Source organism: Delphinus delphis, chromosome 3, assembly GCF_949987515.2.
Source record: "Delphinus delphis chromosome 3, mDelDel1.2, whole genome shotgun sequence".
NCBI lineage: Eukaryota > Metazoa > Chordata > Mammalia > Artiodactyla > Delphinidae > Delphinus > Delphinus delphis.
Genome location: NC_082685.1, coordinates 82782343 through 83359058, shown reverse-complemented (window position 1 = coordinate 83359058; position 576716 = coordinate 82782343). Strand labels below are relative to the sequence as shown.

General features: G+C 37.1%; 2 protein-coding genes and 3 pseudogenes across 3 annotated transcripts; 3 read left to right on the top strand and 2 right to left on the bottom strand.

Annotated features, from left to right (window-relative positions):
- Nucleotides 1-161654: 161654 nt before the first annotated feature.
- Nucleotides 161655-540586, bottom strand: TMEM232 (transmembrane protein 232). The gene is given in 17 exon segments (XM_060007168.1): nucleotides 161655-161861; nucleotides 165731-165824; nucleotides 300311-300399; nucleotides 300401-300559; nucleotides 325722-325900; nucleotides 357632-357884; nucleotides 358865-358988; nucleotides 370712-370845; nucleotides 377713-377867; nucleotides 380136-380235; nucleotides 385373-385386; nucleotides 385389-385460; nucleotides 385463-385525; nucleotides 387326-387431; nucleotides 391961-392072; nucleotides 409288-409372; nucleotides 540572-540586. Coding segments are annotated over 16 exon segments (1929 nt in total). The 5' UTR covers nucleotides 409356-409372; nucleotides 540572-540586.
- Nucleotides 326199-327353, top strand: LOC132422147 (heterogeneous nuclear ribonucleoprotein A1-like; annotated as a pseudogene).
- On the top strand, nucleotides 429906-454593 carry SLC25A46 (solute carrier family 25 member 46). 2 transcript variants are annotated; one of them, XM_060009037.1, is made up of 9 exons: nucleotides 429906-430301; nucleotides 432855-432897; nucleotides 433708-433765; nucleotides 436357-436434; nucleotides 436887-436987; nucleotides 444790-444846; nucleotides 446079-446136; nucleotides 449149-449205; nucleotides 450480-454593. In XM_060009037.1, exons 1-9 carry the CDS (start codon nucleotides 430016-430018, stop codon nucleotides 451056-451058), a joined length of 1317 nt encoding a protein of 438 aa, XP_059865020.1. In that variant the 5' UTR covers nucleotides 429906-430015; the 3' UTR covers nucleotides 451059-454593. The 2 variants fall into 2 exon arrangements, with proteins under 2 accessions (XP_059865020.1, XP_059865021.1); XM_060009038.1 differs by lacking the exon at nucleotides 449149-449205.
- Nucleotides 482162-483156, bottom strand: LOC132422146 (small ribosomal subunit protein eS21 pseudogene; annotated as a pseudogene).
- A 10507-nt stretch (nucleotides 540587-551093) lies between the features above and the next one.
- On the top strand, nucleotides 551094-552365 carry LOC132422423 (probable ATP-dependent RNA helicase DDX4 pseudogene; annotated as a pseudogene).
- The last annotated feature ends 24351 nt before the right edge of the window (nucleotides 552366-576716 follow it).

Here is a 576716-nt window from a genome sequence, read left to right as displayed (position 1 = left end):
CCTTCCTTAAATCCCCAGAAACTCTGACTCGTGTTGCTAAGTGCTATGGACTGAATGTTTTTCTCATCCCCAAAACTGATATGTTGAAATCCTAACTTTCAGTGTGGTGGTATTAGGAAGTAGGGCCTTTGAAAGGTAATGAAGTCAGGAGGGTAGGTCCTCACGAATGGGATTAGCGCTTTTATAAGAAGAGATGCAAGAAAGCTTGCTTCCTTTCTGCTCTCTCTGCCAAGTGAGGATACAGTGAGAAGATGGCTTTCTTCAGTCAGGGCACCAGATATACTGGCATCTTGACGTTCGACTTCCCAGCCTCCAGAACTGTCAGAAATAAATTGCTGTTTAAGCCACCCAGTCTGTGATAACTTGTTATAACAGCCTGAAATGATTAAGACACCAAGATTAACTAGTCATCTGTAGTTGTCTCTAGGCCCGCAATAAAATCTCTTCACATAGTAACAAGCTACAGGGCCTTGGACTGGCAAGCAGGCTGAGAACAATACCCTTCTCTACTAATCAAAAGGCTGGAAATCCCTGGGCTAGAGCTCCCCCATTATGAATGCTGTATATCAGAGATGGGACCAAATATGGTAGAGAAACAGAATATTCTTACGGAACCATACACTTTTTATGTACACATTAGTAACCTGTATAGGAGCCCCTGTATATACTGGCTCCAGGGTTAATGCTTCAGGTTCTCAACATATTTTCCCTTATTATTGGAAAACAAAAAGATCTTTGTTTTTCCAACTAGCATCCAAACTTTCTTCTTTATACTACTTAGCTGTGACCCAGTGCTTTGCTTCTTATCCATCTACCACTTACTTTAACCTCTGGAGTCTGATTTTCACCCTCATAACTATATTGAGACTTCTCTCTTGAAAGTCACCAGTATAGTCCTCTGTCTTATAAAATACAATTCTCCTTAACTGCACTATTTGACTCTTTGAAATCTGTTTCTTCTATAAACTTCTTGTTTCCTTGGTTTCTATGACATGGTACTTTCTGAACTCTTCTATTTCTCTTATCCTTTTTCTGTTCCTTATTCCCCCGTATTGTTTTGGCCTTCTTGCCTCTCCTTCCCTGATCCTCAAAGATGGCGGCTCTTTAAGATTCCTGATCTTGCTCTTTGCTTTTCTCTCTTTGAAAGTTCCTCTTTGATTAAGGTCATTTATTTTGTATCTGCAGCATCACTGTGAAGATGAGCACTTCGAAATTGGAAATTAGCAGCATAAATTTTATGCTATAGTATAGGTCTAATATTTCCAAAGTAATAAACGTCAGTTTACCTTAAAGACAACATGTTATAATTCTTTTTTTTTTTTTTTTTTTTTTTGCGGTACGCGGACCCCTCACTGTTGTGGCCTCTCCCGTTGTGGAGCACAGGCTCCGGACGCGCAGGCTCAGCGGCCATGGCTCACGGCCCCAGCCGCTCCGCGGCATGTGGGATCTTCCCGGACCGGGGCACGAACCCGCGTCCTCTGCATCGGCAGGTAGACTCTCAACCACTGCACCACCAGGGAAGCCCTCATCTATTCTTACTTTGGGCCTGTAGCTGGGTCCAACCGTTCAGTAAATGATTTTCCTCACAATAGCACTGCTGCTCTCTGCCTCAGGGTTATTTTCCCTGAGGACAGAGATTTCTAGGACAGCCTCAGTCTGGTGCCATCTTCCGCAGCTGTTGGTTGTCTTAGACTCCCCTCCTCTCCTTGCCAGAAATTAGGAGGATCTATGTGATACTTGTCTCCCAGTTATAGCTGCCAGTGGAATGAATATTCACTGGGGAAAGAGAAGCCTTGTTACCAGACTTTGGAGTCTTCTTTCAAAATATTTGACAGATTAATTCCCAGGAACCTGCTTGCTCTGAGATAAGAAGTGTGTGAGAGTATGGGGGCAGGTGGTGGTGTATTTACAGTGATGGCCATTTCTCAGTCATTCAACAGCAAGCATCGGCTGAAAATTATTGTAAAAATGACAGTGTCACAATATTCAGGGCTACAGAAGGTCTGGGAAGGGACTGATCCAGAATGAGGGGCCCAAGACAATCCACGACAGACCCCAAATATAGGCAGGGAAAGAGGCAGCCCTGGGCTCTGCCTGCCCCCTTTGGCGTTGCACCAGGGTTAGGGTCCTTCGCCTTTTCACCCTCTCGGTCATACTCAAGTTCAAAGAGATTCAGAACACAGGCTAACAACGGAATCTTCACTTGGACCTGAGCTTTCTGCTTGAATCTCTTTCTGTTTCTCTGTGACAAACTGTACTAGAAAACGCCAACAGTGACCATTTAAAGATTGTCTATTTACTTTTAATATATTCTACCTCACTATGTCCATAAGTGCATCTGTTTTCGTCAGAACAGGCCCCAGATGAGCTGGGTGCTTCTCTTGCTACTTTAAGCTGTAGGTTTCCAAGAGCCAGCTCCCTCTTCTGCCCTCCTTCCTCCCTTCTCAAAACACGGGCACATGTGAAATCCTCTGGAAGCTTCTAAGCATTTTTATATTTAGAGTTATTATCGTTATGATCCTGTTGCCAAACATACTGGTCCCTACTGTGATGAAGCCAGTAAATGGGCAATGGGCAATGGTCTTCTTTGCGTTTAGCTGACTCAGGTGATTAAGTTCTTGCTAATGAAAGGTAAGCAAATGTGTTGCATAGAAATCCTGGGAAGTCTCTTTCTTCCTTTCTACTTTTCTTATACTGATGCAAAAATGTGGCTGTGATAGCTGGAACTCCAGCAGCCTTTTTGGACTATGATGATGAGGGCTGGATCCTAATAATAGCAATAAGAGCCTGAGTCTCTGGTGACCATGGAGCTATCATTCCAGCCCAGGCCTGCTGACTTCCATGCTTCTTTTCTTATGTGTATGAGAAATAAACTCTTATTAGCCCTTTCATCTCCAGTTGGAATATTATTTTTAATCTTATATTAACTACAGTATGCCAGCATGTGCTAACATACTGGGTTTACTTTTCTCCTATTGTTATTAAATTTCTCCTATTGTTATTAGATTTCTATGGTAGCTCTTAACATCATTACATATCTTCTTCTATTTTCAATTTTCCCTTAAACAAACTTCAGTGGAAACCAGTGTTCCAGAAACTATGCCAGACTACTGGAAAACAAAGATTAGCAATGTAATATTTCATGGGTGTGAGACATTCACCAGATCCCCCATTCTAAAGAAGTACAGGTGAGTGATATCAGATGAATATCACTACCATACAAATCAGACTTGCTGTTGGCATCATAAAAAGAGTAGGCCTGGTCTCTGGCTTTGGAAAAAAATTTAGCCTAATAGAAAGGGAGAACAGAAGGACATAAAATAATGAATGTTTACAAGCAGCCAGGGAGAGCTAGATTAGTGCTTCTTTTCCTTTCAGGCTTATTGTTGAAAAATTAATAATCTCCTGGAGGTCTGCTATTGCAATAGAATCAACAATGACCTAACAGGGAGCCCATCTTTCAGACTGGGCTCCATCTTCCCTTCACTGGCTGGGTGCAATCCAAAAGCAGGATGATGATGAATGGCCAGACATCTGCAAAACAGCTTTTCTTTTCTCTAATTCTTGCAATTGTTTTAATATTTATTTGAAACAAATGTACTTTCAGTCCTTGAGCCCTATTAGAGTATTCTAAAAATATGGCTGAAAGTATAAAAAGGGAAAATTACACTTTTTTCTCACTTTCTCTAATTTAGGGTTTTTGAGGTTGGTTTTAGGGGACAACATGTCCAGTACACACACACATTCTTTTTTTATAATTGAAGTATAGTTTATTTACAATATTGTGTTAGTTTCAGGTGTACAGCGAAGTCATTCAGTTATACATATATATTTTTTCAGATTATTTTCCATTATAGGTTATTACAAGATATTGAATATAGTTCCCCATGCTATAGAGTAAATCCTTGTTGTTTATCTATTTTTTACATAGTGGTGTGTATTTGTTAATCCCATACTCTTAATTTATCCCTCTCCCTGTCCATTTCCCCTTTGGTAACCATAAGTTTGTTTTCTATGTCTGTGAGTTTGTTTCTGTTTTGCATATAGAGTCATTTGTATTATATTTTAGATTTCACGTAAGCGATAGCACATAATATTTGTCTTTGTCTGACTCACTTCACTCATTATGATAAACTTTAGGTCCATCCATGTTGCTGCAAATGGCATTATTTCATTCATTTTATGGCTGACTAATATCCCATTGTATGTATATACCACACCTTCTTTATCTATTCATCTGTCAATGGATGCTTAAGTTGCTTCCATGTCTGAAGCCAAGTGTTCTGGATGCTTATGAATGGGTACTGGGTACCGAGCCTGTGTGTATTACTATGATACTGACTTGTCCGTCTTTCTCTTCTCCTTACTGCTATGGCTGCTGGCTTTGATCAAGTGCATATTGTGTGCTAGGTAGTACATGTGTTCTGACTTTACATGAATGATCTCTTTTAATCCTCTCAGCCACTCTATGAGGTTATATTTTACAGATGAGGAAAGCCAAGCTTGGAGAGAGGATGTAACCTATTCTAGGTCACTCAGCCAGAAGTGTAGCCAGGGTTTGGATCCAGGCGGCATGACTCCAGAACTCTTTGTTTTTAACCATGACATTGAAGTTTATACGAGCTCACAAGTATATGGAAGGATCAGAAACTTGTCAGGTCAGAGAGTTAGAGCCCCAGGGGCAAGCTGCCTCTCTGTCTTCTCCCTTCTGTCACACCTATATGGGAGGTTACAATGAGGGAGAAAACTGGAAGAAAAGTTAATTTCAACTTGGAACATGAGAGGCCATCTCTTTGTGTTGAACTTGGCCCAGGCCATGCTGTGATTCCCGTGGTGGGCTGTGTTCTATGACCAATAAAAGCATCTAATACTCTGTCACTGATTGGCCTTTGCCTCCTGGATGCTTGAAGGTAATTTTCATTACCTCAGGACTGCAGGGACCATTACTACAAGGACGAGTAAGAGATATGCCCTGGCCTGTTGTGATTCTTCCTCTTCTGATGTTTTCTCTTTTCCTTGGAAGCTGAGAAATAGTCTCTCTGCTGGGTCCCTGTCCTCTGCCCTCATGCCTTTGGGCCAGCTGAAAGGATAACCCATCTGAATGGAGGCCATGCTAACACACAGTTTTATCGCTGTGGAAGACTGTCTGGGTCAGGAATCAGGCTGCTCGTCTCACAAGTAAATAAAGAAAACTGACAGCCTTTGTGTTTGCTCTTCTCCCTGCCAGGAATGTTCTCCCATTCTTATAATTCAGCTCTCAGTGCAAACGTTACCTCCTCATCCAGGATTGCTCTGGGCAACCTCCTTAAATATCTTCCTCCAATATCATCCCACAGTGTTAATTTCCTTCAGAGAAAGTGCTTTTATTCTCTGAAATCACTAGTTATAATGATATATCACTAGTTATAATGATATATACTAGTTACATCACTAGTTATAATGATATGACTAATGGTGTATAATGATATAACTAATGACTAAAACTATAACTCGTTATAGTCTCCTTGAGGACAGGGGTCTTTTGTTCAACACTATATCCTCAGCTTCTAGAATTAATGCCTGGCATACAGAGGGTAGGTATTAACTATTGGTTAGATGGATGAATGATTGAGTCCCATTATTTTCTTTGGATAGGACTAGCAAAAGCAGTCTGTAAAATGCAACTAGAGTTGACAGAACTTGTGCATAGCTTTAGTATGCATTTCCCTTTACAATAAAGTTCAGAAAGTGGGGAGCTTCTTTCCTCCACCTGACCAATATGTGCGTTATATCGTGTGGCCAACCAACTTTCTTCTAAGAGTTCTGAGAGAGGGGCTATTGCACTCCCTGCACCCTTGCCCCCCATTCTGCCAGAGGAAAAATGACAAACTCTCTTTGAGCTAATTGCTCTGTTTGATACCATTGTCTTGTACTTTCCTGTGTCATGTGTGTGTGTGCGCCCATGCATGCACACACAGGTGTGGTACCATCGAACATACTCTCTGTGCTACAAGGTGCTTTCCTATCTGTCCTCCTGACAGATGAATCCAGCAGGAGAATGCTTGTGACATGGGCCAGAGGCTGATAACAGTAGGCCAGGAATATTGCCAAGCAACTCCCTACTGGAACACTTCCTTACCAGATAGCACCCAGGCATGAGGGGAAGCCATCCTGCAGATTTCAAAACAGGAAGGCAAAAACAAGATAAACTTCCTTTTGCAATCCAGAATGAAGTTCTTTGTATAAGCTACTGCCATTTTCCACCTGGTGCTACCTCTAGGGCTACCAGGGGACCTAACCCATGAAGAAACACAGGCATTTTAGGTTCCCAATTGATTAATCCTACAAACAATGCATTATTCATTGCAGACCTGCAGTGCTCAGCTTCAATGCTACCATGCTCTAGGGGATACAGATGACATGGACCTGCACTCTAGGATTTCATATTCCGAGAGGATATATGAGACCAACTCTATTTAACACAGAATATAATTAAGGCTAAGTTGGTTTTCAGGACAATATTGTACTGTTAAAGCATTGTTTCAGGTTTGTAAATCTTGTGTCCAAAAAAAAAAGATTGTAAATTACAGGGGTGCCGTGAATTACTTCTAAATTTTTAGTGACAGCAACTTGTGCGGTCCTGGGTACAAAATAGACCCTCATGGGAAGAAAATAGTGGTTGGAATGTTATGGAGCCCTATAGAAGTTGGTCCAGGCTGCTTTATTACTAATTGAAAGGAACGGTCGGCGGGGCAGAATTTCTGTTCTAACCCTAGGGCACCTTTCAAGAAAAGAGTCACCTGAGCCATCCCTAGAAGTGCCACTGAATTGCTGAAGGAGATTGGCTTCGAGTTGACCCAGAAAGTTTCAAGGTGTCCCCAGAAAAGGTGACAGCTATGAAACTGTCCAAGTCATGCCTGGGAGACCAAATAGTGCTTTGACACTTGGTATCCTGAGCTCCCTAATTAGTTACACTGTTGCCAAACTCTCGGGAGCCCTAGCTCTGTCAGAGGCCTGGGAAGCTCCGCCTGACCTCGGTGCCATTGTCTGCCTGCTTTTGTTGTTGGTATGCCTGCTCTTTTAGTGAGTTTAAGTTTGCCCTTCTTTTGTTCAATTCCTTTTTCTGACCAGCTGCCCTGAACTTCATTCAAATGCCATGTGCGTGTTTTTGAAACCTGGCCATTTAATTCACAGAAGAGCCTCGGGTCACATTGCTTTGAGTTGCAGCTTCCAATTGATGTTTAAAAAAGACTAAAAGCAGGACTCCAGCTGCACCTTCAGAGTTTCACCAGGTGTGTTAGCAGAAGACGGCAAGAAAAGGAGTCAGACAGATTGGAATCATATCACAGTATTTCAAATGGATGTACTGTACTTGTACTATGGTATTTCATAGGTGGTTATTAGTGTTCATCACAATAAACTGAAAATACAGGAAGAGAGGAATAAAAAAGCACTAGTGAAAATGATGGATCATGTGTTCCTGGGATCCCCAAGCTGAGAACTGGAGAGTTCAAGATTCTAACAGTCTCTGCTTTGGGCTGTCCTTCCCACTGAGGCTTTTGTGAGGCCCCATAGTTTCTGCAGACCTCTACACCCTTATCTGTCTAAAAGAAGGAAAGAACCCAACCCAAGTTTCCAGAGCCTTAGGCCTATGAGTGAATGACTCAGTGGAGAGATCGGGAAGTTCATACTGTTTGGAATCTCAGTAATAGAAGTAAGGAACATCTCAAGTGGTCTCACACCATTTTTTTTTTCCAGAGCACTGTTGCAACCAGCCAACCAGAAAGACAGTTATTTACTGTTTTATTCTGAAAATGTTTCTTGGAAATTAGATTTTTTTTTAGTCAAACCTTATTTCCCACTACCTCTTGTTGAACACTGGGGTATATGTAGGACAACATAGGCTAAAAGCTAAGAGAAGTGGATGGAATGAGCTTCCCTGAGTTACCGTTCCAGCCAGAGACTCATTGGTGTGCACACCTGGGGTTCCTCTTCTGTATTGTCCTTGGGATCTGCTCCCTTGGGTACAGAGTTGTCCCTGAAGAATTATGCGATTGTTACAAAAGATGTCATGTGCATGAGGGAGTGTAAAAGTTTAAGAGGAAAAGGGGTTTCCCTTTGAAACAGAGGAAGCTAGCGAGCATGGCACTCACGTTTGCAATCAAACCTTTTTCGTCACCATTTTAGGTCTCTCTTGGTTCATGGTAAGAGTTGTGCTTTTAGTTACATCTTCTATACTTCATAATGAACCGCTAGACCTTGAAGCCAAGCCATGTCAAGTTGAAAGTATTTTAAGCTCTTCATTCATCTAAAACCTCATCTCAACACAGAACTTGTATTTTCTCTGAAGCTTTTCAAATTGACTTCTTTTGCAGGGGAAAAAAACCTTTGCATGCATTAAGTTCTTTGGACTTCCCTATTTTTATTTCCTAACTAGCATATTGTCATTTCCTCTGTCATACACAATCTGGCCTTATTGTATTCCTTGCCATTTGGTCTCCTGAAGTAGCCCAGCTTCATCAGCCTCTTCTCTGACTTTGAGAGTTTTTGCCTTATGCTGAATATAAATTACCACATTCCAGTTCTATGAAAAACTAGAGAGTTTCAGATTTTATCTGATTTGCTCATAATATTAAACTTCAAGAACATACTCTCAACAGCTGAGGTCCAAAAAAATGATCAGAGCTAAATTTGGTAAAGACCAAATTTGCTGGCTATTAAATTCTTCAGTTGATTTTATATTTTGTAGTTTATGCATCTTATCTTAGTTATCCTTTCTTGGGTCTCTGACATTCCATCCAGCAAAAGAATAGATGCCCTCTCTGTTTAAGTGACTTCTGGAGAAATTAATAGTACTTACTTCATTGGGTTGTTGATAGATTAAAACAGATACTAAATGTTCAGTATTTAGAACAGTGCTTGACATATGGAGACTGCTCCAAAACATTGTTGTTATTATTGTTGTAATAATTATTCGATGTGTTATTGAAATGACATTTGGTTCCAAATATCAGATGTTAAAAATGTTGAGATCATTTATGACAGAAAAGGACTTTCTGAATATACCTAAGTGATACTGAGGCCCTCACGGCATATCCTGCTGGCGTCTTGGACTAGTCACCATCATGTGACATTAGTTTGCCCTCTCTCTAATTAATAGCCTTGCTTTATTACTCTTTTTTTTTTTTCACTTCATGCTCCAAGTATGTTTCCTTGCTTAGGCTAATTACATTGTGTTACCCTAAAAATGCCTACTTTTTTATCAACAACTTTCATTTTCCCTTTGTATCACAGGGTCTAAAGGAGTCTGAGATCATTTAGATCCTCCCTACCATCAGATTGATGCCAATTCAGCCACCTCAAACAGGTAACACACTCTTTTAGAGTACCTCGAGGGAAGGGCACTACACAACACCCTTTGTAATTTATGTCAAAATACCAAATAAAATTTTTGTTTGACAGTTATCTTCAAGTCTTATTAGCTTTGCTACTCTTTGCTCTAGTATGATTCTTTTAAGACACTTAAAACAATTTCTCCAAGGAGCATCCTGTGCTTTTCTGGTCTTTAAATGATATCCCCACTGATTTTTCCATGGAGTTCATACTATCTGTTAAATTCAAGTGACAGAAAACACAGTTCAAACCTACTAAGAGATTTAATATATAATTTAACTGAGAAGAGCAGAACTAGGGTGGCTTCGGATCCTGTTTAAGCCACCAACAGCACCAGGATTGGTTTCTCCTCTGTGTCAATTCTCTACACTCTTCCTGTTGGTGCCATTCTCCTCCAGGTTCCCTCTTCATTTCCATAAGATACTACAACAGTTCTGCACTTTATTCTCAGCTGGTAGTCCAGAGGGAAAGAGAGAATCTTAGTGAAACAAGTTTAGATATTTGCAAACAGCATTAATCATAGAAGTGTGATAGAGAATTGGTGATAAGGTGAGCTGGGCAAGGTGGTGGGGTAGGGACTTTTGGAAGGTGTTTTTTGACTTCAGGCCTAAATGAGAAAACAGCCATGAAAACATCCTGAGAAAGATTGTTCAAAGCAGAATAAACAGCAGGTGCAAACGTCCTGAGACAAAAATGGGCTTGACCTATTCAAGAGGCAAAAAGAAGGCTGGTGTGACTAGAACTGTAAATGAGGAGGTTTGGAAGAAGATAAGGTCAGAGGTGGCAGGGTCACATTTTGTGGATTCCTGCAGACCATCACAAAAAGGAGTTTTAGGGCTCCCCTGGTGGCGCAGTGGTTGAGAGTCCGCCTGCCGATGCAGGGGACATGGGTTCGTGCCCCGGTCCGGGAGGATCCCACATGCCGCGGAGCGGCTGGGCCCGTGAGCCATGGCCACTGAGCCTGCGCGTCCGGAGCCTGTGCTCCGCAACGGGAGATGCCACAACAGGGAGAGGCCCGCGTACCGCAAAAAAAAAAAAAAAAAAAAAAAGTTTTAATTTTTATTTTGTAGTAAAATAAAGCCACTGGAGTGTTTTTAGCCAGGGATGAATTGATTTCAAAAGCTAAATGTGGCTGCCCTGAGGAAGATGGACTATGATAGGTATGTTAGCCTGCTGCCCCCAGGCTCCCCCATGCTCCCCAAAGTAAGGACTAAGGCAAGAATGTGCACATAGTGTATATAGAAGATGATCCCAGGGAGCCTGAGTGAGAGACCTAAGTTAAAGAAATAGCTATATAGAAACTAATACAAGTTCCAGAAATAGCCACCTCATTTCTCACCACCTCTGATTAGGTTACTTGCCGGTTCTCTGTAGCAATCACTCAGGGAAATCCTCTGATTGAATGTGACCTAAGGCACATAATAACTCTGGAGTCAACAGCCAAGCCTTTCCCAAGTGTGGGAGCTAACCATGGGGGAAGGGTGATGGCTCAGAGAGGACCTGAGGCACAATTACCAGAAAAGTGATGAATAGGTAATAGATGCCATAAATAACGGAGGATCATCTTCATAGTTCCTCTTCCTTAAAATCCATAGAAGGTTGGGTCCCCAAATAATTGCATCTGGGTCTTATATATTGGAATTTCTTTATATTATTCTTCTATGATATGGAATGGTGGGCTTTTGATTTTTATTGTATTTAAGTAATACAGATGAAAAAACACAGATACACAGCATCGATGGTAGAAAAATGTTGAAAATAAGAAACCTGATAGCAAGTTTTAAGATACTCTGCAGGACTTGATTAGATGGCATTATTACAGTAATTTTTGCTGAGCAATCTGTTATAGGGAAGGATATTTATTTAGCATTTTATGCATCTGTGAAAGGAGGCTTATGTTTTGAAAGAAGCACTTTAAATATTTCATATCTCTCCGTTAATTGGGATCTAAATATATCATAAAATAATCTTTGAACTAATTTCAATTTCAGATTATTTTCAAAGAACCTACCTCTTATTCTCAAAAAGAAAAGAAAAAAAAAGCGAGCTCAGAGAACACAGGAAAAGTTCTGATACTGGAGGGCCTGGCACCATAGTTGAAGATAAAAGAGTGACACATCTGTGTGTTTGGCGATCACTAACAAGGTAAGGCTCGGGAGAGATGTGCCTATCTTTCCATGAAGCAGAGGGTCAGCAAACACAGAGAAAGAACTCAAGCCAGGAAACATTTAAAAGGATCCTACTAAAAGATAAAAAAAGGGAGATCCCAGACTGTGAAAGATAATATTGTTCAAGGTATGTGGAAGCAGTCCCAGTAAAAGGAAAAAAAAAATCAAGAAATAAAGACACCCCAAGTAGAGAGGAATAATGTCTCACACATAACTCAAAGGTCATATGGCTGTGCTACATCTACTTGGAGAGGTGAAAGAGGAAGGAGAAGAAATTATTTGAATTTGGACTAGTGCCCATAGGCTGTCCTGCAGGGACAGTTCTCCCCTGGAAGACTGGTCAATGTTTTTTTGTGGAAGCCTGATTTTCTAAAAATTAATTTCTTTATCCTGGTCTTATTTGCTACTTCCTTTAGTGTCACTATTCAAGTATAAAAACTTGACATGTTATTGTTGAAGGACACGCTTTCCTTCCTGTGGTATCTAAGATTTCTCACTTCCTCTCTCATGACCCTAAGGAATTTCATATCCCCAGGCTTGGAAGCTGTTTATCCTAAAAAAAAGGCTGTCAAACTGCAGGTGGGTTTGACATATAATTTGTTTTTCAATATAATTTTCACTCTGTGGGGGCTTGTTTAGTAAGATCCATTGCTCTGGCCCCCAATCTTCAATACAGTCTCCAAATTGGAGCCTAAGCCTAAAGATGTGATAGAGAAGCAAAGAAGATAGATACAAAACACAGCTGAGACTCTCAACGCGGAACAAAACAAAGCAAACAACAGGAAAGTCTGCGCTGGTTTTGTATTTGTTGAGGTAAAAAACACTAGTTGCTGTGACAGCCAAGACCTGAAATGTCTGTAATTTAACAAAGTAAAATGTTTTTCTTGCTCATCTCGGGACTATTCTAGTCAGCACGTGAATGAGTGGGTAGGTGGAGGAGTCAAGTGGGAGGTGATTCTGTTCTACAGGACTATTAGGGAACCAGGTTCCTTGCTTCTTGTGTCTCTGTCTTTTGGGATCACTGAGTCTTCTCCCTTAAGCTAGCAGATGAGAAAAGAGAGCTAACATCTCATTTGGGGAGAGAGGTGGGTGGGAGGGCCATCAGTTAGGCCTGAAGGTGATGCACTGCGCTCCCACTCATATTCTATTAGCCAGAACTCAGTGCACATGACTGTATCCAAGCGCAAGAAAATTGTAGTACCATTGTTTTCCCCCAGGGGTACCAGCAAGCTCTACCACAGGCTGCTGGACTGCTTCTGCTCCCACCTGTTCACTGTCACTCAGACCATCCTCCAGCTGGTGGGCTGGAGAGGACTAGTTCTAAACCAGAAGAGCCAATTGCCAAATTTTCAGGAATTTTGAAAGCTGGTTGTTAAACACAGCCATTATTAAAAACTAAATTATACAAACCTACTATTTTAAAATGTTTAAACCTACTATTTAAAGGTTAACTACTACTTTAAGATTAAAGATAAATGCTGAAAACCCATCCGTTTTAAAATTATGCTACCACTTTGTTTCTTAACTCAGTTCTTGAGGTGACTAATCTCTAAAGTATCTGCGTGGTGGAAGCACCATAGAACAGTGTGTTACTGTGTATATTTCCCCAAATTCACATTCATTGACTTTACATTGGTAGCGTGAAATCAGCCAATATGGGAGTATGTTCAGTCTGGCAATAGGCAATGCTACAGATCAGGGGATGATTTATTGTTCAGTTGATTGTCTGGACTTAAGAAAATGTTAATAATTCAGATTAAATTTAAAAGTATCTTATGCTTACAGCCTTTACATAGTGGATAGGATAGCACCTTTATTTGAGGAAATATTCTTCCAGTATTAAACACGATCATCTAATTCAGCAAAGAAGTTGTTTGCCTCACTGATGAAAGAGTGAAGTTTGAAATACGGTAGCGCTGAAGCCAAAAGAGTTTTCTATTTAATAAATCAAATTTGTATAAGGACGAAAAATAGTTTAAAAGTAAGTCACACATCAAATTTAGTGGCAATAAATATATTAGGTAAAGTTAGTGGATTGGGATGCTACTCTCATTGTCAAATCATGGTTAAATTGAAACTATAGGTTGCTCAAGCATGTAAGAATTCAGTAAAAGTTTTTTTATTGAAGTATAGTTGATTTACAATACTGTATTATTTTCAGGGTACAAAAAAGTGATTCAGTTATACATATTTTTTGCACATTATTACCATTGTAGGTTATTATAAGATATTGAATATAGTTCTGTATACGTGTATGTATGTATGTGTGTGCATATATATATATATATATATATATATATATATATATATATATATGGCACATCTTCTTAAGCCAATCATCTGTTGATGGGCACTTGCACTGTTTCCATGTTTTGGCTATTATAAATAGTGCCGCTATGAATATTGGGGTGCACGTATCTATTCAAATTAGAGTTTTTGTCTTTTCTGGATATATGCCCGGGAGTAGGATTGCTGGATCTAGTTTTAGTTTTTTATGGAACCTCCATACTCTTTTCCATAGTGGCTCTACCAATTTGCAGTCCCACCAAGAGTGAAGGAAGGTACCCTTTTCTCCACACCCTCTCCAGCATTTATTTATTTATTTATTTTTAATTTTTTTTTTGCGGTACGCGGGCCTCTCACTGCCATGGCCTCTCCCGTTGCGGAGCACAGGCTCAGCGGCCATGGCTCATGGGCCCAGCCGCTCTGCGGCATGTGGGATCTTCCCGGACCAGGGCACAAACCCGTGTCCCCTGCATCGGCAGGTGGACTCTCAACCACTGCGCCACCAGGGAAGCCCTCCAGTATTTATTATTTGTAGACTTTTTGCTGGTAGCCATTCTAGCCTGTGTGACATACCTCATTGTGGTTTTGATTTGCATTTCTCTAATAATCAGCGATGTTGAGCATCTTTTCATGTGTATGTTGGCCATCTGTATGTCTTCTTTGGAGAAATGTCTATTCTGCCCATTTTTTGATTGAATTGTTTGATTTTTTGATATTGAGTTGCATGAGCTGTTTGTATATTTTGGATATTTAACCCCTTGTCAGTCACATTGTTTGCAAATATTTTCTCCCATTCCATAGGTTGTTTGTTCATTTTATTAATGGTTTCCTTTGCTGTCCAAAAGCTGTTAAGTTTGATTAAGTCCCATTTATTTATTTTTGCTTTTATTTCTTTCTACTTGGGAGACTAATCTAAGAAAATATTGCTACAATTTATGTCCAAGAATGTTTTGTCTCTGTTCTCTTCTAGAAGTTTTATAAGGTCATAAAAGACCTTATATTTAGGTCTTTAAACCAATTTGAGTTAGTTTTGGATATGGTGTGAGTGAGTGTTCTAATTTCATTGATTTACATGTAGTTGTCCAGCTTTCCCAGCAGCACTTGAAGAGACTGTCTTTTCCCCACTGCATATTCTTGCCTCCTTTGTCATAGATTAATTTACTGTAGGTGTGTGGGTTTATATCTGGGTTCTCTATTCCATTCCACTGATCTATATGTCTGTTTTTGTGCCAATACCATGTTGTTTTGATTACTGTAGCCTTGTAGTATAGTCTGGAGTCTGGAAAGGTTATGCCTCCAGCTTTGTTCTTTTCCCTCAGGACTGTTTTGGCATTTCTGGGACTTTTGTGATTCCATATAAAATTTAGGATTATTTGTTCCTTTAATTTTAACATTTTAACAATATTAATACTTAGCTATATCAAGTCCTCTTCCAGGGCCTGTCTGCCTGAAATAAAGTGCTTCACTGTTACACACTCTTGTGGTGCCACCCAGTACATGCGCTGACAGTATCTGCCTGGCTAGACCCATCATCCCTGTGCATGCGCTGACAATGGTCGTCACAGTTTAGCCTGGATCACACCCCAGGTGCCCTGGTCTGTTTCTGCACAGCTGGACCAAACATCTGGTTGGGAAATGTGACAAGGCTGCAGCCACCAGCAAAGGTCTCTTTCTGCCCTGATTGTTAGCAAGCCAGCGCACGTGCACTCCTCTTGAGGAGATTCTAGGCTTCTCCAGCCCCTCTGTCCCAGAAGATTTTGCACAGTCAAGGGGGCTCACCAGGGCGAGGGTCTCATTCCCTTACAGATTCCTCCCAGGGGCATCGGTCCTGTCCTGGTGCCACCCCACTTTCTTTTCCTGCCCTACCCAGTTATGTGGAGATTTTTCTTGCAGCGTTGGTTGCATAGGATATCTTCTGCCAGTTTCCAGTTGGTTTTCTGTGAGAATTGTTCCACACATAAATATATTTTGATGTGTTTGTCGGGGTTGGGGGTGGTGAGCTCCATATCCTCCTACTCAGCCATCTTGATCCCCTTCCCCCAGCAAAATTTTTGAGAATCTCTTGGCTGTAAGGAATTAGCAATAAAGAGTATTTAATATTATTGTTATTTGTAAATTGTGGGCTACACATCATTCATATTAAACTTTACAATAAACTTACATATGTATATATTATATGTATATATAGATATCCATATATTGTGTATATAGACATTTTTTCCCCCTAGAGACCTCTTGTTAAATATTTACCAGCATAACTGCACCCACCTCCCATCACAGTGGGTGAAATTCTCAGCACTTTTCCTCTGTTACCTGATCTCCCTCTCACTTCCTTGCTGTTTACCCTAGTTCCTTCCTTTCTTCTCCCTTTACCCATCATTTGCACATCTTATTTCTTCAAAAATCACCTCAAGTGTTTTTGTCTTCAGGGATTCTTTCCTGGGTGAGTTTTCACCTTACCCTACCACAGTGAGTTCAGGTATCCCTTCTTTATATTCCCACAAATGCCTTATGGACTAACTGCTATTATGATTTTCATGTTTAGCATTGTCTCACTTTTTTTATAGTTGTAACTCATTTAAATATATATCTAAGGAATATGTTGTTTTAAAATTTATGTAAATTATATATGTGGATTCTTCTAAATCTTGCTTTTTTTTTATTCAACATTTTGGGTCTGATATATATCCAAATTGAAGCCTGTAGCTATAACTCACTTATTTTCACTCCTGAGTGACATTCCATTGTATGAGTCCACCTCAATTTATCCATCCTCTGCCTACACACATGTAGATTTTTTTCCAATTTGTCACTATTAAAAACATTTGCCTGTCAGAAACCTGAACATTATGACATGAGTTTTCTATAGTTTTCATGCAAGTGAAGCCAAAATTAAACTTTGTAAGATGATACCAAATAATCTTTTATATTGTTTTATTAATTAATACTTCTACCAGCAGTCTATGTGCATTCTTATTGATCCACATTCACTCATTTGCTTTGACCATTTTTCTACCAGGTTTTCTTTTTCTTATTGTTTTTATTGAGCTTCCATTTTCATTTTCTTTGTGGTATATTTTGATAACCAGAAGTTCATAATTTTAGTGTATTCAATCATTTATTTTATGGGTTATATACTTTAGGAAATTCTTTGACTCTTAGTTTATAAAGGTATTATTTTATATTTCTTCTGAAAGTCCTTAAAGCTATGCTTTTCTCTTTTAAGTCTAATCTAATTTTAGATGACTGATTCTTTCCCCAGTTCCATTTATCAAAGGGTTTATTCTTTCCACCCTGATCCATCATATATTATGTTTCAGTATATGCATGGGTCTGATTCAGGGCTATATATTCTGGTTCATTAGTCTTTATCTGCCTCTGCACTAATACTATGTTATAATCCTAATAAGTTTTTAAAAATCATTATATTTAGAAAGGAGAGCTGTTTTATCTTGTTCGTATTCAGGATTGTCTTGGTTATTTGGGGCCATTTTTATTCTATATCCATTTATAAGAAGCTTGTCAAATTTCATGAAGTACTTCACTGACAACTGTTAGTACTTTCATTTAATCTTTAGTAGAACTGTAAGAAAAGTGACATCTTTACTTTATTAAATCTTTTTCTATGTGGACATAATCCGCTTTCCTTTCCATAAGTCTGAAAGAGTTACCCCATCCTGCTCAAAGCCCAGAATTACCTGGAGAGTGCACTGTGCTCTTTATAAGATTTTCAGGGCCCTCATGGTCCAGCAACCCCAGGTCTAAAAGACAATTTCTCTCATATGGGGATTGTAGGGATGATCCATTTTGCCCTCCATTCCAAATCATAAGACTCGTTACCCCTGATGTTGGGAGTGCTATTGGATGACAGCCCTCAGTCGCCTTACCCAAGATCATGACACCTTCTGAGGTCTAGTGACAGTTCTGTGTGAGAATAAAAGTCCCAGTTCTCTCAACCCATCTCAGTGCTGAAGAGATATCCCATCTTTTGGATCCCCCACTGGGAGGCTGAAGCTTTCCATAAGACTGTCCCTCTTCATCTTCTCAGTCCTATTCCTTAGCTTTTCTCCACAGGTGGTGTTCCCAAGAGCATGTTCTAGTAAACCTCCTGGTGCAACCTCTGTTAGAGTCTGCTTCCTGCAGAAAACATTCTGTGACATTCTCCAAAAGCAGAATTAGGGTCTAATTAAAGAAGTTGTTTCACTGCTAGGTGGAGGGACCTCAGAAAACTCACCCTGTAGAGTTACTTCATGGATTAATGTCTGTGATGTTTCTCATGCTTCCCTTTTCTGAATGGAACTTTATTTGGCTGTTATCCTTTTCCCACTGCTCCACTGTAGAGTGGCTTGTCTTCCACAGGGGTGGAGGAGAGTGTGACCATAAAAGGGTATCATGGGGAAGTTTCTTTGGGTAAATGAAACAGTCCTGTATCCTGATTATGGTTGTAGTTACATGAATCTATACATGTGATGACGTTTCATAAATCTAACCTTTATTTTATTTCATAAAAGAACATATAAAAACAAGTGAAATCTGAATAAGGTCTGTAGTTTAGTTAATAGATTTGCACCAAAGACAGCTTCCTGATTTTGATCATTTTATTATAGTTATGTAAAATGTTATTTGAGGAAGCAGGTTAAAGGGTACACAGGAGCTCTGTACTATTTTTGCAAATTCTATGTAAGTTTAAAATGATATCAGAATCAAAAGATTTTTTTAAAAAGCTTCTTTTCTCATTGCCTTTAAACTCAGACTCATGGTAAATATTAATTTAAAAATTATCCAAAGCTTTTTTTTTTTTTTTTTTTTGCGGTACGCGGGCCTCTCACTGCTGGGGCCTCTCCCGCCGCGGCGCACAGTCTCCGGACGCGCAGGCTCAGCGGCCATGGCTCACGGGCCCAGCCGCTCTGCGGCATGTGGGATCCTCCCGGACAGGGGCACGAACCCGTGTCCCCTGCATCGGCAGGCGGACTCTCAACCACTGCGCCACCAGGGAAGCTCTAGCCAAAGCTTTTAACGAGAGTGAGAGAAGTCTTTTTCCACACTCTTAGCTACATAAAAGGAGGTGTAGATTGATGTGTAAGAGGGTGCCATTGACTGTCTCGGTGTCAGTCAATTATCATGGTAGGACATTCACTTCATGTCTAACACTACACTTTGCTTCCAGTTCCTCGGCCACTGAGACTCTACCATGTTTGACCGCCAGGCCTCCCATAGACTAGGTTTCCTATCTCTGAACTTCCCAGAGGCCACAGATTTGGGGACACTTGGGGATGGGAGATAGGTATAGGAGAGAAACCAGTCCTGTTCCCAAACTTATCATCTTGTTTGGGAAGTAGAAGATGGCCACCTGAAAGGATTTGGCAATCTCAAAATACCACATGAAATAACTATAAATGAGTAGGTAAGTAAATAAATGTGGGAAAAGGAAGAAAAAGGGGTGAGGAAGAAATATGAGGGAAGGACCTAATTCTAATCAAACTAGATGTAATGCTTAAACAAGGCCAATTTGGTCTTGTGGTGGATTTAAAATGACTGAAAATTCTTTGGCATCCCTCCCATCAAGAGGTTGGGTCTCTTTCTTTTCCCCTTCAACCATCTGGTTTGTGACTGCTTTGACCAATGAGGTACAGTGGATATGATGTTATGCCAAGAGGACTGGCAGCTTCCTGCTCCCTTGAGGCCCTGAGCACCCTTGTAAGAAGTTCCTATATCCCGTGGAAGAGACTGCATGGTGATGTAAAGGGGGTGAGTGTAGTTCAGCTTTCCAGATGCCCCTGCCAAGGTGCCATTCATGTGATTGAAGCTGTTTTGGGCCCTGAAGACTAGTCCAACTATCAGCTGAATACCACCCAGTGACCCGATCAGCACTCGAGGACATACGAATCATCTAGCTGAGCTCTGCCCAAGTTCCTGACTCACACAATTGTGAGATGGGTTTGATCAGGGAATGAAAGACCTAAAATAAGTGATTTATTATAGAGTTAGACATTACAATACTGTGAGAAAAGTTGGGGAAGTAAGTCTGGCAGGGATGGTTAAAGGATCAGAGAAGTCACTAGGGGACACGAAGGGAAAGAAGTCAGAGAGTCTTAGTTTGTTCACACTGCTATGACAAAATCCCACAGACTGGGTGCCTACAAAAACATATTTATTTCTCATAGTTCTGGAGGCTGGGAAGTCCGAGATCAAGGCACCAGCATGATTTTATTCTGCTGAGGGCCCTCTTCCTGGTTCATAGCCAGTGGCTTTTTGCGGTGCCCTCACATGGCAAGACTTCTCTCTGGGCTTCCTTTACAATGGCACTAAATGACGTAATGGGAGCCCTCATGACCTCATCACTTCCCAAAGACCTGGCCTCCTATTACCAACAGCTTTGGCCATTAGGATTTCAACATATCGATGTGGGGTTGGGGGACATAAACATAGAAACCACAGCACTAAGGAAGGTTCTTGCTTCTGCAACTGGGAGGGGGTATAATCACTGTCGGTCCCCAGGACAAGCAGTGGGAAGGAAAAGCTAGATGTAAAGCAGGGACAGACTGGAATCTGCAGGGCGAATTGAATCCATAAGGATAAACTGGAACTCGCATGAGTCTCTCCCTGTATCTAACCTCGATGATGGGGATGATCTGCAGAAAGATCTGGGGCCCTTTGCTGCAGAGTTGCACAGGTACCTGAAAAAAAAAAAAGAAAGATTATGTAGCAGTTGAAGGGCTACAGTCCCAAGTTGCTGCTGTCTGATGCAGTGAGGTGAACCATCAAATCAGCAGCAGAAGGCATGAGTTTTAGAGACTCCGCATGAGCTTAATGGCTGCTACTACACCCCACCTCCACAGCGAGTGCAAATTCTTCTGTGGCAACACTAACGTGAACCATACAAGGAGGGAGACCTGAGAAACATATTGGGTTGGCCAAAAAGTTCATCTGGGTTTTTCCATAAGCTGTTACTGAAAAACCCGAATGAACTATTTGACCAACCCCAGTAGGTCTCACTTAAACTAAAACACCTGTTTTATATTTTGGTTTTCTACTTACTATTTAGGGGCTTAATGATGGTCAGAATAGGGCTACGTGGGCCTCTTGGAAGAACTGAGTGACTTGGGAACTACCACAAAAAGACACATTTTAGAATTTAATCAATGGAAACCAAGACAAGGAAAATGAGTTGGATGTTTTAATGAGCCAGAGGTATAAATGGAAATGACAGCTAGGGTCCTTGGCTCCGAGTTCCCTTTCCTCCTTTATACCAAGTTGAGGAAATAGCAAATTCATTCATCTCACTGTGTCTTATTTCACAGATCCCTGAGAAGCTCAAAATTATTTAAATGGCTTCTTTTCCTTCTCAGAGAAATGTTTGTTGCATTACCTATTTCCTTCCTGGCAGGACTAAAAGTTGCATCATTAGCAGATATCACCATTTTCATTTTTTCTCAGGGGACTTGATGGGTTGGAACTTAAGCATGAGTATTCAGTAGAGACCATACCCTGTGATTCAGGTTAAATGTGACATAATTCCATACATACTCAGCGTCTTCACACTAAAGCAGCATTATCAAATAAAGAAGATTTGCCTTGGCTTTCTAGGATTCAGTGTGACCTCAGAATCTTGACACTTCATGTTTCTTTCGAGGGCAAGCTTGAGCTTTCCTCTCTTGTTGTGTTCATGTCTAATGAATGTGTTTTTCTTGAGAGACTTTGATGTCAAGTTATTTCTCACCCAGAGCTACACTTTAATGTGTTATCTGCAGAGTGCAACTACCAGAGCTTTACAGTGTCATTAATTAGGTAGGTGTGGGAGCTGCTGCAGCAGAGCAAGGCTGGAATCTTTTCATTTTACTATTAAAGAATTCCCATTGGAAAAGGAAATGGGTTGCTTTTAATTTTTTGGTCTGTGGCCTTATGAAAAAAGGAGAGAAGAAGGTTTTCCATTAACATTGTGCCATTATGGGATTTCAAATAATATAGTATACAAAGGTGATTACAGTTAATTTTAGCCTTTGTGAGAACTCAGCTACCAGGGCCCGTCTCTCTAAAGAGGTTGGATTGCACAGAGAACAAGAGAAATTACTGGGTTCAGAATGGCGGGAAAGTAGCAACATCAAGGAAGACAACTTCCCCCTTTTCTTCTTAATGCTTTGGGAGAGGATTCCAACACCGTTCTTGTTATTCCTAGTGCCAGTCGGATGACTGAAACAGACTTTCAGTTCTTGGGATTTCTGAGCTCCTACAAGTTAATGAGCATCTAGACTAATAGCTCTGTTGAGAATTTAATTTAGAGTTTTATGTAAGGTAATATCCACTTCCATGGGAATAAATATTTTTTATCTACACATAGGGTTTAGCTCTTAGGATTAAAACAAAGTCATCTATTGAGTAAATTTCTTCTGAAATTTCTTGCCCAAACTAAAACAGCAGCAAAATCCAGCCCAGCCTTGTGATAATGATGATGATCATTAACACCTTCATTTTTCTTTCAGTTCAGAATAGCTTATTCTTTAGAGCAAACATAAAGTGATTTGAGTCTATGCATAGGAGTATCATAAATGCCAAAAGAAATGCTACTCTGCATTAATAAATGCATTGCATTAAAGTCAGCTAGTAGTCTCTTGGCAATAGAAATGTTACTGGATGTCATTATATCTGGATTTAGCTTTTGTGACCTTTAGAGGCTACCTAACATGGAGGATGAAAGAAAGACATATCTTACTGAGCAGACAGTGCACAGTGTAAGACAGGTTGCAAAAAGCTATTGCTTTCATCACATAAATCTCTCTGCCTCAGTGAGGTTGGAAAGATCATAGTGATTCATGGCCACAAACTTTAATTTACTATTTTTCCTGGGTGCCACTGAGGGATGGTAGGAAGGAGAAACCTTCTTACAAGGAGCACTGTTCTTCTATTAGGAAAAAAATGAATGAAGAGAAGATTCAAAGGTTGCTCTCATCATGCATTTGCTTGTTATCAAGAAGACTAAATAAAATCTCTGTGCATAATTGTTTGAGAAGTCTTGCAGCATCATTCATTTTCTTCTGGATTGCACAAATACACCAAAGAAATAGGCTGGTGTCTTGAATGGTTAAGTTCTCTATTATGTCAGGATAAACTGAAGAAAATCATTTTCATGGGCATACTGTTTTATAAGCACCCGCTGTTGTGAAGTATCTCGAAGTAATATGTGTAATAGATGAAACGGGTTTGACAATCTAGTGAGCAACACAATAAGCAGAGATGTGTCACGTACCCTCCTTTTTACTTGGGGGTTTGTCACGATTCTGGGAGGAGATGTTTCAGAATTTGAAAACTAGGTAGAAAATACCACCTCTTCGGACTATGATCTCACCCTTGTTTGCTATGTGCTAAAAAAGTCCCGAGGCATATGGACTGTGGCTTTATTTCTGATAGTGCTGTACGGTCCCATTTCCTAGCACTGTGGTAGAGCCATTTTATTATTATTACGCCCGGTTTTCTATGGGGTGCAACGTAAGTCATCTCTGGCAGAGACCAAACCCAAAACACAGACACTTTAGCATCTCATTCAGCACTTGAGATGGCACCATCAGACATTCGAAGCCACGGCAAGTTCCTTGGAAAGTGATTTCTCGGTGTTCACAGCACTGCTACAAGTCCTCACACCTGCCCTTAATAGGTGTCCCTGGAACTGTTTTGCAGATCATAAGCCTGCTTTCACAAGGCCCTTCCTAAAGAGAGGCTCTTGAGGTAACGCTCTAACACTGGTGTACTCTAGGATGCACCCAGCGTCTCAGAGCACAAATCATGTTGGTAAATAACGTTTAATATATAAATCAAATAACATGTTCATTATCTCCAAGGACCTTGAAATTAGCACTGGAAATTAAGTTGAGTTTCAGGCTGCCTCTGTTCTGCTTTGAGGAAAACAGCAGAGAATTGGAAATATTTTCATGGACACCAATAATACTGTCATTTGGGAATGTTCACCCTAGTGAAACTAGTGATTTATACATCTTAAAAATCGTAATGATGATTAAAACAAAAAATAACTGTTACTTTTTTCTTTTTAACATCTTTATTGGAGTATAATTGCTTTACAATGGTGTGTTAGTTTCTGCTTTATAACAAAGTGAATCAGCTATACATATACATATATCCCCATATCTCCTCCCTCTTGCGTCTCCCTCCCTCCCACCCTCCCTATCCCACCCCTCTAGGTGGTCACAAAGCACCGAGCTGATCTCCCTGTGCCATGCGGCTGCTTCCCACTAGCTGTCTATTTTACATTTGGTAGTGTATATATGTCCACACCACTCTCTCACTTTGTCCCAGCTTACCCTTCCCCCTCCCCATATCCTCAAGTCCGTTCTCTAGTAGGTCTGCGTCTTTATTCCTGTCTTGCCCCTAGGTTCTTCATGACCTTTTTTTTGTTTTGTTTTTTAGATTCCATATATATGGGTTAGCATACGGTATTTGTTTTTCTATTTCTGACTTACTTCACTCTGTATGACAGTCTCTAGGTCCATCCTCGTCACTACAAATAACTCAATTTCGTTTCCTTTTATGAACTGTTACTCTTTTTTCAGTAATATTTACAATTGGACGGGTAGAGCATATCAATGGAACTTAGATCATGAAGGAAGTTTTCTCATATGCTCTTTTTTCCTGGCACAGAAGGAGGAATATTCTAGGTTCAGTGCCTATTTCTCAGGAACTGATATACTCAGGACAGCTCACAGTAGGTACGAAGTGGGACGTGCTTTAAAACAGGCACATTTGCCGTTTTCCACTTCCATTTCTTTGAATATTATTAAATTGTTATATACCCATAGGCATTGTATTTGTGTGACAGGACCGTGTGCTAAATAATAATATTTGTTTGATTTTTCTGAAGTTTTTTCCAAGCAGGTAGGCAGCCTCTTAGTATTTTCCCACTTCAGGATGTTTTTGTAGAGCCCAAAGCAGAAGCCGCCTAAAGGTTGTTTCTGTCCCTTTTGTAACAGCATAATTTCTTTGAAGGAATGATGGTTATGCCTCAGAGGGAAGAAGGAGAAAATGGGTCTCAGGAGAAACCAGTGCAAACCTTGTGTGTGCTGTGGCAGGGCAGATGACGTTTGCAAAACCCTAGGGGAAGGGAGAGCTGCAATAAGGACTGCAATGGAACTCAGAATTGGATTTAAATGTACTTGTAAAGAATACATTTAATATCTCCTACACCCTAGGTTATGGGATAAGATTCATACCCTCTCATCTTTTATGTGTCCTAGCAATTATGTGATACCTTACATAATAGTTTGCTTAGGTCATTCTGCTAGAGTGTAAGCCGCAAGGGTGTACTAATTAGTAAGCCTCTATCTCAGCTTCAAATGTACCCTTTCATGTTCTACCTTGTGCTGAGACTCTACAGTCAAGGATCTGCTTTGCCCTACCGCCTCTCTGTTAGGTTCTGCTAGGAAGGAAACTGGAGGGAGATGGAAGGCTGGAAAAGGACGAAGGCGCACTTACCTTACTGCTTCCTTCATGTTCTTGTCAGTGTCACCCCAGGAACACTTCTGCATCTTAGCTATGGTGGGTCATTCTAGCAGGAGCACTTGGTTTACATTTGCACTTTCCCAGAACCAGTGGCATTGTGTCCTCGCAGAGATCCAGCTCCCGTCAGCCAAGCTTCCCTCTGCAGAAGTCTGGTCACCAGCCTCACACAGCCTTTCTCTGAGTTGAGACACTAGCACCTGCTGGCTGACCCCTCCTCAGAGGTCTGAGTGGCAAATCTGTGGGTCCCCATCTTCAAAATTCTAAGTTTTAAAAATTCTAAACTTTTTCCTCTGATCCTTCAGTTCTAGGGGCAGAATATGTGTCCTGCTACTACATTTGTGATACTCAGACATTTATTTTATTATGATTTTTCGGTTCTTCAAGAGCTAGTTCACTGTTCTATACACTGTTTATATGATATTCTCTCTGATAAAGTAACCCATGTGGTTTCTGTCTCCTGACAGAATCCTGACAAGCACAAAGGGAATTTCTCCTGCATCCTCTACCTTTGCCCTTCTTGTCTAGAATGGTGTCTTACACTTACATGCTCAGCAGTTTTGCCTTGGTTTGATTTAATTCGCTGCCATAATATGGCAAGAAATTTGCCTTTAAAGCAGCGTGGTGAAGACCAGGAGCTTTGGAATTTGATGGTGTTGGGTTCAAATCTTGGTTCTGCTACTTAGTAACTGTATTATTTTAAGTGAACTATTTCATCCTTCTAAGCCTTAATTTTCTCATCTGTGAAATGTACACAATAAAGTGTCCACCTCTTGGTGTTGTTACGAACATCAAATGGGCCATTGAATGCAAACATCTGAGTAACTAGTAAGTGTTCAATAAATGATTGTTATTATTATTTGTAAAAAAAAGAGGTGAAATTCAGAAGAAGAAGAAAAGTGAGTTTGCAAAGTACAGAGCCTTGGAGGAAGGTGAAAGAAGGGAATAAATGGGACAAAGTTAGGAAAACAGAAAAGAGCTGAGTGTGTGTTGGGGTTAGGCGGAAGGGGAATAGGTGGTAACATAGGGAGGAAAGCGAGTAAATGTGTAAAGGTGCCTGAACTGATTTTTAGCCAAATTTTTCGTCCTATCATGAAGGGTCCATAGTGTGCTTCATTTTGTCCTTTGTCCATTTAAAAAACCATGACAAGTCACAATGATGTTTAATTTAGTCAGCTTAAGATAATTGAATTTTTGAACATCAAAACTTTTTTCATGTTTAACTGCTTATGGTAGAAACCTTTCTAATGGAGATTACATATTTCATTACCTTCTTTTAGTCTTTTCACTGACTTACACTTTAGGAGAGAAATGTTACTTCATACCTCGATAACATGTCAAATGTTTCTTCTTATCTCTTCTCTAAACTGTTCCCTTTTTCTCCTGTTGAATTTAAGAGTCCATGTCCTTAAACATGGATCTCGTAGCAATTCTGTCACAGCCTTAAATTGTACTGTGAAAGCATAACATTCTTATTTGCTCAAGCGGATGCTTGGAACCATCTCACTTTTGTGGAATGACAGGCTACAACTTGCGAACAGTGTTCACGAACCGATAATTGGGCTGAGCTCATGTCTTGTGATCTTTCCCTGGTATGTTTTCTAGTATTTGTATGTTATGCTGGATGCCACGTATAAGTTAGTCTGTGCCCTTGCAGAGCATGCTGGTAAGTTGGACAATAACATTTCATGTCTTCAGAAGAGGTCTCATATGGACCAAACCACTCAGTGCATGTTGTCGTTGACAAGTCAGTAAAGGATGACACTAACTTGAGTTGACCTATAACAATTGCTCTGGTTTGTTTGTTTTTTTTTTTAAAAAAAGCCACATGCTTGCTGTGACACATGCACACCATTAGTGCTGGTCAATATGAATGTTATACCGATTCGTTTGTCCCTACACTGAGTGGTTCCAGGTTGCTGAGAGGTATGACAAGGTCGGTGGTGAGAGCAGACACAAAAAACTAAAATAAAACCCAGCTCATGCTTGTTTATGTCGTATATATGGATCTATGTATGTATATACACATATACATGATAGATATAAAAATATATATGTGTGTGTATCACACACGTTTTCTTCACTTTTTTCTGTTGTTGTTTTTTAAGTGTTCATGGACTCCTTTCTCCCTGTTTGCCCATCAACTCTTTCTCTCTGTTGTAATCTGTTGTCCCCTACTGGAAAGAGAGGGAAAAAGTATGCTGACTGCTGTGGGTCCTGAGAAACTAAAACCAGAGATGGGGCTTTCTCTTATCTGCAGTCCTAGTGACGGAACAAGGAGAGGAAGCACCAAAATGGTGTGTGTGTAGGTGTGTGTGTTTGAGAAAAAGACAGAGAGAGAGAAGGGGGTGGGGAGATGTAATGTTCAATCCATAAGACTGTTAGAGGTACCAGGGCAACAGGAGATGGGTATCGGGATGGACAGAACCAGTGAAGATACAAGAGTCAGTGAACTGAGGCAGCCTGGTTAAATGTAAGTGACTGTTGATGACATTGGCTGGTCATTTAAGAACAAAGGATAAGTTTGTGTGAATGGACACAAACAATTTAAGGGACCTAGGACAGAGCAGGGTGCATTTGCCAATCTGCCTTTTTCCAGAAGACCCCCCAAACTCTCTTCAACTACAGTTTTCTGTTTAGAGTCTGCTAGGGATTAGAGATCTAGATAATAAAATTGTTAGACTGCTGTTCACATTAAAGATAAAACAGCTGTGAATGAGATTATGTTTGTAGAAGTGCATGAGATTTAACCCACAGATGGCCTGATATGTACAGTGAGTTCTCACAGGTTGTCATTTCATGTTCTTTCAGGAGAGTAAGGATTTTCAGGTATGTGACTTTCATATACGGAAATAGTGAATTATTATATATAATTATTAAAGATGTTTGTTGAACAAGACTGAGAGGACTGCGGAGAATTATGAAGCTTTCACAACACAAGTAAAGTATAATTTCATAATTACTTGGAAATTTTACATCCAAGAAGTTATAAAATAATGGCAGTGAGATATTTTGTTAGGAAGAATATACATAACCACATGAAGAAAAAAGTACATTTAAAATAGTAGCCTTTATTTAGAATTTTATGGATAAAATATAGCAAACACATAACTAAATATTTAATTAGAATTAAATAAAAGTATTATACTGTAAGAGCTCTGCACTAAGCAAGAGGTTAAAATTCAATATGTCAGTTAAAAAAAATCAAAGGGTAAAAATTGCACTTATATGAAAATTATTAGGAATACATTTCCAATTAAGGAATCTATGAGTCCTCGCTCTGAATATCACCTTCTCATTCCCTCTGGTTGTGCCCAAACTCACACTTAATAAATTTCATTTAATTTATTTATTAATTCATTCAAAAGACGTTAGTAAGGTGTCCACCACATGCCAGAACTAGTCTAGCCACAGCTGATAGAGCTATTAACAAGGTAGACATGGTTTTGTCCTCCTGGAGTTTACATTCTTGTGGAGGAGACAGAAAATAACCTCGTAATCCAAGAAATACATCATATGTTTTCAAAATAAGATCTCAGGAAAAAATAAAGTAGAAAAAGGAAATGGAGAGGGAACATACAGGGACTGGTCTGTTATATATCAGAAATGGTGGTGAACAAAGGCCTCCCTGAGGAGATCAGAGTGGATCAGAGTCTTGAATGCAATGAGGAAGTGAACCGTGAAGCAATTGAAGCTTCCCAGGTGGAGGCAACACCCAATTAAAGGACCTGAGGCAGAAATAAGCCTGTCATGTTCAGGGAAGAGCAAGAAGACCTTAGGCAGACATGGAATGAGGGAAGGGAAAATGGAAGGAGATGAGTTTGGAGAGAAATATCAATGACCTCGTACTATCTATTACACACACTTAGTCTCCTAAAACGGCAGCCAAATGTTTGATCACAGTTCCGCAGTTGGGCTGGTTTAGCTGAGGGGTTCTTCTGCCACCTGTGTCTAGGCTACAGTCACCTGGTGGCTCAACAGTGACTGCTGGTCTGAGATGGTCTCACTCACATATCTGAAGGTTGGTGCTGGCCCTTGGCCGAGTTATATATCCCCAGCCAAAGTTTCTTAACATGGTAGTGACAGTATTCCAAGAATATGAACCCCAATTCCCAAGCACTTTCCAAGCCTTTGTTTCTTGATGCCCCAAAGACCAAAGCAAATCACATTATCAGGCAGAGTCAAGGTGAAAAGAGGATGTGCAGGGCTTAGGATACTTGGAGGCATAATTCATCGGAGTTATGAGTATGAAAATATACCACAGAAGGCATGAAAGGGTCAGGGGACTTTATTCCTTCTTGTATTTTGACTCTTCTATTCCTTTTATCTTCTTTCTTTATGCCCTAGACTGTGTTATGATTTTCCCAAGAGTTTAGATGAAGTCCCTGCCACCCTCTAGCAATTAAAAATGATCCCAAGCCTTTCTACACAATGCAACACACAAAACGTGATTATATTTAAATGTACCACTAGGGTAATTAGATGAAGTATTTGATGCTAGAGATAACCAGCCCTGGTCTCTGGGGGAGCAGCGACAGCCTATACCCCATGTGTGGCAAACTAATGTACTTTGGTATGCTACTTGGGAAGTCCTGAACCCCAAATTCTTCTTCTAATATCTTACTTAAGACCCACCGTTTTTAGATCCGTAATAATAGCTAACACTGATTTGGATGACACTTTATTCCTATCCAATATTCATTATCCTCTTCTCTCCTGCTTCGTAGAAGACAGATGTTTGGGACAGCAATATGCTTTTCCCAAGCAATGAAGCCTGATAGATCTAAGCCAATCATAGGCATTGTTTCCTTCACTTTCTCAGAGTTTGTTTGAACTCGTAACATCTCATTATTACTGACCCAGCTAAGGAAGAAAAAAGGGAAGCCTGCTAGAGAGATTCACTTAATTGAGAATTTTAACTTTCCTAATTAAAGGGACAAAGGGTATTTGTGACATTCTTTATTATTTTTTCTTGCATATAGACATGATATCTGGAGATGTGACACCCATCTTGACAGAAAGAGAGAAGTATTGGGAGGTTGCCAGAGATACTGGCCTTCAAATCTCTATTAGTTTCTTAAAGCTGCTGCAACACATTTACCACAAACTGTGTGACTTGCAACAGCAGACATCTATTCTCTCACAGTTCTAAAGGGCACAAGTCTGAAATTAATGTGTCAGCAGAGCCATGTTGCCACTAAAGGTTTTAAGGGGTATCTTCCTTGCCATTTCAGCTCCTGGTGGCTCTGGGCAATCTTCAGCATTCCTTGGGTAGCACACATGTCCCTCCAATCTCTGCCTCTGTCCTCACATCACCACTGGTGCTTGACGCTCTAGCCTTGTGTTCTGCTGCTGGGTATCGTGGAAGCATGTGTTGATATCAAGGTGTCATAAGATCAAAGGAGCTGATGTTGGGCTAACACCTGGGGGACAGCTTCTCAGGAACTTGTCCGCAGAGCACATGTCTGCAGAGAACTTACGAAAGGGCTCCGTGAGAGTTGGAGGTTGTTTTGTATCATAGAAAACCTAACCTGTCTTGACTCATACACTGTCTTTGATGGGTAAAGGAGGGGAAGAGGCTTTAATTATTTATATGTTAATATTCTTCACACGTGTGTCTTCTCATTTAATCATATATCTGTTTGATAGACAAGGAGACAACGGCCCAGAGAAGTGAAGTTGCACAAGGGCACGCAGCTCCTAAGGTGGCAGGGCTGGGGCTTAAACTCGGGTCAGAGTCCACGCTCCTAGAGTTCATACTCCACTGTCCCCAGCAGTATTCGCTCACTCACTAGGTGGGGCACTGCACTCTTTTCCTCACCAACATCGTGATCCTCCTATACCTGGTTAGTACCAGTTGTGTTCATGGCCTCATCCCAGATGGTAATATGCCAAATTTAGCCATAGAAGAGGTGGTTTTCCTGATTTTATGGAACTTCTGTATTCTTCTTGTTATGATGATGTGAAAAAAACAAAAGAACTATCAGCTTAGATTCACTTTGTTATACAGCAGCAACTAACACAACGATGTAAAGCAATTACACTCCAATAAAGATGTTAAAAAAAAAAAGACCCAATGCAGCCAAATAAATAAATATTAAAAAAAAAAACAAAAAAAAACACGTGGTATGCCAGATTTGGTCTGCGCCATCATTTCTGGCCCTGCTGTATAACATTGCCCACTTCCTCCCTGCCCTTAATTATTTTCAAGTAGATCCAAGATATCATTTTTTATCTATAAATATTTCAGTATCTCTAAAAGATAAGGATCCTTTAACAATAATATAATATTGTTATATATACTGTATTATATATTATAATATAATCATGACTCCATGATACTTGAAGTTATTCCTTAATATTAAATATCCAGTTAATGTTCAAAAAGAGAGCAATCAGCTTATAGTTAACAATACTGTATTTATTGTTACTGAGAAAATTGATAAAAGAGTAGATCTCATGTTACTTGCTACAGTAAAATGTTCTTACTACAATAAAAACAAAAAACAAGAGAAATTGGCTTTCTCACAAAATATACACAGATATGCAAATGCACACGTGCATAGTGTCATAGGCTAACTGCTCTGTCAAGTACCAAATAGGCACAATATTTATTCCAGTTATTTATAATGTATATGATTTTAATTTCCAAAATGACATTGAGTGGCCACCTTATTTGTGGTTTAATTACATTCCAGTGATGTACGCATAACGAATCTATGGAAGGCATGTAAAATGAGATTAGTCCATGTAGAATGAGGTACATTTAAATGACCCATTTCATTGCAACCCCCCTTCCAAGCTGACTGGTTTAGCAGAAATTGTCGTTTGTCCAAACTACGCCAGTGATCCACTCTGCTGACTTCTCTCTCAGTTGCCTTTGGAAGTCACTACATTTCCCTTCAAACAACTCCAACTATTGTAGCAACCACACTTCACAAAGCGTTATGTAACACCAAGTTCTTGTCCCTGAAATAAAAGTCTGGTTACATTCCTCGCGAATGCCTTCCTTCAGCTGGGTGGAATTGAAACTTATCTGTTTTCATCTGTTCAAATAACTACCAGGTCACACACAGAGGCCACAAAGGAATCAACAGAAATAGTTGCTGCTCAACACTTCGGTGGCTCCAGCCATTGTCATTAGAAAGTAGAATGCATTTTCCTGACATAAGCCACCTACTTTGTAATTTTCCCTGTGCCTTCCATATTCAAGAAGCTGTGATTCAAAAAACAATGCAATTTCCATGTTTATATTAAAAGTCTACTCCAGATATTTTCATTGAATATTTTATCTTTTCTGAAGTGTAGGAGTTTCAGATGTAGATAAACAGGACTCTAGGCCAGGGGTCCCCAACCCCCGGGCCGTGGACCAGGCCTTGGACCAGTACTGGTCCGTGGCCTGTTAGGTACTGGTCCGCAGAGCAGGAGGTGAGCAAGCAAAGCTTCATCTGCCGCTCCCCATCGCTCACATTACTGCCTGAACCATCCCCTCCTCCGCCGTGGAAAAATTGTCTTCCACTAAACTGGTCCCTGGTGCCAAAAAGGTTGGGGACTGCTGCTCTAGTCTAAGACCTCTGGTCTCTAGACTTGGTTTGCATTTGATAAAAATTAGAGCAGTCAGATCTGTAGCAGTCAGATTTGACTCTAGTTCCTGATAAAGTAAGACTTTACCAGTTTAAATCCTACTTTAAAGGACATCAGGACAACCAACTAGAATTTGTAAAAATTATTAATGTTCTGAATGTTCTTACAAAGCAAAAAAAGGAAACACTTCCCAAATTTCTTGGTGCTTTCACTCTAACATAGGCTCCTTAAGTTGTGCTTAAAATATAAAGCATTGACTGATATGTGGAGACATCTGATTAAATGCTTACTAGCTTAGGGGTGGTGAGCACAAAATTAAAAGTAGCAGAAAATAGCAATGATGACTACCTACTACCAAGAGAAATTTAAGTGGCTTTACGTTACATCCCGACACCAACTTTTTTCTAGTTGTGCGTTTCAACAGGATGTGCATTCAGCTTTACTCCTTTGTTAAGTAAAGTAAAGGGTTCCTTCCAAATTCACACAGTGCCATGCCCTTGTTTTGCCTATGCCACCACAGAAAGGACCTAAAACTGAGTGTGAAATATTTTGGTCCTGGAATACTACCGAAAACTACATGTACGTGCTTCCTAGCAGAAGCCATGTACTTATCTCATCAGTAGATTATGAAATTGGCATTGTTTATATATTTGAACATCTCAAAGCTCCCAAAGAGTCCAGTTTATAAGAAAGATAATAAATCATAGGACAGCTGCTATTCATAGAAATAAAATTATACTTTACATGATGTTAACAAGGGTTATTAATAGGAATCTTTTTTTTTTATTCAGACTTTGATGTATGTTTTGGTACTTGATTGCTGCATAAAACCTATTCCAAAACTTAGTTATGTAGAATGAAAAACAGATAAAATAAGAGGAAATATTTGCATACCATGTAGCTGATGAGGGGTTAATATCTAAAATATATAAGGTTCTCAAGTAACTCAATAGCAAGAAAGCAAATATTGTCTAGGTCCATCCATGTTGCTGCAAATGGCAATTTTTTGTTCTTTTTTATGGCTGAGTAATATTCCATTGTATATGTATATGAACTTCTTCTTAAGCCAATCATCTGTTGTTGAGCATTTGGGTGTTTCTATGTCTTGGCTATTGTAAATAGTGCTGCTATGAACATGGGGGTGCATGTATCTATTTGAATTAGTGTTTTCATCTTTTTCAGATGAAAAAGATAGAGTGGTATTGCTGGATCATATGGTAGCTCTACTTTTAGTTTTTTAAGGAACCTCCATATTGTTTTCCCTAGTGGCTGCACCTTTACATTCCCACCAACAGTGTAGGATGGTTTCCTTTTCTCCACACCCTCTCCAGTATTTATTCTCAATATCTGTAGACTTTTTGATGATGGCTGTTCTGACTGGTATGAGATGATACCTCATTGTGGTTTTGATTTGCATTTCTCTAATAGGTAGCAATGTCGAGCATCTTTTCATGTGCCTGTTGGCCATCTGGATATCTTCTTTGGAGGAATGCCTATTTAGGTCTTCTGCCCATTTTTTTTTTTTTTTGATTATGTTGTTTGTTTTTGTGATATTGAGTTGTAGGAACTGTTTGTATATTTTGGATATTGACCCCTTGTTGGTTGCATCATTTGCAAATATTTTCTCCCATTCCATAAGTTGTTTCTTCGTTTTGCTGACGGTTTCCTTTGCTGTGTAGAATCTTTTAAGTGTGATTAGATACCATTTGTTTATTTTTTGCTTTTATTTCTCTTGCTTCAGAAGATAGATCTAAGAAAATATTGCTGTGATTTACATCCAACAATGTTTTGCTTATGTTCTCTTCTAGAAGTTTTATGGTGTCATGTCTTATATTTAAGTCTTTAAGCCACTTTGAGTTTATTTTTGTATATGGTGTGAGTGACTGTTCTAATTTCATTGATTTACATGTAGCTGGCCAGCTTTCTCAACACCACTTGCTCAAGAGACTGTTTTTCCTCACTGTATATTCTTGCCTCCTTTGTTATAGATTAATTTACTGTAGGTGTGTGGGTTTATATCTGGGCTCTCTATTCTGTTCCATTGATCTGTATGTCTGTTTTTGTGCCAATACCATGCTGTTTTGATTACTGTGGCTTTGTAGTATACTTTGAAATCTGGAAGGGGTACTCCTCCAACTTTGTTCTTTTTCCTCAGGATTGCTTTGGCAGTTCTAGGTCTTTTGTGGTTACATATAAATTTTAGGATTATTTGTTCTAGTTCTGTGAAAGATGTCATGGGTATTTTGATAGGGATCACATTAAATCTGTAGATTGCTTTGGGTAGTATGAACATTTTAACAATATTAATTTTTCCCATCCAAGAGCATGGGATATCTTTCCATCTCTTTAAATCCTCTTCACTTTCCTTTATCAATGTTTTATAGTTTTCAGCATATAGGTCTTTCACCTCCTTGGTTAAGTTTATTCCTAGGACTTTTTTTTTTTTTGGATATAATTTTAAATGGGATTTTTTTTTTTTTTTTTTTTTTTTTTTTTAGTTTCTGTAAGAGAGTAGATCTTAAATGTTCTCACCAAAGGGGCAGGGGGGAAACAGATAACTATATAAAGTGATGATATGTTAATTATCTTGGTTGTGGTAATTATTTCACAATGTATACATATATTAAAACATCCTTTAATATATGGAATTTTTGGAAATTTTACCTCAATAATGCTCAAAAAAAGTAAAAATAAAACAATTATTTGCTCATGAGCTTGTAATTGGACAGGATTAAGTGTGGTCAGTTTGCTTCTATTCTGTGCTATGTCAGTTGGCCCAAATGATGCTGATAGATTCATTTATAAGCTGGCTTACTCATATGGTAAACAAATTGTTTGATGTCAGCTGGTAGGTCAGCTAGGGCTGTTGGTTAGAAGCCTTGATCCTTGTTCACATGGACTTCTCTGTGTAGCTGCTTGGGCATCCTCTGAGCATGGGGGCTGGGTTCTAAGAGGGAGAAAGCAGAAACCACTAGTCTTCCTAAAGATTCAGCCTCAGCCTGGCACAACATCATTTCTGCTGTATTTTACCAGTCAAAGAAATCCCAGGCCAGCTAAATTTCAAGAGGGTGAAGGAATAGACTGCATCTGTTAAGAAAGTGGCATGCATGTATGAGAAAGTAATAAATTGATAGTGTCCATCTTTGCATACAAGCCCTCACACTGTAATTAATAGAGGACAATAGGTTTGAAAGGAGGAATGAGTAACATTAGACATTTGATTTCTGGTCAAATAGTCCCCTGTCTTTATTTCAGGAGATTTTAGAAACTCCCTTTAATTGTTGACTAGTCATTTTCTCCTTTGTAAATGTCAGCTACCAGTGTTTATTTGAAAGATAGAGAAGACTGATGTCTATCACAAAAGTCTATCAGACACAGAGAACACAACTAGTTTGGAGATGGGGTACTTGAAACCACAGCCTGATCAAATATCTTCTGATTTGATAAGGCTCAGGAGTGCCTGAAAATCTGACTAGGTTCCTGGATTGTAATATTTTTCAGTATGACTATAACTAATATTTGGTGCTTTTTTTGCTAGAGATTGAAAAGGAATATTTAGAAATCAAGTTATGAAATAGTGATATGGGAAATACAAAATAGCTGAGTTTGCTGGATTATAACTCAGAATACAGGAATAAATGCCTGCATTCACAAAAGTAATATTTTTGCCTAATTCCTTTAGAGGATTTCATCTGAGAGGGTGGTTTCTCTCTAGGCAAAACTAAAATAAACATTTTGTGGTGAAGCTACTGCTCTCAATGTCAGCTTGAGTATTTCAAGCTTGGTATAATACGGTTAGTAGTCTTGAGAACATCATATCAGGGTTTGTCAGCCTTGGCAGTATTGACATTTTAGCCTGGATAATTTTATGTTATAGGGGGCTGTTCTGTGCCTTGTAGGATGATTAGCAACAACCCTGGCCTCTACCCACTAGATGCCAATAGTTCTCACCAGTTGTGACAACCAAAAATGTCTCCAAATATTGCCAAATGTTCTCTGGGATAAAATTGCACCTTTTTGAGACCACTGGGTTTTAATAAATTGATAATTGGAAAAAAATTTCCCTAAGGCTACTTTCTTTGTCTCAATAGTGTTCTTCTATCTGCCCTTTCATAGTTGGAGGTGTCTTCTTGCCCGAGATTTGTCTTCCATTTAAATGAAAAAAAGCTTTCTTCAATTTAAAATTTAAATTGATATTTCAAGAAATATAAATGGATGTGTTTGCTTATTTTTATGCATTTACTCCGGTGCTATTTTTGGATGTCCCCAATAAGTGACTTTCTAATTTAATAATTTTAAGAAAGGAATTTATAAAATAGAAAATATAAGCAAGACTTCATGTATCATAGTGCCAGAAAGAACCTTCACTATCACCTATCATAGACTCATATGACAGTAGAGCTAGAAGAGCTTTAGATAGCATGCTGTTCAAAAAATTCTTATTGACAAAAAAAAATCAAGGCTTAGAAAGTCATTTGACTTGGTCACATCTTCAGACTTACTCACAAGTAGAATCAAAAGTAGAAGCCAAAATCTCTCAGTTTTGAGCCCAGCTCTCTTTTCACTATCCCATGGTGCTTTTCAAGGGAGTCCTCCCTTATTATCTTCACGGTGCAGTATTTTTACATAAACATATGCTGCAGTATTTTTAGACAGTACCCTATAGCACTGTGGGTGTAATATTGAAAAGCTGCAGGAAGGGAAGAGCTAGCAAGGAATGCTTATTTTAAGGAAATTTCATGTCTGTGGAGTCTGTTATGATGAGGTTTAACCATACTAATAATCACTTGGATATGTATTTTCTATTTCCAGTGTTTGGCTATAGATATACCTCTATATGAAACCACCTCCTGCTCTGCTCTCCCACTCCCAATAGCCCTGAGAGGTTATTTGACGTGCTCTTGAGAGTGTAATTTACCCACCTGTTTAAGAAACAGGCAAGTCTATTTCCAAAGTTTCTCCTTAGGGTGACATTCACACTGTAGCTTGAATATATTTTGACTGGTTTCCTGTAGAAACTAGGCCTGAGGAGCGAAATCAAAAGAGGGGCTAGCTGTAGCGTGTCTTGCCCAGATGGGGAGAAGAGTCCAGAGAAAAGGCCGCCTTGGAGAAGTCTCAGAGCCAGAACTCTCTTCTCCAAGGTTCAACTGTTTCTACTTTCTAGAATCCTCCCAAAACTCTCTGCCCCTGTGCTGCCCTTTTGCTATTCCTGATGCCATAAAAATTTATTCTTTTAGTTCAGCCAATCCATTTTTCATTTGGCCTTTAAAAATTAGGATAACTCTTCTAAACACCCCTTTCTTGAGAGGCAATTTACTGATGCTAGCAAGTGACTCAGGATGGGTACACTCTAAAGGAAGGTAAGACATATTCATCTTATTCTAAAGATGGGAAAATACAGGCACAAGAAATGAGTGCCTCAAACACCTTATGCCCATTATTGCACCTTATGCAATAATGCTGATGATTCAGTGCTTTACACTAGACCCTACCCTTCCAATACTTCTTACTGCATGATCCTTAAGATGAACTAGAGAGGAGCAAAATACTCAGCATCTCGTCTGCTGAAAAAAAGAAAATCTGAGATATGGGAGTCAAAAGTAAATGTTCATAGTGTGAGAGGAAGTAGAAGGTATTCTTCACTATCTTCCTCCCTCTTCTCTTCAAACAGTATTTTTAAAGATAACTTACTTTAAAAATAGAAGGATTACATGAGACTGTCATTGTTATTCTCGAACTGGATTCAAAAATATTGGTCAGGATCAGTGCTCTAGTAGAAAGATTGGTATTCATGAATTCTCACCAAGACAGTTTCTGTAACAGCCGGCAAGTGAACCACTTCATATTCTTTGGGATATAGGCAAGGGATATATGCTTGGATGGGTAGGTGAATGGATAGGTGGATAGATAAACAGATGAACCATAGATAGACAGAAAACTTAGGATTCCTACTACATTATTAAGTATATAAATCTAGCTTTTGATTGGTTGGAACATTCTTCTGAGGCTATATATGCCTTTTCTTACTCCTGTTTTGTCATTGGTACATAGTCTCCTTCCCCCTTCCCCCAAGTGTAATCAGTATCTATTTCCACTTGGGAAGGGGTGAAGACTTTGAGTTTCTAAACTCTTTACTTAGGACACCGAAGAATGATGCTGAACTCTGAAAAGGAGCAAAGGAAGATCACCAAAAAGAGGAAAGTACAGGTTTCTCTATTTTAACCATTGGTACTTTTTAGGGAGTCAAAGCAACTAGGTACTTAAAATTATTTAATGATTACAAAAAGTTTGAATGGATAATAAAGTGTATCTTACTGACCTACTAATGTCACTGACCTATTCTCATTTGGTATCCATTATTTGTGTTCATTTTAACTGATAATCAATTTACTGGTTTGAGTATATATATATATATATATACATATATTTAAGCCCAAAGCATAAAAGCTTCTTTTTTTCCAACAACTTTGAATAGTTAGTAGTTAATATCTTCTCTGTAAAAGGCTTGTTTATGATTGGTACCAAGAGGTTCCCAAACATTAGTTCTCTATGTACTCTTTCCATTTTAAATTTTCTCTACTCTTAACACCAGAAACAATTCTGTTTAGGTCATTTAGAACAATGCATTGTATTTTTAACAGTTTACATAAGAAAAAAATTTGTTGTCAGTTGTCAGAATGCAACAAAATTGTTAGATCATCTTCTGAAATGATGAGGGAAACATTTTTAAAGACTAATGTACATAGACATTTATCATAGCCTTATATATAAAGAAACAAAAAGTGGAAACACTCCAACACAGTAGATTAAATTGTGGTACATCCAAACAGTGGGACACTGTACCCTGAAAAAGCAAGCCTTCAAACATTCATTAATTGAGAAAATGCTCACCTAAAATGGCATGTGTCGACTCTTGTGGTGAAAGGGGTATGTGTACAAAGATTCTTCTCTACCCATAGGACAAGGCCGCTACTAGCCCACTGACCATTCTGCTGGAGGCTGAAGTTTTGGGTATGGCCAAAGAAAGAGGCAGTAATTCTAGTGTCTACATAGAAGGCTTCTTTGAATTTTCACACTTGCTCTTGGAACTCTTGTCTCTCTAGATTCTCTCTCTTAAAAGTACATGGTAGGAAAAAAAAAAAAAAAGTACATGGTGAGTGTAGGGGTCCAGGAGAAAGGGAACAACAAGTCTGTTAGTCTAATCCTAAACCAAAGGGACTGACATAGCCCCTTGTTGCCTATCAGATATGGTCAAATTCCCTGAAGATGGGATTCTACAAAGAAGCATAAAGCTAAAGGCTAATAGTAATAACAAGAGTAGCTGCTTTGAGGTTTTGGGAGTTTATGGTCCCTGCTGTCTGTCATTCTCATGCATGATCCTTTTACATTAAAAAAAATCAGTCTACCAAACAGCATGCATGACACATATGAAATATCTCAACGATGTGATGGATATAACAAAACATTAAGAATGGTTATCTCTAAACGGAGAAAGCATGGGTAACTTTTATTAGTTTTTCTTTAATCTTTTCTGTATTTTCTATAATGATTTTTTTATCAGAACAATCACATACATGCAGACTTTTACACACAAACATACATGCCCAAAGAATAAAAAAGAAGTAAGTGTAGAGTATATTTCAAATTCTGTGGGTGTAAGTTTCAAGGCAAGATCAAAAAGCATAGCTCAAATATGTTCATTGCTTATCTGAGAAAATAACACACTGTGATTCTGTTGAATATTAGAGTAGATCAGTGTTCATCTGGTCGTAATTCTATGTGACGGGTATATCCTTAGAATGTCTAAACAAAGCATAGCTCATTGTTTTGGGTCTGCCCAACAGTATACTCTTCCTTAAAAAGGTTGTTTGTTTCCTGCTCAAGCATGAAAAGAGCAGCTCACTGAGCAAAGATAAAGATCTCTTTGCTCAGCTCAGTTCTCTCAGGGCCAATGATACAGGAACTGGAAGCCAAAATGTCAGGAGGGCCAGCATTTCTCCCAGTTCCTCACCTTGGTGAAGCCAAATGAGGATTTTTTCAGTTTGATTTGGAGGGGCATAGTCACAGGAGGTAGCAGCCACACACAATGAGAATAGATTAGGCTGGCCCATTGTGGGTGACAGATAATTGTCCCTGCAACAGCTCCTTCAGGGCCTGGAGGTGTTTTCAGCCAGATTCTTAGCATGTATGGCTTTCCATCTCCAAACTCCTGCCCATTAACTCTGTCCTTCCTCTCTTCAGGGGGGTCTCAGTTGAGCTACTGATATAATTCTGCACAAAATCCTAACCCTCTTAGTGTCCAGATGAAAAGCTGAGAACTGAGAGAAAGAAAAAAATGAGAATTGGACCTTTTTGTGTCTCACCACTGAAAATTTCTGGTCTGTTCCCAGAAATGTGTGTCTACTAGTGCCAGATACTTCTGGGTGCTCAGTAACTGTTCATTTTGGTGCTCAGAAATCTAAGCACCAAATTCTATATTTTGGTGATTCCAAGTTGTCTCCAGATCAGTGATGTTTCTGAGGCAGTTATGGAAGTTTGGAGAGCTATGGATGTTGCTTTACAGATTCAGACCCCACTCCAGCCTCCCCAGGAACCTCTGAAGCATCACTCATCTGGAGATGGTCAGGTTGTCTCAGTCACTACTGAGGCTAATGCCAGACTATAGAAGCAGCCCCAGGAGGCACACTTTGTTAACCCAGAAGACCTTTAATTTAGTGAGAATCTGTGGATGGTCATGTGACTTGAAATCTGGACTTTGTAGCTAGAAAACACATTGGAGTAGACAGAATTCTGAGATGGCCCCCAGGATTCCAGCCCTCCTGGTATACATGCCTTGTGTAATTCTCTCCCCTGAGTGTGGACAGAAACTGTAAACATAATGGGATATCATTCCCATGATGAGGTTATGAATTAGTTGGCTTTGAGATAACCAAAAATGAAATGATCTGGATGGGATTGACCTAATCAAGTTAGCCTTAAAAGGTCCTAGGCCCTTCCTGAAAGGGAATATGAAGCATGAGAATGTGAGAGGGCCTAAAGTGAGTCACAGGGCAGGGACTTAAGAGTAGCCTGTAATAACTTAGAGTCACTCCTGGCCAATAACCAGCCAGAAAATGAGAACGTAGTCCAAGAACTGCAAGGAACTGAATTCTGCTAATAGCCTGAATGCATTTGGAAGAGAACCCCAGGCATCAGATAAGACCCCAGAACTAGTTGACTCCATTCTTTCAACCTGGTGAGACCTACCTAACTCATACCCAGACTCCTGACCCATGAAAACTGTGAGATAATAAATTTGTGTTGATTTAAGCTGCTACTTTTCTGGTAACTTATTACAGAGCAATAGAAAACTAACATATGCCTCAAAGTTCATTTAGTTTATGATGTAAAAATTACACTGATAACATCCATGAAGGTGATCATGCAGCTTCTCTTTACTTACCTTCAGTTCAAGGAACTCATTCTCTTTCAAAGCAGCTCATTCATTTGTTGGGAAGCTTTTAATTATTAGACACTATAGTCTTTTTCATATTGAGTTGAAACCCACTCTGTAATTTTTATTCATTGATCTTGGATCCATGTTCTGGAGTGTCATAAAAAATCCCTAATTCTTCTATCATATGTTAGTCTTTCAAGTATCTGAAGATTGCTAGTTTGATCTAACTAGTTCTAATGTACTATTAAAACTCTCAACTCCTGAACTACCGTTATCTGATACTTTTCTAGATATTTCATCAACCCATGCACTCGAATTTGTCAGATACTCTTAAAACATGAGACCCAGACCATTGTCCAAGCTGTGTCCTTATGAGTACAGATCCTGTGCTTTCATCACCTCTTTAATTTGGGTATGGAGCAACTAACTAACAATGTAATAAAATGTATTTAAGTTAGGTGCCCTAGGAAACAGACCGTGACTCAGGGTTTCACTTGTAAACTGTTTAGTGGTGGGTGCTCTTGGGAACAATAAGAGTGGGGTACTGAGGGAAGCACTTAGGCAGAGGAAATGTGGAAGTGCAATGCAGGTACAGCACAGCCCTCAGCCTGCTCCACAGTGAGCTCTGGAACTCTGAGACCTGGCAGAATGGGCCTAAATTGAGCCAAGAGGACTGGGCCTTTATACCTTGACATCGACCAATTATTGGATGTAGCTGGCTCCTGGGGAGGAGGTAAATGCCACTACCATCAACTGAGGCCAGTTTCCAGGAAGGGACTAATCTATGGGCCCTTGGTTGCCAACAGCCTTGGCAGCTGTGGAAGGAGTGTTTCAGGGGGTCTGAGATGGCAACCAACAAGAGTTATTAGCATCCACTTATTGTGATACTCAGATCTGCTTGCTTCATATAAAATTTTCATCCCATCAGGGAACAACATTTCCAGGATTCTGGTTGGTTTCAGCTCCTGGGGAACTAAAGGGAAGAAGTTGAATGGCATGAACTATACAGCCTTCTGCCACTGATACTCATCTCAGGATGCAATTCATACTCATTTTTTGTCCTATATTGCTCAATTTAGAGTCTCCCCACCCTCAGCTGTCATCTCTGCAGGTCTGGGTTGATTATTTGATAAAATGACTCAAATAGTCATCTCTGAAAGGTCGGAGCCCCTAGTCAACCTTGCCTGTTCAGGACACGTTTGCTGCAGTTGTCTCTTTACCGATCAAATTGGGCAAGGAGTAAAAAGAGATGCTCCCATGAATCACCTGGATGTCCAGGTGTTCTTCCCTTCCCCCAACCGTGAAACAGATAACCTACCTCATCCTTATGATTAGGGTCAATTGCCCTGACAGGATGTTAACTCTCCCTTGCTTATTTGTCTCTCTGCACGAGGAACCTGAAATAATCTGGTGGCACACATAGCTTAAAGTTTAACTTGTCTCTTTCTGTGTCTCCTGATAAAAGTATTTCCTCTTGAGACTAGGAGCCGAGATACAAAGCTTAGAATCGTGGGGAAAAATATCAAAAATTTCCAAGTAGGTCACTGGGAATAACGCTAAGTAGTCCTATTACTTCCATCTCTTGGTTCCTGGACCTGTGAATTTCACATACTGAGGACACAGTACTTTATAATGGCAGCTGATTCAGGGCATACATTCTGTTCTGATGGCTGGGCATCACAGGGCATCATAACCAAGGTGGCACTTCAACTGTGTCTTCAAAAGGCCATTTGACTTCTCTGTCATACTGGCAGCTTCTGAGGGCTGATATACATGATAGGATTAGTGCTACCATAGTTATATGCCCACTGACATACTTCTTTTACTGTAAAGCAGGACCCTTAGGCAGATGCTGTGTTATACAGGATCTTGCGTCAGTGAATCAAAACTCTGTAAGTCCTCAGATAAGCTAGCTAGCTAAGACCCTGTGGACAGAAAAGGTAACTCTATACCCAGAATATATGTCAATTTTAGTCAAGATGAAACGCTGACTCTTCAAGTGATTCCTCCAGAATGAAAGAGACTCAATGCTATAAACTTGCCACTGGTGACTGGCTTCTTGAGGGATAATGCTCTATCAGGGATACAGCATTAGTCTTTGTTTTTGGCAGGTTGGACATTCAGCAGTGGCAGAAACTAGATCGGCCTTTGTGAGTGGGAGTTGCAAGTGTAGCCTACATTCCTGCCACCAAAGTGACTGCATTAACATACCTATGGTATAGGTACTGAAGCAGCTGGTAATGGATATAGGTGAAAATCAACTGGCTAAATCATTCTGTCTGACTCACTCTCTTCTATAGTGGATAAAATCTGGTGGTCATTCACATGCAATAGGAAGGTTTTCACCTTTGTGCCTATTTCCATAGGTATATTCGCATGCCTCTTTTCAGATTTTCTTGTTACAATCTTTCTCTATCCTGTTCCCAAATTAACAAACCAAGCCATTCACCACTGTCAATGAGTTAATGTATATTATTATATCAGGCTACTTTTCTGTCTGTATATAAAGTGGATGACCATGCTCACTCTTTGAAGCCTTGCCCCTGTTGGGAGGATTTCTTCTGACCAATATCTTTTAGCAACATACCATAGTAGGGCAATAGTGCAGCAGCAATTCATTTTTGGCTCGTACCAACATATGCAGCTAACCTATCCATGAATCAGCCTTACATGGATTCCGCCCCCCGCCCCCTGCCCCTTTCTTAGCTGTTCGTACGTAAGGACTCCTATGCAGCCATGTGAGGAGAGGGATAGAGAGTGCTCCAGTGGTAAATGTCATAGGGATTTTTAATACCTGCCTATGCAGCCAACTTCTGCCCTCTGGCCTTGTTCACACCAGTTTTCAAATGTGTTTCTTCCATCTTATGATGAATCACTGTTGGGCCCACCCAAATGTATGACTTGGTGGATCTGAGAGAAACCAGCTCACGATAGTTAATCTGGCTGCATGAGTCACTTATGTCTCATGACATTGCTCTGCTTCCCCCATGACTGGCTAACGTGCCGAAAGCTATTTTTCAAAGAGCAAGACCCTGGCATAACCTTTCTCCAAACACTCAGGTTTTGTGTTGTGATTCTGCTACTGGGGCTTGTCATGATATCAAAGGGCATTTTCTACCATAGTTGCCTCAAATGCCACTGGATCTACCAAGCTGCATAAGCAAAGCAGCAGGGTTACTTACCACACAGCCAGGACCTACAACAGAAGCCTTTCGTGGCCTGGACCCTAAAGCTGGCAGCTATCTGCACCTCTCAAAAATGATCAGAGAAGTATTCCTAAGAGTGAAATACACTGGCTCCAGAACCTAAAGAAGTCAACCAGTAATGAGAGTCTTTAAATGCAAAAATGGGTCTTTTACTTTGGATGGTGATGTACTGGTATGTCCCTTATTAATGAACCCCTAAAAAGGTAACGGATGTGACAGGACTGTAACTTTATCAGGTTTATCCCCTACCATCTGGAGCATATGTATCTTACTAAGGCCTTCAACATTTTGCCAATTCTTACTCATTCAGTTTGATTAATGTGATGTCATAGATATATGGACCAATGTAATTTGCTGCTGGATGTCCAAATAGTGTAGATCCCTGAGAATTATATTGTGCGGAGGGCAAAAGAATTAACAGGCTAAGGTGAGACTGTAGGCGTATACTTTTGTAAATCTCACATGAATGCAAACTTCTTTAGGCCCTCCCTTCTGATTGGGATCGAAAATATCTCATTTGCCGTATCAGAGATCATATACCAGCTACCTGAAGCCATGCCGATTTGCTCTACTAGACACCACAGCTGATACAGCAGCAGCAACTGAGGTTGTAACTTGGGCGAATTTGACATTGTCTGCTGTCATCCTCCAGGGTGTTTCTTATGTAGGTCACACTGGTGAAGTAAAAGGGTATTTGATGTGGTCACCACCCGGGCCATCTATGGGCCATTAAGAGTGGCCTTAATTTCTTCCATTCACCCCATATGCACTGTTTTCAACTTAACTATCTTGGTGGGGGATGTGTGGTGGCGGGTAGTTTCAGAGGCTTCCAATTAGCCTTTCCTCATGATAGCTCTCACCCTACTGGCTAGGGGAAAATTACAGCAAGCCGTCAACTACCAAGTATGCCATTTTACATTCAGGGACTTGGGAAATGACCACTGGAAGGGTTTATGGATCTACTGTACCCACCGTGAGCTGTCCCCACCCAAGACTCCATTTACTTCCTTACTCCACAAAACCCACTCTCACAGGAGGGCTATAATGACACTTTGAGTCCCCAGGTATAAATGTCAACTTGATACCTGTTGAACCTGTATTGAACATTTTCTTTCACTAATGTATTATCTTAGTTTGGGCTGCTATAGCAAAATACCGTAAACTGGGTGGCTTATACACAAAGAAATTTGTTTTTTACAGTTTTGGAGGCTGGAAGTCTGAGATGAGGGTGCCAGTATGATCCAGTTCTGGTGAGAGCCCTCCTCCAGGTTACACATGGACACCTTTTCACTGTCTCTTCACCTGGTAGCAGAAGGAAGGAACAAGCTGCCTGGTGACCCTCATAGGGCACTAATACCACTCATGACGGCTCCAATTTTATGATATCATCTAATTCTAATTACCTTCCCATCTCCTAATACCATCACATTGGGGGATAGGGTATCAGTATATTAATTGCGGGCAAACACTAACATTCAGTCCATAGCATACACAATTAGCAAAGTAAATGGTCATTGATTCCTTTGGGGAAGAATTTGGTAAATCATAGTCATTACTGTGGTGTTACACAGTCCTTCTTCCAAGGACCAATCCTCTTCTTCACCCAGTGGGTTCTGGGTCTAAAAAGGGGCTCACGTCTAGAATTTGGACAATGGATCATGAGTTTTTATTGAGGTGACTGCTTTCAGCTTCCTAATCTTCCACTTTTCTTTTATTTTGAATGTATAAATTAAACTATAAACTTCTTGGCTACCATCTCTTTTGCTCCTAGAATTCTACATTCCATACACCTCTGTGTTAGGTTACCCTGGATGCCTCTCATTTAAATAATTGTGTCTACCTTGCTTATGATGGATAAATATCATCATCTGACTTCTATTATTTTGAGATCTCTTTATCCCCATTAACTATCAGGGAATAACAACTTTTTATATCATCAGCTCTGAACCATAGGAGAAAGGCACAGCTGAATTTATCAATGATTTCCATTTCTTATTGTTTTTGTAAACAGGCTGGATTTGGGATATATTTTTAGGTATAACCAGAAGGATTTGCTGATGAATTTTGTATAGGGAATGAGAAAAAGAGAAATAATGATGACTACTAGATTTTTGGCTCAAACAATGAGATTAAGATGTAACTATTCACCACCGCATTGAAATCTGCAAGAGTAGCAGGCTTGATGGAAGAGGAAATTGGAGGAGCATGGAAACTTGTATAGTTGAAATTTATTTTTTGGCTAGAAGCTAAGACTTTGCATATAACCCTGGTACATTTCAGCAGCTTATTTTTGGTCTGCCTGGTTAGCCTGTCATATTAGGAAAATAATCATCTGTCTGTAATTGGAGCTTACTTACCAAGGTCTGACTCAGAATGAAACCAACATCTGGGGTGGTAAACCATGAAGTAAAGCAACAAGTCAAGATGCTTGGCACTCTTCCAGTTCTTCTTATTTCTCAATATTCCATATGGCTCTGTTTCTTGGGCTGCTGGCAGCAGCTGCCTTTCAGAATTAAACATCTGCATGGGGGAATCATTTTGAGAAGGAGATGGAGGAAGAAGGTACCACCATTTCCACTATAAATCATGGATTTTCAAGGAAATTAGATAAGACACATCAGTGAAAAGCACACTTAACTGGAAATGGCTTTAATATTACTCAGGGGCTAGAAAATCTGACCTTCTCTGCTTGACTCATTAATGGGGTAGATGGTTCTCCCTACTGCACGGCTACAGCTTCCCTGAAAGAATTAACCATCAGATTGAAATGCTAGTTTGTCAGCAAGCTTTCCTCACACTCTGATTATGGGGGAGACTGAGCCAGCTACCTCATTAAGAGCCTGGCTTTTAGACAGAGCAGATTATGTCAGAGAGCAGGAAATGGTCACACCATTTTACAAATGGGAAAATGAGGGAGTGAGAGCAAGTTTTGATTTTTCTAAATTCATATTGAAAAATGCTAAAACCGTAAAAGAGGGGTACTGGCCAGTGTGGGATTAGTTACAGGGAAATCTGTCTGTGACACAGAAAAGTACAGCAGAGACATGGACTCTGGCAGCACCTGTGTTCATTGGCACGCTGATAAAATTATTGCAATTGGATTGAAAATAAGATCCTACCGGAGGAAGTGGTTTTTAATGGTCTAGCTCTTCACCTCTGAAAGGTTCATTTTAACCCACTTATAAAGGATTACACAGGAAAGAGCCTGGAAGCCCTTCCAACCTCCCTCAGATAAATGTTGAGGCAACTTCCAACTTCAATTCAGGATACACTGATTTTATTTATTTGTTTGTTTTGTTTGTTTATTAAAGCTCTCTTTTCTGGGGTACGAGAGACTTGAGTCTCAAATTTTTCTTACACTTTGAATTCTCCTACATTTGGTGGTTTCTGGCATCATATGATGATCCTTTCTAATTTAGGAAAATCCAAAATGGAAAAGAAATTTTCCCAAGCAGTCAAACTCAGAGCCTTGAGTTATCTGAGATGGTTAGTCAAAAAATGCCATTCTCAGAGGATAAAGACCTCAATCAGTGAATACATTAGGAGGAAGAAATATGGTTGGCAGCTAAACACTGGGATTTGGGCAATTAGGATTAGAAGAAATCTTTCCTCATTGCATGCAGTGCTATTTACATACATCTTTACAAATCCTATGTTCAATAATTACATAGCAACTGAGAAACAGTTAAGTCAAGAAGTATGTTATCAGAAATGGTTTATTCCTTTAAAGTTGTGGTAGGGAGAATACTAGTTGTCCAAAGATGTCCACATCCCTATATCCAGAATTTGTGAATATACTACTTAACATGGCAAAAGGGACATTGCAGATATACTTAGGATTGAGGACCTTGAGATGGGGAGATTATCCTGATTATCTAGGTGGATCCAATCTAATCACGAGTCCTTAAAGCAGAAACCTTTCTGGCTGGATCAGAGAGAGTTGTGACAATAGATGAAGAATCAGAGAAATGTTCTTTTGCTAGCTTTGAAGATGAAAGAAAGAGGCTATGATCCAAGGAATGCAAGTGGCCTCTAAAGTCTGGAAAAGGCAAGTAAATGTATTTCTGTGTTCCAGAAAGGAACACAGCTTTGCACATACCCAGTGAGACCTCTAGAACTGTAAGATTATAAATGTGTACTGTTTAAGCTGCTACATTTCTGGCGATTTGTTACAGTAGTAACAAAGACTAATGCAGAAGTGTTACATCTTTGATAAATTTTACTATAACTGAAAATCTTTGACATGTACAAATATGCTATAATCACCAAGAGGTGAAGTACAAGAATGTGGGCAGATGGCCATAGAGAAGCCATTTCCTTTTAAAGAATAACTTTAAAAGATAAATTACATATTTTGTTGTTTTTCTGATTCTAGAAATAATTTCTATTCAATATAGAAATTCTGGAAAATAAATAAAAAATACAAATAAAAGAAGAAAATATAATGACTTAAAACCTCAACATTCTTTGTCACTACTGTCATCATATTGTCATAATCCTATTTAAACTCTTTCCATGTATGTATATATGTACATATACATACATATACATTTGTATTATGTACATATATGTATGAGTACACATATATACAAATGAACATATATACACATACTTCGAATAATTGCGATTTTATTGTGTACATATATGTAAAGACAGAAAAACCTAATTAGAATCCTTACTCTGCTTCAGGAATGATAGATCCAATTAGTTGTAAAGACTTTGTTTTCCTGAGTCCCTTAAAGGATTTGTGAAGGCACTTGCACACAATCAATATAGTTACCAAGCTAGAAACTTGGCAGTCATCCTAGACACCTCTTTCTCCCTCATTCCTCATCCCCCCATCCATCATCAACCTCTGCCAATATTATTGTCTTAAGATGTTAAATTTCTTTCTTTCCTTTGCTATTACTACTACCCTCGTCTAAGCCACCATCAGTCTACCTGGACTATAACATTAACCTCCTATGTTATCCCATTCTGGTTCTCAAAAGCATATCTTCACATGTAACCAGAGTGATATTTCCAAAATACATACCAAATATCATCGTGAGTGAAATATTTCAGTGATTTTCCATTGCTCTTAGGATCTGACCAAAATATCCTGAATTTGACCAAAAATGGTTTGCATCGTGTGCCTTCTTCCTACTTCTCCAATGTTTTCTTGTGTGGATGAATGCTTTGGGGGAAATTTAAAGAGGTTTTGAGATTTGGGTTTCAATCATCATGGTATATAGTATGGGGAAATGCAGGAAAATGTTCCTATGAATTAATTTTAAGGAGGTTTTGGGCAAAGATGCCCCTGCTGAAAATTGGGCTCTATGTGGTTTGTAGTTCTCTTTCTTTAATGAAATATTATGTGGTAAACATATTTCTGTGTCATTAAAAGTTTTTTCAGATGTAGGAGAGGAGAGTTGGATAGACTTTGGATGTGGTATAGTCCAAGGGATCTCCCATATGAGACAGTAAATAATGATGGAATCTGTAGATCTTGTCAAAACAAACCCCAGGATTCTGCAGTTGCTGCAGCCGCTGGGGTTCATGGTAACCATTTCACCCACTGGTCCCATGGAAGTGTCTCCTCTGCATGCCTCAACAAAGTGAAGGAAAATAGGCTGACCTTCATTTAGAACTCATGCTATGGCAAGCATTGTGATGTTTAGAGACTACCTGAAATATACAAGAAAAGTAGGCAAATCTAATCTCAGTCACTCTGAAGAAGAGGAAGAGAAGTCCATATTTAGGCATTCCTCTGAAAGAAAAAATCATGGAGAAGGCAAGGACCTAGGGGAAGATTTGTAGGGCAAACTTCCACATCCCAGACAAAGAACTGGGTGCCTGTCTGCTTTGGAAACAGATGGAAGGAGAAGCAAAGGGTGAAGAACAAAGGACGAATTGCTCAGGGTCATATACTGATGGTCTTCAGCCCATTTGTCAATAACACATTAATCTGGTGGGTGTGGGTCCTTATTATTTTGAAATATTGATTGGTTTATCCCATCCTGTTCCAGAAATATTTTAAAGTAGACCGTAGGCTATATAAAGTACAATGAGATAACATTTATTGAAAACAGGTGAAAAATTAGAAAGGAAATGGTCAGGGGTCATAAAGTATCAATAGAATGAAGAACAAAGTAGAGAAAAGTGATGCCTTTGGGATTGTTGTAGATTCTAAAGCACCAAACTCTGCTAATGTACTACCTGCAGGCAGTGGTGATTTAAGTCCTAGTAAGGTTAGGGTAGTTGGGCTTAGCCAGCAGATAAGGTCTCTATGTTTTGGGAGGCTGCAAGGTAGACAGATGTCCATCCTGTTTTCTCCTCAAGTATCTCTCACCACCTCTTTTGAAATATTCATCATACTTATGGTTACCTGTGCAGTGTCTATCTTTAGTGTTTAACTGTAAGCTCCATAAAAACTTGATCTAGAATGTTTAGTACTGTATTCTATCACCTAATACAGAGACTAGCATTTAGTAGTTAAGTTAATTAATACTGGATCAAGGCAAGAGAAACTAGAGAGAAACATGGAGAGAGTTAAAATGGATTCACTCAGAACTTCTTTCCCCAAAATGGCACCTTATGAATGTATAATAAGCAGTCATATGAATGGTGTCATGATACTTTTAAATAACCTCCTGCTGTTGGACATCCTGTCTATTTCCAGTAGCACTCCGCTGAATATTTTCTTCACGAATCTTTACTACTGTCACAGTTCGACTGGATTTCTAAAGTGTAATCATTGTATTGAAGGATGTGAACCTTCTCTTCAATATAGCCTTATAATACTAGCTGGAAGTCTATATCCCTCTATCTTTTGTTATTTAATCTCCACGTTCAGGGATCAGTTTAAACTTGTAACTTCCCAGAAACTACTGCATATTTTAAAAGGCACTACGCACAGACCCTCCCCAGTTTTGTGCCCACCAACATGACACATCTGCCATGTGTCATGGCATCTGCCATCATGCCATGACACATTTGGCAGCCAGAATGACCGCCCCCTGCACCAAGATGTCCATGTCCTAATCCCCAAAAATCTGTGACTACGTTAGGTTGCATGACAAGGGGGAATTAAGGTTACAGTTGGAATTAAGGTTGCTAATCAGCTGATTTTAAAATGAAGAGATTATCCTAGATTACTCTAGTAAGCCTGATATAATGACAAAGGTCCTTTAAATGTGGAAGAGGTAGGCAGAAGAGTCAGTGTCAGAGTGACAGCATGTAAGAAAGACTCAAGTGGCCATTGCTGACTTTGCAGATAGAAGGGGGCCAACAGCCAAGGAAAGCCAGCAGCCTCTGGGAGCTAGAAAAAGCAAGAAAGTGGATTCTCCCTTAGAGCCTCTAGAAGGAAAGAGCCCAGCCAACACATTGATCTTATCCCAGTGAGATCCATGTTGGAATCCTAACTTTGAGAACTGTAAGATAATAAATCTGTGTTGGTTTAGGCCACCAAGTTTGTGGTAACTTATTACAGCAGCCATAGAAGGCCACTACAACACTCTTCAGCTTCCAAGCACCAAGCTCTGCCTAGCCTCAGTTATGCTCTCTTTAACTAGGAAAATAACTCTTCCCATTCAAGCAGCAAGTGCTTAGCCAGCTGTCCATGCTGCTGTACCTTCTGCTTTATGGTTGTACCCCATGAGACACAAAATAAAAATAAGTACAGAGGAATGGGATTGTCAGGTCTAAGCTCAAAACTCCAGTTTGGAATTTAAATTCATTGATGTCTGACCAGAAGATCAACTGATACTGACAAACACCATCGCTTGGCCATACCCCTACTTCTTTGGCTTTTGTCCTGAGCTCTGCCTCCTTTGATAGATGCTAATCAGCAAATATTCTCCAAAGGAGAGAACAGTCTATTAGCGAAACCTCTTAACTTATTTCAGAAGCCTGGTCCTTCTCCCTTACAGATTCCGAACTGAAAAATCTTTATACATTTTTAAGTACAAGCAGCAGACTTGGATATGGCAGATGATCTTAAACAAGGCGATTTTTTAGCCAATGTTTATTGCATCCTCTCTGTCAACAAATCCCAAAGAGGAGATCAATCTCTGTGTGAGTCTCACTGAGAAATAGATTATTGTTTTATGGGACTCCTGTTGCAAATCCCTGCGAACTCTAACGTCAGTCATGGGCAGCAGTTGCAGTGTAGGGATTTAACAAATACACACAGTCCTTCCCTAAGAGCAGTGCTCATGGTTCGGTTGTTCAGTCAATGGTGCCAATGTCAGGTCCAGATTCAACTAATGTTTGATGGGCACCCACAGTGTAACAGACACTGTGCCAGGAATTTTCACATTATCTCATCATTCTCACAACAGCCTTCATTTTACAAAGGAGAAAACTGTGATTCATAAGGGTTAAACACATTTCCTGAAGCTCATACAAGCTAGTAAGTGACAGAGCCAGTACTTGAAACACCAGCCTTCTGATGTGGATTCAATGCTCTTTCCACTCTACACAGTCCCTACCTCACAGCATTTAGACTAGGAGGGTGGGAAGTGCAGGCATGAAGCCGGCACCCTCTGCAGCATAGCCCAATGGCCAGTGTCCCAGGTTGACACTTTCTATTGACCACCCTGCTCATGGGCTCCTGTTGTGGTTAACGCACAGTAAGAGGCTGTTGGTTGAAGCCATGGGGAAGAAAACACAACTTCAGCAGCCTAGGAGCAGAAACTGTGTCAAGGGAAAGAATATGGTATTTTCTAAAGGGGAATCTGGTTCTCCAAGTGCAGCCCCATAGAGAGAATCATACAAGTATTTTAACAATGGAAAAATTATTTGAATAAATGGGACTTAGAATCATAACATTCTAGAATTAGAGGGGACCTTAGACATCATCCAGTTCTATTCCTCACTTCAAAGATGAGGAAATTAGGGGTAAGAAATATTAAGGTTCACGGGCAAAATCTTACATGAAGCAATCATGGAAGTTGAATTAAAACTTCTCGGAATGGAGCCCGCGTTTCCACAGAGCTAGAACTCCTGGCTCAGGGTCTCTTCCCTCCACCATCACCGAACTGCCCAGGACCCCGAGGGGAGGGCGGCCTCACTGGGGCTGCCAGCTCTGGAGGGGCCCCAAGCAGCAAAAGCCACGACAGTCCTGGGGACCGTGGGCCAGATCACTCATCCTAGGGTAAGTGAGCTGCCATGTCATGAGGACACTCAAGCAGCCCTATGGAGAGATCCATGTGGCAAGGAACTGAGGCTTCCTACCTACAGCCATGTGAGTGAGTCATCTCAGAAGTCAAAAGATTTAATTTTATTTATTTTTGGTTGCGTTGGGTGTTCGTTGCTGCACAGGGCTTCCCAACCTGGAGGTCCAGCAATGGGAGAAGGAATTCCTAGAGAATCAGACTTTGAAGCCTACTGGGATTTGATTGCAGGACTTCGACAGAACTAGGGGAAACAGAGACTCCACTCTTGGAGGGCACAAAGTAGTGTGCGCATCAGGACCCAGGGGAAGGAGCAGTGACCACAGGGGAAACTAAACCAGACCTACCTGCTAGTGTTGGGGGGTCTCCTGCAGAGGTGGGGTGTGGCTGTGGCTCACCGTGGGGACAAGGACACTGGCAGCAGAAGTTCTAGGAAGTACTCCTTGGCATGAGCCCTCCCAGGGTCTGCCATTAGCCACAACAAAGAGCCCAGGAAGGTGCCAGTGTTGGTTTGCCTCAGGCCAAACCACCAAAAGGGAGGGAACCCAGCCACACCCATCAACAGGCAAGAGGATTAAAATTTTACTGAGCTCTGCCCACCAGAGCAACAGTAAGCTTTACCCACCACCAGTCCCTCCCATCAGGAAACTTGCATAAGCCTCTTAGATAGCCTCATCCACCAGAGGACAGACAGTAGAAGCAAGAAGAACTACAATCCTGCAGCCTGTGGAACAAAAACCACATTCACAGAAAGATAGACAAGAAGAAAAGGCAGAGGGCTATGTACCAGATGAAGGGACAAGATAAAACCCCAGAAAAACAACTAAATGAAATGGAGATAGGCAACCTTCCAGAAAAAGAGTTCAGAATAATGATAGTGAAGATGATCCAGGACCTCAGAAACGGAATGGAGGCAAAGATTGAAAAGATGCAAGAAATGTTTAACAAGGAAATAGAAGAATTAAAGAACAAACAAACAGAGATGAACAATACAATAACTGAAATGAAAACTACACTAGAAGGAATCAATAGCAGAATAACTGAGGCAGAAGAATGGATAAGTGACCTGGAAGACAGAATGGGGGAATTCACTGCTGCAGAACAGAATAAAGGAAAAAGAATGAAAAGAAATGAAGACAGCTTAAGAGACCTCTGGGACAACATTAAACGCAAGAACATTCACATTATAGGGGTTCCAGAAGGAGAAGAGAGAGAGAAAGGACCCGAGAAAATATTTGAGGAGATTATAGTGGAAAACTTCCCTAACATGGGAAAGGAAATAGCCACCCAAGTCCAGGAAGCTCAGAGAGTCCCATACAGCATAAACCCAAGGAGAAACATGCCAGGTAATATTAATAGTAATAGTAATAGTAATAGTATTAAATTGTAATAGTAATAGTAGTGTGCTACTATAGTAGTAGTAGTAGTAGTAGTAATAGTAATCAAATTGGCAAAAATTAAACACAAAGAAAAATTATTAAAAGCAGAAAGGGAAAAATGACAAAAAACATACAAGGGAACTCCCATAAGGTTAACACTGATTTCTCAGCAGAAACTCTACAAGCCAGAAGTGAGTGGCATGATATACTTAAAGTGATGAAAGGGAAGAACCTACAACCAATATTACTCTACCCAGCAATGATATCATTCATATTCCATGGAGCAATGAAAAGCTTTACAGACAAGCAAAAGCTAAGAGAATTCAGCACCGTCAAACCACTTCTACAATAAATGCTAAAGGAACTTCTCTAAGTGGGAAACAGAAGAGAAGAAAAGGACCTACAAAAACCCAAAACAATTAAGAAAATGGTCATAGGAACATACATTATCGATAACTACCTTAAACATGAATGGATTAAATGCTCCAACCAAAAGACACAGGCTTACTGAATGGATACAAAAACAAGACCCATATATATGCTGTCTACAAGAGACCCACTTCAGACCTAGGGACACATACAGACTGAAAGTGAGGAGATGGAAAAAGATATTCCATGCAAATGGAAATCAAAAGAAAGCTGGAATAGCAATACTCATATCAGATAAAATAGACTTTAAAATAAAGAAGATTGCAAGAGACAACAAGGGACACTACATAATGATCAAGGGATCAATCCAAGAAGAACACATGACAATTATAAATATATATGTACCCAACATAGGAGCACCTCAATACATAAGGGAATGGCTAACAGCTCTAAAAGGGGAAATCGACAGTAACACAGTAATAGTGGGGGACTTTAACACCTCACACCAATGGACAGATCATCCAAAATGAAAATAAATAAGGAAACAGAAGCTTTAAATGACACAATAGACCAGATAGAGTTAATTGATATGTATAGGACATTCCAACCTGAAACAGCAGATTACACTTTCTTCTCAAATGTGCATGGAGCATTCTCCAGGATAGATCACATCTTGGGTCACAAATCAAGCCTCAGTAAATTTAAGAAAATTGAAATCATATCAAGCGTCTTTTCTGACCACAGTGCTATGAGATTAGAAATGAATTACAGGGAAAAAAACAGAAAAGACAAACACATGGAGGCTAAACAATACGTTACTAAAAACCAAGAGATCACTGAAGAAATCAAGGAGGAAATAAAAAACTCCCTAGAGACAACTGACAATGAAAACACAACGATCCAAAACCTATGGGATGCAGCAGATGCAGTTCTAAGAGGGAAGTTTATAGTTATACAAGCCTAACTGAAGAAACAAGAAAAATATCAAATAAACAATGTAACCTTACACCTAAAGGAACTAGAGAAAGCAGAACAAACAAAACCCAAAGTTAGCAGAAGGAAAGAAATCATAAAGATCAGAGCAGAAATAAATGAAATAGAAACAAAGAAAACAATAGCAAAGATCAATAAAACTAAAAGCTGGTTCTTTGAGAAGATAAACAAAATTGATAAACCATTAGCCAGATGCATCAAGAAGAAGAGGGAGAGGATTTCAATCAACAAAATTAGAAATGAAAAAGGAGAACTTACATCAGACACTGCAGAAATACAAAGCATCCTAAGAGACTACTACAAGCAACTCTATGCCAATAAAATGGACAACCTGGAAGAAATGGACAAATTCTTAGAAAGGTATACCTTCCAAGGCTGAACCAGGAAGAAATAGAAAATATGAACATACTAATCACAAGTAATGAAATTGAAACTGTTATCAAAAATTTTCCAACAAACAAAAGTCCAGGACCAGATGGCTTCACAGGTGAATTCTACCAAACATTTAGAGAAGAGATAACACCCATCCGTCTCAAACTCTTCCAAAAAAATTGTGGAGGAAGGAACATTCCCAAACTCATTCTATGAGGCCACCATCACCCTGATACCAACAGCAGACAAAGATACTACAAAAAAAGAAAATTACAGACCAATATCACTGATGAATATAGATGCAAAAATCCTAGCAAACAGAATCCAACAACACGTTAAAAGGATCGTACACCACGATCAAGTGGGATTTATCACAGGGATGCAAGGATTCTTCAATATACGCAAGTCAATCAATGTGATACACCATATTAACAAATTGAAGAATAAAAACCATATGATCATCTCAATAGATGCAGAAAAATCTTTTGACAAAATTCAACACCCATTTATGATAAAAACTCTGCAGAAAGTGGGCCAAGAGAGTACCTAGCTCAACATAATAAAGGCCACATATGACAAACCCAGAGCTAACATCATTCTCAATGGTGAAAAACTGAAAGCATTTCTTCTAAGATCAGGAACAAGACAAAAACGTCCACTCTCGCCACTATTATTCAAAATAGGTTTGGAAGTCCTAGCCACAGCAATCAGAGAAGAAAAAGAAATAAAATGAATACAAATTGGAAAAGAAGAAGTAAAACTGTCACTGTTTGCAGATGACATGATACTATACATAGAGAATACTAAAGATGCCACCAGAAAACTAGTAGAGCTAATCAATGAATTTGGTAAAGTTACAGGATACAAAATTAATGCCTAGAAATCTCTTGCATTCCTATACACTAATGATGAAAAATCTGAAAGAGAAATTAAGGAAACACTCCCATTTACCATTGCAGCAAAAAGAATAAAGTACCTAGGAATAAGCCTACCTAGGGAGACAAAAGACCTGTATGCAGAAAACTATAAGACACTGATGAAAGAAATTAAAGATGATGACAACAGATGGAGAGATATACCATGTTCTTGGAGTGGAAAAATCAATATTGTGAAAGTGACTATAGTACCCAAAGCAATCTACATATTCAGTGCAATCCCTATCAAATTACTAATGGCATTTTTTACAGAACTAGAACAAAAAATCTTAAACCTTGTATGGAGACACAAAAGACCCCGAATAGACAAAGCAATCTTGAGGAACAAAAATGAAGCTGGAGGAATCAGGTTCCCTGACTTCAGACACTACTACAAAGCTACAGTAATCAAGACAATATGGTACTTGCTCAAAAACAGAAATATAGATCAATGGAACAGGATAGAAAGCCCAGAGATAAACCCATGCACCTATGGGCAACCAATCTATGACAGAGGAGGCAAGGATATGGAATAGAGAAAAGACAGTCTCTTCAATAACTGGTGCTGTGAAAACTGTACAGCTACATGTAAAAGAATGAAATGGGAACACTCCCTAACACCATACACAAAAATAAACTCAAAATGGATTAGAGACCTAAATGTAAGACTGGACACTATAGAACTCTTAGAGGAAAACATAGGAAGAACACTCTTTGACATAAATCACAGCAAGATCTTTTTTATCCACCTCCTAGAGAAATGGAAATAAAACCAAAAACAAACAAATGGGAGCTAATGAAACTTCAAAGCTTTTGCACAGCAAAGGAAACCATAGACACGATGAAAAGACAACCCTCATAATGGGAGAAAATATTCGCAGACAAATCAATGGACAAAGGATTAATCTCCAAAATATATAAACAGCTCATTCAGCTCAATATTAAAAAAACGAACAACCCAATCCAAAAATGGGCAGAAGACCTAAATAGACATTTCTCCAAAGAAGACATACACATGGCCAAGAAGCACATGAAAAGCTGCTCAGTATCACTAATTATTAGAGAAATGCAAATCAAAACTGCAATGAGGTATCACCTCACACCAGTTAGAATAGGCATCATCAGAAAATCTACAAACAACAAATGCTGGAGAGGGTGTGGAGAAAAGGGAACCTTCTTGCACTGTTGGTGGGAATGTAAATTGATACAGCCACTATGGAAAACAGTATGGAGGTTCCTTAAAAACACTAAAAATAGAATTACCATATGATCCAGCAATGCCACTACTGGGCATCTACCCAGAGAAAACCATAATTCAAAAAGGCACATGTGGGCTTCCCTCGTTCCGCAGTGGTTGAGAGTCCGCCTGCTGATGCAGGTGAAGCGGGTTCGTGCCCTGGTCCAGGAAGATCCCACATGCCGCGGAACAGCTGGGCCCATGAGCCATGGCCGCTGAGCCTGCACATCCGGAGCCTGTGCTCCACAAGGGGAGAGGCCACAACAGCGAGAGGCCCGCGTACCGCAAAAAAAAAAAAGACACATGTACCCCAGTGTTCATTGCAGCACTATTTGCAATAGCCAGGTCATGGAAGCTAAATGTCCATCGACAGACGAATGGATAAAGAAGTTGTGGTACATATATACAGTGGAATATTACTCAGCCATAAAAAGGAACGAAATTGTGTCGTCTGTAGAGACATGGATGGATCTGGAGACTGTCATACAGAATGAAGTAAGTCAGAAAGAGAAAAACAAATATCGTATATTAACACATATATGTGGAACCTAGAAACATGGTAGAAATGAACTGGTTTGCAGGGCAGAAAATGAGACAGAGATGTAGAGAACAAACGTATGGACACCAAGCGGGGAAAGCGGCAGGGGGTGGTGGAGGTGGTGGTGTGATGAATTGGGAGATTGAGATTGACATGTATACACTGATATGTGGCTAATAAGAATCTGCTGTATAAAAAAATAAATTAAAAAAAAAATCTCACAATTTAGGACAATGTTTTTGTTTATGCATGTTGTTATCTCTTCTAAAGAATGATAATTGAATATAATAGCACTGTATGATTTGGCTATATAATTTTCACATATTTTTATGAAAAAGTGCCATTTCTTCATAGTAACAGATCCTGTTAAAATGACTAAAAAGTACAGTAGAGCTCTAGTGAATTTTGCGGCCTCTTATTGCAAGACCCAGAGGTAAACCATGAAAAGCAGACAGACATGATTTGTCTGCATGAGTGGAATCCTTTGATTGTGGCTTTTCTTCAAATAAAACAATTAAGGTAAAATAATGAGTTATATACTTAAAGAGAGATTTATCTTTCATTGAAATGTAAATCATCACTGTTAATAATGATAAAATATCAACTGAGGAAAGCATAAAATTTTTGTTTCCAAAGCAGCAAAATGACCAGTAACTTTATCCCCAGTGCTTATATTTGCTATATATAAGTGTACAGTGAAAAAAATAAGCCAGAATAAGAACAGGCAATCCTGGAACAGCTTCTAGAATGACTCAGTGCAGCCATACGTCTTCTTAAATTGACTATGAAAATCCCCCACCATAGATTCCTTCATTGATCCTGATTAAGGACTCTGATGGTTTCTGATTGGAGGCAGTAAAATTTTTTTTTTTTTTTTTTTTTTTTTTTTTGCGGTACGCGGGCCTCTCACTGTTGTGGCCTCTCCCGCTGCGGAGCACAGGCTCCGGACGCGCAGGCTCAGCGGCCATGGCTCACGGGACCAGCCGCTCCGCGGCATGTAGGATCTTCCCAGACCGGGGAATGAACCCATATGTCTTTCATCGGCAGGCGGACTCTCAACCACTGCGCCACCAGGGAAGCCCTAGATGACTTTTATAATCAAAAGTTCTCAGGATGGCAACATCCTTTCCTCTTTCTCTCTTTGGCTAACAGAATTCTCAACCCTATCCACTGGCATAATTATCTGCAATCAGAGTACATTTATTAAGAGATTTATTTATTAAGAGATTTATTATTTATTAAGAGATTATGTGCTGAATTCCTTGGTTTAGAAATAAGTCAGCCTAAAACTTGATTCCAATTCCGTGGAGAATTGTTCCTTTTTAGGTGGTCAGCCTAATATCTGTTTTCTTTCATCTGGATCCATGGGAGACAACAGGCTATTACTATCCTCCCAAATCACTTTAATTCTCTCTAGATAAAATAGGCAACTGCATTTGTATTCATTTAATTAATACAGCTACGTACAGATTCTTTTTGCCTAGTAAAAAAGTAGAAGATCGATTGCAAGGAAAACTAGTCCTATTCAAAGTCTAAAATATTTCTATCCAGAACTCAATAGCATTTTCCTTTTTATTCTTAATGTTTCAATGATAACACAATTATGTCCCTGCCACAATGTTTACTATAGTTGGTGGACTATGCATGTGTGTGTGTGTGCATGTGCATGCGTGCACATGCTCTTGAATGAATGTATATGTCTGCATATTTGTACATGCTTGCAAACCTGGTAAGCATTAGTCTAAGATGAAAGATGAACTAGAAAGTATGCTAGGTGTTTTCAAAATGAGTCCTGAGGATTTGGAGTCTCAGTAATCTAACCCTTCAAAGGGGGATCAGGAGTGATACCAATTTGATTCCAAGTCACTTTGTAAGCTAGTAATTTGTTCTCTGCTATTTCCAGAAACTGTGTAATTTTTTTTTAACAGTTCCTTCAACATCCTGGTGAGGCTGCTGTTGTTTTCCATTTCATATAGGAAACAAACTAAATACGGAATGACTAAGGGATGCAATTATGTTAAAGAAAAGGGAGGTGGGAAATGATGGCTCAAGATCTCTATGCTGGAAAGTCTTGGCAGCGCCAGGTTGAGTTCTAATTCTGGGCCAAATGGAGACCTACTTGGCAAGGACCTGTCTTTATGGTGCCAGCACAGGAAGGCAAAGAGTGATAGTAGAGAGTGGACAAGCTCTTCTCTGGCAGTTCCATTCACTTTGATTCTTTTTTTGGCTGGCTCTGTTTGCTTGGCTCAAAATTTTGTTTTTATTTTGGCATCAATGACTTACTTCTTAGGGATCTTGAAGAGATTATTCTAAATTTAACAGAGTAGTTTAAGATGTTTTAAGTTTAGTAGAGAGAAAACAGTAGAAATCTCCATAAATAAAATATGAAAAAGACCTATTCTTCAGCCACTGGAAAGAGAAAACAGGTTGTGCCTATGTATGTGTATTTATAGTCACTGGAAACATTTCTTGCCACGCTAACCTCAGAGTCATAGGTTACAGATGATAATCACCCAAACTAGAAAATATTCTGCAACATCTTTATTGGGATAGTATTAAAGTAAGAAGATTGGAAAGAAAATATCAGAAAAATACCAATAAAAAGTAATCCAAGTGACCATATTATAATAAAAATAAATAAATAAAATCACAGCATTCTGAATTTGCAGCATGGTAAGCTAAATAATGGGAATACATTTCCCATTAAAAGCATTTAAAAGAGCTGAGTATAATATAAAAACACAAAAGACAGTTTAGATAGTCATATTAATTTCAGAAAAAATAGCCTATAATAAAAAAGTTATTAAGAGAGGTAAAGAGTGTCACTTCATAATGATAGAAGAGTTAATTCACCAGGAATATATAACAGTTTAAATTTTTTATAAACTTACTAATGCCATTTCATATTTTTAAACCCCAAAGTGACAGAATTTTAAGAGAAAATATTCAAGTCCACACTTTGAGAGAGACTTTTAACATACCTGTCACAGGAACTGAAAGATCAAGCAGACAAAATAAATATGTAAGAATATAAAAAATTTTAATAGCACAACGAATAAGCTTGAAGTAATAAACATTTAAGGACATTTCCACCTAACAAAGGCTGAGGGCTCAATTTTTTTCAAAAACAGGTGAAAAGTGTAAAAATTAGCCACATATTCATGTCTGTCATTTACTGGCTTTCTCTACTTTGTTTTTTTTTGTCTGTTTGTTTTGTTTTTTAAAAACTCTCAAGTCTCAATTTCCTCAACTATAAAATGATACTAATAGCAGTTATCTTGTAAGACTATTGTGAGGATTGCATTAAACAATGTATGTCAAACACTTAGAAGGTACGAACTACTCAGGAAATGTCGTCTATGCATTATCCTAATATTGACTTTGCCCAGGTTTCAAAGAGGAGAGCCTTCATAAAGCTGTCCTAATATATCAAGGATTTGTAAAATAAGCTTATATTCAATTTGTCCCTAATTTTTATGGTTTTATATAATTTCAAGGTTTTTTTCTGTTTCTGTCCTGTGCTTTATAGTCCAATATTTAATAATAAATATTTAATTCCAAAAGATTCTATTCCTACGCTTCAATCACTGTAATTTTCCCTTTCTGTAGTTGTATTCTATTTTTTGAGCATAATAATGCCAGTTGCTGCTGGACGGTAAGTGCTCTAAGGTTTTTGGAGTAGCTCTAAAATTCAGAAGAAACTTTTATTCAGAGGTCACAAATTCTTCCCCATATATATTCTCAGTGTCTACAACTTCCCACAGTACCCAAATCGCATCCATGTAGTTTGTTCAAATGCTATCACTTTTCAAAAGTATTCATAGCAATTACTTAATGTGTTCTGTCATTTTTTTTTGTTTGCTTGCTTGTTTGCAGTGTATATATGTAACTTAGCCAGAATACAAACTCGTAGGAAGGCCCAAGGTTAATTCCTCGAATTCATCTACAATTCTTAGCAAGCGTTAAATATGGTCAGTGCTGAATAAATATATGCTGATCGGTAAAGGACTAACCAGACTCTTAACAGATTAGAGAAAGGTCAAGAAAGAGGAAAGGAGTAAGTGAGAGCAAGAAGGTAGTGTATGGAGGAGAAGAAACTAAAACAGGCTTCAAAGACTCAATGTTTTGGAAAATACTGCAAGTACAATAACATGAAGTCCATGATGGTGTGAGATTGCTCACAGGTCATTGATGATGTAGAGAGTATGTGCGCAGGCTGATTTAATTTTTCGTTAGCAGTGGCACAGACTATAAAATATTTATGTTCATATTCTAAATATGTATGCCTGGAGTAAGTAAATAATTTACTGTTCAGGCTATAAATTATTTACTAAGTTATTCTAAATATATATCCTATTTGCATTTTGCTGAAAGTAAAACAGGTAGACTGATGGTATTTTAGGGTCCTGAAAGAAAAAATGGAAGAAAAATGAATCAAGACTTAAGCTACAAAAGGAAGTTTTCTATTAAAGAGAAAGAAAAAGCAGAAGAAAGCCCCCAAAACATTGCCTTCCTTGTAGAAAATATCAATTTTATCTGATATCCCCAGTGCCTAACCATGAATTATCCGGATTTTTTTTGAAATTTTTGAGCTGGGCTTCTGAATTAGAAAATTTGATATCACAAAACTTTTTTCTTTAAATTCCTTTCATTCCTTAAGGCTAGCTGTGACTTAAAGCAATAAGCAAGATAATGTCCTGTTTGGGTTGGGTGCACCATAAAACGTGGCTATTTGGCTGGTTCATTCTTTGGAATCACTCTGCCAAAGATTTCAAATCCCCAGCAATGATTTGGAAGAAAGCTTCTTCTAATACACTTGCTTTCTTCTTAAGCATATTACCTGTTCGTTGGACAAACAATTCAGACTCATTCCCTTGGCAAGCAGAATTCTGAGTCAGTCATTTGAGGACACATCTGTTCCCAATATCAAGCATGGAATCATGCCTTCTTGCCTTCCACACACAGACCTTTATATACTCAACATGGCTTGTGGGAGTTAAGTCTGTGGTGATTAAGGGTGTGGTTCTGTTGCAGAGAGTTCTCATCTCAGTCCTTGAGACAAAGCATGGACATTGATTTAGTAAAGAATGATTCCTCCCTATGTACCCAAAGAACTTACTTCACACTGCATAATAACAAGACATTGGCTCTAGAGGCCTCCCTATTTTATCTGGGTGATCTTGGGCAGGTCAACCTCTATGTGCCGCAGTTTTCTGATCTCTGAAATGGTAATAATAATATTACATACCTTATGGGCTTGTTATGAGGATTGGATGAGTTAAATCACACAAAACACTTGAATAATGCTTTACATATAGTAAGTGTTCAATGAGTGTTGTTATTATTATTGCTATTATTGATACATAATAGTTTTCTCTATTAAATTTTGAGCTTTTTTTTGAAAGCAATTTTCCTTATTCATTTTGGTAGCTAGCAGGATATTGTCATGTCATATGATCAATAAATACTTATTAAATGAATTAATAGGTGGGTATATATGGATAAATGAATTAACAAATGAGCAAATGTAGTGAGATAAATACTTCAGCACAGTGTGAATCCTGAATAGTTAAGAAATTTTTGTCCCAACTTTGGCTGGAAATTGAAAAGATATTGCTCTGATTTCCCTATGCCATAGGCTAGAAATCTGTAAAAATGAAATGGTGTCCTCATAAAAGAGAATCCCTTGAACTTCTTGGTAACCTTCTTATATTACATTGTTGGGTCTCCCTTACAAGCTTCCTACTAGTGAACCCACATTACAGACAACAATCTTCGGGTGATAGAGTGGCGGACAGCAGGGCTCTTTCCTAAGAACAACTGTACTTACCTCTCTCCAGGAACTGTGGAGTCACTGTGGTTTCCCAGTCCTTCACTGGATTATAGTAACATTGCTACCAGGAAATCCTCTGAGAACATGGAGTCTGATGAAGGTAGAGCTGGTTAGAATTTGTGGCTGCCAATGAGGGGAAGCAATGGCAATATTTCTCTCTGGATTTTCCATAAACAACCCAGGGCCCAGATCTGAGCTTGGCTTGATCCAGTTGTCAACCTATGAATGGGCAGGTGAAGTGTTGCCTGGACTAGGGCCAGGTGGAAAACAACCTGTGTTACCATGTGCAGACAGACCATTATGGTAGGGGGGAGGTAGCCTATCTTATCAATAGGCAACAGCATCCTCAACTTGAGTGGAAGAGCAGGGAATGGAAGCCACCAAGAAAAAATCTGTCCTATTAAGACTCAAAAGAGAGGCTTCCTAGTTCTGCTCATTTTTACATGTGTAAGAGGGGTGCAGAGAATAGTATTTATTTAAAGTTTTGATCTGGCCTAAAAATCATTCTTGGCAGTCACCCTCATTCCTTCCTTGATATTCACGTTATCCCTGAGCCTTGCCAAGTCAGTGTCATTTACATCAACATTGGACTATCAAAAAGGGAAAGCATAATGGATGGAATAAAGGAGAGTGAGGCTCAGGGATATGATGGTAAGGACTTCCACTGTGTATAACAGTTGATCATAAAGCTATGTCAATATTTTGATGTAAATGACCACCATATCAAAATAACATTGTCTCAATTATTTTTAGCAATGGAGTTTCTCATAAGAACTTATGTGTTTCAATACATATTTACTAATAGAGATAATGCTTTCTGTCTCTAAATTATTTGCCATCTACTTAGAGTTCAAAGTTCTTATAGCTTTTTTAAAAATTTTTTATTTTATTTTATTTTTTTGCTGTGCTGCGTGGTTTGCGGTATCCTCGTTTCCCCACCAGGGATCGAACCCAGACTCTGGCATTGGAAGTGAGGAATCCTAACCCCTAAACTGCCAGGGAATTCCCTCAAAGTTCTCATAGCTTTTTGCCACTGCTTTCTTTCTTGTTTTTCTCTTAAAAAATTATTTGATCTGTAAGAGTTGAAATGTTAATAATGCTTTTCTTTAAGATAGTGATTTTTATTTTCATTTGTGTGCTGTTGTGTACTTTCTAAATATTATACAAAGACCCTCCATCACTTTAGTAATCAGAAAAAACTATTAAAGTAATAATGGGATTGCAAAAGTAAAGCTCGCAATACTTCCCGTGAGGCCCTCCTCTGGCTTTCTTCCATGAAAACATTTTCTCTCTGCATGTGAGTCACAAGAAATTGCACAATGCTTTGTTATTCTTATTTCCATCAAGTCTCTTTTACAAGTCCCCACCTCATTCATAACCCCTGCTTCTACTCTTGTAATAAGACAGTTCATGGAGGGGAAAATAAAGATGCTATTTGTCAATGAAGAAACACAAAATACTTCTTCCAAACTTGTAGCTTTGATTGTAAGTCTAGACGCTATACTGCACCTCCTTACCCTCCCCTATTTGCTCAATTAACATTTTGTGGCTGAACATGGACCTAAAAGAGGGAAGCCATGTGCCTTCTCCCACATTCCACACCTTTGGTGCCACCTCTAGTCTGGGTGTCAGTGATGCTCAGTTTCTTCCAGCCCTCACCAAAATACATGGGTCTCAAGCTACCATAGCAAGGTCAACCTGCTTTTACTCAGGTCTAGCCACTAGCTCATGGCCACCAATTTCCTTCCTGTCTCTTACGTTTATTTCTTAACAATTCAAAAGAGAGCGAAGCTGCCTTTTCTGTCCTCCTTACGTTTTCTGTTTCCACTGCTGACTCAATGTCGGGGCTGCTAGTTGCTTAGAGAACATTGCTGCCATGGTAAGCTACTTCTCTGCTTTCTCCACCCTTGAGTCTTTCTTTGGGAATTGATGCTTGGCTTTACTGAACCTGGTACCTCAGTCTGTGGAGCATCTGGGTGTGGTTGAGGCTTCACTGGACCTGTTTCTTCTGTCTCTCCCATCCTTTCTTCCTCTTTACCTTTTAGAAATAGAACATTGCTTCATCCTTTCTCATTGAAGAATATTCACAGTGAGATTGCTAGAAAGAGATTTCACAGTCAGTTTCCTAGGAAGGAGAAGGAAAACAGCCGCCCATTTAGAAAGGGAAACGCTATGTATATTAGAGACCCAGACATTCCACATTGCAGTTCCTGAAAACCCCACTAAGGGAAGAACGTCCTGAGTCTGTTTAAACACTGCTTTCTCCCATTAGGCATGGCATGATCAATGAAGAGGCATCTCCTGTTCTCTCTTCTGGAACACCTTCCCCTTGTGCAACTGCCTGGCTAGTCTCTACTCATCCTTCAAGATTCAGCTCAAACACCTGTCTTCTTTGGAATTAACTTTTTTTTCCTGCCTTAACTCCAATGCATACCTTTCCCTGTGACCCCCTCCTCCTTAGCTAGATGACCATCCTCCAAACACCTGCAATACCCTCTTTGCCATAGTTCTCACTAGACAGTGAGCACGTTCAGGGAAAGTGTTGTGTCTTCCTTTTCTTTTTATCCTTGACACCTAGCATGAGCTTAGAGCACAGTAGAATCTCAACAAGTACTTGTTGAATGGATGAAGTTTTGTGGCTGTGGTCCTTCTGTTGCAGTGTCAAAGACAGAACCCAGGATAGGGGAGGTCACACTGTGTTGCAGAAATTCCTCCCTGTGATTCAAATGGCCAGTTACATCTTTTCCATATTGGAAATATGAGATGCCAAGAGAGTCAAATTTTCCAGAAAATGAAGTCCCCATCTAGCCTCTGGCACTCCATGGCAAGGTTCCCATCCTGGAAAGGGCTAAACTGTACCCCTCTTCATCTCCAATTGCTAGCCGTTAGCCATCTGACACAACTTTCATTTTGGTCGTCTTTCTGATTCTTCATCTCTAGTGTTGACAAGAGAAGGGTGAGTAAGAAAAAAGTCTCTGATGTTCTACGGCAGTTTGGCAGTCACTCCCAGCTTTGGAAATCCGGAGACCATCACAACTCGATGCAGTGGCATCGGTCCAAGTGTTTTAGTCTAAAAACTGAGCTCAGTCTCTGTCTGAGTTAACACATGCACTTTGCACACACTCTGTTGTCAGCTCTGTGGAGAGACGTGTCCCAGAATAAGAATGCCAGAACTGCACAGGCTCCCTGAGATGATAATCTTGTTTTTCAATAGAAGAATGTAACGGCCAGAGAAGTGTAGTGATTTGCTCAAGGTCACACTGCATTTAGTAATAAAAATGGGAGTAGAACTAGAAGCCAGGTTTCTTGCCCCCCATCTAGTCTTTGTTCTAAACACACTGGACTGAACTTTCTAGCCTGTGCTAGGAGTGCTTACGGCTGAGAATGGAGTGGGGAGAAAAGAGCAACTTTCCCTTTACCCAAACAGAGGTGGAGGCCAGGAGAATTCCACAAACACTAGTACGTGACCTTAGGCAGGTATGGAAACTCTCTGGACCTTAGTTTCCTTATCTTTAAAGTGGGAATGACAATAGCCACCCTACCAGCTGTTTGGGAGATTAGGTGACATCCTGTCCGCACAGTGCCTGGCACAGAGCCTGAGCTTGGGGGATTATGTTCAGTGAACAAGGTCATGCTCAGTGATCAAGGAGCATGTTGTCCAGCTCTGCTCCTTTTCCAGCTCCAGACAGCTTCCCAGGGAGCAATCAATGCAGGAACCCGCTGGCTGCCAAGCAGTGGCTCAGGACACATTTGTGAAGGGTTTGAGAGCAAATCTAATGTTTGCAAAAACAACCAAATTCCCTTAAAACCTAATTATCTGCACTGTTTATTAATAGCCCTGCTTCTCCTCCACTCCCCCAGCAACAAATTAGGATCTGACTTGAGGTATCGCTCTGGGAAGGCAGGGCCACATGGATGTTTCTGCGTTGGGAGGGGGGGTATCTCATGCATAATGCATCCTGACATCCAAAGGGGTCCTGGATGGCCGCCCGCTCTCAGATTCCCTTTGTATCTCCCATCATTATCCATAAAATCCTTCATTATGGTTCGAGTCCCCTTTATTGCATGTATAAATAAAATCTGACAAAATTGTAAGTAAATCCTTTAGTGGTAAAAGCTGATAGAAGAGGGCAAAAATTAATTTTATGCATGAAGAATCTCATTAAGTAGCTTCATGGAAATAAAAGGAACTGGCATCAGAGACTGGCGGGCTGCGGGCTGCTCCAGTGTGCAGCTTCCACAGCCTTGTCAGAGGAGGTGGCATGCTCCCACTGCCCTGATGGCACTGAGGATCACGCTTGGCGCCAGAGCCACGCCTTCAGGAAAGGCTTCAGTTTCGGTTTCAGAGGTGGGCAAAGCCTAGCCCCAAGGCGCCTCCATTCCGGCTCTCTCCTGAGGGGAGGGTTCACCAAAGAAGGGTCTTGCACTAGGCTGTGGGGCAAGGCAGGGGGCATGCTCCTGAGAAAATTACATTCTTGTTACTTGCAACCAGCCCTAGCTCCTGTTCTGTAGGACCATCCTGTGCTACAGTAACCCCCAGGCTACTGTCACTGGAGGATGAAGGATAGGGTACAGACACAAGGACTCCAGTAGAACCAGGATTCATCTGCTGGGGACAGGACATGTACAGTAGGCTCAGATGCTTTGCCAGTGAGGCCCAGGCATCAGTGACTGATTCCATATTAGTTCTTGATGGATTGATATTATGCATTTTTTTCCTGGTTTTGATTTGTATTGTGTGGGATCAATGATCCACTTAAGGGGGTTTGTTTCCTCTCCTGGAAAAGAAGCTGTTGGCATAAAGACAAAAGTAATCTGTTCGGTCCATCTCCTCCCACCAGCTTTCTGCTTTGAGCCTTTGTATGTTCCAGTCTATGGCATTCATCAGCACATGATGAGTTTGCTCTAGAATGTAAAATAACTCATTATCAGTGATTTGTGATTTCAGTGTACAAAGACCATATCATGCACGAGTTGCTTATTGCTGATAGTTTTGATTGGTTGACTATGTGTGTAAATACTACAGATTTTAAACACATAGTGAAAGCATGCAGAAAAGATAAGGTTTATCTTCTTCACTTAGAGCGTCTTTGAGGATTATGGAAAGCTACGCAGTGCCTGTTCTACCAGAGGCTCTCCATAAACGACAGCTCTTCCGAGTCTTTACGGAGCTGAGATTGGATGTGTAAGGTGAACCAGATTGTAACCTCTGGGTCTTTTCCAACCATTTGCATCTGACTACTCCTTCATCTCACTGAATATCTTCTGTTCCATATGTCATGCCTTCACTTTAATGAAAGTACCACAGTGACTAGAATAAAGAGCAAATACGTTTTTGAAATGTCAGCCCCAGAGCATTGTTTGGATATGGTTTCCAAGTTCCCTTCCAAACTGTTTTCAAAGAATTCAATTTTCTTTCTTAACTGTGCTTGCTGATCAAGGCACCTGCTTCATTGGTTGGGAACGCCTTTGGCTTTATAAAACTACCTTCACCACAAGCCCCCACTTAACTGCTTGCTCTCAATCACTGGGTTTGCCTTTTGTTCGGCTGTGAGCAAAAAAATAAATAAATAAAGTAATATTTTAGCTATTAATACCTCATTTACAATGAAAAAACATCTAAAATCTAACTGTCATGACTACAAGTTATTAGAGAAGTATCCATTTGTGATTAAGTGAAGATAGTTTTGCTTGGTAGTAAGAGCATGACATTCTACACAAGTGTTTGCTGCTTTTTATGTTTTAATGCAGACTTAACACTTTGAAAAATGTGAATTGACCTATTTATTCTTAGGTTCTCTTTCATGCTTGTCCACCTCATTGAACCATTGTTTGACAAAGGTGAAAGAAACCTCATGGTTTTCCAAATTAGCTGCACATCCTACCTTTTGTAAAAAAATATAGAATCTTGGGACTCACCTCCAAACACCCAAGATAGCTTGGGAATTGCTTAAATTGCCCATGTGCAACTGTCCCATGAACTCGTATTTGGGGAACATTAATCTAGTCCAAATACCACATTTCATAGTTAAGGAAGTTAAGGGACAAAGGAGTTAAAACAACTACCAGGGTAACACAGCTGGATAATGGCAGAACAGGCCTCTGACTACCAGGGCCATTCTGAATCCAACACTTACATCCTGCTCCTTGAAACAACTGGTTTCAATGCCATTATCTCTTTGGAAGGTTTTAAATGATTTCTTTAACATGTGACTGAAAATTTAGACTCAGTAATGCTCACCCTAAATCACAGAAGAGAACATTTCAATATCAAAATGGGAAAATATCCAGGTCACAGTGGGAGAGGCTTCTAAAAGAATCCAAGAGATTCTGGAGAGAAAATGGACAAGACTTAGAAATTTCAAGACAAGAAATTTCAGTTTTGCTTTCTCATCAGTTCCTTGAATGCACCCCACTTATCTGACTGACGTATTGGGCCTTGGGATGACCATCCAAGGTATCTTTGTTTATTTAACAACCACAGCTGACTCCTGCATCGATGGTTCAAGTACCATGGAACTTGTGCTGTAAGTAGTCAACCTTTGACATGGCTAGTTTAGCTGAGAGGCGGAACCAGGATGCCCTCGCTCAAATCTTTGAGAAACCAGATCATGGCAGTTGAAGGAATCTGGCCACTCTTTCCACGTCTTTTTCCATTTCTGCCTTGTCTTCTTCTCTTCAGACTGATTCTGGGAGTAGCAGTTGGGATAGGTTTACGTGCCATAAGCTTTCCAGTACCTGCCGAGTAGCTGGTGTTAGGGCTGATGGAAATTCTTGACCCTGTCCTCAGCCTCTTTATATGCCCTCTGGGTGGGCAGCAGCAGACTCTTGTGCTCTGTTCTTCTTCAGTTTGTCTTAGCTCTTCTTTTTCATGATGATGGCAGAAATTAATTCCTTTGTGTATTTTCAAAGTTTGAATGGCTTGAGTTCCCCCGAAGAAATCTAATGTGAAGACAAGTTTAAGTCCTTATTAAATTCTTAGCCTCAATTTCCTCACGGGTAAAATGTGAGAACTTAAGTATTAGCATAGTGTTTGGTCACCAATACAAGTCAATAATAATAAACTAACATCTACTGAGGGCTCCTTATTACTCCTAACTAATGATACTAACAATTTTGATACAGAAGTGTTTTTCTTGTGAAAGATTCCAAGTCTCTCTACCATATTCAAAAACAAATATGCTCAGCCTGCAGAATTAGCAGCTTTTTAATCTATGTTCCCAAAGCATCCTGTATTAGAAGAGCATATTTCTTCAGTGCATTTATCACAACATATTGTAATTAGTTGTTTTTAGGTCCTTCTCTTTACCAGATTTTGAGCTCCTCAAGGCCAAATGCCATGATTTATTCATTCACTTCTGCATCCTTGGGGGCCAAATGCAATGCCGAATGCACATAGTAGCTGTTCAGAAAATGCTTGTTAAATGAATGAAGAAAAGGTCTCAGGCTCAAGAAGACACTGGGTAGTCATGACAGCCAGCACAAGGCTCCCAGTTTAAAAATTCCAAGTACTCTGGCTCTGAGTTTTGGTTTTCCAAGTTACAAAGGAAAGATAAGTTTTGTCCTCCTCCTGTCTGCCTTGTGACTCATGCTGCTGTGGGTTAGAAACCTTGGCAGGGATAAGGCAAGATGCCATTCTGTCAAACTTGGCAACTTGCTTTAAATTTGAAAAACAGGTCTCAGTTAAAAAAAAAAAAAGAAAAATGAGGCAATCTGGGCTTACTCTTCTCATCATTGGAGTCAGATAGTGGCAACATTTTTTTTCAGACTTCATTTTACTCCCCTCTGTTTTAAGAGAATAGGGAAATCAACTTTGACGGGGATTTATTTTAAGCTGGTGCTCTACAGCTACGTGGCCATTTGCTGCAGAGGGGATAGTTTGCAAAAAAAAAAAAAAAAACGTTATGGAATTCAGACACACTACACGGGCTTTTTGGTTTAATGGTGGCTTCTATGAAGACACAACCGATCTATGAATTCATCCTAATTCAACAAATTAGGCTAAGATTTTCCTCTACAGTTACTTTTTTTTTTTTTTTTTTTTTTTGCAGTACGCGGGCCTCTCACTGTTGTGGCCTCTCCCGTTGCAGAGCACAGGCTCCAGACACACAGGCCCAACAGCCATGGCTCACGGACCCAGCCGCTCCACAGCATGTGGTATATTCCCGGACCGGGGAACGAACCCGCGTCCCCTGCATCGGCAGGCGGACTCTCAACCACTGCGCCACCAGGGAAGCCCCTACAGTTACTTTTGGAGATAAAGCACAAGGTAAGCAGAAAAAGCTTCCTGGTCTCTAGAGCTTTAGCAGGTATTTAATTTTCCTTTGCTATTGTAGAATCAGCAGATATTGCAGGTCAGACTCCTAGAATCCATCAGGGGTCACATCTTAAGGCCTTGGCAGGTAGGAGTGGGCTGCACTAGGTGATGTGGCTGGGGAGAAGCAAACTTCGCCCTCTGTACCGGACAAGCTCCACCCCAAACGCATTTATGCTCATCTTGCTGACTCTGTTACTGAACTCAGATAGAGCCTGCCCACTTTGATTTGCTCCTTTCTCTTAATGATTTCCAAAAGGTAACAGGAGAATTGCAAATAAAGGAACAAATGAGGAAAAGAAGATACACCCTAAGTAGTTTTTAAACAATTCATGTGGAAACTTTATGCACAGCTACCTGTGTGTCTGAAGGCCATTACCAGTTCCTGGAAGGATAATATCCCTGCTTCCTATTCACTGCATTTATCGTCTCTGCTTGGCAGGAGAAAACCACTCTGCTTTGCCTTGCAGGAGATCAGGGACCAATTTTCATCTCACCTGCTTTCATTTGAGCTCATACCACCACCTAGTAGGGCACTGGGCATGTAGTGTTCAGTAAACATTTGTATACTTTTCTCAGTGGTGCTATTTTCCTGTGTATGAGTCAAAATAAGAGAAAGTCACTTGAGTCTGAGATATCTGCAGTAGGGTCCGTTTAGTGGCTAGGAGGATTCTAGGCATTTTTAGTCAAACAGCCCACCATACCAGGTCACAGTCATCTTTTCACATTAAGTGTGACTCTTTCTAACCCCCAAATCAATACTCTTGCTCTAATGTTTACCATTCCTGCATGACTACTTGTAAAGCTTTGTAAGGAGTAGAGTGACTCATCAGGTTCCGTCCTGCCACTATGTGACCTCAGAAAAATTACTTAACTTGGTTGGACATTTATTTCTTTATCTGTACAACAAGAAGGTTGGAATAGATCATCTCTAAGATTAGAATAGCTGAAGTTTTCTCTGGGTACCAATACTGCCCTTTCGGCAGGTCCTGCCTGGAGCACTGTGCTTATAAAAGTTGGGAGGCCACACTTTGGCTCAGAAAATGAATACGATGTCTGTTGTTTGGGTGGAAGGATGAGTTTGCAAATTGAGTGCTATGCATACACCAGCTATGTTCTGAATCTTATTAGCTGTGTGGCCATGGACAAGTTACTGAATTGGTTTTCTCATCTGTAAATGAGTATAACATTAGTGCCTGCTTTGTAAAGCTGTAATGAGAATTAAATACGGTGATGCATATAAAGCACTTAGAACAGTGACTGGAACATGGTATACACTCAGTAAGCGTTACCTATTGTTATTTTTGTTGTTGTTAATGTTACATTTCAAAATGTGTATCTAAGATCTCTTTCAGCTCTGATATTTAATTATGATAAGCCAATAGTTGAACCTGATGAAAAGTACAGGATCAGCCTAATGGTATGCACTGAAATACTTGATTTTGGAAAATCTGTTAAGTGTCATTAGTGATTTGACACTGGGGGTCAGGAGCAATCATTCTTCATAGGAGGCTGCAAATAGGTTAATCCTATTTCTGCATCAAGTGGACTGCCAGGTAATGATAAATGCAACTGGGATTCATTCTTACTTCTGCTTTTCATTTATTTATTTATTCTATAATTAGTGAATATCTACCATGTGCTAGACGCTGTTGTAGACACTGGTGATGCAGTGACAATTAAAACAGACAAGATCCGTGTTCTCGGACAGCTTGATTCTAGTGGGGGCAACAGGCAAAAAATAAGTAAACAAATAAAGGTCAGTCTCAGGTAGTGATAGGTGCTATGAAAACAATAACGCAATCAGTGTGATAGAAGGTACTGTACACTGAGTGCTCAGGAAAGGCTTCTGCAAGAACAAATATTTTTGAGTTGAATGCTGATTCATAAGTAGGAATCAGCTACTTGAAGATATGAGAAAAATTGTTCCAGTTCCTGGGAACAGCAGGCCCTCATGTAGGAACTTGGTATAATCAAAGAACAGATAGAAGCCCAGTGCGGCTGGTGTAGAGTTAGCACAGAGAAGAATGGTAAGGGCTGAGATGGTGTGTAAAGTAGGGTCCAGTGGTTTGGGGCATCATAAGTCCTGATAAGAAATTTAGATTTTATTCCAAATGTATTGAGAAGCCATTTGAATGTTGTAAGCAAGGAGATGCTCTCTGGTTTCTTTGTGCTAATGGATGCTAGTGGACAAAAGTGAAATCAGGTTAACCAGTTGCCACTAAGCCAGTAGGATCTGAAGGGGCTTGGAAGCTGAAGAGAATGGATAGATTTGGGGTATGTTTCAGAGGTGGAGGTGAAAAGATTTGCTTCCAAAAGTGCTTAACATCTCATCTAGTGTGACATTTGTCCCCTATCTGGAAACTTCTTTAAGGCCCCAAGCCCACTATTTCTTCAAGTATTTTCCTTAGTCTGTAAGGTGTTCTGGAAGTCTGAATGAGTTAATGCAACTTTTCTGAGTATTTGTCTTGGAAAAAAGTTTCTCCCATGCAACTCACACACTGAGAAACTGAATCAATGGGCAGCACCAAAATAAGTGTCACTGCTTGGTCTCTCAGACATGTTAGTATGATTTTTATTGTTCTTCTACAACAGATTACTTAAAGCTCACAGCAAGTGATTAAATGCCCATTAAAACACTCACACGTTAGCAAAGGAACATGAACAAGCCTAGGTTCTTAAACAAAAGAACTCTCAAAACTTCCAACATTCCCCCTGCTTGGCTGACCCCAAGTATGTGGGCTTCCTGCTTCCCACCTGCCTTTAGAGCACTAGAGATTATATTAGTCAATTTGCAGTGACTAACTTCCTCAAAAGAGACTAATCCTAATACTACCTTGCAGTGCCTTTGTCCCTGCTACATTTTTTTAAAGATATGATATCAGGTATTCCTGCCATTCTCCAGGAGGGGTTGAGAGCTCAAGCCCCTCTGCTTCCCACTCAAATGAACGATGCAACTCTACTGTTACTGACCTTTCTTATCTGGTCACTTGCACAACTATCTACAGACCTGTTTCTCCAGCCTAGTTTGACTTTCATCATGGACAAAGTTTGGCTGTTCGTTTGTAAAGTATAGAATGTATAACTGGAATTTTCTAGAATTGTGTGAAAATGTAGTCATACAATATGTACTGTCTTATATCTGACTTCTTTCACTCAGGATAATTAGTTTAGATTTATCCATTCGTATATTAATAGGTCTTTTTATTGCTGAGTAGTAGTTCAGTGTGTGTGTGTGTGTGTGTGTGTGTGTGTGTCTGTGTGTATGTGTATCACAATTCATCCATTCACCAGTTTATGGACATTTGGATTGTTTCTAGTTTGGGGCTGTTACAAGTAAAGATCTTATGGATATTTGTATACAAGTTTTTATGTGCACATATGCTTTTATTTCTCTTGAGTAAATACCCAGGAATGGAATGTCTGCATCATATTGTAGGAATATGTTTAACTTTTTAAGAAACTAAAAACTATTTTCCAAAGCAGTTGTGCCATTTACCATCAGGAGTGCATAAATGTTCCAGTTGCTCCATGTCATCCCAAACACTCGATATATAGTCAGATTGTCCCAGCTCTGGTAACACATATTTACAGTTCATGATCCAGTGGAAAAGAGAGAGCAAATTCTCCTTTCTAATACCATAGATAAAATATTGGGAAATAATTCTACCAGTGTACCAATCATTGTCCTATGATGTTCTTGACCAAGAGAGGAGAAAAATAATGGAAAGTTCCATCATGGCCACAGAGAGTGGGGGAGGAAAATTTCCCCAAAGCTTGGAAGGGAATAGAGAGAGGGCATCTGGGTAAAGAAAACACTAGATGATTTAGTATTTCCTGGAGTTTAAGGAGTTTGAGAGAAACCGTAGTACCAATAGCCAATCAAGTTTATGAGTAATACGCAAATTTGACAGTATAAACCTGGCTTACTATGTCTGCAAGAATTAAGGCAAGAAGGGGAAGGGTGGTTATCAAGATAAAAGACCTGAAGTATATAAGGCCTGTATTCTGACCCAGAAGTGGTCAGTAGGAGGTAATAAATGATCCTGGGAATAATTCTCTGAGCCAAGGGAAAAATCAATACAGTGGCTTTTTAGTATTTTCTGAAAGCTTGAGAGTGCCCGCTGGGAGTTCATACTTTATCAGTTAACTGATGACTTTTAGTTATGAATACAAGAATCTGTCAATGGATCTCTTACATTACATGGAAAACAATAAGTTCAAGAAGTGTTTTATTACCCCCAAATTAAAGCAGTCCTAGCCCTGACGTTCAGAAAGTTTCTGTGTGTCATCTCTGTATATTCCTTTTTTTTTTTTTTAAGTCTGATGCTCCTTCAAGAACGTGCTCAGCTCATAGGGATATATTGAATGTTTAGTTTCCTCAGTACAACTGATGATTCCAGTGATTGAGTTAGTATTCAGATAGAAATATGGATTGTTATTTTGAGGTACTAATTTGTCTTCTGCTTCTGTAAGCCCGATCTTTCTTTGTATTTTTATCTTTAGTATGGAAATGACATTTTTAATGTTGAGATTAATGATACTATATAATTACAGATCTGCGATGCTTTACAGCAATAAAGAAGTTGCATGATTTGTATGGGATATTGATACCTCTCAAGTGTTTCTGAACTTAAACCAGTTACATTGTTTCCAATGGTTATGAGATTTGAGTAATTATCTTATGAAACATATGAAGTTATTGCTGTTACTAGGAAGTATTTCATTGAGAAGTAATGCAGATGTTTGAATTCTGAAACAAAGATAGGAGGATCATTTGACTTGCAATGTTTCAAATGTGCTGGCTTGGCACTGAAATGTTTATTCTTTAGCTATACTTTACCCACCAGATTTCTCTCTCACTAAATTGCTGCACTAGACTTGGGAACTGGTTAAAGTATTGTCTGTAAATGTAAGCACTGCTCCTACGTTCTCCCAGGTATGAACACTCTTTAAAACCAGGCTCATGGGCCTTGGCTTTCATTGCTCATTCTTTCATTCCAAAACTCCAAGACCAGTGTTCTATCATTTGACTGAAACACTCTTCAGTTCCAGGTGCCATGTTGCATGGCTATATCAAGACCACAGGGACTAAAAGGATGAAGGCATTTTATTTTATGTAGGCTAACTTGCCTGACTGATTCACTCATATTCGTTGCACAAAAACAGAGTGGCTTCTTTGCTCTGAACTTTAGGCTGCTCTGAACAAGAAAAGCAAGTTAGGTCAGAAAAAAGAAAGTGCTCTGCAAATGGACTTCCTGAAGGAAATCTCTACAATGGCAATTACCAGGAGACTTCTAGGGAATCTCAGCAATACCTATGAGAACTCACAGAAAAAATGGTACTTCTAAGAGTTTGATAGTTTCTGGCCTTAGTTTTAGATCTTTAATCCATTTTGAACTTATTTTTGTGTATGGTGTTAGGGAGTGTTCTAATCTCATACTTTTACATGTACCTGTCCAGTTTTCCCAGCACCACTTATTGAAGAGGCTGTCTTTTCTCCACTGTATATGCTTGCCTCCTTTATCAAAGATAAGGTGACCATATGTGCATGGGTTTATCTCTGGGCTTTCTATCCTGTTCCATTGATCTATATTTCTGTTTTTGTGCCAGTACCATACTGTCTTGATTACTGTAGCTTTGTAGTATAGTCTGAAGTCAGGGAGCCTGATTCCTCCAGCTCCATTTTTCGTTCTCAAGATTACTTTGGCTATTCGGGGTCTTTTGTGTTTCCATACAAATTGGGAAATTTTTTGTTCTAGTTCTGTGAAAAATACGAGTGGTAGTTTGATAGGGATTGCATTGAATCTGTAGATTGCTTTGGGTAGTAGAGTCATTTTCACAATGTTGATTCTTCCAATCCAAGAACATGGTGTATCTCTCCATCTATTTGTATCATCTTTAATTTCTTTCATCAGTGTCTTATAATTTTCTGCATACAGGTCTTTTGTCTCCTTAGGTAGGTTTATTCCTAGATATTTTATTCTTTTTGTTGCAATGGTAAATGGGAGTGTGGGAAGCAGCCGCATGGCACAGGGAGATCAGCTTAGTGCTTTGTGACCACCTAGAGGGGTGGGATAGGGAGGGTGGGAGGGAGGGAGATGCAAGAGGGAGGAGATATGGGAATATATGTATATGTATAGCTGATTCACTTTGTTATACAGCAGAAACTAACACACCATTGTAAAGCAATTATACTCCAATAAAGATGTTAAAAAAAAATGGTCCTTCTAAATAAATCCGTCCCAGGAACATTAGTGAGCAAGGTCTTTAAAGTAGATGCCTCAGGACTTGAATTTTCTCAGTGAACACCATCCAGTAGGTCATGGAAAATTTCCATATAAAAATTGAACATAGCTATGATACCTTTCTTTCTTACATTTCATTAAATCATTGAGGGTTCTTGTTATCTTTATGATATGATGACTCAGCTAAATATTTGCTGAGGATATTCGTGCTCAAAACTATGGATAAAACTAGGATGAAAAAGGGTAGAAAAAAGTCATTCCCTTATAGTCTAGGAGTAAAAGACAAGATAAAAACAATCAGAGATTAACAAGGAACAGAGCTCTTGCAGTGTGAAAGTAAGAGCACTAAACTGGGATTCAAGACACGTGGGTGGGTCTTCATGCTGTGCTAGTTTTTTGTGGGAGGCTTTAGGCAAATTATGTCACTTTCTGGACTACAAATTCCTCAGTATAAAATTATAGTGTTATACTAACATTGTGGCATTGGTTTCCTCATGTAATCATATTTCTGAAGGCAGAGATGATACAAAGGGAGGTTCTTTTACATGTTTGTTCCTATTTCATTTCTTATATGAATTACCAATAGCATCCTATATCCTGGGAGCTGATCCTCACCCAATTAGCTCCTATTTTAATATTCTCCAAATGACATTACAGGTACAGGTGATAGTCACTGTTTATTGCCTAGGCTGATGCATTTTGAATCTTCTCCTCCATTTCCATTTTCATTACAGTCTGGGAAACTGTATCATCGTTCTCAGCCTCCTCCATAGCAGATGTGGTTAAGTTATCCAAATCTGATTAATTAAATGTAACCAAAAGTTTAGTGGAGTTACCTGGGGAAGTTATTCTTTCCTTCTTGTGTTTCTCTCTCCCCTCTTATTGCAATTTTAAACACTCGCATGGCAGTACCCGAAGCTGAGGCAAGTGTCTGGTCTCTTTTCATGTTGAGCCACTGAACCTACTAGTAGCCACCTACTTCCAGACTTCCTGATGTGTGAAACAAACCAACAAAAAAGCCTAATCTTACAGTGCTGAAAACTGGGTTTCATGTTACTTGTATTTTAAAATATTCCTAACGGGTGTAGCGCACTATGAAGTAATATATACATATAAAACTTCTTGATTATTTGAGGATAATTGGTGCTGAAAAAGGCCACTTAAGGTGAAACCATATATAGCAAGGGCATCAACATCATAGTGAATAGGGACAAAATGTTTAATTGGGATTTAATCTTGGAAAATGAAACTAAAATTGATGAAAATAATTTAATTAATCCTTAACATTTAGGTTATAATTATAACTTCAGGTGATAATACCATTGTGATTTTTTAAACAGCTTCATAGAGGTATAATTGACATGTCACAGAATTTGCCTATTATGAATGTACAGTTAGACAAATTTTAGTAAATTTACATAGTTGTGTAATTATCACCACAATCCTGTTTTAGAACATTTCTCTCACCCTAAAAAGTTCCCTCGTGCATGTTTTTGATCAATTTCTGTTCCCGCCTCCAGCCCCAGACAATCACTAATCAGTTTTCTGTATCTATAGACTGGCCTTTTATAGAAATTTCATATAAGTGGAATCATACTATATGTAGTCTTTTGTATATGGCTTCTTTCATTTAGCATAGTGTTTTTTGTTTTTTTTTAAACATCTTTATTGAAGTATAATTGCTTTACAATGATGTGTTAGTTTCTGCTTTATAACAAAGTGAATCAGCTATACTTACACGTATGTCCCCATATCTCTTCCCTCGTGTCTCCCTCCCTCCCAGTCTCCCTATCCCACCCCTCCAGGCGGTCACAAAGCACCGAGCTGATCTCCCTGTGCTATAGCATAGTGTTTTTGAGGCACATTCATGTTATTGCATGGATTAGTAATTTGATCTTTTGCTGAATAGTAATCCATTGTTTGGATAGTCTACATTTTGTTTATCCATTCACCAATTCGTCGGTATTTGAATTGTTTTCATTTTTGAGTTATTATGAAAAATGCTGCTATAAACATTGGTGACAAAATCTTGATGTGGTCATATGTTTTCTTTTCTCTTGTGTAAATACTCAGGAGTGAAATTACTGGATCACATGATATGTGTATGTTTAACAATTTAAAAAACTGCCTACCTGCTTTCCAAAGTGGCTTTACCAATTTGTATTTCCACCAGCAATGGATGAATCTTCTGGTCTCTTCACATGCTCCCCCAGTGCTTGTGATTGTCTGTCTTTTGGTTTATGGCCATTCTAGTGACTGTATAGTGTTGTCTCATTGTGGTTTTAATTTTCATTTCCCAAATGTCTAAAAGTATTGAGAAATTTTTCATGTGATTGCTCTCCATTTGTATGTAAATTTTTTCCCACTTTAAAATTGATTTTTTATTGAGTTGTAAGAGATCTTCGTACATTTATACAAGGAACACAACATTTACTAAATATGTGATTTAGAAATATTTTCTCCCATTCTGTGGCTTGCCTTTTCATTTTCTTAATGGTGTCTTTTACTGTGCTTATGTTTTTTTAATATTCAATTTATCAATAATTTCTTTTATAATTTACAATTAGTGTCATAACTAAGAAATATTTGTCTAACCTAAATTCACAAAGATTTTCTCCAATATTTTGTTTTAAAAATGTATAGTTTCAGCTTTTTCACTTAGGTCTATGATCCATTTGAGCTTACTTTTGTGTGTTGTGTGAGATAAGGACTTAAGTTCTTACTTAAAAAATATGGATATCCAGTTGTTCCAGCAGTTTTCTGAAAATACAATTCTTTTCCCATTGAATTTGGCACCTTTGCAAAAATTAATTATTCACAAACATAAGATATATTTCTAACACTTGATGCTGTTTAATTAATGTAAGTGTCTGTTCTGATACCACCACTACCTGAAATCAAGTGGTATATCCTTCAAAATTATTATTTTTCCAAATTATTTTAGCTATTACAGGTCTTTTGCATTTCCATATAAGTTTTAAGACCAACTTGTTAATTTCTATAAGAAAGACTGATAGGATTTTGATAGGGATTGAATTGAATTATAGATCAATTTGGGGAGAATTGTCTTCCTAGAGCTATTTTGTCTTCTTATTCTCTAATATGGTATGTCTCTCAATTTATATAAATCTTTAAAATTTTCTCTCAGCAATATTTTATAGTTTTCAATGTACATGTTTTGCACTTTTTTGTTAAAAGTTTTCAAAAGCACTTAAATCCTTTCGATGTTATTTTGAATGTAGTTTTCTTAATTGAACTTTTGGATTTTTCTTTCCTAGTATATAATGTAATATGCACTGATCTTATATCTTGATATCTTCTTGAATTTGGTTGGGGGCTTTAGTGGGTTTATGATCAATTCTTTAGAGTATTATGCATACAGGATCCGTTGTTTGTAAATAAAGGCAGTTTTACTTGTTCCTTTTCACAATATATGCCTACAATGCATTACATGATCTGACCTCTGAAAAGCTCCCCAGTGTCATCTCTGTCCACTGTACTCTTCATTCATTATGTTCTGACCTCACTGACCTTTCTTTCCACAAAGCTCATCTCCCCTCATTTCTGTCTTAGGACACTTGCACATGTTATCCCTTTGTCCTGCAACATTCTTCACCCAAATATTTCATGGCTGCCTCCTTTCATCATTTTCATCCTTCACATCTCAAGTCAGAAATCATCACTTCAAAGTGAACTTCCCTGGCCATCCTGAGAAAGTCTCCCACCACTGTAACTATTCTGTAAACTATTTTATTCAGAACATTTACAACCCCAAAATAATCTTATCTTTTTACATATTTATTTTGTTTCCCAACCCTCAGCCTGAATGCGATTTCCTTAAAGGCAGTGACCTTGTCTCTTTTCCACTGTTCAATCCCAGTGCTTAGATTAGTGGCTGCCTCATAGTAGGTGTACTTTTTTTCTTTTTCTTTTTACTGTATGATTGACAGAAGAAAGAGAAAAATTTAAGGCATGCAAACAAAAACTGTTCAAGAGAGTGAATGTCATATTTTAGTTATTGCTGTAAAATGGACTGGAAATTATCACAGGGATTAACTATTCTAAAGGGAAGAAAGGGCATTAAATAAAAGTAACCTGACACATTCTGATTATGTGTTGGAGCCTTGAAACACTACAGGATATAATACCTCAGTGCACTCATGCCGGGTCCTGGGGACTGTCTATCACATCTTGGAGTTTGAGGGAGGAATATTCAATTGCATCTGTGCAGATTCTTTTTGTGAGTTAATTTGAGAATTAAGAGTACAAGCTCTCAATCTGGAAATCTCTGTAAAGCCCAAACCAGCTCATGATATATGGGCCTGTGGCTTGAACTTTGTTTCTATGACCCATTCCCCCATCATCTCCTGGCTGCTCAGCCTGAAGCTCAAGCAAAATATCACTATCACAGGATGAGATGCTTCAGGGCTAATGGTGCCGACACAGAGCCTTGGGGACAACTCTCGCACATCGTAGCATCCACCGCTGGACCCACCAGATTATTTACTAGTTTCCTTGGTGTCATTGTCTTGACAAGTAACTCTGGGAATTCAGTGCATTCTTCCCCTTCAGCTAGACGCCACTAGAATATTTGACTCTCCGGATGTGTCAGGCAGGCTCTGTAATTAAATGGCTCAGCATTTCTGTTTGTCAGGATGATATAAAATAAGGCGAAAAAATGTTTGCTTTGTGAAGCCCTGCCATAAAACCTTCAGGAAGGATTATATATCATCAGGCCTTTGGCTCCCAAAGGAAAATGCTCTGAAAGACAAAACATCTTTAGTGTCAATTTTCAACCAGGAGAAAATTGAATGAAACGAAGTTTGACATGTGGAACAGTTTTCATAAGTTGTTTCAAATGTGAGTCACAAGAAAGGTCACTTTGAGGACATGGTAGATCAGCGGAGATGCTCCTAATAACTTGAATAGAGCCCAGAGCTGACTTACCTTTCTGTGCTGGCGGACCATGCCGTGGACCACGCTCAGTCAAGGAAGAATTGGACCCATTATGCATTTATGATTGAAGAATTTGTACTTGTGCCTTACAGTTGCTTCTATAAAAAGGGAGGCTGAAACTAGCTTGGAAAACACTTAGGAAGACAATCTCTACCTTCATTTACTTAAGCCCATCACTTGAAAACAGTCCTTTCACCAAACTCTCCCTCACCAGCAACTGTCATATATACAGCTAAAAACACAATGCAATATGGCTACCACAGTTGCACCTTCAAGTCATATTAGAAATTCAGCCTATAAAATTAACACCAATATGCTGTGATGAAACATAGTTACTGCACAAAACTAAACACTGTAAGAAGAGTGTATTTCTCAGAAATTTTGGTCATACATACATTTTTGGGTGTTGATAAATTAATGTGCTTAAGATACAATCTCATAAAGTATTCCTAGTTGGCCAGCCTGGGCTCTAGATTCAGAGATAGCATAGAAGAGTTATTTCAGGTTCATTCTTTAAAGGAATTAGGATTTCCTTGTACCATGCGTTTCTTTGTGCAGTCATGGATTAAACTAATATGCCTTCCTTCTCATTGCCGCCCCTGCCATTCAGTCTCCAGTTTCCTTAAACATACAATAATATGTAGATTCATTCCTGTTGTCTGACAGTTCATGCAAAGTTAAATTAAAGGAGATGACAAAGCCAGAATAGCAGCTCTCACTCCTGACTCACAACCTCAGCAAAAGCAAAAAAATGAGTAAATCAGTCTTCCCCTGGAGAGGGATGGCTAGTAGCTGGAAAGGCAAAATTTCTTCTCATATGCTGGACGTAAGAAAATAAAAGGGAGCTTTTCATTTTATATTTATGAACGTGTGTCACTGTCCCCTCCCCTAACATCTGAGCCATTATAGTAAGTACAGCAATGGATTGTACTTCCTCTTTTGATTGATAGCATGTCAACCTGAGATTCATAGAGGATAACTGGTCCTCCAGGTGAGAACAGCCTATCATCACAACTAGCAGCTAGAAACATGCAAAGATGCTGAAGTGGACTGGCTTCTTATCTGAGTTCCCTGCACCCCATTTCCTGGGGCTTTTCCTGTAGTATCTAGGGCAATTCCGTGTGAGAGCTTCTGTGGTTGTGTTTCGGCCTCCCACATGACCCAAATGTTAATCCTTAGTGGATTTAAAGCACCAGGCCCTTTGGTATTAGTCATGCTGATCAATTTTAATTGAAAAGGAGAAAGCACATATTTTGCACAGTATGGCACAAGGTACATCCATTAATAGAGCTGCTGGTAGGGAGGCCAGAGCAGTTCCTCCACGTTTCTCTCCTAAGAAGCTTTTCCTCTTTTAACGGAGTCTACATTCTGCAAGGAATGCGCATAGAGTGGAGAGGGAGGAAAGGGACCACTTGTCTGCTGGCCATCCAGGTTGTTAACATGGAGAGGATGTCACAGCCATATCACACTCCCTGGTGCACCCCTTGAGAGAAACCAGGCTGTTGAACCGCAGCTTTATTGTGTCTATAAAGACTAAATGGCAGTGATAGGATTCGAAGCCAGGTTTGCTTAGGTTAGTTCTAGTTGTGTAGGATAACTGCAGAGCTAGGATCCTCCTTTCCCTTGGAATTACCTTGCAATTTCTCCAGGAAATTTAATCCATTCATGTAGCTTCTCTGGTTTAAAGAAAAAAAAAATCTGATCTGCAGCTAATCATTTATCTAGACAATTTCTTTCCAAATTCTCAGAGCTCTGTCTCAACAGTTTTTTTCCTCCTAAGAACTTACCATTTGAAAAAATAAGCAAATGAATTAAAAAAAAAGAAAAACAGAAAAAAACCCTCCCCTCTTAAATTTTGCTTCTAGGACTTATAAAGCCCAAACTATTGCTTTTGTTGCTGTTTTGTTTTTAATAACAACTCTGTTGATATATAATTCACACACAATGAAATCTACCCTTTAAAAATGTACAATTCAGTGATTTTTAGTCTATTCACAGAGTTGTGCAATCATCACCACTATCTAATTCCAGAATACTTTCATCATCCGCCAAAGAAATCCCATCCCCATTAGCAGTCTCTCCCATTTACCTTACCCCCAGTCCCTGGCAACCATTAGTATACTTTCTGACTCAGTTCTGAACATTTAACATAAATTGAATCATAAAATATGGCTATTTTGGGCTTCCCTGGTGGCTCAGTGGTTGAGAATCTGCCTGCTAATGCAGGGGACACAGGTTTGAGTCCTGGTCTGGGAGGATCCCCCATGCTGCAGAGCAACTGGGCCTGTGAGCCACAACTACTGAGCCTGTGTGTCTGGAGCCCGTGCTCCACAACAAGAGAGGCCGCGATAGTGAGAGGCCCGCGCATCGTGATGAAGAGTGGCCCCCACTTGCCACACTAGAGAAAGCCCTCGCACAGAAACGAAGACCCAACACAGCAAAAATAAATTAATTAATTAACAAAACTCCTACCCCCAACATCTTCTTTAAAAAAAAAATAAAAATATGGGTACTTAAAAAAAATAAAATAAAATATGCGTATTTTGTGTCTGGCTTCTTTCATGTACTATGTTGTCAGCGTTTATCCATGTTGTAGCAGATGTCAATACTTCATTCCTTTCATATAAACAAATAATATTCCCTAGATCACATTTTGTTTATCCATTTATTAGTTGATGGACATTTAGATTGTTTCCATTTTTTAAAATAAATTTATTCATTTTATTTATTTGTTTTTGTCTGTGTTGGGTCTTTGTTGCTGCGCACAGGGTTTCTCTTGTTGCGACGAGCAGGGGCTACTCTTCGTTGTGGTGTGTGGGCTTCTCTTTGCTGTGGCTTCTCTTGTTATGGAGCACGGACTCTAGGCACATGGGCTATGGTAGTTGTGGCTCATGGGCTCAGTGGTTGTGGCTTGCGGGCTCTAGAGCACAGGCTCAGTTGTTGTGGTGCACGGGCTTAGCATATAACCCTATGTTTAAATTTGGAGGAAAATGACAAACCATTTTCTAATGTGACTGTAGCATTTTACATTTCTACCAATAATGAATAATGGTTTCAATTTCTCCACATCCTCACCAACATATTTATCATTCATCATCTTGATTCTAGTCATACTTGTGGATATGAAGGTATCTCATTGTGGTTTTGATTTGCATTTCCCTAGTGACTAATGATTTTGAGAAATTTTTGTTGCAATATAGCTGATATACCCTATTATATAAGTTTCAGGTGTACAACATAGTGATTCACAATTTTTAAAGGTTATACTCCATTTATAGTTATAAAATGTTGGCTATATTCCCTGTGTTATACAATATATCTTTGTAGCTTATTTATTTTATACATAGTAGTTTATACTTCTTAATCCCCTACCCCTATCTTGCCTGTCCTGCTTTCCCTCTCCCCACTAGTATCCACTCGTTTGTTCTCTGTATTTATAAGTCTCTTTCTTTTTTGTTATATTCACTGGTTTGTTTTATTTTTTAGATTCCACATATAAGTGATATCATACAGTGTTTGTCTTTCTCCGTCTGACTTATTTAGCATAACACTCTCATTTGCCATGTTGTTGCAAATGGAAAACTTTCATTCTTTTTCATGGCTAAGTAGTATCCCTCTGTGTGTGTGTGTGTGTCTGTGTGTGTGTGTGTGTCTGTGTCTGTGTCTGTGTATCACATCTTCTTTATCCATTCATCTATTGATGAACACTTAGGTTGTTTCCATATCTTGGCAATTGTAAATAATGCTGCTCTGAACATTGGGGCGCAATTTTGAGCATCTTTTCATGTGCTTATTGGATATTTGTATATCTTTTGGGGAGAAATATCTATTAAATCCTTTGCCCATTTTTAAGTTGGGTTATTTATCTTTTAAATTTTGAGCTGTAAGAATTATTTATAAACTCTGAATAAAAGTGTCTTATCAGGTATATTATGTGCATATATTTTCTGCCATTCTGTGGGCTGTCTTCACTTTCTTGATGGTGTTCTTTGAAGCACAAAAGTTTTTCCTTTTTAAAAATTTTGATTAAGTCTAGCTTATCTATTTTTAATTTTGCTGCTTATGATTTTAGTGTCATATCTAATAAACCATTGCTCAATTCAAAATCACAAAGATTTATAATTATGTTTTCTTCTAAAATTTTTCATAGTTTTAACTCTTCCACTTACATCTAGGACCCATTTTGTATTAATTACTGTATATGGTATGTGGTACGAGGGCAATTTATTTTCTTTCCTTCCTTCCTTTCTTCCTTTCTCATATGGATATCTAGTAGATCCAACATCATTTGTTAAAAAGATTATTCTTTCTCCATTGAATTTTCTTGATACCCTTGTCAAAAATCATTTGACCATAGGTGTAAGGGCTTATTTCTGGTATAAAACTATTTCGTATCCCTTTATCTTCAGAAAACATCTTGATTTTGGAGTAATAAGTTCAAGGTGCCTATCCTGAAAAATCTCAAACCACATTCACTGGACTAGAAATTCTTTATTTCTGGTTCTCAAGCCTTGTTTTAGGTTGTATTCTCCTAGAAGTAGATTCTAAGACTGGAACCCAAGTGTGAGTTGCTTACTTAGGAAGTATCAGAAACATTGGTTGAGAGTGGAGAAGAGACACATGGAAGGGAAAGAAGACAATAAAGAATGTATTATTAAGTCATCCCCCAGAGTGGGCAACTGGAGTCCAATCTTATGGAGAAACAGTGAGAAGTGACCAAAGCATTCCTCCAAGTTATGCTACCTGAGAGATGTGGAACCTCCAGCGTTTTATATAACTTCTGATCATTGTTCCTGAAGATGTTAATTCTCTAGAACTTCCAGCTGGGGTGTATACAAGAGCGACTCTCTGCAGTGGTTGAGGGAGATTTTAGGCACAGAGATGTAGATACTGGCAGTTAGAAGAGGCTGGAACACACCAAAACAGCAAGGTCAGAGGGACAGGGGAAAGGCATTGGTAGTGTCTGCTATGTGAACAAAAAGGTTTTCTTTCTCAGTGGGTGCTTAAAACTCAGGCCCTACCCAAACACACTCAGCCTTTACCCCAGCCACCATTTCCAGAGACAGCCAGCAAAAACACTAAGCAAGAGAATAATACCAAGATATTACATTTGCAACAATATACCATTCTGAGCTGATATGCTGGACAAAATAAAACTTAATTCACATGCAAAGCAGCAGGAGGGTGAGCCACTTTCTTATTTGAAGTTATTGTTTTGGTCAGGAGTCTTTGGTTGCAAGTGACAAAAGCTACATTTTCTTAAACAAGAGAACTGTATTTGCTCATATAATTGAACTATAGAAAGAGGAGGGGGCAGCTGGCCATTAGGATATCTGGAACTAGGAGGTCAGATACATTTATGAATCTGTCTCTACCCTGTGGCTTTTTTTTTTTTTTTTTTTTTTTTTTTTTTTGTGGTAAGCGGGCCTCTTACTGTTGTGGCCTCTCCCGTTGCGGAGCACAGACTCCGGACATGCAGGCTCAGCGGCCATGGCTCACGGGCCCAGCCACTCTGCGGCATGTCGGATCTTCGCGGACCGGGGCACGAACCCGTGTCCCCTGCATCGGCAGGCGGACTCTCAACCACTGCGCCACCAGGGAAGCCCCCCCTGTGGCCTTTTTAACCTTCAGCTCCTCTAAGCAGAAGGAACATGGCTTTCTGCTATTCTTGGCTCACTTCCTTTTAGCTGCCCATTTGGAAAGAAATGGGCACTTTTCTGGCATCTATAATTTAAAACATTCCCAGGGAGCACGCCAATTTCGCTTACTTTGATAACATATCCTCTGCTGACCATTCTGTCCAGAAGGATGTTACTCTGACTTGGTTCATGGTCACACCCCTGTGGCCAGGGGGTAGAGGCTGTTATCAGATGAAGAGGAATAATGATGGGCAGAAGTAAACAATCTTTGATCTCTAGGGCAGGAGGGTGTGGGAATCAAGGGCCACACAAAAACATACAAAGAAGACAAAAAACTTCTTCTTGTCCCCTGAATCCTTTGTGTACTTCTGTAATATATTGGGAACCTCAGCTCACCATGGGATACTATTTCAAGGGCTTATAGAGAAACTCCTCCTCCTTGCAATTCTCATCTTCCCTTGGATGTAACCTGTCAAATCATAGCTCCCATGAGGTTACATCATGCTGTGGGATAGCTGATTTCCTTGTTTGTAATTATAAGGGGGGTAATAAAAAATCTGAATCAATCTTAACTATTTTTCTCTTTTTTAAATCCTCAAGTATTGGTTCATTAGGAAAGAAGTTACAAATTTCAGTGGTGCCTAGTTAGCAGGAGCCATTCAGCTGTTTTAGAAATAAGTGAGTGACATTAAATTTCAAATAATCAGTCTTCAGCAAAGATTAGAATGAGAAAGAGTTTTTAAATGCTTGGGAAATTTTGAAGTGGTTTCTAGATTGTTTCCAAATAATTTATCACCATTTGTATTCCTTAGGAATCCTCCAGACTGCAACAAGATCCACCAGCCTTTTCTGGGAAGGGAGAGCTGAGGCTCTTTGCTTGTGTGGGAGCAATCTCTTTAAGCAAGAAAAGAACACTGAAACTACTTTTACTAGTGATGTGACAAACATAGCAAGTAGTTACATGCTAATTCAGGCTATCACCTTTAATTAGAACTTGGGGAGGCTGAATTCTGCTGTCTTCAGTCTTTGGAAATAAGCACTCATGATCAAAGAACCACCTCCTTTAAATAATTTAGATAGCCATTTTAATTAAAGTAGATATTGAATACTGGTTATGAAAATGACTGCCTCTTTTTTTTTTTTAACCTTTAGATTTGGTAACTGGCAAATAGGTCCCTGTACAGAAGGAAAGGGCATCTGGCTTAGTCCCTCTTTAGGGCTAAGGATCAAGCACACAGTCGGCTGGAGGCCTTCTGTGATCCCAGCACTTCCCTGGGATGGAACAGGTGGGACGGAGCCTCTTTCAGAGTCCCCTGGTGGGTTACCATACAGGTGTCAACAGCTACCTGAGGACAAACCAACCTGATTCTGGTCTTCTGAGAAGGAGATATATGAATCCCTGCCCCCAAACAAGAGGGGTTTGGAATGCAGCAAAACATCTGATGAATCATTAGACATATCCTCAGAATTTCATGAAAAGGTCCCTGCAGAAAAGATACAGTATTCACCCTATTCAGAGACCTGAACATAGCCCATGTACACCATCATAAGCAATAAGCCTGCCCTGTTCTGCCTTTTATTAGTGAGTAAAGATGCTCATAAGAAAACTCTGGCAAAGAACCATTAGGTTGCAAGATTTCAACTGTCCCAAAATTCTTCAGTAGTTCCATCTTACTTCTGCCTCATTTTCCCTTTTCTCTCAGCTGTCTTGTACCTTCTCCTTTTCTCCAAGATCCCCAGGCCGGTAGAATACAAAAGATGTCATCAGCAAATCAATTAATAATCACTTTCAAAAGAAAGTGAGAGAGGGAGAAAAGAATCATGAGAGACTAGATAGCATAGTGCAAAGTTCATTTAATTATATTTCCTGTTTCCATATGCCTACAGTATTCCTCCCTGGCTTCTGGCGGGGGGAAAAGCCATGCTCTTTTTCTTCATCCTCCTCCCCTTCCTCTTCCTCCTTCTCTTTAAATACTTACAGATCCAGATTAAACTCACCAGTCCAGGGTGATTTTATTTATCTCACATTCTATTGAAGTGGAAAGGATTGGTTAAATTCCACTGCCACTCATTTTACAGATGGTCTTCATTAATCAATGAAAATACCCATAAAAGTCAATCTAGAATAGTATCCTTCTATGTGCTTATGAAAACCCAGCAGCATACTGTGGCCCAGCTCCTGTGCTCATTCTCCTTGAGCTCCCATTAACTGGGTCAGATTTGCATCTTATCCCTTTTATACTCTCCGACTGTTCAACATCTCCTTGGATCTAAAGGTCAAACTCCCTTGCTTTGAAGAACTTTTAGGCCACCCATCACAAATATGACTTTTGGAAGCTTCTGTGAGATGGGCTTTGACAATTTTCTTCTGGCTTCATGCACTAAACTTATGCGCAAGAGTCACTACATCTTTCAATCACAGGTTTCAAAAATCCATGTAGTCTACTTCACTGCCCTACTTGGCTTTTACTTCCATAGAAGAAGGATCTTATACAAAGGGGGTGGAGACAATGTAGACAATAGTTTTTTTTAAAGGAGAATAAAAATAACTAGAAGCCAAGACTTCCAGGCAGTAGTAGTTGAGGTAGTGCATGAAGAATATGGATGGGGCAGGCAGAGGCAGAGGATGGCCTATATGGTGAAGGTGAGCGAGGGGTTTTAAGGATGGCAGTGATTTGGCATGGCTGCTGTCATACTGAATGAGTCAGGGTGTAGTGTGAGCTTAATCTTGATGGAGGAGAGAACTGTAAAGGAGATGATGGAAGATATCTCAAAGCAGAAGAGTGTTCAACATCAAAAACATTAAAAAAAAAAGATTTTCAAGACATCCAGGAGGTTAAGATACAGTTTGATTGGTCATGTGTTCTTCCTAACAACAACAAAGACCAAACCAGTATGTGGCTGAGCAAAGAAGTCTTACATCCCTGGCCACAGGATGATGAGTTTGAAAACATTCTCTTTTGAAACAAACCCAAGGCACTTGATAATTCTGGATGCAGAGTTTGTGCTGAAGTAAAAGTAGAGTTTGTTTTAACAACGGCATTGGAGTTTGAAATGAAGCTCAGCTGCCATAGAAATTCAACATCAATTGCACACAAACATACTGCATGACCTTGCATTAAAATAAGTCTTTCAAAGGACTGGATGTACTATAAATTGAGCAAGAAGCAGGCTCTTTTTGAAATGCTAATATCAGACAGGTATCAAGATTACCATGTTTCTACTGGAGCTCAGGAAATGAGTGACACTAGAAATAAATAGGCCATCGACTACCACTGCTAAGAAGCTCAGGTTCATCCTTTCCATTGCCACAGTGAAATTCATGATAAAATGCCCACAGAAGTAAACAGCAAGTCAGACCTATCCATAGCAGGGACAGAATAAGTGTCTGCTAAGACGATCCTACCCCCCAAAACACTGGCAATCCTGGTACATTTGTATATCTGTCAGAGAAGGATTCACCCTGTGAGGGAGAAGGACTGACTTGTGCAGAATCTTACCTCCTGTCCTTGGGGGAATATTAAGAAATAAAAGATGACTGTTCTTCCCTGACTTTTCCCATAGCGAACTGAGCTTTTTATGTCTTAAACCGCTTTGTCTCTTCCTCACTTTCCTTGCTACTTCCCTCTCCCACATTTCATGACCATTATATCTCTGTTAAACATCAGAAAGTAAGAATGGAAACTGTAGGGATTTAATGATGTCATCCCTCTGCAGGAGAGTACTGCCTAATAGAAGAAATAATTACTTATTTTGTTTAAAGTGTTTTCTCTAATCCCTGCAATTGAGAAGGTTTGGAATACATCACAGTCCGCCACCTCGTACACTTTGCAGTGTAACCCTTTATTACCGCTCTCTGGGGATGGATCAACCTTGGCTTGGTGTTGCGTCCAGTCCCAAATCACATCTCTTGCATGAAGATTCTGAGCAGAATCTAGCATGTCAGATTTTATTAATCTCTCCTGCATTCTCTTTACACCCTGGCATGTCTTCTTTTTTTTTTTTTTTTTTTTTTTTTTTGCCTCTAAGGAACATTTTGAAGCAGAAAGGACCAAATGATGGGTGATAAGTGGCCAAGGGAACATTGAGATATTCCCTTGTGAGCACCTCACCCGTATGACACAGGAAAGCCAAAGTAACACTGTGGATATTAGAACCTGGTTATATATAACATGAGCAAACTTCCATTTACTCTGCTGGCCTCAGAACTCTGAATTCCTCTTAAAATACACTGTTTTGATCATGAGCTATTTTAGTAATAATATTCTTTAGTGATAGTAATGTGATAGCACAAAGGCCATGACCTTGACTAAAGCAGAGAATTTGAATACTGGCAATGCTCACCCTTGGGAAGATTCAGCTGTCATTTGCATGTTAACAGTTTCAAAGAACTGGCCACAGTTCTCCCCAGCTCTGTTACAGCACACACACCACAGACATTCATTGCCTCTGACAGGAGTTAGAACCAGTGGAATGTCTTCAAAACACTGCTGTCACAATGAGGCACAGTACCTTAGACCTTTTGTTTATTAGCTTGTGTATATGTAGCACTAGATGCTTCCTTTTTTTATCCCCTCTGTTTTGCAATAAACTATCATGACAGGGATAGCCATTTTTTGGCTGCATTGCTTATAAGTATGCCCTGAGGCTAATAAGCATTGGCGTATCTGATGAATATGATGAGATAACTGTGTCAAATGCTGCTAGAGAAAGCCTGGTATGTGTCTATTAGCAGAGAAGTCTGAGGCTCCCATATGATTGTGTGTGTGTGTGTGTGTGTGTGTGTGTGTGTGTGTGTGTGTATGTGTGTGAAGAGGGACAGAGAGAGAAACATCTGTGAGATGTATCCTGCATTCATTCATTCATGCAACTAATATTTACTGTGCCAATGTGCCCAGATGCTGGGAACAAAATAAGCAGAAAAAAAAAAGTGACTATCCATGCCCTTATAGAGCTTATCATCTAATTGGAAAAAAAGATGTTACTCAATAACAAATAAATGATAAGCAGCATCAATTGGAAAGGAGATATAGTGTGATGGAGAATGCTCAGATCTTAGGTTAAATAATAATAATGAAATGAATTTGGTTAAAGGTTTTGGAAAAAAGTTAAAACTATGTGCTCAAGCATAATTAGCAATATTGTACATATTGTATTTTCTTGATAAAAGTAGAATCTATTGATTCAGTAGAATTAGAAGAAATGGATTTTGTCAGAGGAAGAACATATCTTGATCATCAAGATATTTAGACATCAAGTCAAGATAAAAGTATGCAAATTGTACTGCACTTATGATCACAAAAGCACAGGCATTACTCAGGTGGAGTTTACAGGAGTTTGGGCAGGGGTAGAGTGATAAATCAAATGTTGAAGGGCTTGGTGGATGGATGAAAGAAACATGTCGGGCTTGCATGTTTAAGGATATATTGAGCTTGGTGCATGTCATGTGTCTCCTCCATATGCATCACATGGCATGTATGTCGTTAGCCTAACTAGAGAAATGGTAAAGACCTCACCGTGGCTTGTCTGCTCTACCCATCAGCCTTTTAGACTCTTCTGATTGAGGAGTTCCTGATACTGAGAAATGGCAGAGGTCATTCTCCAGGTGGTGTTATGGAATGAGTTGGGGAAGCCTGATGTTCCACTTGCTCTTCTGATCCCTTGCCCCCCAAAAGAAGGCTGGGTCAGCACTCTGCTGGGAAGCAGAGGATTGGTGCATAGATTTTTTAAAAAATTTATTGGCGTATAGTTGATTTACAATGTTGTGTTAATTTCATATGTACAGCAAAGTGATTCAGTTATACACATACATATATTCATTCTTTTTTAGATTCTTTTCTCATATAGGTTATCACAGAATATTAAGTAAAGTTCCCTGTGCAATACAGTAGGTCCTTGTTGGTTATCTATCTTATATAGAGTAGCATGTGTGTGTTCATCCCAAGCTCCCGATTTATCCCTCCCCACCACGTTTCCCCTTTGGAAACCATAAATTTTTTTTCGATATCTGTAAGTCTGTTTCTGTTTTGTAAATAAGTTCATCTGTATCATTTTTTAAAATTAGATTTCATGTATGAGTGATATCACATGATATTTGTCTTTCTCTGTCTGACTTACTTCACTTAGTATGATAATCTCTACGTCCATCCATGTTGCTGCAAATGGCATTATTTCATTCTTTTTTATGGCCAAGTAATATTCCACTGTATATATGTACCATATCTTCTTTATCCATTCCTCTGTTATGTACATTTAGGTTGCTTCCATGTCTTGGCTATTGTAAATAGTGTTGCAATGAATATTGGGGTGCACGTATCTTTTCAGGTTATGGTTTTCTCTGGGTATATGCCTATGAGTGGGATTGCTGGATCATACGGTAGTTCTATTTTTAGTGATTTAAGGAACATCCATACTGTTCTCCATAGTGGTTGTACCAATTTACATTCCCAAAAACAGTGGAGGAGGGCTCCCTTTTCTCCACATCCTCTGCAGCATTTACTGTTTGTAGACTTTTTGATGATGGCCATTCTGACTGGTGTGAGGTGATATCTCATTGTAGTTTTGATTTGCATTTCTTTGATAATTAGTGATGTTGAGTATCTTTTCATGTGCTTTTTGCCATCTGTATGTCTTTAGAGAAATGTCTAGTTAGGTCTTCTGCCCATTTTTTGATTGGGTTGTTTTTCTGATATTTAGCCACATGAACTGTTTGTATATTTTGGAGATTAATCTCTTGTCAGTCACTTCTTTTGCAAATATTTTCTCCCATTCTGTGGGTTGTCTTTTCATTTTGTTTATGGTGGTGCCTAGATTAAGAAGCCAAAACCTTGATAAATGATCCAATGAGCAGAAAGAACAAGACAAGGTTAAGAAGTCCAGCACTTTTTAAAAGGATATACATACATGATTTGGTTGACTGAATAAAACTGAAGTGGCCGTTCCCTTCATCTCAGTAATAAGAACTGCCATCTTAGTTAATTCAGGCTGCTTTAACAAAATACCATAGGCTGGGTGGCTTAAACAACAGGCATTTATTTCTCACAGTTCTGGAGGCTTGGAAATCCAAGATCAAAGTGCCATCTGACTCAGTTCCTAGTGAGAACCTGCTTCCTGATTTGCTTCCAACTGCCTTCTCACTGTGTTCTCACATAATGGCAAGAGATAGAGAGAACTCTGGTCTTTCCTCCTCTTTTTATGAGTACACTAATCCCACCCTGTGGGCCCCACACTCATGACCTCATCTAAATTTAATTACCTCCCTAAGACCCCATCTGCAAATTAGGTGACTTCAACATATGAATCTGGGGGGATACAACATTCAACCCCTAACAACTGCATTAAATACTTTTATTTCAATGACCTGACATGGAGTCATTCTGTCAACATAATTACTGCATTTCTATAACTGTATCTGGAGAAGACTATTTGTTGCCCTTGATATCACATTCTCTCTCTTTCAATAACAGTGGAAGACCTAGTTTTTAGAGGTGAGTTGATGAATTTCCACATATCTTGTGATTTTCTGGATAGTTTTCTCTTATTGATTTCTAGTTAATTCTGTTTTGGCCTAAGAACATGCTTTGAATAATTTCATTTCTTTAAATTTGTTAAGGTTTGTTTTACAGTTCAGAACATGGTCTATTTTGAGGGATGTTCCACGTGTGCTTGCAAAGAATATGTATTCTGCTGTAATTGGGTGGAATGTTCTAGAAATAGCAATTAGGTGAAGTTGGTTGATAGCGTTCTTCAGATCTCCTATATCCTTACTGATTTTCTATCTATGTATTGGTCAAAAAGTTCATTCGGATTTTTCCGTAAGATGTAACAGAAAAGCCCGAACGATCTTTTTGGCCAACCCCATACTTGTAGCAACTGCTGAAAGAGAAGTGTTGAAGTACTGAACAATAGCTCTGGATTTTTCTTTTTCTTCTTTCAGCTTCATCACATTTTGCCTCATATATTTTGTAGCTTTGTTATTAGGTATACAAATATTCAGTTCCTCTTAAAGTATTCACTCCTTTGTCATTATGTAATATATCTTTTTGTTCTGGGTAATACTCTGTTCTCTGCTATTAATATAGCTACCTTAGCTTTCTTTTGATTAGTATTTACATGGTATATCTTTTTTCCATTTTTGTTTTTATTTTTAACCTATGTTTTCAGAACTAAAATTGATTTACCATAAATAGCATATAATTGTAACTTGCTTTTTTACTCCATTGTAACATTTTAAAACTTTTAATTGGTGTTTTTAAACAGTTTACATTTAATATAATTATTGATATGTTTGAATTAAAGACTACTATCCATCTATCTGTTTTTTATTTGTTACATCTATTCTTTCTTCTTTTCCCTCTTTTTCTACCTTCTTTTTAGTTTCAAATTTTTTCCTATTTTATCACCACTATTAGCTTATTGTTTATACCCCTTTTTTAATATTTTGGTGGTTGCCCTAGAATTTACAGTATATTGATACCTCAAATAATTTATTACCACTTTACAGAATTAAAAGGCCCTTACAACAGTATATTGTCAATTCCTTCCTTTCATTTTCTGTGCTATTATTGTCATATATTTTACTTTTATATATGCTATAAACACACAATACCTTGTTATTATTTTTGCTTTAGACAGTCATTTCTCTGTTATGACCAATTAAAAAATAAGACAAAACGATCTTTATATTTAACTACATTTACTGTACTTCCAGGGTACTTTATTTCTTTGTGTAAACCTCAGTTTTGTTGGATATCATATTCCTTCTCTCTGCAGGACTTCCTTTACATTTCTCTGTGTCGACCTTCTTGCCATTAATTCTCTAAGCATCTTCGCTTTTGAAAGATGTTTTCATATAGAGTTCAGATATAGAAGTTTGAGTTGACAGGATTTTTTTACTTTGATCACCTAAAAAATGTCACTCCATTTCCTTCTGATTTGAATAGTTTCCCAGGAGAAGCCTGTAATTTTTATGCATATTTTCCCCTCAGTATATAATAAATCTTTAACTCTGGTCACTTTCAAGATTTTCTCTTTGGTTTTTAGCAGTTTGAATGTTATATGCCTAGGTGTTTCTGTTTGCTTGCCTACTTCCTTATTTGTTAATTTATATTTGTATTTATCCTGCTTGTTGCCCTCTTAGCTGAACTTCTTGGAACTATCATTTTGTGTATGTCATTAATTTTGGTAGATTCTCATCTAGAAAATTATCAGTATTTCTTTAAATATTTCCTATGTTCAGTTCTCTGTCTGTCCTTTTTTCTCTTTATGTTTTAGTTTGAGCAATTTTTATACTGACTCATCTTCAAGTTCACTGTTTCTTTCCTCAGCTGTATTGAGTCTACTGATGAACCCATTGAAGCCATTCTTTGTGACTCTGCTTTTCATATCTAGCAGTTCTTTTTTTTATATTTTCTATCTCTGCTGAATTACTGATCCTATCTGCCATGCTGTTCACCTTTCCTCTAGAGCTTTCACCATACTGATGAGATTCATTTTAAATTCTTTATTAGATATTTCCAACATCTGTATCATATCTGAACCTGATTCTGTTGGTTGCTTTGTCTCTTGAGAGTGTATTGTTTTTATTTGTGTTTTTGTATGCCTCATAATTTTTTGTTGAGATATGGAGCTGGCCATCTTGTGGAGGACAGTAGAGTCTGAGGTAAAAAAAAAAAAATGCTTAGGGCTGGAAATAGGCACATCTCTCCTGCTAGGTTTAGTGTGGTGTGTGTCTGTGTCTGTGTGTTGGGAGTGGTGGGGTCACTATTGTTAGGAGTTTAACTGGATTTTGGAGTTGTTGCTATGATCACTCTCAGTATAAGATAGGCTTCAAATCATCTAGTATTACTTTCTATGTAGCATGTGCGCTGGTTTGCCAGAGGGCTTTTCTTCGGTGTCAGCTCCACACTCAATTTTAAGTCTTCCCTTTGTGCTGTGCCTCAAAATGTTCTCTCTGCAAGTTCTGGCCCCTCTTCAAGTAGTAGACCACTGTTACTTGTTACTCAATGCTTGTTAGCCTGGGGAAGGGGTGACATTTTCTCCTGTTTTATTTATGTCTTAATCTTAGTCAGGTGCTGTGTTCCTGAGTCTCTGGGGTAGGTTTTTCTTGGTGATTCTACCCCACTCCTAGCTGGAGGTCTGGGCTCAGCAAATATTTCCATCCCTCTTTCCAATGTAAAAGGTTTTGTTTTGTTCCCTTCCCTCAGGATCAGTGAGTTTTTATCAGTGCCCTAAGAGCATCAGGTTTTGTCTCCCTCCCTCCAATGGTTTAAACCTTTTATTTCATAGAAGATATAGGGGAGAATGACCTATGCTTCCCTCCAGTGCCATTGCCGCTCCAGGCCTGCAACTTAAGGAACACATTTTTAGGATCGTTGCTGATCTTTTGTGTGAGCATCTGATTCTTTGCAGATAAACCTGTGATGGGTGCAAGTTCTCCTGTGCTTGTGTTCAGGGGTTCATATTCTTTTGTGAACCCAAAGTTGGCCTTTAGCAATTCATTAAAATATTAAGCTGAATTCTTACCTGTAACAGGGAGTATCTATCCCAGGAAAGCAAGTTCTCGTGCCCTAACTCGTCTAAGATGTGCTTTTCTTAGATTCCAGATTAGTTGGTGATCATCAGTTCTCTGCTGGTTTCAAGAAAAGTTATGAATATTCAGATTGTTAGGCATTTCTACCACTGCTGCTGCTGTTATTGTTTTAAGTGCAGGAGCAATGCTCTTTATATCATTCTACCTCCTGAGCAGAAAGTGAAAGTCCCAGAACACACAATATTTAGTTGGGCTTGTGAGCAGTTGGAATCAAGGCTCCATTTCCTGGTCTCTCCTATGGCTAGAACTTCCAACAAATATTCCTAAAGTGGGAGAGAACGTGCTCTTCTCCATCCTGTCCCTTGTTGTGCTCACTCAAATGCAGGCATGAGATCTAGAGCTGATACAACCGTCTTGTACCACGAAGTGAATTTAGGAAAAGAGGACACACATCCGGTAGTACAGCAATATACTGGGTTGGCCAAAAAGTTCGCTCAGATTTTTGTAACATCTTATGGAAAACCCTGAACGAACTTTTTGGCCAACCCAATAGAAGAAACATACAAGCACTGGGTTACCTTTACGAATATTCACCTGAGAGAGAAAAAAAACAAATAAAATAACTTCTAACTTGTTTAATTTACTGGATATTCTCTTTCATTGCTAAAACTAATTCTAACTTATACATTTTATAAGCATTCACAACAGTGATGAACAACTGACATCAAGATGAGGCAAGTTTTCAGGTACAAGTCTGCTGGTGCAGTAGAATTTTCTCCCTCTCCATCCCCCAACCTTTAGCACCCTGGTGCTAAATAAATCACTGGTGCTCAATAAATATTCAGTAGTGAAAAATGCAGGCATACCAACTGACTGTGATTTCTCCAGACTATAAATCTGCCTGCCTCTATTTGTTATACTCTTTTATATAACCATGATTTATAATCACCTCTTCACCTGCACCATTGAATCCCACCTTCAGTCTTCAGTCAGAGATACATAATTAACAGAATGAATTACTTTTCTTTCCTTTTGGTTTTTCCTCTCTTAGGGATGTAAGGAGAGCTGAAAAGGCAAGAATATGTCTATAGGGGAGAGGAAAAAGAGAATCAGGGAACTGAAAACAACTCATAACTGAAAAAATGGCCTCTGATAACTAAGCGGTAGCTCCAGGTCATCTCCTGGGATAACTCTTTAACTCGTTGATTCTGTTTGAATGTTGGGCCATAAAAGTGTCCTTGGAAGAAATAGCTCCTTTTCTTTCCCAGAAGGCTACTATCTTCCAGTTATTTATATATCCCATGACAAAGAGGAAAGCAGTAAGATGGTTCTGCAATCTGTCACTGGACCACAGAGCAAATGCTTGACGCTCCTGCCATGTAGCCAAATGTGGCCTGAGAGCACTGGTGCCATCCTGGGTAAACTCTAAGTTCCTCACAACCAGAATCTATGCCATCTGTTTAAATTTCAAATACTGTACCATAAAGAACATAATATGTAAGATATTTCTTACATCTGCTGTTACTGCAAATATACCAGAAACTAACTACTTGAGGGATTTCACTGGAGTTGAAGAAAACTGTACTGAGAAAAACATCTCTCATGTAAGAAGCAAAGAAAAGGCATGTTTCTCTCATCTGTGTATTATTACAATTTGTCTGCCTTCCTCAGTACATCAGCACTAATGATGCTGAAGTCCATGAAAGATAATTGCCTTGAGTCATTCTCTAGCCACAGAGAAGGTAAGATTAATAAAGAACATTTGTTATAATTTTGCAACCAATTTATGTAATGGAACTCATAATAAATAACCACATTAACACAAGGATTCATTAAAGCCAATTTACACATCAATTTGTTCACTGTGTTAAACCATTTGTAAGAATAAGTTAGTTTCTTTTTGTGTCGCCTTTTCTCTCTTTTAAAGTAAAAATTATTGTTAGATATGGTAAGTTTTTTGCTTTTATAGAAGCAGCATTGTTAGTGATATATGTTGATTTCTCAGCTGTTGCTACATGATATATAATTTTTACAGCATGTTGCTTCTGTCTGGACTAAGAGGAAATTATTGTTTCAAAATATAAAACCATTATTGATAGTCTGTTCTTCTCTCAGTAACTTGTCACCTCAGGCGAACATAGTTCACCACAAGAGAGGCTGTGGATTTCCACAGACTGTCAATTATTTACAGAAAAGGGGACTAGTGCAGTCTAGTAAATGAAATTCACAAATTATCTCCAAGCATCTTATTAAAACCATTTTCAAGTTACCCTATTTCCAAGCTTTAGCTAACATCATTACCTATTCCTTTTTTTTTAACTGAAGTGTAGTTGGTTTACAATATTAATTTAGTTTCAGGTATAAAGCGATTCCGATTTTTTTGCAGATTATATTCCATTATAGGTTATTATAAGATATTGGGTATAATTCCCTGTGCTATACAGGAAATCCTTGTTGCTTATCTATTTTATGTATAGTAGTTTGTATCTGTTATTCCCACACCCTAATTTGTCCCTCTTCCCCTCCCTCTCCTCTTTAGTAACCATAAGTTTGCTTTCTATGTCTGAGTCAGTTTCTGTTTTGTATATAGATTCATTTGTATTATTTGTAAGATTCTACATATAAGTGATATCATACAGTATTTGTCTTTCTCTAACTTACTTCACTAAGCCTACTATTCTCTAGGTCCATTCACGTTGCTACTAATGGCTGAATAATATTCCATTTTATATATATATATATATATGCCACATCTTCTTAAGCCAATTGTCTGTTGATGGGCACTTTGGGTTACTTTCATGTCTTAGCTATTGTAAATAATGCTGCTATGAACATTGGGGGTGCATGTATCTTTTTGAATTAGTGTTTTTGTATTTTCTGGATATAAACCTGGGAGTGGAATTGCTGGATCATAAGGTGATTCTTTTTAGTTTTGCTTTTTTTTTTGTGGTACGCGGGCCTCTCACTGTTGTGGCCTCTCCTGTTGTAGCGCACAGGCTCCAGACGTGCAGGCTCAGCGGCCATGGCTCACGGGCTTAGCCGCTCCACAGCATGTGGGATCTTCCCGGACCGGGGCACGAACCCATGTCCCCTGCATTGGCAGGCGGACTCTCAACCACTGCGCCACCAGGGAAGCCCTCTTTTTAGCTTTTTAAGGAACCTCTATACTGTTTTTTTCAGTGGCTGCACCAATTTACATTCCCACCAACAGTGTAGGAGGGTTCCCTTTTGCCCACATCCTCCCCAACATTTGTTTTTAGTAGACTTTTTGGTGATAGCCATTCTGATAGATGTGAGGTGATGCCTCATTGTGGTTTTGATTTACATTCTGTAATAATTAGCAATGTTGAGCATCTTTTCACGTGCCTGTTGGCCATCTGTGTGTCTTCTTTGGAAGAATGTCTGTTCAACTCTTCTGCCCGTTTTTTGATTGGATTTTTTTTTCTTTTTATATTGTGTCGTATGAGCAATTTGTGTATTTTGGATATTAACCCCTTGTCAGTCACATCATTTGCAAATATTTTCTCCCATTCTATAGGTTGTCTTTTTGTTTTGTTGATAGTTTCCTTTGCTGCGGAAAACTTTTAATTTTAATTAGGTCTCATTTGTTTTTATTCACTTTTGTTTCACCTTTCCCTTTTTTTATCTACCCACTACTGCTAGGATAAGATGCCTCTCGCTCATGTGTAATCTAAAAAATGCTGCCATTACCCAGTCATTAACAAATCTCTGTAGAAAAAAAAATGAATCTTATATTGACACTGAAAAATTAAGGTCGAAATTGTTGCTAATGTATGTAACAAACTTCTACAAGAAAAAGACCAAGGTCATAAATGGCTGGTGGTTTGTTCCCATGTGGTAGGCTGAATATTGCCCCCTTAAGATATCCATATGAATATGTTGCCTTACATGAAAAAGGTAACTGGCAGATGTAATTACATTCAGGCTCTTGAGATAGACTATCCTGGATTATTCACGTGGATCCAATGTAATCACAAGGGTCTTCATGAGAAGGAGTCAGGAGGGTCAGAGTTTTAAAAAAATGTAGGTATGATAATAGAAGGAGAGGTAGGAATGATGCAGGGTCATGAGCCAAAACAACAGATTTTCCCCCAGAGGCTCTAGAAAGAATGGAGTCCTTCCAACAACTTGATTCTAGCCCCTTGAGACGGATTTTGGACTTCTGCCTTCCGGAAGTCCAAAATTTGTGTTGTTTTAAGCCACTAACTTTTTTGTAATTTGTTACAGTAGCAATAAGACATAGGTGTATCTGTGAAGACAGAATAAGCACTTATGAAAATTTCCTTATAGAACACAGAGACATCTCTTTAAGAAGAGTGACAAAAATAGAAATATCAGAGACATTTAAATCAGTGGAAAATTAATTGAGAATGAAAAGACGACTTTGCATAACCAAGAGGTCATGTCAGTTTTTCTTTAGTATAATTCATGCTCTTTACTAGACAAAAACTTGCAAGAACAGACATATAGCACAAAAGAATATCCATCCGCAAAAGGAACCATATTTATACCATTCCTGTTTTATGTCTTTGAACAAGGACCATATATCTTTGTTCAGATATACAAAATATTCCTGATGTCAGTCAATTAGGTAGAGACTTATGGAGGGGTATAAATGATACTTGGGATCAAAGTCCCTACTTGAAGAAGATATTTGATGAGTTTTCTGGGAATTGATAACTGTCATTGTAAAGATGGCAGCCATATTGAGGGTAACATACATTTGAACTCGCTTTCCTTCTACCCCTTGTTTTTCAACCTTGGAAATTTATTTATACCAGGAGTGTAATGTCTAAATATTCAATAAGTCATCTCTGAATGACTGCTTTGGGAACATGCTTTCCTAAGAGATAAAATTCTAGTCTTTGAAAAACTGAATGCAATAAATTGTACTCTGATTTGCAACCTGAATATGCCTTATAATGTCAAGTTTTGCCTGTTGCTTATCACTCTGGCTCTCACAGTATGAACTACAATTTACTTCTTGTCTTCTTTGCTAAGATTTTCATGTATGTTAGTCTTATTTCCCTCCTTAAAGATGCAGACCATATGTTCTGAGTCCTTAAGAAGCACTATAAATATATGATCAGTTAAAAATAGACTGTTTCATTTAAAGCATAGTTATAGCTGTGCTTTTGTTTAGGATAGGTCAGTCATCATTCTTTTGCCCTAATGATGTTGAGGTTAAGTGGCTGAAACGAGTATCATCTTCGGGATTAAGTTTCATAAGGTACTTTTTCTTCTGGATTTATATTAATTATTTTGACTTTTATCTCTCAAGAAAAGGATTTTACTGTATTAAGGAATAACGAATTCTAAAAATAAGTCTTATTCTTCCTTGAAAGGGAATTAGGTGTGTATTGTTCTTCTTAATCCTTATTTCAGTATTATTATGACATGAAACTGACACATTGACTTCTAACACAATGGCTTCTGACCTTGAGTCATGGACTCCAGAAGATCTGTGAAAGGGTTGCATGCAAGTTTTGTAGATGCCCAGGGTGCCTGCAGGTTTGAGGGTATGAGCAGAAGCTATGGCTGGTGCCACAGAGTCCACAAGCCTCCCTTGCTTCTTGCTGCAGCCAGAATTGCACAGGTCACTTCATAATCCATGAGCCCTCATGCCACATACCAGTTACCTTGGTTAAGTTTGGTTGTGAGCTATATGCTTAATGAGGTTGTAAAGTATATATGATGTGATAGTCTCAGAATGTGTCCAGCTAATGAAAAGGCCATATCTATGTATCCACGTGGCTACATTTAAGAAATTCAAAATTATTCCTTAATCTCTCTTCAGACCTTTAAATATGAGATTTCTTCCCATTTCATAGAAATTCTCCAATGAACAATAGCTACAGTCCCTGGGGTTGTTGTTTGGAGACACAGCAAGAATATAAGCTATCTATTTCACTGACCATAAATAAATAGATACGTAAATAAATAATAAAAACAGGAACAAAAGCTGCATGGTTCTGTGTCAGCAGCAGTGACAGTGGCTTCAGTGTTGCAGAAGCAGCAGCAGCTCTGTGGTCCACCACGCAATGTGGACGTGGGGTATATTTCTGTAGGATCAGGCTAAAGACTGTTTTCTTAGCCCTCCAAAGATTCTGTGAACTACTTACACCTTTTAGCTTCCATGGTCTGCCATGAAGAGCCCTGAATAACACACCATTTAATCCAGGGGAAAAAAAAAAGCTTACACAGCACAAAGAAAAGCAGGACAACAAAAGAATTAAACTTTTTTTGACAGTTGATTTTCTTCTGAGCACAGTCATTAATTCTACTGTCAGCAGGAATAAAGATACTTCCTGAGCAAGGTGTAAAGCTGAATTCTTGTAATACTGAGCAGTGGTGACATGCAAATGAGAATAACCCTTCAGAGCATCTCACCTCCTTTTTGTTAACTTTGCTCCAAGCCTGTTTCAAAACTTCAGTAAAATAAGTTTTTGTTGTTGTTTTTTCTTTTTTTTAAGTTACAGAAATTGTTAATCTTTTGGGAGACAATGAGGTCACAGAAAATCTAAAATATTTTTATTGACTGACTTTAAAAAAAAATGTTTATGGGAGAATATAATAGATTTTGTTAAGAAAATAATGAGGCATGAAGAAGAGAAAAGGTTACTTTAAGTCCCTTCAGTCTCAACCCCCTTTAGAACAACAAAACAACATATTTCCCACAGGTATTCCTTTATCCCCTCAGGACTGACTTATGCTTTGCCCAAATTCCCTTTCTCTGCCTCTTTGCCCCAGCACTACTCAGATCTCTCTGCACTGTACAGGATGGCCATCTACCTCTACGATAGTCTTTGTCAGACTCAGTAACTAAGGCCACCCTCAAGTAGTTTGATTCTCACTGCCAACTAACCACAGCTTCACTGCTGCTTCCTCCTTCACACCATCCCTGAAGATAATGCCAGGTGTGTGTCCAGGCCTTGTCCCCCACAATACCCACTTTAGCCTTCTTCCAGTATCCGTCCGAACTCATTGCTGCTAATCTGAAAGCCATCTCGCAGCTGTGCACCCCTCCGCTCATGCCCTGTGATTCTCCCCATTATTCTTCCTCTAGGGTCACTGGAGTGAGACAGTGAGCTCTGAAACATACAAGCTCTTCTTGATTTCCAGCAGCCCCTACATCAGTCCGAATCAACACATTAACCAGTGTTCTTTTCAGGCAAGTGCAGATTCAAAACAAATTCCCTAGTTGCTCTCTCTGACCAGATGGCTACTCCTAGGACTTTTCTTTCTAGATATTCTAAAGCCACTACCTAATTATATGTGAACTCCCAATCCAAGTGTCAGGCTATTCTTCCCAAACTCCCCACATTCAGTGACACTAATGTTTGATCAGTGCACATTCACCAAAATACCACTAAGTTGTGTATTTTGAGGGGATGGAAGCAGGAACACACACACAAAATAATCCTGACCTCAAGTCCCTGGCATGCATCTCTACGAAGGGAAATTTTTTCATGTGCCTGTGACCTGCCTTCTTTAACCCTGTGCTATCATACATGTTTAAATGTTGACTATCCTATTTAGAACAATTCCCCTCTCATCTGTCAACTCTCATTCATTCTGCCTCAGGTCAGCATAGATGAGTAGAAACTGTACAGTTTGGAATCAGACAGACATAAGATCAAATTCCAGCTGTTCTACCTATAAAATGTGCGATATTGAACCAATAATTTAACGTTGTATCTTAGTTTTCTCAAATGTAAAAGCAGAAGTGCCATGTCATGATTTAGCTGACATTTTGATGAGAATTAAAATTTAAATGAGATAATGAACATATTACCTTCCATATTGCCATTATGCTCACATAAATAACTTATTATTTTTCTGTATTAATAAGAAATCAGATTTACTCTCCTAGAGCTGGTATATTTCACCTAGGTAATAGAAGCTTGGGAACACAGGTGAATCATGATGAAAAACAGATAAAACACACACCCTGCTCAGTGCATCAATGAGCAGGAAAAGTCAAGTTAGCAAATTCTTCCACTTTCAGGTTGCATATTTCCAAAATCCAAATTAATTAGGTTTATTTTAACTATGGGCAAACAGGATGCCTAGGGTACAAGAAATGAACCACTTAAAACCAATAAATACTACAGTGGTATTTATTAGAACAAAAATTTCCAAGAATTACCAGAATCTTCTACTTTCTTAGACACACTTAAACCTATGTGGCATATACCTTCTGGGAAGATCTCTGTTTATCATACCAGTTGATTTCCTGCTGTATTATTTTGTTTTCTCAATTATTTTAATCTAGTCCCTAAGTAAAATTGTTTCTTTCTCCTCTATAATTATTAGGACATAGAAATTTACTCTATCATTTCACCTCCCACTTCCAATCCTTTTCCTCAAAGCAGTGTATGTCAAAAACCACTTTCTGCCTTAGTATCTGGGAGCCTCGTGTCACAGTAGAAAAATACCCACTGTCTGTTGCTGCTGTTGGGTGTAAATAAGGCTGATGTATTTTGGAAACTACCTGTCCAAAGCCACTGTAGTTTGGCTAATGGATCTGAACAGTGATGTCTATCGTATTCTCTTCTTTGAAGATGCTCACTGGCAAAACAATGGTTCCTTTTTCTGGGTAGCCCATGTAGTAAAATGCAGTCAACTAAAAGCAACTTGACATGGATACAACATTCTTTTTTCAGCTTTGGGCATCCCACGATCTAGAATGAGTAAATTCATAAATTTGGAGTGTCAATATTTATTTTTTTAAATTATTTCTAATATATACAATGAAATGATCAAACCACTTACTGACTCACATGTGATTCACCTGTCTGGCCTACAGAAGTGCATCAAAACTCCCTCCAGAGCTGCCAGCACCAGAAAAGTTTTCCTCTCTCTGCTTATTCTCCATCACTTGCTGGGCCCTACGGGATCCACCAGGCCACCCCCAGGGATTCATCCCATGACTGTGGTGGCTTGTTCTATCTCATGAGTTTAATTTGTAAAAATATTTTGTTCGCTTGAATGTTGTGCTCCATAAGTGTTTTACATGCCTCAAATCTATACCAATTATCATAGCCCAGGAACAGAATGCATACTTGTTTTTCCTGGCCTGACCCAATGTTTTTTTTAAATCAAATTAGTTACCAATGTATAATAAACAGATGATTGTATGTTTAAGAAAAATATTGATAACTCTCACTACTTTTTAAAAAATCAGGAACGTTGCCCCATGTAAAGGGCATACGTTCTCCATTTCCTGAGTCTTTATGATCCTATTGTTTCTCTGAAAAAGAGGGTGAGTTTCAGTTGCCATTCGTCACTACACTGGCATTGGTGTTTTCCTTAGAGTTCAGCAACATGTCTCTGGACAAGTGTCTCTATCTGAGGTGAAAACTGAAGAGAAAGACAGGAGAAGCTGAAGAAAGATGGGCAAGGTTTTTTCTTCATGGAAGTGAGAGTATATCAGATGTCTCACTCACTTGCATCATTGCTCATTCCCTACAGATATTTCAGTTTGCAATGCCAGTTTTAAATCCTTCTGGATTTAGGAACACCAGACTTGCCTTACTAATCCATCACTTTCTCCACATAGATTACAGGTGCTGCTTGAAACTCCTTCCTAACTAAATCTTTTACATCTTGTTGCAGTCTCACAAAGTATCAATTTCTACTTAAACAGCTCTTTCAGAACTTTAAATAATAAAATAATGTTTGCACTGTTAGGAAAGCAGAGGCATATTATAGAGTAGCTAGTTACTCTTAAAACCATCTGCCATCTCCCTAACCTTGTGCACTTGTATGAGTTGGTTTTCTTTGGTTGTAAACAATGCAAACAAAGCCTGGCTAATTTAACTAAAAGAGAATTTATTAGAAGGGTATGAGGAGGTACTATAATTACTAAGAGGACTGAAGAGAACTAGGTCTGGCAGGGTGGGAACAGTTACAGCTCAGAGGAATTGGATGACAGGGGTGAGTGACAGTTTTATCCACATGCTGCTGATGACAAGTAACATCTCTAAAAGGTTGTGATTTTTATTCTTCTATCCATGAACTCAAGACTCAAAGTTCAGATGTCCAGATGGCCTGAAGTGAATGACACTTGTCCCTAAGGGAAGTCAGTATACTACCCTGATTAACAGTTGCACCAAAACTACAAACGGTGGAGGAAAGATAATTTTGCAAAAGAAAGTCCAAATGCATATGACCAGAAGAAAAAGAGAATGATTGCCAAAAGGACAAGAAAAGCCCACTATAGGATCTGTTCACTATAAGCTAGCAGATAACTTCTAATGTCTTTAAGTTGTGCCATGTTTTGATAAAAAGAAAAATAAGATGACCCACTTTGTGCTTCTGACACATTCTGTACTTAATTTGTATTCTCAGTTTTATATTATTCTTCATAAAAATTCCCCCAAATTGGATAAGCTTTACGACTCACATACCTAGATCTCTCCTGAAGGAATTAAAACATTTCATTCAAAGTGCAATTTTTCAAATCAAGGAGACATTAAGGTAGACATAAGGTAAATCCTACATGGACCCTGTATCAAACATGTTTTCTCACTCCACCATCTTTCACCTTCTCTGCCACCTTCTGTCTCTCTTTATTACTCAAGAAACAGAGGTAGAGATAAGGGGAAGAGGTCAGTAGAAGGCAGAGTAGAGTCAGAAAGCAAGGAAGAAGCCATGCTGGAGACAAAGAATTTGGGAGAATAGTAGAGAAAGAAAAGGAATTTTGAAGTATATTATAAGTTAAGCCTCTAGCAAATGTAGATGTTGCAGTTAAATTCATGTATTACAGTTTGCTGTGTTCCACATTTGAAACACCAGGATGGCAAGATGGTGGAGGGGTGGGGGAGGGTAGGCAGCCCACAGGGAGTGTGGTAGAAAGAGGGCTGGAGAGAGGAAGGTGAGGTTGTGGTCAAGGTGCAAAATAAGAACGAAACTTGATTGAAAAGTCCTTCACCTAGCCCACAACCCATATCGCTGTTTTGGTCTTGCAACTAATTCTTCCTTGCCTTTCCTATCTCCCAGTTAGAGGACTTCCTTAAAGGTACAGCCTGTCCCTGATCAACACATTCTCCTCCTCCCACACTTCCCGTCCTCACTCCCATCCCACTCCACACACAACTGAAAATCAGTTAGGAGATCTCTTCAGCTCTCCCTGACAGGCCCAACCTGTACATGGAATAGTTGCAGCCCACTACAGGATCTGTTCACTATAATTTAGCAGATGACTTCTAATGTCTTTAAATTCTGCAGTGCTTTGATATAAAGAAAAATAAGATGACTCACTTTGTGCTTTTGACAAATTCTTCACACACTGCCTTCATGGATATAAAGACATACACTGTCAGCCTGACTCCTTACACAGGTTTTGAATAGAAAATAGAAATAGGTGTGAATAGAAAAGGGTCAGTCTTGGTACTTCAATACTGGAGAAAAAAAATTTTTTTTGACTTGGGGAACAGTGCATGAAGGTTTATTATTATCAAGCATACATTGTATGACATACATCAGTACTGACTGAATTCAGATTAAGGAGGAAATGTGGCATGAGAGAGAGGGTAGTTTTTTTTTTAATTTAATTTAATTTTATTTATTTTCTTATACAGCAGGTTCTTATTAGTTATCTGTTTTATACATATTAGTGTATACATGTCAATCCCAATCTCCCAATTCATCCCACCACCACACCCCTCTCACTTCCCCCACTTGGTATCCATACGTTTGTTCTCCACATCTGTGTCTCTATTTCTGCCTTGCAAACCAATTCATCGGTACCATTTTAAACATTTATTTATTTTTGGCTGCATTGGGTCTCCGTTGCTGCTCACAGGCTCTTCTCTAGCTGTGGAGAGTGGTGGCTACTCTTCGTTGCGGTGTGCAGGCTTCTCATTGCAGTGTCTTCTCTTGTTGCGGAGCACAGGCTCTAGGCACAGGGTCTTCAGTAGTTGTGGCACATGGGCTCAGTAGTTGTGGCTCGTGGGCTATAGAGCGCAGCCTCAGTGTTGTGGCACACAGACTTAGTTGCTCCATGGCATATGGGATCTTTCTGGACCAGGGCTTGAACCAATATCTCCTGCATTGGCAGGTGGATTCTGAACCACTGCGCCACCAGGGAAGCCTTTTACCATTTTTCTAGATTCCACATATGTGTTAATATACAATATTTGATTTTCTCTTTCTGACTTACTTCACTCTGTATGACAGTCTCTAGGTCTGTCCACATATCTACAAATGACCTAATTTCGTTCCTTTTTATGGCTGAGCAATATTCCATTGTATATACATACCATATCTTCTTTATCCATTCATCTGTCGATGGGCATTTAGATTGCTTCCATGACCTAGCTATCGTAAATAGTGTTGCAATGAACATTGGGGTGCATGTGTATTTTTTCAATTATGGTTCTCTCTGGGTATATACCCAGTAGTGGGATTGCGGGGTCATATGGTAATTCTATTTCTAATTTTTTAAGTAACCTCCATACTGTTCTCCATAGTGGTTGTATCAATTTACATTGCCACCAACAGTGCTAGAGGGCTCCCTTTTCTCCACACCCTCTCCAGAATTTGTTGTTTGTAGATTTTCTGATGATGCCCATTGTAATGTATGTGAGGTGATACCTCATTGTGCTTTTGATTTGCATTTCTCTAATAATTAGTGATGTTGAGCAGCGTTTCATGTGCTTCTCAGCCATCTGTATGTCTTCTTTGAAGAAATGTCTGTTTAGGTCTTCTGCCCATTTTTGGATTGGGTTGTTTATTTTTTTAATATTGAGCTGCATGAGCTTTTTATATATTTTGGAGATTAATCCTTTGTCCATTGATTCATTTGCAAATATTTTCTCCCATTCTAAGGGTTGTCTTTTCGTCTTGTTTATGGTTTCCTCTGCTTTGCAAAAGCTTTTAAGTTTCATTAGGTCCCACTTGTTTATTTTTGTTTTTATTTCCATTACTCTAGGATGTGGGTCAAAAAAGATCTTGCTGTGATTTATGTCAAAGAGTGTTCTTTCTATGTTTTCCTCTAAGAGTTCTATAGTGTCTGGTCTTATATTTAGGTCTTTAATCCATTTTGAGTATTTTTGTGTGTATGGTGTTAGGGAGTGTTCTGATTTCATTCTTTTACGTGTAGCTGTCCAGTTTTCCCCGCACCACTTATTGAAGAGACTGTCTTTTCTCCATTTTATATCATTGCCTCCTTCGTCATAGATAAGTTGACCATAGGTGCGTGCGTTTATCTCTGGACTTTCTATCCTGTTCCATTGATCTATATTTCTGTTCTTGTGCCAGTACCACACTATCTTGATTACTGTAGCCCTGTAGTATAGTCTGAAGTCAGGGAGCCTGATTTCTCCAGCTCCATTTTTCTTTCTCAAGATTGCTTTGGCTATTTAGGGTCTTTTGTGTTTCCATACAAATTGTAAAATTTTTTTGTTCTAATTGTGTGAAAAATGCCACTGGAAATTTGATGGGGATTACATTGAATCTGTAGATTCCTGTGGGTAGTATAGTCATTTTCACAGTGTTGATTCTTCCAATCCAAGATCGTCGTATATCTCTCCATCTGTTTCTGTCATCTATGATTTCTTTCATCAGTGTTTTATAGTTTTCTGAGTAGAGGTCTATTACCTCCTTAGGTAGGTTTACTCCTAGGTATTTTGTTCCTTTTGTTAAAATGACAAATGGAAGTGTTTCTTTAATTTTTCTTTCTGATCTTTCATTATTAGTGTATAGGAATGCAAGAGATTTCTGTGCATTAATTTTGTATCCTGCAACTTTACCAAATTCATTGATTAGCTCTAGTAGTTTTCTGGTGGCATCTTTAGGATTTTCTGTGTATAGTGTCATGTCATCAGCAAACAGAGACAGTTTTACTTCTTCTTTTCCAGTTTGTATTCCTTTTATTTCTTTCCCTTCTCTGATTGCTTTGGCTAAGACTTCCGAAACTATGTTGAATACTAGTGGTGAGAGTGGACATCCATGTCCTTTTCCTGATATTAGAGGAAATGCTTTCAGTTTTTCACCATTGAGAATGTTGTTTGCTGTGGGTTTGTCATATATGGCCTTTATTATGTTCAGGTAGGTTCCCTCTATGCCCACTTTCTGGAGAGTTTTTATCATAAATGGGTGCTGAATTTTGTCAAAATATTTTTCTGCATCTATTGAGATGATCATATGGTTTTTATTCTTCAGTTTGTTAAAAAGATGTATCACATTGATTGATTTGCATATATTGAAGAATGCTTGCATCCCTGGGATAAATCCCACTTGATCATGGAGTATGATCCTTTTAATGTGTTGTTGGATTCTGTTTGCTAGTATTCTGTTGAGGATTTTTGCATCTACATTCATCAGTGATATTGGTTTGTAATTTTCTTTTTTCTGTGATATCTTTGGTTTTGGTATCAGGGTGATGGTGGCTTTGTAGAATGAGTTTGGGAGTGTTCCTTCCTCTGCAATTTTTTGGAAGTGTTTGGAAGCATGGGTATTAGCTCTTCTCTACATGTTTGAAAGAAGTCACCTGTGAAGCCATCAGGTCCTGGACTTTTGTTTGTTGGAAGATTTTTAATCACAGTTTCAATTGCATTACTTGTGATTGGTATGTTCATATTTTCTACTTCTTCCTGGTTCAGTCCTGGAAGGATGTACTTTTCTAAGAATTTGTCCATTTCTTCCAGGTTGTCCATTTAATAGGCATAGAGTTGCTTGTAGTAGTCTCCTATGATGCTTTGTATTTCTTTGGTGTCTGTTGTAACTTCTTTTTCATTTCTAATTTTATTAATTCAAGTCCTCTCCTTCTTTTTCTTGATGTGTCTGGCAAAAGATTTATCAATTTTGTTTATCTTCTCAAAGAACCAGCTTTTAGTTTTATTGATCTTTGCTATTGTTTTCTTTGTTTCCATTTCATTTATTTCTGCTCTGATCTTTATGATTTCTTTCCTTCTAACTTTGTGTTTTGTTTTTTCTTTTTTCTCTAGTTCCTTTATGTGTAAGGTTAGATTGTTTATTTGAGATTTTTCTTGTTTCTTGAGGCAGGGTTGTATTGCTATAAACTTCCCTCTTAGAACTGCATTTGCCGCATCCCATAGGTTTTGGATCATCATGTTTTCATTGTCATTTGTCTCTAGGTATTTTTTGAGTTCCTCTTTGATTTCTTCAGTGATCTCTTGGTTATTTAGTAACGTATTGCTTAGCCTCTATGTGTTTGTATTTTTTACGTTTTTTCCCCTGTAATTGATTTTTAATCTGATAGCGTTGTGGTGGGAAAAGATGTTTGATAAGATTTCAGTTTTCTTAAATGTACTGAGCCTTGATTTGTGACCCAAGATGTTATCTATCCTGGAGAATGTTCCATGCGCACTTGAGAAGAAAGTGTACTCTGCTGTTTTCAGATGGAATGTCCTATAAATATCAATTCAATCTATCTGGTCGATTGTTTCATTTAAATGTTGTGTTTCCTTATTAGTTTTCTGTCTGGATGATCTGTCCATTGGTGTAAGCAAGGTCTTAAAGTCCCCCACTATTATTGTGTTACGATCGATTTCCTCTTTTATAGCTGTTAGCATTTGCCTTATGTATTGAGGTGCTCCTATGTTGGGTGCAGAAATATTTATAATTGTTATAACTTCTTCTTGGATTGATCCCTTGATCATTATGTAGTGTCCTTCCTCATCTCTTGTAACAGTCTTTATTTTAAAGTCTATTTTATCTGATATGAGTATTGCTACTTCAGCTTTCTTTTGATTTCCATTTGCATGGAATATCTTTTTCCATCCCCTCACTTTCAGTCTGTATGTTTCCATAGGTCTGAAATGGGTTTCTTGTAGACAGCATAGAGATGGGTCTTGTTTTTATATCTATTCAGCAAGCCTGTGTCTTTTGGTTGGAACATTTAATCCATTCACATTTAAGGTAATTATCGATATGTATGTTCCTATTACCATTTTCTTAATTGTTTTGGGTTTGTTTTTTTTAGGTCTTTTTCTTCTCTTGCTTTCCCACTTAGAGAAGTTCTTTTAGCATTTGTGGTAGAGCTGGTTTGGTGGTGCTGAATTCTCTTAGGTTTTGCTTGTCTGTAAAGCTTTTGATTTCTCCATGGAACCTGAATGAGATCCTTGCCGGGTAGAGTACTCTTAGTTGTAGGTTCTTCCCTTTCATCACTTTAAATATATCTTGCCACTCCCATCTGGCTTGTAGAGTTTCTGCTGAGAAATCAGCTGTTAACCTTATGGGAGATCTGTTGTATGTTATTTGTTGTTTTCCCTTGTTGCTTTTAATAATTTCTCTTTGTCTTTAATGTTTGTCAGTTTGATTACCATATGTCTCGGCATATTTCTTCTTAGGTTTATCCTGCCTGGGACTCTCTGCCCTTCCTGGACCTGGGCTATTTCCTTTCTAGTTAGGTAAGTTTTCGACTATAATCTCTTCAAATATTTTCTCAGGTCCTTTCTCTCTCTTCTCCTTCTGGGACCCCTAAATGCGAATGTTGGTGCGTTTAACGTTGTCCTAGAGGTCTCTTAGGCTGTCTTCATTTCTTTTCATTCTTTTCTCTTTATTCTGTTCCATGGTAGTGAATTCCTCCATTCTGTCTTCCAGGTCACTTATCTGTTCTTCTGCCTCAGTTATTCTGTATTGATTCCTTCTGTGAATATTTTCATTTCACTTATTGTATTTTTCATCTCTGTTTGTTTGTTCTTTAATTCTTCTAGGTGTTTGTTAAACGTTTCTTGCATCTTCTCAATCTTTGCCTCCTTTCTTTTTCTGAGGGCCTGGATCATCTTCACTCTCATTATTCTGAATTCTTTTCCTGGAAGTTTTCCTATCTCCACTTCATTTAGTTGTGGTCCTGGGGTTTTATCTTGTTCCTTCATCTGGTTCATACTTCTCTGCCTTTTCATTTTGTCTGTCTTTCTGTGAATATGGTTTTTGTTCCACAGGCTGCAGGATTGTAGTTCTTCTTGCTTCTGCTGTCTGCCCTCTGGTAGATGAGGCTATCTAAGAGGCTTTTGAAAGCTTCCTGTTGGGAGGGACTGGTGTTGGGTATAGCTGGGTGTTGCTCTTTTGGGCAGAGCTCAGTAAAACTTTATTCTGCTTGTCTGCTGATGGGTGGGGCTGAGTTCCCTCCCTGTTGGTTGGTTGGCCTGAAGCAACTCAGCATTGGTGCCTACAGTCCCTTGGGTGGGGCTAATGGCAGACTCAGGAGAGCTCATACCAAGTAGTACTTACCAGAACTTCTGCTGCCAGTGTCTTTGTCCCCACAGTGAACCGCAGACATGCCCCACCTCTGCACGAGACCCTCCAACACTAACAGGTAGGTCTGGTTCTGTCTCCTATAGGGTCACTTCTCCTTCCCCATGGGTTCTGATGTGCACAGTACTTTGTGTGTACCCTCCAAGAGTGTAGTCTCTGTTTCCCCCAGTCCTGTCAAGTCCTGTAGTCAAATCCTGCTAGCCTTCAAAGTCTGATTCTCTGGGAATTCCTCCTCCCATTGCCTTACCCCCAGGTTGGCAAGCCTGAAGTGGGGCTCAGAACCTTCAGTCCAGTGGGTGGACTTCTGTGGTATAATTGTTCTCCAGTTTGTGAGTCACCCACCCAGTGGTTATGGGATTTAATTTTATTGTGAATGTGCCCCTCCTACTGTCTCATTGAGGCTTCTCCTTTGTGTTTGGATATGGGATATCTTTTTTGGTGAGTTTCAGTGTCTTCCTGTCAATGATTGTTCAGCAATTAGTTGTGATTCTGGTGCTCTGGCAAGAGAGAGTGGGTGCATGTCTTTCTATTCCAGCATCTTGAACCAATCCTTCTGGAAAAAATTTTATGTAATAAATCTCTTAGACTGTGAGCAGAATTAGACAGTCTACATAAACTACCATAAGGTAGAGAACTAGGTCTGAGTGTTAAAATCTTTTTGACAGTTTTCCCCCAATGTGAATGGCTCTCTTTATCATTACTCTCAGCCAGACAAAACCTACTAATCTATGGTGGCCTTGGGATAGAACACTCGTTTTCCCCCTCAGGATTTTCTGGGATAACTAATGATGCCCCATATTCTTGTTTTGATCTGTAGTTTCAGCTCTCCATAGATTGTCTGAAGCTAAAACAGTTGCTTGGCAGAGAGCTGCCAGGGACCGTTCATAGCTCAGGAGATGTAAAACTGATATCAGAGGATATCTAAAGCTTGTGAGCTGCAGACCTGCTACAAAGATTTGTTAAAAGTAGAGGAATTATTTATGCTGGAGGGAAGAATTACAATAGGAACACATAGGGATTTGAGCTAATGAATTCAAAACTGAGTTGAATTTTGTATATTCTAGGAACCTCTATTTCTTAGTATAACCCAAAAGCCTTTAAAAAAACAGTAAACTGGAACTATTCTGTGTGCAGCTTGGGCCTGTCAGGGAGCGCTGAAGAGATCTCCTAACTGATTTTCAGTTGTGTGTGCAGTGGGATGGGGGGTGAGGGCGGGAAGTGGGGAAGTGTGCGAGGAGGGGAATGTGTTGATCAGGGACAGGCTACAGGCTGTACCTTTAAGCAAGTCCTCTAACTGGGAGATAGGAAAGGCAAGGAATAATTATTTACAAGATCAAAACAGCGATATGGGTTGTGGGCTGGGTGAAGGACTTTTCAATCAAGTTCCGTTCTTATTTTGCACCTTGACCACAACTTCACCTTCCTCTCTCCAGCCCTCTTTCTACCACACTTCCTGTGGGCTGCCTACATTCCCCCTCCCCTCCACCATCTTGCTGTCTTGGAATTTCAAATGTGGAACACAGCAAACTGTAATACATGAATTTAACTGCAACATCTACATTTGCTAGAGGCTTAACTTATAATATACCTCAAAATTATTTCTCTACTATCCTCCCAAATTCTTTGTCTCCAGCATGACTTCTTCCTTGCTTTCTGACTCTACTCTGCCTTGTACTGACCTCCTCCCCTTATCTCTACCTCTGTTTCTTGAGTAAAAAAAGAGAGATAGAATGTGTCAGAGAAGGTGTTAGATGATGGAGTGAGAAAACATGTTTGATGCAGATTCCAGGGAGGATTTACCTTATGTCTATCTTAATGTCTCCTTGATTTGAAAAACGGCACTCTGAATGAAGTGTTTTAATTATTTTAAGAGAGAGCTAGGTATGTGTGCCATAAGGCTTATTCAATTTGGGGTAATTTTTATAAAGAATAATATAAAACTGGGAATGCAATTTTAAGTTCAAAGGTAGATATTTAATTGACTTCTACTTCCAGTTTATATGGAGAATAACCAAAAATTTCCTTCCAAATCATGATAAGAAAAACATCATCAACAAAGTGGATGAAATAGATATTATTTTCTAAGATGATAATGAGGATTAGTAGATATAATAGAGCCTTGATGAACTGAATTCCAGAGAAAAACAAGTGCTGCACAGATGAACAGAGTACCATATAAACTTCTCTACCTGAGGGATGGTTCTTTGTCTCGATGTGGATGGATGGAGAGGTGGGCCTGCCATAGATAAAGAGACTCTTCAGGGGCACAAAAAAGATATTTGAGTTTTCAAGGATCTCATTCAGATTCGATGGAGAAATCTAAAGCTTTAAAGACAAGCAAAAGCTAAGAGAATTCAGCACCACCAAACCAGTTCTACAACAAATGCTAAAGGAACTTCTCTAACTGGGAAACACAAGAGAAGAAAAGGAACTACAGAAAACAAACCCAGGGCTTCCCTGGTGGTGCAGTGTGAGAGGGAGAGTCCGCCTGCAGTGAGAGTCTGCCTGCTGATTGAGGGGACATGGGTTCGTGCCCCAGTCCGGGAAGATCCCACATGGTGCAGAGCAGCTAGGCCCACGAGCCATGGCCGCTGAGCCTGCGTATCCAGAGCCTGTGCTCCACAACGGGAGAGGCCACAACAGTGAGAGGCCCGCATACCACAAAAAACAAAACAAAACAAAAAACCCAAAACAATTAAGAAAATGGTCATAGAAACATACATATCGATAATTACCTTAAATGTGAATGGATTAAATGCTCCAACCAAAAGACACAGGCTTGCTGAATGGATACAAAAACAAGACCCATCTCTATGCTGTCTACAAGAGACCCACTTCAGACCTAAGGACACATTCAAACTGAAAGTGAGGGGATGGAAAAGATATTCCATGCAAATGGAAATCAAAAGAAAGCTGGAGTAGCAATACTCATATCAGATAAAATAGACTGTAAAATAAAGACTGTTACAAGAGATGAGGAAGGACACTACATAATGATCAAGGGATCAATCCAAGAAGATGTTATAACAACTATAAATATTTCTGCACCCAACATAGGAGAACCTCAATACATAAGGCAAATGCTAACAGCTCTAAAAGAGGAAATCGACAGTAACACAATAATAGTGGGAGACTTTAACACCTCACTTACACCAATGGACAGATCATCCAAAATGAAAATTAATAAGGAAACAGAAGGTTTAAATGACACAATAGACCAGAGAAATTTAATTGATATTTATAGGACATTCCATCCAAAAACAACATATCACACTTTCTTCTCAAGTGCGCATGGAACATTCTCCAGGGTAGATCACATCTTAGGTCACAAATCAAGCCTCAGTACATTTAAGAAAATTGAAATCGTATCAAGCATCTTTTCTGACCACAATGCTTTGAGATTAGAAATGAATTATAGGGAAAAAAAAGTTAAAAACACAAACACATGGAGGCTAAACAATACTTTATTAAATAACCAAGAGATCACTGAAGAAATCAAAGAGGAAATCAAAAAATACCTAGAGACAAATGACAGTGAAAACACGATGATCCAAATGGGATGCGGCAAATGCAGTTCTAAGAGGGAAGTTTATATCAAGAGAAAGAAGAACAAACAGAACCCAAAGTTAGTAGAAGGAAAGAAATCATAAAGATCGGAGCAGAAATAAATGAAATAGAAACAAAGAAAACAATAGCAAAGATCAATAAAACTAAAAGCTGGTTCTTTCAGAAGATAAACAAAATTGATAAATTTTTCACCAGACACATCAAGAAAAAGAAGGAGAGGACTCAAATCAATAAAATTAGAAATGAAAAAGCAGAAGTTACAACAGACACCAAAGAAATACAAAGTATCATAGGAGACTTCTACAAGCAATTCTATGCCTATGAAATGGACAACCTGGAAGAAATGGACAAATTCTTAGAAAAGTACATCCTTCCAAGACTGAACCAGGAAGAAATAGAAAGTACGAACAGACCAATCACAAGTACTGAAATTGAAACTGTGATTAAAAATCTTCCAACAAACAAAAGTCCAGGACCTGATGGCTTCACAGGTGAATTCTTTCAAACATTTAGAGAAGAGCTAACACCCATGCTTCTCAAACTCTTCCAAAAAATTGCAGAGGAAGGAACACTCCCAAACTCATTCTACAATGCCACCATCACCCTGATACCAACACCAGACAAAGATACTACTAAAAAAGAAAATTACAGACCAATATCATTGATGAATATAGATGCAAAAATCCTCAACAGAATACTAGCAAACAGAATCCAACAACACATTAAAAGGATCGTACACCACAATCAAGTGGGATTTATCACAGGGATGCAAGGATTCTTCAATATACGCAAGTCAATCAATGTGATACACCATATTAACAAATTGAAGAATAAAAACCATATGATCATCTCAATAGATGTAGAAAAATCTTTTGACAAAATTCAGCACCCATTTATGATAAAAACTCTCCAGAAAGTGGGCATAGAGGGTACCTACCTCAACATAATGAAGGCCATATACAACAAACCCACAGCAAACATCATTCTCCATGGTGAAAAACTGAAAGCATTTCCCCTAAGATCAGGAAAAAGACAAGGATGTCCACTCTTACCACTATTATTCAACATAGTTTTGGAAGTCCTAGCCATGGCAATCAGAGAGCAAAAATAAATAAAAGGAATACAAATTGGAAAAGAAGAAGTAAAACTGTCACGTTTGCTGATGACAGGATACTCTACATAGAGAATCCTAAAAATGCCAGCAGAAAACTACTAGAGCTAATCAGTGAATTTGGTAAAGTTGCAGGATACAAAATTAATGCACAGAAATCTCTTGCATTCCTATACACTAATGATGAAAAATCTGAAAGAGAAATTAAGGAAACACTTCCATTGACCACTACAACAAAAAGAATAAAATACCTAGGAATAAACCTACCTAGGGAGACAAAAGACCTGTATGCAGAAAGCTATAAGACACTGATTAAAGAAAGTAAAGATGATACCAACATATGGAGAGATATACCATGTTCTTCAATTGGAAGAATCAATATTGTGAAAATGACTATAGTACCTAAAGCAATCTACAGATTCAATGCAATCCATATCAAATTACCAATGGCATTTTTTACAGAACTAGAACAAAAAATCTTAAAATTTATATGAAACACAAAAGACCCTGAATAGCCAAAGCAGTCTTGAGGGAAAAAAAACGGAGCTGGAGGAATCAGGCACCCTGACTTCAGACTATACTACAAAGCTACAGTAATCAAGACAATATGGTACGGGCACAAAAACAGAAGCATAGATCAGTGGAACAAGATAGAAACCCAGAGATAAACCCACACACCTATGGTCAACTAATCTATGACAAAGGAGGCAAGAATATACAATGGAGAAAAGACAGTCTCTTCAATAAGTGGTGCTGGGAAAACTGGGCAGCTACATGTAAAAGAATGAAATTAGAACACTCCCTAACACCATACACAAAAATAAACTCAAAATGGATTAAAAATCTCAATGTAAGGCTGGACACTATATAACTCTTAGAGGGAAACATAGGAAAAACACTCTTTGACATAAATCACAGCAAGATCTTTTCTGATCCAATCCCCAGAGTAATGGAAATAAAAACAAAAATAAACAAATGGGACCTAATCAAACTTCAAAGCTTTTGCACAGCAATGGATACCATAAACAAGATGAAAAGACAACCCTCAGAATGGGAGACAATATTTGCAAATGAATCAATGGACAAAGGATTAGTCTCGAAAATATATAAACAGCTCATGCAGCTCAATATTAAAAAAACAAACATCCAATCCAAAAATGGGCAGAAGACCTAAATAGACATTTCTCCAAAGAAGACATACAGATGGCCAACAAGCCCACGAAAAGCTGCTCAGCATCACTAATTATTAAGGAAATGCAAATCAAAACTACAATGAGGTATCACCTCACACCTGTTAGAATGGGCATCATCAGAAAATCTAAAAACAACAAATGCTAGAGAGGGTGTGGAGAAAAGGGAACCCTCTTGCACTGTTGGTGGGAATGTAAATTGGTACAGCCACTATGGAGAACAGTATGGAGGTTCCTTTAAAAAACTAAAAATAGAACTACCATATGACCCAGCAATCCCAGTACTGGGCATATACCCAGAGAAAACCATAATTCAAAAAGACTCATGTACCCCAATGTTCATTGCAGCACTATTTACAATAGCCGGGTCATGGAAGCAACCTAAATGCCCATCAACAGTTGAATGGATAAAGAAGGTGTGGTACATATATACAGTGGACTATTACTCAGCCACAAAAAGGAATGAAATTGGGTCATTTATTGAGATGTGGATGGATCTAGAGACTGTCATACAGAGTGAAGTAAGTCAGAAGGAGAAAAACAAACATCATATATTAGTGCATATATGTGGAACCTAGAAAAATGCTACAGATGAAGTAATTTGCAGGGCAGAAATTGAGACACAGATGTAGAGAACAAATATATGGACACCAAGGGGGGAAAGCCGCAGGGGGATGGGGATGGTGGTGTGCTGAACTGGGTGATTGGGATTAACATGTATACACTGATGTGTATACAATTTTTGACTAATAATAACGTGCTGTATAAAGAAAATAAAATTCAAAAGAAAAAAAGTAAAGTTAATTGTGTTTACATTTACATAATCAATTTGTATTGATGAGCTGTCTCAGTTTTACAGTTGATGTTGCCTTTGAAGGTCTTTGCCTTTTACATTTATGTGTTAATTGTATATCTCACATTTCCTAGCAGAGGTTGGGATCCTCTCTATGATTTCAAATAATACATGGTTTTTAGAAAGATACAATGCCATTGTAAGCTAATAAAATGTTTATAATGACATTGCAGTTAGAATAAAAAAAAAATCTGAGTTTAGGTGATACTGAGATGGCAGGAGATATCTAAGTCTAAAAGATTCCAAACAAAAAATAGATTGCGTAGTCAAATAAGTTTGCCCTACTTAAATACCATCAAGAAATCAGCCATGGAGGAGGGGCTGATAAGCAGAGAAAAATCACATATTCTTGTGTTACTTAGATCCCAGAGCACTGCCAAAGTTGAATCCAAAAGTGAAACAAAAAACCTTAAACTGAAAGTTAACCTTCTCCCGGCTCAAATATGGGCAAGATAAAAAAGGCAGTAGTGACACAGAAAAATTGAGGAAGGACTAATTAATATAACTAAAGCTGTGCTATAGCACAAGTCCAGTTTGGCGCTACACAATGCCAGTGCCCTCACCTTAACTGCCAAACAGGGCAATGGCTTGCATTCTCTGGAACAATTTTATATTGTTATTTTATACACAATATTCAGCATATAATAAAACATTATGATATGTGATGAAGCAGGAAAGTATGTCTCGTTACCAAGAGAAAAAAATCAATATAAACAGAATTAGAAATTTCCCAGATACTAGAATTAGCAGCTCCAGGACTTAATTATGAAAAATATGTTAAGAAACTAATAGAAAAGATGAATAAAATATTAAAGAGATGAACTATTTGGGGAGAGAAGTGGGAATTTGAAAATAAAAAAATCAAATTTCTACAATTGAAATGCATAATATTTGAAAACAAAATTTCATTGTATGGGCATTAAAATAAGTTGGATAGTATAAAAGAAAGACTCAGTAATTTTAAAGATATACCAATGGAAAATTTCCAAATGAAGGACACAGTGGGAAAAAAGGTAGGAAAAAAAATAGAGCATCTGCAACTTCTGGGTATTATCAGGCTGTCTAATACATGTGTATTTGGAGTTCTAAAAGGAGAAAAATGAAATTATGTGGAAGAAAACATGTTTTATGGCCAAAATGTTTAAAAATTTAACAAAAAATATCAATCCACAGGTTGCAAAGCTTAACAAATGCCAAGTAACAGGTCCTGAGTAGAATAAAGAAAGCCGTATCTAGGCATATCATAGTCAATTTGCTGAAAGCCCAAAAGAGAGAGACAATCTTAAAGCAGAGGGGAGAAAAACACATTAAGTACAAAGGAATAACTAAGAATGATAGCTGACTTCTCATCAGAAACACTGCAGGCCAAAAGATGGTGGGATGACTCATTCATACAAATATTGGTGAAGATATGGAGCAAATAGAACCCTCATACATTGATGGGGTGGGTGTAAAATGATACACCAACTATGGAAGTTTTTTTTGTTTAGTTCAACTTCTATTTATCTATAACCTAGACATTATACTACTAGTTATCTACCTGGAAAAATGAAAATATTTGTCCACAAAACATCTTGTATGACAATGTCTAGTGCCCAAACTGAAAGCAATGATCAATAGGGGAATGTATAAATAAACTCTGATGTAATCACATAACATACAGAGCAGAAACAGAGAAACAGAGACATCTAAGTAACTCCCACTTAGGCCAGCTGAACCCCAAATGACCTTCAGCTACATGCACATGATAAATGAGTTGTTTTAAACCACTGAGTTTTGCACTGATGTTATGCAACATTATTGTAGCAATAGGTAACCAATAAACTCAATAATAAAATGTTACACTAATTTCATCTACTTGTGCCTATTTTCCTGTTAAGATCCATAATTCACTTCGTTGTTACTTTGCAAACATTGAAGTTGTAGGTATTCTTCCAATAATGAACATTTGTTTCACTGATATCTAAGTTTTGCCCTGCTGTTCTGTTTCTCTGTCTTCCTGCACACAAGCTAACTTGTTTCAGCGCCAAATCCTAGTGTTATCTTTTTGAAGACATTTTAACTAGCAATGCAATGCAACTTGTACAGAGCCAACAGCGCACACAAGAGAAGAGGGGTTGGTGGTGAACAGCTACGATCAAGTTTGTGCCTGCGCAGGCATTGACAACCATGTCACAACTGTTTCTTGGCTGGTGGCCATTGTAAAGTATCATCAATTATAGGAAACAGTCCAATTTCAAGATGTTAAAATGTAAAATAAACGTGCTTTTAGAATCAGTGGAAAATGGTACATCTCCAGTCACCACATTCACAGCCTGAGTTGCTGTTGCTGGAGCTTGGTTTCTCTTTCTGGAAGAGGTTCATTCTTTTCAAAATGCCTGATTTTAAGAAAGGTATTAGAGATAACCTTATGTGTCACTTCCATTCCTCTATCTGTTGAATATCTTTTAGCCCCTACTGTATACTTTTTCTCTTTCAGGTTTGGGATGGCCTCTAACTTTGGACGATTTTGCTCTCTAGTTGTAATTGAGGGATTTGGAATCAGTTTCTGGTGCACATTGCCACTCACCAGTGCAGGCAAGAAGAGCTCTTACTCTAGGCTCCAGGAGCAAACACTGCTCTGGTCTTCTGGCCAAGGTCTTCTCTATGGGGCAAGGAGTTGATTGTGCTAAAGCGATGTGTCCACCTAAAGCCCAGGCCCCTTCCCCAATTATACCATGCTTCAAGTACTGGGAGGGTGGCCCATGTAGCTGATGTCTATAACTCTTGGTCTGAGGAGTGTGCAAGGGGTGTCTGTTTACAAAGGTGTATGTAGATGGAGCTTGATGATGTGGCTGACAAAATGCATGTGCCTTAGGCCTCTTGCAGTACAGGTCAGAGACATATGGTGGGAAAGAAGGGGGTGGGTGAGAAGCAAGGGACAAGGCCTACTTTCTCTGCCCTACCAGGTTCTAGCATGGAACTGCATGCTAATTCTAAATTCAAGCCTGGCCTTCCAGTTCATTGTAAGTGTGTAGGTTTCAAACTAAAGATATAATAAAAATAGAATTTAAAATTAAAAATACTTTTAAGTTTGTTAGCTTGATTTGTATCATTGAAATATTTATGCAGATGGCATACGGGCCTCTAGTTGTAGCCTTCACCCAAATCCCACAAATATTAGGTGCAAGTACACAGATTAGGAACACTCGAGGACCCCATAAATAGTGGAATCAAAAATTTACTCACACTAAACTCAATGTACAAAAAATTAGCTTTTAATTTTTTTTTTATACCTGATCGTCTGTTTTCCCCTAACCCATATTCACTTAGGTGGCAAAAGATGGAAGCTTTAGAATTGCCATGTGAAGGTGGGTGACTTATGCTGACAAATATAGGTTTGATCACTCTCCTCCCATTCCCTTTTCAGTAATAATGATACTTATAATAATTATAATAATAATAACTGACATTTTTGAGGACTGTGTGTCAAGTGTTGTGTGAGGATTTTCATGTGTACAAACTCATTAAATCCTAAGACAAAGTGAGGTGGGTATTATTATTATTACTACTTCTTAAGGAGTGAAACTAATGTACAGAGAAGTTAATTAACTTGTTGAGATTTACACAGCTAGAAGGTAGAGAAACCAGAAATTAAAAACAAGGTAGACTGGCTTCAGAATGCGTGGTCTTTCTTTATTGTGGTGCTGTTCTGCATCTCTCAGGTGAAATCTGTAGGTACTGTTTCTTGGGACATCATTTTAGCATCCTTTATGAAACCCTCTCAGCCTACAGGAACTTTTCCCACCCCTAGCCAGTCCCACACAAGAAAGAGAAGTGAGATGGACGCTCTCAATTCATCCATCCAGCTATTTCCTTGCAGATGCTGCAATACCATCCCTATGCCATGCTGGATAAAAAGGATGAGGTGTTTTCCTAAAGGCCTGTATCCTTCCTGTCTACCCCAGGGAAGTTTGCCCTGATGCTCCTAGCTCTTTCCGTACCCTTCCTGGATGTTTATGTCAGGTCACATCCCCAGAGAAGAAACAAGAACACATGTATAGGACCTCTCTTCATATCAGTGCTTCTCTTTCTCTTTTCCAACTTTTCCAAGGTTCAGTGGTATAATGTCTACTTTCTTCATTTTTCTATCAGTAAGAGACATCCCCTTTCTTTCTCGTTCTTGATATGATATTCACCATCTCGTCTCTTTAAATATATATATAGTGGTAGAATACATATAGCATAATATTTACCATCTCAATCATTTTTAAGTGTACAGCTCAGGAGTGTTAAGTATATTCACACTGATGTTCAACAAATCTCAGGAATTTTTTCATCTTACAAAACTAAAACTCTGTATACATTAAACAGCAACTCCCTATTTCTTCCTCCCCTCAGGCACTGGCAAAACGCTATTCTACTTTGTTTCTATGAATCCAATTACTTTTTAATCTCATATAAATGGAATCATACAGTATTTGTCTTTTGTGCCTGGCTTATTCTCTTAGCATAATGTCCTCAAGGTTCGTCCATGTTGTAGCATATGACAGAATTCCCTTCCTTTTTAATGCTGAATACTATTCAATTAAATGTATAAACCATAGTTTGTTTATTCATTCATCCATCAATGGACACTTGGGTTTCTTCCACCTTTTTACAATTGTGAATAATGCTGGTATAAAAAAGAGTGTTCCCTCTTCTCTTTGAGTACCATAATATTTAAATGATGATAAAGGAGCATGATATATGGGGGGAGAATAAAATCCACAATCTATTTAGCTGAATACTTTCAAAATATTATTCTTGTTACATCTTGTGTCCCATCTCCTTAGTGCTTTGATCTCAGAACTCTTAAGAGCTTTGATCTCAAAGACACAGAAATAAATTGTCAGAAAGACCCACTCAGTTTTCAAGGATATTAGTGCATACATGAGAAAGAATGGTATTTGTCAATTCTTCCCACAGAGGAATATAATTTTAACATTAAAAATGCAAGTCAATAGAAGAACCAATTACATTTGATGCTGGAGACATTGTTTTAAACTTCTTCCTACAGCAGGAAATAATTGGGAATTCAACCCTGAACAATCCCATCTCTTGAAAATATTGTTAGAGGAAAACTGCTGCCAAATCCAATCAAACCTATTTTCCTTGCCATTGATATGGCAGCTACGAAGCGAATGGAAACCACGGAAACACCTACATGTATGCACTGTAAGAGCTCCACTGGGCCCCTATTTCAATTTCCACATCTCTGCTTGGGTTGAAGCAATCATGGCCATTGACATGTCGAATATGTGCTCTTCTTATTGAGAAGGAAAAAAAAAAATCAAGACTGCTGTATCAGCTTCACAGCAAAAATAAAGTGGCCAAACTCTTTCTTTTGAACAGAACAACAATAACAAGAAGCATATCCTTCTGTAGCATAAAGCTATGTATATTTTTAATTATAATTCACCCTTTTCCAATAAAATTTTAACACAGCTGAGAAAACTTTAAGAAGTTTTTGTTTTTTATTTTACTTTTAACAAGTCGGTTTCATACTTTCCATAAATTTCTGAATGTTTCCAATGGAAAGATACTTAGATCCATCCTTGTTTTATGTTATAAAGTATCTAAGGTATTAAGCTGAGATCCTTTCAGCTCCTAAATCACAGTTTTATAATTTGTTAAGTTCTAATCAAAGCATATTAAACTTCTGGTAAGCTGAATATCAGCTTCAAAAGAAAGAAATCATTACATTTTTTAACATAAGTTTCAAAGCATTACAGATTAGGCTAAGTGTGTGTGTTTGTTTCATCATCCCCTACAGTAGTTTCCCATCACTCTCAGTAAACTAAGTCCAAATCTGGAACCACGGCTCTCATAATTTTACCTGATCTGGCCCAAATTTACCTAATTTTATTTTCCTTCATATCCCTCTGGGATCTACTCTCCTACAGCCCCACGGATGCTTCCTTTTGTTTGAACAGACTAAGCTGACTTCTCTCACACCAGGATAGGCTGTTATTCTGTAGTAATGAATTAACTCCAAAAATCTCAAATTCTTAAAACCTGAAGGCTTTGTCTTCTTGGTTCCAATCATTTTTATTAAGAGAGTCAAGGGTGAGAGAGGACTCAGTATTTTTTCTTCTTTGTTTAGTTTTTATTTGGTTTATTTGTTTTAGATTAAGGGATTTCTTAAGGTTAGACATTATATTTCTTTATATCCATGTTTTGATCTGGTCTTTCCTTAGGTACCAATAAAATAGCTGTTTATAATGAGAGTTCTCTAAAATTTACCAGATTAGAAGTTTTTCCAATTTTAAAGGATCCATCATCTGGCCATTGATGACTGACATCTTTATTTTAATTCTTATTTTATATTGGAGTATAGTTGATTAACAATGTTGTGTTAGTTTCAGGTGTACAGCAGAGTGATTCAGTTATACATATACATGTATCCTATTTCAAATTCTTTTCCGATTTAGGTTATTACAGAGTACTGAGCAGAGTTCCCTGTGCTATACAGTAGGTCCTTGTTAGTTATCTATTTTTTAAATTTTTATTGGAGTGTAGTTGATTTACAATGTTGTGTTACTTTGGTTATCTATTTTAAATATAGTTGTGTGTACATGTCAATCCCAAACTCCCAATTTATCCCTCACCCCACCTTTCACTTTTGGTGACCATAAGTTTGTTTTCCAAATGTGTGAGTCTTTCTGTTTTGTGAATAAGTGAATTTGTATCATTTTTCTTTCGATTCTGCATATAAGCAATATCATATGATATTTGTCTTTCACTGTCTGACTTACTTCACTTAGTATGATAGTCTCCAGGTGCATTCATGTTGCTGCAAATGGCATTATTTCACTTTTTAATGGCTGAGTAATGTTCCATTGTATATATGTACCACATCTTCTTTATCCATTCATCTATCAATGGACATTTAGGTTGCTCCCATGTCTTGGCTATTGTAAACAGTGCTGCAATGAGCATTGGGGTCCATGTATTCTTTTGAACCACGATTTTCTCTGGATATATGTCCAGGAGTGGGATTGCTGGATCATATGGTAGCTCTATTTTTAGTTTCTTAGGAACCTCCATACTGTTCTCCATAGTGGCTGTAACCAATTTACATTCCCACCAACAGTGTAGGAGGGTTCCCTCTTCTCCACACTCTCTCCATCATTTGTTGCTTCTAGATTTTTTGATGATGGCCATTCTGACAGGTGTGTGGTTATACCTCATTGTAGTTTTGATTTGCATTTCTCTAATAATTAGCAATGTTGAGCATCTTTTCATGTGCCTCTTAGCCATCTTTATGTCTTCTGTGGAGAAATGTCTAGTTAGGTCTGGTGCCCATTTTTTTATTGGATTGTTTGTTTTTTGATATTGAGCCACATGTGATGTTTGTAAATTTGGGAGATTGATCCCTTGTCGGTAGCATCATTTGCAAATATTTTCTCCCATTCTGTTGGTTGTCTTTTCATTTTGTTTATGGTTTCCTTTGCTGTACAAAAGCTTTTGAGTTTAATTAGGTCCCATTTATTTTTTTTTTGTTTTTATTTCCATTACTCTAGGAGACCGACTGAAAAAAAATATTGCTGCAATTGATGTCATAGAGTGTTTTGCCTATATTTTCCTCTAAGAGTTTCATAGTATCCAGTCTTTTTTTTTTTTACATGCAGCTGTTCAGTTTTCCCAGCACCCTTTATTGAAGAGACTGTCTTTTCTCCATTATATAGTCTTGCCTCCTTTGTCATAGATTAATTGACCATAGGGGCAAGGGTATACTTCTGGGCTTTCTACCCTCTTCCATTGATCTATATTTCTGTCTTAGTGTCAGTACCATATTGTTTCGATGACTGTAGCTTTGTAGTATAGTTGGAAGTCAGGGAGTCTGATTCCTCCAGCTCCGTTTTTCTTTCTCAAGATTGCTTTGGTTATTTGAGGTCTTTTGTGTCTCTATACAAATTTTAAGATATTTGGTTCTAGTTCTGTGAAAAAAGCCATGGTAATTTGATAGGGATTATATTGAATCTGTAGAATACCTTGGGTAGTAGTCATTTTGACAATATTGATTCTTCCAGTCCAAGAACTTGGTATATCGATCCATCTGTTTCTGTTAACTTCAGTTTCTTTCATCAGTATCTTATAGTTTTCTGAGTACACGGCTTTTGCCTCCTTAGGTAGGTTTATTCCTAGGTATTTTATTCTTTTTGATATGGTGGTGAATGGGATTGTTTCTTTAATTTCTCTTTCTGATTTTTTGTTGTTAATGTATAGAAATGCAATAGATTTCTATGTATTTATTTGTAGCCTGCAACTTTACTGAAATCACTGATGAACTATAGGAATTTCCTAATAGCATCTTTAGGATTTTCTATGTATACTATCATGTCATCTGCAAAACAGTGACAGTTTTACTTCTTCTTTTCCAATTTGGATTCCTTTTATTTCTTTTTCTTCTCTGATTGCCATGGCTAAAACTTCCAATACTATGTTAAATAAAAGTGGCAAGAGTGGACATCCTTGTCTTATTCCTGATCTTAGAGGAAATGCTCTCAGCTTTTCACCATTGAGTATGATGTTAGCTGTACGTTTGTCATATATGGCCTTTATTATGTTGAGGTAGGTTCCTTCTATGCCCACTTTCTGGAGAGTTTTTATCATAAATGGGTGTTGAATTTGTCAAAAGCTTTTTCTGCATCTATTGAGATGATCATATGGTTTTTATTCTTCAGTCTGTTAATGTGCTGTATAACACTGATTGATTTGCAGATATTGAAAAATCCTTGCATTCCTGGGATAAATCCCACTTGATCATGGTGTATGATCCTTTTAATGTGTTGTTGGATTCTGTTTGCTAGTATTTTGTTGAGGATTTTTCCATCTTTGTTCATCAGTGATATTGGCCTGTAATTTTCTTTTATTGTGGTATCTTTTTCTGGTTTTGGCATCAGGTTGATAGTGGCCTCATAGAATGAGTTTGAGAGTGTTCCTTCCTCTGCAATCTTTGGAATAGTTTGAGAAGGATAGGTGATAACTCTTCCCTAAATGTTTGATAGAATTTGCCTGTGAAACCATCTTGTCTTGGACTTTTGTTTGTTGGGAGTTGTTAAATCACAGTTTCAACTTCAGTACTTGTGGTTGGTCTGTTCATATTTTTTATTTCCTCCTGGTTTAGTCTTGGAAGTGTACGTTTCTAAGAATTTGTCCATTTCTTCTAGGATATCCATTTTATTGGCATATAGTTGCTTGTATAGTCTCTCATGATCCTTTGTATTTCTGAGGTTTCAGTTGTAACTTCTCCTTTTTCCTTTCTAATTTTATAGATGTGAGCTCTCTCCCTCTTTTTCTTGATGAGTCTTGCTATAGGTTTATCAATTTTATTTATCTTTTCAAAGAACCAACTTTTAGTTTCATAGATCTTTTCTATTGTTTTCTTTTTCTCTATGTCATTTATTTCTGCTCTGATTTTTATGATTTTGTTTCTTCTACTAACTTTGGGGTTTGTTTGTTCTTCTTTCTCTAGTTGCTTTAGGTATAAGGTTAGGTTGTTTGAGATTTTTCTTGTTTCCTGAGGTAAGATTGTATTGTTATAAACTTCCCTCTTAGAAATGCTTTTGCTGCATCCCATAGATTTTGGATCATCTTGCTTTTGTTTTCATTTGTCTCTAGGTATTTTTTTATTTCGTCTGATTTCTTCAGTGATCCATTGGCTGTTTAGTAGCATATTGTTTAGCCTCCACGTGTTTGTGTTTTTTTTTTACAGTTTTTTTCTTGTAGTTGATTTTTAATCTCATATCATTGTGCTTGGAGGAGATGCTTGATATGATTTCAGTTTTCTTAAATTTACTGAGGCTCTCTTTGCAGCCCAGCATGTGATCTATCCAGGAGAATGTTCCATGTGCACTTGAGAAAAAAATTGTATTCTGTTGCTTTCAGACAAAATGACCTGTAACTAAAAGTTAAGTCCATCTTGTCTAATGTGTCATTTAAGGCCTGTATTTCCTTATTGATTTTCTGTCTGGATGATCTGTCCATTGATGAAAGTGGGGTGTTAAAGTCCCCCACTATTATTGTGGTACTGCCTTCTCCTTTTATGTCTGTTAGTATTTGCCTTAAATATTGAGGTGCTCCTATGTTGGATGCATATATATTTACAAATGTTATATCTTCTTCTTGGATTGATCCCTTGATCATTATGTAGTGTCCGTCTTTGTCTCTTCTAACAGTCTTTATTTTAAAGTCTATTTTCCCTGATATGAGTATTGCTACTCCAGCTTTGTTTTGATTTCCATTTTCATGGTATACCTTTTTTCATTCCCTCACTTTCAGTCTATATGTGTCCCTAGAGCTGAAGGGGGTCTCTTGTAGGCAGCACATATATGGGTCTTGTTTTTGTATCCATTCAGCCAGTCTGTGTCCTTTGGTTGGAGCATTTAATCTGTTTACATTTAATTTAATTATTGATATATATGTTCTTTTTGCCATTTTGTTAATTGTTTGGGATTTGTTTTTGTAGCTCTTTTTTTTTCCCTTCCTCTTTTATTCTTTTCCCTTGTGAGTTGATGACTAACTTCAGTGTTGTGTTTGGATTCCTTTTCTTTTTGTGTGTGTATCTATTGTAGCTTTTCAGTTTGTGGTTACCATGAGGTTTTCACATAGCAGTCTATATATAAACAAGATTGTTTTAAGTTGCTGGTCTTTTAATTTCAAATGCATTTCCAATATCCTGCATTTGTGCTCTCCTCTTCTCACAATTGCTGGTTTTGATATCATATTTGTGTTTGGATGATTTCCTACCTTTATGTTTGCCTTTACTGCTGAGCTTTTCCATTCATAAGTTTCTTGTTTCTAGTTGTGGCCCTTTCTTTTCTTCCTAGAGAAATTCCTTTAGCATTTGTTGCACAGCTGGTCTGGTGGTGCTGAATTCTCTTCGCTTTTGCTTGTTTGTAAAGCTTTTGATTTCTCCATTGAATCTCAATGAGAGCCTTGCTGGGTAGAGTATTCTTGGTTGTAGGTTCTTCTCTTTCATCACCTTAAATACATGGTGCCACTACCTTATGGCCTGCAGAGTTTCTGATGAGAAATCAGCAGATAACTTTATAGAAGTTCCCTTGTAGGTTATTTGTTGCTTTTCCCATGTTGCTTTTAATATTTTTTCTTTATCTTTAGTTTTTTTCAGCTTGATTACTATATGTCTCGGTATGTTCCTCCTTGGGTTATCCTGCTGGGACTCTCTGTCCTTCCTGGAGGTGGGTGACTGTTTCCTTTCCCATGTTAGGGAAGTTTTCAGCTATTATTTCTTCAAGTATTTTCTCAGACACTTACTCTTTCTCTTTTCCTTCTTACCATCTTGTTGTAGCTTCTTTGTCTTTGGATGTAGGGTATCTTTTTTGGTAGGTTCCAACATTTTTATGTCAGTGGTTGTTCAGCAGTTAATTGTGGTTTTGGTGTTTCCATAAGAAGGAGAGTACTCAATGTCTTGAACATTGTTAACTATTGTTCTGAAGGGGGATAAAAGAAGCACTGTGAATTTTCAAGCCAATTACTACATGATTTAGCTCAGAAATGACACACATCATTTTCTTTCACAGTCCGTTGGCCAGAATTTGCCATATGACCCACCACAACACAACTGTGCCATAAAAGTACAGTGATGCTATATGCCTGGAAGGGGGAAGAAGCAGAAATATTTAGCAAAAAGCATGAATGACTACCCCAGGAATTTTGCATTTGCTATTAACACTGCCTGGAATGCTCTTTCCCCCAGAAATTCAGGTGCCTCACTCTCTCTTCATTTCAGTTTTGCTGAAATCCCTTGAAGGATCATCCCTAATGTCCCTTGCTAAAACAGTCCTTCCCTCCTCACTCTTTCTTCTTTGTTTTTATCCCTCACTTATCCCAATCTGAAACTATATCATATTTTGATACTGGTTTTATGCACACAGACACACATTATTTTTAATATGTAGAATGCTATATTTTCTGTCATGTTCATTGATTCTTTTATATAACCCCAGTGCCTAAAAGAGTATCTGGAACTCAGAAGGAAGTCAATAAATGTTAGTTGAATGAATGAATAAATGAAGGCATATATCAGATTGGTAATTAGCTGTTTAGACTGTCTATCTCTCCATCTATATCTATGTGTTGAAATGTCTGTTTCATATCAGTGTTGCAAGGATTTTAATTTAAAGAGAAAAGTTACTTTCTGAAGTTTCATAAATTGGATTATCTTCAATAAACCTCCTCTACTGGTTATCTTGGGGCAGGGCAAAGATGAAGCTCAGTCTAACTTAGTTTAAAAATTATCCAAATCTAGGAAATCAAGAGAGCATTTAAATATTAACTGGTTTCTTTTGGATAACTGCTTTGCATTATAGCTCCCCATCCCCGATTCTCTTTTCCAAGATGGTGTTTGTATATGTGGAGGAGAGAGGTATGACCTATGTAAGGCCGTAAAGGGAAGACTGGGACCTTATATCTTCCCAGTGTCCTCTGGATCCCCTGTGGCTTCTACTGTAGAATGGGTGAACTGGTGTGCTTTCTGTACTAATGTTCCCTGATGTTGATTTAATCCTCTGTAGCAATTTGGGCTTAGTGTGCTAACTCCAGATACCTGGCTTCCCATCTCCACTCCATGATTGCATGTGTCATTGGAAATGGCTGCATACAACACCTCTCCCTTCAACTTACTGACTTACCAGTTCCCCAACAGGTCAGGAGTTAATGCTACTAACCTGATGTGTGCAGGCTCTTTATCTATCTGGATGTTTATAACCACCTCCATCCCTTGATATAGGGGTGAGTATATCAACCACCCTTAAATCTATCCCTTCTAACTCTCTTACTCTCCACACAATCACTGCTTGGAATAGGGTTGGAACCTCTCTTCCTCAAGACCGTCCTTTCCTCTCCTCCAGGGCCATAAGTCTCATGACCTAGTGACCATGTTGGAGCATGTATACTTTGGAAGGAATTCTACTATATGTGTCCTCTAGCCATTGCTTTTTATTAGGATTCTTTTGATTGGAAAGCCACACAAAAATTTAGAGCTAGAGATGAATAGGATTAAATATATCTGTATAACATAAAAAATATGCCATAACTTATAATCCCTATAAAAATTCATTTTCTAAAGGCTTCAGTTATTCTTGTATGCTCACAAGAATAACTTATATGTAAGGAAAAAATATAACAGACTCAGTTAATAAACCTGAAGTCAGGTAACTTGTGAATTGCATTGTTTTCTAATAGATGACCAAGATGATTCTTCTTTCTTGCAGCTTTTTCCCCACCCCTGCCCTGATTCCAGTATTATAAATACTGGCTTTTATGTCAGTTACAATGGGGCTAAACTACATTTTATTTTGTATATGTTATGTATGACGTACAAGCCTTTTGAATTTATAATAGCTATGTAAAGCAGTGAGCAGATGGTAAGCTCCATGAGAGCAGGGTCACCATTACAACCACAGCACAACAAAATGTCCAAGTTTCTCTAAAAATGAGAGTTTAATTTTAATTTTTATTTTACCCTAACCCTAACCCTATATATTTTTATATAAATATCGTAAGCACTCTTTAATATCATTCATTCATCCATTCATTCAATTATTTCAGAAACACATGTTGAGAGCTTGCTATGGACTAGATATTCTTTTAAGTTCTGAGCAATACATAATTGAGTAATACAAAATTTTTGCTCTTAAGAGTTTAGTCTCATTCTGTTCATCATCCTTGTGACTGTTACCATTTTCAATCTTAACTAAACATGCTAATATAATTGCATATTTACTGTCTTACAGTGCTCAGGAAGGCATGACTGGGAGTCAGATAAGGCAGGTTCAAAAAGCTTACTTACTAGCCGTTCAATTTTAAGCAAGTACATTGGCCTCTTTAAGCCTTTGATCCTCATTTATAAGAAGATAATAGTACATACACCCAGAGTTTCAAAAAGGTAATAATTAAATGAGAAGCATTAACACAGTATTTAGCCCAGAGTAGGGCATAAGGGTTCGTTCAATACACATTGGCTTTTATCATCATCATCACTGTCACCATCACCATCACTAGGTCGACATTTCTGCTTACTCTTTTCTTCTTTAAAATTGTTGCCATGGTATTCATTTATCCAGAGTAAGCTTAAGGAGACAAGTGAAGCAGGAAATACCTGTTTCAATTCCCAAAGGGTGTTTTGCCATCCCTGGAGGAACAGACAAGTCTTCATCTACAAGCTTGGCATTAATACTCCATTTCACCTTTCAGTGGCATGTTTTGTTTGTTTTCTTGTTTAAACAATAAAAATTTATTTTTCACAGTTCTGAAGGCTGAGAAATCCAAGATCAAAGTGCCAGCAGATTGGGTGTCTGGGGAGAGCCCTCTTCCTGGTTTGCAGACAGCCATCTTCAAGTTACGGCTTCACATGGTGGCGAGGGGGTGGCGGTGGTGGCAGGAATATATTATTTAGGGATGTAAAAATAATTTATAGCTAGAAATGTTAAAATATTGTGGAACCACCTTTTCAACATCGTTGGGTAAAATGTGAGTTCTGGAGATGCCTCTAAGGCAAAATATGTCCAGATTATAATAAAGAACAAAGTTAACAACAGAATTTAAAACTTTTCACCTAAAAAAAGTAAATTACTGAAAAATGAAAAACTTGCGGAGTTAACATCTGAATGTTATAATGTCTGTCTTGTCTAGAAATGTATTACTAGGCAGTAGCTACACAAAGGTAGCAATTAATGTGACAGCAGTTGAGCGTTAAGACAAAATTAGGGGGAATTATTTACTCTCATTACTATAATTGGAAGTGTACCCAGAAGCTATGATAAAGGGGATTATGGATAAATACACACTACTTTTTTTTTTCAGAACTTAAAATTTAATTATATATTGTGAAATACTGACAGTTTAGTGAAAAGCTGATACTAGCTTGAAAATGGAATTATGATTTTTGTTTGTTGGTTTAAACTTTTGCAATTCAGGAAGCAATGTCAAAAACAATAACATCAGACAAAGGGCCACTTGAGAGAGGCAAAGAATAAAAATATGAATTTGAAAAGAAAAGAAGAAACTTCAAATATTAGAAAGGTAACTGATTATATTCACAATTATAAAAGTAATGATTAGTACTGAATGATCTTATAAAGTAGAAACTCAGCAGGTAAAAATGGGTTGTGTTTTTTTTTAACATCTTTATTGGAGTATAATTGCTTTACAATGGTGTGTTACTTTCTGCTTTATAAGAAAGTGAATCAGCTATACATATAAATATATCCCCATATCTCTTCCCTCTTGTGTCTCCCTCCCTCCTACGCTCCCTACCCCGCCCCTCTAGGTTGTCACAAAGCACTGAGCTGATCTCCCTGTGCTGTGAGGCTGCTTCCCACTAGCTATCAAGTTTACATTTGGTAGTGTATATATGTCCATGCCACTCTCTCAATTTGTCCCAGCTTACCCTTCCCCCTCCCCATGTCCTCAAGTCCATCCTCTAGTACATCTGTGTCTCTATTCTTGTCCTGCCCCTAGGTTCCTCAGAACCTTTTTTTTTTTTTTAGATACCTTATATATGTGTTAGCATACAGTTTTTCTTTTCCTCTTTCTGACTTACTGCACTCTGTATGACAGACTCTAGGTCCACCTCACTACAAATAACTCAGTTTCATTTCTTTTTATGGCTGAGTAATATTCCATTGTATATATGTGCCACATCTTCTTTATCCATTCATCTGTCGATGGACACTTAGGTTGTTTCCATGTCCTGCTATTGTAAATAGAGCTGCAATGAACATTTTGGTACATGACTCTTTTTGAATTATGGTTTTCTTAGGGTATATGCCCAGTAGTGGGATTGCTGGGTCATATGGTAGTTCTATTTTTAGTTTTATAAGGAACATCCACACTGTTCTCCATAGTGGCTGTATCAATTTACATTCCCACCAACAGTGCAAGAGGGTTCCCTTTTCTCCACATGCTCTCCAGCATTTACTATTTCTAGATTTTTTGATGATGGCCATTCTAACTGGTGTGAGGTGATACCTCATTGTAGTTTTGAGTTGCATTGCTCTAATGATTAATGATGTTGAGCATTCTTTCATGTGTTTGTTGGCAATCTGTATATCTTCTTTGGAGAAATGTCTATTTAGGTCTTCTGCCCATTTTTGGATTGGGTTGTTTGTTTTTTTGATATTGAGCTGCATGAGCTGCTTGTAAATTTGGAGATTAATCCTTTGTCAGTTGCTTCATTTGCAAATATTGTCTCCCATTCTGAGGGTTGTCTTTTCGTCTTGTTTATGGTTTCCTTTGCTGTGCAAAAGCTTGTAGGTTTCATTAGGTCTCATTTGTTTATTTTTGTTTTTATTTCAATTTCTCTAGGAGGTGGGTCAAAAAGGATCTTGCTGTGATTTATGTCATAGAGTGTTCTGCCTATGTTTTCCTCTAAGAGTTTTATAGTGTCTGGCCTTACATTTAGGTCTTTAATCCATTTTGGTTTTGTGTATGGTGTTAGGGAGTGTTCTAATTTCATTCTTCTACATGTAGCTGTCCAGTTTTCTCAGCACCACTTATTGAAGAGGCTGTGTTTTTTCCATTGTATATTCTTGCCTCCTTTATCAAAAATAAGGTGACCATATGTGCGTGGGTTTATCTGGGCTTTCTATCGTGTTCCATTGATCTATATTTCTATTTTTGTGCCAGTACCATACTGTCTTGATCACTGTAGCTTTGTAGTATAGTCTGAAGTCAGGGAGCCTGATTCCTCCAGCTCCATTTCTCTTTCTCAAGATTGCTTTGGCTATTTAGGGTCTTTTGTGTTTCCATACAAATTGTGAAATTTTTTGATATAGTTCTGTGAAAAATGCCACTGGTAGTTTGATAGGGATTGCATTGAATCTGTAAGTTGCTTTGGGTACTATAGTTATTTTCACAATGTTGATTCTTCCAGTCAAGAACATGGTATATCTCTCCATCTGTGTCATCTTTGATTTCTTTCATCAATGTCTTATAGTTTTCTGCATACAGATCTTTTGTCTCCTTAGGTAGGTTTATTCCTAGGTATTTTATTCTTTATGTTGCAGTGGTAAATGGGAATGTTTCCTTAATTTCTCTTTCAGATTTTTCATCAGTATATAGGAATGCAAGAGATTTCTGTGAATTAATTTTGTATCCTGCTACTTTACCAAATTCATTGATTAGCTCTAGTAGTTTTCTGGTAGCATCTTTAGGATTCTCAATATATAGTATCATGTCATCTGCAAACAGTGACAGCTTTATATCTTCTTTTCCGATTTGTATTCCATTTATTTCTTTCTCTTCTCTGATTGCTGTGGCTAAAACTTCCAAAACAATGTTCAATAATAATGGTAAGAGTGGGCAACCTTGTCTTGTTCCTGATCTTAGTGGAAATGGTTTCAGTTTTTCACCATTGAGGATGATGTTTGCTGTGGGTTTGTCATATATGGCCTTTATTATGTTGAGGTAAGTTCCCTCTATGCCTACTTTTTGGAGGGTTTTTATCTAAATGGTGTTGAATTTTGTTGAAAGCTTTCTCTGCATCTATTGAGATGATCATATGGTTTCTATTCTTCAATTTGTTAACGTGGTATATCACATTGATTGATTTGCATATGTTGAAGAATCCTTGCATTCCTGGGATAAAACCCACTTGATCATGGTGGATGGTCCTTTTAATGTGCTGTTGGATTCAGTTTGCTAGTATTTTGTTGAGAATTTTTGCATCTGTGTTCATCAGTGATATTGGCCTGTAGTTTTCTTTCTTTGTGACATCTTTGTCTGGTTTTGGTGTCAGGGTGATGGTAGCCATGTAGAATAAGTTTGGGAGTGTTCCTCCCTCTTCTATATTTTGGAAGAGTTTGAGAAGAATAGGTGTTAGCTGTTCTCTAAATGTTTGATAGAATTTGCCCGTGAAGCCATCTGGTCCTGGGTTTTGTTTGTTGGAAGATATTTAATCACAGTTTCAATTTCAGTGTTTCTGATTGGTCTGTTTATATTTTCTATTTCTATCTGGTTCAGTCTCAGGAAGTTGTGCTTTTCTAAGAATTTGTCCATTTTTTCCAGGTTGTCCATTTTCTTGGCATATAGTTGCTTATAATAATCTCTCATGATCCTTTGTATTTTTGCAGTGTCAGTTTTTACTTCTCCCTTTTCATTTCTAATTCTATTGATTTGTGTGATCTCCCTTTTTTTTGATGAGTCTGGCTAACGGTTTATCAATTTTGTTTATCTTCTCAAAGAACCAGCTTTTAGTTTTATTGATCTTTGCTATTGTTTCCTTCATTTCTTTTTCATTTATTTCTGATCTGATCTTTATGATTTCTTTCCTTCTGCTAACATTGGGGGCTTTTTGTTCTTCTTTCTCTAATTCCTTTCGGTGTAAGGTTAGGTTGTTTATTTGAGTTGTTTCTTAAGGTAGGATTGTATTGCTATAAACTTCCCTCTTAGAACTGCTATTGCTGCATCCCATAGGTTTTGAGTCATTGTGTTTTCATTGTCATTTATTTCTAGGTACTTTTTGATTTCCTCTTTGATATCCTCAGTGATCTCTTGGTTATTAAGTAGTGTATTGTTTAGCTTCCATGTGTTTTTACATTTTACAGATTTTTTTCCTGTAATTGATATCTAGTCTCATAGCGTTGTGGTCAGAAAAGATCCTTGATGTGATTACAAGTTTCTTAATTTACCAAGGCTTTATTTGTGACCCAGGATATAATCTATCCTGCAGAGTGTTCCATGAGGACTTGAAAAGAAAGTGTATTCTGTTGTTTTTGGATGGAATGTCCTATAAATATCAATTAAGTCCATGTTGTTTAATGTGTCATTTAAAGCTTGTGTTTCCTTATTTATTTTCATTTTGGATGATCTGTCTATTGGTGAAAGTGGGGTGCTAAAGTCCCTTACTATTATTGTGTTAATGTCTATGTTCCCTTTTATGGCTGTTACCATTTTCCTTATGTATTGTGGTGCTCCTATGTTGGGTGCATAAATATTTACAATTGTTCTATCTTCCTCTTGGATTGATGCCTTGATCATTATGTAGTGTCCTTCTTTGTCTGTTGTAATAGTCTTTGTTTTAAAGTCTATTTTGCCTAATATGAGAATTGCTACTCCAGCTTTCTTTTGATTTGTATTTGCATGGAATATCTTTTTCCATCCCCTCACTTTCAGTCTGTATGTGTCCCTAGGTCTAAGGTGGGTCTCTTGTAAACAGCATATATATGGGTCTTGTTTTTGTATCCATTCAGCCAGTCTTTGTCTTTTGGTTGGAGCATTTAATGCATTTACATTCAAGGTAATTATCAATATGTATATTCCTATTACCATTACCTTAATTGTTTGGGGTTGCTTATTGTAGGTCTTTTCCTTCTCTTGTGCTTCCTGCCTAGAGAAGTTCCTTTAGCATTTGCTGTAAAGCTCATTTGTTGGCGCTGAATTCTCTTAGCTTTTTTACCTGTAAAGCTTTTGATTTCTCCATTGAATCTGAATGAGATCCTTGCTTGGTAGAGTAATCTTGGTTGTAGGTTTTTCCCTTTCATCACTTTAAGTATGTCCTGCCACTCCCTTCTGGCTTGCAGAGTTTCTGCTGAAAGATCAGCTGTTAACCTTATGTGGATTCCCTTGTCTGTTATTTGTTGTTATTCCCTTGCTGCTTTTAATAATTTTTCTTTGTATTTAATTTTTGATATAGTTTGATTACAATGTGTCTCAGTGTGTTTCTCCTTGTAATTATCCTGTATGGGCCTCTCTGCACTTCCTGGACTTGATTGACTATTTCCTTTCCCATATTAGGGAAGTTTTCAACTATAATCTCTTCAAATATTTTCTCAGTCCCTTTCTTTTTCTCTTCTTCTTCTGGGACCCCTATAATTCGAATGTTAGTGCATTTAATGTTGTCCCAGAGGACTCTTAGACGGTCCTAAATTCTTTTCATTCTTTTTTCTTTATTCTGCTCTGCAGTAGTTATTTCCACTGTTTTATCTTCCAGGTCACTTATCCATTCTTCTGCTTCAGTTATTCTGCTATTGATTCCTTCTAGAGAACTTTTAATTTCACTTATTATGTTGTTCATCATTGTTTGTTTGCTCTTTAGTTCTTCTAGGTCCTCGTTAAACATTTCTTGTATTTTCTCCATTCTATTTCCAAGATTTTGGATCATCTTTTCTATCATTACTCTGAATTCTTTTTCAGGTAGACTGCCTATTTCCGCTTCATTTGTTTGGTCTGGTGGGTTTTTAACTGGCCCCTTCATCTGCGGTGTGTTTCTCTGCTTTCTCATTTTGCTTACCATACTGTGTTTGGGGTCTCCTTTTCACCGGCTGCAGGTTCGTAGTTCCTGTTGTTTTGGGTGTCTGCCCCCAGTGGCTAAAGTTGGTTCAGTGGGTTGTGTAGGCTTCCCTGTGGAGGGGACTAGTGCCTGTGTTTTGGTGGATGATGCTGGATGTTGTCTTTCTGGTGGGTGGATCTGCATCCGGTGGTGTGTTTTGGGGTGTCTGTGACCTTATTATGATATTATGCAGCCTTTCTGCTAGTGGGTGGGGTTCTTCCTGTCTTGCTAGTTATTTGGCATAGGGTGTCCAAAACTATATCTTGCTGGTCATTTAGTGGAGCTGGGTCTTGGCGTTGAGATGGAGATCTCTGGGAGATTTTCACCATTTGATTTTACATGGAGCTGCTAGTTCTCTGGTGGACCAGTGTCTTGAACTCGGCTCTCCCACCTCACCCTCTCTTCCAGATGGGTCAGAATAAAAGGGAGAAAAGAAAGCAAGGAAGGAAGGAAGGAAGAGAAAAAGAAAGAAAGAAAGAAAGGAAGGAAGGAAGGAAGAAAGAAGGAAAGAAAGAAAGAAAGGAAGAAAAGAAAGAAAGTTATTAAAGTAAAAAATAATTATTAAAAATTTTTAAAAAGTAATGAAAAAGAAAGGAAGAAGAGAGCAACCAAACCAAAAAACAAATCCACCAATGATAACAAGCACTAAAAGCTATACTAAAAACAAAACCCAAAAAACAGACAGACGGAACCCTAGGACAAATGGTAAAAGCTAAGCTATACAGACAAAATCATACAAAGAAGCATACACATACACACTCACAAAAAGAGAAAAATAAAAAACAATATATATATCATTGCTCCCAAAATCCACTGCCTCAGTTTGGGATGATTTGTTGTCTATTCTTGTATTCCACAGATGCAGGGTACATCAAGCTGATTGTGAAGATTTAATCCACTGCTCCTGAGGCTGCTGGGAGAAATGTCCCTTTCTCTTCTTTGTTCACACAGCTCCTGGGGTTCAGCTTTGGATTTGGCCCCGCCTTTGCATGTAGGTTGCCTGAGGGTGTCTGTTCTGCACTCAGACAGGACGGGGTTAAAGGAGCAGCTGATTAGGGGCTCTGGCTCACCAGGCCGGGGGGAGGGAGGGGTACCGAATGCGGGGTGAGCCTGCAGTGGCAGAGGCCGGCATGACGTTGCAACAGTCTGAGGCATTCCGTATGTTCTCCCGGGGAAGCGGTCCCTGGATCAGGGGACCCTGGCTGTGGCGGGCTGCACAGACTCCCGGGAGGGGCGGTATGGATAGTGACTTGTGCTTGCACACAGGCTTCTTGGTGGCGGCAGCAGCAGCCTTAGTGTCTCATGCCAGTCTCTGGGGTCTGCGCTGATAGCCGTGGTTCGTGCCCGTCTCTGGAGCTCCTTTAAGCAGCGCTCTTAATCCTCTCTCCTTGCACACCACAAAACAAAGAGGCAAGAAAAGGTCTCTTGCTCGGCAGCTCCAGACTTTTTCCCGGACTCCCTCCTGGCTAGCTGTGGCGCACTAGCCCCTTCAGGCTTTGTTCACGCCACCAACCCCAGTCCTCCCCCTGGGATCCGACCGAAGCCTGAACCTCAGTTCCCAGCCCCCACCCACCCCAGCGAGTGAGCAGACAAGCCTTTTGGGCTGGTGAGTGCTGGTTGGCACTGATCCTCTGTGCAGGAATCTCTCCACTTTGCCCTCCACACCCCTGTTGCTGCGCTCTCCTCCACGGCTCCGAAGCTTCCCCCCACCCCCGCCCGCCACCTGCAGTCTCCACCTGAGAAGGGCCTTCCTAGTGTGTGGAAAGTTTTCCTCCTTCACAGCTCCCTCCCAGAGGTGCAGATCCCGTCCCTATTCTTTCGTCTCTGTTTTTTCTTTTGCCCTACCCTGGTACGTGGGGAGTTTCTTGCCTTTTGGGAGGTCTGAGGTCTTCTGCCAGCGTTCAGTAGGTGTTCTGTAGGAGTTGTTCCACATGTAGATGTATTTCTGATGTATTTGTGGGGAGGAAGGTGATCTTCACATCTTACTCTTCCACTGTCTTGAAGGTCTCCCCCCCAGTGGCATGTTTTTAATAAAACCATCAGTGCTCTTGAAAAGTAAGGTGGTGCTAAGAATTACGTGTGTTATATTGATGTAGAATTGTTACAGACATAAGAATAGGAGCTTGGAAAGCTGAGTTAAAATCCTAGAGTTGCCTTTTGAATTTTGGGGCCTTATATCTAGCTGCAACTATTACCAAAACCCTTTTTGAAAACTGATTTTCTCCAAGGTTCAAACACTATCTAGTTGACAAATACAATGACATGGACTCAAGGAATAGGGAACTAGCCTCCATTTGCCTGAATTGAATAACTCTGCAAGGACACAGAAATGGCACAACCAAAACTTTTCTCACTGGCTACACCTCCATTTCCCAGGCATAATTTACTCTTATCAAACCATCATAATCATAACTGTAAAGTGGAATGAGTAGAGAGTAGCATCTTACTATATACACTCTTGAATGATTACTAAAAACAATCATGATTTCACATACATTTCATGAATTGTCAAATTTTTTAAGAACTTTAACTTTTCAATTCTTTTGAGAGCTCATCTAAAGCTGCACTATCAATTCAACTTTATATACTTCCATTTTTACTTCTCTATTGTTAGTGTATATTCATAAATGGCATTATATGTTTGGACAGAGAAAGCCTCAGAATGGTATCATAGTATTGGCTGCAGAACGCCAAGAGCTGGGGCCCTGTGTAATATTCCTGATTGTCACTATTTTGCCAAATCTCTGGGGGACCGTAGTGTGGTGCTTAAGAGCCCACAGACCCTCATCTTTTACTTAAGTGACATTTTGGCACATTACTTAACCTCTAAAAGTCTCTGTTTCCTCATGATTCAACAGAAATTATTGTACCTACATCATAGTTTAGTTGTATTGAATGAACTAATGAATATCTCATGTTTAACTTGTTGAATTTCAAGTGTTCAGTTTTCTCATCTGTAAAATGAGAGCATTAGATTATTAATTCTAAGATCTCTTCTAGGAGTAACATCTAATGAGCTATTTTATTCCTCTTGTCATCTCCCTATTCTCATGAGCAAGGGCTCTGTGTTGGCTCCAAGGGTTGTAACTGGTTTTCAAGTTTTTCTTCAAGGAACTTCAAACATTTATTATTTGGTAATTAAAGAATAACGGTTTTAGTTTTCTTTTCACCCTCCTCCCTCAACCAGGTATGGGGAATGACTGACAGCTATTTAACTTAATTGAAAGACAATTTCTGAGCATTATAGTTCTCTTTCTTTGACTTTTGGCTGAAGTGGGCCTACCAGGAAGCTACCTATAATCAGTCTTCCTGAGAATTTAGCACTTGTTCAACTTCAATTTTCCAATGAAATAAAGCTATGAATGTCCTTAAAAAGAAACTTGAAAGTAAATGGTCAAAGCATCACTGGATTTCTAATAGGATGACTATGTATTTTAAAAGTTACACTGGCGGGCTTCCCTGGTGGCGCAGTGGTTGAGAGTCCACCTGCTCATGCAGGTACACGGGTTCGTGCCCCGGTCCGGGAAGATCCCACATGCCGCGGAGCGGCTGCGCCCGTGAGCCATGGCTGCTGAGCCTGTGAGTCCAGAGCCTGTGCTCCGCAACGGGAGAGGCCATAACAGTGAGAGGCCCGCGTACCACAAAAAAAAAAAAAGTTACACTGGCGATTCTAAAATGTTTTACCTCCATCTTGTTCATTAATACATAAAAGAGGCTCTGCCTTTTCCAAAACAGCGTTGACTTGGGAAATTTCGCTAGAAAGTTGGATACCACAATGATCTTCCAACTAAAAAATGCTTTGGAAATGCATTTCTTTTTGTTTATTTTTGGCTTTGCAATGAAGCAGGAATAAAAAAATAACAAGGCACTAGGTATTATGTAAATAGGTCCCTTAGTTAGAATGAATGGAGGAAAAAGTAAGCTCGAATAACATTAAAGCCAAATTATCCTTGAAATCTATGTCACTATGAAAAATGCATGTAGCTCAAAAGTAACCAAATCATCAACAAAATTTGCAAAACTATATAAATATATGAATTTATGTTATAGAAGATGAGAATTTAAAATGACTTTTGCTCTAAGTTTCCAAACACATACTTCATGTCAGAGAAAATGGCTAGAATTAGTAAAAGGAGCCTTACAAACACTGTTAAGTCTCAAGTGGCCAGCCTAAGGCTGAGAAGCACAGTGTGGGCTGAATTTATTACTAGCTATGTCTTTTCTACATACGCATTGGCAGAGCAGGTTTTCATAACTTCCTATCATTTTTTGCTTTTATCCCACGGGGAACATGGTAAATATCATTGATTAATCACATAAAAAACAAACAGGGGTGCCCTTGTTCATGTTGCCACTTCAGCAAATGGAGATGTAAGGAGGGATAAAGAGGCTTCGTGAGACCCATGGTGATTTTAATTGAGAGTCACTGGCTGACCAAAAGTGAGAGCTTTTGTGACCAATTGTGTGAGCAGTGGACGAAATTTGGAAGCAACCTGAAAGAAATTGCTAAGAAATTAACCTTGAAATGGGGAAGTCAAGTTTAATTAAAGTATAGAACCTTTGTTCTTAACCAGGAGCGATTTTGTCCCTGGGGTACTTTTGGTTTTCAGGACTCATAGGGGACAAGGGATGGGGCTGCTATTGGTGTCTAGTGGTTACAGGCCAGAGGTGCTGCCAAACAGCTTTTAATGCACAAAATGCCCCACCCCCATAGTAAATAACTCTCCAGCCCCGAATATTAAAAGCACTACTGTGATAAAACCCTGCTATAGACCCTTGTGGTATGAACTAAATGGGATGAATATGATGGTATATGGGAAAGAAAGAACTGTACTTACTAATTAAGGAGTTTTAAGCAATACAATAATTTATAGATGATACACTAACTTTCTTTGGATTTTTTTGAATTGAAGTATAGTTGATTTACAATACTGTGTTAGTTTCAGGTATACAGCAAAGTGATTCAGTTTTATATCTATCTACATATATATATACATATATACACATATATTTTTTAGATTATTTTCCCTTATAGCTTACTGCAAGGTATTGAATATAGTTCCCAGTGCTATACAGTAAATCCTTATTGCTTAAGTATTTTATGTATAGTAGTTTGTATCTGTTATTCCCATACTCCTAATTTATCCCTCCCCTTTCCCTTTCCCCTTTGGTAACCATAGTTTGTTTTCTATGTCTGTGAGTCTGTTTCTGTTTTGTATATTGACTCATTTGTATTATTTTTAATTTTATTTTTACTGGAGTATAGTTGACTTACAATGTTGTGTTAGTTTCAGGTGTACAGTAAAGTGAATCAGTTATACATATATCCACTTTTTTTTAGATTCCTTTCCCATATAGGTCATTACAGAGCACTGAGTAGAGTTCCTGTGCTATACAGTAGGTCTTTATTAGTTATTTATTTTGTATATAGTAGTGTGTATATGTCAATCCAAATCTCCCAATTTTTAGCCCTCCCCTTTTCCCCCCAGTAACCATAAGTTTGTTTTCTACATCTGTGACTCTATTTGTTTTGTAAATAGGTTCATTTGTGTCATTTTCTTTTTAGATTCCACATGTAAGTGATATCATATGATATTTGTTTTTCTCTGTCTGACTTACTTCACTCAGTATGACAATCTCTAGGTCCATCCATGTTGCTGCAAATGGCATTTTTCATTCTTTTTTATGGCTGAGTAATATTCCGTTGTATATATATACCGCATCTTCTTTATCCACTCTTCTGTTGGTGGACATTTAGTTTGCTTCCATGTCTTGGCTATTGTAAATAGTTCTGTAATGAATATTGGGGTGCATGTATCTTTTCAAATTATGGTTTTCTCCAGATATATGCCCAGGAGTGGGATGGCTGGATCATATGGTAACTCTATTTTTAGTTTTTTAGGGAACCTCCATACTGTTCTCCATAGTGGTTGTACCAAGTTACATTACCACCAACAGTGTAGGAGGGTTCTCTTTTCTCCACACCCTCTCCAGCATTTATTGTTTGTAGACTTTTTGATGATAGCCATTCTTATTGGTGTGAGGTGATATCTCATTGTAGTTTTGATTTGCATTTTTCTAATAATTAGCAATGTTGAGCATCTTTTCATGTGCCTCTTGGCCAACTGTATGTCTTCTTTGGGGAAATGTCTAGCTAGGTCTTCTGCTCATTTTTTGATTGGGTTGTTAGTTTTTTTTGATATTGAGCTGTATGAGATGTTTGTATGTATTGGAAAGTAAGCCCTTGTAGGCCGCATCATTTGCAAATATTTTCTCCCAGTCTTTAGGTTGTCTTTTCATTTTGTTTATTGTTTCCTTTGCTGTGCAAAGCTGTTAAGTTTAATTAGGTCCCATTTGTTTATTTCTGCTTTTATTTATTTTGCCTTGGGAGACTGATCTAAGAAAATATTGCTATGATTTATGTCCAAGAATGTTTTGCCTATCTTGTCTTCTAGGAGTTTTTATGGTGTCATGTCTTAAATTTAGGACTTTAAACCATTTTGCATTTATTTTTGTATGTGGTATGAGGGAGTGTTCTAATTTTACTGATTTACATGTAGCTGTCCAGCTTTCTCAACAGCACTTGTTGAAGAAACTGTCTTTTCTCCATTTGTATATTCTTGCCTCCTATGTCATAGATTAATTGACCATAGGGGTGAGTGGGTTTATTTCTGGGCTCTCTATTCTATTTCATTGGTGTGTATGTATGTGTGTGTGTGTGTGTGTGTGTGTGTGTGTGTGTGTGTGTATCGTATATCTATATAAATGTGTGTATATATATATATATGGTTTTGTGCCAGTACCAGACTGCTTTGATTACTGTAGCTTTGTAGAATAGTCTGAAGTCTTTAAGGATTATGCCTAGCTTTGTTCTTTTTCCTCAGGATTGCTTTGGCAATTCTGGGTCTTTTGTGATTCCATATAATTTTAGGATTATTTGTTCTTGTTCTGTGAAAGATGTCATGGGTATTTTGATAGGGATTGCATTAAATTTGTAGACTGCTTTGGGTAGCAAACAATATTAATTCTTCCCATCCAAGAGCATGGAATATCCTTCAATTTCTTTGAATCATGTTTATTTTCCTTAATGGATGTTTTATAGTTTTCAGCATATAGGTCTTTCACCTCCTGGGTTAAGATTAATCCTAGGTATTTTTTCTTTTTTCTTTTTTTTTTTTGCGGTACATGGGCCTGTCACTGCTGTGGCCTCTCCTGTTGCGGAGCACAGGCTCCGGACGTGCAGGCTCAGCGGCCATGGCTCATGGGCCCAGCCGCTCTGCAGTATGTGGGATCTTCCCGGACCGGGGCACGAACCTGTGTCCCCTGCATCAGCAGGCAGACTCTCAACCACTGCAACACCAGGGAAGCCCAATCCTAGGTATTTTTTAATGTGATTTTAAATAGGATTGTTTTTTAAAATTTCTCTTTCTGATATTTCATTGTTAACGTAAAGAAATGCAACAGATTTCTGTATATTCATCTTGTATCCTGCTACCTTGCTGAATTCATTTATTAGTTCTAATATCTTTTATGTGAAGACTTTAGGGTTCTCTGTATAGAGTAACAGGTCATCTGCAAATAGTGACAGTTTTACATCTTTCCTTCCAATTTGGATACTTGTTATTTCTCTTTTCTGATTGTTGTTGCTAGGACTTCCAATACTATGTTGAATAGAAGTGGTAAGAGTGGGCATCTTTATCTTGTTCATGAATTTAGTGGGAAGGATTTCAGCTATTCACTGTTGAGTATTATGTTGGCTGTGTGTTTGTCATAAAAGGTTTTTATTATGTTGAAATATGTTCCCTCTATTCCCATTTTGGTGAGAATTTTTATCATGAATGGATGTTGAATTTTGTCAAATGCTTTTTCTGCATCTCTTGATTATGAGATTTTTTATCTTTCATTTTGTTAATGTGTTGTATCACACTGATTGATTTGTGTACATTGAACCATCCTTGTGACCCTGAAATGAATCCAACTTAATCACGGTTAATGATATATTGTGGGATTCAGTTTGCTTATATTTTGTTGAAAATTTTGCATCTATATTCATCAAAGATGTTGGCTTGTAATTTTCTTTTTTGTACTGTATTTTTCTGGTGTTGGTATTAGGGTGATGGTGGCTTCACAGAATGACTTTGGGAATGTTCCTTTTTCTTCAATCTTTTGGAATAGTTTGAGAAGGATAGGTATAAATTACTCTTTGTATGTTTGGTAGAATTCCCCAGTGAAGCATACAGTCCTGGATTATGTTTGCAGAAATAAAAAATTTATTACAGATTCTATTTCACTTCTAATGATCAGTCTGTTTAAATTATCTATTTCTTCTTGACTCAATTTTGGCAGGCTGTATGTTTCTAGAAACTTGTCCATTTCTTTTAGGTTTTCCAATTGGGTGGTGTGTAAGTGTTCATAGTATTCTCTGAGGATTTTTTGTATTTCTCTGGTGTCAGTTGTTATTTCTCCTTTCATTTCTTAATTTATTTATTGGGTCCTCTCTCTTTTCTTCTTGGTGAGCCTGGCTAGAGCTTTACCAATTTTGTTTATATTTTCAAAAACCAGCTCTTATTGATCTCGTCTATTTTTTTGATCTCTTATTTATTTCCTCTCTGTTCTTCATTATTTTCTTCCTTCGGTTGAATTTGGTTTTCATTTGCTCTTCTTTTTCTCATTCTTTTAGGTGGTAGGTTAAATTGTTAATTTGAGATTTTTCTTATTTTTTCTTAATTTATATTAAGCACTTATTTATTTTTAATGGAAGTACAGTAGATTTACAATGTGTGTTAATTTCAGGTGTACAGCAAAGTGATTCAGTTTTTTATACACACATATGTTCTTTTTCAGATTCTTTTCCTTTATAGGTTATTACAAAATTTTGAGTATAGTCCCCTGTGCTATACAGTAGGTCCTTGTTGATTATCTATTTTATATATAGTAGTAATTTCTTCTTTTTGTTTTTCCTTTTGTGTTTTGATGGTTTTCTTTTGTACTATGCTTGAGTTCTTTTTGGTTTGTGTGAATCTGTTGTATATTTTTGATTTGTGGTTACCCTGGATCTCAAGTATGTCAAGCCTTAACTATATCTGCTTGCTTTAAACTGATAGTCAGACAAGTTCAAACACATTGTAAAAGCTCTACATTTTTATACTCCCCTCCCCCACATTTTGTGATTTTTTGATGTCCCATTTTACATCTTCATGCTTATTCTTTTGTTAATTGTAGTTATAAATGCTTTTAAATTTTTTGATTGTTTTTAGATCTTTTTATTGGCCTATTTAAGTCATCTTTAATCCTTTCCTATTGTGATTTTCCCTTTCCTATAGATTCTTGCTTCTTTTCTATTTAGAGAACTTTCAGTATTTGTCTTAGGGTAGGTTTGGTATTGCTGAATTACTTTGGTTTTTGCTTTTTCTGAGCAGTTCTTTATCTCTCCTTCTATTCTAAATGATAATCTTGCTGGGTAGAGTATCTAGGTTGCAAGTTTTTCCCTTTCAGGACTTTGAATATATCTTACCACTCCCTTCTAGCCTGCAAATTTTCTGCAGAGAAATCAGCTGATAGCCTTATGGGGGTTTGCTTGTAACTGACTCTGTTTTTCTCTTGCTGCCTTTAAAATCATCTCTTTAACTTTTGCCATTTTAATTGCGATATATCTTGGTGTGGGTCTGTTTGGGTTCATCTTGTTTGGGACCCTCTGTGCTTCCTGTACCTGGATATCTGTTTCCTTTCTTTAGGTGTCAGACTTTCAGCCATAATGTCTTCAAATACATTTTCGATCCCCTTTTCTCTCTCTTCTCCTTCTGGAATCGCTATTATGTGTAGGTTGGCATGTTTTATATTATCCCTTAGATCATGTATGTTGTTTTTTTTCATTTTTCTTCCTGTCTGCTGTTGTGATTAGGTGATTTCCATTATTCTGTCTTCCAGATCACTTATTCTTTCTTCTGTGTCATTTAGTCTGCTATTCATTGCTTCTAGATTGGTTTTTATCTCAGCAATTGAATTGTATAATTTTGAATGGTTCCTCTTTATAGTTTCTAGTTCCTTGTTACAGTGATCTGCATTTCTATCAATAATCTTAATTCCTTTAGCATTTTTAGTGCCTTCTTTTTGAATTCAGGGTCTAGTAGATTGGTGAGGTCAGTTTCATTATTTGTTCTTTCAGGGGATTTCTCTTGTTCTTTTAATGGGGAGTAGTTCCTCTGCTTTTTCACTTGACTTCAGTTTCTCTGTCTCTATGAATTTAGGAGAAACATTTATCTACTGTGGTCTTGAAGGGATGGTTTATGTGGGAGCATCCCTGTGTAGATTGTGTGAGTCCAGTATTTTTGGTTTGAAGGCTGGTTTTTGTATGGATTCCAGCTACATCTTTCCTCAGTGTGCTGGCCATTATCCCCTTCATAGGGGATGTGGTTGGTGTTGGGTGTCCAGATCTGGCACTGAAAGTGGGGTAGGGCCTTCTCTGCTCCATGCCTGTTACTGCCCTGTTGTGGTGAGGTCTGCTCCCCAGTTATTGAAGTAGAAGCACTAAGGGTCCAGTCAGGCTCTGTTGCCCTTGAGAGCATACCGTGCCATGCACTGAAGCACGAGGCCTATATAGTCACAGTGAACATTTCTGCCGCCTTTGCAGGTGTCCACAGTTCCACCCAGAAGCAGCCCAAGGTTGCATCCCTCTCTCCATTGTGTTTATCCCAGACCTAGTGCTAGGCTGTGGCTACAGGAATTGAGGTGGCTGTGCTGCTGTTTGGGACCTGGGCTTGCTCTGTGGCAGACCTCTCCCAGAATCTGTCCACCCCAGATTTGGCTCCAAGCTTCAGTGTGGAGTGGGCAGAGCTGGAGTGCTCCCACTGGGGAACAAACAGCTGCATACTCCTGCCCATGGCCTGTCCATGCAAGACTCAGCACCCAGAAGCTGTGTTTCTGTGGCGTCCCCTAGTGCATGTGCCAGCAGTGTCTGCTGTGACTCACCCCTTGCTGTGTGTGCACTGACAGTGGTCTCCATGCTTCCCTGAGGACTATATCCCAAGCCCTCCAGTCTGTCTCCATGCACCTAGATTGAGTCTTCTCCCTGGGCCTGTCTGCCTGAGATTCAGAGCTTAGCTGCTTCATGTACTTTTGTGCCACCAGTGCACATGCTGACAATGTCTACCCCATTCAATCAGCTGCCCCCATGTGTGTGCTGAATATGGTCTCCACAGCTTGGCCAGGATCATACCCCTGGCACCCCAGTCTGACTCTGCGCAGCTAGACTGATTCTCTGCCCTGATCTTGTGCCAGGCTACAGTGTGGAGCAAGTGGGACTGGGGTTTTGCCCCTTTGGATTGGGAAGTGTGGCAAGGCACCAGTCTCTCTCTGCCCTGCATGTGCATACTCCTTGAGAATAGTCTAGGCTTCTCCAGCCCCTCTATCTGTCCCAGCGGATTTCCCTTCAGGCAAAGATGCTCCCCAGGTTGAGGGTCTACCTGTGTGGACCTTCTCTCCCTTACAGATCCCTCCCAGGGGCACCAGTCTCGTCCTGATCCCTTTTTATTTTTTTTCTCTTCTACCTGGTTTCATGGAGATGTGTCTTGCATCTTTGGTTGTACAGCAGTTCTTCTGCCAGTTTCCAGGTGTTGTTCTGTGAGAATTGTTCCACATGTAGATGTATTTTTTATGTGTTTGTGGGTAGAGGTGAGCCCCACATCTTCCTACTCCAACCTCCTGATTCCTGTCCCCTTTGGATTTTTTTGATAATTTAAAAAAAAATTAGAACAGTCATTTAAAATCAACTAGTAGGCAGTTACAGTCATATGTCCCAGAAAGGATTTTTACAGGTAAGAGAAGAATCAATTACTTGAATTGTAATTGCTAAACATTACCATAGAGTTTCTGAAATTGTTGCTGTGAGTTACTTTTTAAATTACCTATTACCTCTACATACCCCTTTCTCTCAAACACCCACTCATTAATGTCAAAATTATTTGTTTTGGATATTTTCTTCCCTAAACTTTTTTTTTTGTCACGCTCCACAAACCTTGTAAATCTTTTGATTTTCCTTTTTTAAATGCACTTAAAGAAATGCTTATTTTTATGTTTCTGTTACTCAGAATTTATTATTTCTTTTCTCTCTCCTCCCCTAATATATGTCTTTTAATTTCTAATACCCTAGTGAAACTAGCTAAAATTCCTATAAATATTTCATTCTCAATAAGGTAATAGGTTTATGAAGTAGTCTGTGTGATAAAGAAATTGTTTTGGTGGTTGCTAAGAGAAATCCTTTAGAGAATTTATAATAAATGAATGTAGAAAAACCTAGACTTGTTCTTTTAAAATAAAAGTCAGCAAAGAGCATAGAGTAGCATAGAAATAAGGTTTAGATAGAAAGAAATTCTGACCTGAGATAGGTTAACACTTCTGAATAGTAGACTCACTTAATGATGAATAAGAGTTGTAGGAGCTGTAAAGGGTATATAGACATGGAGTACCTTTCTCATTCTCCTCCTTCTTTCTCACTTAAAGTGGGAAGACTAGAAAAATAAATGACTAAGGCTGAACAACATGAGAGGAGCTGAAAAAAATCCATCTGGTGTCCAACCCACCCTGAGACTCATAGAACCCTTTGTTAATGTTGAGGCAGAAATAATATTAAGAGTAAATTACAAAGAGTACCAGTTGAATTTGTGTTAAAGTAAGTACTTACCGGAAGAATTGAGGGTTAGTTAAAAAGATAAAATGTAGTAAAAGTTTCGTTTTAAGCCATTTACATTAACTTAAAAGGGAAAGCTTACAGAAAAAGCAGAAAAGAGGACCAAAAGATGCAGTAGAAAAGAAGGAATAATTTTATTGCTTGGCCTAATAGATTCTAGGCATTGAGCTACACACTTTTCCAGTTATTTAACTAGTGTCCTTCAGCTCCAAACCCACCCTTCTCTCTGCTCTGTGATGTTGGGGACAGGCACACTTCAGGAAGAGTTGTAGGATGGTGAAGAAGAAGGAGCTTGACTCCTCTTGTTGTCTTGCTCTTGGCACCCTGGTTTCAGCAAGAGACAGTTTGTTCCAGTGTCCTTTTTTTTTTTTTCTGTGCTCTCAAAACTACCTACCATGCCCCATCAGAGGTACTAGCAAGAGCTGGGCAGTGCTTCCCCTCAGAGGGCTGAGTCCCACTGTGTGTGGTGCTTTCTCCATGATTCTAGATTCTGATTATCCAACCCTCATCTCTCTGATCTTCTGGCCCTAGAGGTGGTAGTAGTCTCCTATTTCTGTAGTATTTTTATGTTCCCTTTTCATTTTCTTAGTTCTCTAACACCTTTTAAAACAATTCTTTATGTTAAATTCTCTCTGTTAAAATGACTGGCATGTTTCTGTTTTTCTGATTAGCTTCTGACTGATACCACTCTACATAAATTGTAAATTTTTTTATAAGTGAGTAACTGAAGCTCAGATAGGTTCAGTAACGTGCTCAGTGTTTCATAGCTGCCAGGAGGCACAGCTAGAATGTGAACCCAGAGCTACAAGCCCCAGTCTTTGCTGATATCCCAGGACACAGGAGGAAATCCATGAGATGTGTGTTGCCAAATTTTAAAGAATAACCTAAGAATTTAAAAATTTTAAAGAATAATTTAAGAATAAAGGTATTTACCTATCTAGTTAATTAATCAGAACCCTTATACCTTTATTCATATATAATCTTGAATTTATATATTCTTCATATATTTATTGCAAGCGAATATGTGTGTGTGTGTGTGTATATATATATATATATATATATATATATTCTTTTTTAGCTCCTTTCCAAATCTCCACCACTATGATAGAAGAAGGATTATTTTTTTAAAAAAGATGTGAATCCATAAAGAGAACAGATAAAAGCACATCAGAAACACTAAGAAAACTGTGGAAGTTAGAAAGCAGGTGAACAAGTGGGAACAGACTAAGCAGAACAGGAAAAAAAAAACCACCTAAGTCTGCAGTTTAGAAGCTTTAAGGCAGACTAGTCCTTGCCTCAGAACACCAGGATAGTTCTGATATTGCAGACATTGGGTTTCTAAAAGGTGGTTGTGATACAGCAGGATTTAAAAAAATTCTTATAAGTAGCAGTTAGATCTCCAGAGTCCTTTCCCCACAACTTACAGACCAGTGATTCCATCTCTTTACAACCCATAAGAAAGATTATTACTTTAAAAGGCAGTTAGGGTTTGGTAACGCTGAGTAATGTGGATAGACGGATGGTAGAAAATTGAGACCTCCTTGCATAGAAGTGAGGGACTTAAAGGGGGATAGTATATAGTTGATGGAGGAAGAATTTGGATGGGACCAGATTCAGAGAAAAGGGGCTGGCTGGCCTTCTAGGGGAGAGAGTTCTTTTCACATGCAAGGAAAGCAAAGATTGATGAAAGTATTTGGAAAGGTGCATTGGGGGATATTATTTCTGAGAACTTACATATTCTCTGCATGAGAAGACAAGGATGGGTCAAAAGGTTTGGGAGCAGCAACATAAATTTGAATCAGCTCTGTAGGGAATCAAAAGAGGAACACCCTTCCCTGCTTCCATTTTTCTACCATACGTTATTGTTATCTTAAAGAATGGTACTGTAAATTCACATAATATAGGTCACAAACTTGTGGCCCACATGTCAAATTTAACCCAAAAGTATGTGATTTTTTTTTTAAATCGGTTGCCAACATTTTGAAATTTAGCAACTTTTATTTTTAAAAAGATTGAGGGCGTCTTCTTGAAAGACTAGATGATCCTACAGCACTGGACACACTGCAGAGTGTAATGGAGTGGTGGGAAGTTTCTTTAGATGGAGTAGGTATTCTATAGCCCTTTCACTAATTTATGTGACCTTTTTGATCTGGAAGCCATTTGAATTTGACATCCTGATAAAGTATCTGTCTCTTGAGTATCTGACTTGGCATAGATTGACTATGAAATGTAAATCCAAAGTGGGGGCCTTACCTCTTTTATTAGTATAATAGTTATTATAGGAGTATCAGTTGATGTTCATTCCATTTTCAAGAAATAGTTCTTATTTGTGACTCATTAATAATTTGCAATTCATTTTCATCTAACTGTCCAATGAAAATCAATACTCTGAGAATCATTAAGTATGTGTATGATCACAAGGTAAGAGTCAATTAGTTCTAGCCACGTTCTTGAAAACATTTATCTAGTAAAATACTTCACTCAAATGTGACTAAGTGCTAACTGTTAATTTCGGACTAAGATATGACTATTAAAGAACATGCACCAGGATAAACTCCTTTCTAAGAAATGCTTTACAGTTAATTAAGGATTTTTTCCTAGCCTGTAGCTATCTTGGTCTCTTTCATGCAATGAATTTCTGGCATATGGACCTCAGTTTTGGGGGCTCATTTTCTTTTCCAATGAAATTACTTCAGTCCTAGGAGGAAGCTCATAGGGTTTGGTTTGCTTGTGTAGTTTCTCTTCTCTTCTCTTCATAATTTCTTAGAAGCGATTTTTTCCCTCTAACTCTTTATCTTTCCATTCTTCCGCCTCACATATTGCGTCTTCCTTTTGTCACATCTTTAGCTCTTCCTGCCACTGTTACAGAGAGAAAGTATCATTTATATGTGATTTTTCTTGAAAAAAACATATGAGTTTAGCTTCTCAAAATACAGATTCTTATATCCAATTATTCTCTTAGTTTTCCTCACAGATATTCTTCATGAATTTATACTCTACCATACTGGAAAAACATAAAAGCTATCTGTTAGAAAGTGTATAACACCCACAAAAACCAGAATTCTCCCTTAGCATTTTTAATAATAATAAACCAACAATCCAAAAAAAGAGATAATACGGTTTACATTTATATACACCAAAGGAATTTCCTTTCATCATCAATATTGGTATTTACATGATAGCATGGAATCCTAAAATGAAAAATCAAGCCAAAGCAAAAGAAAAACCAAATTAAAGTGAAAGGCATAGTGATATTATTTATTACTTATGAGATTGAAAATGAAATTAATGGGCAAAGACTGATTTTGCAACAGACCAGTAAAAATACTTCGAAGGAATTCATCTCAATTGACCACATTATTTCATGACAATAATACCATTCTCTGGAGGCAGGAATACTAGGAATAAGTAGTTGGAAGTAATGATGGTAAATCAACCAAATAATCATTTTTTTCCCCTTCTAATATCTTTAATGAGGGATGTGGCAAAAAGAGGTGGTAATCACCTCGTCAGGCCAGGTAAGAAGTTCAGGGCAGAATGACCCCTAGCATGAAATGTTAAAAATTCCTAAAGACACAGCCTATATTGATCATTTTGTCACCCTCAGCCCATGCACACTCACAAACGACAAGACTATGCTTAACAACCTATCAATTAATTTAAAATTACTATATACCAGTGCTGGGAATTATGACTGTGATTTTTCATCTAGGATATACAGATATTCATAAGCAAAACTAAACCTCAGAATCTATCACTCAGCTTTCCAAAGGCAATAGATATTTTTTAAATGTCAACACACTCAGATTAAATATTAAACAAAAAATCATATCTACTTTTTAAATTTCCAGTTAAGCTTTAAAGACATAATAGGAAAGTTTCCTGCACTTATCTTGAGAATGTTTCTACACACAGTTATTATTCATATAAGTGTCATTTCTCAGAAGCCATTTTTACATGAAATATCCAGAAAATTGAGGCAAAACTTTCAGAACATTCCAGCATAGGCTAAAATTCAGCCCTTGGTTTAGTCTACAATTCTATGATACCCATCTGTGACATACAATTTTTTCTCATATAATAAACTATGTAATAATATCAATTGTTTGAAAAAAACACCAATTTTATGTTATAATATAAAAGTAATAGTTGGTATAATAATGATAGTACCTATAAACAAAGACATCTAATTTACCCTTTATGTACTTTACGACTTTGATCTTTACATTGTGAAAAATCAACAGAGGATTAATTCTTAAGAACTCTCAGTAAAATAGAATTCTTTGGTTTCCTGAACAGCAATGTATAAAAGCAGTAATGGGGTACCATATTGCTAACCACCAGGAAGCAGCTCTTCCTCTTTTAGTTCCTTGTTAGAATTTGGCTTGGCTGGAATGCACCATAATGGTATAATCCTTTTTTTTGTTAGCCCCAGAAAAATGTAAACTTCTTTTTCCCATTTTTTTCTCTGTTGACTATGACAAATTCAATTTGGATAAATCATTGCCTTTACTTTTATTTCCCATTATTATCATCAATTGTGGCAACTAGGAGGTTGCAGATATGCTTGAAGTTGATGGGAAATAGAAGCACCATACTGCTTTATTCAGCCCATTCACTCAGGATTCAGTCATCACGCTATAGAGTACCAGCAGTGTAAAAGGTACAGTATCTTAATGTCTGCTGAACAATTAGGTATCTGCCCTATTCCTTGTATATCAGGGACACTTGGTAAAATTCAATAAAATTCAACAAAATTCAACAGGTAGGTACAGTTAAAACTGTAGCTGTGTGGTTTTGTTTCTTGTCAGTTCTACAGATTCCACCTTCCCACCCCCATTTAGGTAATTATAAACCAAGAAATTGAGCAACTATGAAAAACTGAGAAGTAGATTTGAAGTCCAGGTATCTGGTTTTATATATAGACTCAGTCATTTACTAACTTTAAAACCTGGGACAATTAACTGAATTGTAAAGCTACATTCTTCTTACTGGTAAATGTTTTACAGAGTTGTTGTAAGGATTAAATTAACTAATGTAAGAGCATTTTGTAAAGTGTGAGATACAAGTACAAAGCACTATAGTTATAGCTATGTCAAAGGAAATAGTATATAGATGAATACTTTTTAAAATGTGATATCCAGAGAAACTTTCATAAACCTTCCCAAATCAATACTACTAAACTGCTAAGTATTTGATTAGGCTAGCCACAGATCAAACAATTTGGATCCTATCCATTCTCAAACATATTTGCAGAAAGGATTCCTTTACCCGTCTGTGTAAAGATTGATGGCAGTGATTGCTTAGATATTGCTTATACCCTTGGAAGGAGGAAAAGACGATGGTTTTTAGGAGGCATTTCCTAGCCTCTTCTCTGTCACTCAAAACACTGTCCTCTGTCTCTTTAGGCCAATGTGTTTAATCACAAAGTGATCAAGGTCTTTTGAAACTTTCAAGGGTAGAGAATGATAAGGCAAAAGATTTTTGTTCTGTTATTAAAACTACACTATGTTATGTGTGTGTATATATACATTGGCAACCTGCTATCTTTTGTAATATATTCCAGATAAGTTAGCTGAAGTGAATGGTAAAATTATAGTTGTTGCAATTTATGAACCATTATGAATTTTTTATAATGCCCTGTACATTTGATATACTGGTTTAGCATAAATGTTATTAGTGAATAAAATAACAATACTATAGTTCTCATTTTGTGATTCCAGGGTATCATTCAGTTTCCAAACCCCAATACTTGTGGCCACTGCTAAGGTGGCTAAAATATTGATTATGTGATAAATAACTATTTAATGGGATCAATAAATGAGATAATCACTTATTATTTCCCAAAATATCACTAATTAAAAGGAATGTAAACCATGGGACTATAAATACAATCTGAGAAATAATACTGAACTGGTGATAAAAATAATTTAAACACATTCTATATGCGATTGAATCTATATTGTATTAAAAGAAAAGACAAAAATAAGTACTCTCTCTCCTACTCCAACTCTACTCCTAAAAAGAAGTAGTCATAAAATGAGTTGGGGGCTTCCCTCGTGGCTCAGTGGTTGGGAGTCCGCCTGCCGATGCAGGGGACATGGGTTCGTGCCCTGGTCCGGGAAGATCCCACATGCTGCGGAGCGGCTAGGCCCGTGGGCCATGGCCGCTGAGCCTGCGCGTCCGGAGCCTGTGCTCCGCAACGGGAGAGGCCACAACAGTGAGAGGCGCGTGTACCGCAAAAAAAAAAGAAAAAAAATATATAGCTTAGTGGATTAAAAATATGTTAAGTAAATGGCCTTGTATTGTCACTGCTTATTTAACTGATACCAAGAACAGAATGATTAAAGTCTTTCTAATATTTCAGGGGTAAAGAATAGTCACTGAAAATTGAGTCAAAAGATTTTTATTCTGTTGTTAAAACTACACTACAGAAGAATTCAGTGTTCAGTATCAGACTCTTGTCACAAAAAAATCAGAACTAATTCAGGAAACAGGATAAGGCTAGTATTTTGTAAATGGCAGAAAGCCAAATTTTCTGTAACCCAGTGAAGGCACTGAGGTATATAGATAGTCCAGTGAGATATAATTCAGTTTGGCAAATCTCAATCATGGTTCTACTTTTGAGTTCCATGTATTAATGTTTCCATCTCAGAACTACACTTTCTGATTCAAAATGCCTTTAAAGAACAAAGCTTTTGCTTCTAGTTTAAGAAAGTCAATCTCACGTGATGGTCAATGATTCTTGCCAACTCTTTGTCCGCCTTGGTAAAAAAATCTGGATATGCAAACAAGGGGATTTCTGGCTTAGAAGAATGTTCTCTTCAAAAGAGCACAAGAACAGATCCAATATTAGGTATAGGTAGTCTTCCTCCCCAGAATATATAGATCTACAAATCCTCATTATTAAGATTTTTGATTCTATATTGTTAACATAGAAAACTACTCTGTGTAGACTACTACATATTAGCTTTTAATTTCTGTAAGCCATTTGGGTTCTTAAAACTGACATTTCTGAGGGTAGGGCATGACATACAGAATGAGAACTAGAAAATAATAAAAAGGCAATCTTCTCCTAGGAGATGTAAATACTACAGCTGGTCAGTAGCAAATGAGAGGCTAGAGTATGAAAGGCTTAAGGGAGCCTGAAATAGACTATGCCCAACAGGGAGATGAAAGTGCCCGTCGCTGTACACAGCCCCATGACCCTGGAAGTTCTGGTGGAATTCTAAGCCTAAGAATTTGATCTAAGATATATTAAAAAAGAAAAAAAAATGATGTGACTTCAATACTTCTCTCAAATAAGGGTGGAACTGTGGCAGAAAATTTAGCAACAGCTCAATGGAAGTGTTGGCAGTACCAAGCTGGGTCCTAAACTAGTGGAGATTTAGTATTAAACCATCCACATAATTATATTATTAAATTTATTATGAAGAAATTATTGTGAGCTCAGAAATATGTGATGCAACAAAATGGTGATAGAGAATATGGTTTTGAAGGAGAGAAAGTGGGTTTAAAAGAAAAGCTCTTAGGAAAGAGTCTAAGGAGAGACAGAGCTGGTGAAAATTTCCATATTCAAAAAGTCTGATCAGTTTTTAAGACTATAATGTCTAATATGCACTTTTTCAAGTTGTTGTCTATACCCTTTTTGACATGCTTCTCTCATATCGCTAGGTTGCTTTATGCTGCACTAAACACTTCTCAAATCCTTCCATTTATCGTCATCTCCATCATCATTTTCCTAATCTAAACCATCATCTCTTACCTGGATTAAGGCCTCCCTTTTTATAATCCCTGCATCCACCATGTCTTACCCTTTTTATTCTTGTCTCTATACAGTAGCCAGAATTTTTTTTTTCAAAATACAATGTGGATCATGTCAATCCCTGACTTCAAACTCTTCAGTAATTCCGCATTAACTTTAGGAGTAAGATTATATTCCTTGTTGAGGAAGCCTGACGTAGACTGTGCATTTGTTTAAGTGGCTTGCGTGGCTTCTCCAGACTTACTTTTCTCCCTTCTGGGCCCAGGTCTATGCGTTCCTAATACATGGGCTTTCTTGCAGTTACTGTGATGTGCCTTGCTCCACCTGACTATTGTTTGTTTGCACATGCTGTCACCACCCCTTTCTCCAATGTCCTTCTCCTCCTCCTCTCTCTCTGCTGCAAGGCTGGTTAATGCTTACTTTTTCTTCAGCTTCTCAGTTCAAGCCCACTACCATAGCTCTCAATCTGCCATGGGCATTTCCTTCATCATACTTAATCATAACTTTACATTTATCTGTGAGCCTGTATGAAATTTTTTTTTTCCTGACTAGAAATATGAGCTACATGATTGTGGAGATTTTGTTTTTTTTATCATTGACTCCACAGTGACCTACACGGTGCCACTAGACACTGAATGAATGTGTGTATATTTGGTAAATTACTGAATGAATAAATGAAAGTTGTGATGTTTTAATCCCCTTTATATTCCAGGCCATCAAGAAGAGTCTACCACACAACACTCTTATGTCAGCAGAGCAGTGTCCAGTAGAGCAAGAAGACAACAATCTCAAGAGGTAGGTCGTTAGAGTGGAGCTAATAGGAGGGATTCAAAGGGAAATAACTCAAGTGACAGGTGACCAGGGAAAATATATGGAGCCCTCTCCTAACCCATAAGATTCACAAGTATTGTGGGGCAGAAGAGCAGTAAGCTTCCCACTGCATGTAGAATAGGGGCCCTAGCCATTCTATTGAAATATTAAAATGATTCTAGAATGCTGGGGAGTTAGGGGGCATCTGCGGCTGAGACTTGGGTTAACTATATTCATTCAACAAAATTTGGGCACTTCTGATATTCAAAGAATTGTGCTAAATGCTGTGAAAAGATAAATGAGACAGAACTTTTAAATTAGTTAAAGGTTAAAGGTGTTCAAGCAAGTTGCCTCAAATTCCTTCTTGAATTATAAAAGTTTAAGATAAAGACATGCATAACAATATACATAATGTTAGAAAGCCTTTAAAATGGGAAGATTAGATGGATATGCTTGTGCACCTGATTTCTAGTTATCTCAGTTGAATAGTTTGTACTGGAAAAGAAAAATGTATAAATAACTATAATACAACATGAGACATAAGAGAGATAAGTATTCAATGATATAAACAGAAAAATGTAGTAAAATGGTTAAGAAACAGGTTCTGGACTCAGATCTCTAAGCAAATTTTCATCCTGCCACTTAGTATTATTTATCATTCTGTTCCTTGCTATCTCCATTTTTAATACAAAACAATAATAGTACCTTCCTTGTTATGTATTTATAAAAATTAAAAAGGGATAAGACATAAATACTTTTGATGGAGCAAATACTAAACAAGTATCAGCTATACTATCCTTGTCATTATCATTATCAAAAAAATTCAGAGGGATAAGGCATGACTTTTAGGTGGTACTAAAAGAGAAGAGAATAAGAGAAAAAGTAATGGAAGACAAAACAATTAAGATGAGGCTTAAATGAGATGTACAATTCTTATGTTTGGAATTAAATGGGAAGTAGAGAAAAATCTTCCCAGAAACATGGTATATTACAATCCTCGGTGTGCCATAACAAATTACCACAAATTGGTAGTCTTAATAACCAGAAATCCATTTTCTCACAGTTCCAGAGGCCAGAAGTCCTAAATCAAGGTGTTGGCAGGGTTGGTTCCTCTGAAGTCTCTGGGAAGAATGCATTCCAGGCTTCTCTTAGCTTCTAGTAGCTGTTGGAAATCCTTAGCATTCTTTGGCTTGTAGATACATCACTCCCATCTTTGTCTCTGTCTTCAAATGGCCTTCTCCTTCCATGTCTCTATGTCTGCTTCTTTTCTGTCTCTTACAAGTACACAAGGACACTGTGGATTTAAGGCCCATGTGACCAAGACAGCCTTAACTTTCCCTAAAGCTAAAGCTTGACTAAAGCTTAGACAGGCTTCTTCCCGACTCTAGGCACCTGATCTCCCTTGTCTTAGAGCTTTTACTGTAGAAAACTGCAATTGTAAATTATTTCTCTTCTCCCAGCCTTTTGCCAGTTCTATTATCCAGGAACACTTTTCTCAAGGACCTGGGAGCCATCCCTTTAAAATAAAATCATCAAGAAAGATAGTGTTCCTATCTTCCAGTCTCTGTGGAAGAGTAGGAATCTAACTTAGGTGGCAATTAGCAAACACAATGACCTAATCACATTGACCAACCTCTCCTCTAACATCTTCCAATACTTTTCCACTAGCTCACCTCAGCATCAAAAAACCTCCTGTCTTTTGTTTCAGGGGAGTTAAGTTCAATCTCTCTCCCCTATTGCAAGACTTGAGTAAAGTTTTGTTCACCTGTTTAATTTGTCTGGTGCAGTTTCTCTTTGATGCACCCTAATTCAAGATGATCTCATCTTGAAATCCTTATCTTAGCTACCCAGATAAGGTCACATTTTATTCATTCATTTGCTGAAACATTTATTGCAGGAGGAATGTTATTATAAGGACTGAGAAGAGAAAAAAATTTAACTTAGATATTGCAGTCCAGAAATTCAAAGTTCACATGGGAGGGAGACATGTAAAGAGACATTTATAGTACACTGGAAAAATTGCTGTAAAACAGGGTTCTCTGGTGGACAAACATCGCAGATGACATAATTGAACTTAGTCTGAGAGTAAGAGAAAATTTCCTGAATGAGTTATGCATAGTTTTGTCCCAGTAGGATGATTACAGACTGAAGAAAAGACATTTAGGACATGTTCATTTTTTTTTAAATATATCAAGGATAAGAAATATACAGAGATACTTACAAAAAGAAAAAACAACACACACAAAAAAACCAAAACAAGGGATAATACTGTTCCTTATAGAGTTATGGTTTTTCAAGTCCCCAAGCTCTTCTGAGGATGTAAAATATGGAGTGAGCATGCTTTAGAAGGTATTCCCCAGGAGCACATGAATAACCATGTCTCAGGCCTCTTTAATCCTGCATCTCCCACTCTGACCTAATCAATTTAGCAGGTTCTGGACTCTGATCTCTAAGCAAATTTTCATCCTGCCACTTAGTATTATTTATCACTCTGTTCCTCTGTTTGCTTTTATCTCAGGCAGACTATAATAATCTTTGGAATTACCCAATAAGGGGAAGATACTGTATTATTTAAACAAACCACAGAATTATATCCTTGTTCAGCAATTGAATGACTTGATCTCTTATCCCACTTTTTTATGAGAGAAATTGAACACGCACAGACTCATTGGTTGGCATTTTCTCTAGTATACTTCATTTTCATTTTTGAGGTCCAGCATGGATGTATGATTCTCAAAAATGTCATGGATATAGGACCTTTCACTGATTCTAAACTTAACTTATTCCAAATAATTGTAATTGAGTATAATGTTAGCTGTGGGCTTATCATTTATGTCCTTTGTTATCTTGAAGTATACCCCTTCTATACCCAATTTGTTGAGTTTTTATCATGAGAATGTGAAAATTTGAATTTTGTCAAATGCTTTTTCTGCATCTAGTGAGATAATCATATGGTTTCTATCTTTCATTCTATCAATGTGGTATATCACATTTATTGATTTAAATATGTTGAATCATCCTTGCATTCAAGAGGTAAATCCCACATGATCATGGGGTATGATCCTTCTAATGTGTCTGTTTTTTAAAATTTTTTTTTTAAAAAAAATTTATTGCAGTATATTTCATGTACATTATATAAGTAACAGGTGTACAATACAGTGATTTACAACTTTAAAGGTTATACTCCATTTATAGTTATTGTAAATATTGGCTCTATTTCCTCTTTTGGAATCCTTGTAGCTTACTTTATACATAATAGTTTATACCTCTTTGTTCACTACCCCTATCTTGCCCCTTCCTCTTCTCTCTTCCTACTGGTAACCACTAGTTCATTATATCTGTGAGTCTCTTTCTGCTTTGTTATATTGACTAGTTTGTTGTATTTTTTAGATTTCACATATAAGTGATATCATAAAGTTTTTCTGTCTGACTTATTTCACTTAGCATAAGATCCTTCAAGTCAATCCATGTAGCAAATGGAAAATTTTCATTCTTTTTCATGACTGAGTAGTAGTCCATTGTACATATATATACCACACCTTTATCTATTCATCTGCTGATGAACACTTAGGTTGCTTCCATATCTTGGCAATTGTAAATAATGCTGCAGTGAACATTGGGATGCATGTTTGTTTGTTTTTTAATTAGTGCTTTGAGTTTTTGTTTGTTGTTTTCTGTTTTCTTGGATATACACCCAGGAGTGGAATTGCTAGGTCATATGGTAGTTCTGTTTTTAGTTTTTTGAGAAACCTCCATACTGTTTTCCACAGTGGCTGCGCCAGTTTACATTCCCAATAACAGTGTACAAGAGGTCCCTTTTCTCTACATCCTTGCCAATGTTTTGTTATATGTGTTCTTTTTGAAGAAAGCCATTCTGACAAGTGTGAGGTGATAGCTCATTGTGATCTTGATTTGCATTTTCCATATGATTAATGATGTAGAGTAGCTTTTCATGTGCCTGTTGGCTATCTGCATGTCCTTTTTGGAAAAATGTCTATTCAGATCTCCTTTCCATTTTAAAAATCGAGTTGTTTGTTTTCTTGATGTTGAGTTGTATGAGGTGTTTATATATTTTGGAGGTTAACCCCTTATTGGTCATACCATTTACAGATATTTTCTCCCATTCAGTAGGATGTCTTTCTGTTTTGTTGATGGTTGCCATTTTTTGTGCAAAAGCTCAAGTTTAAATAGGTCACATTTGTTTATTTCCTGTGCTTTAAGAGAAAGATCCCCCCAAAAATGTCAGCCTATGTATTGCTCTAGGAGTTTTATGGGTTGTGGTCTTACATTTAGGTCTTTACTTTTATTTACATTTAGGTCTTTAATCCATTTTGAGTTTATTTATGTATATGGTGTTAGAGAATGTTCTAATTTCATTCTTTTACATGTAGCTGTCCATTTGTCCCAGCACCACTTTTTAAAGAGACTGTTTTTTCTCCATTGTATATCCATGCCTCTTTGTCATAGATTAATTTACCATAAGTGTGTGAGCATTTCTGGGCTCTCTATTCTGTTCCATTAATGTATGTGTCTGCTTTTGTGCCAGTGCCATACTGATTTGTTTACTGAAGCTTTGGAGTATAGACTGAAGTCAGAGAGCATGATTCTTCCAGCTCTGTTCTTCTTTTCTCAAGATTGTTTCACCTATTCAGGGTCTTTTGTGTTTCTGTATACATTTGAAAATTATTTGTTCTAGTTCTATGAAAACTGCCCTTGGTATTTTGATAGGGATTGAACTGAATCTGTACACTGCCTTGGGTAGTTTGGCCCTTGTAACAATATTAATTCTTACAATCAAAGAACACGGTTTATCTTTCCATCTCTTTGTGTTGTCTTCAATTTCTTTCAGCAGTGTCTTACAGTTTTCTGAGTACAGGTCTTTTACCTCCTTAGGTAAATTTATGTCTAGGTATTTTATGATTTTTGATGTGATGGTAAATGGGTTGGTTTCATTAATTTCTCTTTCTGATAGTCTGTTAGTGTATATTAATGCAAGAGATTTCTGTGTATTAATTTTGTATCCTGCAAACTTTACCAAATTCATTGATGAGCTCTAGTAGTTTTCTGGTGGCAACTTTAGGATTTTTTATATATAGTATCATGTCACCTGCAAACAGTGACAGTTTTACTTTTGCTTTCCAATGTGGATTCCTTTTATTTCTTTTTTATTCTCTGATTACTGTGGCTAGGACTTCCAATACTGTGTTGAATACAAGTAACAAAAGTGGGCAACCTTGTCTTATTCTTGATGTTAGAGGAAATGCTTTCAGCTTTTCACCATTGAGTATGATGTTAGCTATGGGTTTGTCATATATGGCCTTTATTATGTTGAGGTATGCTTCCTTTATGCACACTATCTGAAGAATTTTTTAAATAAATGGATTTTGAAATTTGGCAGAAGTTTTTCCTGCATTTATTGAGATGATCATACTGTTTCTATTCTTCAGTTTGTTAATGTGGTGTGCCACACTGATTGATTTGCAGATATTAAAAAATTCTTGCATCCCTGGGATAAGTCCCTTGTGATCATGGTGTCTGATCCTTTTTATTTTATTTTTTTTTCTCACACACACACACACACTGTATTTTATTTTTACAAGAGATAAATAAACTGACACCAAGCATTGTAAATGGACGACCACAACAAAAGCAACAATGATTGCAATTACCAAACACAAAACACACTCATACTATGTCATAATATTGACATTCAGTCCAGTAATCCTCCACTGTAACAGCTCCTTTACTTTGCAGTGAAAATTGATTTGTATATTTTTTGCCTCTGAGTCCTTGTGGGATTTTTTTTTATTATTCAAACAGAAAGTCACAAAACTTATAATCATCCTCATCAGTTCACTCAGTCCCATGTAATTAATTTTTGTTTCATCTTCATCTTTTGTTAGCACTTTTATGAATTCATCAGTTTTCCATTAGAGTTCTGAAAATGCTTATTCATGCAGTTCAGCAGTATAGTCAGTTAACAGAAACCTGTACTTGTCAGAGTCTTTTCCATGAATTCCTTGAAGATGAAACCCTATTACAGGAACACTTTTGCAGAAGCATCAGAGTACACCCAGAACTGTCTGTAAATGACTTAAAAATGACCATGGTTAAAGATTTTATGAAAGCTCATAATAATGCAATTGACAAGGAAATTTAGTTATTTCTGAGATATACATTTTAAAGTAATAACCAGAATTATGACTTATAACATTATACCAGAACATATAAGATTTTTAGAAATTTCATGTAATGTCTGAAACATTTATATTAACATATTTCCATACAAATAACGCAAAGACAGTTTAGTATTAGTTGTTTTTTATCTTTGTTTTTTTATACTGCAGGTTCTTATTAGTCATCAATTTCATGCACATCAGTGTATACATGGCAATCCCAATCACCGAATTCAACACACCACAATCCCCGCCCCACTGCGGTTTTTCCCACCTTGGTGTCCATACGTTTGTTCTCTACATCTGTGTCTCAATTTCTGCCCTTCAAACTGGTTCATCTGTACCATTTTTCTAGGTTCCACATACATGCATTAATATACAATATATGTTTTTCTCTTTCTAACTTACTTCACTCTGTATGACAGTCTCTAGGTCCATCCACGTCTCAACAAATGACTGAATTTCATTCCTTTTTAGGGCTGAGCAATATTCCATTGTATATGTGTACCACAACTTCTTTATCCATTCATCTGTCGATGGGCATTTAGGTTGCTTCCATGACCTGGCTATTGTAAATAGTACTGCAATGAACATTGGGGTGCATGTGTCTTTTTGAATTATGGTTTTCTCTGAGTATATGCCCAGTAGTGGGATTGCCGGATCATATGGTAATTCTATTTTTAGTTTTTTTAGGAACCTCCATACTGTTCCCCATAGTGGCTGTATCCATTTACATTCCCACCAACAGTGGAAGAGGGTTCCCTTTTCTCCACACCCTCTCCGGCATTTGTTGTTTGTAGATTTTCTGATGATGCCTATTCTAACTGGTGTGAGGTGATACCTCGTTGTAGTTTTGATTTGCATTTCTCTAATAATTAGTGATGTTGAGCAGCTTTTCATGTGCTTCTTGCCCATCTGTATGTCTTCTTTGGAGAAATGTCTATTTAGGTCTTCTGCCCATTTTTTGATTGGGTTGTTCATTTCTTTAATATTGAGCTGCATGAGCTATTTATATATTTAGATTAATCCTTTGTCCATTAATTTGTTTGCAAATATTTTCTCACATTCTGAGGGATGTCTTTTCATCTTGATTATGGTTTCCTTTGCTGTGCAAAAGCTTTGCAGTCTCATTAGGTCCCATTTGTTTATTTTTCTTTTTATCTCCATTACTCTAAGAGGTGGATCAAAAAAGACCTTGCTGTGATTTATGTCAAAGAGTGTTCTTCCTATGTTTTCCTCTACGAGTTTTATAGTGTCTGGTCTAACATTTAGGTCTCGAAACTATTTTGAGTTTATTTTTGTGTATGGTGTTAGGGAGTGTTCTAATTTAATTCTTTTATATGTAGCTGTCCAGTTTTCCCAGCACCACTTACTGAAGAGACTGACTTTTCTCCATTGTATATCTTTGCCTCCTTTGTCACAGATTAGTTGACCATAGGTGCATGGGTTTATCTCTGGGCTTTCTATCTTGTTCCATTGATCTCTGTTTCTCTTTTTGTGCCAGTACCATATTGTCTTAACTACTGTAGCTTTGTAGTATAGTCTGAAGTCAGGGAGTCTGATTTCCCCAGCTCCGTTTTTTCCCCTCAAGACTGCTTTAGCTATTTGGGGTCTTTTGTGTCTCCATACAAATTTTAAGATGATTTGTTCTAGTTCTGTAAAAAATGCCATTGGTAATTTGATAGGGATTGTATTGAATCTGTAGATTGCTTTGGGTAGTATAGTCATTTTCACAATGTTGATTATTCCAATCCAAGAACATGGTATATCTCTCCATATGTTGGTATCATCTTTAATTTCTTTCATCAGTGTCTTATAGTTTTCTGCATACACGTCTTTTGTCTCCCTAGGTAGCTTTATTCCTAGGTATGTAATATTTTTTGTTGCAATGGCAAATGGGAGTGTTTCTTTAATTTCTCTTTCAGATTTTTCATCATTAGTGTATAGGAATGCAAGAGTTTTGTATCCTGCAACTTTACCAAATTCATTGATTAGCTCTAGTAGTTTTCTGGTGGCATTTTTAGGATTCTCTATGTATAGTATCATGTCATTTGCAAACAGTGACAGTTTTACTTTTTCTTTTCCAATTCGTATTCCTTTTATTTCTTTTCCTTCTCTGACTGCTGTGGCTAGGACTTCCAAAACTATGCTGAATAATAGTGGTATGAGTGGACAACCTTGTCTCGTTCCTAGTCTTAGAGGAAATGCTTTCAGTTTTTCAACATTAAGAATGATGTTTGCTGTAGGTTTGTCATATATGGCCTTTATTATGTTGAGGTAGGTTCCCTCTGTGCCCACTTTCTGGAGAGTTTTTATTATAAATGGGTGGTGAATTTTGTCAAAAGTTTTTTCTGCATCTATTGAGATGATCATATGGTTTTTATTCTTCAATTTGTTAATATGGTGTATCACATTGATTGATTTGCATATATTGAAGAATCCTTGCATCCCTTGGATAAATCCCACTTGATCATGGTGTATGATCCTTTTAAGGTGTTGTTGGATTCCATTTGCTAGTATTTTGTGGAGGATTTTTGCATCTATATTCATCAGTGATATTGGTCTGTAATTCTCTTTTTTTGTAGTATCTTTGTCTGGTATTGGTATCAGGGTGGTGGTGGCCTCATAGAATGAGTTTGGGAGTGTTCCTTCCTCTGCAATTTTTTGGAAGAGTTTGAGAAGCATGGGTGTTAATTCTTCTCTAAATGTTTGATAGAATTCACCTGTGAAGCCATCTGGTCCTGGACTTTTGTTTGTTGGAAGATTTTTAATCACAGTTTCAATTTCATTACTTTTGATTGGTATGTTCATATTTTCTGTTTCTTCCTGGTTCAGTCTTGGAAGGTTTTACCTTTCTAAGAATTTGTCCATTTCTTCCAGGTTGTCCAATTTATTGGCATAGAGTTGCTTGTAATAGTCTCTTAGGATGCTTTATATTTCTGCGGTATCTGTTGTAGCTTCTTTTTCATTTCTAATTTTATTGATTTGAGTCCTCTCCCTATTTTTCTGGATGAGTCTGGCTAATGGTTTATCAATTTTGTTTATCTTCTCAAAGAACCAGCTTTTAGTTTTATTGATCTTTGCTATTTTCTTTGTTTTTATTTCATTTATTTCTTCTCGATCTTTATGCTTTCTTTCCTTCTGCTACCTTTAGGTTTTGTTTGTTCTTCTTTCTCTAGTTCCTCTAGGTGTAAGTTTAGATTGTTTACTTGAGATTTTTTTTGTTTCTTGAGGTAGGCTTGTATAGCTGTAAACTTCCCTCTTAGAACTGCTTTTGCTGCATCCCATAGGTTTTGGATCGTTTTTTCATTGTCATTTGTCTCTAGGTAGTTTTTGATTTCCTCTTTGATTTCTTCAGTGATCTCTTGGTTGTTTAGTAATGTATTGTTTAGCCACCATGTGTTTGTGTTTTTTACGTTTTTTTCCCTGTAATTCATTTCTAATCTCATAGCGTTGTTGTCAGAAAAGATGCTTGATATGATTTCAATTTTCTGAGGCTTGATTTGTGACCCAAGATGTGATCTATCCTGGAGAATGTTCCATGCGCACTTGAGGAGAAAGTGTAATATGCTGGTTTTTGATGGAATATCCTATAAATAACAGTTAAATCTATCTGGTCTATTGTGTCATTTAAAGCTTCTGTTAATTATTTTCATTTTGGATGATCTGTCCATTTGTGTAAGTGAGGTGTTAAATTCCCCCACTATTATGGTGTTACTGTTGATTTCCTCTTTTATAGCTGTTAGCAGTTGCCTTATGTATTGAGGTGCTCCTATGTTGAGGGCATATATATTTAAAATTGTTATATCTTTTTCTTGGATTGATTCCTTGATCATTATGTAGTGTCCTTTCTTTTCTCTTGTAACATTCTGTATTTTAAAGTCTATTTTATCTGATATGAGTGTAGCTACTCCAGCTTTCTTTTGATTTCCATTTGCATGGAATATCTTTTTCCATCCCCTCACTTTCAGTCTGTATGTGTCCCTAGGTCTGAAGTGGGTCTCTTGTAGACAGCATATATATGGATCTTGTTTTTGTATCCATTCAGCAAGCCTGTGTCCTTTGGCTGGAGCATTTAATACATTCCCGTTTAAGGTAATTATCGATATGTATGTTCCTATGACCATTTTCTTACTTGTTTTGGGGTTTTTTCGTAGATCCTTTTCTTCTCTTGTGTTTCCCACTTAGAGAAGTTCCTTTAGCATTTGTTGTAGAGCTGGTTTGGTGGTTCTGAATTCTCTTAGCTTTTGCTTGCCTGTAAAGCTTTTGATTTCTCCATCAAATCTGAATGAGATCCTTGCCAGGTAGAGTAATCTTGGTTGTAGCTTCTTCCCTTTCATCACTTTAAGTATATCATGCCACTCCCTTCTGGCTTGTAGACTTTCTGCTGAGAAATCAGCTGTTAACCTTATGGGAGTTCCCTTGTATGTTATTTGTCATTTTTCCCTTGCTGCTTTCAATAATTTTTCTTTGTCTTTAATTTTTGCCAATTTGATTACTATGTGTCTTGGTGTGTTTCTCCTTGGGTTTATACTGTATGGGACTGTCTGAGCTTCCTGGACTTGGGTGGCTATTTCCTTTCCCATGTTAGGGAAGTTTTCGACTATAATCTCTTCAAATATTTTCTCGGGTCCTTTCTCTCTCTCTTCTCCTTCTGGGACCCCTGTGACGCAAATGTTGTTGTGTTTAATGTTGTCCCAGAGGTCTCTTAGGCTGTCTTCATTTCTTTTCATTCTTTTTCCTTTATTCTATTCTGCAGCAGTGAATTCCACCATTCTGTTTTCCAGGTCACTTATCCGTTCTTCTGCCTCAGTTATTCTGCTATTGATTCCTTCTAGTGTAGTTTCCATTTCAGTTATTGTATTGTTCATCTTTGTTTGTTTGTTCTTTAATTCTACTAGGTCTTTGTTAAACATTTCTTGCATCTTCTTGATCTTTGCTTCCATTCTTTTTCTGAGTTCCTGTATCATCTTCACTATCATTATTCTGAATTCTTTTTCTGGAACGTTGCCTATCTCCACTTCATTTAGTTGTTTTTCTGGGGTTTTATCTTGTCCCTTCATCTGGTACATAGCCCTCTGCCTTTTCATCTTGTCTTCTTTCTGTGAATGTGGTTTTTGTTCCACAGGCTGCAAGATTGTAGTTCTTCTTGCTTCTGCTGGCTGCCCTCTGGTCGATGAGGCTGTCTAAGAGGCTTGTGTAAGTTTCCTGATGGGAGGGACTGGTGGTGGGTAAAGCTGACTGTTGCTCTGGTTGGCAGAGCTCAGTAAAACTTTAATCTGCTTGACTGCTGATGGGTGGGGCTGGGTTCCCTCCCTGTTGGTTGTTTGGCCTGAGGCAACCCAATACTGGAGCCTACCTGGGCTCTTTGGTGGGGCTAATGACAGACTCTGGGAGGGTTCACACCAAGGTGTATTCCCCAGAACTTCTGTTGCCAGTGTCCTTGTCCCACGGTGAGCCACAGCACCACCCCCCCGTCTCTGCAGGAGACCCCCCAACACTAGCAGGTAGGTCTGGTTCCATCCCGCTGGGGTCATTGCTCCTTCCCCTGGGTCCCCATGCACACACTACATTGTGTGTACCCTCCAAGAGTGGAGTCTGTTTCCCCCAGTCCTGTCGAAGTCCTGCAATCAATTCCCACTAAGCTTCAAAGTCTGATTCTCTAGGAATTTCTCCTCCTGTTCCCAGACCCCCAGGTTGGGAAGGCTGGCGTGGGGCTCAGAACCTTCAGTCCAGTGGGTGGACTTCTGTGGTGTAAGTGTTCTCCAGTCTGTGAGTCACCCACCCAACAGTTATGGGATTTGAGTTTACTATGACTGCGCCCCTCCTACCATCTCACTGTGGCTTCTCCTTTGTCTTTGGATGTGAGGTATATTTTTTGGTGAGTTCCAGTGTCTTCCTGTCAATGATTGTCCAGAAGCTAGTTGTGATTCTGGTATTCTCGCAAGAGGGAGTGAGAGCACATCCTTCTCCACCATCTTGGTTCCTCCCTGATCCTTTTAATGTATTGTTCAGTTTGCTAATATTTGGTTGAGGAGGTTTGTGTCTATATTCGTCAGTGATACTGGCCTGTAATTTTCTTTTTTGTGACATCTTTATCTAGTTTTGGTATCAGGGTGATATTGGCCTCATAGAAAGCTTGGGATTATTCCTTCCTCTGCAAATATTTTTCGAATAATTTGAGAGGATAGGTGTTAATTCTTCTCTAAATATTTAGTAGAATTCATCTGTGAAGACATCTGGTCCTGGACTTTTGTTTTTTTGGAGTTTCTAAATTACTGATTCAATTTCATTACAGGTAATTGGTCTGTTCACATTTTCTATTTATTCCTGGTTGAATCTTGGGAGATTGTACATTTCTAAGAATTTGTCCATTTCTTCTAGGTTGTCCATTTTATTGGCATATAGCTGTTCATAGTAATCTCTTATGATCTTTTGTAATTTGTGCTATCAGTTATAACTTCTTTTTCCTTCCTCATCTTATTGATTTAGGCCCACTCCCTGTTTTTCTTGATGAGCCTGGTTAAAGGTTTATCAATTTTGTTTATCTTTTCAAAGAACCAGTTTTTAGCTTCATTGATATTCTCTTTTTTTAGTTTCTATTTCACTTATTTCTTCTCCAATCTTTATGATTTCTTTCCTTCTACTACTTTGGGCTTTGTACTCCTTCTCTAGTTCCTATAGGTATAAAGTTAGGTTGTTTATTTGAGATTTTTCTTGTTTCCTAAGTGAGCTTGTTTTGCTATAAACTTTCCTCTTACAATTGCTTTTGCTGCATGCCACAGGCTTTTGATCATCATGTTTTCATTTTCATTTGTCTCTAGGTATTTTTTGATTTTCTTTTTGATTTCTTCAGTGATCCATTGCTTATTTAGTAGCATATTGTTTAGCTTCCATGTGTTTGTGTTTTTTACAATTTCTTTTTCTTGTAGTTGATTTTTTTTAATAGATCTTTATTGGAATATAATTGCTTTACGATACTGTGTTAGTTTCTTTTGTACACCAAAGTGAGTCAGCGATATGCATACATAGGTCCCCATATGCTCTCCCTCTTGAGCCTCCCTCCCATCCTCCCTATCCCACCCATCTAGGTCATTGCAAGGCACCGAGCTGATCTCCCTGTGCTATGCTGCTGCTTTCCACTAGCTAACTATTTTACATTCAGTAGTGTACATACGCCAATGCTACTCTCACTTTGCCACAGCTTTCCCCTCCCACCCTGTGTCCTCAAGTCCATTCTCAATGTCTACATTTTTATTCCTGCCCTGCATAAGTACCATGTTTTTATTTTTTTAGATTCCATATATATACATTAACATACGGTATTTTTCTCTTTCTGACTTACTTCAATTTTTATGACAGACTCTAGGTCCATCCACCTCACTGCAAATAAATCAATTTCATATCTTTTCATGGTTGAGAAATATTCCATTGTATATATGTGCCACATCTTCTTTATCCATTCATCTGTCAATGGATATTTAGGTTGGTTCCATGTCCTGGCTATTGTAAATAGTGCTGCAGTGAACATTGTGGTATATGTCTCTTTTTGAATCACGGTATTTTCAGGGTATATGCCCAGTAGTGGGATTGCTGGGTCATATGATAATTCTATTTTTAATTTTTTTAAGGAATCTCCATACTATTTTCCATAGTGGTTGTATCAATTTACATTCCCACCAACAGTGCAGGAGGGTTCCATTTTCACCACACCCTTTCCAGCATTTATTGTTTCTGGCTTGTTTGATAATGGCCATTCTGACCAGCATGAGGTGATACCTTACTGTAGTTTTGATTTGCATTTCTCTAATAATTAGTGATGTTGAGCATCATTTCATGTGCTTCTTGGCCACCTGTATGTCTTCCTTGGTGAAATGTCTATTTAGGTCTTCTGCCCATTTTTTAACTGGATTGTTTGGTTTTTTGATATTGAGCTCCATGAGCTGTCTGTATATTTTGGAGATTAATCCTTTGTTGTTTCATTTGCAAAGATTTTCTCCCATTGTGAGGGTTGTCTTTTTGTTTTGTCTATGGTTTCCTTTGCTGTGCAAAAGCTTTGGAGTTTCATTAAGTCCCATTAGTTTCTTTTTGTTTTTATTTCCATTATTCTAGGAGGTGGGTCAAAAAAGATCTTGCTGTGGTTTATGTCAAAGAGTGTTTTTCCTATGTTTTCCTCTAAGAGTTGTATAGTGTCTGGTCTTACATTTAGGTCTTTAATCCATTTGGAGTTTATGTTTGTGTATGGTGTTACATAGTGTTCTAATTTTATTCTTTTACACATAGCTGTCCAGTTTTCCCAGCACCACTTATTGAACAGGCTGCCTTTTCTCCACTGTGTGTTGTTGCCTCCTTTTTTTGTAAATTAGGTGACCTTATGTGCGTGGGTTTATCTCTGGGCATTCTATCCTATACCATTGATCTATATTTGTTTCTGTGGCAGTACCATACTGTCTTGAATACTGTAGCTTTGTGGTATAGTTTGAAGTCAGGGAGCCTGAAAACTCCATTTTTCCTTCTCAAGATTACTTTGGCTATTCAGGGTCTTTTGTGTTTCCATATGAGTTGCAAAATTTTTTGCTCTAATTCTGTGAAGAATGCCATTGGTAATTTGATAGGGATTGCATTGAGTCTGTAGGTTGCTTTGGGTAGTATAGTCATTTTCACAATGTTGATTCTTCCAACCCAAGAACATGGTATATCTCTCCATCTGTTTATGTCATCTTTGATTTCTTTCATCAGTGTTTTATACTTTTCTGCGTACAAGTCTTTCGCCTCCTTAGGCAGGTTTATTCCTAGGTATTTTATTCTTTTTTTTGCAGTGGTAAATGGGAGTGTTTCCTTAATTTCTCTTTCTGACCTTTTGTTGTTGGTATGTAGGGATGCCAGAGATTTCTGTGCATTAATTTTGTATCCTGCAACCTTACCAAATTCATTGATTCGTTCTAGTAGTTTACTTGTGGCATGTTTAGAATTTACTATGCATAGTATCATGTTATCTGCAAACAGTGACAGTTTTACTTCTCTTTTTCCAATTTGTATCCTTTTTTTTTCTTTTTCTTCTCTGATTGCCATGGGTAGGACTTCCAAAACTATAAGAGTGGCAAGAGTAGACATCCTTGTCTTGTTAGTGATCTTAGTGGAAATACTTTGTTTTTCACCATTGAGAATGATGTTTGCTGTGGGTTTGTCATATATGGCCTTTATTATATTGAGGTAGGTTCACTCTATGCCCATTTCCAGGAGAGTTTTTATCACAAATTGGTTTTGAATTCTGTCAAAAGCTTTTTCTGCATTAATTAAGATGATCATGTTTTTTATTCCTTAATTTGTTAATGTGGTGTATCACACTGATTCATTTGCATATACTGAAGAATCCTTGCATAAATCCCACTTGATCATGGTGTATGATCCTTTTAATATGTTGTTGGATTCTGTTTGCTAGCATTTTGTTTAGGATTTTTGCATCTATGTTCATCAGTGATATTGGTCTATAATTTTCTTTTTTCTGATATGTTTGTCTTGTTTTGGTATCAGGGTGATGGTGGCTTTGTAGAATGAATTTGGGAGTGTTCCTTCCTCTGCAATTTTTGGGAAGAGTTTGAGAAGGATCAGTGTTAGCTCTTCTCTAAATGTTTGATAGAATTCGCCTGTGAAGCCATCTGGTCCCAGACTTTCATTTGTTGGAAAATTTTTAATTACAGTTTCAATTTCATTACTTGTGATAGGTCTGTTTATATTTTCTAATTCTTCCTCGTTCAGTCTTGGAAAATTGTACCATTCCAAGAATTTGTTCGTGGCTGTCCATTTTTTTGGCATATAATTATTTGTAGTAGTCTCTTATACTCCTTTGTATTTCTGCAGTGTCAGTTGTGGTTGGTTTCTCCTTTTTCATTTCTAATTTTATTGATTTGCATCCTCTACCTTTTTTCTTGATGAGTCTGGCTAAGGGTTTATCAATTTTGTTTATCTTCTCAAAGAACCAGCTTTTAGATTTATTGGTGTTTTCTATTGTTTTCTTTGTTTCTATTTGATTTATTTCTGCTCTGATCTTTATGATGTCTTTCCTTCTACTGACTTTGGGGTTTTATTTTCTTCTTTCTCTAGTTGTTTTAAGTGTAGGGTTAGTTTGTTTGAGATTTTTCTTGTTTCTTGAGGTGAGATTCAATTGCTATAAATTTCCCTCTTAGAACTGCTTTTGCTGCATCCCATAGGTTTTGGGTCACCATGTTTTCATTGTCATTTGTTTTTATGTATTTTTAAATTTCTTCTTTGATTTCTTCAGTGATCTCTTGGTTATTTAGTAGCGCACTGTTTACCCTCCATGTATTTGTGTTTTTTACAGTTTTTTTCCTGTAATTGATTTCCAATCTCATAGCATTGTGGTCAGAAAAGATGCTTGATATGATTTCAATTGTCTTAAAATTTCCAAGGCTTGATTTGTGACCCAAGATGTGATCTATCCTGGAGAGTGTTCCATGTGCACTTAAGAAGAAAGTGTATACTGCCACTTTGGGATGGAATGTTCTATAAATATCAATTAAATCTATCTGGTCTATTGTATCATTTAAAGCTTGTGTTTCCTTATTTATTTTGTTTGGATGATCTGTCCATTGGTGTAAGTGGGCTGTTTAAGTCCCCTACTATTATTGTGTTGCTGTCTTTTTCTCCTTTCACGGTTATTAGCATTTGCCTCATGTATTGAGGTGCTCCTATGTTGGGTGCATAAATATTTACAATTGTTATATCTTCTTCTTGGATTGATCCCTTGATCATTATGTAGTGTCCCTCCTTATCTCTTGTAACAGTTTTTATTTTAAAGTCTATTTTATCTGATACGAGTATTGCTACTCCAGCTTTCTTTTGATTTCCATTTGCATGGAATATCTTTTTCCATCGCCTCACTTTCAGTCTGTATGTGTCCCCAGGTCTGAAGTGGGTCTCTTGTAGACAGTGTATATATGGGTCTTGTTTTTGTATCCAGTCAGCCAGTCTGTGTCTTGTGGTTGGGGCATTTAATCCATTTACATTCAAGGTTACTATCAATATGTATGTTCCTATTACCATTTTGCTAATTGTTTTGGATTTGGTTTTGTGGGTCTTTTCCTTCTCTTGTGTTTCCCCCCTAGAGAAGTTTCTTTAGCGTTTGTTGTAAAGCTGGTTTTGTGGTGTTGAATTCTCTTATCTTTTGCTTGTCTGCAAAGCTTTTGATTTCTCTCTTGAACTTGAATGAGATCCTTGCTGGGTAGAGTAACCTTGGTTGTAGGTTTTTCTGTTTCATCATTTTAAGTATCCTGCCACTCCCTCCTAGCCTGCAGAGTTTCTGCTGAAAAATCAGCTGATAACATACAAAGGAATCCCCATAAGGTCATTTTTTTGTTTTTTCCTTGCTGCTTTTAATATTTTTTCTTTGAATTTAATTTTTGTTAGTTTGATTAATATGTGACTTGGTGTGTCTTTCCTAGGGTTTATCCTGTTTGTGACTCTCTGTGCTTCCTTGAATTGGGTGACTATTTCCTTTCCCATGTTAGGGAAGTTTTTGAGTATAATTTCTTCAAATATTTTCTCAAACCTGTTCTTTTTCTCTTCTTCTTCTGGGACCCCTATAATTAGAATGTTGGTGTGTTTAGTGTTGTTCCAGAGGTCTCTGAGATTGCCTTCAATTCTTTTCATTCTCTTTTCTTTATTCTGCTCCTCGGCAGTTATTTCCACCATTTTGTTTTCCAGCTCACTTATTTGTTTTTCTGCCTCAGTTATTCTGTTATTGATTCCTTCTAGTGTATTTTTCATTTCAGTTTTTGTGTTGTTCATGTCTGTTTGTTCTTTAGTTCTTCTAGATCTTTGTTAAACATTTCTTGTATTTTCTCAATCTGTGCCTCCCTTCTATTTCCAAGATTCTGGATCATATTTACTATCATTACTCTGAATTCTTTTTCAGGTAGATTGCCTATTTCCTCTTCACTTATTCTTGTAGGTTTTTACCTTGCTCCTTCATCTGTGACATATTTTTTTGCTGTCTCTTTTTTTTTTTTGAGTGGGACTGTGTTCCTGTCTTCCTGGTTGTTTGGTCTGAGGCTTCCAACATTGTAGTTTGTAGGCTGTGGGGCAGAGCTGGGTCTTGGTGCTGAGAAGAGGACCTCCATGAGACCTCACTTTGATGAATATTCCCTGGAGTCTGCATTTCTCTGTTAGTCCAGTGGTTCAGACTTGGAGCTCCCACCGCAGGAGCTTCAGCCTGACCCCCTGCTCATGAACCAAGATCCTGCAAGCTGTGTGGGGTGGTTTCTGCCTCTGGGTATACAGTTGACACTTGGTATCCATGGGGGTTGTTTCCAGGGATCCCGAGAATACCAAAATCCTAGGATGCTCAAGTTCCTTAATCTGGCTTCCAAATCTGTGGGTTCCACAGCCTCAGATTCCTTGTAGTTGATTTTAGTCTCATACCATTGTGATAGAAGAAGATGCTTGCTTGATATTATTTCAATTTTTCTAAATTTACCAAGGCTTCTTTTGTGGCCCAGCATGTGATCTATCCTGGAGAATGTTCTTTGTGCACTTGAAAAGAATGTGTATTCTTCAGTTTTCAGATGGAATGATCTATATATATCAGTTAAGAAGTCCATATGGACTAATGTGTCCTTTAAGGCCCATGTTTCCTTATTGATTTTCTGTCTGGATGATCTATCCATTAATGTAAGTGGGGTGTCACAGTCTCCTACCATTATTGTGTGATTATTCCCTTTATGTCCATTAATTTTTGCTTTATGTATTTAGGTGCTCCTATGTTGGGGTGCATATATATTTACAATTGTTATAGCTTCTTCTAGTTTTATAACATAGTGTTTGGAAAAGTTACACTGTATGATTTCAGTCCTCTTAAATTTGCTAAGTTTTTTTTTTTTTTTGTGGCCTAACATATGATCCATCCTGGAGAAGGTTCTATGTGCACTTGAGAAAAATGTGTATTCTGCTGCTATTGGGTGGAATGTTTTATATATATATATATATATATATATATATATATATCCATTAAGTCCATTTGGTATAAATTATAATAAGTTCAATGTTTCTTTTTATGTTTCTGCCAGAATGTTCTATCCATTGTTGAAAGTGAGGTATTGAAATTTCCTATTATTATTGTGTTGTCATTTTTTTCCTTCAGATCTTTTAGTATTTGCTTAATATATTTTGGTGCTCCAGTGTTGGATGCATATATATTTACAATAGTTTTATCCTCTTAATGTATTGACCCCTTTGTTGTTATATAATGACCTTTTTTGACTCTTGTTAGTTTTTGACTTAAAATCTATTTTTTCAAATGTAAATATAGCTACTCTTGTTCTCTTTTATATTTCATTTCCATGGAATATCTTTTTCTCTCCCTTTGAGTTTCTATATGCCTTTAGAACTGAAGTCAGTCTCTTCTAGGCAGCATATAGTTGGGTCTTTTTTTTAGTCCACTCAACTACTCTAATCTTTTGATAGGAGAATTTAGTACATTTTTATATTTAAAGCAAGTATTGTTAGGTAGGTATGTACTAATTCCATCTTTTGTTGTTCTTGGCTGTTTTATACTTCCTTTGTTCTTTTCCTCCTCTCTTGCTGTCTTCCTTTGTGAACTGATGCTATTCTGTATTGGTATGCTTTGCTTCACTTCTCTTTATATTTTGGGTATCTACTGTAGGTTTTTGCTTTGTTGTTATCATGATGCTTGTATAAAACGTATCATTAATATAACAGCTTAGTTAAGTTGATAACCTAACTTTGATTGCATTAGATCTATGCATTTGATTGCATTAGATCTATTAGATCTATCCATTAATACTTTGGTAGCAATTTTCCCCATTCCATTTTAATCCAGTATTCTTAGGAAACATGGTTCATTCTGGAAACTAAACATATCATATCCTTAGAATGACATTTAATCATAACTTTCACACTCAGAACCCCACCTGGTCATATTTAATGTCATACATCTTTAAAACAGGAGGTTTAAAAATAATTTTCTGGGCACATGAATGGAAAATTTTTATCTCAATTAAATAATGTTAATTGTCCATTTGGGAAGGGTGATTTATTCAGGAAGCAAATTATATCTGAGTATGCTTAGATCATTATTTTTATTTTCTTTAACCATAATTAGTTTGCCCAAATAACAGAACCTCAAGATCACAGCTTCCTATAAGGGATAAGATTTAAAACACAGATATTTACAAGAAAGTTGTCCAAAGTTAAAAAAAAAAAGCTAACATCAAATAAATCTCCTTGGCTACTTTTAAAAAGTAGGTTAGTAGAGAAATAGTTTGTTCTCAACTTGACTATTTCCATTACTTGGTCCCACATAAAAAGTATCTGGAACCTATTTAATTGCTATTGTATTGTAGTTCCTGCATTTTTAAATATCCTATGGATACTGTCCACTCAGGGACAGTTAAAAAATTGTTCTGCTCTCACCCCTCCAACATCTTCAGCCTGGGCAGTGATCCCATTTCTTCCAGGCACGAAGAACTGCCAGTCAAGGAAGTCTCCAGGGTCCTTAGGCTTCTGCCATTCCCAATGATCCCATGTGTCTCAGACGCCAGCTTCTTCAGTTTCAGTCTCATTTTTCCTTGTCAGCCAGACTATTGATCGAGTGGTTCCCATATACAGTGCATGCTGGAAAGTCTCACATGTCACTTTCACATTGAATAGAGCTTACAGAGCAACTAAGGAGCTCAAAGTCACGGATTTTTGAATTTTAATTTCTTTGCAGTCCATTGAGTTAAAATGGACATGTTTACTGAAACAATTCTTCCTGCATTTCCAGATACAATATTTTGCAGCCCAGAGCCAAGGATGGTCCTCTGCTACCCTAGCATTGTGGATTCATCTTCTATTTCAATTTGTCTATAATCTCCTAAATCAATTTAGTCACTAAAGTCTGGAGTCCTTTCATTAATCTAATTTTAGACACTTAATCTGTGTGGCTATCACAATAGGATTGTGATGTGATTGACTGAAAGATGCCAAAAGACATAGTAAAAGAAGGTTAAGTTTCTTTAAGGACAGCTTATTGAAACTTATGGAGATGGTTACACAAGACAGGAGAAAACATAACATACCCCAAAGCAGAGGTACGGTTTCAGAAAAGCCTTTAAAACAAACCTGGAAGGATGAGTATGAGTTAGTGTTGTGTTAGTGAGAATAAGGGTTCCTAAAACTTAACTGAGTACATATATCAAAGAGCCCTTTCAGGGACACAGGTTGGATGGAGAGCAAGTGATAACATGTTCAAAACTGAAGTTAAGTGTTTTCTTACACCAATTGGAAACTGCTAGAGGTGCTGCATCACTGTCACTCCTGGTCACTGTTCTCTGCTGGGGCCAGTGTTTTCTGAACTCACTGTTGTTTCTTTTTCTTGATTTATTCCTTAATTTGGGGAAGACTCTTAAGAAGACATGATGAATAGAAGGTAAATAATATGAAAATGTCTTTATTCTACCCTCACATTTAATAAATTGAGGCAGGGATATATTCATATGTTATTGTTATCTGAACTCTACCCAAATTGAATAAAAGCATAGAGTTAGTTAGATAAAGTTTTATATGAACTCATCTATTTTCCAAAAGTTATAAACCATATAAATTTAGATACCAATAGATACTTACTTCTTATTCTAGAGTGCATATTATTGTACCTCAGTGCACTGAGGCAATTGCTCCACTGCCTTCTTGTTTCTGATGCTGGATTTGTGGCAGCTGATGCCATCCAGATTCCCAGGCATTTGTGTAGCCTGTTTATTCTCTCTGGAACTGTATTATTTGTTTATTGCTAATTCTCTCAGTAGACAAATGCTGAAATCACAATTAACAAAACAAATGCTTATTTCTTGCTTACATAAAATCTGATATAGTTCATTAGGAGTTCTCCATCTGGTGACCCAGGAATTCAGGCTCTTTCCATATTGTAGTGCCACCATCTCAACATGTGTCTTTCAAGTTCACTTTGACAGAGGAAGAAAAACTTGGGAGGAAAGACTCTAGTTTTTGTTTGCTTGTTTTTGCGGTACACAAGCCTCTCACTGTTGTGGCCTCTCCCGTTGCAGAGCACAGGCTCTGGACGTGCAGGCTCGGCGGCCATGGCGCACAGGCCCAGCCACTCTGCAGCATGTGGGATCTTCCTGGACTGGGGCACGAACCTGTGTCCCCTGCATCGGCAGGTGGACCCCCAACCACTGTGCCACCAGGGAAGCCCAAGACTCTAGTTTTTAATTGCTTTGTCTCAGAAGTGTCATGTCACTTCTGCTCATGGTACTTACCAAAAAAACATCCATGATTCTAACCCAGCGTTTCTAAACTTTGGCCATATTGACATTTGGACTAGATATTACTTTGCTGTTAACATTGCCAGGGTCTCCTGGGAGGCAAAATCAGTCCTGGTTAAAACCACTACTCATCTAACTGCAAGAAAGTCTTCTGGAAAAAAAAAAAAACACATGAAATGTTTTAGGATTGCTAACAGTTTTCTTCACAGGAAGTTTTAAGCTTCCTTTTTCCTTAGCTTTTCAATTTTCACAAAGAAGTGTGTGGTAGACATTTCCAAAATGGCCCCCAGTAGTCTCCACCTCCTAGTACTCATGCCCTGTGTATTTCTCTATTCTTGAGTATGTGCTGGCCCAGTGACTTGCTTCTAACCAACAGAATATGACAAAGGTAATGGGATATCACTTCCATGATTAGATATGACTTCTGCCTTGTTGGCAAACTCTCTTTTGCCTTTTTGGCATTTATGCTTTGACAAATCATGTTGCCATATTGGAGAAGTGTACAAGGCAAATGACTAAGGATGCTCTATGTCCAAAAGCCTGCAAGTTGTTGAGATTATAGTCTAATAACCCACAAGGAATTAAATCCTGTCTAATTTGTGAGTAATTTTGGAAGCAGAGTCTTCCCTGGTTTGCCTTCACATGAGACATTAGTCTTGGCTAACACTTTGATTGCAGCCTGTGAGAGACTCTGAAGCAGTGAGCCCAGCTAAGTTATGCCTGGATTCCAGACTCAATGAAACTATGAGATAATAAATATATGGGTTTTTTTTTTTAGTTGCTATATTTTTTAGTCACTTATTACAGTGCAATGGATAACTAATACAAAATGCCTTATGGTAGATGTTTTCAAATTTATTTATTTATTTTTTTTTTGCGGTACGCGGGCCTCTCACTGTTGTGGCCTCTCCTGTTGCGGAGCACAGGCTCCGGACGTGCAGGCTCAGCGGCCATGGCTCACGGGCCCAACCACTCCGCAGCATGTGGGATCTTCCCGGACCGGGGCACGAACCTGTGTCCCCTGCATCGGCAGGCAGACTCTCAACCACTGCGCCACCAAGGAAGCCCTCAAATTTATTTTTTTTAGCACTACTTGGGCCCCTTAAATGTGTAAATGTGTGTTTAATTCTTCAAATTAAATAACTCCCCCTTTGTCTTCTTTTTATCCCCTTCACGCTCAGAATTCCCTATATTCAAATGTTAGACCTCCAGAACTGTGTCTCTAATTTTATCTTCTTGTTCCCATTTTTCTTCTCTTTGCTTTATTATACTTTACTTACCAGAGATCCCTTAAACTTTAACTTCAAAACCTTCTTTTGAGTTTTTAGCTTCCATTATTATGTTTTTAATTTCTGAGAACTCTTTCTCATATTATTCTCTTCTATAGTTTCCCTTTTTCACAGATGAAAAAATTTTCATTTATTTCTCAAGATAATTATTATAGGTTTTTTTTTTAACTTTTCTTCTAACCTTCTGCCCTGTTTCAGTATTCTTTGAATGACTTTACATTTTATTTATTTCAGTCCCTATTATATCAGTCTTTTTTCAAATATTTGGTTTATCTTATATCTCTATTCATATTTCAATAACTTTATTGAAGTATAATTAGCAAATAATAAGCTGCATATGTTTAAAATAAATAATTTGATACACTATGACATATATATTATGCCCATGGAAATACCATTATTTTCAAGAAAATTAACATAACCATAATTTCCCAAATTTTCCTCATGCCCCTTTTCTCAGTTATCCATGATGAAAAGCAAAATAGTAAAATGGAAGGCAGTTGCGAAGATGGCGGAAGAGTAAGACGCGGAGATCACCTTCCTCCGCACAGATACACCAGAAATACATCTACACGTGGAACAACTCCTACAGAACACCTACTGAAGGCTGGCAGAAGACCTCAGACCTCCCAAAAGGCAAGAAACTCCCCACATACCTGGGTAGGGCAAAAGAAAAAAAAAAAAGAAAAAACAGAGACAAAAGAATAGGGACGGCACCTGCACCAGTGGGAGGGAGCTGTGAAGGAGGAAAAGTTTCCACACACTAGGAAGCCCCTTCACGGGCGGAGACTGCGGGAGGCGGAGGGGGGAGCTTCGAAGCCGCGGAGAAGTGCACAGCAATGGGTGCAGAGGGCAAAGCGGGGAGATTCCCGCACAGAGGATCGGTGCCGACCGGCACTCACCAGCCCGAGAGGCTTGTCTGCTCACCCGCCAGGGCGGGCGGGGCTGCGAGCTGAGGCTCTGAGGCTCGGGTTTCGGTTTCTGACAGCGCAGGGAGAGGACTGGGGTTGGCGGCTTGAACATAGCCTGAAGGGGTTGGTGCACCACGGCTAGGTGGGAGGGAGTCCGGGGAAAAGTCTGCACCTGCCGAAGAGGCAAGAGACTTTTTCTTCCCTCTTTGTTTCCTGGTGCGTGAGGAGAGGGGTTTAAGAAGGCTGCTGCTGCCGCCACCAAGGGGCCTGTGTGCGAGCACAGGTCACTCTCCACACCCCTCTTCCGCGGAGCCTGTGCAGCCCGCCACTGCCAGGTTCCCGGGATCCAGGGACAACTTCCCCGGGAGAACGCACGGCGAGCCTCAGGCTGGTGCAAAGTCACGCCGGACTTTGCCGCCGCAGGCCCGCCCCGCACTCCGTGCCCCTCCCTCCCCGCCGGCCTGAGTGCGCCAGAGCCCCCGAATCAGGGGCTCCTTTAACCCCGTCCTGTCTGAGCAAAAAACAAACGCCCTCCAGCGACCTACACGCAGAGGCAGGACCAAATCCAAAGCTGAACCCCTGTGAGCTGTGAGAACAAAGAAGAGAAAGGGAAATCTCTCCCAGCAGCCTCAGAAGCAGCGGATTAAAGCTCCACAATCAACTTGATATACCCTGCATCTGTGGAATACCTGAATAGACAACCAATCATCCCAAATTAAGGAAGTGGACTTTAGGAGCAAGATCTATGATTTTTTCCCTTTTCCTCTTTTTGTGAATGTGTATGTGTATGCTTCTGTGTGAGATCTTGTCTGTATAGTCTTGCTTCCACCATTTGTCCTAGGGTTCTATCCGTCCATGGTTTTTTTAAAAAAATTTTTTCTTAATGATCAATTTTAATTTTAATAACGTTATTATACTTTACCTTCGTTCTTTTTCTTTCTTTCCTTCCTTCCTTCCTTCCCTCCTTTAGACAACGAATCATCCCAAATTGAGGAGGTGGTCTCTGACAGCAAGATTTATGATTTTTCCCCCTTTACCTCTTTTAGTGAGGGTGTATGTGTATGCTTCTGTGTAAGATTTTGTCTGTATAGCTTTGCTTCCAACATTTGTCCTAAGGTTCTATCTGTCCCTTTTTTTTTTCTAAATAAGAATTTTTTAATTCAATAACTTTATTATACTTTATTTTATTTTTACTGTATCTTCTTTCTTTCTGTCTTTTTTCCTTCTTTCCCTCCTTCCTTCCTTCCTCCCTCCCTTTCTTCCCTTCTTGCCTTCTTTCCTTCTTTGCTTCTTTCTTTCTTCCTTCCTTCCTTCCTTCCCTCCTTTCCTTCTTTCTTTCCTCATACTTCTACTAATTCCCTCTACTTTTTCTCCCTTTTATTCTGAGCCGTGTGGATGAAAGGCTCTTGGTGCTCCAGCCAGGAGTCAGGGCTCTGCCTCTGAGGTAGGAGAGCCAACTTCAGGACACTGGTCAACAAGAGACCTCCCAGCTCCACATAATATCAAATGGCGAAAATCTCCCAGAGACCTCTATCTTAACACCAGCACCCAGCTTCACTCAACGACCAGCAAGCCACAGTGCTGGACAACCTATGCCAAACAACTAGCAAAACAGGAACACAACCCCACCCATTAGCAGAGAGGCTGCCTAAAATCATAATAAGGCCACAGACACCCCAAAACACACCACCAGACGTGAACCTGCCCACTAGAGAGACAATATCCAGCCTCATCCACCACAACACAGGCACTAGTCCCCTCCACCAGGAAGCCTACACAACCCACTGAACCAACCTTAGCCACTGGAGACAGACATCAAAAACAGCGGGAACTACGAACCTGCAGTCTGCAAAAAGGAGACCCCAAACACAGTAAGTTAAGCAAAATGAGAAGACAGAAAAACACACAGCAGATAAAGGAGCAAGATAAAAATGCACCAGACCTAACAAATGAAGAGGAAATAGCCAGTCTACCTGAAAAAGAATTCAGAATAATGATAGTAAGGATGATCCGAAATCTTGGAAATAGAATGGACAAAATGCAAGAAACAGTTGACAAGGACCTAGAAGAAATAAAGATGAAACAAGCAACGATGAACAACACAATAAATGAAATTAAAAGTACTCTAGATGGGATCAATAGCAGAATAACTGAGGCAGAAGAATGGATAAGTGACCTGGAAGATAAAATAGTGGAAATAACTACTGCAGAGCAGAATAAAGAAAAAAGAATGAAAAGAACTGAGGACAGTCTCAGAGACCTCTGGGACAACATTAAACGCACCAACATTCGAATTATAGGGGTTCCAGAGGAAGAAGAGAAAAAGAAAGGGACTGAGAAAATATTTGAAGAGATTATAGTGGAAAACTTCCCTAATATGGGAAAGGAAATAGTTAATCAAGTCCAGGAAGCACAGAGAGTCCCATACAGGATAAATACAAGGAGAAATACGCCAAGACACATATTAATCAAACTGTCAAAAATTAAATACAAAGAAAGCATATTAAAAGCAGCAAGGGAAAAACAACACATAAGGGAATCCCCATAAGGTTAACAGCTGATCTCTCAGCAGAAACCCTACAAGCCAGAAGGGAGTGGCAGGACATACTGAAAGTGATGAAGGAGAAAAACCTGCAGCCAAGACTACTCTACCCAGCAAGGATCTCATTCAAATTTGATGGAGAAATTAAAACCTTTACAGACAAGCAAAAGCTGAGAGAGTTCAGCACCACCAAACCAGCTTTACAACAAATGCTAAAGGATCTTCTCTAGGCAAGAAACACAAGAGAAGGAAAAGACCTACAATAACGAACCCAAAACAATTTAGAAAATGGGAATAGGAACATACATATCGATAATTACCTTAAATGTAAATGGACTAAATGCTCCCACCAAAAGACACAGATTGGCTGAATGGATACAAAAACAAGACCCTTATATATGCTGTCTACAAGAGACCCACTTCAGACCTAGGGACACATACAGACCGAAAGTAAGGGGATGGAAAAAGATATTCCATGCAAATGGAAACCGAAAGGAAGCTAGAGTAGCAATTCTCATATCAGACAAAATAGACTTTAAAATAAAGACTATTAAAGGAGACAAAGAAGGACACTACATAATGATCAAGGGATCGATCCAAGAAGAAGATATAACAATTGTAAATATTTATGCACCCAACATAGGAGCACCTCAATACATAAGGCAAATACTAACAGCCATAAAAGGGGAAATCGACAGTAACACATTCATAGTAGGGGAATTAAAACACCTCACTTTCACCCATGGACAGATCATCCAAAATGAAAATAAGGAAACACAAGCTTTAAATGATACATTAAACAACATGGACTTAATTGATATTTATAGGACACTCCATCCAAAAACAACAGAATACACATTTTTCTCAAGTGCTCATGGAATATTCTCCAGGATAGATCATATCTTGGGTCACAAATCAAGCCTTGGTAAATTTAAGAAAATTGAAATTGTATCAAGTATCTTTTCTGACCACAACGCCATGAGACTAGATATCAATTACAGGAAAAGATCTGTAAAAAATACAAACACATGGAGGCTAAACAATAAACTACTTAATAATGAAGTGATCACTGAAGAAATCAAAGAGGAAATCAAAAAATACCTAGAAACAAATGACAATGGAGACACAACGACCCAAAACCTATGGGATGCAGCAAAAGCAGTTCTAAGGGGGAAGTTTATAGCAATACAAGCCCACCTTAAGAAGCAGGAAACATCTTGAATAAACAACCTAACATTGCACCTCAAGCAATTAGAGAAAGAAGAACAAAAAAACCCCAAAGCTAGCAGAAGGAAAGAAATCATAAAAATCAGATCAGAAATAAATGAAAAAGAAATGAAGGAAACAATAGCAAAGATCAATAAAACTAAAAGCTGGTTCTTTGAGAAGATAAACAAGATAGATAAACCACTAGCCAGACTCATCAAGAAAAAAAGGGAGAAGACTCAAATCAATAGAACTAGAAATGAAAAAGGAGAGGTAACAACGGACACTGCAGAAATAAAAGATCATGAGAGATTACTACAAGCAACTCTATGCCAATAAAATGGACAATCTGGAAGAAATGGACAAATTCTTAGAAAGGCACAACCTGCCAAGACTGAATCAGGAAGAAATAGAAAATATGAACAGACCAATCACAAGCACTGAAATTGAAACTGTGATTAAAAATCTTCCAACAAACAAAAGCCCAGGACCAGATGGCTTCACAGGCGAATTCTATCAAACTTTTAGAGAAGAGCTAACACCTATCCTTCTCAAACTCTTCCAAAATACAGCAGAGGGAGGAACACTCCCAAATTCCTTCTATGAGGCCACCATCACCTTGATATCAAAACCAGACAAGGATGTCACAAAGAAAGAAAACTACAGGCCAATATCACTGATGAACATAGATTCAAAAATCCTCAACAAAATACTAGCAAACAGAATCCAACAGCACATTAAAAGGATCATACACCATGATCAAGTGGGGTTTATTCCAGGAATGCAAGGATTCTTCAGTATATGCAAATCTATCAAGATAAACCATATTAACAAATTGAAGGAGAAAAACCATATGATCATCTCAATAGATGCAGAGAAAGCTTTTGACAAAATTCAACACCCATTTATGATAAAAACCCTGCAGAAAGTAGGCATAGAGGGAACTTTCCTCAACATAATAAAAGCCATATATGACAAGCCCACAGCAAACATCATCCTCAATGGTGAAAAACTGAAAGCATTTCCACTAAGATCAGGAACAAGACAAGGTTGCCCACTCTCACCACTCTTATTCAACATAGTTTTGGAAGTTTTAGCCACAACAATCAGAGAAGAAAAGGAAATAAAAGGAATCCAAATCGGAAAAGAAGAAGTAAAGCTGTCACTGTTTGCAGATGACATGATCCTATACATACAGAATCCTAAAGATGCTACCAGAAAACTACTAGAGCTAATCAATGAATTTGGTAAAGTGGCAGGATACAAAATTAATGCACAGAAATCTCTGGCATTCTTATATACTAATGATGAAAAATCTGAAAGTGAAATCAAGAAAACACTCCCATTTACCATTACAACAAAAAGAATAAAATATCTAGGAATAAACCTACCTAAGGAGACAAAAGACCTGTATGCAGAAAATTACAAGACACTCATGAAAGAAATTAAAGATGATACAAATAGATGGAGAGATATACCATGTTCTTGGATTGGAAGAATCAACATTGTGAAAATGACTCTACTACCCAAAGCAATCTATAGATTCAATGCAATCCCTATCAAACTACCACTGGCATTTTTCACAGAACTAGAACAAAAAATTTTATAATTTGTATGGAAACACAAAAGACCCCGAATAGCCAAAGCAATCTTGAGAACGAAAAAAGGAACTGGAGGAATCAGGCTCCCTGACTTCAGACTATACTACAAAGCTACAGTAATCAAGACAGTATGGTACTGGCACAAAAACAGAAAGATAGATCAATGGAACAGGATAGAAAGCCCAGAGATAAACCCACGCACATATGGACACCTTATCTTTGATAAAGGTGGCAGGAATGTACAGTGGAGAAAGGACAGCCTCTTCAATAAGTGGTGCTGGGAAAACTGGACAGGTACATGTAAAAGTATGAGATTAGATCACTCCCTAACACCATACACAAAAATAAGCTCAAAATGGATTAAAGACCCAAATGTAAGGCCAGAAACTATCAAACTTTTAGAGGAAAACATAGGCAGAACACTCTATGACATAAATCACAGCAAGATCCTTTCTGACCCACCTCCTAGAGTAATGGAAATAAAAACAAAAATAAACAAATGGGACCTAATGAAGCTTCAAAGCTTTTGCACAGCAAAGGAAACCATAAACAAGAGCAAAAGACAACCCTCAGAATGGGAGAAAATATTTGCAAATGAAGCAACTGACAAAGGATTAATCTCCAAAATTTACAAGCAGCTCATGCAGCTCAATAACAAAAAAACAAACAACCCAATCCAAAAATGGGCAGAAGACCTAAATAGACATTTCTCCAAAGAAGATATACAGACTGCCAACAAACACATGAAAGAATGGTCAACATCATTAATCATTAGAGAAATGCAAATCAAAACTACAATGAGATATCATCTCACACTGGTCAGAGTGGCCATCATTAAAAAATCTAGAAACAATAAATGCTGGAGAGGGTGTGGAGAAAAGGGAACACTCTTGCATTGCTGGTGGGAATGTGAATTGGTTCAGCCACTATGGAGAACAGTATGGAGGTTCCTTAAAAAACTACAAATAGAACTACCATATGACCCAGCAATCCCACTACTGGGCATATACCCTGAGAAAACCAAAATTCAAAAAGAGTCATGTACCAAAATGTTCATTGTAGCTCTATTTACAATAGCCCGGAGATGGAAACAACCTAAGTGCCCATCATCGGATGAATGGATAAAGAAGATGTGGCACATCTATACAATGGAATATTACTCAGCCATAAAAAGAAACGAAATTGAGCTATTTGTAATGAGGTGGATAGACCTAGAGTCTGTCATACAGAGTGAAGTAAGTCAGAAAGAAAAAGACAAATACCGTATGCTAACACATATATATGGAATTTAAGAAAAAAAAATGTCATGAAGAACCTAGGGGTAAGGCAGGAATAAAGACGCAGACCTACTAGAGAATGGACTTGAGGTTATGGGGAGGGGGGAATGGTGAGCTGTGACAGGGCGAGAGAGAGTCATGGACATATACACACTAACAAACGTAGTAAGGTAGATAGCTAGTGGGAAGCAGCCACATGGCACAGGGATATTGGCTCGGTGCTTTGTGACAGCCTGGAGGTGTGGGATAGGGAGGGTGGGAGGGAGGGAGACTCAAGAGGGAAGACATATGGGAACATATGTTTATGTATGACTGATTCACTGTTATAAAGCAGAAACTAACACACCATTGTAAAGCAATTATACCCCAATAAAGATGTTAAAAAAAAAATAGTAAAATGGCAAAGGGAAGCTATGGGTGGATTGTTGGGGCTTATTGATTAATGGCCCTCATCATGGAGTGATTAGGTAGTGGTTATATTAATTATCTGTTACTGAATAACAAATTACCCATAAATAAGCAACTTAAAACAACAAATATTCATCATTTCAGTTTTTCTAGGTCAGGAATTTGGGCCTGGTCTTTGGATCAGGGTCTCTCAAAAGGCTGATGATCAGGATGTTGGCAGAGGCTGCAAATATCTCAAAGCTCAAATGGCGGAGGATCCACTTTCAAGCTTATTCATGTGATGGTTGGTGAGCCTCATTCCTTGCTGCTGATGGTTTCTTGCCACTCAAAACTCTTATTGGGACAACATGACAGATGATTTCCCTCAGAGTTATTGACTGAGAGTCTCTAAGACAGAAGCCACTGTCTTTTGTAGCCCAATCTTGGAAATGGCATCTCCTCACTTCTGTCATATTCTATTCTTTAGAAGTGAATCAAAAGTCCAGTCCATACTCAAAAAAAAAAAAAAAAAAAAGTAGGCACACTCATGGGCTCTAATCGTGGCTTCTGCATCTCCATATAGAGAGCTGGTTGCCTCTGCGGCTGCCCAGAATTGTGGAAGTTGTGTCTGCCCCTCAACGGCCAGGTGGGAAGCCAAAGGTAAATTTTCAGATTCCAGGCACATGAATGTGATATCTTTGAAGGGCTACTATTCTGCCTATCAATCACACTGGGTGACTTTGGATTAAAGTCAGTATAAGGAGAAATACCAAGAGGCAGGAGACAAGATGCACAGAAGGACTTGAGCTAACCTCCTCTCAGGAAAACACCAAAATCACAACTAACTTCTGAAGAATCATTGGCAAAAAAGACTTGAAACTACAAAAAAGATATTCTACACCCAAAAAAAGAAGCAGCAATGAGGTGGAGAATTCTGAGCTCCACATCAGGCTCCCCAGCCTGGTGATCTAGCATTGGGAAGAGGCGCTGCCAGGACATTTGGCTTTGAAGGCCAGCGGACCTGGAGTGCAAGAGCTCCACAGGACTGGGTGAAACAAAAACTCCACTCTTGGAGAGTGCACAAAATGTTTCACATACACTGGGACCCAGGGCAAAGCAGTGACTCTAAGGAGGCTGGGCTGAACTGACCTGAGGGTCTTGGAGGGTCTCCTGGGGATGCAGAAGTCAGCTGTGACTCACTGTGGAGGCAAGGATAATAGTGGCAGAAGCCCCAGGAAATATTCACCAGTGTAAGTTCTCCTGGAGGTCACCATTTTGGCACCAGGACCTGGCCCCAACCAAAAGCTTTAAAGCTCCCGTGCTGGGATGCCTCAGGCCAAACAACCAACATAGTGAAAACACAGCCCCACCCATCAGCATACAGGTTGCCTAAAGTCATCCTGACCTCACAGCCACTTAAAAACACACCACTTGACACAGCCCTGCCCAACAGAGGAACAAGATGCTACTCCACCAACCAGAGGCAGGCACCAGTCCTTCCCACCAGGAAGCCTGCACAAACCTCTGGAGCAACCTCATGTACCAGGGGGTAGACACCAGAAGCAAGAAGAACTACAATCCTGCAGCCTGCAGAAAGGAGACCACAAACACAGAAAGTTAGACAAAGTGAGAAGGCAGAGAAATATGTTCCAGATGAAGGAAAAAGATAAAACCCCAGAAGAACAACTAAGTGAAGTGGAGATAGGCAATCTACATGAAAAAGAATTCAGAGTAATGATAGTAAAGATGATCCAAGATCTCAGAAAAAGAATGGAGGCAAAGACCAAGAGGTTACAAGAAATGTTTAACAAAGACCTAGAAGCTTTAAAGAACAAACAGAGATGAACAATACAATAACAGAAATGAAAAATACACTAGAAGGAATCAATAGCAGAATAAATGAGGCAGAAGAACAAATAAGTTAGCTGGAAAATAGATTGATGGAAATCACTGCTGTGGGACAGAATAAAGAACAAAGAATGAGGATGGTCTCTGGGACAACATTAAACTCAACAACATTTGCATTATAGGGGTCCCAGAAAGAGATGAGAGATAGAAAGAGCCTAAGAAAATATTTGAAGAGATAATAGATGAAAAAGTTCCCTAACATGGGAAAGGAAACACACATTCAAGCCCAGGACATGCAAGAATTCCATAAAGGATAAAACCAAGGAGGAACACACCGAGACACATATTAATCAAACTGACAAATACAAAGAAAAAATATTAAAAGCAACAATGGCACAGCAACAGGTAACATACAAGGGAATTGCCATAAGGTTATCAGCCGATTTTTCAGCAAAACTCTGCAGGCCAGAAAGGAGTGGCACAATATATTTCAAGTGAGGAATGGGGAAAAACTACAATCAAGAATACTCTTACCGGGCTTCCCTGGTGAGGCAATGGTTGAGAGTCCTGCCAATGCAGGGGATACAGGTTCGTGCCCCGGTCCGGGAGGATCCCACATGCTGCGGAGCAGCTGGGCCTGTGAGCCATGGCCACTGGGCCTGTGCGTCCAGAGCCTGTGCTCCGCAGTGGGAGAGGCCACAGCAGTGAGAGGCCCGTGTACTGAAAAAAAAAAAAAAAAAGAATACTCTTACCAAGCAAGGCTCTCATTCACATTTGATGGAGAAATCAAAAGCTTTCCAGACAAGCAAAAGCTAAGAGAATTCAGCATCATCCAATACAATAAACACTAAAGGAACTTTACAATAAATGCTAAAGGAACTTGCCTAGGCAGAAGGGGAAAAGACACAACTAGAAACAAGAAAATTATGAATGGTAAAGGCAAACATAAAGTAAAGGTAGGAAGTCATCCACACACAAATATGATATCAAAACCTGCAATTGTGAGAAGAGGAGAATACAAATGCAGGATATTGGAAATGTATTGGAAATTAAGAGATGAACAACTTAAAACATTATATATGTACACACACACACATATATATATATATACACACACACATATATATATATATATATAAAACTGCTATATCAAAACCTTATGGGAACTGCAAATGAAAACTCAGGTTTCAACAGGTACACTCACAAAAAAGAAAAAGCAATCCAAACACAACACTACAGTCATCAAAACATGAGAAGAGAAAAAAAGAGGAAGGGAAGAAAAAAGACCTGCAAAAAACAAATTCAAAACAATTAACAAAATGGCAAGAAGAACATAGATATTGATGATCACCTAAAATGTGAAAGGATTAAATGCTCCAACCAAATGACACTGACTGGCTGCATGGATACAAAAACAAGTCCCCTATATATGCTATCTAGAAGACACCCACTTCAGATGTAGGGACACAAACAGATTGAAAGTGAGAGGATGGAAAAAGTTATTCCATGAAAGTGGAAATCAAAAGAAAGCTGAAGTAGCAATACTCATATCAGACAAAACAGACTTTAAAATAAAGCATGTTACAAGAGACCAAGAAGGACACTACATAATGATCAAGGGATCAATCTGAGAAGAAGATATAACATTTGTAAATATATATGCATCCAACATTGGAGCACCTCAAAATATAAGGCAAATGCTAACAGCCATAAAGGAAGAAGTCAACAGTAAGACAATAATAGTGGAGGACTTTAATAACCCACTTACATCAATGAACAGATCATCCGGACAGAAAATCAATAAGGAAACACAGCCCTTAAATGACACATTAGACCAATGGACTTATTTGAGATTTATAAAACATTCCATCTGAAAGCAGCAGAATACACTTTCTTCTCAGGTGTACATGGAACATTCTCCAGGACAGATCACATCTTGGGCCACAAAGCAAGCCTTGGTAGATTTAAGAAAACTGAAATGATATCAATCATCTTCTTCAACCACAACGCCATGAGATTAGAAATAAACTACGAGAAAAAAAGTTGTAAAAAACACAAACACGTGGAAGCTAAACAATATGTTACTAAACAACCAATGGGTCACTGAAGAAATCAAAGAGGAAATCAGAAAATACCTAGCGACAAATGACAACAAAAACACAATGATCCAAAACCTATGGGATGCAGCAAAAGCAGTTCTAAGAGGGAAGCTTATAGCAATACAATCTTACCTCATGAAATGAGAAAAATTTCAAATAAACAACCTAAACTTACACATAAAGCAACTAGAGATGCAAGAACAAACAAAACCAAAGTTAGAAGGAAAGCAATCATAAAGGTCACAGCAGAAGTAAATGAAATAGAGATAAAGAAAACAACAGATCAATGAAAATAAAAGTTGGTTCTTTGAAAAGATAAGCAAAATTGATAAACCTTTAGCCAGACTCATCAAAAAAAGGGGGGGAGAGGCCTCAAATCAATAAAATTAGAAATGAAAAAGGAAAAGTTACAATGGACACCACAGAAATAGAAAGGATTGTAAGACACTACTAAAAGCAACTATATGCCAATAAAAGGGATAACCTAGAGGAAATGGACAAATTCTTAGACATGTACAAGCTTCCAAGACAGATTGAGGAAAAAATATAAAATATGAGCAGACCAATCACAAGTACTGAAGTTGCAACTGTGATAAAAAAATTTCCAACAAACAAAAGTCCAGGATCAGATGGCTTCACAGGTGAATTCTATCAAACATTTAGAGAAGAGTTAATCCCTATTCTTCTGAAACTATTCCAAAAAATTACATTGGAAGGAACAATCCCAAACTCATTCTATGAGGCCACCATCACCCTGATACCAAAACCAAAGACATCACAAAAGAGAAAATTACAGGCCAATGTCACCGATTAACATGGACACAAAAATCCTCAGCAAACTGAGTCCAACAACACATTAAAAGGATCATACACCATGATCAAGTGGGATATATCTCAGGGATGCAAGGATTTTTCAATAGCTGCATATAAATCAGCGTGATACACCACATTAACAAACTGAATAAAAACCATATGATCATCTCAACAGATGCAGAAAAAGCTTTTGACAAAATTCAACACCCATTTGTGATAAAAACTCTATAGAAAGTAGGCATAGAGGGAACCTACCTCAACATAATAAAGGCCATATATGACAAACCCACAACTAACATTATACTCAACAGTGAAAGATGAAGTATTTCCTCCAAGATCAGGAACAAGACAAGGATGTCCACTGTTGCACTTTCATTCAACAAATTTTGGAAGTCCTAGTCATGCCAATCACAGAAGAAAAAGAAATAATAGCAATCTAAATTGGAAAAGAAGTAAAACTGTTACTGTTTGCAGATTATATGATAATATACATAGAAAACAAAAAAGCTACCAGAAAACTACTATAGCTCATCAATGAAATCGGTAAAGTTGTAGGATACAAAATTAATACACAGAAATTTCTTGCATTCCTATATACATAATGAAATATCAGAAAGAGAAATTAAGGAAACAATCTCATTTGCCATCTCATCAAAAAGAATAAAATACCTAGGAATAAACCTACCTAAGGAGGCAAAAGACCTGTGCTCTGAATACTAAAAGATGCTGATGAAAGAAGTCAAAGATGACAAAAACAGATGGAACGATATACCATGTTCTTGGATTAGAAGAATCAATATTGTTAAAATGTATATACTTCCCAAGGCAATCTACAGATTCAATGCAATCCCTATCAAATTACCAATGGCATTTTTCATAGAACTAGAATAAAATAATTTTAAATTTCTGTGCAAACACAAAAGACCCTGAATAGCCAAAGTAATCCTGAGAAAGTAAAATAGAGCAGGAAGAATCAGGCTCCCTGACTTCAGACTATAATACAAAGCTACAGTAATCAAGACAACATGGTACAGGCACAAAAAAATAAATATAGATCAATGGAACAGGAAAGAAAACCCAGAAATAAGGTCACACACCTATGGTCAATTAATCTACAACAAAGGAAGCCAGAATATACAATGGAGAAAAGACAGTCTCTTCAATAAATGCTGCTGGGAAAATTGGACAGCTACATGTTAAATTGGACAGCTATATTAAAACATTCTCTAACACTATACAAAAAAGAAAATAAAAATGGATTAAAGACCTAAATGTAAGGCCAGATACCATAAAACTCTTAGAGGAAAACATATGCAGAACACACTTTGATGTAAATCACAGCAACATATTTTTGAATCCACGTTGTAGAGTAATGAAAATAAAAACAAAAATAAACAAATGGACCTAATTAGACTTAAAAGCTTTTGTACCACAAAGGAAACTGTAAAAATGAAAAGACAACACACAGAATTGGAGAAAATATTTGCAAATGAAGCAACCGACAAGGGATTAATCTCCAAAATATACAAACAGCTCATGCAGCTCTGTATCAAAACAAACAACCAACCAAAAAAACAACCCAATCAAAAAATGGGCAGAAGATCTACACAGACATTTCTTCAAAGAAGATATACAGATGGCCAAGAGGCACATGAAAAGATGCTCAACATCACTAATTATTAGAGAAATGCAAATCAAAACTACAATAAGGTATCACATTACCCTGGTCAGAATGGCCACCATGAAAATGTCTACAAACAATAAATGCTGGAGAGGGTGTGGAGAAAAGGATCCCTCCTACACTGTTGGTGGGAATGTAAATTGATACTATGGAGAATAGTATGGAGGTTCCTTAAAGAACTAAAAATAGAACTACCATGTGATCGAGCAATCCTACTCCTGGGCATATATCTGGAGAAAACCAGAATTTGAAAAGATACATGCACCCCAATGTTCATTGCATCACTACTTAGAATAGCCAAGACATGGAAGCCACCTAAATGTGCATCAACAGATGAGTGGATAAAGAAGATGTGGTACACACACACACACACACACACACACACACACACACAATGGAATATTACTTAGCCAAAAAATTAATGAAATAATGCCATTTGTAGCAACATGGTTGGACCTACAGATTATCATACTAAGTGAAGTCAGAAAAGGACAAATATCCTATGATATCACTTATATGTGGAATCTAAAAAAATGATACATATCAACTTATTTACAAAAGAGAAACAGACTCAAAGACTTAAAAACAAACTTATGGTTACAAAAAGGGAAATTTGGTAGGGAGGGATAAATTAGAAGGTTGGGATTAACATATATAATTTATTATATATAAAATAGATAGTCAACAAGGACCTACTGTATAGCTACTGTATAGTTCAGGGAATTCTACTCAATACTCTGTAGTAACCTAGATGGGAAAAGAATCTGAAAAAGAATGGATATGTGTATATGTATAACTGAATCACTTTGCTGTACACCTGAAACTGACACAACATTGTAAGTCAACTACAAAATAAAATAAAAACTAAATTAAAAACAAAAAAGGGAGTATGCAAGGGTGTAAATATCAAGAAGCAGGGATAATTGGAGGCCTTTTTAGGGGTTGCCTAGCACAGAAATGAAGCCATTTTCTTGGGGACCCCCCAAATATCAGTATCTATAGGCTTTTTCTTTAATACTAGACAGGGACATTGTCCAATCTCGTACCTGAGGTGTGTCACTCTGGCTCTCAGGAAGAGGAAGGAAACAGGGAAAGTGGAAACAACAGAGATGGAAAATAGGGGCTCCGAATTTGACTGTTCTATATGAAGACATTACCTTCATTCATTATAACATCCTTGCAGTCTTTGAAGGCTTTTAAGCAGTGAAATAGTATGATCAAAATTCTGTTTCAAAAGCATTACTCTGACAGTTGTGCAGATTGAACAAGAAATACTTAATGATGTGGGACCATTTCAAGAGGTATTGAAACAGAACAGTGGCAGAGAATATGAACGATTGGAAGAGTTGTCTTACCAGAGGAGCAACTGATTGCCATAGCAACTATACAGATCTGGGGTGGGCTAAGGAGAAATATAAGATGTCATATTTTTTCCTGTCTTTTCTGCTCCTGAATGACTCAACTGTTTCTGGTCAGAGAACATAATAATATAGGACTTTAGGCTTGAGGCTAAACTACTGAGAATGCCTAAATATTAAGATTCCACCAGTGTTTTTCCAGTACTTCTCAAATATGATTTCTTAACATGCAGGCATGTTTCCATAACTGTGAGGTATATTACAAGAAATTTGTTACTAATAATAGCTAAGGACCAAATTCTGGAAATTAGTCATATTTTTAAAATACACTAATGCTAGGTTTGCAGTATCCATATAATAACGCTCCCACTCTTATCCATTATAATATGTTCTTGATTGGGATTTGATCAGGGGAGCATGCTGAAAAGTGGAGCATAACCCAGAATCTATATTTACTATGAGGCAATCTTTAGTGACACAGAAGTCACTGGAACTGGATTTCAAAATAGAATGGAGGACCCACCAGTACTCTTCAAACAGAAATGGGGAAAATGCTCTCATGAAAGTAGACAGTCGTCATTCTATAATGATTTGCTCCCAAGGTCTTTACCAGCCATCAATACAAGTACTGATTTTTGCAGCACTTAGAGAGCCACTTTCCCCCTACCCTCATCAGCTCTTCCATACACACAGTTAGCTCCTGTAGGTCCTAAAAAGTAATTTAAAAATTGATGGGCAGGATTATATTGTATTCTACAAAGGTTACTCACCACAAATAAAATTCTGTTGGGGGCAGGGGGAGAAGAATCTTGCAGATTTAGGAAGGGCCCTGTTTCCCAAACAGACTGAGGATAATAGCACTGTTTAGAGATCTGAGATCCAGGTAGAATGGATAGGAAAATAATTTCCTCACATTCCAGCATAGCCACATTAGATCAAAGCCTATTGGAGACTGGGAACCATGCTAGGCACTCTGGTTATCAGTGTGCCACCAAGCTACAGATCTTAGTAAGGGCTTCCACTTGCATGCAAATGTATAAAGAGGGACACAAGGACAATCTGTAAATCTTGTCTGTTGGGAAACACCAGTCCTATACAGAACTCTCTTTAATACATGGCAAGTAGAAAAGAACTTCCAAAAGAATCTCTAAACTACTGAAAGGCAAGAAGAATGATCATCCCATATATCCAGAAGAATATCCCATATATCCAGAAGAAAATAGACTTAAATTATTTCCTGCAGGAATCTGAAAGAAGATACAGAAAACTACTTGGCACTCAATAGGATGTAAGATCTAATATCTATAAAATAGGAGCTGAAAATCATAAGGAAAGTCAGAAAAAAATGTGAGATGAGGAAGAATGGTATGAAAATATGAAGTGCCATTGTAAGAGATCAATACATGGTAAAAGCAGTTTAAAAAAATGGAATAGGGCTTCCCTGGTGGCGCAGTGGTTGAGAGTCCACCTGCCAATGCAGGGGACACGGGTTCGTACCCTGGTCCGGGAAGATCCCACATGCTGCAGAGCGGCTGGGCCCATGAGCCATGGTCGCTGAGCCTGCGCGTCAGGAGCCTGTGCTCCACAACGGGAGAGGCCACAACAGTGAGAGGCCCGTGTACCACAAAAAAAGAAAAAAAAAAAGGGCAGAGGACCTAAACAGACATTTCTCCAAAGAAGACATACAGGTGGCCAAGAGGCACATGAAAAGATGCTCAACATCACTAATTATTAGAGAAATGCAAATCAAAACTACAATGAGGTATCACCCCACACCAATCAGAATGGCCATCATTAAAAAATCTACAAACAATAAATGCTAGAGAGGGTGTGCAGAAAAGGGAACCCTCTTGCACTGTGGGTGGGAAAGTAAATTGATACAGCCACTATGGAGAACAGTATGGAGGTTCTTTAAAAAACTAAAAATAGAACTACCATATGACCCAGAAATCCTACGCCTGGGCATATACCCAGAGAAAACCATAATTAAAAAAGACACATGCACCCCAATGTTCATTACAGCACTATTTACAATAGCTAGGACATGGAAGCAACATAAATTGTTCATCAACAGATGAATGGATAAAGAAGATGTGGTACATATATACAATGGAATATTACTCAGCCATAAAAAGGAATGAAATTGGGTCATTTGTAGAGATATGATGAACCTAGAGACTGTCATACAGACTGAAGTCAGAAAGAGAAAAACAAATATCGTATATTAATGTATATATGTGGGATCTAGAAAAATGGTACAGATGATCTTATCTGGAAAGGAGAAATAGAACAAACGTATGGACACCAAGGGGGGAAAGAGGTGGGTAGGATGAATTGGGATATTGGGATTGACATATATACACTCTTGATACTATGTATAAAATAGATAGCTAATAAGAACCTACTGTATAGCTCAAGAAACTCTACTCAATGCTCTGTGGTGACCTAAATGGGAAGGAAATCCAAAAAAAGAGGGGATATAAGTATACATATAGCTGATTCACTTTGCTGTACAGTAGAAACGAACACAACATTGTAAAACAACTATACTCCAATAGAAATTAATTAAAAAAAATAATGAGTAATAGTATTGAGAAGAAGCCATTAGACTCTAAACTCTTTGAGGAAAATGATCTGTTATGTAGTTCCAGAAACTAACATCTAGTCAAGGACTAGCAGTGAACATTGAATCAAATCAAACACAAATTTCAGTCTAAATAATTGTTTTAAAGTTTATTTAAAAGTTGGAGAGTTAACAGTTCAATATAGTGCAGGAGTAGGACATGGAGCTCACCTTCTCTCACAAAAACATTAAAAATACATTTAAAAGTGGAACAATTCACACAGAACTTCTACTGAATGCTGGCAGAAGACTTCTGAAAGGGCAAGGAAACCTCCACGTAACTGGGTAGGACAAAAGGAAAAAGAAAAAGAAAGGAATCAGGATGGGTCCCATGCCCCAGGGAGGGAACGGTAAAGGAGGAAAGGCTCCCACATCCAAGGAAGCCCCCTCACCAGTGGGGAGATCAGCCTGGATGGAGGGGGAGCTTTGGAGCCTAGGAGGAGGGGGCAGCAACTGGTTTGTAGAAGGCAAAATGGAGAGTAACCTTCACAGAAGGTTGGCACTGCCCCCCTGTGCTCACCAGCCTGAGACGTTCCTCCACTGGTGCAAGTTCAGGCTGGGTGCTGAAGCTCAGGCTTCAGAGGTCAGACCTGGGGAGAAGACCGGGGTTGGCTGCATAGAGACAGGCTGAAGAGGTTGGATTCTGGCAACTGAGGGTGTACTCGGAAGAAGTCTAGGCCCACCAGAGAGGCAAGGTGCTATTATTGGGGGGCACAGGAAAAGAGGGGTGGGAGCATCATAAGAGCTAATTTCTGTGTGAGTGCTCTCATGCAACAGGACACTGCCTAAAGGAGCTGCGGGGGCAAATACAAGTCTCTGCAGCTGCTGCCAATGCTACAAAACTCATGAGCAGGCACCAAGCACTACCCCCACTGTCCCAGAGGGGTGCAGGCTGCAGCCACCCTAGGAGATCCGAGAGCAGGTGCTAAGCTCTGCCCCCACTATTCCAGGAGTGCACTGGCTGCAGTCACTGCTACAAGACCTGCAAGCAGGTGCCAAGCGCTGCCCCTGCCATCCCAGGAGCACACAAGGGCCGTCACACCTGCACACCCCATGTCAAGGGGATAATGGCCAGCACAAACTGAGGAAAGAGGCAGAAAGCATTCAAACTAAAAGCAGCCCCTGGATTCTGGACAAGATGGCAGAGGGACTTAAGCTCACCATCTCACATGAAAACACCAAAATCACAACTAACTGCTGAACAACCATTGAAAAAAAAGACTGGACCTAACAAAAAGATGGTATATTTAAAGACAAAGAAGAAACCACAATGAGACGTTAGGAGGGTTGCTTTTGCAACATAATCAAATCCCATATCCACTGGGTGGTTGATCCACAAACTGGAAAATAATTTTATCACAGAGATTCTCCCACAAGAGTGAGAGTTTTGAACCCCATGTCAGGCTCCCCAGCCTGAGGGTCTAGCATTGGGAAGAGGACCCCTGCCCCCATTAGAGCATTTGGCTTTGAAGACCAGCAGGTCTTGAGTGCAGGAGCTCCACAGGACTGGGGAAAACAGAGACTCCACTCTTGGAGAGTGCACACAAGGTTTCACATATATTGGGACCCAGGGCAAATCAGCAACTCCATAGGAGCCGGGGCTGGACCTACCTGCGGGTCTTGGAGGGTCTGCTGGGAGGCAAGGCTTGGCTGTGGCTCATTGGAGGAGCAAGGACACTGGTGTAAGAGGCCCCAGGTAATATTGATCAGCATGAGCTCTCCTGGAGGTCACCATTTGGCACCAAGACCTGGCCCTACCCAACAGCCTGAAGGCTCCAATGCTGAGATGCCTCAGGGCAAAGAATCAACAGGGTGGAAACACAGCCCCACCCATCAGCAGACAGGCTGCCTAAAGTCATTCTGACCCCACAGCCACCTATAAAAACACCACTTGACATGGCCCTGCCACACAGAGGGACAAGATGCAACTCCACCAACCAGTGGGCAGGCACCAGTTCCTCCCACCAGGAAGCCAGCACTAGCCCCAGGACCAACCTTACCCACAAGGGGGCAAACACCAGAAGCAACAGGAGCTACAATCCTGCAGGCTGTGGAAGGGAGACCACAAACACAGAAAGGTAGACAAAATGACAGCATAAAAATATGTTCCAGATGAAGGAAAAAGATAAAACCCCAGAAAAACAACTAAGTGAAGTGGAGATAGGCAACCTACCTGAAAAGAATTTAGAGTAATGATAGTAAAGATAATCCAAGATCTCAGAAAAAAATGGAGGCACAGACTGAGAAGATACAAGAATTGTTTAACAAAGACCTATAAGCTATAAAGAACAGAGATAAACAGTACAATAACTGAAATGAAAAATACACTAGAAGGAATCAAAAGCAGAATAAATGACGCAGAAGAATGAATAAGTGAGCTGGAAGACAGAGTGCTGAAATCACTGCTATGAAACAGAAAAAAGAAAAAACAATGAAAAGAAATGAGGACAGTCTTGGAGACCTCTGGGACAACATTAAACACACCAACATTCAAATTATAGGGGTCCCAGAAAAAGAAGAGGACCTGAGAAAATACTTGAAGAGATATATGCTGAAAACTTCCCTAACATGGAAAAGGAAACACTCATTCAAGTCCAGGAAGCACAGAGAGTCCCACACAGGATAAACGGAAGGAGGAACACTCCAAGACACATATTAATCAAACTGACAAAAATTAAAGACAAAGAAAAAATATTAAAAGCAACAAGGGCAGGGCTTCCCTGGTGGCACAGTGGTTGAGAGTCCGCCTGCCGATGCAGGGGACATGGGTTCATGCCCTGGTCTGGGAAGATCCCACATGCCGCGGAGCGGCTGGGCCCGTGAGCCATGGTCGCTGAGCCTGCGTGTCCGGAGCCTGTGCTCCACAACAGGAGAGGCCACAACAGTGAGAGGCCTGTGTACCACAAAAAAAAAAAAAAAAAAGCAACAAGGGCAAAGCAACACATAACATACAAGGGAATCCCCATAAGGTTATCAGCTGATTTTTTAGCAGAAACTCTGCAGGCCAGAAGGGAGTGGCACAATACATTTCAAGTGATGAAAGGGAAAAACCTACAACCAGGAATTCTCTTACCCAGCAAGGCACTCATTCAGATTTGGTGGAGGTATCAAAAGCTTTACAGACAACAAAAGCTAAGAGAATTCAGCACCATCCAACCAGCTCTACAACAAATCCTAAAGGAACTTCTCTAGGCAGAAAAAAAAAGGCCACAACTAGAAACAAGAAAATTACAAATGGGAAAGCTCACCAGCAAAGTCAAACATAAAGGTAGGAAATCATCCACACACAAATATGATGTCAAAACCAGAAATTATGATTTACAAATGCAGGATATTGGAAATGCATCGGGAATTAAGAGAAGAGCAACTTAATCTTGTATTTATATAGACTGCTATATCAAAACCTCATGGGAACGGCAAACCAAAAATCTACAACAGATACAGACAGAAAAAAGAAAAAAACAATCCAAACACAGTACTAAATATAGTCATCAAGTCACAAGTGAACAAAAGAGGAAAGGAAGAGAAAAGACCTACAAAAACAAATCCAAAACAATTAACAAAATTGCAACAAGAACATACATATCGATAATTACCTTAAATGTAAATGGATTAAATCCTCCAACCAAAAGAAATACACTGGCTGAAAGGATACAGAAACAAGACCCATATAATGCTTTCTTCAAGAGATCCACTTCAGATCTAGGGACACATACAGATTGAAAGTGAGGGAATGGAAAAAGGTATTCCATGGAAATGGAAATCAAAAGAAAGCTGGAGTAGCAATACTCATATCAGTCAAAACAACTTTAAAATGAAGAATGTTATAAGAGACAAAGAAGGATACTATATAATGATCAAGGGATCAATTTAAGAAAAAATATAACAATTATAAATATACATGCACCCAACACAGGAGCACCTCAATATATAAGGCAAATGCTAACAGTTATAAAAGAATAAATCAACAGTAAGACAATAATAGTGGGAGACTTTAACAACCCGCTTATATCAATGGCAGATCATCCAGACAGAAAATCAATAAGGAAACATAAGCCTTAAATGACACATTATACCAAATGGATTTATTTGATATTTTGAAACATTCCATCTGAAACCAGCAGAATACACTTACTTCTCAGGTGTACATGGAACATTCTCCAGGATAGATAACATCCTGGGCCAAAAAACAAGCCTCAGTAAATTTAAGAAAATTGAAATGATATCAAGCATCTTTTCCAACCATAATGCTATGATATTAGAAATCAACTACAAGAAAAAAACTGTAAAAAACAAACACATGGAAGCTAAACAATATGTTACTAGACAACCAATGGATCACTAAAGAAATAAAATATGAAATTAAAAAATACCTAGAGACAAAAGACAACAAAAACACAATGATCCAAAACCTATGGGATGCAGCAAAAGCAGTTCTAAGAGGGAAGTTTATAGCAATACAATCTTACCTCAGGAAACAAGAAAAATCTCAAATAAACAACCTATCCTTACACCTAAAGCAACTAGAGAAAGAATACAAACAAAACCCAAAGTTAGTAGAAAGTAATCATAAATTTCAGAGCATAAATAAAAGAAATATAGATGAAGAAAACAATAGAATAGATCAATGTAACTAAAAGCTGGTTCTTGAAAAAGATAAACAAAACTGATAAACCTCTAGCCAGACTCATCAAGAAAAAAAGGGAGAGGGCTCAAATCAATAAAATGATTAGAACTGAAAAAGAAGACATTACAATGGACGCCACAGAAATACAAGGGATCATAAGAGACTACTACAAGCAACTATATGCCAAAAGAATGGACAACCTAGAAATGGACAAATTCTTAGAAAGGTATAACCTTCCAAGTCTGAATCAGGAAGAAATTTAAAAATATGAACAGACCGATCAGAAGTACTGAAATTCAAACAGTGACTTAAGACTTCCAACAAACAAAAGTCCAGGACCAGATGTCTTCAGAGATGAATTCTATGAAACATTTAGAGAAGAGCTAACACCTATCCTTCTGAAACTCTTCCGAAAGATTGCAGAGGAAGGAACACTCCCAAGCTCATTCTATGAGGCCACCATCACCCTCACACCAAAAACAGACAAAGATACCACACAAAAAAAGAAAATTACAGTCCAATATCACTGATGAACATAGACGCAAAAAATACTCAACAAGATACTAGCAAACTGAATCCAGCAGCACATTAAAAAAAATCATACACCATGATCAAGTGGAATTTATCTCAGGGATGCAAGGATTCTTCAGTATCTACAAATCAATCAGTGTGGTATGCCACATTAACAAACTGAAGAATAAAAACCATATGATCACCTCAATAGATGCAGAAAATGCTTTTGATAAAATTCAACACCCAGTTACAATAAAAACTCTCCAGAAAGTAGACATAGAGGGAACTTACCTCAACATAATAAAGGTCACATATGACAAACCCACAGCTAACATCATTCTCAATGGTGAAAAGCTGAAAACTTTTTCTCTAAGATCAGGAACAAGACAAGGATATCAACTTTCACCATTTTTATGCAACATAGTTTTGGATGTCCTAGCTACGGCAATCAGAGAAGAAAAAGAAATAAAAGGAATCCAAATTGGAAAAGAAGTAAAACTGTCACTGTTTTTGGATGACATGATATTATATATAGAAAGTATTAAAGAAGCTACCAGAAAACTACTAGAGCTCATCCATGAATTTGGTAAAGTTACAGGATACAAAATTAATACACAGAAATCTCTTACATTCCTATACACTAACAATGAAAAGATCAGAAACAGAAATTAAGGAAACAATCCCATTTACCACTGCGTCAAAAAGAATAAAATGCCTAAAAATAAACCTACCTAAGGAGGCAAAAGCCCTGTACTCTGAAAACCATAACATGCTGATGAATCAAAGATGACACGAACAGATGGAGAGATATACCGTGTTCTTGGATTGGAAGAATCAATACTGTCAAAATGCCTATACTTCCCAAGGCAATCTACAGATTCAATGCAATCCCTATCAAATTACCAACGGCATTTTTCACAGAACTAGAGTAAAATATTTTACAATATGTATGGAAACACAAAAGACGCCAAATAGCCAAGGCAACCCTGGGGGGAAAAAGAGGACCTGAAGGAATCAGGCTCCCTGACTTCAGAAACTGACACGACATTGTAAAACAACTATACTCCAATAAATTTTTTTTAAAAGTTGGATAAAATTAGAATGTTGCTTAAAGAGAAAATATTTACTAAATTTAAATAGTATTATATGGATCTTAAAATACACATTATAGTTTTAAAATATGAGAAAATGGAGCAAAAAGAAGTAAAAATGTGTTACATTCCCTCTCTCATATGGAGTGGGGAAATGATCAAAAGGAGGATATGATGCAAAATATATATTTTATTATTGCCTTTGATAGTCTTTGACATATAGCATTTTTTAAGAACTGTGAATGTAATCATGAGAAAAATTAAAAAACAATACATGCCTTCCTAATCACTGCAGTAAATCAAAATAGGAACACCAAATTCTAAATAGAAAATGAAAACAGTCATTCAAAACATAGCATATAAAACAAAAAGGTAGAAGACACAAATTGTAACAATAAAAGTAAATGCCACTAGTTCTATAGAAGCTAAAGGAAAAATTAAACTAATGTAGCTGACAAGAGACTGTTGAAACCAAATGATATTAAAATTAAAAGAGAAAAGGAATAAAAATGATCTGTTAGGGAAATCCAAACATTAACATATCAGGAGTTGCAATCCTATTTTCAGACAAAGTAGAATTTAAGGCAAAAATCATTAAACAGTTCAACGAAGGTAATTTTATATTGCCAAATGGTGCATTTGACAACTGATGCATTTTCCACTGACTAGTTCCATATATTTAAAGTGACCTGAAGAAAATATGCCAAGTTTAAGAGCAATAATTTCAAGGAGATGTGATCATACACAATTTGTAATTTCATGATACATACTGTTGTGTTTTCAGGTCCAAAAAATTTAAAAAGAGAAAAAAGTAATGAAAGAAAGAAAACCATTTACAAAATTAATAAAATATATAACTGATTTTTAACCTCGAATTGTGAAGTGAAATGATTGTTCTTTGTTCTTAACAAGTCCATGTCACAGAATATGCCTAACTACCCCGTTTTAAAATTCTGTTCTGAGACATTTTTTCTTTCCATCTCTCCTCTTCCACCTGTGGTTGTGCCTTCCCTGAATTTTCTTCCCCTGTAGCTATAGGTGTTGTTCCAAAGTTTTCTCTATTTGCTGTCACTCCATTCACTGTAATCATGTAGATTTAATTACTACCTTTCCCCAGGAGATTTTTATCACCTCCTTACTCTGCTTACACCTTTGCAACTACTGGGTGGTCATCTCTACCTGAACATCTAAGTGACACCAAAAGCGCAGTATATCTAAAACTGAAGTAATTTTTTTCATTTATCATCAATTAAATGAATATCTCCAGAGCACCTACCATGTGCTCAACTCTGTGTCAGATTCTGGGACTATAAAGCAGATTCTTGCCTTCAAAATGGAAATAATCTAATGAATCCTTCTAAAATTTATCCCTTTTCCTTGTTCCCTATTTTGGTAAAAGCACTGTCAACCTCTCAACTATCTAGACTCAACATCCCTGGCTTGCTTTAGTTAGTTAGTTAGTTTACTCTTCTCCCTCTCTTGCTTTTCACATCCAAATAGCTTCCTGAAGCTATGTTCGGTTTTCTGCCTGGTCTTCATCTTTACTGTATAATCTCTGGTCATGTTTCACACACGCACCTGTACCTTTGAAACAGCCTCCTAAATTATTACCTCCAAATCTCTGAACTTTTGGTCCATCTTATAACCTATTGCTTGTTCAGCCTTGATAAAGTAGATCTCGTGGATTCACCCTCACTGTTTACCCTCACAAGTGTAGGTAAATTGTGGAAATTAATCAAAATATTTAACAGCTGAATGACATGAGCACTAGCCGCTCAGAGCAGGTGACTGATACATTCTAACTGATCAGAACAAATGCCAGATGTAAGCAACCAAATACAACTATGCCAGTGATTTCTATCATTCCTGGGCCTCCCCATTTCTACCCCATAGTCAGCTTTGTTCTCAGTCAGAGACTCCACTGTATTCACCAAAACCCACTGTATTGTCTCAGACACACAGCTAGACCACATTTCCAGTTCTATTAGTTCTCATCAGTGGAGTAAATATGAAGCTTTGAAGCCTAGTTAGGTAACTGTGCCTCTCTCTTGATTATCCTCACTAGTACAAATGACTTGGAAGACCTAGAGGAAGGTAAAATTACAAAATGAAAGAACCTAGGTAGGTCCTGAATGACCACACAGTAGGCCATCGGAAAAGGACCACTATATCTGGCTCTGATGGAACAAGAAATAAATACTTGCTGTGTTAAGCCACTGATAATTCTAGATTTATCTGTTTTTGGAACTAGAGTTGCCCTATGATATCATTTTCTCCTCTGCTTCCTTAGTACCCTGTATCTGTCAACCTATAATTCATGTTTTTTGTTTGTGCATCTACCTCTTCCTTTAAACTCAAAATTCCTTGAGAGCAAGGAATACTCCCCCTTATTTTATCTCCAGAACACAGCATATTTTCCTGAAGCTAAATACACCCTGAAAATATGCCTTTTAGATGTTGCTTTTATTAATAAATCCTGTTATTTTATGATGTGTTTCAATAGCCCTAAAACTTTGATGGTTCCTCATAGTTTAAAAAGGAAAGCTCGGGGGGTTGCAAGGGTGACAATTATCTGGCCATAGCAATCATATTTTACCTCATCTTTCACTTTTTCCTCATTCAGTGCCTAAATCTTCTAATCACTATTTTCAAACATTCCCATAATTCTCTGCTTCTATGATTTGTTTATACTGTTCTTTTCACATAGAATTTTTTTCCCATGTTCAAAATCTATTTCCTCCTTAAGGCCTAACTTAAGTGACTTCCTATCAATTAAACATCTCCTAATTTTTTCCAGCATGAAGTTTCTTTCCCTTCTAGGAACTCTTATATCCCTTTACATTCCTTATAGTGTTTATTATTAATATTTAATAAGTATTTATGAACAGCATTTATTGCACATTTGGTATTTTAAAAGCCCAATAATGTAATATATTTCCAAGTATGAGATCTTTTTTGAAATACAATGAGATATATAATCATTATCTATAGTTCAGCAGTCTACTTAAGAGAAAATTTGTTTACAAGTAAGTGCTAAAATACTGAGAGAAGTTCCAACTGCTATTTTTGTTGAATCTGGCTAAATAGCACAGCATGTTCTAGCAAATTAAAGTACCACAGACCCTTTTCCTTCTCTTGTGTTTCCTGCCTAGAGACGTTTAGCATTTGTTGTAAAGCTGGTTTGGTGGTGCTGAATTCTCTTAGCTTTTGCTTGTCTGTAAAGGTTTTAATTTCTCTTTTGAATCTCAATGAGATCCTTACTGGGTAGAGTAATATTGGTTGTAGGTTTTTCTCTTTCATCACTTTAAATATGTCTTGCCACTCCCTTCTGGCTTGCAGAGTTTCTGCTGAAAGATCAGCTGTTAACCTTATGGGGATTCCCTTGTATGTTATTTGTTGTTTTTCCCTTGCTGCTTTTAACATTTTTTCTTTGCATTTAATTTTTGATAGTTTGATTAATATGTGTCTTGGCATGTTTCTCCTTGGATTTATCCTGTATGAGACTCTCTGCACTTCCTGGACTTGATTGACTATTTCCTTTCCCATATTAGGGAAGTTTTCAACTCTAATCTCTTCAAATATTTTCTCAGTCCCTTTCTTTTCCTTTTCTTCTTCTGGGACCCCTATAATTCGAATGTTAGTGTGTTTAATGTTGTCCCAGAGGACTCTTCAATGGTCCTCAATTCTTTTCATTCTTTCTTCTTTATTCTGCTCTGCAGTAGTTATTTCCACTGTTTTATCTTCCAGGTCACTTATCTGTTCTGCTTCAGTTATTCTGCTATTGATTCCTTCTAGAGAATTTTAAATTTCATTTATTGTGTCGTTCATCATTGTTTGTTAGCTCTTTAGTTCTTCTAGGTCCTTGTTAAACGTTTCTTGTATTTTCTCCATGCTATTCACAAGATTTTGGATCATCTTTACTATCATTACTCTGAGTTCTTTTTCAGGTAGACTGCCTATTTCCTCTTCATTTGTTTGGTCTGGTTGGTTTTTATCTTGCTCCTTCATTACTGTGTGTTTCTCTGTCTTCTCATTTTGCTTAACTTACTGTGTTTGGGGTCTCCTTTTCTCAGGCTGCAGGTTCGTAGTTCCTGTTGTTTTTGGTGTCTGCCCCCAGTGGCTAAGGCTGGTTCAGTGGGTTGTGTAGGCTTCCTGGTGGAGGGGACTGGTGCCTGTGTTCTGGTGGATGAGGCTGGATCTTGTCTTTCTGGTGGGCAGGACCACATCTGGTGGTGTGTTTTGGGGTATCTGTGACCTTATTATGATTTTAGGCCACCTCTGTGCTAATGGGTGGGGTTGTGCTCCTGTCTTGCTAGTTGTTTGGCATAGGGTGTCCGGCACTGTAGCTTGCTGGTCGTTGAGTGGAGCTGGGTCTTAGCATTGAGATGGAGATCTCTGGGCGAGATCCTTTGCCGCTTGATATTATGTGGAGCCAGGAGGTCTCTGGTGGACCAATGTCCTGAACTTAGCTCTCCCACCTCAGAGGCACAGGCCTGATACCCAGCTGGAGCACCAAGACCCTGCCATCCAAATGGCTCAGAAGAAAAGGGAGAAAAGATGAAAGAAAAAAATAAAGTTATTAAAATAAAAAATAATTATTAAAAATAAAAAAATTTTAAAGTAATAAAAATAAGAAAGAAAAGAGCAACCAAAACCAAATCCACCAATGATAACAAGCGCTAAAAGCTATACTAAAACAACAACAACAAAAAAAACGGACAGACAGAACCCTAGGACAGATGTTAAAAACAAAGCTATACAGACAAAATCACACAAAGAAGCATACACATACACACTCACAAAAAGAGAAAAAGGAAAAAAATATATATATCATTGCTTCCAAAGTCCACCACCTCAATTTTGGGATGATTCATTGTCTATTCAGGTATTCCACAGATGCAGGGTACATCAAGTTGATTGTGGAGATTTAATCCGCTGCTCCTGAGGCTGCTGGGAGAGATTTCCCTTTCTCTTCTTTGTTCACACAGCTCCTGGGGTTCAGCTTTGGATTTGACCCTGCCTCTACGTGTAGGTCGCCTGAGTGCATCTGTTCTTCGCTCAGACAGGATGGGGTTAAAGGAGCGGCTGATTAGGGGGCTCTGGCTCACTCAGGCCGGGGGAGGGAGGGGTACGGATGTGGGGCGAGCCTGCGGTGGCAGAGGCCGGCATGACATTGCAGCAGCCTGAGGCGCGCCATGTGTTCTCCCAGGGAAGTTGTCCCTGGATCACGGGACCCTGGACTAGCGGCAGGCTGCATAGGCTCCCAGGAGGGGAGGTGTGGATAGTGACCTGTGCTTGACACAGGCTTCCTGGTGGCTTCAGCAGCAGGCTTAAGGTTTCATGCCGTCTCTGGGGTCCGCACTGATAGCCGCGGCTCGTGCCCATCTCTGGAGCTCATTTAGACGGTGCTCTGAATCTCCTCTCCTCACGCACCCTGAAACAATGGTTTTCTTGCCTCTTAGGTCCAGACTTTTTCCCGGACTCCCGCCCAGCTAGCTACCACAGACCCTTATTTCAGTTTAGATTGCTTTTTTTTCACATCTCACTTCCAAAGTAAAGCTGGCTACAGAATCTTGGCTTTAAGAAATAACCTGCTACGACCTTTACAATTGTAGTAAAATAACAATTGTCCATCTTGCCACAAAAATATTTCATATAATCAAAAGAAATACAATGAAATGTTACATTTTATTGTATGTACAAATACAATAAAATGAATTGATTTTTGGCAATCACTTCAGATGGTAAAAAAAGAGTAATTATTAGACATTAGATGGGACAAAATGTATTTTGCATCACAGACAACTGATGCAATTTTTGACTAGTTGGTTGGTTAAACTCTTCCAGCTTCACAGTTTCACCTCAGTGCCCCTCTCAATTTTGAACAGTACAACACAGAGTACACTTTTATTTGAAGAACCCATCCAGATTGCTTAAATTTCCTTGGTATTGATTTTGCAGTATCTGAAGCACAGGTAGTCGTTGGTTCTGTGTGCACACAGAAAAAATCCTTGAATTGATTTAAAATAAACCAGGTCAGTGTAGATCAATTTAGGCCATGACAGCCCACGAGATGTAAATTAGGATTCTCCTACTGAGACTGAAAATAGATTCCATCAAATCTTCTCTGAGAAGATTCTGAAACTGTATCTTAAAAGGGACAGCTATAAAAATCTCAAGATCCTGTAGTATTTTGAGTAAGAGGAAATGGAAGAAAGGGCAGGAGATAAAATGCTATTTCAACAAAGGAATTTCCTAATATATAGCGTAGTGTTTTTATTTTCTGTATTAATCAGTTTTGGAGGAAAGACAACAGTGGAAGAACAAATTAAAAAGCAATCTACTAATGACTTTATGCCAACTACACTTGTCAACCATAATCTCTCCTGCAAAAGTGATAAAGGGCAGTGATCATTTTCAAACAGAATGGAAAGTATTGTACCTGAATTCATTCATATACTCTTTTCAATGTGTGAGGTGCTTAATAGACAGTTTTTTAGTGAAACACCTGGAAAACCAAAAAGTAATAGCTAATCCATGAAGCCACTGTGCCAAAAACTGGAGCTGAGTTTGAGGGTCGCATTGCTATCACAAAGTGATTGCTTCATTGACGTCATGAGAAAATGCTATGCCTTATCAACAATTTCATCTTAGAAAGAGAATGTGGAAAATAACTTTACAACTTCTTTTGATCCAGTTTCCTGCAGCACAGTGAGGTGTTCCCTATAATTTCTTACCAAAGAGAAGTGGATTCCCCATTCTGAGGACCTCAGGAATAAGGTACCTGACTTTGTATCTCTACTGTATAACTTTAGAACTATTAGATTGTAAGGAGTTCATTCAGGGCAAATTCATTGGCAGAATGCTTTCAGTTTGGGTGGGACTAAAGATTACCCAGAGTAAGGATATTAGCCCTGGCTTTGCCACTAACTAGCTGAATGTCATACAGCCTCTTGGGGCTTCAGTTTCCTCATCTGAGCCTCTCATCTGAGCCTCTATTTCCTTGTCTGAACTCACTAAGCCTTGGTTTCCTTATCTGAGCTATTCAGCATAGTCAGCCTGCTCAATTCTTTTATCATTTCACTTTATAACAACCAAGGCTCAGTTTTAATTCCATAAGCCAAGAAATAAAGGCCAATGTTATAAAACATAAACACCTTAGGCAGTGTGACATAGACTTCAGAACAAGGAATATTACCAGGGTTAAAAATAACATTACAAAATGATGAAAAAAATCGATTCACTAAGAATAAAAAACAATCCTGAATGTGTGTGGAGCTAAAAACTGTACTTGAAAATACATGTAGCAAAAAATAATGGAACTGAAAAGAGAAATAGACAAATCCATAATTTGGACTTGAAGTATCCATAATACTTGGATACTTCAACAATTCTCTTTCAGCAATTGTTATAACAGGTAGACAGAAAATCAATAAGGATATCAAAGCCTGCAACAGCACTATCAACCAACTTTATATAATTAACATATTTAAAATAATAAAAATCATAAAAAATTTATTCTAAGACTATTCAAAAAACACCCTTAAATTAGAAAACAGTAACAAAGATACCTGGAAAATCTCCAAATACTTGGAATTAAACTATACACTTCTAAATAACCCATGAGTCAAAGAGGAAGTCACATGAGAAAATAGAAAATATTTTAAATTGAAAACAAAACAAAACAAAAAAATGTGTAGAATGCAGTTAAAGCAGTGCTTAAAGGGAAATGTATAACATTAAATGTATACATCAGAAAGCAAAAAGTGTCTCAAATTGATGAGCTAAGCTTTCACTTTAAGAAACTGATAAAAGAAAAGCAAATTAAACCCAAATTAAAAGCAAATTAAGAGGTAAAAGAAAGTATAATAAGTATAGGCACAATAATCAATGAAACTGAAAGTGTAAATAACATGAGTAAATGGAAACCAAATGCATGTTCTTTGCAAAGATCAATAAAAATGATAAACCTCTAATCAGACTCACCAAACAAAAACTAAAACAAAAAAATGGAAGATACAAATTGGTAACATCAGAATGAAAAGGGAAACATCATTATGGATCCTACAACCTTAAATAGATAATAATAAAGTATTACAAACAATGTAATGACCATAAATCCAACAGGTTAGATGCAACAGGCAAATTCTCTGAAGGTAAAAACTATCAAAGTTCACTCAAAAAGAAATAAGTATAATATGACTACTCTAATCAATATAAAGGAATTGAATTCACAGTTAAATTTCTTCCAAGAAAGAAAATACCAAGTCCAATGAATTCGATAATTAATTCTCCCAAACCTTTAAGGAAGAAATAATGCCAGTTCTATAGAAACTCTTCATGAAAGTAACATTTTGCAATTCATATTACAATGTTATGGCAGTGAGCCTGGATATGACCCCCCAACTTATGTGGGATGCTTTTATTTCCTGACACCCCCAGTGCCACTGAACCCATGGAAGTCTCTACCATGCTGAGCCTCACTCACTTCTGTTCATTTCTTTTGTGGTTTTGATTTATGAATATGCTTTTCTTGATTTTTTTATATGACTATAAATTTTGAAAACTATTTTTATATCCCTCCTATATGTTTGGAGCAGTTAGGAGAGATGGCATGCTCTGGATCTTAAAACATAACCTTATTGTACTGGCTTGGTTAGAAGTCTTGTACATAAAAGATTCTAAATAAACATTTGCTAAACTGACTTGCATAAAGTTACATGTAATGTGAACCACTACAGTTATATTCTACTGAGTTATTTTTTCCCCCTTACTTTCAGTCTTATGTTTTGCAACAAATCAAAATGAATCTCTCTGTGAGAGTAATAAGAATTAATTTGGGGGATGATCTTCAGGCATCTTTGAGTAGACAGAACCACTTGATGGCATTTGCAGAAATTGATCTAGGCACGTTTCTTTTCCAGTCTTGTTATTTTGTTTACATACTTCCCTGTAGCAAACATAGATATTAAAGACCACGCTTTATGCTATGGCCTTGGAAATATCAACTTTCTCCTACTCTCAAGTGTATCAGTAGCATTTCTTGCCTCCTGATGCTAGGCAAAGTAGAACTCTCTTTAGACTACATAGCCAACTCTTACTGGCACTAAAGTTTTTTATTCTCTGGTCCATTAGCAGGTTGACATCTCTTAAGGTCAAAAGGTGCAAAAAACTTCGAAATACATAGCACTGAGTTTGATCTTAAAAATACAAAATCAAAGGATTTTAAAATCTTAGGAATAAGTCCTGCTTTTTATCCAATGTTAGTGAATTAAAAATATTACCAGCTCATACCTACTGGCCATTGATATTAAAAATAAGTAGCTATGAAATTGGACTTCCAAGTATTTTTCAAAGTATTTGCCTTGGTAAGATACCAAGAGCCCTTGTTTTCTTAATGGTTTCTAAAGACAATTTTCCACTAAAAGAAACCAAGTTTCCTTGAATAAATAGCTGAATTCAGAATTGGGGCAGGAAAGATCTAAGATGAGAGCATTTTGTTCCAGAAAGTATGGAACCATTTTTTAAAAATTGGGATGTATCAAAATGATATAGGAGTCTAACTGAAAGGGCTCCCATTGGCAATACGTGGGACCAAGTAAGTAATGAGAATAACAGATTAAAACTGAAAAAAAATTTTTTTGAAAAAATATAATAAATGAAACCATAGTAATACAAATAAGTAAATGAAAAAATAAATAAATAAGTAAACAAGGTTGGAGGGAAGACATTTTTGGAGGAATGCTGATTCATAAATGCAGTAGAAATGATAGAGGTAGAAAATCACAATTTTGCAACCATGGTAGTTAGGCAAGAAATATCAATGGATACTAAAACTAGTGGGTAAAGGTTTCATAGGAAACAAGACATTTACATAGTATCAAAATGTTTTCCCATAAATTAAATAATTACTAATGGAATGTAGAGTAACTCTCTGGTAGAGGAATCTATTAGACACTCCCTTAACCAGGAGATGAAAATTAAAATCACCAATAATTGAATAAATTAATATCATCCTTGATGTGATACAGTGAGAAGGACACATCACTTCTGTGCTATTCTTGCTGAAGATAAATAACCTGAAGCTAATCATGAGTAAAAATTAAACTTAGGTTGAGTTTGGTTTTTCCACAATGTAATTTCCTGTAGTCTGTAAAAAAGTTAAGATAAAGAAACAAAGAATGGTTCCAGACTAAATGAGACAAAAGAGACATGACAATCAAAATGCAGCATGTGATCCTGGACTGGATCCTGGACCTAGGGGAAAAATAGCTATAAAAGAATTATCAGGACAATTGGAAAAATTTGAATATGAACTACAAATTATGAAATAGGGTTATATCAGTTTTAATTTCCTGATTTTGATAATTGTTCTATGTTTATATAAGAGAATGTTCTTGTTTCAGGAAATACACTGACGCATTTAGGGATAAAGGGGCATGATGCCAGAAGTGCACTCTCAAATGCATTTAGTTTAGTAAAAATGTATATGTATGTGCAACATACATACATAATATGAGTGCTCATGTATGTGAATAGATTGATGGATAGGTAAATAAATAGATAGGGACTGAATGATAAAGTAAACACAGCAAAATGCTAATAATTTGTGATTCTGCGAAAAGGGTATATGGGTGCCCTTTGTACTACTCTTGCAGATTTTCTTATATTTGAAATTGTATCAAAACAAAAAGTTAACCCCCAAAATACTTGCATTAGGATGCTAAACATTTATTCCAAAAATGTTACAAATAAATCATTACTTTTGCTCAAACCATTTTTTAAATACTTTAAAATTTTATCTTTAAGGTTACTTTGCCACTTCACACACACACACACACACACAAACACACTACTCTGCATATCATAATTGAATGTTTATTAGATATCTTAAACCTTGTATGTCACAAGTATATTATTTTTTGCCCATTTAGTCCTATCTTTTCCCTTGATCTCATTCCAAACCATTCTTATTTTAGTTAAATGACAAAATTCTTCCTGTTGCTGAGGTCAAACACATGCAGCTTATTCCTATGACCTTTCTTCCCCACCTTTTCTGCATCCCCAGTTCATTAGTGTGTACTGTTAGTCCTACCTTCAAAACTCTCTACCTCCACTACTCCTTCCCTACTCCACTGCTGCATTTCACCTGCTCTACAGTCCTTCCCTCCCACCTGATCTCCCTGCCTCTGTGTTCTCCAGTCACTCTGGCCTTGCTTCTGCCCCTACACAGCCCAGGCTGATCAGTCCTCATCTGAGGCCCTGTGTGCTTGCTTTCAGAAACAGTCATTCTCCAGGGACTCACATGGCTGTCTCTTTTCATCATCCAGGCCTTAGCTCAAATGTTACCTCCTCTGAGAAGCCTTTCCTGACCACCCTAAATAAGGAAGGAAGCCACAGTATGCCTAATTTTTCAGGACATTATTTGAACTTCCTTCCTAGAACTTACCACACATTGACTTATGATAATATGGATATTTTTATTCCCCCATTAAAAGAGCCATAGAGGAGGGACTTGCCTGTTCAATCACTCTCAGCAGTGTACAGGGCCTGATGAATTGTAGATGCTCAATAAGTATTTATCAAACAAGTGAAAAATGAACAAAAGCTACACAAGAAATATAGCCTTGTAATGTTGTTTCTACTAAACAAGCTGTCTCACTACTCATCGCTTGAGTCAGCAACTTGGGACTATGTCGATGCTGGCTGAAGAATAAAGGAGCCAGGCAGAGGAGAGCAAGCGAAAAACTGCAAGGCTGGGTGAGCCATCAAGTGACCAAACAAGTCTGAGATCAGGACATCCGCTGCCAGTTTGCTCAAAATGCCATTAATTGGTAGGTGGTTGCAAATGGAAGGATGCCACAAGTGTAAATGGATGCCTGGGAGTCTAGCCCTATTAGTATATGGGATGACCTTTAAGCTCAAATGTATTCAGGTGTACCACAAAGCATCAGTCAGAGAATATACAATTCTCATATTTAAAAACATCAAAAAAAACCCCATCATTTTTATATAACAAGAGAAATCACTGCATATAAAAAATAACTGAACAAAAGAAATAACAGATCACCCGAATCACCATAGCATTTGGAAATACCTGGGAGTCAAACTTACATATGCCATGAACTAACTGTATCTTATATATCATGAACCTACTATAAAATTCCTTGCTTCCAAGATAACTAAATTCCAAATGTTTGCCAAGGACCTTGAGACAATAAATCAAAAGCGGAGCATGCTAACGCCTGTCCTGGTAATGCTCACACAGGAAGCGCTGGAAAACCTGGGACGGGCTTCCCTAAGTCAGTACATCCTTACAAACAGACAATTTTCCTGAAGAAAATAGAGGCTATCTAACAAATCACACAAGAAAAGCACTACCAAAAGCCAAAGATTTTCATGTAGATACAGAGTGAAAGGCTGTCTTTTCTTTCTGCGACTGCATTTAGCACACTGTCAAATGAATATGCTAATAAACAAAGACAGGAAAAACCAGGTCAAGAAGATCAGCTTGCTTGGGAAGCTGTCTTAATAAAATATATCAGTGAGGCATCAAACTGGAAGTTCCTCAGAGCTGTGGTCATGTCCAGCTTTCTATTTGTCACTGGGACCTCCACCTGACAAAGCTGTCGCATTCAACTTTTTAAGCCATTCCATCAGTATCGTCTAAGATTGGTGGTTAACATCATATGATAAGGCAGAATCCATGAAAGGGTAGTCTGGAGCCCAGTCTCTTTACCAGCACTGAAGTCAGGGTGCCTAATATTTTAGATGGGTTCCGTTTCAGTATAGGGGTCTGAATGTACCAGAATATTATTTTCTTATCCTCCCTAGTGTACCATTTATTTAATGAAGACTTCAATTTTAATTTGCTATTAATGCTATCATCTCAGTATTTTGGTATATAAACAAACATTTAAAATTTTGCTTTAGCAATCTGACAATTCCAAAGATTTAACACATATACACAACCATTAATTTAGGAACTTGAACTAAATAAATAATAAAATGTGCCCAACTATGTATCTACAAATTCACTCATTACTGCACTATTAATAAAAGTAAAACATTTGGAAATTAACTAAATGACCAATAACAGAGAATTGATTAAATGAGCTATGACTCCTATACGCAATATGGTACACAATACTATTTACTGGTTACAAAAATAATAGTTCACTTATTGACATATTTCCCCAATATTTACTGAGTATCTACCATGCATCAGCTTCTGCTCTAGTAATGCAATGCAGCAAAGAACAAGAGAGAAAAATCCCTCCTCTCATGACATTTTCATTCTAGAGGGATCTGATGAGTTGGAAAAAACTTCACATTATAGAAATAACTGAAAAAAGCAGATTACAAAATTATATATACAAAATAATCTCAATTATGTAGAGTAAAAATATTTATTTGCTAAGTGAATACTGCTATTTGAATAGAAAGCCATTTGTGGAGAGATTGGGTGTTGCCTGAGAAAAGCCAATAGCTCCCCTGGTGGATTCCCACAATTTTATTACCTCAGTACTTCTGAGACAGAGCAAGTTACAACAACGCAGGAAAGCAGATCACTCTCTCAGATAGACTCATATAAACTGAATTTTGCCAATATCTTGGCAAAAACAGAATGCCAAGATATTGATTTAGAAATAGAACTAATTTAGCAACATAATCTCTCCTTTTGGCAATTCCACACAGAGTATCAGTTTTTTTAAGTATGTATATGAGCAAAAGATCAGAGCAAAGGAAACTAGATGGCAGTTGATTTCTTCAGTGCTCACTTTTCTCTGCTTCCACTGCTGATTGGCCTCCTGAATTTACACATTCTTTTTTTTAAATTGAAGTATAGTTGATTTACAATATTATATGTTATAGGTGTACAATACAGTGATTCACAATTTTTAAAGATTATACTCCATTTATAGTTATTATAAAATATTGGCTATAATCCCCATGTTGTATAATATATCCTTGTAGCTTATTTTATACTTAATAGTTTGTACCTCTCAATATAGGGATAGGGGATTAAGAGGTACACATCCTTACTTTAGATGAGTTTATTCACTCAGTAGACTTAAATAACTTGATTGAATGGGGTTATTTAGGTATGTATAATCTCTCTCCTTATCCATTAATATGTACTTATTTCTAGGTTTTGAAGTTTGTAGGGCAACAGTGATAACTTAGTTGACAAAAGTATGGTATGTGTGTCTGTCTGTACTAGATAAACTACCTCCAAAAAATAGCTCTGGAAGGGAACATACTAAAGCACTAATAATGATTATTTAAAGTTGATGGGAATAGGGATAATTGATGGCATATTTCTTTTTCCCAATTTTTATGAAAAATATGTATTATGTTTATAACTAGAAAAACAGTTAAAGAAGGTGGGTGACAGAACAATATTCCCACCATGAAAATGGAGAAAACAAGCTTAATTCATTCACCTAGCTAAAAGTATCATAGTGCTGCTAAAACAATGAAGACTGGATAAGAAAGAAGAGGAAAGTAGGGAGGCAGCCTGATGTTTCCTATATACTATTTCTTCAGGTAATTTGGCATCTGAGCACAGATGTAGAGACTAAAAATCTAGGTTTTGCCTGGGTAGAAGCCTACTGGTGGAGGGCAGAAAAACTAGGAGAACTTTTGGTGGTCTTCTAAGGCTGGAGAGATAAAACCGAAATCTTCAAAATCCAGCCAGTTTTTCTCCAGAGGTATTGCCAAATTCCAAAGCTATGTAGCCTGGGAAGCTAATGCACTAACAGCCCAGAAAATCAAAGCAGCATTTGCAGCCTGGTTTCAAAACTATGAAAGGCCTCAGTTCCAAACCTCATGAAATATTTCAAAAAGCTTGCAAACAAAAAATAAGACAACTGCAAAGAAAGCAATACACAGGCATATCTTATTAAAACTGGTGAAAACAAAAGATAAAAATCTTCAAATAAGATCTCTATTCGTTTGCTAGGGTTGCTGTAAAAAGCCATCTGAGTGGTTTCAATGATATAAGTTTATTGTCTCACAGTTTGGGAGGTTAGAAGGCAAGATTAAGGTGTCAGTGGGATTGCTTTCTTCTGAGGGGTACGGGGGAGAAATACGTTCCATGCTTCTTTCCAAGCTTCTAGTGGTTTTCTGGCAATCTTTGGCATTCCTTGGATTTGGCTACATCACCCTGATAGCTGCCTTTATCTTCACATGGCATTCTCCATGTGTGCATACCTGTGTCCAAATTCTCCCTTTTTCTAAGAACATTAGCTATACTGGATTAGGGGCCCACTCTACTCCAGTATGAACTCATCCTAATTCCATCTGCAATATCCTTATTGTTAAATAAGGTCACATTCTGAGGTACTAAGGGTTAGGACTTCAACATATTAATTTTGGGGAGATACAACTGAACCTGTAACAAATTATTGCCTTAAATAAATATGTAACTTTAAATATTAATGTAAAAAATAAAGACTAAAAATTTAAAATATTCCTTATGAACAAGGATGTAATAATGCCAGTGAAACATTAGCAAACCTATTTGAGTGATATATAAGAACCATAATATATCATGGTCATATGGGTATAATATCAGGAATATACAAGTTTGATTGGTCAGAAGTCAAGCAATGTATTGAATAATTTTCCAATTTAACAGAAAAAAGAAAACCATATGATTCTTTTGATACATGCATTAACATATTTGATAAAACCCAAGATCCTATCACAGTAAAAAAAATCTTAGTAAATTAGGAATAGGAGTTACTTCTTAACTTGATAAAGATGATTTTTTTAAACCTGCAGCCAGTATTACACTTAATGGTGATGTATTGAAACCTTTTATCCATGGAACTGAGAATGATTCAGGAAATGCACACTATCATCCCTTCTATTCAACTATAAACTGGAGGTCCTAGCCAGTGTAATGAGAAGAGACAAGTACATAAAAACCATAAGTGCTGGGACAGAGGAAAGGAAAAAAGCAGTATTATCCTTAATGACTTTTTATTTTTTTGGCTGCACTTCACAGCTTGAGGGATCTTAGTTCCCCTACCAGGAACTGAACCTGGGCCCACAGTAGTGAAAGCGCCGAGTCCTAACCACTGGGCCACCAAGGAACTCCTCAGTGGCTTTTATACATAGAAGATAAAGATATTCACAGATTAATGTTTAGACTTAATATCTATATTTAACTAGGCTGCTGTATACACAGTTAATGTACAAAAGCACTGCCATTTCTTTATAATAACAGCAAATAAATAGCAAATGAAACTTTGAAAAAATACCATTTACAAACATCAAAAAAATCAAATGTCTAGCAGTAATGCCAATAAAAAATATTTAAGGCTTCTATACTGAATATTATCAGAAATTAAGGAACATCTCAGTAAATTTGGGAATATACTATGCTCATTCTCAAATTAATTCCTATATTCAACATTCCTAAACTGATGCTAAGGTTTGTATGAAAATTAAAAGGACCTGAAGAGCTTTAAGGCAATCCTGAAGTAGAAGAATAAATCTTTTAATCAAGATTTATTATACAGTTACAGAAATTAAGAGGATCAGTTAAAGATATTGAAGTAGACCAACGGAACAAAACACAGTCCAGAAGAAGACCCACCTATAATCAGTTATTTGATTTACGACAAAGGTGACCACACAGTGCAGTGAAGAAAAGCTATCTTTTTTCTTCTTTTTTCAATAACTGGGTTGGATCCATTGATATCCATAGAGAAGAAAAATTTTGATACTCATGGCATCATTCACAAACTTCCACTCTTTATAGACTGTAGTTTTTAATAAGAACGACAGCTTCTAGGCAAGGTGAAGTAACAGGCCTTCACTATGCTCCTGTCTGAAAAATTGTTTTTTAAAACAGGAAAAAAAGTAGATCTATATCTATAGATAGATAGATATTTTTAAAACATGCACATCAAACTATGATGGACAGTCACCTCCAAAGATAGGAAACAGATGAGGTCCAACTGTCATAACTTGCTGCCCAGAGAAAATCATCAACGTGTGGTTAGGGAGTGAGAATCCAGACATGACTTAGTGGTTTGCTGAACTGAGGAGATGGAGCTAGATGTCCATGAAGGCCAAAGCTGTTAGGGTCTGCAGGGCAAGATACCAGAGAGGAGAGAGCTTAATAGAGAGGAAACTCTGGAAATCTCCAGAGGCCCCATTTAGGTAAGTACTGAGCAGCACACACATTTGAGGGTATCATCAGGGACTGGAAAAAGAACTACTGGAAAAAAATTAGAGAAAACAATCCTTGGTGCTCATACTGGACAGAAATGGAAAACTCTCATATTTCATGAGCATCAGATAGAGCACTTATAAGAATCTTGCCTCAGTAGTGGGACAAAATTAACCCCAGGTTAAATGCAGCCCTTGTCTTGCCTAATAAAGCTTAAAACTGAGACCCAGGGGCTTCCCTGGTGGTGCAGTGGTTGAGAGTCTGCCTGCTGATGCAGGGGACACGGGTTCGTGCCCCGGTCCGGAAAGATCCCACATGCCGCAGAGCGGCTGGGCCCGTGAGCCATGGCTGCTGAGCCTGTGCGTCCGGAGCCTGTGCTCCACAACGGGAGAGGCCACAACAGTAAGAGGCCCACGTACCGCAAAAAAAAACCAGAAACAAAAAACAAAAGAAACCTGAGACCCAAAAGGATCAAACTCCAAGTAACCTAACAATGTACCAGAACAAAACTTAACAACAAGGTAAAATTTACAATTTCTGGCATCAAATAAAAAAAAAAAAATTATGAGGCATATAAACAAGCAGGAAAATATATCCCATTATAAGGAGAAAAATCAATCAAAGCTGATCCAATAATGACATAGATTACAGAATTAGTAGACAAGCACATTGAAAGTTATTATAATTATATTCCATACATTCAAGATGCTGCAGGAAAGACTGAACTGCTGCAGAGAAACCTGAAAGGTATAAAAAAGACCCAATTTGCTGTAGCAGGACCTAGATGAGACACCTCCATTATGCTAGCACTTATTCAACCCTTATTCTTTCCGCCCATTCAATCGGTCTCCTACAGATGTTTTTTCCCCCTCTCTTTCTTGCTTAGTTGCACTCTGAAAATGACTGTCGTCTAGCGAAAGTTGTACTATGCACCTGATGTTTACTTCTCCAAGACAACAGTCCTTAACACTCCTTTCCTTTGTGAGCATCCTTCATTCCAGAAAGAAGGTCACGGAGTGATAACCTAGATCTAGGACCACCAGAACCTGTTCCAGAACTACCTGATCCAGCCCTAATGATCTCAGTGTCTCCAGGAGGAAAGAAGAATGCAAGACTACGTCAGCCCTGATCCTTTTCCACTCTGAAACTATAAGACCGCTTCCTATTTCCCAGGAACGGGGGCACAGTCTGGAGAGCGTTAGCCTGCTGTGGCCCCTTTGCCTGGCAAAGTAATAAAGCTACTCCTTTCTACTCCTCCAGATCTCTGTCTCTGTGTTTCTATTTGGCCCCAATGAACAGAGGCCTGGTTTTTTGGCAACAAAATCAAGCTTCTAGAGGTAAAAAGTAAAATGATTTGAAAAAGTCATTTTCTGGGATTAGTGGGAGAATACACATTTCGAAAGAAAAGATTAGTAAACTTAAAGATATGTCAATAGAAATTTAAAATTGAAACCCAGAGGGAAAAAAAGACAAAATAAAATGAACACAGCATCAGTACACTGTGGAAAATTTTCAGATGGCTGAATATGCATATTGTTGGAGTCTCTGGAGAAAAGGGGAACTAGGGGAGAAACAAAAAAATAAAGAAATAATGGCTAGATTTTTTCCAAAATTGCTGAAAACTACAAATCCAGAGATCCAATAAGCTCAAGAAATCCTAAGCAAAGAAACATAAAATTTCACCAAGGCATATAATAATAAAATTACTGAAGAGCAGTGACAAAGAGACAAATATTAAAAGCAAAGAAAAAATATGCAGTATGTACAGAGAAACAGATAACGATGACAGCAATTTTACCTATAATTATATAGCATTAGCAAAACAGAAAATAATAGAAGACAGAAGACAGTGGAGCAACATTTTTAAAGTATTGAAACAAAAAACAAAACCAAAACAAAACCCTACCAATAAAGATTTCTTTACCCACAGAAAATATCTTTCAAAATTTAAGGCAAAATAAATACTTTTTCAAACTTTAAACACTTTAAAGAATTCATTACCAGCAGCCTTGAATATTTTGCATCACAAGAAATGTAAAAGGAAGTTTTTCAGGTAAAAGGTAAAGGATGCCAGAGAGAATTCTGGATTATACAAGGGAATGCAGAGTACCAGAAATTGTAGCTGCATGGGTAAATGTTAAATCTTGTTGTCATATTATTTAAATCACTAGCACATTCTCTGCTTCTTTTCATTATCCCACCTGTATGGCTGGAACTGCAGCAAACAGTGATTGTTTCTTTTACTGTAAATTCAGTATTTACAGTAAAAATTATAATGTGTTGTGTGTGATTTACAGCCAATGTAGAAGTAAAATTCATGACAAAAATAACACAGAAGCCAGGATAAATAGAAGTACATTGTTCTTATACTAATGTGAAGTGTTATAACAGCACTGAAAAGTTGACTGTTAAGCTAAAGATGTATACTATGATTCATGTAGCAACTACATAAATAACACAACAAAGAGCAATAGCTAATAAGCCAACAAAGGACATAAAACCAATCATAGAAATGTTTAATTAATTCAAAAGTAAGCACAAAAAGAACAAAAAAAGAGAGCAAAGAACAGACAGGATAAATAGAAAACAAACAGAAAGATTGTGTAATTAAACCAAATAATATCAGCAACTATATTCAACGTACATGGTCTGAACACCCCAATTCAATGGTAAAGATTGACAGACTGGCTAAAAAAGACAGACTCAGGTACAAGCTGTTTACAAGAAACTCACTCCTAACCACAAATAGGTTAAAAGTAGGACAGAAAACCATATACCATGTTAACACTAATTATATAAGCCACATTAATCAAAAGAATGCAGGAGTGGCTATATTAATGGCCATATGTGGGAAAAACCATGGAAAGGCTGCTTATGGCCTGGTTACAATGATCATAAGTAATCCTAACATCTAGACAAAAGCCAGTGTGAGATGAAAGATGTGACAGATGTGAGCCCATCAACCACATTCTTTCTCTCCTTTTCATTACTCCACTTTTTGTGGCTAGAACTGCAGCAAGCAGTGATTGTGTTTTTATCTTTTGTTATAACAAATGTTATATTTAGGCTATTGTTTATAAAGAGTATTCACCACTGATGGGGCAGGAGGCTCAGAACAGAGGTTCAAGAGGTCATTGTCTCCATGGCCACATCTAGTCTGGCTGCACCCAATCCGCTCTATGTAAAACAATTATCCAAATATAATAGGATGCCGACATTTTACCAAGTTATTACCTGTCTATAAAATCTAACATGCTCTCTTTCAACAACCTTACCTGGAACAGAGAAAGAGGCTATTGTTATAGCTTTTGTTGTAAGTAAATTACTTTATCTTGTTGATTGTCAGAAGACCTAGCTAGCACATCAAAGGATACATGAAAGCAAGTTTCTTAGTTAGAAGAAAGGTGTTTTTATTTAGAAAATACATTTCAGGGCATAACCTTTTATTTTATAGCCTAAATAAGAATTTGGAATTATTAAAATGAAATTGGCTCTTGAGATAGAGAATTATTTTTTTCTAGAAATGTTGTTGAGTGTATAAATGCTTTCATCATAGGCACTATTGCATTTAATTATTGTATGGAATCCATAAGGCAGACAGAATTATTCCAATTTCATATTAAGAAACTGAGGCTCTGAGTAAATAGGTCCACTACTTAAATGCACATACCTAGTAAGTGACTGAACTATAACTGGAACTAAAGTTTTTCAATAACAAAGTATCATTAGTGCTATATTACAGCTACCTCATGATATATATTGCTAATGAATTTAACCTGAACAATTGACCTTAAAGTGAAAATTATTTTAAAAATTATAATCTCTTTAAATTTGAAGGAGAGTAATGAGGAAAATGCTGGCTTATCCAGTATTGATTAATGTCAGAACAAGGGTCTATATATTTAACTATCAAATTGACTATTTTAGTTTTCCAGACAAGTTAACCTAAATGAGTTACCACCCATTAAGTTTAATCAAAAGCACTGGGAAAATATTTTTCATCCTTGTAAAGACTGAAATCATGATTTAATCGCTCACTCTTTCAAACATATTTGCTCCAGTGTGATATGTCTCCTACTTTTTCAAAATAATATAAAATACTTCAAATTATAATTACTTGTATCCTTAAAGGAACCATTTTTCCCAGGAGTTCCATTTTAGCCCTATTAATAAGTCAATTAGAAGGCTTGTTGAACATTTATTTTCAGGTTAACGCATAAAATATAGGAATAAAATATATTATTATCCTAGTTCTCAACAGGTTGACAATCCAGAGTTGGATATAACATAAGGGGAAACATTGGCTTAAAAGGGTAAGGAGAGGGCTTCCCTGATGGCGCAGTGGTTGAGAGTCTGCCTACCGATGCAGGGGACACGGGTTCGTGCCCCGGTCCGGGAAGATCCCACATGCCACAGAGCGGCTGGGTCCGTGAGCCATGGCCGCTGAGCCTGCGTGTCCGGAGCTTGTGCTCCGCAACGGGAGAGGCCATGAGAGTGAGAGGCCCACGTACCGCAAAAAAAAAAAAAGGGGGGTAAGGAGATAATGAAGAAAAATGAACTTTGAACAATGAGGAGTAATAATAAATAAAAGTAATAAAATTATTGGTATACAAACCATATTTTTTTAAAAAAACATATTCTAGATCTAAACTATAGAACATCATCTAAGTGCTATAATGTTTCTGAGTTGGGAAAATTATGCAGGCTAGGAGTTCCAGGAACCATCATGAACTCTAAAAATTACTATTCAGATGGACATTACACAGGTGACAGGTATATTAGAATATCTCCCTTGGATGGAAACATGCTTATTATCATTGTAGAGATCCATAATACATCAAGATGCCCTCTACTTCTCTACTCAGAATAAAGGGTGTCCTCATAGGTAAATTATTCACTCAGTGAGGTAAAATACTAGGTTAACAGTAAAGCACAGTCTGGTTTGATTATCAAAATGAAAGATGATGATGACTTGGGAATAACAGTGGAGATGGACAAATATGGATGTATTCTAGTATATCTTTTACACAGAGCTCACAAAAGTGCTACTGAATTGAATATACTGCTGAGGAGAAGACGTGGAGAGGAAAACCAACATATATTATTTAGTTGTATTATTTGAGAAATGCAAGGTTCCTTCTTCAAATAGCAAAGACCTTCCTTTGTTTGTTCTTCATTTTTTCTCCTTCCATTTGATTTACAAGTAAAGAAGACTGTTAATTACTATTAGTAGTTAAGACCAGAGACAACGTTTTAAATATCTTACAGCTAAGAAAGCTATAGAACACAAAAGTCAGGATTTGGACTATACTTAAAAAGTGGAAAATAAAAAAGGAGAAAAGACTCAGGATCAGCAATCCATCTTCAGACTGAACTATGTGAAAAAATAAAATTCATAAAACCTAAAGTTAATTTTAAATAATTTTAATGTACTTGCAAAAACCAATATAGAAATGTTAAAATAAGTATTTAGAAAAAATTAAAATTATGTAAAAATTAATGCGATTTCTGCTCAATTTTGCTGTGAATCTAAAACTGCTCTAAAAGTGTATTTCAAAAAAAATTAATAACGTGACCAGAATCTGAACAGCCAGGTTATTCCTAAAAAAAAAAAAAAAAAAAAAAAAAATGGAGGGAGTGTTGGGAGAGGAAAAGAATTAAAACAATTTAATTTTTTAATTGTATAAGTTGCAAATAGAATAGGTAATAGGTAGTTAAAATAGCTATCATTTATTGAGCATTTATTATTTGGCAGGAACTATTCTAAACACTTAACCCTCTTAAGTAATAACCTGTTTTAAATATGTTCTTCAAAAATTTAAAGAAAAATATTTTAAATACTAAAAAAACTAAAGAAAAAAATCACTTAAACAATTTGGTTTAAAAAGTAAACAAAATAATAAGAAAGGTAACATGTTTGATTCTCCTAAAAAATAAAAAAAAAGATGTTGGTTACTTAGTTTTTCTATGTCTCTCTCATGTACACGTTATTAAATTTTATTTGATTTTCTCCTGTCTCATGTCATTTAATCCTTAGACCAGCTAGGAGAACATAGAAGGATAGAGGAAAATTGCTTCCTCCCCTACAACTGGTGATGAAAACGGGATGCAACTTTACTGGCTGGACACTACTTGCCCCAAGGCTGCTGCAGTTAAGAGATCCAGGGACATCTGACAAAAGCAGAAGGTGAGAATTCTTACCATGTCTGTCTCTGGGATCTGTGCCTGCAAGGTATGTTGGAAACGAGTAAGAGTCCTTTTTCCCTTTTCTAAATTTAGATTGGCAGGAGAAAATATTTGTAGGGCTAGCTCCTGGACTAAGCAACTCTTGGGAAATTCAGTAGAGTGCTCTTGGTTTGTTGATCCTTTACCTCCCAGAGATGGTTATTATTTTTCCTTGTCTCTGTCTATTGTGTCATTTGTCATAGAAGGAAATTCCATAGGTTAAGATTCAGGCACAGGTCTTAAAAGCCTGCTGTGTCTGAGCCAGCCCCACAGACTGGTGAGTTTGTGGGCCTTAGCAGACCAGTTTGCTGTGGGTTAATATAACATGAGGTAAAAGCTATTCCTAAGGCATATGTTGGAAGCCACAGTAGCACTATTGGTGGGCATAGATATAGCACTTAACGGCCATTAGGGCACTTGCCACCTCAAAAAGGCACCCATGAAAGGATAACTTGGTCACAGAACAGGTTAGATCACACTAGATCACCCACCAACCTCAAGAAAATTTCCATGCAATAAGGTACTCTGTAAAGCAACACACAAGCCCCATCCTCACAGCACATCCCCCTTAGGTCTTAGTTTGGCTGCAAGAAACCCAAACTCAGGGCAGTTTGTCATAAGGGGCCCAGTCCTTAAGGGACTTTTTTATCTCAACCTTCATTGCTTCTGCCCATTCAATGAAGGCCTTTACTTTCTTAGACTATCACTAGGAGTGAACTTTCTGGATCTTGTGAGGGCTGCATCCTTTCCACTCTCTTGCCTTCTGGCACCTTACTCATTTGAGTGCTATAAGATCCTATTTGTCAATACCCAGATGATGGATCCTTTGAATTGGACAAATGTCTAAATTGGCAAATTTTGAGAGAACTCTCATCCTAAACAATTGCACCTATTTTAATTGGTAGGCAGAAGCACCAAACAGCTTTTAACTTCCAAAATAGCTTCACTGAAGGATCTGTTGGGAAAGCTTATGAAGAATTAAAAATATAAAAGGTACCTAAGACAAAACACTGTAAGACTAATGTAACTCCTACTGCTCTACTCTATCCTCCTTCATTTGGGTACCCATTCTAGTAATCCTCTGTCTGAATTGCCTTTCCATTCTGAAGAGATTATTAAACCATTGCCTTTGGAAATGGGATCACCTGAGGCTATAACCAATCCTATTCAGGTTGAAGGCCAAATCAACCATGATAATTAAAATTTTTCTTGGATTTTGCCAGCAAGATAGCAGAGTAGAAGGATGTGAGCTCACCCCTCCTTACAAAAACACAGCTAACTGATGAACAACCATCAACAACAACAACACAAAAAATGCTAGAACCCACCAAGAAAGATATCCTACATCCAAAGACAAAGAAGAAGCCAAAATGAGATGGTAGGAGGGGCACAATTCTGATAAAACCAAATCCCATACCTGCCAGGTGGGCGACACACAAACTGGAAAATAATTACACCACAGAAGTACTCCCACAGGAGTGAAAGTCCTGAGCTCCACGTCAAGCTTCTCAGACTGGGGGCCTGGAAATGGAGGAGGAGCCCCCAGAGAATCTGGCTTTGAAGACCAGCAGGGTTTGATTGCAGGAACTCCACAGGACTGGGGGAAACAGAAACTCCACTTTTGAAGGGTGCACACAAGGTCTTGTGTGTAACAGGACCCAGGGAAAAAAGCAGTGACATCATAAGGGCCTGGGACAGACATACCTGCTAGTACTGGAGGGTCTCCTGTGGAGGTGGGGTGCACCTGTGGCTCACTGCAGGGACAAAGACACTGGCAGCAGCAGTTCTGGTAATTACTCATTGATGTGAGCCTTCCTGAAGGCTGATATTTCCTCCCCAAGACCCAGCTCCACCCAAGAGCCTGTGGGTTCCAGTGCTGAGACACCTCAGGCCAAACAACCAACAGGACAGGAACACAGCCCCTACCATCAGCAGACAGGCTGTATAAAGTCTTCCTAAGCATGGCCCTGCCAACCAGAGGGACAAGACCCAGCTCCACCCACCACTGGGCAGGAACCAGACCCTCCTACCAGTAAGCCTGCACAAGCCTCTTAGCCTCATCCATGAGAGGGCAGAGAGCAGAAGCAAGAACAACTACAACTCTGCAGCCTGAAGAATGGAAAACACACCCACAGAAAGTCAGACAGAATGAGATAGCAGAGGAATATGTCTGAGATGAAGGAAATAGATAAAACCCCAGAAGAACAACTAAGTGAGGTGGAGATAGGCAACCTACTGAAAAAATGAATTCAGAGTAATGATAGTAAAGATGATCCAAGATCTTGGAAAAAGAATGAAGGCACAGGGCTTCCCTTGTGGTGCAGTGGTTAAGAATCCGCCGGCCAGTGCAGGGGACACAGGCTCAAGCTCTGGTCCGGGAAGATCCCACATGCCACGGAGCACCTAAGCCCCTGCGCCACAACTACTGAGCCTGCATGCCACAATGCCTAGCCGCCATGCCTAGAGCCCATGCCTGCATGCCACAATGCCTAGCCGCCATGCCTAGAGCCCATGCTCTGCAACAAGAGAAGCCACTGCAATGAGAAGCCTGTGTACCACAATGAAGAGTAGGCCCTGCTCGCTGCAACTAGAGAAAGCCTGCACACAGCAATGAAGACCCAACACAGCCAAAAATAAAATAATAAATTTATAAAGAATGAAGGCACAGATCGAGAAGATGAAAGAAATGTTAAACAAAGACGTAGAAGCTTTAAAGAACAAACAGAGATGAATAATAAATAACTGAAATAAAAAATATGCTAGAAGGAATCAATAGCAGAGTAACTGAGGCAGAGGAATGGATAAGTGAGCTGGAACACAGAATGGTGGAAATCACTGCTGAGAAACAGAATAATGAAAAAAAGAATGAAAAAATAATGAAGACAGTCTAAGAGACTTTGGGAACAACATTAAATGCACCAACATTTGCATAATAGGACTTCCAGAAGGAGAAGAGAGTGAGAGAAAGGACCTGAGAAAATATTTCAAAAGCTAATAGCTGAAAACTTCCCTAACATGGGAAAGGAAAACAGTCACCCAACTCCAGGAAGTGCAGAGTCCCAGTAAGAATAAACCCAAGGAGGAACATGCTGAGACACATAGTAATCAAACTGACAAAAATTAAAGACAAAGAAAAAATGTTAAAAGCAACAAGGGGAAAGCAACAAATGATATGCAAGGGAATTCCCATAAGGTTATCAGCTGATTTTTCAGCAGAAACTCTGCAGGCCAGAAGGGAGTGGCACAATATATTTAAAGTGATGAAAGGGAAGAAACTACAACCAAGAATACTCTATGCAGCAAGGCTCTCACTGAAATTCGACAGAGAAGTCAAAAGCTTTACAGACAAGCAAAAGCTAAGAGAATTCAGCACCACCAGACCAGTTTTACAACAAATGCTAAAGGAACTTCTCTAGGAGGAAAAGAAAAGGCCACTACTAGAAACAAGAAAATTACAAATGGAAAAGCTCACCTGTAAAGGCAAACATAAAGGTAGGAAATCATCTGCACACAAATATGATATCAAAACCAGCAACTGTGAGAAGAGGAGAGTACAAATGCAGGTTATTGGAAATGCACTTGAAATTAAAAGATCAGCAATTAAAACAACTTTTTATATATAGAATGATATATCAAAACCTCATGGTAACTGCAAACTGGAAATTTACAATACATACAAACACAAAAAAGAAAATGGAATACAAACACAACACTAAAATTAGTCATCAACTTGCAAGGGAAAAGAACAAAAGAGGAAGGGAAGAAAAAAAGACCTTCATAAGCAAATAAAACGCAATTAAGAAAATGACAATGGGAACATACATATTGATAACTACCTTAAATGTAAATGGATTAAATGCTCCAAAAAAACACAGTGACTGGCTGAATGGATACAAAAATAAGATACCTATACATACTGTCTAGAAGAGACCCACTTCAGATGTAGGGATACATACAGACTGAAAGTGAGGGGATGGAAAAAGGTATTCCATGCAAATGGAAATCAAAAGAAAACTGGAATAGCAATACTCACATCAGAGAAAATAGATTTTAAAATAAAGAATGTTACAAGAACAAAGAGGGACACTACATAAGGATCAAGGGAACAATCCAAGAAAAAGATATAACAATTGTAAATATATATGCACTGAACACTGGAGCACCCTAATATATAAAGCAAATACTAACAGCCATAAAAGGAGAAATCAACAGCAATTGAATAATAGTGGGGAACTTTAACACCCCACTTTCATCAATGGACAGATCATCCAGATAGAAGATCAATAAGGAAATACAGGCCTTAAATAACACATTTGACCAGATGGACTTAATTGATATTTATGAGCATTCCTTCCAAAAGCAGCAGAATACACATTCTTCTCAAGTGAACATGGAACATTCTCCAAGACTGACCACATAGCAACCCTCAGTAAATTTAAGAAAATTGAAATCATATCAAGCATCTTTTCCAACCACAACACTACGAGATTAGAAATCAACTACAAGAAAAAAAACTGCAAAAAAACACAAACACATGGAGGCTAAACAATATGGTACTAACAACCAACAGATTTCTTAAGAAATCAAAGAGGCGATCAATAAATACCTAGAGACAAATGAAAATGAAAGCATGATGACCCAAAACCTATGGGATGCAGCAAAAGCAGCTCTAAGAGGGAAGTTTATAACAATACAATCTTATCACAGGAAACAAGAATCACAAATAAACAACTTAACCTTACACCTAAAGCAGTTAGAGGAAAAGAACAAACAAAACCCAAAGTTAGTAAAAGGAAAGAAATCATAAAGATCAGAGGAAAAATAAATGAAATAGAAACAAATTAAAAGATAGAAAAGATCAATGAAACTAAAAGCTGTTTCATGGAAAAGATAAACAAAATTGATAAAACTTTAGCCAGACTCATCAAGAATAAAAGGGACAGGGATCAAATCGATAAAATTAGAAATAAAGGAGAAGTTACAATATACAACACAGAAGTATAGAAGATCCTAAGAGACTATTACAAGCAACTATATGCAATAAAATGGACAAACCTGGAAGAACTGGACAAATTCTAGAAAGGTACAATCTCCCAAGAGGGAACCAAAAAGAAATAGAAAAATGAACAGATCAAAGTACTAAAAGTGAAACTGTGATTAAAAAACTACCAACAAACAAATGTGCAGGACTAGATGGCTTCACAGGCAAATTCTATCAAACACTTAGAGAAGAGTTAACACCTATACTGCTGAACCTATTCCAAAAAATTGCAGAGAAAGGGATACTCCCAAACTCATTCTATGAGGCCACCATCATCCTGATACCAAAAACAGACAAAGATACCACAAAAAAAGAAAATTATAGGCCAATATCACTGAGGAACATAGATGCAAAAATCCTCAACAAAATACTAGCAATCTGAATCCAGCAATACTTAAAAGGATCATATACCATGATCAAGTGGGATTTATCCCAGGGATGCAAGTATTCTTCAATATACACAAATCAATCAGTGCAATACACCACATCAACAAATTGAAGAATAAAAGCCATATGATTATCACAATAGAAGCAGAAAAGGCTTTTGACAAAATTCAACACTGATTTATGATAAGAACTCTCCAGCAAGTGGCAATAGAGGGAACATACCTCAACATAATAAAGGCCATATATGACAAACCTACAGCTAAAATCATACTCAATGGTGTAAAGCCGAAAGCATTCCCTCTAAGATCAGGAATAAGACAAGGATGTCCACTTTCACCACTTTTATTCAACATAGTTTTGGAAGTCCTAGCCTTGGCAATCAGAGAAGAAAAAGAAAAGAAAATGAAATTCAAATTGGAAAAGAAGAGTAAAACTGTCAGTGTTTGCAGATATGACAATACTGTACATAGAAAATCCTAAAGATGCTACCAGAAAACTACTAGAGCTCATCAATGAATATGGTAAAGTTTATGGACACAAAATTAATACACAGAAATCCCTTGCATTCCTATACACTAACAATGAAGGATCAGAAATAGAAATTAAGGAAACAATCCCATTTACCACTGCATCAAAAAGAATAAAATGCCTAAAAATAAACCTACCTAAGGAGGCAAAAGACGTGCACTCAGAAAACTATAAGATATTGATGAAAGAAATAAAAGATGACAAAAATAGATGGAGAGATATACCATGTTCTTGAATTAGAAAAATCAATATTGAGAAAATGACTATACTACCCAAAAGAATACTTAGGAATAAACCTACCTAGGGAGACAAAAGACCTCTACTCTGAAAACTATAAGAAGCTGATGGAAGAAATTGGAGATGACACAAATGGATGGAGGGATATACCATGTTCTTGGATTGAAAGAATCAGTATTTTCCAAAAGACTATGCTTTCCAAGGCAATCTACAGATTCAATGCAATCCCTGTCAAATTACCAATGGCATTTTTCACAGAACTAGAACAAAAAAATTATAATTTGTATGGAAACACAAAAGACCCGGAATAGCCAAAGTAATCTTGAGAAAGAAAAACAAAGCTGGAGGAATCAGGCCCCTGGGCTTCAGACTATACTACAAAGCTACAGTCATCAAAACAGTATGGTACCAGCACAAAAACAGAAATATAGATCAATGGAACAGGATAGAAAGCCCAGAGATAAACCCATGCACCTGTGGTCACCTAATCTATGACAAAGGAGGCAAGACTATGCAAAGGGGGAAAAACAGTCTGTTCAATAAATGGTCCTTAGAAAACTGGACAGCTACATGTAAAAAAATGAAATTAGAACATTTCTTAACACCATACATAAAAATAAACACAAAATGGATTAAAGACCTAAATGTAAGACCAGATACTATAAAACTCTTAGAGGAAAACATAGGCAGAACACTCTTTGACATTAATCGCAGCAATATCTTTCCCAAGCTGTCTCCTAGAGTAATGAAAATAAAAACAAAAATAAACAAATGGGACCTAATTGAACTCAAAAGCTTTTGAACAGCAAAGGAAATCATAAACAAAACGAAAAGACAAGCCAGAGAATGGGAAAAAAATATGTGCAAACGATGTGACTGACCAAGGGATTAGCCTCCAGAATTTACAAATAACACATGCAGCTCAATATCAAAAAAACAAACCACCTAATCAAAAAATGGGCAGAAGATCTAAATAGACATTTCTTCAAAGAAGACATACAGATGGCCAAGAGGCACATGAAAAGATGCTCAACATCACTAATTATTAGAGAAATGCCAATCAAAACTACAATTAGATATCACCTTACACCAGTCAGAATGGCCATCATCAAAAAAATCTACTAAAAATAAATGCTGGAAAGGGTGTGGAGAAAAAGAAACCATCCTACACTGTTGGTGGGAATGTAAATTGGTACAGCCACTATGGCGAACTGTATGAAGGTTCCTTAGGAAACTAAAAATAGAGCTACCAGATGATCCAACAATCCCACTCCTGGGCATATAACCAGAGAAAACCATGGTTTGAAAGGATACAGGCCCCCACCCCAATGTTCACTGAAGCACTGTTTACAATAGCCAAGACATGGAAGCAACCTAAATGTCCATCAACAGATGAATGGATAAAGAAGATATGGTACACATATACAATGGAATATTACTCAGCCATTAAAAGGAATGAAATAATGCCATTTGTAGCAACATGGATGGACCTGGAGATTATCATACTAACAGAAGAGTCAGAGAAAGACAAATATTATGCAATACTGCTTATATGTGGAATCTAATAAAAAGAAAAAATGATACAAATGAGCTTATTTACAAAACAAACTCACAGACTTAGAGAATGAATTTATGGTTAGTGGGGGGAAGAGTTCAGGGTAGGGCTACATTGGGAGTTTGGGACTGACAAGTACACACTGCTAGATAAGAACCTACTGTATAGCACAGGGAATGCTGCTCAACATTCTGTACCTAAATGGGAAAAGAATGTGAAAAAGAATAGATACATGTATAACTGAATCACCCTGTTGTACACCTGAAACTAACACAACATTGTTAATCAACTATGCTCTGATATAAAATACAAATTTAAAAATTTTAAATTAGTCTAAATTAAATTAAAAAAAATAATTTCTTAAACTCAGGGAGGATCCTCAAATGTTTTTGTAAATGGATGTCCTGCTGAGACAGTTGATAGATATGAAAATAAATTGAGATGCCATATGATCTGACTGAACTTATGAACATAGCTGGTATTAGGAGTCTGCTAGGAATTTTTTAAGGCCTTTTTCCCCAAGCTAAATGTATCAAGAGGGAAAGAAAACCACAGAGCATAGGTAGATGAGTTTGGCAATCCTTTGATTTCATTTAGGTGGCAACCTAATCTTTGGGGAATTAAAAACAGGCTTTCTTTGTCTTTACAAATTGTCTTACAGGACCAGATTGGTGGCTCCAGAAACAATTCAAAGCCCACCAATCTTTTTTTTTTTTTTTAACCACTCCCCAAGTCTCCCATATTTATCTTAAAAGTCTTGTATTAAGAAGAAAAATCTGGCTATAAGGGAACAAAAATCCTTTTAGAAGGAACTTGTATTCCCCTCCCTTTGCCTTTGAGATGCAAATATTCTACAGGGTCTACTCCAGGAACTCTTATCTAGGCCATCACTTTAAAATGCACATTTCAGGAGTTTCCTCTTATTTAAAAGAAAAAACAAAAGGGGAAAAGGTCATTGAAACTCGACTTGTTAAGGACAAATATAAATCTTAAGTGTCTTCTCCACAAATATTAGTAAAAAGGGTTTGGCCATCTGAACAGCTGACCTTGATTTATTTTATCTGCTGGGAACCCAGTTTGAATCCAACTTCTTTTGTGACTGGTGGGTTTTAAATGATCATACCTGATCCATGGCTTAAATTTTAGAATGGGAGCTATGAGGTTTCTGTTTGTATTTGTATGTGTCTATAAATATATGTGTTATAGATATGTGGTATTTTCTACCTTTAAGTGGTATTGCCAAAATTAATTTGTAAAAGAGCTCTATTTAGTTAGCTTAAAGAAAATTAAGCACATATATAAATACTCAGAAATATATAATAGAAACTAAACCAAATAATTTTCAGCTTGAAATTCTTTTCTTTTTTTTTTTTTGCGGTACACGGGCCTCTCACTGTTGTGGCCCCTCCCGTTGTGGAGCGCAGGCTCCGGATGTGCAGGCTTAGTGGCCATGGCTCATGGGCCTAGCTGCTCTGCGGCATGTGGGATCTTCCCGGACCGGGGCACGAACCCATGTCCCCTGAATTGGCAGGTGGACTCTCAACCACTGTGCCACCAGGGAAGCCCTTTTTTTTTTTTTTTTGATATCGTCAGTCTTTTTATTTTTAGCCATTCTGATAGGAGTGCAGTGTTCTCTCATTTTTATTTTTTTTACATCTTTATTGGAGTATAATTGCTTTACAATGGTGTGTTAGTTTCTGCTTTATAACAAAGTGAATCAGTTATACATATACATATGTTCCCATATCTCTTCCCTCTTGTGTCTCCCTCCCTCCCACCCTCCGTATCCCACACCTCTAGGTGGTCACAGAGCACCGAGCTGATCTCCCTGTGCTATGCAGCTGCTTCCCACTAGCTATCTATTTTACATTTGGTAGTGTATATATGTCCATGCCACTCTCTCACTTTGTCACAGCTTACCCTTCCCCCTCCCCATATCCTCAAGTCCATTCTCTAGTAGGACTGTGTCTTTATTCCCGTCTTACCCCTAGGTTCTTCACGACTTTTTTTTTCTTAGATTCCATATATATGTGTTAGCATCCGGTATTTGTCTTTCTCTTTCTGACTTACTTCATTCTGTATGACAGACTCTAGGTCCATCCACCTCACTACAAATAACTCAATTTCGTTTCTTTTTATGGCTGAGTAATATTCCATTGTATATATGTGCCACATCTTCTTTATTCATTCATCCGATGATGGACACTTAGGTTGCTTCCATGTCCTGGCTATTGTAAATAGAGCTGAAATGAACATTTTGGTACATGACTCTTCTTGAATTATGGTTTTCTCAGGGTATATGCCCAGTGGTGGGATTCCTGGGTCATATGGTAGTTTAATTTGTAGTTTTTTAAGGAACCTCCATACTGTTCTCCATAGTGGCTGTACCAATTCACATTCCCACCAGCAGTGCAAGAGTGTTCCCTTTTCTCCACACCCTCTCCAGCATTTATTGTTTCTAGATTTTTTGATGATGGCCATTCTGACCAGTGTGAGATGATATCTCATTGTAGTTTTGATTTGCATTTCTCTAATGATTAATGATGTTGAGCATTCTTTCATGTGTTTGTTGGCAATCTGTAGCTTGAAATTCTTGATCTGGGAAAATATTCAGTATTAAAGCTAGTTTATGTTTATTGGCTTAATTAATATAGATATGTCTTTAGAGTTATCAACATTAAGTAAAATTCCTTTATTGTACCTAGTGAAACTGAGCGGGACCCTGTGGGGCTCCTGGGCACAGACTGTGTCCCCCATTTCTTGTTTGTAGCCTCCATGACCTTTCCTGAGTTCCAAAGGGCAGATTCAAACATGTGCTGATCAGGGAAGGGAGGGGATGAAGAGACAAAGGAGGAGCAGTCAAGAAACAATAGTGCAGCCTTGGGGCAGGGTCCTGGTTCTGCCTCAAGGCATACCATAACAATATCTTTGAGCTTTTCTGCAGAAATAAAACCCCCAACAAATGGAAGATGTTAACCACTTGAGGAAGCATTCTTCATTCCAGAGATAAGGTCACAGTTTGATAACCCTGAGAACCACAGAAGCTCATCAGGAGACTGTCTGAGGCCAGATTAGAGGAATGCAGGCCCTGCACACATCCTGATCCTTATCAGCAACCCCACACTTGAACCATTGCTAGAAAACTCCTCACCAAATCCCACAGGGTTGGGACACACAGTTTTTGAGGGCATGAGCCTGCTGTGTCCCTCTTTGCCTGGCAAAGCAATAAAGCTATTCTTTTCTACTTCACCCAAAACTCTGTCTCCGAGATTTGATTTGGCACCAGTGCACAGAGGCCAAGTTTTTGGCATCACTAGGTTTACTGAAAGTCAAATAAGTTCATGTTATCTCAGTAACAAAATTTTTCAGCAAGAAAAATAGCTTGGGATGATGGCTCAGTTTGTCTAATGTCTCATGAAGTTTTCATGGGTAATCTAAACATACTTTTCGGTAACAAATGATTTAGATAGATGTAAGTGGGCTAAGACTTAAAAATACCTTCCAAAATATTTTGTTAATTTAAACCTTTACAGTTTTGCTAAGTTAAGTTAAATGATGGGAATTCATTGAATGTCTAGATCATTTCCAAGTAAGATAAAATACTGAAACACTAATTGCTAAACAAGTCTAAGTTTACCTACTTTTGTCTTCCTGTTACAGAAAAACTAAAGATATTTAGGTTTATTAGAAATATGTCTTTTACCACATTGAAAAAAAATGTGCTATGAGGAAATGTATGTTTTTAGAAATTATGATATGTATTCATAAAGTTTGTCAGTCAAAAAATACTGGTGTAATAGTTTACAATTGCTTATGCCTTAGTTTTCACTAGAAATTAATGTTTCTAAGGATTAAGAATTCTAATTGATGTATGTAATTAAAATTACCAAAATTAATATTAAAAATAAAGAATGGAAATGCATTTTGTTAAAAGAAAATACTTTTGTCCTAAAATGAGTTTTAAAAAAGGGAGCGATAAAAGGTTTGTGGAAAAGGAACATTGAGAAAAGAGTTAAGCATGGTCAAGCCGGCAAAGATTGGAATGAATTTAATTGAGTGAATGAATTTTAATAGAAAAAGCAAGGCAGTGAGAAGCCAGAATTTGGTTTTCTCTGTTGAGAGGACCAAGTTTTCTTGAACTACTGATTTGCCTTTGATAACAGAGTGTATAAGTTTCTTTACCTTTTAAGTAATCTGTTGTAACTTTCTATATTTGCTTTTGAAATCTTTTGTCACTTTGGTTGGGTGGATAACTAAGTGTTGATTCACAGTGACCTATGATCCTCCTTGACCAAGTGTTTTAAAACCTTGATATATTTGACAAACTTCCCCCAAAACAAATACTAAATGAAGTATTACTGATGTGGAAATAATTTTGGTGTTTTCTAGAAGGTCCCCGAAACACTTCAAGAGATTTATTTTCTCTCCTTATTAAAGATATGTTAACTAATTAGGTTTAATATGTATGTTAAATTACATGGGAAGCATTGTCAAATGAGTAATGATAAATTTCTTTAGTTATATTGTATGGGTAAATGTTACTAATATAAACTTCTAGAAATTATAGGAAATTCCTAAAATTCAGATATGTTCTGGTATAATGTTTTCAGTCATAAGTCTAGTTATTTTCTTAAAATGTGTGCCACAGAAATAACCAAATTTCCTGTCAACTGCTTTGTATTCAGATCTTTAACCATGTCATCTTAAGTCTTTTGTCATTTACAGAGAGCTATTATTTTGCTCTAATGGTTTTGCAAAAATGCTTCCTCTTCAAGAAGATTCATAGGACTTTTTGAAATACAGGCCTCTGATAATTTTTAGATCATACCACTGAACTGGGTAAGAAATTACAGAACCCCAGTGGAGAACATGATGGCTTCATAAAACTGCTAACAGAAGATCAAGATCAACAAGAATTAGTTACATAGGACTGAATGAGCTGATGAATATGATTATAATTTTTATGAATTTTTGTCTGTAATATTACTGGCTTTTAATCTTTGTGTTCCAGATATAAGGAAACCTTTCCTCTTAAGCTAACTATGATTTACAGAAATTTGGTAAATTATACATTTGTAAGCAGAATGGAAACATTTATCTTTTTCTCTCTACCTGATCCCTCCAGAATTTGGAAGCTCTTCATGAATATTCTCATTTTCATGGCAGTAGTTATTTACATAATTTCACTAAAAATCTGATCTTCTTGTTAGAGGAAACAACTAGAAACACAGGTTATATTACCAAAGCTTTGACTGGAATGTTGTATTTGAGAATGTGCATAGACTCAGATACGACCAGACACCTTTAAGAAACAAAGATTAACTTTATGAAAGAGCCATAGAGCCCCTTGAAAATACAGCCTGGTACCTTGCTCATGGGGTTACCAGCAGCCTTACAGGTGAGGAAGGGAAGTCACTTCCTGGCAGGTGCAGAAACCTCAGGATATTTTGGAGACCTCAAGAAGAGAGGAATTCACCCAAATCTCTAGGTATTACAGGGGAGTCTGATAGCAAGTTCTTGGTGTGGCTTCCTGGCCTCAAGAGGCATTTAAAAGTTCAATCTGGAGATTCCTTATAAAAAGTGGCAGCAAAGCAGATTCGAAAGGGCCTAAATGGTCATTTGCTATCTTGCTGAACTTCTGCAAAATTTCAGGCCAAGTTTAATGAAACTAACCTTATTTTGCAAACATATTAGTCTCAATTTGGCTACCTTTGTTAGAAATGAGGGTGATTTTAGAGAGAAAAAACTGTTTCAGTAGAAACTTAATACACAATTATGGATATCAGATTGTAGTTCTGTTAATTGTCTTTGAGGTTCTGTTTTTCTGCAAACTGGACTGGATCCTGAATTCTTCAAGTCTCCTCAAATATTTGGCTATAGCTCTTGAAATTAACATTTCCAGCTTTTCTCCCACTTCTGACTTGGAATCATTGAGAATAAATCTGCCCTGTCTATGGAATCCTGCAAACTGAAGCTGAACAACTTGATATAAACTTAAGAGAGATCACAATAGCCCATCATTAGATAATCTTCATTCCTGTTGCTCTATGAGCCACTCAGAAAGCTTACCTGCACACCCAATGACATCACCAGAGATATTTCAAACTCTACAAGATGCTCTGACCCTGAAATTTAGAAATATTTTCAAATGGCAGCTCTCAGGACTCAGACACTGGGTTTATAATTTGTTCCAGTCATTAACTTTTGTTTCTCTTTTGTTTTCTTAGAAATGCCTTATTAAATACCTGATTTCTCACACAATATAGAACTAACTTTGAGAGTGCAGCCCCATTACCACCTCCTGAAATAAAACACATTTAACTGAACTAAGTAACTCATTCAAAGAGATAGGGAGTAATCTATCACATTAGATCCTTAGGCTCTGAAATTTTAAAGGTAGGACTTAAGGGAGCAGAATCTGCCACCCCAAAACGTGTCTCTTTGAAATATTATTTTGAGCTGGTTATTTCCTAAGAAAGAGCAGAAATCAAAAACACTCTGAAATCAAAAACACTCACCTCCTCTAATGGGCACACTAAAGTCACAACCATTTGCAGAATAACCACCAATGAAAAAAACTGGAACCTACAAGAAAAGATCTTCTACAACTAAAGACACAAAGAAGGAACCACAATGAGACAGGTTGGAGGGGAAGACCTGTAATATAGTCAAGTCCCATACCCCCGAGGGGGAGACCCACAAACTGGAGAATAATTACATTGTAGACGTTCTCCCACAGGAGTGAGAGTTCTGAGCCCCACATCAGACCCCCCATCCTGGGAGTCCTGTGCTGAGAAGATGAGCACCCAGAACATTTGGCTTTGGAGGCCAAGGGGCTTAATTTTGGTAGAGCCATGGGGTTGGGAAAATAGAGACTTCATTGTTACAGGTGCAACAAAATCACCCATGCTACAGAACCCAGGACAGAAGCAGTAATTTGATAGGATCCTGGGTGAGACCTACCTGCTGAACCTGGAGAGTCTCCTGGAGAGGCAGAAGGCAACTGCAGCTCACCCTGGGGACATAGACACAGGTGGCAGCCATTTTGGGGAGTGTTCTCTACCACATGGACACTGGTGCTGGTGGACGCTATCGTGGAACCCTCTCTCTAGCTCATTAGATCAATAACTGGCTCCACTCAACAGCCTGTAGGTGCCAGTGCTGGGCCACTTCAGGCCAAGCAATTAACTGTGTGGGGACCTGCCTCACCCATCAGCAGACAGGCTGCATTAAGACTCCCTGAGCCCACAGCCACCTCTGGACACAGCCATGCCCACCAGAGGGCCCAGAAACCAGCTCCACCAACCACTAGGCAGAAACCAGTCCTAGAATCCCTTGGGCCTTGGTTCTGCCCTCCAGGGAGCCTGCTCTAGCTTACTGACCAACTTCAACTACCAGGGGTCAGACACCAGAGGCAAGAAAGCTACAAACCTGCAGCCTGCAGACCCAGGAAGCCCACCAGCAAGCCAGAGCCTGCCCTGGGACCACCTGGGCACCAGCCCTGCTTACTAGGAGGCACCACCAGTGAGTGGGCAACAGCACTGAAGTCTTGTGGACCCTGATTCTGCCCACCAGTGAGCCAGTACTAGCCCTGGGGTGTCCTGGGGTTCTGCAGTCAGCCACCTTGTGACCCAGTCCCACCAATCAGCATCCAGCAGCCTCTGCATGAAGCAGGACCTAGCAACTAAATGGACTGGGGACCAACCAACCTACCAGACCTTCCGCACAGTTAGTCTGCCACAAAATAAAGACCTGAGCAGCCCTCAAAGGGGGAACAACTAGGGCATATAGTTCAGGTGATGAAAGGGGAATGTGCTACTGGGATGCACAGGACATCTCCTACAAAAGTTCACTCCTCCAAGGTCAGGAAATGTAAACAACCTACCATATACATAAAAATAAAAACAGCAACTTAGGCAAAATGAGGTGACACGGGAACGTGTTCCTAATGAAGAAACAATATAAAACCCCAGAAGAGCTAAGGAAACTGGAAGTAGTCAATCTACCCAAGATAGAGTTCAGGGTAGTGATCGTAAAGATGATCAAAGAACTTGGGAGAAGAATGGATGCACAGAGTGAGAACTTAGAAGTTTTTAACAAAGAGTTAGAAAATATAAAGAACAACAAAACAGAGATGAAGAATACAATAAATGAAATGAAAAATGCACTAGAAAGACTCAATAGTAGAGTAAATGCTACAGAGGAACGGATCAGTTAGCTAGAAGACAATGTAGTGGAAATCACTGCTGCTGAACAGAAAAAAGACTGAAAAGAAATGAGGATAGTTTAAGAGACCTCTGGGACAACATCAAGCACAATAATATTCACATTAGAGGGGTCCCAGTAGGAGAAGAGAGACAGAGAAAGGGGCTGAGAACATTTTGGAAGACATAATAGCTGAAAATGTCCCTAACCTGGGAAAGGAAAGAGAAATCCAAGTCCAGGAGGCCTAAAGAGGACCATATAGGATTAACCCAAAGAAGAACACACCAAGACACACAGTAATTGAAATGACACAAATTAAAAATAAAGAGAGAATATTAGAAACAGCAAGGAAAAGGCAACAAATAACATAAAAGGGAACTCCCATAAAGCTATCAGATGATTTTTCAGCAGAAACTCTGCAGGCCAAAAGGCAGTGGGACAATATACTTAAAGTGATGAAAGGGGAAAAAACTACAACCAAGAATACTTTACCCAGCAAGGCTCTCATTCAGATTTGATGGAGAGATCAAAAGCTTTATAGACAAGTAAAACCTAAAAGGGTTCAGCACCACCAGACCATCTTTACAACAAATGTAAAAGTAACTTCTCTAGGTGAAAAAGAAAAGACCACAACTAGAAACAAGAAAATTACAAAAAAAAAGAAAGCTCATTGGCAATGGCAAACATATAGTAAATGTAGGAAATCACCCATGCACACACCGAGTAGGAAGGTTAGAAGACAAAAGTAGTAAAATCATCTATAACCACAATAAGCAGTTAAGGGATACACAAAACCATTAGATGTAAAATATGATATCAAAAACAGTATTTGTGAGGGAAGCAGAATAAAATGCAGGGGTTTTAAAATGCATTTGAAAGTAAGAGATCAGCAACTTAAAAACAATCAGTCATGTATATCGATTGCTATATAAACACATCATGGTAACCACAAACCAAAAACCTATATTAGATATATGCACAAAAAAGAAAAAGGAATCCAAGTGTAACACTAGTCACCAAATCACAAGGGAAGAGAACAAAAGAAGAAACAAAAAAGACTTAAGAAAACAACCCCAAAACAATTTTAAAAATGGCAATAAGGACATATCTATCAATAATCACCTTAAATGTAAACAGACTAAATGCTCCAATCAAGACACAGAGTGGCTGAGTAGATACAAAAATAAGACCCATACATATGCTGTAGACAAGAGACTCACTTCAGATCTAAAGACACACACAGACTAAAAGTGAGGGGATGGAAAAAGGTATTCCATCCAAATGGAAATCAGAAGAAAGCTGGGGAAGCAGTACTTATAGCAGACAAAATAGACTTTAAAGTACAGTCATTACAAGAGACAAAGAAAGACACTACATTATGATCAAGGGATCAATCCAAGAAGAAGATGTAACAATTGTAAATATGCACCCCAACATACAAGCACCTAAATACATAAAGAAATATTACAGACATAAAGGGAGAAATTAACAGTAACACCAGTAGGGGACTGTGACACCCCACTTACATCAATGGACAGATCATCTGGACATGAAATCAATAAGGAAACACAGGCCATAAAGAAAACATTAGACCATATGGACTTAATTGATATAGATAGATAGATAGATAGATCATTCCATCTGAAAGCAGCAGAATACACATTCTATTCAAGTGCACATGGAACATTCTCCAGGACAGATCATATGCTGGGCCACAAATGAAGCCTCAGTAAATTTAAAATATTAAAATCATATCAAGCATCTTTTCTGACCACAACACTATCAGACTAGAAATTAACTACAAGAAAAAAACTGTAAAAAAGACAAACACATGGAGGCTAAACAATATGCTACTAGACAACCAATGGATCAAAGAAGAAATCAAAGAGGAACTCAGCAAACACCTAGAGACAAATGAAAACGAAAACATGACTATCCAAAAACTATGGGACGCAACAAAAGCAATTCTAAGAAGGTTTATGACACAATCTTGCATCAGGAAACTAGAAAAATCTCAAATAAACAGCTTTACTTTCCACCTAAAGGAACTAGAGAAGAAGAACAAACAAAACCCAAAGTAGTAGAAGGAAAGATATCATAAAGATCAGAGCAGAAATAAATGAAATAGAGATTAAAAAAACAATAGAGAAGCTCAATGAAGCTAAAAGCTGATTCTGTGAAAAGATAAGCAAAGTTGATAAACCTTTAGCCAGACTCATCAAGAAAAGAAGGGACAGGGCCCAAATCAATAAAATCAGAAATGAAAAAGGAAAATATACAACCAACACCGCAAAAATACAAAAGATGCTGAGCCTACTATGAAAAACTATATATATATGTCAATAAAATGGACAACCTAGAAGAACTGGACAAATTCTTAGAAATGTACACTCTCCCAAGACTGAACCAGGTGAAATACAAAATACGAACAGATCAATTACCAGTAATGAAATTGAATCAGTAATAAAAAACTCCCAACAAACAAATGTTAGGACCAGATGGCTTCACAGATGAATTCTACCAAACACTTAGAGAAGAGTTAACACCTATCTTTCTCAAACTATTTAAAAAACTGCAGAAGAAGGAATGCTTCCAAACGCATTCTATGCGGCCAGAATCACCCTGATACCAAAATCAAAGTTATCATAAAAAAGAAAATTATAGGCCAATATCACTGATGAACACAGAAACAAATATCCCCAACAAAATATTAGCAAACTGAATCCAACAACACATTAAAAGGATTATATAGGATGATCAAGTGGGATTTATCCCAGGTATATGAGGATTTTTTAATATTTGCAAATCAATCAATGTGATACACCACATTAAGAAAAGGAAGTATAAAAACCATATGATCATCTCAGTAGATGCAGAAAAAGCTTTCAACAAAATTAGACATTGATTTCGATAAAAACTCTTCCAAAAGTGGGCACAGAGGGAACATACCTCAACATATTAAAGACCATATATGACAAACGTACAGCTAACATCATTCTCAATGGTGAAAACCTGAAAGTATTTCCTCTAAGATCAGGAATAAGACAAGGATGTCCACTCTTGCCACTTTTATTCAACATAATTTTGGAAGTCCTAGCCACAGGAATGCAAGAAGAAAAAGAAATAAAAGGAATCCAAAGTGGAAAGGAAGAAGTAAAACTGTCACTGTGCAGATGACATGATATTATACATAGAAAATCCTAAAGATGCCACCAGAAAACTGCTAGAGCTCATCAATGAATTCAGTAAAGTTGCAGGATACAAAATTAACATACAGAAATCTGCTGCATTTTTATAAACTATCAGAAAAAGAAATTAAGGAAACAATCCCATTTACCATCACATAAAAAGAATAAAATACCTAGGAATAAACCTACCTAAGGAGGTAAAAGACCCATATACTCGGAAAACTATAAGACACTGGTGAAAGAAATTGAAAATGTCATAAACAGGTGGACTGGAAGAATTAATATTGTTAAAATGACCACACTCCCCAAGGCACTCTACAGATTCAATGTAATCCTGATCAAAATACCAAGGGCATTTTTCCCAGAACTAGAATAATTTAAAAATTTTTATGGAAACACAAAAGACCCTGAATTGTCAAAATAATCTTGAGAAAGAAGAACAGAGAGGAATCATGCTCCCTGACTTCAGACTATACTCCAAAGCTTCAGTAATCAAAACAGTATGCTACCAGCACAAGAACAGATACAGAGATCAATGGAACAGAATAGAGAGCCAAGAAATAAACCCATACACTTATGTTCAATTATTACATAACAAAAGAGACAAGAATATACAATGGAGAAAAGAGAGTCTTCAATAATTGGTGCTGGGATAAATGGACAGCTACATGTAAAATAATTAAATTAGAACATTCTCTAACACTATACACAAAAATAAACTCAAAATGAATTAAAGATCAAAATGAATTAAAGACTTAAGACTGGAAACCATAAATCTCCTAGAGCAAAACATAGGCAGAACACTCTTCGATGTAAATCGTAGCAATTTTCTGGCTCTGTCACCTAAAGGAAAGGAAATAAAAGCAAAAATAAACAAAGGGGCCTAATTAAACTTAAAAGCTTTTGCATAGCAAAGGAAATGATCAACAAAATGAAAAGACAACTTACTGAATGGGAGAAAATATTTGCAAATGATATGACCCATAACAAGTCAATATCCAAAATATATAAACAGCTCATACAACTCAACATCAGAAAAACAAATAACCCAATTGAAAAATGGGCAGAAGAACTGAATAGACATTTATCCAATGACAACATTCATATGGCCAACAGGCACTTGAAGAGAAACTCAATATCATTAATCATCAGAAAAATGCAAATTAAAACCACAATGAGATATCACCCCACACCCATCAGAATGGCTATCATCAAAAAGACCACAAATAACAAATGCTGGTGAGGATGTAGAGGAAAGGAAACCCTCATACACTGTTGGTGACAATGTCCATTGGTGTAGCTATTGTGGAAAACATTATGGAGGTTTCTCAAAAAACTAAAAATAGAACTACCATATCACCCAGCAATGCCACTCCAGGTATATATCTAAAAAAAACAAAAACACTAATTTGAAATGATGTCAATGTTCAAAGCACCATTATTTACAATTGCCAAGATACAGAAGCAACCTAGGTGTCCATCAACAGAGGAATGGAAAAGAAAATGTGGTATGTGTGTGTGTATATACATATACACCCATACATACATATATACATATATACAAAATGGAATACTACTCAGCCACAAAAAGGAACAAATTTTTGCCATTTGCAACAACATGGTTGGACTTGGCAGGTATTATGCTAAGTGAAATAAGTCAGACAGACAAATACTTTATGATTTCACTTATATGTGGAATCAAAAAATAAACTAATGAATATAACAAAAAGAAAATAGACTCACAGATACAGAAAAGAAACTAGTGGTTAACAGTGGGGAGGGAGAAGGGGGGAGAGGCAAGATAGGGGTAGGGACTTAAGAGTTACAAATTATTATGTATAAAATACATAAGCTACAGGATATACTGGACAACACAGGGAATATAGCCAATATTTTATAATAACTATGTATGGAATATAACCTTGAAAAATTATAAGCACTATGTTGTACACCTGTAACTTATATAATATTGTTCATCAACTATAATTCAATAAAAAAATTTTTAAATTATCAATATAACATAACACTAATAGGTTAGAGAAAAAAATGATCATCTCCATATATTAAAAAGGTCAAGTTATGTAGTCCCAAGATAAATGCATTTTAAAACTCTAATCAAACTGTGAATTGAGGGGGACTTCTTTAACTTAGGAAACTATACCAGTCCAAAACTGCATCAAAAGATACACATAACAGTGAGACTTTAGAAGAATCTCTTTTTGATTCAAGAAAAAGGTAAAGATCTCATAATCACCACTTTTTTCCAAGATTACCTAGACTTCCTAGCCTAGATATAAGTAAAGAAATAAGCATATAAATAATATTGTCATTTACAGGGTATATGATGTATACCTAGACATAACAGGAGAATCCACAGTCTATCAAGACTATTAAGAGACTTTAAATGTTTTCTAGCAAACAATATTAATGTAGAGTGATCAATAGTTTATGCAGTATCCAACAAGGAGTGTTTTAAGAAATTTATATAATTTCATTGCAGGATGAAAGATCTAAATAAAATGGAGACTTATCATGGAGATCACAAATATTCTCAATTGATTGATAAACCCATTACAATTCAAGTAAAATTTCCACCAAGACTATTTGTAGGATTGGACAAATTGATCCTAAGATCCATAAAAGAAGTGAAGAATCAAGAACAGATAAAACGTTGTACATGAAAAACTAGAGAAGGGGATTTGCCCTACACACTCAAAGACTCATTATAAAGCTATATCATTAAAGCAGTGAGTATCTGGGAAAGAAACAGAAATCAAAGGACTGAATAGATAAACAGACTATATGTGTATGCTATATGACAGACATAGCATTACAAACCTGTTGCAAAAGAATATCCAATAAAATGCTGCCAAGACGATTTGCATTCCCTAAGGAAAAATGATAAAAATAGATCCATTATACTGAGCACAAAAATAAAATATTCTAGATGGGTTAAAGACCAAAATGTGAAAAACAAAACTGTGAAAATTTCTCAAGAAGATATGGGAGAATATTCTTAGGATATCGAGATAGGGAAGGATTTTCTGAATAAGATACAAAAATGCAGAATAGTTAAAGAAAAGTATAAATTGAATACACTGAACTTAAAAACTTTAATACATCAAAAGCTATTCTAAAAAATTATGACAGAACTTATATTTTGGGGAAATATCTGAGCAACTTTTGAATTTAAATTAAAAAATCGAATTAATGAAAAAAATTCAAACAACAGTAGAAAAAAATGACCCAGGCTATGGTCAGGTATTTCACTGAAGAGGACTCTAAGTAGCCGATCAACCTATTCAGAGTTGCACAACTGAAGGAACAGTAGGAGAATGCAAATCATAGCAACACTGGGACACCATTTCATATACTGGTAAAGAAAATTAAATCTCTTTTCCCTAAGTTTTGGCAAAAATTTGGATTAGCATGAATTCTTACACATCATTCTATAAATTATACAATCACTTTGTATAACAATTTGGCAATAGCTAGTAAAGCTTAAAAATTCACACTTGTATGACTCAACAATTCCTTTTCTAGGTAAGCTCTTACTCTGGGAAGCTCTTACTCATGTTCCTGAGGAAACATGAGCTAGAAAATTCATTCTAACATTGGTTGGAATTGAAAAATAAAAAAGTTGTAATTACCTAATTGTTTATTTGTAACAGAAGAGATGATCTAAGGTTTAGTCATATATTTGTATACTAGACAGCAGTTAAAATGAATGAATTAGATCTATAACCAACAACATAGGTAGTTCTAAAATATATAATGTTGGGAAAAAATTCCCACATTACTGAATTTCAGAAACAATGTTGAGTAAAATAGCATATTGCAAATACATAGATATATTAGAAAATTTTTAATAAAAATTAAAAAACCCTAAACAAAGGAAGCAGATTGCTTATTGATATCTAGAATAAGTATAGACACTTGGACATGACTAATACTCTGAAATATTTAGAATAGTCATTAGTTCTAAAGAGAGAAGGTAAATGGATGGAGGTGTAAGAATGTTAAAAGAGACAAAGAGAAAATAAGAATATAAACAAAGAGAATAAAATGCAGAACGAGCTCACATCTCTTCAATCTGAGTACATGGGGGTGCATATTCTATTATTTTTGATATTTGGTTCATATTTGGCAATTTTTTATACATATATATTTTTTACTCTTTTAATAGCCTACTTTATTAAATCAATTTTACTTTTTTTAATTGAAGTATAGTTGATTTACAATGTTGTATTAATTTCTGCTGTAAAGCAAAGTGATTCAGTTATACATATATATACATTTTTATATTCTTTCCATTATGGTTTATCTCAGGATATTGAATATAGTTCCCTGTGCTATTCAGTAGGGCCTTATTGTTATATTTTTAATTATATTTAGACTTAAGACTTAAATATAACCATATAAAAGTAAGAAGGCCATTCTAATTTTGATACCAAAGAGAGAAAAAAATACAGGATAATGGTGACTCATTTGACCATAGAAAAATTGAAAATTAAATGTTTGTATGGCTAACACAAGAAGAAAGAAATTTAAATATACAGTTGACCCTTGAACAACACAGGTTTGAACTGCATGGATCCACTTATACACAGATTTTTTTCAGTAGTAAACACTACAATACTACATGCTTCCGCAGTTGGTTGAGTCCTCAGCTACAGAACCAAGGATACAGAGGAACCACGTATAGGGAGGGCTGACTATAAGTTATACAGGATTTTTGACTTCAAGGAGGGTGAGTGCCCCTACCCCCACACTGTTCAAGGGTCAGATGTAAATGATTAGCAGGGGAATATAATATCAACATATGGGACAAAGTGTTAAAATTCTTCACATATCGAAAGAATTGTGAATCAATTGGGAAAAGATATAGACTATCTTTTTTAAAAATGGCCAAAAAAAGACAGGAAGCTGTGGCCAATAAAATTAGAAAATAAAAACATTGTGGCAAATCAATTAGCAAAATCAATGCACCTGCAACTCAATAGTAACCAGAGATATGCAAATTATATCAATCATTATGCAGCATTTTTCACTTTAATATTGGAAATATCTAGCAAAAAAAGTTAATAATGCTGTGCATTAAAAGTTAATAATGCAGAGAGTGTGGGAAGTGGCTGTGATTTACTACTGGTGGGAAGGATAAATTGGTAAAGGCTTCTGAATGGTGGTTTGGAAGTACTTAACAACTATTAAAATATATGTCCCTCTCGGAACCCTCCCACACTGTTGGTGGGAATGTAAACTGGTGCAACGACTATGGAGGTTTCTTAAAAAAATTAAAATAGAGTTACCATATGATCCAGCAATCCCACTCCTGGGCATATGTCCACAAAAGACAAAAACTCTTATTTGAAAAGACACATGCACCCCAGTGGTCATAGAAGCACTATTCACAATAGCCAAGACATGGAAGCAACCTAAATGGCCATCAACAGATGAATGGATAAAAAAAGATGTGGTACATATATATAATGGAATATTACTCAGCCACAAAAAGGAATGAAATAATGCCATTTGCAGCAACATGGATGGACCTAGAAATTATCATACTAAGTGAAGTAAGTCAAAGACAAGTATCATATGATATAATTTATATGTGGAACCTAAAATATGATCCAAATGAAGTGATTTACAAAACAGAAACAGACTCAGACATAGAAAACAAACTTATGGTTACCAAAGGAGAAAGGGGGGGAGAGAAAACTGGGAATTTGGAATTAACAGATACACACTACTATATATAAATAAAATAAACAACAAGGATTTACTGTATAGCACAGAAAACTATATTCAATATCTTGTAATAACCTATAATGGAAAAGAATCTGAAAAAGTATATATATAACTGAATCACTTTGCTATATACCTGAAAAACTGTAAATCAACTATACTTCAATTAAAAAAATTTTTATTTAATTAATTAATTAACTTATTTATTTATTTTTGGCCACCTTGGGTCTTCATTGCTGTGCAGGCTTTCTCTAGTTGCAGCCAGCAGGGGCTACTCTTCATTGCAGCATGTGGGCTTCTCATTGCGGTGGCTTCTCTTGTTGCAGAGCATGGGCTCTAGGCACACGGGCTTCAGTAGTTGTGGCTCATGGGTTCTAGAGCACAGGCTCAGTAGTTGTGGTGCATGGACTTAGTTGTCTGGGAGCACGTAGGATCTTCCCAAACCAGGACATGAACCTGTGTCCCCTGCATTGGCAGGCAGATTCTTAAGCACTGCGCCACCAGGGAAGTTCCCCCCAAATTTTTCTTAATTGTGCATCCCTCTGATTACAAATCTATGCTTACACATTCTTATTCTAAGTAATAAGGAAAGACGTTCACTACTTCTTCACTATAAGAATATTAACTTCAGCAAGCACTAATTTAAACATGCATAAACTTAAGATAATATAAATGGCCAACAACAGGGAAATAGTTAAATAATATGAGTAACTACTCAAGGGTTATTTTGAAGTAATTACAAATGATGCTGCAGAAAATAAAATTTGATTATTAAGAGAAAAAGGCAAGCTGTAAAACTCTTAAGCAGTGTGTCAAATAGAGCCCCATTTTATATGTGTATAGACTTATGGTATGTGTAATTCATTGTGTATATTTAACAGTGTGTCATATTTTGTTTGTTTGTGGGTATTTGTATACACAATGTTGAAAGAACAGAATTGTACAGTGTATAAGCAAGATAACACTTTAATCCCCTCTGGGCTCTCCTTTCCAAGTAGTTTTCGGTTGGATCTAGTTCTTTCCTATATCCTGGGTGAAATCTAGGTCAGACCAGATCTAGTTTATGATCACTTCAGAAAAATATTTCTTCAGTCACTTTGGTTATAATTTAGTTTCAATTATTAAAATATCCAGTCATGTGTAATGGACAAACTTCATTTTAGATTAATGTTTCTACCGTCCTTTAGCTTGGTAACAGTACTAATGACAGAGGACATGAATGACTTCTTTTTTCTCCTAAAGCTCTTCTGCCTGCTATCCCTGACTTCTGATCTTCCCAGGGTAGAAGGGAAGGAAGTTGCTGAAGTGGGGAGAAGAGGTGAAGGTCAGAAATGATTTCTGTTGCCTAGCACTGTCATGATGTGACACTTCTGCCTTCTGAGCCTGGCATGTCTTAAATATGTTTCCTGGAGATTCCCAAAGGGCAGCAACATTAATATGAAACATGTATCCTATAGCTGACCACTTACTTCTCCCCTCAGCTATTGACTTCAAGTCCTCCATTCTGTTTGCTACCAATGTCTCTCACTCCTGGACGGCCCACACCTTGACCATGAAAAACACTCAGATGTTCTTCCGGCCCAACACATTTCAAAAATTGCTGACTATTTCAAATGAGCCACTTCCCCTCACTATGACACCACAGCACACCACCCAGATTTCTATGCGTAGCTTCTTACATGGCAAGAGGTAAAGTAAACTCTCTCCTGAGAGGGCAGACGCAGAGCACGGAGCCCAGCCCTCTCCAAAGGAAATCTCTCCCTTAAACTCTTCAAGAAGGAATGCTCAGTAATGTGTGCTTAGTAATGATTGTTGGCTAATGGTAATCAAACCTTTCCTTTAGCTATTTCTCAAGAAGTCCTGCACAGAGTTCACTTTAGCATATACATCCTTTTGGAGCCTTGCTGAATCTGAAACAGACTCACCTTCACATGTATATGGATTTAATACACACACATATTTAAGTATACCTGAATGTTGGGATGTTTTATTAACAAATGTTATCAGCAGTTATCACTAGGAAGTAGAATTATAGTGACTGTTGCTTGGATATTTTAAATTTTTCATGTTAAACTTAGGATATAGGTGTTTCTTGGTGATGGGTAAAACAGTCCTAAAGACTGAGGGCAAATTTATGCTCAGAGAACTATGGTGCAGAAAGTGAATACAATAAACACATCTCCTGGCTTGAGCACCCAAACTACTGAGTATCTACAGTCTACTTGGAACTAAGTATATGTCAAATGTTCATAGCTCTTCCTTTGCCTCTGAAACTCAGATAGGCAACAAGATAGATGTTTAATGAGAAAGAATGTAAAAAACCCCACCTGGATTTCAAGACAGTATAATTTTATTTCCTTTCTATTTTCTGCTCAATGGTTTTGGCTGGTAGCCATGTAATAAAATCTTTCTTAAATCTGTTTGGCAGTCATATTTTAAGAGCTAGTTTTATGTACACTAAAGAATGATATTACTAAGGTGTCTTTTGTCATAATCGAGAGTTTTTCTCATTAGCAATAATCTCAGGTATAAAATATCTAAATCACAGCTCTAAATCTATAACTGACTTGCAAATTATTTCATCCATCCATCCATCATTTATTTCCCTAATATTTATAGAGTGCCCAGGCCCTGTGGTAGGTTTGTTGTATAATAATCTTTTCTCAAGGAACTTATTCCTTGTAGGAAAGATAAGACCTAGGAGAGAAGGAATTCTATACACCTAGCAGTACATCACCTATGTAAGATTATAGCAGAATGATATACTTGGGGTTGTGGTCAAAGATTTAGAGGAATAAAATGACAGAGTTCTTTCAACACAAAATCATTTTTTTCATGTTTTTTAAAAGATCATATATTATTACGGCTAGTGTTGGGCAACCATTTCACCACTCAATGCTTCAGTTTTCTTTTTCTGTATAATACTAAAATTCAAAGGAAATCTTATTAGTATGTGTTATGAACTGAATTGTGTCTCCCAAAATTCATATATTGAAGCCCTAACCCAAAGTACCTCACAATGTGACTAAATTTACAGATAGAGCCTTTGCAGAGGTAAATAAGGTTAAAAGAGGTCACACAGTGGGCCCTAATCCAATCTGACTGGTGTCCTTGTAAGAAGAGAAAATTCGAACACACAAAGAGACATCAGACATAGAAGTCCATATGAAGTCACAGTAAGAAGACAACCACCTGCAAGCCATGGAGAGACTCTTTAGGAGAAACCTTACTTTGCTGACATCTTAATCACGAACCTGTAGCCTCTGGATCTGCCCCCCAGTCTGTGGTCTTTTGTGATGGCAGCCCTATGCAGTATGTGATCATAAAAACTAGAGTTCATAATAAAATTACCATAAAATGGATTTGTGATTAATATAGAAGAAATATTGTTGTAATGATTCCAGATCTACTTCTCATACAAGGAATTGACAGTGGATAGCCTATGATGTAATGAACAACCTAATGATAAGAGTATGACAAGAGTAATGAAAGAGTATCTCAACTCCATGAGCATTTTCCAGATGTCACTCTTACTGCACTTTTGGCCATCCTGATTTTTTTCCTTAATGGCCTGAGGGACATATGTGCTTGATGATTTGCATTTTTATAAAAAATAATAGCTTTTTCAGTTACCTTACTTGTTATATTTTGAAGAGGAAGCTTTTAATTTTCAGATTTGTGGGCCTTGTATAAGCACCAGGAGACAGAGGATGATAACATAGATGGCCTTAGAAATACAAAATTCACTTATTTTAAAATAGTCGACAAACAGAACAAAAAGGTAAGTGAAATCGGATCTACCTTTGAGAATAAATTAACTATAGTAGTTTGACTTCATTTAAAAAATTGGAAAAGGTTCTCAAAGCAAGCCTGAGGCCTATTTCAGATATTAAGGAACAGGTATTTCAAAATGAAACGCAATATTCTAAACACATTCAATGGAATACATCCAACTATTTTGGCATTAATGTATTTTCTAAGAAGAAAACAAGCAATGAGTTTTCATTTTCCACTGGGAATAATGCTTGGTTTGGCTTAGATGGTTGAGCTTCCATAAGAAGCCTTATGCTATCTTGCACAATGGGTCTTTGTTGTATTATAGCAGTGCTTAGAAATATGGGATGATGCTATCATCTAATGACATCAACTGTTTTTCAGTCATCATTATTCAAAGTAACAAAGCTAGTTTTGTAAATGACTTAAGTAAAGCATTCTGAGGAGTTCAACTTCTGTTATGTCGCTGTGGTTTTTTGCTCAAATAATTATATTTAATTATTATGTTTTGCCTGTCAGCATATTGAAGTGTGGAACTATAATATTAACAAGCCTATTACACAAACCTTTTTGAGTATGTCTATCATACTGTCCTTCTCTTGTTATATTAACTATTAATGTCTTAAGGAAAACCAACCTCCAGCTAGTCAGAAACCTCTATTTCCCCTCGACCTGAAAGTTAAATTTCCTAAAACGTCTGTATTTTCTTTGATAAACTGCCTTCAAGAACAATTTCATAATGATGATAAACCACTGTCAATTTACTACCTCAACATACATCAAATGAATTGATTAAATCTACACGCTCATTTTGTATAACAGAAATACAATCACTGCAATAAAACACTGTCATGGGATTAATGTCTTCTACTCTGAAAATGTAAGTCTTGCCTTTGGCTTGGTATTTTATGAAGCAGCAGGAGACCATTATCCTGTGACAACATTTTATTTCACTGACATCTCAAATATATTCTTAATATACTTTACATTTATGTTCAGTTTAAAATGAGAGGATTAGAATAGGTATTATTATAGTGGAAAGGCATTCATTATTATATTCTGAATAGCATTACCATATGACAAGTCTCAGCCATAAGAATCTCTTGGCAAGCATCTCATCTTTTATTCTTATGTGTTCAAAGCAAAGCTGACTGAATTCCATGCCATGAATTGTTCCTGTGTTAATCATCAACATCGACCCAACTTCGCTGCTATATGGTGTCTACTTTAATTTACATACTATGGAAATCAATCTGATCACTAAAATGTTAATGAAATATTAAAAAGAAAAAGTTTTCTAACTTTAAGCCAAAATAATAACCATAAATTCAAATACTTACTCCACTTTAAAATAGATTCCTTCCTTTCATTTTGAAATCTCTGCCCTCAGCACTTTTCCACACTCTGAATTCTAAGGATTGCCTATGCACATAAAATACAGAACTACAATAATTATCCTTGTAACTCAAACTAAGAGAAACACAACTTCATCTGAAATATCTAAGTAACTGAGGCCACTATTTTGGTTTGGATTATCCAGAAAATGACTTCGATTCTCTACCACGTTTTGCATGTGTATATATAAAAGCAGATTCAGATAGTAAGATTCAGTGTTAAATGTGAAGTAGAAGACAGAATAAGACCTATTGAAAATTCATTTGCGGGCCTCGATGTTAAAAGCCTGTAAGCATAGCAAAGCTAGTTACCACAGTTTTCAAGATGTTACTATCATAAGGCAATGTTTTGAATTTATTGAGATTTAAAGGTACCAAAGTTGCCTTGTTTGTGTTAGACCACTGCTGTAACTACATTTCAGCTAGCTAATGAAATGCTAAACACTGTTTTGTCTATGCACTGGTATAGAAGTGTTTTGATTAAGAGCAGATGAAGACACCGATTTTTTTTCTCTTTGTGGTTTACGAAAAATGTAGTAAAAAGCCATAGATTGATTCCTTGGTTGAGACTTTAAGTGCTAATGAGTCTATGGGTTAGGTCTGTAAGACCATGCTAGAACTAGAAATTCTGAAAAAAATTGTTGACTGGCTCCAGTATACCATGGCCAATCTACATGGCTTTGTGACTTCCCTTTTCCCCTAAAATATCCAAAACTCATGAGTCACAGCAATTCTTTAAAGCCTAAGTTATTCATTTAACTGATTTATTTTTTTAATTAAAAAAACTTTATGTCTACCTGATCCTGTCAAAATACATTTAGATATAACCTATAATAGAGGTAGGAAAATATTTTCTTTTAGCCATATACTCTATTTTTTACCATGTAGAACCAATTAAATTATAACATGAATATACAGAAATTACTGCATTCCATAATTACACAACTTGATGAATTATCACTAAGTGAATGCATTCTATTAAATAATACCTGTATCAAGAAATAAAACATTATCAAAATAACAGAAGGCCTTTCATGCCCCCTTTCCAGTCAGTAATCCCTTCCCAAATATAACATTTATCCTACATTATAACACTATAGATAAGTTGTGACTCTTTTTGAACTTCATATAACTGGCATTTTAAAGTACATAAACTTTCATGTCTCAGTTCTTTAGTTCAACACTATTTTGCATGTAATTATATTCCTTTCATTTTTTTCATTATATAACATTTGGTGACTATTGACTATACCATAACATATTTGTCTTATCTACTCTCAGTGAGTATTTTGGATTTTTCCAGTTGTTCACTAGTTTTTACTTAATAGTATCTGTTTTGTGGTGGTTGTCCATTAAATACATGAATTTCAAAATATAGTTGTTCTGTCAGTATCTGCTAAGGCACAACTGAATACAACTTACTTTCTGAGTATAGTTAAATCCATTACTTTTTTTTAATAAAGGATTCACTTAAATTTATACCCACATGTATTAGGTGTGTATTATACACATACTTAAATTCAAAATAATTTTTTAAATATATAATTGTTTTCAGCTGAGAGGAAAAATATATAATCCTAATTTTTCTTCCCTAAATCTGTTCAATTAATTGTATTAATACTAGTTCCTTTTCATATATTACTTTAAACATTCATCCTTGAAATGGCTATTTTTTTTTTGTATTCTGTTTCTTTTAATCCTCAAGACATGTATAGCTTGTTTTACATCCTATAAAAACAAAAACTGGAAGTTAAAGTAAAGAGCAGTCTACTTCAGCATTCCTTAAATAAACAGCAATGGAAGGAAAGGAAAACCTCTATATTCTCCATGAAAGAAATCATCCCAGAGATAAAGAAATGAATCACTAGTTCCTTTATTTTATACTCATTTCTTACTGGAATATTCTACCAATATATTTTGTCATCCTTTATTTACAACCAGATACAAGGCTCTGAGTAACTCATCCTACTAGTGTGAAGAAGAACTTAAAGATATTTCTCCTCCAAAGAAGTTAGAGCGAGATAATGAAAATGATGAACAGTTAGAGAATTCATATGAAGCTACTGACCACACCTAAGCAGAAGGTTTGAGTTTTGTTTTGTTCACTTGTTTTTTAAGAGAGTGCAGGGGAAGAGATTTTTCCAGATTCCCACTTTTTCCTGTATGGAGGAGGACTATAATACTCTTATTGCAATGGGAGTTGTCTCTCATTCATTTTCTTTGGTACTTACGGGCTCTGCTTTAACTGGTTCTCTGGAGTACGTTGCAAGATGAAAAAAAATGGCAGACAGCCTTAACAGAGGTTCCTATTTTATAGCATAAGAAGGAGATGTAGACAGTGAGAGTAAAGAGGATCAACTTTTCCGGTCATCATCTAAAATGAGTGCCTCTTGAACTAAAATATCCCATTTCCTACTTGTATTTGTAAAACGAAAATAAATATCAACCTATTTCACAGTAGCATGTACACTAAGAAGTATCTTTTCTCTAACATTGAAGACTGGTCAGTATTGGCAAGTTAATTAACAGTTTATTTTGAATTCAAATACCTGCTTCTTTGATTTATACTTGTTTTATACTTGAAATTAGAAGGTTACTATATATCATTTTGTCTTGTATAACTAATTAATATGCATTTGATATCTGTTATCTTTAATTACTAACAAATAACTCATAGTTATTTGATAAATACATCCGTTCTAAATTGGCACATGGGAATCAACTTAAGTAATGTTAATAGTGAATCTCAGATCTTGTGTTTGTATGCAAAATTATACCCTTCATGTGATTTCAACTGTGGCTTTAAAGTATAATACTGATATCTGTTTCTAGAAATTCATTAGGACTGTCTATTTTGCTTATGACATAAGCTTTCCAATGTTAAATCTCACTGCTTTATATATGGATGATAAAACAACTTTATAGATTATTGTTTCATTGAAAAGACCAATATGATATAGGGAAAAGCAACAGAAATCAGAAAAATCAAATTTCCTTTCTTAGACCTCTTACCAAAAAAGCTGAATATTTTTAGACAAAAAACTTGTCTTTGGGCTTCCCTGGTGGCGCAGTTGTTGAGAGTCCACCTGCTGATGCAGGGACATGGGTTCGTGCCCCGGTCCAGGAAGATCCCACATGATGCGGAGCGGCTGGGCCCGTGAGCCATGGCTGCTGAGAATGCGCGTCCAGAGCCTGTGCTCCGCAACGGGAGAGGCCACAACAGTGAGAGGCCCGCATACCAAAAAAAAAAAAAAAATCTTGTCTTTGGGCTATAGATTTTATAATTAAAATGAAGACACTGACCACTGGCTTATGGTGATAAGATTGGAAACAGTCTCTCTCCTCCCTCTTTCTTGCCAAATCCATGAAAATATATAATGCCCCACCCAACACACATATACACAAAATAAATATGTAATATTAGATCTGGAAAACAAAAGGGGGTGCATTCTGATAAGTCTGTGAACTGTGAAAAGTGGACATTAACAGACTGAAGCAGAAAGCCAAAGCCCTAAATTATGGGAGTGTACTTTTTTCAAAAGATGGAACTAGCACCTGGTGCTAGTGTATATGAAGAGTGGACTTTGAAAAAATCATTTGAATGATCTTGGTCTTCTATATCCAGGTACATGACAATAATAGCACAAAATGGAGGAAAGACTGGAGCTATAGAAGAGAAACTTTTGTATTCTGTTGAAATTAAGTTGGGAACTAAACATGAACTAAATTTTTATAAGTTATGATATTAATTATAACTCCCAGGGCAACCACAGAGAAAATAATATTAACAAAATAGTAAAAGAAATTCAAAGGGAATTAAAATAGTGCATTGGAAAAATATCTACTTAACACAAAAGAAGACAGTAATAGAGGAATAGAAGAACAGAAAAAGACAAGACATATAGAACAAATTGAAAAATGGCAGATAAAAGTCCTACCTGATAAGTAATTGTATTAAATATAAATGGGTCAAACATTGCAACCAAAACTGAAGGTTGGGAGAATATTTTTTAAAACATTGATCTGCTATCAATAAGAGACACAATTTAGAATCAAAGACATGTAAATTTAAAGTAAAAAGATGAAAAAGATATACCATGCAAATACTAGTCAAAATACACTAATATGGGGCTTCCCTGGTGGTGCAGTGGTTGAGAGTCCACCTGCCGATGCAGGGGACACGGGTTCGTGCCCCGGTCCGGGAAGATCCCACATGCCGCAGAGCGGCTGGGCCTGTGAGCCATGGCCGCTGAGCCTGCGCGTCTGGAGCCTGTGCTCCACAATAGGAGAGGCCACAACAGTGAGAGGCCCGTGTACCGCAAAAAAAAAAAAAATACACTAATATGAAGCTAATAGATTTTTAAGACATTTTCAAAAATGCAGCTAGAAGAGAAAAGGACATTTAATAATCATAAAAAGGTCAACCCATCCAAAAGATATAACAATTATGAATATGTTTACACCAAATAAGAGACCCTAAAATACATGAAACAAAAACTGATAGAATTGAAGGGAGCAATTCAGCAATAATAGAGGAGACTTCAATACCCCAGTTTCTATAATGTATAAAGTAACTAGACAGGAATAGAAGACTTTGAAAGTACTATAAACTAAACACGCATAATAATGTCAAGAATAGGAGAACATTTTTCTCAAGTGTACATGGAATGTTCTTCATGATAAATCATCGTTGGCCATAAAACAGGTCTCAATACATTAAAAAGGACTGAAATTGTATAAAATATCTTCCTTACACACAATGAAACGAAATTAGAAATCAGTAAGGAGAAAATTTGGGAAATTCACATGTATGTAGAATTAAACAATACATTCATAAATAAGCAACTGGGACAAGAACAAATAATCAAGGAAACTGGAAAATATTTGGCAATGAATTAAAAATAAAACACAACATAAAGATTTTTTTAAAGATGAAAAATCTCAAATCAATAACCCAACCTCCACCTTGTATGAATCTTGAAAAAGTAGAGCAAACTAAACATAAAGCCAGCAGAAGGAAGGAAACAAAGTTAGAATGGAAATAAATAAAATATTGAATAGAAAAACAACAGAGAAAATAAGCAGAACCAAAAGTTGGTTCTTTGAAAGATTCAACAAAAATGACAAAACTTTAGCTATATTGACTGAGTAAAAAAGAGAAGATGCAAAGTTCCAAAATCAAGATGAAAGAGGAGACATTACTACTGACCTTAGAGAAATCAAAAAATTTACAAGGGAATACTTTATATTCCCTTGAACAGTCGTATGCCGACAAAACAGACAACCTAGTTGAAATGGACCTAGAAACTACAAACTTCTGAAAATGACTCAAGAAGAAGAGAAAACCTGAATAGACCTACATAACAAGTAGAGACTGAATTAATAAAAAAAACAACAAAATCTTATAAACAAAAGCCCAGCACCAGATGGCTTTACTGGTGAATTCTATGAAGTGTTTAAAGAAGAGTTAGCATCAATATTTCATAAACTCTTCCAAAAAATAGAAGGGGACACTATTCGCTGAGGTCGATATTATCATGATGCCAAAACCAAAGAAATTACAAGAAAAGAACATGAGAGAACAATATCTCTAGTTAATATAGACACAAAATTCCTAATCAAAATACTAGCAGACCAAATTCAGCAAAACATAAATAAACTGAATATGCATGCATTTAGAAAAATAAAACATAATGACCAGGTTGGAATTATGCCAGGAATGTTAGAACCATTTTATATATATATATATATATATATATATATATATATATATATATATATATATATATATATATAAAACAAATCAAAAAAGAAAAAATTATGATATATCAATAATGGAGAAAATAGTTTGATAAAATTAAATAATTAATTATTCATGATAAGTCACAGTTAACTATGAATTAAAGATTTCTTTGTACTCTGATAAATCATGTTTACCAAAACCTACAGCAAATATCATTCTAATGGTGAAAGTTTCAAAATATTTCCATTAAATTTGGAAACAAAACACTAATACTGCTTCTATTCAAAATTTAATGTAGCACTAAAAAGTGCAGTGAGTCAAGAGAAACAAATTAAAGCTATAAAAATCTGAAAGGAAGATTTAAAAAAATCTCAGTCACAAATTGCACAGAAAACACTCTAGGCAAAGTTTTATTGAGAGGTTTTAGAAAATTTGCTATGTATAAGATAGTTATAGCAAAACATATTTATTCCTCTACATTTATGACTATTAGGAGACATACTTTTCCTTAAAAAAAGTTTAAAGCCACCATTTATTAGTTATAAATGAAATAATATGATTACGGTTTTGCCTCAAAATAATATGGGGTTGGTGAGAGAGAATAGGTGGTAGGATACATAAAACAAGATTACCATAATTGATAGTCGTTGAGGTTAGAGGTTGTGTAAAAGGGGATTAATTATGTTATTCTCTCTACTTTTCTGTATTTAAAAAATTTTCCATAATAAAAGTTTATAAAAAGAACATTCATAATAGTAAAAATTCTAGAATTAAACCCAACAAAAGATGAAGTAGTATTTATGCTGGAAATTTCAAAACTTTTTGAAACTTATTTTGAAATCCCTGATTAAATGAAAAGCTATAGTATAGTCATAGAGAGTAAATTTAGTATCATAAAGGAGTAAAATTCCCCAAACTGATTGATAAACAGTACAATTTAAAGCAAAATCCTTAGAAACTTTTTCAAGAAACATACCAGTCTAATTCTAAAATTTATACAGAAGACTACAGCAAAAGCAAAAACATTGCTGAAGAAGAATAAAATAGAAGGAACTGGCTCACAAAATGTAAACACTGACTATGAACTTGTAGTAAATAACTAACATGACATATTAACAAAGGGGTAAATTCACAAACAGAATATGTCAAAAGGCCCACATAAATTGCATCATCTATATGGAAAATTTATATATATATAAAACATATAGCATAGCTGATCAGTGTGAACAGAGTTTTCAATAAATGGTGTATGAATATTGGCTATCCATATGGGCAAAAACCCTCTAGATTCCCACCCCACACCATTACCACAAATTCTTTAATGACTTAAGTATGAGAGGCAAACTTTTTAAACTTTTGGGAGAAAATATAGCAGCATATTTTTTATGACACAGGTGTGGGGAAGGATGCTTTATTATAAGCAATAAATTCAAACTCATTAAAATGAAGAACTTACATTAATCATTAAATAGCATCATAAGTATGAAAAAGCAAACTACAATTCAGCCAACAAAATGTATACACCAAAAGAAAAATGAGTAAATGATAAGAACAGCCATTTCAGAAGAAGTTATCCAATAGATAAATACACAAAAATAAAATTAAACCCATTAAAATTTACTACAGTGAACTATTGTTCATACATTAGATTGCTCAAAATAAAGAAGTCTGAGAGTAGTAAGTGTTGGTGAGAATGTGAAGCAGTGAGAAGTGTAATAACTGCTGGTGAGAGGACAAATCAATACAACCATTTGGGGAGCAGGGAGAGAAACAGCATTATCTTTAAAATTAGACATGCACATTATCCTGTGACCCACTCCTAGGTATATCCTAGAAAAACAGTACCACATGTGCACCAGGAGACAGTACAAAAATGTTTGTAGTGGCTTTGTTTGCAATAACAAAAATTAAAAAGAAATCTTGAATGCTTATTGACAGAGGCATTGAAAAACACATGATGGCATATTCCCACAAAGAAATACTATACTTCTGTGAAAATAAATGACTTACTATAATTACAAAAAAAAATTAGAGGATTGCTTAATATTGATTGAACAAGAAAAATAACCAGTTAATTCCCTGGTTGCTCAGTGGTTAGGAGGCCATGCTTTCACTGCTGAGGGCACAGCCAAAAACCAAAAAAAAGAATAACCAGTCTTAACATATTATATATTGTAAGGAATTTTTTTTGTAAAGCATAAAATCAAGCTAAACTATTATAGATATTGGAAACATATGCATGTTGTAAATATTTTCACAAAAACAAGTGAAAGATAAATATTGGGTTGGCCAAAAAGTTCATTCGGGTTTTCCCATAGATCTTATGGGAAAAAGCGAACGAACTTTTTGGCCAATGCAATGCAAAATTCAGGACAGTCGTTATTTGTGAGGTTGGGCAGTTACATAGGATTGTGAATAAGAAGCACACATTATAATTTTTATTTCTGAAGCTATATACTAGGCCCATTAAACTTCATAACCTACATTTACATTGCATATATTTTCATATATTAAATTTTACATAAAAAATTGAAGCTTAGAAAAGTTAAGCAATTTCAAAGACTATAACAAAAGTAAAAGAGATCTATAGTTTAAACTAGATCAGGCTTATCCTATGTAATGTAAAAAACCTTCTATCATCTATTCCACTGGTTCTCAAATTTGGATGCATACTGGAATCACCAAAGGGTTTTTAAAAATGGTGACATCTGGATTCAACCTCTAGAGTTTGATTACCTGGACTGGAATATGGCCTTGACATAGGATTTTAAAAATTTAATTCTATGTGCAATAAAGTATAAAAACTGCTGATATATTCTGAGATAGATGAAATGATAATGCCACAGAGACTATCTCATTTGGTTGAAAGAACAATATGAAAATGCACATATTGATTAAATAAAAATTACATTAAGCCCAAATATCCTACTTTGTAAGAAGGAAATGTTGAAATAAAAACATGACTTTGCAGATATGAAAATTATAATTTCTAATTCAAAAATTTAGATGAGGCCAAAACATATATTACTATAACTATTATAGTAATAAACGCAATATAAAATTGAATAAAATACTGAGCTCCAAGAAATCAATACAGACATTGCTGAGCTACTATGGGAATAAACAAAATGAACATCATTAATTTAATGCCACATTTGTAACCATTATATTTACTAGCACCAAAATAAAAGTGGTCTGGTCTTTTTGAAAAAGTGATGACTCTATTATTAAGTAACAATTGAAGGAAGTAAATATTTATTCAATTTTTTAAAAAGGACAAATGTATGTTCTCTTTGCTAGTAAAGAAACAGTGAATTATAAGTATCAATACAATGTCAACAAAGATATAAGGGAACTTAAATATTTCAAGCACAGCGGGGGCTATCCTTTTGGCATTATTTTTCAAGTTAGATATGGTTATTTGTAATTTAATCCTGTGATTTCTTAGTAATATTGCATTGAAACCACAAATTGCTATTGGAAACTTAGAGGTTTTCTTAAAAAATTTTAATCATCTTGATCGTTTTATTTTGTAGTTAATTATAAGAAGATTTTCATTCTTTTTTTTTTGTTTGTTTTTTGGCCAAGCCACATGGTTGTGGGATATTAGTTCCCCAACCAGGAATCGAACCCAGGGCCGCAGCAGTGAGAGCACAGAGTTCTAACCACTGAACCACCAGGAAATTCCCCAAGATTTTCATTCTTCATGTGCTAAAAATTAGGTGAATATATTAAATTTACTTGTAGTGTAAATATTTAAACTCTTTAATTATTTAAAATGAATGCAGTTTTATTTCATAAAAACAATTGCTACTTTTTTCATATCAGGCTCTGAACAAAGAAGGTGCAAATAATTTTAGTGAATTGAAGCTCATAATAATGTTATTCCTCTTGGTTTTTGGATTAGACAAGCATACGTTTCATATGTGCAAAGCCTTATGTTTTTACTTCAGTGTTAGAGTTACAGAAATTGATTTAGGGTGCCATCCTGTGGTATAATGACTATGTTCAAAAGGCAACTGCATACTAAACTATATATCTATTATAGCATTGCTACAGGTTTCTTAATAAAATTTGATTCTGCTTAAGAATTTATGAGAGAATAGAATGTTCAGATTTTAGGACAAATTCTGTTCTTTCACAACCAGGATACCTCCTTGTCTGTCAGGCTCATAAGGGGAAAAGGGTACTATAAACAACAGAGTTCAGCAGACTAATAATATTCCCCATTTCCAAATTTAAGTGATGGGATGAGGCTATCAGATAGTCCCAATTTCAGGGGAAAGATATTTTTATCTCTTTGGAGCTAAAGAATCTGATTCTATGTCACTCAGCCAAGTCTAAGAAGAAGAAAGAACATAAAGAAACAAAAAAATACACCTTTTGATATTGAATGGAAAAGTACCTTTTCCTAAATCTATTGAGTGATGTGTCTTTGGTGGAAAGAGAAACATACAAGGGGTTTAGGTTCCTGAGATCTGGCCATTAACTTTCCCATTGATCACTTTTAACTAACTGGGCCTTAGTTTCCTCTGTCAAATAAAGGATTTGGATTGGATATATCAATGATCTCCAAATCAATAATCCTCCTAAGTTTCACCTTCCCTCACACTTTTAAAAAGCTTATGTATCGTTGCCAAGATATGGAAGTAACCTATGTGTCTTATCAATAGATGAATGCATAAAGAAGATGTAGTGTATATATACACATACAATGGGATACTATTCAGCCATAAAAAATAACAAAACTTTGCTATTTGCAACAACATGGATGGACTTGGAAGGCATTATGCTAAGTGAAATAAGTCAGACAGATAAAGACAAGTACTGTATGATATCACTGTATGTGAAATCTAAAAAATACAACAAACTGGTGAATATAACAAAAAAGGAGCAGACTCACAGATACAGAGAACAAACTAGTGGTTACCAGTGCGGAGGGGGCAATATAGGGGTGGGAGAGTAGGAGGTACAAACTATTGGGTGTTAAGATAGGCTCAAGGATGTATTGTACAACACAGGGAATATAGCCAATATTTTGTAATAACTGTAAATGGAAAGTAACATTTTAAAATTGTATAAAAAATAAAAGAACAAGAAAAAATACCTTATGTATCAACACCAACCATAATTTAATAAAAGAAAATTGAAAACCTATGGGAGAAATAAAAACAAGACACTGGGGTGAAGCACAACTCCCGGTGTAAAAAGGCAGTAAAATTAAGTCATAGAATGTTTTCTAAGACTATAAATATATAGATTTCACATAAGGGGATGATGAACAACAAAGACTGGAAGACTCTCAGCAGCTTTATGGGGATATGAAACTTGAATTGCACATAGGAAAAATGGGATCTGGGTAGATTTGCCTGGGGGAGCATTCCAAGGGAGTGAGGGGAAATATACAAATGGAAGAAGAGCCAACAATGGAAACTAGTAAGCAATTAAAGAGACAAAGACTCCGCACACTAATTGCTTTGGACTGAAAGTTTGTGCCCTCCCAAATTTCATATGTTGAAATCCCCAATGGGATAGAATTTGGAGATGGGACCTATGAGAGGTAGTTAGGTCATAAGGGCAGAGCCCTCGTGAATGGGATGTATTCTTTTATAAAAGAGACTACACAGAGCAACCTTGTGCTTTCTGCCATGTAAAAACACAGTGAGAACCCAGTTGGCTATGAGCCAGGAAGCAGGCCCTCACAAGACACTGAATCTGCCAGCAGCTTGATCTTGGACTTCCTAGCTTCCAGAATTATGAGAAATAAATGTTTGTTGTTTAAGCTACTCAGTCTTTATGGCATTGTTACAGCAGCCCAAACTAATATTCTAATCAAACATGTTTGATTTGACCTGAAGGGTATTTTAATAATCAGGAAATTTCACATAGAAATTCATATTTTCAGTTTCTCTTAGAAGCAGAAGTTCTGTCAACACTGCTCTAAGGATTCCCTACATCACAAAAGCTGGTAAGTCTGACCTTCTAGATAATGCATGCCTTCCCCAATCTACCTCATTCTCTAGAATTCTCTAATGTTTCCCCATGCTGGCCTGCTTTACAGGTTTATGTTATTTTTCTAGGCCTGTAGGCATTAATATGTTGAGTTTGCAGCTCCTGGATATAGAGTCATATAAGCCACAGTGAAGGGAATAAGAACAAAGGACAATTAGGAAATAAGTGAAGAGTGGGTACTTTCGGTGTTTAATAACAATTTAAATGTAACTAACTATTTTATGAAACCTAAGTTAAAGACTCTTGAAATAAGCATGGGAAATTATGTAGGGTATATACAAAATAAGGTATCCCCAAATCTGGAAGCTTTTATACTCCCTAATCTTATAAAATGAATTTCATATTAAAGCAAGAAGAAAATAATGTCTGCTTTACTCAATAAACTATGTCCCTGTAGCCACATCATTTGATTCAACGTGAGAATAAAGAAGCCAATAATGAAACTGATTTTAAAAAAATAGGCTGATCATCTCAGTGCACAGAGTTTGTGCATGATATATCTAGATCATATGACTTGCTAAGCCATGTGTGGCTCAGAATCTACCTCAGCCGTTTTCATAAGGGAGGCTTGATATTAAAAAAAAAAAAAATCAGGCTTCCCTGGTGGCGCAGTGGTTGGGAGTCCGCCTGCCGATGCAGAGGACACGGGTTCATGCCCCGGTCTGGGAGGATCCCACATGCTGCAGAGCGGCTGGGCCTGTGAGCCATGGCCGCTGAGCCTGCGCATCTGGAGCCTGTGCTCCGCAGCGGGAGAGGCCACAACAGTGAGAGGCCCGCGTACAGCAAAAAAAAAAAATCATTTTTCCAATTCCAGTTCTGGGAATAATGGAGTTAGTTAACTCCCCTCCCAAAGGTGACAATCATAAACTCTGGACAACTATTTAAAGGCACTAGAGAGCAACCAACAGTGGGCAAACTGAAGAGAGCTCAACTCTTGAAAGAAGAGGAATGCAAGAGGGTGACAGAAACATTATGTGACTTCTCTTGAGGGCATACTCCAGTCTTCCCAGATTCAGAATGGCTAATACTCAGGCACAAGCCTTTAGGTGTTTTAGGTGTCAGAGGATGGTGTTTGAGGCTCCAGAGTGACTGGAAAATAACAGAAAATCTCAGGAATCTGGGTACCATAAAGGAAGCCAGAAAATCTGTGCATAAACCTCCCTCCACTCCTTGGATGGTCTGTGAACTGTATTCATGTGGAAGAGACTCTAATGAGCAGAGGGCTGCAAGGCTGAAGAGCTAAGCAGAAATATAAGCTGGTGACCACTGCAGGAAAGAGAGTTTAGAATTTACATACTGCTAAGTCTGAGGAGCTTGGCCAAAACTGTTAGCTGGCCATTAAATTCCAAAAGACGCACATTAGTAGTGAAGAATACGTTCCAGGACTAAAGAATTTTCCCTTAAGACTACAGGCTAAACTGAAACAGTCCCTCCTAATAGTGAAAACAAAACCTCCACAAGCTCAAGGTGATCAGTCAACAACTAAATTGCTAGCAATAACAAAAATAAAGACTCTTCACAGGAAGTTTCCAGAATCCAGACTCTCTTCAGTGGTCTTCCATTTTACATGAAGTGATATGATACTAAGGAGACTTTGCTATGTTGAAAAGGCATATTATAATACCTTAAACAACCACCAAATCATATAAAAGTGTGAGCCAAAAAAGGCCAATAGATGATATAAAACGGAATAATAAAACATATTTCATTAGCCCAAAATAAGACAGGAAAGGAAGTACAGAGGGGGAGGGCAAGATGCAACATGTAAGAAACAAATAGAAAAGTAGTAGCTCTAAATGCAACTATAACAATTTTTACATTAAATTTAAAGGGATGAAAGATTCCAATTAAAAGACAAAGAATGTTGAACTAGAATTTTTTTAAATGACCTAATAACCGTATGTTGTATACAAAAGATATGTTTTACATTGAAAAACAGGAAGGTGACAGGAAAAGAGTAGGAAAAATACAGAAATATATATATCATGAAAAAGCCAAGCAGTAAAAAATGATGTGGAAATATTAATATCCAACAATGTAGATTTTCTACATATCTACATATTTTCCAAGACATATCTTGGAAAAAAATGAGTTGTAAAATCAATGTTTGGAGTTTCCACCTAAAAAAGCTTAAAAAAAAAAGGAGACAAAGTAAATAAAAGGGAAGAAAAATAAAAGAGAAAATAGATAATAATCTAAGAAAAACAAACAAAAAGCCCAACAACTAAGGGATTATGAAACCAAATAGTCACAATAAGTACTTTGAAAGATAAAGGGTTGGCTAGGGTACAATCTCTATTTAAACTTGGAGATAGCAGACTCACTGCCCCATCATGGCGCTGAAAAGGCCACTTGGGGAGCTGAAACCTCCAGATAAATGGTGCTGTGAAAATGCAAGGATTTCTACACATATAAATAGTTCTTCCACTGTGCAGAGAACTTTGACCACTTTTCTAAATCCTTATAAGTTGGTCAAAACACAAGATATGGAATGGTGTGATCTGTTTACAAATCTTCCTTCACCTGTTTCACAGGGATATACATTTTATTTCCGGAATAAATTTACTTATTATATCCCACTTAGTTTCCTCCAGACAAAGTGACATTCTTCCCATAGATAGTCGTAATAAGTGATTCAAACACCCTTTACTTGCTTACAATGGAACAGAAGAGAAAAATATCTGCCTTCTGTTGTACTATGCTGCCTCAAATAAAAATGCTAAAGAAGCACTTGAGCTAAAAATAAATCATTATCTAAAGCATTAAACTCTTTGACAAGGCAAAATATTGACATCTAATCTATTAATTAGCTTCTGTTTGTAAAGGTATTGCAAGAGAAAAGTAGAATGTAAATACTAATTAGTCTTGTTATAATTATCATTGTACTTCTTTATCCTTGTGATAATGTTATATAACCCTTAAGAGGGAATTATGAGGACATTTGAAGTATAATCAAGGATAAAAACTTTTGAGTGCCTACATTACAAAGTTATAGGATAACTTATCATGAGAGAAATTTATTTCAGGCAGGTGTAGCCTTAGGATGAATGCAGCATAAGAGTTCTCATGGTGGACACAATTTAAGGAAAGAAAGACTTTCCAGATCCCAAATAGCCCCACGTGACTTGGCTATGTTCCTGGAATTTCCTCCTTTAAAAATTCATTCTGTAGGGTCAATAGCTTTGGGGCCTTCAAGAGACCTCCATGAAATTTTCAGTAACTGTTGGAAGAAAACCCTGTAAGACATTGTAAACTAACATCTCAAAACTCGCTGGTTGGAGCCAGCAAAAGTATACAAGAGGTGGTTGTGAAAAATGAGCACCATCAGAAGTAGGAAAGAACACTACCACATTTAACCAATTTGCTCAATCTGCATGGAGACTGTCGGAGGGAAGTAAAGTGTTGGGTTTTCTTTTGTTTCTGTTTTTTTTTTGTTTTTTTTTTTTTTTGCGGTTCGCAGGCCTCTCACTGTTGTGGCCCCTCCCGTTGCGGAGCGCAGGCTCAGCGGCCATGGCTCACGGGCCCAGCAGCTCCGCGGCATGTGGGATCTTCCCAGACCGGGGCACGAACCCGTGTCCCCTGCATCGGCAGGCGGACTCTCAACCACTGCGCCACCAGGGAAGCCCTAAAGTGTTGTTTAATTCAGTTTTGTTTTTAAAAGAGCTGTACTGAATCATTCTACAGCTAGTAGATTAATCTGGGAGCCTAAAGTATAAAGAGTGTATGCAATATAAAGTGAACTTTAGAATTGAAATCACTACCAAAATAGGAATTTACCTTGCTTATAGCTTGAAATTGTATGATAATTGAAAAGAGATGACTACCACAGAAGTGCACAATGTTACCGTTACTGCTGGGATGGCAAACATCATAAGTATAAACACATAAACAGGTGCTAGGATGTAAATTATTTCTAATATTTTTGTCTGTGTCTGTGTGTATGTGTGTTTTATTTTGTTTTTACTATAAACTCCCTATGGAGTGTGCACATGTATGATTTTTAAACAAATTAAATACATGCAAATATCTACATTAAAGCAAAATACCTAAAATTAAAGACCAATTTCAACAGTCTCACCTTTTAGAATTATAAGAATTCAAAAATATCAGATCGTTTCATAAATACTATCCTTATTGTTATTCCAATCCTGCTGAATGAATTGATCAAATGTTGCCCTCATCAGGCAAGAAATGGTTTACCAGCAAATTTCTGCACTTGCCAGGGGCTGAAACTATGGCCAAATAATACAGCTGTAGACGCAAACTGAAATTCCAGTCAGTGATTGGGAAGCCTAGGTCCCAGCGATGAAATGTTCAACAGGCATTGGGTATAAACCTACATCATTTTCAAGACCAGTTTTAAATCTTGAAAAGGAGATAAAAGGAGTCGAAGAAATGTCAGTTTAATTCAGTTGTCACCTTCAGACCATAATCTGTTCCCTTTAAAAAGTAAATTGGCTTTACTATTCCTCTGGTTAAAACTTTCCAGGGACTTCTTTTTCTGCCAGAATAAAACTAAAATTCCTTATCTGGACTTACAGCCCTGTAAGATCTGGCCTCAGAGACAACTTCACCTCTTCCCACTGTCCTCTAACAGTGAGCCACACTGACCACCTTTAGTTACCACACCTGGTGAGTCCTTTACTTTCCCTGGGCTTTGCTCTCACTGTCCCCTCTGTCTACACACCCTTTCACCCTACACACTCCTTCCCCAAGAGGTCTCCACCCAAAATCACTCCTTCAAAGGGATCCTTCCTGGCTACCTAAAGTGGAATCCTCCAATTCCTTTCAATTTTATCACCCAGTTAATTTCACCCACGGGATTTAAAACAGTCTGTAATTACCTCGTTTGCTTACTGATTTATCTGTTCTCTGTTTTGGATGATACACTCTATGAAGGTGGGCAGCATATTTATCTGGTTCTCCACTATGTCTCCAGGGCTTAGCACAGTGCTTGGCCTACAGACAGATTTCAGCCGTTTCGCTTTCCACTATTTTTACCATTATTGCAAAGCTTTACAAAAGCCGATTCCACAGCTAGACTGTCCTTGTCCCAAATGTCAATTTTTTTTCTTCTTTTTTGAATCAGGTGGGAACACTAGTGAAAGATTTTGGAAATATTTTGAAGGTAAAGACTATCTTGTCTGATAGATTAAGCATGGAATGTGACTGAAATAGAGATAGAGATGATTTCAAGGTCTGACTCAATAGAAGGATAAATTTTCTATTCACTGAGAAAATAATGGAATGAGCAGTTTGGGGTCAGAGGGAGATCAGTTCAATTTTGGATATGTTAAAATTGAGGAGCTTATCAGCCCATCTAAATGAAAACACAGTGTAGATGGCTGTACACCTGAGTACAGAATGCAAGGGAAAAATTAGGCTCCGAAGGGACCAAGAGACCAACATAAAAATGTTTATCATTATGAACCTCAGTAACTTAAATTAATTGAATGATTTATTTCACTTTTTATCCATATGCTTCAGCTATATGCCTAGTTTACTCAGGTTTGACTAGGTTGAAATTCTATGGGATAAATTTGGCCAAGATATTTGTTCTTCTCCGTAAGCCCATTCTTCTAGCTCTGCATTTCAAAAATACACACAGGCCCCAAAATTTGCTGCTGAATGCACAGCAAATGTTTCTCTTTCACCTTATCTTCTGCTTTAAAAATACTAATCTGTGTGACTGTCAAACTACTGACTATTAAATGGAGTTGTACAACTTTTTAAAGAGGAAGACGATACACTTAACTCCTGAGTATGCAAGGAATTAACCCTTAAAATTGTATAAGAACATGGGATAATTGATCCTTTATACGTGTCTATTGTTCCTTTCTTCTCCCTATTTGTTGTTTCCAAGTCATACACTGCATTCCTTGGAATATCTTGCCAGTTTACAAGCCTAAATCTACCAGGCAATTTGTAAGCCTGAAACAGGGTGCATGTGTTCAGCTATAAATGAAAATAGCTATTTGTCTGTCTTTAGATAGAATAGGTACTTTAGATAATGCTATTTTAATCATCTAAATTAAAAAAAAATTTTTTTTATCTAAAATAATTGTAGATTTTTTGCACTAGTTTTCATCTTATAATGTGGACATTCTACTATCCTCTATTAAAATTCTCCTTTGAGATACAGAGCTATAGAAGACCAATCAGAAAAAATAAATATGGAGGACACATTTTAATATAGCTTCTTGCGCAGGGGAAAGTGGTTCCTTGTAAACTTAAAATGCTGGACTTTCAAAGACAGATGCTGATGCTGGGGTAGGGCAAAGCCTAGCTGTATCATCGAAGATAATCAGAAAATTGCCACATAAATATGACTAGGCATTCATTTTCATTCAATAATTCCTAAAGATTTAGCTCTAGAAAGTTACAAATTTTAGTCACATCCTGTCCATGTACCCTTAAAAGGGAGTCTATTTCAACTATTAGAATGTTGCTACCTCTCTACGAAATTATAGGAGTTTTTCAAATATGGAAGAAACAATAGGTCTGCAGTACCCCCAGATGTTCGCAAACAGGCACGCTGAGATCCACATAATTATAGAAAATTAAACCATTCTCCTTTTGTTAGTCCACTCACATGTCTACCAGAATTTAAGCAGGGGGAGGGGGGAGCGATAAGGAGGAAAGGAAAAATGAGAGATGAAGGGATCTGGCTGGTGCGACAATGCTACCTACTTCCCTGACCAAATCAGACTTGAGTTTCCTTACCATTAAAACATAGAAAACGTTTATTGCTCTGGGCTAGTTTCATCCTCAGTGACTCCCTAATAGTAACCCGTTTTCTACCAAGACAGTGCCAGCCATAGTAATCGTTTGTGGTCCCAGTTATACAAAAAGACTAGAAGTGCACTTTCTATCACACATTACAGACACCAGTGGGTGTTAAACTAACCTATTTTTTTTCCACCAACCTGATACTGCTGTGGTGGCAGTAATGGTTTTTTGTTTTGTTTCGTTTTTGGTGCCTGCCCGTTCTCCCTCAGATTGTTGTCTAGTTATTTTAAAAATCTACTTGAACTTGAAAATAATAATATATTTTATGATTAATCTTACCTCTCCTCATTTTAGTCTCCAATTGAATCTAAATGCAAGTGGGCTGAGAAAAGAGTACTGAAGGTGGCCATCCACACACTGGAGGGAAAATATGCCTGTTATCCCACTGTTGTAAATCACCAAAACAGGCAAATAGGATCATTCAAGTCCTAAAGGGAATTTCAGGCGTCTGAATTGCCCACATTGACGGTCTACATCAATCAAATTTACTGCCCTCTTGTCCAATTCCCATTCATGCGGTACCATATAGCCACATGAAAGGGGAACGGCTTTCTGACAGTGAGGTTTGCTTGGCAACAGAGCGTACGAATACTGAATAATTTCTGTTTCTGATGACTGTAAACCCTATTGACTCAGTTAGATTAGATGCATCCCTAACTATAGAAAGAAAGAAAATGCCTTCTTGAGAACTCTTTTAGTGCTTCTGTTTATTTAAGTATATTCTTTCCTAAATACAGAGTGTTCTGTCTACATATCCTCCCCCAAAACAATTATATGCTTCTTTCTCATATCTTCCAGCCAAATTACCATGACTTGGGGCCTATCACTTTATCATACTCCTGAACATATCTGACCTAGTGGCAATACAGCTCTGAAATACAAGGCTAAAGTGACTGCTTCTTGAGCCAGGAGTGAAAGAATTGACAGTAATAGTACTACTCACCAGTCCTATCTGGACTCATGTGTAATATCGATGGGTATTCTAGCATCAAGAATTTAGAGATTTTCGTAACATGGGGATTATTAATAGAGTAGTATATGGAATGGAACAGGAGAGGGGGAAGGGAACTTGTGCATTACTTTATTCGACGTTTTCTTTTATATGCATGCACTTGTCACATCCTCTCCCTGCTGGATATCAGGATGTTTACCATGTGGTTGATTCTTTGGCCAGCTGTGTTTAGAACTGTGTGTGACAGCAAAGTGCTCTGTGATGACTGCGGACAGCTAGATGAATATAGAAATGTTGGTAGCTTTTCTAAAATGAAGCAGAGGCTCTTGCCGGTAGATTTAAGAAGGCTGGGCCTTCTCAGTTGTTTTGGTTTTTGCCAGCTGCTCCTGCTGCCACTTCCACCGCTCCCTACCGCCTCTATCACCACTGCTGTGATACAGTGATATGCTGAAAATAAACCTGAAAGTACTCAACTCACACTTGACTAAAATGCCTCAGAGGTCAACATGCAGATATTAACAGAGAGGTGCTGGCCCAGGTTCCCGGCAGGGGTTAATGACCCTGCCTAAGCCCATGGGCTGTATCACTTCCCAGAATCCTCTCTCACAACCAGATATGGTTCTGTCAGGTAAGTTGTCTGAGTGCCAAATGGAATTCACTGTTTATTGTCCTTCTTCCTATATTTTATCTATGGACAGAAGAAGGTGAACATGACAGGAATAAGACCCATAGGCATCTGAGAATTCGTGAGGATGAGTATGTCAACTTTTGTTTAAATGCTTGGCCTTTAGAGAGGGACTTCTGAAAAATCACCACTGGCTGCAACACATGCTTTTTATACCCCAGCAGGAAAAGAAGCTAGAGAAAGTATTATATGTGACTTTTTTTTTTTTTTTTGCTATAATTCACTTATTACAAGCTTTCCTCGCTAGATATCAGTATGCTAATAGGTGGTAGATTTGTCAGCCAGCTGTGCTTAGACTTCTGTGTGACAATACTGGTTTGCTTGGATCAATGGTTTAGTAAAATTACAAGGTTAAAGATAGGCTTTTTCCTTTGAATAGCTTGATGTAGGAAAACATAAAACAGAAAGAGGACCAATCAACATTAGTTCTAACTCGACAAGACTCAGGTTAGTGAACTATTGTGAAGAGCCAAGACTTTAGTGACACATCACTTCAGCTATGATGGATGCTCAGCAATTACTGATCTTATATTGCAGTGAAAGTTGGCGGTGAAGGTGGAAGCCGTTCAGAATGATAAATGGATATGACAATTTATTCAAGATATAAGGCGTGATTAGTGTTGGATATAGATGCACCCTTTTAAGAAGGAGATGGAAGATGAAGGAAAGAAAAAAAACAAGTGAAAAGGGAATTTATAATGTGAAAAGTTTGGGGAAGAAAAAAAATAGGCAGCACACACCGAATTTATAAACAAATGCAGAAATTCTAGAAATGTAGCAGCAATGTAGTTTGGAGTTAATGAAGACATGCATGAAACAGATTTATCACACAATTCTCATACATTCATGGCACCATCTCTCATTCTCCTGACTGGGTCTTTCCTCATGCCCTCCTCTGGTCACTGCTATCCTCCACCAGGTTCCATACTATAGAACATCCAGGGCTTGTTTGGAGGACATTTTGAACCTGCTCTGTGGCCTCTGATTTCACCGCAGTCCTTGGCATGAACATTTTCACATAGTCAGGTTAACTTGTTTGGTCTGAGTTTTACTTTCTCAAATAAAATTGGAGGACATGAAGTACTGGACCTAAAGATGTTATGGGAAGAAATTAATCTCCTAAATGTTTATCTTTGTCCTTTGTTTGTTGGATAAACTCATAGAAGAGACACACTGTGCCATTGCTAATGATATAAATACAGCATTAACAAATCTTATCTTTTAAAAAGAATGGAAAGAGTGGTGAAATTTTAAAAAGGCCTATAAGCCTATGAAATAACCAGAAAGACCATTAAGATATGTTTCTAAGTGATAATCTAACTTCATAATTTCTTGGTATTTTGATACATGCATATATTTCATTAGAGGTTAGAAATTCATTTCTGTCATGTGTACATAGATATACATATATTATATACAGTATACAGTATTACTGCCCTTCCTGACCAATGGATCTTGTCTACAAACTTACAAAGCTTCATGCATTGGTTTGGCACTTAACTTTTTGTTGTTGTTGTTAGGTAGATACTGCAAGGTCTTTGGAAGTATGCATCATATATAAAAAACTGCAATCCTTTTGTCATCTGCATTTATATTTTTTGTGTAGTGAGCAGAAAGTGCTGCTCAGAGATACTCAAAGAGGGATATTCTATCACTGTCTAGGTAGATTATTTTGGAACTTCTCCCTTGTCCATCCTTGAAATCAACATCTCCATAGACTTAAAAAATTTTTAAAGCATTACTATATACTAATTAGTTATCAGAACCATCCATGAATTTTTCTCAAGTTGTTATAAATTGTAGATTTTCTCCAACCTCTCTGGCTATATCTAAGGTTTGGTTTGTTGTTTATTTTGCTATCATTCTCTTCCTTCCAGATATTAAACAGTGGTGTTCCTCAAAATTCCACCCCAGGTCTGCCTCTCATCTCACTTGATGTTCTTTACCAAGGCAGTGTTGCTTGTGCCCATGACATTAGTCACCACCTTCATTCAGTGACTCAGCCCAGACTGTGTCCCTGAATAACAGTACTGTGAAACTCACTTTCTATTTGACTTCTCCACTTGAAACTCTCAAAAGCACTACTTCAAATTCAGCATCTTTCCCTAACCCCAACCACACTCTACTCTCCCCCATCACCCCTTGTCTCAGTGAATCGCACCACTATTGGACTAGTTGCTCAATCTGGAAAAGACATTTTCCTCTCCGCACCTCCTTTCATTCTATCTAATCATCATCAAATTCTATTGCTTTTTCTTCCAAATCTTACGCAAATCCATCAGCCTCCTTTCCATCTGTATTGCCACCAACCTAGTGCACGCTGTATTACAATAGCATCCTATGCACTTTCCCAACGTAACAAAGCCAACAATGAAAATGACTATGATACATAGTAATAAAACTAATATATTTATTATACTGATCAATAACATATCAGTATATTTATTATATTACATTTATAATTATGCCACCATATATTTATTAATACAATAATAATAAACATTTTTGTGCTTGCTCTGTGCCAGATACTATAGTAAGCACTTTTAGTTGACTACCTCATTGATTTCTCATAAGTACCAACAAGAAAGGTGCTATCATTACCCCATTTTATAGACAAAAACATTCAGATTTAGAGAAGTTAAGTGACTTGCCCAAGGTACATCACACCTACGGTCATGTCACAACCTCAAACACATGCACACACACACCCCACTCCTCACTCCTTACTCTACCATATAACACACATTCAGTGCCTTCTTATGGCTTCTAAGATAAAGCTGAAAACCATGACCAACTCTTCAGCTGCATCCTCCTGTGGTCTCAGTGACCCAGCTACAGAACTGTTCTTTTAGTTCCTTAAATGCTCCATGATCAATTTCACCGGGGGGGGGGGGGGGGGCTTTGCACGTCCTGTGCCCTTCTGCTTAGTATTTGTTATTCAATAATTATTAAATGTCTAATATAGGTCAGGTACTACTAAATTGTATTGAATAACTGAAAATACAAAAAAAAAAATAGAAAATTGTGGGTGCAAAGTCCCAAATGTCTTTATGGTGGAAAACCAATATGCTAGAGACACAATCAGTCATTCTGAACAAGAAACCATCAATTACACTCTAAGCATAGTTTGTCTTTGTCTTCCTAGTCCCTAACACAGTGCCTGCACACAGAGATGTATAGTTAATGCTTACTGAAGGAATATGCAACCTGTATCAGGAGTTCTGTTTTCTCCCTACCATTTAAATCCGTACCGAGAGCCCAGGAAAGACTGGGTTAGTTGGGGAGTGACATTTGCTCTGACATGTGGACAGAAAGCACCTGCCCTGGGTACTAAGGTTTTCAAAGATTCATATGCCCGATCAAGTACTTAATCCTATCAAGGAGACATTTAGAAACTGGGGAAGATTAAGGTTCATTAAATATGACTTCATATTTTCTGAGATTCTAGAGAGTGGGAAGACTACTCCAATTTGATTAACGTCATATCCAAGTTTAAATTCTAATTAAAGCAGGTAATAAACACTTGTCAACCACTGCAAAAGCATTTCATCACAAGCTAAACAACATTGCCCTTTTCTTTTTTTTTTTTTTTTTGCGGTACGTGGGCCTCTCACTGTTGTGGCCTCTCCCATTGCGGAGCACAGGCTCCAGACGCGCAAGCTCAGTGGCCATGGCTCACGGGCCCAGCCGCTCCGCGGCATGTGGGATCTTCCCAGACCGGGGCACGAACCCGTGTCCCCTACATCGGCAGGTGGACTCTCAACCACTGCGCCACCAGGGAAGCCCGCCCTTTTCTTTGAAAGAGCAAAGTGCACATAAAAAACAAAACCCAAAAAAACAGATTTTGTTTTTGTTTTCTGTTGCACAACTTTTGTCTTCTCATAGGGCTGTCATTTGAATCTAATTGATCTGTATTTGAAACATATCAATAGAATGTTTTTACATCTCATCCAATTCATTTTAATACCTGTGCCATTTTTAAGATTCTGCATTACATCATGTTACTGTGAATGGAGAACTCCTGGGGTTGATGATCGTATTGAAGCTGGACAGCTGTCTTATAAGCACAAAGCCACTGCAGTGAAAGTGGCAGCTAAAGCTATGGCCCCACTGATAATACCTAGAATTCCTGTTCAGACCAAGGCTCCACTGGAAAGGCAGGAAAGGAGAGGAGACAACCTAAGATAGATGGGGACTGACCTATCTCCTAGGGAAGACCGGAGGTAAACAGAGTCATGTATTGGAAATGGATGTATTTTGCACAGTCCTGTCGCTGGCAACTGGACTTCACTTCCAATACTACTTCACTCTAGAAATTTTAACACTTTAAATGACTGATCTGAGCTGATCATCTAACCAGCATTTTAATAATAAAATATTTCACAAAAGTTCAAAACATAGGGGCCCATCTCTGAAGACCCATTCATGTTCTCTATTTCTCTTCAGCTGAAAATTATAATCAGCCATGTGAACTATCAAGATTCCAAACTTTACTCTTCCATAATGGGTCTTGATACTGTACCCTCAAGATGCATGTATGACTTGGAACCAGATCTGAATTGTGTTTTAATTCAAAAACTAGAAACAAGAAGGGAAGCAAAATATAACCAAAAATGAAATCATCGGGAAACTGTATGTTCTTTTTTAAAGGTTTCTAGCAGTAATTCATAACTTATGTAAATTTTCCACATATTATTTATCACAATTGTATTAATAAATATTATATTATGAAGAAAATAAATATTTTAGAAAATCTACTCAATTATAGAACAAAAGGATAAGAAACTAACATGTCCAGACTCTTTACATACATTCTTTCCTTCTATCCTCAGGACAAACCTAAGAGGAATGTACAACTTTTACATTTTTATAGAAGCCTAAGGCTCAAAGAAGTTAAGTAACTTACTCTAAATCAATCATAAAAAAAGCTATAAGATAAACATTCTTGATATTCTGTAAAGGAGGCATAGACTTTTTTCTTCTGCATGAAATAGAACTAGACAGATATGTTTAAAGCATTTTATTTAAGAATCTTTTGGGGCTCTCCTTTTTTAAACCTCTGTCTCCAAATAGATATATTTATATATTTTTTTCCTCCATTGACTTTAGCTAAAAATCATACTACTTAATGGAAAGTGCCTCCTCTGATACAGATTCCCTAATATTAGCTAGAGGGATGCAGAGCCCAGAAAAAAGTCAAGTTCTGAAAATCAAGATACAGAAATTGAAAAAAACACTTATAAAAAGTCTTTTCTTTTTCTTTCTTTTTTTTTTTTGCAGTGCTCAGGCCTCTCACTGCTGTGGCCTCTCCCACTGCGGAGCACAGGCTCCGGATACGCAAGCTCAGCGGTCATGGCTCACGGGCCCAGCCGCTCTGCGGCATGTGGGGTCTTCCCGGACCGGGGCACGAACCCGTGTCTCCTGCATCGGCAGGTGGACTCTCAACCACTGCGCCACCAGGGAAGCCCAAAAGTCTTTTCTTATGACTTGAAGATAAGTTTTTTTAACAACTGCTCAAGGCTTTACCATCCCATGAAGTCCCACATGAGGGGAAAGACAGCATAGTAGACTCAGGAGTCAGAATGCGCTTGTTTAAATTCAAACTCTAGCACTTAATGATTATAAATTCTTGGGCAAATTACTTAACCTCTCAGTATTCATATCTACAAAATGGAGATTTTATAGATACATAAAATCTATAAAATGGATAAAATAATCAATCTACATCTAAGGGTAGTGCTTAGCATAGTGCCTTGTTTATAAAATGCACTCACGTAGGGTGGCAAACAGAATTGTTTGACTATAACACCAGAGATTCATCTTGAATTGCCCGGCAACTTGGAAGCTAGAATTAGGGGTCCTAAGCATCTCCCATGTTGTAAACCCAACTCACCAGGGAGCCCAGTGGCTTCCTATTACAACCATTAAGACCACTTCCCAAGGGCTCCAAGTCCTGAGCATCTGGCATTTCTAGCATCCCTATCCAGCTGATGCCCACCTACCTCAGGTGACTTGGCAACTGGGCCCAAAATGTTTATTTCTTCCTTGAGAAGGCAGTTTCACCCTTCCATTAGAAGAATGTAGAATAGCAGTCATGCAGTGTCTCTCCCCTCAAAACGCAAATCTAGTGTAATGTCCAGTTGCTTGCCCAGACTCCAGCATCCCTTCCACTGAAACAATGAGAAATGGGGACCATGTGCCTCTTTTTGCTGCTCACTGTTGGTCTTTCCAGTAAAACCTATCTCCTGGGACACTGCGGTATCCACCTTTCCCCACCTCATCTCCATTCAGCAAATGTTAGCTACTCCTAGCTCCACTATCTTGGAATTGGCTCCTTTTATAAAGGAGGATTCATAGGATACACAGTAGCCTTTGGCACGACCACCCTGTTATGAAGTCAGCTATGTAAAATGTCCTGCCTGAATGACTACAGATGTTCTCAGTCAGTTCTTGCTTGTTTCAGCTGGGCTCTTTTCCAGGTGCTGGTCTTATGAATGAAGTCTTCTGGTATAAAATTTGTGAGCAAACTAAGCCTAATCAGAGATAAAGTTTTAAGTTAATATTCTCCTAGTCTTTGCATGTGTGCGAATAATTAGTTGTTTGTGAGTTTTTAGGGTTTCAAGGCATAAGCTTAGAAAATACACTTACAAGAAACCTCAGAAGCCAAAAAGTATAGATGTAGAAACTGGTTTTTGAAAATTTGATCTTCAGAGTTCTGAATTCTCAGCCTTAAGGTAAATTTAAGATAGTTTTACTGACAAAGAGAGAAAAGGAAAAAACTATGCTTTGAAGTAGAAGTATACTATGCCTCGGCTTTTGGCTGCAGTTTTTATGATATAGTAAAGAAACATAATGATTTTTTTCATTTTTTTAAAAAATGCTGAGGGGCAAGAAGAGCATGCATCCAACAGCATGTCCCACTAAAAAGCAAAACCCCCAAAATGCAATGTACAGAAGCAAAACAATGAATTTTCTTTTGAAAAATTTTGTAAAGGAAAGAGGTCAGATCTGCAAGTCATTCAAAGCAAAATATATGTATTTATAAACATATAAAGAAAGAATTCCCATTTTGAGAGAATTTTATAGGCTAAAAACACAAGTGAAGAAAAATATTTGGGGGAAAAAGTGATAGGTCATCAGATATAGTGGATGCTTCAGCAATAAGGAAGATCCTATTTTCTCCTTACTGGTAAATGTTCACATTTTCGCACTGAAATAGGTACACTTTAGTGCTCCATGGCAATAGAGAAACATATTATCTTAAATTTCCTGTCTTCCTACCTCTTAAATGTGCCCCATCTTCTGTAGGAGTCCTTAAATGTTGGCCTTCTTGCTATCTTACACATTGCTTTGTGATGAAAACACAAAATAGAGCTTTCTAGGAATATGTGATAAGGAATTGGTGATATGACCTTATGCAAGAAGACCTTTAAAAGGTGAAAAAGAGCTAAGCATACAGTGGGCTTTAAATTATGTCTTTGTGCTTTATCTATAGGATTCCACCATGCTCAGAAGTTCATTAACTGCATTAATTCCAGTCGGTGGACCTGGACGTGGGAGGAGGTGGAGAAATGACAAAAGGAGCTATAGCTACGGAACTGTTCACTAGATGGAGAATCAAGCAAATGGAAGAAACAACATTTCCCACAGTTAACGTTTAGTGAGCCAGAGCCATTTTTTCAATGCATTAAAAGTTAAAGTTAGGGCTTCCCTGGTGGTGCAGTGGTTGAGAATCTGCCTGCTAATGCAGGGGACACGGGTTCGAGCCCTGGTCTGGGAGGATCCCACATGGCTCGGAGCAACTGGGCCCATGAGCCACAACTACTGACCCTGCGCGTCTGGAGCCTGTGCTCCGCAACAAGAGAAGCCGCGATAGTGAGAGGCCCGCGCACCACGATGAAGAGTGGCCCCCGCTTGCCACAACTAGAGAAAGCCCTCGCACAGAAACGAAGACCCAACACAGCAAAAATAAATAAATAAATTACTAAAACTCCTACCCCCAACATCTTCTAAAAAAAAAAAAAAGTTAAAGTTAAGTCTTAAACATGCTTTTCAACAACTTTTTAAAAAGCAGGTCTATCCCTTACCCCAAACAGACAGTAGAGACTGTTCAACCAGGAGTGACCTAGTCTTTGTCTTGATATCACTGAGCTCTAGCCCTATTCCACTCACATCTGGTGTAGCCAGGGATCAGTTCATCCCTGACTGGAGCTGGCAATATGCACAACTCCAGGGGGCACAGTTCCCATGCTCTACAGTGTGAAGGGTGCAATGTGAAAGTCACCCTGTGCCGCCCCGAGAGACTTTGGCTAGAGGGAAGCTCAGGCTGCTGTGTTGCTGTGGCTCTCATTCAAGCCAGAGACCCTAAGTTTAATTGCTAGAGGCTGTAATGAGCTGTGAAAAAATGGGTAAGAAGATAACACTTTTTAAAGATCAGTGATGGATGATTCTCATTTATGTAATGAACTGTAGGCTGAGGAGAAATCTCATATACTAATCCTTCAAATCCTACAGGACTCTGGGTCTTAACCCCACCCCTTGCCTCTCATGCCTCCTTCTCTGACCCTGCATGTTCTCTATCTACCCTTGTCCCCAAACCCTGTGCATATGTCTCCATTGTACTTTCCATTCTCAGTATGTCTCTCCCCTTACTTATATCTTCTCCCTTTCCTTTTGATCTCTTTCATCTTTCTTTCTGCTCCTAACATTTATTTCTCTGTTCTGCTATTTTAAGCATTCCCAATATGTCGCCTTATCTCTGTCTCTCTAGGTCCTTCCTTTCTGTGTCCCAGTAGGCATCATTCATCTCCAGCTGCCTTTTTACTGTCTATTCACCCTTTCCCCCACTGTTTCTTTAATCTCCTTTGGTCAATACCCCGTTTCTTTTATTTTTCTAGTTTCTTTCTTTCTATCTTTTCCTTTAACTGACCATGATGAGATACCAAAGTACAGTGTCCTCTCTGGTCCCAGACTGATTTTTCTTCCGTGTCTGCGGTCCTTGAAAATGTACAGAAGACATTTGGGGATTCAAAAGTAAATCTCAATACTCATAACATTTAAAGCTGGCCTTTCCATTACACCTTGAACATATTGCAATTTTATAGATATTTATAACACACGCTGAAGAACATTTTTATACTATTTATTCCTGCACCACACATGAGACTACTAAAGTGCAGGCTGTGTGATCCTTAATCTCAGCTCTACATATATTCCTCACTGGCTTTAGAATTCTTGAAAAAATGCTTAAACCTATGTCAAAACTCTTCTCAAGCATGTGTCTATTTTTCTCTTGACTGCTTGTGTGCACAAAAGGAAAACTTGCCTCCTCGCCTTGTTTTGCCCAGTTATTACCCCTGCACTAAAGTCCACCTTTGGGCAGCAACAGTCCCATGATTTTGGAACTCAGATAATGATTTAGGCAAATGCTGAGGAAGAAAACTTCCCAAATAATTTAGCATCTTCTTCAAGAAATCAGAAAGTAAGCCACAAAATAGATCAAAGAAGTAGTAAGAGACTCATAAACATAAGAACAAAAATACATGAGTTAGAATCCAAAAGCTGGTTCATTGAAAAAATAATATAAAATAGATAAAATACCAAACAAACTACTTAAGAAGGGTAAAAAGGACAAAATGCAAATACACAAAATGAGAATTAGTTAAGGGGAAGGGGATAACCACAGAAACAGAGAAAACAGAAGGAATCTTAAGACGCTATTTTGTTCAATTATGGCCAAAAAATTCAGAAAAATGGAATAAAACATGTAATATTTAAAGAAAGCATAATTTGCTAAAATTGACTTAAAAATAAGGAGAAAGATCTAAAGAGACCGATATTCAGGACTGATACTCCAGATACTTTTATGGCAGGGGCCTCAAACGGTAAGAACGGAATCCAGCTGTACCTGCACGTTATGGCTGAATATAAGCCCTGCCAAGAGCCACATAAAACAGAAGAATTTGACAAAGAGCTACCCTTAGAAGAGCTATAAGGTACTAATGGTTTAAGAGGAAATTCTACCAAAGCTTAAAAGAGTAGACAATTCCAAATTATTGAAATTTTAGAACATAGAAAAAGAAAATAAATGGGCATTTCGTATTTGATAAAGATATTTAAAATCAGGGAAAAATATTGAAGGGAGGTAGATCACTCAATAAATATTGCTGGGACAATTGAGTAGCCACATGGATCTATACATCACACTACATACCAGAAAAAATTTCAAATGGACCAATGATTAAAGTGTTCAAAATGAATCCTTAAAAGTACTAGGAGAAATGTGACAACACTTTAATCTTAAAATGAAAAGAACTTTCCTAAAAAGACTTTTAAAAATCCATAAACCATAGTGGAAAATGGAGAGAAAATTTTAAATATACTTATAATTTATTATATTGACATTTTATAGACGCTGGAAGGATACACAGAATTTAATGATAGTGAGAGATGGGGGTAAACTAGGCAAATGTAGGTCACTATGGAAGAGAGGCTTTCACTTTATTAAAACATTGATTTATATTACATAGTAATACCTATTTTAAGCATGAGGAAATACTTTCTGAGAAAGGAATACTTGCTTATGATAAAATATCTAGGAGGTGGTGGAGCCAAGATTTGAATTAAAAAAAAGAGAAACTGAGTTAACTAATGTGGCACATGATTATATATAATTTATATAACTCCAAAATGTAATATGTTAGAATAAGTGAACTATTTTGAATAGTGCTTCACTTTACCTTACAGTAAATTGTAGAACTCTCTTCTTCATGGAATCCTGCTTTTTGTTCAAATATTTCATTTGGTGCCATTTTGTCAATGGTTTTTTTCAAAGGAAGAACACAGGTATCAGTGGAAGGGAAGAATAGTTTGGAAAGTATGTTGGCAATTCTCCATCCTATATATTTGGAGAAATTTTCATCCCCTACATTTGATGAAACTTTTGTACTATAACTTGTGAAAGGATCAGTTGGGTCATTTATCTCAGCCTGTTGAAAGAAAAGAAAAAAGAACCAGTTGACATAGAATTAAATGAGAAAAAATGATGTATTATTATTAAAGTTAAAATGTATGTTTATTTTCTTTGACTAATGTTGCTTTCTTCCTATTAAAATAAGCTTTAAAAAGAAATGCAGTTCCCCAAAAGATTTTAAAAATCATAACAAGAATTTTCAATGAAATAAACAGTTAAGCATGAAGGAGATCAGTCTTGAAATTTCAAAAATGTAATGATATAATTTCTATTTTAAATTTGTGTACTTCCCACACAAGAATTTCATAAGCGTTGGTAATATTTATTTAATAAGAAATTAAGCAATCAGTTGAAGTAATACAAATGTTTTATTAAGTCAGAATTTCATTTCTCTGTGCATAATCTAAACTTTCTTTGAAGTCAACAGAAAATTTCTATAGCACAAAACTTGAGTAAAGTAAAAAAACAAAAAGGGCTTTATATTTAGGTTTCATTGGAGACGTTCTAGAATTTAGATTTATATTAAATTGAATATGTCCTAATACAGGAAAAAACCTAACACAAAAATTCCACAATATTTAAGTAATTTTTATTCAGGAAAGAGCAATTTTCTGAATTTTCCTATTTATATTCAATAATGTCCATGACTGATTTTTAATTATATCTTCTTTTGAGACAGCTAGAGGCATGTTTTCCTTGGCTGGCATCAGTAATAATAAATGAAGATGTAAGTTTCAAAATGTCATGTATTATACTTTTTTTTAGTGTTTAGAATATGTTAATATTAAAAACTCTCTCATAACTAAGTTAGGTGCTGCCTCCTATTATTTAAGTTCTTTCAGTTTTATTTAATATTATCCATCTTTGGGCAGCTCATTACCAGTCACTCAGGATTCATTTTAAATGTCTATAGATCCTATGGTAGAAAACAAAGGAATGAAAAACGCTTTTCTGCATATGAATAACTAACCTCTTTAGGATTCCAAGATCAGGATTAGCTCAATGAAATTAATATTTAAAGACTGACTATTGCATTATCTAGACAAAATTACAGTGGAAAAAATGAGAACAATCTTATGATAAAGATTGAAAAAATACCTTTATTTTATTAAAGCAATAAGGAAAATAGCAAAAGACAAAGTAAATACATATGGAATACTGTGAAATGATGAGAAAGAATAACATGCAAAAAACATGTGTAAAAAAATACAGTGAAAATCATGCAAATAGGTAAGCATCAAAAAAAATGAAATGAGTGTTCAAAATAGGCTCAAAGTGCTAGAAAATTAATACTGACATTTAAAAAAGAGAGCTGTATTTTCACTATTTCAGAAAAGGAACTTTATCACTAGCCCTCATTGAAATATATCTATTCTTAAATATTTTTGATTTCAATTATCTCTGGATGTTGAAATCAGTATACAATTATGTTTATACTATTCCCAGTTGTGTATCTTGCTTATTAACTAGGTCAAAATCATGGAAAGAGCATTCAATTTCAAAGAAGAAATTAAATTGTGCCAAGAACACTCAGTAGCTGTTGTGATTTTCAGGACATTATTTAATGTCTCAAAGTCTGAATGTTCATCTGTAAAATGGTAATCACAATACCTGGGCTGTTTATTCTGCTTAGTTTCTCTGGATTAATTTTTTCATAAGAAAAGGTACTTCAAAATCAATAACAACATATAGTTGCACAAACATACTACTATGAGCTCTTCCATTGCTAAGAGAATGATGAATTAATAAATGTGTAAGTGAATGGACCAACATCACATGATTTCTGGTAAAATACATTGTTTCCAGGAGAGCATTACCCTGCATTATAGAATGTTAATGCTCTTTTCGTTTTGTCTCATTTGGCTACGCTTTGCTTTCTTCCCTCCCAGACTGGATAGGTTATATAGATCCAGATGCCAGCTCTCTCAAATAGCAAAATGAAGGCATTGCCACATCTTTCACGATGGTTCCCTGGTTGAAAGCCCAGGTTAATTTTCTGCCCTCAATGACGTCCAAGGCATTCAACTTACGGAAATGTAGCTTCAAATATCGGTCAAAGGCATATTTGCCTTATCAATAAAAGGTTTTGTTTGTTTTCCTGCAGGAAAAAGCCAGGAAAGAATATGGGGCTTTGCACTTAGAAAGATCTGAAATCAGGTCTGGCTATCCCACTTACAAATTTATTTATTTATTTACTATTATTTTTTAATTTATTTCAATTAATTTATTATTTTTGGTTGTGTTGGGTCTTCTTTGTGTTGCGCAGGCTTCTCATTCTGGTGGCTTCTCTTGCTGCAAAGCATGGGCTCTAGAGCACGGGGGCTTCAGTGATGAGGCACGTGGGCTCAGTAGTTGTGGCTCGTGGGCTCTCTTAGAGCAAAGGCTCAGTAGCTGTGGTACATGGGCTTAGCTGCTCCGCAGCATGTGGGATCTTCCCCGACTAGGGCTTGAACCCATGTCCCCTGCATTGGCAGGCAGATTCTTAACCACTGCGCCACCAGGGAAGCCCCCACATACTAATTTAAAATGCAAACTTGGGGAATTTAGTTAACCTCTCCAGGTCTATATTTTGTGTTTAGTTTGGTTCCATTTTGTTTTTCATTTGTGATGTGGAGATAATAATTACCACCTCAGAGTTTTGTGAGGATTCACTTAGACGACAAAGGATGATCTGTCTAGCCAGTAGTGAGAAGCTCAATAGGCATCAGTTGTTTCAGGGCTACCCTAAGACAGACACTGATGCTCTGGCTTTTATAAGATCCTTCCACCACCAATCTTGAGAACACTTGAACTAACCTCTTCATGCTGAAAACAAATTTGTTACATAGCCACTTTTATATTAACAAATCTATCAAACAGGATTATAATTATACTTCCATAGTCATCTCTATTCTAAAGAGTCTTCCTTCTCTTAAAGATATTATTCTCATTTTAAAATTCAGAGACTATGAATTTATTTATGCTAATGGTGCATAAGTATAAATCTATACTTTTTGGAAGTAAACTTACCCAAAATATGAATGACCATTATTTAGATTCCAAACTCATGAATTTACTACTATTGACTGCCAATGAATACTACCCCAAACTCCAATCTTTATACATTATTTATACATTTACATTTTTATCATGTGTGCCTATTTTCTTAGCAATGCCATGCAAGCTTTAAAATTCAGGATTTTTCTTATTCCATTGTTGAAACGACATTTTTTATTGAGAAACAAATGGCAATTTTTATTATCTATGATAATTTTACTGATATGGTATTAAAATTGAAAAAGTGATATTCCTGAAGAATATTTCTCTCTCACATAGATTGTAGCAACATGCAAGGTCAGATACCCACACTTCTGTCTTTATATTGGGCATAATGATGGTAAAAACCAGGATTCATTTAGGTTGGCGAGAAGATGGATGTCAGAGCAGGTGAAATTATGCAGGGAATTATGATGTAGTAGCAATACAAAAGAAAGTAAAAGCCTGTCCAGAGTTCTGAATTTTCCATCAATAATTAGGGAAATGTAGTACCGAAATTTAAGCTAACTCACACTACCCTCGACATGATGGAATAAAAGAGAAAGAAATAGGATATTAAGCCACTGTGGCATAGTTTGCATTAAACTTTGTCTCCATCTCTTACTATGTCTCTGTTTTTGGTCTCCACCTGTCCTTAAGTAGTCTCAGACCTGGGAACATTTAACTTATTTGTGAAAAAAATTATAATTTTTTTTTCAAACTTCAAAATTTAAATATAAGTGACTTACTGGTGGTCTCAAAAGGTTATTTCCTACAGGAGTTATAAAATCTCACAAAGGAGGACAGCATGAGTAACTCCTTGTTACTAAAATTGTGGTCCTTAGACAATTATTATTGCCATTACCTAGGAGCATGTTCTAAATAGAGAATTCCAGGCCCTACTCCTGAATATATTAAAGTTTAAAAAGGACTGATGTAGTAGATTAAGAAAAGGACTAGATGGGAATATCCATTTTCCCACTTCACAAGTTGTGTGATCTTGCACAAGTTACTTAACCTCTCTAAGCATGTTTCTTCATTCCTAAAATAGAATAATAATAATACTGTCCTTTCTAGGTTACTGTAAAAATTAAACACAAAACGTGAATATATTTTCTAGCATAGTGTCTGGCACACAAAAGTTCTTCAATAAATGTTAGTTCCTTGTTTATATCTAATTTTGGAAGCAGGATGACATGGAAATGACAAAGCCTTTGGGTTAAACTCACTCATAGGTGCATTCACCACCAGCTACTTCTTTTAATCTTGTTTAGACTCAGATCCTCTATCCATATGGGTGATGATGGTGGTGGGAGAGTTATAAGGCTTAGATGAGTTAATAAAGGTAAGATACTTAGCACAGTGGCTGGTGCATTGTAAAAACTCTACAAATATTTTTGTTTTCCTAAAACAACGTATCTGTTATACTGGAATTCTATTCATAAGTATTTAAAGAAACCACACTCTTTCAAAAAAACATCTCCCTTTCTATGTTTAAGAGTTTCCATTTATGTCAAAAGAAGAGCCATATGTGGGGGATGAGAGAGATCGTTATTGAGAGAATAGAGACTAATAGTGCTGTTTATTCTATTTTGCTGCTTAAAGAGTACATTAGGAAGATGGCAGCATGGGAGGATGCGGATTTCAAGTCTCCCTACAACTAAGGCACCTGCTGGATGCTGGTGGGGGACCTCAATACCCAAGGAAATGGGAGGAACCCCAAGCAACCGGGTAGAATGTGGAGGGGAGTGAGGGGGAGGAGAAGTGGAGGCCAGACAGGACCAGTGCCCCTGAGGGGTGGCTGGGAGAGGGGAGGGGTTCCCACGCCTGGCAGGACCCTTGGGAGCTTGGAGGATCGGGGGGAGTGCACCTAGCATTTCCCCTGCCCAATTGGGTCCTGGGAGGCCTGCTGGGCTCCCAGGCCTGGTCCTCTGTTCTCCGGGGCCCCCTCTGGGCCACGTGGGTCCTAGGAGCGTAGGAGGGAGGTGGGGGGAGAATAGGAGAGGCGGATGGGGTGGGGCCCTCCGGGACTGGAGGGTCAGGGGAGGCGTGGAGGGCATTTCCCCCACTCACTTGGGCCCTAGGAAGCCTGCTAGGCTACCAGGCCTGGTCCTCAATTCTCCAGAGCCCCCTCTGACCTTGTGGGTCCTAGGGGCATGGGAGGGAGGAGGGAAAGAGGAGGAGAGGCGGACAGTGGGACCCTCCAGGACTGGAAAATCAGCAGAGGTGTGGAGTGAGTTCCCCCCACCCATTCGGGCCCTGGGAAGCCTGCTGGGGTCCCGCCTAAACCCCACCCCTACCTAAGTCCTGCGACACACAGCCAAGGCATTTTCTGGCTTTTTTTTCCCTCCTGTCTTTTTCTATTTTGGTTCTCTTTTACCTTCTGGTTGTTGTTTCATCTATATATTAATTTATTTTTTCTAACATATCTGTTAGTTTTCTAATTTTATTTTATTTTTTACTCTGTAATTGTTCTGCTCCTTTTTTTTCTTTTCTTTGTTTTGCAGACCTGCGTGGCTTGTGGAATCTTGGTTCATGACTTGGGGGTCAGGCCTGAGCTCCTGGAATGGGGGTTCTGAATCCAAACAACTGGACTATCAGAAAACCTCAGACCCCAGGGAATATTCATCACAGTGAGGTCTCCCACAGGTCCTCATCTTGACACCAAGACCCAGCTGTACCCAGCAGCCCACAAACTCAAGTGGTGGAAGCCTCAGGCCAAACAACCAGTAAGACAGGAACACAATCCCACCCATAAAAATAAAAATAAAAATAAAAAAAAACTGAGATGACAAGAAAATATGTCACTGATGAAGGAGCAAGGTAAAAAATTACAAGACCAATAAATGAAGAGGAAATAGGCAACCTTTCTGAAAAAGAATTCAGAGTAATGATAGTAAAAATAAACCAGAATCTCAGAAACAGAATGGAGGCACAGATAGAGAAAATACAAGAAATGTTTAACAAAGACCTAGAAGAACTAAAGAACAGAGATAAACAACACAATAACTAAAATGAAAAATACACAAGAAGGAATCAATAACAAAACAACTGAGGGAGAAGAACAAATAAGTGAGCTGGAAGAGAGAATGTTGGAAATAACTGATGAGGAGCAGAGTGAAGATAAAACAATGAAAAGAATTGAAGACAATCTCAGAGACCTCTTGTACAATACTAAACACACCAACATTCGAATTATAGGGGTCCCAGAAGAAGAAGAGAAAAGGAAAGGGTCTGAGAAAATATTCAGAGAGATTATAGTGGAAAACTTCCCTAACATGGGCAAGGAAATAGTCACCCAAGTTCAGGAAGTGCAGTGTCCCACACAGGTTAAACCCTAGGAGAAACACACCAAGACACATATTAATCAAACTAACTAACATTAAATTCCAAGAAAAAATATTAAAAGCAGCAAGGGAAAAGCAAAAAATAACATACAAAGGAATCCCCATAAGGTTAACAGCTAATTTTTCAGCAGAAACTCTGCAGGCCAGAAGGCAGAGGCAGGACATACTTAAAGTGATAAAAGAGAAAAACCTACAACCAAGATTACTCTACCCAGCAAGGATTTCATTCAAATTCGATGGAGAAATCAAAAGCTTTTCAGGCAAGCAAAAGCTAAAGAATTCAGCACCACCAAGCCAGCTTTACAACAAAAGCTAAAGAAATTTTTCTAGGCAGGAAACACAAAAGACCCACACCGAAAGCAACTAGAGAAAGAAGAACAAAGAAAATCCAAAATTATTACAAGGAAAGAAATCATAAAAATCAAAGCAGAAATAAGTGAAATAGAAATGAAGAAAAAATAGGAAAGATCAATAAAACTAAAATTTCGTTCTTTGAGGAGATAAAAAAATTGATAAACCTTTAGCCAAACTCATCAAGAAAAAAAGGTACAGGATGCAAATCAATAAAATTAAAAATGAAAAAGAAGAAATCACAACTGACACCACAGAAATACAAAGTATTATAAGAGAATACTACAAACAACTATATGCCAATAAAATGGACAACCACAAAAAAATGGACAAATTCTTGGAAAGGGACAATTTTCTAAGACTGAACCTGCAAGAATTAGAAAATATAACCAGACTTATCACAAGTAATGAAATTGAAACTTTAATTAAAAATCTTCCAACAAACAAAAGTCCAGGACAAGATGGCTTCACAGGTGAATTCTATCAAACATTTAGAGAAGAGTTGACACCCATCGTTCTGAAACTCATCCAAAAAACTGCAGAGGAAGGAACACTCCCAAACTCATTCTACAAGGCCACCAACACCTGGATACCACAGACAAAGATATCACAAAAAAAAAAAAAGAAATTTACAGACCAATATCACTGATGATCATAGATGCAAAAATCCTCAACAAAATACTAGCAAACAGAATCCAACAGCACATTAAAAGGATCATATACCATGATCAAGTGGGATTTATCCCAGGGACACAAGGATTCTTCAGCATATGAAAATCAATCAATGTGATACACCCTATTAACAAACTGAAGAATAAAAACCATATGATATCTCAACGGATGCAGAAAAAGCTTTTGACAAAATTCAACAACAATTTATGATAAAAACTCTTCAGAAAGAGGTCACAGAGGGAACCTACCTGAACATAATAAAGGCCATATATGCCAAACCCACAGCAAACAGCATTCACAATGGTGAAAAAGTGAAAGCATTTCCTCTAAGATCAGGAAAAAGACAAGGATGTCTTGTCTTTTTCCTGATTAACATAGTTGCTGAAGTCAACATAGTTGTTGAAGTCCTAGCCACAGCAATCAGAGAAGAGAAAGAAACACAAATTGGTAAAGAAGTAAAACTGTTACTATTTGCAGATGACATGATACTATACACAGAAAATCCTAAAGATGCCACCAGAACAACTAGAGCTAATCAATGAATTTGGGAAAGTTTTAGTATACAAAATAAATGTACAGAAATCTCTTGCATTCCTATACACTAACAATGAAAGATCAGAAAGAGAAATTAAGGAAACAATCACATTCACCATTGGAAGAAAAAGAATAAAATACCTAGGAATAAACGTACCTAAGGAGCCAAAACACCTGTACTCAGAAAAATACAAGACACTAATGAAACAAATCAAAGATGACATAAACATGGAGAGATATACAATGTTCATGGATTGGAAGAATCAATATTGTGAAAATGACTATACTACACAAAGCAATCTACAGATTCAATGCAATCCCTATCAAATTACCAATGGAATTTTTTACAGAGCTAGAATGAAAAATCTTAAAATTTGTGTGGAGATACAAAAGACCCTGAATAAACAAAGCAATCTTGAGGGAAAAAAATGGAGCTGGAGGAACTGGACTCCCTGACTTCAGACTATACTACAAAGCTACAGTAATCAAGACAATATGGTACTGGCATAAAAACAGAAATACAGGTCAATGGAACCAGATAGAAAGCCAGAGATAAACTGATGCACCTGTGGTTAACTAATCTATGACAAAGGAGGCAAGGATATACAATGGAGAAAAGACAGGGTCTTCAATAACTGGTGCTGGGAAAACTGGACAGCTACATGTTAAAGAATGAAATTAGAACACTCCCTAACACCATACACAAAAATAAACTCAAAATGGATTAGAGACCTAAATCTAAGACTGGACACTATAAAAGTATTAGAAGAAAACATAGGAAGAACACTCTTTGACATAAGTCACAGCAAGATCCTTCATGACCCACCTCCCAGAGTAATCGAAATAAAAACATAAATAAACAAATGGGACCTAATGAAACTTAAAAGCTTTTTCACAGCAAAGGAAACTATAAACAAGATGAAAAGACAACCCTCAGAATGGGAGAAAATATCTGCAAACAAATCAACAAAGGATTAATCTCCAAACAGCACATGCAGCTCCATATTAAAAAAAACAACCGAATCAAAAAAGAGGCAGAAGACCTAAATAGACATTTCTCCAAAGAAGATATACAGATGGCCAAGAGGCACAGGAAAGGCTGTTCAACATCACTAATTATTAGAGAAATTCAAATCAAAACTACAATGAGGTATCACCTCACACCAGTTAGAATGGGCATCATCAGAAAATCTACAAACAACAAATGCTGGAGAGGGTGTGGAGAGAAGGGAACCATCTTGCACTGTTGGTGGGAATACAAATTGATACAGCCACTGTGGAGAACAATATGGAGGTTCCTTAAAAAACTAAAAATAGAATTACCATATGACCCAGCAAATGAAGCAACTGACAAAGGATTAATCTCCAAAATTAATAAGCAGCTCATGCAGCTCAATAACAACAACAAAAAAAACAACCCAATCCAAAAATGGGCAGAAGACCTAAATAGACATTTCTCCAAAGAAGATATACAGACTGCCAACAAACACATGAAAGAATGCTCAACTTCATTAATCATTAGAGAAATGCAAATCAAAACTACAATGAGATATCATCTCACACCAGTCAGAATGGCCATCATCAAAAAATCTAGAGACAATAAATGCTGGACAGGATGTGGAGAAAAGGGATCCCTCTTGCACTGTTGGTGGGAATGTAAATTGATACAGCCACTGTGGAGAACAGTGTGGAGGTTCCTTAAAAAACAAAAAATAGAACTACCATATGACCCAGCAATCCCACTACTGGGCATATACCCTGAGAAAACCATAATTCAAGAAGAGTCATGTACCAAAATGTTCATTGCAGCTCTATTTACAATAGCCTGGAGATGGAAACAACCTAAGTGTCCATCATCGGATGAATGGATAAAGAAGATGTGGCACATATATACAATGGAATATTACTCAGCCATAAAAAGAAACAAAATTGAGCTATTTGTAATGAGGTGGATAGACCTAGAGTCTGTCATACAGAGTGAAGTAAGTCAGAAAGAGAAAGACAAATACCGTATGCTAACACATATATATGGAATTTAAGAAAAATAAATGTCATAAAGAACCTAGGGGTAAGACAGGAATAAAGACACAGACCTACTAGAGAATGGACTTGAGGATATGGGGAGGGGGAAGGGTAAGCTGTGACAAAGCGAGACAGAGGCATGGACATATATACACTACCAAACGTAAGGTAGATAGCTAGTGGGAAGCAGCCACATAGCACAGGGAGATCAGCTCGGTGCTTTGTGACCACCTGGAGGGGTGGGATAGGCAAGGTGGGAGGGAGGGCGACACAAGAGGGAAGAGATATGGGAACATATGTATATGTATAACTGATTCACTTTTTATAAAGCAGAAACTAACACACCATTTTAAAGCAATTATACTCCAATACAGATGTAAAAAAAAAGAAAAACCACATGCACCCCAATGTTCATTGCAGCACTACTTACAATAGCCAGATCATTTAAGCAATCTAAATTCCCATTGACAGATGAAAGGATAAAGAAGATGTGGTACACATACACAATGGAATATTACTCAGGCATAAAAAATAACAAAATTGGTTCATTTGTAGAGACATGGATGGACCTAGAGACTGTCATACAGAGTGAAGTAAGTCAGAAATAGAAAAACAAGTATCGTATATTAACACATATATGTGGAATCTACAAAAATGGTACAGATGAACTGTTTGAAAGGCAGAAATAGAAACACAGATGTAGAGAACACACATATGGACACCAAGGGGGGAAAGCAGGGGAGGGGGGTGGTGGTGGTGGGATGAATTGGGAGATTGGGATTGACATATATACACTATTATGTATAAAATATATAACTAATAAGAACCTCTGTACAAAAAATAAATAAATAAAATTCAAAATATTAAAAATAAAGATTAAATTATATGAAAGTAAAAATTAAAAAAAGAAATACAAACTGGAAAAGAAGTAGTAAAACTGTCACTGTTTGCAGATGACATGTTACTATACACGGAAAATCCTAAAGATGCCACAATAAAACTACTAGAACTAATCAATGAATTTGTTAAGGTTGCTGGATACAAAATTAATGCACAGAAATCACTTGCATTCTTATACACTAACAATGAAAGATCAGAAATAGTAATTATGGCAACAATCCCATTCACCACTGCAATAAAAAGAATAAAATAGCTAGGAATAAACCTACCTAAGGAGACAAAAGACGTGTACTCAGAAAACAATAGAACACTGGTGAAAGAAATCAAAGATGACATAAACAGATGAAGAAATATACCATGCTCTTGGATTGGAAGAATCAACATTGTGAAAATAACTATAGTACCCAAAGCAATCTACAGATCCAATGCAATCCCTATCACAATACCAATGGCATTCTTTACAGAATTAGAACAAAGATTTTTACAATTTGTATGGAAACACAAAAGACGCTGAATAACCAAAGCAATCTTGAGAAAGAAAAACAGAGCTGGCGGAATCTGGCTCCCAGACTTCAAACTGTACTACAAAGCTACAGTAATCAACACAGTATGGTACTGGCACCAAAACAGAAATATAGATCAATGGTACAGGATAGAAAGCCCAGAGATAAACCCATGCACATATGGTCACCTAATTTATGACAAAGGATCCAAGAACATACAATGGAGAAAATGCAGATTCTTCAATAAGTGGTGCTGGAAAAACTGGACTGCTATATGTAAAAGAATGAAATTAGAATACTCCCTAACACCATACACAAAAATAAACTCAAAATGGATTAAAGATCTAAATGTAAAAAAACTATAAAACTCTTAGAGGAAAACACAGGATAAACTCTCTTTGACATAAGAGATCACAGCAAGATCCTTTTTGACCCACCTCCTAGAGTAATGAAAATAAAAACAAAAATAAACAAATGGGAGCTAATGAAACTTAAAAGCTTTTGCACAGCAAAGGAAACTATAAACAAGGCAAAAAGACAACCCTTAGAATGGGAAAAAATATTTGCAAATGAAGCAACTGACAAAGGATTAACCTCCAAAATATACAAACATGTCTTGGAGCTCCGTATCAAAAAAACAAACAACCGAATCAAAAAATGGGCAGAAATCCTAAACAGACATTTCACCAAAGAAGACATACAGATGGCCAAGAGGCATATGAAAGGCTGCTCAACATCACTAATTATTAGAGCAAGGCAAAACTGCAATTAGATATCACCTCACACTGGTCAGAATGGCCATCATCAAAAAATCTAGAAACAATAAATGCTGGAGAGGGTGTGGAGAAAAAGGAACCCTATTGCACTGTTGTTGGGAATGTAAATTGATACAGCCACTATGGAGAACAGCATGTAAGTTCCTTAAAAAAACTAAAAATAGAACTACCATATGACCCAGCAGTCCCACTACTGGGTATATATCCTGAGAAAACCATAATTCAAAGAGACACATGGGGCTTCCCTGGTGGCGCAGTGGTTGAGAGTCCGCCTGCCAATGCAGGGGACACGGGTTTGTGCCCCAGTCCGGGAAGATCCCACATGCCACGGAGTGGCTGGGCCCATGAGCCATGGCCGCTGAGCCTGCATGTCTGGAGCCTGTGCTCTGCAACGGGAGAGGCCATGACAGTGAGAGGCCAGCGTAACGCAAAAAAAAAACAAAAGAGAGACACATGCACCCCAATGTTCATTGCAGCTCTATTTACAATACCCAGGACATGGAAACAGTCTAAATGTCCGATGACAGATAAATGGATAAAGAAGATGTGGTACATATATACAATAGAATATTACTCAGCCATAAAACGGAAAGAAATTGGGTCAGGTTTAGAGTTGTGGATGGACCTAGAGTCTGCCATACAGAGTGAAGTAAGTCAGAAAGAGAAAAACAAATATATTACCACATATATGTGGAATCTAGAAAAATGGTACAGATGCACCTATCTGCAGGCAGGAATAGAGACATAGACGTAGAGTAGAGAACCGACATGTGGACACGGTGGGGAAAGGGAGGATGGAACGAATTGGGAGATTAGGTTTGGCATAAATACACTACCATGTGTAAAACAGATAGGTAGTGGGAGCCTGCTATATAGCACAGGGAGCTCAGCTTGGTGCTCTGTGACAACCTAGATGGGTGGGATGGTGGTGGTGGGGAAGTCCAAGAGGGAGGGGATATATGTATACATATAGCTGATTCACTTCATTGTACAGCAGAAACTAACACAACATTGTAAAGCAATTATACTCCAATAAATAGAAAAAATACATTAGGAGTATGGAAATATCATTAAGAATAAAAACAAATTTTATTTTAAAGATATCACCATGAAATGTTAACCAGCAAGGGCTTTACCTAATGAGTCAAAGGTACCCTGAATAAAGTCACATATTCATTTTAGTTGTACATATTTCATTTTGATATTTTAGGTCATATACCAGATGGCGGAAAGCATTTATACATGATGACTTTTCCTAGATATGCCAACATATGCTGCTGAATTGCCTATACAGAAGAGCCTTGCTCATTGCAAGTCTCCATGGAAGTATTTCAAACAAAGCACATCAATTAACATTTGTTCATTATGCCATTGTGACTATATGACAGTTTTTTATTTCTTTCCCAAATACTCAGGCAACAGTTGGGTTTATATTGAATTTGTCAGATGAAGGTTCATGTTTAGGGATATTTAGAAATGTTTTTCATTTCAAATTTGCTATTAAATATCTCACCTCTCATCTAACCTCCATTAAGTATCAAATTTTATGAACAGATATAAAAAGAATTGTAGATGATAGAATGCTACTATGGATAAAAAAACATACAAGGCATTAAAGTACATAATACAGTTAGTGAAGGATTTACCAGTGATGTAGATAAATTGAGGTATTAAGTATAAATTTTAATTTATTAAAATCAGTAGTTTATCATATGAATTGCATATTTATTTTTAAAGTATAAAGAGAGAAAATCTCTCTTAATTCCATAAACATACAAGTATCATCAATCCTAGTGAAATAAATCCTTCCATTCTAATGTAGAGTCGTTTATAATTAAGGCTATGTTTCACTCTGTGTAGGTAATATGATGATTACCTTACACAAGGAAAGGTTCTGGGAGCAAGGTGTTAGGAAGGAAAGAATAAACAAAGGTTTTGCTATAAGCATAGTCATTTGCATTAACTGAAATAAAAGTGGAATAAATATTTTATTTCAGATCAAAGCATCTGAGGCACAAGCCTTCACTGTATGCACTGTATAGGGCTTTTTTTTTTTTTTTTAAGATGTTCTCTATTCACATTGAGCAGTGAGGCAGCTTCTAAGGACTAACAAGGTTTTTACCACTTGTAAAAGAAAGTTTCTAACTATTTTATGTCTTAGAATTTGTTCCCCAAAGAGGTATCACAGGACAATAATATAAGTGGTTTAACAGTATGTGGGAATTATTAAGTAATTTTTAAAAACTAAGCATGTTTAAAAACAAGTAACTAACCTTTGTATTCTATTACTGTAAATAAGTGTTGCCATGATAGTGCCGAAAAGAAAAGAAAGAAAAGAAAGAAAAAGAAAGGAAATTTGATTATATCTTGTTCATGTTGTACTGTAAAATTAAACACACCTATAAAGATAAATTATATAGAAAGTGTTCAGACTATTCCAGTCAAGATAGTACAACTTTAATAATTTCAAAATATTTGCTCTAACACATTACACCTATAGACCAAATGTACTCATTCTTTTGAAATCATCTTGCTTTGTCTGATTCATATATGTGATTTAGTTGTTCAAGTTATTCTACAGTACCATTATTAACTCGTTTAGGAAGGCAGCTTTTTAAAACATGAAATAAATATAAGTATCATTTTCCTCAAAGAAATTAAGCATAAAAGGGAGTTTCAGCCTTAGAAGAGAAAAACTGAAAACTGCATAGATGCTAATCACTTTGGTCTTTTCAATAATTAGCTGTGGAGAATTTAAAGGCATTAGTTTAGACATTATTATTCCTGAAACCTAGTATAGACATTTTATTATGCAATTTACATTAAAAATATATTAGCTAAAAATAATTTGGAAAAAAATGCTTTATGACCAAAATCATAAAAATGATGCAAGGAAAACCATTAGCTAGGAAAAGAACAAACACTGCAGTCAGACACTTAACTTTGTCATACCTGTACCAATATAGAATTCTTGGCCAATAAAACTATCCTTCAAAATCAGATTGAATACAAGCCTTTTGTCAGTAAAAACTGACAGAATTAGCCACCAGCAGATGCTCATGAAAAGAATATGAAAGGATTTTCTTTGAGCAAAAGAAAAATAATCCCATATGGAAGGTCAGCAATTCAAGAAGGAAAAGTAAGGAGAGAAACATGTAAATATATAAGTAAATCTAAAGAATACTGAGTGTATAAAAGAATATTAATATGTTGGTATCTGTAAACACACACACGTAGCCATGCACACACACACAGAAACACACCCAGAGAAACACACACAGTTTAAATGCTCAACAGGAAAATTGTTTAAGAGAAAGAAAAGGAGTTAAAATATTATAAGACGATTTTATGGTCCAGGAAAATATAAATCTCCCTACATTAGAATTCAATAATAAGGGATTCATTTTGTAATATCAGGGTAACAACTAAAGGAATGTGTGACCACCAAGTAAACAAACAAAGGGGGTGGGATGAAACAGTATAATGAAAAATCTTCCTGAAAGGGCACAAAATGAGTTTTAAAAAAAGGAGACAGAACAACCAGAAAACAAGTAACAAAATGGCAACAAGTACGTAACTATCAATAATCACTTTAAATGTCAATGGACAAAATTCTCCAATCACAGGACATAAGGTGGCTGATTGGATTAAAAAACAAGACCTATCTACATGTTGCCTATAAGAGACTCACTTTCGAGCTAAAGACACATGCAGACTAAAAGTGAGGGGATAGAAAAATATATTCCATGCAAATAGAAATGAAAAAAAAGCTGGGATAGCAATACTCATATCAGACAAAGTAAATATTAAAGTCAAATTCTACAATAAAAGACAAAAAAGCGCATTGTATAATGATAAACGGATCAATACAAGAAGATATAACATTCATAAACATGTATGCACCTAATATAGGAGCACATAAATATATAAAGCAAATAGCAACAGACATAAAGGGAGAAGTTGAAAACAATACAGTAGTAGTAAGAAACTTTAACAACTCACTTACACAAATGGACAGATCATCAGGCAAAAAATCAATAAGAAAACATTTGCCTTAAGTGACATATTAGATCAGTTGAACTTAATAGATATCTCAGGACATTCCATCCAAAAACAGCAGAATACATATTGGATTCAAGTACATATGACAAGTTCTCCAGGATAGATCACATACTAGGCCACAAAACAAGTCTCAACAAATTTTAGATAAAAATTGTATCAAGTATCTTTTCCAGTATGAAACTGGAAATCCATTATAAGAAGAAAAATGGGAAAAGCATGAAGACTAAGCAGTGTGCTACTAACAAAAACGATGGTTCAACAAAGAAATCAAAGACGAAATCAGAAAATACCTTGAGACAAGTGAAAATAAAAACAAAACTTTCCAAAATCTATGGGACACAGCAAAAGCAGTTCTAAGAGGGACGTTTATAGCAATAGAGGCCTACCACATGAAACAACAAAAATCTCAAATAAACAACCTAAACAACCATCTAAAGGAATTACAAAAAGAAGAACAAAGCCCAAAGGCAGCAGAAGGAATGAAAAAGGTAATAAGGAAATAAATAAAATAGAGACCAATAAGACAATAGAAAAGATCAATGAAACCAAGAGATGATTTTTTTTGAAAAATAAACAAATTTGATAAGCCTTTAGCTAGGCTCATCAAGAAAAAAAGACAGGACACAAACAAAATAAGAAATGAAAGAGGAGAAATTACAAATGATATCACAGAAAAACAATAATGAGAGAATACTTCATATAGTTATCTGCCAACAAATTGCATAACCAAGAACAAATGGACGAACTCCTAGAAACATATAATCTTTCAAGATTAAATCAGGAAGAAATACACAGTCTGAACAGATTGATCAGTAGAAATGAAATTGAATCTGGTATCAAAAAGTCCAGGATCAGAGGGCCTCACAGAAGAATTCTACCAAACATAAAAAGGAGAGTTAATACCTATCCTCAAACTATTCCAAAACACTAAAGAGGAGGGAACACTCCCAAATTCATTCAACAAGGCTACCATTACCCTGATATCAAAACCAGACAGACACTACAAAAAAGAAAATTAAAAGCCAGTATCTTTGATGAACATGGATGCAAAAATCCTCAACAAAATATTAGCAAACTGAATTCAACAATATATAAAAAAGATCATATACCATGAACAAGTAGGTTGTATTCCAGGGATTTAAGGATGGTTCAACTTATGCAAATCAACCAATGTGATATTCCAAATTCACAAAATGAAGGATAAAAATCACATGATCAACTCAGTAGATGTGGGAAAAACATTTGACACAATTCAATACCATTCATGATAAAAAAAAAAAAGCTCTCAACAAATTTGGCACAGAGGGAAAATATCTCAACATAATAGAACCCATTTATGAAAAACCCATAGCTAACATCATACTCAATGGTTAAAAAAATGAAAGTTTTTTCTCTAAAATTATTAACAGGACAAGGATGCCCACTCTCACCATTTCTATTTAACATAGTATTGTAAGTCCTAGCCACAGCAATCAGACAAGAAAAATAAAAAGCATCCAAGTTGGAAGGGAAGAAGTAAAACTGTCACTATTTGTAGATGATAAAATACGTAGAAAACCTTGAAGTCTACACCAAAAAAGTTAAAACTAATAAATGAATTCAGTAAAGTTACAGGCTACAAGAATAATATACAGAAATCTGTTGCTTTTCTATACACTAATAATGAACTACGAGAAAGAGAAAGCAAGAAAACAATCCCTTTTTTTGGGGTACATCCTGCATTTAAAAAAATTTTTTTTATTGAAGTATAGTTTAGTTCCAATGTTGTGCTAATTTCTGCTGTACAGCAAAGTGACTCAGTTACACACATATATACATTCTTTTTATATTCTTTTCCATTATGGTTTATCCCAGGAGACTGGATATAGTTCCCTTTGCTACACAGTAGGACCTTGTTGTTTATCCATCCTATATATAATAGTTTACGTCTACTAACCCCAAACTCCCAGTCCATCCCTCTCCCTCCCTGCCTCCCCCTTGGCAACCACAAGTCTGTTCTCTATGTCCATGAGTCAAAAACAACCCCATTTAAAACTGCATTCAAAAGAACAAAATACCCAGGAATAAACTTAATCCAGGAGGTGAAAGACCTATACTCTGAAAACTATAAGACACTGATGAAGGAACTGGAAGATGATATGAATAAATGGAAAGATAGCCTGTGTTCATGGATTGGAAGAATTAATACTGTTAAAATGTGCATATTACCCAAAGCAATCTACAGATTTAATGCAATATCTATCAAAATACCAACGATATTTTTCTTAGAACTACAACAAATAATTCTAAAATTTGTATGAAACCACAAAAGACGCCCAAATGGCCAAAGCAATATTAAGAAAAAAGAACAAAGCTGGAGGTATCATGCTCCCTGACTTCAGTCTATACTACAAAGCTACAATAATCAAAAGAGTGTGCTAATGGCAAAAAAAACCAGACATGTTGATCAATGGAACAGAATATAGAGCTCAGAAAGAAATCTATGCACATATGGTCAATTAGTTTACAACAAAGCAAGCAAAACTATACAATGGAGAAAAGACAGTCTGTTAAAGAAGTGGTATTGGGAAAACTGGACAGGTACATAAAAAAGAATGAAATTAGAACATTTTCTTATACCATATACAAAATAAACTCAAAATGAACTAAAGACCTAAAATGTAAGACTGGAAACCATAAAACTCTTAGAAGAAAACGTAGGCAGTACATTCTTTGATGTAAGTCTTGGCAATATATTTTTGGATTTGTCTCCTCAAACAAGAGAAACAAAAGAAAAAATAAACAAATTGACTGAAATAAACTTAAGTGCTTTTGCACAGTGAAGAAAACCATCAACAAAACAAAAAGACAACCTACTGAATGGGAGAAGATATTGGCAAACAATATGTCTGATAAGGAGTTAATATCCAAAACATACAAAGAGCTCATACAACTCAATATCAAAAAAACAAACAATTAAAAAATGGGCAGAAGACCTGATTAGACATTTTTCCAAAAAAAAAAAATACAGATGGCCAATAGGCACATGAAAAGATATTCAACATCACTAATCAGGGAAATACAAACTGAAACCACAATGAGATATCACCTCACACAGGTCAGAATGGCCATGATCAAAAAGACAACACATTATAAATGTTGCTGAAGATGTGGAGAAAAGGGAAACCTAGCACACTGTTGGTGGGAATGTAAATTGGTACAGCTACTATGGAAAACAGTATGGAGGTTCCTCAAAATATTTAAAGAAGAACTACCATGTGATCCAGCAATTCCATTCTTAAGTATATATCCCAAGAAAACAAAAAAACTGATTCAAAATGATACATGTATTCCAATGTTCATGGCAACATTATTTACAATAGCCAAGAACTGGAAGCAACCTAGGTGTCCATCAATAGATGGATGGATAAAGAAGATGTGATAATATATATATATATATTACTCAGCCATAGAAAAGAATGAAATTTGCCATCTGCAACAACATGGATGGACCTGGAGGGTATTATGCTTAGGGAAGTAAGTCAGACAAAGACAAATACTGTATATTTTCACTTACATATGGAATCTAAAAATTAAACCAAATGAATGACAAGCAAAACAGAAACAGACTCACAGACACAGAGAATAAATTAGTGGTTACCAGTGAGGAGGAGGGGTGGGGAGGGGCAAGACAGGGGAAGGGGATTAAGAGGTATAAACTACTAGGTATAAAACAAATAAGATACAAGGATATAATGCACAGCACAACGAATATGGCCAATAGTTTGTAATAACTTTAAGGAATACAATCTATAAAAATATCGAGTCACTATGTTGTGCACCTGAAGTTAATGTAACACTGTAAATCAACCATACTTCAATAAAAAAGAATGGAATTGAAAAGAAAAAAGAAAAAAAAAGACAAACACAAAAGGAGAGCCAGGAACAGGAAGTACAAACAGAATAGTAAATAGAAAGATGTAGTAATAAACACAAATATATTCTAATGGCATTAAGTGTAAATAGAATGAGCATTCAAATATAAAGTCAATAATTTTCAGGTTAAAATATATTGCTTCTCTAAAGATATATACATGTAAGAATTCAGAGAGCTTGGAATTTTATAAAAGGAAATAGATGCTCCATGCAAATACTAACCAAAAGAACCCTAATAAAATAAAGGTACAGTGGTATACTCATAATAGAAAAGATACACTTTTTATAAAGAAGAACATTTCATAATGATGAGACTATTGTCCCTGAACACAGTAGAATTAAACTAGAAATCAAAAATCATAACTATAACAACAAAATCTCCATATATGTAGCCATTAAGAAACTTCCATAACCAATGGTTCAAAATAGAAGTAATAAGTATCAGTATCAAGAGAATCAAAACTTGTTTTTCAAAAACAAAGTTCATAAACCCTTGGCACGACACACTAAAAGGAGAACAAAAGAAAGAGTATCATGACAGATTCTAAAGATGTTAAAATATCACAGAAGGATACTGTGAGCAACTTTATAAAATATCTTTAAAAATGCAAATGAAATAAATACATTCTTAGGGAGACAAAACAACCAAAACTGATGCAAAGAAAAATAAAGTCTAGGCAGGCATATAACTGAAAAATTCTTCCACAAATTAAAAACCTTTCTGTAAGTATCCATGACCAAATGGCTTCACTTGGGAATTCAAGGAATGAATTAAAATTATTAAGGAAGAAATCATGACAATACTATAAAATTCTTCCAGAGAATAGAAAAAAAAAGAGCGAGATAATCACTTCCAAATTCATTTTAGTAGTTCAGCATAACTTTGACATAAACCCTTACTTTATAAGAAAACATTATAAGAAAAACATTATGGCGGGGTGGTAGTGGTAGAATGAATTGGGAGATTGGGATTGATATATATACACTAATATATATATAAAATAGATAACTAATAAGAACCTGCTGTATAAAAAAATAAAATACAAAAAAAGAAAATAAAGGAACACCTTAAGAAGAATTATTACTTAAGTCCTATATATTTCAAAGATGATTTTAAAAGCATAAATAAATCTTACTGAAGAGTAAAAAAAAATTATGGGTGCAATATCTTAAACAAAATAATATCAAAGTAAATACAGCCATATTAAAAAGATTACTACATCATCAACAAGTGTTTCTCTTCTAGGAATGCAATATTAAACATAAGAAAATCAAACAATGTAATCTACCACAGTATCCATGGGCAAGTTACTTTACCTTTCAAAAAGTTTAACTGTCCTTATTTAAAATTTCAATTTCCTCATCAGTAAAATCAAGACTATAACAACTCATGTATCATACGGGGTTTTTTTGGGGATTAAATAATTAATGCATGTAAAGTGTTTAGCACATGGCACACAGTAAATGCCCAACAAATCTTAGCTATTATTATTAGTGTCTTTTAAAAAATGATAAGTATGAAAGAAGTAACATTTATACTGAACAATGTAGCAGATTAAAATCTCATTTAGGTAGCACTCAATCAGAAAACTCCTACTATGTTAAAAAAAAAAAACAAAACAAAAAACCCAGAACTTAGAGGCTTAACACAACCATTTATTTAGTCCACAGTGCCAAGGTCAGCAATCTGAGCTGGGCACAGGAGAATGTGCCTTCTGCTCTCATTCATGTGTCTATGATCAACTCTTAGGTCAGGTAGGGACCGGCTAGTTTTGGGAGGTGTCCATGGAACAACTAGGATGGCTTGTCTCTCTACCATGTTGTCTCTCATCTTCCACCTGGTTAACTCGGACTTATTTACATATCAGTTACAGGGTGCCAAGAGAACAAGAGAGGGCAGGCACCAATGTGTAAGCATTTTTCAAATCTCTACTTGTATAGCATTAGAATTGTTTAAATTAAGTCACATGGTCAAGCCTAGAATTTGAGTGGGGAAGGAAGGATGGGATATAGGGAGCCTTGAATAAATTGGGGAAAATTACTCTAACAGTGTACCACAAGTTCCAAAGCAGTAATTCATTAAAAAAATATATAGGAAATTGTATACATGATTTTTATCCAACATAAATTACCAAACCATTAAAATCCAATAAGAACAAACAATTTTTTCCCCAAACTGTTTCCTTTACTTAGCATCTCCAGTTTTATCAAACCATCCCTAAGTCTCTAAGACCTTAGCTTGGTAACCAAAACATAGCTTTCAAATTTGATGCCTAATACTGCCCAATCCAAACCTTTTTACCCAACAAGGCAAGGTCAACCAATCACTTTCTCTTAAAGCATTCTTATTTATGTTTGGCTCATGCCATTTCCTTATCTGAAAGATGCTTTCCTTGACCCTCCCTCTTTGAATCATTTCATGTAACTCATCATTTAAGTTTCCAGCTCAAATACTACTTAAAGATAATAGTAATTTATTCCTCATTAATATTAGAAAAAAGTTAGAGAGCAAACATTTATCTGAACTCCCATTTTGTGCTATGAACTTTCATGGGGCCAGCTACATATATAATATTCCATTTGTGTTGTTCCCTATCTTTCTGAAAAATAGGTCTTCTGGATGAAACAGTAAAATTTATTGTGTAAAGGTTATTTTTTGGACAACCTCGCTTCTTCCATAGAATTCACTATGGCAAAAAAGATTTAGTAAGTACTCACATTTGTTTCATATTTTTTACTGTTTTTTGTGAAAATTTTATATAATTTCTCACTTTACATACTCATAGTATCTTAATATTAAATAAGAGAATCAAACTAAATTAAGTGATATTTTACCAACTAGATACTTTATAATTTATCATTTATTTACATTTATATTATATTATTTATATTGTTTAATAATCCAAATATGTCTCTCTCTAGCTAAACTTTATATAAACCACATTTATAATAAGTTATATCTTTTAATCTACCTAATGCAAATTAAACTTATTTTTATGTTAACTATGTACTATGCATAAATTAATATAACTGCTTTTAGAAATTTCTAATTTAGATTTTTCTCTGAGGATAACTTGTCCTCCCCACACATTTACTATTTAAAATGAATGAAAGCATCTCTCAGAAGCCTCACTAAGCACTGAAAACTAATTAGCACATCTAGTGGTTAAGCTTTTGTTTATTCCTTTATTCTCAGTGCTGACTGCTTGAGTAATAAGGTCTTCACTTGGATCTAGCATCTAAAAAATATTTACTATGTCTGATTAACTGACTTATGAATTTCAAATATAATTATCTACAGATATTTACTAAAATTTTGAAGAAAGAAGCTATCTTATACCTAATGACTGGCCTTGAAAACAGGCATATAAATAGAATTCTAATTATAGAAATGACAAATTTGAGTTAGCTTATTTATTTAGTTGCAGTCTAATCCGTTTGAGATACGAAATGGAATATAAAAATAGATACAAAAGCAGATAATAACATAAATAATAACAAATAATGGAAAGAATCATGGAAACAGAAAAAAAAGTAAGACTGGGTGAGATGAACTAATCATCCTCTATTTCTCTCAGAAACTGGTCAAAAATTTGACTCTCATTTTTTAAGCTCCAGCAAGCCATTTATACAAAATCAATAATAATGTTCAGAGAGCACATGAAACTAAGAAGGATTTATTTCCTAAAACCCAGTAAAGAGGATACTGGGTGATATAGTGGTCACCACTATAATACGTACAATAATTTTCTTTGTTTTTCTTTTTTTTTTTCCTGTGCTTCTCACCAAAACCAAGGACAAAGATGAAGCAAGTTGCATGAAAGCAAGTCCATGAAATCCAAAACACTGAAGTGGGCAGCAATCTGATTGTCTTTTTCCATGAAAAAAATATTAGAAATCTAGAGAAAAGGATGGACTGCATATTTTCAGATAGTCCTCCATAAAGATCGTTACTCCAAATCAGACTTAGGTTCAAAAACAAAGAGCTTAAGATTTTGTTTTCTACTAAGGATCTAGAGTGTAGATATTCTGTGTTGCAATAATGGCCCACCCATAAGCTTGGACAATCAATTAAGCAGAGTGAATCATTTTTGCTTTTCTTGTTAACATTAATTCATATCTGTAATTATTATTGGAAAACAGTATATTAAGAGTGTTAGGGGACTTCCCTGGTGGTCCAGTCGTTAAGAATCTGCCTTCCAAAGCAGAGGATGAGCGTTTGACCTCTGGTCAGGAAACTAAGATCCCACATGCTGCGGGGCAACTAAGCACACACGCCACAACTACTGAGCCCACGCACCGCAACTAGAGAGCCCACATGCTGCAAACTACAGAGCCCACATGCTCTGGAGCCCACGTGCCACAACTAGAGAGAAGCCTGCGCACCACCTGAAGAGCCTGTGTGCTGCAACCAAAGAGCCCATGTGCTGCAACTAAGATCTGGATGCAGCCCAAAAAATAAAATAAAATAAATAAATAAAAGAAATAAACATTAAAAAAAAAAAAGAACGTTAGGATAACTGCATCTGTGCAAGCTAGAAAGAACCAGAAACTTTCAGGGACAGAAAAAAGTGTACTTTAGAGTAACAAATTAACCTGGCTCAAAATAAGACACAGAGAAAAAAAATATATTTGATGGAGTTTTGAAATATCATAGGATACCACATGGATAATCACTGGAAAATAATATTTGCATTTTATGAAGAATGGATAGCTAATTTCATAATGATTTCCTTTGAATGTGAATATATATATATATTCAAACAGAGCTAGAAAAACCAAGAATTTGTAAAATACATTTTTAACTTTAAAGAAAAAGACATTAGATTTACTGAGTCCAGATTTGCAATTTATATTGTCTAATGCTGGAAAGAAAAACTTCTAAATAAGTTCACTAAATAATTTATTATCCCCTCTTATCTTTAACTAAAAAATAGGTCGGTATTAACTTTTAAAAATCACGTTCTCAACAGTGAATCACTGATATTCACTGAATATGAATATTCCTTTTTCCTTAGAGACAAAGGACAAATATTTCCTGGTGACAGATGTACCAGTTGATGGCCAGTGTTTTATCTTACCTGGGCAATATTTACTGCATTACAGATTCGCCCATCTTTCTCATGATCCTTTGTTTTCTGTAACATTTGCCATATTGTGTTTCTAAGTCCATCCTGCTCCTTATCTCCTCGAAGTTCCCAAGACATTTTCAGCAGGTTATACACTAAGCCATAGTATGCAGTCCATTTAACTTGATCACCTGTTTAGAAAGAAAGGTTCTTTAGGAAGATATTTTATTCATCTTATTAATGTATGGTTGTGTGAAAAAGAAGAAATTTGATTTTATTAATGTTTTAAAGTTTGAAATTCTGACCTCTGGAATTTTCTTTTTACCATTCACTACTTTTACTCCTTTAATTTTAAAAGATCTCACAGATCGTTTAAAAACTTCTAACAGAGATACGTTCGGTAGATTTCTCCTTTCTGCTCGTGGATGCCATCGAGTAAGCATCGTTGACGTCTCCCCCCACCCCCCACCTCCCGCCTCCACTGCCGTCATGTATAAGTCAGAGTCACCTGAAGAGCCCAAACAGCTGCGGAAGCTCTTCATCGGAGGTTTGAGCTTTGAAACAAACAATGAGAGTCTGAGGAGCCATTTTGAGCAGTGGGGAACGCTCACAGATTGTGTGGTAATGAGGGATCCAAACACCAAATGCTCCAGAGGCTTCGGGTTTGTCACATATGCCACTGTGGAGGAGGTGGATGCAGCCATGAAGGCAAGGCCACACAAAGTGAATGGAAGAGTTGTAGAACCAAAGAGGGCCATCTCAAGAGAAGATTCTCAAAGACCTGGTGCCCACTTAACTGTGAAAAAGATTTTTGTTGGTGGCATTAAAGAAGACACTGAAAAACATCATCTAAGAGATTATTTTGAACAGTATGGGAAAATTGAAGTGATTGAAATCATTACTGATCGAGGCAGTGGCAAAAGAGAAGCTTTGCTTTTGTAACCTTTGATGACCATGACTCTGTAGACAAGATTGTCATTCAGAAATACCACACTGTGAATGGCCACAACTGTGAAGTAAGGAAAGCCCTATCTAAGCAAGAGATGGCTAGTGCCTCATCCAGCCAAAGAGGTCAAAGTGGTTCTGGAAACTTTGGTGGTGGTCATGGAGGTGGTTTTGGTGGGAATGACAACTTTGGTCGTGGAGCAAACTTCAGTGGTCGAGGTGGCTTTGGTGGCAGCCACGGTGGTGGTGGATATAGTGGCAGTGGGGATGGCTATAATGGATTTGGTAATGATGGAAGCAATTTTGGAGGTGGTGGAAGCTACAATGATTTTGGCAGTTACAATAATCAAACTTCAAATTTTGGACCCATGAAAGGAGGCATCTTTGGAGGCAGAAGTTCTGGCCCCTATGGTGGTGGAGGCCAATACTTTGCCAAACCCCGAAACCAAGGTGGCTATGGTGGTTCCAGCAGCAGCAGTAGCTATGGCAGTTGCAGAAGGTTTTGATTACTGCCAGGAAACAAAGCTTAGCAGGAGAGGAGAGCCAGAGAAGTGACAGGGAAGCTACAGGTTACAACAGATTTGTGAACTCAACCAAGCACAGTGGTGGCAGGGCCTAGCTGCTACAAAGAAGACATGTTTTAGACAATACTCATGTGTATGGGCAAAAAAACTCAAGGACTGTATTTGTGACTAATTGTATAACAAGTTATTTTAGTTTCTGTTCTGTGGAAAGTGTAAAGCATTCCAACAAAGGGTTTTAATGTAGTTTTTTTTTCTTTGCACCCATGCTGTTGATTGCTAAATGTAATAGTCTGATCATGACGCTGAATAAATATTTTTTTAAAAAAACCAAAAAACAAAAAAAAACTTCTAATGCTATGAAAAGATGAACTGCACCTAATATTATACCTAATAAATTTAAAAGTTAAAAAGGTAAACTGTGAACTATGTACTATAAACACATTTTTTTTTTTTTGGCAGTACGCGGGCCTCTCACTGTTGTGGCCTCTCCCGTTGTGGAGCACAGGCTCCAGACGCGCAGGCTCAGTGGCCATGGCTCATGGGTCCAGCCGCTCCACGGCATGTGGGATCTTCCCGGACCAGGGCACGAACCCATGTCCCCTGCATCGGCAGGTGGACTCTTAACCACTGTGCCACCAGGGAAGCCCTATAAACACATTTTTGGAATTCAAGTAAAGAGGAATTTATTCAAGGAAGTATGAACAGTTAGACCACCATGGTGAATTTTTACAATAAATCAGAGAAACAGGAGAAAAATCACTGGCTGTTATAAAAATGATCAAGCTCTATGAAATATGGCATTTGAACCAAGAAGAAAGCTTTGAAAATAATGTAAAAAGCAGACAGAAATTACTGATATAATTATAAGCTGGAAGTTTTTTTAAATAATAGAGAAATAAGTCGAATGAAATAGGGGAAAGGGAGTAATGAATTCGGAGTATTTCTTTAAGTTTAATATACTTGTCCTTCTAAAAATTATATACCAATTAGCAATTTAAATAAGTTATCAAGTTCCACTTTCAAAATATTCATTTCCCCTACAGAAAAGAGAAGAAGTTTCTCTTTACTCTTTATCTTAATTATTTCTCACTAGATGACATATTGCTATGCAATACTATTCAAGAAACAAGATTCTCATTTAGTTAGTGATGGGATAAATAAATTAATGCAGGTCTCAAAGGGTATATGAGCTTAAGTTAGCTAAAGAGCAACATGAGGGTACTGAGTATATGTGAAGCAAGTAAGAGGAGCAAGAGGAAGAGAAGTTTCAGAAAGGAAGATGGAGGGTATCCTGGTGAGAGCTAGTGTGACACTGAATTCATCAATGCCCCTCTTGAATAAAGTTATAAGCACAATCTGAAAAGTCACAGTCTTCAACTTTTCCTAATTCAATCTGGATTTAGTAATCCAGGCTAATAATAATTATCATTGTTACGATAACTAGAATAGTTGGGAGTACCTACGATGTGCCATATTCTAGTTACTCCTCACTGCAATCCTGCTATGAAGACTATATCATACTTAGAATAATAGAAGGGAACATAAGAGCTTCAACTTGGTTAGAAATTTCCCTAGCAACACACCGCTGATGAGTGAGAGAGGCAGGTGAAGGTTGGGATAATCTTATCCCATGAAGCACAGCCTCTCCAATTCAGACAAGTACTTTTCCTTCCAATCCTGCCCTCTATTCCATTCATAGGAAAGGAAGATAGACTAGAAGGTGGAAGGAGGATGCAGGAGAGAATGTACACAGCTTAGAAATGGGAGGAGGAACGCGTGTGTCCAGCTTCCACTCTTTCTATCTAAAGTTGATAAAGTAAAAGCTGCAAATATGAGGCTACAGTTAAACAGCAAATTCTTTTGAAAATATAATTTTCCCCTCATAAAAATTTTACCAGTAAAATTCGGTGTATTGCAATAGTTGAAATTATATATAGGAAGTGATGTCAGCAAGACGGTGGACTAGGAAGTCCCCAGGCTTCATCCTCTCACAGTAACAACAACTTGGCAGACATCCATGAACAAAACTGCCTTTTGGGAGACCTTGGAACCCAGGTTAATAGGTTGTAAAACACCAATGGAACCCAAGACTCAGGAGGGCCACTTCAAGAAGGCAGGCTGGACTCAGGTGGCTGGCCTTTCAACAGTGGTCCAGCTGTGGACCTAGTAGCACCCCTGTCCCCCCATGAACTTAGCTTCTTCTCTGCTTGTCCATGGTCCTGCCACCAGTCTCATCCACCAAAGGACTCAGGAGGACCCATGCCAGTTGTGCCCTGAGTAACAGATCCACTGACTGAGGACCTGACTGTGGACCCTGAAGCACTGTGACCTGGTTCCAGCCTCACTCTACCATGGTCCAGAGGCAGTTCTGCACACCGAGGAACCCACCCATGGACCTAGCAGGAGAATGCTCAGGACCCTGGGGGGAGCCAAATGCATTTGTACCCCTGGTAAGCCCTGAGACCTGCAGACACAGCAGTGGTCCTGTGACCAGGCTCCAGCCCTGCTCCACCACTGTCCCAGAGGTGCTCCCATCTGCTCAGGGACCCACAGGAACCATCCCCACTCAGGCTCCCCGGTAACAGGCCCACTTACCCCAAGCAGAGAGGGAGCTATAAGAAGACAGGAGGATAGGGAGGATCTCAAATGGAGCTAAGGTGGAGAGTTCATATTAGAAAGGTATAAGGTAAAATAACTAAAGATAAATTAGGTCAGATTAACTGGTAGATATTTGAGCAAAAGAGTAATGCTATATCTGCTCAATGAAATGTTATGTCTATTCAAGTAAAAAACTGGGAAACCAATATGGAAGTTTTATGAGGTAAGCCAGGGCTTTACTGTGATGAGCAGCAGGAGATTGGAGAGTAAAGGACAAAGCTAAGACATTGCTGAGCAGATCTCACAAGACTTCTTTGCTATGGAGGAGGAAGATGGAGTGAAGTGATAAGGACAAGTGCACGTTCAAGCTCAGGAAACTGAAACAATAATGAAATCACTTGCAGAAATGAGATTATATAGAAAAGCCAGTTTGGGGAGAAAGGAGATAAATAAATATGGTATGATGATGGGTAAGGGGAATCTGATATTCAGCTTTTTGTAAAAACAGAGCTATAATTCAAGTAAAATAGCAGAATTGAAATTATGGATTTGTGAGTCATTAGCAGAAAAATAAGGCCTGAACTCAATATGAGTAGAGAAACAACTATGAGTTTTTAATGAATAATTCTGGAATTGCAAACCTCAGAAATACAAAAGCAGTTTTTGAACAGTATGATAAATAAAACATACTGTGGATTTTAACCCATTTATAAATTTATTTCTTATTTCTAAACTCCCAACTCTTTACATTAAAAAGAATGATTGACAAAAGTACATACAAATTACCTTCCTTCATGTATTTTAAATGATTGTTTTTTGAGGAACAATATTTTAGAACCCTACAATCACCGAACTGAATATGGTTTGTTTTTAGAATACACAAGACCAGTAGACCAGTCATGAAACCATAAAATATATTCCGATAACTGTGCTCTCAAAACTCAATTTTTAAATGCCATTGATGACTTTAAAAGAAAGCTGTTCACCTGTTGATTTAAACTACAGTGAAGTGTTGCTTATAGATATTTGTAGGGAGAATCTATTACATCCAATTGACTGACAGTTAATGAAGAAAAAAATTCTTATAAAGACAGATTGGATGTGTTACAACTGTCATAAAAAGTAGAATGTGCTCTCATATGCATGTCAACACACTTGCTGAGAAGCATGTCCGCTCTGAAACTTCTCATCCAAGGACCAGACTGTAACATAAGGCACTTTTCTGTTCTGCTTTGAGTGACCCTGTGGCAGCTATCAAAGATGTTACTTTAAATGTACTGAGAAAAAATGTGTCTCCGTCTGCAGCTAAGAAATAACAAAACTGAAGCAAAACAGAATTCCTAATAAACCTTAAAAATTTATTAAATTATACCATTTGAAAACAAATACTTTATGATCCTTTCTCTGTAGAAATGTTTTATTTTAGCGTTTGAACTATTTGGAAGCCGTTAATTGACAGCCTAGATACTTATATTTCACATATTCAATGAACAAAAAATATGAATATTTCTACTTATATGGATGATTATAAATGAACACAGCTTTTACAATTTTGACAAATATAACTTGGCACCACAGAATCGAATGTATCACTGAAAGGTAATCTGAATGCAAGGTGTAGTTTAAAACATTATCTTTATGAAATGCCATGTAGTGTGGAGGAACTAGCTCAATGTCAAGAAATCAAGAGAACTATTCAGTAAGCCAGCCATTCGTTTAATAAATATTTACTGAGTCAATGCTATGTGCCAACCACTGTTCTATGTACCAAAGAAAAAGACAATGTTACTGCTCTATGGACACTTAATTCTAGGGGAGAAAGACAGATATTAAGAAAGTGAACTTGAAAATATCATTACAAAAATAATAGAAAATGATAATGTGACCAACAATGACTAGGAAAAGAAAACCACTACAGACAGAGTGAAAGAAAGACCTCCATGAGGACATTGTATTCAAGCTAAAATCTGATGGATTAAAAAAAAAAAAAAAAGCTAAACATGTAAGGAGCTGGGGAGAAGTGTTCTCAGCAGAAGAGATGGAAAATGCAAAGGCTATGAACCTAGAATAGCTTGAAAGTTTACAGAAACAGAAGAAAGGATAGAATGGATGGAGTACAAGACACCAGGGTGTCCTTGGGACAAGATGAGATCAGGTAGGCATGCCCTTTGCAGAGGCAAACTCTCAATGATCATGGCCAATTTGTAAGCCATGGAAAGGAGTTTGGATTTTATTCTTAGTGTAATAAAAAGCTAACAGAGCATTTAAATACAGAAGGGAACTGACCCGTTTTATGTTTTAAAAAAATCTTTTTGGCTTCTTCATGGAGAGGGGGACTATAAGGAAGACAGGAAGATTTTTAGTTTTTTGCAGTTAATCTATAAGAAGAGTGATGATTGCATAGACTTCAGATTTGTACAGTAAACTTGTACAATGGTCTATACCCCTGGCTTCTGGGAGGTCACCTCTAATGCCTTGGAATGTCCTGTCAGATAAGAATGTTCTTATTAACCTGGGAGCCATGGGTTGTGATTACCAATTTGCCTTTGAAAGGGCCAGAGACTGGGGTCAGGCATATGTATGTGACTGAAGCCCAATAAAAATTCTGGATACCAAAGCTTAGTGACTTTCCATAGGTGACAATACTCTATGCAAATTGTCATACATTGTTTCTTGGAGAAGTAAATGCTTTCCACACAACTCCACTGGGAGAGGACAGTGGATAGCTCTCTGTTTGGAACTCTCCTGAACTCTGCCCTGTGCACCTCTTCTTGGCTGATTTTAATCCTTTCACTGTAAGAAACCATACTCACGAGTAAAATGGCTTTGCTGAGTTCTGTGAATTCTTCCACAAATTATGAAACATGAGGGTTGTCCTGGCGGTCCCGAAACTCGCAAGTAGTTTCAGAAGTGAGGGTGGTCTTGGGGACTCCTGAACTTCACAGGAGTCAAAAATAGAGATAGAGATATGTAGAAAATTTGGGGATATATTTTGGATGTATAGTAGAATAAATAGGAATTCGAGGGTACTCTTTGTTTTCAGAACGTTCTACTATAATAATTATAATGATATATCTATCACTATACACACAAATACACACATAATATTTAAATACCGATCATAAGTAAGGACAGAGACAAGAAGGCAAAGTAGAAGGACATGAGCTCATCTTACAAAAACATCAAAACCACAACTAACTGCTGAACAAACATCGACAAAAAAAAAAAAAAGAAAAAATGCTGGAACCTACCAAAAAACAGATATCCTACATCCAAAGACAAAGAAGAAGCCACAACAACTTGATAGGAGGAGTGCAATAACAATCAAATTAAACCCCATACCATTAGGTGGGCAACCCACTAACTGGAAAATAATTATACCACAGAAGTTCTCCCACAGGAGTGACAGTTCTTAGCCTCACATCACGCTCCCCAGCCTGGGGGTCTGGTATGGGAGGAAAAGGAGCCTTCAGAGAATCTGACTTTGAAGGCCAGAAGGGTTTGATCTCAGGAATTCCACAGGACTGTGGGAAACAGAAAATCTACTCTTGGAGGGCACACACAAGGTCTCATGTGCACCAGGAGCCAGGGAAAGAAGCAGTGACCTCATAAGAGTCTGGGACAGACCTACGTACTAGTATTGGAGGGTCTCCTGCAGAGGTGGGGGGCAGCTGTGGCTCATTGTGGGGAAAAAGACACTGGTGGCAGTAGTTCTGGGGAGTACACATTGGTGTGAGCCCTCCTGGAGGTCATCATTTTATCATCAAGACCTGGGCTCACCCAACAGCTGTAGGCTCCAGTGCTGGGACACCTCAGGACAAACAGCCAACATGGCAGGAACACAGCCCACTCATCAGGAGACAGGCTACTTACAGTCTTCCTGAGAACACAGCTGTCCAGTAAACACAACCCTTAACACAGCCATGCCCACCAGAGGGACCCAGCTCCACCCACCAGTGGGCAGGGACCAGCCTCTCCCACCAGGAAGGCTGCACAAGCCTCTTAGACAGACTCATCCACCAAGAGGCAGACAGCAGAAGCAAGAAGAACTAAAACCCTTTAGCCTGCTGAATGGAAACTGCGATCACAAAGTCAGACAAAATGAGATGGCAGAGGAATATGTCCCAGATGAAGGAATAAGATAAAATGCCACAAGAACAACTAAGTGAAGGGGAGATAGGCAATCTACTGAAGAAAGAATTCAGAGTAGTAATAGTGAAGATGATCCAGGACCTCGGAAAAAGAATGGAGGCAAAGATTGAGAGGATGCAAGAAATGTTTAACAAAAACCTAGAAGCGCTAAAGAACAAGCAAACAGAGATAAACAATACACTAAATGAAATGAAAAATACACTAGAAAGAATCAATAGCAGAATAACTGAGGCAGAAGAACAGATATGTGTGCTGGAAGACAGAATGGTGGAAATCACTGCCACAGAACAAAGAAAAAAGAATGAAAAGAAATGAGGACAGCATAAGAGACCTCTGGGACAACATTAAATGCACCAACATTTGCATTACAGGGGTCTCAGAAGAAGAGAGAGAAAAAAAACCCTGAGAAAATATTTGAAGAGATAATAGCTGAAAATTTCCCTATCATGGGAAAGGAAACAATCACCCAAGTCCAGGAAGTGCAGAGAGTCCCAGGCAGGATAAACCCAAGGAGGAACATTATGAGACACATTATAATCAAACTGGCAAAAATTAAAGACAAAGAAAAAATATTAAAAGCAGCAAGGGCAAAGAAACAAATAACATACTAGGGAATTCCCATAAGGTTACCAGCTAATTTCTCAACAGAACCTCTGCAGGACAGAAGGGAGTAGCATGATGTATTTGGAATGATGAAAGGGGAAAACCTACAACCAAGAATACTCTACCCAGAAAGGCTCTCATTCAGATTCAATGGAGAAATCAAAACTTTACAGACAAGCAAAAGCTAAAAGAATTCAGTACCACCCAACCAGCTTTGCAACAAATGCTAAAGAAACTTCTCTAGGCAGAAAAGAAAAAGCCACAACTAGAAAGAAGAAAATTACGAATGAAAAAGCTCACTGGTAAAGGCAAACATACAGTAAAGGTAGGAAATCATCTACACACAAATATAATATCAAAACCAGGAATTGTGAGGAGAGTACCAATGTAGGATACTGGAAATGCATTAGAAATTAACAGACCAGAAACTTAGAATGATCTTGTTTATATATAGATTGCTGTATCAAAACCTCATGGTAAGAGTGAACCAAAAATCTACAATAGATACACACACCAATAAAGTTAGTCATGAAATCAGAAGACAAGAGAACAAAGGAGGAAGGGAAGGAAAAAAGACCTACAAAAACAAATCTAAAACAACTAACAAAATGGCAATAAGAACATATATATTGATAATAAACTTAAACGGATTAAATTCTCCAACCAAAAGACATAGACTAGCTGAATGGATACAAAAACAAGACCTATATATATGCTGTTTACAAGAGACCGACTTCAGATCTAGAGACACATACAGACTGAGAGTCAGGGGATGGAGAAAGGTATTCCATGCAAATGGAAATCAAAAGAAAGCTAGAGTAGAAATACTCGTATCAGAAAAAATAGACTTCAAGAATATGACTGTTACAAGAACAAAGAAGGACACTGCATAATGATCAATCCAAGAAGATATAACAATTGTAAATATATACGCACCCGACATAAGAGCACCTCAATATATAAGGCAAATACTAACAGCCATAAAAGGAGAAATTGACAGTAACACTATAATAGTGGGGGACTTTAACACCTCACTTTTGTCAATTGACAGATCATACAGACAGAAAATCAGTAAGGAAATACAGGCCTTAAATGACACATTAGACCAAATGGACCTAATTGATATTTATGGAGCCAAGCCTTCCATCCCAAAGCAGCAGAATACATATTCTTTTCAAGGGCACATGGAACATTCTCCAGGAGTGATCACATGCTGGGCCACAAATCGAGCCTTGGTAAATTTAAGAAAATTGAAATCATATCAAGCACCTTTTCCAACCACAATGCTATGAGATTAGAAATCAACTACAAGAAAAAAAAACTGTAAAAAACATAAACATATGGAGGTTAAACAATATGTTACTAAACAACCAATTGATCACTGATGAAATGAAAGAGGAAATCAGAAAATACCTAGAGACAAGGGAAAACAAAAGCACGATGATCCAAAACCTATGGGACGCAGCAAGAGCAGTTCTAAGAGGGAATTTTATAACAATAAAATCTTACCTCAGGAAACAGGAAAAATCTCAAATAAACAACCTAACCTTACACCTAAAGCAACTAGAGAAAGAAGAACAAACAAAACCCAAAGTTAGTAGAAGGAAAGAAATCATAAAGATCAGAGGAAAAATAAATGAAATAGAGATAAAGAAAACAATAGATCAATGAAACTAAAAGCTGGTTCTTGGAAAAGATAAACAAAATGGATAAACCTTTAACCAGACTCATCAAGAAAAAAAGGGAGAGGACTCAAATTAATAAAATTAGAAATGAAAAAGGAGAAGTTACAACAGACACCACAAAAATACAAAGGATCATGAGAGATCCTACTACAAGCAACAATATGCCAAGAAAATGGACAACCTAGAAGAAATGGACAAATTCCTAGAAAGGTGTAACCTTCCAAGGCTGAGCCACGAAGAAATTACTAGAAAGGTATAACCTTCCAAGGCTGAGCCAGGAAGAAATGAACAGACAAATCACAAGTACTGAAAATGAAACAGTGATTAAAAACTCCCAACAAACAAAAGTTTACAAACAGATGGGTTCACAGGTGAATTCTATCAAACATTTAGAAAAGAATTAATATCTATCCTTCTGAAACTCTTCTAAAAAATTCCAGAGGAAGGAATACTCCCAAACTCATTCTATGAGGCCACCATCACCCTGATACCAAAACCAGACAAAGATACCACACACAAAAAAAGAAAATTACAGGCCAGTATCACTAATGAACGTAAGATGCAAAAATCCTCAGCAAAATACAAGCAATCCAACTCCAACAATACATAAAAAGGATCATATAACATGATCAAGTGGGATTTATCCCAGGGATGCAAGGATTCTCCAATATGTGCAAATCAATCAATGTGATACACCACATCAACAAATTAAATAAAAACCATATGATCTCAATAGATGCAGAAGATGCTTTTGATAAAATTCAACACCCATTTACAATAAAAACTCTCCAGAAAGTAGGCATAAAAGGAACTTACCTCAATGTAATAAAGGCCATATATGACAAACCCACAGCTAATATCATCTTCAATGGTGAAAAGCTGAAAGCTTTCTCTCTAAGATCAGGAACAATACAAGGATGCCCACTCTCAACATTTTTATGTAACACAGTTGGAAGTCCTATCCACAGCAATCAGAGAAGAAAAATAAGAGGGATCCAAATTGGAAAAGAAGAAGTAAAACTGTCTTCAAATGACATGATACTATATAAAGAAAATCCTAAAGATGCTGTCAGTAATCTATTGATACTAGAGCTTATTGATGAATTCAGTAAAGTTGCAGGATACAATATTAATACACAAAATTAATACACAGTACATTTCTATACACTAACAATGAAATCAGAAGGCAAAATTAAACAATCCCATTTAGAAATTAGAGAAACAGTCACATCAGAAAAAATAAAATACCAGGAATAAACCTACCTAAGGAGACAAAAGACCTGTACTCCGAAAACTATAAGACACTGATAAAAGAAACTGAAGATAATACAGATGAAAAGGTATACCATGTTCTTGGATTAGAAGAATCAATACTGTCAAAATGACTATACTACCAAAGGCAATCTACAGATTCAATACAATCCCTATCAAATTACCAATGGCATTTTTCACAGAAGTAGAACAAAAAAATTTTTAATTTGTATGGAGATTAAAAAAATGCTGAATAGCCAAAGCAATCTCGAGAAAGAAAAATGGAGCTGGAGGAATTAGGCTCCCTGACTTTGGACTATACTACAAAGCTACAGTCATCAAAACAGTATGGTACTGGAACAAAAACAGAAATATAGATCAATGGAACAGGACAGAAAGCCCAGAAATAAACTCATGCACCTATGGTCAATTAATCTACAATAAAGGAGGCAAAAATATAAAATGTAGTAAAGACAGTCTCTTCAATAAATGGTGCTGGGAAAACTGGACAGCTACATTTAAAAAAAGTAAAATTAAAACATCCTTTAACACCATATACAAAAATAAGCTCAAAATGGTTAAAGACCTAAATGTAAGATCACATACTTTAAAACTCTTAGAGGAAAATATAGGCAGAACACTCTTTAACATAAATTGCAGCAGTATCTTTTTCAATCCGTCTCCCAGACTAATGGAAATAAAAAGAAACATAAACAAATGGGACCTGATTAAACTCAAAAGCATTTGCACAGCAAAAGAAACCATAAACAAAATGACAAGACAACCCACAGAATGGGAGAAAATATTTTCAAATGATGCAACTGACAAGGGATTAATCTCCAAAATATATAAACAGCTCATGTAATCTAAAAAACTAAAAATAAAAATAGAGCTACCGTATGATCCTGCAATCCCATTCCTGGGCACATAGCTGGAGAAAAACATGGTTTGAAAGGATACATGCACCCCAATGTTCATTACAGAACTGTTTACAATAGCCAAGACATGGAAGCACCCTAAATGTCCATCAACAGATGAATGGATAAAGAAGATGTGGTACATATATACAATGGAATATTACTCAGCTATTAAAAAGAATGATATGCCATTTGCAGCAACATGGATAGACCTGGAGATTATCATACTAAGTGAAGTAAGACAGAGAAAGACAAATATCATATGATATGACTTATATGTGGAATCTAAAAAAAATGATACAAATGAACTTATTTACAAAACAGAAACAGACTCACAGAATGAACTTATGGTTACTGGGGGAAGAGCAGGGTGGAGGGATAGATTGGGAGTTTGGAACTGACATGTACACACTGCTATATTTAAACAGATAATCAACAAAGATCTACTGTATAGCACAGGGAACTCTGCTCAGTATTCTGTAATAACCTAAATGGGAAAAGAACTTTAAAAAGAATAGATAAATGTATATGTATAATTGAATCACTTTGCTGTACACCTGAAAGTAATACAACAATTTTAATCAACTATACTCCAATATAAAATAAAAATTTAAAAAAATGTATAAGTGACCTATAAGCACGGAGGCTGTAATACAACATGGAATAATAGAAAGTCAGGATGTATTTAATTGTGCATGTTCTGCAGCACATCTACCACAAGTCCCTCAAGTAATAAACGGGAAAACCAGTTTATAATAAATATTGATCAGAGAGTTACTTTGTATAATCATATTTGATCATTATACATTTTAAACCAGTATCCACCAGAATAAAGCAAAGAGAACCGAAGTATTACTAATATGCCCTTTTCTGTTGCAGGTATGACAGAAAACATAAAGCAAAAGCAAAAGTCAGCTGATTCTTTTATTAACGTATGACAGTTAATTGAAATGTAATGGCAAGTAGGATGCCATAATGTCGACAAATATTTAAGGAACTTATTAGAACCTGTCTTCCTTAAATTTTATGATATTTTTCCATAGTCAATTATGGAAATCTTTTAATTAAAAATAATTATCTGCTGGAGTTACAACTGGGAACCAAAGGAGAAAGTAATTTATCTGCTTTCCAAGAACATCAATTATTCATATAAATAAAGAAATATCAGATTTCTGATTCTTGGAATCATTTTAAATTTCATTAAACTACATTAATACCACCGAGATATATAGACTATCTCTATGGAAGTAGTTAATCCTCATAGATTTTTGTATCTGAAGAAACAAAACAAGAAAAAGAAAATAACAAAGATCTTTTTGGAAATTAAGAAAGCAATAAAGACAATGTTTATAAGCATATTACATGCAAAAACTCTTTTAGAATCCATAATCTTGAGGAAACTAAAATTCTGAGACATAAATCAAGTTGCCTAACGTCATCCAGAACTTGACAACTAAGCTGAGTCACCCCAAATTTCTGACACCAAGTCCAGTCCAGTGAACATTTATTCATCTACAACTGAACAATTTTGGTGCTGTTTTCCCTCCTCTTCTTACCTAAATCTCTCACCCTTCACCCCATATGGGGACCTTCTATTATTCCTTCCAGTAAGTAGCTACTTCAGATATCTTTAATGAAATAACTATTCACCCAAAACCTTAAGAAACACCTGGACCAAACACAGAAATAATGTGTCAGACTAAATCAGAGATTTCTGTACCCATGAACATATTATCAGGTTACACTTGATGGATGTGAGAGGTGAAGAAGAAAGTGACGCTAGAGAATTAGTATTCATTTCTGGACCAGATTAAATGACAGGAAAAAAACCAATCTGAAGTAGTCTAGAGGATCTTAATGTAATTCTGGCTTGTATAACAAAGGAAGTTACAAGTACCTAGTAAGTTATTTTTGTGAATGTATGCACATTTGCTTCTTAATTAATTTGGAAAGGGAGCCAAAATCTTATTTCTTTCTCCTCTGTTAAGATATATTATTTCAAAAACTGATTTTTAAGACGCCGCTTTAGAATATACTTCAGCACCATGAACACTTTTGGAAATACTGCAGGATTTCTAGCACATGTGTCTTTTGCCACTATGTTCAGCTACAGATGGATTTTAGACCACTGGATCAAAATGGATACATCTTTGTATTTATGATTAAAAAATGTGAAGGATGTTTCCATGAGCTTCTTAGCACCTTTATTTGGATAGGAAAAGACTTCTACATGGTCAAAAGCTTTTGACTGAAAAGTCTATCTTGTGTTTTAACCTGTCACAATCAAAAGGAACAGCAGCAACTATACCAGGGAATAAAGAGAATGTGATAGTAGGAATCTTTTAGTTTAAACATATACAGAACTAAATGAAGATTCATTTGTAGCAATGAAAGCAAAACTTCCTGAGAAGAGTAGCAATACTTTTTAACTTTCAAAAATTATGATAATGCTTTATCCTGTTTATTTGGGGTTTTATGAAGATTCTCATGTAAATTTAGAGGTTGAGGTCTCACCTCCACAATTAATAACTATTTTCTATGGTCCCTACAGATTAAGCTTTGATTGTAGGAGGCAGTGTTGATGAGGAAGAAAATGGTTAGCTTTCTCCATGTTTATTGGGTGTAATCAAAAATTATAGCTCCTATCTGAGGTTTGCAAAATGGAAGTACAAGTGGGCAGCCTCGGAATATTTGACCACAGGGACCCTTCGTCCTGTACCTCATATTTCAAACTTCCAGTTCTTCTCACACATTTGGGGCAGAAACTATTTCCTCTCCTGCAGCAGCTCGGCCAATGGCTGTAGTAAATGGAGAGGAGGAAAGAGTGCCCACAGCAGTTCCTCACCCCATTCTGTTCAGTCTCTGAGGTCCCAGGCTCAGGGCCAATTTCCTGGCAGCATGTCCAGTTCTAAACCCTACTCACTCCCACCATGAAGTACTAATGTAAAAAAAGAAAGAGGAAAGTATCCTGCTGCATCCTAGAGATTTGGCCAAGTGATTTCAGACTGGACGGTACAGACATTTGCTCAGAGAATTTTTCTAGCTTTAGGAAACTATGTTTGATGGTCCAGACTATGGATTTACAGGCTAATCACAAGGGAAGGTGGTCAGTGAAGAGAAAGAAATACAGTCAAGTTCAGATTTAGTGTTGGTCCAAATGTGGCCATCTAACAAGTTCTGAAACCACTGAAAACCGAGGATGGCAACAATAATAACAAGTGATATCTCTTTTTATTATCTCTATTTCATATATGTATATATATGTTTCCAAACTTTTACTTGGATTTTTAACTTTTTCGCATTTTTCTGCACATATGTTGTACATTTTTATGTAGTTATCTTCCAATCATGACTTTTATGATTTTTCTGTTGTTTATGTAACGTTTTCCTGCTTTACAGTTATAGAAGGACTATGCTATATTTTCTCCTAGTTATTTTAAAGGTTTTAATTCATGTGAAAATTATTTTTTGAACTTATGTGTTGTTATGGTGTGTCGTACTTAACTAACTTTTAAGAAGCCAACTGTAAATTATTTATCAAAACATAATTTGTTGATAATCCATTCTTTCCCACCTTAGCAAATGTCAGCATGGTACAGCCACTATGGAGAACAGTATGGAGGTTCCTTAAGAAACTAAAAATAGAGCTATCATATGATCCAGCAATCCCACTCCTGGGCATATATCCAGAGGAAAAACATGGTTCAAAAGGATACATGCACCCCAATATTCACTGCAGCTTTGTTTATAATAGCCAAGATATGGAAGCAACCTAAATGTCCATCAACAGGTGAATGGATAAAGATGTGGTACATGTATACAATGGAATATTACTCAGCCATTAAAAAGTTTTGTATAACTGAATCACTTTGCTATACACCTGAAACTATCACAACATTGTTAACCAACTATCCTTCAATATAAAATAAGTTTTAAAAACAATTAAAACAGCAAAATAAAATATGGCATTGAAAATGGTAAAAAAATGTCAGCATAGACATCATATTTACACACACACACACACACACACACACACACACACTTACCCAAATGTATACCAAGATTTTTTTACATCCAAAACATTCTTGATATGAATCGGACACAGATAGCCAAAAGCCAGAGATGCTTAGCAATGATTCCATTAAAGATAGAGCACAGCAGCACAAAACTGTCCAACAAGGAAAGACTTTCACATCTTATTGGTAGACCTGGTTAGCAAAAATAATGTCATAAGCCACATATGTAGAAGTAGAATTTATTTACTCCTCATAAGTTTTTAGATTTAGATTTATCACTACTATTGTCCAAGGCTCAGAAGCATTAGGATCAAGTCTAACGTTATACCATTCTCCCAAAGGATGCAGTTATTGAGCTTCTGAGTGATATTTTTTCCAAAAATCAGCCAAGAAAATAAGAATTTGGAGCAAATGAAAAAGCAAAACAAGCTCAATGGTAAAATTGTCAAGTTAACATAAAAAGAGAAATTGAAAATATGGTATTAGAGACATGTAACTAAAGTAATGCAGTACCCCCCCCCCACAAAAAAAAGAGACAACTCACCAGTCTTAAACGATAACAAGGACAGAAGTTATCAGTCATTTTAGAGAATCAACATAAAGAAAGGGGTTTCATATTTATTAAGAATATATGTACTACATATTTAGGTCAAAACAAAACTAGCATGAAAGATACCAGGTGAATATGAAAATAATATATTTTACATGTTTTTGACCAATGACGTGAAACAAACTAATCTTCAACTTTCATACATATCAAGCAAATACAAAGCCCTTCTGACATTGGATATGTTATCAAACAAGATGGTAAACTTAAAGTGAGTAGATACCATGACTATTCGAATTGCTAACACTGTGACTATTAAAACTTACAGATGATAAAATGCATTACTAAGTTGTGTTAGTATGCCGTGCTGATGGCACAAACTCTCCATCTTTTCTATTTCCTAAAAGAAAGACATTAGATAGTTGCCTACCTACCTGCCATACCCTGCCCCTTCCTTGAAAATACAATCCTATTTTGTACACAGATCCTAGGAATGAATTCTCATGGGCTATCATAAATGCTTCCCTCTCCACCAGACATTTACTTCTCCAGCCTTCCTTGTAGCTAGTGGTGACCAGTGTATCCAGTCCTGACAATTTCACACACGGGCTAGTCTTCTGAAGTCCTTCTGGGAAATTGTTTATAAGGCAGATAGGCTCTAGAAGAGAGTCAGTATCACCCCTTCTCTTTCTTCTTGCTTTGCAATTCTATATGGGTCTGTGATGTCTGGAGCCCAAAAGTCATCTTTTAATAATGAGGCAACAAGCACAGGAATGAAAATCCAACATCCTGAGCTGTCAGAATATAAAGATGCAAAGAGACAGGATCTTGATGATATCTTTGAGCAATAAACATCTCTCTGCTCCTCATTAAGCAAGATGATAAAACCATAAATAGTTTACATACTGATAAGTGATATCTGTTTACCCAAGTCTAATGCAAACATTGGATGAATGAGGAAGGAATGAAATTATGATGACACAAGTGTTGTCCAAGCATCCGGCTATTAAAGAAACCTGGCATCATATGATAGAAATTGTTAAGAAGAGAATTACTACCCACCAAACTCACGAGCAAACTTCTACACTTAGATATGTCAATCAATAACGCATTTGAAGGAGGATGAGTGAGAAAAATAAATTCTACCTCCATATTTTAAAGTGAGAGTTATAAAGGATGCGACCTAAAATACTACTAAAGTTGGAGTGTGTTAAATGTCAGAGTTGAGTAAAACAAAAAAGAGTTATAGAATCATTTTTAAAATGGAATTAGAGATGTCCTTAATAATACCAGGACAATGTGGTGACTATGGTGATCCAGGTCCTGAAACAGTGAATGTCAGCAATGACAATTGGAATTGTTGCAGGGATGAAGGGTTTTCCAATTTTGGAATTATGATTTATCTAACTCTGAAAATAATGATCCTCTGGGATTTGAGGATAAAAACTAAAATCATTATAAGTACCATAGGCTGCAAACCATTTTGTCAATATGAAGTTTTTGAAATGCAACTTCCTAATAGAATCTCTTTTACCCCTGAATTTGGCTGCGTACTAACATTCAACACGATACTTTTCCCAAAGAATAAGAATGATATTGAAATTCATTTGAAAGGACCATTTTGCTGTATACTTTGTACTGTGGTTTGTTATTCAAGAATTTATTCATCTTTTTAAGAATTTTTTGGTTTGCTTGTTAGTTTTCAGTGTTCACTAAATTGCAGAACCATTATTTGTTTTTAATGTACGTCATAATTTCCAGCAGAATATGACTACATCTCCAGTTTTTATGATTTCCTATTGATTCCAGCATATAATACAATCTAATTAAATATATAAAATAATAGGTTTAATTATAAAGGGACACTTTAAAATCATTTTTAGTATATGCTTCTATGACAAAACTACTTAATATTTTCAAAAACTCATAAAATTAAGACATCTTGTATACTACTGCATTTTATACATCAAAAAATATGGCAAAATGTGATCACCATATTCATAGATGCAAATACAGATATATAGATATTTTATACTCTGTTATGAAAACCTATTACTCCTGATAGGCTAATAGATTATTTTATTAGTATAATACAGATAGAATTGTTATTTTATGGTTAAGAAACTGCCCATTATTTTTTCTGTTTTCTTGACTATTTTCTTCCAGATTGTCTATAGAATTAACTGGCCACTTCTATTCTTTTGAAATTTTATTGGAATTACATTTAATTTATAGATTAATTTAGGGAGAATCTACATCTTTACAATACCAAGGTTCATACTCACTTATTTCAAGTCCTCTTTGAAGACCTGAAAGTTTTACGAGTATGTCTTTATAAAGTTTTATGAGTTTTGTTCTTTATATAGCACACATTCCTTGGAATTTTGCTGTTTTAATGCTGTTGCCAGTGAGTTGTTCTTTGTGCATTATTTTTTCTATTTAGTTACTGCTGTTATGTAGGAAAGTTATTGACAGTAATATGTTTCTTGTAACTAACCACTTTAATTAGTGCTAATATGATTTTCATACTCTTGGATATTCAAAATAGACATTCAGATCACCCACAAATGCTATTCCAATATTATACCTGGCTTTTTTTTCCTTTTTCTTGTCTTTTCATATTGGATAGGACATCCAGAATATGGTAAACTATCAGCAAATAATGTAGAAATTGTGGCCTTTTACTTACCTTAAATAGGATCACCTTTAGTTTCTTAAGAATGAAAACCTAAAGGGATGATTTTGGTTTAATAAATACCTACCAATTTAAGAAAGTGCCCTTATAGTTCTGTTTTGCTTTATCATTTTTTTAAAAATCAGGCATGAGTTTTTAGTTTAATCAGTTCCATTTTGGTATCTGTTCAGAATAACTCCTTTTTCCTTAGTCAATTATGAGAGATTTAGATTTCCCAATATTGTACTATCCTTGGATTCCTAGAATAAACACTACTAATATGGTATATTATTCTTTTAACACACTGCTGAATTTCATCTATTACTATTTTATTTAGGATTCATACATGTACCTTCATTCATAAGATAGAGTGGCCTATTTTTAATACTCTCATCACCAAGTCTGGGAATTGGGAGTAAAAACATTTTGAATTATAGAAACTACTCCCCAAAATTTTCCTAAATATAGTATTGTGAGTTTAATTTGTCCAGCACACTCTAATCATATACCTAATGCTAGATATGTTTTGAGTGTGTATGTGCATTCAGGTGGGTAAAGAGAACACTGAACTGTGGCAACAGGACAAGAGTCCTTTCATATTTATCACTGTAAGTAAAAGTTGTATAAAAAGTAAATATTCCTTGTATTAGTATTTTAATTAATATTTTGCATTAATATTTTATTACTTTCCCCTGAAAGCTCTTGTGAGGGTATCCAGAATAAATCATTTTTAATGACAAGGTTTGGGTTCAGCAACCACATTAATACCCTCCTAGGGAAACATATATTCATTATGATTCAGAAATAATTTCAATAATAACTTTATTAAATTACTCCTCAACTCTAGTTACAACTGTTCTGGCTAACTATAATTATCCTCAGCACATTGAAAGTTTTTTCTCAGTTAGCTGAAAGGCTGTCAGATATTTAATTTAATTCAATAACATAAACTTCTTAGAATGCTTACTGGATATAAAGAACAATGTTAATATGTACGGGGTTATAAGTTGCTAGTTTCTAAGGTAGTTCAACCTGTGGGTGGGGCAGAATTAGATTTTATAAGAGCTAAAGCTTATATAATTATGAAGCCTTCTTTTACAAAAACTATTAAAAAGTCTTATTTTCTCAGGTTAAAAAGACATTTTTTCCATGAGAAGATATTTCTACTGCCCTTCCTAAGATTTTAGAAGGGTCTTATGTGGTGAAAGGCCCTGCAAATTAAATGTCATTGGTTTCTCTCTAAATAAACCTCTGCTCATAGGGAAATTAAAGAATATTTTTCTACAGATAAGTTGATGACTTTTTTTTTATAGCTCTTTGTTGCATAATTTTATTTTATAGCTTTTTTTGGGGGGATACATTTCTTTGTTTAAAAATTTTCTTACAATGAGTATATATTGTTTTTCCACAACCAACAATGCTTTAAAAATACATATTTCATCCCTTTAATTAGTAACATACCTGCCAAACTCCTGAAAAATCTCTTTCTTTTTTAAAATTTTTATTGGAGTAAAGTTGATTTAAAATGTTGAATAATGAAAATAAAAGCAAAAATAAACAAATTGGATCTAATTGAATGTGAAAGCTTTTGCACAGCAAAGGAAACCATAAACAAAATGAAAAGACAACCTACAGAATATGAGAAAATATTTGCAAATGAAGTGACTGACAAGGGATTAATCTCCAAGATATACAAACAGCATATGCAGCTCATTATCAAAAAAACAAACAACCCAATCAAAAAATGGGCAGAAGATCTAAACAGACAGTTCTCCAAAGAAGACAGACAGATGGCCAAGAGGCCCATGAAAAGATGCTCACGGTCACTAATTGTTGGAGAAATGCGAATAAAACTACAATGAAATATCACCTCACACCAGTCAGAATGGCCATCATCAAAAAAAATCTACTAAAAATAAATGCTGGAGAGGGTGTGGAGAAAAATAAACCCTCTTACACTGTTGGTGGAAATGTAAAGTGGTACAACCATTACGGAGAACAGTATGGAGGTTCCCTAAAAAACTAAAAATAGAGCTACCATATATCCTGCAATCCCATTCCTGGGCATATATTTGGAGAAAACCGTAATTCAAAAAGATACATGTACCCCAATGTTCACTGCAGCACTATTTACAATAGCCAGGACATGGAAGTAACTTAAATGTCCATCGACAGAGGAATTAATAAAGAAGATGTGGTACATATATATGATGGATTATTACTCAGCCATAAAAAATAATGAAATAATGTCATTTGCAGCAACATGGAAGGACCTAGAGATTGTCATACTGAGTGAAGCAAGTCAGACAGAGAAAGACAAATATCCTATGATATTGCTTATACGTGGAATCTTAAAAAATGGTGCCAATGAACTTATTTACAAAACAGAAATAGAGTCACAGATGTAGAAGACATTTTTGAGGTAGGAATCTATAATCATCACAAGCCCTGCCTCCAGTTAACTAAGAGAATTCCAAAAGTCCAAAATAAGAGTAGAATATGTGTACTTAGCTAGGCTAGTCTGATGTCCAAGTGAATTTTCCCCATATGAAAGTTTTGTGAAGTGTTATTAAAGCTTCCAACGTTTAAAAAGAAATACAGATTCATCCTGAAATCCAAGGTATTTCGTATTGCATATATCAAACTTTAGATTTCAGAACCAAAGATCCATCAGATAGGCTGGGTTCCATAATCGCCTATTAACTTGTGATGTTTATTTAGCACCACTATCCTTACTTCCCACCTCCATCTTCTTCCTTTCTCCAAATTCTGACTTAAACAAAATAGATACTTCAAAGTATAGATTGAGTCCTACTTTCCCTAACCAAATCGTACCCATGTTTATCCAAAGTTGTTTTTAAATGTCTGTGGTGTTCCATGAGTCATTAATATAGAATGATGCACATAAAGAATGTTCATACTCCCATTATAATGAGTAAACAAATGGACAACATCTCTCTTCTGGAGTGAAAAGAACTGGTGTTAAATACGTCTTTTTAAATAATGAGAATAAATGAAGCACTTACATATACAATGTATAACAATGGTATTTAATAACAATTTTGAATTGAAAATGTCATCTCTGAATAAAATCTTATTAGAGTGTCCATTTCCTTTCCTTCATCCATTCATGTATTCAGCACTTGCTTACTGAGTGCTTACTCTGAGCAGGGCAGTGTCTTAGGTAATGGAATGACACACTAAGGACTAAAATACGTATATTCCGTGACCTAAAGAGAATGAAATTTGGTAAAATAAGCTTTGCTCAGATTGCAAGTTTCTTCACACTATCCACTCTCTCCTTCTTCCTTAGTAATATGAATCACTATTTTGAGCTTGGCTCACTGACACTTAGCTAAAAACAAACAAAAACTCCCCCTTGTGTGGCCATTTGATTATAGCCAATAAGTTTACAGCAGGAAAGCTACATGATATCTTGTATTAAGAAGACTTAGTAGAAAATGGATATTATTATTCTTCTCTTCTACACACTCAGCAGAAAAAAGTGAGCCTGCCTGAGAACTTCTTAAACCCTCAAATCATCCTTAGACTGCCTATTTCTGGATTTATTTTATGTAGGAGAGAAGTAAAATTTTATTTTGTTTTATCTAATGTATTTTTTATTACATGTAGCCAAATCTACTCCTAACAAAAAACTATATAACTATTATTAAAAATACAAGCTACAATTTGGTAAATTAGAGAGGTAAAAAAGAAAGTTGGAAAGAACCTGGGCCTTCAGTGTTGTTTTTGAGCCACTAAATTAACCAACCCTAAATCCTGTATCCCTTGTAAGGAAGTATGAGTTGAACAGGTGGCTTATGATCCACTCACCCCCTTTAATGGAAGGCATCTTTGGGAGAAAAAATAAGGCATGTGACCCAGGTTAATCTCTTTGTCAATGGGATCTTCAGATAAATAGACTAGTTACATTTACTAGGAGGAAGAGACTTTATCTAGAGTGCTCTTAGGACAGCCCTGGCTAAAGGATTACTATAAAAAAAACCTGAGGGCTTCCCTGGTGGCGCAGTGGTTGAGAGTCCACCTGCCAATGCAGGGGACACGGGTTCGTGCCCTGGTCCGGGAAGATCCCACATGCCACGGAGCGGCTGGGCCCATGACCCATGGCTGCTGAGCCTGCGCGTCCGAAGCCTGTGCTCCGCAACGGAAGAGGCCACAACAGTGAGAGGCCCATGTACCGCAAAAACAAATAATAATAAATAAATAAATAAATAAACCTGAAATCTATAGATTGATGAGGCATGGCACCCTGGAGGAAGTTATGTAACATTTACAACTCTCCAGAAGAATAAAACAAAGATATTTAAAAGCCATCTTGATTTGGGTCTTCTGTGACTTGCAGCCTAAACCTTCCTAAAAATACAAATCTTTACCAAATGAATTGATATCAAAAGCTACATTTATTGGATATTCTCATTAAGTTGCATAACAACCTTTCTCAAGTGCCTGAACACCATTACATTTTAGGAAAATATAATTTCACTTGAAAGACTTGCAGAATTTCTGATAATTTTTACATGATAATGAAATTAATAACTATGTTGATCACATACAGTCAAAACTGCATTAAGAGTCAAAGGAAAACAGGAATTCTTGGTAATATATCTCTTCACTGAACAATCAGGCAAAGATGTTCCAAACAAAAGATCACGTAAAATCTCCAGAAACAAACACTAATGAGACAGCACTATATGATTTACCTGACAGAGAACTGAGAATAACTTTCATAAAGATGCTCACCAAGGTCAGGAAAACAATGCATGAACGAAGGACTTGAATAGATGTACAAACGGTTAACGGGTAAATGAAAAAAAATGTTCAATGTCAGGAATCATCAAGGAAATGCAAATCAAAACCACAATGAGATATTACCTCACACCTGTCAGGATGGCCATTATCCAAAAAAATAAATACAGCAAGTATTCACTAAGATGGTGAGAAACTGGAACCCTTGCACATTGCTGGTGGAAATGCAACATGGTGCAGGTACTACGTAAAACAGTTTGAAAGTTCCTCAAAAAGATAAAGATAGAAGTACCATGTGATCCAGCAATCCCACTTGTGACTATATATCCAAAGGGACGGATTTCAAAGCAATATTAGCTCTTATGTTCAGTGCAGCACTGCTCACAATAACCAAAAGATAGAAACAACCTAAATGTCCATCAAGAGGTGAGTGAACAAAGAAAATGTGGTATATTCCTGCAATGGAATACTATTCAGCCTTAAAAGTGATGGAAGTTTTGCCATATGTAACAATGCATATGAAGCTTGGGGACATTATGCGAAGCAAAGTAGGTCAGTCACAGAAAGACAAATACTGCATGATTTCACTTACATGAGGTACCTAAAACAGTCATATTCATAAAATCAAAGAGTGAAATTGTGGTTTCCAGGAGGCAAGGGAAAGGAGAAATGGGGAGTTACCAATCAACAGGCATAAAGTTTCAGTCAAGCAAGGTGAATAAGCTCCAGAGATCTGGTGTACAGCACTGTACCTATAGTCAACAATAACACATTGTACACATAAAATTTTAAGAAGATAGGTCTCATGTTAAGTGCTTTCCCCACAATAAAATAAATTTAAAAAGAAGAAAAAGACAAATAGATAAGATACATTTGTTTAACGGCCTTACGTATATATAATATAATCAGTACTATACTTTTAGATTTATCAGCACACAGAATTGTGAATCATAAGGATTGCCTGAATTCTACAGCTAACGTGTACATGGATTATTAAAGGAGTTAAATACTTCCCATGTATAAAAGCAAAACCTTATTACTGATTATTTTTATGAATAACCTTCACCAAGGTAAGAGGTATACTGAAGATTTAATAGAGTATCATTAAAAGTTTCAATTGGTTCTAAGATTCCAATTAACTTTCATTTACTTTTTAAAAAGGAAATATTACTCTGTGCTAATGTTTTTTCCTAAGTTAAAATGAATCAAAATGAAACATACAAGGTTATTTTACAACCATGACATGTATTTCATTCACTACCGTCATTGTAGAACCCGCTTAAGAAAATAATTCTCAACAAAATGATAGGAAAAATGTCATATTTACTTTTTCCATTCATAGACAACAGTGAATGGAAAAATACTTGGCTCCCACCTGTCTTCACATCATACTGTAACACTGGGATAAATTACTACAAATTCAGACAAATTTAACAACACTACAACCTTCTAGCAAACTTAACTATAAACCATATTGAAAATATGTTTTTCATTCATCACAAAAAGTTACCATAGGAACTTGGCAGTAAGCAAAGAGATGGGCGATGATGGTAGAGTGAAGAGGTGAAGAAAAAGAACCAAAGCAATTATCTTCAAATATCTGAAGGGTTTGCATGTGGGAAATGGAATAGACTTTTTGTGATTGCTTCTGGGAGGCAAAATTCAAGCAAAAGTTTGCAAAATGTGAAAGACAGATTTCATTATAATATAAGGAAGAATCTTTCACAGTGTTCAAAAGTGGAACGACCTGCTTTGGGAAATAGGGAGTTCCATATCTCTGCTGGCTGTGCGCTATTTGCAAATGGTCTAGAAGAGATTTGTGCACTGGATGAGAACTACGTGACTGACAAGATTTTTACTATTCTGTGATATTTTGGGTTCTGCCATTCATTGTCTATTTCTTATACAAGACACGCTAAATCAGTGTCTGCTGGTTTCTCACCAAATAGACCATTTTCAAGTTTTATTTTCACAGCACAGATTTCAGATAGTTAAGTCTTGTTAAAAACTATTGTTTTATCACTATGAAAACCAAAGTAGGAACATAGAAGATAGCACTTCAAATATAGTGTACAACACAAAGCTGGGTTTCCCTCTTTGTAATGATATATATATATATATATCATCTGCTGTAAGGACTAACTGGCTGGATGCATAAAGGTCTGTAACAAGTAGGAAAAGCCTTTTCCTCTGATGAGGACAACATTTTACCACCTTGTTTACAGCGAAATTTATAGGCTATGTTTTCTCAAAACATAGTGTCAGAAGTGGTTTAATAATACAGATTCCTGGACTCCACTTTTAGGATTTTCGATCCAAAGTTCTAGAACAAGTCCCAGGAATTTATGTTGGAAATAAAGACCCACGTAATACAAAGTCTAAAATGCTTTTATAAGAATCGCTGTAGGACAGACTGCCAGAGGGAATTTCTCAGTCATCTTTTTTCATATTCTTCAACATGCAAATGGACAGCATTTTTTAAATTTCACTCAAAAGGTCAAATAACCTAGTTAGCACAATGAGGTAGTTATTAGTGCAGACTCTGAAGCCAAACTGCCTATGTTAAGTCTGACGTACCATTTACTAACTCAATTTCCTCGGACAAATAAATGCTTAGTTTTCTCATCTGTCAAATGGGGATAATACGAACATCCACAATGTAGTCTTGTTGTAACGATTAATAAGTTAGGTGATGCATGTTACATGCCTAGAATAGTGCCTGACACATAGTAAGTGTTAATATTAATTATTATTATCCTGTTACCCATCAGGATAAAATGTGTCTCAAAATCATAATTTCAACAGGGATCAGGCAAAAATTCTGTGTGTTTAATTCATTTTTATCACCTTCCCTCATAGTTTTCCAGTTCAAAATTGTCTTTTCTAGGTATATGCTGCAAAGCCTTTTTTCCGATAACAATTTACTTAGGCACCTGAGTACATTCAAACCTGCCTACAGCTCAGCACCACTGAGAGGTGTATTAGTCAGCTCGGGCTGCCATAACAAAGTACCATAGACTGGAGGTCTTAAACAACAGAAATTTATTTTCTCACTGTTTTGGAGGCTGGGATGTCTAAGATTAAGGTGCCGTCTGATTGTGTATATGGTGAGGGCTCTCTTCCTGGCTTTGGGATGGCTGCTTCTCACAGTGCCCTACACAGTGGAGAGTGAGCTCTCTGATGTCTTTCTTACAAGGACACTAATTCCATCATATCAGAGCCCCACCGTCATGACCTTATTTAATTACCTCCTTGTAGGCTCTGCCTCCAAATACAGTTACATTTGGGGGTTATGGTTTCAAACATATGAATTTTTTTTTTTTTTTTTTTTGCGGTACGCGGGCCTCTCACTGTTGTGGCCTCTCCCGCTGCGGAGCACAGCCTCCGGACGCGCAGGCTCAGTGGCCATGGCTCATGAGCCCAGCCGCTCCGCGGCATGTGGGATCCTCCCGGGCCAGGGCACGAACCCATGTCCCCTGCATCGGCAGGCAGACTCTCAACCACTGCGCCACCAGGGAAGCCCTAAACATATGAATTTTGAGGCTTGAGTGGTAGAGTTCAGTCCATAGCAGTAAGGTGCATAGGATGGTCCTCCACGAAGGCAATGCTACAGGTCAGACACTTGGAGTTTCAACCAGATCTTAAATGCATAGTTGGTATTTATAAGCATATACAGAAATTCCTATTCAACCCAAAACACCAAAACTCAACACTTCCATCAGTGGCCAGAGCCCTCACTCTAGAATTAACAGACATCTGACTCTATGAAAAGTGTGTCTGACAAAAAACCTTAAAATGAAAAAGGTACATGCTAAGTAGCCATCTATTCATTTAAATGCTTCAGGTTCTGCTCCTGCATCAAATAAGATCGCCAGGAAATTATCTTCATGGAAGTTATTACTTCAGTTTCCTATAACATTGCCTTCACAAAACTATGATTTAAGAGTTTCTTTATATTAAGGGCTTTATATAAAAATGGTCTATAAGAACACTGCTTGATTCATTCATGTAAAGGCTATTGTTACCATTCTTAAGTGTTTTTCAGTTTTTCATTTATATCTTTATACGTAAATAAAATAGGATTCCCCAGGATACAAAGTGTACATAGGTCTAAGTGTTAGATAAAAACCCTTCCTCACTGAGGTCTCTCTCATTATAACAATATTAATTACATTAGCAACCATAACATCTATTAATATTTATTGGACCTTTACTATTCATGAGGCACTATGTCAAGTGTGTATGTTTCCATAGCTTTTTCTCACAAAAAGTCCCATGATATGCATAGTATTTTTATCTTAATTATCAGGTAAAGAAATCAAGTCAGCAAGGTTAAATAATTTGACCTAGGATTTTGAGATACAAAATACAAATCTGTGTGACTCCAGAACTGGTTCTTTCAGTCTAAACGAAAAATTTACTTACTTGAAGGGTAAAATTATGAGGAAAAAAAATTATTTTCAATTAAATAAAGAAGCACTCCAGTTTCTTTGTGTCACTTCCCAAAAAGACGGACCTATCCTCTCCAGCAATCACGTTGACAAGGCCTGCACAGATGACACTACTTTTGAAGCCATCTATTTTCAGTGGTCTGATAGAAGTGGTGATCATTATCAATGATCAGGCATACAGGACAACCCAGACAAAGTCATTTTCTGTGTGTGGGAAAATCAACCAGTGATGCTACAAAGAATCAAGTTAGGGCTTCCCTGGTGGCGCAGTGGTTGAGAGTCCGCCTGCCGATGCAGGGGACACAGGTTCGTGCCCCGGTCTGGGAATATCCCACATGCAGGGGACACGGGTTCGTGCCCCGGTCTGGGAAGATCCCACATGCCACGGAGCGGCTGGGCCCGTGATCCATGGCCGCTGAGCCTGCGCATCTGGAGCCTGTGCTCCACAATGGGAGAGGCCACAACAGTGAGAGGCCTGTGTATCGCAAAAAAAGAATCAAGTTATAATGAATCACATCAACAAAAATTGTAAAAATTGGTGAAATATTTGACTATGCATGTGTATAGTCATGTAAAGTAATGGCTTTTCATGGTAGTGACTGATACAGGAAGGCCAAAAATCCTGTATGAATGTGAAGAAGAGACCAAAAGCTTATGTCCAGTAGAGGTACCTTCTCTGATTCTGACAGAGATGAAGAAAATTGCAGAATTTTCTCACACTCTTGAGACATCTTTAGCGAAACAATCATCGGATAATCAACTTACTTTAAACATTCCCCATAAGAAATCACAATGATGCTTTACGTATTGAGAGTTTCAAAATACTCAGAAATATTAATGAGGCAAATGCCACCAGCATTAATTATGGCTTGTACAAGAAGCTAATGTCAAAGAAAATGTATTGACTTTTCACTGTAGGGGAAACAACTTTGATACGTCTCTCCTCTTTACTGCAGATCAAATCTTTAAAGGTATTCCACAGCTAGAAACATCAATTTTCCCACTTGGGTTGAGAAAACATTCATAAAATACTGTTTAACTATTTCATTGCTAAGTTCAAGTATAAGCATAAGAAAAACATCAGGGAAAGCATCCATGGGATAGGGAGGGTGGGAGGGAGACGCAAGAGGGAGGGGATATGGAGATATATGTATACATATAGCTGATTCACTTTGTTATACAGCAGAAACTAACACAACATTGTAAAGCAATTATACTCCAGTAAAGATATTAAAAAATAAATAAAGTCTTCAGGAGAAGATAAGAAACTTCAAAGAAAGATCAACAATGAGCAAATAAATGCACTGAAATCAACTGGCTGGAAAAAAAAATCAGACTGTTGAGAAGGAATAAATATTCGAGTGTCCACAGAAACACGAAACCCTATCATTGTGAGGTTTTACCGGAGCTCAGGGGTCATGGCCAGAGGGAGGCCAAGAGGCTTCTAGGAGGAAAGATCCTCCACATGGAGGATAATCTTCTGGACCCATCACTGAAGAAAGCAGTCTTCTTTCTGTCTTCTTTCAGAAAGAACTAATTCTACATAGCTAGGCAAAAAAACTGAAGGCCCCTAATTTTTACATGAATCTGTTTAGTGGCAGGTTAAAAATCATATGTTGAGCTGCTATACAGGAAGACTTCTGACCATACTTTAAAAAGTGTGAAAAGAGAAGCAAATACTTCTTCACTTTATCAATACTATAAACATGGGAGAAATACAATTTATCTGCTAATGACTAAAAATCTGTTTAAAATTGGCACTAATAAAAAATAAACATAATCTTCTTGAAAAGTGGGCAAAGGTCAAGCAAATTTCACTTCGAAATAAGTTCCAATCTATTGTTTAAACCAAAACTATATTGAAAGTAATTTTAAAATAGCAAGCAAGTTTTTGAGAATGAAATTAATATCTGCTACTAAAGTCTTACTATTTAAAATTATATTCAAGCATAATTTATCCCAAATCAGTGAATTACAGTTCTAAGGAAAGGCAATATCTTGCTTCCTTCCACACTTTCAAATAATCTTGCTATCATGTTTGAAATTCAGTGAATTGTTTAACTACATAATAACTCCACTATCATTATCGTCCACCTACTGTGTGCTAAATAATATGGTAGATACTGGGTTAATACAAATATAATTCAGACATGATTCTCCAATCTCAATTATCTCATAACTTAATGGAAGTGAGAGTCATATACATAAGAGACTATAATAACAAAATAGACTACGTGATATTCATAAAGAAGAGTTCTAGTTAACCTTAAAGGACACGCTTGAATTAATATTGTCCCTATAGTGCCCTTTTCAGAACAAAAGTATTTTATTCTAATAGTCCCCCCATAAACAATAGTAGGAAAATGACCTTTAGTCTTGAGACACAATATACTATAATATCTGAGTGATTAAAGAGAAATGCTCTTGGGTTGTGGGGAGAACAAGAGAAACAGTAGATGAAAATGGAGACGATGGATGAGAAGGCCTTATGGGGAAAAGGATAAAACAAACTTTATATACATTCCATAAGTTTTCCTAAGGTTATCTCTTGTTTCCAAAGAATATAATCTGAATCATATATCAACCAACTCTAGTTTACATTTCAGTTGTTTTTAAATTATTGATCAAAAATTTCCATGTTATAAAACAGACTTCCCAAATTTGTAGGAAGTCCTAGTGAATTTAAAATTACCTCCCACTTCAAAATGTTAACTTTTTATAAAATGCTTATTATATACAGACAGGGACATCTTAAAAATATTTCTCATCAAGTTGAAAAATAATTTACTTACAATTATCTGACATTTTTGAAGAGAAATATTCCAAAAGACCTAAAATACTTGTTTCCCTCAATTCTGGCATTTCTTCTGATTTGTCCGTGGGTAAAATATCTTTTTGTGAACTATTACAGTCGCAGAAACCAATTAAAGCAGTTTTTCGCAGATCAGAATTGGCCGCATACAAGCAGATTTCTGCAAGAATTGTTATGTATATGTAGACTACATTCCAGGCCCAGGAAAAATCATCGACCTTGCAGCTTTCTTCCTAAAATGAGAAAATAGCTATTAGACAATCAAAGTACGCTCTGCCATAATGAAGAACTATATACCGTACTTATAAGAAATGTCTCCAAATTTTATAGAGTTGTTAAAAGATCATAATCAACTAATATTTCTAAAATGTACTCATTAAAAACAAGCTTTCCATGGGTAGATTGCATAAAACCAAGTTCAAGGAATAAAAAATAAAAATAGCTAAAAAGTATATACAGAACATCAACTTTTCAATTTCCTTAGTAGTCAATGGAACATAAATTAACCCAATGAGATACTATTTTCCATTTTATATTGTAAAAGAATCTTTTTTTTATATAGCTCAATTCTTGTGTGTGCACTCTTACACATTTTTTCATAGGAAAGCAAGAAAGTTATGTCTTCTGGAGAGGAATCTGGACAACCATCCTGAGAACATTAAAAGAAAGTTCATAGTCTATCACTCAGTAATTTAGTTTTATAAATCTATTCTAAAGAAATAGTCATAAATGCAGATAAAGATTTTTGGATGAGAATACCAGTTCAACATTATTTGTAATTAAGTGTGAATAATGTAATTAACTGTGAATTAGAAATAAGCTCAAAGCTCAACAACACAGAAATGGTTATCTCATCCTCACTAAAATGTAAATCTTAATAATATGTAATGACAACAAAAAAATTTTTAAATAGGAAACTAAACCATATATGACTATATGATCTGAAGTTTGTTAATAAAATTAAAAATCCCTCTTGTGTGAGTGCATGTCTGCATGTGAGTATAACCTATTTCTGGATCTCTGTCTACATCTATATCTATTTATACTGGGATATACGGTAAATATGCATTTACCTTTACATTTAATTAAAATTATTATTACAAAGCCATGTTCATTATAAATCCTAAATGATATACAGTTAAAATAGTGACAAAAGTAAAACTTGTTTCAATTTAGGTCTTTTTGCACACCTAAATTAACAATATACTATTACCTGATTCTGAACAGACATAATGCTTAAAAGAAAATCTCTCATTAGGTCCATGAAAGCTTTCAAACAGGCTATGTGTAATTTGGCAGCCTCCCCAAGGACCAACAAAGCCAGTGCTGAATCCAACCTGGAAATTTTATGAACAAAACAACAAAGACTTTCGTTTTAAATAATAATAAATAATTTTTTGATGAAAAAGGTAATAGGCCAGAAGAAATGACTATCCTGGATTTCTAGATACATTTATTTTCAACAAAGACTAGTATTGTTTGCCACTAGTTATGATAAAAGCTTATAGGAAAGGGCCACATCGGGCAAGATGTTGAGTTCACAGCAGTGTTCTGACAAAACTCTGAGAGTAATAAATATTACAAATGATCACATTTCTTCACAGATCCTGTATAACAAGCAATCAAGGCCTCTGGTTCTATAGTGTCCCCCAAATCTCACAATAGGTTTTGATTTTTAACCTTTTACAACTGATTCCAAGGGGTGAATTTCAAGAGAGTGTTTTCTTCGCAAAAGAGAGAATAAAAAAATGGTCTTCCTAAATACTCTAAAAGTGCAGTGTTATTTGATTTTTACAAAAAGTGCAATTTCTCAGAATTTATATTGCATATTAAATGGAAAACTGTCAAGATTCAAAATATCATATAACTGGGAAATCATATAAGAATTTGTTAGCCATAACAAAGAATTTGTTAGCTATATATGTTAGCCATATATTCTAACAGTTTCAGGAAATTATACATTTAATGCTGTTGTTACCCAATTGAAAGAGACATAGTTTGAAAGGGAGCTAATAATAATGCAAATATAAAATTGCCTCTGCCTAGAGCTACATATTGCCTTGATTTATAAGCCATTAATCAGTTAAAAAGGTAATATATTCTACAATTATATTTGAATTTCACAACTGTGATATTTCAGGTGAGTCAAGTTCATGATCATTTTCAAAAGGAAACACCTCTAACCACGGAAATAAAGACAATTCTTTATACTTGAATGGAGCTTTACAGATCTCAATGTGCTTTTACACAAATACTTCCTCTGATCTGAACCACAATTTTTGACACATTCAAGAACTTTTTAAAATCTTTTTTTTTTAATATTAGAAAATTGAGACTTAAATAGATCTGGGAGATTTGTCCAAGTTCATGTTTTAAGCTAGGTTAACTAATAACTGAAGTCTTCTCCCACCTATGGGTATTTCCTGTTTTTCAATTTTGCTTTTCTAAGCCATTATCTAAGTACATTAATATTTAACCTTAGTATTACAATGTTGCCTAGTTTCCACCTAATATCATTTGTCTCCTTCCTTTGAAACTAAACCTCAATTTTGTTCAAAATGGCAAAGTGCTCAGTTAATGTTGCTTGCTCAAGATGGAAACATTCTACATCTGGACTGGGATAGTGATTACACAGGTGTACACATTTGTCAAAGGTCATAGATCTGTATACATAAAATGTTTGAATTTTATTATATGTAAATTATAACACAAGAAACTTAATTTTGAAATATGACTCCCCAGGGCTTCCCTGGTGGCGCAGTGGTTGAGAGTCCACCTGTCGATGCAGGGGACACGGGTTCGTGCCCTGGTCCGCGAAGATCCCACATGCGGCAGAGCAGCTGGGCCCGTGAGCCATGGGCACTAAGCCTGCGCGACCGGAGCCTGTGCTCCGCAATGGGAGAGGCCACAACAGTGAGAGGCCTGCGTACCGCAAAAAAAAAAAAAAAAAAAAAAAGAATGGAATAAAAGGAAGCTAGAAGAAGGCTGGATCTTGAGGATTCCCTTAAGCATCTGCATCAGTAATGCACTGCTTGTTATGTGCAATAAATAAAGCCCTATTTGGTATGCAATTGCAGTCAGGTTACTGTTACATTCAGAAGAACTAAAGCCTAGCTGATACATTTAAACATATTTACAAGCATGAAATTTAGAGTTGAAAAATCAGAGATGGAATCTTAGCTCTGCCACTAACTAGATATATGGCAAAGGGCAATGTTCATACCTTAGCTGAATCTTAATCTACTCATCTATAAAGTAAATATAGCAAAACCTACTTTTCAGAGACTATGAGATTTAAATGAAATACTCTATATAAAATGACTGGGTTCAAAAGGCTGAACTGAACTGAATTACAAAAATACTATTATTTCAAAGTCAATGGATATGAGTTCAGTAACTTTTTTTTTTTTAATCTACGATGACTGAAGGAAAAGGTCTAGATGCTTTCCAAGACGAACAAAGGTGAGTCCTTCCCCAGAATATTCATCGCAGAGGTTTCATGATAAGGTAAAGGAGAGGACAGTCTCAGAGTTCACAAAACTTCTTTACCATGAATATACCTCATAGTCATAAGGTTTTGTTTCTTCTGTTCCCCTTTAAGTCTGGAAAACTGTAGCTAACCTAGGGCACTTTCACTAAAATACAGATTGAAGAATTTCCATCAGTGTCAGCCACCTATGGTAGAAAAATTCTTCACCAGAAACACTGTTTCAACCAATACTGCTGACTGCAAAATTTTCTATAAAGGAAAATGCCTTTGACAAGAATAGAATAAAAGCACCGATACTTATAAATTGAAGTTTGTTAAAAATAAAAACTGAAAATCAATGCATGTAAAAAGAAGTTTTCAAATTGAATTAGGTTAGTAATTTAAATACAGTGTTAGCTTCTTTGTGAACTCATTGCAGGACACCAAGTCTCAATTACCAGTACATTGACTTACTTTTACAATGCCATGAAATTAAACATGTACATATAAAGTAATTTATATATATTATAGATGTCCCCCTAATTATGTAAATAAACTGAGGCAGAGGTTTACTGGCTTGTCTAAAATAACATAGCTACTTGATTTATTTTACTTTGTAGCTTTGCTTTTTTAATAGTTTTCCTCTTTAAAATTTTTATTGGAGTATAGCTGATGTACAATGTTGTGTTAGCTTTTATTTATTTTTATTAATTTTTATTGGAGTATGGTTGCTTTACAATGTTGTGTTAGCCTCCACTGCACAACAAAATGAATCAGCCATACACATACAGATATCCCCTCCCTTTTGGACTTCCCTCCCATTTAGGTTACCACAGTGCATTGGGTAGAGTTCCCTGTGCTATACAGTATGTTCCCATCAGTTGTCTATTTTATACATAGTATCAATAATGTATAATGTGCAAACCCCAGTCTCCTAATTCCTCCCACCCCACCCCTTTCCCCCTTGGTATCCATACATTTGTTCTCTACATCTGTATCTCTATTTCTGCTTTGCAGACCATCTTTGCAGACCATCTATACCATTTTTCTTGATTCCACATATATGCATTATTATATGATATTCGCTTTTCTCTTTCTGACTTACTTCACTCTGTATGACAGTCTCTAGGTCCATCCATGTCTCTACAAATGACCCAATTTCATTCCTTTTTATGGCTGAGTAATATTCCATTGTATATATGTACCACAACTTCTTAATCCATTCCTCTGTCAATGGACATTTAGGTTGCTTCCATGTCCTGGCTACTGTAAATAGTGCTGCTATGAACATTGAGGTGCATGTGTTTTTTTGAATTATGGTCTTCTCTGGGTATATGCCCAGGAGTGGGACTGTTGGATCATATGGTAGTTCTACTTGTAGTTTTTTTAGAACCTCCACACTGTTTTCCATAGTGGCTGTATCAATTTACATTCCTATGAACAATATATCACTTGTATTCTTATACACTAACAACAAAAGGGCAGAAAGAGAAATTAAGGAAACAATCCCACTTACCATTGCAACAAAAAGAATAAAATACCTAGGAATAAACTACATAAGGAGGTAAAAGACCTGTACTCAGAAAACTATAAGACACTGATGAAAGAAATCAAAGATGACAAAAAATGGATGGAGCGATATACCATGTTCTTGGATTGGAAGAATCAATATTGTGAAAATGACTATACTACCCAAAGCAATCTACAGATTCAATGCCATCCCTATCAAATTACCAATGGCATTTTTTACAGACCTAGAACAAAAAATCTTAAAATTTGGATGGAGACAGAAAAGATCCCCAACAGCCAAAGCAATCTTGAGAAAGAAAAACGGAGCTGGAGCAATCAGGCTCCCTGACTTCAGACTATACTACAAAGCTACAGTAATCAAGACAGTATGGTACTGGCACAAAAACAGAAATATAGATCAATGGAACAGGATAGAAAGCCCAGAGATAAAACCTACGCTCCTATGGTCAACTAATCTATGACAAAGGAGGCAAAAATATATAATGGAGAAAAGACAGCCTCTTCAATAAGTGGTCTGGGAAAACTGTACAGCTTCATGTAAAAGAATGAAATTAGAACGCTCCCTAACACCACACACAAAAAATAAACTCAAAATGGATTAAAGACCTGAGTGTAAGACCAGACACTATAAAACTCTTAGAGGAAAACATAGGCAGAACACTCTGACATAAAGCACAGCACAATCTTTTTTGAGCCACCTCCTGGAGTAATGAAAATAAAAACAAAAATAAACAAATGAGACCTAATGAAACTTAAAAGCTTTTGCACAGCAAAGGAAACCATAAACAAGATGAAAGACAACCCTCAGAATGGGAGAAAATATTGCAAATGAAGCAACTGACAAAGGATTAACCTCCAAAACATACAAGGAGCTAATACAGCTCAACATCAAAAAAACCAAACAACCCAATCCAAAAATGGGCAGAAGACCTAAACAGACATTTCTCCAAAGAAGACATACAGATTGCCGACAAACACATGAAAAGATGCTCAACATCACTAATCGTTAGAGAAATGCAAATCAAAACTACAATGAGGCATCACCCCACACCGGTCAGAATGGCCATCATCAAAATATGTACAAACAATAAATGCTGGAGAGGGTGTGGAGAAAAGGAAACAATGTTGGGTTAGCTTTTAAAATGAATGTGAATCACTGCACACAGCTAAACAGTACCAGACCTGGACTGGACTTCAGCTATCCTGACTGTGGTCCAGCGTTCCTTCTCTACTTATATAAATGAACTAACATATAATAACCAGGGGCTTCATAAAAAGATATCTGTCTGCACACCACCTTATAAAAAGGTTAGAAACATCAGCATTCAGAACAGTTTTCCTAGGTTCTCCTTACTCCTCTATATATGTTTCCTCTATGACCAAATTATTATTTTAAAAGATAGAATTAAAATGTCTCCAAGTTGCAACTCTTACATAGGGTTACTTGAAACTTTCAATAGATATTTCGGAAAACACTGACAATGTCAAAAATCCACACAATCCTGGAGACTGAGAATGAAACAGATGTCACTATCTTACAGGGAATGTCCTGTAAGATATAAAGCATAGAATTGATAGAGCTGGATTAAGAACAGCAAGAAGGAGTAGCCACATGCCACTTCAAGAAACACAGCAGCCTTGTTTCCCAAAAGAAGGTTAAAAGAAAAAAAGTAAAGAAAAAATTATCTCTACTGTCTACCATGTTTTTCATAGAAATAAGTAAAGCCAATCCTTAACTTTGAGGTACTGAATTTTTAAGGAGCCAGAGTATTATCTCTATGCTTTTTATCCTCATCTCTCCATACTTATTCAGAGATAGCAACTTCCAGATGACAAAAGGATGGAAAACAGTGCTTGTGGGGATATGTGTGTAGGAAAAGGGGCCACGGGGTGGGGAGGAGGAGTGCTGTAATGGGAATGCTGGAGTGCATTTTCTCCTCACAAGTTAAATAGAAAAGAATAGGGAGAATGCAGGAAGTTCTCTATGATACTGCAATGTGAAGTGTTGTAGCTTTTAACCTCTGTAATGTATGCTATGAACACAAACCTCTTATTTTAAAAATGACAAGTTTATATAAATTTTCCCTAGTTCTGAGATAAGTAAAATAGAAAATGGAGGAGAGGGCCCTACATGAGATGATTTAAAAATATATTATAGGGGCCTCCCTGGTGGTGCAGTGATTGACAGTCCGCCTGACGATGCAGGGGACACGGGTTCGTGCCCCGGTCTGGGAAGATCCCACGTGCCGCGGAGCGGCTGGGCCCGTGAGCCATGGCCGCTGAGCCTGTGCGTCCGGAGCCTGTGCTCCGCAACGGGAGAGGCCACAGCAGTGAGAGGCCTGTGTACCTCTCACAGCAGTGAAAGGCCTGTGTATAATATATATATATATATATTATAGCAAGGACTGAAGAGAATATCAGTCTGAATACTAAGAGAAGATCATAACTCTGAAAGTAATTTCTTCCAGGAGCCAGAAGACATTTTTACAAGACTCTTAAGCATCTTTAATAAAGCCCAGGAAGAACAAACAACAAAGAAAAGCCTTGATACTGAGATGAAAGGTGGTATAATAAGAAAACAAGAGGGTGCAGGGAATTAAAATTACAGAAATATAATTCAAATTCATAACGAAGGAAGTGGCTACAAAAAATGACACTTGGAAGGGAACAAACTTGAACAATTCTTCAATAATTTAGAGGAAGACAACCACTGGCAAACTGAGATCCATTACTATCTAATTCCTATTGAAACAACCAAACATAAAATAAAGAAAAATAAACCCACAGTACCACAAAAAAAAGAAAGAAATTTTAAGGGTTTTAAAACTATGAAGAAAATGTAATCTAAATGAAGGCAAACCTTTCCAATGCCAAGAAGCCCAAAGTTTGATTTAAAATGTAATGCAGGCATATATGGATTTTCCACCACCATGTAAGAAAAACCCTAAGCACAGAGAGGCAGGAGTTGGGAACACATGTGAACCACGAGCAATCAATGGAAATCCTCCATGAAATGTAGCCCAGTAGCCACAGCATCTGTGCACAGCTTCACACACTGGGGGCTTCTCTCTAAGTAAAGCAGAGGATTTGCCCCAGCAGCTTCCTAAGACGGTCAGTGAGACATAAGAGGAAGCATCTATCTCCTGGCTACCAAATCACAAAGGTGTTTCTAAAAAATTCTGGATTGAAAATAAAACAGATAAAAAGGGGGCAGACTGGCTTTGAACATCTCATAATAACTAAAAGGTAGGAAACAGCATAGCAACATTTAGAGATTGAAAGAGGGGAATTAAAAATCTGTGAGCATAGAAGCCTATTTCCAGACAAAGTGTACTTAAACTTTTTAGGGGGAAAAATGGTGACAAATGTTATATTCAGCCAAGGGTCATATGTAATCAAGGGCCTGCCTAATGAAATAGGTCACCTATGTCCATGCTTAGAAATTTACTCAAGCCAGCCAAGAAAGGAATAGTATTTAACAGCTTAAGAATGGAAAATCCTAGTGTTAAATGGATGACAGTGAGCGGGAAAAATAGATACATTTTAATAAGTCAAAATTATTTTATAAATATGATCCCCAAATTAAATAAATACATAAACCACTCTTTAAGGAGAAGAATGAACATTTTAAGTAATGATTTAACTATAATGTTATCAGAAACTCAAGATTACATTAACAGGCTAGGGAGGGGAGAATTAGTACAAATAAATTAGTCTCAATCTTCACCGCACATGGAGAAGAAAGCAGACAGAATTTCTTTCCTGATTTTGACCATTTAGGAAAACTAGTTTAAAGAATATGTTCCTCTTGCCATTTCCTGATTTCTGACATTCAGAAGAGATGGGCTACGTGAAAATCTAGTCTTTAACCTGTCTGCTAAAAGGGTTCTTTCTCCTACACACAGAACATTCCTGGCGCACCAGGGAAGGTAGTGGGGGAGAATGAAAGGATGGAGTGTCGACAGGCCATGATGGCTGTTCAGAAGGCCTAGGTGCTCACTGATTGCCTTCTTCCAGGCACTTGGTCTGGCTGTGTGGCTAGTTGGTGGTAATTAATCCCAGTAACAGGATCCTTCTTTCAGTCTTTGTTTTTGCTCTTGATTTTTGTTTGTTTGTTTGTTTTTAATCATGGCAATTTAAGAGACCCTGATTGGAGTTGCAACCCCTGTGTCATGTAAAAACAGGTCTTATTAAATAATTTTAAGATGGATAATGGTATAATCACGTTTATGTTGTAACCCTGGCAGCAGAGTATGACAGATTACTGAAGAGAAAACATAAGGCCAAGAGACCAGTTAATAAGCTACAAAAGTCATGAGACAATAAGGTCCCAACCCAAGGTGGGGACAGTGGGAGTGGAGAGCAGGGGAACTGCTCTGAAATGTAGTCAAGGTGCCCAAGTTGGTTAACTTAAGGAGAGGACATGTGTCAGGTACTGAGACAGAAATTCAGTAGGTAGGAGTTTACGAAAAACAATCATTCAGATCTGAACTAGCAGGAAATGAAGTATTAGGGGAGATCCAGAGTTTAAAAGGTGTTTTCATATTACTTACCTTATTTAAATCTCCCAAAAGCTCTTTGAGATGGCTATTACCTCTGTTTAACTGCTGAGCAGACCCTGTTCATAGGGGTCATGCGACTCAATCAAAATTAGACAGGTAGCAAGAGATAAGACTAAAACTCAGGCCTTCTGATTTGAAGTTGAATGCTTTTTTCACTGCACCGTAAGGTAGCAAAGCATAAATTATATATTTACCCTTGATACAGACTAAATGTTTACATTTAGCTCAGAGGATTGAAGGGTCAATAAGAAATCTCGGAAATGAATCAGAAGACTGAGGACCTTCACTGACATCTCAGCTCATGAAGAGGAATTATTGATGAAAACTTTGGTCTGAAGGGTTTTGGTTAGACTATCACACAACATTATAATTACTGGGGTTCAGGGAGATAGATATTGCAGAAGGCAGTGATGTGTCCAGAAGTAAAGGCCTTGCTGCCCATACAAAGCAGCAGATTCTTTGTTCAATTTATTTCGATGCAAACACAAACACTGTATGTCTGGAAAACACTTGCAATGTCGGTATAATTTTAAACTGTCAGTCTTTTTTGGAATACATTCATGGAGCGATTAAATCAGCTATTTGCTTTGGGAGATATAATTTTATATGTTATACTGCTCTCCTGAAGTGCCATGCTGCATTTCTCAGCAGTCGCATTGGCTAATAATTCAATTATTAACACAATTCATTATTTTCATGTTCAATTAGAAAGCCTTTTGCGGTGGCTTGACCTATCTCCCCAGAGCAAATGGGGCAGTTCGTAAAAGGCCAAACCACAGGGTGGAGCATTGAGAGTATGAAGCATCATATAAAATTTAACCATATTAAATGGAAATCTGCCTTACACAAGCTGCTTATCTGCGGCACAAGGCAGCTAAACTTCCAAGATAAAGGCTGGTGCGTGACACTGGGAGCGGCTCGTGTATTCTCATTTTCTCTACTTCTTCACCCTATTTTATAATTTATTGTAATTAGTACATTTCCTTTCCTCAGTTTATTCCCTGTCTCTCATCGAGCAGAGGTTGCTCTAATCCTGTGAGTCTTTCCTGGAGTCTTTTCATGGATCCTGGGCCTATTCTTTTGAAACCACTGGCTTCTGTTTCTTTCCTTTTGTGCTGTATGATCTTTATAAAGGGGGTTATAAGGAGTCAGGCAGGTACACACATGATGAATTATCTGCTGATGGATAGCATCGGAGAAGGGCAGATGAAAACCACTCACTAGTATTGGCCCAAGCACTTTTTGCCACTATTAATGAAATTTCTTTTGCTCAATCAGTTGAATGGTCTCCCTCTGCATTTTAAATCTCTGATCATTTTTCTATCATGTGGTAATTTACTGATATGCATGGAAAATGAAACTGCTTACATTACTCCTATTAATAGTCACTTGGCATTGAATTTCAGGTCCTAAACCAAAGATATCTTCCACCAACTACCACAATTTTAAGGCTATCTGGTCTAGCAAATCCTAACAAAGTCTTAATTTGCTATCAGGGCCTGAAGCCTCAATTTTTCTATTTAATTCTAAATATGTTAATTCTAAATATGTTCAGTTCATTTTTAAAATTTCTCACATGTACCTAATCTTAGGAGCACACAAGACCAATATTAAAGTTTTCCCATAAATGTAAAAGTATTTCTGGTTTGATTTTGATAATTACATCACAGTTTGTTTGGTTTTGCCTGGAATAATGACTTCTTGAAAACTGTATAGGCTGTCACATAAATTAAATACTTTTAAAAAGAAAAATTAATTTTTTAATATTTGATATGTCATTATAACTAACAGAAAATTTGACTAATAGAGAAGTTAGTCAAATTGCTAACTTAAAAAGATAAATTTTTAATGTCAACAGGTTATTTTTGTTTACTAGAGTCATCTTTTAAAAAAAAGTCAAATTCTTTTCTTAAAAAACAGTAAATAAAACTTTAAAAAAGAGAAAAAAATAGTAAATATAAGAAATACAATCAAAACTATTTGGCAGTGCTCTTTTAAACAATTACCTTTTCCAGTCTATTATGAACAGTCACTGTGTTTCACCATTTTTTTCCATTTACTCCTCTGTTCATTCAGCATTGTCTAAACACTGACTTTCCCTCCCATGCTTGATCTCCACAATGTCCTCCCAGAAAAAGAAGTCAGGATTCAGTGACAAGATGCCTTTAAGCAGTTACCTCCTTAATAATGAAGCCAGAATGAAAGCGGGATGATGAACCAAAAAGAATGGTACGCTGGACCTTGAAATCTGGTTCCAGTCACCAGTAAGCCTAATAAACTTGGCCTCAGTTTCTTCATTTGTAAAGTAAGAATAATCTTGTATTATCCCTAAAACCCCTAAATCTATTAAATACTAAGTTTAAAAAAAAAACCTATCAAAGAGAAATAATTAAAAAATTAAATTAAATCAAGTTTGATGCAACACAGTAAAAATGAAAATTGGTTAAAGAAACAATTTCTTGACTTTCAGAATTAGATATTCTTAATCAGTCACTTTTACTATCTCAGCAGTTATCTAAACATGTTTATTTGGTAATTATTAGAATACCTTGAAAATAAACTGACAAAGTCATGCAATATTTACTTTTATATGTTGAAATATAATTTGCTATTTTTAAATCAAGTTAGAGTCTTCCAAGACTCTAAAATAGGCTATTTCAAGGGAATTAGACATGCTCTAAGCCATTCTCCAGAAATCTTTACTTGATCTAGAATCCCCAAAATATCCAAATGAAACTGGAAAACAGCTTTTGTCCAGAAGAAATATACCAGATTCTTAGAATTTACATATACAAATTGGTTGTGCAGAGTGGGCTTGCCAGAGGCTTAAAAACTGGAAGTAATTTTAAGAAAAACATATGAATTTTCAACTTGCTATGGCACAACATATTATTGTTATTGTTAGTAGTGGAAAAGGAATTCAAATCTCTGATCATCCTCAAATATTGCAAAGGGATATCCTCTGATCAATTTCCTCAGAAATACTCCTTTAAAATTCTTCTTTCCTCCATTAACCCATGCCCTCTTTTGTAGTAATTTAAGACTTCTTTTTCCCTTTTCAAATTAACATATGTATAGGAGGAAATTAACACTTATCAGTCATTTATCTTCTACTTTACAAATAAGGCATAAAGAAACAGAATCTTAGTATATTTCCTCCAAGGATAATAAGCTGTACTTCATTGTTGTTTAACAACTTGGAAAATAAAAGATGTTTTAAATGTGGGAATGAAGTTTCAATAGCAAATTTCCTTTAATAAAGACAAACAACGCAATACAAGCATGCTCATCTAGCCAAAAAAAAAAAAAGATAAGAAAAATTTATTGATGAAATGAACTAATGCAAAATATATAAATTGCCCTTGCCTTTGGAACTGAGATTATAAATTTTTTTCATAGTCAACTAAGGTGTGATTAACATTTAAGCACAAAGGTTATTTAACATTTAAACACAAAGGTTTCCCCATGAGTTACTTTGGATTTATAGGATCCCTCTTACCACTGTTTCTCTTGAAGCTGTGTTTTATGAAAGATGAGATGTTCAAGCACCTTATTCAACTGGGGACTATTCTTCTGAACACAAGTCCAGGCAGCAACACAGTGCCAGAGCAGGTGGTTAATTTCATATCCTTCCTGATTAAGTTGCAAATGTTCCTGTAAATAAAATATATGTGAGAAAGAGTTCTTTGACTTGAATAAACATGAAAATAAATTTTAAATGCATATTTTTTCTACACCATGTTACACCAAGTAGAGCAATTTAAATACATTTTTGTAAGTATATATAGTTAATCTGAACTTAATTCTTAATATATTCTCACATGGATCCCTTGTGTTCAATGAAATTTTACTTAAATACATTTTTACTTAAATACATTTTTGTATTACTTACAAAATATATTACTTACATATATTTTTGTAAGTATATATAGTTAATATACTTAAATACATTTTTGTAAGTATATATATATATATATATTTTATCTATTTATTTATTTTGGCTGCGCTGGTCTTTGCAGGATTTTTAGTTGCAGCATGCAGACTTAGTTGAGGCATGTGGGATCTAGTTCCCTTACCAGGGATCAAACCCGGACCCCCAGCATTGGGAGTGCAGAGTCTTACCCACTGGGCCACCAGGGAAGTCCCAGTATATATTTACTTAAATACATTTACATAAATACTTTTTGTAAGTATATTTACTTAAATACATTTTTGTAAGTATATATAGTTAATCTGAACTTAATTCTTAATATATTCTCACATGGATCCCTTGTGTTCAATGACATCAGTTCCACAATGTGACAAAAATCCTGTATCTGCTAAGGGACAACTATTAGACACAATTGTGCTTCTTAAAACCTATATGACTTAGTCTTGATACTGAAAGTTTGAACAATGATCAAACAGCAAATTGGGTTTTAAAATGTGGATTTTCACTTTAAGGACCAAAATATTGCCTAGCTGGATGTGGTCAATGTCTGCAAAGTAACTATTTTAAAAGGCTACAAAATCAGAAAACAAATGGGCTATTTGTTTTTTTCTTAGAGTGTTTCCTAACAGTTTCATAGACTTAACTGATCTGCTAAAGTAACTGGTACAAAGAAACTTGATTTTATTTTTTGACACAGCACTCCCATTGAATTTTTGTCAACAGTAAAGATTCAAATACACATCCTGTGATATGTACTCAAATTACTAATTTAGCTGATATATTATTCTTTTATGCTCAAAAGAAACACTAAGAGATTCCAAAGGATTTTACAATTCTCATTTACTATACAAAATAACATCAAGACTATACTTAAAGAAAGTTTTCATGTTGAGTACTCTTAAGAGAGAAAGCCAGAAGTTCATATATAAATTTTAAACTAAGTTTAAAATTTTAAACTTAGTTTTAAGTTTCTAGTCAACTGCTTATTTAAGTCTCACAGATGTGTATTGATTTACATTATGTCAGGAACACAGACGCTGGCAATAAAGGCAGGAGTAAGATAAAGTCTCTGCACAAGGCTACCGACTCAGGGGAAAAATCATCCACAAAAGCAAATGGAAACCAGTCAGTGTTTAGAATGTTATAATTTCCAAAAAAAACTTTATTCTAAAATAATGTAAGACATCAGACTGAGACGTGCAGACTTCAGTATATGTACATATTTCATCTAAATAACTCAGTTTTCTGCTTTGTGGTAGAGTCTCCCCCAAAAGTGGAACCCATATAAATGAAATTCTTTTCTCAAATTGCTCTAGCAGGCTGAGCCTGGATGCCTGACATCCCTCATGTTGCAAACATTCTGAATATATATATAGGTAGATATGTTTTGAAACTTGTGGATGGCTTGACTAATTAATTTAAAACAATCAATACTTTGGTTTTTTTTTTAAATCATGTGTTGTGCATTGCATGGCTAGAGACCATTCAGTGAGGTCAAAAATTCTCGTTAACAAACTTATACACCATCACCAGAGAAAATTCCCAAAAGCCTTTGGTAAAGAAATGATCAGGATTTAGATAATGAAGAATATTTAAGCTTGATTTTTAATTTTATATGATACCATTTTTACTTATCACTGAAAAAGAAAAAAGAAGCCTCTGACTTCCGGAACTGATTTGACATCAATATTACTACAAGCTGGTCTGGCGCTCACAGGTCATTTTGTTCTCCTGCTGGATATAAACTCACGGAATATCAACCTCAGACAATATTGCTCTGATAAATACACAAAGCCACTTGATATTTTTGTTTCTAAGCACAGACAAAAAGTCACGGTGCCACCCACAAAATACCCAATCAGAATTGCCCCTACTTTCTGGCAGCATCAAATCTAAAGAGAATCCCTGCTTCTTTAGAGCCTCCCCCAAATCACCCAACCAAAGTCCAAATCCTATAATAGATTTATGCTAGCACCCTCTAACTGAGACATCACATAGTCCTCTGGGTGTGTGTTCTCTCTCTGCAACAAATAATAAAACCAGTTTTCCCAACTGCGTGTGTGCTCCTGAAGGGTCTTTGAACCCGCCACACATGGGAATTTTCCAAATAAGTGAGGCTTCTCTCTTATCCTTATGCATTATATCCTTATATATTTCAAGTATTTGCATGGAAATTCTGCTGAAGTTTCTTCTCTGCTTTTTCCTGTTTTCAAAAGAAAAAATGTATTTGCCTAACTAGAATGAATTAATATAATAATGATGATGACGTGATTTAATACAATCATCACATACATCATCAGTGTAGCAGACCAAGAGGAAGCAATGCTCTGAGAACTATTAGGTGGTGTAGAGTTCTTTGCCTTTACACTAAATCAGTCCCACCCAAGGTGTGGTTGGCAGATACATCCCCTCTGCAAACTGTTAACTAGAGTACAGAAATAAAGAACATATATTTAGAAACTTTTACAAAATTTGACAGCTAATTTTCTTTTCAGTCTAGTAAAAAAATTAATGCCTATATATTTATTTCTTTTTAATAATTTACTATTATTGTAGTTTTAAAAGTATCAGTCTGTGACGGTCTGGAAAATTCCTTAAAAAATTGTAGAGGGATTTTTACCCTCTACACAGTTTGAAAAGCACTGAGCACTGCATTAAATGACTCCCAGAGAACTAGAACTTATTTTTCCCCTTCCATCTTTTTGGTGTGTGTGTGGGGGTGCTTTATGACCACTTCCTATAGTTCTTTCATCTCCCCCACTTGCTGCCCAGCTTTGGGCTATGCTGGTTTGCAAACTGGCCCCCATACATGGAGAACAAGGTTGGGGGAGACCTGAGAAAGAGGCAGGCCACTCCAGATTGGCAGGTGGCAGTTCAACAAGCAAGGAAACTTACACAGGAGGTTTCTCTTCGGCAGCTGCAAGAGAGAAGATCTCCACACCTGCCCTCCAGAATCTTAAGGTTTATGTAGATGCTTTAACTAGGTTCAATCACCTATACCATCCAAATGGTCTCAGCAACACATTACGGTCTCAAGGCTGCATCCTTGGAACCAGCTCCCACTGTGGAAACAGTGGGCAGAGCGTACATTCTAAAGACAGAAAGCCCACCTACCAAAGTGTTGCCAATCTGCTGTTGGCTGAGAACTCAGATAACCCTATCAGCTTGAATTTTGTGCAAATCTGAGAAGCTCTGAGTGTCTGACCAGGCTCTCTTTGATAACAAAACTGAACACTGAAGCATGGGCTCTATTGTGGCTGCTCGAAGACAGCTTTTTGAGTTTCATCCTTGTTTTCAGTTATTTGGGGGATAGCTGACATTGCCATGATAGCACCCCTCAATACAAATATATTACCTGAATAACAGGGCATGAATCATAGGATAATGCTCCTACTTTTAAAGAGCCTGTGTCTCAGTCTAACCCAATTCCTAGTAACCATCTATAATTACAGTACAGCATAAAATGTCCCAAATTTAGATAGTGCCTTTAGCTTACTGAGTACTGTACTTAAAGCACTAAAGGATGAGACTGTTAATACATTTGAATGTAAATCCTTTATGTTTCCTAGTTTTCAGAAAACTATTTGTACAATACTTTAGGATGGATGCAACTATTTAGTAAACGGTCTACTGCATTTTTGTTGAATTTGAATCTACCTACTCCAAAGAACCATGTTATTATTATAATGTGACAAGTGTGCTTAACAAATTCAGCTTTGCTAGTGAGCAAAGGACAGAGTGGAAAACCCAATCCAGTGTTCAGGCTCTGCAATTCACAGAGCCAATTAAAGTGTACCATTTGTCAAAGTCAATGGAAACCCTGTGTCTGGATCAGCTTGAAAGAACATTAAAAGGAGAAATGGGTCCCAGCAGCAGGGAAAGGAGATTTCCTATTCTTATACAGAACCAACACCCATATTGTGTGTATCCTAATGCCTATATCGTACAGAATTCCTTCTATAAAAGCAATTTTATAATAGCACTTTGAAAACAAATTATGTTTCTACTTCAATGCTTATAATATATTAAAAATAAAGTATTTTACAGTGGCCAAAATATGCTGTCATGTACCCTTTAGCATTACTGAAGGATACGAACTGTAGGAATAAACCCACAAATCCTCTACTGTAGCATATGAATAATAAAGGGAGAGAGGATGAATACAGGTATATCTTTTATAGTCCCAGTTTTCTCTCTTCTTCACCCTTACTTCTCCCAGAAGTTGAGACAGATGGGTACTGAATGGGTAAATACTCGGCTGAACTAGGGAGCCTGGCTTAGATTAAACTGTACTGGAGAAAATGGGCTGAAACTGGAGGACAACAGTAAAATATGCCATCCACCACTGAATCAGCTGAACCAGCCATTTTCAGCAGCACTGTGGCTACACTACCTTTTATATTCTTTATATTATGGGGTAATGGGAGTAGACAAAGGAGGGCAATAAGTCTGAGAGGCTAAATTCTGTTATAATCCCTTCATAGAATCTCATGTATGGAGGTGAAATAGAACTTAAAAAGACTGAAACTATGCCCCTTTGTTCTAAAAAGTGGAAAAAAGCACAGAGACTTAGTGACTTGTCCCATTATAAGCAGATATATTCTTTTCATGTGTTGACATTCTTGCCTCTTTCACTTCAAACCAAGGTAGATCTTAACTGTATAGAAGCAGTGAACTTCCATTTCCTTGCTGTATATGTGCACCAAGAGTGACAAAAACAGATTGATTCAAGGAGAAGCAGAATTAACACTGAAAGTTGCCGGCCTCAAAGGTGGAACACTCATGTTGTCAAGATTTCACAGGATCTTATTTGTTTAAAGGAAAAACACTCAAATCATCACTATATTAAGTTAAACACAATTAACTACACACAGTTAAGCACAATTAGTCAGCATAAGCATGTCCTTAAAAATTATTACATTTAACTGCCTAAGTTAAAGTGAGTTCCTAAGTATATTTTTCAATAATAATTATTTATGTTTGCATGGCTCTTAATAATTTATAAGGCACATGCTTTTTTGCAATCTTCACAACAACTCTGTAGATTAGTTAGGGCAAATATGACGAGGATGATGATAATGATTATGGTCGTGTCTTTTTATTTTTTGAAGTTATTCCTTCACTTCATATATATATATATATATATATTGGCTGCACCACGCAGCATGCAGAATCTTAGTTCCCCAACCAGGGATCAAACCTGTGCCCTCTGCAGTGGAAGCGTGGATTCTTAACCACTGGACCACCAGGGAAGTACCCAATGGTATCTTTTTAAAGATAAGCAAATGGGGATTTGGAGAGCTTAATGGACCTACTCTGGATCACAAAGTCAATTGGTGAACAGGCCCTCCCTCTTGAAAGTCAGTGCTTTTTCTATTGCTCAGTATCTTAGGTTATATATTTATTGTCAAAACATTTTTGAAACTTTAAAACAAGATCCTTTTTATGCATGAAGCAATGTGTGTTCATTAGTAAGCGTAACCAAATGGTTCAAATGGCTTAGTATACGTCACTCTTTATATAAATGGCTTACCAAGTTATGAGCCAAAAAGAAAACACTAACTCCTAGAAAGAACACAAATAGATGTGGTTAAATGTTCCTCCTTATAGACTTAAATTTCAGATAGTTGTGGAAAGGGCCCAAGGGAAGCACAGGGAAACTGTGAGGCAGCTCACAGGCAAAATTATTTTAAAAAAGAATTTTCCTTAAATTTCCTTAGTTGTTCCAACTAGCATCATATTAAATGCATTTTTCTCCTTTTTAAGAAATTATTATAAAAACATTTCTATTTATAAATTATAAAATAATAAGTATATATAACAAAAAATAAAATAATAAAAGAATCAAGGTTTTGAAGTGTTCACTGCTTTCTTTTGGAATATATGTGAGAAAAGGAAATAAAGGCATTACAAGCCCCAAAGATTGAAGTTTGACTTTTGAAGTACATCAGGCTATCAGGTATATGAACACTGGAGTTCTGTTTGTATAATAATAGCTTATTACATACCAAGGAATTATATATAATTGGGACAGATAGTTTTCTCTAATGTTGATCATTAATATCTAAGTTAGAAATTAAAAGGAGATTTGTCATATACCAGGTATTACTTTCTCAATTTTGAACCATTAAAAAAATTTCAGTTGATTTTAATAGCATATTAAATGTTATTACATATGAATCATGGAAGCATAAAAATATTACACTTGCTCTCATTAACAGCCTGTACTTTACACACTCTCCCTTTAATAAAAATGTAATATGTTAAAATGTTCATTTAAAAGTCAATCTAAATTATGTTGCAATTTTTAATTAATCAGCTGAGATGGAATCGATAAGGAAGAAGGTATTATGGCATTACTCCATTTAAAGTAGTAGTGGTGGATACTGATGCCCCACTACTGATCCTACTAACTACTGTCCAGGAAATGTGCACATGACTTTAATGTCTGTGCTGTTCACTTCTCCCCTGCAGCTAAATTCATCTTCAGCCATGTTACCGAATTAGCAAGCACGATTATTTAAGCATAGTAACCTGATCTGATTTGTCATGCGCTAGGATATACTCACCATCTCAGAATCTACATTCTTGTCTTCCACAGGGCTAAAAATTGATTGAGAAAGGAGTTCTCTTTTACATACAATTTCCATGATTTTCAGAATACACTGCACATTTGAAAAGATGTTTGGATACTTGCAATATAATTCTCCAGAGAAAGAAAGTGTTATTGTAAGAAAAATAATTTGTGAGAAATATTTCATTAACATCTCACACTGCATTTCATTTGTCTTTTAGTTATTAAAATATAATTAAATTCAGTACTCAAGAGGCTGAAACTGCTGTATATTTCCCCATCTATTGAAGATTAATAATGTTATGTATGACCCCTGGTGGTATAATAGAAAACTACAAGGTAAATAATTCATGCATAAGAGTTTATGTAATTCAGAACAGCAATTTCATAATGGTTGAATGCCCAATTAAGTATAGTTACTACACAACAATCCCTGGAAACTTCCAGCTGAAAATAAATCAAGTCAGAATAGATACTATTCATAATGGATAATCTGATATTGTAATCAATGTCATTGCTTTTAAACCAACATTCTCCAATTTAATTCTTTTCAAGATGTCATTGTTGTTGATTTTTAAAACTATATAGTTTAACAACAGCAACAATTATGTCATTTAACATAAGACTATGTGGTATTTAACAGAACCATCTCTGTGCTGTTCTTTTTACAAACTTTTAAACAATCTTTGAGTTTTAGTCCACCGACACAATGGAAAAATTAGTAATAAACACTCATCTATTGGATGGCTGTATGGGTAGGTAGTAGCAGTAACTAATAGCCTCAGGTAGGAATCCACCTGTTGCTGAACATGTAGCCTCAGTAGGGCTCCACTTAACAGCATGTGATAAGAGGGCAATATCTAGGATTTTATCCTTACATGAAACAAAATGTTGGTGTTCTTGTGATATATCAACAATAACAAGCCAGTGTAAGAACTTGAAGTTTCATACAAATAATCTTTCAAAACATATTTGCCACCACTACCTGAATATTTGATGAATTACTATGTTGAACACTGTGAGGAGTTAAAAGAGATTTATAATGTAATGAAGAAAGCAAAACAAGTGATACGGTAGACACAAACTCCTATACTGTCAATCTACAGCCATGCCTTGGTTTCAGACCCTACCAAAACTTGTATCCAAAACATTTGCACTATTACCTTCTACTCCCCTCCTCTATGGCTTTTCCCACCAAATATTACTCCCTTTCTTGCATCTTGAGTCTCTTGATTTCTTATCCTACAACGTATTAAACTTCTCCTCTTTTGACCTCGTTTTTTCATCCAAACTATTGACATATTTCCCCTTCCTTTCATAGCTAAGCTTTTTAAAACAGTTCACCACCTTTGTCTTATGCTTAAACTTTCCCTTCACTCTTTGTTTACCTCCAATCTGAACTTTGCTTCTACTCGGTAATGCTCCCAAGAACAATGACTCTCTGACTTCAGAAACCCATCACCCGTCTCAGACCTCCTATTGTTTAATGATTTTACAGCTCTTGATAATGTTGATCTTCTTGCCTCTCCCCTCTTTGGCTTTCTATATCATCACTCCCTCTTTTTTCTACTAATTCTTCTCTACTGGTTGATGTCTGTTACTCCAATAATCTATTAAATGTTTATGTCCCCCAAGACTCTACTACTAGAATAAATTTCTCCCCACCACCACCTCTCATTCCCAGGTTATCTCATCCACGTTAACAGTGATGACTGTCAAATGATCCATGTTGATACCCATGAAATAAGTGATTCCCAGGCTTCACTTATTTCCCTAGTTCCAAACCTCTGTTTCCAACTGGGTATATACACCTGAGTGACCTTCAAATTCAGTATGTCCAAATGTTTCTCCAAAATTTTCTCAGTTTAGAGCACCATTATCTTGACCTTATTAGTCAATATGTAAAATTTAAGATTCATCCTGAATTTGTCACTTTCCCTTATATATAGCTTAGATCCAAGGGATCACCAAGTTCAGTGTTTCTTATCTCCTAAACACTTTTCAAAACTATTTTACTCTATCCATCCCCATTTTAGAAGTTCATACCTTTAACATCTCTTGCCTGTACGAACGTCATAGCTAATGGACCCCCTGAGTCCACTCTCTCCTTACTCCAGTCCAGCAACTACATCACCACTAGGGTTACCTTACTAAAATATGAATTTAACTCTCTTGAAATCCAGTGAGTTAGATATTACAGATAAGAAAACTGAGCCACGGACAAGTTCATATGCTTAGTTAAGTAGGAAATTTAAAAGTAAAACCCAAGCAGTCTCACCCAGAAGCTGTGCTCTTCAGTACTGCACCCATTATCTTTCACGAAAAATAAAATACAGCCTATACTCTTTATAGTGATAGTCTGAGCTTCTCAAAATAACATAAAATATTTATAAATGTAGAAAATAAAAGACAGTCTACCGTATAAATATGGTTGAAGCCTAAGTAAATGTTGTTTAAAACTTTTCAGGTGACCATGAAGGAAATATATAAAAAGTCGTAAGAAGACCAAATAGCCAATCTGTCAAAAAAGAAAGAAAAAAGCATTTTTGTGTTGCATCAATAAATGTTTAAAAACCATAAGGAAAATAAACCATTTTATCATTACATTTGCTTTTGATGAAACAATTTCAAATTCATTTGTGATTGTATGCTTTTGAAATAACTTTAAAACATTTGTATCAAGGTTAAAATACTGGTTCAGAAAAAAAAAAATTCATAAATCTTCTCTCCATTACATATAATGACCAATACTGAATACTATTTTGTTCTATGTCCTTTAGAACAGTATTTTTCAAATTGCAAATCATGCCCCTTAAGTGAGTCATGAAATCAATAGAAAGGGGATTTTTAAGTAAAATAAAAGAGTATCATAGTACATTGCACAGTGCCTTGTCTCAGTATATAGATGAATGTGGATTGCAATAGTTTTGAGAAATATTCTGCCTGTGCATAGTATGTTGTACTGAAGTCCCCATTCCCTCATGAAAACACACACACACACACACACACACACACACACACACACACACACACACAATGTCATTACTAAATACACACTTTCATATCGTACTTCTGTGAAGTTTAAAATACATGTATAGTTAAAACTGTTTTACATAGACAACAGAAAATTAAATATCTGCAAAAATATATAAGATTTCACAGAAAATGAGAAAAAAAACCACACACTATAGAAATAAATGGAATGTAAATGCCTAAATTGCTAAATCATAAGATTACGGAAAAGGACCAAATAATAATAATAACTACCATTATATCACTATCAAGATATACATATATGCAAATCCTCTTAACATCTTAACAATAGTGCAGGGTATTGTTAGAGCTACATGTAAAAAAATAAAATTAAATTCAAAAGATGATTCTACCAAGTCTCAGTGCTTCACCCAAGACTATTAAGCAAATAAGTAGCATTACTGGAATTCAAACCCAGGACTGTGTGTTTTGTATCAAAAGACATGAACTTTCTATTACAGCAGTGATTTCCAAATATTTTTCTCAAAAACTTCTATCATTAAAATAAATTCTAAGAATGCACCATGAATATTTGTAAATACATCCATAAATTATAAACATGTACCATTTATCGACTTTTAAAAATAAATAAAAATAAAATGTTTATGTCATGCCAAGGGATCTCTTTGTATAAAGCACTTTGATATAGTACTATGCTTCTCCAAGAGACTGAAGTTAGATGAGCAGGAAGTGGAGATCAACAGATCATTTAAAAGAATATTGCAATACTCTAAGGAGAATATTAAAGTTGGAAATAATAAATTCATCAGAGGAAGAATAATTTAAGATTTTGCAAGGGATCAGAGAAGGATATTGAAAGCAATACTTTAAAATTTTAAAGTGGGTCTGAAGAGAAAAATACATAATCAACATATCAGTTTGCAAAACTGCTGTATTATACACCAATTTGGTCATGAGTTTCACTTTATCCAGAAGTGAAACTCTATACAACTATGCTTGGAAAAATGGTTTTAAAAGCTTTCATCTGTAATATTCTGAAAAACCAGATTTTTGTTGAAAAGTCTGCCAGTCTTTATCTCTGAGGAATTCTGGAACTTTCTATGCATCTGTCCTCATGTTTCATTTGTGTACATACTCTCTCTGTAGGTTGACAACTTAAGCTTTGCCTCCTAGAGTAAATTTCTGCTTGTCAGTTTATTTCCCTGCTACCCTGTCTTTTCTTCCTTTATTCTTTCACCCCCTTCTTTCCTTCTCTTTTCATCTTTTCTTATCTTCATTTCTCTGTTATCTAACCGTGAAATAGAAATGCTGAATAATATTTATTATGTATTACATTGTAATAGTTAGTGATGTGTTTTATGTTCTTTATAGAAGATTGAAGAACACTGTTTATATTCCTATCTAAAATATATTAAACTGGGCTTCCCTGGTGGCGCAGTGGTCAGGAGTCCACCTGCCAATGCAGGGGACGCGGGTTCGAGCACTGGTCCGGGAGAATCCCACATGCTGTGGAGCAACTAAGCCCGTGCGCCACAACAACTGAGCCTGTGCTCTAGAGGATGCGTGCCACAATTACCGAAGCCCGCGTGCCTAGAGCCCATGCTCCACAACAAGAGAAGCCACTGCAATGAGAAACCCACACACGCTGCAACGAAGAGTAGCCCCCGCTCACCACTAGAGAAAGCCCGCGCACAGCAACGAAGACCCAATGCAGCCAAAAATAAATTAATTAATAAAAAATAAAATAAAATATATTAAAACTACTGTTGCTTATATATTATTCCTATACTTTAATAAGTAGACATCAGTAGTTAAGATTCTACACTCACAGGAAAACAATGAGGAAAGAATGCACACAAAATTGGAAAGTAAGTAATATTAGGGAATCAGGTATTTCTGGCTCTTCCCAACCCTGAGCTACATACTTCTTTGTGAAAAGAGAAACAAAATGGTGTGTATTAAGATGAGTAATGCCTTTATGGCAATACCATTAAATACACCATTCTCTCAACAAGAAAAGATCAAAAGGGAAGTTTCCAACTGACGGTTAGATATATAATGAAATTCCTACAAAGACAAGCAGGATAATTGAAATGGCTTCTTGCCTGAAATCAAAGGCACTTATAAAGCATGCTGATTTCTACTAGCTAATTTATATTATCTAGAACAATAAAAAGTAAGCATTAAAATTAGTAAATCTGAGAGCCAAGGTAAGTGAGTAGAATCATAGCTGAGAGTCCACTGGACTGTGGGTTTCAAAATCTTCTCTGCTGAGATCTTGGGTAATTCACTTAGACTCTCAATGCCTACTAGTCTGTGGAATGGTGGATAATAATAGCACCTACCTTTTAGGACTTTTGCAAAAATTAAATAAGTTATTGTGTCTAATATAGCTAAAGCACTGATCATTGTGCAATGCAAATAGTCTAAACATCCAGATGAGAGGATACAGGCATCTTTTTAAAATTCAATGAATCCATGGTATACGTAAATTATAAGCAATATGTGCAATGGCAAAAACTTTATTTTATAGCCATTTTTTTCGCTGGCAGAAATATAAAAGGCAAGAAATGGAAAAAGGTCAGTAAAGGGGCTGAGAAGGAAAGGAAAGAAAAGCCACTTTCTCTATGTTTTTCCACTCCACTCTTTTTCCATCATAAACTAATATACCCATCTTTTTGTATTATATATAAATTTGAAATCCCCAAATAATTATATAAATACAAGCTCTTAAATATCGCCATAATGAACAGTTTGGGAAATAAAGAGGAAAGAAGAAAAAGACATTATAATTTTACTTGTCTCTTTGCCTCCTGTTCTTCTAGCAAAGCATCAGTTCTTTGCATGTTCAATTTCTGTTATGTGTTCTCTGTATCCTGCCTGGTGTCCATAAGTCTTTTACCCCCAAACATATCAGAGAAGATCTAGACCTAATTTATAAGGTCTGAAATACATATCTTCCAAAAATGCCGTGGCTGACTCATGAATATCTTCATGCTCATTTTCTAACAGTTCATAAACAAAATTAAATAAGGAGAAAATATATTTTTGCAAATAATACCATACTTAATTTCAAATGATATATATACACGTATGTCAACTGAGATATATACATATGTCTATATTTCTTTATTCTTAAAATTATTCTTCTTGCTTTTCTTTGCAATAAAACTATTAGTTAAGCTAAATTTCTTTGACTAATAATAAATTTTGCAGCAGGCAACCTTGATCATCACAGGAAGTAGAACCATATGTCTTCTAGGACCTTATGAAACATGAGCTACATAAACATGGTTTCCCACCTTATGGCTCTAAAATGACATAGAATACTGAGAGAACAACTCATCTTCTCAAATCGGGCAACAATGTAAGAATTATCAGTCAGCATTTTTAAATGGAAAAGTGGCATTTAGCAATCCTTAAAATAGAGAGGAGAACATTTCTCCAAAAAAGATATACAAATTGCCAACAAACACATGAAAGGATGCTCAACATCACTAATCATTAGAGAAATGCAAATCAAAACTACAATGAGGTATCACCTCACACCGGTCAGAATGGCCATCATCAAAAAATCTACAAACAATAAATGCTGGAGAGGGTGTGGAGAAAAGGGAACCCTCTTGCACTGTTAGTGGGAATGTAAATTGATACAGCCACTATGGAGAACAGTATGGAGGTTCCTTAAAAAAACTAAAAATAGAACTACCATACGACCCAGCATTCCCACTACTGGGCATATACCCTGAGAAAACCATAATTCAAAAAGAGTCATGTACCACAATGTTCATTGCAGCTGTATTTACAATAGTCAGGACATGGAAGCAACCTAAGTGTCCATCGACAGATGAATGGATAAAGAAGATGTAGCACATATATACAATGGAATATTACTCAGCCTTAAAAAGAAACAATTTGTAGTGAGGTGGATGGACCTAGAGTCTGTAATACACAGTGAAGTAAGTCAGAAAGAGAAAAACAAATACCGTATGCTAACACATATATATGGAATCAAAAAAAAAAAAAAGTTCTGAAGAACCTAGGGGCAGGACAGGTATAAAGACGCAGGTGTAGAGAATGGACTTGACAACACAGGGAGGGGGAAGGGTAAGCTGGGATGAAGTGAGAGCATGGCATTGACATATATACACTGCCAAATGTAAAATAGATAGCTAGTGGAAAGCAGCCACATAGCACAGGGAGATCAGCTCGGTGCTTTGTGACCACCTAGAGGGGTGGGATAGGGAGGGTGGGAGGGAGATGCAAGAGGGAGGGGATATGGGGATATATGTATAGCTGATTCAGTTTGTTATAAAGCAGAAACTAAAACACCATTGTAAAGCAATTATACTCCAATAAAGATGTTAAAAAAAATAGAGAGAGGAGAAAAGCTATATATACTCAGAAATAAGAGCAAACTTGATTTTTAATTAAATGCTATTTTCTTACATAGTTGGTGAAGCTGTATTTTCTCAACTACCTCCATCTGCATATCAAGCAATAATGTAATGTCCACATTTAGAGGAGATTAAAATAAGCTACCAAACGAGAATATTCTGTAATAAAACCAAATGGCCTGTTTAGCTCCTGAAACAGATATCATGTGGTTAGATGTACTACATGTAGCAATTAAAACACATTAAAATTATTTTAAAACTTACCTTTGCCAGCTTTATTCAACTGAGTATAAGTACGTCTTTAGGAATGCATCACAACAGAGTCTATACAAAACTGATTCCGCAACAAAATTAAGGCAGGCAGATCGTAATCAAAGGTAGCATGGTCCAGGGAAGCATAAAGCATATTTAAAGCTTCTGAAATATTAAAAAGTATAATTTATAAATTATGCTGCTTTTCTACATACTACAATTAAGTCTTCTAATTAACTATTTTGCTCAGTCACCAAGACCACATTGTGGTTTTAATATCTTTGACATCCCTCCCATCAAGAGGTGAAGTCTATGCCCCCTTCCCCTTGAACCTGAGCAGGCCTTGTGACTGCTTTAACTAATAGAATGTGGCAGAAGTGACACTGTATGACTTCCAAGTCTAGATCAGAAAAGGCAATACAGTTGCCCCCTCTACCTCTTTGTCAAGATGCTACCTTTGGAATTCTAAGCTGCCATGTAGGACATTCAACTACTCAGAAGTCACTAAGCCGGAGAGACTACAGAGGTGGGGGAGGGCAGGGAGGGGGAAGAGGCAAGGAGAGAGAGAAATGCCCTAGGAGCTCCACCTCACACAAAATAGATCACTAGGCCACATATATAATGGTGGGGAAATAGGACAGAACTGGATGACAAAAGACAGTGCTCAAGATAAGTGCTATAAAAGAGAAAAGCAGAAGACTAGAAAATCAAAGCAGAGGAAATAAGGCCCAATGGAGCTGAACAAGGAAGAATATAGCGCTAAGGCCCTACAGAACACTGCACCTCATGTCATTACAGGCATAACTCATCTTATTCACTTTGATTTATTATGCTTTGCAGATATTGTAGTTTTTACAGATTGAGGGTTTGTGGCAACCCTGCATCTAGCAAGTCTATCAGTGCTACTTTTCCAACAGCATTATTTTTTAATTAATGTATTTACATTTTCAGACATAATGCTATTGCACATTTGACAGACTACAGTATAGTGTAAACATAACTTTTACATGCACTGTGAAACAAAAAAATTAATGTGACTTGCTTTATTACAATATTCACTTTATTATGGTGATCTGGAACCAGACTCACAATATCTCCAAGAATGTGCCTGTACAAAGATTTTGAAGCGCTTTCATGAACAAAACTGAGATTTAATTGACAAAGAAGAGCAAGGGGCTGCTGGTTGCTGGAAAGCCGAGATTGTTTACTTCAATATCATTTAAACATTTAATAGGGTCAGGCTGTGGATAGCACTGTGATGAAGTGCCATAAAGGCAAGTTAAATACAAAATCATTCTTATTCTTCCTGTTGCTTGAAAGCTCCCAGATAGCACTACAAAACCCAATTTATAAGGGAAAATACTCTCTGACCTCATATGGTCAACATTCTAAAACTCATTTTAAAAGGCATACACATAAAATTTAGAATAATATAGAAGAAACTTTATTTCCTTAAAAATAATGTTTTTTAATTTCTTTTTTAGATTGGTTGGAGAGTGGTTTAAAAGGAGACATAAATACGTGACAAATGAAAAGGTAATGAGTAAAATGGCTGTTTAAAACAAGTGAAAAACAAATGGCCATTTGGTTAATGTTTTATGAGTAAGAATTATAAAATGCAGAAACGAATTTCTGTATAGTGCCTAGTGTTATTGAAAATCACTAAATGACATTTTATATTACTTTTTAATTAGTTACTAATTTTAGAAAAAAGCAATAAAGACTCTGCTGAGCAAAAGTTTTTAAAACAATTTTGCAATTAAAAAGTTGAGCAGCCAAATTCATAAATTCAAAATTACAAAAGGACCTTTCATAATAAAACATTGTCAGGTATTTCAATAGAGAAAGGCAGATTTTCCTTGGCTCCTGCACAATTTCTAAATATTAAAGTTCTCAAATTATGCCTTCACTTCTAATCTAGAAAACACTTAGGGTAACTAAGAAGAGCTCAGTTAGAGGACATACCATCTTGGATTTCTCCTTTGCACTGAGCCAGATATACTACTTCAGTCCATGTCATAGGAAGATGTACATGCCTCCCAGTACCTAAGGTTTTGAGACCCAATTTCCTCTGTTATGGGGAAGATAAAAGAGGCAAACAAAAATGTACAGCTTTTAAATTTAATATTTATTTATTTTTATTATCTATATTTTATTTATTCTATTATTTATTGTATTATTTATAATTTATTAATATTTTACTTGTTTTTATTGAATATAGTTGATTTACAGTATTGTTTTAGTTTCAGGTATACAGCAAAGTGATTCAGTTATACATATACATCAATAAATATATATTCTTTTTCAGATTCTTTACCATTATAGGTTATAACACGACAGTGAATACAGTTTCCTGTGCTGTACAGTAAGTCCTTGTTGTTTATCTATTTTATATATAGTAGTGTGTATCTGTTAAACCCATACTCCTAATTTATCCCTCCCTGACACTTTCCCCTTTGGTAATCATAAGTTTGTTTTCTATGTCTGTGTGTCTGATTCTGTTTTGTAAATAAGTTAATTTGTATTATTCTTTTAGATTCCACATGTAAGTGATATTATATGATATTTTTCTCTAACTTACTTCACCTAGTATGATAATCTCCAAATCCATCCATATTGCTGCAAATGGCAATACTTCATTCTTTTTTACAGATGAGTAATATTCTTTTATATATATATATATATATATATATATGTATATCTCACATCTTTATCCATTCACCTGTCAATGGACACTTAGGTTGCTTCCATGTTTGGGCTATTGTAAATAGTGCTGCTATGAACATTGGGGTACATGTATCTTTTTGAATTAGACTTTTCATCTTTTCCAGATATATGCCCAGGAGTAGAATTGCTGGATCATATGGTAACTCTATTTTAAGTTTTTTAAGGAACCTCCATACTGTTTTCCATAGTGGCCGCACCAATTTACATTCCCACCAACAATGTAGGAGGGCTCATTTTCCTCCATGTCCTCTCCAGCATCTGTTATTTGTAGACTTTTTGATAATGGCCATTCTGATCAGTGTGAGGTGATACCTCACTATGGTATGGATTTGCATTTCTCTAACAATTAGTGATGTTGAGCATCTTTTCATGTGCCTGTTGGCCATCTGTATGTCTTCTTTGGAGAAACATCTAGTTAGGTCTTTTGCCCATTTTTTGATTGGGTTGTTTGGGGTTTCTTTGATATTGAGCTGTATGAGCTGTTTTGTATATTTTGGAAACTAAGATCTTGTCAGTTGCATCACTTGCAAATACTTTCTCCCAGTCCACAAGTTATCTTTTCATTTTGTGTATGGCTTGCTTTGCTGTGCAAAAGCTTATAAGTTTGATTAGGTCCCATTTGTTTATTTTTGCTTTTATTTCTATTGTCTTGGGAGACTAACCTAAGAAAATACTGGTATAATTTATGTCAGAGAATGTTTTGCCAATGTTCTCTTCTAGGAGTTTTATGGTGTCATGTCTTATATTTAAGTCTTTAAGTCATTTTGAGTTTATATTTGTTTATGGTGTGAGGGTAACTTCATTGATTTACATGTGGCTATACAGTTTTCCCAATTGTTGAACAGACTGCCCATGGCATATTATTGCCTCCTTCATTGAAGATTAATTGACTCTAGGTGTGTGGATTTACTTCTGGGCTCTCTATTCTGTTCCACTGATCCATATGTCTGTTGTGCCAATACCACACTGTTTTGATTACTGTAGCTTTGTAGTGTTATCTGAAGTCTGGGAGGGTTATGCCTCCAGCTTTATTCTTTTTCCTCAGGATTGCTTTGGCAATTCTGGTCTTTTGTGGTTCCATGTAAATTCTAGGATTCTTAGTTCTAGCTCTGTGAAGAATCTCATGGGTAATTTGATAGGGATAGCATTAATTCTGTAGATTGCTTTGGGCAGTATGGCCATTTTAACAACATTAATTCTTCCAATCCAAAGCATTGGATATCTTTCTATTTCTTTGAATCATCTTCAATTTCCTTTATCAATGTTTTATAGTTCTCAGCATGTAAGCCTTTCACCTCCTAGGTCAGGTTTATTCCTAGGTATTTTTTTTGACATGATGTTAAATGGGATTTTTTTTTTTTTACTTTCTCTTTCTGATATTTCCTTGTTACTGTAAAGAAATGGAACAGATTTCTGTATGTTAATCTTGTATCCTGCTACCTTGCTGAATTCATTTATCAGTTCTAATCGTTTTTGTGTGGAGTCTTTAGGGTTTTCTATATAGAGTATCATATCATCTGCATACAATGACAATTTTATCTCTTCCTTTCCAATTTGGATATTTTTTCTTGTCTGATTGTTGTGCCTAGGACTTCCAACACTATGTTAAATAGAATTGGTAAGAGTGGGCATCCTTGTCTTGTTCCAGAATTTAGCAAGAAGGCTTTCAGCTTTTCACCAATGAGTATTATGTTGACTGTGGGTTTGTCATAAGTGGCTTTTTATTATGCTGAGATATGCTCCCTCTATACCCACTTCGGTGAGAGTTTTTATCAGGAATGGATGTTGAATTTTATCAAATGCTTTTCTGCAATGACCATGTTGTTGTTTTATCTTCTCTTTTGTTGATGTGGTTTAAAACATTGATTGATTTGCATATGCTGAACCATCCTTGTGACTATGGGATGACTCCAACTTTATCATAGTGTACAATCCTTTTATGTGTTGTTGGATTCAGTTTGCTAATATTTTGCTGAGGATTTTTGTATCTATATTCAAAGATATTGGCCTGTGATTTTCTTGTTTTTTTTTTTTTTTTTTTTTTTGGTAGTGTCTTTGTCTGGTTTTGGCATCAGGGTGATGGTGGCTTCAGAGAATGACTTTGGGAATGTTCCTTCCTCTTCAGTTTTTTGGAAGAGTCTGAGAAGCATAGGTATAAGTTCTTTGTAGGTTTGGCAGAATTCCCCAGTGAAGCCTTCCAGTCCTGGACTTTTGTTTGCAGGGAGTTTTTTTATTACATATTTCAGATCTAGTGATCAGTCTCTTCAAATTATGTTTCTTCTTGACTCAGTTTTAGTAGGCTGTATGTTTCTAGAAACTTGTCCATTTCTTCTAGGTAGTCCATTTTGTTGGCATATAACTGTTCATAGTATTTTCTTGTGAATTTCTTGTATTTCTGTGGTATCAGTTGTTATTTCTCCTCTTTCATTTCTCAATTTGTTTATTTGGGTCCTCTCTCTTTCTTCTTGGTGAGTCTGGCTAAAGGTTTGTTGATTTTGTTTACCCTTTCAAGAGCCCAGCTCTATGTTTTATTGATCTATCTATATATTTATTTATATATATATGATGGATATATTATTATTTATATTTTATTATTAATTCTATCATTTGTATTTTATTACTATTTTATCATTTATTTTCATTTTTTATTTATTCACTTATTTATTTGTATTATCTCTTTATTCTGAAAGTCATTCTATGAGGCTGATGCTCTTAAAGCTGTATATTTTTACGTTTATTATATTTATTTTTTGACATTTTATGTAAACTGTATTAGTGTTAAAATGTATAGAATGTTAATATTCTGAGTAATATCAGTGTCTGCTGAAAATAATTTTCACTCTTTCTTTCTAGGGATTATTTCTGTCTCATTTCCTCACCAAGAGAATGCATCTCTGATTTTAAAAGGGTAACCATATTGAAAAAAATAGCTTGATGCCAATTTTCTGGAGCACTCCACCTACTTCACTGTGGATGGACTGGTTAGTGAACATAAAAGAGATATGAAGATTTCCCTTCTTATATTAATGTGACCATTCCTGGGGCTGCCCCAGTTGGCCAACTGAAGAGAAACTCACTGATGAATGTACCTGCTGGCAACTATCTGCATGCAAAGCTAATATATTCTTTTTTCTAATCAACTTTTTTCATGGATTTTTAAAAAAATTTTAAATATGGTCAATCATGAGCCAAAATGCTGGGAAACAACAGCCACAAAAAAATTGTTGACTTAATTTATGCTTCAGTTTTGTGCAGCTTTTATTTCACCAGTTATCTAGTGTTAAAGCAAAATCATATGTATATTATTTCTCTGCCAAAACGTAAACTGGATTTAATGAAGAAAAGGTAAAAGAAGGACTTATTTTACTTTCTGTTCTGTTTTTATATGTGTTTGAAATTTTGTGAATTAATGACATATTCTTAAAGAATGTATTTTCTACAAGTTAGGTGAATAATTTGTTACAGAGAAAGAACAGAGTACTCTGTGCATATATAGTGAATGTTTAGGAGACCTTTCTTTCCTCTTTAGGAAACATCATATATCAGTTAACATTTTTTTAGTAAAAAGTGTAATTTTCATAAACAAAAATTTATTTACCAGCCGTTGATATTTTGCTGTGAGCTCTTGGATTAGTGCCAACAACTATATTCTCCAATAATTTATGAAGACTCTTCATCCAAAAAGCCATTTGACATTGAATAATTTGGTCATAAGTTTTAACTTTAATTTGCATTAGTATTTTTAACTATGCCTACTTATGATTAAAGAAAGGTGTATTCTTATCTTTTTCTTTCAATATTTTAGAACAGGTAATCATCCACCAACTGGAAGAGAAAGTTCACATACTAAAGTAATCAATAGTGTGCCATTACCTTACATTTGATAAGGTTTTTTCTAGCTATGTCCAACAGTTCTTCCTCCTCTTTTGGATTTTTTGTTTGGTTGGGTCTCAAGATGAATTCTTTTGTGATTGAAAATGGTGGCCTAAACCAAAAAAGAAAAAAAAATCAATAATTATAGCTATCACTTCCAAATAATTAATCAAACATCCAGTGGCTAAGTGTATCTATTTTCTGAAAAAGCACTTTACCTTAATGAGAAAGTTTCACACACACAAAAATCAGTAAAATATTTATGTATATATATGTGTGTGTATGTGTGTGTGTGTGTATATATATATATATATATACACACACACACACACATACATACACAGGTCTCCTAGATTGATCTTATCATACTCTTGGATTGAGAAATATAATTCTCATGATATTGAAGAACTCTGTAGCCTTTGAAAAAAATCCAGCATAGCTTCATTACGTTGAAGACTGATTTATCTCCTCACATATTTCAGTGTTGGTTCAATTTAAGCTAAAGCATTATTCCCTCCGTGCAAGTGGAATCAGTCAAACTGTGGCTGAAGTAAAGTAGGCAAGACAGAAAAGATGTATGTAGTAAGGTCAGAGAGGTGACAAGAAGCCATACTAACTTTGGATGAGATGGGAATCTATTGCCGGGTTTTGATAAGATGAGTGGCATAATTCAACTTATATTTTAACAGGATCATTCCGATGCTGTGTTGAGAGCTGGAGGGTGGGGAGGTAGCAAGGGAGAGAGCACATATACACTTAGCTGAGAGGTAATTTGGCTTGGATCAGAATTATAGCAAAGTAATTAAAGCAAAGAGTTTGGATAATGGATATATTTTGACATTAGCTCCAACCAGACTGCCCAATGAATTAGAAATAGGCATGAGAGAAAAAAAGAAAAAAAAAAAAGGAGTCATGATTAACTGAGTAACGGAAAGGATAGAATTGCTGTTTACCAAGATGGGAAAGGTTGCTAGAGGAGCAGATTTGAGGTGAGGGTAGAGAATAAGTTCAGTATTGGACATGTTATGTTTGAGATGACCATGGCCATCCAAATGGAGACGCAGAGTAATCAGTTAGATATGAGTCTGAATTTGGGGGAAAGGTTCAGGCTAAATATATCAATTTTTGAGTCATTAGCACACATATGGCATTTAAAGCCTTGTGAATGGAAAGGATCCCATGGGCAAAGTGTAGAGAAGGTAGACAAGTATTTCAAAGAGAAGTGAGAAAAGTTGAGGCTGTATGCAAGAGAATGAGTAAAGTGATTATAATGATGTACCACAGCGTTTAAAATGGCATGGAATCAAAAGTGATATCAGAGGAATAGAAAATGGGTAGTAGAGTCAATGAGTTGTTTATGTGATAAAATAACTGTTGGAGTCATACGATTTAAAGGAGTTATCTGAGAAAATAAAACATCTTTCAACAACTTACTGAATTAGTTGCTCTGTGGCATATAGGAAAAAAACACGAATAAAAATCAAATTTTGCCTCTGAGTGACTCATAGTCCAACTGGGAAGACAGATGTATGTAAAATTAATCACAGTGCCACAAGATCACAGGATAAGCAGAGATAAAACCATGATGCTCTGTAAACTAGAGCCAAATATATATCCCAGTGAAGAACAATTAATGAAATGACCAGCTCTTTAACTGTCACCCTAAAGTAGGCATTTATTCAATCATTCAATCAGTAAGCATTTATTGACTATCTCTATGTATCAGGTGCTACCAACCTTGGAACTGGGATACAACGGTGAAACCAACAACCTTGCCCTCAAGCAGTGTATAGTAAAATAGCAGAAGAGTTGAGGTGTTAGAACTCACAAAGTCTGCTAGAACTGGGCATTTGAAATGAATAACTTCATTCTTGACTACCTGTTATCTTGCTCTTGGAGATATGAGATTAGATGTATATGGTAAAGGTTGGCTGAAAACTCTTTCTCAACAGTCATCTGGGATGACATATCTTTGATCGACATGGACCTACTCCTCGCGAAGAGTCCAAAATAGCTTCAGTCTTCCCATTTGTACAGAGTATTATGGGAATAAGATAGTCCCTTTATCCATTTAAATTTTTCTAATTTTCATTAGAAATTAGATTCTTCAAAAGTATTAACATAACAGTGCTGTTTATAACAAACCAAACATTCAGGGATGCATCCCAACCCTACCGTCTCCAATTCTACCCATTAGAAATAGCCAAGATTAATGGGTCAGTGTGTATCCTCAATGCTCACAAATATAAACCAACCTATGTGTACTGTTTTTAGTAAATAGAACCATGTATGCAACACTGTAGCATGCTTTCTTCATTAAATTTATCAGACATTAAAGTTCAACTGATCCTAACATGCAGTAGTATGGATGTACCCAACAAACGCAACAATGTCTTTATTGACTGACACTTCCCATCACTTCCAGTATAATTTTGGCCACGCTAACTGATTCTGTAATTTTTTAAAATCCTTGTACATAGGCCTGATATTTAGTAGGTGCGCACTATTCTGATTTATCAATCTCCACACTATATCAATAGTTAAACATTTTGATTACCACCTCTGTTTGTAAATATATCTATATAAAGACATCCTAAGAGAATTAAAAGGCAAAACTTCAAATGGAAGAACATATTTTCAACACATGTAACTGACAAAGGGCTCATATCCATAATATAACCAGAATATATGAAGAACTCCCAAACAATAGAAACATAGAGAAGAGGCTTAAACAGGTAATTGACAAAAGAAGAAATCCATGTGGCCAATAACTATGTGAAACAATGATTAACATCATAAATAGGGAAAATCAAATTAAAACCATCTCGTTTAAGCAGATTTCCCTACCACCGACCACAGAAACCCCTCCAAACACACAAAGACACAGCCACACACACACACACACACAAATACACACACCTATACACATTCCAAACACACAAATACACACACTATATCCAAGGGAAAATGGATATAGAGAAAAATGCATTTGTATCACTTTATTTTTAAAGCAGAGTAAAGCCTCAGGGTAAAAATAATATCTAATACAATTTCTACGCTTAGAATATATTTTATAAATAATTTTAGTTTTGTCAACTATCTTTCAGTACAGTTGAGGCCTGTAGTGAATCATTAAAATTATGGAAAGCTAATGCTTTCCAGCTTCCTGTACAGAGATTGAATACCTTAACTGGACTCCCTCAGCTCATGTCAATAAATATTTAACAGGAAATAAATATAGCTTTTATAACTATTTCATGCCCATCACAAATAGGGGTTATACAAATTAATACTTATTTAATGATAAACATAACCCATGATAAGAAGCAAAAGGAAACTTGAAAAAGTAAATATAGGCATTTGAAAGGAAAATATCTTAACTTCACACATTCTAATTTCTTCAAACTATCAAAAGATTTCACAAAGATAAATGTAATCTACTGTAAGTATATAAGTACAGTCCTGTGGAAAGGTAATGAATTAAGGTCATCATGCCAATTTCATATAAGGGAAATATACTAAAGTCTTCTGACTGCACGGATATCAATCCAAATGACTTTATGTTATCTGTGAATTCAGAACTTTTTTTTAGCTGACAATTCATTTGTTCAATAAACATTTAGTGAAAGCCTCCCACATACAAGATATTTCACTAGATATAATGTGGGCTAAGAGAGGAATCAGGCCTGGCCTCAGTAAATTCACATTCTAGGAGGGAAGTGAGACAAATCACAAATGATGTAACATAAAGGAGACACACTGAAGAAAAAAAAGAAAGGAAATAAAATCCTGTGTCGAGTTTAGAAGGTCATGATTCCAACACTTCCTGATGCTATAATCTTTGCTTAATCATTTAATCTGTGTGAGCTATAATTGTCCATCTGTGGAAATGAGGACAAAATTTGCAGAATTTTGAAAAACAATGAACTGGAACACGCTGTCTAGTTCCTTACATAGATTCAGCACTGGATAACTGTTAGTTATAAGAATTACTGTTTTTGGTTAAAGATTCAAAAAAGCTTCTTTGCAGAAGTGGCACTTGAGCTGTACCTTGATATGAAGACAGGAACTAGAATGTGACAGATTGGCAATTATCCTTTCAAAATCTTTTCTCTGTTTCTTCCTGGTCACATGATCACACAGCTAGTGCCTATATTTCCCAGTCTTTCTGGCAGGTTGTGAGGAGATACAATATATGCAAATTTCAGGTCACCTTTAACTTAAAGACAGGCCACTTTCCCTAGAATAAAACCTTTTTTTCCTTCCAGTTGACTGGAACACAAAAATGATGCTGAATTGGCTTTGATTAGGCAGATCAGTACAACTATGAGATAATGAGGGTTGTGAGTTTCTCACTGACCCCAAAAGCAGAGCTATCCTGTCAGCCTAGACCCACTGGATTCATATGTCAGATAAATATACTTCTATCTTACTTAAGCCTCTGAAATTAGAGACCTCTTTTTATAGTTGCTTCATATTTACCCTAACACAAGTAGAAACAAAGAAAGAAAAAATAAAGAACAGTCTTAATGTAGCATAGAGACAGAATGCTTAAAATCAAGACAGGAAATGAAGATGGAAATGTTAGGTTGAGACACATACAAATGGCACTGAATGGTAGTCTGTGGTAGACTTAAAGCTACCTACATCAGTATCTATTCTCCTCCCTTTCTTACTAAAAGATTCTTGCTTGCAGTTAGGTATGCACAGATGTCTAAGGTTTCAGCCAGTAAAACGTAAGTAAAATTCAGAGAGTTCTGGGAAGTCTCCTGAAAAAGTGTATAAACCCTTCTTCTGTCCTTCCTCTATTCTGCTGCATGAAGCACAACTGTGATGTCTGGATTTTCAGCAGCCATAATAGAACATGAAATGCCCTTAAGAGTAAGTCATGTGCAGCAGACCAGCTAGTTATAAGGAATCTAAGTCCTGGATCACCATACCAGCTCTGGACTGACTATATTCAGAGAAATAAACTATTTTTAAGTATCATTGCTATTTTAGATTCTCTTAGTTACAGTGGGCACCAATTCTATATTACACATAGACTTTTGAGTTTTATTTGATAAATAAGAGAATTATTCAGCAGAAGAGTGATGAGATCACAGCTGTGCTTCAGGATGACTAAACTTAAAAGTCCGATGTTGAATGGTTTGGAGTGAGGAGTGACTACTGGTAAACTGTTGGACAATTATTTGTACAATTTAGGTAAGAAGTAATAAAGGTCTGAACTACCGTTTGGGCAATAATAATGACGAAAAGTAAATGAATGTGAGAGATTAGTTGGAAGTTAAATCAATAGGGCTCGATGACTACCAGGATGTGAGAAAAGAAACTGTGAGGGTGGACATAGAGATAATCTTATGGTTTTGGGCCAACATGATTAGTAGTAGAGAGTTGGCATCAAGACAATTAGACGGAAAACTCTGGGCAGATGATCTGCGCCATTCTGGATGTACTGACTGTGATTTACCTGTGAGACAACCAAGTGGAGAGGCCTATAATGCAAGTGAACTTGTGAGGCAGACATTAAGTGGATAAGATCTGGAAATAAAGACTTAAGATTCACCTACATACTCAAAGCTATGAAATCTCAAGAGGAAGAGTATTGAGAAAAAAGAATCAAGGGAGATCTTTGGACAAATCCTACAGGTAGGAGGCAAGAGGAAAAGAATGGTAAATATGATAGGCGATTCAGGGAAATACTACAATGGAATTCAAATATTTGTACAATTTGGGGTGTAAACTTTCTCTGAGAATTGTTCATCACTCATAGTCCCTGCTGGGCCAGTGGGTCTAACTTCTACATTAGCACCATTTGGCTCCATCCTCCCCTACCCTGGCCATAGCTGATAGGGTCACAGTAGACATCTGGCTCACTCCAGGCCAATCCAATCCTCTCTTTCAGGGATTTTAAATAATTAGCTAATATTTTTAATTAGTTGATGTCAGAGCTGATAGTTTATGTAGAGTCAAGAGGTGGCTTTTGTTGAAATGTTGTTCAAGACAACAAAATACCCCAAAGCACAGAGCTTTAGAAAAAGATATGTTAGTATTCTGTCATGTTTTTCACGATATGCCTTTGTCTGCATTATATCTTGTTTGCTTTTCCTTTGCAATTTTTTCTCTGATCCCACTTAATGAATATAGAACGTGCTCACTGTTAATTCCATATATTTTGGCACCATTTAACTAGATAATAAGGGTACTACTGCATAGGTAGGGGTTGCTATTTGTTGGCTGTCGGAAAAATGGAGAATATTTTACGTATTAATTTATAAGCGTGATTTACAGATGATGGTCTTTCAGCATGTATTATGCAATGAAACTGTCACGTACTACTAGTTAATGTTATATGCCTCTTCTTTATGGGTATGTAGTTTTATAGCGATATGATCACCATCGTAGCCCTGATCCATGTTTGTTGGATGATTTACTGATGTACAGTCAGAGTTTGTAGTCTAGTATAGATACAGACTATACCTGTTGATCATTTTATCTCCATTGTCTCTTAGAGACACTGAATGAATAAATGAGACCTGGCTATACCTTCCACTCTCAGGTTCCACAAGACAGCCCTACATCCTTCCATTACATTTTTCTTTTGCTTCAGTTAAGCTGAATGTGTGCCTGTTCCATGCAAACAAACAATCCTAGACTGAGATACCAAGCAAGAATAGATTGAAGATGCAGACCATGATCAAAAACGTACATCTTGCAGAGATAAAGACTAAGGACAATGAAAATACCATTAGAGTTAATGTTTAGGAAGTCAGTAGAGATCATTAAGAGAGTACTTTTACTAGATAAATAAAAACAGAATCCAGATTTGATAGTGCTAATAAATAGATGAATTAAAAAATTAATCTGGCTATACCTTTGGTAAGTTTGGTATTATGGGAAGGTGAAAAAATGGAACTGAAACAGATAGAAATTTTGACTAACAAGAAACTTGGCTGGTACTTCCTAAAAACCAGAAGTACCAGCACAATTAAAGAATGGTCTAGCCCTTTCAGGTATGTATATGATACAGCTGAATGTGTAAGGAATTCAGGAACAGATTTATTAATCTGAAAGGCATAAATAAAGAGTTGGTGGGAATTTCCTGACAGTCCAGTGGTTAGGGCTCTGCACTTCCACTGCAGGGGACATGGGTTCAATCGCTGGTGGGGGAATTAAGATCACACATGCCGCTCGGTGCGGCCAAAAAGAAAAAAAAAAGAGTCGGTGATAATGGCCATATCTATAAATTTACTCTATAAATGCCTCCCCTAAATTTAGCATCCGTGATACACTGATCTTGGGTATGGGCTTTTGAAGTCAGACACTGAAAATATATTTCGTTGTTCCTGATACCTGTGTAATTGATTACAGCATTTTCATATTGTGGATATCCAACAGGCTTTATGGTATGAGGCCAGAAATTGCCACTCAGATTCATTTCTGAAAACATCATATCTATGGTTTGATATATTCTTTTATTAGGTCCTTGTTTTTCTTTAGATCTTAAATTTTGATTCAGTCTTAGCAAATGGAATACTGTCTTAAGCCCTGAAAACGCAAACCCTCCTTCTTGGTAGTTACGAATAAAGAGAACTCTAAACAGATAAGGGGCAAGGGGGCTGTTAATACAGACTGAATTTTGAACAGAAAACCATTTGGAAGAAACTGAAGGCTAAAAAAAATATTTACAAGAATAAAAACCTAGTCCCTTTTCTAAATGAACTCTCTTCTATTTGGAATCATTCTATTCTGCATTTAACAGTCAACGGTCCTTTCAAGGTTGTCTGTAAGAAACATCTAGACTTCTAAAGTTCAATGTCATCTCTTTTTAAATGTAATTATTAATACCAGAAAGGACTGATTGGCTGGCATGGGTAACAGTACCCAAGGTGACATATTTAACTACTAAAGATAGACAACCTCTGCCTGCATTCTTTTGCTTAGAGAAGAATTTCGAACTTTGTCTCTTCAAAGAGAAGTTGAAAATGGGTTCATCTTCCTCTAATGTCCCAAAGAATGGTTTGATGAAATCAAGGACACTCCTTCTTGGGGAAGATCTCACCAAAATTGTAAGGGTAGCAGTATCTCCAAGAAGGAAATGGAGTAGAACCTGGCAACACTTGTTCTCCTTCTGTAACTTGGGTGTCTGCCAGAGAACCCTAAGAATCAGCTGGCTCAGGTGGAGATAGAGATGTTAGGAAGTGGGGTCAGCAAGTCTGAGTGAACACAGCAGGGTCAGTGGAGGAATATTAATAACAACAATAATTTCAGTACTGTACATGAGCAAGGGAATGATCATCCTTTCACTATGTTTTGGAACAATCCCCTAGGATGTAGGCCATTATAGCCAACCCTTCCCTACTCAGCCAACTGGATCAAGGCTTAAAAACAAATTAATTCTTATTCAGTTGCATAGTAAATGAGTCATCTGGCGATAGAATAAAGCTGATGTGATAACCAAAGCTATGGAGCACTGCTTGGAGGCTTCGTTCTAGAAAATTCACCTCAAAAAACACCCAGAAACATTTATTTCAAGGGTGAGGAAACCAGTTTAACTGCTATTAAAAGGACAAGATTATGATAAATTAATCAAGATAGACCTTCATTTCTCTTTCATGCGGCAGACCAAGATAAGCAATCCAGGCTTGATATGGCAGCTCCAGGATATTGGTATCTGTCATTTTATACCTGGTTACTCTGCTATTCTCAACATACAACTTTCATTTCATGGTCTAAGATGTCTGCTCCAGCTGTTGCAATCACATCCTCATTCCAACTAAAAGGAAGAGACACGGAGAGGAACAGGAAAACATACTACTCCTTTTAAAAGGGCACAAAATGCCAGTGGTACATATCCCTTCTGCTAATCCATCATTGGCCAGGATTATACCCATGACCACATCTAGAAACAACGGAAGCTGAGAATTGTATTCTTTAATGGTTGCTCATGTGTCCAAATACAACCTCTATTAATACAAAAGAAGGAGAAAATTGGTATGGGAGGAGGGACAATTAGCAGTCTTTGCATTGGTGATCATAGTTTATCATAAATAGACTGAAATACTGGCACAAACTGCCACTCATGAAGTACTGACTGATAGTTCCTCAGATCATCGTCATTGGCGCTCTATGGGACTAACTTTCAATGATATCCTTTTTGAAGCAAATGGCAGGCCATGGAGGAAAGACTCATTTCATTAGCGCATCACTTTTTTGTGATCCTGACATCAGCTTTCTATGAGGATAAAGGGGGTAATGGACAACATTTGGGATACGATGTGCCTCCTTCCATGGCTAATGAAAAGTTTAGTGCTTTGGTGAATGTGTTGGGGGTGCAGCACGGTGAGAAACAGACTTGAAAACATCCCAGATCTAAACAGTTTTTAAAACATAAAAGGATAATTGTAGGAAAACATGGTTCCCAGGACAATGGAAGACTAAAGACTGAATAACTATTATAGGACACTTGGGCAATGACTCTACTTTTTCCTCTAGATTAAGCTATGAATAACTGACACTGAGTTGAGTTTAGAGGTAAGAAAAATCTGATGTCTGAAAACATTCCCCCAAATGAAGGCCTTCATGATTAGTGGCTGTACTGGACATACACATTGTGCAGAGTCTCAGACTGACTTGATGCCTGCATAACCTTCATGCCCCCAAACACTGAGCTGCCCCTCCCCTTCCACATTTGGAGTAGCAAGGGCTGGGTGACACAACTTGGAAGTATGGATGAGTGAGCACCTCTGGGGTGAACAGGAGGGAGCAGAGATCAATACCCCTCCTTGAGTCTCCATTTTACGGTCCATTTTGAGATTTTTTTTCTTGAAATCTGTCTTGATAAATTCCAAATGTCAAGTATAGACAAGGCTCTGCTGTGTCTCTTTAAGGCAAGTTGTGATTTAGTGATCAGGGTGGTAATACATCGAGCCTTTTTGCCTCACTTTCTTATTTTTTTTTCAGCTTCACTGAATTGAATTTGTATACCGCAAATCTAGTATTAAAATATTAATCCTCTTCTCATATCCTGCCATCTAGAGATCTGAGCCAAGACAATGGTGTACGCCCAAGTATAAGAGGACTGTGGTTTCTAAGATCTTGCAAGATCCTACTTACTTTATACAGATAATCTCATAAGTAGCTGCTGATATCGCATTTGGGGCAATTCACCCTAAGGAAATTACACTGCAATATATATACTGAATGTGTTCATGCTCTTTACAGCCTCCCAGCTCCTAAATTACCATATATTGGGCTAAATCATTTGTAGCCAACCCAAATGCTACAAGTGCAGATGTCCTAGGTTAAAATTAACAGACTTAATTACAAGGTCTCAACCATTAGAATCACTTAAAAGATTATAGTAATTCAGATAAATGAAAAACAAAGACTACAGATCACAGATCAAATAAACAAATGACAAGAATATAAATATGAGTGTAGAAAAGTTTCTTCCTGCTTCTGACAGCACAAATTTAGAGCCCACACTATAGAGCTATATGGTATTATAAATGTATACATATCAAAATCAATACTATTATATACATATATACTATAAATACGTAATATTTTAACTATTTAGAGCACATTTGTAGAGCACATTTTACTAAATATAAAAGTCAAAAACATTAATAAAAAGGAAAAATTTCAGGCTTTGATATCTCAGGAAGCTTTGAAGACTACAGTCTCCAGATATTAAAAAAATTAAGAAACCCTCAAGAGCAGCTTCTGTGAGAAAGATATAAAATAACCTTTGGTCCAGAAATGGGTGGACTTCAGTACTTCACTGGAAGGATTTACATGGAGCCCTACATGCATCTCCAACAGAACCCACACTAAGCACGCAAAGCTCTTGTTTCTAAGAAGAATAAGTGAAGCAAATACAGTACGAGGTCTATGACAATTCAGGCAATACATAAAAAAACCAAACGTAATGTCTTTTCATGCAAGGTACCAAGATCTCTGCTTCATCTCAAACAGCTGATGCCAGGCGCAGAATCTGGTTTACCTTGATACAAGAGGCCACTGATACAAAACAAAGTGTGTTTTCTAAATGACTGCACAGTAAGAAAAAAAAATCCAGGATTTTCAAGGTGGGGAAAAGTTATAGAAGACTCCCTCCACATTGACTAAATATCCGAGGTAAGAGCAATCAGAACTAATCACTATCCCTTCTCCCAACCTCAGGGAGCTGTAGAAAAGGCCGCCTTGCTGCTCAACAGAGAAGAAAAGAGAAAGAAAAAATAATACACATATATCTGAGAAGATTAGTCTCAACATAGATTTATACCCTATTCATTGGATCAACACAAATTATAAAACCATCATACTTATTTCCACAATATGCTCAAAAGTATGTACAGGCAACCAGAAACTATAAGTCTACATAGAAGATTTGAAGAAAAATAAATGAATTGCTAGAAATGTAAGATAGAGTTTTTAAAATTCAATGTGTAAATTGGTAACAAGAGAGAGTTAGTCATGGGAAAACAGAGCACATATCAGAATTATTCAAAATACAGTAGAAAGAGATGAAAATATAGAAAATGGAGACAAAATAAAAGATATGAAATATAAAATGAGATGGTCTAATATACATTCAATCAACAGTCTCAGAAAAAGAGAGAATGGGTTGTCAAGGTAATATCTAAAGGAACAATATCTGATATTTTTTCAGGAATGACAAAAGAGAGACACAGTCCACAGATACAAAAGGCACAAGAAATCTAAGTAGAATATTTTTAAAATTACATTCTAACACATCATAGTAAAATTGCAGGATACAAGAGAATAAGAAATTTTTTAAAGCACCCAAAGTTGGGGAAAACAGATTAAACTTTAAAGAAATAGCATCAAAATTTCAGCTAACTTCCCAACAGCACTAATGGAAGCTGTTAGTGGAACGATATCATCAATGTTCTGGGGGGAAAAACAATAAAAGTTATAACAGACCAAAGACAATTCCATGTTCAGTTTTAAATTTCTTCCAAAAATAAGAATAAAATAAAGGTATATTCAGACTAACAAAAACTAAGATTTTTCTCAACAACGAAATCTCACTAAGCAAAGTTCAAAAAGTTGTACATCTGGGGCTTCCCTGGCAGTCCAGTGGTTAAGACTCCATGCTTCCACTGCAGGGGGCACAGGTTCGATCCCTGGTTGGGGAACTAGGATCCCCACATGCTGCGCAGCGTGGCCAAAAAAAAATTGTACATCAGGCAAAAGAAAAACCAGATCTAGGAAGTAACAAAGAATGAAAAGCAAGGAAAGTGATGAACAATAAATAAAATATAAAGGAAAATTAACTGCTTAAAATAGTAATGAAGTCTAATGAGATTTAAATTTAAAAAAAACACCACAAAATACAATTTAAGTGTCAGATAAAGTTTCAAAAAAGATCATGCTTAATCATGAAATGTTTAGAGTATTCTTTTTAAATTGAGACTGAGATAAACATGTTTAGAATTAATGAGAGAATTTAGCAGTATTTCCATATGTAAAATCAATACACAAAAATCAATTGTCTTTCTTCTGGCAGCAGCTACAGAAGACATATTTTTTTCAATATGTGCATAAAACTTACAGCAGGATCACAAATACCAAATACATAGGAAGAAATCTAAGAAAAGATAGACAGTACCTCTATAAAAATTTACATCTAACTAAGAAGGTAAAAGACCTGTACTGGGAAAACTAAGACACTGATGAAAGAAATTAAAGATGACACAGATAGAAAGATATACTGTGTTTATGGATTAGAAGAATTAATATTGTGAAAATGACCAAAATACCCAAGGCAATCTACAGATTCCATGCAATCCATATCAAAATACCAATGGCACTTTTCACAATATTAGAACAAATAATTTTAAAATTTGTATGGAAACACAAGAGACCCTGAATAGCCAAAACAATCTTGAGAAAGAATAGAGCTGGAGGTGTCACACTGCCTGACTTCACAGACAAAACTACAAAGCTACAGTAATCAAAATAGCATGGTATTGGCACAAAAACAGACACATAGATCAATGGAAAAGAATAGAGAACCCAGAAATAATCCCATGCACTTATGGCCAACTAACCTATGACAAAGGAGACAAGAATACACAATGGGGAAAAGACAGTCTCTTTAATAAGTGGTGCTGGGAAAATTGGACAGCCACATATAAAAGAATGAAATTAAACATTTTCTCACACCATAAACAAAATTAATTCAAAATGGATTAAAGATCTAAATGTAAGAGTGGAAACTGTGAAACTCCTAGAAGAAAACATAAGCAGAAAACTCTTTAACATAAATTGTTGCAATATATTTTTGGATATTTCTCCTAAGGCAAAGGAAAAAGCAAAAATAAACAAATGGAACCTAATTAAACTTAAAAGCTTTTGCCCAACAAAGGAAACCATTAACAAAAAGAAACAACAACCTACCGAATAGGAGAAAATATTTGCAAATGATATGACTGATAAAGGGTTAATATCCAAAATACATAAACAGCTCATATAACTCAATATCAAAAAAACCAAACACCTTGATTAAAAAATATGCAGAAGACCTGAATAGACGTTTTTCCAAAGAAGACATACAGATGGTCAACAGGCACATGAAAAGATGCTTAATATCCCTAATCAGAGAAATGCATATCAAAACTACAATGAGGTATCACCTCACACTTGTCAGAATGTCTGTCATCAAAAAGACCACAAATAACAAATGTTGGTGAGGATGTGGAGAAAAGGGAACACTTGTACAATGTTGGTAGGAATGTAAATTGGTGCAGCCACTGTAAAAAACTATGTGGAAGTTCCTCAAAAAACTAAAAGAAGAACTACCACATGATCCAGCAATTCCACTTCCAGGTATACATCTAAAGAAAATGAAAACACTGACTTGTTCTGGCATTGTTTGGTTTTTCTTTTGTTTTTGTTTTTTTTTTTAGCCACCCCACGCGGCTTGTGGGATCTTAGTTCCCCAACTAGGGACAGAACAGCACCCTTGGCAATGAAAGCGCAGAGTCCTAACCACTGGACCACCAGGGAATTCTCCAAAAACACTAATTTGAAAACATACATTCACCTCAATATTCACTGGCAGCATTTACAACCACCAAGATATGAAAGCGACCTAAGTGTTCATCAACAGATGAATGGATAAAGAATATGTGGTATATACATATAATGGACTACTACTCATTCATAAAAATTAATGAAACATTGCTGTTTGCAACATGGATGAACCTGGAGGTTATTATGCTTAGTGAAATAAGTCAGAGAAAGACAAATACTGTATGTTATCACTTATATTTGGAGAATAAAAAATAAAACAAACATAAACATAACAAAACAGAAACAGACTCACAGATATAGAGAACAAACTAGAGATTACTAGTGGGGAGAAGAAAGGAGGTATGGGCAAGATAGAGGTAGGGGATTAAGACATACAAACTACTATGTATAAAATATATAAGCTACCAGGATATATTGTACACCACAGGGAATATAAATATTATAACTTTAAAAGCAGTATAATCTCTAAAAATTTTGAATCACTATGTTCTACACCTGAAACTAATACTGCAGCAAACTACACCTGAATAAAATTTTTTTAAATTTTTAAATAGAATATGCAGGATATCACTGAAGAAGAAGAAACTTGGAAAAATCTATCATGTTGACTATTAAATGTTATCACTAAGTGACAGTCATTAAAGCAGTGTGGTAATATTAAAAAGGGACAAAGAGGCCAGTGAAACAGAAAAGAGAGCCCAGAAATATACCCACTATATGTGGACACTTGATTTACATAATCATTGTACTAGAGAAATAGTGAAGAAGGATGTTCTTTTCGATACATGGTGTTGATCAAGCTGGTATGTACATTAAAAAAAGGGAAACTGGACCTGCGCTTAACACCACTAACAAAAATCATTTCCATATGTATTAAAGATAAAACAGTAAGATTTTTTAAAAAATAATGTATAACAATATCTACATGATCTTGTGGTAGAGACAGATTTTATAACCAAAATACAAAAATGACTAATCATTAGACAGAATTAATAAGTTCTGTTTACTAAATGGTATATCCAAAAATTCCATTCCTAGTTATGTACTTTAGGAAATAGACTGGAAAATACAATTTTTTGTTGTTATTATTATTATTTTTTGGCTGCGTTGGGTCTTCGTTGCTGTGCACAGGCTTTCTCTAGTTGTGGCGAGCAGGGGCTACTCTTTGTTGCGGTGCGCAGGCTTCTCATTGCGGTGGCTTCTCTTGTTGCAGAGCACGGGCTCTAGGCACGTGGGCTTCAATAGTTGTGGCTTGCCAGCTCTAGAGCGCAGGCTCAGTAGTTGTGGCGCATGGGTTTAGCTGCTCTGCGCCATGTGGGATCTTCCCGGACCAGGTCTCAAACCCATGTCACCTGCACTGGTAGGCGGATTCTTAACCACTGCACCACCAGGGAAGCCCAGGAAAATGCAATTTTACATTCTTGTATGTTAAAGTACAAAAATGAATGGAAATAATATATGCCACAATTATTATAATTGGAAGGACATGTGGTCAAAGAGCTTCAAGTTTATCTGTTGATCTATTCTTTATTAAAGAAAAATATTTGAATCAAACATAACAATATGTCAACACATAAGTTTTATTATGTACTCTATCATGTTCTTTAAGTTTGTAAAAATTTCTTAAAATCACAAACAATTTTTAAATTATCAACAAACTTTGATCTAGTAACTTAATTTCAGAAACTTTATCCCAAGGAAATAATTTGAAATGCAGAAAAATATTCTATCGTGGTTTAATTTGAAATAGACAAGCACTTAGAAATAACTAAGATGCTTCACAATTCAGTAGTTATTGAATACTTTCTCTTATGCATTTCATGGATTATTATGGCAAATTAAAAGACTATGATTTAAAATCTACAAACAATAAATGCTGGAGAGGGTGTGGAGAAAAGGGAACACTCTTGCACTGCTGGTGTGAATGTGAATTGGTACAGCCACTATGGAGAACAGTATGGAGGTTCCTTAAAAAACTACAAATAGAGCTACCATATGACCCAGCAATCCCAGTACTGGGCATATACCCTGAGAAAACCATAATTCAAAAAGACTCATGTACCACAATGTTCATTGCAGCTCTATTTACAATAGCCAGGAGATGGAAGCAACCTAAGTGTCCATCATCGGATGAATGGATAAAGAAGATGTGGCACATATATACAATGGAATATTACTCAGCCATAAAAAGAAACGAAATTGAGCTATTTGTAGTGAGGTGGATGGACCTAGAGTCTGTCATACAGAGTGAAGTAAGTCAGAAAGAGAAAGACAAATACTATATGCTAACACATATATATGGAATCTAAGAAAAACAAAAAATGTCATGAAGAACCTAGGGGTAAGACAGGAATAAAGACACAGGCCTACTAGAGAATGGACTTGAGGATATGGGGAGGGGGAAGGGTAAGCTGTGACAAAGTGAGAGAGTGGCATGGACATATATACACTACCAAACGTAAAATAGATAGCTAGTGGGAAGCAGCCGCATAGCACAGGGAGATCAGCTCGGTGCTTTGTGACCACCTAGAGGGGTGGGATAGGGAGGGTGGGAGGGAGGGAGATGCAAGAGGGAAGAGATATGGGAACATATGTATATGTATAACTGATTCACTTTGTTATAAAGCAGAAACTAACACACCATGGTAAAGCAATTATACTCCAATAAAAATGTTAAAAATAAATTAATTAATTTTAAATAAAGACTATGACTATAGGGACCTCCCTGGTGGCGCAGTGGTTAAGAATCCACCTGCCAATGCAGGGGACACGGGTTTGAGCCCTGATCTGGGAAGATCCCACATGCCTTGGAACAACTAAGCCCACGCACCACAACTACTGAAGTCCGCACACCTAGAGCCCATGCTCCACAACAAGAGAAGCCACTGCAAGAGATGCTCACGCACTGCAACAAAGAGTAGCCCCCGCTTGCCGCAACCAGGGAAAGCCCGCGCACAGCAACAAAGACCCAATGCAGCCAAAAATTAATTAAAAATGAATTAAGACTGATTATAGAAAAAATGCTTAGTTTAAAAAGTATAGAATTCAAAATTTTATGAATATATGATCTTTACAAATAATCATTACAAAAAATCATTCCAAAGCTATTTATTTATAAAATAGTAAACCTTAACATTTTTATTCTTAGATATTGAACTATGAGTGATTATTTTTTACTGTTCAATTTTCTGTAACCTTCTAAATTCTACAATATATATGGGTCTACTACTTTAACAATATGAAATTTTTTTCAAACTTACTTTGATTTTTCATAAGAGGAACATACTACTCCATATTTATTAATCACAGATGATTTGTTAGCAGGCATGTTCACGGATCGTAAACCTAAAGAGAAATATTAAATTTTATATTGGAAGACAAATGCACTCACAGTACCAAATAATGCACATCACGCAAATTCATGATTTATGGGGAAAAGGGTGGCAACAAAAAAAATCAGGCTTAAAGGCAAAATTATATTAAGGAAGAATTTAAACTGTCAGACCTAGGAGTCAAACCCAACTTTGAACTGAAAGTCCATGTTATTTCTATGATATTACTATTATAAACTTATCCTTTCATATAATATTCAGTCTTTATTATACTTAACAGTTTTATCATCAAAACCACTGAAAGAACAGCACAGCATAGTAGTTAAGAGAATACAACCAGACTAACTGATTTACTTAACTGTGACTGTCTCCTCACTTGTACAATGGGAATAGTACCTCCTTAGAGAGTTGTGGGAAGAAATAAATAGCTCAATGTATGTAGATCGGTTAGAAAAGAACCTGGCATATGGGAAGCTTTACCTAAGTGCTTGTGATACTCATTAGATTACAAGTAACTTTAAAAAAAAAACAGAAAGCATGGTAAAGTTCTTTTTATGTCTGTTTTTTGTCATTTAGATTACGCTTCCTCTGCTTGCTCTCACATCCAGATTTCTTTCCCTCTTGAAGTATATCTGAGCACATTTATGAGTGTATGACCAAAACTAGGACATACTACCTGTGTTTAGCAGAGTAGTCAAACACGTAATGAAGTAACTGGATAGTCAGACTTACATTGAATTATTTTTCATTTCATTTTTTAAGATAGCTAATTTTTAAAACTGATGAGTCAAGGTTCTGGCAGGAAACAGCACCCTCAAATGGGGTAACTGCATAAAGAGACTTTCCAAAGATGTGGGCAGAGTTATTCAAGAAAAAAAATATAGTTAAAAAAAACCCAAGATGGTGCCATCCTCAGGGGTAGGCAAGAAGAGGGTGAACTGTCACTACTCTCGGGACTAAGGGGAACAGAGACCCAGAAAGAATAGCTGTAGGAGAGTGGTGCTTAATAAAAATCTTTGGCCTTTGGTGGAGAGATGCAACCGATCTGAGGCTGCCTGCTAAGAAGGAGCCTTCCTGCACTCCACTCCAGTTATCTACCTGTGCTTCCCATTTGCTAAACCAAACTAGAAGCCAGAAAGTTCAAGGCAAAGTGGAGAAGGATGGAAGGTAGATCTGGAGGGGCAATGGGAAAATATCCAGCAAAGCAGATTATAAACATAAAACATCATTATCTATTGCTATTGCTTACAGCAAGGTCTGCTTCTTATAATCTATATCCATTAGAATAGAGCAAATGCATTTTTAAGTCAGCAGCTGCACTGAGCTATTACAGGAATGTCATTCAGAGTTGGCCTAACTTTAATATAAAATACAAGTTATTTTCAAGTAGGATTGATATATTCAGGAGTTTCTTTTTTTAACAGTTAACATCACATGGAGTATTTCCATCTTAAAAGGCACTTAGGAAAATAACTGCAAACAATTATTAATGAATTCATGATAAAATACATGTAAGCACAGAATAAAGCTGTAGCAACGATTTGATAAATCTAGTAATAAATGTTACAAATTACATAAGTACATAAGTATTCATTATGAATCATATAAAATTATGAAGATAGATGTTTAAGCAGACTAGGTAGACAAAGTCTGCAAAAGACGACAAAGGAACCCCAGCACTCATAAAACATTACATATTTCAGAAATAGAGCTTAGAAATACAAACGTCAGTCAGACATACTCTTAGATAAATTTAAAACATTTAATGCCAAATGAATAGAAAATAAAAAGTACAGGCCAGGCCACCCAGAGAAAAATAATTGATGAGAAAGTGAATTGAAGGCAAATGGGTCTTTATGTGCTTGTGTTAGGCATATTGACCTAGAGCTTTTAGCTGTCTCCTGATACATTTCAGAGGACTGACTATGATTAGTCATACTTTTTGAAATTGCGAAAGTTAGGGACTAATTATTTTAGAAATTCTCCCTTGATCACTGAACCTACTATCCAAAGAGTCCTCACATCTGTGGGTAAAAGTGATGGGTATTCGCACCATCTACTCAACATGCAATTCCACGACATCCTGTTGATGAGACTTCCCCAGACTGGATGGGTAGAAAGTGTCAAATTGCTGTAAAAGACATGCTTACTTTCGATTTCTGGCGTATCTTAGGAGTACCTACCTTGGGAGTAAAAGTGCTTAACGAACACTAGTTTATGAACCACTATTTGAATAGTACTGTGATATATGAGAGAGATAATAAGACTCCCTAATATATTTTATTAGTTATGATTGCTTTTGGCTAAGAGTAAAAGAAACAGTAACCAAATAATCTCAAATTTCCGAAAAGATCCAAGTCTTCAGAAATGTCTCCCACAGAGATGTTGGAATTAAATGCTCAGTCAGGTAACTAAACAAAGAAAATAAGATTTAAAATGACTTCCCTTCTCCGCCCGCCAAAAAAAACCCTCAAAAAATAGAACATAAAAATGTTATCAACTTTCACAAAAGTTTTAGTTTTTCCATAAGAATATTCTTCAAATTCTCAGTACCTTCCAAAACCTTAAGTCATCAACAAGGAATTGTTATTGTTACTATTATTGTATGTGCAGCTGGGCTTTTTTGCACTGTATTAATAAAACCAGAGTCACACATATTAATCATTAGTCAAGCTAAAACATTCAACTTCTAATACACTATTTGATAAAATGGTTTTTTGAACCATTTATTAAAGCCTACAGGGGAGATCATCTGTACCATTTTTATGCCTCCCCAGGACAGCTATATGTAGTGATGTTGACTTCCGAATTGTATAGAAAGAGACAAACACAGTTGCCTATCTCATGCTCTTTAGTAATCTTATGAGACAGTGTGGGACCTGGTACCCTTCACTGCAGGGCTTGCACCTGGACAAACATCTCCAGCGAAAGAATACAAAGAAACTATAAGGGACTAAAAATAACTGCATGCGCACACACTTGGGGCAAATTATGAACAATTACATACAAAAAGGCCACAAATCAACTGTCATCTCTGAGGTGCCAAGAGGAAAAGCAGGGTACCGTGCATGATCCCTGCATACAGCACCACCAAGGGGGTGGGCAGACCACCTAAGCCACCCCTGCAGCCCCACCCACGGACCCACCCTTAGCCCTCACCCCACTTAAGGAACCTGCCCGCCCTCTTCTGGGAGAGTGAGCAAAGGCGCCTGTTTTGTTTTCACTCCCTTGTGCTGCCTGAATTCTTCATCTGGCCTCATCAATTTCTATTGATTTAAGAGTCCAAGGACCAGAGCCAGTAACACCCAGATCACCTTAAAACAGGAATAGAAAATTAAAGTGAGGCCAAATTATTTTTAGTTTATGCTATCAATACAAAAACTCATTTCATTTATACTGCTGGGAAATCACAATTAAATGTAAAGAGATTAAAACAGACTTGTTAAATTGGATTATTTCACATTTAGATCACTGTCAAGAAATAACCATGTTTCCTGAATCAGCAAAATGTGATGTAAATGTAAAAATGAGCTTTTTTATAAGTTAAATAGATCTTTACAATTTAAATATCCTTTTATTCTCTATGGTACCCAAAAATGCAGGGTACTGACCGAGTTTGTGGATTGAAATGGAAACAAAATCTTAAAGACTGGATCAAAAGATCTTAAAATTGATCTTTTTAGATAAAGTCTTCCCTCAAACTCTGAAAAGAAAGGTTAAAAAAAAAAAAAAATCAGGGACTTTCCCGGTGCCACAGTGGTTAAGAATCCGCCTGCCAATGCAGGGGACATGGGTTCGAGCCCTGGTCCAGGAAGATCCCACGTGCTGTGGAGCCACTAAGCCCATATTCCACAATTACTGAGCCTGCACTCTAGAGCTCTCGAGCCCGCGAGCCACAACTACTGAAGCCCGCGTGCCTAGAGCCTGTGCTGCGCAACGAGAGAAGCCACAGCAATAAGAAGCCCGCACACCGCAACTAGAGAAAGCCCGCGCGCAGCAACGGAGACCCAACGCAGCCAAAAATAAATAAATTAATTTTAAAAAAATCATCATTTTTGACATCAACTATTCTAAGACCTGCCTCTTCTCTTGCTCTAATTTCTTAGCATATACAGCATTCCGCTAAAGAGTATGATCTTGCAGTGACCCATGTTTTCTCTACCACCTTCCAGAGATGATTTTCAATAATTTAAATAGATTGTGAATATTTACCTTGCATATTTATCTGAAGTGGGCAAATAAACAGCTTGTTTTACCTTTTACTTACATCAGACGTTATTTTTATATTAAATGATATTTACCCTTATATCTATTCCAGTGCACAAAACACGTCTGGAATCTAGTTTGTTATCCCAATGCTGAGATAATCTTTCCAAGGCTGACAATGATCTCCAGGTGAACAATTCAATTATGAGTTTTCAGTACTGATCTCATTGATCCTTCTATAGTTACTCTGTCTACCATCCCTTCTAGAAATAAATGTCATTATCATTTATTATGACATTCCTCCCTTGGCTTGTCTCCCTGCCTCTGTGAAGTGTCCTTATCAGTAATAGATAAGTGTGCAAGTGCAGGGATCAACAGCTTACTTTAAATTCTGTTTCCAGCACAGATTATGTCTGTTACTGTGCAAATTACTTAACTTTCAGATGCCTCAGTTTCCTCATCTGTAATATAAATATAAACATAAATATTGGGGCTTCCCTGGTGGCGCAGTGGTTGGGAGTCTGCCTGCTGATGCAGGGGACATGGGTTCGTGCCCTGGTCCAGGAGGATCCCACATGCTGCGGAGCGGCTGGGCCCATGAGCCATGACCACTGAGCCTGCGCGTCCGGAGTCTCTGCTCCGCAGCGGGAGAGGCCACAGCGGTGAGAGGCCCGCATAACGCAAAAAAAAAACAAAAAAAAACATAAATATGAATATAAAAGTGTCTTCTGTCCTTATTATCCAACTGGAGAGTACAACTCATTACTATTTGTTCTTTGTGTAATACTCTTCTAACTAATCATATAAATGTGTTAAGTAATAAACACTTTAGACAAAATTATTACATAATTAATACAAAGTATGGATAGAATTGATAATTTTTAAATCTGGGTTAAAAGTAAATGGGGATTCATCTACTAGTCTCCCAACTTTTCTTTTCTGCATGATTTTAAGCTTTTATAATCATATATATATGTGTGTGTATGTATGTATATATATATATATATACACACACACACACACACACATATATATATATATATATATATATATATATTTTTTTTTTTTTTTGGTCACACCATGAGGCTTGCAGGATCTTAATTCCCCGACCAGGGATTGAACCCTGGCCCTTGGCGGTGAAAGCACCAAGTCCTAACCACTGGACCGCCAGGGAATTCCCTATAATAAAATATTTTAAAGTACTGGTTCACAATTACATAGATTTAATCAATTTTTCTCAGCATTTAACTAAAAATCACAAGGCTACCATATTTATATATAGATACAGTATATGATATATATCAAATTTACTCTAAATAAACCAAAAAAAAGACACAATATCTAACATTAACACCAAAAGAATAACCAGAACACTTGAACAAAAACTACTTTAAAACTGCTAATACAATTATTTAGTTTGTCATTTTCTTTTCCTCTTATGCTCATTCTTTCTCTCCAGAATAACTTTCTAAGGTTTTTCATAATGTTACTATTTTTATGCCTTTTTAGAGTTTCAACAATATTATCAGATCTTATACAAAAAGAAATAAATTTTTAGATCATCCAAGGTTACAGGACCTGGGTCAGTATGGGAAAATAAATTCATAGGGAAATCTTACCTATTAATATAGATGCAAAAATTCTTAACGAAACATAAGGAAACCAAATCCAGCAATACCAATAAAAAATAGTTCTTTATAACTGAGGAAGGTTAGTCTCAGAAGAGTGAAGATAACTTAATACTATAAAATCTATTGTTGTAGACTATAACACTGATGAATTTAAGGCAAAAAAGTAGAAAATATTTTTATATATGCCAAAGAATAATTCAATTAAATCCAGTTTCCACTCATGATTATAAAAACAAACAAAAACTCTACAAGTTAGGATTAGGAGTTTCACTCAATTTAATTAAAGGTATCTAGGAAAAACTAAAAAAATCATGCTAATTAACAAGAAAACTTTAGAAGCTTTATCTAAAAAGCCAAGAACACAAGAATATCCATTATTATTGCCACTCTTCAACATTTTATAGGTAGTCCGAGCCAACAAAAATATAAGGAAAAAAGAGGCATAAACATGGGAAAAGAGGAACAGTATATTCACTTGAAAAATACTTGCATAAAAATCTCAGAAGAATCTGCACATACAAAATATAGATTACATTCAATTAAAAGATGTATGAATAAACAATTAATATAGAAAAATTAGTGACATGGGTTTCAGTTCCAGAAAAGATGACCAATTAACATAGGCTTTGGATCCTGTCTTTAAAAACAACTTCGTAGGACTAAGAAGGAATCTTAAAATCCAAGAAATTATAAGGGAAAAAACCCTGAGCTAATGTACAGGGGGAAATGAAAGGCTATTAGGAATTGGTTGTATATGGCTAGAGAAAGAAGTATTGATAGTTAGCTAGTGTGGCTCTGAGAAAATAAATTAGTAAAATGTAGTGTGAGCTATGCTTTCCTAACTATTTGTAAGTCCAATAGGCAACAAAAAAAAATCAGCAAAGGTATAGAAGATTTAAATAGTATAATTAATATGATGGACACAGAATTCTGCATTCAGTCATTAGAGAATATCATTTTTCCCAAGCACACAAGTATAATTATCTAAAAATTCTAGTCTAAAGCAAGTCTTAAATTACAAAGAGTAGGTAATCTACATGAGTAGATTATAATCCTGATATCAAAACACAGTTAAATTAGAAAATTGTAATAAAAAGATAAATTAACCCTCCATATATAAATAAATATAATAATATATAATAAAAAACAATTCTAAGTCATATATTGGAAATAAAAAACAATTCTTAGTCACCTGTGGATCAAAACAAGAAAAACAGAATTTCAAAAACACTTAAAACTAAACGATAATAAAAATGTTACATATAAATACTTGTGAAGTGCAACAAAAGTGGCACTTCAGAGGAAATGTTAAACACTTATCTCTAACAACAAAGAAAGGTTAAAAATTCATTAGCTAACAAAAGATACAGGAAAAATAACCGCAAGATATACTCCCCAAAAGTGGAATTCTTAAAATCAGAAATTAATGATATCAGAACAAAATCTGAGAGAGAAAATCAACAGTCAGTATGCTCAAAATCAGTAATCTTCAAGAAAATTCAAATTAGACCCACAGTTAAATTCTGCTTCACTTCAAATAGAATGGCTAAATTTCTTTTGAAAACTGACAGTACCAGGTTTTGTGAGGTGTAGAACAATGGAACTCTCATACGTTGCTGATAGGAGTGAAAATAAGCCATAACCACCTTGGAAATCTATTTCCACCTTAGAAAGTTAATCACATACCTAACCTCTGACCCAGAAATTTCATTCCAAAAGAAATGAAAACAATGTTACAAAAAGACATGTACAAGAATGTTTATAGGAATATTATTCATAATAGTCTCAAACTAGAAACACCTCAAACATCCATCAGTAAGAGAACGTATAAACAAATTTGTGATATGTTTATGTGATAGGATTCTTCCCAGTAGTAAAAAAAAAAAAAAAAAAAAAATTACTGCTACATGCAACAAAAAAACATTGAGTGAAAAATATTACACTGAATGAAAGAAGCAAAACACGAAAGTGTACATACTGCATGATTCCATATACATGAAGTTCAACAACTATTACATGGTGATGATCCACAAGAGGATGGGAAGTAGTACTGGAGTAGGGACTGAATAGAAATGTTTTATATTGGGGGTAACATGGGTGTATATATGTAGCAAAACTCAGAGTAGCAGATTCCATTTTTCAGAATGGCACAACAATACCTCCCATACTGTGCATTGTTCTGCAATGCGGCCTTGTCACTATCCCACAAGAGATGGAATCTAACTCACTCTCCCCATGAATCTGGGCTTAACTTAGTGACTTGTTTGACTGACAGAGTACGGCAGAAATAATTCCCTGGGACATAGGAAGCTAGACCATAAAAAAAAAAAAGCCTTGCAGGTTCCTCCTAGGTCTCTTGAGATGTTCTCTCAGAGTCCAGCCACCATGCTAAGAGACCAACACCACATGGAAAGCCATGTGTGAGCACTCTGGTTGATACCTCTACCTGAGTACCCCACCAGGCTTCCTGGTGACAGCAAGCAGCAATGGCCGGGCATGTAAGTGAGCCATTTTGGATGCCCAACACAGTCAAGGCTTTAGAAGACTAGAGCCTCAGCTGACATCTAATTGCAATCACAAGTGAGAGCCCAAGTATGAATTCCCCAGCTGTGAACAATCAACTCCAGAACCATGAGAGTTGATAAAAAATTATTTAAGCCACTAAGTTTTAGTGATTGCTACCAGCAACAGATAGCCAGAATACTCACTGAACCGTACAATGAACATGTGTGCATTTCACTATATGCAAATTTTACCTCAATAAAAATAAGATTATAAGAGAACATATATTAGAATTAGGTTTAGTGACATATAACAGAAGTAAAAATGACAATACCTCAGACAAGATAGAGGTGTATTTCTCCCTGATGTTAAAAAAAAAAATTAAGTCTAAAGCTAGACAATTTAGGGTCTATGCACCAGCTTCACTGTCATAAGAAACCAAGGCTCCATGTAAATCGTCCTTTCATGGTTATTATCTAGCCTCACCTGGCTTCAGGTTGCTCCCCGCCTCACGTAGCATCAAATCATTGGGGAGGCACTATTGGTCACTATATTCCTTTCTTCAAGGGAGCTCTGTTAATTCAGTCTCCTTTTCATCCCTCCTTCCATTCTCCTCAATCAAGATGCCATTATCTTTGTTCTAGATAAATACAGTGACTTCTTATCTTCCAGTCTCCTTCTGATCTCTCTTCCTCTAGGCTCATCTTTTACATGACTGCTAGAGTAACTATTCCAAACATAAATTTCCTGATCATTTCACTCTTCTTCCATCCCCACTGTTGTCAAACCCAAGTTCGTGTGCCCTATGCACAGTGAGGCCAAACAAACCAAAACGCTCAGTTTGGAGCACAGAAAGGTTTACTGCAGGTCCAAGCAAGGAGAACGAGCAGCTCATGCTCAAAAAGCCCAAACTCCCCTAATTAGTAACTGTTTGAATCTACACTTTAGAACTCAGGGAAGGTCTGGGAGGCTGAAAACCTTTTTCCTACAAACAAGAAACAGGACATGGGAAGGCTTTTGTACCCAGGAAAGTCCTACAGGGTCCTGCTTGGTTTCAGCATGATGGAAAAAAGGAAATATAAACCATGTCCCTTTTGCAAATAGTTAAAAAAAACTAAAGATGTTTAGCTTGTAAAAGAGAAGTTTGGGTGATGGGGTATCACTGATACCTCTTAAGTATGAAACTTTTTTTTTTTTTTTAAAGAACTCCTCTGCCATTTGATTTGTACTTCTCTATTCTGAGAAGATAGATAATTTTTTTCCCTTTCTTTCTTGCCTGAATTTCTCCAAGGCAGAAAGGTGAAACTGCCTGAAGTCACTGGCTTTTTCCTGACTTAAAAACACAAAAATAGGGCTTCCCTGGTGGTGCAATGGTTGAGAATCCGCCTGCCGATGCAAGAGATGTGGGTTCATTCCCCGGTCCGGGAAGACCCCACATGCCGCGGAGCGGCTGGGCCCGTGAGCCATGGCCGCTGAGCCTGTGCGTCCGGAGCCTGTTTTCCAAAACGGGAGAGGCCACAACAGTGAGAGGCTGCGTACCGGTGGGAAAAAAAACCCACAAAAATAAAAAATTAACTTTATTGTAGAGATGACACTGGGTGTCCTGTAGGGAGGGAAAAAGCTCCTAGAATTGTGGAGATGTCACCACGACCCATACTTGTACCGAGGCTAACCTACTTTCTTGCTTTTTCCACACCACAATTGGTTCATCAATGCTCACAGCTGTGCTTACTTAACAGAAACTAAAGCAGACGTCTGCATAAACCACAGAACTAGCCTGAGCTAGAAAAGCCCAAGATAGCGACAGTCAACTGACCTGAATGGGTTCCAGCCTGACCACGAGGGCAGTGCCTGCACAGATGAGACCTGAAGTGTGGGAAAGTCGCCTTTGCCTATTATCATGCTAAGACCTCCGCCCAAAGGGGCACTCGCACTGCTAGGCACGACTAGTGCCGTGCGCACAGGAACCCAAAGGCCTGCGCATGCTCGGGCTGTTTCTAAAAATCACCGCCCCTTTCCCTGAGTTCTGATGGCGCACCCACCTGTGACCTCTTAAAAGCTTCCTGCTTTCCTCCCTTGGAGGAGAAGAGGTCTTCAGAGCATGGTCTCTCCTTTCCCCATTCCTTGATCAATGAATAAAGTTTCCGCTCTGCTTTGCCAAACCTGGTCTCCTTCAATTGGCATGAATGGCACTAGGCAAGGAAAAGTCCTAGTTGGGGCCCATCTGATCTGAGAGGGTCAATAAGAGAGAGACAGATTTTCCTGAGATTTGAATGGAGATAACAGAGGTGACTCAGAGCCAACTCCTCTGTTGTAGCAGCACCCCCAGGAGGTGACAGTGTCACAGAAGAAATGTCTGGGCACTGAATATTGAGAGATTGGACCCCATAGCATAGCAGAGGCATAAAATCTTCCCCTGGCCTAGTTGTGGTCCCAAAGAGGAATGCCAAAACAAAGGGGACCACATGGATGCGACATTTGGCCCAATGTCCCCTGGTGCCCCTCCAGTGCTTTGTTGATACATAAGCTCCCAGGACTTTTGTATAACCCCAGGGCAGAGGCAGGCTTAGTAAAAAACTAAGACTGAATATCCAACCAGCTAAGCAGAACAGAGGCTTGGAGGGTACATAGTCAATTTAAAGAAAGTACAGAAATATTTCTTGCACACATAAGTCCAACTATGATTCATAAGTACTTCATGTCTTTTCATCTTTGTACTATTAAATAAATTGACACTTTTCCAGAAATAAATATAAATATAATCCATAATCAATGTGAAAGAGCAATATTCAAAACACTGAAAACTGAAGTGGTTAAATTATTCAGGTTTGACTAAGAAAGCCCTGGACAATGATGAAAATGAACTGAAAGGTACCATTAAAGTTTAAACATGAACTGTTTCCATTCATTTCTCATGAGTCACTTATTTACTCATTTATTCAGGAAAATTGCAATGAGCTGATACTTAAATGATAGTCTTGTTCTGACTTGGTTAAATATCTTAAATCTCATTTACTTACTGAAAGGATTTCGATCTAAAATGGAACCAGAGACTCTCACACATGCGCCCTCAGAAAAATAAAGCTATTGATTTCCCATAAATGCCCAGCTTACAGAAAACCAGAACTTATCTCCTGACCAAAGAATATTCACCAAGAATCTTTCCCCATCCTTAAGCCAATGGATTTACTGATCAGACTCTGGCGGGATTTCCCACTCTTTGGACTCCCTCCGCAAAAAATACAGCCCACCGAAAATCCTCAATGGACTCATCTGTAGCTTGTTATGGTTTTTATTTCCCGAATTAAAATTCCTCTGCTATTCCCGAATAAACTCAATGTCTGGTAATTCCAGCTTGCCTCAATTTACCTCTTTATTTAGGTTGATACCCACCATAGGAAGCCATTTGGCTTTGATGCAAACTACTCTTGTGATGAATGGTTTGTGAAAGAACTGCAAAAATGGATATAACTGTCCATGAATTCTTTTTTTGGATTTCCGTTGTATGCCAGTGCTTTATATTTGCAACACTCAACATACAATACGAAATTTAAAAAACTGTATCACAGACACACATGCACTTACACATAAACTAGAAATAAAAGAATGTTTTTGACCATTTTCAGCACTACCAAATAGTACCCACATTGTTCATTTTAAGCGGTTGTCATTTAGGAAATTCAATTTGGTTCAGTTTTCACAAAAATAAAGTTCTAATGATGTTTGAGGTCCCTGTGTTTGAGAGATACAAAGACAATTAAAATACGGTCCCTTACTTTAAGAAATTATAATCTAGAGAAAAAGGACTGGCCTTTAAATCAACATTATCACAGGTGAAGATACTGAATTCCATTACAGGACTCCAGGTGATTTCAGAGGGCAAAAAATGCCCAAGAAAATTATGTGATCAAAATGACATTCTATAAATATGACAGGATCTAGAGAATAGTCAAATTTAAGTATGGATAAGATATGTTTTATACCTAACTGGCATAGACCCAGAATTTTTTTTTTTAAGTTTTTAACATTAATCCCTAGTGGATATTTTTAAGCTCCAGTTGAAACAAGGTTGGAAAGGTACACTTTAAAAAAATAATTTCTGAGAACTAGACAATATTAAAATTATAGTAAGCCTTTGGATTGGTAACATGCACTAGGAAATACAAGACGTAGACTATAACCTGAAGGAAGGAACAAAGGTTAATTGACCAAAGACAACCAAAAAGGTGGAATCCATTCAGATACATCATTGAGATAAGGTAAAAAATGGAATCCTACCATCACCTTACCCCCTCCCAGAAATTTTTCCTAATATATAACTTGTGCCCTTTTCTCAAGATGAATTGCCTTTTTAAAAATCCTTGTATTTCACATCCTCAAGGATCCTCCCCCGCCCCACCCCCACTTCTCCAAACTTTTGAAATTTTTTGAAATCCAAAAGAGTCTGCAGGGAGGGCTGCCATTTCACCAAGAATGTAAGGACTTGAAAATCGTCCAGCGCAGAAAGCGGGATTATGAGTTAAGGGTACCCGGAGGACAAGCAAGCCCGAGTCCAGAGGAAATTAGAAGAATTTCCCAACCGATAGCAATGAGAAAGTTCACCCACCTCTTTTAGGGAAATAGCTTTCTGCTGCGGAGACTATCAAATAAGCGAAACTGGAGGCTGATCCCCCACTTTCTCCCTCAAGCACCCGCTGGGGTGTCTCCACCAGCTCGCCTAGATTCGTAGGAGGGGCCTGGACGGCGGGCTTGGGCCAGGAGCGTGAGTAGCAAAGGTTTCTTCCAACAACCAGCGCTACAGGACGCTAAGAAACAAGGCTCGGTGCTCCCATTTGTGGGCCTCTGTGGGTCTACCCTATTGCCCCGGGATGGTGAATACGGCAATAACCTTAGCTCTCAAGTCATCAGAAGCTGAACGTAGTAGTAGTCACTCACATTGGTGCTCGGGGTCGCTGGGGACTAAGAGTGGTTGCTAAGGACGCTGTGAGAGTCGCTCTCAGAGTTGGAAGGTTGCCTTTTCTTTTTTTTTTTTTTTTTTGTTGTGGTACGCGGGCTTCTCACTGCTGTGGCCTCTCCCGTTGCGGAGCACAGGCTCCAGACGCGCAGGCTCAGCGGCCATGGCTCACGGGCCCAGCCGCTCCGCGGCATGTGGGATCCTCCCGGACCGAGACACGAACCCGCGTCTCCTACATCGGCAGGCGGACTCTCAACCACTGCGCCACCAGGGAAGCACGGAAGGTTGCCCTTTTTAGAGTCTCCTGACCAGGGCTTAGCCAATCAGGACCTGTTAGTGCAATTCCACCTTCCCCTCCCCGCCCTCACCACAGCTGTATTCGCTTTCGAACGACTAGATGCAATGATGTGTGAAAGACCTTTATTAGCTTTAAAATACAATCATAAAGCACATGGTAATGATTCGTTTTAAATACTGTGCATACGTTGGCTATCCGGCCAGGAGCTGCGGCAAGAAGTGCCTTGGCGGTGGTTTAGTGTCTCCTCAAAGTCTAAATGCCTCCTCCAAAGCCTCGCCTCTCCTCCACGGGGGGGAAAAAAATCTAAGTTAAAAAATAAAAATAAAAACAGTATGCATGCTATACAAAGGTAGCCATGTCTTTTAATCAAATTGCTGTTCGTGAGCCCCTTTTACATAGAACTCCAGACCTGCCAGTGTCTTTCTCAATGAGGGAACTGGATAAACCAAGCTTCCAGTGTGTTCTATATGTACTAACCACAGGGGGGCGAATTCAAACACAAAGGAATGCCTAATTTTAAAGGTAGTATACCAAAAAATTATCCAATTTAAATTCTTACAAAACGTCTATGTCTATTAACAGGCGAACAACTTCAAATATTCTACTAATGTTCACAAGGGTTTTACTAACAGCAATTGTGATTCAATTCAAAGCTAAGGCGTGGGGATTGTCCTGGTGAAATAAATTGCCTTAAAAAAATTAAGAACTTCAAAAGAGAATTTAACTAATCCTGATGAAATACATCAGTCCTGAATTATTTCTGTTCATAATAGGCACCAAATAAGTCTTCTGGTTTTTTTAAACTACATTTTGATATTTAAAACAAAAATTATTGGTCCAAATCCACAGAATGTACCAAGAGTGAATTCTAATATAAACCATAGACTTTGGGTGATTATGATGTGGCAATATAAGTTCATCAGTTGTAACAAATTACCACTCTGATTGGGGATGTTCAATGGGGGAGGCAATCCACTGGGGGAAGGGGTGGGTGTAAATGGGAAATCACTCTACCCTCTTAATTTTGCTGTGAACCTAGAAATGCTCTAAAACTAGTAATAATAAAGACTTCAAAAATAAATTAATTATTTTCAAATAAGAGTTTTAAAAAAAACATAAATTACAGTAGCTGATCCCAGGCTTCTCTGAAACACATCCTCCTAATTGAGCAGTAAGTTGAGGGTAAGAACAAAAGTGAAATTGAGAGAGACTATAAAGATATTTCTTAGAAAGCAGATCCTAGAGTGCTAACTCACATAGAACATGTTTCAAAAAGAGAGAAAATATAAATAATATTAAAGAATTAGTAGGGGGGGAACTTCTTTAATCAAAAAAAAAAAAGACTTGAGGTAGCAAATCAAGAGTTCCTACTATATTTCAAATAAAATGAATGTGTAAAGACTGCTGCACTTAAAAATAGGTTGGTGGGATTTTTTTTTGTTTTTTTTCTTCCAAGAGATTTAGGAAAAATGTTAAAAGCATAAAAAAAGCAAACTGTTAAACAGGTTACTCTCAAAGGGATAAAAAGCAGGTTAGTTAAAAAATTCTTCATCATAATATAAAAATCAGTTGATTCTACTAAGCATTTAGAGAAAAAAGTAGTTATCCATGAATTCTATGGGGAAGATAACTAAAGAACTTGATTATATAAGAAAGAATTCACCAATTCGTCCCCTATTTTTCTTATACTTTAAGATTAAACCACTCAAAGTAAACCAAAGGACAAATCACTTAGACATTAATCAAAATTAAGAAATAAAAAATGTAAAAGTTGGAAAGAATTTATATTGAGCCCTAAAACAAGATGTACCTAAACAAGGTAATTTTTTCTTGGCCACAAAATGAAATGACAAAAAAATTTTCCAACAAGATGATGTGGTTATAGTTTTTATAATTCAAGTTAAAATAATGAAGTGTGAGAAGCAGTAAGGTATTTCTCAATTTTCACAAAGGAGTGTAAAATAAAGATGTTCCACTGCTGTAGGCTGGGGGAACTCAGTTATATCCTCAACTCACAGTAAATGATTGATTTCAATAAATAGAAATATATATCATGTTTTTGGAAGAAAACACTTAGTGGCATAAATATAGCCCTCAGCAAATAGAAAACCATGAATCCTTGATGGAAATATTTCACAGAATTAAAAAAACCTCTTAGGGTTACCATATAAATTTTATGCAAGTACACTTCAAATCTCAAAGTGTGTGTATGTGTGTGTGTTTTAGGAGAGTGAGAGTGAAAAATGAAATGATTTTAAAGTTCATCTGAAAAAAATAAATGGCAGGTTAGCCGAAACAAATTACGAAAAAGAAGCAAGCACAGGAGGGCTTAGCTTGGCTTACTACATATTAAAACTTACTGTGAAAACTGTTTATTGGCCCACATATATGCTCTAGAAATAAAACATTTAAAATACCTTCAGATTCCATCCTCGAAAATGGTAGCTGCATCACAGTACCTAATACAGTGACTTAAACATAGTACATACTTAATACGTAGTGCTGGGTGAATTCTTGAATAGAAATGTAGATGATTTTTATTTTATCCTGTGAGCTGAATTTATTCAGTGTCAGAATTTCTAAGTAAAATATTAATATAAATGAATGACCTGCTTGTTTTGTACTTTTGTTTAGCAGGTCACATCATTCTGTGCCAACTCTTGAAAACCGTCAAAATAGTCTGCTAATCTTCACTTGTATTTTGACTCAAATCTAAGTGAATAATGATTGGACTCAAAAATATCTATACTATTTCATGATTATAAATATTTCTATCATATGATTCTTTTCCCCAAAACTAATCTTTCATATCTATTTACTAAGGAACAAGATAAAAATTTTAATCCATATCATTCTATTAATGATTGTGTGGAAATGTTCCTAATAATTTTTGGTGCTTACAATATCTTCTATCCATTAACTGTTATATAATGGTTTAACTGTGGTGACTTTAAAATACGACACAAATTGTTTGACAACCCTCCCTTCTAAAGATGAAGATATACCCCTTCCCCTTGAGTGATGGATTGGATTTAGTGACTCACTTCTAGAGTATAGAATGTGGCAGGAGTGATGAGGTGGGATTAGGTCATAAAAGAGAGTGTGACTTCATCCCTGCTCTAAGATCATTTGCTCTGGGAAGGAGCCAGCTGTATTGTTATGAGGACACTTGAGAAGTTCTGTGGAGAGATCCATGTGGCAAGGTATTGAGACCTCCTAACAACAAACCAGCAAGAATTCCACAATGTTTTGCAAGATAACTTAGCAATGGATCCTACAGTCCCAGTCAAGCCCAGTCAAGTCTAAAATGACTATACCCCAAGTTGAAGTCTTGACTGCAACATCTGAGAAACCCTGAGCCAGAACTACTAATCTAAGCCACTTCCAAATTCTCGAATTACAGAAACTACAAGATAACAAAGGTTTTAAGCTGCTTGGTTTGGGGGTAATTTGTTATGCCAAAACAGATAATACAAATATTATACCGTTAATCTCATAAAAGGCATATTGGCCATCTTTTTAAATGCTATAGAGAATTACGTGTATTGATTTCTGTGTTATGTCTTTCTCAAACTAGTTTGAAGCCATACACTCTGGACCATTTCAACATCATTATTTTAGAAAGATTTTAAAGAAATATAGGATGAAAGGACTTTGATAGTGCTCTAGAGACTGCTGATTAAATGCTATGACCAGATTTAATAATCTAGAAAGAACTTTATTGCTGTCCCATAATTAAATCTATTAATTTTTTTGAAAATAATTTTTCTTCTTAGCAAAAATAAAAACCCTATTTTAGAACAATTAGAAAATGCAAAGTAAAAAAATAAAGCTCATAAGCAATCCTACACCCAGAAATAACATATATCCTTTCATTGTGTGTGCATCTTTATTATTTTTACAAAAGTGAAATCATACTGTGCACAATATTTTTAATTTAACATGTCCACTTGTCATTTGATATCTCTCTTGTAATCTTTAAACATGCTGACTCTAGCCCTTGTCACCTCCTTCATCACTATCAGTCTCCATCAGATTACTATTATCTCTTACCTCAGCAGCTTGCAATGGCCTGCCACGTAGAGGAGACTTCCACTTTTGCCCCATACAGAAGCCAGGTTGATCCTTCTAGAACATTGTTAAGGTCACCTTAAAAAACCTAAATTCTTGTCTATCACCAACAAGGCCCTGCAAAATTTGGCCACTGCCCTCCTTTAAGCTCTCAGTGAGTCCTTGCTCATTGGCTACCTAGTTTGTCATCAGGACCTTATACTTAGCTCTGCCTTGAAATTTTTTCTCCCAGATAGTCATATATGGCTCACTCTTTCAGTTCATTTAGATCTGTTTAAAGATTATTTCCTCAGAGAAATAATCTTTATTTCAATAATCTTCCTTGACCACCCAATCTAAAAACTCTGCCTCTATCATTTAATTTTTAAAATATAATACATGTCATTACCTAACATTGTAGTATATGTTTGTTTCATTATTTGACACGATATATTTACCTGTTATTTGCCTCCCAAAAAGAATGTCAGTTCCAACAAAGCAGGGACTTCATCTGGCTTATTCATCACTCTATCCACATTGCTTAGAACAGTACCTGGTACAGTTAGGTGCTCAATAAATGTATGTTAATTAAAGGACCATATGGATGTACCATTTTAATTATTAATGCATAATAATTACTTGATATTTAAAATCCTGACAATTTTTCCTATTATGGGCAATTATGTCATGAACATGTGCATAAGTAAATATTTACATCCTATATGTGTTTCCTAAGATTTAGGAGTCAAAAGATATCATTTTTATGGTTTTTGATACAAACTGCCAAACTGCCCTCCATCAAAACATTATATTTTATACCATTCCAGAAATGAATGAGAGCTACTTTTTTCTCACTTTGCATAATAATGTACATTTCCCTTTTAAACACTGTCATTTTTATAGAGGAAAATTGGTTATTATTCAAATTTGCCTTTCTTCAGTTACTAGAGGGCAGATATTTGTTCATGTAACTATTATCCATTTGCATTTTTTTTTTTTATAAGTTGCCTCTTCATGTCCTTTGCTTACATTTCTACTAATTTTTCCTTACTGGTAAGAGCTCTTTTTTACAATAAAGTGACCCATTGTCTAAACCATGTTAAAATGTAATTTTCCCAGTTTGTGGTTTGTCTTTAAGTTTTGATTATTATGTTTTAACTTTTTTATCATGTAGAAATTTAAAGTTTATATGGTCAGGTTGATTACTCTTTCCCTACACAGCTTTTGACTTTGCTGTCACTTTTAGAAAGTTTTCCAATCCACTATTTGAAAAATATTCACCAATTATTTTCTTCCAATATTCAATCTTCAAAAACTAAAGGAAAAAAAAAACAATATATTATAGCTGGAATTCATCTGGGAGTAAGCTGTGAGGTGAGGCTGTTGTTTCTTCCCCTCAAGTGGCTACCCAATTGTCCTCCTTTTAATAACTCATCCTTTCTCCACTGAGGTAGATGTGAAATTGTGAGATGCCACACACACAGGCCTTTTTCTCCTTCTTTTAATAAACAATACGTTTTGGACCTGAGCCAATCATTCTTAAGGAACACAGAAATATTTTTATTACGTCCAGTAACTAATTTGATACTAGGTACACAGTAATTTGGTATTAGTACTCGAGTAATACAGGATACACTTACTAAGGAAATGACTCAATACATTTGCCCAAGCCACATTACAACTCAATTTAAGTATATCTGGCTTCCCTGGTGGCACAGTGGTTGAGAGTCCGCCTGCTAATGCAGGGGACACGGGTTCGTGCCCCAGTCTGGGAAGATCCCTACATGCTGCGGAGCGGCTGGGCCCTTAGCCTACGGCCGCTGAGCCTGCGCGTCCGGAGCCTGTGCTCCGCAACGGGAGAGGCCACAACAGTGAGAGGCCCGCATACTGGAAAAACAAAAAAGAATGTCAATCTACTTATACCGAAGTTGATAATCACTTTTTAAAAAGGTTGGCTTCTGGAAGATTCAGAATAGTGCGTCAGGGTTCTCTTCCGAAAGCCTTCAGAATCCTGGGAGTCCAATGGGTCAGAAGAGACACAGGAAGAACCCATGTTAGGCTCGTTCACATCTAGGGAGAGAGATGCTGCCAGAAGAGCCCACGGAGCTGATGAAAACAGGTAGTAGGAGACTCTCTTTAGAAGTCCTCTTAATTTTTTAACTAGGGTCTCGATTTTGAACAGTATCGCTTTGGATTTAAATACCCTGAGTGCTTTAGATGCAGCAGAAAAAAAAATAAGAAAAAGCTACAGAAAACTATAGTTGTTTTGTGGCCTCAGAAAAGCAAAATGCTTAATTCCTAAATCCCGGAGAACAGTTTATATTCTTGGGGTAGATTGCGGAGGGGAGGGGAAGAGGCGGATTTTCTCCCGCGACGTTCTATTCTAACGCTTGCTCTAGCCGTCCACAATACTTTTGGGTTCACTGAGCCGAACCAGATCTCTCAACAGATTTTACCCAAAACGCTAAGTGCGGGAGGCAAAGCCAGATACACGAACATCCCGCAACTCTAACCTCTAATAGCTCCTTCGTGGCACGCGGGACACCAGCCCAGCGAAGAAATGAAAGAGCTAGACCTGGGGCCTTTGTGTGGGGCGGGGCATTTCTGCCTGAGATCAGATTTCTGGCGTCAGCTCCACCCACGCGTCAACTCCCTCTAGGAAACATCTTTATTCGACTTCCTCTCATCCAGGCCGCACCTCTCGCCCCAATTCCCTCACAGCATCTCTCGGTACTGTGTTTCATTAACCCGACAGTCATTTTCCCACTCCCTACTAAGGGCCGCAGTTTTAAGAGTTACTGCCGCGTCACCTTAGCAACCGTGTCTCTAATGGCCGCCGGAAGAGACTACGATCACGTGCTCCCTGAACGTCCGGATTTGTAACGTGACTTCCGGTTGTCAGAATTTCCCCAGACGCGGAGACTCCCGAGGAGGAAAAGCTGTGTGGCCCGAGGTCGCCGTGGCCCCAGGGGTGGTGGCCTCCGGGTGGGCTCTTCTCATCCTGCCCCGTCTGCGATGCATCCGCGGCGCCCGGACGGATTCGATGGCTTGGGCTATCGGAGTGGTGCCCGGGATGAGCAGGGCTTTGGCGGCGCTTTCCCTGCAAGGTCCTTCAGCTCCGCGTCGGACCTGAGCCACTGGGTGACAACTCCCCCAGACATCCCGGGTAGCCGCAACCTGCACTGGGGCGAGAAGAGCCCGCCCTACGGTGTGCCCCCTCCCTCCACCCCGCTCGAGGGTCCAGCAGAGGAACCCTTTCCCCGCGGCGGCGGCGGCGGCAGCGTGCCCGGGCAAAGCAGCGGTAAGGGACCTGGGGCGCACGGTAGGGGCGGGTGGAGTGGGGAGCCGCAGACCGGGTCATGCATACCCCGGAAGCCGCGCGGAGGGTCCCGCCTCCCGGGCCTCCCGACCTATCGCGCGCCACACCCTCTGCCCTCCTTTAGTCCTCTGCCCCTGAAACGGGCCTCCTCCCGCTTCTTTACACCAATGTTTTCTCCGGGATCACCTCCAAAAGAAGACGACTGACTTAGCTGTGGTCTGCATGGTAGGATTTCGGAGGGTTTTGGCATATTACATTCCATGACCTGAATCAAGAAAGACGGAAATGGTTTACTGTTTATTGGGAATCATGTGAAAAATACCTAATTGACCAACAGCTATATTTCCCTGAAATGTGGAAGGAAAGAGAAGTATTTCCAGCAAAGGCAGTCTTGGGCTCAAATCTGCCTCTACCACTCTTAAAAGCTGAGAGACTTTCTTAACCTCTGTGATTTCTTAGTGTTCTCATCTTTAAGGTGTGTAGAAGAATAACTCAGGGTTTTATAAGTGTCAAAACAATGAGGTGTGAGTAATGCCTAGTACAGTATGGAGCACAGAGTAGGCTAAAAGTGTATCTTTCCTTTTTCCATTTACTCATAGTAATTGTATCTGTTCTAGATCCCCAAACTACCCCTGTATTTTCGCACCTCCTGCTTTCTTTCTCTGACTTAACTCCACTGAAAAGTCAAAATCACTAAGAGATTTTCAAGATGAGTCTTTGGAATCAAGACATAATTATTCTCTGTAGCATGTCAGAAGACTTGTTTTAATTTCAACACTGTATGATCTGGATATTGTCAACATCTGCTGTATTCGTAAAAAGGAAATAATGCCTGCATCTTCCCATTCTCCTGAAATTTTTAAAATAATAGATTACATCCTTAAATATTATGTATATTCCAGGCATAAATTGTATTCTCATTTCTTTGATTTCGACTTGGAAATACAGTAATATTTATTTGATTTGGGTTACTGGGAGGAATAGACTTCAAATGTCATCCAGTGAGGACAGATGGAGGAGGATCAGTGACTTACTCAGTGTCATACAGTTAGTTTTTTCACTCTGTCTAGTTTTTTTTTTTCCTACAGGTCCCAGAAGGAGTGCTGGAAAGTTATAAATGATTGAAAATGCATGTACGATTGCTACACAGTTACCTTTAGGCAGTAAAGCTGATGTTTTTATCTTTTCATAATGTATGCTTTGATGGTTACAATGAGGAGGAGCTCTTAATAACCAGGGTTTTGTGGGGGTTTTTTGCAGCAGTTTAGAGGCTGGTGAATAACTGCAAAGAGGATAGAAGCCTGAGAGACTTACACAGTTAACAATAGTAAACCTTCCTAACACCTTCCAGAAAATGTCAGTGGTATTTTCTGTTAATATTAGCAGATGACCTGTACACACACAAAAAGGGAAAAGCTGAAAGAAGGAAAGTATCTTAATTGGGCAAAAGAAGCTTCTCTCTACCTTGCATGTTTTTCAAGGCAATAGTGAACCAAGTGGTTTCCCCAGAGACTGTTTACGTGACCTTGTTCTGTCTGTCAGGGAATAGTGAGGGCATTACTTCATTCAAAAGAGCAGAGATGAGAGGGAGGGATTGGAGAAGAGAGGGGAGAGAGAAAAGAGGATGAGAGAAAAATTATCCCTTGTGAATATTGTATTATAGCTGAAATTTAATGTCTGGTCTCTTGGGGTTGTGATATTTCACCATTATGATTTTAAGTTTTCCAATTAAGTAGAAAAAGGTTTTATTTTCTGTTTTGACATATGCATAGGAATTTTCCAGCTGTAAACTCTTCTAATAAGACTATAGATATGCCATCAGCTATAGTGCATATGGACGCAGTAGTCTATCACCGAGACCTAATTAAGCAGCTACTATCAAAGTATTTAAAACTTGGGGAAGTAGAGAAGAGAGCCTTATTTACCCATTTCAGTTACCCTAAGTGCTCTTTCAATTTAATAATTTTCATGGGTATTTTTGCTTGCAACTAGTGGCTTAACATAGATGCTCTCCATCAGTAACAGTGAAGGACGAATTTTACAACATGGGAGGTAAAGTTGGTGAAAGTATCAGTCAGAGTCTTCTCTAGAAAAAATTTTAAATTATTTGTAGTCAGAAGTTGAAAACTGGTAGCCCTTAGATTCTACCTGCAAACGTGTTTGATTTGGTCCACACAACATTTTAACACTTTTTAAAATAGTTGCTAGTATTTTAAGATTGGAAGATGCTATATAAAAATGAGAATATCTCTTTAGAAAAATCACAGCTTTGAAACCTTGGACTCAGAGTCCCATGTGGCAACAATGGATTGGAGCTGAAAAGCAGTTGGGCCTTTAGAAGGTCTACACCTTGCAACTTGCCACAAGCCTCCAGAGAGCTCTTCACTTCCTCAGATGGCCTCTCTGGCCCCTATCAGAATTTGATTTTGGTACATGGAGTTTAAATGAATACCATGTTAAAAAGAAAATACTTTTTGTTGTTTTCACAGTAAACCTAAATAATGGTTATGAGTAATCTTATTCCTTCTGTTTTAGAACAGCTGAATAGATTTGCTGGATTTGGTATTGGACTTGCAAGGTAATTTTGTCTAAAGATTTTTAATTCAAGTTTTTATTTAAAGTTCTTTCTTTAATTTATAATGTTAGGTAATTAGTATTGCTTTCTTTAGAGCAGTAGTTAAAATATTGAAAAATATTTTGCAGAAAAAATTTATTATTTAAAATCGATAACTTGATTTTTTTTCCCAGTAAGGATAGAGAATAGTCATTCAATTTTATAAACACAAAATAATTTTGTAAGGAATATTGTAAGAAGTTTCATGTATCTATCCAAAGAATAAAATAAAATCTAATCTTGTCTCCCAAAAAAAAGTAATTGTGCATTGAACCTTTTTGCTGAACATTAGAATTATAACAAGATATTTAGCAACATGGCATCTAGGTTTTACTTACATGATCGTTAAAATCCATATAACTTAAGTGCAAAGTACATCAAAACCAAAATTTACAGAATTTATAGGGCAGATGGCCCTTCTGATAGGAACTTTGTTCATAGGACATCCTCTGAAAGAAATGGAAAGGGGCATTTAAATTGTCTAGGAAAGAAGTTTTCCATATCAGGCATACAAGATGTAGTTTCATCTTTATACTGTATATATTAATATTATATATGTTGTTGCTTTTGCTTACCAGTTTGCAAATCTGGCTTTAGTTTTTTTCATATTGAATCTTGTTATTGGTACAATGATTTGCAAACATGTCTAGACATTTGAAAACTTTTTTTTTAATTTTAAGAAAAATGCATAATGTAAATAATGCATGATTCTTCAAGAATAAATTCAGATTTATATGTGTTGTAAATTAAATGTTATAAATTATTATTTTATAGTCTTTTTACAGAAAATGTACTGGCCCATCCCTGCATTGTTCTACGCCGCCAATGTCAGGTAAATGTACTTTCTATGATTTTCTAAACAGTAATTCTAACCCTGATTTGAAGTACAGACCTCAGATAAATGACTGAGACCAAGTAACCATTATCCCATGTGACATTCACCAAAATCTATATCAGTTCTCAAACTTCTTGGTCTTTGAAAGCTCTTAAGTCTTAAATATTATTGAGGTCTCCAAAGAACAATTGTTTATATTGATTATATCTATCAATATTTGCCATTTCAGAACCCCAAACTGGAAAAATTTATGCACACGTATATATATATATATATATATATATATATATATATATATATATATATATTTAATTAATTAAAATATTAATATTTTAGATACTGATCATTAGATCATTAGTATCATTAGATACTGACATAAATAGCCTTTTTATGAAAAATCACTATTACTTTTTTGAAAATACCTTTAATGTCTGGCATAATAGAAGGCAGCCAGATTTTCACATCTGCTTCTATAGGCAATTTGTTGCAACACTTTGTTTTTGAAAGAAACAAGAGGTAATGGCAGATATTCTTCTTTGATACTACACCAAAACTCAATAAGTGGTAACTTTTTAAAAGTTATTTGCAATGTGAAATCTGAAACCACGTCAATCAACTTTTTATACCCTGTTACATTAAAAGCTATTGATTTGTACTTCATGTTGAATAGATTTTTTTTGTGTGTGGTACGCGGGCCTCTTACTGTTGTGGCCTCTCCCGTTGCGGAGCACAGGCTCTGGACGCACAGGCTCAGCGGCCATGGCTCACGGGCCTAGCCGCTCCGCGGCATGTGGGATCTTCCCAGACTGGGGCACAAACCCGTGACCCCTGCATCGGCAGGTGCACTCTCAACCACTGCGCCACCAGGGAAGCCCTCAGGTTTACTTATAGTAATCCTTTAGCCAGGGCTGTCCTAAGAGCACTCTAGATAAAGTCTCTTCCTCCTAGTAAATGTAACTAGTCTATTTATCTGAAGATCCCATTGACAAAGAGATTAACCTGGGACTCTCAACCACTGTGCCACCAGGGAAGCCCTTGAATAGTTTTTTTACGTGTGCATGCTTCTGTTACATCATGCATTGATTAATTGAAAAATACTAATTTACTGAATCATATAGATCATCTAAATGTTATGACATTTGATTTTACAGTATCAAAAGACCACCGTCATTAAAATCACTACCAGTCTCACCAGAAAAGCGTTTCAGTTTTCATACGATCTTGATAGTGGATATAAGTTTTACAGAATTATAATTTTTGCTTGTAAGCTCAAATTTATCATTGGCAACAAATACTGTTGTTGTTGTTTAATCAACAAGCCCACTTTGTTCAGTTTTAAAAACATGTTATCCCAAATGTGAATAACTATATTCTGTTAGTTTTTCCAGAAAAAATGGTGATCCATGAAAAAAGTGGTTAGTTCAGGCTCACAACTCCATCGGACAAGTTCTTTTCCTTATGACAGCCATCTTCGTTATGCAACACACAAAATATTAATGAGAAAGATGATGTGTACTCAAGAGTCAGCATTTTATAAAATAAATGTGTCTTACTGCTTCACCAAGGGCATTCTTTAGGGAAAGTGGCTTTTGCCTCTTTATAAGTGAGTCGGATAAAGAATACAATAAGTACAAAAATATAGTTTGGTGCCACTGCCTTCATGCATGCTACGAAGTGAGTAATTTTACCCACCATTGCTTTTGCAGTATTACTGAAAATGTCAACACAGTAAAAAAGGCAGATGATGCTTTAGTATCAAGAAAATAATTTTGAACTTGTCAATCCCCTGAAAGGGTAATGAGGCCCTTGAGGGCTAGTGGACCACACTGGCAAAAGCTCCTATAATATAACTTATCTTCTTTGAAAATTGAGTTAGACAAGATAGAAATAGTTAAAAATTAAGCTGTTTATGCTTAGCACCAAAAAGTAAGCATATAGAGAGAAATAGCTATTTAAATAGCCCTAACAGTGTTACATACACTAGAACAGTGAATTTCAGGCATATATTTTACATTGTGACAATATCACATTGTGATCCAGTGTATACTTCTATATGAGTAACTTTTTAAAATGTTTTAGCAAATAATACCTTCAGAATGTATGATGCATTCTGATACTTTCCTTTTTATTATTTCACTTAATAAGTATTAATTCTGACCCCGTATACTGATTTCATAATTTACCAATTGTTTGTAGCTTGTTATTGCTTGCCATTGGTAGACAGGAATCTGCTGTTCCCTGAGTTCTTCGTGGTTCCTATGTGTTAATGGCATGAGCATTTTGCCTCACTGAATGTAATTCTGGTGTTTAAGGAAACATAAATATCAAACACCAAGGCCCTCTTTATTATATATTCTACATTACTATGTATATCACACATTGGTCTTCAGGGCTGTATTTGTACAACCTCATGTACTGTACTTTTAAGTTATTTAAAGCACTTTCAAGAGTAATTTTGCTTATGTGTAATTTATGCTGACTTTAGAATTGAACTTTCATTTATGCTATGACTCACTGTATCTTTCATGACTTTTTATTTCTTAACAAGACAATAACAGAAAATAACCATGAAATATCTTTTTTTACAGGTTAATTACCATGCTCGGCTTTATCATCTCACTCCATTTACAGTCATCAATATTATGTACAGCTTCAACAAAACTCAGGTGAGAATTAGTCTGTACATTCTATTAAAGTTATTTGTAATGTGCCATTTTGCCTTAGCAATAATTAAAGCAACAATAATTCCTTTTAGTTATTAAAGATATTGTAACTCTTATACTAAAACTAACTTAACATGATAATGACATCTTCTTGATATCACTGAATAATCAGTAAATTCACACCTTTGCCAAAATTAATTAAATATTAGGGGTATTTAATCCGTATTAGAGATAATTAATTGGAGTGTTTATCTTCACCTAAATGTAGGCCACCCAACAAGTGTTAAAATAATGATAGGACTTACTTCAGTTGTAGTTCTTTACTAAAATGTCCTTTTGAATAATGCCTTACTGGAAAATAGCAGTAAACATTCAATATCAAGTTTTATTAAGACCTTTTTTTGGTTTCTTTTTTATGCATTAACAGAAATAACCATAAATTTTGTTCATTTTAGGGACCAAGGGCTCTTTGGAAAGGAATGGGAAGTACATTTATTGTTCAGGGAGTCACACTTGGAGCAGAGGGAATAATCAGTGAATTCACACCTTTACCAAGGTACCTTTTTGGCATTTTCTCAGATTAACTTCATATTAAATATATGACAAAATATGATAGTTGCTAAAAATACCTTGAATTTGAAAACTTGCCTGAAGTAGCTAAGAGAAGAAACTGAGAATAAATAATTAATTATATCTTATGGAATTAGTATGTGATAAAGAAAATGCTTCCTGGTCTAATATCTATTGAGCTCTTTCAGCTCCTACTGCTATATATCAACAATTATCAACTAAGGAACAAACCTGAGTATGTGAGCAATTCCTGTTATTTAAGTGGCTAGCTTGGTGAAGGAGACACATGTAAGCAAATTTTACTACATCGTGATTAGTGCCGTAATTAAACAAACCCCTTTCAGAGTGCAGGGGACACTTTGCGTGGATTTATTGGCAGAGATTTTTTTAACAGCCTGAAATCTGAGCTAGATCTGGAATTATGAGTAGGAAATACCTTGGCAGAGAAGGAGAGCAAGTAGAGGTCACAGCATGCCCAATTTTATGGAAGTTGGAAGGTCCAGGTGATAAGAAGTGTCTTGTGCTTAGAATATTGGGCATGTGTGGAGTAGAATAACGTGAAAAGAGGCTGAGGTGCTAGACTAAAGCATGGTTCTGCCTTTGTAAGTGACTTAGGCTTTATTGTCTATGGAGTTGGGAATCTAAGGGGGGGGATTGTTTCTTTTTGTTTAATATATGGGTTCTTTGATCAAGGATTTCTCAAGTGGCAGTGTTTTTTTAAAACATGGAGTGTTGTAGACAGAGACTTACGGAGAACTGTTACAGTAATCTAGGCCAGACGGAGAAGGGTCTGAACTATGGAGTAGAACAGAAGGGAGGAACTGGATAAACATTTCTAAAGTATAATAGATAATTGGTGATAGATTGGGAATGGGATTATGGGAGAGTGAATTAGCAGCAGTGACAGATTTCTAGATTGGAATTGAGTTGGAGAATTTATAAAGAAGAGTAAGTTGGAGTCAGAAAGAAGATAAGGAATGTAACTGTCAATAAATGAAGTTTGAGGGACTTCCCTGGTGGTCCAGTGGTTAAGAATCTGCCTTCCAATGCAGAGGATGCGGGTTCGATCCCTGGTCAGGGAACTAAGATCCCACATGCCGCGGGGCAACTGAGCCCGCATGCTGTAACTACTGAGCCCACGTGCACTAGAGCCCGAGCATTACAGTTAGAAAGAAGCCCGCACACCACGAGAGATGCCTGCATGCTGCAACAAAGATCCCACATGCTGCCAAATAAGACCTGATGAAGCCAAATAAATAAATAAATAAATATTTTTGGATAAATAAATAAAGTTTGAGATTCATGCAAGACATCTAGGGGGACATGCCTAATAGTGGTTGGAACTGTGGATCAGTCTCAGAGACAATTTAAAGCTGGAGGCATAGCTTTGAATGTGTGGCACTAAAGTGGCAGTTGAAGCTTTGGATGAATTTCCCTAAGGAGGACGTGTAGACTAGATGACAGAGAGTGGACCAAGGACAGAATCCTGGGCGGTGTGTGAGTGCACGTGTGTGTGTGTGTGTGGGTGTGGGTGTGGGTGTGGGTGTGGTAGGAGAGGTAATAGAGGGGAGTAGTAAGAGATGTTCACAAAAAAAATTAACAAGAGCAGTAAGCTGTAGGACAGTGGTGGCCTGCAAGCCAAGAGAGGAGAATCAGAATTGTAGATTCTTTTGGAGGGAGAGGGTAGAGAAATTGGAATGTTTGATTCTGGGTATATTTTCTCTCTGAAACAGGGTACGGGTGAAACCGTACTGGGGTGGTTTAGATAGAGCATAAGAACAATGATAGACGTTTGAGACAGTCACAGCTATGAGTAACAGGAAGGGGATCTTACAAGGAATACGTGAAAATAATGTTAAGAGATAATGTTGGAGATCATAAATTTGTTTAGGTGCTATTTGGCAGGACTCTGGGATTTTCTGTATCAACAGTAAATCCCAGGGATGGAGTTAAAGACCGAGTGGTTTGTTATTCCAAAATTGGCCCCTGGCAGGGTGAATTTTTTGGATTGACAAGGAAGTGAGGTGCAGCCACTAGCATCTCAATCTGAGAATCAGTCTTTGTAGGGAAGGAAGTAAAGGCAGAAGAGACTGATATCAGGCTTTTTGCCAGTGTGATTGCTTTCAAAGGACCATATAGCTTTGAAGTTCCTTTAACACAGCTTTGCTGAGTGTTACAGAGAAAACAAAAAATGTTTTGTCAGCTAAGTTTCTCCTCTCATACTTAAAAAAAATCTGAATTTCTGCCCTTGGCTAACTTTATTCACCCCATTGTTTTTCATATCACAGGATCAGATCAAAACTTAGTACTTGTCATCAAATGTTCTTGAAGTTCTCCCACAAACACAAAATTTTATAAAAATTTAACAAAATTCAGTAATTTCTGTACGGGAAAGAGTAAAGAATTCTGTATTTGCAGTCAGAACACTGTTGGTCCTGACTATTCCACTTTTTAGTTCTGGGACCTTAGGCAAGTAACACCATTTCTCTAAAGCAGAGATGAAGTAGTAACTTTAACTTCAGGTTGAAGGGAAGGGAAAAGAGAAATGAGAATGAGAAGGCACAAAATTTTGTTAAATTTTATTATCTAACTTTCTTACTCTGTAGACACACAGACACATCAGTTGTGTGGGTATGTATTGTCTGTTAGTCATTTGAATCTTATTAAAGAAGACAGAAAAGGTTGTCTTTGTGGTATTCTACTTGGGTTAAATTTTTGTGGTAAATCTCACTCATTACTTCATTTATTTATTTAGCTCATACTTCCTGAGTCCCTACTATGTGCTAGGTTCTGTGCTAGAAATCAGGTATATAGTGAGAAGAAACAAAAGGTACCTGTGACCATGAAACTTGGGATCTAGTGTAAGGGACATATGTTAAGTAAAATAATCCCACTAATGAATGAATAATTACAAACTGAGGCTTTTTCTCTAAAAGAAAAGAATATGGTTCTGTGACAGTATTAGAGTGTTAGGAACAGTGTCCCTAATAAAATGACACTTAAGCTGAGATCCGAATGGCACTCAGGAGACACAGACCAGTTGGTGCAGAGGCAGTGCGGCAGGGGGAATGTGGAGAATTCCTGTAATTGAGGGAAGGCTCATAGGGTTTGAGCTCAGAGAGCAGGATGGAGAGCAAGAGCCAATCTGCGCTTGGCCTTGTAGGCCACTTTAAGAATATTGAGGAGTTTTAAGCAGGAGTCAATGACATGATCAGATTTATGTTTCTAAAGGGTCATTGTAAGTGGAGATGAAAAGATTGCAGGAGGACCAAAGTAGAGAAAAGGATACATGTTCATAAGCTATCACCATCTAGGTGAGAAATATGGTAACTAGGACTAGGATGGTATCTTTTGAGATGGATGTAAATAGATGATTTTGAGATATATTTAGGTAAAATTGATGGAACTTGATGATGGATTAAAGTTGGTTGATGATAGACAGGGTGTCGAGGATGACTTCTAGGATTTTGGCTTGTGTAACTAGATGTCAAATAAAGCCATTCTCAGACATACAGTGTAAACATTTTTTTTTTTTAATTCTAACTTATTTGGGCAAGGTTGACTTTTCTTGGGGGAAAACAAAGTCATAGCAGACACAGTATTAAAGCAGAAACCCAAAGCATTTCACAGAAGTTACCACTTGAGGAGGATGAGCTCTAGGGTCTCTGAGACTGAGGTTCACGGTGATCACTAGGTACAACAGGTGAGACAGTCTGGATTCACCAATATTTTTTTATACTGATTATGATCACATCTGAATTTGTGATCTGATCACATTATAGTTTCTCAGTATTTATTACTTTTTTAAAAAAATGTATAAAGCCCAGGATCATCATCTGTGATCTCTTTCTTTATCTACTGTTCAGATCCCTCCTAAATTCTTCCCCAAACCTTCCCCCAGGTGGAGTGAGTTAGACTTTGTGTTGCTCTACCCTGAAGTACCCTTTCCTTTCACGTGGCATTTCTCAAATCATTAACATAAGGAGCACCTCTAACCAAGGCTACCTGTATAGTTCAGTCTCTCACAGAATCCATTTAGTTGAACTCCAGCTTAGTTTGACTCATCTCACATTTGTAGTTGTACCAGTACTGTTTTACTGTTTTCTCCTCATGTTGTCTGTTTCTCCTAATGACTCCTCTGAATTCACTGACCTGAAACACATTCCATTTTAAATACAATGAACTCTTTCTCCAATTCAATAGATCTCCTTTCTGATTAAGTTCTCAATTAGGGAACAGTAAAAGAGTCTAAGAGTAAGAAAGAAAAGTTATAAGTCTGATTTTGGACAAGTTCATTTTGACACAGAGAGAAGTCTAAACTGAAGATAATAGATTTGGGAGGTTCTGAAGCATCATCTTGGGTAAGATTGCCTGGGGAAGGAATGTAACTTATATAGTAAGAAAAGAACAGGGCTTGAGCCTTTAGGAACTCCAGAATAGGATGCTGAGTTCAGAAAAATGCCCCTGCAAAGGAGTCAAAAGTAGAGACCAGAAGAGAGGAGAAAAACCAGAAGAGTATGGGATAGTGGAATACAGGGGCAGGGAGTGCTTCCAGAAGGAGGGAAGAACACAAGTGCATGTTGGCTGCTGAAAGGTCAAATAAGGCACAACCTTAAAATGCCTATTTGATTTAGTGATGTGGAGGTCATGGGGACCTTGGCAAGAGTTGTTTTCTTAGAATAATAGGGTAGAAGCCAATTTGGAATGGGTTCAGGGTGAGTGGGAAGCTAGGACATGGAAATAGCAAGTTTAGACAGTCCTCTGTGAAGAGGAGAGATGAAGAGAAGGAGCTGGAAGATGAGGGGCTTGGGTTACATTGAGGGAAGATTTTTTTTTTAAGAGCGCAGTTTGAGCACGGGAAAATAAGAGGCAATGGAAAGTAGACTGTATAAACAGAGCGTTATTTAAAAATTCTATTGCATTTGTATATTGATTATGCATGGGAGTATGTGTGTTAGTGTGTCAAATGAAAAACTGATAAAAAGTAAGTCACTTCACTTAATTTTGTTGCTCATTTGAAGGGCAGTTTTTGCTTGTGAAAATAGCGAGTTAAATATACTTATATATTTTGGTATTTGATGATGAAATATAAAAAGGTTTAATCACAAGTAGATTTTTACACTACCCTTTTTCCTGAAGCATTTAAATATGCTAATTTAAATTTATAGAGCTGTGGCAATAAGTTTTACACATTTTATAAAGGAGTAGAAAGCAGATACCAGGAAGAGCATCTCGGGGTTTTTTTTATACTTGATTCTAAATTTCTTTTTTCACTCTTTTTACCTTAATCCTAATAATCTTACGAACCGGCCGCAGTAATTAGTATTCAAAGGAAAGGTGGCCCAGTCCTTACAGAAATGCAGGTCACAGACCCATCTATCCATAATGTTAATGGAGTGCACAAACTTAATGTCATAATAACCTGTGATAACCCTTTCTGAGGCCATAGTAAGAGTAATAGCAGTGCCCAGAAATTTTCCAAAACTTGTAGCATATTTTGTTTTATAATCATAAAGTCACTGTCAGTAAGTTAAGTAGCCTAATCTTTTTTTACAATTTTCGTCTTAATCATTAAATGTCATTCCAGCTGCATTTTTCGATAGTTGTTCAGGCCTAATATAGTATTCTGGTATTAATTTAATCAGAATGTGATGAATCAGAGATGGTTGTTCTGTTGTCTAAAAGTTTCTCTGCAGACCTTTCAGTCTCCTAGAAAAATGTAGAAAAGTTCACATACCACCCATGCCATAAGTGTACTGAGTTTGTTTTTAGAGCACTTACATTATCAGTGATTAATTTCCTTTACCTTTTTAGTATAAAATATATTCCTTTGTCTCCTTATGATTGTCATACTTACTCATTTCAAATAGAAAATGTTTTTCTCAGGTTCCTGCTGTGGCCGTGGTACATGGGTGCCAATGTCATCAGGGGAGCAGGTGGCAGCCAGTCTCCCCTTTATTTTACATTTTCCTTTTCTCTGTTACTCTGCCTTCCTCCCTCCCCTCGCATCCCTTCCATCCCCTCTGTCTGCCTTTTCATCCCCCCCGCCCCGCCCCACACCGCCTCCTTTTTACTTTCCCTTTTATTCTCCATGTTCTTTTCTCCTTTTTGACTTTTCTCTTGATATAACTTTCTCCCTTTTTGTTCTTCATTCAGCTTGCCTCTCTTCTTTTTCTTCTCTCTTTTCTGGTTTCCAAAGGTAACCTAAATAGTAGGAAGCACGCAGTCCTAGACCTTGGTTCCAGACCTGGCATTCTGCCTCTCTCCTTTGAACATATCCCTGTGATCTTTTTTTTTTTACATCTTTATTAGAGTATAATTGCTTTACAATGGTGTGTTAGTTTCTGCTTTATAACAAAGCGAATCAGTTATACATATACATATGTTCCCATATCTCTTCCATCTTGTGTCTCCCTCCCTCCCACCCTGCCTATCCCACCCCTCCAGGCAGTCACAAAGCACCGAGCTGATCTCCCTGTGCTATGCGGCTGCTTCCCACTAGCTATCTACCTTACATTTGGTAGTGTATATATGTCCATGCCTCTGTCTCGCTTTGTCACAGCTTACCCTTCCCCCTCCCCATATCCTCAAGTCCATTCTCTAGTAGGTCTGTGTCTTTATTCCCATCTTACCCCTAGGTTCTTCATGACATTTTTTTTTCTTAAATTCCATATATATGTGTAAGCAAACAGTATTTGTCTTTCTCTTTCTGACTTACTTCACTCTGTATGACAGACTCTAGGTCTATCCACCTCATTACAAATAGCTCAATTTCGTTTCTTTTTATGGCTGAGTAATATTCCATTGTATATATGTGCCACATCTTCTTTATCCATTCATCCGATGATGGACACTTAGGTTGTTTCCATCTCCGGGCTATTGTAAATAGAGCTGCAATGAACATTTTGGTACATGACTCTTTTTGAATTATGGTTTTCTCAGGGTATATGCCCACCTGTGATCTTTTTGACCTTTATTTTTCTCATAAGTAAAAGAAATAGGACAGTACCTGCTCTGCTTATCTCACAGGATTCCTTCTTGTATCAAATGAGGTGAGAGGCAGTACAGGCAGATAGTATAGACTTCAAGTCATACGGACCATGGTTTAGACCAAGTTGCACCGCTAACTAGTTGCATGGCTTTGGGTAAGTTTTGAACCATCTCTGAGCCGATTTCCTCATCTATGAAATTGGGGGTTATAGGTTCATTGTGAGGGTTAGAAGTAATTTATGCAGAGTGCTTTGCACAATGCCTGGCATATAGTAGGAGCTAAAAAAGATAATAGAATATAATAAAGGTCACAAAAGTAATGTCATCTCAATAAGTAAAGGCACTTTGAAAATTAGGGGCTATACAAATGTATGTGTCATTCTGAATTACAGTTACTTAATTTTGTTTTGTTTTCTAATTCTCATTCTTACATACATTTTAAAGCTTTTTTTATTCCTTTATCCTATTTTATTGTTTACCTTTCTCTTCCCCGTCGATTGTTTTCCTCAGTCTATCATTTTTGCATCTTATCTAATGTCTCATGTTCATTTTTATAGTCAGTTATAACTCTTCCTCCTCTGTCATCCCCTTCTGTCAGCACATACAGAAAGACCTTCTATGTTTTTTCTCTTTTCAACCCACTGTAATTGTTTGACGGGTCCCAGAAAGGAAAATGTTCATCATGAGAATATATTTCTCCTACAGATTAAAAAAAATTAAAAATTGATTACTTTTTTAAAGCTTAAGCTAATTCAAGATGTTTTAGAAAACATGGCTTTTACTTTATTTATTTTTTAGGGAGATTTCACATAAATGGAATCCTAAACAAATAGGAGAACACCTTCTACTGAAATCGTAAGTATCAAAAGCAGCATTTATATCCATTTTTATAGTGTTAGAACTGAAAAAAAGCTTATTAAATAAACAAAGTGAAGGAAAGTAGAGCAATGAAATATTTGTGGGACTAGAACTTAATCAGAAAAGTAACATAGAATTTAGGAATAAAATCCTGAAATATATGTTGTCTTTTAAATAACCCTTCTAATTTGAAAGGCTAAAATCACAACCTAATTTTTCTTTGCATTCTTAGGAAGTTAGCAGAGATCTTCAACTTGTTAAACCTGAATTGCCAGGAAAATTATTACTCTTATTATTATTATCATTATTCTCTTAGTAAGCAGACATACAAATTTATATTTGTATGGTGATGAGTAAACTCAAACAAAACCTTAGTGTCATTAAAACGTAGTCCTAAAGGCACTTAGTGACTTTACAACACTGACCATTTTTATGGATTAGAATTTTACTCTTCACTTTTTAATTTTTTTTGAAGATTGGGAATTGGAAACCCCCCAGCTTGCTGGCTCCCTCTGTGGGACATTCCAGCACATTTTTACTTAGTGATGTTCCATTCACCTTGAAAACCACTACTTGCCAGGACCTGGCCCATAGGGTTAGGTAAGTCCCACCTTGACATTATTTTAAATAACTATATTTTGCAGGCTTGCAAAGTTGTAATATTACTATGTCTAAATAGTGGCAATAGGAGGCAACTTTGCAAAGCTGTACAATATTGTTTTTTAATAATAAAAGGGGACTTCACTTACCATGGAAGACTGGCTTAGCTCTGCTGGGTGGGAAATCTGGGAATGGATAATGATAATAGATAGGACAATAGCAGAACAGTAGCCTTGTTGAGATATCACTAAAAAGGCAAGCAATGGAATGGATCCCTCAACCTAAATTTTAGGTATCAGATATACAGGCTACATTAGCTATGTGCAGGTAGACGTCCAAACAGTGAATCATAAACAAGCCTACATTTTACTGGTTTAAAATAATTTTCTTTACAGGCTGTCACTGTGTTATTATTAATACTTAATTTTTCATCTCTAATTGTTGAGTAAAGCATCTTCTGTTACAGGTCTCCGAAGTATCTTTAGGCTATAGGTATTAATAGTTAAAAACCTTGAATATATTATTCAAGCTTGAGTATAAATTATGTTGATGTATTAATATAGATATTAAAAAATTTAGTGTAAGCATCTTGTTTCAGTATACTGATAAGTTTGTTTTAATTTCTACAGCCTAACTTATATAGTGGCAATGCCTTTTTATTCAGCAAGTCTAATCGAAACAGTACAGGTGAGCTATTTTTTCCTGTCTTTTTTTAAATTAAAAATGTTGTTGGAATATTCAGTATATTGTGTATGTCTGATAGTATAACAGAAAAATTTAAGACAGTATCCTTCTAAAAAAATTATTTTTTCTCAGATACCATACATATACCAAAGATTATATACTAGGCACACTGCTGGTGTGTCTGTTTCCTTTGCAAATTTACTTCACACTTTTAATTCTTTTTATCCCTTACACAGACAGCTGTACTCTTCATTCAGATATCTCAGAAACCAGCCTATGAATACAAAAAAATCTATAGGGTTGTTTTTTGTTTTTGTTTTTTTCTCCAACTTTTTAATAACTCAAATAGTTATGGCTTATCAGACAATAAATTACTAATTACCTGAACATAAAACATGATGGATAATCATCCTAACAGTGAGAAGGTAGTCCCCATAGGTAGTTTACTAACAGCATTCTTTTTAAATATGCCTTTTAAGGAACATTTGATGCTATGGTGTTTAGTATATACTACAAAGCGAAAGCAGTCTCCTGCTAGCATTTTAAATTGTTTCACTATTTCTAACCACATGGTGGCACTTCAAGTACATTGAATTAATGTACTTTCTCACATACCGTTCCTGCATTTAAAACTGTAAGAGAGCTAGCTTAACTTTACCCTGTACACAAAATCCAACTAACTGTCTACCACCTGTCTTCCGTCTTCAACATCAGATCCTCTGGCATATTTTTTTCTTTGTCATAATCAGCGCTTATGAGTTTCCTCTCTATAAAACCTCACTGGATCAGCCTTTCCTTTTCTAATTACTCTTTTCCACTTAATTGCTTTTCTGGCCATATCGTTGTTTTTCTTTTCTTTTCTTTTTTTTTAAAGGCAGAAAAAACTTTATTCATGCATAAACTCGTAATGACCCCATCTTCCTGCACAACTTTAGAAACATTGACTTATTACAATACAAATTGGACCAAATGGTGAAGGAACTCCAAAACCATCACAGACCTTTCTCGCTTCACTACACAGTGCAGTGGAGCACGGCACAAATTGAGGAAGGAAGTCCTTTATGTGTTTCACATTTACCTGCTTGCCTTCAAACCCCAGGGCAGAGATTCAGTTGGGGGTGGATTGGGGGCAGAACCTATTGTTGATTTTTTATGTGTTTATTTTTTAGAATTATTAACTGAAGTTAACATCTTGCTACCCAAATATTGTCTCCTATCCCCTTGCATTTGGCAATGTGAAAGGATATAACCTTTGTATGGGGCTGCAGTTTACAGAATTATCACTTTATGACATAGCCTCATTTTATAGATAAGGGGGAAAAATAGCAGGAAGATAATTATTGAAGGAAAAAAAAAACGAAACAGCGTGATATATTGGGGAAAAACAAGTTTTAGCTTTATGCAGACCCATATCACAGTCACATTTCTCTACTTAAATTAGACCTGTGACTTTAAGCAGATGTCCTAACCTTTTTTAAATCTTAATTTTCTCATACATAAAATGGGACTAGTATTTTATTAACTGAATTATAAAAATTAAGTGAATTATTTATGTAAAGTGCCCAGCTCACTATATGTTCATTTTGTTGTGTTTTTTTAACCCAAATGCCCTGTTTTTTTCTGCCCCAGGTTCCACCTGCTGACCGCCTCCTTTGACTCCTTTTGTCTGATTTTCTAGTTCTCTTTTTTTTCCTTCAATTTCTACTCTCTTGAACATCCTCCTTTTCTTTTAGTAACCTCTTACCATCTCTTCTCCTGTAGCTCCAAGGCACAATCCTTGACCCTCTCTGCTTTGTGTCCCATATTCACTGTCCTGGAGAACTCATTTACTTGCATGAATCCTTTTAACTCTCACCTTTATATGAATCTAAAAATTACAAAACTCTTGATTTTCATATTTCTTTCATCCTTCATAACCAATCAGCCATCATGCCTTCTCAGTTCTAACTTTAGGGAGTATCTGAGATTGTCTGCTCCTCCCCACCGATAGGCCACCATTCTCTTTCCTTCTTGTTACATTAGCTTCTTTCTCCCTACCATGTTCAGTGGTTTTTTGCCTGTCTGGGGAGCTCAGATCTCTTTGAGAACAGTCTTTCCCTTGAAAAATACACATGTATATATAGATCTCCTAAAGAACACCACCATTCTTCAATATGAACTTCCTAGTGATCTGTTGTCTTTACTAAGAATCTTTGTTCTGTTTCCTGCATTTTAAAGTCCATTCTACATATTCATGCAAGATTAGTGTTCTTAAATTGCAGTGCTTGTATCCTTTTGCTGATTAAGAATCCACGTTGACTCATATTCTCGAAGATCAATTTCAGACTTCTCAGCATAGTATTAAATCAAGGTTTTTACTGACTTCACCTTTCAGCTAATCTTTCTTAACTGCTAATTTTTTTTAAAAGCTCATTTTAAATTTTAAAATTTTAAATAAATGAATTAAATTCATTTATTGAGTGCTAACCTATGTCAGGCACTGTTATAGACCCTGGGGATAACATAGCAAACAAAAACTTTCTGCCCTCATGGCACTTACATTCCTGTGGGGAAGATGGACATAAACAAGATAAACAAAAGGATACTTCATGGTGCTAAGTGCTAAAAAATAAAACAAGGAAATGAAATAAGATGTGTAATGGGTAGCAAGGGATGTTACTATTTTTTTAAGATCAGGAAAGTTCTCAGAAGCAAAAGTCATTTGAGTAAAGGTCTGAACATAAGAACTACATGGATATTTGGGAGAAGAACATTCTAAGCAGAGGGAAAGCAAGTGCAAAGGCCCTGAGGTAGGATTATATCTTACATGTTTGAGGAGCAAAATGAAGGCCAATACAGTTGAAGCTGACTAAGGAAGGGAGAACAAGAGGAGATGAGGTCTGAGAGGTAAGAGGGAGAGAGATCACACAGGACACTAAAGATCACTGTAATAATTTGGCTTTACTTTGAGGGAGATGGAAAGTCTTTGGCAGGTTTGAGCGAAGAGTGACATGATCTAACTTGTGTCTTTAATAGGATCTGTTTGGCTGCTGTATTAAAAATAAACTGGACTGGGAAGGGGGCCAGAGGCAGGTAAATGGATTAGGTTAGGTGAGCTCATTTTAGTCTCATGGTTTTAAATATGTTCTCTTCACTGTAAACTCTCACATTTGTACGTGCAGCTCGGACCTTTTCCTTGTAGTCTAGGTTATAAACTCCACTTGGAGTTTACACCTTAGACTTAACATTTCTGAATTCTTGATCTTCTCCCCCAAATTGCTACCCCAGGAATATTGTCCAACTCAGTAAAAGGCACTGCTATTCCTCCACTTCCTCTGGCCAACAGCTTTGAGGTCATCCTTGTCTTCTCTTTTTCACACCCCAAATCAAATCTACCAGTAATTCCTATTGGCTATAATTTTAGGATAAAAGCACAGTTGCAGCATTTTATTTCCTTTGCTACCTGCTAGTCCAATCCACCATCATATCTTTAACTGGTTTCTCAGCCTCTGCTCTCATTCTCCTCTACACAACAGCCAGTATAACATAAATTGTATCTTACCCATCTTATGCTTAAAACCACCTAGTCACTTCCCATCTGACTGGAGGCCAAGGTCTGCACAGTGGCATGGTATGGCCCCTGACTACCTTTTTAACTTCATTTTTTGCTGTTCTCTTCTTCAGTCGTTGCTGCAGCCAAATTGGCCTCTTAGTTGTTCCTTTTCTGCCTGTCCATGCCTCTGTAACCAGTATCACAAACTTCCTTATACATATCCCCATAATTGTAAAAAAGCAGAGACAATGCAGATGATAATGACTCATGTTTATTGAGTGTGTTCTGGGTACCAGGCCTTTTTTCATTTAATGCTCCCAGCAACTCTGTGCATAAAAGGTAGGTAGGCCTAATTCCATTTTTATAGAACAGTAAACTGACTCTTAGGAGAAGTTAAGTAAGTTGCCCATGGTCACATGACCAGTAAGTACATAATGGAGGTGGGTTTTAAAGCAATGCTTAAGAACTCCAAGCACTGTGCTACCTCTTCAATGTCATGTACAATATTTGTTGCTTTTCAAAATGTGTCCTAAGGAGGTTCTTGAGGGTGGGGAAACCAGGTGTGTCACCCTCCACATCTCTTCTCGTTTCCCTCCCCCAATAAGAATAGCTCCCAGCTTCACTGCTATCTGTTTTGTGAAATTTTATTTGAAAAAAGAATCTAATGCCTAGATAACATTTGAAGTTTGCAAACCATTGATGTTTTTCCTCTTTAGTCAGAAAATTAGGGTTTAAAAGGGACCTAGAAAGAATCCTTCTTTGTGGAAGAATAAGCAGATGTTAACTTTTACTCATTTCATCATTTTCATTTCAGAGTGAGATAATTCGAGACAATACTGGAATTTTGGAATGTATTAAAGAAGGAATTGGAAGAGTGATAGGCTTGGGAGTGCCTCACAGCAAACGACTACTTCCGCTTCTTTCCTTGATCTTCCCTACGGTGCTGCATGGGGTTCTTCATTACATCATTAGCTCAGTCATTCAGAAGATTGTCCTGCTAATTCTAAAGAGAAAGACTTACAATAGCCACCTAGCTGAGAGCACTAGCCCGGTGCAGAGTATGTTGGATGCTTATTTTCCAGAGCTTATTGCTAACTTTGCTGCCAGTCTTTGCTCTGATGTTATACTTTACCCATTGGAAACAGTTTTGCACCGCCTTCACATTCAAGGAACACGCACAATAATTGACAATACAGACCTTGGCTATGAAGTGCTTCCAATTAATACACAGTATGAGGGAATGAGAGACTGTATCAATACCATAAGGCAGGAAGAAGGAATGCTTGGTTTTTATAAAGGGTTTGGTGCTGTTGTAATACAGTACACGCTGCACGCAGCTGTTTTACAGATTACCAAGATTATTTACTCTACTCTTCTTCAAAATAGTGTTTGAGATTTAGATTCCTGGTTAGTCTGAAAGACATCATCTGGATACTTCGTTATGAAATTATGAGGGATAAGAGTGAAATACCGTTGGTGGGAAATGGATTAGAAAGTGAAACTGGTAGAAAAAGTCCATGCTGATTATATTGACTCTTCACTTTTTAAAAAGGTTATTGGTATATATTTTGGATTCAAAGTATTCCAAATTTGAAAACTGAATAAAGACACTCATATGAATTAAATTCTAGCTAGTGTAGCACTAATGCTGAACTAAAAATGATCTCGAGAAGAAGCAAAATTTTGTCAGCAAACTGAAAACAAAATTTCATATGACTTTAATGTTTATTACATGTTTAGTTCACCTTCTAGATATTGGTATGTCATTCTTAATACAGTGTATAGTAGCAGGAGGTCATAGTTTACCTTTCAGCAAATAAGTTATGTTATCAGTAACCCGGACAAGAAAGATTAGATCTGGCAATCTGTAAACAGGAGCTGAGGGTTTTAAGTTGCACTGTCCCTGTCTAACTTTAATGGCTGTACATTTATTCTATAAAGCCACTTATATGCATACATACAACTTGGAATTGCCTTCATCCCTACAAATTTCCCACTCTTAGATCAGCTTACTGTATAAAATGCAGTTATGTATTTTCTGCTTGAATATCAGAACAAAATATTAAAAGCCAAGGTACCCCAAAGATTTAAGGCAAACAGCTTACTTGTCCATATGCAAACCCACCGTTTCAGTGCCAGCAACTTAGAATTTGTCATATGTTTATAAAGTTTGATTTGCTTATCTAGCCTTATGAATCATCAGACTGTTTTTAGAACCACTCTTAACAGAGATAGAATATAAAATAATCATGACAACTATTCCTGCTTCCACATTTACAAATTGTGTACTAAAGTGAATATCACTTGCCATTCGTTTCTGAATGACTTGACTTAGAGGAGACACGATTAAAATTCACCTGGGAATTTGTGCCTCTTGCCTTCCATATAGTCATCATTAAATGATGACTTCAATTTTTATTTTCTTTTAGTTTCTGTTCATAGTTTCATTCTCCAAACTAGATATACATAAAGGGAAATGCAGGTTTATCCTTATCACCTTTTATTGAAACTTGTTTGGATGAATACTGATGAAAAATAGAAACCTTAAAGGAAGTTTGTCCTTGCTTTTTATGGGTGATGAAAAGAAGTAAATTTCAACAAATAATAAGCAAAAAAGTTGGTCATCAGTTTAATAAAAAAATTCTGTCTGTTCCGAAATTGAATTTGGTGGGTGAGGCTCTTCATATAGTAAAATGATATGCATTTGATTAATCCATCATTAAATGTTTTAAAGTTTCATTTCTTCATGTGAATGATCAGTTTTACTAGGAACCATTTAGCACACTGAAGTACAATGACTTTGCACTGATGTTGTCCAACGTAGAATGCAGGTTCTGTTTTACTGAGATCTATTTTACTTACTAAATGTCAGCGAAATGGTTACTTTTTGTGATTAATAATGTTGGAACCAAAAATTGACATCCAGAAAGTGTGAAACAATACATTTGTTGCAACTCTCTCTACTATCTTGTGTATGTGTGGTTCTTTTTTAATGACTAAAACATGGAAGTTTTCCATTTTTCCATTCCACCATGAGGGAGAAAATAAAATTAAACACAAGTTGTACTCGTTCAGATTATGGTTTACCTTGTCCGGTTTACAGCACTTAAGTTGTTCTCATTGCTTTTGAATTAATAAGTAAATTTTTAGATGTTTATAATATGTCCAACTTCCTAAAAACCTTTCATTTTTATTATAATCGAAGATAGTTTCAGACAAGAGTAAACTTCTGAAAATTTCAAGTTTCAGAAAATTTCTAGAAGAACAGAATCTGAATGGAATCAAGTATCTACTAGTGAAAATCTGGGATCCTTTAGCTAATTACTAGATATTTCAAGATTATTTTATGAAAGTTACGAAGATTCAGTTATATAAATCTGTCTCGTGGAATCATTTACAAGACTGATAGGCTGAACCACATACAAGTAGGTTGGTCTTATTTTCTGTCTCTTTGGAGAAAGAATACAAATTAATGTTAAAACTAAAATTGATTGGGAGATTGGGATTGACAAATATACACTAGTATGTATAAAATAGATAACTAATAACTTGCTGTATAAAAAAAAAATTCAAAAAAAACCTAAAATTGAAAGGCAGCAAGTAAAATACTAATTTTTTTAGTACCACTCCAAATTAGTTGAAATATAAAAAAATCCTTAAAATTCAAGCACTTAAATGCCGGCCAAATATGTTTAACTGAATTTAGAAAGGAATAAGCAAAATAAACATTAGACATGCTCTTTCCCTTTTAAAATTGCTCTATTTCTTTAGCATATAGGTGCCAAAATCAAATACCTATGGGCTATATTTCTTAAGGTGATAATAGCTTAGAATAACATTTTTAATTCAGTATGATTAATATTATCATGAGTAAGAGTCTATTAAAATGTTCCACAGTCCCAGTGATCCACTTACATAAGCTAGATTTGGGCCATGGAGCTGAAGTATGATATACTTGCCTTACATTGTTGGGTTTCTTAACTTGAGTCAAATAGTCTGAAAGCAATGGAATTAAAAACTGAAATACCTGGTAAATATTAACTTACTATGTTAAGTGAATTTATGAATTGATTTACTAAATCTGTTTATAAATCCCTTTCCTTCGAGAGACTCTTTATTTTATGGTTTCCAGAAAAATAATCTCTAAGTTTACATAATTTAAGCCTCCGAACTCCAGCACTAGATGTTATAATTATGAAATAGTAAAAAACTAATTTCAAAATGGTTACGGATTGTGGAGTTTGATAGCCAGTGTTTTCAGAAGTAAAACTGAGAGGCAAGAGGTCTTGCTCATTTTGCATATGTGCTTGCCTGCTCACAGCTGTCTTTTCAGCACTGTGTTTGTTATAACCCCACAAAGCATTCACTAACTGACTAGGCACAAACACTTCAGTATTTCCGTGTATTCATACATGTGCTCAGAAGATAAAAGAAAACACATGGCTTTTTGTTTTTTTCAAATGAGATTGTGGAGGATGTTTACCCTCAGTTTGCATACTGGGAGGTCTTGAAAAGATAGCCAGGTTTGAATTAATTATTTTTAATAATATATAAGCAAAGAAAATCCCCATGGTAACAACTCACATTGCATCAGAATTTAAGTGATACTTAACTTCGGCATTTCTGGTTTCTCTACTCTTTCAAGTAGTTATACATTTCTCTCCCTTTCCTTCTCTCTCTCTCATATAAACTGGATATATAATGTCTTTCTTTTGAGTCACTGATTATCACTGATATGCTACCAAGTTGTATAATAGAGTAACAAAAACTTGTGATTTGACAATGAATTTTATACAATATTACCTCAGCTAGAAGAGGTGTGTTGTCTGTATTTTAAGTTTTTGTCTCACTGGTACTTAAAGTGTTTTCAGTAAATTGTGTAATATGAAAAGGTTAAATAAAATGTTGAAATAAAATCACTAATTTTCTTTTACTGATGCTAGAGAACTACTAAGGCTGGTGGTGTAGGTGTTCAGAATATGTCCCCCCAAAATATGCTGTGTTGGCATATTGATTATTTTGTATTAAAGGTCCTTGAGAAACAGTGGGTGCAAAAGGACACTCTGACCCTCCTTTGTTCCCCTGAAAGCAAATTGCCCATGTGAAAGGTAGCCTCCCTGTACCAGAAGAGAGAATTTAGGGCTGAGAAAACTGTATAAATAAACCTTGTTACTCCTTCACCATTTACTACCCCACCACAAACCCCTCTGCCTATCAGTTCTTCACAAATTTACTGTTTCTTCGTCTAAACGTTATAAAAGCTTTCAGCTCCGGTTCCCTTCTTTGAATCTCATTTTATGGGGATCCGGTACATACGAAATTAAATTTGTCTCCTGTTAACCTGTCTCATGTCAATTAAGTTATTAGACCAGCCAAAGACCTAGAAGGGAAGAAGGGAAGATTTTTCTACACCTACAGGGGTAAAAGAAAAGTTCACTTTTGTAGGTACAAATGAAGATCAAGAAAAAAATACAAAGTTAAATTTTTCGCCCATCATTTAAAAAATCATTCTGATGTAACTGTGATGTGTACAAAACAAGTAACATATTTCCTTACATAAGGTTGCCTATGTATCATCTCTGGTATTACACAGTCCCATATTTGGTCCTTACAACTGTCCTCAGGCAATTTTCTGAGTAGTGCTGTTTAGGGAAGAAATAGGTATAAATGGTGGGCATTGCTTGAAAACACTAAGGAAATCAAAAAAACCCTCCAGCCACCTAGGGCTAAGAATAACAGTTGAGACATGTAAGAAACCCCCTAAAGACAGGGAGGAAAAGCCAGCGAGATGGTTTCTTTGGGAAGTTAGGGCATTCCAAAGTGGTCATGTATACTAGGGAATTTAGAAAGCCACTCACATACCCGGGACAGGACACGTTCTCAGAAAAGAACTGAGAAGACCCTGAACTTTCACTACTGGATAATCTAAAACCTCAGTATAAGCAGGAAGTGAAAGTTGAGGCAAAGTTGTAAAGAGCCTGGCTAAGGATTAAAGGGGTACCCCAATACAGAGCCAATCCACCAAGTTAAGCAACAAACTAAATACAAAGCCAGAAATCAAACCTAGGTCTGGTAATCTAGTTCAGTGTCCTACCATAATGGGACCTCTCAGAGTCAGGAATAGCTGGTCTAATAATATCTGCCCTTTAGGAAAAGAACAATGACTAACATTTACTGAGCACTTAGTATCATACCCAGATCATTAAGAACTCCAATGCATTAACTCATATATTCCCTACAGCAACCTTGTGAATGAAGTAGTTACTGGTAGTATCTTCACTTTACAAATGCAGGAACTGAAGCTGGGAATTTAAGAGTTTTGCCCAAGATCATTAGGTTAGTAAGTAGCATAGCTCAGATTTGACACACCTCGCTTAATCCTAGGTTGGTTACCAGGTCAAAGTTTGCCTTGCTTTAAATAATGACCTTCAACAGAAGAAATGAAGGACACCACCGTTCTCACTCACTAGTGAATTAATTCTCAGCTTAATCTGTACTGGTGTCTGCATGGGAAGGCTCTCGAGAGCTCTTTGATGGGTCCTTCCACAGTCCTCACCATTCTCCTCCCTTCTCCAGGATGGAAACAAGCTTCCTCTTCTTCTTGAGCTTTCACAGCCAGCCTCTTAATTCTTTCTTATAGTATATGAACTTTCTAGCTGTAGTTTCTGTGAGCAACTCTTAAATTCTCTAATTTTATGCTAGAGATCATGCTTTCTCCCCACTCCTGCTACACAGAGACATAGACATAATAAATTACACAAACATAATAGACATTGAATGAATAAATGAATCATAAAATCGTGTACCTAATTTGTCTATATATTTTGAAACGTATTCTCTTTTAGCTTAGAATTTCAACACTGAGAGTGACCTTCGGAAATCATCTCACCTAAACCTCTCATTTCACGAATTTATAAACTGAGTCCTAGAGATGTTTGGTGATTTCACTAAGGTCACAGAATAACAGAGCTGGTGCTACAGCCCACATCTTCCCACTCCCAGGCTAGTCAGTTTCTCCTGTATCACCCTGCCTCTTAGCTTTCATTCACCCCTGACTCCCTCCTTTCCAGCTATTTATCCGTACAAACATACACCTGAAGCTCTGAGCTCTGTAGCACTTGGTAGACCCTACTTTCAAAAAAAATTTTTTTTACTTGTACATTCCTTATTTCATTTGCTAACGTTTCTGTTCCACCTTCTGTCCTCTTCACTGACTCCAGTTTCTAATCCTGTCCTTCTCCTGATTCTGTTCCAAGGCTTTACTTTTTTGGGCCTAGCACAGATCATCCGCTACCATTGTTTCCACTGACTTCCCAATGTTTCTCTACAGCCCTCACTTGTCCTCTAAACTCCAGACCCACATCTCTAATTATTTCATACATATTGGCACTCATGTTTCCTCAAATTCAATATACTGAAAGCTAAATTCATTAGCTTTTGCAAACTGGCTCTGTTTTCGGTAATGTTAACAATTTTCCAATCATATGCAATTGATTTGAAATTATCTTCAATTTCTTCCTAAATATTTCATAGTCAATCAATTATTAAAGCCTAACAAAAAGAATAAGCCTTGGAGACTGGAAAATCTGGCTTGGAATTCTGGTTCCATGGCATGTTAATGCACTCTCTGAGCCTCGGTTTCCTTGCCTATGGGGATAAGGCCTATCTTGCTGAAGGCTAGATGAAATAGCATCTGTAAATAACCTGTAGTATTGAAAGGTTTCCCCTTTCCAATCTCCCTTCTGCCCCTGGAGTTTTTCTCACTGTCTCACACATGTGTAACAGGTTTTCCCTATAGCCTCACCTTGTAAGAATTCTGCAGACTGAAAAGTTACTCTTCGTAATTGTCATTCTATTAGCATTGCTCCCCTGCTCAGCTGCTTTCATTAACCACCCAGCGCCCATAAAATTAAGTTTGTACTCCCCATCCAGGTGCTTACACCTTCCCAAAGGCTTGCCGTCTCTCCTCGGGCTTCTCCGACCACTCACTGCCACCCGACGTGAGCAGGCGCTAGTTAATCACCATTACCTCAGCACTCATGTCACTCTTGCTCCTGACTTCACATCCTTGTTCAATTTCTGCTCCACTGAGATTGTATCCTGCCACTCAAATCCTAAGTTATTCAGGGGGCCAAAGTTCTTTGAGCACATTTTATATGCTAAGTGCCCTGACATAACAGGAGAGGAGCTAGGAATAAGACACCATCACATGCACAAGGAACTTTTAGCCAAGATTTATCAAGCTCCTCCTATCCCTATCTTTCCTTCTTTGAAGTCTCACAGAAATAACTGCCTTTATTTTATCTTTGGCAGATATCATGGGTTGCTTATTTAACAACTCTGTTTATTATTGTTTCGACAGACTGTAATCTCCATCATAATAATGGCTCAATTTTATTTCGTGTTGGATGTATGTCAAACACTGTATTGAATGCTTTACAAATATTGTTTATAAATTTTACAAACATTATTTCATTTAATCCTTCCCGAGACCCCATGAAGGTTATTCTCCTCAGTTTATTTCATATATTATTATATAATTATTATATTATAATAATATAACAATTATATCAGTATAATTATTCATAATATATTAGTATACTATATATTATTATCTCATTTTAAGTAAGAAAAAATTGAAGCTTAAAGATGTTCATAACTTGGCAAGAGTCACATGCTTAGCGAGTAGCTGAGGTGGCAGAGCCTCTGGCTGGCTAATTACAGATTCCTTACTCTTATCACCTCCCAAACAACCTTCTCAAGGTTAGAAATAAATTCACTGCTCCATCCCACTCCAGTCCCTAGCACGTTTCTTGATACATATAAGTATTCAAAAACACAAACTGTATTTACTACAAGCAAGTAGCTTGTTAAGATCATAATTTTACAGTGTAGAAGGGGCCCTTTTGATAAACAAATTCTCATATCTAGAAAATGAGTTCAGAACTCCTATAACTGCCATCCTGAAATCCAGCCTTGAGGCTAGTGCCCAGCCTGAGATCTACCTTGAGCAATGGCTCACGGCCTCGGAACAAACCCAGACTTTTAAGGCTACTTAGAGAATCTCTCTACCCCCAAATCAGATTCTACTGGAATCTGATTGAAACTATCTTTAAACAGAAGTATAATGTGTGTGAAACAAAGCCTATTTCTGGCTGTTGTAAAATCGTATTCATCTGATCTAACCTGTTGAGAGAGGAAAACTTTCCATGCCTCCCCCCAACACCAATGCTCAGGAAAAACATGTGTTTGAAATAGCAACTTCTTTAATTACTGGTTTTGTCATAAGATTCCTGCATCCAACAATGGAAACAGAGGGCCCAAGTGCATTTTATTTCTTTAAAAAGACCTATGATGTGCTGCAGCTAGTGAGCAGATACTTCTTTGGACTAGTTGAAGTAGTTCTGAGCCAGGCAGAAAAGAAAGATCTATGGCTTGGAAAAGATAAACTTGGCAGGATCAAGCTTTGAATAAAAAAAGAGGTCTGTTTTCAGTTACAAAGTCTGCCATAATTGCTACTGAAAAAATCCACAACACTGACATCATTCCCAGCCTTTTATAAACCAAAGGGAAGGTCTTTTAGGTTCCTGGGCCCAATTGCAACATGGGCCCCCACACTAAACAAACAATTCTTGGACACCAGCAAAGCAACGGAGAATTCAACTCAATTCTGATGCAATCCACCTGGAAATAGCAGCAGATTCCACAGGTTAAGGATTCAGTCCCACAAGACTATCCCCCCTCCACCCCTCCCCAGACACACCTACACTTTAGATGCCAGTCAAAAGCCCAGGTTTTACCTATATTTCTGACCCATTATCTATAGACTGTGGAGATTCCCATGTCCTCCTCCTTGGGTTTCATTAATTTGCTAGAGCAGTTCACAGAACACAGAGAAACATTTTACTTACTAGATCATTGGTTTACTATAAAAGGATATAATTCAGGAATAGACAGATGAAAAAGATGCATAGGGCAAAGTATGTGGGAAGGGGCACAGAGCTTCCATGCTTTCTCTGAATACACCACTCTCCCAGCACCTCCATGTACCAACCCGGAAGCTCTCTGAACTCTGTCCTTTTGAGTTTTTATGGAGGCTTTACTTCAGAGTCATGATTGATTAAATCATTGGCCACTGGTAACTGATTCAACTCCCAGCCCCTCTACCCTTCTCATAGGTGGGAGGACAGGACTGCAAGTTTCAATCCTCCCATAACATGGTTGCATTGGCAACCAGACCCCATCCTTAGATGGGCTCCAAAAGTCACCTCATTAACATAACAAAAGACACCTTAAAGGCTCTCATCCCTTAGGAAATTCCAGGGGTTTTAGGAGCTCTATGCCAGAAACAGGGACAAGGACCAAACACATATTTATTATAAATCACAATATCATAGATGGTAAGTAGAAAAACCATCTGTTATGTAACTTTGGATGTAGCATTTTCTTGAATGAGATCCTGAAGCTAAATTACGTTCTTTCCAATCAACAAAAAGGCTCTGTTCATGATGGCTCTGCAAAATATCTAACCCCACTTAAAACACAATTGGAATGTTTACAGTGACATATATGTATTTACACAGTATAGCCAAAGAGGGCAAATTTTGATAATGCTGCTGATCTCTGCTTTTTATTGAAATATTTACCTACAAAAGACAAAGTAAAGCTAGAGACTAGGAGAAAATATTTACTAAACATGTATCTGATTAAGCACTTGTATTCAACATATACATACAACTCTTAAAAGTCAATAAGAAAACAAACAACCAATTAAAAACTGGGCAAACAATCTGAACAGACACGCAGACATCTCACTAAAAAAGATATGTAGATGGAAAATGAGCATATGAAAAGATGCTAAACTTATGTCATTAGAGATTGCATATTCAAACAATAATGAGATACCACTACGTACCTATTAGAATGGTTAAAGTCCAAGACGATAACATCAGATGTTGATGAGGAGCATCAAGAACTTTCATTCATTGCTGGTGGGAATGCAAAACGGTACAGCCACTTTGGAAGACAGTTTGGCTGTTTCTTACAAAACTAAACAGACTAAAACTATTGTCTTACAATACAATCAAGCAATCATGCTCCTGGGTATTTACTCAATTGAGTTGCAAATGTATGTCCACACAAAAACCTGCACACAAATGTTTACAGTAGCTTTACTCATAGTTGCCAAGAATTGGAAGCAACGGAGATGTCCTTTACTGAGTGAATGGATAAACAAACTGTGGTATATCCATACAGTGGAATATGATTCAGTGATAAAAAGAAATAAGCTATTAAATCACAAAAAGACATGGAGGAGGCTTCAATGTTTATTGCTAAGTGAAAGAAGCCAGTCTGAAAGGGCTACATGCTGTATGACTGGAACTACACGACTTCCTAGAAAAAGCAAAACTGTAGAGACCCTAAAAAGATCAGGGGTTGCCAGGGGTTGGGAGTGGGAAAGAGAGGGAGGGAAAACAGGTGAAGCACAGGGGATTTTTAGGGCAGAAAAACAATTCTGTATGACACTGTAAAGGTGGGCATGATATTTGTATGTGCCAAAACCTATAGACTATACAATACAAAAAGCAAAAATTAATGTGAAGTATGGACCTTATTTTTTTTATTTAAAAAAAATTTTTATACAGCAGGTTCTCATTAGTTATGTATTTTATACATATGAGTGTATGTATGTCAATCCCAATCTCCCAATTCATCACACCACCACCACGACCCCACCACCACCACTTTACCCCCTTGGTGTCCATATGTTTGTTCTCTACATCTGTGTCTCTATTTCTGCCCTGCAAACCAGTTCATCTGTACCATTTTTCTAGGTTCCACCTATATGCAGTAATATACGATATTTGTTTTTCTCTTTCTGACTTATGAAGTATGGACTTTAGTTGTTAGTGATGCATGAATATTGGTTCATTAATTGTAGCAAATGTACCACACCAATGCAAGATGTTAATAGGGGAAACCATGGCAGGGAGGTGGGGAGTATAGGGGAGCTCTCTGTACTACTTGCTCAATCTTTCTGTAAATCTAAAACAGTTATTAAAAAAAAAAATCTCTTAATTTAAAACAAAAGTTTCCTTTTCTCCCTCAACATGTTTCCTCCAATGTTAACTTCTTATATAAGCATAGTAAAATGAACAAAAACAAAAAATTAACATTGAAAATATATTACTAACTAAACTACAGACTTTATTTGAATTCCACCATTTTTGTATAAAAATGTACATATAAAAATACATTATATATAAAATTATATGTATAACATATGGTATATCATATATAACATATATCATATATGTATGTGATATGATACATATATATATATATATATATATATTTGGTTTATTAACTATGCCCACTTCTTGAATGTGAATCCATATAGGTAGGAATATTCTCCATTTTCTCCCTAGAGCCCAGCATGGACTCTCTAAATATTTACTGAATGAGGTAATGAGTGGGGTAGGAATCTTTTCGAGAGAAGAAATAAGAAAGGTCACAAACTTAAATATGTTTGTAGGTGGGATGGTGGGAAATTGAAGAAATTCTACAGGAAATCCTAAAATGTATCCTACAACTTATTCTTTAGGAGTTAGAAGATATAAAACAAAACTGAGCTTTTTTTTTTTATGTTTTGGGATTATCATTATCAATACCAGTTACTGTGTCTCAATAGAACTAAGATAATATTGAAATACTATATATGCTAACACTGGTGTTTCCACTAGGTATCCTGTCCATGTTAGTTTTGCTTTCTTAGTTCCTTGCCAGCTACACCCATGATCACTTCTTGTATTATTTATAAACTTATCTGATTCCTGACTTTGAGAAGCTTGCATGGTATACTGGAGAGAAAATGAATTTGGGTTAGATAAACCTGGGTTAGTTTTGAATTCCAGCTGCATCTTTTACTACTGTTATATCCTTGAGAAAGTTAAACACTTGAGCTTCAGCTTTTTCTTTTATAAAATGGAAATAGTAATATCAAACAAGAAAAAAATGGTGACAATGTAAGAAAACATATGTAAGGTTGTAGTGCATAGTGGGTTCTCAATAAAAGGGAACAGTTATAAAAAAAAGTAGATCTTAGTCATTTTAGAACACTTGGCACTTAGCCCATTTCTTTGCTGTATCAGGTGGCTGATAAATGATGAACTGAATTCCTTCTGCTGTCAAGGAATCTGTTTCCTTTTATTTTCATTATAATTTCTTTTTGGCTGATTTGCTGTCACTTCTAAAAATCATAACTTCTCTCTTTTTCTTCTCTTTTTCCTTTTTGATTTTCTCTCTCCAATTGTAGCCATTTCTTCATTGCACTGCTGCAGTAAAATTTGATTCACGTATATATCTCATGAGCCAGTACTTGTCCTAGATGAAAAATCATGTAGTCGTTTTCTCTTCCAATGTCTCCAAATGTCTGCTTGGTTTTGTTTCTTTGGTCTCTCTCTTCAAGCAGAAGATTGTTCAATTCTTTTTGTTTCTGTAGTTAGAGAAGTCAGGTGAGGAGTACTTTTAAAGTTTAAATATGTTTTGTTGATTGAAGAAGACATCTACAGTGCAGTCTCTCCCAATTTCCTATGCAAAAACCTCCCAGAGAAATAAAACTCAAAGCAATAAAAACAAGGACGATCAGTCAACCAATTGCCAGAATCTTGGAGGATTTTCCACTTATTAAATGTTGTGAAACTTCACTGTATGTTGCTATCAAAGACTGACCCACAAGGAATAAAACAATTCTAAATGTCCAAAAGTAGGTATCAATACTATCTTTTTACCCTGTTGTCTACTCAATCCTATTTTTGTAGTTCATTCAAGGAAGAAACCTTTATCAACACTTTCTCACAGAGTTCCCATGCTAGCAAATGGTTTGACTGGCCAGGAAAGACTCCACACATTCTTACAGGGCTCAATAGATAAGTATATTAGATTTTATAGACACAAGTAGCTCCTCAAGAAGCTTCAGAAGCCCAGAATTCTGTAATTGGCTTTCTGAGATCCAACCTTAGGCGCATTATGTATAGTTTGGGAACATACTTAAGAGCAAGTCATCTTTTTGGCATTCTTCACGTAGATGTGGATTTATGTTGTTTTACAAGTGTTTGTTTTCTCCTGCACCCAAACTCCATCACCTCCAAGTCCATTAGCATAAGTACAAAATGTTGGAGGTGGTGCCAAAGAGCAGCAGAGTTTATAGGACACCTGATGAATGGTAATGGAGGGTTCCACTGCATTGCCATTTCATCAGCTGGTTGGAAAGATAGATATGCAGTTGATTTGGACTTTTGTGATTTATACAGGCCCACTTAGTCACTTGAGGTAACTTTGACTTTAATTAATTATAACATTTGGGCCAAGGTAAATAATACCAGAGGACTTAACTAATGATATAATTGGAGAAAGAACTTAAAGGGATACTAACCTACTTTCCTTGGAAACCAGCATATAGAAACAGAAAACCATGGAAGTTTATAAAATTTGATAAGAGACACAGGTATGGACATGATCTCTTAGAGAAAGCAGGCAAGAAGTATGTATAGCCAACTTCTTGGAGCAAATATGACCTCCCTGCAACAAGTTTTGCACTGGAAACTAAGGGTTTCTATCTCAAGGAAAAATTGAAGTCTAGTCTGTTCTTCCACTCCTTGTTCGTGGCACATGCATTTCCTTGCTAACCTTTACATAACATACTTGAGTGGTGGTTCTTTTATGGTGATTATAGTTCCCTCCCATCATGGTTCTCACAAGAGGTTTTTGCAGAGGTTTTAAGGTTCCCCTGTAGATTGGGCCTGGACTATTGCTAGATGTGATTTCTAGACCTACTTCCAGATTACCTGTGAGTCTGCATTTTAATTAGTCAACTCTGTCAATCCCTTTATATTTGATGGCTCTGAACAGTCTGTTCATCTGGCATTTGACCTCTGCCCTACCTAGCTATCAGTATCTTCCTGGTTTTTGCTGGACTGGCTGGTTTCATTTGTTGCTACCCTACAGTCGACTGCATCTGTGTCCACAAGTGCCTCTGTCTCACATCCTTACCATCTTCCCTGAACTCAAGATTTTAAGTGTATCTTCCAGGCCCAGATTAGTTTTATGTCTACCCTTTACTTTTTCATGAGGTTGACATCCTAGACCCTGTGCACATCCCATAATCCCAACTGATAAGATGCCTAACATGACTTTGATTTCAAGTGTTCCTAAATTGAAGCAGCAGAGCTGGCAACAAATAAATGTTTTGATATTTAAAACAACAAAAAGACACTATCTTTTACTCGTCAGATTAGTAAAAATATTTTAAATTTGAGTGTAAAAAGTGTTGGCAGTTTTATGGAGGAAAGAGATTCTTTTTTTTTAAACAATTTTATTGAGATATAATTTACATTCTAAAAAATTCACCCATTGGAAGTATATGGATCAGTGGTTTTTTTAGTACACACATAAAGTTGTACAACCATGACCACAATCTAAATTTAGATCACTTCATCACCTCAAAAGATACCCCATGCCCATTTTCAGTCATTTCCCATATTCCATCCCATCCCACCCACCCCCCCCCCCCACAGACCCAGGCAACCATTAATCTACTTTATATCTCTGTAGATTTGCCTACTCTAGGCATTCCATACATGGAATCATACAATATGTGGTCTTCTGTGACAGACTTCTTTTACTTAACACAGTGCTTTCAAAGTTCACCTATTTTGTAGCATGTGTCAAGGAAGAAACTTTCTTCCTTGTTATGGCTGAATAATATTCCATTGTATAATACGTTATGTTTTGTTTATTCATTCTTCAGTTGATGGACAATTGAATTGCTTCCACTTTTTAATAACTATGCATAATACTGCTATGGATACTTTTATACAAGTTTTTGTGTAGACATAGGTTTCCATTTCTCTTGAGAATGTACCTAGTAGTAGAATTGCTGGGACAAAGGATAACTCTATGTTTAAAATTTTCAAGTATTGACAGGAGGTTTTCCAAAGTGGCTGTGCCATTTTACACTTCCTACAGCAAGAAAGAGGGTTCCAGTTTCTCCACATGCTTGCCAACATTTGTTATTTTCTTGTCTTTTTGATTATAGCCATGCTAATAGATGTGAAGTGGTATCTCACTGTGGTTGTGATTTGCATTGCCCTAATGTCTAATGATTCATGTCGATCATCCTTCATGTGCCTGTTAGTCATTAGTATGGCTTTTTAGAGAAACATCTATTCATATCCTTTACCCAGTTTTTTCTTTTTTGGCCACACCACGAGGCATACAGGATCTTAGTTCCATGACCAGGAATCAAACCTGTGCCCACTGCAGTGGAAGTGTGGAGTCTTAACCACTGCACTGCCAGAGAAGTCCCGTAAGTGTTCTTTATATACTCTGCATACAAGTCTCTTTATTAGATGCACAACTTACAAATATTTTCTCACATTCTATGAGTTGACTTTTCACTTTCTTGATGATATATTTTGCAACACAGAAGTATAATCTAAGGTAGGCAATTTAAACATTTTTCCTTTGTTCCTTGTGCTTTTGGTGTCATATCTGAGAAGCCATTGCCTCACCTAAAGTCATAAAGATTACTACGTTTCGTCAATAATTTTATAGTTTTAGCTTTTCTATTTAAGACTTTGATCCACTAGAGTTAATTTCTATATATATGACGTAGGAATCCAAATTTATCTTTTGCATATGGATATCCAGTTCCCAGCACCATTTCTTAAAAAGTTTATTCTTTCCCCCACTGAATTGTCTTGGCATCTTATTGAAAGATATCAAGACAATTTTTTACTTTATTTTTGGCTGTGTTGGGTCTTCATTGCTGCGCACAGGCTTTCTCTAGTTGTGGTGAGCGGGGGCTACTCTGCGTTGCAGTGCGCAGGCTTCTCATTGCGGTGGCTCCTCTTGTTGCGGAGCACGGGTTCTAGGCACATGGGCTTCAGTAGTTGCAACACACAGGCTCTAGGATGCGCGGGATTCAGTAGCTGTGGCACGTGAGCTCAGTAGTTGTGACTCGCGGGCTTAGTTGCTCCGCAGCATGTGGGATCTTCCCGGACCAGCGATGGAACCCATGTCCCCTTCATTGGCAGGCGGATTCTTTTTTTCACTGATGTGGCCTCTCCCATTGCAGAACACAGTCTCTGGACGCGCAGGCTCAGTGGCCATGGCTCACGGGCCTAAACCGCTCTGCGGCATGTGGGATCTTCCCGAACCGGGGCACGAACCCATGTCCCCTGCATCGGCAGGCGGACTCTCAACCACTGTGCCACCAGGGAAGCCCGGCAGGCAGATTCTTAATCATTGTGCCAACAGGGAGTCCCGGGAAAGAGATTCTTATATACTGCTGGCAGTGGTACAAATTGGTGCAGTATATGGAGGAAATTTTGACAATATCCATTAAAATCTTTTAATGCACGAATCCAAAACCCTAGGAATTCTTTTTCTAGGTGGCTGTAGTCTGGAAAAAACACTTGCACATCTTTACAAAGAGGCAAATATAGGAATGGTTTTGTATTAGTGAAAAGTATTTGTAATAGTCAATAATTGAAAGTTTCCATCATTAGGAAAATACCTAAATTAACTATTTTATATCCAGACTATCAAGTACAATGCAGCAGGGGGACAAAACAGATTAAAGAATGGCATGCACCATATATTAGAATTTATAATGAAAAAAGGAATAAACATATAATAAAACACACACACAAACATAAATATAATACAAACGTACACAAAAATACAATATATAAAAATATATAATTATATATACATATTTATATGTTTATATAATATATAAACATATAAATATACATATTTATAATATATACATGTATGTACACACATATACAAACATATATATACGTATATATGGTCTATGAATCTAAACTTTTATATACAAATGCCTAGAAAGTGTTTGGAAGAATATACAAGTTTATAGCAATAATTATTTTTAGAAAGGGACTAGTCAAAGGGAACTATTCCATTTTTCTAAATTACTTTATTTTTTATGAATAAAAATATTCATATATTGCTTCTGTGACTGAGATTACTAATAAAAAGAATAGTTATTAAACATACTCCCCCCTTTCCCCCCAATACAAGCCAAATGTCCTGAAAGAAATTTGAATTTTCAAGGAAGTTTTTAGGTAAAGTAGGACTCATTCTATTGAAACCTGGTATAAAGCCATATTTAGATTAAGTTATTGTGATAAAATATTAAAAATGGGACACTTTTCTCAGTTTTGGCTGAGGCAATAAATATCCAGAATAAAATAACGTGTTGGAAGTATTTTTATATTCCAAAGTGAGGCACTGAGCCAAATATACAAGAATTGCAAAGGAAATGATCAAAAACCCGTTTATCAACCTATTGCCCATATTTCTCAAGATTATAAATGTTTTAAAACTGGAGTGAAAGAGTAGAAATTAGGGCTTCCCTGGTGGCGCAGTGTTTGGGAGTCTGCCTGCCAATGCGGGGGACACGGGTTCGTGCCCCGGTCCGGGAGGATCCCACATGCCGCGGAGGGGCTGGGCCCGTGGGCCGTGGCCGCTGTGCCTGCGCGACCGGAGCCTGTGCTCCGCCGCCGGAGAGGCCACAGCAGTGAGTGGCCCGCGTACCGCAAAAAAAAAAAAAAAAAAAAAAAAGAGTAGAAATTAGAGATAATTTCTTTAAAAAGAACTGGCAGTAAGCTGTGTGTCAGACCATTACCATCATTCTCCATTTCCACTCCCTAAATGAAAGTTTAAAGCAGACCACACTCCAGCCTATAATGTGCCTTCTGGCACTTGAGAGATACAGTGGATTTATGTTTGAATCACACCTGAAAATTCGAAAGAATGACATATGGCTGAAGCAGTCTGGTGCCAACAGAGTAGAGGGAAGTGTTATATTTGTACTTCCTTCTACATATATAAAAAATTCATGTATATGACCAAATGGAGACAGAGCACATGTTTAAGAGTTTGCAGGCTTCCAGCCAGGACTTTTATGAAGAGAATTAATTGGAGGGACTATGGAACCCCAATAAAGAGTATTTTAAGGACACTATCCTTAGACCTCAGAAAAGCACACAGCAAAGGAATAACTGAAGACAGTCAGCTGGAAAGTGTATCATCAGTGTCAAAGAAATGCAGATGAGAGATTCCCTAGTGACGGGATTTCTCTAAAGAACCCACAAAGCATCCTATGCCTCCTTCCAAAGTTAGAAATCCTTTATGTTGCTTACAAGAATTCATTCAAAGCCTTTATTGTTCCTTCCTTTTCTTCCCTCCCTGCTTTGACTTTGGCAGAGCAGAGGCAGCCTAGCCAGAGGAGGAGAGGAGACATGCAGCATGGGGGAATACAGAAGACAACAGTAAGCCCTTTCACTCTGCAGCTTCCAAATCTACATTACCTCTCAGAAGAAGGGAGAAGTCTTAACTTTAAGTGAAGTTAGGAGTTTCAATTATAATGCTGGGATGGCCATATTAATTACTGGACTAAGACAGTTTGGGAAACTATTTAAGAGAGAGCAGATAAGCCTTTCTGAAGTTTCACCACTTCCCAAACTAGCTACACAGAATGAGTTTTAAAGGCATTGTAGGAAAAAGATCAAGATGCTGTTTAATTGCACCCTACTAGTTCTGCTCTTCAAACATATCAGTTATAGCATAATTAAATATTAAACATCAGTGAGGCAACTGAATGTAATTCTGACAGCCTTTAGCATCAAAATAGACAACTGAATTTTTTAAATTTTTGCTTATATATTGTACAGGTATAGTGGCTAATATATTCTGTGTTTGCTCTCTTCATTATCAGGTTCACGTATTTAATGCAGAAGTCACCTGGAGTCATCTGATACCCTGAGGTCTAAATAATTTTAGATAATATAGCCATGACCTGCTTCACATAGCTAGTTAGAGAAGTTATTTGAAAGAGATTTGTTGGATTTCAAAAACCCCACCAGGCTTAGGAAATGTAGCTATGCAAGTAAACATTGTCCAAAAATTTGTCAGACTTGGAAAACCTGAGAGACAAGTAAAGTCCCATTACCAGTCATTATGATGTCTAAAACCTGGAACCTGTACACAAGGCCATCAACCATGGAATCAGTCATAACAACTAAATATCACCAAAGGAATAACAGTCATTAACTTGGAGAGTTGTTATAAAAGCGTTCATAAACTGAAAAGCGTATTCAAGAATTTGACAGACTCACAGATATAGAGAACAAACTAGTGGTTACCAGTGGGGAGAGGGAATGGGGGAAGGGCAAGATAGGGGTAAGGGGATTAAGTGGTACAAACTATTATGTATAAAATAAATAAGGGACTTCTCTGGTGGTGCAGTGGTTAAGAATCTGCCTGCCTGCCATGGGCTCTATCCCTGGTCTGGGAAGATCCCACATGCTGCGGAGCAACTAAGCCTGTGCTCCACAATTACTGAGCCTGCGCTCTAGAGCCTGCAAGCCACAACTACTGAGCCCTCATGCCACAACTATTGAAGCTGGCATGCTCTAGGGCCTGCATGCTGCAACTCCTGAGCCCACGTGCTGCAACTACTGAAACCCACACACCTAGAGCCCATGCTCTGCAACAAGAGAAGCTACCACAGTGAGAAGCCGGAGCACTACAAGGAAGAGTAGCCCCCACTTGCTGCAACTAGAGAAAGCCCGCATGCAGCAACAAAGACCCAACACAGCCAAAAATAAATAAAGTTTTTTAAATAAATTAATTAATTAATTAAGCTACAAGGATATATTGTACAACACAGGGAGTATAGCCAATATTTTATAGTAACTATAAATGCAGTATAACATTTTAAAAATGGTGAATCACTATGTTGTATACCTGTAACTTTATATAATATTGTGCATCAATTATACTTCCATTTAAAAAAACTTTTTTAAAGAATTTGACAAATTGAGTGTAATTTGTGTTATGATTGTTTACAAACTAAACAAGTATGTTAACAATTTTTTTAAACCTATGACTTATGGGAATCCAAAGTTGTCTGAAAAATGTTTAGAGACAGGCTAACTTTCTCATGGTCACCTTTGTCTCCAATTTCCTCTTTCCATTTGCCCTAGCTCTGTCTCACATTTTATTCAGGTAGTGTGAAACAGCCCCTTCCTTGATTATTTATAATTACCTACTTACATAAAGTCTAAAGGAGCCTGAATACTGATTTTTTACCAATTACTTTTACCAAGAATCTGGGGGTCATGGCTGCGGAAGAGCGTGTAGTTACTTTGCAGCAATTAGCAATGCCAAATTCAACATTAAGTATCTCCATTCCTGGGAAGCTCTTCAGCCATCTCTTTTTCAGGAAATTTCCATGGGTCTTTTAGCCAAGTCCCTAGCTTTATACCATTGTCTTCCTCTGCTCATGTTTTCTCTTTCTCATTATCCATTGTAAACAAACTATTTACCTTATTATTCAGTACAATGGGGGCAGCTTCCTACCATTATTCAGATTTTTGTTGGACTCCCATAGGTGAATTCTGTCACCTTTGTTTTAGAATTTGCCGAATTCGAGAATGCTCTGTCTCTCTGGGAAGTACTCTAATTTTTTAAAATTGAAGCGCAATGAAAATTTCAGAATGTCAAGAGGTTAAGACCAGTGAAAGGAGACTATATATTTTTTGTTCTCTGTCCACTTCAATATCTATAGAATATACAGATATTCTTTGCAGTATTTTCAACACTCTGCCTAAAGAAGGGAGTCCTGGGCCATGGGAATGGCTTTGCTCCTTAGTGATTAGGGACACCCCAAAGGGAGAAAAGGCCTTCCTAGGGTAGAATTCTTGAACTGACAATGTACGGCTTTTATAATTTCCTTTTGCCTTGTGAACACATAGGAACAAGGAATTGCCTAATAACCTCCTGGAGCCATGCATATGAAAAAGAAAAATCAGAATTCCTACATTAAATGATTTTAATTAAATGATAATTAACTATCACTTATTTCTCCAGGGTGTAAGTTTGAAAATGTGTCTAAGGACATTTAGTCTACCTTGCTTTAAGCATAATTTATTAATCTTCTCTCTTCTCAAAAGAACAAAAAATATTCGTTGATTTACATGGCTATGCCAAGGGGTGCAAAACAGGGGATTGTCTGAGCATCTACTATAATAGGGTAAGAAAACTATGGCTATGGACAAGCTGCCTGTTTTTGTAAATGAACTTTTAATGGAATGCAGTCAGGTCCATTCATTTACATATTGCCTATTGCTGCTTCTATGCAACAACAGCAGAGTTGAGTAGTTGCAACAGAGATCCTATTGCCAGGCCCTCAAGATAAGAATAAACACTATCTGATTGGTTGGTTCAAGATGGCGGAGAAGAAGGACTTGCGTTCACTCCCTCTTGTAAAAGCGCTGGAATCACAACTAACTCCTGAATAATCATAGACAGGAAAACACTGGAACTCACCAAAAAAGATAACTTGGGCTTCCCTGGTGGCGCAGTGGTTGGGAGTCCGCCTGCTGATGAGGGGACGCGGGTTCGTGCCCTGGTCCGGGAGGATCCCGCATGCCACAGGGTGGCTGGGCCCGTGAGCCATGGCCGCTGAGCCTGCGCATCCTGAGCCTGTGCTCCACAACGGGAGAGGCCCGCGTATCACCAAAAAAAAAAAAAAAAAAAGATACCTCACATCCAAAGACAAAGGAGAAGCCACAATGAGACAGTAGGAGGGGCGCAAACACAATAAAAGCAAACCTCATAACTGCTGGGTGGGTGACTCACAAACTGGAGAACAATTTTACCACAGAAGTCCACCTACTGGAGTGAAGGTTCTGGGCTCCATGTAAGGCTTCACAACCTGGGGGTCTGGCAAAGAGAGGAGTAGTCCCAGAGAATCAGACTTTGAAGGCTAGCAGGATTTGGTTGCAGGACTTCGATGGGACTGGGGGAAACAGAGACTCCACTCTTGGAGGGCACACACAAAGTAGTGTGCACATCAGGACCCAGGAGAAGGAGCAGTGACCCTATAGGAGACTGAACAAGACCTACCTGTTAGTGAGGGAGGATCTCCTGCAGAGCTGGGGGCAACTGCGGGGACAAGGACAGCAGAAGTTCTGGGATGTACTCCTTTGCATGAGTCCTCCCAGAGTCCACCACTAGCCCCACCAAAGAGCCTGTAGGCACCAGTGCTAAGTCGCCTCAGGCCAAAGAACCAACAGGGAGGGAACTCAGCCCGACCTATCAGCAGACAAGCAGATTAAAGATTTACTGAGCTCTGCCCACCAGAGCAACACCCAGCTCTGCCCAGCAACAGTCCCTCCCATCAAAACTTGCACAAACCTCTTAGAAAGCCTCATCCACCAGAGGGCAGACAGCAGAAGCAAGAAGAACTTCAATTCTGAAGCCTGTGGAACGAAAACCACATTCATAGAAAGATAGACAAAATGAAAAGGCAGAGTACTATGTACCAGATGAAGAAATAAGATAAAATCACAGAAAAACAACTTAATGAAGTGGAGATAGGCAACCTTCCAGAAAAAAAATTCAGAATAATGATAGTGAAGATGATCCAGGACCTTGGAAAAAGAATGGAGGCAAAGATCGAGAAGATGCAAGAAATGTTTAACAAACACCTAGAAGAATTAAACAACAAACAAACAGAGATGAACAATACAATAACTGAAATGAAAAATACACTAGAGCGAATCAATAGCAGAATAACTGAGGCAGAAGAACGGATATGTAATGTGGAAGACAGAACGGTGGAATTCACTGCTGTGGAACAGAATAAAGAAAAAAGAATGAAAAGAAAAGAAGACAGCCTAAGAGACCTCTGGGACAAAATTAAATGCAACAACATTCGCATTATAGGGGCTCAGAAGGAGAAGAGAGAGAAAGGACCCGAGAAAACATTTGAAGAGATTATAGTCGAAAACTTCCCTAACATGGGAAAGGAAACAGCCACCCAAGTCCAGGAAGCAGAGAGTTCAGGCAGGATAAACCCAAAGAGAAACATGCCAAGACACATAGTAATCAAGCTGACAAACATTAAAGACAAGGAAAAATTATTAAAAGCAACAAGGGAAAAATGACAAATAACATACACGGGAACTCTCATAAGGTTAACAGCTGATTTCTCAGCAGAAACTCTACAAGCCAGATGGGAGTGGCACTGCATATTAAAAGTGATGAAAGGGAAGAACCTACAGCTAAGATTACTCTACCTGGCAAGGATCTCCTTCAGATTTGACAGAGAAATCAAAAGCTTTACAGACAAGCAAAAGGTGAGAGAATTCAGCACCACCAAACCAGCTCTATAACAAATGCTAAAGGAACTTCTCTAAGAGGGAAACACAAGAGAAGAAAAGGACCTACAATAACACACCCAAAACAATTAAGAAAATGGTAATAGGAACATACATATCGATAATTACATTAAATGTGAATGGATTAAGTGTTCCAACCAAAAGACACAGGCTCACTGAATGGATACAAAAACAAGACCCATGTATATGCTGTCTACAAGAGACCCACATCAGACCTAGGGACACATACAAACTGAAAGTGAGGGAATGGAAGAAGATATTCCATGAAAATGGAAATCAAAAGAAATCTGGAATAGCAATACTCATATCAGATAAAATAGACTTTAAAATAAAGAATGTTACAAGAGACAAGGAAGGACACTACATAATGATCAGGCATCAATCCAAGAAAAAGATATTACAATTATAAATATATATGCACCCAACATAGAAGCACCTCAATACATAAGGCAAATGCTAACAGCTATAAAAGAGGAAATCGACAGTAACACAATAATAGTGGGGGACTTTAACACCTCACTTACGCCAATGGACAGATCATCCCAACAGAAAATTAATAAGGAAACACACGCTTTAAATGACACAGTAGACCAGATAGATCAAATTGATATTTATAGGACATTCCTTCTGAAATCAGCAGATTACACTTTCTTCTCAAGTGCACAAGGAAAATTCTCTAGGATAGATCACATCTTGGGTAACAAATCAAGCCTGGGTACATTTAAGAAAATTGAAATCATATCAAGATCTTTTCTGACCACAACCCTATGAGATTAGAAATCAATTACAGGGAAAATAAAACATAAAAAACACAAACACATGTAAGTTACACAATACGTTACTAAATAACCAATAGATCACTGAAGAATTCAAAGAGGAAATCAAAAAATATCTAGAGACATACGACAATGAAAACACGAAGTGCCAAAACCTATGGGACACAGCAAATGCAGTTCTAAGAGGGAAGTTTATGGCAATACAATCCTACCTCAAGAAACAAGAAACATCTCAAACACTCTAACCTTACACCTAAAGGAACTAGAGAAAGAGGAACAAACAAAACCCAGAGTTAGTAGAGGGAAAGAAATCATAAAGATCAGAGCAGAAATAAATGAAATAGAAACAAAGAAAACAATAGCAAAGATCAATAAAACTAAAAGCTGGTTCTTTGAGAAGATAAATAAAATTGATAAACCTTTAGCCAGACTCATCAAGAAAAAGAGGGTGAGGACTCAAATCAATAATATTAGAAATGAAAAAGGAGAAGTTACAATGGACACTGCAGAAATACAAAACATCATAAGAGACTACTACAAGCAACTCTATGCCAATAAAATGGACAACCTGGAAGCAATGGACAAATTCTTAGAGAGTCATAACCTTCCAAGACTGAACCAGGAAAAAAAAGAAAATATGAACAGACCAATCACAAGTAATGAAATTGAAACTGTGATTAAAAATCTTCTAGCAAACAAAAGTCCAGGACCAGACATCTTTACAGGTGAATTCTACCAAACATTTAGAGAAGAGGTAACACCCACCCTTCTCAAACTCTTCCACAAAATTTCAGAGGAAGGAACACTCCCAAACTCATTCTACAGGGCCACCATCACCGTGATACCAATACCAGACAAAGATACTACAAAAAAAGAAATTACAGACCACTATCACTGATGAATATAGATGCAAAAATCCTCAACAAAATACTAGCAAACAAATCTAACAACACACTAAAAGGATCATACACAATGATCAAGTGAGATTTATCCCAGGGATGCAAAGATTCTTCAATATACGCAAATCAATCAATGTGATACACCATATTAACAAATTGAAGAATAAACACCATATGCTCGACTCAATAGATGCAGAAAAAGCTTCTGACAAAATTCAACCCCCATTTATGATCAAAACTCTCCAAAAAGTGGGCATAGACGGAACCTACCTCAACATAATAAAGGCCCTATATGACAAAACCACAGCAAACATCATTCTTAATGGCGAAAAACTGAAAGGATTTCCTCTAAGTTCAGGAACAAGACAAGGATGTCCACTCTCACCACTATTATTCAACATAGTTTTGGAAGTCCTAGCCACAGCAAACAGAGAGAAAAAGAAATACAAGAACACAATTGGAAAAGAAGAAGTAAAACTGTCACTGTTTGCAGGTGACATGATACTATACATAGAGAATCCTAAAGATGCCACCAGAAAACTACTAGAGACAGTCAATTAATTTGGTAAAGTTGCATGATACAAAATGAATGCACAGAAATCTCTTGCATTCCTATACACTAACAATGGAAAATCAGAAAGAGAAATTAAGGAAACAATCCCATTTACCACTGCAACAAAAAGAATAAAATACCTAGGAATAAATCTACCTAAGGAGGTAAAAGACTTTTACTCAAAAAACTATAAGACACTGATGAAAGAAATCAAACATGACACAAACAGATGGAGAGATATACCATGTTCTTGGATTGGAAGAATCAATATTGTGAAAATGACTATACTATCCAAAGCAATCTACAGATTCAGTGCAATCCCTATTAAATTACCAATAGCATTTTTTACAGAACTAGAACAAAAAATCTTAAAACTTGCATGGAGACACAAAAGACCCCAAATAGCCAACACAATCTTGAGGGAAAAAAACGGAGCTGGAGGAGTCAGGCTCCCTTCACTTCAGACAGCTACAAAACTACAGTAATCAAGACAATATGGTACTGGCACAAAAACAGAAATATAGATCAATGGAACAGGATAGAAAGCCCAGAGATAAACCCTTGCACCTATGTTCAACTAACTTATGACAAAGGAGGCAGGACATACAATGGAGAAAAGACAACCTCTTAAATAAGTGGCGCTGGGAAAACTGGACAGCTACATGTAAAAGAATGAAATTAGAACACTCCCTAACATCATACACAAAAATAAACTCAAAATGGATTAAAGACCTAAATGTAAGACCAGGCACTATAAAGCTCTTAGAGGTAAACATAGGAAGAACACTCTTCGACATAAATCACAGCAAGATCTTTTCTGACCCACCTCCTAGAGTAATTGAAATAAAAACAAAAATAAACAAATGGGACCTAATGAAACTTAAAAGCTTTCCCACAGCAAAGGAAACTATAAACAAGATGAAAAGACAACCCTCAGAATGGGAGAAAGTATTTGCAAACGAATCAATGGACAAAGGATTATTAATCTCCAAAATATATAAACAGCTCATGCAGCTCCATATTAAAGAAAACACCCAATCAAAATCAGGCAGAAGACCTAAATAGACATTTCTCCAAAGATGACATACAGATGGCTAAGAGGCATATGAAATGCTGTTCCACATCACTAATTATTAGAGAAATGCAAATCAAAACTACAATGAGGTATCACCTCACATCTGTTAGAATGGTCATCATCAAAAAATCTAGAAATAGTAAATGCTGGAGAGGGTGTGGAGAAAAGGGAACCCTCTTACACTGTTGGTGGGAATATAAGTTGATACATCCACTGTGGAGAACAGTATAGAGGTTCCTTCAAAAACTAAAAATAGAATTACCGTATGACCCAGCAGTCCCACTACTGGGCCTATACCCAGAGAAAACCATAATTCAAGAAGTCACATGCACCCCAATGTTCATTGCAGCACTATTAATAATAGCCAGGTCGTGGAAGCAACCTAAATGCCCATCGACAGATGAATGGATAAAGAAGATGTGGTACATATATACAATGGAATATTACTCAGCCATAAAGAGGAACGAAATTGTGTCATTTGTAGAGATGTGGATGGACCTAGAGACTGTCATACAGAGTGAAGTAAGTCAGAAAGAGAAAAACAAATATTGTATATTAACGCATATATGTGGAATCTGGAAAAGTGGTACAGATGAACCAGTTTGCAAGGCAGAAATAGAGACACAGTTGTAGAGAACAAACGTGGACTCCAAGAGGGGAAAGCGGGGGAGGGGAGAGGGGTAGGATGAATTGGGAGATTGGGATTGACATATATACATTAATATGTATAAAATAGATAATAAGAACCTGCTGTATAAAAATAAATAAATAAAATTTTTAAAAAAGAATATTTACTATCTGATCCGTTAACAATAAGGTTGCCAGCCTCTACTATACAACAATCTTCTTTGTTGTATAAATCACTTATGAGGATATTTTTCCCAAAGATAGTTCTTACCCTAAGCTGCCACCGGCTTTTAAAATAAAAATTTTGTTTTGTTTCACATAGATACAGAACATACAAACTTGTGTCAAATAGCACTCTCAATTCTCTCTTGGTTGCCCTACTATTTAGAACATGAGGTAAGGTCCAACAGAGCTGGGAAGTAATAAACAATGTATATAAATGTATAAATAAAATAAGGTACTATATGGCTTATCCACTTTTCAGAGAAACGAGAAGAAAAATATTTAATCAGAGATACTGTCTGTGACAAATCTATGACATATAAACATGTCTTAATGTAAGATGACAAAAAGTCATGCCAGTGAATACTCTTATTAAGATATTTCTCCCAAAGTTAAGGCTAGTTTCATTGTCAGGGTTTAAATTGTTAGGACATGTTAAGAATGATCAGGTTTTTGCAAGGAAATATAATCACATTCAGACCTAATTAGACTTAAAAGCTTTTGCACAGCCAAAGAAACCATCAGCAAAATGAAAAGACCAATAATGTGTCAATATCCAAAATATATATACAGCTCATACAACTCAACATCAAAAAAACCCCCAAACAACCCAATTAAAAAATGGGCAGAAGAACTGAATAGACATTTTTCCAAAGAAGATGTACAGGTGGCCAAGAGGCACATGAAAAGATGTTCAACATCACTCTTCATCAGGAAAATGCAAATTAAAACCACAATGAGATATCACCTCACACCTGTCAGAATGGCCATCATCAAAAAGAACACAAATAACAAATGTTGAGGAGGATGTGGAAAAAAGGGACCCTCATACACTGTTGGTGGAAATGTCAATCAGTGTAGCCACTGTGGAAAACAATATGGCGGTTTCTCAAAAATCTAAAAATAGAACTACCATATGACCCAGCAATTCCACTCCTGGGTATATATCTGAAGAAAATGAAAACACTAATTCAAAAAGATACATGAACCCCAATGTTCATAGCAGCATTACTGACAATTGCCAAGATATGGAAACAACCTAAGTGTCCCTCAACAGATGAATAGATGAAAAAGATGTGGTATATATATACAATGGAATACTACTCAGCCATAAAAAAAGAACGAAAATTTGCCATTTCCAACAGCATGGATGGACTTGGAGGATATTATGCCAAGTGAAATAAGTCAGACAGAGAAAGACAAATACTATATGATATCACTTATATGTGGAATCTAAAAAATAGAACAAACTAGTGAATATAACAAAAAGGAAACAGTCACAGATATAGAGAACAAACTAGAGGTTACCAGTGGGGAGAGGGGAGGGGGCAGGGGCAAGATAGAGTAGGGGATTAAGAGGTACAAACTAGGGGCTTCCCTGGTGGCGCAGTGGTTGAGAGTCCGCCTGCCGATGCAGGGGACACGGGTTCGTGCCCCGGTCCGGGAAGATCCCACATGCCGCAGAGCGGCTGGGCCCGTGAGCCATGGCCACTGAGCCTGTGCTCCGCAATGGGAGAGGCCACAACAGTGAGAGGTCCGCGTACAAAAAAAAAAAAAAAAGAGGTACAAACTATTGGGTATAAAATCAGCTACAAGGATATACTGTACAACAGAGGGAATATAGCCAATATTTTATAATCACTATAAATGAGTATAACATTTTAAAAATTGTGAATCACTATGTTGTATACCTGTAACTTATATAATATTGTATAACTATATCTCAATTTTTAAAAAGATAAAAACAAAAGAATCACATTCATGCATTCAGGCAGCAGGGTTTCTCTCCCTTCAATGTGCATATGAATAACGTGGGGAACGTCTCACAATGCAGATTCTGACTGAGTAGTCTGAGGTGGGACTTGCGATTGTGCATCCCTAACATGCTCACCTCTGGACCACACTTTGAGTTGCCAAGCTCTATTACTTAGTCTTTTCTCTACTTTCCTGTGGTAACCAGTCTCTACGATGGCTCCCAATCACCCCTACCTGCAGAATCCACCTTCTTGTGTCATCCTCTCTCACATTGTGCCAGGGTGGACCTGTATGAGTTTATGCATGGTATGTCACTTCCAAGATTAGTTTATAAAAGACTTCCATCGTAGGTGTATGTTTTCTCTCTTTCTCCCTCTCTCTCCCTCTTCCTCTCCCTCTCTCTCTCTCATTCCACCCGGGGAAAGCCAACTGCCATGCTATAAGGCAATAGAGTTGAAAGGACCATATACTGAGAAGCTGTGTTATCTGACCAGCAGCTACTGAGGACCCAAGGCCTACTAACGACTACCTGAGTGAATTTAGAACCAGATCCTTCAATTCTGGCTAAACACTGACATCCATGCAGCCCTGTCTGAGAGCTTGACTGCAAATTCATAAGAGACCCTGAGCCAGTACCACCCAGGTAAGCCACTTTCCGATTCCCCACCCTCAGAAACTATGTGAGATAATACATGGTTGTGGTTTTTTCCAGCTGCTGAGTTTTGTGATAATTTGTTACACAGCAATAGGTAACTAATACCTTTAGTTAATGATTTTACAGTATCTTTTTAGAGAGTCTGCACTGATCAAGAAAGGGTAAAATGCAGTTATTTATGGCTAATCAAAAAAGAAAAAACTAATACCTTATAACTAGAGTGTCTTTTCACATTAATCACCATGCTTTAGTCTCACATTCATTACAGGTAGAGATGGCAGGATCATCAGTCCCCCTTTACAGATTTGGAATCTGTCCAGAGAAGCTTGATGTTTGTCCAATATCATATAGCAAGTCAGACAAACCTGAACTGGACCTCCACCTTTCATATTTCTCCTCCCAGGGTTCTTGTCATTAGAATCCCCTACCTCTGCTTACCATTTCTATCCAACTGTTGGTTGGTGGTCAACTAAATAAAGGAAGCTGGGAAACATTTAAGAGTTTAGCTCTAGGTTGTAATACCCAATATAAGAGTGGGAGTTGTAATGAGAGCTACCAGCTGTTACATGACCTGTGCCATTATTATTTTATCAGATGCTTTATTGAACCAGATAAACTGTCATATTATGTATAGCCCAGGACCTAACTGGCAGATCTCCCACCAACTCTTTATGTATCAGTGACTTGATAAAAACTGCGTTTAATTCTTTTTTCCACCTTTCTTGAGATATAATTTACATACCACACTGTATAAGTTTAAGGTGTACAGCATAATGATTTGACTTACATATATTGTGAAATGATTACCACAATAAGTTTAGTTAACATCTGTCATCTCATATAGATGCAAAAAAATAAAAGAAAAAGAAAATACTGTTTTTTCCTTGTGATAAAAACTCATGGATCTACTCTCTTAACTTTCAAGTATACCCTACAGCAGTGTTACCTATAGTCATCATGTTGTACATTACATCCCTAGTACTTGTTTATCTTACAAACTGGAAGGTTGCATTTTTTACCACCTTCATCCAGTTGCCCCCTTCCTCAAATCCCCGCCTCTGGTAACCACATATCTGATCTGTTCTGTGAGTTTGGGGCTTTTTAAAGATTCCACATACAAGCGAGTTCACAGGGTGTTTAATTTTATTGCATGTTAATAAAAGCACTTAGGAGTGAGGTGGGGTTATGTCTCCACAGTTTCTTCAGTGTTTTGAAAGGATCACTTAGGGTTTACAAAATTTTGAGTTTGGAGATCATGTAGAAGAAATTAATAAGCAGTTGAAAAAGCTTATAAACAACTAAGATGTCCTGGCTTCCACATTCAGGAATACACCTGATCTACTGGAGGATGAGTTAGTATTTGGTTATCTGGGATCTATGGTGATTTGTGATTCACTAAAATATTTCTGCATGACGTTAGTTTTAGTCATGTCTTTAGATGTTTGGGGAAAAATAAGCATGAAATTTATCATGATATTAAGGCATTTTATGATTTGGGAAAAATATTTGGGAGGACAAAATTATTCTTCTTGAGCTAAGAAAGTAATAAAATAGTCATCTTGAAACAAGTATTCTTTTTTTGTTTTGTTTTGTTTTGTTTTGTGGGTTTTCACTATTTATTTATGACATATACTCCACATCTGTGATCCTCTCCAGTCAGAAGTTCTTTGAGACGGTGCTGTCGGTCTTGGCCAGTCGGAGAATGGAATCATCTGACTCACCCATCCTGTGAATGGCCCCGCAGATAGCATAGGTTTTAAACTCGCCATTGAACGTGGCTGTCACTGTGTCAGCCTCGGCCACGTTCATCTGGATGGCGCGTGGTCCTTGGCAGTGATGATGCGGTAGCTGGACGAGCATTTCCGCGGCATGCACAGGTCCATGAACTCGCAGGTGTCATTCCGCATGTTGAAGGTGCGTCTGGTGGCACCACGATGAGTGTTGGTGCAGAAAGGCAAAACAACTATTCTTAAAGCAATTTACACTACATTTTCCACTTCCCTTAGTGTTGAAATCACCAGAAACTAGAGAGCCTGGCTAGGGTGGTAACATCACCACCCACTAGCTATGTGATACTTGGTTAAAGTCGCTGAACTTCAGTCTCTTTACTAAAAAATGGGCTCAATTCTATATTACAGTATTTTAAAGAGAATTAAATAATTTAATATCTGTAAATTACATAGTATAGTGCCTATGACATAATAACTTTCACCAAATGCTGAGAATCTGTTATTTACTAAGTAATAGTTTTGTAAAGGGTAACAATCAGGCAATGGGACCTTGTTTCTCCTGCTTGCTATGAACTTCAGAAGAAAGCTAGGAAAATTATAGTGAGTGAGAAGGAACAGAGGCTAGAAAAGTAAAAGATAAAATCAGTTCTATTTGTTAATTTTAACTCACATCATCTAGGAATAGATCATATCAAACTTTGAGAGGAAACTGTACATATTTATGAAGTACATATCAAGCATTTGAAATATTCCTTTAGTCCACTAAATATATTTTCCAAAACATTCATCTGGCATTTAGCCTGTACACTTCTGAGACCCAGTTACCTTATTTCTTCATTTAAATTGTAATATACACAACCCTCTTTTCCTAGGTAACACTTTGAAATATGAAATGCAATTCCCAGTTCTGCAGTAGGTTTGCATTCCTGTTAGAATTGCTAGGCCTTCCATTCATTTAGATCAGATGAAATGTGTCATCTTCAGTAAAGCTTTACCCAAGTTCTTTGGGCAAAGGCAGCTTTTTCCCTTGAGCTTCTCCGGACAACAATTTGCAACTATTCCTGTTACAGTTGTTTTCTAAACATTCATTTACATACTTCTTTCCTCCACTAGATGGCAATCACATCAGAAATATGAAGTTTAAATTTTTATTTCATCTTTTGCTGAGAGGGGGTACATAAATATTAACTGAGTGAGTGATGAAGGGAAAGAATTTGATTCTTTACTGTGGAGTGGAATACATAGAAATATATAGTCTTCTGAGATCTGTGTTTACATATCAATTAGATACTGATATAAATACATGGTATTTAGAAAGAACAATGATCTTACCCTCACGCTAGACCCTTGTGTTTACTTACAGTGGTATGATAAATATGGCTAAATAGAAGATAAAGAAGAACTTTAAAAAATCAACTCTTCAAAAGAATGTTTAGCAGTTCTGAGATCAAATGTCAGCTACTAGTATCTTGTATCTTATTATCCAAAAGCAGGTAGTAATTCCCCAGGTGCACACAACATGGCACCTGTAGATCACCTGTGAAATAGACATACTCTGGCTGTCAAGAAATGTTTGGTTGTTGTTGTGGGGTTTGCCCCCCTGAGTGAAGGATTTAAAATTAAACATCAGTTTAGATGGGGGGAAGAAAAGGTGGCTAAGATTTTTGACAGTTTTTCCTTCTGCTCCCAAAGTGGCTTCCCAGCAGCAACTTTGGCAATTGTTCTTGGCAGTAGCTCCTGACACAGGCTCCCAACACCTGCTCCCATCTGCAAGGGCTCTTCTCTGAAATGACTTCCACTGGCAGGGAGTTCCATTATCAAAACTCTAGGGCAGCAGCAGCCTATCCTATCTTTGGGGGCACTAACCTCCCTCGTCCTCTTGGTACCTGGTCCCTGCTCTCTTAGCACCATTTCTAGGGCAGCTCACAGCAGGACCCACAGAGTCCTCTGGACAGTTACAGAATGAAACTGCTCTCTTTGAGGAAAAAGTTCAAAAGTATGAAGATAAAAATCCTAAATTATAGACCATAGTGCTATATTCTCTGTAATTTTCTATGGTCCACTCAACACTTTCTGAGGTTTGGGATCCCCCTTTGGAGTTGTAACTGCTTGAGGACATTATGTTAACCCTTAGTGGCTGGCGGAACACAAGCCTAGTGGAGATTTTGCTGTTTTATCTTATCTTACCTTACCTCACAGCACACATTTCCCTCTTCTTCTGGTGTTTTTTGGAGGATGTTTCCCTCACCTAGTTTCAGTGCATGTGGTTGAGGTGGAGAGAGATAATACCCACTATCTCCTTCTTTCAAGGGATTATACCATGTTCTGTGTTGCACAGATTCTGTTGATCCAAACAACAAAATTCCAGGAATTTTATCTATACATGTATCTATGTATTAGGAAAGATAAATTATTTTTCTGATGGCCTTGTTAAAGATGAAAGGATTATGTAATCTTCAGCTACTATTGGCAACTATGGGGAGATGGCCTACATGTGAAAGTGAGTGAATGCGTGTGTGTGTGTGTGTGTGTGTGTGTGTGTGTGAGAGAGAGAGAGAGAGAGAGAGAGAATCCTGAAAATAATATTTGAATGCCTGAACTTAACCTGTCTGACCAGCTCTACTCATGGGTTTCTCTATTATGTGATTCAATAAATTACTCTATTATTATTTGCATAAGGTAGTTTGAATTAAGTTTCTAAAACTGGTAACTAAAATGGCTCAACTAATTGATCAGGAAACTAAGGGATCGATGAAAGCTGCAAATTCCACTTGCTCATCTTTTCCTAGACTGCAGCCATATAACCAGGTAACCAGAATGCCTAGGACAATTTTACTTCAAATGTTTCCTCCTATTTTCCCTATCAATATATTTTTGCATTTCATACTTTATCATTTTTCCAGAAATAAATGGTAATTATGTCCATAGGGCATAAGGACACCAATGAAAACCAAGTTTCCCCAAAGTTATCTTGGACCTTCCAGCATTCTTTTATAAATCTTATATTACAAAAGGAGTTAATAATAGCTGCTCCTCCCCAAAGAATTATTCTGAAAATTAGTTCATATTTGTAAAAATAAAATAGTGAATCAGTTTACATAGCATATAAAATAGAAAGGGTGTACAAATATGTGGTATCAATACTATTTTTTTCTATGAAAAACTTTGCAATGATTGTGAGATGCTTGTGGATGACCAGGTCTCCCCTAGTACAGCATAAGCCTTGGAAAGAGCGTCTGTGTCCAGAGAGCATTTAGCAAATTTTCCGATGCATGTGAAATGCTCTTTGTTGGCTGCTTGATCTGGATATGGTCCTCAGGAAAGTTCTAGTTGAGAACATTTTAAGAAAATCAGGTGGTCCCTACATGGAAGGAAAAATGAAAGATATTCATCCAGATAATTCAACCCCCTCAAAGAATATAAGAACATTTCCAGAGAAATGAGGTATACTGTAGGAACAGTAATTAATTGCTTTGTATTTTTGTTTCATATTACATGTGCAAATGTACTATTACTTATGTGATATGGTTGGAATTACATAATAAAACCCCTATTTTCTCATTGTCTAGGATGTAAGGGTTCAGAAAAGGCCCAGTGGAGCCATTTATTATTCATGTATGAGTTGGGGTGCCAGGAAACAAGCTTTGGTCTTTCCTGAGTAGTCTTTCTAGATCTAGTCATCACTCTTAGAAGAAAGACTGTGAGAAGGACAAGAACTTAGAGACCATCCATTTCAGCCTCTAATTTTTCAATTTATTTTTCAAAATAAATCAAGCCTCAGAGACCTTCACTGATGCACTGATGTTCATTTGATGCCATAATCCATTGCCCTATTTTCCATCACTCTGTTCCAAATGCTGTTACACTGAGGGTACTAGGCCTGATTTGAGCATACATAGACAAGGTTTTGGTTTTAATAATCACATACTTAACTTATTGTATATTTAAAAACTATAGCTGACAATCAAAGTTGTGATTTCAGAAGTATTAGTACTTAGAACAAGGATAAGTTAAAAAAATCATAGAGAGAGTTGGTTTAAGGTAGGATTAAAGAAAAATAAAACATTACATGTGACAGACATGTGGTTATGACCCCAGATTATGAATGTAACAATTCTCTTCATGACATGTAATGTGATAAAGTATATATGTGTATATTATGTTATAGGAAAAATTCTTACAAAGATGTAAACATGAAATAATCTTGTTATATTTTGAACAATTGACTGTATTAAAGATAATAAAACTGCATGAAAATATAAAACAGAAAATGTGTATCAATTTAAGTTATTTATTTTAAAAAGTTTCTAATATTGAAGCTCAATTTTTCAAGAATTTCATTTTCATAAAACTTCTTTAAGTAAAATAAAATTTAAAAAAAACTTCTTAGTTCTCGTTTTTCTACCATGTCTTGGCAAAAATAAATAAGTTATGTGGATAATTGAGAGAAATTAAATTTATTAATTAGTGATGTTTTCCAACTATTAATTTGTTCATTTAATAAGTAATTCTTGAAGGATCCTTACATATTGGACACTATTCTAGGCATTGGGGATACAGCAGTGAGTAAAAAGTAAAAATATTTGCTTTTATCAAGTTTACATTAAAGTAGATGAAGAAGGCAATAAAGAATGGTTATATAATATGTTAAAAAGTGATAAGTACTATCATGAAATGCAAAGCAGGGTAAAGTGATAGAGATTGACCAGAGCGGACTTCTGTGTTAAGGAAATCGTCTCTGAAGAGATATATGAACAGAGACCAGGATGAAGTAAGAGAGTGAGCCTTATGAATATCTTTGGAAAGAATTCTGAGCAGAAGGAAAGGCAAATGCTCAGAAGGGCCACCTCATTTACTGAGGTAGGAGTAGTACTCAGAACCAGACACATGATCAGAAAAGACCTGAGAGAACCATAGGCTTATACCTCTGACAGACCTGTATGTCCTGGGCTCTACTCAACCAGTAGATAAAGCCTAACACAAAGTTCTAAGCAGCCTGGCATAGTGATGAAGAAGTAATCAAGCTCAGAGCCAAGCTTCAAAGAATGAGAGAGTAATATTTATTTTCATCATCCTGGCTCCAGTAAAGAAATTTCTGTCAGGTCACTGACTGACAAATGAAATAATGAACAGACTCTAGTGTCCATACATGACAAGAAATATAGTCTTTGCACAAGTAGTTTGGAAGTGTTACCAAACAATTGGATGGCTTCAGCCTTCAATGATTAACAACAGAAAATCCTGGGGAAAAGAGAGAATTTGATTTCCAGCATTATCACATGTAAATATTCAAAATGCCTAATTTTGAACAACAACAACTAAAAAACATCACAAGTCATACAAAGAAACAGTGAAGTATGGCCCATTCAAAGGAAAACAATAAGTTGGCAGATCTGGCCCTGAGGAAGCCCAAACATTAGACTTACTAGATAAAGACTTAAATCAACTGTGGTAAATATACTCAAAATGCTGAAGGAAACCATGGACAAAGAACTAAAGGAAATCTTAAAAGTGATATATGAGCAAAATAAGAATATCAATAAAGAGACAGAAATTTTACAAAGGAGCCAAATAGAGACTGGAGATAAAAAGTACAATAGCTAAAATAAAATAAACATATTTCAGAGGTATTCAATAGCAGGTTTGAGCAGGTACAAAGGCTCTGTGAACTTGAAAATAAGACAACTGAAATTATCCAGTCTTAGGATCAGGAAGAAAAAAAAAAAATGAAGAAAAGGGAACAAGATCTGAGGGACTTGCCAGACACCATTAATCAAATCTACATATGCTTTATGGAAGCACTAGAAGGAAGAGAGAAAGAAAAGGGGAAAAGTATATATTTGAAGAAATAATGGCTGAAAATCTCACAAATTTGAGGAAACATATGAATCTACACATACAAAAAATCTCAGCAAACTCCAAGCAGCATAAATGCAGAGATCAACACTATGACATATTAAAATCAAATGAAAGACAAACAGAAATGTTGAAAGCAGCAAGTGACTGGTCATGTATAAGGGATTCTCAATGAGATTAACAGTGAATTTCTCATCAGAAACCATGGAGTCTAACAGGCAGTGAGATGACATATTTAAAATTCTTAAAAAAAAAAAAAAAGCTGTCAAGCAAGAATTCTATCAGGCAAAACTATCCTTCAAAAATGGCAGAGAAATTAAGGCATCCCCAGATTTTAAAAACTGAGACTGCTTTGCTTGTAGACCAGACTTACAAGAAATGCTAAAGGAAGTTTTCAGTATGAAATGAAAGAACACTAGACAATAACTGAAAACCATATGAGGAAATAAAGAACATTGGCAAAGGTGACTACATAGATAAATTTAAAAGCCAGTACTAATATATATTTTTTGGTTTTTAGCTCCTTTTAAAATTTTCTACATGACTTAAAAGACAAATGCATAAATTAGTAATTATGAACCTATGTTAATGACAACAAAGTGTAAAGATATAATTTGTGACAAAATTTAAACAGGGTGGGAGATGGAGCTGTCTCAGTCCCTGGTTCTCTCCTGAAAACCAGTCAGCCTACAGTTTATCCTGTATTTTGAATCTCCTCTCCATTGCCTTTCATCACAACTTTCACTGTTCTTCCTTTAGGTTTGAACCTCTCCATGTTCTGTCGCAAATAAAGTCAGTTTCTTAGGGAAAATGTTAGGAGTTGTCTATTTTATGACCTGCTTCTCCACTCAGGCACATTTCTGAGCCAAGGATCTGGAGCTTGGGGGTGGGGAAAATGTCAAGCTTCTCTCTCAATGACACTCTCACTATAGGAGCTACGTGCTTGGTGTTGGTGGGGAAAGTAGCCTGTCATTTTGGCTTGCCTCTCCTGTTATGTAAACATGACTGCACGATTGGAAAGGAGAATCAGATCCTCAGTATTCTCAAGATTCTGTGTCAATAAGAGAGCCCCCATCCTACAAGTCAAGGCTGGGTGAAAGAAGGGAGCTCTCCTCTCTCAACTATCGTCAACAGGGACTTATCCTCAGCAACAGGCTGTTGTTTTTGAAAGACAAGTTATTATTTAAATAAAGTATAATATTATATTGTAGAGTTCATATATGAGAAGGTAAAAAAATGAAAACAGAATACAAAGTGGGGGAGTTTAATGAAATTTTTCTAAGATAAGTGTTTTTTTTTTAAGTATCATAATATCAAGTCATAGCAGACTGCGATAAGATAATAATGGATACTGGAAATCATAGAGCAATTATTGTTTTTAACATCTTTATTGGAGTATAATTGCTTTACAATTGTGTGTTAGTTTCTGCTTTATAACAAAGTGAATCAGCTATACATATACCTATATCCCCATATCTCCTCCCTCTTGCGTCTCCCTCCACCCTCCCTATCCCACCCCTCTAGGTGGTCACAAAACACCGAGCTGATCTCCCTGTTCCATGTGGCTACTTCCCACTAACCATCCATTCTACACTTGGTAGTGTATATATGTCCATGCCACTCTCACTCACCTCATCCAAGCCCACCCTTTCCCCTCCCCAGATCCTAAAGTCCACTCTCCACGTCTGTGTCTTTATTCCTATCCTGCTCCTAGATTCTTCAGAAACTTTTTTTTTTTTTTAGATTCCATATAAATGTGTTAAGCATATGGTATTTGTTTTTCTCTTTCTGACTTACTTCACTCTGTATGTCAGACTCTAAGTCCATCCACCTCACTACAAATAACTCAATTTCTTTTCTTTTTATGGCTGAGTGATATTCCATTTATATATGTGCCACATCTTCTTTATCCATTCATCTGTCGATGGATATTTAGGTTGCTTCCATGTCCTGGCTACTGTAAATAGAACTGCAGTGAACATTGTGGTACATGACTCATTTTGAATTATGGTTTTCTTAGGGTATATGCCCAGTAGTGGGATTGCTGGGTCATATGGTAGTTCTATTTTTACTTTTTTAAGGAACCGCCATACTGTTCTCCATAGTGGCTGTATCAGTTTACATTCCAACCAACAGTGCAAGAGGGTTCCCTTTTCTCCACACCCCCTCTAGCATTTACTGTTTGCAGATTTTTTGATGCTGGCCATTCTGAATGGTGTGAGGTGATACCTCATTGTAGTTTTGATTTGCATTTCTCTAATAATTAGTGATGTGGAACAGCATTTCATATGCCTCTTAGCCATCTGTATGTCTTCTTTGGAGAAATGTCTATTTAGGTCTTCTGCCCATTTTTTGATTGGGTTGTTTTTTTAATATGGAGCTGCATTAGCTGTTTATATATTTTGGAGATGAATCCTTTGTCCATTGACTTGTTTGCAAATATTTTCCATATTCTAAGGGTTGTCTTTTTGTCTTGTTTATAGTTTCCTTTGCTGTGCAAAAGCTTTTAAGTTTCATTAGGTCCCATTTGTTTATTTTTGTTTTTATTTCAGTTACTCTAGGAGGTGGGTCAAAAAAGATCTTGCTGTGATTTATGTCAAAGAGAATTCTTCCTAGGTTTTCCTCTAAGAGTTTTATAGTGCCTGGTCTTACATTTAGGTCTTTAATCCATTTTGAGTTTATTTTTGTGTGTGGTGTTAGGGAGTGTTCTAATTTCATTCTTTTACATGTAGCTGTCCAGTTTTCCCAGCACCACTTATTGAAGAGACTGTCTTTTCTCCATTGTATATCCCTGCCTCCTTTGTCATACATTAGTTGACCATAGGTGCATGGGTTTATCTCTGGGCTTTCTATCCTGTTCCATTGATCTATATTTCTGGTTTGTGCCAGTACCATATTGTCTTGATTAATGTAGCTTTGTGGTGTAGTCTGAAGTCATGGAGTCTGATTCCTCCAGCTCTGTTTTTCTTTCACAAGATTGCTCTGCTATTCAGGGTCTTTTGTGTCTCTAGAAATATTTTAAGATTTTTTGTTCTAGCTCTGTAAAAAAAATAATGCCATTGGTAATTTGATAGGCATTGCACTGAATCTGTAGATTGCTTTGGGTAGTAGAGTCATTTTCACAATATTGATTCTTCCAATCCAAGAACATGGTATATCTCTCCATCTGTGTCATCTTTGATTTCTTTCATCAGTGTCTTATAGTTTTCTGAGTACAGGGTTTTACCTCCTTAGGTAGGTTTTTTCCTAGGTATTTTATTCTTTCTATTTCAGTGGTAAATGGGAGTGTTTCTTTAATTTCTCTTTCAGATTTTTCATTGCTAGTGTATAGGAATGAAAGAGATTTCTGTGCATTCATTTTGTATCCTGCAACTTTACCAAATTCATTGATTAGCTCTAGAAGTTTTCTGGTGGCACTTTTAGGATTCTCTATGTATAGTATCATGTCATCTGCAAACAGTGACAGTTTTATTTCTTCTTTTCCAATTTTATTCCTTTTATTTCTTTTTCTTCTCTTATTGCCATGGCTAGGACTTCCAAAACTATGTTGAATAATAGTGGTGAGAGTGGACATCCTTGTCTTATTCTTGATCTTAGAGGAAATGCTTTCAGGTTTTCATAATTGGGAATGATGTTGGCTGTGGGTTTGTCATATATGGCCTTTATTATGTTGAGGTAGGTTCCCTCTATGCCCACTTTCTGGAGAGTTTTTACCATAAATGGGTGTTGAATATTGTCAAAAGCTTTTTCTGCATCTATTGAGACGAGCATATGGTTTTTACCCTTCAGTTTGTTAATACAGTGTATCACATTGATTGATTTGCATATATTGAAGAATCCTTGCATCCCTGGGATAAATCGCACTTGATCAAGGTGTATGATCCTTTTAATGTGTTGTTGGATTCTGTTTGCTAGTATTTTGTTGAGGATTTTTGCATCTATATTCATCAGTGATATTTGTCTGTAATTTTCTTTTTTTTCTGGTATCTTTGTCTGGTTTTGGTATCAGGGTGATGGTGGCCTTGGAGAATGAGTTAGGGACTGTTGCTTCCTCTGCAGTTTTCTGGAAGAGTTTGAGAAGGATGGGTGTTAACTCTTCTCTAAATGTTTGATAGAATTCACCTTTGAAGCCATCTGGTCCTGGACTTTTGTTTGTTGGAAGATTTTTAATCACAGTTTCAATTTAATTACTTGTGATTGCTCTGTTCATATTTTCTATTTCTTCTGGGTTCAGTCTTGGGAGGTTATACCTTTCTAAGAATTTGTCCATTTCTTCCAGTTGTCCATTTTATTGGCATAGAGTTGCTTGTAGTAGTCTCTTAGTATGCTTTGTATATCTGCAGTGTCCACTGTAACTTCTCCTTTTTCATTTCTACTTTTATTGATTTGAGTCCTCTCCCTCTTTTTCTTGATGAGTCTGGTTAAAGGTTTATCAATTTTGTTTATCTTCTCAAAGAACCAGCTTTTAGTGTTATTGATCTTTGCTATCGTTTCCTTCATTTCTTTTTCATTTATTTCTGATCTGATCTTTATGATTTCTTTCCTTCTACTAACTTTGGGTTTTGTTTGTTCTTCTTTCTCTAGTTCCTTTAGGTGTAATGTTAGATTGTTTATTTGAGATGTTTCTTGTTTCCTTAGATAGGATTATATTGCTATAAACTTCCCTCTTAGAAGTGCATTTGCTGTGTCCCATAGGATTTGGATCATCATGTTTTCATTATTTTGATTTCCTCTTTGATTTCTTCAGTAATCTCTTGATTATTTAGTACCATATTGTTTAGCCTCCATGTGTTTGTGTTTTTAACATTTTTTTCCCTGTAATCGATTTTTTTTTTTTTTTTTTGCGGTACGCGGGCCTCTCACTGTTGTGGCCTCTCCCGTTGCAAAGCACAGGCTCCTGACGTGCAGGCTCAGCGGCCATGGCTCACGGGCCCAGCCGCTCTGCAGCATGTGGGATCTTCCTGGACCGGGGCACGAACCCACGTCCCCTGCATCGGCAGGTGGACTATCAACCACTGCACCACTAGGGAAGCCCCCTGTAATCGATTTTTAATCTCAGAGTGTTGTGGTCAGAAAAGATGTTTGATATGATTTCAATTTTCATAAATGTTCCAAGGCTTGATTTGTTACCCAAGATGTGATCTCTCCTGGAGAATGGTCCTTGTGCACTTGAGAAGAAAGTGTAATCTGCTGTTTTTGGATGGAATATCCTATAAATATCAATTCAGTCTATATGGCCTATTGTGTCATTTAAATCTTTGTTTCCTTATTAATTTTATGTCTGGATGATCTGTCCATTGGTGTAAGTGAGGTGTTAAAGTCCCCCACTATTATTGTGTTACTGTCGATTTCCTCTTTTATAGCTGTTAGCGTTTGCCTTATCTATTGAGATGCTCCTATGTTGGGTGCATATATATTTATAATTGTTATATCTTCTTCTTGGATTGATGCCTTGATCATTATGTAGTGTCCTTCCTTGTGTCTTGTAACATTCTTTATTTTAAAGTCTATTTTATCTGATATGAGTATTGCTACTCCAGCTTTCTTTTGATTTCCATTTGAATCCCCTCACTTTCAGTCTATATGTGTCCCTATGTCTGACGTGGGTCTCTTGTAGACAGCATATATATGGGTCTTGTTTTTGTATCCATTCAGCAAGCCTGTGTCTTTTGGTTGGAGCATTTAATCAATTCACATTTAAGGTAATTATCAATATATATTTCCTATTACCATTTTCTTAATTGTTTTGGGTTTGTTTTTGTGGGTCCTTGTCTTCTCTTGTGTTTCCCACTTAGAGAAGTTCCTTTAGCATTCCTTGTAGAGTTGGTTTGGTGGTGCTGAATTCTCTTAGCTTTTGCTTGTCTGTAAAGCTTTTGATTCCTTTGTCGAATCTGAATGAGATCCTCACTGGGTAGAGTAATCTTGGTTGTAGGTTCTTCCCTTTCATCACTTTAAGTATATCATGCCACTCCCTTCTGGCTTGTAGAGTTTCTGCTGAGAAATCAGCTGTTAACGTTATGGGACTTTCCTTGTATGTTATTTGTCATTTTTCCTTTGTTGCTGTTAATAATTTTTCTTTGTCTTTAATTTTTGTCAGTTTGATTACTATGTTTCTCAGCATGTTTCTACTTAGGGTTTTCCTGCCTGAGACTCTCTGTGCTTCCTGGACTTGGGTGGCTATTTCCTTTCCCATGTTAGGGAACTTTTCAACTATAATCTCTTCAAATATTTTCTCGGGTCTTTTTGCTCTCTCTTCTCCTTCTGGGATTTCTATAATGTGAATGTTGGTGCATTTAATGTTGTCCCAGAGGTCTCTTAGGCTGTTTTCATTTCTTTTCATTCTTTTTTCTTTATTCTGTTCAGTGGCAGTGAATTCCACCATTCTGTCTTCCAGGTCACTTATCCATTCTTCTGTATCAATTATTCTGCTATTGATTCCTTCTAGTGTATTTTTCATTTCAGTTATTGTATTGTTCATCTCTGTTTGTTTGTTCTTTAATTCTTCTAGGTTAAACATTTTGTTAAACATTTCTTGCATCTTTTTGATCTTTGCCTCCATTCTTTTTCCGAGGTCCTGGATCATCTTCACTATCATTATTCTGAATTCTTTTTCTGGAATGTTGCCTATCTCCACTCCATTTAGTTGTTTTTCTGGGTTTTTATCTTGTTCCTCATCTAGTGCATAGTCCTCTGCCTTTCATTCTGTCTTTCTGTGAATGTGGTTTTCGTTCCACAGGCTGCAGGATTGTAGTTCTTCTTACTTCTGCTGTCTGCCCTCTGGTGGATGAAGCTATTTAACAGGCTTGTGCAAGCTTCCTGATGGGAGGGACTGGTGGTGGGTAGAGCTGCGTGTTGCTCTGGTGGGCAGAGCTCAGTAAAACTTTAATCTGCTTGTCTGCTGATGGGTGGGGCTGGGTTCCATCCCTGTTGGTTGTTTGGCCTGTTGTGACCCAGCACTGGTGCCTACAGGCTCTTTGGTGGGCCTAATGGCAGACTCTGGGAGGGCTCATGCAAAGGTGTATTTCCCAGAACTTCTGCTGCCAGTGTTCTTGTCACAACAGTGAGCCACAGCTGCCCCCCACCTCTGCAGGAGACCCTCCAACACTAGCAGGTAGGTGTGGTTCAGTCTCCTATGGGGTCATTGCTCCTTCCCCTTAGGTCCTGATGTGCACACTACTTTGTGTGTGCCCTCCAAGAGTGGAGTCTCTGTTTCCCCCAGTCCTGTCGAAGTCATGCAATGAAATCTCACTAGCCTTCAAAGTCTGATTCTCTGGGAATTTGTCCTCCTGTTGCCATACCCCCAGGTTAGGAAGCCTGGCATGGGGCTCAGAACCTTCAGTCCAGTAGGTGGACTTCTGTGGTATAATTGTTCTCCAGTTTGTGAGTCACCCACCCAGTGGTTATGGGATTTGATTTTATTGTGATTGTGCCCTTTGTACCATCTCATTGTGGCTTCTTCTTTGTCTTTGGATGTGGGGTATCTTTTTTGCTGAGTTCCAGTGTCTTCCTGCTGATGACTGTTCTGTAGTTAGTTGTGATTTTGGTGTTCTCACAGGAGGGAGTGAGTGCACATTCTTCTACTCTGCCATCTTGAACCAATCTCCTGGGTGCCATTCTGAAATCCTCCCTCTAGCTCTTTAGAGCCAAGACCTGGCCCCACCCAACAGCCTGTAGGCATCAGTGCTATGATGCCTCAGGCCCAGCTACTAAATGGGTGCGGACGCAGCCCTACCTATCAGCAGACAGGCTGCCTACAGAACTCCTGAGTACACAGCTGCCTCTAGACAGAGCCCAACCCACCAGAGGACCCAGGACACAGCTCCACCCACCAGTGGGCAAGCACCAGCCCCAGAATTTCCTGGGCCTCAGCCCTACCCTCCAGAAGCCTGCTGTAGGCCCTGGACCAGCCTCACCCACCAGGGGGAAGACATCAGAGGCAAGAAAAACCACAAAACCACAATCCCACAGCCTGTGGGTTCAACCTGCCTTGAGACCAGCTGGACCCTAGCCCTTCCCACCAGTAGGCCAACACAAGCTTCAGGACACCCCAGACACCATACCTAATTATGTCAGGAACTTCCCCCTCCCCACGACCACCAGCAACCTGACACCAACTCTGGGATCCCTGGGCCCTGCATCCAGACTCCAGGACACAGCTCTGCTTGCCAGTAGTCTGGCACTAACCCCAAGACATGGAGTAGATGAAAATAAAGAGCAAAGATCCGAGGAGAAATAAATGAAATAGAGACAAAAAGTACAAGAGAAAAGATCAGTGAAACTAAAAGCTGGTTTTTTTGAAAAGATAAACAGAATTGAGAAACCTTTAGCCAGACTCATGAAGAAAAAAAGGGAGAGGGCTCAAATCAATAAAATCAAAAATGAAAAAGGAGAAGTAACAACTGACACCACAGAAATACAAAGGATCATAAGGGACTACTATGAGCAACTATATACCAATAAAATGGACAAGCTGTAAGAAATGGACAAATTCTTAGAAAGGTACAATCTCCCAAAACTGATCCAGGAACAAATAGAAAACATGAACAGAGAAATTACCAGTACTGAAATTGAATCAGTAATTTAAAAACTGCCAATACACAAAATTCCAGGACCAGATGGCTTCATAGGTGAATTCTACCAAACATTTAGAGGAGTTAACACCTATCCTTCTGAAACTATTACAAAAAATTGCAGAGGAAGGAACACTTCTGAACTCATTCTATTAGGCCATCATCACCCTGATACCAAAAAGAGAAAACTACAGACCAATATCACTGATGAACATAGATGCAAAAATCCTCAACAAAATACTAGGAGACTGACTCCAACAACATATTAAAAGGATCATATACCATGATCAACTGGGATTTACCCAGGAATACAAGGATTTTTCAATATCCACAAATCAATCAATGTGATACACCACATTCACAAAATGAAGAATAGATGCAGCAGAATCTTTTGACAAAATTCAACATCCATTTATGATTAAAAACTTTCCAGAAAGTCGACACAGATGGAACATACCTCAACAAAATGAAGGCCATATATGACAAACCCACAGCTAACGTCATACTCAGTGGTATAGTTGAAAGCATTTCCTCTAAGATCGGGAAGAATGGATAGTTGAAAGCATTTCCTCTAAGATCAGAAACAAGACAAAGATGTCCACTCTCAGCACTTTTATTCAGCATCATATTGGAAGTCCTAGCCACAGCAGTAAGAAAAGGAAATGAAAGGCATACAAATTGGAAAGGAAGAAGTAAAACTGTCACTGTTTGCAGATGACATGATGACATTACATAGAAAATCCTAAAGATGCTACCAGAAAACTACTAGAGCTCATCAATGAATTCAGTAAAATTTCAGGATACAAAATTAATATACAGAAATATGTTGCATTTCTATACACTAACAATGAAAGATCAGAAAGAGAAGTTAAGGAAACAATCCCATTCACCACTGCAACAAAAACAATAAAATACCTAGGAATAAACCTACCTAAGGAGGTAAAAACCTGTACTCCAAAAACTATAAGACATTGATGAAAGAAACTGAAGATGACACAAACAGATGGAAAGATATACCATGTTCTTAGATTGGAAAAATTAATATTGTGAAAATGGCCATACTACCCAATGCAATCCCTATCAAAATACTAAGGGCATTTTTCACAAAACTAGAACAAATAATTTTAAAATTTGTATGGAAACAAAAGACTCCAAATTACCAAAGTAATCTTGAGAAAGAAGAACAGAGCTGGCAGAATCATTTTCCCTGATTTCACTTCAGACTGCTGTATACTACAGAGCTACAGTAGTCAAAACAGTATGGTACAGCACAAAAGCAGACACATAGATTCATGCAACAGGATAGAAATTCCAGAAATAAACCCACACACTTATGGTCAATTAATCTACAACAAAAGAGGTAAGAATATACAATGGAGAAAAGATAGTCTCTTCAATATGTGGTGGTGGGAAAACTAGACAGCTACATGTAAAAGAATGAAATTGAACATTCTCTTACACTATCTGTAAAAATAAACTCAAAATGGGTTAAAGACCTAAATGTAAGACTGGGAATCATAAAAATCCTAGAAGAGACATAGTCACAGTGCTCTTTGACATAAATCATAGCAGTATTTTTTTGGATCTGTCTCCTAAAGCAAAGGATATAAAAGCAAAGATAATCAAATGGGACCTAATCAAACTCAAAAGCTTTTACACAGCAAAAGAAACCATCAATAAAACAAAAAGACAACCTATTAAATGGGAGAAAATATTCGCAAATGATTTGACCTATAAGGGGTTACTATCCAACATTTGTAAATGGCTCATACAACCCAACATAAAAAAAAAATCCAATTAAAAAATGGGCAGAAGACCTGAACAGACATTTTTCCAAAGTGGGCATGCAGATGGCCAACAGGCCCATGAAAAGATGCTCAACATTGCTAATCATCAGTGAAATGCAAATCAAGAGCACAATGAGATGTCACCTTATACCTGTCAGAACGGTTACCATCAAAAAGAACACAAATAACAAATGTTAGCAAGCATGTAGAGAAAAGGGAACCCTCATACCCTACTGGTGGGAATGTCAATCAGTGCAGCCACTGTGGAAAACAGCATGGAGGTTTCTCAAAAAACTAAAAATAGAACTACCATATGACCCAGCAATTCCACTCCTGGGTACAGATCCAAAGAAAATGAAAACACTAATTCAAAAAGATACCTGCACCCCAATGTTGATAGCAGCATTATTTACAATTGACAAGATATGGAAGCAACCTATGTGTCCATCAACAGATGAATGGATAAAGAAGCTGTGGGATGTATACACAATAGAATACTACTCAGCCATAAAAACTAATGAAATTTTGCCATCTGCAACATCATGAATTGACCCGGAGGGCATTATCCTAAGTGAAATAAGTCAGATAGAGAAAGATATCTACTATGTGATATCACTTATATGTGGAATCTAAAAAATACAACAAACTAGTGAATACAACAAAAAAGAAACAGTCACAGATATAGAGCACAAACTAGTGGTTACCAGTGGGAAGAGGGAAGAGAGGAGGGGCAATATAAAGGTAGGGGATTAAGAGGTACAAACTATTATGTATAAAATAAGCTATGAGGATATATCATACAACACAAGGAATATAGCCAACGTTTTATAATAACTATACATGGAGTATAACCTTTAAAATTTGTGAATCACTATAGTGTACACGTTTAATTTATATAATATCATATATCAACTATACTTCAATAAAAAGAAAGAGAAAAACAAGATCTTTGTCATCTTACACAAAACTCCTCCTCCTTCATTGCCTTATAAATTCAGTCACTTGCTCATGCTAGAAAACAAGAAATTATCTTCACTAATTCAGAAGTAATAAATTCAGAGACTTCTATCCATAATATGTCCCCTTCTTTATATCTTTCTCACTTCCCTTGGTTAGACCATCACCATTTCTCATTAGCTATTTGCCAAAGTACAAAAACTGGTGTCTTCCCTGCTTGTGGTCTTACATTACTCTAGTCCATCCTTCATACTCCAGCCAGCATGTCTTTCCTAGAATAGAAATACAATCATGTTTCCTTCTTGCTCAAATCCTTCATTGGCCTCTCATTGTCCTTAGGAAGAAGTTTAATCTTCTTATCAGAGTTTACAAAACATTTTATGATTCAATCCTAGCTTACTTCCATTTTAATCTCTAATCAACTTTCAATTATATGCTCCAACTATATAAAGAACTTCTCAGTTCTTTGAACATACCATGTGCCTCCTAAGTTTTGTGCATGTCTTTGTCCAGATTATTGCTGGTCACCTCTTCTCACTTTCACCTGGATAAACTCGTATCTATGCTTTTGATATTAAGTTAAATATCACTGCCTTCAGGAAGTTAAATGTCTCTCTTTTGTGTCACTATTCATAGAATTTATCACATAATTATTCTTCTTCTTTTTTTTTTTTTTGGCCACGCTGCCCACTTTGCAAGATCTTAGTCCCCCGACCAGGGATTGAACCTGGACCACAGCAGTGAAAGTGCCAAGTCCTGAACACATTCTTTCTTTGTGCGTTTGAGAAAAATGTATATCCTGCTGTTGTTCTACGAAGTATTCTATAAATGTCAATCAGATCCAGTTGATTGATGATGCTGATCAGTTCACCATGTTCCTTCTGATTTTCTGCCTACAGGACCTGAAATTATTAATAAAGGGATGTATCTTCTCTTCTGTAGTTAGATGTCGCTAACTATACTAATAAATTCATCTATTTCTTCACATATTTTGATGCTCTATTGTTAGGCACATACACATTAAAGTTTTCTTGGAAAATTGACTCCTATATCATTATGTAATGCTCCACTTGATCACTTACAATTTTCCTTACTCTGAAGTCTGCGTTGTCTGAAATTAATATAGATACTCCAGCTTTCTTTTGATTAGTGTTATCATGGTATGTCTTCTCTCCATAGTTTTAATTTTAATCTATCTGTGTCTTTATATATAAAGTAGGTTTCTTGGATATAACGGCCAGAGGTATGATTATATACCAGTTCATGGCTGGATATTCAGGGATTTGGAAGGAACATAATTGGAAAATTGTTGACAAGGCATTTGGGGGAAGAGGTATGTGTACAGACCTCTCTGAATGGTCAAAAAATGTGAAGATATTTGTGTCCTATGTGAATGCTCACCAAAGGATGACCTCAGCAGAGGAATATATTAATAATCAAGTAGATAGGCTGACCCATTCTGTGGATACCAGTCAGCCTCTCTCCTCAGCCACCACTGTCATCTCTCAATGCACTGATGAACAACGTGACCATGGTGGCAGGGATGGAGGTTTTGCATGGGCTCAGCAACATGGACTTCAATTCGCCAAGGCTGACCTGCTATGGCCACCTCTGAGTGCCCAATCTGCCAGCAGCAGAGACCAACACTGATATGGTACAATTCTTCTAGGTGATCAGCCAGCTACCTGGTAGCAGGGTTATTATATCAGACCACTTCCATCTGGATATGGATTTGTCTTCCCTGCAGGCAATGCTTCTGCCCAAACTACCATCCATGGACTTACAGAATGCTTCATCCACCAACACAGAATTTTTACATAGCATTGTTTCTGGTCAAGGAACTCACTTCACAGCAAAAGAAGTACAGCTATGGGCCCATGCTCACTGGTCTTACCATATATGCTAGAACCTTGATCCTGGACTTCCTAGCCTCCAGAACTGTGAGAAAATAAATTTCTGTTGTTTAAACCACCCAATTTGTGGTTTTTCATTATGGCAGCCTGAGCTGACAATCACTAATTTTCATGTGTGGTATGAAATAAAAATCAGGTTAAGTTTTTTCTATATGCTATTCAATTGATCTAGCACAATTACTGAAAAAACTCTTTTCCCACTGAGTTGGAATGGCATCTTTGTTATAAATCGGGTCACTGAATATGTGTAAATCTTCTTTTGGACCCTTTATTTCCATTGGTATTATGTTTATTTCTGCATCAACATGTCTTAATTGCTGTGAATTTATAGTAAGTCTTGAAATCTGTTAAAGTCTTCAAGTTTTTCTTGTTTTTTCAGATATTTTTGGATTCTAAGTCCTTTTCATTTCCATATTGAATTTAGAATCAGTCTATCAATTTCCACCAAGAAAAAAAAGCTCCTGGGATTTTTTTTTTTAATTGGGATTAGATTGCATTTTTAGGTTATTTGGGAGAAACTCTTTGTTGCAACAAACTCTCTGAGGTATATTTAAATCAAACATCCTCTCTAAAATCTTGCTGTATATTGATATTCACTGCTAATCTCTCCCCTTCAAAATGTTCTGTAGCACTTATGGGCACTATGTTATAGCTCTTACATGATATAGAATTTTGCTTTCAGAACTATCTCCTTAGTTACAAAGAAAAATTCCATTTGCATTTTTATTAAGAATGAACATTATCTTCAGGGATAGTGTGGCAGAGTTTGATGGCTAACTAAATAAAACAACTTCAGACAAAAGGAGTTCCATTTAGAAAGGGGTGTTTTGCATCACTCTTTTGATGGTTACAAGAAGAAAAGGCAAAATTAAACAAAGAAAGTTTATGGATTAAGCTTTTTCTTCCTTGGTGATAAGCAGATATACTGTATCTCTTGAAGCCTGTATCCAAAACTGACTTTAGAATTGCTGTGGTCAACAAAATCACTCAAGTCACAGCTATGTTCCTGCATGCATTCAGGGGGCTATAAAGTTGGGGAAAATATAGAAAGATGGAACAAGTAAGAGATCTATTTGGTAAATGTTTTAAAAGGAAAAATAAATCTGGATTTCTTTCCAATGAACACCAAATCTCAGGCATCTCTTAAAAAACTACCAAAAGCACCACAAGATCAAAGATAAGAGGAAGTTGTGTCATAGAGCAAAAGCATGGGCTGAGACACTCCTTAACTGAGTCCAACTTTGGCATCATCTCCCCTTCAAGCCCCTCACCACCCCAAACCACAGTGCAAGCAAGGAACAAGAGAAATAATCCGCTCTGAGGCTGGACTTGGCCAATTTTTCACTAAGAAGACTATCAACATGGTTCACAGTGAGCCAGTCCTCACCCAGACTGTAGTAAAGACCAGCATGTACCAGTGCTGGTGGTGGTATAAAGTACTGGTTGTTATGGGCTAAATTGTGTTCCCCCCAAACTCATAAGTTGAAGTCCTCAATACCTCAGAACATGACTGTATTTGGAGATAGGGTCCTGAAAGAGGTAATTAAGTTAAAATGATGTCATATGCCTGGGCCCTAATCTGACCTACCTGACTGATGCCTGGAAAAGAAGAGGTTAGGACACAGACATACACAGAGGAAAGACCACATGAAGAGACAGGGAGAAGATACCCATGTACGTACAAGCCAAGGAGAGAGGCCTCAGAAGAAACAAACCCTGCTGACACCTTGACCTCAGATTTCTAGGACCCAGAATTGCGAGGCAAAAAATGTATTGTTTAAGCTGTCCAGTCTGTGGTACTTCAATGTCGCAAGCCCTAGCAAACTAATGTACTGGTACTGGTATAAAGAGAGCCAATGTTATATTAAATCTAAGGAAAAGTAGATTTTAAATAAAAAGTGGCCCCCAAATTCAGAAGAAAACATTAAGCAAAATAACTCTAAGATGAGCAACATTCCAGTGGAGTACGATCATTAGGAAAGTTACCTAAGTGGCCTTGAGACCACATTTATGGCTGGAGTAGATGGTCATGCACTAAAGGGCAGGTAATAATTTTTTCCCTAAGAAAGATGAGGGAACAGAAAGCAAATCAATATTCATCCCTCTACTCTTAGCTCATAGAATTAGCCCCTGTTGCCCTTTATTGTTTTAAAGTGTGTTGAGCACAAAGGAATATGCTGGTGTATAGCATATGATTCAAATTGCAATTCTAATTCATAAAGCTCAATCATTTAACATTTAAAAGCACATCCCTTGACTGGCATTCAATAGATTTGGATTCTGAGTCTTAAATCTTCACCCACAAGCTGGTTGTCCCTGTTTATTCATTTTAGTTGTTCAAGATTCCTTTAGTAGAGAGCAACATAGAGTCTCTACTGCCCTCTCTTTCTAGGAGCTTCAGTGTCAGCATTTTTAGCTCTCCACCTCCAGTTACAGCTCATTGACTGTTTAATTCAACACATTAATTGCACTACTTTGCTAGTGTTTTGATATAGTAGAAGCAGTCATATGTGTGCACACACACAAACACACCTCTTGATGGCAAAGTTCCAGAGAAATTCAAATACATTCACAAGTATGTAGAGATTCGTACTAAAGGCACCTTGAGTCAAAGACAACACCAGGTTTGTCTCTTTTCAGGAGTTAACGTCTTCCTTGTCATTTCTGGTTGAGCTACACAAAACAAAGGAACGTCCTGTGGGGCTTCCCTTGTGGCGCACTGGTTAAGGATCCACCTGCCAATGCAGGGGACACAGGTTCAAGCTCTGGTCCGGGAAGATTCCACATGCCACGGAGCACCTAAGCCCGTGCACCACAACTACTGAGCCTGCTCTCTAGAGCCTGCGAGCCACAACTACTGAAGCCTGAGCACCTAGAGCCCGTGCTCTGCAACAAGAGAAGCCACTGCAATGAGAAGCCCGCACACCGCAACAAAGGATAGCCCCGGTTCACCACAACTAGAGAAAGCCCGTGCACGGCAATGAAGACCCAACACAGCCAAAAATAAATAAATAAACTAAATAAAAAACAAAAATGAAACGTCCTTGTTTACCCAAGCTACACTGTTATTCAAGAATTCAAAGCACTTCCCTTTAAAACTGAATTGAGCTGAAGTAAATAATTCCTCACCTTAATGTGATTGGAATTCACTTAAATCATATGTCAACAAAGTCTAAGTTTAGTTTTCATTTAGGTTTAATAGTTTTTTCTCAGGTTTCTCTGCTTAATCTTTGATTGTTATTTATCCTTTCACTTTTTATTGTACAAATAAATTTATCATATTGAGTTGAGGTTTTCCTTTTAGAAATTTTTTATACACCTGGCATGCCTTTTCTCAAAGGTTTTTCATTTCAGAGGGCTGAAATTAAATGTACTGGACTGCCTAGCCAGTCAACTGCTATTTAAGACTTGCAACCAAATAAATATATGAATACATATCATTCATTTATTAGTTCATTCAGCAAACACTTAGTGAGCGCCTACTATTCACCAAGTATTGTGCTGATATCTAGGGATTCAACAGTTTACTACAGACATGTGTCAGCCTTCATGGGGTTTTAAGTATTACTAAGAATATGGAAAGTAAGTAAAATGTTGCAGTAAGTGTGGAATCTATAGAAACAAGAGTTAAATTCATAAAAACAAATACAATGTTCATTGCAAAACTAGTTTCAGTATCAAAAAACAAACCATGGTAACAAATTCAACAAATTAAATGACCATCAATAAGGAAAGAGTTAAATAAATTTTGATATATCCAAGCTGTGACATACTCTGCATCTAATAAAAACAATGGAATTAATATATATCCTGACTAGAAAAGATGTTCTTGGCATGTGCATATGTTAAGCAATTACAAGTTGAGATCAAATATAATCATATAATAATGGTTGTATTATCTCCATCAAGCTATGTATCATGAAAAATCTAGGGGTAGTAAAAAGAAAAATATATAGATCATTGGGAATCATTCATGATTTGACTGAACTGAGTAGAAGCAGTTCAATAACTGGTCTGGTGACTAGAAAAGTGTAACTGGAGAAGACAGCTATCTTACGACATTATTCCTCCAGGACTGATGATGTCAATAAGATTAACAAGCATTCCTATGTATTCATACTCTCAAATCTTTGAGGTGAGCAAGAACCCCTGTTATTATATTCTAACTGAGATAAAATTTACATATAGTGAAATGCACAGATCATAATTATACAGTTCAATGAGTTTTAACAAATATATGCACCCAAGGAACCAACATCCCAGTCAAGGTACAGAACATTTCCTGCACTCTGGACATTTCCTTCATGCCCTCTTCTAGTCAAGTTCCCCAACTTACTGCAATAGCAACCAATGTATTCTATCACCAGAGGTTTTACTTGTTCACAAGCATTATATAAATTGAACCATTCAGTTTGTCCTCTTTTGTGTCTGCTTGTTTCCCTCAACATAACATTTTTGTCATTCTTCCATGTTGTGTGTATGAGTAGTTCAATCTTTTTATTGCTGAAGAATATTCCATTATAACAAGTATTCTACAATTAGTTTATTCATTCTCCATATCCTTACCAAATTTGGTTTGGTAAAGGTTTTGGTTTTTTTGTTTTTGTTTTAATAAAAGCCATTCTAGTGAGTGTGCAGTGGCATCTCATTGTGGTTCTAATTTTCATATCCCTGATGACTACTGAGAACCTTTTCAAGTATTTATTGGTTTTTCAAATATCACATTTTATGGAGTACCTTCTAAGACTTCTGTTCTTTTTTTTTTTTTTTTTTTGCGGTACGGGGGCCTCTCGCTGTTGTGGCCTCTCCCATTGCGGAGCAAGGCTCTGGACACACAGGCTCAGTGGCCATGGCTCACGGGCCCAGCCGTTCCGCGGCATGTGGGATCCTCCCGGACCGGGGCACGAACCGGTGTCCCCTGCATTGGCAGGCGGACTCTCAATCACTGCGCCACCAGGGAAGCCCGACTTCTGTTCATTTTTAAACTGAGCTGCTGTCTTGTTGTTTTTACGTTGTAAGAGATGTTTATATAGTTTGGATATAAGACCTTCACCAAATATATGTACTGAGTGCTTTCTGCCAGGATTTTTCATTGGCTTAGGAGTATCTTTTGATGAGGAATATTTTCTTAATTGAAGAAGTCCAATTGTATCTATTTATCTTTTATCTTTGCTGCTTTTTGACCACTGCAAAGTTGTGAAAACATTCTCTTATTTTTCCTGGAAGTTCTACGCTTTCGGTTTTTACATTTAGGTCTATGACGCTTCCAAAATAAAATTTTATATATGGTATGAGGTAGAGGTCAAGATGAATTTTTTAAATAATTTTAGTGAACTTATCCAGTTTCTCCAGCATAATGTGCTGAAAGGATTTCCTTTCTGCATTGAATTGCATTGGCATCTCTGTCAAAAGTCAACTAACTCTATATATCTGGATTCTGAACTCTGTTCCATTGATCTCATTTCCTATTCTTATGCCAAAATCACACTATCTTGATTACTGAAACTTCACAGTAACTCTTGGTTTTAGATATTGTGAGTCCTCAAAATTTCTTAGTCTTTTGCAAGATCGATTTGACTAGTCTAGTTCTTATGCATTTCCATATACATTTTAAAACAGCTTGTCAACTTCCACAAAAAACCTGATTGATGAGATTTCAATTGGGATTGTGTTCAGTTGATTGCTAAATTTTGAAGAATTGACATCTTAATAAATTTGAGTCTTCCTTTCTATGGACATGGTATATCTTTCCACTTATTTAGGACCACTTTCATTTATCTCCATAATGTTTTGTAATTTTCAGTGTAGTAGAGTTGAATTTTGTTGTCATTGTTCTTAAATTAATTCCTAAGTATTTTAGGTTTTCAGATAGTACAAGACTGTGATCCTTGAAAGGAGAATCACACAAGCCTAGCTCGATATTTAATCCCGTTTTCTAAGGATACTTTTCAGACCCGAGTTTAGAGAGATAGAAGCCTCTCTAAATGGTACTTTGAAATGGTACTTTAAACATTTTATTTTTTGCTTTATTTCCTCCATTACTGCTGTAACATGAAATGTTTCTTTTTTCTCTGGCTTCTTTTAAGATTTTCTCTTTACCTATGATTTTCAGTAGTTTGTCTATCATGACCATAGGTGTGATTTTCTATGTATTTATACTTGCTGGGATTTGCTGAGTTTCTTGGATTTTTAAATTGGTATTTGTCAACATATTTGAAAACTTTGCAGCCATTATTTATCCAATATTTTTGGCCTTATTCTCTACATCTTCTTTTTATGAAATTAAAATTACACCTCTATAAATTGTTTGATATTGTCCCACAGGTCACTAGGACTCTAGTGACCTGCCCTTTTTTCTCTTTGCTCTTTAGATAATTTCTACTGACCTATATTAAGGTTCACTGATCCTTACGTCTATAGCACATAATCTTATATGAAGTCCATCCAGTGAACCTTTCATTTTAGATATTACATTTTTTATTTCTAGAATTTTTATTTAGTTCTTTTTTATTGTTTGAATTTCTTTATTAGCATTCCATATTTAATGCATTTTGTCTATATTTTCCTTTAAATTATTGAAGGCATTAATATACTTGTTTGAAATTTCTGTATGCTAATTCCAACATTATTTTACTAGTATTTTGCATATATAGTAATTTTATATTTTATTACAGATACTGTGAGTTAGGCAGGGAATCTAGATTGATTTCTTCCATCAAGATCTGGAAAGTGGTAAAATTATTGGCTGGTCATCCTGCTTTTATCAAGCTTAGTTTTGGGTATGCAGCCCTTTGTCTTACAGCACAACTATCTGGGGGTCATGTCATGGACTGAATTGTGCCCTCCCCAAAATTTATATGTTGAAGCCCAACCTCTAATGTGTCTATATTTGGGGATAGAGACTTTAAGGATGTAAATAAGGTTAAATGAGGTCATAAAGGTGAGGCCCTAATCTAATAGGACTAGTGTCCTTATAAGAAGTGGAAGAGACACTAGGGTTGTGTGCATATAGAGGAGTGGTTTTGTGAAGACACAACGAGAAGTTAGCTATCTCTAAGTTGGAAAGAGTGGTTTCACCAGAAACCAATCCTGCAGGCACACTGAGCTTGGATTTCCAGCCTCCAGAGCTGTGAGAAAGCAAATTTGTGTTGGTTAAGCCATCCAGCTGTGGTATTTTGTTATGGTAGCCCAAGCAGATTAATATAGGTCTTACCTGAATGCTCAGTAAACTCAGTGAGGTCTGTCTGCTCTGATTGATTGAAATATTCAACGTTTACCAGCATTGTATGACTACTGGCATTTACTTTCATCTCTCTGCCCATCATCAGCCACCTTCTGCTAGATTCTATGGAGTCTTGTGTGCATACATAGCTCAGCTTATGGCAAAAGGCCAGAAAGCAAAAATTCAAAGACTTTTGGGATTTGTTTCTTAAGAGTTCCCTTTTTGGAGATACCACTCTATTTCAGCTGGACTGAATTCCAACCTTTACCACCTCTGCTAAATGGCACCATCCAGTTTAGCTTCTACCTTCCTGAACTCTGGTCTGGAAAGTACCTGCAGGTAGAAAGCTGAAGGAATGTGGGGCTTACCTTTTATGTTACACTTTTATTAAGGATCACAGTCCTGCATGGTCTAAAAAGAGTTGCCACATATATTTTGCCCAGTTTTAGAGTTGTTTATGATGAAAGGGTTAAGTATAGTACCAGCTATTCCAACACATCTAGAAACAGTGACTTCATAGGAATTTACCATTTAAAGGTCATATCATATAAAACATAAGAGATGGTATAAATGTTCTTACTATTCCTGGCAGCTCATCATCACAACTGGGAGGTTGAGCAATATGTCCAAATTACTTGGCAGTTCTCATAGTTGCACACACAAAAAACACCCAAACTTTACAAACATTAATTTACACAGTACTACACATAGAAAAAAACATTGTGTAATAAATGTTACACTTTTATTAAGGATCACAGTCCTGCATGGTCTAAAAAGAGTTGCCACATATATTTTGCCCAGTTTTAGAGTTGTTTATGATGAAAGGGTTAAGTATAGTACCAGCTATTCCAACACATCTAGAAACAGTGACTTCATAGGAATTTACCATTTAAAGGTCATATCATATAAAACATAAGAGATGGTATAAATGTTCTTACTATTCCTGGCAGCTCATCATCACAACTGGGAGGTTGAGCAATATGTCCAAATTACTTGGCAGTTCTCATAGTTGCACACACAAAAAACACCCAAACTTTACAAACATTAATTTACACAGTACTACACATAGAAAAAAACATTGTGTAATATAATACCACACAAAATGTTTTCAATTTTAAGCAACTATCACAGTCCTTATATTGTAAAAAATAACAAAGTAACAGTCACAACTAGATTTAATCTTCAACCATAATTCAGCCATAATAATCCAGCATTATTAAGATTTTGTTTGAGAATTTAAATCATTTTTTTCTTAATTCATGTGGATACTAGCAAATATTTAATTTATGAAGGAGAGAGGCACAGTGAAGGTGGTATAAATCTTGGTGTCAACAGATATGAGTTCAAATCCTACCTCTTTCTTCCTTAACTCTGTGACCTTGGGAAAGTTACTTGACCTTACTGAGTCATACTTTCTGCATTTCTGAAATGGGCTAATAAATCTAAAAGGACTGTTTTAAGGCCAAGTAAGTATCGCCGGTAAAGAAGTTGACAGGTACTCAATAAATAAGCCTTAAATCTTATAAAGAACTGTAATCTTTCAGTATTTTTAAAAATTTTTAAAGTTAAAAAATAAAGCTAACTACTATCTGTTCATAGTGGAGCCCAAAGAAACATTTAGTTAACTAAGAAAAGTGAAAGTAATGATTCACGCCAAAGAAGTGATTCATACTTTCCTCTCAAAAATGAAGTTTAACAATGGTGAGCTAAGGAATATACCGAAATCCATATAGAAGTTTCAACAGGTTCATATTATTCTGATAAGGATATGTGTTTACTTTCTCAGGGTAGTGGTTGTGGAGAGATCTATCAGAAGCCTAATGCCACTAATATCTGGCTTGTGACATACCACATTGTCATGATTAGTTTGTTCTTTTGGAAATACCAGATCCAGTACCTTAGAGTGCTTCTAGGTTCGTGGCTTTAATACTGAGTTCTAAGGAATCCTAGAGCTCTGCAGATGTACTTTAACAGTTAAGTATTAGGGTCCTACCTATGATTTCAGTGAAGGAAGGAAAGAAGTGGGGGGAGGAAGGGAGGGAAGGAGGAAGGGAGGAAAAAGAAGGAACGTTGGGAGAATTATTGCTCTTGCTGAACTCTGTGATATTACCTGATTTTAATAATAGCAACATCAACACTGTTATAGCTATTCAGAACTTAAAAACATTCTCAAAAAATTCTATGAGGGAAGTATTATCCTCATATTACACATGAAGATATTAAGACTCAGGCAGTTCAAGTTGAAGAAATGGTGTAGGGCTAGGATTAAAATAAGCACATCTGATTTCAATATCTGTTCCCTTTCCAACATGCTACACTGCCCCTTGTCACAGTGGCTTTCATGGGAGGTAGACTGCATAATATAAATTAGCAAGGAAGAAGTGTATGCTCTTGCAGTCACCATTTGTGAAGAATGAAGCAGGATTGGCAAGAGGGGAGAAGTTGGGTTGGAGTGAAGTCACAATAATGCCTCAGACGACCTTGCAACATCAGGTGATGTTGGAATGGCCCATTAGAATCGTCTGAGTTGTAGTAAGGGGGCTGAGCCTTCATACTCATGTGTCGATAAGTCATTGAGTATGGTCTGCCCCCAGAAGGGGACTCGAACTTGGGCAAGGCAACTGTCCTCAGAGAAGCCATCTCCAAAAAGGGCTGAAGGCTTCTAGTAATGTTGTTTATTCAACAACATTACTAGAAGCTTGGGAAAGAAGTCCTTCAGTCTGAAGGGCCACTGGATGGTACAGCACAGAAGTACTGCATGATATCTCCTCAAGATACAGCAGTACTTGTTTCCAAATGCAGAGTCATCAAAAAGAAATCTGAGTTGGGGGAAAAAAGGATATATTCAGAACAATAAGTATGTGAGATCTAAAAGAATTTAATTTAATTGTCTTTGCAGAGAGAAAGGAAACTTCAGAGGACATAACCACAGGGAAGGAAACAGCTAATGCATAATCAATTAAAAAATGAGAAACATTCCTAGTAGAGAAAGCTTACTTTTTAAAAATCACATTTAGGCACTTTTTTAAGTCCTACGAATAAATAAAATAATATAATTAACACTTGTGTACTGGTGTACTCATCACCTAGCCTTGTTAATTTGAAATATTTTGTTCTTTATACTAAGTATTTAACTAAATATTCAAACAAAACAGACAGTTGAATCAACTTGTATGTCCCTCCAAAATTCTACGTTGCTCTTTGCTTTAGCCTAATTTCTCTAAACATCGGAGCCCTCAGCAAAGCCTCTGTGCTGATGGTTTTTTGGAAATTGCAATCCTACAGTAGCTAGAACAAAGGAAAAAGGGCTGTGGGCCTGGCATGGAGGAAAAGAACATGCAGAATATTTTCATATTGTCCCTAATTATTTTTAAAAATCTGCTGAATCTGTAGTTACATTCCATTTTCATTTCTATCGTTGTTTATTTGTGCCTTTTTTCTTTTAAAATTTTTCTTGGTCCATAGAGTAGAAAATCTGTCAATTTTATTAGTCCTAATCAAAGAACTCACTTTTGGCTTTGTTTACATTCTCTAGCATATCTTTGTACTCTCATTAATTTATGCTGATCATTTTTATTCCTTTTTCAATTTTTTGGTTTACTTTGTTGTTCATTTTTTTTTTTTTTTTTTTTTTTTTTTTGCGTGTACGCGGGCCTCTCACTGTTGTGGCCTTTCCCGTTGCGGAGCAGAGGCTCTGGAGGTGCAGGCTCCGGACGCGCAGGCTCTGGACGCGCAGGCTCAGTGACCATGGCTCATGGACCCAGCCGTTCCGCGGCATGTGGGACCTTCCCGGACCGGGGCACGAACCCATGTCCCCTGCATCGGCAGGCAGACTCTCAACCACTGTGCCACCAGGGAAGCCCTGCTGTTCATTTTTTAACTTCTTGAGTTAAATATTATTAATTTTGAGAGTTATTTTCTACCATGAAATTTAAGGCTATAAATGTTCTTCTATGTACTGCTATAGCTGTGCTCCACACTTCTCCACATGTATTATTTTAATTATGATCCATGGCATTTAAAAATCTTTTCGAGGGCTTCCCTGGTGGTGCAGTGGTTGACAGTCCGCCTGCCGATGCAGGGGACACGGGTTCGTGCCCCGGTCCGGGAAGATCCCACATGCCACGGAGCGGCTAGGCCCGTGAGCCATGGCTGCTGAGCCTGCGTATCCGGAGCCTGTGCTCCGCAACGGGAGAGGCCACAACAGTGAGAGGCCCACGTACCGGAAAAAAAAAAAAAAAAAAAAAATCTTTTTGAACTTGCAGAGACTTCATTGTAAACTATCATTATCATTCCTTATAAATAAGGCTTTTCTCTTTATTATTATTTTGTTACTTTAAATTCCTCTCCCCACTTCAGCCATTTCTCCTTTTAGACATCCACTCTAACGTGTTTGTATGTGTCTTTCAATATGCATGTATCTTTGGATACAGTGTTTGTAATTATAGTTTTTATTTTACATAGGTGGTACTCTGCTATAAATCTTATTCTCTTATTTAGTTTTGTTTTACTCATATCTTATTTTTAAGATCTCTGTATGGTGCTATGTGAGTGTCTAGTTCATTTTTTCTCCTATGGAATGTGTCTACCACATATTATCTAGCTATTTCTCTTAAAATGTAAACACCTAGATTTCTTTCAATTTTCCACTACCATGGGGGTATAGAAGCAGTGTACTGATAAGATTTGTGCTAATTAGAAGAAATAATAAATTTAATTTATTATTATTAGAGTTGCCTTCTACCCAGTAAGAGCAAAGTGAATGACAACTGTTAATATTACTCTTTTGTTAAACTGAAAAACATTTTCATTAGAACTTCCAAGCTCACATGACCAAATGTGCCTCTGGTCAGGAATGAAGTGGAGAGCAACATGATGAATCCCATCCTAAGCACTCCCCAATTCTGTATTGAAGCCTTTTTCTCCAAGACATAGAGCTCCAGATGGGCTCAGAGCACATCAGGCTGCAGCTTGCTGCCGACACCTGAGTTAATTCTCCTGCCAGGAAGTCATGTTCCTTCCTGATTTTAGAGAAGAAGGAACTAGACTCTCTTCAAATAGGTTGCTACAAATCCTCTCCTGGCAGCCGAATTATAGACAGCCAGGCTGCTGCTAAACTAACCACATCTCTAACCAAGAGTACACCAGAGAACTAGCAAGAAACAATATGAGGGAAATAAACAGGTTAGGTTTTACTTAGCAGGAGTAGTCAATGTAATAAAGCAAACAGAAGAGCAACTCCAGATAGGCTACTCTGCTTCCAAAATCCTTTAGAAACTCTGCTGTCTACAAATATATTACACAAAATATAAGATAATGAAATAAGCAGTGGATGCACAGAGTAAATCTGCTGGGTTCTCTCGGGGCTCTGGAACCTCAGGGGTGTAATCTCTGACACTTCACATTCCTCCTTTTGGCTCACAGTTACCATATCAGTAGCATGAAGAAATTAGATGAGATTTTCTCTATGTCTTCTTCAGAGTTTCAGCTTTTCTTTATTTTAAAGAAATATGTTTTATGACCCATACTTATTTAAATGATATCTTTCTTTTTGCTTTTAAGTAGCATTTTCCATTAAATGAAAGAGGAGAAGAAAGGATAGTCATAAAGGGATGCAGACAAATAACTGTTGGCTAACATGTGGTGAAGCACCAGTTGGTCTAAAAACATTTCTTATGTAAGATTTAAATCTTAGAATGAGGAGTTGGAAAAAATTTTTAGACCATCTAGTCCAACCTCGTCATCTTACAGGTGAAGAGAATATACGGTATGAAGCAGTGAAGATATTGGCTCTATAATGACTGGCTAGTTAGATAAAGGGCCAGCACAAAACTCCAGGATATCTGAATGCCTAGCTGTGGGGTTGCTGCACTATCTCTGGGAAAGATTCAATATCAGTTCTGTGTTGGATACAGAGATGAATCAGACATAGCTTTCAATTTAGGGGGAGAAAGAATCAGATCAAACATATCAACATTACCTTCTTCTCATGTTCCCCAGGAGGATGTGCAAATTTGTACAAACCTTCTAAAGGGCAATCACTCCATATTTATTAAAATAAAACACCCATAATTTATGACAAAGCATAATGTATTTACCCTACTAGTTACCTACCATCGAGAAACAACAACATATGTAGACAGAGACTTGTACAAGAATGTTTGATTATAGCTTTATATGTAAGAGCAAACACTGGAAATAACCTCCTAGCCTTGAGCTTGGGTGATATCAGTGGAGGTGGAGGATGAATCAGTGGCAGATGAATTTAAAATCTGTTTTGATGGACCCATTTAACAGGATGTGCTGCTTGATGAGATAAAGGTGGGAGAGTCCTGGATCTCAAACATCTTTGGCCTAACAAACTTGGGAGAATGGAGTTGCCATTTACTGAGATGGGGAAATGTGGTTAGAGCTGATTTGAGATTGGTGGTGGTAGAAGGGAGGAATCAAAAGCTAGTTTTTGGACAAGTTAAATTTGAGATGACTATTAGATATATGCATAGAGATGTCAAGTAGATATATGGTAGACATGTCAAGTGGACATATGAATCTAGAGTTCCAAAGAGAAATCTAGGCTAAGGCATAAATTGGGGAGTAATCAACAATAGATGGTATTTATAGACATGAGTTGGATGAGTGCATCTAGGGAGTAAACATAGAGTCTCAGAATTTAGAGGACAGAAAGACAGTGAAGTCAAACAGGAAGGAAAGGTAAGGTAGCAGCCAGGTAAGGTGGAAATTCAGGAGAGATTATTATCTTGGAAGGTAAGTGAAGGATGAGGTACAAGGAGGGAGCAGTCAAGTGTGTTAAACCTTGAAAATGCTAAAAGTAGTGTTAAATGCTGCGTTAAATTTTGAAAACCACTTTTGTGTTTGTTTTAGGTCAAAAATTTTTTAAAGTTCTAGCATATGTAAAGAATCTGAAAAATCTAAAGCATTAAGGTGTGGAACCAGTTAATCTGCGCAACCCATTGCCTCAGCAATTTCCCTACTCACAATGCAAACTGTGTTGTCAGAATTTTATTAGGGTACTTACAAAATCCATAACATATTATGAAGAAAAGAAAATTTTTCTTTTCATAGGTTTTCATGATTCTGGAACCAGTGTAGTAATTACAGATTTGATTTAAGTTTCCAGTTTAGTTTTTCAGAATGGTTATATAAATGAATTTCTGATAGCTTGGAGCATGTCTGACATGAGTAAACCTGCTTCTTAGATATTTGGGTGAACTTTGATTATCAGAGCTATAGAGACATTTTTGAAAGCCTTCCAATTTACCTGAATTTAACATGCATTTTCACATGTCAATAGGTAGTCAGTTTGTGCTTTTTCTAAAAGATTTTGATCCTATACCAGCTACTCATTTGCTTATTGCTACAGGAGAAAACCATAAAACTACGAACCTTAATGGCTCTGTGAATTCATATTCTCCTACTATAGATTGATTCTTGATACTGCCTAAGAATCCTTCTAGGTTTCCCAATTCAGTCATCTTTTCCATTTTTGGTGGTTTCCATCAAATTCCTTTATACATCTTCTATTATTTCTCAAAATTAATAAAAGTCATCTTATGCAAACTTCCTTCCCCACCAGATCTACACACTTACTTACATCCATACCATCCTTTCTTCTCTCCCTCCTGCTTATGGAAATGATCTCCCCCTTCTGTATAAGGTGTACTCTGACAGCTATATTCTGGATGCCCCTTCACTCACACTCCTCAGTCTACCGAATGTTATTTTTCTTTCCTGTATCTTCAACATTTTCCTCTTTATTGGTTGGGTTAAGTTTCTATCATCTTAAAACAAAACACAAAAACAAATCTCTCCACGACCCTGCACTCTCCTCTACCAACTTCCCCAACATTCTCCTTTCTTCACAGATAAAATTCTTATCAACAATGATTCTCCAAACCACCTCCCCCTCAAATTACTACAGTCTACATTCTGCTCCTGCCACCCCATTGAAATTTGTCTTACCCAAAACAGCAATGACTTCTTTATTCTTAAATCCAATGTACATTTTCTTTTACCCAAAACAGCAATGACTTCTTTATTCTTAAATCCACTGTACATTTTCTTTTAACATAATTGAACCCTTTAGACCACTTTATTTTTTTAATGAAATGTTACCATCCTTTGTCTTCTGTGACATTGCACTCACTCTTCTGGTTTGCTTCCTATTTATTTGGTCATTTCTTCTCCATTTGTATGCTGTCTACCTTTCCCTTAAATGTTGGTCTTCCTGAGAATCATCACTCAAGCCATCCTTCTTTTTGCATGTAATACATTCTCCCTGGGCAGTCTCATCCATTTTCATGGTTTCAATTATGTCATAGTGACATTTACCTTTCAGGCAAAACCAAACTAAAATCATAACTACTACTAATAATAGTAGAGTACAAACATTATGGAAAAAGTGCTGAATTAAGAGTCAAGAAATCATGATTCCAATATTGTTTCTACTATTATTAATTAATAATATAACTAATAATAACATGACTTTAAGATAAGTAACAAGCCTCCCCTTTAAGATTCAATGATTTTTTTGGTAAAATAGAAATTAAAAGAACTCTACTTATACAAAGCACCTTTGGAAATAGAGTAAGATTATTAAAGTACAGTGACAAGTATATAGAGGTATATGAATATAAATGACTTTTTATGATTACACATAGATTTGTACATATGTATCTATAATACATGCATATTATACAGCTATAAAATGTGATTCATCATATGGACCATTACTGTGGCTTAGACTTTTGAAATATATCTTTTTCTAACCTGACTGAGTTTATTTTATTCTGTATGTGCTTAGAACATAATATATTTTGGAGAGTTATGAGGTAGTTACTATATTTTCCATATTATACAAAAGAAAACTATAATAGAGATTAAATAATTTTTCTAAATTAGACATGTAGTAAATGACAGAGGTGTAGTTGGACACAAAACAAAGAAGTCCTCCTTTATTTACAATAGCCAGGACATGGAAGCAACCTAAGTGTCCATCAACAGATGAATGGATAAAGAAGATGTGGCACATATATACAATGGAATATTACTCAGCCATAAAAGGAAACGAAATTGAGTTATTTGTAGTGAGGTGGATGGACCTAGATTCTGTCATACAGAGTGAAGTAAGTCAGAAAGAGAAAAACAAATACCGTATGCTAACACATATATATGGAATCTAAGAAAAAAAAAAAGGTCATGAAGAACCTAGGGGCAAGATAGGAATAAAGACACAGACCTACTAGAGAATGGACTTGAGGATATGGGGAGGGGGAAGGGTAAGCTGTGACAAAGCGAGACAGAGGCATGGACGTATATACACTACCAAATGTAAAATAGATAGCTAGTGGGAAGCAGCCGCATAGCACAGGGAGATCAGCTCGGTGCTTTGTGACCAACTAGAGGGGTGGGATAGGGAGGGTGGGAGGGAGGGAGACGCAAGAGGGAAGAGATATGGGAACATATGTGTATATATAACTGATTCACTTTGTTATAAAGCAGAAACTAACACACTATTGTAAAGCAATTACACTCCAATAAAGATGTTAAAAAAAAAATCCTCCTTTTTCTCCTGCCACATTTTCAGTCTTCAGTCCTGCTGCTCTCCAGAGGTGTCCACTTTTAATCTTCTTTTTTTTTTTTTCTGGTGACTGCCATCAAAATTCTACCCTATGTATTTATGCCTCCGTTACTGGATTTATCAACTTTTGACAATACCTTATGACTTTCCATTAGGAATGATGAAATATTTTAGCTCATTTAGTTTTTCACTTAACTTTTTCTACTCCTATTTTATTATTATTATTTTATTCAATGGCATGGTAAATTAGAAGTTAACATTTTTTGCTACAACATTCCAGTGTGAGGCAGTTTCCCTCCATTTGTGTGGCGTCCCTTCAGTCTTGTGGTTCTATCATCCCAGAGATCTTCACTGTCCTCTGCATGTAGCCAGGAGAAAGGAAAAAGAGTGTGAAAAAGCCACACTCAGTTCTCAAAACCCTTGGCCTGGAAGGAACATACACATTACTTATGATCTCATGACACTGGCAAGTGCTAGTGGTACAGCCACACCGAGAGGCAGAAGACACGAGCAAGGAGATATAGTCCTAGCCTGAAAACTGCTTCCCCAAGATAACTCTGTGGAAGGGGAAGCATAGATTTTGGTGAACAGCTAAATGTCTCTGTCCTCACTTATTCAGTAATAATAAATCTTTTATTGGTATCTTATATAATTTTCATTGCTATGCTAGATCCATATTTCTTCATCCTCAGCTTTAGAGTAGCTCTTAAATTTACAATGTTTAAGAGAATGACAATTATGTAAACTTCCTTCATCTTTTCCCCTTCACCTTGAACCTCCCAACTGTCACCAAAACTAGCATTACTTTTACATTTTATAGGATTTTAAAATTTATATTATATTCTATAGATACACTGTATTTACATCTTCTGGGCTTGTCTAGGCTGATTCTAAAACTTACAAAGCAGTAACTTAAGAAGCAAGTATGTGATTAGATATTTAATGTGCAAAGTACTAATCCTGTGCACCTTGAGGAGAAAGTTGTAGGTCTTTGGTCAACTGATTCTTTCTTTTTACATGTCATCAAACGCTCAAAATCAGGCCACCCTTAAATTTGCTTCATACTGAGATCCCATTTTCCTTGTGTAGTTTTGAGTATACCTTGTATTTTCTTTGAATTCCTTTTCTCTTGTTGACAAATTTAGGACTTCACCTTACTACTAAGATCATTCAGCTTCTTATTCACAAGATGTGGGTGATGGGGTCCATTTTCTTCTCTTTATTTTTCTTGGTGCTGTGTGACTTCCTTAGAACTCTGGGATGGCTCCCTTAGTTTGCTATATAACTAACTTTCTAGATTTTCTTTTGCTTTTTATTCCAATTTAAGTCTATTTCTACTTAGATCTCATTTCTTCTTTTTTTCTTGAGTTCCTTTTTTCATTTTAATTCAATAATACTTAAGCATTGTGGGGTTTGTTTCAAAAAGAGTGAATTGTTTGTTTCAAAAGAGTGAATTGTAGAAAATTTTCTGACATCTGAAAAAGGCTTTTACTTTGACAACCTATTGACAGTTTGGTTAAGTTGAAAATTCTATGTTCATTTTCTTTTCTTTCCTCTTTGAAGACATTTCCCTTTTTTTTCCCCCTAACATTCATAAGGCTGATGTGAAGTCCAAATCTCATTACTTTTGGGGCGATTTGTTTTAGGCTCTGGGTGGTTTTAGGATGGTCCCTTTTTTATCTATAGTGTTCTGAAATTCTGTGAGGCTCTAAAATTTAGATAAGTGTATTTTAAGTGTTGATGACTTTTTAAAAATTACACTCATTGTAGTTTTCATCTTTAAGAACCCTTTATTTGAAGCTTCTCCTTTTTGTATCAGCTTTTAAAAATACGGTTGCAATGTCTATTCACATCATTTAGAGAGTGCGAGGTATAATTATTTACAAGTTCTCTTCTGCTTCTCAATATATCTCTACTTTCTACAGTGTCACTTAATCTATCTGTGCATGTTGGACTTTCTATTTTTTGCCATATATTTTTTTCCAAATGACTCATGGCCCTTATTTTTCTGTTTTGTTAATAAATGAAGGACTGGGTTTATTAATTTTGTTTCCTCTACAAATCAATCTGAATGCTTTGACAGCCAGCCTCCTGCCTGATTGGGAGCACTGGCTTTGAATGTTTTGTAGGTGGGGTTTATTTCTGTGCCAGTCAGGATACAATCAGGAGGTAAAAACAGCCCCACTTATTTTAAGAAAGATTATTTAATATAAAGAATTATTAACCAGATATTATAGAACTAAAAACGCAAATTGAGAATACTGACTTATCACAAAGGTAATAACTACAGTAAGCAGTTATGACACCTAAGCGTTGGGGGAAGAAAAAGATGAAGTTGGAATTATTACAACTTAGATACGTGCAGGGCAGATCCTGTGGCACTGAGGCTTACATGTCTGAGGAAGGAGCACTGCTTGGTTAGTACAGGTGCCTCGAGAACTCAGAAGAAATTGCTGGGAGCTGGGATTCAGAGGAGGAGGCACTCCTCAGCTTGTTCTGGTGCTTTAGAAGCTCAGAGGAAGGCTGTGTGACACCAAAATCCAAAATGTCTGAGGAGGGGATTTAGCACAGCTGGTGTTGAAGTCTGAGGGGACACAATAAAGTTGATTTCTCTGAGTGTTAGAAAAACTGCAAACTAAAACAGACAGCTACTACTGGAAAAAACTGCTGCAGTCCAGGTGAAGCGCTGCTGGGATGATGCCACCAGAAATCCTTCTACAGTCTCCACTTAATGCCCCCTATTGGCAGAGCCTAACAGGAAATAAGCCGACAAAGGAGAAACGTGGTTTGCAATACCAGTTCCAGTACCACAAAACAGAGTGGAGATGGGTGGATTTGAAGCCAAGAGATAATAGCTCAATAACCTGGACAATTTAGAGCAGCTGTTTCTTGGCAAATCTCATTCATTTTCATGCCGAAATAAAATATTTCATACCAAAATAGTCTAGGTCTCACATTAGAAACCCTAGCCCCCTTTAAACTGTACATCTGTTATGTCCACTCTATTTACTGCCACAACTGCCCTCTCTATATGTCTACAAGGATGGGAGTGGTGGACTACATGCAGGACATTGCAGTTCAGGATATAGTTTTTGAAACAATAACTTCAATTTTCACTGTCCCACAACACAATCCTAATCCTCACACCTGCTGATTCTTTGTGGTCCCTCTAGGATACAGATTGGTTTTCATTTCTGCTCATATAAGGAACACCTACTTCATTTGCCTTAGGCCTTCAGACTCTCTAGTCTAATCTACTGGTGTCCTACACTTCCTGTTAATTCTACTGTGGATGTGTTTCCTTCGGTGCATTTTCATGTTCACTGCAGTGGGATTCAGGAGGGAGGATCAATAAATGTGTGTGCTCCGTCTGTCATGGAGAACTGGAATCCAAACCAATGTCTTTTCAAGGACACAGACACTTAACTGTTCTACAAAAATATTTGCTTGTGGTTGCTTATTTTATTATTTGTCATTTAAACGAGATCTATTAGGAAAATTCTGAAGTGCCATTTAAATTCTAAAACTCAATATCATTTGTTACTATATTATGGTAGTAAGGCAAGCGGGATCATAAAAGATACCCAATCTAGCCTATCATTTTGGGGTTTTGCTCTTATCTTTACAAATAAAAAGTAGCATGAGTAAGTAGCTCTATGTTCCTCAACTATGATTTTTGTATTTTTATGACCTTCAGGTCATATCAAAATGTTATGCCCTTCTATGCCTTTACTAGATTCCATTGTAATTTGGGCAAACGAGTCCAAATTAAAAAATGAAACCGCCAAGTGACTCACATTAAATAGCTCACGTTCCATTCAATTCCTTACAGGAATGTAGAATGGAGCCAAATTTGAACGTATGAATGCTTAACAGGAAGCAGTATAAAATGCATTCCTTTACCTGATTATGGCAGAAAAGTCATTCGGAATTTTTTTCTGAATACCAGTCAGATTTATTTGATTTTATTGAAACTATTAGTTAATCTTCCAGTTATTTGGACCCTTTCAAAGAGCTATCAGAGACATAATTGATCTATAAGAATAATACAGGAATGAAGTAACTTCAATAGATAAATTTTGACGTAGGTTAGGAAATTCAGCCCACATCACTATAGTGTCAGAAATTTTAACTTATTTGTCCATGGTAACATAAAAGTTCTATAAATGGTTACTACTTTCCTTCTGCCATAATCAACCTAATTTTAAACATTAATTACAGCTTTTCCCCCAACAAAAATATAATATCTTTGAGCAACTTGGGCAACCCAATTTGCCATGTAAGACAAGTGTCTGGCTCCAACTTTTCCCAAGTAAGACAAAGGCAAAAACTAGTATTAAGAGACAAAGACTATGATAAGTAATAATTAATATAATAGAATTAGAAACCAATGATGATTTTTACTAAAGAAATAAGTATATTTTTGTGAGTTCTGCTAAAGTTATTAAAATTCCTGAATCCATACACTAAATTGCCTGATTTTGAACCCCAACTTTGCCATTACTAGCTGTCTGTCCTTAGGCAAATTACTTAACATCTTCCTACCTCAGTATCCTCATCTTTAAAATGGGTATAATATAATAATAATACCTGAGTCCTAGGGCTATTGTGATGATTGCATGAATTAATCAAATAAGCACTTAAAACAGTACCTGGAATATGGTGAGGAGCACACAGTAAATATTAGCTGACTATCATGATAGCAATGATGATGATGATGCTATTAAATTTTCAGCCCATTAAATATTACAGTTCTAAATCAAGATTTAAATACCGTTTTGGGGTCTAACTGATATTCAAGTGTTGAAAATAAAGTTGATGATCATGATACAGTGCTTATGAATTCTGAGATGGACTATGGGTATTGTGTAGGCAGTCACTGACCATTCATTACATTGATCACAATCCAGGCTGGGAAATACAAGGTTTTTTAAAATTGCTCCAAAATGCCTCATCTTATTTGTCCATAAATTGAAAGTGGCCATAAATTGAAATCCAGTCTTTTTCTGGGAATGATGAAAAATTGGTGTTTACTTTAAAACTTACAGATTCTAAACTACTTGTGTATAGGTACTGGGTATTACTCAATTAAATAAGTATTAAGTACTTTATTTACATGGTTTTCCAGACATAGAGAGATAATCTAAATGATTTAGATCCAGGGAAAAGCAAAATCCATAAGGACTGCTAAGGTCAGAAAGAAGAGAAATGAAGCTTGAGTTGTGCTTTAGAGGGTGGGTAGATAGTTGTAGAGACCTGGAGATGGAATTTGAGATCTTGGGACCAGAATGAGTAAAATATCTGAGTGAGTATAAGGAACAATGAGAAGCCTAGGGAGAGTTTGGGATGGTGTAGAGGTGAGGTGATGAGCAGAGACTGAGATTCTGGATCTAATATTATAGGCAAGTCAGAGGCGGTCAAAACAAGGGATTAAGAAGGTGAAATAAAACATTTAAGATAATTCATTTGGTTAACTAAGCAAAAAACTGAGGACAAGAAGTCCAAGAATGACAATCCTATCAAAAGTGTGATAATTTAAAGGCTTTGGTTGGGCTAGAAAGGGAGGGATAGAGGGTTTGCAGGAAGAAATAGAGAAATATATTACGTAACTAAACATAGAAAGGAATTGCTGAGATTTGAGCATGGTTGTTATTGACAGAAGTGGGACAGTTAGAGAGACAGCAGATTTGTTCGTCTAGATAGTAAGCTCCTTTTTGAATTAGATAAATTTTAAGTGACATGTGCCTGTTGAAATATGAATGTCCTGAAGACAAAAGATTTTTTTTTCTTATGCCTCTCAGCATGTAGCTTAGAGCTACAAGCATAAGAAGTAACGATACTTAGATATTTATTTTAAAAAACTAATTTGAAGATTTTTATTTGAATTGTGACATTCTGTCATTATGTGCATAATTTGCATCATTAAAATGGATTTCTTTTGTGTAAAAATTGAGTAGCCTGTAAACTAATATGCCACTAAGGAATCATTTAATTCCTTATTTTATCAGATTGAGCTTCCTCCATACCCTTCATATGAAATAATTTCCAGAGACATCACAATTTACACCTACATTCAAGGTTCTAAGATTGCCTTCTAACCATTTCTCTTCTGACCATGAAAGAGTAAAGAGTTTAGCGCTGGACTTAACCGCCTCACATAAATAGCTGTAAATTTACTAAACAATTCACTAAACAATTAATGACATGTCTTAACTGTCTAGACAAAGAATTGTTGCAGTGACATGCAGTGACAGTTTTGGGATTCTAGATTGTTTTCCTATAATACTCATCAGGACATGGTTTTTAATAATTATGTCTCATAACAAAAATCAGATGAGATGGAAATTGAACTGTGAAGAGGTTCCAATGATATCAGACTGTCAGACACAATATAGCATTAGAACTCTATTTCAAGTTTCCTTCAGAAGAAGCATCCTATCATCTTGCCAGCATGGTGATGTTATATATTACTAGTAGTCTAAGCTTGTAGTACATGAATCCTTTGATTTTCTTATGGTCAACTAGCTTGATAATGCCAAATAACATAAATTATTGTCATGCGGAAATCATAAGCTATTTAATAGAATCTAAAACCTGTTACTGTATGTGGGAAAACTTTCCAACAATTCCGTGTCTAGACAATTAACACATGTAATAAATCAGTTAAGTTGGCATAAATCTCACAGTGATGCAAGGAATAAAATGTCATATGAAAAAAAAAAAACTTGACAAATCTTTTCCATTACTGACGTTAAGGAATTGATGACTTATCCTAATACATCTGGAATTAAAGGTTTAAGCACAAAGTCATTAAACCACTGCTTTAAAAATTGTCTGATTAGAACAATTTAATCTGACCGTATTTAAGTGCTTAAGAATATACAAATTAGAGTATGATTTAGATCCACGGATATTCAGACCAAATCACCTATGGCCAATACTAAGCTCCAGAGCATGGACGTTCTCCCTGATGATAATTTTTAATGAGGTATATCCCTGATTCTTTTAAGAGGATGGTTCTTCCATTTGTAAATTTAGCAAAACATTTTAGTTGAGGTATTTTTTCCTGTTTGTAGTAATTCTTGGATCAAGTATTTTCATTTGCATATTATTCGAGAGAAATAGCACTTACTTTCATTAGTTACATTTACCTCACTTCAGTTTCAAATGCTGTTTCTTTGAGCCATCTGAAAGTTTCTGTTCACCTTATCCACCTTATTAATTGAGATGTCTAAGTTTCCAGTCATGATACCCTTCTCAGGTTATGGCTACTGCACTTGTCCATTTACCATCAAAACCAGACAGGTATGAAGAAGAATTCTGTGGATAATTTTGTGGATTATGTAGCCACAAAACATACACTTCCCTATTCCCACTATGTAAAAGCAGCCCTACTTCAGGGTCAATATTTCCATGTGAATTACTCTGCCAGCATGGGGTCTCCTTTAACCTCCAACATTCTAGGTCAGAAGCATGAAGTGTGAAGAGGCATGAGATCTGCATTATATTCTGAAATAATTCAGGAAAAAAATTCTCTTTTTCTCTTTTCTGTAAAGTTCGTGGTTGTTTCACACACACACATACAGCTGACTCTTGAATAACATGGGTTTGAACTGCATTGCTCCACTTATACATGGATTTTTCTCAATAAATATATTGGGAAATTTTTTGTTTTGCATAATTTGAAAAAAACTCACAGACGAACCACATACCATAGAAACATAAAAAAATTAAGAAAAAGTTATGTATGTCATGAGTACATAAAATATATGTAGATACTAGTCCATCATTTATTACCATAAAATATGCACAGATCTATTATAAAAGTTAAAATGTATCAAAACTTATGCACACAAACACTTACAGACCATACACAAGGTCTTTCACAATAGACATGTAAAAAAACCATAAAGATGCAGTACTAAATCATAACTTAATAAAATTAACTGCAGTATATACTGTACTACTGTAATAATTTCATAGCCACCTCCTGTTGTTATTGCTATGAACTCAAGTGTTATGAGTATCTGCTTAAAACACCATGTGATGCTAATCATCAAAGTGAGCAGTTCGTCTCTCCAATAAATTGTGTGTGGCAGTAAAAAGTGATCTCTCACAGTTCTTGCATATTTTTCATTGTGTTTAGTGCAACACTGTAAACCTTGAATAACACCTTGGGACCCATATTAATTGCCACTAATGATGCTGGAAGTACTCCTAAGAAGCAGAAAGAGTCGTGACATTACAAGAGAAAGTTGAATTACTTGATATGTACTGTAGCTTGAGGTCTGCAGCTGCAGTTGCCAGTTATTTCAAGATAAATGAATCCAGCCTAAGAACCAATGCAGAAAAAAGAAAAGGAAATTTGCGAATCCATCACTGCAGGTACACCAAGAGGCAGGAAAGCCTTGCATTTTTTGGTGAAATACCTTCTTATCTCATATTGAAAATGCAGCTTTTATGTGAGAGCAGGATTGCTAAAAGAAAGGCATACCTATAGACTATAATATGATTCAACAAAAAGTGAAGTCATTATACGACAACTCAAAACAAAAGGAAGGTGAAAGATCTAAAGCTGGAGAATTTAATACCATCAAAGGCTGGTTTTATAATTTTAGAAAGAAGTTTGGTTTAACAAATATAAAGATAACAGGAGAAGAATTCCCAGATGTTATTAAGAAAGCCATTGAGGAAAAAGAATATCTGCCTGAATAGGTTTTTAATGAAGACAAATCTGCCCTATTTTGGAAAAAAACAAATGTCACAAAAGACATTTATTAGTAAGGAGAAGAAGTGAGTACCAGGATTTAAGGCAGGAAGGGATAGATTAAGACTGTGTTTTGTGCAAATGCAGTTGGGTTTATGATCAGGATTGCTCTTATCTATAAAGCTGTTAACTCTCAAGCCTTGAAGGTAAAAGATAAACACCAGCTGCCAGTCTTTTAGTTGTACAACAAGAAGGCCTGGACAATGAGAACGCTTTTTCTGAATTGGTTCAACCAATTCTTTGTTCTTGAAGTCAGGAAGTACCTTGCCAGTAAGGGACTGCCTTTTAAAGTTCTTTGGATTTGGGGCAATGCCCCTGGCCACCCAGAACACTGTGAGTTCAACACTGAAGGCTCTGAAGTGGTCATTTTGTCCCCAAACACAATGTCTCTAACTCAGCCTCTAGAACACGGGGTCATAAAGAGCTTTAAGGCGCATTACACATGGTACTCTATGGAAAGGATTGTCAATGCTGTGGAAGAGAACTCTGATAGAGAGAACGTTGTGAAAGTCTGGAAGGATTACACCATTGAAGATGTCATATTTTTTATAGAAAAAGCTGTGAAAGCCATCAAGCCCAAAACAATAAATTCCTGCTGGAGAAAACTGTGTCCAGATATTGTGCATGACTTCACAGGATTTACAACAGAGCCAACCAAGGAAATTATGAAAGAGATTGTGGATACGGCAAAAAAAAAAAAAAAAAAAAAAAAAAGGCCGGGGGGAAGGGTTTCAGGATATGGATCTTAGAGAAATTCAAAAGCTAAAGGAGATCACAACAGAGGAATTAACAGAAGGCGACTTAACGGACATGCGTGCTTCCAAACCACTGCCAGACAAGGAGGAAGAAGATATAGAAGAGGCAGTGTCAGAAAACAAATTGACATAATCTGGCAGAAGGGTTCTGGTAATTCAAGACTGCTTTTGACTTCTTTTACAACATGGACCCTTCTTTGATATGGGCACTGAAACTAAAGGAAATGGTTGAAGAAGAATTGGTACCGTATAGAAACATTTTTAGAGAAATGAAAAAGCAGTAACGTCAGACAGAAATTATGATGTATTTCCATAAAGTTACACTGAGTGTGTCTGCATCTCCTGCCTCCTCTTTCCCCTCCTCCACCTCTTCCGCCTCTGCCACCCCTGAGACAGCAAGACGAACCCCTCCTCTTTCCTCTCCTCAGCCTACTCAACGTGAAGACAGTGAGGATAAAGACCTTTATTATGATCCACTTCCACTCAATAAATAGTAAATAGTCATCATGCCATACAGTTAATAAATATTTTTGTTGTATATGTGTGTGTCTTTATGTGAAAATCTAATAACTGTACAGCAAGACTGCATGACATGTTTTTGTGTCAGCAGCATCATTGCCTAAGTATTCATCATGTAGAACATCATGTGCAGGACTTGTATTGAAGTGGATAGCCTATCCTTACATAGGCATAAGGTGAGTGATACTTAGTATAAAATTAACAATGTGTTAGTTTTCTTACTGTTTTATAAATTTGCTTTTAAAAATGAATTACCATACAGTATGCCTCTCCCTCTCATGATTGGAGAAACTGTATATCATCACAGGTAAGCGGATTTTTTTAATGTAACAATTTTTCCAGTACTGAACTATGAATATGGTTGTAATAATGTATGTCATAAAAATTTGATAGTGATTTAGTCATTAGTGTATAGGCTATACCATCATGAAACACTAGTATGGATTACACTAGCTTACCATAAAGCAATTGTACTGCTGCTTCTTCATTATCAATGCATGAATCATTATACCTATAAATATGGATTCCTTTTTCACATTATCTTTTCACTTTTGATGTCTAGTACTACTAATACAATATAACATCTACAGTGCTTTGTATCATTTAAGACAATATTGATATAGGTACTGACAGATGATTCATCCTGTAAACAGATGATGTAAATAAACTTATAGTATCAATAAACACAGTTTAATACTGTAAATATATTTTCTATTATGATTTTCTTAATAACATTTTTCTCTAGCTTACTTTATTGAAAGAATACAGTATATACTACATATAACATACAAAATATGTGTTAACCGACAGTTTATGTTATCGGTAGGCTTTCAGTCAACAGTAGGCTGTTAGCATTTATGTTTTGGGAGAGTCAAAAGTTATGCTTGAATTTTCAACAGTGTGGGGGGTCGTTGCCCCTAAATCCTGCATTTTTCAAGGGTCAATTGTATATATTATAAAAGCAAATGTGGATGTCTTGTGGCCTCCTCTGTTTTTTGAGAGTTTGTATAAGACTATTATTGTTTCTTCTTTAATATTTGTGTAAGATTATTATTATATGATAGAATTCACCAGAAAAACTAGGAGTCTGGAGGCTACTTCTGAGTAAGGTTACTGGTTTTGAATTCAATTTCTTTTTTTTTTCTCCACTGGATTCAATTTATTTAATAGATACAGAACTATTCAGATTGTATATTTCATATTGTGTCAGGTTTGGTAGTTGAGTTTCTCAAGAAATTTGTCCAGTTCATCTAAGTTTTCAAATATATTGGTAGAAAGTTGTTTATACTCTTTTCTTATTATCCTTTTAGTGTTCTGCATTATGGACAATTAAGGCATATAGCCTCTTTCGTGGATGTCCCTGAGAGTGTTAAAAGAAAATTCTCGCAGTGGACAACATTCTGACTGTTCATTTTATCTGACAGGAGAGATGACCAGAATTATACTTTTATAATAATTCATGAGCAAGGACTGATGGGTTGGCTGGGAGATTAGACTTGAGAGGAGCATGACTAGATAAATGATGAAAAGGAGACCTGAGGAAATGCTACGTGGAAGAAACTTTCCAAGTGTGTACAGACTGTGAAGATATTTCTGAATGCTCACCAAACAGTAATCTGAACAAAGCTGTATCTTAATAATCAGGTGGACAAGATAACCTTTTCTGTGGATATAAATCAGTCTCATTCCCCAGCTACCCCTGTACTTGATAAGTGGCTGATGAATAAATTGGCCATGCAAGCATGCTCAGAAGTTATGTATGGGCTCATCAAATTATTTCCTACTCACTAAGGCTGATTTGGCTATAGCCACTGCTGAGTCCCTAATTTCCCAATAACAGAAAGCAACAATGAACTCTTGATATGGCATGATTCACCAGGGGAACCAGTAGCAGATTAATTACATCAGACCATTTCCATCACTAAAAGGACAACACTTTGTTCTCAGTGGAGTAGATATTTACTCTGAAAAGGATTTGCCTTCCCTGACCATATTACTTCTGCCAAAACCACCAACCATTATCCCACAGAATGTCTTCTTTACTGTCATGTTATTCCACACAGAATTGTTTCTAACCATGGAACTCGTATTTCAGCAATTGAAATATGGCAATCAGCTCATGCTTAGGAAATTTATCATGTTCCTTGTCACTCTAAACAGATGACCTGTGTCAACAGTGAGATATCTTAAAAACTGAACTGTGGTACCAGCTTGGAGGAAACACTTGAGAGGCTGTAGTAATGTCCTCCATAATAGAGTATATTTTCTGAATCGATGACCATTTTTGTCCTTTTTCTCTCATGGCCAGGATTTAAGAGGCTTAGAGTTAAGACTAGACACGGGAGTGGTTTCCTGTCCTCACAGCTCTAGACTCTGCTTGTTTAGAGGTCTTAATTCACAAAGACATAATGTTTCTTCTACCAAGAAAGGTAATATTGATTCCATTAAACTAGGAGATGATATTGCCACCTGGTGGATTTAGAATACTCTTGTTAATGAACCAACGGGTCAAGAAGGGGTTATTTATTTACTGGCTAGGGTAATTGATCCTGACTGCAGAAATGATGATAGGTTGCTATCACACAACAAGGGCAGGAGAAACTGTGTCTGGAATGCAGAAATTCTCTGGATCTACTCTTAATACTTCCATATTTTGTGGTGCAAATTAAGGGAAAATTAAAACACCCATTACAGGCATGAACGCTAATGGAACAACCCTTCAGGGATGAAAGCTTGGGTCACCTCTCACAAGACAATAAACTATAACCAACCTAAACTACAATAATGAGGACTTGAGATGTTATGAATATTTCTTATGTCAGGATGAATATAATTGCATATATATTAACAAATTTTTCTTTATTCTCTCTCCTATTCCTTTGCTAGCTAACATAAAATATGTTGTATTTATGATATATATATATTACCTATACCATCCCTAATATACAATGCTTTAAATACTCATATCTTTTAAACAGATTAAGAAGATTAAGCAGATTAAGAAAGAATATATAATAATTTACATTGCTCCACATATTTAATACTTCTGTTGCTTTTTATATCTTTCAAGTTTCTATCTGGTTTCCCTCAGTCTTAAAAAATTCCCTTAGCAATCTTTGTAGTGTATATCTACTGATGTCAAAGTCTCTCAGTTTTTGTTTATCTGAAAATGTCTTTTCTTTTCATTTTTGAAGAATATTTTCACTGGATATAGTTTCAGGGTTCACACTTTTTTTCTTGTACATTTTAAAGAAGTCCCATTTTTTTCTGACGTCTACTGTTTCTGGTCAGAAGTTATCTGTCACTTATATCAATCTTCTCCTGTATTTAATGTATTGCTTTCCTGTGTATGCTTTCAAGATTTTCTCTTTGTTCTTCTCTTCAACAGTTTGACTATGATGTGCATGATTTTCTTTATATTTATTCTGCTTGAGATGAGCTGAGTTCATTATATATGTAAGTTCATTATTTGTTTAATATTTTTTCTGTTTCATTTTCTATTTCTTTTCTTCTTTTAGGACTCCAGTTACATTTATGTTAGACAGCTTTTTAACTTCCCATAGGTCCCTGAGGCCTGGTTTATTTTTGGCACAATACTTTTTCTTCTATTCTCCAGTTTGGATAATTTCTATTGCTCTATTTTCAAATTCATTGGGCATTTCTTTTGTTTCCAATATTTTTTTAAGCTCATTCCATAAAGTTTTCATTTTTGTATTGTAACTTTAGATCCAGAATGTTGGTCCTTCAGTGGAGTTTTCTCTGCTGAAATTCTCTATCTGTTCAATAATTATAGACATACTTTTCCTTATTTCCTTGAACATACTTTTGATAAATGTTTTAATGTTCTTGTCTACTAATTCCAGCAGGATCAGTTTCTTTTGACTACTTTTTCTTTTGACTATGGTTCATATTTTTGTGTTTGTACATATGATTTGTAGTTTTTTATTATATATTGGATGTTGTAGAGGATACATTTTGGACTCATTCTTTTTGTTTTTGAAAATTGCAGAGTTTTGTTTTGGGAAGCAGTTAACTTGGCTGTCTTAAGCTCCAAACTCTGTGCCCTACATCCACATCAACTAAAAATCACTGCTCAGCTGTTGTCTTTATTTATTTTGGTCTGGGCTGCATGAGCCTCTACTGTGTCTATGCACTTCAGGGATCACTTAAGAATTCTCACTGAGTTTATATACCTAATTTTGGGCTGCACAACCTGTGGATCTCTTTTTCCCCAAAATTCCCCTCTCTCTTTCCAGCCACTCTAGTAGCCCTGATGTCCATCCTCTGACTTGTCAAGCTAATAAATGGCCTGAGTTCTTAACTACCTTGTGCCCTAAGTCAAAAAGTCATGTATTTTAGAATCTCACCCAGAATAATTACCTTCTTTCAAGGGTCATACTCAATTTTAATCACACTCCAGTGGCATCAATACATACCTTTTAAATTTTGTCTATAGCTTATAATTGTTATCTGTGTTAGGATTAGCCCCATACAAGCTCCTCCACCATTACAAAACTCTTTGGTTTTATTTTTCAATTCTTTTTCTGATTTCCTCACATGAAGGCATTGCTCATTAAGTTTCAGTCTCTTTTCTTCTAACTCATACATGTAAAGCTATGGTTATCATTCTAAGTGATGTTTTAGTAAAAACCTACAAGTGTTGATATGTAATATTCTTATATTAAATTAAAATGTTTTTATTATTCTGTGGATTTTTAAATTGAATCTATGAATTAGAAGAGATTTTCTAATTTTTAAATATAAGGTGATGTTTTAGTTACCATTTTGTTACTGATTTCTATTTTAACTTCAGAGAACATATTCTATATGATTTAAGTCTTTTAAATGTATGTGGACTTTTCTGTGTAAGTTTTGTGCTTTAAAAGAAAGTGTAGGGCTTCCCTGGTAGCGCAGTGGTTGAGAGTCCACCTGCCGATGCAGGGGACACGGGTTCGTGCCCTGGTCCAGGAAGATCCCACATGCCGCAGAGCGGCTGGGCCCATGAGCCATGGCCGCTGAGCCTGCGCGTCCGGAGCCTGTGCTCCGCAACGGGAGAGGCCAGAACAGTGAGAGGCCCGTGTACCACAAAAAAAAAAAAAAAAAAAAAAAAAAAAGAAAGTATAATGTGCAATCGGTGGATGAGTTTTCTAATGTGTACTCACTTAAGGAAATTTGTTAAATATGTTGTTTAAATATTCCTTAAGCTTACTTACTGATTTTTTGTTTGTTTTCCTTTTTTTTTCTTTCCTCCCATATACTGAGAGAATTGTGTCAAAACCTCCCATAATGATTGTGGATTTCAGTATTTCTCTTCGAGTCTCCTTGTAGAATTCTCAATCTTGGTTTTACATATTTTGAGGCTATGTCATTGACTGCATATAGATTTAATATAACTTTATCTCTCTGGTAAATTGAATCTTTTAGTATTATAAAGGATTTTTTAACTCTAATAATTATTTTCTCTTAAAGTCTTTTTTTATGAAGTATTAAGATAGCTATGTAGCTTTTTTGTTATAATTAGTCATTTTCCATACTTTTAAGATATCTGTATTTTTATGAGTTGTATGTATCTAAGGTAAGTAGCATATATATTTTTTGGTTTTTTAATCCAGCCTGACATGTTTGTCTCATAACTCAAATATTTCATTCATTTACACTAAGTGTACTAACTGATATATTTGGGTATGAATTTACCATTATATTTTTTGCTTTCTTTATATTCCATCTATTCTCTTTCTTTTTGCTTTTATTTCCTTCTTTTGGATTTTTATTATTATTATTTTGCTTCCTAGTTTGTAAATTATGTATTCTATTTTCTTTCTTTCAATAATTTTGCTCCACAAATAAAAATATTTACAGGTAACTTATTAATGCCTCTTTTTATCAATTACTTTACCTTCATTGTGGATAATACAATGACCTTAGAATCCTTTAACTTCATTTGTCCCACTCGTTCCCTTATATGCTAACATTAATTCTCTCTGTATCATCATGGTATTTAAGCACCATGATACATTACAGTTATAATTTTATATTACCAATATTATTTGTATTTTCTTACATCTGTACCACAGTGTTTGTTCTTCATTCTTTGCTCATTTCTGACTTAATCTGGAATTATTTTCCTTCTGCTTGAAGCACATCTTTTTTATATTTTATAATTTCCTATAGTGTGGATCTTCTGTTGGCTACCTCAGTTATTATACTGTAGATGACATTACATTACCTTTTGACTTTCACTCTACCTGTTGAGAAATCAGCTTTTAATGTTACATTTAATCTTTTGAAGACAATTCATCTTATTTTTATGGCTGATTATGAGATTTTTCTCTTCATTTTTTGCTTTCAGCAACTTCACTACTATATTTCTAGGTGTGGATTTCTTTTTATTTGCTTTGCTTTGGATGTTTTCGCCTCTGAATTTGCATACTGACATTTCCATCAATTCTAAGAAATTATCAGGCATTTCCTTAAATATTGCCTATTCCCCATACCCTTTCTTCTGCACTTCTTAATTTAATGGTCTACATTTTTTGCCCTCCCTCTCCTATTTTCCATCTGTTTCCCTCTCATGTGCATTTTCCATAGTTTCTTCTGACCCATTGTTGCTCTTCATCTTCTTCTATGTACTTCTGAAAGTCACCTTAAATCTATTTTGGAAGGATGTGGGATGAAAATACATAATTCTCCACGTTTCCATGTTTCACACTGTCTTCCAACTTATTATTACTTTCCTCTGGATTTCTGTGAATGTTAATTGAAAAGTAAAGCAGATGCACAGGACAAGGAAAAAAAAGCAATAGCTTAAAAAATGGCAGTGTCAGCTTACTTATACACATAAGTATGTGAAGAAAAGCAAAACAGATCAGAAATAGCATAAAGGAAGCAGTGATTGAGATATGAAAATGTCATCTTACTCAAAATATGAGTAGGGATGAAAAGTAAAAATAGAAAGATCAAAAAGTACTAAAAAGGAAGAAATAACTGGAAACACAGCAATTTTATCTTAGTGTACAGTGATACACATTTTATACACGTGTTTAACAGTAATCAACTCGGAGGAAAACATTAAAATATTTCCTTTTAAAGTTTTACTCATGATTACAATATCTGGCATGGTTTATGTAGCACATTCTCTCAATTCCTGACAAGCACGAATTATTTGTCTCATTGACAATTTGCTGCTGCCCTCTAACAACAGGGGTTAGTGAGTTATACCACACTGAGTACTGTAAGCAATGAAACATATCTATTCAAACACATAATAATAACATAAGAAGATATGTTCTTTCAAATCATCAGATTGGATACTTCACTTTAATGATCAATAACATGCTTGAGGTATGTTTTCCTGAGTACTGAGGTTTCTTCCCCACCTTGTCTTTAGCATTTCCCCCTCATATTGAAGGAAAATAGTATAGAGGTTAAATGTTATACTTCCTAAACGTACTGAAATGGGTAGATGTTTAAAATCTATTGTTTGGGGCTTCTCTGGTGGCACAGTGGTTGGGAGTCCGCCTGCCGATGCAGGGGACACGGGTTCGTGCCCCGGTCCGGGAGGATCCCACATGCCGCGGAGCGGCTGGGCCCGTGAGCCGTGGCCGCTGAGCCTGCGCGTCCGGAGCCTGTGCTCCGCAACGGGAGAGGCCTCAACAGTGAGAGGCCCGCGTACCACAAAAAAAAAAAAAAAAAAAAAAATCTATTGTTTGCTATCCATGTTATTTCGCCTCTTTAAGCCATAGCTTCTTCACTGGTAAAATGAAAATAAAATGTTTTCACCACACACACACACACAAAAAGATAATATGTAAGTTGATGGAGGTGATAGCTAACGCTATAAATTTAAATTTTCTAGTAGCCACATTAAAAAGGAAAAAGAAACTGATAAAATTGATTTTAGTGATATATTTTATTTAGCCCAATATATCCAAAATATTACCATATGATCAATATAAAAGTTATGAATAAATTATTTCACATTTTTTTCTCTAAATCTTTGAAATCTAATGTGAATTTGGCACTTAGAGTACATCATCAGACACGTTTCAAGTGCTCACTAGATACGTGAAGAGGGAGGTCTACTGTATACATAACAACACAGTTGTCTAAAAGATTACCTCAAGAAATCAAGGATTAAGCATATTATGAGAATTATAATGGCAATCACTAGATGACCTAAAAAATGGAAACTAGACAAGTCATTTTTTAGTCATTGAGCCAATAAATTGTATCAAACTGATGTTCTTACTGCAGCAGAAGAAAATTTTTCCTCTGCCCTTCAAGGTTCTTTTGGCTGGTCTAATAATTAAATTGACATAAGAGAGATTAACAGGAGAAAAACAAATTTAATTTTGTACCTACGGTAACCTCACATAGACATGAGAAGCTCAAAGACAGTCAGGCAATTGAAGCTTATTTGCCACCCTGAGCTAAGAAGAAAAGGGTAGGGGTCTGGGGCTTCAAAGGCAAACAACAGAGTTCATAGGAAGGTGGGAAGAGCAGATGTTTAGCCAACAAATTTTTGTCATGCCATGTAGAGACACTGAGGACAGAGAGGACCTTAAAGAAACAGGCCCTGCAGAGCTCCCCCCATCTTCCTATACCTAGCCCATTCTCTTTGTAATTATCCTCTGGTGACAGCCCTATTCCCGGAGCAGGCCCTCTGTCTAAATTCTTTTAGGCAGTTGAATGGGAGGTGAAAATCTCTTCTTGAGTCTGTTAGGCCTTGGCTGTCTTCAGCTCAAAATAATCCACATAACAAAGTGGCACATCCTGGGGTAGCCTGCCTTGAACCCCATCATACTAAATAGTTACCCAGTATAAAATGTGTGTAAGAAATTCTCTTTTCATTTATTTGGATTACGCTTTACTTTTCTGAATAGATTCTTTGGCTATTTTAGGATAGTATTTATTTTTGAGGGACTAAACACTCAAGAACTAACGAATCCCATGACGTCATTAACTACCTTCATTACACTTAAAATGGGTGCATTTCATTACATGTTAATAATATCTTATTTGGAAAAAGTGCTTTGTTAAAAATATAAAGAAAATATAGAAGAACTGACACCTTTAAACACGAATACAGTTTTAAGATCCTTTGCATTTACTCTTCCTTATTTTTGGAACATGTTTCTCCCACTTCCTTCTGGCTTTTACTCAAATGTATCCTTTACAGATAGCTTTCCCTCCCTACCTAATCTAAAATGGCAATTCTATCAAGCCCTATTCCCCATGCCTTCTTTATTTCTTTATTACTTGCTATTTACCTCTGACATACCACACACTTTTTTATTTATCTTGTGTGTTGTCTCTTGCTCCTCTGGAATGTAATTTCTGTAAGGGCAGGGATTTTATTTTTTGACCTGTTTAGTCTACTGTGGTACCTCTAGAGCCTAGAATTGTGTCCTGTGTCTGATACTGAACATATACTTGTTAAACTTGTAAATGAATTTGTATATTTATTTCATTATTCTTTTTTTTTTTTTTTTTTTTGGTACACGGGCCTCTCACTGTTGTGGCCTCTCCCGTTGCGGAGCACAGGCTCCGGACGCGCAGGCTCAATGGCCATGGCTCACGGCCCCAGCCACTCCGCGGCATGTGGGGTCTTCCCGGACCGGGGCACGAACCCGTGTCCCCTGCGTTGGCAGGCAGACTCTCAAACACTGCGCCACCAGGGAAGCCCCGTTCATCATTCTATTTTAACAATTCATTTCTGCATTCAACAAACGTTAATTATGTCCTTTGAAGTATTATACTAGGTTCTGGAGAATGGGGGCTTGAATGCAAATACAAGAATAATTTAAACTAGGGGCTGGCAATTGTAGGGGAGCAAAATTTGCCACCCTAAAACGTCTCTTTGGCATGCGGATTAATTTAAGCTGAAACAATCAAGAAACAGAAGACTCAGGAAGTCATTCCTTTTACCTCTCTCTTAGCTGCCTAAAGAATCTGGATAAAGGGAATTGAGCTATCACCAGAGATATCTGCAAAGAACACGGGCTATAGGGGCGGTGGGGGGGCAACTCTAAGTGAGGCCTAAAGATCAGAGTCCACTCTGTGTCCCATTGTCTCTGCATGGCCCAGCAAACAGTTGTTTACCAAACATTTGCCTTTTCATCTTCATGTCAGTTGCCTTCCTCCCATTTGAAGTCCCAAACCTCTACATGACAAATCCTCTTCTGTCTTTAGCTAAAGATGGTATATAATGTGAAGGTTTCTGCCATTTTGATAAGTTATTCAGTTTTCCTGGGTTTCTCCTATGCATACATCTCATTAAACTTTTATTTGATTTTCTCCTGTTAATCTTGTCTCAAGTCAATTAAATTCATAGGACAGCATAGAAGAACCTAGAAGGGTAGAAGAAGATTTCTTCCTCCCTGACAGAATCTATAGCTCACTGGCCAAATACAGGTGAGAAATAAAATATTGCCTGCCATATCAGTAAACACAGGATGTCACAGTCATACGCAATTGCAGCCACCCATGATGGTGAGCCCCAAGGGAACTCAGGAAGGAAACAAAGGATACCTGCCATCTACTAGTCATCAGACTGCAGCCACCCCCAAGGGTGCAGCTTGAGGAAACTCAGGATGTGAAAACACAGGATATTGGCCCCAGATAGCTGGGGTGCATATCAAAGGAATGATTTCGGTGAGCCTGGGACTCTTGCATCTTCCCATACATAGAAAAGTGCTAAATTCCTTAACTTGAAATATCCGGCTTTCTTTAATTAACAATAATCTTTTGACATTCAGACTACCTGTCCTTTGTTGCAAAACTCCTATATATCCTGGCTTCCCCCCTCATCTCCTGGGAGAAGTTTTCTCAGGGTTACTTGAGATGCTGCCTCCTGGGCTTGAAGTCCTAAGAATGTCCTCCGAATAAAACATAACTCTCAACTTTTAAGCTGTGCATTTTTTTTTCAGTCAACACAGTCTATAACCTGATTTTATAAATAAAGTTTTATTGAAACATAGACATGCTCAGTCATTTATGTCTTGTCTATGGCTGTTTTCACACTACAGTAGTAGAGTTGTGTAGTTGTGACCAAAACCATACAGCTCTCAAAGCTGAAAATATTTGCCATTTGGTTCTTTATAAAACATTATGAGGGGCTTCCCTGGTGGCGCAGTGGTTGAGAGTCCGCCTGCCGATGCAGGGGACATGGGTTCGTGCCCCGGTCCGGGAAGATCCCACATGCCGCGGAGCGGCTGGGCCTGTGAGCCATGGCCGCTGAGCCTGTGCGTCCGGAGCCTGTGCTCTGCAACAGGAGAGGCCACACAGTGAGAGGCTCGTGTACCGCAAAAAACAAAACAAAACAAAACAAAAAAAAAACATTATGAGGATCAGGGCCTGATGAACCCTGCCCTAGAGAGGAAAATTCACTTCAACTTCTAAAGCCTTTATGTTTGCAGATCAAACTTTTGATTACTGCAATAGTATTTTTAGCAAACAAATATCTTGGTTTCCTATGAAACCAAGCTTTGAACACATCAAACTGGAAGTTGTATACTTTATTATTGACTGCACTCTAAATGAGTACATAGTCAAACATTTCTTATCTAAATCTGCCTGGAACTCAGCTAAAAGTTAGTGCTAACAGTCAATTTTAATGATTCATAGAGTAATTATTTACCAAAATCATTTAATAAACCATGATTCCATTGCTAAAACATTATATATAGCTACAAAGAATTCTGGGAGAATACTTTGTGGAGTCCAAAGGAGTTTGACATACAGGGCTAATAAAATAATAGCAAAACATGTAAATAACATGCATTTAAAAAACTGCCTACCACATCTGTTGTTTACACTTTCCTTTATTCAAAGAAATTTTAGATAACTTATTTAGCAGAAATAAAAGTCATTGGTTGAAACTGATTTTGGCTCTGGCTGGAGCCTCCCACTATTTAAAGCAAAGTTTCAAAAAATTGTATTTCAAATTCCAATAGAAGTATTACTGTTAGGTAGCTGATCAGTCATGAGTGGGTCCCCCCCATCTTGGACAGGGTCATCTTTCCCTCCCCCACCAGGACACTGGTGACCAGAACACGCCCAGAGATCCTCCCTCTTGTGGCCAAGGACCACAGCTAGGTTTCCAGCCACAGCAGGGCCAAGCAGGACAAAACCGCAGTACAGGTTAGCACAGGCGCACCAAGACCTACAAGGTGACTCAAAGTAACCGGGGTTCATTACGCCATATTTGTAATAAATTAGCACTGTGGTTCCCTCTTCCCCGCCCCACCCCACTCGGGTTACCCTTGGGCGTTTATAGGTAAGAAGCTGCACATTAGAAGAAAAGTTATATAACCTAAAGCTGTCGATCAACTTGTCAGTCAAATGATGCAGGACACAGGGAGGGACAACCACTCTAAAAAACCCAAACTTACCCCATTGCGGGGCTGCTTCTGGTTTCCAGACAGCCTGCTCTCATCCTTTCTCAGGAGCATACTTTCGCTTTGCTTAATAAACCTCTTGCTACTTAAAACTGCTCTATGCCTCTCATCTGAATTTTTCTCTCGAGAGTACAAGAAGTGAGGAAATCACCGTTCTGCCAGTGACATATTTGGTGCTGTGACTCAGATTGCTGCCAAGGTAAACTGTATGTCTCACCTGACTTCACTCTCTCTCTCTCATGAGAACTTGCTTCCTCTCAATCTCTGCTTTGTTTGCTTTCCAAGACCCACAGGGCACAATCTCAGTCCACTTACTGTGTTACGGCGATCCCCAGTTAAGGGTGGCAGGGGGTATCCCCCAGGCCGTGCAGATCCAAATTAAACTCGGGTGGCAGCTGACGCTGTCCTTGGGACCTGGTGGAAATACAATTTCCAACCATGAAGGAGTCCACTGAGGCCAAGGCTTTTCTCCCCTTGATCTTTCTCCTTCTCCTCTATCACTCTATCTCTCTGGACTCAAGAAGATCCACCAAGATGACCACCAGACGTCCAAATTAACGTGCAGCAAATAATTGGCAACTTGGTCAGGTGAGTTTCCCCTCTGTGGCTGCTAGAGCCCAATTCCCCCTCCCTACTGAAACCAAGAAGCACCCAGTGGGGCTCCTGGGTACGGAAGCCTTTCAAACAGTCGCTAATCAGGGAAGGGAGGGAACGAAGAGATAAGGGAGGAGCAGCCAGGAAACAATAGAGCAGCCTTGGGGCAGGGTCCTGGTTCCACCTCAAGGGATATACATAACAATATCTTTGAGCTCTTTACAGAACTAAAACCCCCCCAGCAAATGGAAGTTGTTAGCATTCTTCATTCCAAAGAAGACCACCTGAGGCCAGATTAAAGGAACCAGGGAAGCTCATTAGGAGACTACCTGAGGCCAGATTAAAGGAGTGCAGGCCCTGCACACATTCTGATTGTTATCAGCAACCCCACCCTTGAACCATTGCTATAAAACTCCTCACCAAATCCTCCCAGGTGGGGACACGCAGTTTTGAAGGGCATGAGCTCCCTGTGTCTCCCTTTGCCTGGCAAAGCAATAAAGCTATTCTTTTCTACTTCACTCAAAACTCTGTCTCTGAGATTCAATTCGACACCAGTGCACAGTGGCACAGTTTTAGGAGTCACTACTTGTTCTTAGTCCCAGTCTGGTTCCAGGACACTGGAACTGCATCAGTGGCCCCATTTGGGGGACTCTGTGCATCCTCCTCTAGATTTGCAACCCAGCCCTTAGTGGTCAAGTACCTTTCTCGGCAGGCTTACGAATCTCTCTTGGGAAGCGTCATGACTTCATACCTTCCCTCCTGTCCTGGATTTCTCTTATATCCTCCTTCTCTCCTAACTTCTTAGACTGTCTATTGATCCTTGAGCCTCCTGGCCAGCTTTGCCAGCAGGTTGGATGTTGCCTTTTTTACTTCTGTGGAGAGGTAGCCCTCTTCAACAGCACAAGGACCATATCCTGAGGGGAACTTTTGCCTTGTATTGTTATCACTGCCTTGTGGCACTCCAGCACTACCTCTACTTGCTTCTCTGTCTTTTGTTTCAGTGATAAAGGTAATCCATTTAGTTGGCTCAGGGCCTAGGTCTTCTCCCTCCCCCTCTTAAGAATTTAGGCCCTGGGACTCTGGTAGCTTTTTCTCCCACTGGCTCTTGTTTGTTACCTTGACTAATCCAAAGTTCACCAACACTTTACCACTCCCCAAACCTCCCCTACTTATTTTAAGAGGCTTGTAAGTATTGAGGGAAAAAAAGCAAAGCTTTTCTTCTGGCCTTAAGGAAACAAACAGACATCCTCCTAGGAGGAACTTGCCTTTCTCCTCCTATGTCTTTGAAATGCAAATGTCCTACCTGGTCTTTTCCAGGAAACCTTATCTCCCCCATCTTTGTAAAACGCAAATTTTGAAAAAGTGGGTAGTAATTTAAAACTTGACTTGCCAAGGACCAATAGAAATCTTAAGTATCTTAAGTTTGCCAATCAGAAAATGTTAATATAACAATTCAATGATTTGTTTCTTGGTTTTGTTAAGGTCTTTTAAAGGTTACAAATTGTAATAATAAAAGCTGCTAAAGTGATAAGGGAAGTATTTCAGTGTGTAAAACAAATAGGATATGTTGAACGCAAGAGAAGGTATAAAGACTGGACATATATTTTTGTTGAGGAAAAGAGGAGAATAATTTTGCCCTAGGGCTGGTTGCTTAGGTATGGAGAAAACATGGGACAAATTAATATGGATCCAGAAAGTGATAAAAGGTTTGTGAAAAAGGAACTTTGAGAAAAGAATTTTGTAAATTGTCAGGATTAAGACTAGACTGAATTTAATTAGGTAATTGAATTTTGTTGTTAATAGTAAGCTAATATAACACTGGAATTTGATTTTTTTTCTCTCTCTCTGTTAAGAGAACAAAGTTCTCTTGGCCACTTCTATGAAAAGTTTAGCTCGTCATTGTCAGACTTTCGCCCTCCTGTTGTCCTTGTAGGATAACAACAGTCTACACCTAAACCAGAGAATTTAAACGGGTAAACAATAACTATAAATAAAACAGTCAGGGCTATGGGAAATCCAAAATCCACTTGGCTTTTCTCAGTTCCCTGGCAAACCTCATTTTTTTATTCGATGGGTTAAAGCCTTCCCTGGCTGCAGGGCGAATGCCCTCACAATGAAAAGGAAATGGTTAGAAAATGTGTTTTCCATCTGGGGTATACTTTCTACAATCTCAGTGATCAAGGCACCCAGTTCACTGGACAAATCGTACAATCCTTAACAGAAATCTCACAAACTTCTTAAAATTATCACTGTAACTATCATCCTCAATCATCAGACAAGGTCAACAAAACTAATGGAAAAGCTGGACTCAAACAGAACAAAAATTAATTACATGGGATTAAATGAACTGCTAAACATGATTATAATTTTTATGACTTTTGTCTTACATATTACCAGTTTCTAATCTTTGTTTTTCTGATCTAGAAAAGCCCTTCTCCTCAAGCTACTTATGATTAACAACAATTTGGTAATTTACCCCTGAGGGTAAAATTAAAACATTTTTATTTTCTCTCTGCCTGGTCCCTCCAAAAACTGGAGACTGTTGGGTTATGAACAGCCTTATCAGGTAAATAAAACGACTGTCTCCTGACATGTACAGGAATCTCTAAATATTTTGGGGACCTCTAGAAGAGAGAAATTCACCTAGGCAAAATCTGATGGCAAGCCTTTGGTGTGGCTTTCTTAGCCTTGAGATGCCTTTTGGGAATTTAATCTGAGACTCCTGAGAAGTTACACCGGAGTCAATATGGAAGAGTCTATGTGGTCAATGGACCAAACTTATTTTGAAAACAAATTAGTCGTGGCTGTGTTTGATGGAGATGAGGGTAATTTAAAAAAAGAAAGAGAGAATTATGTTTCACTAAATATTAAATCCTAGTTTCATTAATTAAGGTCTGTATTTACTAAGACTCACTTTGAAGATAGTTCCTTGTTGTTCCTTAAGATCATCCTTAAACAGGGTCAACAGGACTTGAGGAGAGGATGAAATTGGAAAGATGCTAAATCCCAGGGACTACATCCCAATCTTGGACCTTTGATGATCGGACATAAGGCATACAGGGAAAGTACCCAGAGAAAGGACTCAGGGAAGCCACAATGGCTTCAGGATGGGGCATGTGGTAAGGTGCACTAGACAGTAGCCCTGGGGTCAGAACTGAAATGTGTTCTGCCCGGCAGGATCAGCGGTGAGGGACGTCTCACCCACAAAAGGCCATAAGGGAATTGAGGGACTCATCAAGACCCCTATGCACATTCGTCTTTTCTCTTTCAGATGGACAACTGACTGTCCATCCCTCAAGATTCACCCTTAGGATTTATCCTAAAGAATCTGGCTAAATTTGATCCCTAAACCTTAAAGAGGGAACAATTAATTTTCTTTTGCAACACAGCATGGTCCTAATATAAGCTAAGAGAGGGAGAAATCTGGCCTGAAATGAGAGTTTAAATTACAATACCATTCTCCAACTTGACCTCTTTGTCAAAAGATGGGCAAGTAGAGCAAGGTCCCTTATGTCCAAGTCTTCTTTGCCTTGAGGGAAAACCCCGAACTCTGCAAGACTTGCTGGGTAAACTCTGCTGTCTTGGCAATGCTTAATTTGTCTACCAAAGTTCCCTCCCCTTCTCCTGATGATACAATCATCAGCCAGCCAATAAGCCCTGTCTACAGGAACTCCCTTCTGGGGTAAAGAAGGAGGTTCAACATCATCAGACCCTTCTTCACTATACCCAGCGTTGGACCCCCTGATGCTTTGCCCTATTACCCGGGATCCCATAACTCCTCAAAACTTTGTCCACTCCAGGAGGTAATACGGCCTTCCGGGCTTCCCATAAAAGTCAGAGTTCCAATTTCCATGCAGGATCTCACTCAGATAAAACAAGATCTAGGGAAGTTTTCAGATGACCCTGAAAAATATCTAGACAAGTTCAGGCAATTAACCCTGACCTTTGAGTTAACCTGAAGGGACCACTTTCTCTTCTGCCCAGTTGAGGGAATAAACAATGAACAATGTAAACTAACTGTAAGCAGTATAATTGTTAACTAAAACCTGTTAATTATGGGCAACTGGCCACTTATGACCAAGGACCACAAGAAAATCTCTCCACTTTCTGAGTGATTGAGAGAAGTGCTCATAAAATACATTAATTTGGATCCTGACTCAGAGGCAGGGAAACTGGTTTTAAATGACCACTTCATCACTCAGGCTGCCTCAGACATAAGGAGGAAAATACAAAAGATGGCCTTGGGAACAAATACCACCTCCACAGAGCTCCTTAGGGCAGCCTCCTCTGTCTTCTACAATGGAGACAGAGAGGATAAGGAGAGGGAGAAAGAAAAACACAAAGTTAAAAGGCAGGCTCAACTACTGGCAATATTACAGGTCTGACAGCCAACCCCCTGTTGCTCCCAGGAGGCTCCCCCCAGCAAGTGTCATCACTGTGGGAAACCAGAACACTGGAAGACAAACTGCCCAGAGACAAAGGGGCCCCATAAGCCATGCCCCAATACTACAAGTTTGGCCATTGGAAGAGGGACTGCTCCGAAGTCCGAAGGGACCTTGGGTTGGCCCCTGACCAAATCATGGCCTTGAAATGAAGGGGCCCTCAGCTCTGGCCAGCTCCCAAATCAAGGACCATCATCACGGGGACAGAGCCCAGGGCAACTTCGGACGTGGCAGGCAATAAAACCTCAGATGGTCCTCAGTTAAGGGTATCAGCCCATCAACACCCAAGAGACAAAATTATTCTACATGGGACCTTTGGATTGACCCCCCAGGACAAGTGGACAGGAACCCAACAGTCAGCAAGAGGAGGGACCCTAAACCCCTCTATGCCCCTTTTCAGCAGGAAGCAGCCAGAGAGAGATGAAGTCCATCTTTCCAAAGATTTTAGGGTCCCAACTTTTGAGGGGGAAATATTAGTTAGCTAGTCAGACATAAGCGGGCCCCACCCCATCCTGGATGGGGTCATCTTTCCCTCCCCAACCTGGACACTGTGATCAGAACACACCCAGAGAGCCTCCCTCTTGTGGCCAAGAACCACTGCTAGGTTTCCAGCCATATCAGGACCAAGCAAGATAAAACCGCTAGCAAAGATTGGCACAGGCACACCAAGATCTAAAAGGTGACTCAAAGCAACATGAGGTTCATTATGCCATATTTGTAATAAATCAGCATTGTGGTTTTTGCTGTCAGTTTCGTTTTGGTGCTTATGGGTAAGCACCTGCGCACTAGGAGAAAAGTTATATAACCTAAAGCTGTCGATCAACTTGTCAAATGATGCAGGACACTGGGAGGGACCACCATTCTAAAAAACCCAACCCTACCCCATTGTGGGGCTGCTTCTGGTTTCCAGACAGCCTGCTCTCATCCTTTCTCAGGAGTGTACTTTCTTTTTGCTTAATAAAGCTCTTGCTACTTAGAACTGCTCTATGTCTCTCAACTGAATTCTTTCCCTCGAGAGTACAAGAACTGAGGAACTCGCCCTTCCACCGGTGACATTACCATGGCTAATTTCATACTTGTAATGTAAAAAGAAATACCCTTACTTTCATATTTAAACATTCAAACTGTCATTTAGAATATTTCTGTACAGTAATTTGAGGTGTAAATTGCATTGCACGGTGATAAATAAAGAAATCACCCCTTCAAGTGTTCACTTCTACCATGTAACAGCTCCCATTTTGCTATTATTTCTCTCTCTCTTGCTTGTATTTGTGTGTGTGTGTTTCCACCAAAAAAAAAAAAAAATCCACTTGAGAATGAGTCAGTTATTAGGCAATATATCTGAATGAATGAACATTGGTTTACATTCAACCAGTTGTCATTATCATTAAGTGAGAAATTTTATCCTGGCATTAGTGGTGGTGGTGAATCAGCCAGTTAACTGGAGCTCTGACTAAACAGTAATCTAAAACTTGCTATGCACATATACACAATCTTTTCACTTGAGAAAAAGTTTTGTAAAAGAGCTTTTCTTTTTCATTTTCAAAGAAAAGCTATGTTTTCTCAAAGTAATAGAAGAATTCACTTAAATCCACAGATGGTATGAATCATTCAGGCATTCTTTTTACAAACAAGAATAAAAAATAAGTAAAGTTAACCACCAAAGTTAAAGAAATGTTGGTCTTTTTCCTGCTCATGAGCACCCTTGCTTCAAATCTTTTCCAGGACTCAATTTTTGGAGGGGGTTTTGGAGAGAAATGATGAGAGGGTATAGAAAAGAAAAAAACCTGTCCACTGTTTTGAGCCAAAATTATTTAGTTGGGGAGAGAAATTATTATTTCAGTAAAATACTAATTACTAATTAGACTAAATGAAATACAGTAAAAGTTTGAGTGGGTAAATTAGCATTCTAATCCTTCTTACAATATCTATTTGTGACCAAGTCTGTTGCCCTGTAATCATACCCCTTCCCCTCCTTCCCCTCCCTTGAATGGAAACCAATTGCTCTTATCTAAGTTTCAGGAGGAAGTTGCAAAGAGAAAAACAAGAACTGGTTAGAACCAACTAGGCCCAAGATGGCAGAAGATTTGACTTCCAGTAGACCTTCATCGTCATTATATGCTCACTGTAATATACTAGCATGCTAAATGACACACCAGTGACAAGACAGTTGACAGTTGCCATGACAACAACTGGAAAAGAGGACTGAAAAGGAGTGTTGCATTAGTTCCAGGTTCAAACCATACCCCTGTTCTCAGATAAGTCATGAATATTCCTCCCACTCTTTCCAATTCCCTCCCTTTTACCTCGACCCGCGTATGTGTATGGTATCTCCATCCCAAGTGGGTTGAGAAGTTGATTTGTGAATTAAGTTTCCGCTTCTCCATTCTTTCGCCATTGAATAAAACTTGTGCTGTTTCAGTCTCAGCATTGGTTTTGTTATTGGCTGTGCAAATCTAGCAGAAAAAGAACTTCCCTGGCTGAGATAAGGGGTCTCAGCCCTGACTAGGACCCCATCTCAGGTCCAGGCAACCAACTTGATAACATTTTGTGTGTGTTTTTGTTTCTTACTGCAAGGTAAACACCTTCGTTAAATGCTGTCTCACATCTGCAGGATTTTATGATTTAAATTATTAGGCTGTAATTACCAATGAAAACAATAATCTGTCCACTCAATGAAAAACTGAACATCTCTTATTCCAAAACTTATCTTCCATAAAGCAAAAGCTGCCTGAGATTTCACTATCAGAAATTTACTGTTTGTCATCTCATTTATTTTATAAACTTAATAATGTTGCCCCTCAAAATTCCTTAACTAGAATCACCTATTTCAGTTAATTGAAATCACCTAGTCATCCAAGCTATAAACCTCTGTGCCTTTTTTCTAAATCATTTCACCTTTATAATATACTACACTTCCTGGATACATGTACATGTATTGCTGAGTTGCCTTGCTGTGCACCTGAAGCTATCACAACATTGTTAATTGGCTATACTCCAACATAAAATAAAAAGTTAAATAAATATATACTACACTTCCAAACTCCATTAATTATTCTCTCTTCTCCATATACCCAGTTCCAGGCCCCTTAAAAATGCTCAAGTGGAACATTACAGTTATCTCGTAACTAGTCTCACTCTTCCCAGACTACGCCTGTCAAAAGCCTCATGCTGCTTCTAAATGATGGACTTGATTAGGACATCTTGACCTAAAGGAAAAAGCAAAACAGACAAACAACAACAAAGAAAAAACCCAGATGGTTCCTGATGTTACCTACAGAGTAAGAATCAAACGCTACTCACTGACTGGCTGAAGACAGTATGGAAAGAGCATTGGTCTTACATCATTGTTGTAGTATTTATTAGCTGATTATTCTTAAAGAAATTATTTAAACTCTCTGAGCCTTAAAGTTTAGTAATACCTAACCTAAGAAAGTTGCTGTGCTAGTAAAATGAGACCGTTCACATGAGACTGCTTAGCAGAGCAGAAAATCCAGAAATCAGTTTTTCTTCTTTCTTTACTCAATATATTCTCAGACTGCTTTGTAGATTACCTCCTGCCACGCCCATCCCCTTGCAATTTGAGCTCTAATATTCCAATTTCTCACAAACATATGCATAACTATGTCTCATTTCTTCTTCCTGGAATTCTTCTCTTAGCCTTTCTCACTTGGCCAACTTGTACTCATCTTTCAAAATGCAGTTCAGGTATTACCTCTCTTGCAACAATTTCTCTAAGCCACCTGCACTCCCTAATCAGAAGAGATTCCTGAGTCCTCTGGCCTGACAACTGTACATTTCAGTGGTTTCACATGCTCTGCGTCAAGAACTGTAAAGGATGTGAATTTTTACCTACTCTCAAGTTAATAAGTTTGCCTGTCACAGTTTCATGCTGGCAGAAGGCAAGAGAATCCTGGATGAGAGATGATGGACTTCACTAATCACAGCATAGCAAGCAGCACGAGATTTACGTTCAGATTGGTTCTCCTTACTCCCCAGGTACCGTGGTGTTGAGGCAGAGGGAGCCCAAGTGGATGCAGAGCAGGTAGTGGAATCCCGAGCATAGAGAATCTGACTCTATTTATGGCCTTAGAGCAAGTCTATCAACCTTAGCCCCAGAGGGAAACACTGGACAATATGCAAGGCTGTGCTTTGCTCCACACGGAGACACCAACTCTATCTTCCAAGGCTTTCCCTCTACAAAATCTGTGAGAAGATAAACTAGAATGAAAGGGCAGTTAGTGCTGCTTACAAATTTTGCAGAAACCTGAGAGATCCATGGGGAACTGTCTCTCAACACTTTCACGGGAGTTTTCCATTTGTTTCCAAGTTGGGGGAGGAAGATGCACATTGGACAGTGTCCTATTCCCAGCAGGATCCCAGTGCCAACAAAAAGGACATCTGCTAAAGAGAGGCTGCTCCAATCTTATTCTCCCACTAGAAAATCGCCAAAGAGGAGTAAGTTAGGGTGACAGTCCAAAGCAGGCAGGGTAAGCCCAAGTTGAAGACTAGTTCCAAATGTACATATTTTTTCATTTTAGCTGAGGTGACTATACATTATTTAAGTAAATACTTTTGACTTTAGTAAGATCATAAATCTCTAAAATTTTTCTTCTATTTTTTTTTTTTGTTGGAAAAGTCCAGGCTTTGTATCTACCAAAAATTCAGCCAGAAGCTCTGAGTCATAGCTACATCTTAATGGCACCTACTGTGAGCCTTTCCCTTCATTTACATTGTCTCTAATCCTCATACCAACCACGTGAGGAAATTTCCATATTCCAAATTTTTGGAATGAGTACTTAATCCAAAGTGACAGAACTAATAAGTGGAGGACTTATGTTTTTTGAACCCAGTGTATTTGTTTCCAAATTCTATAAACTAAACTTCCTCATGACATTTCTCTTCTGAGATTACTTTGCCTCCATGACCACCAGCTAAGACTGCAGCACTAAGGGAAATGGAGTTTAATTCTGGAAGTTGGCCCAGACTCAGGTCAGGTGTGACCTCATGGATGGAGCTAAGTGAGAGCCACCAAGCGCAGACACAGAAAAGCCCCTGAGTCTCACCTCACCTACCTTTCAGTTTTGGCTAAAGCCCATCGTTAATGTAGATATAATGAAGCACAGTGTTTCTCTGTTCACTTCATAGGAAGTTTGGGGCAGCCTCTCTTTGGCAGAAGAGACAAGAATGTTTCAAAAGGCAGACCAATTTTATAAAGATTCCTATTAGCATTTTTATTCTCAGATTAGCGTGTCCATAAAGTCCCAGATGGTTTCCTGCCTCTACCACTTAGAAGATCAATTATCTAACCTCTCTGAGCCTCTGTTTCATTGTATGAAAAGTGAAAATAATAATCCCTATCTCTAAGAACGCGTAAGGATAAAAGCAAAGAAGTATGTCAGTTGCCTAGCAAGAGTGCCTGAACCGAGAATGGTGTCCCCTTTTGCTCTCACCCAGACATTACAAGGCTATGATTATTATGTGCTACTCCTGGAAGATGAACGGATATCACAGATAAAGAAAACATTGGTCTCAGATAACTCAAATATTTAATTTTAGATGACTGCTGCTGGATATGGATTCTGGACCAGAAATGAAGAAGCTAATTTCCTTCCCAGCAATCAAAGGAACATCAAACCCTTTTGCTCAGTGCAGTTTTCCCAGAGGAAATTCAAAGCTTGGCTGAGGAGTTGTAAAAGTTAAACTATTTGTTTGTGGCTGTTGGATAAGTGAGCAGAGCACGTAGAGATGTTCACCAGACCATTCTCCCAGCTGGCTAGTACTGAAAAAGAGAAAAACTTGTAGAAATTCTGCAAAACATAGGTGACGAAAAAACTATAGTTTTTGCTGAAACTAAGAAGAAAGCAGATTTTATTGTAACTTTTCTTTGTCAGGAAAAAAATAGCAACCATATGTATTCACGGTGGTCTGGAACAGAGAGAAAAAGCAAACTCTTGGGGATTTTCATTGTGGAAAGTGCCCAGTTTTCGTAGCTACTTCAGTAGCTGCCAGAGGGCTAGATATTGAAAATGTTTGATATGTTATCAGTTTTGATGATGTGTTCATTGAATCCAGTGTACTGGTCATTGTGGAAACGCTGGCAGAGATATTTCCTATTTTGATGCTCAGATTACCATACAGCACAGCCTCCAATGAAAGTACCACCAGATGCTCAACAGGGTGTTCTGCACAGCTGGAAGAAAGTGCCTTGAGCACATGTGTTCCTGGCTTCCGTGACAGAACAAGAGGAAATGTGTTTGCATCTGATGATCCTGAAAAGAATCATCAGGGCAAGAGCACCCTGAACACAGCAAGATTTTCTTTTTCACAAGCTCCCAATCCAGTAGATGATGAATCATGGGATTAAAGCTAAATCACTGAAGTTTGTGGTATAGTTTTGCTGCAAAGAAAATAATTTTAATTTTTGAGACAAGTGTGAAGTCTGACATTCTGTGTCTCCTGTCTTCCTGTTCTTACTCATACCCTCAAAAAATTAAATCTTTACTGACTAGATAATGTGAGAGGCTAAAAATTACAATATTGCAGTTACTGATACAAATGGTGTTAAGTGGAAAAATTAAAGCATTCTAAATGTCTTGAAAAAAATTTTTTTTGAAAAGAGGTTACAGTTTACTTGGGGAGAGAATAGAGAATAACCAGAAGAGATGACAAAATATTCTTCAGGACGTAAGATGGAAAGAAATTTAACGCAATGGGAGTAGAAGGAAAGCTCTTACTTCCAGCCTGTGAGATTGAGAATTTCATTAAGATGAACTTGCTCTTCCTTAATCAATAGGAATGACCTATGGAGATGTCCTTCACTCTATCTAATTTACTTGCCCCCTCTTGTCCTGTTCTTTGGCTTCAGCACGATTACAGGAAGAGGAAACAGTCAGATGGAAACAAGAAAAGGCACAACTCAAGAGAATCAAACTTCTTTGCCCTTTCCAGAGAGAAAGATATTTATATCAGTTTTCCACCCAAATGTCTACCCTGTGAGTTTGCTTGGCCTTTCTGTGGTATTTGCCTAATTTTCCTTAAAGAAAAATTGCACATTGCCTCCCAACTAAGGTTTACTAAGATCTCTTAGTAAGGAAAATTGAAACAATAAATATCAGCTAGGCAACTAAGTCTATCTGCCAAAATGAATTTTGCTTTTCTTACTTAACAATACACCTTGCAGTCTTTCCCATGTTAATGTATACCTCATTATTTTTTTAATTAATTTATTTATTTGTATACTTTTGGCTGCATTGGGTCTCCGTTGCTGCATGCAGGCTGTCTCTAGCTGCGGCGAGCGGTGGCTACTGTTTGTTGCGGTGCTTGGGCTTCTCATTGCGGTGGCTTCTCTTGTTGCGGAGCACTGGCTCTAGGCACGCAGGCTTCAGTAGTTGTGGCGCACAGGCTCAGTAGTTGTGGCTTGCGGGCTCTAGAGTGCAGGCTCAGTAGTTGTGGCGCATGGGCTTAGTTGCTCCGCAGCACGTGGGATATTCCTGGATCAGGGTTCAAACCCACGTCCCCTGCATTGGCAGGTGGATTCTTAACCACTGCGCCACCAGGGAAGTCGATATCTCATTATTTTAAACAACTTTTTGGTATTCTATTGTATGGATGTACCACTATTTTTTTTTTTAACAATTCACCTACTGAGGCACATAGCTATGCTTTATTTTGTTTTGTCTTTTCAAACAGTGCTAATGTGAGCATCCTTCATTCCTAATTTTATTTTTTAAAATTTATTTATTTTATTTATTTATTTTTGGCTGCGTTGGGTCTTCGTTGCTGTGAGCAGGCTTTCTCTAGTTGCAGCACCCAGGGGCTACTCTTCATTATGTTGTGCAGGCTTCTCATTGCAGTGGCTTCTCTTGTTGCAGAGCACAGGCTCTAGGCATGTGGGCTCAGTAGTTGTGGCTCACGGGCTCCAGAGCGCAGGCTCAGTAGTTGTGGTGCACGAGCTTAGTTGTTCTGCGGCATGTGGGATCTTCCAGAAACAGGGATCGAATCCGTATCCCCTGCATTGGCAGGTGGATTTTTAACCACTGTGCCACCAGGGAAACCCCCCATTCCTAATTTTATATTTGTAAGTTTGTATTTATTTTCTGATGAAGGGCTCCCGAAATTGTATAAGTTTCAGGCCTCACAACACTTAGAATCTATTCTTTAAATATTTGACAATACCATTTTTTTTTTTTCCTGCGGTACACGGGCCTCTCACTATTGTGGCCTCTCCTGTTGCGGAGCACAGGCTCCGGACACGCAGGCTCAGCAGCCATGGCTCACGGGCCCAGCTACTCCACGGCATGTGGGATCTTCCCGGACCGGGGCACAAACCCGTGTCCCCTGCATCGGCAGGCGGCCTCTCAACCACTGCGCCACCAGGGAAGCCTGACAATACCCTATTTTTATTGCCTTCTATATTTCGAATTTTCTAAATTTCTTTTTAATTGTTACCTCACATTATCCAAAGAGGATATAATGATCATTATTAATAATAGTTAATACATATAATTCAGTGATAGGCACTGTTCTACATGCCTTACTTTACAATTAATTTAGTCCTCACAAAGACTCTGTGGGATAGATACTGTTATTATCTATATTTTACAAATGAAGGAACCTAAATGTAAAAAGATTAAGGCATTAAAAAAAAGACTAAGGCATAAGGCCAACAATTTAGTGGCAGAGGCATTTTCTTCAGTTTTTGTTTTTCTAAAATCCTAAGTGTATTTCCTTGTCCAATGTAATGGAACATTAAAATGTGTTGACAGACGTAGGGAACAGACTTGCAGTTGCCAGGGGGGAGGGGGATTGGGGATCGGTTGGGAATCTTGGGTTAGCGGATGCAAACTATTATACATAGAATGGATAAACAACAAGGTCCTACTGTATAGCACAGATAACTATATTCAATATCCTGTGATAAACCATAATGGAAAGTATGAAATAGAATATATATATATATACATATATATGTAACTGAATCACTTTGCTGTACAGCAGAGATTAACACATTGTAAATCAACTATACTTGAAAAAAATAAATTTTAAAAAATGTGCTGAATGTTGAAAAATAGGTGAATCCATTTCATATTACAACTTAAATCTTAATAAGAAATACTACAGGACCAGAAAATGTAATTATATTTTCTTTAGGCTTTTTGGTGTAAATGCAATAATATGGAAACAAATTGTTCATTTGATATTATTATTATTCTCTAAAAACAACTTATTTAGGGTCACTTCAAATGGTGTTATGGTATCAGCCAGAGGTCTGGTCTCAGAATGCCTATCTCTCTACTCTTCTGTGTCCCCCAAACCAAGAAAACAAGAATATTTAGAATTGTGACTATCATAGACATCAGTAAGTAGGTAAGTTCATGAGCTTTTTATTGGGCTTTAAAGAATAGAAATTTGGAGACAACTATTCCAAAGCCTCAAAGGTTGTTTCAGTTAGGTTGGACTGCCATAGTAAAATACCATAGAATGGGTGGTTTAAACAACAAAATGGTTCTGGAGGCTGGAGGTCTGAAATCAGGGTGCAAACATGGTTGGGTTATAGTAAGAACTCTCTTGTCAGGGCTCTCTTCTTGGTTTGTAGATGGCCACCTTCTTGCTCTGCTTTACCTGGTGCTTCACACTTAAAGTACATCTCAATTTTTAACCAGATTGCTTATATTCAGATGAAAATAGAATTGGTAAATTGGTAGATATTTGGGGTAGGACAACCTTATCATAGCACTGAATGTCTTCTCTCCCATTCTACTCATTTTCTTTACTGTCTCTAAGCTGCCATGGTTTTATATTTGTTAAATAGGAAAAACAATATTTCCTTTTCAACATAATAGTGAAAATAAAATGAGAAAATGGATATAAAGACACACTGTTAAATGCAAAGCATTCCACAATGCTTTGTAAACACAATAAAGTAAAATAAAGTAATATTATTATATTCTATAGTTACTGGCTATGATAACAATTAAAATATGTTAAAGCTTACCAAATATCTTATTTTGAGATTTTCCTAAGCAAATCACATATCCTATATGCACTGTGTGTGTTTTAACTTTCTTGCCAAAGTTTACATAGAAAGGATTCCTGATGTTGTAGACATGTTTACCTTGGAAAGTTTGTGCCCAAGAAAGACTGGCACAGAATACACTTGGTGTCACTGTATCTTCTGCACACTGTCAGCCCAAGTTGGGCATTAATCACAAGAAATTGTGAGTCTTACAAGAAGCATTTAAGGAGAAAACAATAAAGAAAGCAGAAATCTGCTACCTCTATACACGTACATTGTGCCAATGCCAAATTTCTGGTTTTGCTATTATAGTATAATTATGAAAGAGGGAACCATAGGGAAGGACTGGGTAAAGGGTATATTGTAAACACATGTGAATCTACAATTATTTCAAAATAAAAATGTAAAATAAATTTCTGCTACCTCAAGAAGGAAAGAGGCTGGAGCAGAAAGAACAAGAATTGAGAAACAAATTACTGATATCAACTAATGTAAAAGTAGAGATAGGAAGGTAACTATTACATTGTGGCTGTTACATTTTGATAGGACTTGCACTGCCATTGGGGTAAAGTGGCGTCATCTCATAGGTGCTACGAGTCCACGTTAGCTGCGGTTTGCAAGCTCCATGTGGCTCTCAGGCACACGGTGGTTTTCAAGGGGTCATTACCAAAGAAAAGTCATTGCTCTTTGCCCTTTTACCTCCTTCCATATGGAACGTGAGAAAATGCTGCTGTAGCAGCTATTTTGGAGTCTTTGAGGTGACATGTGTGGGCAAAAGCTACAACTAAGGATAGAATTAGAAAGACAGAAAGAGCCTGGGTCCCTCATGGCATTGTAGATCTTCCCAGCAGTCTTGGACTTTTTATTATTTGATGAAAATAAGTGATTAAATGGTTAAGTGATTTATTTTTGAACTTGCAGTTAAAATTAAATCCTAACTGATTCATATTGTTTAATCTAGGTATAGTACATATTAGAAAAAATAATAAAGGAAAATATAGATGTCTGTGTAAAATTGGCTGAAAAGATGACCAACAAACTTGGATGTGTAGTTACCACTTGGGAAAGAAGCTAAGTATGAGAGGGCAAATGCTCCCATTGTGTTCAGTATATTTTGTATACTATTCAAATCTTTGTATTCGAATCTTTTACGAATGTATTTATGAATGTATTTATAATTTTAAAACAAAAAATTAGCATTTTCAATACCTTTATTTGTGTGTGTGTGTGTGTGTGATAGTGCATTCTGTTTTTCAAGTTGTGGTAGGAAAAACAAGTGAACAACTTTGGAAATTCAGGCTACAACCTTCATATGATTTTAAAGGTAGGTCCTCAAGCCGAAAATAATACCTTACTCATCCTTACTCGGAGCCATCACCATTTAAAAATCCACCAAGCAAGCACACTCTCACACTGAGCCACCTGCTGTGATCTGTGCTGCTCCAATCACTGTGGTTGTATTTAGGGCCATCTGTAGAGGATTGCAGGGTCTAGGATAAGTCACACGTTGTACTCCTCTCCAACATTTTTATTGAGAATAAATATTTGTAAATCATTGTCAAGAACAGCATTCAAGAGGAAAACCAGGCTAAATAACGCAGTGTAAATAAGAGGTCAGATATGAGGGCTGAGATATGAGGGCTGAGTTGTAGAGCCAAGCTGGCAGCCCCAGATCTGAACTGGAATGCCAGAGATCATTTTCAGAATCATTGCAATCTCTCTATGGGTAGCTGCAGCTGACTCTACAGCAACAAAGGCTGAGAGCACAATCAGCTTTGGCTTAAAAAGAAAACTCCCTCTTTCTAAATCATTCTCAAGCATTCAATAAACCAACAAACACATGTTGAAACCTATGATGTCCCAGGTACTGGACTAGGCTTTGGGTAAAGACCATGGGATAAGGAAATGGGGGACACAGTGTAATAACCTTCAAGATACATTTCTCCATTGCTCTCTCTAAGCCATAGGGAGCTGGCAAATTTAGTTGTCGGATAGGCATCCATGAGTGGGAAAAAAAGTAAGAGAGGGAAAGGAGAAAACAGATATCAAGAGTCAGAGGCAGGCTAAGAATAAAGAGCAGAATTACGAGTCCAACTCAAAGTACATCCAAGACATTCATTCTTCACTCTACCTTCTATTTTAGTTGGCAATAACCAAAAGTCTGCTAAGCACAGGCATCATGCTACCCATTGTGAGGAACACACAGATATGAAAACCACAGCTCCTGTCCTCAAGGGGCTTACAGACTAATGAGGATGATAAGTATAATCAGATAATTCTGATCAGATCAGTATGGATTAAATGTCATAACAGAAGTTCAAGTCAAGGGCCAAGAACCCCAAGGGAGTGAGAAGGAAATTCTGTCAGGGCAATTTGAGAAGTCCTCTTGGAAGAGGTAGTATTTGAAAAAGAATAATTTTAACAGGACCAAACAGTGACAGAAGCAGAAGAAGGGCATTTTTGGTTAATCTACTGGCAGAAACAAGGGCATAAAATCACTCAAGAAGAAAGCAGCGGCGCTCAGTGCACTAGAACTAGTGAGTAGGCCACGGACCCAGAAACTGGAGTATTCATGTGACTTCCAACAGATCCTGAGGCAGGGGGACTGAATAGGTTATCTCCACGCAAGCTCTACCAAGGTCTTGTCTTTATTTGATTTGTAACTTGGGTTTCTACATAACATTTTATTTAGGAAAAACAAGGCTCTGCTCTCTTAAAATATTTTAAAGTCTGAAAACCTCTGAGCTGGCACAGGGATTGGTTAATAAAAGGAATGATAGAAATGCGCTCAGAAGAACTTTTGGGCCAGATTCTGGGAGGCATTAAGTGCCTGAAAGAATTCCCTTTATACAGAGAGCAATGGTGAGGTCTCTAGGGATTTTTTTTTTTTTTTTTTTTTTTTTTTGCGGTACGCGGGCCTCTCACTGTTGTGGCCTCTCCCGTTGTAGAGCACAGGCTCCGGACACGCAGGCTCAGCGGCTATGGCTCACGGGTCCAGCCGCTCTGCGGCATGTGGGATCTTCCCGGACCGGGGCACGAACCCGTGTCCCTTGCATCGGCAGGTGGACTCTCAACCACTGCGCCATCAGGGAAGTCCTCTAGGGAATTTTTAAACCAGAAAATTAACTACCAGAAAAAAACTGAATTATGAAGTGACTGTTGGGTCCAGGGTCAGGAAGGAGAAGAAATTGAGGCACAGAGACTAATCAGAAGGAGACGGCAGCAGTTCATGGAAAATACTCAGGGCCTGTGCGAGGGAAGAAAGTGAAGGGAAGGGGAAAAAGAATTGCCATAGGACATTTGTGTAAGTAAGTACAGGCAGGCTAATGATTTGGATCTCTTTAAATATTTCTTTAATATTTTTATATGCAAGTGGTACACACACACACACATTTTTATAGACTTTATTTTTTAGAACACTTAGAATTACAGAAAAATTACTGTTTCAAATATGGTACAGAGAGATCCCATATACCAGTTTCCCCTATTTCCCTTATTTCCTGCACCCAGTTTCCCCTATTAACATCTACTATTAGTATGGTACATTTATTACAATTGATAAAAAATGTTGACATATTATTATTGACATAAGCCCATACTACATTCATATTTCCTTAGTTTTTATCTAAGGTCCTTTTTTTGTTCTAGGATCCAGGATACTACATTACATTTAGTCAACAGGCTGTGACAGTTTCTCAGACTTTACTTATTTTAAATAACTTGACAAGTTTGAGGAACACTGGTCTCATATTTTGTAGGATGTCCCTCAATTAGGGTTTGACTGATGTTTTTGTCATGATTAGACTGGGTTATGAGTCCTTAGATGGAAGGTCACAGAGGTAACGTCCCATTTCTCACCGTATCACATCAAGGGTACATGCTGTCAATATGACTTGTCACTGATGCTATTAACCTTGATCACTTGGCTGAGGTAGTTATTTGTCAGGTTTCTCCACTGTACAGTTATTCTTTCTCACCTTTTACAATTTTCTCTTTAAAAGGAAGTCACTATGTAAACAGAAGCACTGGCTAGCTAAGAAACGCTTTCTTCAATTCAGCTCTGATGGCCACTTAGACACTTCATTCAGTCACATAAGTCCAGAAGCAGTTTAAGTTCATAAGACTTAGAAGTCACTTTAGCAAACATCTGTTGTGACTTGAGTAGGTTCTTGGGGGTCTCACTCCTAAACAGCCTATGAAGTATCCGTTTCAGCCATAAGCAGTGTTCTTTCCAAGGACTTGAGATGGATACACTTTCTGTAGTTCCTCAACTTTCCAGTTATTTTTTGGCTCCAGTGATAGTGGAGGACCCTTTTAGACTGACTCCTCAAGTCACTTGGCCAAGGCACACAAGTGAAATCTGAACCCTTCCTAGCGGCCTGCCCCACCCCTGCCCAGACACCCCACCTCTGCTCTTACATCCCACAAAACTGCTGCCTTTCCTGCCACAGCTCCACCTCTCAGTCTGAGGGTGGGATCAAGCCTCCACTGCCACCTGCCCTGGGAACAAAACAATCTCTCCACCACCCTATTTTTAGGCCACAGCTGGGTCAAGAGAGGAAAGGTTCAAATTCCTCTCCGCCATGTCTGGGGAACTGTAGGGCTTCTTTTTCTTGGCACACTTGCAGCAAATTGGGCCCATATCCCTTTCTGCCTTGCTGATCATGCAAAACATAAACTCTTCTGATGTTAGAATGAAACCCTTTCTGTCTTAGTTTCAACCTAGGTGCCAATACATTATATGTCATAAATCAAACTCAGGGTGAGACAAATCCCACGCACAAAATTTACAAAGGAAAAGTGTCAGAATCATTGCACAACTCCTGGAACCCTCAACCAAACAAGGGTACCATTAGGCATTAGAGTGTGGGGAGAGGGGAAGATTAGTGAAAAGATTTCTTTAGAGACAGCTGCTTTCCTGCTGTGAGTCCCTACTCCCACCTTCAGTTTTTTTTTGTTGATGTTTTTTGTTTTTTTCTTTTTTTAAACATTTTATTTTTTATCATTTAAATTTTATTTTTTCATACAGCAGGTTCTTATTTGTTATCTGTTTTATACATATTAGTGTATACATGTCAATTCCAATCTCCGAATTCATCCCACCACCACCACCACCACCACCCGCCACTTTCCCCCCTTGGTGTCCATAAATTTGTTCTCTACATCTGTGTCTCTATTTCTGCCCTGCAAACCAGCTCATCTGTACTATTTTTCTAGGTTCCAATATATGCGTTAATATACAATATTTGTTTTTCTCTTTCTGACTTACTTCACTCTGTATGACAGTCTCTAGATCCATCCACAGCTCTACAAAGGACCCAAATTTGTTCCTTTTTATGGCTGAGTACTATTGCATTGTATATATATACCACATCTTCTTTATCCATTTGTCTGCCTATGGGCATTTAGGTTGCTTCCATGACCTGGTTATTGTAAATAGTGCTGCAATGAACATTGGGATGCATGTGTATTTTTGAATTATGGTTTTCTCTGGGTATAGGCCCAGTAGTGGGATTACTAGGTCATATGGTAGTTCTATTTTAAGTTGTTTAAGGAACCTCCATACTGTTCTCCAGAGTGACTATATCAATTTACACTCCCACCAACAGTGCAAGAGGGTTCCCTTTTCTCCACACCCACTCCAGCATTTGTTGTTTGTAGATTTTCTGATGATGCCCATTCTAATTGGTGTGAGGTGATACCTCATTGTAGTTTGGATTTGCATTTCTCTAATAATTAGTGATGCTGAGCAGCTTTTCATGTGCTTCTTGGCCATCTGTATGTCTTCCTTGGAGAAATGTCTATTTAGGTCTTCTGCCCATTTTTGGATTGGGTTGTTTGTTTCTTTAATATTGAGCTGAATGAGCTGTTTAGATATTTTGGAGATTAATCCTTTGTCCGTTGCTTCATTTGCAAATATTTCCTCCCATTCTGAGGGTTGTCTTTTCGTCTTGTTTGTAGTTTCCTTTGCTTTGCAAAAGCTTTTAAGTTTCATTAGGTCCCATTTGTTTACTTTTGTTTTCGTTTCCATTACTCTAGGAGGTGGGTCAAAAAAGATCTTGCTGTGATTTATGTCAAAGAGTGTTCTTCCTATGTTTTCCTCTAAGAGTTTTATAGTGCCTGGTCTTACATTTAGGTCTTTAATCCATTTTGAGTTTATTTTTGTGTATGGTGTTAGGGAGTGTTCTAATTTCATTCCTTTACATGTGGCTGTCCAGTTTTCCCAGTACCACTTATTGAAGAGACTGTCTTTTCTCCATTGTATATCCTTGCCTCCTTTGTCATAGATTAGTTGACCATAGGTGTGTGGGTTTATCTCTGGGCTTTCTATCCTATTCCATTGATCTATATTTCTGTTTTTGTGCCAGTACCATATTGTCTTGATTACTGTAGCTTTGTAATATACTATGAAGTCAGGGAGTCTGATTCCTCCAGCTCCATTTTTTTCCCTCAAGACTGCTTTGGCTATTTGGGGTCTTTTGTGTCTCCATAAAAATTTTAAGATTTTTTTTGTTCTAGTTCTGTAAAAACTGCCACTGGTAATTTGATAGGGATTGCGTTGAATCTGTAGATTGCTTTGTGTAGTATAGTCATCTTCACAATATTGATTCTTCCAATCCAAGAACATGGTATATCTCTCCATCTGTTTGTGTCATCTTTGATTTCTTTCATCAGTGTCTTATAGTTTTCTGAGTACAGGTCTTTTACCTCCTTAGGTAGGTTTATTCCCAGGTATTTTATTCTTTTTGTTGCAATGGTGAATGGGATTGTTTCCTTAATTTCTCTTTCTGATCTTTCATTGTTAGTGTATAGGAATGCAAGAGATCTCTGTGCATTAATTTTGTATCCTGCAACTTTACCAAATTCATTGATTAGCTCTAGTAGTTTTCTGGTGGCATCTTTAGGATTCTCTATGTATAGTATCATGTCATCTGCAAACAGTGGCAGCTTTACTTCTTCTTTTCTAATTTGCATTACTTTTATTTCTTTTTCTTCTCTGATTGCCGTGGACTAGGCTAGGACTTCCAAAACTATGTTGAGTAATAGTGGCGAGAGTGGACATCCTTATCTTGTTCCTGATCTTAGAGGAAATGCTTTCAGTTTTTCACCATTGCAAATGATGTTGGCTGTGGGTTTGTCATATATGGCCTTTATTATGTTGAGGTAGATTTCCTCTATGCCCACTTTCTGGAGAGTTTTTATCATAAATCGTTGTTGAATTTTGTCAAAAGCTTTTTCTGCATCTATTGAAGTGATCATATGGTTTTTCTTCTTCAATTTGTTAATATCCACCTTAAGTTTTTTGATAGGGACTTTTATGGGATCACATGGAACGTTTTGAAATATGTCTGCATAGTTGAGCGATACAGCGTACAGGAGCCTGTCTCTCAGAAGACAAAATTAAAAAGTGCTCTAGCATCAAAACAGAAATAGTGCATGGAGTTTGACCTGTACTCACAGAGCTTGTCAGTGACTACAGTGGCCAAAGATGACCACAATTTTTTTTTTTTAACAGCCCTCTCATGGAGAGGTAGAGGCTATATTCCTTCTCTCTGAATTTACATAAGCTCTGTGACTGTTCTGATGATAAAATACAGTGGGAATGATTAAGTGCCAATTTCTGGTCCACTTCCTCTCTTTTAGAACGTTCTCTAGAAACCCTACATTTCCGGTAATAAATTGTCCACCCTGAGACCACCATTCTAGAGAAGCCCTGGGAAAACATTCTGGATGACAGCCAACTTCCCAGCCATTCCCAACCAAAACACCAAACATTTAAGTCTTAGACACTCAAAATCAATCCATCCTCCAGTTGTACCCCTGAGTGACTTCCACCAATGCCACACAGAGCAGAAGAAATACCCAGTGAGTCATTCCTGAACCCCTGCTTCAAAAAATCGTGAGCTATAATAAAACAGTTGCTGTTTTAAGCCATTAGATTTGGGGGTAATTAGTTATGCCGCAGCAGATAACTGGAAAAGAGGCAGAAGAGTGTTTCTTGTGGGTAATATGGGGGCTCCCAGAAGAGAGTTGCAGCACAGTGTTAGAATTAGGGTTAGGGTTATGCCCAGAGCTGTGTCTGTCCAACAGGCCTTTCTAGAGATGCTGGTGGACCCAAGCATCAGGAAGCTGGAGGTGAACACCAAACTACTCAGGGCTACGGAAGAAGTTGAAAATGCCCACCCAGCATAGAGATTTGTCTGCCTCAGTCAAGGGAACTGCAGTTGAATAGGTTTAGCAGTGAATTTTGAAAAGACCATGAAAGCATTCCGTGGAGGAAGCTTTTCGTGGCCTCTAGACCAGAGAATGCGGCTTGCAGTACACTGAAAAAACGAAACAGAAAAAACCAACAGCCTGAAACTAACTCAAAGTATGCAAAGAGAGATGATTTGCTAACAAATCAACTTCAAAGTTTTGAATATTACATAGACCTGGAAACTCCAATTAATGAACTGAGCTGCTGCTTGTGGTTAAAGTGACTATTACTTAGAAGTCAACAAAAGTTCATGGGACTGTCAGAGTTTTCCTTCAGTGTCAAGAGACTGTTACTCCTTTCAATAAAGTTTAAGAATATGGAGAGAGATAGAAGTTGTATTGTTTGACTAAATCACTGGTTAAGCTTCTCAGTAAATGAGTTATGGTTAATAATCTCATTTATGTCAGGCAATCTCTTTGGCATATATAGTATTTCAGAACTAGATTATTGTAGAACATATATCTGTAAGCAGCAGTGTTTTAGGTGTCTAAAGACACCTAAGTGTCTTTAGGTACCTTATGGTAACATATGATCTCAATTTGCAGTGCTATGTGGAATAGGATTCAGGGCCCTAAATGTACAGATTTACCTCAATTTGTCTATGGAAAGCAACAGCTTTCCCACAAGTCCTGTGAGTGATAAATTTATCATACTTCCTGAATTGCAAAGAAAGAGCTAAATTTAGCTCATATTTTCCCTTAACATACTTTATTCTACAGTATTCGTTTTGAGTAATAACTTTAGTTGTGGTGCCATTTTATGAAAAATGCCTATTTTTGCTTTCTAATATTATTATCTTTCTATATTTTATATTTCTTTGAAAGCTTCCATATATACATAGCAGTAGAGCTTAAGTGCATGGATTGTAGAGCCAGACAGCCTTAGTTCAAATCGCAGCTCTGCCACTTACTGTGTGATTTTTAGACCATAGCCTTTCCATGTTTGTTTTCTCACATGTAAAACACAGATTATAATAGTATCTATCTCATAGGATCATTAAAAGGATTAAGTTAGTGTTCAAGTAATGCATGTAGAACAATGCATAGTACTTAGTTATAAGTATCAACTAATAATAATGATAACTTTATCCTTGTTGGATATTAACAATTAAATGTAAAATAGTAAAAAGTAAAATATTGAATAAACTGAGATATTTGGAAACAGGCAAAAAATAGAATATTGTTAATTTTTTTAGGGATGGGTTCAAAGTGTCAAAGTGTCAAATTAATAAAATAGAATATTATTAATTTTTTTAGGGATGGATTCAAAGTTCACATTATTTTAGGGATGGGTTCAAAATTTTTTAGGGATGGGTCTGAAGCTTATAGAATTTTTATTTAAAAAAATTACAAATACAAAATCAGAAATAAAAATGGGTGCAATTTGCTAACTTTTCTGAAAACGGATGACAAGTTTTTTTTTTTTTTTTAACAACACCAGAAAAATAATACTGTCTCAGCCGTGTTCAGAGACAATATTATCTGGTTGCAGTGATCTACATTATAATTTATTTCAAAGTTTGAGAATAAAATTACTCTCAGAGATTTTAAAGTAACACTAAGACTTATGTTGGTTTGTTCATAAATTTTTAGCTCTTATATTGACGGATATAATGACTTCACTTTAGTCATATCTGTTGGGATAAGGCATTAAAACAGCTCTCTTCTATTCCTTACCCCTTACTTTTTTAAGTGGAAAATGAAGGTAATGCTGCCAATTTGCAGAGGCAATTGCATCTATATATACAATTGAGAGTTGTAAGAAATCAATTAGGAACAAGGACTGGCCACCTATGTCCTCAACCAAGTGGTGGACTGTGGTAGAATCTGGCCAGGCCTACTGTACTAAGTAGATCTAATGGCTCAGTAAGAAATAAAACACAGAAGAAATTAGTTTATCATCCATTCTCTTCAAGTGTCACATAATTATGCAGCTTGGCCCAGAAAAGAGCTAGGAACCCAGATTCCAGATGTTGGGGTACAAGGCTTACGTAGAATAAAATCATATCCTTCTATGGTATTAATACCAATCCTTAAGGACTACATGGCCGCCTCGCTATTCCCACCCACAACCCACAATAAAAGTATAAAAGGCAGTGAGCCAGTGGTCCTAGGTGCCTCTAAGTGGATCTCTCACTCTATGAAGATGGAAAAGCCTGCTGAACTTTCAAGTGTGCTTCCATAAGCAAGAAGGAAGCAACGGGGAGCTGAACCCATGCAAGCCATCAAGTATGCTAGATCTGGCTGTCTTATTTGCGTTACTTCCTTGCTTAATTTGGTAGCTGAACAAAGTGAATGCTGTGTTGCTCAAAACCAAGTCATCATCCTTGAGACCAGCCTTGGTGGTATTGCCTTTCTCACCCCTTAATGATAAAGAAGGTGAATTATATATGATCATATCCAGCTCTAGAGCCTAGCACTGGATCTAGCATGTAGATGACTGAAAAACTGCTCATCAATGGCACTTAGAGTATGTCCATTATTGCGTATGTCAAATACAAACACCTAATTGTCCATTCTGGCAGTGGATGCGTTTTATGACCTTTACAAAATACATCAATTTCATTAGTCTTCAACTGTAAGCTCCTGAGTAGCAGTCATTGGGCCAAGTATTTCTCTTTTATTACTGTCCCATGTACTATAACGTAGTTATCAGTTCAATAATGGAAATGGTCTTGAAATCCTTACATTCTGTCAATTATAGACTGAGGCTACATCACATGTAAGAATGCTCCTCCACAACAGGTTGCCATGCTTTGAGAATGCATTATTGTGACTACGTGGGAAATTTTTTGACACATTTCTAGGAAGGGTGGGGGGGTTTCACTTTGATGTAAGAGATGAAGCAGGTATGAAAGGCAAACATGGCAATATAGGGGAATACCTCCTTCTGCTTCAGGGGAACCTCCCTTGCTCTTTTAATCTGAAAGATTCTATATGCACCATATGGCTGAGAAGTCCCATAAAAAGTGATCAAATCCTAGAAAAAGATGGGATAAGAATTTCATCTTCTAAGGACCTTAGTAGCATTTAGAAGCAGTACAGGATCCACCTTGAACAACTTATTCATTGCATATTAAGAAAAGCATCTTAGAGATATGTCCAGCATGTTCCTGGGGATTTTTTAAATAGCATGCAAGATTGATAAGGGAAGTATTAGTTTTTCACATTTGCGGGTTAAATATAAACAGGCTTTGGCATTTATTTTAATGCCGATTATCAAACTGTTGGTTTTACCCATCCATTCAGTCAAGGTAATTTCAGAAATTTTTAGAAACCCTTTGTTCACTGTGGAGCATTAGTCAGGTGATATAGTTTTATCAAAAATATACAAGAATAACGTCTCATTTTTTTCAGTGGGGTTTCATTGGCCTCGTGAGCAAAACTTATAAATTTATAAAGCTTATAAAACTTTCAGACAGAATTCATAATTAGGAGAATTTGAAGTATTTATGTGTCTTATTAAATCACTGAGTATTCATTTTACTTTTAGATATTTTTAGATTTAAAAACATTTTCCTTGAAGTTTTGACATCAAAGTCTCACAATTAGGTAATATATGAATCATTTCTGGCAGGATTTCTAGATAAAAGCCTCTTGATCTATTCCAGAATTCAATTTTATCTTTGCCTTGTCCTTAGAGCTACTTCCAGAACCTCGGAAACTGACATTATTTTACAGTGAACAAGAAAGCTGTTTGGAACCAATAATTTTTAATAAATTTTATTTTGAAATAATTTTAGATTTGAAGAATCGCAGTGATAGGTCCCATATACTCTTCACCCAGCTTCCCCTAAGTTACACAGCTGTGACACATTCATCAAAACTAAGAAACTGGGCTTCCCTGGTGGCGAGTGGTTGAGAGTCCGCCTGCCGATGCAGGGGACACAGCTTCGTGCCCCCGTCTGGGAAGATCCCATATGCCGCGGAGCGGCTGGGCCCATGAGCCATGGCCACTGGGCCTGCGCGTCCAGAACCTGTGCTCTGCAACGGGAGAGGCCACAGCAATAAGAGGCCTGCTAACCACACACACAAAAAAAACTAAGAAATGAACATTAGTACAATACTATTAACTGAACTGCAGGCTTTATTCTGATTTTGCTATTTTTTTCTAATCATTGTTTTTTTCTGTCCCAGGATCCAATCTAGGACTGCCCATTGATTTAGTTACCATGTCTCCTTGGTCTCCTCTGAACAAGAGAGATTCTTGATCTTTCTTTGTCTTCATGTCCTTGAAAATTTTGAGGAGTACTGGTCAGGTAGCTTGTAGACTGTCCCTCATGTTGTGTCTGATGTTTTCCCACGACTAAACTTGGGTAATGGATTTTGGGGAAGATCACCATAGAAGTGAAGTGCTCTTCCCATTGTATCATTTCAGGGGGTGATGATATCAGTATGACTTATTTTAGGTGATGTTAACTTTGATAATTTGATTAAAGTGTTAAGCACCCCATTCTCTCCACTCTACAGTTATCTTTCCTTTTCCATATTCTCTTCCAACCCACCCTCAAGAGGAGGGGAACTAATTCCATCTCCCGGAGATAACAATATCAAACAATTTGTGGGAATTATTAAAACCACTCCAGTAAACTAATAAATATTTAGAGGAAACATTCTGAGACTATGCAAATATTCTCTTTCTTCTTAAAGTTGCATCTACTAACATTAGCATTTATCAATGGATCTTGCCTGCAGCAGTCATTACTATGGTGTTCTAATGGTGACTTTCTATTTCCTTCATATCTTCTGCACTTATTAATCTAATTCTTTTGTAAGGAATGTCCCCTCTTCCCCATCTACCCCACCTATGTGTTCATTAATTATTTAGTTACTCAATCATTTATTTGTATAAATATGGACTTATGTATGTTTATTTTATTTCTCTGGGTTATAACTCTATACTATTTTTACTTATTATGTTGCTCAAATTATTCCAGCTTTAGCCATTCCAGCTATTTTATATTGGCTCCTGTGTCCTTCTGGCATGCCCCTACCTTCCTTTTTTGTATTTTTCTCTTTTTTTGGCCTTACTTTCTGACTATATAAGATGCTCCAGAATCTTATATTCTCCTTGCCCCAGACTGAGAGTCAGCCATTTCTCTAAGGAGACCTGATTCTTTTTATTGAAGAATAGTATACAGAAACCAAGATCTGGGAATTAGATATATTTGTTACTACTGGAGTGTCACTCTTTCTAGGTCCCATTAGTAGACAGGCCTAAGAAATATATGTATGTATACTACCCCATGTATACACACATATGTATGTTTATTTTTGTATTTATAACTGTATAGCTATTAAAATAAATGAGTTAATAATGATGTTACCAACTCTATAATCTAGCAACATAGGGTTCATTTTAGCCTTTCCCTTGCCCTCTCTAATTCCTTTGTAACTTCTTTCTCTGATAGTGAGAAATCTGGCTCTCATTATCAACAATATATTAATTTATTTGTTCATCTGTAGTATACCAATAACGTAGTTTCAGAATTACTGAAATACTGGTATAAGAAACAAATCTACCAACCAGTGTACTGCTTGTGAATAGTTCTTTTTTGTCTTTAGACTTAGATTATCCAATCAAAACACTACTTTCCAAAGTTCTTTATGTCAGCTCCTTTTATCCCTAACCCCTTACATTTGTTATACAGTTAAATTAATTTGTCACAGTCTGGGTTCTCCCAGTATCTTGGGTTCTCCTAACCCAAAATTCTGGTTGATTTTTTAAATTTTACATAAAGTTCACTCTTTATGGTGTACAGTTCTATGGGTCTTAACAAGTGTACAGAGTAATCTGCCCAACACCCAAGTACCATACAGATCAAGTCGATCACCCTAAACATCACCCTTTGTCAGAGCCAACCATTTTTAAAATCCCTCTAGGGCTTCCCTGGTGGTGCAGTGGTGGAGAGTCCGCCTGCCGATGCAGGGGACGCGGGTTCATGCCCCAGTCCGGGAAGATCCCACATGCCGCAGAGCGGCTGGGCCCGAGAGCCATGGCCGCTGAGCCTGCGCGTCTGGAGCCTGTGCTCCACAACGGGAGAGGCCACAACAGTGAGAGGCCCGCGTACCGCAAAAAAAAAAAAAAAAAAAAAAAAAAAAAATCCCTCTAATAGTTCCAGTCTTTTACTTGGACACAGTTTACTAGTACCTTAAACCTCAGAGAGCTCTAGAGCTCTAGCAAGCATGCTTCCCAAGAGGAAACAAACCCACCCAAAAAATGAAGAAACAAAAATATTTTATAGGAATAAGTGTGAAGTTTGCTCAAAAATGAACTAAGATTTAAGATATTTAAGATATTATATTTAAGATATTATATTTAAGATATTATATTAGCATTGTTCTTATTTATCTGCAGAGTGGAGAATGCAAACTGCTGAACACAACCTTGTTTGGTATATATACATTGAGAGAATCACCAGAGATAATGTCAGGGAGAAAAACTTTTCCCTTCCTCCCTTCTAGGCTCTTTGGCTGGTGTAATAATTAAATTGACAAAGACAGATTAATAGGAGAAAAACAAATTTAATTTTCTAGGTACAGGATCCCTTAAAAATAGGAGACTCAAAGAAGTGACCAGAGCAGGCAGATTTTATACCTTTTTGATGAGGAGACAATACATTTGTGAAACACTGACAAGACAAAGGGATTTGGGCTTGGGGTAGCAAATGAGTGAAGTAATGAGATTTGTTTATACAGCCTTCTCAGCCCTGAATTCCCTATCTCCAGTGATAAGCATGTCTCTACTTCCTGGTATAGAGAGGTACTTTTTTTTTTTTTTTTTTTTGCGGTACACGGGCTTCTCACTGTTGCGGCCTCTCCCGTTGCGAAGCACAGGCTCCGGACGCGCAGGCTCAGCGGCCATGGCTCACGGACCTAGCCGCTCCGCAGCATGTGGGATCTTCCCGGATCGGGGCACGAACCCGTGTCCCCTGCATCGGCAGGCAGATCCTCAACCACTGCGCCATCAGGGAAGCCCGAGAGGTACTTTTAACAAGGGAAATTCATCTCCTGCTTTCAGTGGGACAAAGGAGGTCAGAGTGTCCTCCTTGCACCAGCTGTTCCTTAAGTAACTTTAAAATAATCAGCATGCGAAAGTAGCATATTTTGGGGTGGCATATTCTGCTCCCCTTCAATAATATTTTGATTGCTATCAGCTTTACCTATTAATGTGTCTGACTGAGTTCTAGGGAAGTGACTTATAAAATCAAACCTCTTAATTTTCCTCTGTTTACCCATTCTTATTGCTTTGATTCAACTCCTTATCATCTCTCATTTAAACTGTTAAAATAATTTCCTAACTGGTTTCCCTTAGTCAAATGTCTCCTAACTGAAAACCCCTGCCCACAAACTCTCTGAACATATCTTTTTAAAATCCAAATCTGATTATGTTTCTCCCTCAATTAAAAACCTATGCCAGTATACCCAGACAAAACTATAATTCAAAAAGATACATGCATCCCTATGTTCATAGCAGCACTATTCACAATAGCCAAGATATGGAAACAACCTAATGTCCATTGCCAGATGAATAGATAAAGAAGACGTGTTACATATATACAATGGAATACTACTCAGCCATAAAAAAGGATGAAGTAATGCCATTTGCAGCAGCATGGATGCAACTAGAGATTATCATGCTAAGTGAACTAAGTCAGAAAGAGAAAGACAAATACCATATGATATCGTTTATATGTGGAATCTAAAATATGGCACAAATGAACTTATCTACAAAACAGACTCACAGACATAGAGAACAGACTTGTGGTTGCCAAGGGGGTGGGGGCAGGGAGAGGGATGGACTGGGATTTTGGGGTTAGTAGATGCAAACTCTTACATTTAGAATGGATAAACAACAAGGTCCTACTGTATAGTACGGGGAACTATATCCAGTCTCCTGGGATAAGCTGTAATGGAAAAGAATATACAGAAAGAATGTATACATGTGTATAACTGAGTCACTTTGCTGTACAGTAGAAATTAACACAACATTGTAAAACAACTATACTTCAATTATTAAAAAATGTGATACAAAAAACCCTCATAGATGCTTGCTCATGTTTAATTATGGGGCTATGTCATATCAAATTTACCACTGAGCTACCTATGATCATTACTTTAAAGACTTTTGGCAATACATACTTTTTATTTTTGATTAAATGTAGGAGACACCTCAGTATCATCAGCCACATATTAAAATCATTTCTTAGAATGGGCTACTTTAGGGAAGATTTCAGCAATTACTCATTTTGTATGTTTCTTATGGATCCAGGCTAGTTTAAACAGAAAATCATATTTTCCGATCTTATCTCCTAATTATATGAATACATCTATGTTCGTCAGTGTTCCCCAGAGAAGCGGAATTAATATGATACAAATCTATCCATATACATATACATATACCTAGAGAGAAAAAGAGAGAGAGAGAGAGGGAGAGAAAGAGATTTATTATAAAGAATTGGCTTATGCGATTATGTATGAGGGTTTAAAAACCCTCAGATCTGCATTTTGAAGAACTAAGAACCAGGAGGTCAATGGTATAAGTTCTGGTCTGGGTCTAAAGCCTGAGAACCAGGAGACTCAATGGTTTAGGTTCCAGTATCTTAATGAGTGCCTAATTTAAGAGAACAACTCAGACACTCTCAAGAGGAACTTAAGCTCTAAAGGAGAGGCCTGTTGGACTGCAGACTCTGCAAAGGGAGTAGACTAGTAGCACAGAAGGAAAATGAAGAGGGCCATGATTCAACCAGTGACCTCTGCATGGAGAAATGATATGCCTGGCTTCAGGACTTCTCAAATGGTTTGGGACTAGCAATGTCACCACTGCTTCTGATGGAGACCACTATACACCAAAAATGCTTTAGATGGGAAAATGGCACTATGTGAGATTTGAATTAAAACACAAACTTTGTGATCCATTTAAAACCTAACAGACAGTATTATTTATGTCACAGATGCTATTTGTCAGATTTTGGAGACAGTTTGAAGGCAAGGAACTCGTCCTGGTGCTTTCTACCTTGTCTCCATCCTTCCTCATCTGCAGTTATTACTTTAGAACACTGCTATGTTCAAAATTGCCACCACTTTTTAAATAGGGTTTCTCAGAGTGGTACAGCCATCTATATACCCATCCAATCTTCCACCATTTAATGATAAAATCACCAGCATCACTGGGTCATGATACCTCTTGCATTATTGCTTGTGTAATATTTAAACTTTCATGTATGTTAACTTTGTCTCTAGCCAAAATTGGGTTGCAAATTCCTTGAATAAGACACAATGTGTTATACTCATCTTGTAGTCACAACAACCAAAATGGCATCTAGCAGAGTAATATAATCCATTAGTTATTTGATGACAATTTATTTATGCATGAACCAGTTAACTAATTAATATGACCCAGTGGTTTTATCAGGTATTTGTCTCCAAATCTCTCACGTCCTATGAATTCACTTTTTCCCTTTGTGAAGAGCTGGGACAAATAAGAGGATAAAGAGGTGTCATCTTTATCCTCTTAACACTTGAAGTGTTCTCCCTTCTTTGCTAATACCCTCCCTACAACATGGACTTCTACGGGGTCACAGTACTCAGAGTGAGTAGAGAATTAAAATTACTTAAGGAAGCTCTGAATGGACCTCAAGATTCGATAGTACCCTTTGCCCATTTAATCCTGGATCTTCAGATGAATTTACATATCAGATAAATGTTTAATTTTTAAACTCCCAACTCTTGCCCAGGGGCAATTGTTTTCAATCTAAACAGAAAGGAAATCTCAGATCTGATTTCCCCTTTGCTTTTCTACTCTCCCCAACATCCACCCTACTCACAGCTACTTAAAATTACTATCAGGGGCTTCCCTGGTGGCACAGTGGTTAAGAACCCACCTGCCAATGCAGGGGACTTGGGTTCGAGCACTGGTCCGGGAAGATCCCACATGCCGCGGAGCAGCTAAGCCTGTGCGCCACAACTACTGAGCCTGCGCTCTAGAGCCCGCAAGCCACAACAGCTGAAGCCTGTGTACCTGGAGCCCGTGCTCCGTGATGGGAGAGGCCACCTCAGTGGGAGGCCCACGCACCACAGCGAAGAGTGGCCCCTGCTCGCCGCAAGTGGAGGAAGCCCACGCAGCAACGGAGACCCAACGCAGCCAAAAATGAACTAATTAATTAATTAATTAATTTTTAAAAAATTACTTTCAAACATTAAGATTATTAGTGTATATGACTCCACTTAAATCAAAAAGAACTCTAAACTTTTGAACAGTTGTCCATAAAAGATCTGGAAAAGACCTTTCCTTGGGGATGTTAGTCATCTATTATTATTTTTAAATAAAATTAAAACATACAAAAGAAAAACCATTTTAAACTATATGGAAATAACCTAGGTGTCCATCAATGAATGAATGGATAAAGTAAATGTGGTGTATACACACACACACACACACACACACACACAATGGAATATTATTTAGCCATAAAAAAGAAGGAATCCTGCCATTTGCTACAATGTGGTTAAACCTGGAAGACATTATGCTATGTGAAATAAGCCAGACAGAGAAAGAGAAATACTGTATGATCTTACTTATATGTGGAATTTAAATACATTGAACTCATAGAACCAGGTAGGAGAACTGTGGTTACCAGGGCTAAAGGGGTGGGGAAAATAGGGATATATCAGTCAAAGGGTACAAACTTTCAGTTATAAAATGAATAAGATCTGAGGATCTAATGTACAGCATGGTGACTTTAGATAAATAATACTCTATTTTATACTTGAAACTTGCTAAGAGAGCAGCTCTTGAATGTCCTCACCACCCCCCCTTCAAAAATGGTAACTATGTGATGGATGTGTTAATTAGCTTGATTGTGCTAATCATTTTACAGTGTATGCATAAATCAAACCATTGTGTGTATACCTTAAATATATACAATTTTTATTTGTCAATTACACTGCAGTAAAGTTGAGAAAAATAAGTTGTTTATGTTGCTCCTTTATTAATTTTCAGGGGGCAAAGTTTCTAGTTGGTGATTCTTGGTTTCTATTTCTTTGTTTTCCCAGTTTTCTTCTTTCTATTAGGTACATGAGAGGACTTATCAAAACTTCATTGTTTTTGGAATTAAAAAAACATTTTTCCATTTCTGTCTTCTTTTTGATTTTTCCTGGGATTGTGAGAGGGCTTTTAGTAATTTGTCATGTTAAGGAGCTGAGTAGTCCAAATCTGACTTCACACAAATAGTAAAAGGCATGAAACACAGAGACTACACCATTTGATAAATTAATCATCTTTTATCTACGACTTTCCATAATCCATGTTTATGATAAGGAGGAGCAGCATGTGGAAAAGTCATCTTCACCAAAAATAGTAATACCCTCACACTCAGTGCTTAGCAGTGGAAGAAGAAGCCTCCAATGCACTACTGTGGGGCTGACCATCCAAGTGCTCTCTCATTTTGAACACTGCTCCCTTCTTCCCCATTCATATGTCTGGAGGAGTAGCCAAGTTATTGCGTAACCCTTGCTTTAGGTGGTTTCTGAGTGTTGATCTGCATCTTAGCATCTTGCCCAAGTTGAGCAGTAAGTCCCTACCCTGGGATTTTGCAACTGGGACTTAGAATTTGATCATACCATGTACTCCAAATGTCAAGTTCCTTCCCAGTTTATTTTTCCTGTCTCAAGTCTATGTGTAAAGCGGTTTTCTTAGGTTTTATCTTGTATTGGCCACACAGCCATTACACCACATTCCTCATTGTGGTTCATCCCAGTATTCCCAGTTCCTCCCTAAGAAAACTTCACATCACTGCTGGTCACCTATTTGTCTGCTGGGACATAGTGACCTCAATAGCATACTGCTCTCTGTACTGGCACCAAAAAAAGGGGTTACTCTGTTTCAGTAAGCATTTCCTGTACTGCCCATTCTTTAATTCCACAAAGTATCACTACATGAGGTTGAACAGCTGTATCAGTCTTTACAGAGGATTGGGGTAACTAAAGATTACAACATAAAAAGGGAGAAAATTTAACTACATAATTAATATAACATCTGCCACAGTATTTTGTAACTCTATGTGGAGAAGATGTCTAGACCATGAACCACACAAAGCCCATTTTCCAAAAGTATGAGTAAGGGAATTATGTTACAGATGACTTACTTTTGGTCAAACATGTATTCTGCTAAGTTAAATGTGCTTAAATATGTCTTAGTTAATTGGGCATTGCAAATACTAATGTGTTTCTGACTCACACACAAGGGAGGGATATAGATAATAGTAAAGGAAGGTGACGAGGAATTCCTCAGATTTTCAAAAACCTACTCTGGGCAAGTCACTCCAAACATCTGATGAAATATGGGTCTGCTGGCTTGGGAATCTCTGCAGGACCAAGGAATGGACAGGGATCTTCCCTGTACCCTATTTGCTGTACCCTATACCCATGGTGTTGCCACATTATCTTGTTTCTTCTACAGACAGATATTCTTGAAGCAAAGTAGCTTTCTAGGATGTTATATTTGTTGACTGTCATCTGTTGTGTACAACATCTAAAGGAAAAGCAACCAAGAAGTTAAAAATGGACAGAGTAGCCTCTCATGGATGGTGTATGTCTCTTATCTATAACCTCATGCCCTTCTCTTCAGGTTGTCCCTCTCTGTGATGTCCTGTATGCCTTTTGGGAAAGTATGACGGTAAACTATTTTGCTTTAAGATGCATCTGATTTTTCCCTGCAATATATTCTTGCAGGTCTGAGTTATTCAGTCTGAAATAATAACCCAAAGGGTCTAAAATTCTCTGAAAGAGTAGCCATCACAGAACTTGTCTTATTATTCTTCCTATTTCT

Excerpts from the sequence above, each read along its gene's own strand:
- SLC25A46 (XM_060009037.1), top strand. The coding sequence starts at position 430,016 with ATGCATCCGCGGCGCCCGGACGGATTCGATGGCTTGGGCTATCGGAGT. Across the intron at positions 430,302-432,854 it reads CGTGCCCGGGCAAAGCAGCG|AACAGCTGAATAGATTTGCT; the intron begins GTAAGGGACCTG and ends CTTCTGTTTTAG. Across the intron at positions 446,137-449,148 it reads GTCTAATCGAAACAGTACAG|GATCTGTTTGGCTGCTGTAT; the intron begins GTGAGCTATTTT and ends TGTCTTTAATAG.